At 46.8% G+C, this 571,923-nt stretch overlaps 8 protein-coding genes, 4 long non-coding RNA genes and 1 pseudogene across 32 annotated transcripts in view; 7 read left to right on the top strand and 6 right to left on the bottom strand.

Annotated features, from left to right (window-relative positions):
* Positions 1 to 2,439: 2,439 nt before the first annotated feature.
* Positions 2,440 to 13,883, top strand: LOC309626051. The gene is made up of 2 exons (XR_014242937.1): positions 2,440 to 3,932; positions 7,902 to 13,883. It is a non-coding gene; the product is annotated as an uncharacterized lncRNA (long non-coding RNA).
* Positions 13,884 to 41,862: 27,979 nt separating this feature from the next.
* OTUD7A (OTU deubiquitinase 7A) lies at positions 41,863 to 51,836 on the bottom strand. The gene is given in 9 exon segments (XM_082386941.1): positions 41,863 to 44,580; positions 44,583 to 44,735; positions 44,738 to 44,789; positions 44,792 to 44,893; positions 44,895 to 44,980; positions 44,983 to 45,250; positions 45,254 to 45,496; positions 45,499 to 45,795; positions 46,909 to 51,836. Coding segments are annotated over 9 exon segments (1,533 nt in total). The 5' UTR covers positions 47,131 to 51,836; the 3' UTR covers positions 41,863 to 44,470.
* A 33,727-nt stretch (positions 51,837 to 85,563) lies between these two features.
* On the top strand, positions 85,564 to 148,457 carry MORF4L1 (mortality factor 4 like 1). 11 transcript variants are annotated; one of them, XM_082388529.1, is made up of 15 exons: positions 86,100 to 86,244; positions 90,220 to 90,266; positions 91,978 to 92,045; positions 94,260 to 94,313; positions 94,980 to 95,096; positions 96,630 to 96,716; positions 97,526 to 97,606; positions 100,529 to 100,555; positions 101,018 to 101,123; positions 102,141 to 102,242; positions 103,405 to 103,493; positions 105,038 to 105,210; positions 105,492 to 105,576; positions 113,027 to 113,101; positions 147,735 to 148,457. In XM_082388529.1, the coding sequence occupies exons 1-15, from the start codon at positions 86,115 to 86,117 to the stop codon at positions 147,754 to 147,756; spliced, it is 1,263 nt and encodes a 420-aa protein (XP_082244655.1). In that variant the 5' UTR covers positions 86,100 to 86,114; the 3' UTR covers positions 147,757 to 148,457. The 11 variants fall into 11 exon arrangements, with proteins under 11 accessions (XP_082244653.1, XP_082244662.1, XP_082244655.1 ...); XM_082388530.1 differs by lacking the exon at positions 147,735 to 148,457 and adding an exon at positions 118,121 to 119,806; XM_082388533.1 differs by lacking the exon at positions 113,027 to 113,101 and having other exon boundaries at positions 147,735 to 148,451.
* Positions 113,875 to 117,436, bottom strand: LOC309627030 (small ribosomal subunit protein uS10 pseudogene; annotated as a pseudogene). Its single transcript has one exon. The product of its transcript is annotated as a small ribosomal subunit protein uS10 pseudogene (transcript).
* Positions 120,512 to 140,125, bottom strand: CTSH (cathepsin H). 2 transcript variants are annotated; one of them, XM_082388554.1, is made up of 12 exons: positions 139,971 to 140,125; positions 136,215 to 136,246; positions 135,450 to 135,555; positions 133,816 to 133,886; positions 133,132 to 133,236; positions 130,488 to 130,574; positions 129,648 to 129,703; positions 127,787 to 127,868; positions 126,387 to 126,455; positions 123,705 to 123,811; positions 121,778 to 121,903; positions 120,512 to 120,967 (listed from the first exon to the last, which is right to left on the bottom strand). In XM_082388554.1, exons 1-12 carry the CDS (start codon positions 140,059 to 140,061, stop codon positions 120,892 to 120,894), a joined length of 1,008 nt encoding a protein of 335 aa, XP_082244680.1. In that variant the 5' UTR covers positions 140,062 to 140,125; the 3' UTR covers positions 120,512 to 120,891. The 2 variants fall into 2 exon arrangements, with proteins under 2 accessions (XP_082244680.1, XP_082244681.1); XM_082388555.1 differs by lacking the exons at positions 127,787 to 127,868; positions 129,648 to 129,703.
* Positions 148,458 to 153,965: 5,508 nt separating the features above from the next.
* Positions 153,966 to 262,983, bottom strand: RASGRF1 (Ras protein specific guanine nucleotide releasing factor 1). Of its 4 annotated transcripts, XM_082388476.1 has the most exons (27): positions 262,448 to 262,789; positions 244,470 to 244,576; positions 235,819 to 235,966; positions 226,138 to 226,230; positions 223,331 to 223,584; positions 216,017 to 216,096; positions 213,314 to 213,507; positions 212,733 to 212,842; positions 208,852 to 208,970; positions 206,894 to 207,054; positions 203,062 to 203,125; positions 200,869 to 201,005; positions 198,626 to 198,708; positions 191,757 to 192,005; positions 188,822 to 189,195; positions 186,325 to 186,450; positions 184,512 to 184,682; positions 183,839 to 183,945; positions 183,305 to 183,417; positions 180,807 to 180,867; positions 175,294 to 175,397; positions 173,731 to 173,815; positions 170,421 to 170,618; positions 166,174 to 166,253; positions 159,901 to 160,018; positions 157,998 to 158,066; positions 153,966 to 155,303 (listed from the first exon to the last, which is right to left on the bottom strand). In XM_082388476.1, exons 1-27 carry the CDS (start codon positions 262,721 to 262,723, stop codon positions 155,211 to 155,213), a joined length of 3,774 nt encoding a protein of 1,257 aa, XP_082244602.1. In that variant the 5' UTR covers positions 262,724 to 262,789; the 3' UTR covers positions 153,966 to 155,210. The 4 variants fall into 4 exon arrangements, with proteins under 4 accessions (XP_082244602.1, XP_082244603.1, XP_082244604.1 ...); XM_082388477.1 differs by lacking the exons at positions 153,966 to 155,303; positions 157,998 to 158,066; positions 159,901 to 160,018 and adding an exon at positions 164,131 to 164,605 and having other exon boundaries at positions 186,298 to 186,450; positions 262,448 to 262,982; XM_082388478.1 differs by lacking the exons at positions 153,966 to 155,303; positions 157,998 to 158,066; positions 159,901 to 160,018; positions 184,512 to 184,682 and adding an exon at positions 164,131 to 164,605 and having other exon boundaries at positions 186,298 to 186,450; positions 262,448 to 262,983.
* Positions 262,984 to 263,180: 197 nt separating this feature from the next.
* Positions 263,181 to 325,303, top strand: LOC309627043. 2 transcript variants are annotated; one of them, XR_014243509.1, is made up of 4 exons: positions 263,181 to 263,569; positions 279,014 to 290,558; positions 307,272 to 307,361; positions 315,008 to 325,284. It is a non-coding gene; the product is annotated as an uncharacterized lncRNA (long non-coding RNA). The 2 variants fall into 2 exon arrangements; XR_014243508.1 differs by lacking the exon at positions 263,181 to 263,569 and having other exon boundaries at positions 278,602 to 290,558; positions 315,008 to 325,303.
* Positions 325,304 to 325,440: 137 nt separating this feature from the next.
* LOC309627050 lies at positions 325,441 to 334,983 on the top strand. Its single transcript, XR_014243516.1, has 2 exons — positions 325,441 to 325,901; positions 334,663 to 334,983. It is a non-coding gene; the product is annotated as an uncharacterized lncRNA (long non-coding RNA).
* Positions 334,984 to 424,579: 89,596 nt separating this feature from the next.
* On the top strand, positions 424,580 to 433,233 carry ANKRD34C (ankyrin repeat domain 34C). Its single transcript, XM_082388523.1, has one exon. It carries the CDS (start codon positions 430,759 to 430,761, stop codon positions 432,364 to 432,366), a length of 1,608 nt encoding a protein of 535 aa, XP_082244649.1. The 5' UTR covers positions 424,580 to 430,758; the 3' UTR covers positions 432,367 to 433,233.
* Positions 433,234 to 437,921: 4,688 nt separating this feature from the next.
* LOC309627036 lies at positions 437,922 to 458,936 on the bottom strand. Its single transcript, XR_014243500.1, has 3 exons — positions 458,804 to 458,936; positions 455,132 to 455,277; positions 437,922 to 452,824 (listed from the first exon to the last, which is right to left on the bottom strand). It is a non-coding gene; the product is annotated as an uncharacterized lncRNA (long non-coding RNA).
* On the top strand, positions 458,804 to 470,120 carry TMED3 (transmembrane p24 trafficking protein 3). The gene is made up of 3 exons (XM_082388541.1): positions 458,804 to 459,470; positions 461,151 to 461,399; positions 469,260 to 470,120. Exons 1-3 carry the CDS (start codon positions 458,817 to 458,819, stop codon positions 469,494 to 469,496), a joined length of 1,140 nt encoding a protein of 379 aa, XP_082244667.1. The 5' UTR covers positions 458,804 to 458,816; the 3' UTR covers positions 469,497 to 470,120.
* Positions 470,121 to 534,651: 64,531 nt separating this feature from the next.
* MINAR1 (membrane integral NOTCH2 associated receptor 1) overlaps positions 534,652 to 571,923 on the top strand; it is a 43,194-nt gene continuing 5,922 nt past the window's right edge. Inside the window, exons 1-4 of one of the 5 annotated variants that reach the window (XM_082388496.1) lie at positions 534,652 to 534,713; positions 558,867 to 561,217; positions 566,363 to 566,617; positions 571,910 to 571,923. The exon at positions 571,910 to 571,923 is cut by the window's right edge and continues 5,922 nt beyond it. In XM_082388496.1, the coding sequence (XP_082244622.1) occupies positions 558,917 to 561,217; positions 566,363 to 566,617; positions 571,910 to 571,923 (2,570 nt within the window). In that variant the 5' untranslated portion in view covers positions 534,652 to 534,713; positions 558,867 to 558,916. Of the gene's footprint in view, positions 534,714 to 535,563; positions 536,066 to 550,289; positions 561,218 to 566,362; positions 568,259 to 571,909 lie in introns of those variants that run through there. The other 4 variants (XM_082388495.1, XR_014243484.1, XR_014243485.1 and 1 more) reach the window with 4 other exon arrangements.
* The window catches only part of BCL2A1 (BCL2 related protein A1), a 410,729-nt gene continuing 388,800 nt past the window's right edge, over positions 549,995 to 571,923 (bottom strand). The window contains exon 2 of the transcript XR_014243495.1: positions 549,995 to 550,297. The gene's annotated coding sequence lies outside the window, so the exon portion shown is untranslated. The remainder of the gene's footprint in view (positions 550,298 to 571,923) is intronic.

Genomic DNA, 571,923 nt, shown 5'->3' with positions numbered 1-571,923 from the left:
GTGCCTGGGACAGTGTCTGATACAAGAGTAAGTGCAGAATACATATTCACTGAGTGCACATGTGAATAAGGAACGTGTTGGAAGCATCACTTGACGGATGAGAAAACAGGCTTCTGGGCTCACTTGGCCAGTGTCACCCTTCCCCCTCCCCCCGCCCCCGCCCCCCCGGGGGGGGCCCACTGGGCCTCCTTCCTCCAGTCCATGTTTTTCCTTTGACACTGCTGCAGGGACAGCCCTGGGTTCATTTCCCACGGGGATTGAAATTGACAAATTGCCCAGGGTCGGGGAGGGTGTTGAGGGAAGCCAGGGCCATGAGGTCAGGTGGGGCAGACGTGTGTTTGGCGGGCAGGTAGGCCACCCGGCACTGGGCCCAGGCCACGCCCGGTGTAATTACCAGACGGGAGCCAAGCGAGCCTCGACCACGCCCATGGGCCTGCCCGGCTTAATGAGCAGGGGCCTGGGGCATGGCGCCTCCCCTCCCTTGGGGACGCCACAGTGGCTGCCGGCTGAGAGCCCGGCCCTCCAGGAGGGGCGCTGGGGCCGCCCTGCGGGCCACATCCCACACGCTTGTCTGTTCTGGGACATTCCTGGGCCTGGTTCCCCTTTAGGGCAGGGGCTACTTCTGGGTTCCTGGCTCTGACAGCTAGGCAGTCACTTGACATCCCGGGGCCTCGGTTTCTCCATCTATGAAAAAAGGATGGGTTTGTTGCCAGGATTAAATGAGCTAATCTGTGTACAGCTTGAAGCCAATTTGATTAGCAGCTTTATTATGGACCAAACCCAGTGGCCAGCAGTTTCTGGCACATCATACATGTAGAGGGATGAACTTTACAGATGAGGAAGTGGGGGGCAGAGTTTGGGGGCCAGTGTGGGGTCTGCAGACTCCTCAGCTCTTCCTGGGGTCCCCACCCCCTCTTCCGTCTGTCTCCCTCCTGCCTCAGCAGGAGCACCTTTGGCAAGACTCCTCCCAAGGAAAACACCACCTTGGATCTGCCGTCTTGGCTAGCGCCGAGATTATCTTAGTTTTGTACAGTATCCGGCTGCGGGGTCCTAATTAACCTAATAAGGAGCCTGCCGCACACACGTCTGCGCTTGGGCTCCGCTCCGATGGCTAGCCGGTAATTTGTCAAAATAAGGCCTTTGCCTGGACAGGTCCCACCACGAAGCACGCCGTGCTCCGGTGGGGCGGTAACGATGTTGTTTCCCATGCCTCCCTCCCCTACAAGTGTGGGAGCCCAATCCTAGCTCCCTCGGGGCGGGATGGCACGGCCATCTCCCCGAGGGAACAAGCCTCAGGGCACAGGGCTGCATGGGCAAGAATGACCAAACATGGGCTCGTGGACATGTGACGTGGGGAGGGGGAGAAACACCCAACACAAAGCCAGCTGCTGCCATTCGTGTGTGCAGGTCGGGAGGAGGGATGGACAGCAGGGAGCCGCCCGGCTGCAGGGCCAGCCCGCACCCTGGCTCCCATCCAGCGCCTGTTCTGGGAACATGCTGGGTGCTGCTTCCCCCGTGCCCACAAAGGTGCCAGGAATACCCCTGGAGCAAGGTCATACCTGCTCCACGTCCCCTGGGCCCAGCCCAAGCCCCTCCAAGCCACCTTTGCCCAGGAGCCGCAGTGCCAGGTCAGTAGCCTGAGGTCCCCAGGCCCTGGAGAGACCAGGCAGGAAGCCAAGACTTAGGAAGCTGCGAAGCAGGAGGAGGGGACCTCGCCACGGCGCCCATCTCCCCTCCTGCCCAGGGCAGCCACAGGCTCCCCGTGGGCGGGAGGGCCCTGAAGCCAGGCCCGGGAAGCGCAGGGCCAGCCCCAGTGCCTACAAAATGCTCGCTCACTTGGCTCTTTGATCCACTCTGCTGGTCAGGGCTGCATCTTCAGGGAGGTTTCCCCAGAGACAGTGCTGGGGGAGGCTCAGCCCCACTCTGGCCCGAGCATCCTGTGTGTCCCTTCCTGTGTGCAGGCTGTGCTGGAGAAGGTGGCACCAAGCCCCCTTCGGCCGCTGTGCTTACCCAGTCCTCCTCTGGGGGGGCAGGGCTCCCTCTGGAAATGGAAGGGGCCCCTCAGCCCAGCGGCTCCTGAGGAGCTGGGCCCGGGGAGGAAAACTCACCTGGCGGGGTACCTGCATCCCTGCATTTTTCTGGAGTCCTCACTGTGCCAAACCACCAGAGAATCGGGCCCACACAGGTGCTGGGCTAGCCCCAGGGGATCCTGGATACCCACTGCTCTGGCTCCAGGCCCAGGCCTACTCCCTTTATTCCTAGACCGGGTCCCAGGTGCTGAAAACTGCGCTAACCGCCATGCGTGGACTGGGTGCCTGGCAACGGGTGGGCTCTGAGTCACAGCTGGCTGGCCTGGGTCGGGGGGCTGGGGTGGGCTTGCCGCACGGCCGAGAGGCACCGGCCACTGTGAGGCAGGGTCCTGTGGCCCAGGAGCTCTTCAGGCCTCAGGCCCGGCCTGGCCCAGTCCGCCAGGCAGGGAGGAGCTGAGAGCCTGGCTCTGGGCCTCACACCTCAGCGTCTCGTCCTCTCCAAGGCCCCTTTCCTGGATGACCTTCGCAGCTTTAGTGACCCCTTTCGTTCCACTCTGCTGCCCGTGGGGAGGGTGACTCGGACCCCCAGCCTTGCATCAGTGTGGCCTGGACCCACAGAGGCCGCCGTGAGTGGTTCACAGTAAGCTGCCAGGGCTGGTCCTCCTCTCGCAGGCCATCCTCACCCTCCCCTCCCTCTGCCTGGTGTTCCTCCATGGGAAAGGGGCGTCCTCACATTCATTTTCTCCCAGGCATCGCTGGAGTGAGGGCCACCTTCACTTTCATGCTGGTATTTTAATTGGGGGAGGGGCAGTAAACACCTAAGCACACGTGTCAGGTAGGGACCGGGATGAATAGAAAACAATGATGGAGGGAAGGGGTCCCCGAGTGGAGGGGCTCTGCAGCTGTCAAGGGGCTGATCAGGAAGGCCTCCTTCAACAGGTGACCTTTAAACAAGGACCTGAACAAGGTGAGCTAAGGAGCCTGGCAGATACCTGGGCAAAGAGTTTCCAGGCAGAGAAGGGCAAAGGCAAGCTCGGGAGGTGGAGGAGCCTGGCGTGTGGGTGGGAGGAGGGCAGAGGGGGATGGGCCCTGTGGGATAAGAAGTAATGTATCTGGTCTTGTCCCTGATTCCTAGAGCAGAGCTCCTAAACCCTTGGAATTTCCCGAGTGATAAGAGTGTCTTCTGTTCTTTCTAAGGATCCCCCTTGAGCCCGAGTTTATGCTAATGAGGTAACTTAGGGTGGGGCCCTAGATCCGCTCATGATGGGGCCGGTCACCGGCAAGACCAAGGGATTAGAAGGTTGGAAGTTTCAGCCCCATCCTCTGACCCCCCGGAAGGGAGTTGGGGCTGCAGATTAAGTTCCATAAAAACTCATGAAGGAGCAGATGGGATGAGTTTAGGGGTTGGTGAGCATGTCCACATACCAGGTTGTGATGCACCCCAGTTCCATGGCGACAGAAGCTTCTGCACTCAGACCCTTGCCCGATGTACCTCTTCATCTGTATCCTTTATACACCAGTTATATTAAACTGGTGCTTGTAGGTAAATGTTCCTCTGAGTTCTGTGAGCTGCTCTAGCACATTAATTGAACCTGAAGAGTGGGTCTTGGGAACCTCCGAATTATAGCCAGGTGGTCAGAAGCACAGATGACAACCTGGACTTGGGACTGGAGTCTGCAGTGGGGGCTGTCTTGTGGGAGTGAGCCCCTAACCTGTGGGATCTTGTGCTTTCTCCTGGTAGATGATGTCAGAATGGAAGTAAATTTGTTGCAGGAAGACCCCTTCCAGGGCCTGAGAGTGGACTCCTGTCTAACACTCGGAAATGAATTGTCCGAGGAGACACACATGCTGAAAAAGCAGGAGACTTTATTGGGAAGGAGCGCCCGGGCAGAGAGCAGGAAGGTAAGGGAACCCAGGAGAACTGCTGTCCACGTGGCTCGCAGTCTCGGGTTTCATGGTGATGGGGTTAGTTTCCGGGTTGTCTCTGGCCAATCATCTTGCTTGGCCCATATTTGGTGATTCAGGGTCCTTCCTGGTGGCGTGTGCATCTCTGAGCCAAGATGGATTCCAGCACAAAGGACTCTGGGAGGTTGGTTGTCTCCTCTCTCTTTTGGCCCCTCCCAAATTCTTTCTGGTGGCAGCACCATGCTCATGACCTGTTGTGAGACAAGTCAGGCAAGCGAGCCTGGCCATGGCGGGTGGTTTCGGTCAACAGTTCCCTAACAAATTTGCAGGACATCCAGTCATCCGCTGAGAATTGGAGAACGGCTTGATGTTGGGAAACACGCCAGGAGCCCCAGCGTGGGTTTAAACCGGCTCACCCTGCTGTGTGCGGGGTGAAGGGGGGTGGGGGGGAGTCAGGGAGACCAGGCAGGAGGCGGGTCCTGGAGCAGGGTAAGTGTGTGTGTGTGTGTGTGTGTGTGTGTGTGTGTGTGAGACTGACAGTGGTTGGATGCCGGCTACACTGTGGAGGGACCAATGGCTGGGTTTGGTGGACGTGGCCTGTGAGAGGAAGAGGGAAGATGAGATTTGGGCCTGAGCACCTGACAGCGTGCAGCTGCCATCATCCTACCTCCCCGTCATTGCAGGGAAGAAGAGCTATTTGGGAGCTCGGCTCACCCGCACCAGGCGGACCATCCAGGCTGCCTGAGTGAAGCAGGGCATGGGCTCCAGGAGGCGAAGGACTGATGGGCCGCCTGCTCTGAGGGCAGCTGGCTGGGGCCCACACCTCTCCCTCGGGAGCAGCGACCAGGACTGGCTGGGTGCCACCCAGTGCCGCGGGCCTGGGCGAGGCTTTCCCAGGGGAATTTAGTCCTCCTAACACCCTGCGAGGGAAAGGCTATGTACTGTGGACTGAGTGTTTGTGTCCTCTCTAAATTCATATGTTGAAATCCTAACCCTCAATATGAAGGTATGAGGAGGTGGGGCCCCTGGGAGGTGATAAGGTCATGAAGGTGGAGCCCTCGCCCCTTTCACCAGTGAAGACACCTGTCTGTGAACCAAAAAGGGGGCTTTCATCACACACTGAATCTGCCAGGGTCTCGATCTTGGACTTCCAGTCTCCAGAACTGTGAGAAATAAATGTTTATAAGTCACCCTATGCATAACATGGTATTGTATAACACCCTGTGTGCACTGGGGTGTTCTGTTATAGACTGACACACTGACATTATCATGCCCATTTTACAAATGAGGAAACTGAGGCTTGGAGGTGGAGGACTTGCCCTTGGCCACACCACTGGAGGGCACCACAGGAACCTGACCTCAGCTGTCAGGCTCCCAGGTCCCCATCCTTCCTCTGGTTGCTTAGGCCACTCTGCTCCCTGAACCCAGAGGGCCCTGTGCCTCAGGCTGCTGCCTCTGGGGGCCAGACTTGAGCTGGGGTGAGCCCAGCTTTCCCTGGGGCCTGGCCAGCAGCATGTTCTGCTGGCGGTGGAAAAGTGGAAATGGGTGAGCTCTGAGTTGAGAGTGGCTTCCCTGGGTCTGATGTGAGATGGGAACAGGTGGGGGACAGGACACTGGACACTGCTGTCCTCACGCAGGTGTTCAGTCCATAAGCAACGAGCTCCTCTGAGCCAGGCACAGTGTTCAGAACACAGTGTGTATCGGTCAGGACATGATATGGCATAGTAACAAATGACCCCCAAATCTCAGCAGTTGAAAATAAAAGGCTTGGGTTTTGTTCCTGTTGTATGTTCAATGTGACCCACAGAGATGGCACTGTCACTCGTGCCTTCAGAAGAGGGACAGAGTCAAGGCCAGCAATTAAATGCGGTCACATTATTTCCACTCAGGCTGATTGTCCAAAGCTAGTCACATGGCCACATGTGATTCCGGGGTGGGGGGCATGGCGGGTGGGCAGGAAGATGCAACCAGAGAGTAAGAGATGTTACATTTCTGTAAGAGAAAGATGCCATTTCTGTTACTGCTGCTGGTGATGATGAGTTACCCCCAAACACAGCAGCTTAGATCATTTTATTGTGCTTCTGTATGTTGAAGGTCAGGATTTGGAAAAGAACATTTAACATAGCAGGACCCTGTGGGGTTCCTGGGCATGGAAGCCTTCCTGTGTCCCCCGTTTCTTGTTTGTAGGGAATAGGCTCCAGCCTCCATCACCTTCCCTGAGTTCCAACGCGCAGGTTCAAACAGTTGCTAATCAGGGAAGGGAGGGGATGAAGAGACAAGAGAGGAATAGCCAAGAAACAATAGCGTACCCTTGGGAAAGGGTCCTGCTTCCCCCTCAAGGGATACACACAACAATATCTTTGAGCTCTTCTGCAGACTTAAACCCCAACAAAGGGAAGATGCTAACTACTTGATGAAGCAATCTTCATTCCAGAGAGGTCACAGTTTGAGAACATCGAGAACCCCAGAAACACATCAGGAGACCACCTGAGACGAGGTTAAAGGAATGGAGGCCCTGCACACACCCTGTTCCTTATCAGCAACCCCTCCCTTGAACCATTGCTCTAAAACTCATCAAATCCCCCTGGGCTGGGACACACAGTTTTGAAGGCGTGAGTCCACCATGTCCCCCTTTGCCTGACAAAGCAGTAAAGCTATTCTTTTCTACTTCACCTGAACTCTGTCTCCGAGATTTGATTTGGCACTGGTGCACAGAAGCCGAGTTTCCACGTCAAACATAGCAAGGAGGGTGACGTCAGTGGCCTCGGTGGGAAGGGACACCAGGCTCGGGGCTGGAGTCACCTGAAGAGTCACCACCTCACATGCCTCTGGGACGGTCACGAGGAGGCTCCAAGTGGCCTCGGTGCAGCTTTGGCTTCCTCACAGCAGGGAGGCTGCCTTTCAAAGGGGACAGTCCCAAGGGAGCCAGGTAGAGACCATCTCATCCTTTGTGACCTGGCCTCACTTACCCCGGGGTGGCACCCTGCCCGGATCAGGAGCAGGGAACGCAGCCCCACCTCTGTGCAGGAGGAGGGCCAGGGCTGGGTGCAAGAAGAGCCTGCTCTGCAGGAGATCTGCTGATTGGAAGACGCGATTTGCCCCAGAGGAGGGGTGGGAGACGGGAGAGCGGCACTGGTGTCCGCTATGGCGGGGAGGATGCCGTACATCCGGGATGCAACCTGGAGCTCTCGGCGTGGGCAGTTTCCTGGAGGCACCCTCAGGACCATCTTGCTTGAAGCCAGCAGGCTGGGCAGAGAAGGACAAAGATGCGGGTTCCCCTCCCGGCTCTGCCTCTCCCCAAACTCTGGACCCTGGGCAGACACGTGGCCTCTCCACGGAAGAGACCCCAGAGCAGGGAGGCGGGCCTCTGCCATCCTCTGAGAGGAGGAGGTTGAGGTGAGGCAGGGAACCAGGCCAGGACCTGCCCCACAGAGGCGCTGCTTAAAAGTGTGCAAGGGCGGACCAGTGCCTTGGGACACCTCACTGGCCATGGGGGTGATGCTGGGCCGAGACTTTGGGCCCAGGTCCCCCAGGTGGCCCCAGAGGACAAAGGCCCTGGAAAGGCAGCTCCATTCAGGGGAGGTGTGAAGGCTCAATGCAGGAGGAGAGGGGGCTGAATCCAGCCCCCACCCCCCCCCCACCAGGCAGGACCCAGTGCTCCCCTCCCCCCGCCAGCGAGCACATGTTCCCGACTGCCACCGTGGAGGGGGAGCTGTCCCCCGACGGCAGGAAGCTCAGGGTGGAGCTGGGGAGTCAGGCACCAGACAGCTTGTTGTCTGGAATTCTCTATGGGGCAGGCCTCCCCGGGAGGAGGAAGCCGCTCTGGCCCAGCCCACGCCGGTGTCTGAGGCCTCATCCAAACACGGGACACGAAATGTGGGGAAGCTACTTTGGAAAAAGTTTGCACTGGGGGTTCGGGCCGGGGGGTGGGGCCAGGATCCCCGTGAACTGTCCCTTCTTTCTCAGGGCCCTGCAAGCCCAGCTGCTTCCAGCAGAACCGAGGCGCAGCGCAGAGGACCCAAGGACAGGAGGAAGGGCGGCTGCAGGCTGTTTTCCGTTTGCTTTCTCTGCACAGCGCTGTTGCCAACTCCAACAGTCATGTCCCCCATGACGTCTGGGGACACAGAAGTCCCTGATTCTCTTAGTGATTCTTCTGCCAGGAACCACCCTGGGGAAGATCCTTCACTCCGGGCTTGGTAAGGCTGGGTGACGTATTCAAAGCCAAGGCTACAATGAAACTGGGTGCCCGGCAAATAATGGAACGAAAACTCTGGGCCCAGAATTCTTGTCTCTAGACAGAGAATGGGAGGCCCAAAAAGGGTGTCATCATACATTCCAGCTGCTGTAACAAAGTACCACAGACTGGGTGGCTTATGAACAACAGAAATATATTTCTCATATGTATAGCTGATTCACTTTGTTATACAGTGGAAACTAACATTGTAAAGCAATTATACCCCAATAAAGATGTTAAAAAAAAAGAAAGAAAGAAAGAAATGTATTTCTCACTGTCTGGTGGCTGGAAGTCTCAGATCAGGGTATCTGTAGGGTTGGGTGAGGGCCCTCTTATGGGTGGCAGACTTCTCACTGTGTCCTCACGAGGCGGAATGGAGAGGCTAAGGAACTCCGGGTCTCTTATAATCTCGAATGAATAATCTCTAAGGAAGGCTCCACCTTCATGACCTAAGCACCCACCAACACACCATCACACTGGGTGTACAGATCCCAACACTGGGGTGACACAATGCTCAGACCACAGCAAAGGAGGTGAGGAGTGACCAGACCACCTGAGCCATGGACAGTGGACTAGCTCTCTTCCCGAGTACCCAGGACACGCAGACCACTGGGGAGGTACGTGGTGCCTGCCTGGGCTCCCTCAGTGGGCCCCACCATATCTTCTCCTTCCTTAACAGTGGTACCCTTGGTTTTGAGCATGGCACACTGCTAGCTGGACCAGTTCTGGCCAATGGAGTGTGAGTGGCAGCACCGTGAGTAACTTCTATTCCAGGAAGTAGTTTTTAAATTTTCTTTTTATTTTATTTTCCAGGAAGTAGTTTTAAAAAGAGCAGGCAAGCCCTTCATCCCTCTTTCTCCTTCTGCTGGCAGGAATGTACACATGATGGCTGGAGCTGGAGCAGTCACCATGGACCATGAGGTAATCTTGGGAATGGAAGCCGCACACAGCCGAGCCTGGGAGTGGTGGAGCCTGAGCCTCAACATGCTGCACCCTCCCTAGCAGACCTTCCTCCTCCCACGTGGAGTAACTTCTGTCTTGTTTAAGTCACTGTTGTTTTAGGGTATCTTTCACCCACAGCTAAAGACAGTCCTAACCGCTACACCCCTCTCAGAGCATTTGGAGTCAATTACATTTCTCGCACAACAAGTCAGCCAATGGTTATATGTGATCTCACTGCACTGGAGCACCGTAGCTAAGCTCAGGCTGTTTATTGTGGGATGACTCTGGTCTTGTCAGGGATGAGGCCTCCTACACACAGCCCTGTTACCATGACTATGGTGACAACGGCATGTGTCTGGGACTTACAGACACACAAGAGAACTGAGCCAGCTCAGGAGTCCAGGGGCAGGCTGAGCACCTTTTTACTTCCCTCCCCTCTCCAGCCCCCCTGGAAATGGCAACTTAGCACAATCCCAAGCAGACCCAAGAAGAGGGTGGGAGGACTCCTGACTAATGTACTTCCAGAAAATAAAAAACAGGCACAATCATATTGATTTATAAACCAAGGAGGAGGAGACTGCAGCTCAGTACATGTGCAGGAGGCAGCTTGGGTAGAGGTGCTACCCTCCCCAGCACCTGGAGAGGCTGTGAGCTCAGAGTCTGCAGTTTGTGAACAGGATGGGCCAGGGGCTTTGCTGGGGGCGGGGAGGGGAGCGCTGGTGGAGGGAACTGTCCACGGAACAGTGGAGTAAGCACTCTGCTTGCCTTGAACCCAGGCTCCACCACGTGGCTAGCAGTGCTGGGTTTGCCCTCGGAAGTGACCTTGGAAGCAGGCTTAGTACCACCTTCATTCATCAGGTCTCTGTGGGGTGAGGAGGTCCAGCACCCTCCACTGAAGGCTGCCGGTTATGAGTCACTCTGTGGACAGAACTGGAGCCAGCCTTCCCAGGAAGGGGTGAGGCCGGCTGAGGAAACAGACCCAGACGGCAGAGGAGAGCTTTGCCCACTGTCCACACGCCTCAGTCTGTCTCTCCTCTGTACATGCAAACTGGCAACCAAGGAAAACAGTTGCCGCGAGAGAAGGACCTGGATGAACCAAGTAACAGCTGTCCTGGGAAGATAAGAGATAATAACGGCAATGAGCAGAACTTAAAAATCATAATTAACATCTCAGAGATATTTGAGGAGGTATTGCATTCACAAAACAAGAACAGGAAGCTAGAGAAAGGAAAAATCAGGGAACAAGAAAAAGTTCAGAGAGATTAAAAATATGATTGTCAAAACAAAACAAAAAATCAGGAGATGGGCTGGAAAATAGAGTCAAAGAAACTTCCCAGACTAGGGCAAAAAGACAAAAAGATGAAAAACATGAGAGAAAGTTAAGAATTGTGTGGCATCATCCAGGATGTCCAAAATGTGTCTAATAGGAGTTCAGAAACCATGAGGATTTACCTTCAGCAGTGCTTAGAGGAAAACTGATAGCTTTAAATGCCTATATTAAGAAAGAAGAAAGACCTCCAAATCAATAATCTAAACTTCGATCTAAAAACATTGAAAAAAGAAGAGCGAAATAAACCTAGAGTGGGCAGAAGGAAGAAAATAAATAAAGACCAGAACAGAAATTAATGAAACAGAGAATATAAAAACAATAGACAAATTCAGTGAAACCAAAAGCTGGTTCTTTGAAAAGATCAACAAAATTGACAAACCTTTAGCTAGATTGACTAAGAAAAAAAAGGAGAGAAGATTCAAATTACTACAATCAGAAATGAAAGAGGGGGCAGTACTACCAACTTTATTGAAATAAAAAGGATTATAAAGGAATACTATGAACAACTGTATGTCAACAAATTAGGTAAATTAGATGAAATTGACAAATTCCTAGAAAGACACCAATTACCAAAACTGACTCAAGAAGAAATAGAGCATCTGAATATACCTGTAAGAAAGAGATTAAATTAATAATAATAATAATAATAATATAAACTACCCATGAAGAAAATCCCATGCCCAGATTGCTTCAGTGCTGAATTCTACAGTCCTAGACTGTTCAGGCTACCGTAACAAAATACCACAGACTGGGTGGTTTATAAACAACTGGAATTTATTTATCATATTTGAAGGGTGGAAGTCTGAGACTGGGGTGCCAGCATGGTTGGGTGAGGGCCCTCTTCCAGGTTGCAGACTTCTCATTGTATCTTCACATGGTGGAAGGGGCGAGGATGCTTTGTGGGGCCTCTTGTATAAGGTTTCCCACTGATGAGGGCCCCACCCTCATGACCTATGCACCCCTCAAAGTCCCCACCTTCTAACATCATTACATTGGGAGTAAGGATTCCAACATGTGAATTGGGGGGGGGGGCACAAACATTCAGACCCTAGCACCTTCCAAACATTTAAAGGAGAATTAATACCAATTCTTCACACACTTTAAAAAAATAGAAGAGGAGGGAACACTTTCCAATTTATTATGAGTTCAGAATTATCCTTGTACCAAAACCAGACAGGACATCACAAGAAAAGAAACTGATAGACTAATATCTTTTATGAATATGGATCCAAAAATCCTCCAGAAAATAAGAGCAAACCAAATCCAGCCACAAATAAAAAGAACTATATATCATGACCAAGAAATTATCCAGAGATGCAAGGCTGATTTAACATCTGAAAATTTATATAATACAATAGGTCAGTTGAATAAAAAACAAAAATCACATGAACATCTCAAAAATCATTTGCCAAACTCCAACACCCCTTCATGATAAAAATACTCACAAACTAAGAGCAGAAGGGAACTTCCTCCACCCAATAAAGGCATCTATGAAACAGCCACAGCTAGCATCATACTTAGTGAAAGACTGGATGCTTCCCCCTCAGATGAGGAACAAGACTACTTCTGTCACATTTATTCAACATTGTACTGGAGGTTCTAGCTAGGGAAACTGGGCAAGGAAAAGAAATAAAAGGCATCCAAATTGGAAAGGAAGAAGTAAAATTATCTTTATTTGCAGATGACATGATCTTATATGTAGAAAACGCTAAAGATATTACACACACACACACACACACGCACACACACAAAACCCCAAGCCTGTTAGACCTAATAAAATAAATGAATACAGCAAAGTGGCAGGATACAAAACCAACACACACAGATCAGTTGTGTTTCTATACACTAACAGTGAGCAACCTTGAAAGGAAATTAAGAAAACAATACTATTTACAATGTATCAAAAATAATAAAATACTTAGGAATAAACTTAACCAAGAAGATGAAAGACTGTACGCTGAAAACTACAAAACACTGCTGAAAGAAATTAAAGGCATAAATAAATGGAAAGACATCCTGTGTTCATGAATTAGAAGACTTAATATTGCTAATATGTCCATATTACTCAAAGCAATCTACAGATTCAATGCACTCACTATCAAAATGTTAATGGCATGTTTTTCAGAAATAGAAAAAAAAAACATACTAAGATTCCTTTGGAATCTCTAAGGGCCCTGAATAGCCAAAACACTATTGAGAAAGAAAAGCAAAGCTGGAGACCTCACACTTCCTGGTTTCAAAACATATTATAAAGTCACAATAATCAAAACAGCATGGTACTGACATAAAGACAGACATATAGACCAATGGAACAGAATAGAGAGCCCAGAAACAATCAACAGAGTGAAAAGGCAACCTATATAATAGGAGAAAATATTTTCAAACCATATATCTGATTGGGGGGGGTTAATATCCAGAATATATAAATAACTCCTACAACTCAACAACAAAAAAATGAATAACCTGATTAAAAGTGGGCAAAATTCTCCAAAGAAGATATAGAAATGGCCAATAAGTGTATGAAAAGATGTTCAACATCACTAATCATCAGGGAAATGCAAATCAAATCCACAATGAGATATCACCCCACACCTATTAGGATGGCCACTATCAAACATAACAAAACAGAAAATAGCAAGTGTTTGGTGAGGATGTGGAGAAATTGGTACCCTGTGCGCTGCTGATGGGAATGTAAGTTGGTGCAGCCCCTATGGAAAACAGTACAGCGGTTCCTCAAAAAAATTAAAGATAGAATTACCATATAATCCAACAATCTCACTTCTGGATATACTTCCAAAAGAATTGAAAACAGGATCTCAAAGAGATATTTGTGCATCTATGTTCATTGAAATATTATTCACAATATCCAAGGGTTAGAAGCAACATAAAAGTCCATCGACAGATGAATGGATAAAGAAAACGTGCTCTATACATATAATAGAATATTATTCAGCCTTAAAAAGGAAGGAAATTCTGACACACGCTAAAACCTTGAGGACATTATGCTAAATGAAATAAGCCAGCCACAGGAAGACAAATACTGTATCATTCCACCTATATAAGGGACTTAAAATAGTCAAACTCTTAGAAGCAGAAGGTAGGACGCTGATTTCCAGGGCTTAATTGGGAGGGGGAAGTGAGGAGCTGTATAGAATGGCAAGATGAAAAAGCCCTAGAGATCCTTGTGCAATAATGTGGGCAGAGTTAACAATATTATACTGTACACTTAAAAATGGTTAAGATAGTAAATTTTATGTTACGTGTTGTTACCACAATTTAAGAAAGTCAACTTCCTTGGATATTCGTACAACATGCATAGGGATGAAAGTGTAAAAATCTTTTTTAGATGTTAAGAGATCTAAATATTTGGAGGAATTAACCATGTTTTTGGATTGGAAGTCTCAGTATTTTAAACTACAGTGGTTAAGAATCCGCCTGCCAATGCAGGGGACACAGGTTCAAGCCCTGGTCTGGAAAGATCCCACATGCCACAGAGCAACTAAGCCCGTGCGCCACAACTACAGAGCCTGCGCTCTAGAGCCCACGAGCCTCAACTACTGAAGCCTGAGCATCGCAACAAGGAGTAGCCCCCGCTCGCCGCAACTAGAGAAAGCCCACATGCAGCAATGAAGACCCAATGCAGCCTAAATAAATAAATAAATAATTTTTTTAATTAAAAAAAAAAAAAGAATTCCAAGACAGCAGGAGGAGAATATTAAATCAAGTGTAGGGCTCTTCTGAGCATGGGGCCCTGAGCAGCTGCACTGGTGGCAAGCCCGTGAATTCGGCCTGATTATTGGCTCCAAAATATAAAATAAACCAATGGCTCAAAATAGAGAGCCCAGAAACAGGCCAAGGCACATAAGCTCATTTGACTTATGACAAAGGTAGCCCTGCAGGAACAGTGGGGAAAGGACAACCTTTTCAGTCCTCAGCCTTTTCTGAGCCTCAGAAGGAGGCTCAGAGAGTTAGTTCATCAACCTGCTCAGGCTCACACAGCCGGACATATGGCTGCCGAGATGGTAAAATGCCAGATCAGTCCAGCAAGGGAGAGTCAGGGAGGGTGCACAGAGGAAGTGGCCTTGAGCTAGGCTCTGGGGTTGGGAATGGGCTCTCGGATGGAAGACAGAGAGGAAGGGCAGAGAACAAACAGCATAGACAAATTAGGGTGCTGGTCACCCACTGAGCCTGGACCTGGGTGGGCGGTGGCAGAGGCGGGACAGGCGCCGAGCCGGGTCCTGCAGGGGTGCCCTCCCGGGTCGCAGGGGTGTCGGAGGGATTCTGCTAGGGAGTGACACCCTCCAGGGGGCTGGACCTGTCGGGGCCTGAAGCTGGTTTTGATGAGAAATCAAAAACAGGTTTGTGGGTGAGTCAGTCGCAGGGAGCACACGGAGAAACCAGCTTCTTGGAGGTCTTCCCTCAGCCCTTCAGACTGGGCAGCCGCCCACGCCTGCCCGCCCGAGGACCAGTGGGAACAGGTTTGCTGCGCCCGCTGGGTGTCTTCCTGTGTGGATCTGGCCTCCCTGTTGTGTCTAGACTGCCAGTGGGGGGTCCGGGAGGGGGCACTGGACAAGGCTACGTCTGAAACCTTGTTCCCAACCACAGATGGGGCAGGCTGGTTGGAAAATATTCCTTTCCTGGGGCATCGCAGCTCGGCCTCTTTGAATCACCCGGCCACTTCCTTCCTGTGTGTATCTTACGCTCGCTGGCTGAGGGACTGGGCGGGTTCAGTGTGTGTTGTTGTTGCTTATTTTAAGTTTCTGTCTTGTTCCTTTGTGAGTTGCACGCAAGGGGGGTGGGGTTGGCTCTAAGAGGCCTTTGTCACTGTAATGCATGTCGGGGACAACTTGGGTTTTCTCTGCAAGTTAAAAACCTCTGCTTGTGAGAATGAGAAGGAAGGAGGGTCTCCTTAGGGCCACAGGTAAGGACCTTCACATGTGATATCATGCTTAGGCTCAAATCGGCGTCAAGACACAGGTAAGGCAGGCAAGAAACATGGAGGATGCAGGAAGCTGGAGTATTGGCCGCGGTCTTGGAGCCAAGGTTTCCTGCCTCCTAAGTCCAAGTGCTTTCCTGGATGTCCACGGGCGATGCCAACATGCCTTCCAGTGCCTGTGGAGGCTGGGGACACAGTCTTCCCCCCTGAACCTTCAGAGCCTGCACTAAAAGCATGGGCTGCCTGTTTCCTGAGAAGTCAAGGGAACTTTGACTTGTTTTTCTTTCTCTTTAAGTAAACAGAATACAAGAGAGTTTCTCCAACTTCCTTGGCTGTGACTCACGGGAGACGATGCAATTCACATGGCAACCCCATACACACACGAGGGTACATGTGTATATACGCATGTGTGTATAATGCGTGTACATGTGTATACAAAATACAAACATTTGTCTCTAATGGAGACAATTTTCAGAAAAAACACTCGCCGTCTGTGCCCCACATTCAACCCACCTGTGATACACGCACATTTTCTGTATAGATGCAGACACACAAACATATATGTGTATCTGTAACCGCTGCAAATTTTAGGAGACAACGTCCACTCACCCTAAGTGTGACGTACTCAGTGTGTGACCTGCTCCGTCTTCTGCTGGCCGCCTTGCACCGAGCTGTGTCCAACACATCAGTGGGTCTCAGTTGATGCTTGGCAGGCACTGCAAAGGAAGGAGTTGTGTGTGTGGGGCCCAAGAGTCCCGCACCCAGTCCCCGGGCACCTGCACTCCCCGCAGTCAGGCGCGCGCACGCTTTGGGCCTGAGGGCAGGAAGGTTTGCCCCTGCCCACGTGGCAGGCCTGGGAGCGCTACCCCGGACTCGGGGTTTCCTAGGGGGCCAAGTGTTTGAGGAGGGGCGTCCAGGTAGGAGGAGCTCGAGGCCACGTCCCCAAAGGCAGGTGTCCATGTGGCAACATACAGCACTCGCCACCCCTCCGAGCGAGCCCGTGTTTCCTCTAAATATGGGTGATGGTGATAATGATCGAAGCACAGCCAGCTCCGTTCACAGCTCGGAGGAGCGCGTCTATCACACCTCGCATGTCAGGAGGTGCTCAGGGCAGAGCCGCTTCTTGCTAATTCCCATGAATTCCCACGAGGACCAGAGGCCCGGTGGCCCCACCCACCGCAGTGGGCGGGAGGAGTTAAAGGTGGGCGAGGTGTCAGTTCACCCAGGTGCGCCCCGTGTGTGTGCGGGCGCAGGGGTAGCGACCCAGGAGGCTGGTTCAGAGAAGTGTGGCCCAGGGTTGCTGCGCCCTCCACGTGGCTGTGGCGCCCCTTTATTCCACACCAGGTGACAGTGATGCCCGTCTGGGGAAGTGCCCGCGGAGCCCTTTCTGATGGGCACTTTCTTGCAGGGCTCTGCAGGCAGTGATGGAACTAGATATCCAGCCGCCACCCTCCCAGAGCTCAGGTCCCATCGCAGGGACCACTGACTCAAGCCTGCTGCGGTGGATTAAGCAACCATGAAGAGGCGCAGTATGGGGGCCGCAGAGTGTAGGCTGCCCTGCCCGGCTCAGCCAGACGTGTGGTTACCAGCCCTGGTTCCCAGCCATCCGTGAGGTGCTGGTGTCCCCCTGGGTCCTGACATGGAGTGTGGACAAGGGCAAGATTCCAGGGGTCAGGACCTGATGGAAGTGGGGTGCCCCCAGGACTGCTAGAGAGCCTCAGCTCCACAGAAAGACAGTCACTGGGCCAGGTTAGAGATACACTCAGCCGTTTAACACCCCTAGGGCTGCTGTGAGGTTTCACACGGTCATGGCCCAGGGCGGTCGCAGGCATGGGAGAGGATCTGCCGGTCAGAGGGGCTTGGCAGGTGACCGGGGCGGGGGATGTCGGTGGGGCAGCTGTCTTCCTTCATGCTGGGGTTTGCTCTGGGTGCCCCTGCAGCTATCTCCAGCTCCCCATGTAAGGAAGGGTGATGCTGGCCTAAGGGCTGCTTCAGAGCCCGAGTATCTGTGGGGTGGGGGCAGGCCGGGGTGCAGCCCGGGGAAACAGAGCTGGCAGGAGGCAAGCCTGGGATTCTTTTCTACCTCAGCCCCGCTCCCTGCCGGGGCTTCATCCCACTACTGTTGCCACGCTTAGCAAATAAAAATATAGGCCGTCCAGTTATGCCTGAATTTCAAATAAACAACGAATACATTTTTAGTATCAGCATGGCCCCAGTGTTGCAAAAGTGTCCTGTATCTGGCCACTCTACCTCCTAGACTTTGGGCTCCATGGTTGGGTCTTGGAACCTGGTCTTCTGCAGGGGCTGGGAGCTAAGGCTGCAGGTCTGAGGCAGCCAGGACAGGCCACCAGACAGCAGAGCCCTTGTGCAAAGGGCAGATGTGGAAAGAATGGGTCAGAGGAGCAGGATCCCGTAGGCCTGGAACGAAGCCTGAGACAGAAGCTGTGCGAGCTCCGAGCCCACAAGCCCGCATATGGGTGGCTGTGACCTCCTGTGACCTTCTGGGACCCCTTCCACCCAAGCTCACTGGAAAGGGTCTCTGCTCCCCAAACCCTGTCCCTCGCCAGCCACCGACCTTGCAGTGGGGTACTGGTCTCCAGGTGCTTCCCCTGGGGGAGCGGAAGAGACTCGCTCAGCTGGCCCTTGTGCCCCCTATATCCGAAGAGCTGGGGCTCTCTAGCTGTCCTGGGGGCACCCCACTTCCATCAGGTCCTGACCCCTGGAACCACAGGACATGAGACTGAAGAGGAAGAGGAAGATTGGGCATGAGAGGGACGTCCCCGGGATAAACACAGCGCCAGTAGGAAGGCCTGGGCCTTTCCTGCTCCCACACCCAGGCCACGTAACTTGCTTTTTTCACTAACAGCTTGGCCTTAGGGAAAAGGAGGGCCCTAGCTTCAGCAGAAGGAGGGATCCTAGCAGTACAGCCCAGCTAAGAAGATTCTGTGTTAGAGTTTGGGGCCAAAGGCCATTGAGTAATTGTATAAGGACTTTTTTTTTTTTCATTTGTAATTGCTTGAAGATACAGTTCAAACTTGCTTAAACAAAAAGAGGAATTTAATTGGCTGTGTAACTGGATTACTAGCTTCAGGCATAGTTGGATCGAGGAGCTCACATCGCACCCATAGTCAATATGTCAACCTCTCTTTCTCTCTCTCTCTCTCTGTAATTCTATTTTGCCCACACCCTTTTGGATTCTTCCTGGGGCCAGCTCCTCCACATGGTCAGAGTGGCAAGCTGACCATCAATAGCTCCATTTAGACAAGCCAGAGCTTCACAGGAAAGAACTCAAGCCCTTGAGGCCACTCTCATTGGTCCCCTTGCTTGTATTCCCAGCCCAGACATACCCCTGTGCCAGGGAGGCAGAGCTTGGCCAGTCCGGGGTCATGTGCCCACTCCCATGAGGGCAGGAGGGAAGAGGAAGTTGGGCAGACAGCCGTGAACCTCTGCAGTGTACGCCCCTGCTAAATTTGTAGCTCACCATCCTAGCGCTTGTGTTTCCAGCAGGGACCTCACCCAGAGAGGAGAGGGGTGGTCTGTCTGAGGGTGGATTCAGCTAATCCTAGGGACTTTACACAAAACTTTGTTAATGTGACGTCTAACAAGCCAATCAGAAGGTTGTGTACTTATGCCGCTGACAGATGACTCAGGCAGGGCTTGGGGAGCGAGGCAGCCTCCTGCCAAAGCAGAGTGTAGGCAGAGTTGGTCCTTGGGGCTCTCAGGCCCTTTGGATGGAGATTTCTGGTGCTGAATCCATCTGGTTTCCCTCTGCTTCCAGTTCCTTGGGAGGTGACACTATTAAGTGCCTCACAGTCAGGGGTCACGTGACTGATTGTGGCCATGCACTGTAAGTGGAACGCTGTCTGTGACATCCAGGGGGAGGCATGATTCTCCAAGACTCTCCCTCTTCTGTACATGATGAGCAGATAGGAGGTCTCGAGGGGAGACAGAGCCACAGCATGGGTGCAGCTTGGAGGGCCACCTGCCACTCGGTTAATCTTGTCCCTGAGAGTTGCCCAGATCTGAAGTGTACTGTGTGTGAGAAATAAACTTTTGCTGTGCTCGGACTCTAAGATCTGGGGCTGTTTGTTGCTGCGGCGTAGGGCTCCTGACAAATACACCTTAACAGTCTCTTGGCCACTGTGAGACCCTGCTTTGCTCTGAGATGGCCCCAGTCTGCTCATCCTTTCAGTCTCTCGGGATTTGCACCCCTGCCTTCCTTCTTCTCTATCAAATATTCCTGGCTGGCTGATGGGGTGCTAATATGAGCTAAGGTCTTAATGGTCGATGCCAGTTAATCTTGCCCACCCAATGTTCTCTTGCCCTTAAACTCTAACCAAACCGAGCATCCTCCAGAATCCTCTCCCCTGGATCTTCGCTGTCCCTGGCCTTTCTGTCCTGTTCCTGCCGTGGGGCCTCGCTGCCTTCTTGGATGGGTGCGGTCATACCAACCCCTTCACACCGTTTCGGATTGCGGCTCCTGGAAGACTTTTCCCAGCATGCGGACCCCAGCCTGGACCCTCCGGCAGCCTGCGCTTGTAGCTTCATCTGGGAACCACGTCTGTGCTCGCCTGCCTCCCGACAGACCGGGGGCTCCTGGAGGGCAGGCGGGGTCCAGCCTGGCCCCTGGCGCCCAGGGAGTTTCACCTGCGCACCGACCCCACTTTAGCAGAACTGTCGATGCGTTACGCCACTGGGCGAGTCAAAGGCACTCAGACACCTCCTCCCGCCCCGCTCCCGGCTTTGTGGGCGCGGGCTGGGGGTGCAGAACGCCTGGGGATACTCTGAACGTCGCCGCTCGCTCAGTCGCCCCTTCTGTGGCACACGTGGCCGCCAGCAGGCAGAGGCAGCGAGGGGCCCGCGCTGACCTCGCCGACCTCTCCGGTCCCGGAAACTCCCCGCGGAGCAAGCGAAAACCGCGAGTCAGAGCGAGCGCAGCGCCGAGGTCACGGTGCAGTGCCAGGGAGGCGGCGCCTGCGGGCCGACCGGGAGACGCCCGTCCCCCTGCCCGCGCGCCCCCGCCCCCGCGCCCCCCGTGTCCCCGTACCCCCCCCCCCGCCCTCCGCGCGCCGCCCCCCGGCAGCCCCGGCCCCACCGCGCAGCTCCCCTCCCCTAGCACGCTCCCCTCCCCCCGACTAGCCCGCGCAGCCGGCCTCAGCTTCACCCAGAACCTATTTTTAAACCTGGAAGCTGGCTGAAGACCAGTTTGCAAAGACCAACCTTTAATAGAAAGAGGTGCATGACTGAAAGAAAAAGCAAGGCACGTTAGCGTGGGGACTAGTCAGTGGCCACAGAAAGCCCTTGACGTCTTTTCAGTGGCTCCAGCGATGGGGCAGCTCATTCCCACATAATAGCACTTGCTGAATACTTACCTGCACTGGGAGAGGCGCAGGTGACGATGGTGATGGCCGCTCCAGTCTACTGCTTGAGCATCTGCTGTGTGCCAGGCTCTTCAACAGCCACTGTACGTACATCGTATCGGGGGTATAAACTGTTATCCCAACAACAACGTTGTTTTAATTGAAGCATAAATGCGTCAGTCCAAGGCACTTAGATCTTCGCACAGCAGGAGATTCAGACTTTACTCATCTTCAATGTCCACATCAGCGCACTTTCCCAGTCACTGTGGTGGTGTAGAAAACCATCCCCCCAAACTTAGTGGCTTCACAAGGACATTTATTTTGCTCTTGAATCTTCGAAATACATTCCCCTGGGGCTTAGCAGGGGGCGGTGTTTTGAAGACAGCCCCCCCCCCAGCCCCCACCTGCCCCCAGGAGGCATTCTGCAAGGACAGAAACCATTCTTTGGCCAGAGCCACCTAGGCTTGACTGGGGGTGGGCAGGGGGGAGGGTGGGGGATGGAGGAGGGGTGTCACAGGCTGCCAGGACCTGTGGAGCCACTCTGTTCCCTCATTCTGTGCCCGTACACTGGAGGGAACAGAGTTCAGGAGGTGAGATCTGCAAAGAGCAAATGACCCAGTCCGGTTACCCAGAGTTACTAGGCAGTTAAATTAGACAGGACGAATTTAATTAATTAGGCTGACTTAGTAAGGGGGACAAACTGGTATCTGGGACTTCTGTCCCACGGGGCCCAGTCCAGGGTGTTCTGATTTACACTCAACCTCAAAGGATCCCAGCTGACCCCGGAGCAGTTGCAGAAAGGGATGGGGCTTCGAGAGCCCCAGCTGGAGGCCCACGGCTGGGAGGAGGATGCCAGCCCATACCCCCTGGGCTGCAGGATGAGTCTCTTCTTAGAATAGGCCTTCATATTATTTATCAAGACTCAATTTTTTTTCTCTTCTAACTCATTTACTTTTGTTTTGATCCTTGTGCGTGCCTTTAAAAATACAGTCCTCACATCATATTTCTCTTTTCTATTCATTCCTTCTCGCTTGGTGATGAGGGCAGGCGGTGGCCACGTCCTGGGAGTTTGGCTGGGCAGTTTTCTCATCATTCCTGTCTATGTTAGTTGCAGTTTCCATTTCTTCTGTGACCCAACATTTATTTAGGAGAGGGTTTTTATTTTCAGTTTCAAGTGGGTAGATTTTTAAGGTTGAGGTATGATTTGTACACAGTGCATTTTATAAATTAAACTGTAGTTATTAACTTGAACATTTATTGCACTGAGGTTTTAGGACTTCCGTACACTTTCTGCCCTTTGGTATTTATTGAGGTTTTCTTGATGGCCCAATGTATAAAACTTTTTTATAAATATTTCTTGAATGCTGGGAAGGAAAGTGGTCTTTTTAAAAATAAAATTTGAGGGACTTCCCTGGTGGTCCAGTGGTTAAGACTCCACGCTTCCACCGCAGGGGGCACAGGTTCGATCCCTGGTTGGGGAACTAAGATCCCACATGCTGCGCGGCACAGCCAAAAAAAAATTAAAATTAAAAAAAAATTAAAATTAAAATTTGATGTAGATATGGCTCACAGGTCACCAGCCTATGACCACGAAATAATAGGCAAGTCTTTCTTATACCTAAATTATACCCAAATTATGAAGACACAGTGCACACGCACACACACACACACACACACACACACCCTGCTCTGTTGCCAAGGACATAGAGCTCCACAGAAAATGGCCTGTCTTCCCATAGCAGTGGAAAGACTGATGGGGTCCATCAGTTCTAAGTCACACTTTGCCACCTGGACCAAGCAGAACTCCTCTTGGGTCCCAGTCTGACCTCCAAGACTTTGTCCTCAAAGGTTAGGTAACCTCTGGCTATAACCCCATGGCTCAGACATTTTTCTAGATTGCTCCAGAAACTTCTATTCCTCAGCTCCTGCCCTCACTCTCAACACTAAGAGCTCAAACCCAGTCCAGGGTACCCGGGGAGGGGCATCTGTCCTGGAGTTCCCTCTACTCCACCCACTCACCTGTCCCCCCAAAAGGCTCCTGGTCCCCAAATAAACTCTTCCATTAAAAAAAGAGAAAAGTTCACATGACAACGGATGTTTCTGAACAAAGCTTTACGGTGTTGTAAGGAGAAGTGGAGGTTGATTCAGAGTCACTTCTGCTGATTTTGCAGCCTGTATCAGTACTTTATTTTTATTGCCAAATAATATTCTATCGTATGGATATACCAGATTTTATTTATCCATTCTTCAATTGATGGACATTTAGTTTGCTTGCCTACTGTGAATAAGGCTGTTATGAACATCAGTGTATAAGTATTTGTGTCGGCATATGTTTTCACTTTTCTTGGGAATAGACCTAGGAGTGGAATTGTTGAGCCATTTAAAAATATCCTTAACCACTTTAAAAACTGCCAGACTATTTTACAAAGTGGTGGCATCATTTTACATTTATGCCAGCAGTGTATGAGGGTTCTGATTTCTCCACATCCTTGCCAACACTTGTTGTAACCTGACTTTCATTCTAGTCAGATCTAGTCTGGTAAGTGTGAGGTGATATCTAATTGTGGATTTGATTTGTATTTCCCTAGTGGTTAATGATGTTGAGCATCTTTTTATGTCTTCTTTGTTGAAATATCTATTCAAATCCTTTGCCCATTTTTAACTGGGTTATTTGAATTTTGTTGTTGAGATGTCATAATTCTTTATGTATTCTAAATGCAAGTCCCTTATTAGATATACTATTTGCAGTTTTTTTCCCTCCCTTTCTGTGGATTGTCTTCTTACTTTTTCATATCCTTTGAAGCACAAAATTATTTAATTTTGATAAAGTCCAATTTATTTTTTTCTTTTGTTGTCTTTGCTTTTGGTGTCATATCTAGCCTAACCCAAGGTAATGAAGATTTATTTCTATTTTCTTCTAAGAGTTTTATAGTCTTAGGTGTTTCATTTAGTTCCATGATTCATTGTGAGTTAATTTTTGTATATGGTGTGACATCTCAATGACAAAAGGGCCTTCAACTGATTGGATGAGGCCCACCCATATTATGGAGGGTAATCTGCTGCACTCAAAGTCTACTGATTTAAATATTAATCACATCTAAAAAATATATTCACACACACACACACACACATATATATAGGGAGAGATTTGTTGTAAAGTATTGACTTGTGCAATTACAAAGGCCGAGAAGTTCCATGATCTCCCATCTACAAGTCAGAGAGCCAGGAAAGTTGGTGATGTCGTTTAAAGGTCCAAGAGCTGAGAGATCTAGTCCAAGGCTGAAGGTCTGGGGACCAGCAGCACAGAAGGCAGGAAGAGATCAACACCCTAGCTCATGCAGTCAGGCGGAGAGCCAATCCAATCTCTCTCTGCCTCTTTGTTCTATGATGCCCACCCAAACTGGGGAGGACCATCTGCTTTGATCAGTCTCCCAATTCAAATGCTATTAATCTCTTCCAAAAATGCCCTAGCAGATACATTCAGAAGTAACATTTAGCCAGAGATAGGAGCATCCTGTGCCCCAGTCAGGGTGATGCATAAAATTAACCATCATGATTTTCATTCATTTCCATGGATTTTAAAATTTCATGTGAGACTTCCTCTTTGATGCATGGATTATTTAGAAGTGTGTTGTGTAATTTTCAGTGTTTATAGATTTTCCTGTTGTGTTTTCGGCATTGAGGTCTAGTCTGATTCCATCTTGGTCAGAGGACATCCTCTGTATGAATGTTTGCAGGTTCTAAAGGAGCAGATTGTTCATCCATCCAACCCCTCGCTCTTCAAATGTGACCAGAGACTCCCGTTGTGTAGGAGGAGGTTTCAGGTCCACAGGGTGGGAAGCAGCAGCGTCTTCATGAGGTCCAAGAGCTGTCATCGTGTCCTCTCTAAGTGACCTCCAGACAGTGCCAGGTGAAGACAGAACCCTGGGTGGAGGGGCCCAGATGAAGGGTCTGATTATCCACGTGGGGCCTGAACCCACCAGTATCGGAATGAGGCTGCTATACCGCACGGTGTATCAGACCCAGGCTTCGTCTGTGGCACCAGCCCACACTCAGCAGTGAATTCAGGAGTGGAGGGAGCTTGGCCTGAGTCATTGGGAGACAGGCTGGGACCTGGGACCTGGCACCCTTGGTTGCAGTACTTGCGACAAATGTCTCTTCAAGCAACAAAATGCAAAGAAACTATAAGGGACTAAAAATAACTGCATGCATGTGCAGTTGGGGCAAATTATGGACAACAAGATACAAAGAGACCAAAAAACCCAACCGCCACTTTTGAAGAGCAAAAGCAGGGCACTGTGCATGCCCCCTGCACACAACACCACCAAAGGGGTGGGCAAATCTCCTAAGCACCCCCTCCAGCCTGACCCCTGGACCTGCCCCCTACCCTCACCCCATATAAGGAACCAGCTCTTCCCCCGCCACCCCTGAGCAGGCAAGCAAGGGCACCTATTACTTGTTCTTGCTCCCCTCTGCTGCAGCACCAGTCCCAGCAAAGCCTTGCCTGAATTCCTTGTCTGCCCTCTTATCAATTTCTATTGATTAAGGAAGCCAAGAACCCTGGTGGGTAGCTATTCGGGAGGAGCCCACCCACAGGCCCCGAGATAGCAGAGGGCACTCTGGGTCCTGGCTGGAGGCCTCCGCTACCTTCTAGCTCTGCAGGTGGGTCTCAGACCCCAATGGCCTAGGAATCCCACTCGTGGCCACCCCCCCATCCTGGGTGGCTTGGCCTAGGCAGGGGTATAGAATGTGAGACACAGAAGACAGGGTCAGTCATGGGGCCAACTTTGGGAGGGATGAACCAGAGCTCAAGGGGAAAAAGACCGAGGCTGAGGCATCACGCTTGAGCTGGGCTCTACATTGACTCTGCTCAGCTTCTAAGTGCAGGAAAACCCCACTCTTCCCACCCTAGTCCCAGAGCAGCTTGCCCTCTCCAGCTGCGTCCTGTTCCTCGGGCCGGCGGGTCAGTAGGGAGATGGGACCTCTCAGCCTGGTCCTGGGGGAGGAGAGAGCAGTGGGCGTCAGCACAGCTTCATCCAGATGCTGAGTGTGGCTCCAGCGACCATCCCCCCAGGTGGTGTGGGTGCAGGCGGCACTTGTCACCTCTCCTGGCACTCTGGCCCTGCTCCTCTGGTCCCTGCTGGGGTATGCGGCTGAGGTTGGTGGCTGCGTGGCTGGTGCCCGGCCACTCTTGGCTCTGCCCACCTCCACGCCCCGTGGCACCAGCAGCATCACTCGCCATGTGTTTGCACACACCCGACTCAGTGCTTCTGTCCCGAGGATCCTATCCCGCAAAGGTACTCAAAATCGAGGGAAGACAAATGACAAAGGTGTGCTAGTAACCAAAGAAACAACTACCGCTCACTAAACAGCACAGGTTTCAGTCTAGGGTCGTCCACTCACACAATGGCCCATGTCTGCCGCCGGAAAGCAGGATTCTGCTTTTGATGTTGACTTTGATATGGGCACAGTCAGCTCCCATGGGTGTGGAAGCGCTCGCCCGGGCATCCTTGTCCAGTCTCACGCCGCCCAGACACCCGACAACACACGCTCTCTGCAGGCTGGCAGCTGCTGCCTCGGGGTGTGGGTGTCCAGACCCCAACTCCCAGCATCACTGTTTTCTTTACCTAAATCAGGATTGCATCCCTTTTAAGTCTGCTTTCCACGTCCTTCTATCATACGTGTTTAAAATCCATTCACAACTTTCTCAAAACATCTCTTTGGGGAAAAGTGAGCCTGGGAAGAAAGTGCGAATGATGAGTCCTGTTTTTCCGAAAGACTCTCCATCTTCACCCTACAGGATGCAAAGCCACTTTCATGAGCTGCTTGGGAATTTCCTGTTTATTTACCCGGGCTTCCAGACAAACCCAGACTCCTGCCCCGCATGGCAAGGCCAGCAGCCGATTTGGCCCAAGGAGCCGTCTGGGCCGGAGCTAAGAGTGACTCACCTCAAACCTTCCCACCCCAGTGACCCCTGCCCATGGCGGGCCCCAGGCTGCTGCAGATGGAGGCGCCGGGCACCCCTGGACCAGAGGGAAACCCCCGCAGGATACCTTCCAGCAAGAGACGGGTGGCACCAGGATCTCAGCCTGCAGCAGAGCAGGCCTATTTCCCCCTCCTTAGGCTCCTGTGGGCAGAATTGTGGGGACACCTCTGGAGGAAGAAACGTTCTCCCGCTGCGGGCACAATGTGTGCACAGGAGACCCACAGACAGACCCACAGACACCTCCCCGATGCAGACACATTACCAGGCACGGATAGGCACACACACACAGGCACTCGCCGTGCTCAGCCAAGGCCTCCTGTACACTCATTTCCTCTTCCTTCTGTGGAGGCTGCATCAGAGCCCGGCTCGTGGCCGCCCTGCCAGGCCTGACACCGGGAGCGCTTTCTCTCGGGGGCCAGCAAGGCTGTCAAGATGTGCCAGCCTCACACCCACATCCATGCTGTTCCCCACGTGCTGCCGCTCTCACTGCAGAGGTCTCGGAGCCCTTTCTCAGACCCTGCTGCTCTGTTCTGCCCATCGGCCTCTTTCTCAGACTTGAGCAGGTGAATTCCCACAGCTGGAAGGGAGTAGCCTCTGTTCCAGGGCTGCAGAGGCCAGGGAGGTCTGAGCAGTTGATGGTCCTTCTGAGCAGGGAGCCACGGGGCCCCTCAGCCAGTGCGTCCTGGGCCCCCCCAAGCCTCCTGAGCCCCCAGCCCCGCCAAGCTTGCTCTGCCAGCAGGCCTGTCACCAGCCAAGCCCTCTGGTGATGGGTGACCAGGAGTGGTGGGTTCTCTGCCGTCCTTTCCTTTCTCCCGGATTTGCTTCCCACTCAAGAGAAGGCCCCTGACTCAGGGCACTCGGGCACTAGGTCATGAATTCTGGGTATGGAGTTTTCATGATGGTTTAATGTCAGCATAAGTGGGGAGAGCCCTTATCCCACCTCTGTGCCCGGATAGTTGAAGGGGACACCTGTCCCTCAGGTCGCTAGGCTAGGGTTGCCAGAGAGACTCCTGGATGCCCACACTTCACACTGTGGACTCAGTGTTTATGTGGCAACCCTGCCCCTCCCACCCACCCCCCCAATTCTTATGTTAAATCCTAATCTCCAAGGTGATGGTATGAGGAGGTGGGGCCTTTGGGAGGTGATTAGGTCATGAGGGTGGAGTCTTCATGAATGGGATTAGTGTCCTTTTAAGAGACTCCAGAGAGCTAGGTGGCCCCTTCAGCCAGGTGAGGACCCAGGGAGAATTTGACTGTCTATGAATCAGGAAGTGGGCTCTCACCACACACGAATCTGCTGGCCCCTTGATCGTGGGATTTCCCAGCCTCTAGAACTGTGAGAAATAAACGCCTGTTGTTTATAAGCCACCCAGGCTATGGTATTCTGTTCTAGTAGCCTGAATGGACTCCTACACCAGTTGAATTTGAATGGAAAGTCAATGGAAAATTGTTTTTAGTGTAAGTATGTTGCAAATGTTGCACAGGACATACTTATACTAAAAATTGTATTCATTGTTTATCAGAAATTCAAATTTAACTGGGCCTCCTATATTTTATTTTTTCTTTCTAAATCTGCCCACCCTACCCAGACCTTTCTGTCTGAGGCTCACTTTTCCTCCATGAAACAGCTGACTGGGAGGTGTTGTGCGGGCCTCTTCCTGCAGGACCTCTGCCCTGCTGGGGGGTGGCTCCTGGTGGGTCCTCTCCCAGCATCAGTCCTCCCAGACCTACTGGTCTTCATTCTGCCCAGCTTGCCTTCCCACCCGCTCCCGCCCTCGGCTTCCGGGGCCTTGGCTCCAGTTCTCCTGAAAGGTGCCCACCCCAGGTGTTCCATCTGCCCCTGGCCGGGCCTCTGGCTCCTTTACCCTCTCTGTGCTTCTCCCCCAGCAGAGGTTTACTGAGCACTTTCTCAGCTCCAGGCCCAGCCAAGGGGGAGAGGGGGGAGGGGAGTGGGGGCAGCAGGACCATAGGCCTTGCCCTCAGGAGCCCGAGTGCCCGGGTCGAGTCTGGGCACCAGGAAGCCTTCCACAGCTGTGTCACTGGTGATGAGCTGCCAGCAGATCTGGTTCCTGTCGAAGGCCTGCTTCCAGGTTTGCAGACAGCCATCTCCTTGCTGTGCCCCACATGGCAGAGCGGGGGTGGGGTGGGGGGGGGGAAGAAGCAGCTCTCTGGCCTCTCCTTATAAGGACATTAATCACATCACAAGCCTCCCGCCTCATGACCTAATCACCCCCAAAGGTGCCACCTCCAAACACCATCATATTGGGGCATAGAATTTCAACATATGAATTTTGAGGGGGATGCAAACATTCCGTCTATAACAGAAGGCAAAGACAAAGGATCCTTGCAACTATTAACCTGACCGCTTTTGGGGGACGGGAATCACCAACAAGCATTCCTCCCAGCCATGTTCTGCCCAGGGGCCCTCTGCCCTCTCCTTACTCACTGTTTTCACTGTCCACCATTCGACATTCAGGGGTTCAGCACACCCGCAGCAGTGGGTGCCCGATGGGTTTCATCCATGGTCACAAAGCACCTGCCATATGGCTACCAGAATCACAAACCCTGCAGCAGGAAATAATCACAAGCATTAACCAAGTGGGAAAGGGCCCTAGCTTTTTTGCGGGGTTCTTGGTGATGGAGAGGTGCCTTCAAAAAATATTCAAAGGGGCTCTAATCCTGAGACCATTAAAACCACTTTTAAAGCATATTTCCTCTGGAGGCAGTGTTTTCTGATTATATCTATTGCATCTCTCTTTCAGGCATCCAGAAAGGGATTTTTTTCTACTCATGGTATCAAAAAAGTCTAACTGAAGGAATTGATTATTTTTAAATAAAAAGTTGTTTTTGAAGTGGATGTGTTTGGTATCATTATTCATTTCTATTTCTCAGCAGGGAAATGAATGGATTAGGTATTTCCCTAACTGCTGTTGGTAGCAAAGAGACTGGGCTTTATTTCATCATAAACAAAATGTTGTGTTGAGTCCAAACTTCTGATTTAGTTACTGTTGGGTGCACCATAGTCGGTTACATATTTCAGATCACAGATCACAAACTGTAGTAAAATCTAGACCTACAGAATCAATGGGTCAAGGCATTAGATTTGAAAGGAGAATTGGTTGGTTTGCTAAAAACAATTTGTGGAGTATTTTGTCGTGTTCCCCCCACCCCCCGCCCCACAGTGTAAAGGAAACAACACGATGAAAACCCTGTTGTGGATCTCCTGGAGCTCCTGACATCTCAGGAGAGCAGACTCTGCCTGGGGGACCATCCTTCACAGCCTCCCGGGAGCCTCAGGCCCCGTGTGGCAGCCCCGGCCACCAGGGGGCAGCGCTGGGCTGGCTGTGGCTCCAATGCACCCTGGCCTGGTCTGCCCCCGGAGAGGCAGGCCAGTTACCTTCCCTCTGCTCCAGAAGCAAACACAAAAATCACATGTAGTCTCCAGCTGGGTTGCGTATGAAGGGCAGGATTAATATGTTTACCACTGTAGAAGTTTAAACTGATTATTCAACAGATTAAGAGTTAGTCCCAGATCCAAAGGGCATGTTAGCCCCCCGTTTGGGTCAGTGTAATTTACATTTCCCAGGACCTTTAGCTTTCTTCTTTTACAGGCTTCAAATCTATCTACAGAAAACAAAAAGCAGTTAAAAGCCCTCCAAGACTGAGTCGAAGGAATAAAAAATAACTCTCTGCATTTTCTTATCATAATATAGGTCTCTGTTTACAACTTAAAAGCAGCTTCACACACCCTAACTAAGGACAAAGCCAAAATTCCTGCGAATGCAGCAAAGTCTTTTTTTATAAGCACAGGAGCCACCAACAATCATCCAAACACATCTCCAGACGCAATTTCCTTGACGTTAGTATTTGTTGTGACCAGAACATGTGGCATCCTCTGGCTCTGACATCCCGTTAGTAACACTGCTGTTGGCCCACCTCACGGGGTGGACACAGTGACTGGACATGTGTCATGGTCATCACAGGACAGCAGACCTCTGATTGCACTGCACTTTATTGCATTTTTTGCTGAGCTAGTCTATATGCACCGTTTTCCTAACAGCATTTGCTAGCTTCGTGTCTCTGTCACATTTCAGTAATTCTGGCAATATTTCAAACTTTTTCATTATTATAGTATTCTGATGACTTGTGATCAGGGATCTTTGATGTTGCTATTGCTGAGGGCTCAGATTATGGTTAGCATTTTTTAGCAATAAAGTATTTTTTAAATTAAGGTATGTACATTGTTTTTTTTTTTTTTGTACATTGTTTTTTAAAGACATATGCTATTGCACACTTAGTAGACTACAGTATATTGGGAACGTAACTTTTATTTTTTAATGATTTTTTAATTGAAGTATAGTTAATTACAACATTGTGTTAATTTCAGGTGTACAACAAAGTGATTCAGTGTTTTATATATATACATATATATTTATATTCTCTCATATATTCATATATATGAATATATATTCATCTCATATATATTCATATATAGCTCATATCCCATATAAATTCATATATATATATTCTCTCTCAGATTCTTTTCCATTTTAGGTTATTACAAGATATTGAATATAGTTCCCTGTGTTATACAGTAGGTCCTTGTTGTTTATCTATTTTGCATATAGTAGTGTGTATATGTTAACCCCAAACTCCTAATTTATCCCTCCCCGCTTTCCGCTTTGGTAATATCTCATTGCGTACATATATACCACTTCTTCTTTACCCATTCATTGTCGATGGACATTTAGGTTGCTTCCATGACCTGGCTATTGTAAATAGTGCTGCTATGAACATAGGGGTGCATGAATATTTTCGAATTATGGTTTTCTCTGGATATATGCCCAGGAGTGGGATTGCTGGATCATATGGCAACTCTATTTTTAATTTTCTAAGGAACCTCCATACTGTATAGAGAACTCCATACTGTTCTCCATAGTGGCTGTATCAATTTACATTCCCACCAACAGTGTAGGAGAGTTCCCTTTTCTCCACACCCTCTCCAGCATGGGAACGTAACTTTTATATGCACTGGGAAACCAAAAAAATAGTGTGACTCTCTTTATTGCGATATTCACTTTATTGTGATGGTCGGGAACTGACCCCGCAATATCTCCGAGGTCTGCCTTAGACAGAAGCTTCCAGGTGGAGAAGGGAGAAACAGCAGGGGGGCTCCAGGGCCAGCCATGGGTACCAGCAGCTGAGTGCTGCCCCTCAGGGTGGCAGCCTCCTCACCCACATTCACTTGTCCACACAACGTCCTCTTGGGTCCAGCAACAAGATTTCTCCTTCCTCACAAATCCAAAACCCTCTGGAGCCTGCGGTGTAGACGAGCTGGCCCACCGGCCAGTGCCTGCTGTGTGCCCACCCCAGGATGGTCCAGCGCTCACTCCAGCATTGCAGGCGGCAGCCTCTCTACTCTTCCTGCTGTGTGTTGTGGCGCAGCCCTCCCCCAGGGGACCCTGTCTGCTCCCAAAGTGGACTTAGCTGTCAGCTTTTGCGTTCACCTCCCCCAACTGGGGTTCGGCCTGCACCATCCTGCCTGGGGATCTTTCCTTCCGTGGCAGATATAAAGTGGCTTTCCCTCTTGTGTCACTGATCGTGGCCAGCTATTTTCCAAAAGAACAGGAGCCCCAATGGAAGCTAATCCTTGGACTGACAGGCAGGAAGCAGTCTGGCCCCTTGTTTGTTCACACCCATGCCATCCTCTGAGTCGCTTGCTTGTCCTTGGCGCTCACTGTCCTCTCGTCTCCGCCCCCCTCCTCAGGCTGCTGGGTTTTCCAGAGGCAGAGGCATGAGGCATGGCCACTCCCAACCCAGTTCCCATGGTGAGCCCTCATCCCAGCAACTGCGCTGCTTTTACTGAGATCTGGAAATTCAAACATCCAGACCACACATTTGGACCTGATGGATGTCGGGGCTCTGCCAGGGTAGAGGGGGCCCCGGGAAGGCAGGACTGTCCCCATCCTTCTGCCAGAGTGCTTTGGCCACCACCCCAGGGCTCGTTCTAAGGCACCTGTCCTGCCAGAATGGGTCCGGGTGGCGGTCCTTGGTCGAAAGTGCAGACAGCACTGTACAAGTCATGTGTGTTCAGCTTGGACAGGAAGGGGACAGAGGGCAGGGACAGCTGAGTGTAGTGCAGGGAGGGCCATGCTGTCTTCCTGGGGGGCAGCCTGGGCTGGGGCGGGGACTTGCTTTTGGGGCCCACGTGCGGGGTGTGTGATTGACAGGTGGAGGTGAAGAGGCCAGAGAGGATGGTCTTCTTGGCCCCCTACCTCTAGGACTGGCCAGCGCCACCAGCTGCTGGACACAGGCCTCCCTGAAACCCCCAGCTTCCCCTCTGTGGGCACGTCCCGGACAAGCACGGACCTTGGGGCCAATGGCGCTGTCTGAAGCCCCCGAGAGGTCCTCCTTACCCAGAGATCCCCTCTTGGAGCCGAGCTGAGCCCCAGCACCGTGCTCCCAGCCGCTCCCTGGGAAATGCAGAGCACATAGTCACTCCCGTTCCCTGGGAGGCCGCTTGCTGGGCTCACCTGGGCACACAGAGGGAGGCTCCTCTTCCATAAGGAGGGAAAAAGTGCCAGTCACACCCATGGGCTGGGCCCCCTGGGCATTGAGGCAAATCAGACAGAAGTCCTGATGTCCAGGAGCCAAACACCCAAGCAAGGAGATGCACGCGTGTGAGTTTGACCAGGGCAGAGGGCAGACGGAGCTCAGCCTCCAAGAGAAGGGGGGCAGGAGGTGGGGTCGGGAAGCAGGAGAGACAGATGGCTCAGGTCTGCACAAACACACCACGGGGCCTGCCCAGCCCTGTGCTTCTGCGCACGTGCCCAACACAGGCATGTAAAACCCTGTGTGTGCCGGGAGTCCACGTCCACCTGGGCTGCTCCAGGGAGGGGCGTTGTTGGGAGGCCATGGGGGCTACTGCACAGGCTCCAGAAAAGATGGACAGGGTATGCTGGTGTCTCAGGTAACCAAAACCATTTGCTGGTGGGACTGGAAAACCATACAGCCTATTTGGAACACTGTTTGGAAATTTCTAGTAAAGTGAAATATACACTCATTCTGTGAGCTGGCAACTTTCTTCTTCTGTATTTATCCAGAAGAAATGAAACCTTATGTCCACAAAGTGTTCACAAAGGCTCATAGTGGCTTTATTCATAATAGCCCCAAACTGGAAGTAACCTGTCCATTAACAGGAAAATGGATACACAAATTGTGGTAGGGTCATACTGTCCTGCAATAAAAAAGTTACAAATGACTGATGCCCACACCAATATGGGTGAATCCCCAAAACCTGTGGAACAAATGAGAACTGGCACTAAACAGTACATATTTTGATTCCCTTTGTATACTTGTAAGGACAGAGCAAATCTAGAGCGGTCTGGATAAGAGCTGCTTTAGGGGGTGGGGTGCACTAGGTCGGGGGTGGGGTTTGCATCTTTACTGTGCTGGTGGTGAGACATTTGTCAAAACACACCCAACTGTATGTTTGATATTTGTGCCTTTGGCTGTACATAAAATATGTCTCAATAAAATTAACGTTATTAAAAATCACTTCTGGTCTGAAGGCAAAATTCCTTGCTTAAGTAGCCACACTGTAGAGTCACAACCGTTGATGGACTTGGCAGGTCTGAGCCACTTCACAGTTCTGGAGCCCCTTGGCTCACCTGAGAAAGCCCTGCCGTATCACCCAGCTGACACAGCACATCCCCTGCAGACCTTCTCCAAGGGGCCTGAGACCTTTCGCAAGGGCCACTGTGGCCGGGGACAGACAGACAGACGTGTTCTGACAAATGACTCTTCCCCTTTAACCACGGGGGATGGGGGATGGGGACACTTTGACAATTCAGGGTACTCAGCACTGGCTCTGGGTTGTCACTCATTTCTGGTGACTTAAAAACAGCCCCGTGGCCCCATGGTCAAAGTAGGGGCTTGTGGAGGTCAGGGGATAAAAAGAGTTTTGTCCCAAGTGTGGGTGTCCAGGGCACTGGCGGGTCTGTGGTCATCTCCCCAGTTTCCAATGCGCGGTTGGAAGGGTTATACTCGGCTGCTGGCTGAGCCTCCACGTCGGCTCTCCCGTCTTGGTGTGGATGCTACTTTGGTAGACATGGGACAAAAGTGAAAGTCCTGGCATTTCCCCTCCCTACCAGGAGAATAAATCAAAGGTGATTAATTTGCATCCTGGGGGAATCGCAGCGATTCGTGGGGCTATCAATGACTTGAGTGCGTTCCTAAGGCATCCCCTTATCGTTCCACAGCGTGGACGCTGCTGGGCGCCTTTGGTTTTCCCTGTCCATCTGCAAGGACCACCAGAAACAGTTTGTTCATGCCTGCGGGTGCCTGGGGCTCGTGCCATCTTCCCGCTCTCTGCCACAGCACAGCTGGCAGAGGACCTGCAGAACGCCACGCTGGAGCCACCATTGACATCCTCTTGCAGATCACACCTCCTTTCCTGAGTCACAAAAGAGGGAGAAAACCCCCCACAAACATTCGGGGGCCCATCACCTTGACAAAGCCTCGGGGAGACCATGGAGTGTTTCAGGACAGCCCAACAAAGTGAAAGAGATGTCATTATACCTAAAAAAGGAGGGATAATGTTTGCAGAAATTTTTTGGATTTCGAAGGCAACCTATCGGGCATTTGGCTGTGCCCTCCCAAAGCCTTTACCAACGAACCTGTAAGGCCACCAGGTATGAGTGGGGCTCCCGGACCTCATCTCCTAATAGACCCAGTGGCACTCAGTGTTCGTGACCAACAGCAATGCTGCAGAGAGCCCAGGGGGCGGACCACCGAGCAGAGCGCCAGGGTTCTGGACAAAGCCAGGCTCTCCTCTGCATGTGACTATTCTAATCTCCAGGAAACAGCTCCTGGCTACCACTGGGTCCCGGTGGGGACTGAATGGCTGACAGGGACATCAGTGGACTGCAGTCCTGAGCTCAGTGCATTATGGGCCAGGTGTGATCTGCCCCGCCCTCCCAAGAAGTCAGGTCTACTCGGCTGCAAAGTGTTACCTCGTGGAGACGGTGCGTGAGAGCCTGAGACAACCCAGAAGGCGCACGTCAGTTGTGTGAACAGGTGGCTCAGTCCCTGTGACATGTCCTCTTGCTTGTGGCCTCCTCTCTCCCTCAATCCACACCTTCTGGGAAGTTCCCAGTGACCAGATGGCCAAGGAGGCGTGCTTTCAGATGGTTCTCCATGATGCACTGGCTCCAGCTGAGAACAGGCTATGAGGGCATGACAGCCCCAATGTCAAGTGTCCCTGGAAGACAGAGGGGAAGGGAAATCATCCCAGCGGACAGAGCTTGAGTAGAACAAATGGTTAACGCTTTTCTGGACTGAAAGACAGCCAGAAGAATTAACCTACACCAGTGACTCTTCCCCTCCCCCCACCGCCTTGGGGATATTTGGTGACGTCTGGAGACATTTTGATTGTCACATCTATGGGGAGGGAGCTACTGGCATCCAGTGGGTAGAGGTCAGCCAAGGACATTGCTGCACATCTTACAATACACACAGGACCGTCCCCTACAAAAAAGGATGATCTGGCCCTAAACTTCATTAGTGCCACTGTCAAGGAATCCCAATCCACACTGTTTTCCTTTGTCCATGGTAACAAGTAAACCAGGGAAACAAAGTAATGTATCTCATCCCCAAATCAGTCAACTGAACCAGTAAAAGAAAAAAAAAAAGGGAAAGAAACAGAGGAACTACATTCACTTGCCAATGCATGTTGGAAGGAACCAAGCCAATACACATCAACATCCATCAGTTAAATGAGACCCACGGGTCAAAGCTGAGGGCGAGCAGGGTTCAGGTTCGGAGCGCAGACTCAGGGAAGTCCCCTGCAGCTCTAAGGGCTCCGTGGGTGGTGGAGGGTTCGGGGGCTTCCTCGGGGTGTTGAATGGTGACCGGCTCTGCCACGGCCCATCTCCAACCCTGCTCACGGTGGCGTTACTAGTTTTGATCATAAGTTAGTGGAGACAAACTGCCTGCTCCCAATTGCCAAATCATCACTCCAAGGCAGGTGTTTGGATTCCATTCCAGGCGAGAGTGGGAATCACTGGACAGGCCGCAGGGCTCCTGCCTTGGAGAAAGGTATGCAAGGGCAAAGGGGATAGCCCTGGAAAGCTCGCCCTCTCTGAGGACTGCCAAGAGCACGCCCCCTCTCCCCCACTGTCTGTCAGGGCAGCAATGAAAGGGACCTTGTTTATTTGGCAGTTCAAGCAAAGGGACACACACATGTGGGCCCACTCACCGTCTGCTGGGCAGCTGCCAAGGGAGTGCTACGAGGGAGCTCTTATCCCCCTCCCCAAATGGGGGACCCTAAAACATGGCATCCAGAGAAATGATATCGAAACCACGGAAGGGGAAGAAGAGAAGGACAAAGGCTTTTAACCAGGCCACAGTAGGACAAGGGTCCTATAAGAAGCATGTAACAGTATTTTGCCAACAACTCTTATTAGAGGAAAACACATTTGGCCAAATGATCTAGAAGTAAACAGCAAGGTTAGGTAGTTGGGAAGATCACCCCGCAAGGGCAGGAAGTCCAGAGGAGGAAGCGTCCCTCCCCCTTTGGTGGGCTGGGGGGTCTCCAGGTGCCCGGGGCTGCGGAGGCTGTGTTGTTTGGCTCTGATGTCCAGACTCTGCCCCTGCAGCACACACCCACCCATGACTGAGGGGGTGACCGGGGGCCTCCAACTTTGTCAATGCAGTCCCCTCTCACCTGTCTGACCAGCTCCCCTTCCCTGAAGGCCTGCTTTTGGTGACACAAGAACGGGTCCTGCTAGTGGTGACTCCCTTTTCTGGGCTGGGTCATCTGTGGCCACTGAGTTTGCTCTAGGAAGGAAGGCCTGTCTACCTGGAGCCACTGCAAAGGCACAGCGTCCTAAGGACCCATTATAAGGGACTCTCCAGAATGGTCCAGGCCCATGATGACCTCATGGAGGGGGTGTGATCATGAGAGCCGCCCTGGAGGAAACTGTCCCCACCTCAGCCTTTCCCAGAGGGCCCTCTGTAGACAGTGGAGTCCCTGTGACACCACTGTGAGGGAGGGCCCCGGGGCGGGCGTTTGCTGGGGAGACCTGCCACCATCAGGTCTGGTGCTCACTGCCACATCTGACTGCTGTGAACCACAGGCTGCAGAAGCAGCCAGGCTGCTGTATTAGCTAAAATTCTCCCCATTTAGGGGTAAGAGTAGAACCTCGATTTGATAAAGGCTGAAACCGATATTGTTAGGCCTCTTAATAGCTATCAAATTATTGATTTCATTCTCTTTTTTCAACAAGTATTTATCCACCACCTAATATGTGTCAGGCACTGTTGTAGGCACCAGGAGTACAGCAAAACATACAAAAATTCCTGCCTGAGTGGAGCTTACATTCTGTGGGGGCTGGAGGGAGGCATACAATGAATGAATGAATGAATAATTCACATGCAGCGCTCAGATGGCGATCAATGCACAAGAGGAACACGCACAGGGAGGCCATGGGGAGGGTGGGATGTGTTGGCTTATTAAATAAAGAAGTCAGGGGCTTCCCTGGTGGTGCAGTGGTTGAGAATCCGCCTGCCAATGCAGGGGACACGGGTTCGAGCCCTGGTCCGGGAAGATCCCACATGCCGTGGAGCAACTATGCCCATGCACCACAACTACTGAGCCTGTGCTCTAGAGCCCGTGAGTCACAACTACTGAGCCTGCGTGCCACAACTACTGAAGCCCACGCGCCTAGAGCCCATGCTCTGCAACGAAAGAAGCCACTGCAATGAGAAGCCCGCGCACTGCAACGAAGAGTAGCCCCTGCTCACCGCAACTAGAGACAGCCCACGCGCAGCAACGAAGACCCAACACAGCCAAAAATAAATAAATAAAATAAATAAATTTGTTAAAAAAAAAAGAAGTCAGGGAGGGTCTCCTTGAGAGGTGACACTGGAACAGGTAGTGACTGGCAGGTAGTGACGGGTGAGCCACGTGGCTGAGGGTGGGTGTCAGGGGGAAGACATTCCAGGCCAAAGGGCATGTGCAAAGGCCCTGAGGTAGGCCTGTGTGCCTGCGGCAGAGGTTGGAGAAGTACATGGGTGGGAGTGCTCTTTGTAAGGAATTGGCTCCACTAATTTAGCCTCTTGAAAATAATGGGTTGCTTTGGTCTTGAGCATATTCAGCCTATATTTAAAAAGCCAGTGGTACTCCTCATCTTACGTTAAAGAACTGTGTGTGTGTGTGTGTGTGTGTGTGTGTGTGTGTGTTCTTGAGATGCTCTCTTGGAGGAATAAAAAAGGATCAGCAAGGGACATCATTTTTTATATAAATAATTAGTGTTGGTGGGACTCCTTTTTTTTTTTTTTGCAAGCATCAAAGAGCAAAAATGAAAATTTCAGCAAAATATTTTGCAAAATAAATGGAAATAGTAATATTGTTCACCTTGTTTGGAGATTCTGGCTTCCGCGCTGTCCCTGCGGTGACATCTGTGTTAAGTCAGCCGGGGGGGAGAGGGGGAGCACGGCATCTTGACACCGCACAGACTACACACGCACTTATTCCTGAGAGGTCCATGCAGGATAGCCCCCTCTCTCTTCTCTGCTGGGGGTGGAGTGCGGAGGAAGGACTGCTTTGGGGAAACAAAGCTACCCGCATCACTGCAAACAGACCATTTCACACACTACTGGGAGCAATCATGAAACTCTTCCCAAGCGGGGTGCCTGGGAGCTCTCCCTGCAGCCTCCGGGCCTCCTGGGGGGAGTATGGGGGCCCCTGGTCATCATGAGTGCCCTGTGAGTCTCCCTGGGATGAAGCACCCTGGACCCACCCCCGTGTCAGCAGACCCACTGGACCCTCGCTGGAGAGTGGACGTGGGGACGTGGCTGAAACAAGAATGAAGCTGGGCACCCCTCACCGCCCTGGAGCCCCACACCAAAGCGGGCCAGTTCCAGCAGCAAAGAGTTTACAGTATAGTTAGGACTGAAGAGCAAGGTGGGACCCGGAGGTCTCCAGAGAGCCACCGCTTTAAGGCTTTTTGGAAAAGGGGTGCCTGCTCCCTGGTGCCAGGGGCGCCAGCCACCACAGGGCCCTTTCCCAGATGTGCCTGTGCTCAGGTGACAGCAGAACCAGACTCTGGACAGAGGCAACGTCCCAGCGGCCGAGGTCTGACAAGGCAGGGCCCGCTCAGCCGCAACACACATTTTCTCCTTATTTATTAGAAGCATCGGGAGAAAGAAAAAGAAAAAAGCACTTGAGGAACTTAATCTGTAAAGTCCACACCGCAATGAGGAAAACCGAATTGTGTCCTAAAGAAAGAAACCCTCCCAAACGCGCATTACTCTACTTCTCTTAGTAAACATAAAAAACACAGAGAATGGAACACGTGGGTTTGGCAAAGCCTGTTTTTTTCTTTCACAAATTTCCCACCACTGATGGATACAGCCCTTTTTTCTTAACTAACGTGAGATATATTTTCATCAGTTAAGTTTATTTCTGCAAAGTAGAGTAATTTGCAAAATAAGCTTGTGGTTGCTAAGGGAGGGGGTGAGAGCCACGTAGCCACGACCCCCCCCCCCAGAGACGGTGGGCGCTGCCCAGAGGATTGCACACCTCGAGGTGTGCCCCCTGCTATCTTGAGGCACTAAATAAATCAAATCGGTTTGGAAAACATGAAGTTTGTAAAGTAACAGATCCCAAATTTTCGGAACGCCACTGGAGCCACTGGGTGGTGATATGGAAGAAAAAGTCCACAGTAACTTAGTGAATAGAAAGTATTCATTTAAGAGGAAAAATGGAGTACCAAAATCCAGGAACAGAAAACAAATGGAACTTTCCATGGAAAAAGAAGAGACATTAACACTGTTCCACTTTCAGAGGAGATCTGAGCAAACAGCACAACGCGTTTCATCCCCGCAGGCCAGCGGAGCCCCACTCCACCTAAAGGTAGCCCTCCAAGGAGACAACCCGGTGACAATATAAGGGTGCAAAATATTGCTCTGTGGCATATTCTGAAAATAATATAAAAATAATTTCTATAGTACAGTTTAAACTTGGCTTGTAAAATATCAACATAACAGCATAAAATCTACAAACAGAATACGCTTAAAAACGCCTTCCTTTCACAATATATTATTTTTTTAAAACTCATGTACCCAGGTAACGCAGATGCAGGAAGTGTGAAGCAAATGACTGAAATAACCTCCACTGGAGTTTATAAGTATCTGGGATTCTTCTGGAAACTTGCTGTCACTTAGAGACATTCGACCTTCCCAGCAGGGGAAGTTTGGCCAGACCCGATTGGATGGGAAGGTCGCTCACCAGCAGGGCAGCTGCGCAGCCCACATCTAGGACCTGCACCCTGGTGGGGCTCACGGCCTTTCTAGAATCGCGACTGGCCATCTTCCTTTTCCCCAGTGCCTGCAATCCACTTCCTTTTCCCCACTCCACAAAGGGCCCCCAAGTCATAGAAAGACATTAGGGGACCTCTTGACCCACATGTGAAAAACACAGCAGTTTCTAATAGTTCTTGTGCAGCCTGATGAACTCATTTGGTCTGAGATGTCTGGCCAGGGACCAGGGCTAAAGAGCTCTTGTGAACATGGGGGGCTGGACCGGCCTGTTTAACAGAACAGTAGGCTCGCTCAGTTTTTAACACTGTTTAGAGGAAGGGTGGATCCAGACCTCTCACAAGAGGAAACGGCTATTTGTAAACTACGTGGACGGAGGGCATCCTGTCTGATAGGAGCGACACCCACAGGCGCCCGCAGGTGAAGCAGCCAGTGACCAGGTGGAGGAACTGGGGCCCTTTCAGGCGGCCGGGGGAGGAGCCTGGTGGGGGCGGGGCCTGGAGCTCAGGCTTTTATTTATGGCACATATGTCAGGTGGGGGTGGGGCGGAGGTGACTGAAATTCAAGGAGCTAGAACAGGGCACTGTTGTTTTGTTTTGTTTTTAAATTATTTATGTATTTATGTATGTATTTATTATTTTTGGCTGTGTTGGGTCTTCGTTTCTGTGCAAGGGCTTTCTCTAGTTGCGGCGAGTAGGGGCCACTCTTCATCACGGTGCGCAGGCCTCTCACTGTCGTGGCCTCTCTTGTTGTGGAGCACAGGCTCCAGACGCACAGGCTCAGTAGTTGTGGCTCACGGGTCTAGTTGCTCCGCGGCATGTGGGATCTTCCCAGACCAGGGCTCGAACCTGTGTCCCCTGCATTGGCAGGCAGATTCTCAACCACTGTGCCACCAGGGAAGCCCTGTTGTTTTGTTTTGACTTTATTTTTTTACTCTTTTTTTTTGGCCGAGTGGCTTGTGGGATTTTAGTTCCCTGGCCAGGGGTTAAACCCCTTCCCTCAGCAGTGAGAGTGAGAAGTCCTAACCACTGGACCACCAGGGAATTCCCAGGTCACTGTTTTTTGATAATACCTAGGAGTTACACTGCCTGGTTTTGAAGGTTTTCCTTTTTCCTCTGGTACTACAAATGGACCATTTTTATTCTCAGTTTGCCTGCCTCCCTCCTTTCCTTCCTTCCTTCCTTCCTCCCTCCCTCCCTTCCTTTCTTTTTTAACCTGGCAGAGAGCATGAGAAAGATAAATTTTGGAAATTTCTGGTCGGCTGCTTTCATGTTAAAAAATTAAAAAACAAACACGAGATTACTTTCTGCCTCCTTGACTTCTTGTGCGTATGTGTTTGGCTTCTGAATGCCCAGGGAAGCATTTTCCAGACTGGCCGTTGCACCTCCTGTGAGATGCAGGGCAGGAGCTGGAGTCTACACATGAAGCAGTATTTATTTCCTGTGACCTCACAGCTTTGGATGGCAAAGCAGTTGGTCAGCACGACGTGAAGAATCAGTCCAAAAAGCTGCCACAAACCGTCTTGATGAGATATTTTTTGAAAACTACTTTTTTTAAACAAAAGAAACCCCAGTAATATGACGGACGTGAATGTTAGTAATTTCCACACATTGAAAGTATTATTTAGCATGAAAAGTAAAACTTCTGAAAAAATTTAAGATCCTATGTAATTAATAATTTTAAGGAACCACTTATGTAAAGCTTGAATAAATTACTGAAAACACGTGCTGTGGATATTTAAAAACAAAAAGGAATTACGCACAGGAGATACTCAGATTAGTTTATTATAATTCTTCAAACAAGTAAAACAAAAAATCCCCTCCCCATTTTTTTGTTTGTTGTTGTTGTTGTTGTTGTGTGTGTGTGTGTGTTTTCCGTTTTTGCTGCTCTTTATGTCCGGGGGGAAAGCATTCTTTCTGGAGAAGAAGCTGGCTCCAATGAAGAGATGGTCTACCTCCTGTGTTTTCTGAAGATACAGCCACAGCGAAGCTGGGCACCTTCTCCTCTCTTGGGATTATTAGAGGCAATTCTAAGGCTCTCACAGGTTTTAAAGGATTCTTTTGCTAGTGAGGATTTTACCCATTGTATCCGTATTTCTTGGAAACAAGATCTTCCCTTAGTGAGGCAGGTTTAGCGCCTCAGTGCCCTTGGCCAAGAACGGTGTTCTCCAGAGGTAATCTTGGAAGGAAGACGCTGCATACTGCTGCTCAGAACAGAGTAACTAAGGACACTATTTTATTTCTTAAGAAATGTAAGGAGGCACCAAAATAGGGATGTGATGGGGCTGCTCCTAATGTGTTCTGCAGCCACGGTCAGGGTTACCCGCACCCTGCGGAGGGGACCCCGATGGGAGCGGCGCCCCTCCACCTGGCTGATCCCGGACAGATGCGGGTGGGGGGCGGGGTAGGGGTGGGCTTCCTTCCCGGCGGCCCTCAGCCCCTTCCCTCTGGAAAGAGGCGCAGGCCGGGTTTCAGGGCGGCCTAGTGGGAGCTTACACAGTGACCGCAGGGTCAAGTTCTCGCCTCTCTCCTGGGGCTTCGATGGTCGCCTCCTACGGCGCCCTCCGGCCACGGTTCACTGCGGAAGTGTCTTTGAAGGGGAAATGTAGGCAGGGTGTCATCTTTGCTCATATATGGGCAACTCCAAATAGTGAATTGGGAACCTTGCCTTTGGGACCCAAGGTGTCTTTGGAAAGCTCCTGTCACCTGAGCTGCCTGGCACCGGGAGCGATCGCTACATCTCACCGCGCCCTGCGAGGTAGGTTGTCCGGTGCCCATCCTACAGACACCCGCGGCTTTGAGGGCAGTGTGAATGTCGCTCGAGCCGGGGGCTGTGGGAGGAGGCTCTGCTTATGAGATGGAGCCGCGTATTCCTAAAGGGCCACAGAGACCACCAGGGCGCCAGCGGGCGGCCAAGCGTCCTGTCCTCCAGGGGCCCGGGAAGGGCACAGGTGGGAGGGAGCCCGAGGCAGAGCCGCCACCGCGGTCCCGGGGCCGCGCGTTCGCTTTGAAACCCTGGGTGGCACCGCTCGCACGCAGGTGACCGCTACATGTAAGAGGTCAGTCGCCAGGTTAGAGAAAAAAGCCCCCCCCCCCGAAAAGAGGCATGTAAAACACTCCCTTCTAAAAACAAAGGGGTGCAAATTTCTTTACTTCTCTTATCGAGGAACAAAAATACTCTTGCAATGGCTATTCAGTTTCCACAGGTACGAGGCAGGTGCTAGCTAGCACACCCACTTCCAACAGTATGACTGTTTCCTATCCGTCTACTACCTGAGTGGCGTCAGTGTAGGTTCAGGCACCATTAGGAACGTTTGACCAAACACGTACACAGCACGTACAGAGGATCGCCGGCCTCCCGGTGGACCAGGGCGCGGAGGAGACACCTACAGCACGGAGAGGACAGCCCGGGGCAGCGGCGCGCGCTCAGGGCCGGGCCGCGGGGGCCTCGCGCCGCCGCCGCTCCTCGCGGCAGCAGTACGAGCAGTAGTGCTCGGTCTCGGCGCGCCCGTAGAACGCGCACTTCTCTCGCTGGCGGGGCCGCCCGGGCCGCCCTCACCGTTCGAGCGCGCGGCCGGCGCGTCGGCGAACTCCAGGCCGTCGCGCGCCGAGCCGAAGCCGTTGGCGTAGGTCTGCGACTTGCGCTCGGCCGCGCCCGCCGCCCCCGCCGCGCCGGGCAAGGCCCCTGGGAGGCGGGCGCCATCAACCCCACCGTGTTGACCGTGCGCAGGGCGGCGGCGCGCGCGCCGGGCGGTAGCTCAGCGACGACAGCTCGCGGCTCTGCCGCGGGTACGAGGCGCACCGCCGCAGCACGCCCACGGCCGGGGCGCACGCCTTGTCCCGCGCGCCCCACCGCCTCCACGTGGATAACGCTCTGGCGCCCCGGCGCCGGGGGACTGCCCCCGGGGACCGGTCCGCTGGCGGCCGCGCGCCGCTGCCGCCGCCGGGGCCCGTGGAGGCCGCGCCGCGCGTCTCCGCCCGTGCCCCCTCCGCCGACCGGGGGTTCGCGCGCTCCTTGAGCCTGAGCACCAGCTGCGTGGGGGGCCCGGCGAGGCACGCAGGGCTCCGCCCGCCCTCGGCCTCAGGCCTGCGCGGCGGCCCCTTGGCCGTAGAGGCGGCGGGGGCGTCGCGGCGCCGCTGCTCCTGCTCGGCGCTGAAGCGCTCCTGCGCGCTGGTCAAGTAGTAGCCGATCATCATCTCGTGGAACTAGTGCCGGTGGCTGGTGAGCAGCAGGCCGGCGAAGATGAGCTTGCGCTCGCCCTGCATGGCGGCGCGCAGGATGTGGAGGTTCAGCTTCACGTCCGTGCTGTACTTCCAGGCGTCGCCGCGGGGCCCGCCGCCCTTGTCGGCTGGCGACGCACCTGCTGCCTTGCCCGTGGGCGACGGCGTGGTCTTCTCCGAAGGCGAAGTGCTGGCCGAGGCGCCCGATTCCTCCTTGCTGTCCTTGCGCGCCCCTTGGCCTTCTTCTCCTTGCCGCGCTCGGGCGCGTCACCGTGCTTGCCATTGGCTGACTTGGAGCGGCTCATCGGGCCGTGCACCAGGCCGCCCATGTTCTTCTTCAGCTGGATGCCCACGGAGTCCGCGCGGGTCTTGTCCTTGTCCTTGCGCTGCTTCTCCTTCTCCTTGTCCTTGCCGTTCTGGCTGTTGGAGTTGCTGCACAGCGAGTCGCGGTCCGAGTCCAGCGAGTCGGGCAGGGACTGCACGTCCTCCCCCGCCGAGGCCGTCGGGGACTCCGGCTGCGCCAGAGGGGCCTGCGAGGGAGAAGGAGGGCAGGGAAAGGAGGAGGTTAGAGACCAGCTGTCCCCACGCGGCAGATGGAGGCAGACCCCTCCCCCGCGGTGTGGCCTCCGGCCTCACTGTCCCCAACCCGAGCTGTGGCCCAGCCTGAGAGTCTCCTGATTCTCGAGCTAGAGCTGCTGCCTTCAGAGTCCTCGTGGAGACTAGAAAAGAACACCCACAGCCAAGTCATCACATAGTCCATGCAGCTGGACTCTGGAGCCAGACTGCCACGGATTGTCACTTGTGCCATCAGTAACATAGGGTATCAGGACCTGCCTCAGGGAGCCCTGTGAAGATTAAATACACGTAAAGGCTGAAGTACGAAAGCACTCTGAGCAGTGCCAGCTTGTCCTGGGTACTGTGTGCCGGGCACTGCCCTCCTTGCTTTCCTCGTGTCACTTAAAAAAATATTCGTCACGATTCCCAGTGTATGGTTAAATAAACTGACGTCTGGGGAGGACCAATTATTTGTAAGTTTTTTGTTTTTTAAACAAATCCCTTTTCCTGGCACTTTATTACTGAGATCACAAAAAAATCAGTCCGATACTTAGAGCGAATCCCTCTTAGCATCTGGAGGCAGGGCCAGCATGGGTCCTCCCTAGGGGAGGGGGCCAATTGGAGCACCAGCCCCTTTCTCACAGCCCTCCCCTCCTGGAGGGGAGAGAAGGAGAAGGAGGGGGTGCCAAGGAATCACGCCCTCGGTTCCCTGCCTATTCCAAGGACCCACACACACTTTTATAATTAATTCCGCTCCGTGGCAGCACATCGTGTTCCGATCTCGGCAGAGAGAGTTTTGTGTTGTGACTTGCCTACGGTTTGTTTTCTGAGTAGGGGCGGGTTTATTCCTCTCCTTCCGGAGAAAATAAGGGAAGAAAAACTCCCCTAGCCGGAGCGCGCGCCTACGTCCAGACTCGCAGGCACACGCGCACACAGGCTCGCGTTCCAGCCGGAGCCGGGGCGGCGGGGACCGCGGGAGGGGCTGGGACCCGGCGCGGGGCGGCACCCCGTGGGGGAGGATGCACCCCGCCTGCCCGCCCCCGAGCCGAGTGCGCCTGCCGCTCCGTCCTGGCGCGCTCCAAGCTCACCCGGGTCTCGGAGGGGATCCGGATCCACGTCACATTCATGTAGCTGTGCAGAAGGTTCAGCTTGGCTTCTAGCGACAGGATCAGGCTAGAGAGAGAGGAACACAGAGTGAGACGCGCCCCAGCTCGCCCGCGCGCACCCCGCCCGCCGGCGGCCATCCTCGAGGAGCAGGGGCGCACGGCGCCCAGCCCCTTCCCGGGAAGCCCGGGGACAGCCCGCCCCATAGGGCGCTGGGGGAGGAGGCACAGGGTAGGGTCTTATTGGGCCAGCCGGGCCCAATAAGTTATCGTTGTCGTCTTTCCCCCACTCCCAGTCCTTCCCTGGCGTCCACCGCAAAGTGCAAAGGCAGCAGCTTGTGCTCCGAATCCTTCAGGGGGATCACGGCTGGGACGCAAAAAAGAGAGACCCGTGCCAGGTGGCCCAGGGCGCGATGGGAGGCTCAAAGACCCCGCCACCCCCAGGAAGGACAGGAAAGGGCCCCCGAGACCAGGTGTCTCCGTGATTAAGGAAACCGAATGGGGGTGTACACAGGACCTCTATGCCAGTAGGAGCGTTAAGGCCAGAGATTTCAAAACCATCACTAATAGTTTTTTTAAATTCCTCTTTATTGTGGACCCTGAAGAGCAGCTGGAGACGTGACCTGGCCTCGACATGGGTCAAAAGGCAGGTGCCCTCTTTGGGCAGCAGACAAAACAAAGCTATTACTACTTCTGCCATTTCTGAGGAAGGATCCAGGCCAGACAGCACAGGGAGCAAGGTCACCTGGGAGGGGGCTTGGGGCCAGACCCACCCATCTCCTCCCAGAGGAGGGGAGCAAGGGCTGCCGGCCCATCTGCTCTTTCGGGAGTTCATGCAGCAAGTCTGTGTCAGTGTGGGACCCAGGGACCCCGTCGCCCTTGCCACAGAGAGCTCACATCCCGGACTGGAGACTGGATAAACAGGTGACATACAGCTCATGCTGTCAGGCGGTAATAGCGCCCTGAGGGTGAACAGCAGGAGTTTGGCAAACCTTTCTGGGGTGGACCAGTGAGCCTTCCGAGGAGGGAACGTGCAGGTAGACAAGGCAGTGAGGAGAGATGGGCCCCTCACTGCACAGAGGGGTTGATTCATCAAAGTATGCCCCTGCCCCGGGGAACCCGGGACCACCTCAGAAAGGCTGAGGTGGAGGCGGGTGTTTACAGGTTTGTCTGGGATCTGCTGGGAGCTTCCGGGCCCGGTGGGATCAGCTCCCTGGTGCCGTTGTTGATGTCAGGGGCAGAGAATGGGGAGACGGCTACCCCCCCATTTCTGCCCTCGGAGCAGCAGCCGCATGGGGGCTGCACTAAGCTCCCCTGCAGGCCCCACCTGAGGGTCAGGCCCCAGCAGAGCAGCACAGGGGCTCGGCCAGGCCAGCAGCTTGGTTGCTGGAGCCTGGCTTCCTGCCTCCGTGCCAGTGGCTGGTGGAGGGAGAACTGGGTGCTTCTGTGAGTGCTGCTGGACATGGTACGTGTGGGTGCAGGGCCTGGTGAGCCTTCACTCAGACCCTTCTGGGGCCTCCAGCAGGGGCTCTCGCCTCTGCTGTCCCACCGGCTTAGGAGGGAGGTGTGGCCAGGCCCCCTTCTAGATGGGGAAGTAGGTTAGGAGCTGACAGCTCCTGGGTGGGCGCCTCCCTGTTTCAGGCCTATCCTTGCCCCTGGAGTGCCTCTCTACTGTCCTGATTGAGCACATGGGGCCTCCCACACGCTGTTTTCCGTTGGCACCAAGAGCCCCAACTTTGGGGACAGTGAGGCCCCAGGCACCACTCCAGGATGCAGGGGGCCTTCCTCCTGCCCAAGGTTTACCTGACCTCCTCCTCCTTACTCCTCTCCCGCCCCCACCTCCCAGGTGCTGGCCGTGAGTCTGGTGTCACTTCCCCATGTTCATGGCAGGGGTGCCATGGCAAAAACAGAAAGGCAAATCAATAAATAATAAATACATAAAATCTAAGATTGAATACCATTAGTAGTTGATTGTCTAATAAGAAATCGGAAACATTGACTCAGTGCTGCCCTCCTGTGCTGCTAAAGAGACACAAATAATCCTCTTCCTCCACGCCCCCCACCCCCATCCCCCAACCCCCCATACAAGGGAAATACAGCTTTGCTCCGGATTTTCCTTTTCACCTGGATGGGGCTGGGGGGCACTGTGCTCTGGTTTGAGAGGTCAGGGGCAGCTTGGTCCGCCTTGGCTTGCTCAGTCCTGCCTTTGTGTGGCCGTGACACACAGGCCACCCCTCCTCCCAGGGCTGAGCTGCAGGGTAGTCATGCCCAGGGAGGGCTGCAGGGCTGGCTCAGGACCAGCCTCCCCTGGGCCATACCCAGGAGCTAGTCCCATAGCTCCAAGAGTCACCACGACAACAGAGAGAGGTTGGCCCGGCTTCCCACCCGTGGGCGGGGGCAGGGAGTAGAGGCTCCCTCTGTAGACAGGGCAGCGTGGCTCCCTGGAGGGCTGGGTACAGGCGCTCACCCCAGGGCCCCAGGCAGATGGCCAAACCAGAGGATCCAGGGAACGGGCCCAAGGACTCTATTTTAAATAAGCATCCTCCGTGGGTCTTAAAATCAAACAAATCTGGGAAACATTGTTCTAGAATAATAATCTGTTAGGGACAGTTTCAGTAGGTGTAGTGTGGGTGATTTGGGGTCTGGCTGTCCACCTTCCCAGGGGACAGATGCCTTGGGGGCATCTGCCCAGGCCGGCTACATTTCCCAGTCCCCACCCTAGCGTTAGGAAAGAACACGTGCTGACTTGCGCCCGTGGGGCATGAGCGGAAGCCCTGGGTGAAGTGGTTAGGCGTGGGTGGCCCTTCTCCCCTACACCCCTTCCCACCGTGGTGCCTTCTGATGACGGTGGCCCTGGAAGGCATCAGGAGTGGGCTCCCGACTCCCCACTTGGAAGGGACCTGCCTGTTTTAGGAACACCCGTTTTAGACTTTGCAGGAGAACCAAACTTGTATCACATGAAGCCACTATGATTTTGGTTTATTTGTTTCAGATAAACCAGCTAAAGTTGTACAGCCCCCCTCAGCCTCCCTACCAAAGGGCTGCTGGGAATTCCTACACTCAGTAGCTGGGCTGGAACGGACTTCCTGGGCTCCCCACCTTGACCCCCCACCCCAATACACAAAGCAGAAGGTTGGAGTCACCTGAAGGTGCTAGAGCCTGACCACCCAGCAGGCTCCCGGCAGCCTCTCAGCCTGGATGTCGGAAGGCATCTTGTAGGCAGAGGGCACAGCTGTGGCCCGCTGGTCAGGGTTGAGGCTGCCCCACCTGTACCTGTACAGCCTAGGGTGGCCTCGAGAACAGGCCCTCTGTGAGCCTCAGGTACTTCCGATGCTTCTGCCTGTCACTTTACACACTTACTTTTCCCTGTTGGAAACCTGGCCTCAACCAATGAGAGGGGGAGCGATGCAGCGACTCGCCCTCTGGTGGCAAATGTCAGGAACAGCAAATGCTTTTCAAAATAAGCCTGCCAACTTTTTTTCCCCCTTTGAAAAAACTCTCTCCTATCTTTTAACCTGGAAACATATAGGCATTTCAATCTAGCTTGGACAAGGGGTAACTGAAGCAGCATCCAATTTTCAGTACTTATTTTCCAAAAAAGAATGGGGACCTCTGGTTTCTGTTTGTGATGTAAAAAGATGAAGGAGCAATGTCCCACCAGTATAACAACAATAATCTAGACAAACTGCAGATTCACAACTTTCTTTTTTTTTTTTAAATAAATTTATTTATTTATTTTGGCTGCGTTGGGTTTTCATTGCTGCGTGCGGGCTTTTCTCTAGTTGCGGTGAGCAGGGTCTACTCTTTGTTGCGGTGCGTGGGCTCTAGGCGCGAGGGCTTCAGTAGTTGTGCTGCGTGGGTATCAGTAGTTGTAGCGCACGGGCTCAAGAGCACAGGCTCAGTAGTTGTGGCGCATGGGCTTAGTTGCTCCGCAGCATGTGGGATCTTCCTGGACCAGGGCTCGAACCCGTGTCCCCTGAATTGGCAGGCGGATTCTTAACCACTGCGCCACCAGGGAAGTTCTGACAACTTTCCTTTAACCCGTCTGAGAGCTGAAGTCACAGGCAACTGGCTAGCCCCAAATCGAAGGAAAAACAGGTGCCTTTGAGGAGGGATGGACATGAGCTTAATAGGGGCAGACTCAGTTGGACCCCCTTGAGAAGAATTCAGCTAAAATTGGTAAAGGAAGGGTGTAGCCTGGGGCCACAGACATAAGGGAAATTCACAAGCACTTACAGGCCCCTCTCCATGGGACCTGACCTGTGTTCACAAAAAGACTGGCCAGAATTCTGAGAAAGTGTCCTTCATGGACCTTTCCCATCTGTACTGTGGAAGAGACTGCAGAGGACAGGGCAACACACACCCTTGGTCTTAGGGCACTGGGCCTTTCCCCAGTAAAGCTTGGGGTGGGAGCAGGAAATAGGGAATAAACCTCTTTTTCCCTGGGGGAGGGGCAGGAATATGTGTTGAGACCAAAAGTACAGCTGGGGGAGGTCACTCCCTCCGCCCAGATCCAGGGACACAGCACCTGCCTAAGACAGAGGCTTAATCAGAATAGTAGAAACATTACGCTTCTGGGCTCCCCTCCCACACCCAGGCTAACAAGCTGCGAGTAATAGCAATCTAATGCCAGGAAGGGGGCAAGAATATGGAGAGAGACCCTTGCCGAAGTGAGGCGCAGCACAAAGCGTGCAGCAGACAGTGAGAAATACCATCCCTACCGTAAACACAAGATATAACTAGAGGCCTTTGAGGGCTGGGTAACCAGCGTAGCATCAGGTCCCGACTAGACTGACGCCAACCCCATGAAGCAAAAGGAAAGGAATCAAAACGATCTACCTTAGTCTTTACTGCCCTGCTCAAGATGGCTGGCTCTCAACAAAACATTTCTGGCGTAAGAAAAGACAGGAGAAAACCAGCACATTGACAAGAGACGGGACAAGTGACAGAACGAGGCAGATATGACACAGGTGTTGATACTATTAGACCTGATTTAAAATAACTGATTAGAGTGAAGTCAGAAAGAGAAAAACAAATACCGTATGCTAACACATATATATGGAATCTAAGGAAAAAAAAAAAAAAAAGGTCATGAAGAACCTAGGGGCAAGACGGGAATAAAGACACAGACCTACTAGAGAATGGACTTGAGGATATGGGGAGGGGGAAGGTAAGCTGTGACAAAGTGAGAGAGTGGCATGGACATATATACACTACCAAACGTAAAATAGATAGCTAGTGGGAAGCAACCGCATAGCACAGGGAGATCAGCTCTGTGCTTTGTGACCACCTAGAGGGGTGGGATAGGGAGGGTGGGAGGGAGGGAGATGCAAGAGGGAAGAGATATGGGAACATATGTATATGTATAACTGATTCACTTTGTTATAAAGCAAAAACTAACACACCATTGTAAAGCAATTATACTGCAATAAAGATGTTAAAAAATAAATTTAAAAAATAAAAAATAAATAAATAAAATAAAATAACTGATTAATAAGTTGAAGACTCTAATAGAAAAGGTAGATACCATGCAGAATTTGATGGTTAATTTCTGCAGAGAGAAAAAAATCTATACGAAAGAGTCAAATTTAAATGCTAGAAGTAAGAAAACCCCACAATAATAGAGATAAAGAATGACTTTGAGGGGCTGATCAGTAGACTTTACACAGCTGAGGAAAGAATCTGTGAACAGTAAGATAGGTCAATAGAAATTACCCAGATTGAAACACTGGCTGTGCATACCCGTTGGAGCTGCCCATTGTCATTCAGAGCGGCCATCAGGGCCCAGATTTTGCCTGGAGACGAGAAATGACACGAGATTACAATACTGATGCATGAATAATGGTCACATCCTAGGAGAGAACCACGCAAAGAAGGGTTTCTGTTAGCATGTGTTCACTCACGAACTCCCCACCAGTAGTTCTCGTTCATTTTTCTTTATGTTCTTTTCTATTTTTTTTTTTTTTTTTGGCCACGCCGCATGACTTGCAGGATCTTAGTTCCTTGACCAGGGATTGAACCCAGGGCCCAGCAGTGAAAGCGCCGAGTCCTAACCACTGGACCGCCAGGGAATTCCCTCTTTTTTTTGGTTTTTCACTGAGTGTTTTTTTAGTATATTCACAGAGTTGTGCAACCATCAACACTATACAATCCGAGAACATTTTCATTACCCTGAAAAGAAACTTTTTTAAAAAATTGAAGTATAGTTGATTTACAATGTTTCAGGTGTACAGCAAAGAGATTCAATTATACATACACATATATAGATCTATTCTTTTTCAAATGCTTTTCCACTATAGGTTATTACAAGATATTGAACATAGTAGTTCCCTGGGCTGTACAGTAGGGTCCTTGTTTTAGTTCTCATTTTTCAGAGGGGCAAAAATGGCCTGATGCGTGCTCTCTAAGAGTAGAATTTCACACCCACACCTGATGTAGAGTAGAATTTCACACCCACACCTGATGTTCCCTCTGGAGTAGGTGACATACCTACTGTCCTGGCCTTAGATTCGCACACCCTGCAGAACCCTCCATGCTTCTGAAAACCAAGTCATACAGCTTACTCTCCGAGGGGAGCAAAACATAGAGTAAAAAAAAAAAAAAAAAAGAAAAAGAAATGAATGAAAAGAACTCCCACGTTTTCTCTGGGCTTTTGCTCAGTATTTCACCTTTTCCTTGAAGCTTAGTTTGGGGAGGGCAGAGGCTTCGGGGGGCTCGCTGTGTGCGAGCCTCGGTGGGAGGCGACCTCAGAGCTCAGGCGCTGGACTGGGTGAGACCCCAGGCAGGACAGGTGTGCCCACCCCAGGCAGCACTTGGCGGGATGGGTGCTGGGGGTTTGCAGCACGAGGGGGGGCTGATGGGGGGCTGGAACTCGGCGTGGGGCCTCTAATCCCTGACTCTGAGACTTGGTGGACTTCTAACGGAAGGAAGGAGGCAGCACACACCGCATCCGATTCCATTAGGCATCATGTGCTCTTTAAAGGCAAAGAATTAAAAGCTTAGCTCTAATTTTAAAGAGCAAATAAAATCTTACCCTCTCCCGATTAATTTCGAATTGCAGGTATTCACTATATTCACTAACAATATGCTGAATTATGTGGTATAGACAATAGAATGAGCCTTCGAATGTCTAAAATAATATCTGAGCATCTCCCTCTGGTCTTTCTATTTTTTCCTGCAACAGACTTGATACTATCAACCAGAATGTTTAAATTCTATCACATGGACATTTACAATTTAATCATATTTTTTTCCTCCACAGTCAGCTAACAAAGACACCATAGAAGCATCTTTGCACATCTCAGTGGGAAAGAAAAGCAAACGAAACCATCCGGGTTATTCTACAAAACCCCAGCAGGGTCTGGGGCTGTTTTTGTAAGTGATGACAGGTGGGGACGTGGGTGGAAAGCAGCTCTGTTACTGTTAGTAGTTGTGTCGTGCAGGGTGGTAGCCATGACAGTCAGTTTAGGGGAACCAGTTGAAGCAGAAATGCAAGTGTGCACTTTCACTCTTACACGCAACTAACAATCACAGTGTACATACACTGCCTGTGTGACCACAAACGCACTTTCAAGTCTAAGTGCTGGTATCTATCAAATGGGCACCCACGTTCCAGGGCACGGTCCAAGAACGGCAAGACAAGGCCCTGACTTTAGGGACATTATTCCTTAGCCGGGGTGATGACCTGGGTGGGCACCTTGCTCTAAAGCAGGGCCGAGGGTGGCAGGGGCCCCAGGGAGGGCTGAACCCGTGTCCGGGAGGAAGGTCAAGGAGAGCCGAGGTGGAAGAGAGGCACACGGACCGTGATCCTATCACGAAATGCAGACACGTTAATACAGGAGTGTGTATTAACAATGACACGAGCCCAACGGATCCTGGCTGGGAAGGGAAACAGCCCGTGTGGAGCACCTGGGTGGAGCTGGGGGTGTCATCGTCCCCCAGCCCCACGGGGAACAGGCACTGTCCTGGCTCCTCACCAACAGAAAGTGAGCCTTAGAGGGTTGCTACACCATGGTGTTTGCATGTGAACCCTCCAATCTGGTTCTTTCCACCGAGCTGCATCTCCCCTGCAGGGCTGCCCGTGGACACAAGACCCAGTCCTGGCGGAGCTGTGACCCCCCAGCTCCTGCTCCCAGGAGCCAGCCCACCATGCTTCTCCCACCCACGGGAAAGAGCCCGTCCTACTGTTCCAGCCCGTTCCCAACAGGAGACCCTTCCAGAGCCCCCCATCCACATTCCCATCACAGGCAGTCAGGACCACGGTGATCACTCGTGGCCTCCGTGAACCAGAGCTCCAGGGTGGGGAGAGAGGGTGTTCCCTCCACGTGCCTCTGTTAGAGCATCAGCTAGGGCGACGCCGGGAATCACGTGTCCAGCCATCAGCAAAGGCCGGTCCACTCTGCTCTCCCACCCAGGGACCTCTCACTCGCTAGTTTTTCCCACTTGCTCAGGCCTCTGTTGTCTTGTCCCATCACTGCCCTGGGCTCCTGCTTACTTCGCTACACACCTGCCCGTATCCCTAACCGGTGAGCATTCTGGTTCTAACCTGGGCTGCGCCTTTTAGCAAACGGAGATCCAGTAAGTGTCGGGTGAGAGCGAAGATGGAGGGGAGGAGGGGGCGGCACTGTCCACAAGGCCCAAATGCTTCCCAAATGCTCGCTTCCAAGATTTTAAAGAACTCCTCAAGGATCCAAGACGCGAGGGTCCGTGCACGTGGAAAGGGTCCAAGAGGCCACTGAGAGGGAAGAAAGCAAGACGGACGGAAGACAGGCACACTCATCAGATGTTTAGGGGGTCAGAGCCCCTCGAGATCTGCTTCCTGCTCTGCACAATTCCAAAGACGGCAGCTCAGGACAACCAGGAATGCCAGTGGTGACTGACAGACGTGTGGATGGGGGATGAGCTTGACACTTGTGGTTGTACAAGTTGTACTAAAAACAGGAAATCTAGAGGAGAGGGGCAGGAGGTGGGCCCTGGTGGCCTGGGAGCAGGGTTTGGTGCTCAGAGAGCGTATATTTCAAGATCCCCTTTCATCTTCTCCACTGTAAGTCTTGAGAGTACCCACAGATGTCACATGGAGGGAAGATGAGGTGGAAGGGCACTGAGGCCCACCGTGGTGACAGCATCCTAGTGATGGAACGGGCAGAGGCCACACGGAATTCACTGCTGGGTGACTGGGGCGCCACAGGCTGTCAGCCCTGAAGCCAGCACACTCATTAGAGGGGGGGATCAGTCTAGCAGCACAGTCAAGACTCAGGCTCTGGGCCTGGCCCCACCTCCCAGCTACTTCTGTGACAGTGACTATACACATGCCACCACGCGAAACCTCGGGTTACGTTTCTGTGCAATTGGGATAATAAAATCCACCTAATGAAAATTCCTAGGCGGGGTAAGTGAGGCAAGGAGACTACGTTTGTAAAGTTCTTAGCATGCGGAAAGCTCTCAGTGTTAGGACCATTCGTGATAAGTTTTCGCTTATGCCTAACTTCTATCACTTATGGTTGAAATCCAGATGGTAAGTGACACAACTGAGATTCAAAGCCAGGTCTGTCTTGATCAAAACCTAAGCTTCTGGGACCACAGCTCTCTTGAACCTGACCTTGTTTCGGCTCCTGGCTGCTGACCACCCTTGAAACCTCCCTCTCCCCTGCCCACCCATCATGACACCATAACAAGACCTGCCCTCCTTCCTGGACCCCTCCATCCCCACCTTGCCAGTGTTTTCACCGGCTGGGTCCTTACTCTCTTCCCCACAGACTCTCCTGTGCTATGTGAAATTCTCATTCAGGTGTCACCCATGCCATCTCCTAAACCAGCAGGCCACCAGGCCACAGAGAGGACACCAGAAGGCCTCTCTCCAACGCGACATCTTAACAGCCCCCTTGTCCTATGACTCTGAACACTCCATGTCCCCTCTTCTGGCTCCTTCACCTTTCCCTGCCCTTAAAGCACATGGATTCCCCCCATTTTTCTTCTTGTTCTCTTCTTCTCTTAATTTATACCCTCTTTTGAAGATTAAGTCCATCTCTATGGGAATACTCATCAATCTAGTTACAGTTTGTATCCTCAGCTTCAAGGCCAAATGTTCAACGATGACAGATGATAGTTGACTATCCAATCTCTATTCCCCTCTGATTCTATATGCACAGAATTCTCATTCATTTGCAAGAGCAACTTGCACAGCTAGAAATACTCATTTTTCTCCTGCAGCCGACCTGAGTGTTTCCAGTGATGTTCCAGCAGTATTTCTCCAAGGACAGTATTTCTCATAAGACAGTATCACTGTCTGGAAGACCTCAACCCAAAGCCTTGAGAGATGGCAGCTGCCTGACAAATGTTTCCTTCCGGGCACTGCCTCGGTTTGTGACTGTCACACGCAGCAGGTGACTGGGGTACTAGCAGGTCACACGCAGCAGGTGACTGGGGTACCAGCAGGTACAGATTTTACCCTCTAGCACTGTTTACTGGTGACGTGCTTGTGCTTTAAACTTCTAATTCATTTTATTTTTTATTGTCTTAAGAGGAACATCAAGTGGGGTTCAATTTCAAGCTAAGCAGTATATTTTGTTTTGTCTCTCGAAGGGGTATGTGGTGCTTTAGTTTAGCACTAAAGCATCACATCCGTGAAGGAAAATGATGAAGCAGTGATAATATGAGCTCACAGGAAGATGTGAAAGAGGAGCTGACTAAACTCAAGGAAAAAAGAAAAAAAAAGAGTTAAAATAATTTCAGAGATGAAGTTCAGTTATAAGGGAGCAGAGAGAAAACAGGTACAGATAGCATAGTAAGGACCATAAAGATGAAAATTAGTAAAGTGAGCAAAATGAAACAGAAATAAAGAAACAAAGGGTTATAGGGAAATGGTAGATAGAGCCTATAGGTGAAGGAAATGCCACATACAGATCACTGGAGCCCAAGATAAGAAATCGAAAATAATGGAAAAGAAAAAAGAATTCAAAACTATGATTAAAAAAGAAAACTTTTTAAAAAAATAGAGAGGTGTTTTATTATTTCCTTATAATCAGGCAAGCTCAACAAAATGATATGCTAATTAAATTTGTGAAATGTCTTGGTAATAAAATTTCATGAAATTTTAAGACAAGGAAAAGCATTTGTCATGTGAAATCACATCACGTTGGACAGGCACTGTGGTTCACATTTTGGGGGCTTGTGATTCCCTCTTCTGCTGATTCTCAAAAAAAGAAATTAAAAAAATACATTGTACAATGCACATATATTCTGCTTTATCTCATAATTTCAGAAAAAAATATGTGCACACAAATGGAAATACTAAAACAATTAAAAATGAATAATCTCCTCAATATTCTTTCATTAATTAAGAAGAAACAAAAATGGATAGCCATCATAGAGTGATCTTGGGCATCCAATCAGCGAAAAGTGAAGGAAAATCAGGAGCAGATGGGATGGCAGTTTTAGGAGAGAAATCTAAGACTAGCAATAGAACTTCTGACATCAATACTTGATCCTACACTTTGAAAGGGCACACTGTATATATGGAAACTGTCCTAGTATAATCAATACCACGATACAGCCTTATAACATTATTATGTTTTAAAGATAAAGAGAATTATTTGACTATTTCAGCAAAAAGGAAAGACGATCAGGCTGGTAACATACTTCTTGGCAGCCCAATTCAATGCCTGAAGATAATGGGGCCACCTTTACAAGATATTGAAAGAATTAAAGAAGTGTGAGCTAAGAAATGTATATACCTGTCTAGGCTATTTCTTCATGGATAAGGTTACAGACAAACCATTTTAAATGTATATGAGTTCAGGAAATATTAGCCAAATGGATCTTTCTTGAGAAAACTACTAGATGAGTCCCAGCCGATCAAGAATGCATGCAGGTTTGGCAAAGGGAAATTAAGGCAGCAGTAAATGTATTTAACTGTACAGCTAAGTAAAAGCAAAGGTACAGATACAAATGACAGAGGAGAATGTCAATATTCTGCCAAAACAAAAATGGTGCAATAAATGAAAATGGTAGAACGTAGAAAGTAGAATCCACTTACAGATGCTTCAGCTGTACAAAATAGTATTTGAAGTTGGAAGATCAAATATAAATATGTGAACATATATAATAGTACAAAGGAAGACACTAAAAACGTATGAGTGATATACTACTAACTAAATTGGATGGTAGAAGAGAGAAAGGGAGGAAGAATAAGATATAAACTAGTTTTATTGAGGCAGATCATTGGAACCAACTCTAAGAAAAAGGGAAACAATGTTCATAGCGGCACTATTTACAATAGCCAAGACATGGAAGCAACCTATCCATCTACAGATGAATGGATAAAGATGTGGTATACATACACAATGGAATACTACTCAGCCATAGAAAAGAATGAAATAATGCCATTTGCAGCAACATGAATGGACCTACAGATAGATTATTATACTAAGTGAAGTAAGTCAGACAAAGACAAATATGATATCGCTTATATGTGGAATCTAAAATATGACACAAATGAATTTATCTACAAAACAGAAATAGACTCACAGATACAGAAAACAAACTTATAGTTACCAAAGGGGAAAGGTGGGGGGGGGGAGGGATAAATTAGTAGTTTCAGATTAACATATACACACTACTATATATGAAATAGATAAACAACAAGGACCTACAGTATAGCACAGGGAAATCTACTCAATATCTTGTAATAACGTATAATGGAAAAGAATCTGACAAAAATATATAATGTATTTATGTATACTATAAATATAAATATATATAACTATATATAAATATAAATATATATATATATATAACTGAATCACTTTCCTGTACACTTGAAACTAACACAATATTATAAGTTAACTATACTTCAATAAAAAATAAAAAGCTAATAAAATATAGTGAAAGTCATTTAAATGTTTATATATAAATAGAAAATATAATATGACAAAACTACGACCAACCATATCTGTCACAGCAATAAATTTAAACAGGTTTAATGCAGCTGTTTAAAAAAAAAGGATTTTCACATTACCTCAAAAAGCAAAGACCAACTTGTGCTGTATATGGGAGATATATCTAGAGCAAAGTGGTTCACAAAGGTTACAGCTAAAGGGGAGGAACCCTGGTTCATCAGGTTTATCAGGCAAAGATAAAATAATAACAACAGCAAAAGGCAATACAGGGGTAATGATCTTATATTGAACAAAGCAGAATTTAGGCCAGAAGGCATTAAGTAAGATGAGGAAGGCCATTTGATAATGCTGAAGGGTTCAGTCCACAGTGGAGATGGATTTATCATGCTTTTTATTTTCTGTATTTTTGAGGTCTTGCTGACCTGGGAGAGATCACCCTTCTCAGAACTCTGTAATTCTTAGTGATGGCAAGCCTGCCTTTCATATGAAAAACAAGCCAATGCAGAGCCCACACCCCCCAACCCCCTCCTCTGTCAGGCCCTCATGCTCTGCACCAATCACCCAGGGCCAGAGACAGCTCACTGCAGCCCCTTCACGCTGGAGCCTGCTGCACTGATTCACACCAGCCAACCCTAAACCCACCTACCCTGCCTTGCTCACTCCTTGCAGAAACCACAGTAAATCCTATGCCCATGTGTCCCTCTCACCCCCTCTGCCTTCCGGCCCTGGCGCTTCCATGGGTGGCCCTGTGTGCCATGCCTCCCGCCTCTAGGGAACTGGGGGTAAAACTTTCTTGCTTCTTGACAGTCATTTCTGTGTGTGTGTCTTACCAGACCCGGTTAAAACAAACCCCAGGCACATATTAAATCAAGGCATAAGAAATATGAATATATGCATATTAAATAAAAAGTAGAAACTTTATAAAGCAGAAATTACCACAAGATGCTAAGATAAACACACTGACATGGACATCACAGAGGAACGCCTGCTATTTATGGCAACAGCCTCCAAACCCTCGAGGCCACCACAACAAAGGTTTGCTTTTTGCTCAGCCCATGGTTCTGCTGTGGGTCGGAAGAGCTCATGTCACACCTTCTCACTTCAGGATTCAGGCTGACAGAGCAGCTGCTCCTAAAACTGCCCATCAACGCAGCAGAGGCACAGAAAGCCCTGGAGCATCTCCCACTAAGGATCAAACAGTCTGCCTCAGAAGTGACACCTCATTTGTGTTCAAAACCCTGTGGCTGGAGCTAGTCAAAGGGCCCATCCAACTACAAGGGCCAGGGCGGGCAATGCACCCATATCCCCACTAGGGGGAGGCAGAGAGCCGGACACAGTCTATGAACTGCATAAATACAAAGGATGCAAAATTGACATACATGCAAAACAGCCTTCATGTATAAACAAAAATAAGTTAGAAGACATAATGGAAGAGAATATTCCATTTAAAATGGCAACTAAAAGAAAAACTACAGAGAAATAAACTTAAAGAGATATGTAAAACACATATGTGGAAAAATTATAATATCCCTGAAAGGCACAAAAGTAGAACTGCACACGCTATGTTCTTAGTTTGAAAGACTCAATATCATCATTTCTTCCTACACTAATTTGTTAATTTAATATGATCCCATAAGAAATAGAAGCACTTTTTTTTTCCTTCTTGGAATCAGGCAAGATTAATGTTCATTTGGAAAACTAAGCAAGAATAACCAGTGAGAGGGGAGGGGCACTTGCGGGCACCAAACCCACTCCACTGCCTCAATAATTGGCACAGGTAGGGATTTTTTTTTTGTTTATTTGTTTTTTTATGTAGGTTCTAGGACTACCACTCCGAAAGCTTTTGATTCTTTCTTTCTTCCTTCCCTTCTTTCTTTCTTTCTCTCTCTCTCTTTCTTTCTCTTTTTCTCACACTGTGCTGCATGCAGGATCTTAGTTCCCTGACCAGGGATCGAACCCATGCCCCCTGCAGTGGAAGCATGGACTCTTAACCACTGGACCACCAGGGAAGTCCCAATATTTGGTACATGAACAATCAGAGAAAACCATGGAACGTAAGGGGAAGTCCTGGAGAGATTTAAATACAAAATGTCAAAAGGTAAATGTCAATCTGGGAAAATGTTTGCACCTCTTATCACATACAAGGCATCATCTCTGAGCCAGGTCTGTTCCGGAGAAAATCTGAGGAAGGGGCGTGCTGGGGGTGGTGGTGAGGCACCAGGACTGGGCGGGAGCGGCAGCTGACCCACCGTGAAGGTGCAACGGGGCCTCGGCTGCACTGGCAGGTGGCATGGCAGTGGGGGTGGCCCTTCGGAGGTGTTCACACTGTGGTGAGGGGCCGGGCTGTTATACTCAGATATAAGAAGGCACGGGACAGGGGCGCCCCCAGGAGGGGGAGAGTCTTGGGTGAGGTGACAATCTCCAGCTGGGGCGATGCCTGCAGAGGCCTCAGCTGTGAGCCACCAGCAGCCGAGGCTCCCCATCTCGGCACCCACAGCAGACACGACACCCTCTGCTTTCTCCTGTGTAGTGCATGTGTGTGCATGTGTGTATGTGTATGTGTTTTGCCCAGAAACAATAAGGAAAAAAAAAAGATCACTCAAAAGACACACAGGCAAAGGACATGAATAGATAGTTCACAAAAAAAGAATTACAAATGTCCATGAAACAAATGAAAAGATGCTTGATTTTATTCACAAAAGAAATGCAATTTACAAATATACTAGAAAAAAATCTGAGAAACCATTTCACACATATCAGAGGGGCAAAATGCAAAAGTTGGCAACAACCTGGTTATCAAGTTAGTGGGTAAACAGCCTTATTCAGCTGCTGGCTGGTGGAAGTATGGAATGATATAACCCCCAAGCAAGGCATTTTCCCAGGATTCACCAAAATTACAAGCCCTTATCCTGTGACTCAGCCATCCCACTTCTGGGAATTTATTCTATAGAAATACCTATACACATAAATATGAGGTATGTACAATATGGTCATTGCAGCATTGTTTATAACAGCAAGTTAATGGAAACAAGCTAAGTGTCCATCTGTAGAAGAATATTTAAGTAATCTACAGTCCACTCCCCTAACATAATGTTCTGCTGTCGTATGAAAGAATGATGGAGGCGCCACAGGAGGGTCTCCAGCATACACTAGGAGTGAAATAAGCAAGGTGTGAAATATTCATAACGCCACCTTTTGAGTAAGGACAGAAAAATACATATATGAATGTTTGCTTGCATCTGCTTACACAGAAGCTGGAAAGGTAAATAAGAAACTAACACAAGTGGCGAGGGGTCAGGGAGGAGTCGGGTAGAGGGCACAGAAGGGGGTGCAATGTTTTCAGTGTCTTCCTCTTTTAAGTTTTGAATTGTTTGAACACATTAGTTATCTAAAACAAACAATAAATAAAATTTAAAGAGGATTTAAAGTAAATCACCCAGTATTTTAAGTGTTTTAGAGTGAGAACTTTTCCATAATGTTTTGTCCGCCATATTGCCATAAGTGGAAGATCTCATTTACATTTGCAGGCAACAATGTCGAATTTGCTGGCTATTAAATGCGGACAGAAATAGAAAGAACTAATTGAAATAAACAATCCTCTAAGCTAGCTGTTAATTTTTTTTTTAATAGATATTCATACATATCATTCACTCATTCATTCTTTGTTTTGAACAGGTAATTCAAATCAGGTCAGAAACATGTAATAAAAGACAGAATGATGAATGAGGTCTTCTTTGAGTTAACAGTTTGAAAAATGTGCTATTTGGGATATACATATTTTTAAAAATGGGAGCTGAAAACCTCAAAAAGTTACTTTTAATGTAACAAATTACCAACATAACCTAAATTAACTACAAAAATACAAATATTTCATGAATATGAACGACAGGTTTTAAAAAGAAGTCAGCTAGTCAGTAACTAAGGGGGAAAAATGACCTTGTTCTGATTTATCTCATGCTGGTACAGTGAGTGACAAAAAGACTACATAAACAGTTAATGAACTCTCTCTCACTGAACTTGTTTCCAAAAAATGTCTACAATGCCCTTGAAATTAGGCACTATTGATCTGCAACAACAGTGTGCCCTGAATTTCAAGTCAACATCTGCTCACAAAGGCCAGATTACCCTTTTTTTTAAAGTAGCTATCGTAACTATGATAGTTGCTGGTCAAAGAATTTAACCAAAACCTGATCCTGCCTTTCTCAATAACTCAAACGTCTTTCAAGTTTTGTCCTTTAAAAGCACCATGTTTGACTATACCACATCTGCCTCCTACACACAGATGGAGAAAGAGAAATATTGGTTAAAACTAAGTATGTAAAATTACTGTTACTCCACAAACTGTGAATGCAATTTAAAGCTTTGACATATTCAAGTCCCTAAGCCAGGACTCGTTTCTTGGAAAGAAGTATAAATCTGAATTTGGCACATCAGGATAACATCCTAAAGATACTACTTGACTGATTTTTGCAGCTTTGTCTTTGGGTATTACAAACAGCAGCCTGAACACTCCATCAGCCAAGGCTCCGGTGAGCTCACACCAGCCCACAGGAATTCTACCTCACTTCCTGCTCTTTCCTGCTGAAAAAGTACATTGGAAAATACCGTATGTTTTATGTACTTCCTACAGAACATAAACAGAAAATACTTGGTCACCATTATTTCAGTGACATTAGGCAACTTCTGTTTCTTTTTTTTTTTAAATTATTTGTACTGTTGTTTTTTTAAAATTTATTTATTATTATTTATTTATTATTTTTATTTTTGGCTGTGTTGGGTCTTCGTTTCTGGCTTTCTCTAGTTGCGGCAAGCGGAGGCCACTCTTCACCGCGGTGCGCGGGCCTCTCACTATGGCGGCCTCTCTTGTTGCGGAGCACAGGCTCCAGACGCGCAGGCTCAGTAGTTGTGGCTCACGGGCCTAGTTGCTCCGCGGCATGTGGGATCTTCCCAGACCAGGGCTCGAACCCGTGTCCCCTGCATTGGCAGGCAGATTCTCAACCACTGTGCCACCAGGGAAGCCCCAACTTCTGTTTCTTAGTCCAAAACACAAACCAAAATTAAAATGTTCTGGCCTTTCCAGTCAGGCATACCTTGCCTTTGCAGAAAGCCTACTCTTTTTTTTTTTTTTTTTTTTAGAAAGTCTACTCTTAATCCACCCTGTGCTAATTAAATTTCTCAAGAGCAATACAGACCCAGGTGTTTTATAAACAACAGCAAACAAAGCACTTCTTTTTTTGCCCTGAAACCTAAATGTCATCTGGCTAGAAAGAGGGAGAACCCCATCGACGAAGTCCTGTATCTCCACACTTCCCGACTTGGGTTTATTAGATGCAGTGATGTGGCTTCTTTCTTTCCTCCTCTCCCGGAAATGCCCTTACGTACAGGCACCTGGGATGCAGCTTTTGACTCACAAAGAAGTCCACGCCCTTTTCCTCCCGACCTGGCAAGAGAAGGATCCTCACTGCTGAAGCACTCCGCCTGAGGGAAGAGAGCTGCCGGCACGACTTGCAAAAGTTCTGGTTCACCTTCACCCGGAGTTCAAAGCGCCGGCACTCTGGCCCCGCCACAGGCTGGCTACCCCGAGTCCTCTCCCGCCCCGCTCCCGCCTTCCCCACCCTCTGGGTCCTACACCATGTCAGGAATCCGGACAGGCACCGAGCTGGGAGCTGACATCACTCCCAGTCCCAGGTACCTCCCCTAGATGGTAATTATAAGGTCAGTTTTATTTAGTTTATTTTTATAGAATTGTGTAGAAGGAAATTAGTCCAAAGGCTGCCTCAACTAATCTTCCAAGAGGTTCACCAGATCCTTGCCCAAATATAACAAATCATAATATAACAGAATTATATGACTGATATTTTGGATATAGAAAATTTAACAAACATTAGCATTATTTTGTATTCCATTGCCAACTATTGAGGCTAGTATATGCAGACAACTTAAAGGTTGAAGGACAAGAGACATTATGTTTGCATACCTTCACTCTCTGACCTGCTGTAAGGTGGCTTTTGTGAGCACTGCTCTACAAAACAGCTCTTTTCAAGATGACCAATGACTTTGATGTAGATAAATCCAAGGTCACTGTTCTGTCCCCATTCATATAGCTGACCTCTCCCTCCTTCTGGACTCACTCTCTTTTAGGGGGGGCAGTGGGGGAAGCAGTATCTAATGCACAGCATGGTGTCTGTCACTCTCACTTCTTCCAAGACTCTACATTCTCTCACTCCGATGGCTGCTCTATTCCTCTCCTTTTAACAGCACCTCTTCCTCCTTCACTAATCTCTAGATGTTGTCATTCCTCAGTGCTCAGATCCGGGCCAAACTCTGTTGGTAGGTGTCTGAAAAGGATTTTTATTTCTGATTTAAAGGAATGTAGATTTAAGAGGTGAGCTGCCTTGTGCTGTTATTCCCCATTGTTACTGACTGGAATGCAGTGTGATACCTGGGGCTGTGGCAATCATCTTGCAAACATGAGATAATAAGCATGAACATGAAACATGAAAAGCCCAAGAGCTACGAATGGTTAAGTGAGGGGAAAATAAAAGCCTGAATAAGAGTCTGGATAGACTACTGCCAGCAACCAGCTAACTAATATAGAGAAAAGAGACAGGAGGTCAGAGAACTACAATGAGACCTAAGTGTTGTGCATGAGTACAGGGCCCTAGGAGGGGACCTAACTCAGACTTGGAGGATGATCAGAGGTGCTCTCTGGAGGATGTCTCATTTAGGCTGAGACCTCAGAGCAGAGTAAAAGCTATTTTGGCAAAGAGTCAGGAGCAGGTAAGCAGGGAGAGGATGGCACGTGGATAAACCTGGAAGTATCATCACCTGGCACATTTAAGCACTGAAGGCAGTTATGTGTGAGTGAAGCCCAGAGTCGAGAAGACAGGAGAGGCCTGGCTAGGGAAACTGAAGTATGCAGGGAGATGGAGATGTCAGGAGAGAGCACCCCTTGGAGGGTCTTGTGAAGTGTGCCATGAGGTCTGGACTTTATCCCAGGAGCAAAGACTGGTCACTGAAGCATTTTCAATAGGTGTGGGGCTGGCTCAGATTTTAATTGTAGAAAAATTGAGTATTTGCATTTAAGAACAATGACTCTGGCGAAATAGCAGAGACTGCATTAAAACTGGGCCAAGCTGGAGGCAGAAGGAATGTTAGTTAGGGGGTGACTGTAGCAATACAGGTGAGGGATGAGATGCACCCCCTAGCGACCCTGAGGATGGAGGTGGGGGGATGCCCCAGTGTCTGACCCTCAGGGAGAGAGTGGGGAGGGAGGCATACAGGACCAAGCTGACTGGTCGAATGGCTGGATGAATTATGGTAATCCACGTCTGAAGATGACTCAGCCGCTAAAGAGAATGGATGTGCATGTACAACTGATACGAGGGGGTTTCAGTGAAGGACTGTTGACTGAGAAAAGCACTACGCTGAAAGGTGTGTTCAGTACCATCACCTTTGGCGACACAATGACCAGCACTACCTGGTCCACGCCCAGCGCCCCTGTGTCTTCGCGCCCCTGCTGTCTTTGCACGTCCTGCCTGCAGTGCAGGAGAGGAACCCACGGGGCTGCTCCCGGAATCACCTTCCCGTCAGAGTTCTGGGGGTGGCCTCCAGTGAGAGGTGTTCATGCAAGATTTGGAGGAGCAGCTCAGGCCAGTTTTCTACGGAGGGTTGCGAACAGATACCTGGGCAGAGAGCACGCGTGAGGCGGGCTAGAGGTTCGGGGCAACCCCCTGAGAAGCACCTGCTTTGGTGATCCAGCTGGTGGGTGGGTGGCGGAGGAGGTGCCCGGGACTCCTGAGGCTGCGAGGACTCCCAGTGAGCACCGGTGACCGCCCCCTGCCTCATCCTGAGCACAGTCCTCTGATGGCTGGCACTTCTGCGGCTTCCTAAACCTCTAGCTCCCATCCCTCCTGGGAGTACTTCCTCACCCGATGCTGATGGATGCAGAATGATGAACGTGGTGCCAGGAACGCAGAAGCACAGAGACGAGGTTGGTCCTCTGCCGCCGTGGAAGAACCAACAGGACTGTGGTGGGCTCCCCTTCCCGCTGTACCAGGCAGCACCCTGGACAGAAAGGTGCGGGGTGCTCGGCTCCAGGCATGGCTGCAGAGTCAGAGTCCCCACGACCTCCCTTGGAGCTCATACAGCTATGCTGCTGATTCCAAATCTGGACCTTGTGATGCTGCAAGTAGCTGAGTTGTGCAAGCTCAATCCAAAGCCTTGCCAGGTTTCCCAAGAATGGGATAGGATGGTGAGCAGGAAGGATGAGGGCTTGAGAGCTGCACTGGATCTTGAGAAGGTTTAAGGGGGCTCTGATGAAGATGGGGCTCCTGAGTCTCCTGAGCCAGCAGAAGCAGCCCCTCCTCCCTTGACTGAGGCTAGCCCCGTGTTGTCTGAAGACCCAGCAATGACCTTGTCTGTGCAGATGTGCTACAGGGAAATGCTCAGCTCTTTTCAAAGTTTTCAGATTTGTAGCTAGGAAGGTGGCCTCGGAAGAGGTCCCACACACATCAAAAGAACTGCAAGATTTCTTCCAGCAGAAATCTGAAGGAAGTGCAGAGGAGTAGATTTTACAACTGTGAAACCAGGAATTGCCCAGCATGCGAATGGCAGACATGGCTGCTGAGTTAATGGCACAGACTCTGGATATGAAGGTCTGGGTGCTGGGTGAGGGTGAGCAGAGCAGGGCAGGTGCCCTGGGGAAGGTGTTACAAACACTCAAACCAGAGTCGGCCAGGGGCTGGGTTCAAGACCCCAACGGTTTGCAGATTTTCTCCCTCGCTTTGTTATTTATCTATCGGTGAGATGAACCAACGAGTACCGGTCTCTCTTCCTTGTCATAGAACATAAGGAAGGCTAAGCGTGAGTAAGCTCTTAATTCAGTCCTCAAGTTACAGATTATCAAAGATGGTCACAATCCAACTAGGTGAGGGATGAACAAAATCCAAGATGGGTCCAGTGCCTCGTGGACTTTGTCTCCGAAGTTGTTGGGAAGTGAAGCATCTTTAGCTGCATGATGGATGGTGTGGATTTGGCAGGATGTGACGTTAATGGGTCAGTTGCTCGTTTAGCTATGGGCCAAAGGATGTGTGTGCGTGGGGACTGGACAAAGGGGTGGACTGTGCTGGAGATGGAGAACCTGTTTTCAACTCCATGACTGCTTCCCATGCACTCCTCTTTTTCATTCTCCTCTGAAAATGGGGGAGAAGCCTGCGATGACCCTTCCCAGATTGCTTTCCTGACAGGTTCCAGGTTCCCAAACGAGAAGCACTCATTCAAGGTTTTCAAGGCTGCAGGAGGAACAGCCATCGTGCTCCATGGCGAGTTGCAAGCAGGGACACACAGCTCCCAGGGTGGGGGGACTCTGGGGAGTCCCATCCTCAGTAGCCCATGAGTCACAGCTGCTTCCAGAGGACAGCCTGCCAAGGAGGGCTTCGGTGCTTTGGTGCAGGAGGTGGTGACAGCAGCAGCCCGGCCCGCTGGCGTCCCTGAGGTTGAGGGTGACTCCCTTCTCTCTTGCTTCTCTCTGTAGCTTCTAGGCTTTTACTCTCCCAACCCTCCAAAGATGGTGCAAGCCTCTAAGTGCCTGTATTAAAATCCATCACACTTGCAAAGCTCAAGTGTCTTCTGTGATCCTGACAGAGCTCTGACTGTATTCATATGTGTGTGAATACATACACATACATAAATATGTGTATGTATATATTGTACATATATATTATGTACATATCTGTAGATAATTATTTGAGCTTGGAGAAAAATACAGAAGTATACATATAAGGTTGCTAATATGGGTTTCTAGTAATTGAGAAGAAGAAGCTATGGGGAACCAAGCAGAAAAGAAACAAATGCTATGTATGTTATAATCCCATTAATGCAATATTATGGATGCATGCATATATGGATGGATACAGTAAAATAGAGAAAAAAATAGAGAAAGGTGAGTGGGGTCCAGGTGGATGCTTGGCAGGAGTTCTGAAGGGCAAGGACATACTGGTCCACCCTATGTTGTCCCTGGGGGGAGGCTCCTGGCCAGTTACTATTAGGTGCCTGTCATCCAATATTTAATATTACTCTAAGAGCAAATGCATTTATCCAGCTTCTTTCCTGTAAGATAGAAGAACCATGGAGACATGGGGCTACGGAGACAGACCACAAAGGCCACGCAGAGAGGGGAGATCGATGAGCGGGACCCATTAGCCTCAGCTCTGACAGTCTATTTCTTTAAAATTAACTAACTTCTGACAATCATCGACAGGAAGACACTGGAACTCACCAAAAAAGACACCCCACATCCAAAGACAAAGGAGAAGCCACAGTAGATGGTAGGAGGGGCACAATCACAATTAAATCAAATCCCATAACTGCTGGGTGGGTGACTCACAAACTGTAGAACACTTATATCACAGAAGTCCACCCACTGGAGTGAAGGTTCTGAGCCCCACGTCAGGCAATGCCAAACCTGGGGGTCCGGCAATCAGACTTTGAAGCCTAGTGGGATTTGATTGCAGAACTTCGACAGGACTGGGGGAAACAGAGACTCCACTCTTGGAGGGCACACAATGTAGTGTGTGCATCGGGACCCAGGGGAAGGAGCACTGACCCCATAGGAGACTGAACAAGACCTACCTGCTAGTGTTGGAGGGTCTCCTGCAGAGGTGGGGGGTAGCTCTGTCTCACTGTGAGGACAAGGACACTGGCAGCAGAAGTTCTGGGAAGTACTCCTTAGCTTGAGCCCTCCCAGAGCCCCAAGTTAGCCCCACCAAAGAGCCAGGTAGGCTTAAGTGTTGGGTTGCCTCAGGCCAAACAACCAACAGGGAGGGAACCCAGCCTCACCCATCAGCAGTCAAGCAGATTAAAGTTTTACTGAGTTCTACCAGAGCAACAGTCAGCTCTACCCACCACCAGTCCCTCCCATCAGGAAACTTCCACAAGCCTCTTAGATAGCCTCATCCACCAGAGGGCAGACAGCAGAAGCAAGAAGAACTACAATCCTGCAGCCTGTGGAACAAAAACCACATTCAGAGAAAGATAGACAAGATGAAAAGGCAGAGGGCTATGTACCAGATGAAGGAACAAGATAAAACCCCAGAAAAACAACTAAATGAAGTGGAGATAGGCAACCTTCCAGAAAAAGAATTCAGAATAATGATAGTGAAGATGATCCAGGACCTCGGAAAAAGAATGGAGGCAAAGATCGAGAAGATACAAGAAATGTTTAACAAAGACCTAGAAGAATTAAAGAACAAACAAACAGAGATGAACAATACAATAACTGAAATTGAAACTGCACTAGAAGGAATCAGTAGCAGAATAACTGAGGCAGAAGAACAGGTAAGTGACCTGGAAGACAGAATGGTGGAATTCACTGCTGTGGAACAGAATAAAGAAAAAAGAATGAGAAGAAATGAAGACAGCCTAAGAGACCTCCGGGACAAAATTAAACGCAACAACATTCGCATTATAGGGGTCCCAGAAGGAGAAGAGAGAGAGAAAGGACCAGAGAAAATATTTGAAGAGATTATAGTCAAAAACTTCCCTAACACGGGAAAGGAAATAGCCACCCAAGTCCAGGAAGTGCAGAGAGTCCCATACAGGATAAACCCAAGGAGAAACATGCCGAGACACATAGTAATCAAATTGGCAAAAATTAAAGACAAAGAAAAATTATTGAAAGCAGCAAGGGAAAAATGACAAATAACATACAGTGGAACTCCCATAAGGTTAACAGCTGATTTCTCAGCAGAAACTCTACAAGCCAGAAGGGAGTGGCATGATATACTTAAAGTGATGAAAGAGAAGAAACTACAACCAAGATTACTCTACCTGGCAAGGATCTCATTCAGATTTGATGGAGAAATCAAAAGCTTTACAGACAAGCAAAAGCTAAGAGAATTCAGCACCACCAAACCAGCTTTACAACAAATGCTAAACGAACTTCTCTAAGTGGGAAACACAAGAGAAGAAAAGGACCTACAAAAACAAACCCAAAACAATTAAGAAAATGGTCATAGGAACATACCTATCGATAATTACCTTAAACGTGAATGGATTAAATGCTCCAACCAAAAGATACAGACTGGCTGAATGGATACGAAAACAAGACCCATATATATGCTGTCTACAAGAGACCCACTTCAGACCTAGGGTCACATACAGACTGAAAGTGAGGGGATGGAAAAAGATATTGCATGCAAATGGAAGTCAAAAGAATGCTGGAGTAGCAATACTCATATCAGATAAAATAGACTTTAAAATAAAGAATGTTACAAGAGACAAGAAAGGACACTACATAATGATCAAGGGATCAATCCAAGAAGAAGATATAACAATTATAAATACATATGCACCCAACATAGGAGCACCACAATACATAAGGCAACTGCTAACAGCTATAGAAGAGGAAATCGACAGTAACACAGTAATAGTGGGGAACTTTAACACCTCACTTACACCAATGGACAGATCATCCAAACAGAAAATAATAAGGAAACACAAGCTTTAAATGACACAATAGACCAGATAGATTTAATTGATATTTATAGGATATTCCATCCAAAAACAGCAGACTACACTTTCTTCTCAAGTGTGCATGGAACATTCTCCAGGATAGATCATGTCTTGGGTCACAAATCAAGCCTCAGTAAATTTAAGAAAATTCAAATCATATCAAGCATCTTTTCTGACCACAACGCTATGAGATTAGAAATCAATTACAGGGAAAAAAACATAAAAAACACAAACACATGGAGGGTAAACAATATGTTACTAAATAACCAAGGGATCACTGGAGAAATCAAAGAGGAAATCAAAAAATACTTAGAGACAAATGACAATGAAAACACGACAATCCAAAACCTATCAGATGCGGCAAAAGCAGTTCTAAGAGGGAAGTTTATAGCTATACAAGCCTACCTCAAGAAACAAGAAAAATCTCAAGTAAACAGTCTAACCTTACACCTAAAGGAACTAGAGAAAGAAGAACAAACAAAACTTAAAGTTAGCAGAAGGAAAGAAATCATAAAGATCAGAGCAGAAATAAATGAAATAGAAACAAAGAAAACAATAGCAAAGATCAATAAAACTAAAAGCTGGTTCTTTGAGAAGATAAACAAAATTGATAAACCTTTAGCCAGACTCATCAAGAAAAAGAGGGAGAGGACTCAAATCAATAAAATTAGAAAGGAAAAAGGAGAAGTTACAACAGACACCGCAGAAATACAAAGCATCCTAAGAGACTACTACAAGCAACTCTATGCCAATAAAATGGACAACGTGGAAGAAATGGACAAATTCTTAGAAAGGTGTAACCTTCCAAGACTGAACCAGGAAGAAATAGAAAATATGAACAGACCAATCACAAGTAATGAAAGTGAAACTGTGATTAAAAATTTTCCAACAAACAAACAAACAAAAAAATCTTCCAACAAACAAAAGTCCAGGACCAGATGGCTTCACAGGTGAATTCTATCAAACATTTAGAGAAGAGCTAACACCCATCCTTCTCAAACTCTTCCAAAAAATTGCGGAGGAAGGAACACTCCCAAACTCATTCCATGAGGCCACCATCACCCTGATACCAAAACCAGACAAAGATGTTGCAAAAAAAGAAAATTACAGACCAGTATCACTGATGAATAGAGATGCAAAAATCCTCAACAAAATACTAGCAAACAGAATCCAGCAACACATTAAAAGGATCATACACCATGATCAGGTGGGATTTATCTCATGGATGCAAGGATTCTTCAATATATGCAAATCAATCAATGTGATACACCATATTAACAAATTGAAGAATAAAAACCATATGATATCTCAATAGATGCAGAAAAAGCTTTTGACAAAATTCAACACCCATTTATGATAGAAACTCTCGAGAAAGTGGGCATAGAGGGAACCTACCTCAACATAATTAAGGCCATATATGACAAACTGACAGCAAACATCATTCTCAATGGTGAAAAACTGAAAGCATTTCCTCTAAGATCAGGAAAAAAACAAGGATGTCCACTCTCACTACTATTATTCAACATAGTTTTGGAAGTCCTAGCCACGGCAATCAGAGAAGAAAAAGAAATAAAAGGAATACAAATTGGAAAAGAAGAAGTAAAACTGTCACTGTTTGCAGATGATATGATACTATACATAGAGAATCCTAAAGATGCCACCAGAAAACTACTAGAGCTAATCAATGAATTTGGTAAAGTTGCAGGATACAAAATGAATGCACAGAAATCTCTTGCATTCCTATACACTAATGATGAAAAATCTGCAAGAGAAATTAAGGAAACACTCCCATTTACCATTGCAACAAAAAGAATAAAATACCTAGGAATAAACCTACCAAGGGAGACAAAAGACCTGTATGCAGAAAACTCTAAGACACTGATGAAAGAAATTAAAGATGATGCCAACAGATGGAGAGATATACCATGTTCTTGGATTGGAAGAATCAATATTGTGAAAATGACTCTACTACCCAAAGCAATCTACAGATTCAGTGCAATCCCTATCAAATTACCAATGGCATTTTTTACAGAACTAGAATAAAAAGTCTTAAAATTTGTATGGAGACACGAAAGACCCCAAATAGCCAAAGCAGTCTTGAGGGAAAAAAACGGAGCTGGAGGAATCAGACTCCCTGACTTCAGACTATACTACAAAGCTACAGTAATCAAGACAATATGGTACTGGCACAAAAACAGAAATATAGATCAATGGAACAAGATAGAAAGTCCAGAGATAAACCCATGCACCTATGGTCAACTAATCTATGACAAAGGAGGCAAGGATATACAATGGAGAAAAGACAGTCTCTTCAATGAGTGGTGCTGGGAAAACTGGACAGCTACATGTAAAAGAATGAAATTAGAACACTCCTTAACACCATACACAGAAATAAACTCAAAATGGATTAGAGACCTAAATGTAAGACTGGATTCTATAAAACTCTTAGAGGAAAACTTAGGAAGAACACTCTTTGATATAAATCACAGCAAGATCTTTTTTGATCCACCTCCTAGAGTAATGGAAATAAAAACAAAAATAAACAAATGGGACCTAATGAAACTTAAAAGCTTTTGCACAGCAAAGGAATCCATAACAAGACGAAAAGATAACCCTCAAAATGGGAGAAAATATTTGCAAATGTATCAACAAAGGATTAATCTCCAAAATATATAAACAGCTCATGCAGCTCAATATTAAAAAAACAAACAACCCAATCCAAAAATGGGCAGAAGACCTAAATAGACATTTCTCCAAAGAAGACATACAGATGGCCACGAAGCCCATGAAAAGCTGCTCAACATCACTAATTATTAGAGGAATGCAAATCAAAACTACAATGAGGTATCACCTCACACCAGTTAGAATGGACATCATCAGAAAATCTACAAACAACAAATGCTGGAGAGGGTGTGGAGAAAAGGGAACCCTCTTGCACTGTTGGTGGGAATGTAAATTGATACAGCCACTATGGAGAACAGTATGGTATGGAGGTTCCTTAAAAAACTAAAAATAGAATTACCATACGACCCAGCAATCCCACTACTGGGCATATACCCAGTATATGGGTATCATAATTCAAAAACACACATGCACCCCAACGTTCATTGCAGCACTATTTACAATAGCCAGGTCATGAAAGCAACCTAAATGCCCATCGACAGACGAATGGATAAAGAAGAAGTGGTACATATATACAATGGAATATTACTCAGCCATGAAAAGGAACGAAATTGGGTCATTTGTAGAGATGTGGTTGGATCTAGAGACTGTCATACAGAGTGAAGTAAGTCAGAAAGAGAAAAACAAATATCGTATATTAACGCATATATGTGGAACCTAGAAAAATGGTACAGATGAATCGTTTTGCAGGGCAGAAATTGAGACACAGATGTAGAGAACAAACGTATGGACACCAAGGGGGGAAAGTGGCGGGGGGTGGGGGTGGTGGTGTGATGAATTGGGAGACTGGGATTGACATGTATACACTGATGTGTATAAAATGGATGACTAATAAGAGCCTGCTGTATAAAAAAATAAATAAAATTAAATTTAAAAATTTAAAAAAAAGTGACTAACTTCTAACTTGAATGATCATCTATATTCTAGAAATACAATGTGAATGACTCAAATATCTACAAATGGGAGACACAGCTCTGGTGAATTATCTGGCAAGCCCTCCAATGAGTGGGAGCTGTTTTTCTACACGAGAGCTGCAGGCTGTGACCAGAGAGGACCAAAATTAAGGAGTTTAAAAAATGCATAATTTGGGACTTCCCTGGTGGCACAGTGGTTAAGAATCCGCCTGCCAATGCAGGGGACACAGGTTTGATCCCTGGTCCAGGAACATCCCACATGCTGTGGAGCAACTAAGCCCGTGCACCACAACTATTGAGCCTACACTCTAGAGCCCGTGAGCCACAGCTACTGAGCCCGTGCACCACAGCTACAGAAGCTTGTGCGCCTAGAGCCTGTGCTCCACAACAGGAGAAGCCACCGCAATGAGAAGCCTGCACACCGCAGCAAAGAGTAGTCCCCACTCGCCGCAACTAGGGAAAGCCTGTGCGCAGCAATGGAGACCCAACGCAGCTAAAAGTAAATAAATAAATAAATAAATTTATTTTTTTTTTAAAAAAGTAGAATGGTGGTTACCAGGGGCTGAGGGGGAAAACAGGGAGTTGTTTAATGGGTACAGAGTTTCAATTTGGGAAGATGAAATAGTTCTGGGGAGGGATGGTGGTGATGGTTGCACAACAGTGTGAATGTACTAATGCCACTGAACTGTGCACTTAAAAATGGTTAAAATAGTAAATTTTATGTTATGTCTATTTTACCATAATTTTAAAAAAAGAAACAGTATAGAATGGTATCCAAGCCATTGGTGGATGGGAGAGTCACCCTCAATAGGATCACCTACTGCATCTGATTATTATGGCCACTGTATCTCTTTTAATCTAGCAAAAGTCATTTTTTTAAAAATACAATGCTTACTTCTTGAGGACACAGGGCCGTTTGTCCTACAGAATTTCCCACTTTCTGATTTTGTGCTATTGCTTGCTTCCTTGCGCTGTCATTTGTCTAGTTCTTCATCTCTATTTCCCGTAAATTGGAAGTAATATCTAGTGGTTGATAGATCCACGCAAAACATTTTTTGTCTAGAATAATTACCATTGATCTTGTGTACTTCAGGTTATGTCACCACTGAAGACACACAATCTTGTTGAAGATTAGTAAACCACTAGCAAAACTCAGATTAATTTCTCAGGGTGATGACAGCCTCATACCTCCGTTTCACAGTTAGATTGCCCACTCCTGCATCTAGGAAGTAACCGTGTAGTGTTGCTTTGACCCTGTGTGACCCTTATCAACTATTAACGCAATGGTTTAACATTGATGGCTAATCCTCGTTTTTTCGGTTCTTTTTCTTTTCTTTTTTTTGGCCATGCCACGTGGCATGCGGGATCTTAGTTCCCCCACCAGGGATGGAACCTGCAGCGGAAGTGCAGAATCTTAACCACTGGACCACCAGGGAAGTCCCCGGATAACCCTCGTTTAAACAGTTTGCCGATTTATGCTTTTTCTAATCCTACATTTTTTTCCCCCACCCTATAAAGTAGAGCGCTCCCTCATCACCTGGGACTCTTTGGTTACTGGGAACTACAGCTGCTACTAGAAAAGCAGAATAAATCTTTAATTTTTTTCGTTTTGGTGGGGAAACGTTTGAAATAATGGTCCCTTCCCACGCAGACGTGCTATCAGACTATGGGATAAATGTCTTTACCTTTTAGTTCTGTGTGTGAGCAAACGCCGTAATTAATTCAATTAATTTCTGAGACTGCGTTAGCTTTTTAATGATCTTCTATTATGTGAACAATGGGGCATGGATTGGTTGAACCACCGTCGTGCCACAGAAAAATGCCAGAAACCTCCAACTCACGCGGGGGCCGCGGGAGGCCAGCCAGCTCTACAGCTGCACTTTGGATTTGGATCTTCTCTAGAAGGGGGAGCGCGCTCTGCCAGCGGGGCTCTCGGGGTACACGGGAGGCACCCCAAGCCCACTGCCTTTCCCCCCCGGCTGGAGTTTGGGGTCACCGGCATCAGCCTGCTTTACCGCTTGACCTCTAGAGGGCCATTGACACTATTAAACAGAAAGAGTTTTTGTGCACAGAATCAGAAATGAAACACAATTTTGAAGATAGTAAAAACCTTCCCCAAAAAATTATGAGAAAAAAATTTAAATGCAAAATATGTCTTGGAACAAGTTGAAATAATCTTATTATTTGAAAAGACCTAGAAAAAGGATCATGTTCAACTGCCCAGCTAGCTTAGTCTGTAGAGCGTGGGGCTTTTAATCTCAAGGTCCTGGGTTTGAGCCCCCGGTTGGGTGGCAGCTCTTCGCATCACCTGTAATAATTAACCTCAACTCAGAAAACCTTAGTTTTCAAGCAATTCAACACATAACTGACTTCAATCTGGAGTTTCGTATTTTCAAACAATTCAACGCTTTAAAAACTACTAAGACTGAATAAGTTAAAAAAGGGAACAATAAAACTAGAAAAAAGTTTCATATTATAATTACACAGTTAAAGGTTATCTGTGTAGAAAAATATCTGTTACTGAGTGGTCTATTTGAAGGGCAGTGGAATGCCAAAGTTTAGGATGTATCAATAGAAGACATGAAAAATTAATGAAATTGTAGGCTTCATACATATTGCTGAAGTGATCTCTTAAAATGTTTGAACTGTGTAATTTTAACTTTATGCTCTGCGATACTGAAGATTAGTTCAGAGATCAGCTCTGATTCACACTATACACATTAATTTCATATCCTTGAATTTCTCTAAGTAAATTAATTTACTTTGTGCCTTTGGGAAGGGCTAGTGATTATTATGGGCTGTTTAAACCACTGTAAGATTGTTTTAGTGATTAGCTAATCAGGTAGCTATTGTGAACAGACACAGGGCTTTCTTAATCCTTTTTTTCCTAAGTTAGTGATCCAAATTGAACATATTTCCTGCAGCAATTTTGGAGTCTTAAAACATATCTCATTCAATATCCTGTGATAAACCATAATGGAAAATAATATAAAAAAGAATGTATATATATGTATGTATAACTGAATCACTTTGCTGTACAGCAGAAATTAACACAACATTGTAAATCAACTATACCGCAATTTTAAAAAAACCCATATCTCAAAGCAAGGAATTATCTTTTCCTTCATATGTTTTCCTAAACAAACTCAATTTCTTAGGGCAAAACTTTGCTTTTATGTTCACAGCTGCAAATTCTTTCCTTGTCTTAAATATTTTCCGTCATTCCCAGCAATTCTCAAACATTCTCCAAATTACTGTATGTTATTACCATCAGTTCAAGATACAATTTCAGGCTTTGGAAGAAACATGGAAAATTTCGCAAGTGAAAATGAAGATTCCCTAAATACTGCTGTTATTACAAAGGAACACCTAATCTCTAGGTGATGGGAGGCGAAGTAGAATTTTTCAAAAGGCAAACTCTGTCAGAGAAAAAGCAAATTGGTAAATTGACGAGAAGTCAATGAAGATACATTTACTTTTAAATATACATCCATTTTAAATTGAAGATCAGTGTTATGGGTTGAATTTGCGACTCCCTGGTATTCATATGTTAAAGTCTTAACCCCTAGTAATTCAGAATGTGACCTTATTTGGAAGTAGTGTTGTTGCATATGTAATTAATTAAGATGAGGTCATATCAGAGTAGAATGCACGCTTAATCCAACATGACTGGTGTCTTTATAAATGAGGGAACTATGGACATAGGCATGCACCCAAAAATGTACATTTAGACATATGGGAGAATGCCACGTGAAACGAAGACAGACATTGGGCTGATGAGTTTATAAGCCAGGGAATGCTAAAGATGGCCAGCAAACAACCAAAAGCTAGGGGAAAATCCTGGAACAGATTCTCCCTTAGGTCCCTCAGAAAGAACCAACCCTACAAAAAGCTTGATCTTGGACTTCTACATTTGTTGTTTAAGCCACCCATTTTGTGGTATTTTGTTATGGTAGCCCCAGGAAACTAATGCAATCAGTGTTCTATTGGGAGGTGATTTTGATTTTAAATTTATTTTAGTATACCTTATATTAAGTAGTCGTCGTCATCTTCCTTTCCTTTTCTACTTATATTAAGTGTTGTCATCATCTTCATTTCCTTTCCTTTCATTCCTGAAGCTGTAGGGAAAGCAATGGTTTGTTTACATGTGGACGTAAATTCAGCTCAAGTGAGGACATTATGATTACAGCTCCTTCAGAAGTAACATTTAGAAATTAGCGCAATCTCGAACTATATTTTCTTCTTATTGTTGGCTGGTGATTTATTATGTTGGCTACTGACTTATTGCTATTTGTACCAAAAGAATATATTCAAAGATATACTAAGTTAAACACGTTTTATTCTCCCATGGAACTCATACTTGGAGACTTTATATTCAACTATCCTATTAATAAATCATTTTAAGAAAGTGTGCTAATTCTCAGTGGTCCAGTTTCTTCAACAAGTAAATGGCAATAAAAAGAGAGAGTCAGAGTGAACTCAATCAAATGAAATGCATGGACCGTGTTTGGATCCTGATTTGAACCAACCAATCATAAGATTACACTGTGACATAACACAATACAATCATGAGATTATATGAGACAATCCCAGGAACCTGAACACTGACTCAATACTTGAAGATACTACAGAATTATTTATTTTTAAATTATTTTATTTTTAAATTTATAAAAAAATGTAATAATGGTACGGTGTTTTTAAAATAATGGTATGGTGTTTTAAATAATGCTATGCTTGGGAATGGCGAACCCAAGCACCAGGAGATGAAAAATGAGGTGCGTTTTAGAAACCTTTTAGAGATATGTACTCACTTGTTTAGAAATGAAATAGACATGATATTTGGAATTTGTGTGTACATATTTTGGTGGGGGAGGAATAATTGGGTACCAAAGACACAAGATTGGCCGTATGTTAGTAACTATGGAGGCTAAGTGCTGAGTACACACCATGATTCACTGTACAATTCACTTTGCTTTTGTATATAGTTTTAAATTTCCATAAATTTAAATACTGTTTGATTATGCAAAATCCCAAAGTATCTTAACCTCCTTAGCCCAGTGATCAAATTTAGCCTCACTAATGAGACAACCAGACATCATGTGCCTCTTGATGTGATGCAGTATTTTATGTCACCTATAAAATATTCTTGTCAAAAACACTCAACTTAGATCTAACCAAGTCTTTAGATGTAACTTAAGTTTATAGGAAATATAGGGAAAGAGAAATGAGTTAAGTAACACCACAAGTAAACAATCAGACAAACGCAGAATGTCAAAGATTCAAAAGAATCAGGTTTTTCAAAAAGCAAATGTAGCGAACGAATACTAACACCACTAACAATAAAGTGTATGTGTGTGGGTGGCCTATTCTGTGCCAAGGGCTCCCCTCTCACTCCTGTGGCAGTCCAGTGAAGCCAATGAACTGTTTTTCCAGAATGTTTTTAAATGTATAAAATAAAAAACAACATAGGATTATAAAGGAAAACAATTATATTGAAATACAGTTATCAAAATACCTTAAAATATACTATGGTAATGTACATGCTTCATTTTTTAAAAAATAAATTTATTTATTTATTTAGTTATGGCTGCATTGGGTCTTCGTTGCTGCGCGTGGGCTTTCTCTAGTTGCAGCGAGCAGGGGCTACTCTTCGTTGCAGTGCATGGGCTTCTCATTGCGGTGGCTTCTCTTATTGTGGCGCACAGGCTCTAGGCGTGCGGGCTTCATTAGTTGTGGCACGTGGGCTCAGTAGTTGTGGCTCGCAGGCTCAGTAGTTGTGGCGCACGGGCTTAGTTGCCCCGTGGCATGTGGGATCTTACTGGACCAGGGCCCAAACGCGTGTCCCCTGCATTGGCAGGCAGATTCTTAACTGGAGCCTGTGCTCCGCAACAGGAGAGGCCACGATAGTGAGAGGCCCGCGCACTGCAATGAAGAGTGGCCCCCGCTTGCCACAACTAGAGAAAGCCCTCGCACAGAAACGGAGACCCAACACACCCATTAAAAAATAAAAAAATAAAAAAAAAAATAACATCTCTAAGATATATGGAAGAACTAAAGTGATATGAAAGCATATTATTTTTATTGCAACAAAACCACAGGTGCTGCTGATATTTTCAAGGTTTGTTACCTTCATTTATAATGAAAGGAAATGCTAAATTTCACTTTGAATTTGATGAAACTAAAGATGTAATTTTTTTTTCTCATCCAAGTTCATGGACCATTTGATTGTATCCATGGACTCCTACCTTAAGAACTGCCTGTCTAGATTTTAAAAGACTTAAGAAATTTAACAACCAAATGCAATACATTGTCATTTAATGGATCCTATTTTGAAAAAACAATCAACAAGCAAACAAACATAAAAATATTTTAGGAACAAGTGAGGAAATGTGAAATGGGAATTATATGATTTTAGGGAATTACTGTTAATTGTGTTGGGTGTGATAATGGTATTGTGGTATGTAGGAGAATGACCTTCTATTTTGGAAGTACATACCAAAGAAATCAGGCATAATAGGTCCTGATGTCTTCACATACACACACACACAATACACACACACATATATGTATTATAAGGCAAATATGGGAAAATATTTACAATTGTTGAATCGAGATGATATGTAATATATTCTTTCTATTTTTCTATGTTTGAAGTTTTCATAAAATGTAAAATAAGGTGATTTTTAAAGATTTTTTTATGGTATAATATAGGTATGGTGAAGTGTATTACTCATAAGTGTACAACTTGATGAATTTTTACATTTGTAAACACCCATGTAACCACACCAGATTAAGGTTATAGAACATTTCCAGCACCCTGAAGTTCCCTAATACCCCTTTCCAGCCAATTCCCCCTTCTACCCCAGCAAACCACTATCTTGACTTCCAACACCATCGTTAAAGTATATTGTCTTTGGTGTCTGGCTTCCTTTGCACAACATGACTTCTTATATTAAAACAAGTTTTTAGGGCTTCCCTGGTGGCGCAGTGGTTGAGAATCTGCCTCTAATGCAGGGGACACGGGTTCGAGCCCTGGTCTGGGAAGATCCCACATGCCGCGGAGCAACTGGGCCCGTGAGCCACAACTACTGAGCCTGCGCGTCTGGAGGCTGTGCTCCGCAACAAGAGAGGCCACGATACTGAGAGGCCCGCGCACCGCGTTGAAGAGTGGCCCCCGCTTGCCGCAGCTAGAGGAAGCCCTCGCACAGAAACGAAGACCCAACACAGCCAATAAATAAATAAATAAATAAATAAATAAAATACAAGAATCTTAAAAAAAACAAAAAAACCCCAAGTTTTTAGAGACTGATAATACCATGTTTGGCATGGATGCGGGAAAACAGGCCCTCTCTTTAATTGTTGGTTGAAATGTAAGTTGATGAAGCCTTTAATAAGTTTAAAATGCCCACAGTCTTTGACTCAGTAATTCTACATCTAGGGGCCTAAAAATATAAAAACAATGGGCACAAAGGTTTAGTTTGAAAGACATACGTTTCTAACAGTATGAAAAACTGAAAGCAACCTAAATGTCCAGCAAGAATCAAGGTTAGATAAATGTGGTCTATTTATACTGCAGTATGTCTCCAACAATTGAAAATGTGAGATGGACACATAATTAATTGGAGTGACCTCTAAGCCATATTATGAAGTAAAAAAAGAAGACACAGAACAATATATACAGTCCATTTATGGTAAAAGGAAAAACAATTAGGGAGCATACGAAAATGTCCATGCAAAATGATGGGGAAGTAAATGAGGGAAAATAGAAGGATTCCTCAAGTTTTGCCCTGTATTTTATACCTCTGAATTGTTGCATCATGTACAACTCAAATATTCAGATATTACTTGCATAATTAAAACATAAATGCAAAAAAATTAATATAAATGGAGAAAGAACACAATGAGACTCAAATATTCAGATATTACTTGCATAATTAAAACATAAATGCAAAAAAATTAATATAAATGGAGAAAGAACACAATGAGGGTGCTAGGATAAAGAAACTGCAAGGATACTCAAACAACTTATAATAGTAGTACCTTTGTGGGGGAAGGAGCAGATGAGGGACTGAAGTGGGAAAGGGACTTCTCACTTATCTTCACTTTTTTTTTTTTGTTTTGTTAAAGCTTCATGCACGCTAACTGATTCTTATCCTCAGAATAAGCCAATGAGGTACATTTTGCAGATAAGGAAAGGGCATAGAGAGATTAGCCAAGCAGTCCAATTTTTTTTGTTTTTGTTTTCTTTCTTTTTTTTTTTTCCTGCACTGCACAGCATGCAGGATCTCAGTTCCCCGACCACAGATCCAACCGGAGTCTTAACCACTGGACAGCCAGGCAAGTCTCGCTATCTCCAGCTTTATATTAAAATTATTTTGAATTATTTTAAAATATTCTGTATTCAAAACGTTAAAAGAAGTATAGTTCAGAGTTTTGGTGTGGTGATGGGGTCACAAAGAGGCCCTTGCCCCTTTCTTTGATATTCTAAGAAGTGGAACAGACCAGATGCTGTGCAGACAAGTGGAGTGATGGTTCTTTGTGGGTTTCTGTGGTCAAAGAAGGGCTTGTGTTCAGGCAAGACTGAAGGAGAAACTGGAGTCAGATAAATGGAGAGGGGTCTGGAATTCATGGGGTGCATAGCATGCTCAGGGGAGGGTTTAGAAAAGGCGTGCAGACAAGCTCAAAGCCTGGAGGACGCTGGGGGACTGTTTGTGGAAGGACTTCAAATGCCAAGCTAAGGACTTCGGGATCGATCATCCTTAACGTTTGCTGAGCGCCATTTCACTGTTCAGCGGCGCACTAAGCCTTCCCATGCAAGTCTCACAGTAAACCGATGGAAAGGTGGTCTTATTCTCCCCATTTTGCAGGTGAGCAAACTACAGACTTTTTGAACAGGGGAAACGACACGAGGAAATTCGTTTAAACCGTGTGTGTACTCAATAACAGTTCAAAGACATCAGGTGACCAAAAAGTGCACACATAGGGCAGGTGCAGAACCCCAGCGTGGGTATTACTTGGTATTATCCACGGTGGCCTCTTTGGGCGGCGGGCAGAAGTCCATCACCCAAAAAGCCAGAGCTCGCCCCCCCAGCCTGACTAGTGTCTCCCTCTCCGTCCTCATTTCCGCAGGACCCAGGCTGGAGAAGGGGAGGAGCAGGACCCGACAGATGGCCGTCAGTCCCACCAAATAAACTGTCAGTGAGCTTGCTAAACAACGAAACTTCTAGACGCAGACTCCACTGCCTACCCCCCTTCTGGCCAGATTGCTGGCCGTGAAACTTTTCTAGGCGGAAACTACTCGAGATGCTACTGAAAGTAGGCTTCAGGAAGCAGCCTTTTCTCTCAGGCCATTTCAAAGCCCACATCATTGTGGCCCTGTACTGCCCGTGGGCCTCCGCAACTGGGCCTCTCCCATTCTTAAGGTGAGGCACTGCCTTCCCTCGCCCTCGCTCCAACAAACAAGCAAAATCAAATCCAGGCTTTAAAAACCCCAGGCGGTCCCGGGGTGGGGGATGGGAAGAGGCCGCCGCCCCTCCCCCACACCGCGGCGCCTTAAGCGCCCGGGAACTACCAATCCCGGCGTGCCCCGGGAGCGGGGCGGGCGCAGGGGCGCGTGCGCGGAGAGCAGCCGTTGGCTGGAGCGGCGGCTGCGCGGGTCGCGATGCTGTGAGGTCTGTGGCAGCTGGCAAATCGGGCCCAGGATGTACAGTTGGCGGTGGCTGACGGCGCGTCTGACGCGCAGTTGGGTGGGGTAGAGAGTAGGGGGCGGTAGTCGGGGGTGGTGGGAGAAGGAGGAGGCGGCGGCGGCGGCGAATTACTTATAAATGGCGCCGAAGCAGGACCCGAAGCCTAAATTCCAGGAGGGTGAGTTTGAGTTCCTGGGGAGAAGGCATCTATCGGCGCAGGAGAGGGAGGCGGGCTCGGGGTGGTTGAGGTTTGGGGGTCGGGGGTGGCAAGGGCTGCGCCCGGAGGAGGCGGCGGACAGGGCTTTGTGCGGGGAAAGCGCATTGCGGCGGGTTATTTCGGTGCGTCATGAGGCGAAAATACCTTGTGAAGCGAAAGCGTTAGGCAGGCGTTAGAGTGGCAGAGGGAGCCGTTGCCGCGTGGCAAAGCCTTAGCGCAGTGTTTGTTCCGAGGAAGAGGGCGCGGAGAAAGTAGCCTATTGTAGGGAGGCGACGGGCGCGCCATGGCGGCCGTTAGGGGAAGTGATGTGGCGTGGGGGAGGGGAGGCAGCGGCGGCGGTTTCGGGCGCCGGCGCGGAGCACCCCGGCCGCGTGGGCGGCCAACGCCTGGCGCTCTGGGGCGGCCTCGAGCCCGTAGGTGGTCGCGCTCGGTGGAGCCGCCGGGCTGCGGCTGGGGGGAGGGGGCGGTGGGCTTCGCGTCTCGGGGCGGGAGAACTGCGTTGTAAAATGGCTGCTGCAAGATGGCCGCGCCATCATGGCCGCCGGCGCCTGGGTTCCCGGCTCCCGGCCGCCGACGCCGCGTTAGGGCAGAAACAGCGCCCCCTTCTTCGCCCGGTGCCGCGCGGGAACCGGTTCCCCGACGCTTACCCCAGGGAGGTGGGTGGGAACTGGAGAGAAAAAGCGCGAGCGTCTGCGTCGGCTTTGTGTTGCCGGCAGGCGTCTCTTTGCTTACCGAAAAGCCGAGTGCCAAGATCCTATGGGGATGTGACTGCGCTCTTGCTGTGCGGTTGCTTGTAAAACAATAAATAAAAGCTACCTGAACGCGGTATTATGTTTTCACTTATAAGTCCCATTGCCTTGCTGTTACCTTTTAAGTACCGCAGTTGTTTGAGTAATTGCAGCAATATTTGATTAACTGATTTTAAAGTTGAGTTTTTATTGTCTTTGATCGATATGTCTTGGCCGACGGTAGAACCTGATTTCCAGTGGAAGACAGCTCTTTAGTTTTCACAATTAACGTATCTAATAATTTATATTAAAGTGGAGGTTTAGGAGTAAACTAAAATGGAAGTAAAATTCTGTGAGGCAAGCAAGAACACTTTAAAATTCCCTTTCATTATTATGGATGTGTTAGTTACCGTAGATGTCGAGACGTCTGCAAAAAATCGTTGTAGCGATTTTCAAACTTTAATGCGCGTTAGTCATTTACACAAAACCCAAGTATATTGTAACTATGGAATGTTTAAGACGTTTCCAAGCGTGTTTCTGCTATAACTGACTCTTAATACCTGCTTTCTCTCACGCTGAGAAGCTGTGTGACTACCTTCTATGGATTGCCTTTTTTTTTTTTAACCAGATATTTTGGAGCAGGGATTCTTAATCTAGGGTCAGTGTTTATAATTCAGAAGATCCGTGAACTTGGACGGGAAAAAGTTTTGGTTTCTGTTGTCTAACTAAAATTTAGTATTTTTCAGTTGTGAATGTTAGGACTCCTCCCCCACAAAACAAGCAAAGCAAACAAAGAAACAAAAAACCACAGTAGTATTAGCTGTATGTTTTCATGTCCCAGCATTACAGTGGTGGGAGATACATTGAGATGTAATGTATGCTCGTCATTATTTCAGAGTTGTGGTAGTTATTGGATCAGTGGCTAAATGTTTATATCCATTAAGGAGCTCGTATAAAACCATAGAACGTGATATTTTAAATGTTTTGGTAACTATTTCAATACAGTTGGTTTCTTTTGTAATACTGTTTTACGTGTTTGTAGAAAAATTCTGGGAATAGGCCCAAAGGCTTAACCAGACTGTGAAGGGTCCATGGCACAAAAAATTAATCCCCACTGTAGGATATCAAAGGAAGATCACCCAAGTGTGGGACAGTTAAGGTTGGCTTTCTGGAGGAAGTGCTTTAGTTCTAAACTAGAGGGATGGTAAGAGTGATAACAGCGAAGGAGAATCCATGTGCTGCTATAGTGGTGAATTAGAGAAGAGTATGAACCAGTGTATCTGTAAGGTTTTGAAAGCTACCCAAGAGTCTCTGCACTTACCATTACCATCACTTTCCAGACATGTTTTCTACTCTTGTGTGAAAGTTGTAACCATCTTTAAGAAATTATAATTATTTATAAGACATTTTCAGAGAATATTTTATAAGGAAAAACGAATATTCTGTTGGAACTCACAGAATTATATTAAAACACTGCAGAAGAATTGAGCTTCTGTAATGGTGGAAATACGAATGATCAGAAACAGTTTTTTTTCTAAATGGTTCTTTTAAATTTGAAAGTTTTTATTTAATAATGGTGCAACATGTTATAAGCAGTTTTTAAGCACAGTGACTGTTTTTGCACTCAACTTGGTCTTCCACTTGAAATGTTAAAGCATAAGGTAAAGAAAGCTATTGGGCAACTAGCCCATTGTCAGGGGGAGGACTCTTGGCTTGTTAGGAGACTGACTGATGCTGGAATTTGAGTAATGTTCCCAGTAAGCAAACCAGTGGGAGGATGGGGAATTGGAATCTCATCACCCTTGGAATTTGAGAGCATTGGGCAAGATTACCTTTGTAGTTTGATACCAGAAAGGATTAAGAGTGAAGAAAGATTTTTAAAAAATATCTGAGACTGTGGTTTGCTCCTTCCCCAATTAACAGTCTTTCCACTTCCATGAAAAAAATAGGCATTTGTTATCCTGGGTCATGCTCTTCAACTTACTGTGTATTTTTTCAACAGGATATTTAGGGCCAGGTAGCTAGAATGGAGGTCAAAGGGTCTTAGTCTCAGTGCAGTTGTCTTTGGAGGCAGCAGCCAAAAGGAGGGAGAGGGGAGTGAGGCCATTTTCAGGGTGCCTTTAAAGAGTACCTGGAGAGTTAAATTTAGGTACACAGGTCTGATCTTTGGTGCTGCTGTTTAGGCCCTATATCTTATCTATATCCCCATGGTCTCGTTCTTGTCCACAGTATTCAGCAGTGGCTCCAGCCTAGCTTTCTCTTGCGATCCAGACATGTACTCAACTGCTTACTAGATGGCTCCAGTTTGGATGTCATGTAGCCACTGTAACTTATTCCAAAATTGATCAGAAACCCCTCCCTCCATTTCTTTTTCTCATTAATGCTCCCACCATGCTGGAAGTCAGTTTAAAGTGTTTCTACTTTGGCTTAGCTGTCCTCCTCACTGCTTTTGATTCATACCTATTTCTGTTCTTATCCCTGACAGTTGGGAGAAGTCTGTTTGGTCTCCTTGTTTCTAGTCTCCACTTTTTCTGCATAGGCCTAGTAGCCTCAGGCAGTGGTTCCTCAGAGTGGACCACTGCACAGAATTTGTCATGTTTCTTCTATGCTTTGGTACCATTTGCTTTCCTCAGCATGGGCCCTTCCCTGTGACCTTCCCAAGTAGCTCATCAGTCACTCTTCTTACTGCTTATGAAGATAGTTAAAATAGGAAACCCAGTAAATTGTGCAAAACTTTGGTTACATGTCAGTGTCACCTATACTGCCCTGTAGTCTCTTCAGAAATGAGCTAGTAGGCTATTTTAATTTAATTTTAGAGTTGAAAGAGCTGACTGTGTTGGTACTTTTGTTACCTCTGGGCCTGTTGAAACCAAGTGGACCAAAAATAATGTGAGACGTCTATTTTTTATACAATCGAATGATATTTTAAGGTACTGCCAGGAATTGCCTGCTTGATTTGTCTGATGAGCAGGGGTGTCTTCAGATCTTATTCCAGTCCCTAACATTTTATTTAGTCTTGCAAGTCTTAATGGTAGATTCAACAGAGAGTATAAGTTCGAAAGGTTAGAATTGTCTGGGTTTTTTTCTTTTTTTTTTTTTCTTTTTCCCATTGAAGCAGCCCAACACCCAGAACATCATTGAACACACTGAAGGCATGAACATAGTGGGACCTCTTTTTTTAAAAAAACACCTGTATCTGATGCACATTGAAATTTTTATGTAGTGTTTTTCTTAGTTTAATCAGTTTAAGACAGTTGGAAGCAGAGAAGGAATAGGTAGAGCATAAGGTCCTAAACTTAAAGTGTCTTTAAATCCCACATGTATCAGTACATTGAAAAATAAACCAATTCTGCCAGTAGATAACTACAGTAGATTTAATTTGTTTAGCAGGTGATAGATGATTTGATGATTTTAATAGATTGATATCCTGATTGCTTTTTGTTTACATCAGATGCTAAGGTGTTTTTGTTGTATTGAAGTTTGATCTGAAGCGTTGATGGATACATTGCCTTACCCACTTGCCTACTTTTTTGAGGAATACTATGGTACAAGTGTGATGGCTCTCCATCACAACCAGATGTGCATATTCTTATATATGAAGAGAAATCACAACTAACCCAGTACTTTTTTTGTGTGTGTGTGTGTGTTTTACTTTTACAGGTGAGAGAGTGCTGTGCTTCCATGGGCCTCTTCTTTATGAAGCAAAGGTATTAAACTTGTTTTCTCTTGAAAAGTTGGCTGAAATTACTGGTTGGATAATATCAGTTTTCAATGGTTGGTAGCTTTAGTGAGAGCTACCTTTTTCATAGATTTTCATAGATTCATAGTTCCTCATCTTCTCTTTATGGATGACTTACTGCTTTCTTAGTAGGTCTTACAAAGCATTGCTGTCTTGCCATTCATCTTACTGAGCTGCTAAAGGTCCAGTAGTTGGAAAGAGCATTTGAGGGGAAAGATAGAAAATTGACTATTAATGGGAGCAAAATAGCATTTTGTAGTTAATGACTTGTGAGAAAATACTGGCAAAGTTAACTTACTTTGCAAATATAATGTGCTGAGTGAGCACTGAGTAGTTACATTAAAGGTAAAAACTAACATTGAAAATGAGTACATTTAACTTACTTGTTGGATTGTTTGGCAAAGTTTGAATTGGGGGGGGGGTTCCCTTTCCCTTTTCTCTGTATCAGTGTTGTGCTCAGGTAATAACTGATTTTTCCATTTAGCCAAAGATAAGTGGGATGATGCATTACGAAGTCAAAGGTGTTCTTAGTATTTTGTTTCTGGTAACTTTTAGCACAAATATTTAAGATGTGTCAACTTCTTTTACAGTGGTAGTTTTTTAAAAAAATGAACAGTATGCTGAGCAGTATAATATTTAGTTAAAGGTAATTTCTACGTATGTTCTTGGTAAATAGTTTATGTCTCTGAAAATAAGACTGTAAAGTGTCAGTGTGACTAACCATTTTCACTACTTTTTACTTATTTTGAATACATAGTGGATGTATGTTTTTAAAGTTCTAAAATGGCTGAAACTGGATTCATGGAGATGATCAAGAACTTTTTGTGTGTGTACGTATATCTTAATGGCTTAATACTGCTGCAGCTTATAGTATATTTTAAGTCCTGTTTGTCATTTATATCCTTGAATGTTATTTTTGTTGTATCAATTTCTGGCAAACTACTGGACTGGCAGATTTTTCTGCTCTGGCAGCAGAAACACTCCAGTGAACAATTTTAAATGGTGATTGAAATAGCTTAAACTATTGTGGTTCTCTTGATTTGCATCTGATAAAAACTTAAATCCAGACAGTCCTCACTTTTTCATAGTTAATGACTTCCCCTAATGATTCAATCCAATTTGTTTGGCTGCTTTTAAGAAGAACACAAGATGTTTTTCATCTGTCACCTTGCTAGTTGCTGATAATCTGCAGCAGAACAGCTATTGCCTTGTGTAAGCTAATGAAATTTTTTAATGATTCAAATTATTCAAAATTATTTTAAATTTTTTTTAAAGAGTTTAATTCTTGAGCTGAATTTATTTTTGAAATGTAGCTTTTGGCTAGTTGGACTTTGAGAAAACACAAATACAGTTTTCATTAGCTGTTCTTGGATAGCTTATCTAGCCCATTGATTTAAGGTTTTAGGGGGACCTTTTGTGCTTATGGTTCTTCAGATTTGTTGGACTGACTCCAACAAATTTTATGACTCTTTGGCAGTTTTATAACTCTGAATACCTAAGTAGTCTGAAGGCTTAAATAATGTTCTTTTAAAGAGTTGCATCTTATTATGTTCATTTTGGCCACCAGAGAGTTTAAGTGTAGAGTTTGTCTTCGAAAGATTGGATACTTGAAAATTATCCAGGTAGTCTTTTTTATTTCCTTCAGTATTTCTAAGTGAACTTTTTCTTTTTTATTTCAGTGTGTAAAGGTTGCCATAAAGGATAAACAAGTGAAATACTTTATACATTACAGTGGTTGGAATAAAAAGTGAGTATTAGATCTTTAAAAGCCATGTTTTATTTATAATTAACAAGGTAGCTTTGTGTCGTAGACCGATACAAGCATATGCTTCTTAATTCTTGCAGTTTTAATGTAAATACATGTTGAGGCAGAGGTGAACCATTTGTAGTGTGATGAAAATAGAATAGAAATTAGGGTATACAGCCTTTTTTTTTTTTTTGCTGCACTGCGCAGCATGTGGGATCTTAGCTTAGTTCCCTGACCAGGGATCAAACCCACGCCGCCTGCACTGGAAGCTTGGAGTCTTAACCACTGGACCGCCAGGGAAGTCCCCTACAGCCATTTTATTTTACATTCTTTGGAGTATTTCTGTGTTCCGGTATAATGTCTAATAATAATTAGTCAGCCCAGCTATTTTCTGGTTTTGGTACATTTTAGGACAGCTTGAGTTTTTTGCCTTAACACAAACTTAGTGACTACATATGGTATTTCAAGCAGTTATACTCAAAGCTAGTTGGCTTTTTCTACCTAGAAAAGGGGGTGGGGGGAAGAAAAAGATTGCCTGATTTGGAAGTATTAACCAGCTCATGTTTTGAACTTCGGAAGCATAATTAAATGCTAACAAAGTGAATTCATGTGGTTCACTTTTTAGCATATGACTTAACAGAGGTACAGAAATCTAGTTACAGAACCTAATTTTGCACCCCAAAGAGTTAAACTTTTTTTTCTTTTTTAGAAGTGATATTGATGTTGCTGGGAGTGGACAGTGGTTATAGATTGAACACATTCTAGAATGTTTAGCCATTGGAGCTCTTTGTCAGTGATGGGTCTTTCTTCTTGGGGCCCATAAATATCACATTTGATAATTTAATTCATTTTTGGTGCTTGTAATTGAATAGCCTATGATTTTTACTATGAGAGGATTTTAATTTTACTAATGGTGTTTTGTTCTTCAAAAATAGTACTGCCAGAAAGTGTAGTTCTTGAGGAGTTGTTTTCTAGCAGATTTTAAAGCTTTGTGTCACCTTAGCCATACTCTGGTAGCTGGCTCTCCAAGTGAGCACTGCCATCTGATTTGATGAATACTCTTGCTTTGGAAGGAGCTTTTCTCCTTGACATTTACTGACCCTGTGACTTTGGTCTTCTTTCATACAGTCCCATAGCCAGGTGACCAACCCAGTTAGTTTTATTTATTAGAAAATTTTATCACAAAATGGTTTTAGCTAAGAAGAAATACCAGACCCTTACTTTTTCTTCCATTAGTATGATTGTAGAAAGGTGGAGATGTAAAATGTGTAAAAGCGCATTCAACAAATGATTTTTTCCCAGTTAATGATAATTAAAATATTTATAATAATGATATGTTGGTAATACAGTAACTCAGAGTGACCCTATGGGCTTTTAATCCTTTGGTCTTAATAGAAGTAAGCGTCTGTGATCTTAAATGGGATTTCAGGTTTAATGCTAAATTGAGTCTAATATCCAGGAGAGTTTATCTTCTGGATCCCAGTGTAGTTTATGGCTTTTTCTTCCCTGTTAAAAAAATGAAGTGTTTAAAACTGTATGTCAGCCTTTTATTAGACTTAATATGTTATATATCAATATTCTGTTAACATCAGGTAAAGTTGAGAGTATATCAAGATATAAAGAGAATCTCAGTTCACTATAGGAAATAGAATATCTTATTTATGCATATCATGTATGGGAAGTCTATCCAGGAAATTAAAGAAAAGCAAATAGCAAATTCATGGAATAGGTCTGACCCCATCCCCGTGCACACTTTAAGTGTTTTAGGATTTCATCTTAATAGCAGTGAAGACCACTTTTGTGCTTAATTCTTTCATGTCTAATATTTTCTGTAAAATTACATGCACGTATGTACAGTGTGAAGACTGGGTTTTAAGTGGCATTTGTAGCTTATAAGAAATTGTGGAAATACATAAAATGCTTGCATTTTCTGATAGTATTGCTTGAAAATAAACCTTTGTTTCCTTTGTTATGTTATCTAGTAACACAAATAAATGATAGGGTACATAGTTTTTTTGGTTTTTTGTTTGTCTCATTTTATATATTACTCCTTGTAAAAAGAATTAAGGAAAAAAATAGCACTAAATATTGGAGATCTTTATATCTTTGTAGACGTATTGAGGAATATTAACAAGGATGTGTTTTTTGTAGTTGTTCTGGTATATAGATAAATATACAGAATTTTGAAATTTTTTATCTTTAATAAGTATTTAGAGAAGCCTTTAAATCCATACAGAAAGGAGGAGGAGTTGCTCAAATACCCAGCAAGTATGTTATGTTTTTATTTAGTGCTGTGTAAGTAGTGCCATGGATCATTGTGACTTTGGGAATTAATGACAAGCTACCTTTAGAAAATTCTGAAATTCTTTTATGCTTGAGCTATATGTAAAAATTTCTGGATATTTGGCCTTCAGTTACTACCCTAGTAGTGGTGTTCTTCAGAGCAGAAGATGTCATTTCATTTTCCTGTGGTTCAGCAAGGGTTTTCAACTCCTGACATGTGAAGGAAACTCAAGAATTGGTTTTTAGATCAAGGTCCTTATTTAGATGCATTTTATATCGGAAGGAATTTGCAAGGTTCTAAAATGGAACTTTGTGGTAAATAAAAATTTGCTAGCTCCCTTTAATTGAGAGAGAATTGGAACAGATATAAGAATAAGATCCTCATTTTGAGTACAGTTTATAGGATACTGTACTTTCAGAAAAGCATACAACAAAAGCCCAGTCTCCAAACTGGAATTTTCTTAAACGTCAGTAAATGTATACTTTTTCAAAAGCACAATAGATAGTAAGATATTTCTAAATTTTCAAAAACCTTATCGGAATTTGTTGACACAGACATTTAAGTATTATATTTGTAAATAAATCTTAAAGCTTAAGCTAAATTCTACACCTAGTTACTGAGATTACTTTGTACTATGCTGTCTGTATCAGAAGTGCTGTGAGGCCCAGGCGCTCTGAAAAAACTTTGAAGACACGTGAGGATATTGTAGCACTTTTTCCTGTTCCTGAAGGAGCTCCCTCAGTACACCACCCCCTCCTGACCTCTAGGTAAATGCATGTTTTAAAGTTTTCTCTAGGAGATCATGTTGAGGGTTGCTTTTTATTTTTTATTCTTCTTTTGGCTGTTTTACATAAGAGGTCAAAGGTGGGAAATTATTAAGTAAAAGACTTTGAGGATACATCTCTTTGTGTCACGAAAGGAGCTCCATCAGCAGGAGGAAAAAATTTGCACAAAAAGTTCAGCATTTCCCTAAGAAATACCTTATCTTTGTTTTCCCTTTTGGAAAAAAAGCCACATCAGAAATCCTGTTCTGAACAACAAGGTCCTACTATAGCACAGGGAACTATATTCAGTGTCCTATGATAAACTATAATGGAAAAGAATATGAAAGGAATGTAAATATATGTATTATTGAATCACTTTGCTGTATAGTAGAAATTAACACAACATTGTAAATCAACTATACATCAATAAAATAAAATTTTTTAAAAAGATCTTGTTTTGAAGGAGCTTTTCTAAGTGCCAGAAGGCCTTAGCAACTGATATTTTAAGAGAGTGGTTGGTTCTGTCTTTTGATGTTTAGAACACCAAGAATGGTTTTGCCTCGAAAGTTGGTGTATTCGTTTGTGAGTGAGTGATAACCATTGTAACACTTCAATTTACAGTCTTAGTTGAGCTGATCTAGATGGTATTCCATATTGTAGACCTCCTAATATGTTTCTGACAGACCTTGAGTGTTTATTTTTTTTGTCAAACTCTCAAGTGTTTTATATGTATTATTTAATTCTCATAACAATCCTATGAGATAGGTACTATTATCCTCATTTTACAGGTGAAACTAAGGCACAGAGAGTTCTGTAATTCTGTATCACAGGTAACCAGCCAGTTAGTTTTAGCTCTTTAAGAAGTCAGCTTCTTATGGATTCCTGTGCCTCATTTTTTTTTGGAATTAAAGTTCTTTTAGGTACCTTTATTCTGTAAGGATAGTTGCTTAGGGGCTCTTATGTTAAATGCCATGCTTTTATGCCATTTTAAAAAACAAATTGAATAATCTGTTTTTGGACTCGCAGTTTAGATTTGGAATGTTGCTTCTGAGAATATGTTTATTGCCTTTTTAAAAAAATCTTTCATTTATTTATTCTTTGGCTGCACTGGGTCTTAGTTGCGGCACATGGGCTCTTTCATTGTGGCATGCGGGCTTCTCTAGTTGTGCGTGGGCTCTGTAGTTGCAGCATGTGGGCTCTCTAGTTGTGGCGCACGGCTCAGTGGTTCTGGTGTGCAGACTTAGTTGCCTTGTGGCATGTGGGATCTTAGTTCCCTGACCAGGGATAGAACCTGCATCCCCTCCATTGGAAGGTGGGTTCTTAACTACTGGACCACCAGAGAAGTCCCTTTACTGCCTTTTTACAGAACAGATTTTCACTTTAGTTGAGAATGAATTTGTAATGCCAGTTCGTGAAATTAGTCCAGAGAAGTCCAAAGTCTTGCCTCTTGTATTTCTAAAAAAAGATAATTGGAGGACAGAGTCTGAGTAATAACGAAATAGTTTTGAATGATATTTTAATTTTTCTCTTTTTCAGTTGGGATGAATGGGTTCCAGAAAGCAGAGTACTCAAATACGTGGACACCAATTTGCAGAAACAACGAGAACTTCAAAAAGCCAATCAGTAAGTTTGTTTTGCAACATGAATATGAGGAGAAATGCCTGTAAGTTAATTTTTAGGAATGAAATCCACAATGGAAATCATGTTGGCTGCCTGCCTTTAAAATGATCCTTGGGACCTGTCAGCTGCTGTGATATGACTCTGACTTCAAGTGATCAGAAAAGCCTTTCCTGGGGAAAGGAAGTAGCATACATGTCATTTCTGGAGTCTGTCCTTAGAGGTAGGTAGAAAACAGAGCAGGATGTTGTTGGAAATTTCTGAAGTTGCAAACTCATTGTTATGGTCTTATCTCCTGGGCTGTTTGGAAGGTACACTTGGTGGGGGAGGAATAAGAAAGGGGGGGCGGTCCCCATTGTTATTCACCTCTGAAAGCACATTGAGAAAAGGAACCCTGAAAGACTGTGTGGTCTATCGGGTAATTGTTTTGTTTTAATTTCAAAACTGAAATATTAAGAAAATGGAAATGATAAAATGGGATCAGATTAAAAAACATTGGGATTGGTGAATTTCAAAACAAATGGAATTTTCAGTTATAGGAGAATCTATTGTCACTTTTTACTACATTTATTTTAATTTTCGTAAGTATAGAAGAGTCGAATCTTAGGGCTTTTTACTGTTCTTCCTTTCTTGAATTGATTTTTGTAAATACATTATCTCTCTGTTGAACTTGTTAAATAAAAACTTTGTACCACAATATGTATAGGCTCAGGACTTCAATTTGAATATAAATTTCAAAATGGAATCAAGTGATTAATTTATTTTTCCACGTAAATACTCATTTTAAGATGATATTATTGAAATTATTTTTGAAGGGAGCAGTATGCAGAGGGGAAGATGAGAGGGGCTGCCCCTGGAAAGAAGACTTCTGGTCTGCAACAGAAAAATGTTGAAGTGTAAGAAGCTCTGTCTTTGTTTTAATTTTACATGCTGTTTGTGAAACTCAAACTTGACACACATTGTCTTCTGTTAGGATTTATTGAAAATGAAAACTGGAACATTGTTGTGATTGGAAAAATGCCAATGAGAACCCCCTTGGTGTTGGGTTGCTGAAAATACCTGTTAATTACATACTGATTCCTTAATTACATACTGAGTCCTTAGCAGTTTTTCTCCCCCCACCTTTCCTTTATTTAGTAAAGGGATATTTCCTTTATGTAGTAAAATATACATAACATGAAAATTTACCACTTAACTCTTTTAAGTGTACAATTGGGTGACATTAAGTACATTCACAACCCTCCTCCTTCTTTTAAAAATTATTTATTTATTTATTTACTTACTTATTTACTTACCGCACCAGGCGGCATGTGGGATCTTAGTTCCCTAACCAGGGATGAAACCTACTCCCCCTGCAGTGGAAGTGTGAAGTTTTAACAGCTGGACCACCAGGGAAGTCCCTTACAGTGCTTCTTTTAAGTTGTATTAAATATGTATACATGTAATGTGTTTTCTTTTACAAGTATAGTGTTGAATTATCAGGACACAAATTTTGAGATTTGGGGGACAGATTGGCCTTTTCAGTAGTGCTAAATATGTGTATTAGTTTTAATTCCCCTTTTGAAACCCATGGTAACTGTGTGAGATGTTAAGGTTTCAAATCATCCCCCCTCCTCTCAACCCCCAAGAAAAAACCATTCCTTGTTAACTCTTAAGATTTAGAACATCTTGGTAATAAGCCTATGTGTGCAAGTCATATGCATACACACATTGGTGTAATAAGTTTATGTACCTGAAATCCAGTGTGGGAATGGTAGCTTAATAAAAGAACATAAAGAATCATACTTTTTATTAAAAGATCATTTTTTCTTGCCACTTGAATATTTTAAGAACAGATAGGTTTAATGAGTGGTCCGTCACGTGCTTCTTTTCAAAGGATCAAAAGTAACGTGCTGTAAAATATGATTTATTTAAGAGAAGTATGTTTTTCCTTGAGATTATATTCTGTTGCTTTTAGACCTAACTAGTCTGACTTTACTACCTAAAAATTAGGTGATAAGTAATGAAGGTAACGATGCATTTTGAAATGTTTGGGGTTCTAACCTTTTTGGGTGAGTCTTTCTTTTTCTCAAGGAGTCTTCCTTTTAATGGGAACCTGACACTTTGATAAGATTGTAATCTGAGTATTTAGGAAGGCATCATGTAATTTTAAGTATTGCTTTGCCCTGGTAGAATAGAAGATCTATTTTAAAATAAAAATACTGAGTAATTTAACCTGGAGATTTATTTTTTTTTCTTTCATTTTGATTTGAGGTTTTGATACAATTTTTAATATTTAATGTTTAGTTTTATACCTTACACCATTTTTAGTGTTTGGTAATTGTTCTGTAGCTTTCTCTGAATATACATAAACATGTATGCATCTGGTTGGAAAATACGAGAACCAGATTTACCTTTACTTTGTTGACATCTAGGTCCTTAAGGTTGGGCGTTTATTCTTTATAAACTAATAGTGAATATATGTGAATTTTGTTAGTGCTTTGGCTTCCAAGCATACTTTGGTTGTTTGTTATTTAGTGGAATGACTTTTCTCAAGAATGACTTTGGGCTTCAGTTATTCTTTCAAATACATTGACTCTAACAGTTCATATTTCGATTATAACATTTAGTCCTGAGGCTTAGAAATAGGAAGTCAGACAACACCAGCAGTTTATTTATTGTATGAAATCCGTTGCGTACTTGGAGAAAGTAGCTTGCATGTTTAATTAATACAAGCAAGAAGGTTGAAGCAGGAGTCTTTACCACTGGTATTCATTGAAGTGTAGTTTATAGATCTTTAGAGTTGAGATCAGTTGTCAGTATTTTTTCTTTAATTCTTTGGTATAGACTGGGTAAGAAAGGAGTGTAAGGGCTCTTGGCTTCTCTTGGTCCGCCCATGTTCTTGACATGTAAAAGTTCATGGTTTAATCTGACTCAGAAATACTGTCCAACAAATATTAGTGTTACAGAAGTTAACCTTAGAGAAGGAGGGAAAAACCTGTAATTTCAGATGGCCAGATTTTTGTGTTTATAACCAACATAAGTTAATTTTGAGTCATCAGATGAACCCCAAGCTCTAAATTAAATGAATACAGGTAGTTAACATTTGTATTAAAGCTGTAGAAAAGTAAAAATATTCAGGTGTTCTGTTATGGTCCCTCCAGGCATAATCTATAATCATGGGCTTTGTAAACTGTTTTCCTTGTATTCCAGAAATAATTATGTATAAAATCGAAGTTAGTAATTTACTCTTTGTTAGTGTCTATATAAATGAACATGAGTTAAGTTGCTATTAGAGATGATAACCAAGACATTAGCTTTGTTCTACGAATGGGAGAACAGAGTGTGTGGTGTTGTAGTGGAGGGAATATAGTTCAGAGACGAAATAAAGTGAAAGAATTTGGACCAGTGAGAGTGGAGTAATGGATTGGTCTGAAACATACAAATCTAAAATCAAATTATGCTGGTACTAAAGTAATTGGGAGAAAATGTTTTAACCTTTGGAGCTTTTTTTTGTGTTTGTGGAACTAATAATATTCTCACGAGGTGTATTTTTATCACTTAACATGCTATAAGCTTACAAACGAATAATATAACCCTGGAAGGAAGTCTCCTGATGTGGTTTTGGTTTGGTTTTCTAGTATGTGGATTTAGCCAACTATCAGTAAAAGTCCTAGTGTCTGAGTAGTGAATGAGAATATGTACGAAATAAGGTCACGGCCTGATCTTAGCAAACAAGGCAGTATTTCTCTATGAACTTAACCTGGTAGGAATTTAAACAGAGGCAGTTTTACTAGCAATAATTATTTATCTTTTTTCTTTTTCTTCCCTCCTTTCAGGAAAACAAAAAAGAACAAACAGAAAAGTAAGAATATTAACTTTGTTTAAATTATTTTGTCTTTTATAACATTTACATTTTGAATTCACTGTTAAATTTTTAAAGTTATGAAGTTTTAGAGTAAGCTTATGTTGATGGTCTCAAATATGAATCACAGCAATGTTAGAGTTAGGTACATAGTAGTAGAGAACTCATACTCTTTCTACCATGGAGAAGCCTGTAAGCGTTTATTATTTTCATGTTACTTAATGACTGATCCTGAGACAATAACATTTTAAAAATAAATGTAAGATGGTAATATTACTAAATGTCGCTTTGTACTAGATGTTTGGTAGAACTGTTTATAAAAGTTATATTTTTGGTAGGAATATGATTCTTTAAGGTAGATTTAAGTAAAATCAATGTAATGGAAAAGTCAAAAGAGGGTATGTCATGAAACTAGTTTCCTTAACAGTTTCTCATTTATTAAGCTAAAAATACCCCTTCCTGGCCCCCAAATTTTTACAGCACCTGGAAATGGAGATGGTGGCAGTACAAGTGAGACACCTCAGCCTCCTCGCAAGAAAAGGGCCCGCGTAGATCCTACTGTTGAAAATGTGAGTTTTTCCTTAAGTTTATGAATATATAGCATGTTAGAATTTTTAATCTTGTCATTTTACAACACAGTAAAAGTCATAGAACTTTTGAGTGTCTCAAAAGCATTGCTAACATGGTTAACTACTGAAGTGAAAATACTCCCCTTTTTTGGATAAAAAGGATATATTTGTATACATCTTTATTTCACTTGTAGCACTAGATATGTTCTTGCTAGATTTTACCCCCAGCTCATCATCAGATGTTCATTGTAAAGCTCTGTGTTCATGTACAACACTAAATATTTCTTTGGTATTAGACTGAATAGACTTAGCTAGGTCACATTAAATGGTTTAGTGTGTCCCAAGATGATTTAGTAAACCCACAAAAAATGCCAAGAAAGCCTATCAGTTCCACATGTATGTGTGGGTACAATAGTTTAGGATTCTTACATAAGTGAATAAAATGTCTTATTTCTAATTTATTATATTTATAATTTCCAAAGTTATGAATTTGAAAATAAGCGTTTTAAAATTTTAACCAGTGTCGTTTACATTTCTGAAGCTGAGGTTAAAACAGTGGTATGTTCTAAAAATTAAGTATTTTTAGGCAGTTATTGAAGACAAATTAGAAGATAGTACATTTAATTTTCTGTATTAAACTTTAAGATAGTCGTGTTTGGGCTAGTCTTTGGAGGTATGACTATTCAAAATCAATAAATTTGAAAATACTAAGTTAAAATGCATTAAGTTGGAGTGGTCATTTATAGAGGAAAAGGAAATTTGCTAAAGAATATTTGCTTTCACATGAAAAGACATTGAATGGACTATCAAGATAAGATTCTTTTTTCCCAGGAGTTAGCTATATGATCTTTCCATTTATCAGTTTTGAAATGACAATTCCAGCAGTCCATTTGAGTAAATCATTAATTTATACCCAGAGGCTCTAAAGGTTCAGAAAAGCCTTTAGAAAACACTTTTGGAGCTGTTACGCAGCAAGAAAGGACAGATGTTTAATACTCTTGCTTTTTTTCTGTTTAGGAGGAAACATTCATGAACAGAGTTGAAGTTAAAGTAAAGATTCCTGAAGAACTAAAACCATGGCTTGTTGATGACTGGGACTTAATTACCCGGCAAAAACAGGTAACTTGAAAGCTACACAGATTGTAATCTATATGATATGTTCTTGCTAGTGTAAAAAAATTTTTTCTAAAGAAAAGGTTGTAGACTTGAATATTGAAAGTATGACTGATGAGTATTTTAATTCAGGGACTGAATAATTTGATCATCAGAAAGGACTTAGGAATAAAACGAAGTACATATATAAAAGTCCATGAGTTTATAATGAATTTTTTTTAAAGGTCAAGATAACTCATTGTTGGCGGTTGCTAGGGCAGGAACACATTATTCTGAAAATCCATAAAAACAAGCATGTATTTCCTGTCTTACTATCATTGAAAATGGGATAGTGTCTCATATGTGGCTGCTAATGGAATGTAATAGGAAGCACACAATACTGCCTGCAAGGTATTTGTGACCTCTAAAAAGAACGTGAATCTGAGAAGATCCTAGGTCTAATTACTTGTGTACAGGAGATAGGGACATTATGAGGTATGTATGTAACATCACAAGGGTAGTCATCAAAGTCCAGAATGAGGCACTCTACAGGACAAAAGAACCAATTTCTAAAATAGCACAAGCAGGGGTAGGGGAGAAGTGGGGACTGTGTGAGGATTATGAAACTTCATAGACATCAGTCATATACTGTACAGTATGTGGACTTCGTTTGATTCTTGATTTGCCTCTGGACCTAAACTGCTAGGTTTAGCTTAGTTCTACCACTTACTGAGTTGGGGCAAGTTACCCAGCCTTTTTGTGTTTTAGTGTTTACATTTAGTGGAATAATGGGTCCCAACCTCATAGTATTGATGTGAGGATGAAGAGAATATTCAGGTAAGTGCTTCAGACAGGGTCTGGCACGTAATACTATACAACACATGATGACTTGATAATATCACAGAGGTAAATTTATGTGCAAGTGTATTCCATATATAGTAATAGTGTAATGTGTGCAATAGATTGAGTCTTCAGAGCTGTGCTGTCCAGTATGGCAACCACTAGCCACTTTTGGCTATTGAAATTAAATAAAATTAAATTTTTAGTTAGTCACATTAGCCATGCTTTAAGTGCCCTTTTCTATTTTGTAATACTATTAGGTCATCTTTTATTGTGTTAAAGCTTTTCTAGTATACTTTTCCTTTGAAAAAGAGGATATTAGTATTCAAGTGTATTTTTGTTTTCATAGCTCTTTTATCTTCCTGCCAAGAAGAATGTGGATTCCATTCTAGAGGATTATGCAAATTACAAGAAATCTCGAGGAAACACAGATAATAAGTAAGAATATACATATCTTTGAAGTATACCCAAAGACACTTCAAACATTATTTCTAAATAAATTATCTGAAACGTGTACTTTAAAACAATACCATCGGGCTTCCCTGGTGGCGCAGTGGTTAAGAATACGCCTGCCAATGCAGGGGACACGGGTTTGATCCCTGGTCTGCGAAGATCCCACATGCCACGGAGCAGCTAAGCCCGTGTACCACAACTACTGAGCCTGCGCTCTAGAGCCCATGAGCCACAACTACTGAAGCCTGTGCGCCTAGAGCCCTGTGCTCCGCAACAAGAGAAGCCACCGCAATGAGAAGTCCGCACACCACAACGAAGGGTAGGCCCTGCTCGCCTCAACTAGAGAAAGCCCGCACGCAGCAACGAAGACACGACGCAGCCAAAAATAAAAAATAGACTAAATAAATTAAAAAAAAAATAACATCAGAAACTAGTAAAATAGAATTTCATTGTTTTAGGGGGTTTGGCTGGCAAATTTTTTTTTTTCTTTTTTGAATCTTATTTTTTATACAGCAGGTTCTTACTAGTTATCTATTTTATACATACTAGTGTATATATGTCAATTGCAATCTCCCAATTCATCCCACCCCTGCCACTTCCCCCTCCTTGGTATCCATACGTTTGTTCTCTACATATGTGTCTCTGTTTCCGCCCTGCAAACCGGTTCATCTGTACCGTCTTTCTAGGTTCCACATACATGCGTTAATATATAACATTTGTTTTTCTCTTTCTGACTGACTTCACTCTGTATGACAGTCTCTAGATCCATCCACGTCTCTACAAATGACCCAATTTCGTTCCTTTTATGGCTGAGTAATATTCCATTGTATATATGTACCATGTCCTCTATCCATTTGTCTGTTGATGAGGCATTTAGGTTGCTTCCATGACCTGGCTATTGTAAATAGTGCTGCAATGAACATTGGGGTCCATGTGTCTTTGAATTATGGTTTTCTCTGGGTATATGCCCAGGAGTGGGATTGCTGGATCATATGGTAGTTCTATTTTTAGTTTAGTTTTTTAAGGAACCTCCATGCCATACTGTTCTCCATAGTGGCTGTATCAATTTACATTCCCACCAACAGTGCAAGAGGGTTCCCTTTTCTCCACACCCTCTCCAGCATTTGTTGTTTGTAGATTTTCTGATGATGCCCATTCTAACTGGTGTGAGGTGATAACCTCACTGTAGTTTGGTAAACATTTTCTTAAAGGGCCAGATAAGTAAATGTTGCAGGTAAAATCGAAGCCATATGTAAGTACCTATATAACCATTTAAAATACAACTATCCGAAGATGTGAAAACCATCCCTAGCCTGAGGGCTATAGTTTGCTCACCACTGGTCTGTTTTTGGAATTGATTTCTTGCCTTCTTATTAATTAAATCTGTTTTAAAAATCTGTTCAGTAGAGGCTCAGGGTCATTAATTTAACCTTTTAATTCGTTACCCTTATGTTGGTTGACTTAATCTTCATCTCTCAATTCCTTTCAGTGACCTACTTTGAAGGTAAATATTTTTATTCATTTATCAGGGAGTATGCTGTTAATGAAGTTGTGGCAGGGATCAAGGAATACTTCAATGTAATGTTGGGCACTCAGCTGCTCTACAAATTTGAGAGACCACAGTATGCTGAAATCCTCGCAGATCACCCAGATGCGCCCATGTCCCAGGTGTATGGAGCGCCACATCTACTGAGATTATTTGGTAATACTGCCATTTAGAAAACAATTTTCCTTTTTTTCCTTTGAGCCTTTAATGTTTTTGTCTTTCCTAATTTATATCAAGGGGTAACATAAAATAACATTCAAAAATAATGATTTAATTCCAATTTGAACTTTTATTTAATATAGTAAAATCCAAAGTCAGTTTCTAAAATCATATACTTTAAAGGAATCAGTGATTGTTGCGTTTGCTCATGTAATTAAAATACATGCTTATAGTGCTACCTTGGATGTAACTTTGACTAAATTCTTTCGTTTAAATAGTACGTATTGGAGCAATGTTGGCCTATACACCTCTGGATGAGAAGAGCCTTGCTTTATTACTGAATTATCTTCATGATTTCCTAAAGTAAGTCTAAAAATTAATGCTTGAAATTAAAAACATGAATTAGTCTAGTGTACTGAAAATTACTCTGTGATAGATTAACACTATATAGATATTATTATAAAACTAAAGTAAACAGAACAATGTGTGGTATTGGTACAAGAGTAGATACATTGTTAATGGAACAAGTTAAGTGCAAATGTAAGCTCTTAAAGATGAAGGGAATATATGTTACACATACATGTTAAAGGGCTGGTATCTTTAACACCAGAGTTCTTAATATGAAAAAGATGAACAAACCAGTGAAAAGTAGACATTGGATATTCACAGAAATGTCAGTAAAAAGGCCATTAAAATATGTTTAACATAATTAAAATACCTCTTGTCGATTGGCTTATATTTTTGGAGAAATGGAGGAAAGGGCAATCCTGGTTTTTACAGCTTTTTGGAGGGCATTTTGGCAATGCATATAAAATTTTTTAATGTGCTTTTACCCTTTGACCAGACAGTTATGCTTCTGGGAACTTATCCTGTAGAAATACTTGAATGCACAAAGATTTCCAAGCATGTTTATTGCATTAAAAAAAATGGTGAAGAATTTTAAACTGTTATTAATAGATGAGGTGGGTCTAAATATACGAATCAAGAAAGATGTCCATGTTGTGTCAGTTTAAAAAAAATAAATTGCAGTAGAGTATGGTATGATTCCTCTTGTTTGTAGAAACACTTTCAATCTTTGGAATAGATTTGGAAAAATAAGGATCATACTTAACAGTGAGTTGTTTCTTGGGCATAGTTTTGGGAGAGAAGGAGTTTTCCTTTGCTACTTTATATAGTTCTGTGTTTGAATTTTCTTAAAATGGCACCGTGTATTTTATAATAATTTTAAAACCAACGTGAACCTGGGAATCTTATCAGCTTTATAGTCTTTGCTTTACCAATGATGAATTAACATCCTTTCTCTACCCCCACTTCTTTATGAAATGAAAGTGCTCTACTACTTGACATTTCAGGTCCCTTTGATTTTTATGTGGTTAATTCCAAGTTTAAACTTGAGAATTACTGGTCAATTTCTGAATCTATATTTAATATGATGGATTTCAGAGAGCTAAAGAAAACACCTAGATGTTATTCTTTTAGGCTAACAACACCTGTTTCTTAAAGGTAGTCCAAGTGCTCAGGTTGGTATTCTGGTGACTCCTGTTCTTCGCTTATTTGAAATAAGGGGAGTAACTCTGGACTTTCATCCTTTTTTGTGTTGTTGTCTGGTATATAACCCTGTTTACCTGAGTTATAATTACATAGTTTTACTGTGAGGTTGTGATTATTTTAGTATATTTTAAAGTGCTTTGTGTGGCTTCTGTATATAATTGAGAAGAGATTAGTATCAAAATATGATTCTTTTTCATGCTTGTAATGAATATTTCATTTTTAGATACCTGGCAAAGAACTCTGCAACTTTGTTTAGTGCCAGCGATTATGAAGTGGCTCCTCCTGAGTACCATCGGAAAGCTGTGTGAGGCGCTTATACTCACTCTTGTTTGGATCTCTGTAAACACATTTTTGTTTCTTAGTCCTTCTCTTGTACAAATGATGTACTTTGGAAATGTTAGTGTATAACAGAAGTGATGTTTGTTTTCTGTTTGATTTTAAACAGAAAATAAAAGGGGTTACAGCTCCTTTTTTCTTTTCTTTTTTTTTTTTTTTTTTTTTTTTTTTCATTTCAAAGTTGCTACCAGTGTATTCAATGATGGACAACAGAGAGACGTACTGTAGAGTGTTTTATTGCTTAGTTGACAAAGCTGCTTTTGAATGCTGGTGGTTCTATTCCTTTGACACTACGCACTTTTATAATATGTGTTAATGCTATATGACAAAATGCTCTGATTCCTAGTGCCAAAGGTTCAATTCCGTGTGTATAACTGAACACACTCGTCCATTTGTGCTCCCCCCTTTTTTTTATGGTGCTTACAGTAAAGAGCCCATCCTTTGCAAGTCATCCATGTTGTTCCTTAGGCATTTTATCTTTGCTCAGATTGTCAAAGAATGGTGGCTTGTTTCATGGTTTTTGTATTTGTGTCTAATGCACGTTTTAACATGATAGACGCAATGCATTGTGTAGCTACAGTTTTCTGGAAAAGTCAATCTTTTAGAAATTGTTTTTCAGATCTTCAATAAATTTTTTCTTTAAATTTCAAGGAGCAGTGTGCTTGTGTGGATGCCTCACAAAACCTTTGTATATTGTGTATTCCTTCTTGTATTTAGACAGTGATTTTTCAGGTGAGTGATTTTCTTGTTTGGCCTTTTATGGAATGAGAAGCTTGGCTTCATTATCTACCTTTAATCCACAGCAGCTTTGGTAGTTTGCTCTCGAGTTTTGGCTAAAAAGTAGAGGTTCACGTGACTATTTCTCTGCTTTTCATAGACTATTATTATTAATTTTGAGCACTGAGGGAGTTTTTACCTGTGTGACAGCTACCTTTCTGCTAATTGTTTACTTTGAGGTGTTTACCAACATTATTCACAATGCCTATAATTTGAGCTCCTTCCCCCAGTTTAAATATAGGCCTCCTTGAGAGGTTTTGACATGTGTTATCCCTCACCTTTGTTCTGTGGAAGTTCTTGAAGTTAAAAGGCATCTCATCTCTGCTTCTAGGAGTACCCCCTGTGATTTCTTCTTTGTTCTCCCATACAGTCCATATATTCTTGTGAATGGTTATAAACCATGAAATAGACTGGCCAAAAGCTGGGCTCAGATTTGGCTCTGTCCTCCCCTGGCCGTGACTGTCACTTCACTGTCTGAGCCTTGGTCTCTTCATCTGAGATAGGAAGGTTTTTTGAGAGGTTGACAAAACATCTCAGACAATTGTTATGTGCTTTTTACAGATGAGTTGACATTGTGATCAAACAGAATAGCTCTCTGTTTACACTAGTTGTCGAGAGACAGAATCAGTCAGCTCTGGAATCTTCTTTCCTCCCCTTTTGTGGTTTGGCAAGAAGCTGGCTCAGCAGATGTGACTTAGCTCAAAGGAAGAACAGGCTGAGACTGGAGACTGAATTCCAGAGGTTCCCCCACTTGCTAACAAGGCCACCTTGTTGACCTGGAAGCACTGCTGTCACACAGATGCCTCGAGGTTCCTAGCCCCACCCCAAATACGTAGAGCATTATGGGGGCAGGTCCTGTGTCTGGCCCCGCTGTGGCCACCCTCAGCGCCACTCCTGGTGGGTCAGGAGAGCTTAGAGGGTTGGCACCTCTGCTAGTTCTAGGTTTTCTCCCAGTGGAGAACTCGAGTGGGTTAGTGATGTGTGTGGGAGTCCAGAACCCCTCTGTATGATGTGGGCTTTCTAACTGTTGCTTGCTCTCTAACCTCGTATTTTCTTTTAACCATTTTGAGACTGCATTGTCCAGGGCAATGGTGAGATTCTCGGCCCTGCCCCCCCAGAGATGCTGGGTCAGCAGGCTCAACATGGGGTTCATAAAACTGCCGATTTTATTTATTTAAAAATTTTCTCAACTTTTTATTTCAAATTCAATCCCACAGAAAAGTTGCAAGAGTAGTAGGATGAATACTTAGTTGTATACTCTTCACCTATAAGATTTACCTTTTGTTAATATTTTTGCCATATTTGTGTACACACGTGCTCTCTCTCCACACACTTTTATTTCTCTGAATCATTTGAAAGTAAGAATGTAATTGCATTTTTAACAATCTCAGGGCAAGATCCTATTTGAGAAAAACTAGACTAGAGATTCACTGTATAGTAATTTATTGGGGGCAGGGGAAGAGAAGGAGAGGGGTTAACAGTATTTTCTGTCTGGAAATTAGGGCACTGTCACCTTTGAGAAAGATAAACCAGGTCAGGATCAAACTGATCTAGGAGCCAAATATTAAGCTAACTGATTGAACTCAAGAAAGGGTTTTGAATGGCTTGTTTGCAGTTAAGAATATTGAGAGCCTCCCTCCCTCCCTCCCTTATTCCTCTGTGGCAAACCCTAAGAATAAGGGAGAGCGGACAGATATATACACAGATAATTATGTAGATTTCTTAAACAGAGCTTTAAAAAAAACTCCTTAAATATGACTTAAAGGAGAAGCTTCTTTCTCCAGTTTGCTATCTTTATCCATAGGATAGTAATAGGTGTTGCCAACTGGTTGACCCTCTTACGCAGTTTGGGGAAGGAAAGTTGTGTCTCCCTCACCCCTCACTCACTTCCACATGACACAAGGTAGCTTCTTTCACATTTGTCTTGATTTGTCTAAAATGGCAAGAAGGTCATTATTCCAGCTGGCTGTGGCCCTCTCTCAGACCCACCTGTAGAGTTCAGGTGGGTCTGAAGTTCACCGTGTTCCCTGCTCCTGACCCCTGCTCCTCTCCATTTGTAGTGCAGGCTGGAATGTCCAGACTAGGGGTGCGGCGGGGCAGGCCGGTGGAGGTGGGGTGGCAAGAAGCGCCCCCCTACCTCGGCTGTGAGATCCAGCAATAAAGCAGAGGGATGCGATTAACAGCCCCAGAACTCTTCGTTACAAAAGATGTATGTGCTTTGTTCAAAGAAAGTCAAGTAACCCAGAAGTCCGTTGATCCTTCTTCCTCACACACATTCCAAGTTAAATACTTTTAGCCTTGTGGTGCAGGTCCTTCCACACCTTTCCCTATGGACAGATGGACACGTCTGAGTTTCACTGGGGCCAGGGCAGAGGAGATAGAAACTCAGCCCCGTGGGGACCCAGAGGAAGGAGGACAGCATCTTCAACTGTCCCACTGTCTTGATAAGCCAATTGTCAGATTGCTGTGCAGTGGGGTAGCCAGGCTGGGCTGGTCCCAGCAGCCTTTGGGGAGAATCAGGTTGGGGAAAGCTGCACAAAAGAAACCGAAGTAAAATAGTCTCTATAAGTATTGCTTATTTATATTGCGACATTTAGATACCGAGAATAATTAGAAAAGTAGGAATTGAAAATGAGGAAGAAATGAGAGATGAAGTGGGTGGTTTCAGAAGAACAGATGGATGTATTTTGTGATGCAGCCTTGGGAGAGACTGGAGGGCAGCTGAGCCTGGGAGGATGTCTCCTGCCCTTGGGAGGGGCTTGGGGGTGGGATTCACGGGTGTTGTGTCTGGGAGTGATCAAGGTTAGAGAAACCTCTTGAGGGTTTGGTGCGTCCTTTATCTGATGTTCTCTGTCATGAAGTTAACCATGGGCAGAGCTGTGGCTCTGATCTGAGCTCATCATCCTGTGAGTCTAGCAGTGGTACCAGCATTGACGCCCTTACCCCACCCTACCCGCCTTGGTGAGCATGCACAGGAAAGGCAACATGCTCTCCACGATGTTCATGGCATAGGTGATAGCTGTGTTTTTATTCAAGGATGACATCATCCTATCTTTCCTGGTCCCAGAGCTGGAGACACAAAGATGCCCCCATGGGCGGGTTGGTCTGGGACCCCGGAGGTTCCTGGTATGACCTGTGTCACCAACTTGGGACACACTCCTTCACTTTTACTTTTCCAGGTGATGCTCAAGCCTTTATGTCCATAAGCAACAATTCTTGTACCTCCCTCTAGATCACCCTTCCCCTGGATGTCAAAGAATTCCAGGGGTCGGTCAGTCCTTCCCAAGCTGGACTGGGACACCAGAAAATTAGATGTGCACACTAATTGACTGTGGTGACCACAGGTGTCGCTGGTGTAAGTGAAGGTCTCCCCATGGTCCATGGGCCTGCCCACTCTCTGGGGACACATGCACAGGGTTGTGGTGGCAGCCCACTCTGGTGCCGTAGAACAACTTCTCTTGGCTGTCACATGTTCAGCCTTCCTTCCTCAGAGCAGGACATCTGCCAGGGTCCCTAAGTCTTCAGTGGCTTCCCTCAGCTGTTCCATGAACCTTTTGATTCTGAGTTTGGGTCAGCCTCCAGGGCTTCTGCCCTTCTCCAGGTGGAGTCCCCTTAAGGGCCTTTCCTGCCATGTGCCTGCTTCAGGGCCACCCCAGACAACCCCGATGGCTGCCTCAACTTCATCCTCTGGGTTCCTGTGCAAGTGTCCACCCTGAACTGTGGAATCCAGGGAGAGGCAATCTTTGCTGAACCACACACAGCAAACCAGGCGGCTCGTTGATGTGTATCACCTTTTCCCAGAACAACTTGCTGCTTTTAGATTGACATAACCATGGAAGCCTAGTCAAAGGATTTTTCCCATAATAGTAAACATCAGTTCTCTGTTTCTAGCTTAAGACTAAAATTCTCTATCACTCTGCATTAGAATACTTACTTTAAAATGTTTAAGAAAATATATACCAAGAACCATAAAAAGAAAGTAGATATTACCCTTCAGATACCCCCTTGTATCAGCCAGGGTGCAAGAGAAAGGACACCTCAGTGGGGTAGTTTGAGGAGAGTGTAAGAAAGGGCTTGTCTGCCAGGAGGAGGGAAACCCCAGGAAGACGCGGGTAGTGCCCAGCGACCACCCATGGGCCTGCAGGGGCAAGGCCAGGTTTCCTAAGAGCATATTCAGATTACTCGCAAAGGTTTTAAGGATCCCAAGGATTCTAAATCCTTTTTGAAGAGGCAGCAGAGTGGAGGGGCTGAGAGCACAGACTTGTGTGCGAATCCTGACCCGGCCACTTACTGATTTTGTGATGTGGGGCATGTTGCTTAACCAGTCTTGTGCCTCAGTGTCCTCACCTGCAAGTGGGGGTCATAATAGTGTCTGCCTCATAGGGGTGCTGTGAGGAGTGAATGCTGTACATGACCAGGTGCATTGCCTGGCAAATGGAGCTTGTGAAATAAAACCAATAAAAAAATGTCACTGTATATGCAACAAGCTGATGTAACCTGCTGACTCCCAAGACGGGTGGGCCTTTTTACCTTGCTCTTTGTTGCAGGCAGCAGACCAGCATTGTCCTTGGACTCTCAAAGCCCCACAGGGCTGTAGGGAAAGACTTCCTTGCTTACCACCTCTGCTCCCTTGGTGCCAGGCGCAGGTGCCTTGGACTTGGCAGGCCGGGGTGCCCTTGCTGGGCATCCCCTTAGGGGACTTGGCCTGCAGCCCTGACTCACTGGTAACCAGCCAGCAGAATCCCTCCCTCTCTGTCCTCCAGGGTGGCTGTTTCCTAGTCAGTCCCTGCAGACACAGCCTTCAGCTAAACTCATGTGTTTACTTATTCTGTTGCCAGTTCGTTTGCCTTTCTGAATGCTGTTTGAAAACTAAAAACAATTATTAAAAGTTTAAACTTCATTCTGAGTCAGAAAACTTCACTGAAGTGACTGCTGGTGGGAGTCAGGTATACCTTCCATTCTGCTGAATTTTTAATACCAGCTTGGCATTTTTTTTTTTTTAACTTTTTAGATTAAAAAAAATTTATTGAAGTATAGTTGATTTACAATGTTGTGTTAGTTTCAGGTGTATAACAAAGTGATTTGGCTATGCATATATATATATACATATATGTCTTTATTCTTTTTTTCTGATTCTTTTCCATTATAGTTTATTACAAGCTATTGAATATAGTTCCCTGTGCTGTCTTCAGAGAAGGCAGAAAGAAAACTCAGTTGGAAGCCTGTGAGTTTGTGAATGCAGCTCCTAGACCTGACTTGCCCCTGCCATGTGCCTTCCCTGCCTCCTGGGGCAGGGCGGGGCACATGTTGGGGGCTTTTTTTTTTTTTTAAGGCGTGCTGAGCAGCATGCGGGAACTTCCCTGACCAGGGATCAAACCCGTGCCCCCTGCATTGGGAGTGCGTAGTCTTAACCACTGGACCGCCAGGGACGTCCCACATGTTGTGGGCTTAATACACAATTGGTTCTTGGACAAATGAGTAGAAGATAACCCTCTTTTCCTGAGCACTTTCTAAAGGCCAGATGTGGCACTGGCTCATAACAAATGCCATGTAAGTTATGTCACTGTCACGAGCAGGCATGTTCTTGGGAGGAGATGCCTAGTTCCCTTACAATAATATTGATGGTGGCAAGGATAGGCCCTGATCTTCCACAATTAATGTGCCTTGATATTTTTAGGTCTTGAGTACACAGACTTGTTTGTCTAAACATAGCCTATTGCATTCATCAGGATTGTTTTAGTTGCAAATGATAGTTGCAACTCAAACTGGCTCAAATTAAAAAGGGAATTCATTGGCTCATGTAACTGAAAACTTTGTGGAAAAGCTTCAGGCATTAAGGTGCTTTGTGGTGCTTCAAAGCTTTAGGCATTGATACAGATGCTCAAGCAGTGTTCTCTGGAATATCTCATCTCTTGACCCCGCTTTCCTCCATTTTGGCTTCATTTCATTTTGGGCATTTCCACATTTCAGCAGAGTGGCCAAACAGGAGGCTACTGGTTATGTCTTACTAACTTAGCCACCCAGGGAAAGAGAGTCCCTTTTTTTTTTCTTTCTTTTTTTTTTTTTAGCTTAAAACACCACACATTTATTATTGACAGTTTTGGAGGTCAGAAGTCACTTTAACTGAAACTATTGATAAAATCACTTGTCAGCAGGCTGCATTCATTCTGGAGGCCCCAGGGGAGAATTTACTTCCACACCCTTTTTTTAAAAAATTGAAGTATAATTGACCTGTGTTAGACTAACACCATGTTAGTTCCCGGTGTACAACATATTGATTTGATATTTCTATACATTACAAAATGATCACCAGAAGAGTCTTTTGATGCTTCCCACAAAATCCCTTGTTCATTGCCTCTGAGTGGCCCATCTTGAGCTATGTGCTGTTCCCTGGACCAATCACTGTGGCTGGGAGGATGAGGTGGTGTCATTGACAAGGCCTAGGTCACATGGTCCTGGGGGTGGGGGTGAGGGTATAGAGTCCCTCTAGTAAAACCTTAGGGACTAACAGGGGCAAGGCATGGCTTCCCAAAGAAAAACCCAATGCTATTACCCAAATAAGAGGAAACATGATGGAGAGTTAGAGCTTATTAAACTGAAATTTTCTCTTTGGAATTTCTACAAATGTTTCTGTTTGATGTAAGCAAAACGTACAGGAGGCTGTCACTCTCTGGGTTTCCCAGACTCACTGGTGTGGCATTTGCCTCCTCTTACCTCCCAGCCCCAACTCCCTGTCACACAGAGGCCCCTATACAGAGCTGTCCCGCAGTGCTCTTTGCCATTCCTGAGCTTTTGAACATGCTTTTGCCCTTTACGTGGAATGCCTTCATTGTTCCTCATTAATAAGCCCATTCATCCCGCAAAACTCAGCTCAGAAGTCTCATCTGTGAAGCCCCTGGTTTCCTGGGGGGGCAGAGCCAGTGCCTAACAGTATGGGTAGCATCCCATACCAATCCCTCACAACACACACGCCTAGATTTTTTAAAGGATGTAATTTACATACCATAAAACTTACCCTTTAAAAGTATACAACTGAATGAATTTCAGTATATTCACCAGGTTGTGCAAATATCACCACAATCTAATTCCAGAACATTTTTAAGATCCCCAAAAGAAAGCCTAGACCCATAAGTAGTCACTCTCCATCCTCCCCTTCCTCAGCCACTGGCAGTCACCAATCTACCTTCCGTTTCTATGGATTTACCAGTTTTGGACATTTTGTGTAGATGGAATTACACAATACGTGGTCTTTCACGTCCGGCTTCTTTCACTTCCACAATGTAATAGTGTTTGCGAAGTTTATACACGTGGTATCAGAACCTCGTTCCTTTTTATTGATAATGTCTGAACAATATTCCACTGTATGAATACACCACATTATCTTTTTGTCAGATGATGAACATGTGGTTATTTCCACACTTTGGTAATTATGAATAATGCTGCTATAAACATTCATGTACACGTTTCTGTGTGGACATATATTTTCAATTCTCTTGGGAGTGGAATTGCTGGGACATGATGGTAATTCTGTTTTTAACTTTTGAGGAACCGCCGAACTATTCCAAAGTGACTGCAACATTTTACATTCTCATCACTAGTGTATGAGGGCTCCAGTTTCTCCACATCCTCCAACACTTACTATTGTCCATCTTTTTGATTACAGCCATCCTAGTGGCTGTGAAGTGGTATCTCAGTGTGGTTTTGATTTGCATTTCCCTGTTGACTAATGATGTTGAATGTCTTTACATGTACTTGTCATTTGTACATCTTCTTTGGAGAAATGTCTATTCAAATCTTTTAACCATTTTAAAAATGGGTTATTTGTGTTTTTATTGTTGAGACGTAGTTCTTTAGTGTTAATACTCAATCCCTATCAGATACTTGATTTGCAAATATTTTCTCCTGTTCTGTGGGTTGTCTTTTCATTTTCTTCATGGTGTCTTTTGAAGCACAGAAGTTTTTAATAAAGTCCAGTTTATCTGTTTTTCCTTCTGTTGCCTGTGCTTTTAGTATCATATTTAAGAAACCATTGCCAAATCCAAGATCATGAAGATTTGCTCCTTCTAAGAGTTTTATAGTTTAGCTCCTACATTTAGGTCTATGAACCATTTTCAGTTCATTTTTATATGTGGTGTTAGGTAAGGGTCTAATAACTTCATTCTTTTGCCTGAGGATATCCAGTTGTCCCAGCACCATTTGTTAAAAAGATTATTTTTTCCCCATTGAATTGTCTTGGCACCCTTGTTGAAAATTAACCACAAATGTATATAGGTCTCTTTCTGGACTCTCAATTCTGTCCCATTGATCTGTGCCTATCCTTATGTCAGTACGACAATGTCTTTATTATTGTAGCTTTGTAGTAAGTTTCAAAATTGGAATGAGGGCTTCCCTGGTGGCGCAGTGGTTGAGAGTCTGCCTGCCAATGCAGGGGACACGGGTTCGAGCCCTGGTCTGGGAGGATCCCACATCCCGCGGAGCGACTACGCCCGTGAGCCACAATTACTGAGCCTGCGCGTCTGGAGCCTGTGCTCCGCAACAAGAGAGGCCGCGATAGTGAGAGGCCCGCGCACCGCGATGAAGAGTGGTCCCCACTTGCCGCAACTAGAGAAAGCCCTCGCACAGAAACGAAGACCCAACACAGTCATAAATAAATAAATAAATAAATAAAAAGACCGTGAATTTCTAAAAAAAAAAAAAAAATTGGGATGAGACCTCCAAATTTGCTTTTTCCTTTTTAAGATTGTTTTGGCTATTCTGGGTCTCTAGCATTTCCATGTGAATTTTAGCTTGTCAATTTCTGCAAAGAAGCCAGGTGGGATTTTAATAGGGATTGTGTTGAATCTGTAGATCAGTTTTGGGAGTATTGCCATCTGAACAATATTAAGTCTTTCAATCCACGAACATAGGATGTTTTTCAATTTATTTAGATCATTTTTAATTTCTTTCAATAATGTTTTATAGTTTTCATTGTACAAGTCTTACACATCGTTTTTTATTCTTGTTGATTCTGTTGTAAATTGGATTGTTCATTGCTAGCGTATAGAAATGCAGTTGGCTTTGTGTGTTCATCTTGTATCCTTCAACATTGCTGAAGTTGTTTATTCAGTAATTTCTGTGTGTTGTGTATGTGAATTCCATAGGATTTTTTTTTCTTCTTTCTTTAAACAACATAATTTCTCAAAATAATTGATTTAAGCATCTGCAGTGGTCACTTCAACCCTTGACTCCTGGCTCAGTACTGGTGAAAGTAATCAGCTTAACCATCTCAGAAGGACTGTGGCAAGTCAGTGAGCTGCTTGTGGATCCTCATCTGAAAACAGTCCCATATCTTAGAAACTTCACCACAAGGAATTTTTCTTGTAGTGATACTTAGAGTCTTGGTAGGCATCTGAACTGGTCCTTTCACTTAGAGATTCTTTGCCTTTGCACCACTGATCAAGACAGCACACGTCTTCTCCAAAGACTTTACACTGTGGCTGGTCAGGGTAATTCTAATTCGGTGAATTGCCACCTCTGGTTCCGTGGGTGTCTTTCCGGTATCTTTAAAGCAGTGGCTGCATCATGGTTTCCTGAAAGACTGTTCCTCAGGGAGATGGAACAGCACAGCTGTGAATTAGGAGCAGAAGTGGGCAGTCCGGGGCTTCACTGGGGCTGCGGCTGTGTCTGCATCTTCCTCAAAGAGCAGGATTTTCTAGATACAAGATCATGTCATCTGCAAACAGAGATGGTTTTACTTCTTCCTTTCCATTCTGGATGCTTTGATTTCTTTTTTTGCCTAAATGCTCCAGGTAGGCCTTCTGATGCAACCTTGCATAGGAGTGATGCTGTGGGTTTTTCATAGCTGCCCTTTATCAGGTTGAAGTTGTTCCCTTCTATTCCTAGTTTGTTGACTATTTTATCATGAAGGGGTGGTGGTGGTTTTTTTTCCAAATGCTTCTTCTGTGTCTATTGAGATGCAGTTTTTGTCCTTTATTAATATACCATATTCTGTTAATATGGTATATTACATTGATTGATTTTCTTATGTGGAACCAAATTTTTATTCCTGGGATAAACCCACAGTGTGTAATCTTCTTTGTATGTTGCTGGATTTGATTTGCATGCAGCATTTTATTGAGGATTTCTGCATCTATATTGATAAGGAACATTGATCTGTGGTTTTCCTGTGATATATTTCTTTTTAATCTTTGGGCCTTATATTTTGTTGTTGTTTTATTTTTTACTTTGTTGTCTTTTCCCCCAGCATGAGAGCTCCTTAGGGCCAAAGATGTGTACCGTAAACCTCAGATCTCTAGACCTCAGCACAGGGCCTATATGGAGGGGTCAGGAGATGGTGACTGAGACAAATGAGGCAGCTTCTGCTCTGTACCAGACTGTCTTCTGGATCCTTAGAGTTCAAGTGCATTTGGAATGTTTTCATCCCAGTTGGATAGAACCTTGCCTGCTGCTCTCTTTAAATCCAAACAGCACCAAGGCATGGGTTGTTTTTCCTGTTTCACAACAGTCATGCCCACGGGGATGCCGGGAGCATCTTTGTATTCTCCCAGGAGCCTGGTGTAGGAGGGGAGTTGCAAACAGCTGACACTCAGTAGTTGTTTGGTAACTGAAGGAGAGGGTGGGAATTGGCCTTTGCAAGCCCCCTTTATAGGAGATCCATGATCACCTTGTGGGTTTGAGGGCTACAGACATCCTGGGAACTTGTGGAGAGAAAGCCTGCATCCAAGTCCAAGCCCATAATCTGTAATGAGCTAGGAAATCCCCCAGATGAGGTTAATTTTGAAAATGGTTATTTGCTTTTCTGTGGTAATTTGAATTTCTCTGAAACCTCATCCAGAATCTTTCTCTAAAATGAATGACTTAATAAAAATATGATTATTAATAACACGTTGGTTATATTGGTTCATTAATTTCAACAAATATTACATACTCTTGCAAGATAGTAATAATAGAGAAAACTATATGGAAGCTCTCTGTATTATCTTCACAATAATTCTGTAAATCTAAAACTTAAAAAATTTTAAAAGTTTACTTATAAAAAGGATATAATGCTGAGTGAAGATTCAGGTTAAGCTGTTTTTCCAAATAGCTATCCAATTTCCTAGCTCCTTTTATTGAATAGTAGAAATTGATTTGTCTGTCTGCTACTTATGTATAGAATTCTCATAATCTGGGTGTTAAGTCTACTCTTAACTGATGCACTCTTTTAAGTGTTGACATTTTACACATTTTGATATGTGAAATAATCTATTTTCATTACTCAGTTATAAAACCTTATCCATCTTGGGCTTTTTCTCCCCCAGGTAAATAGAAAGTATCAAAAAATTATATTGAGATTTTAGACGGAAATGTACCAAACCTGTATTTTTATTTTGGGCAAGAATCAATTTATTTATGTTAATCTTTCAAATTCAAGAATATGGTATGCTTCTCAATTTATTCAAGTCTTCCTTTACAGTTTTTAGTAATTGAATCATTTTCTTCATGTAGGACTTTTGTGTGCGTGTGTGTGGTTATTCCTGGCTACTAGTTTTGTTGCTACAGTGTAAAATATTTTTCTTCTGAGTTTTGTTGAAGGATTTTGATTTTTTTGTATCTGTATCTGGTAAGCAGCCACTCTCTGAACTCTTTTCATTAGTTCTGAGTTTTAATGTATATCCTTTTGAATGTTTTTAGCCACATTAGTATACTGTCTGCACATATTAATGTGGTTTATTTCTTATCACAGCAGCCAGACCTTCCAGATTAATGTTAAGCAACTGTACTGATCTTGGGCCTATTTGTTCCATGTCTGCCTTTAATGGAACTCCTTTTATACCACTGCCCTGGGTTTGGGGATCTTTGCTGTATTAAGGAATTATGCTTTCATTTCATGTTAGTGTTTTTTAAAAATCTAGAGTAGATTAACTAGAATAAAATAGATTGAATTTCATCCGATTACTGTTAAGTTTATTAAGGTGATTGGTTTTTGTCTTGACTTACTGTTGTGGTGTCTTACGTTACTAGACTTTTGTAACAGATTAAACAACACTTGCATTCTCTAAATAGGGCTTGTCATGAAAATAACAAGTCTCAAGCCATTAGCTCTCCAGGAGGCCCAAATGGCATGAAAGATTTTATTAGGTACACCTATGAACTGTAGGACAAACAGCACCAACTCGTGCCACAGACCCTGCTCCCTGGAGCCCAGAGGCATCGGGAAGCAGCCGAGACTCCACGGCCACCCTCTGGATGGAGACCCCATGTTCTCAAGAGAAGGGATGGTGGAGGTGGCAGGAGCATCAGGGGAGGAAGAGATGGGGACAGCCCCGGGCGGAGGGGCAGGGGAGTAGGAGCAGGAAGCTGGGACTAGGGAGGCCCCGTGGAGAAGTACAGGCTTCCGGGCCGGTGTCGTGGGTTTGAATCCTGGCTCTGCCAGGGCCTGGCACACTAGCTCCTCCTTCCCCATGCGGGGACGAACAGTCAAGATCTCAAATGAAACCTGTTCTTCCTCCTGGGTCCCACCTCTGGGAGACAGTGGCGCCAGCACCCACACCATGCTCCCAGCCAGAGAGCCGGCCACCCCTTGGTGCCTCCCTCTTAGGAGGCCAGGGCCCGGAGGCAGGCCCAGGCCCCAGCACACAGCCTGACTCAGGGAGGTGCTCACTGAAGGTTTATTCAATAAAGACCACAGAAAAGACTGTCCGTGGAGCTTCCTCCAAATGGGAGAAGCAGCCCTTCTGGGAAGAAAGAACATTCTTGGTCCATGTGGGGCTGAGTCAGTTAAAAACCATGCCTAAGGCACATGGCTGGTGGTGACCTCTGTGTCAGAAGACGGCGTGGGCTTGTTGCTCCATGGAATTCTTCCTCGTCGTTTTCTTTGGGTTTCCAGGCTCGGGCCGGGGTGAGGGCACAAAGTGAGGGGCCCTGGGCGGGGGGGTCTCCCACTGCTCACTTCCTCCAGGGCAGGGTTTTAGGCCCCAGGCTGCCCGGTCCTCCCTCCATCCACCAACCAGTCGCTGCTGCTGCCGCCCCGGCTCACACCAGGGGGATGGGGTAGGAGGCGCAGGCTGCCAGGCCGCACATGTTCTTCCCACGCTCCATGAGGAAGTACCTGCGCAGGGGGAGGGGCTGAGGCCTGGCGGGCGGCTTCCTCTCCACGGGCCCTTCCGGAACCAAGGTCTGACTCCAGGGATTAGGCCCTCTGAATTTACTCACAAAACAGCAGTACTGGGTTATTCTGACCACCAGGAAATCTCTGACCTGTGAGTAACTTCTCCTTCCCTTGACCTGGCTGCCACCTGAACTCTCTTCCTTATTTTGTCCATATCTCACTTGTCCCAGAGTTTCCTGAGGGCCCCGTTCTTAGCCCTGCCTAGGCCCTCACGTAGTTATTTAGTCACCACTGGGACCACTCGGGTAACAGATGAAAACCCCCTTTTCAGATGAGGACACGGAGTCTGAGAGAAAAGACAGGGACAAAGTCCCATCAAGGTATGTACCCAGGCCACCTGATTCCAGCCCCATTCCAGGAGGGGCTGTCAGCCATCGGGTAAACTTGGTGCTTGGATTTCTCACCCACAGGCCCTCCCAGACGCTGGCTTAGTCCCTGTAGGGCCCTGTGTTGTGAACTGTTTCCTAGTGGTGGTCATAGAACCTCCTGAGCCAAATGGACTCCTGTTCTGGACACAGAGTCATCAAAATCGGGGGTCCAGGATGGGAGAGGGGCTGCTGGAGGGTTCTTCGGGATGTGAGGGTTACATCCTCACGCTCCCCTCTTCCTGGCCTGGGCTAAAGGCTGTGGTGAGCAGCCCCTTCTTGAAAGCCACATTTGAGGTGGAGGAGACCCCCTGCACACTTCGAGGGCCCCCAGACCTGAGCAGTCATGCCCCCTCCCAGCACACGGGACCTGGAAGCTGCTTACCCCTTCATTCCCCACTGGGGACCCCAAGAGTTCTTCACGATCCAATAGGGTATCCCATTTTCTTCTCCGTACCCAACAGCCAGGACTGCGTGGTTTACTTTATCTGGAGTTTTATGACAGGAAGTACTGGAAAGTGAAAATGAAAAAGGCTTGAAAATATGGAAAATATGTGGGACTTCCCTGGCGGTCCAGTGGTTAGGACTCTGCGCTTCCACTGCAGGGGACGTGGGTTGGATCCTTGGCCGGGGAACTAAGATCCGGCCTGCTGTGCAGCACGACCAAAGAAAAAAAAAGGTGATTCGATCACATCCAACAAGTGAATTAGAGCAACGTTTCCCAAAGTGGGGACTGGGAGGCATTTAAGGTGGTGAATTAACTCTCGTTTAGTCACAGGGCAAGAGAAGTATTCTCTTCAGCCCCTTGGGTTCTGCTCACCCAAGGGAGCGAGATTTAGCGCGGTGCTGGCCCAGCTCTGACACCTGATGCTTTCCGATGCCTCTTTCATAACAAGGAGAGAGCAGCCCTCCTGCTGCACCTTCTGAGGGCAACAGTGTCCAGCTGGAGTTTCACATGGCATTGCTTTGTTGCCTTTTAAGATTACCTTGTATTTGGGACAATTACACAGGTTTCTCATTTTAGCTAGTGAACTAGTTCTCATGAGGACATTCTGAAAATTTCAATAGGACAAACTGCAGTGGTCATGTGATCACTGAGCCGATGTGTAACTGAGTTGTTGGCCCGGGGACAAGGTGCGAGACACCAGCAGTGTGCAAAACTCTGCTCCTGGATTTAGCATGCCTCCTTCGGCAGGGAGCAGGATGGCAGAGAGGCTACTTCTGTACAGTGGACTGAGGGCTGTGACAGCTGGGGGGCTGACAGGAGCCCGAGGGAGGGGATCCAACCAGGTGGGAACGGGGTGGGGCAGGGGCAAGGCTTCCCTGGGGAGGCAGGGGACTCGCATAAAACTACGAGCTCTTCAGTGGGGCAGGGGCAGGGGCATGGGGTGGAACAGGGAGGACGCGGGTGGCTTTGACGGGAGATGAGCTTGGAGAAAGAAGGACCAGAACACGGGGGTTCCCCCGGCCGAGCTAAGACACGGGACGGTGGGGAGACGCTGAAGGATGGAGAAGTTGGTGTGGCGAGAAGGGTGTTCCAGAAGACTGACTCTGGCTCCAAGTGGAGGATGGACCAGCGGTGAGGGCACAAGGACAGAGCAGGAAGGAGGGAACGGTGGGCAGAGACACGGGGAGGGAGCAGAGAGCACGCTTCTGAGCAGTGTTAATGGGGCAGCGTCTGGTGAGGGACGGAAACATGCAGGATCTGAGGTTTCCACGGGCCATCCAGCTTGATGTGGCGGGGAGGCCCTTAGATCTGTGGGTCTAACGCCCGGCAGAGACCAGGCTGGCGGATGGAGACTTGGAATTTCTCAGCAAACAGCTGGCCGTGGGGTTCAAGGAGTGTGTGAAAAGAGGGCAGAGGGCTAAGGAGAAAGCCCTGGAGAACACCTGCACTTAGGAATGGCCAGATGACAAGAAGGCCATGAAGGAGATGCTACCGGAAGTGGCCGAACTCACATTGCAAAACAGGCAAGAGGCCTGGGTGAGACGAAACCAGTGTTAGAGAACTCGGGTTTCCTGAAAAACCCTGCGGTGGAGGCTTCAGCACGGGATTCTGGTGTCTGAGAGCAGCTATTTCCTATTTCACATCTTCAAATTTCTGAACACAGGTTTTCATCACGAGAGGCAGCTCTTCTGCTGAGGAAGGGTGAGCTCTGGGCTCAAATGGGGGCCCGGGACCCCAGCCCTGACCAGCCATGTGACCGCCTCTCCTCCTCCCACTTGGGGACCGAGGATCCTGACCTTCAGGGCTGCAGGCTGATGCACTGGCGGAAGGTGCGAAATGCCCACCCAGCCCCTCCCCGGCTCACCTGGAGTAGACGCCCTTTTTGTACATCAGAAAGTCATCAATCACCTCGAAGGCAAAGCTCACAGGGTTGTACAGGGCTACCGCCTCCACCATCGCCTCCTCGTCGTTCTGTGGACAGAGGGACCGACAGGTGGACACACGTGGCCTCTGCCACCTCCCCACCCCACTTGCGAAATATGGCCCTTTGCCCCAAAGTAGGGGACAGAGGCTCAAAGCGATGATACTGAGGAGGGAAGAGAAGTCTGTTTTAGACCAAAAAGCTGCCGTCAAGGGGGAGCTGCCCTTCCTTACAGCAGAGCCAAGCCCTGGGTATTGGGGGCTGGTATGGGGGCCCCTGCCTTCTTGCACCTGAATGGCCGGGATCCTTGGGGTTTTTTATTTGGCTTATGGGCCCCTCCTCCCAAACTGTGGCTCCCCTGTGACCTCCCTCGGCTTTGCTGGGCTGGACCGTGCGCTCATCTCTCTCCCCCTCCCTGCTCTGCTCCGAGGGAATCCTGCACCCTTCCGGGTCAAGCCCAGGGTGCAGCGTGGACTCATTCGCTCACTCACTCACAGCCACATGCCAAGGCCCTCCCGTGGACCAGGGGCTCCAGTGGGTGCAGACATGGGTGTGACTCACCCACTCCCACCCTCAGGACACCCTGCACCCACAAAGCCAGTCTAAGGAGCTTTTTTTGGTAGAACTCAGAGGTTAGAAGTCCATGAGCAGATAAGGCCCAGACGGTGGTAGAAATGTGTGTGTGTGCCCGAGGAGGATGCATCCCGTCCAATGGGGAAGGTGGGCGTGAGGAAGTCAGAGGCTTCCTGGAGGCTGCGGCTTTGGAACAGAGCTGCGGAGACTGGGCGAGAGCAGCAGTTGCAATCACCGGGGCGAGATTTACAAAATCCCAGTGCCCAGGCCGCGCCCCAGACGATTACATCAGCATCTCCAGGGTGGGTCCCATGCAGCAGGATTTCTTAAAGCATCCCTGCTGGGACCCACTGGGTTAGCGTGAGCTAACCACCAGACAAGACAACAGGCCATTCCCCTGGCTGGAGACTTAGGGAGTTGAAATGAGGGTGAGCTGAGGCCAGGGCTCTGCTGAGGGAGGGTCAGGCTGGAGGGGCTGGGGCACCAGCCCTTCGTCCGTCCTACCTCCCTGGAGGGGCAGGCAGTGACCCAGCTGCAAAGAGCAAACGGCTGCCTGGTAAGCAAGCCGCTTGCTTCCCTGTGCTCAGAAAAGGCCTTGTGAGCGCAGACAGGTCAGGGCAGATGAGACCAGGAAGGCACGGAGGCCTGCTCACCAAGAGGGGGAGCATGTCGTGGGGCCGGCCGTTCCCGTGGGCATCCCTCGGCCCTGCCAAGGAGGGCCGGACGCCAGTGCTGGCCTGCTCTTAGGGCCCTGCAGGTGCCATGGGCAAGGCTCTCCTGGGCACCAGGCAAAAGGGATACCTTTGAGCTCCTGGTTCACTGCCTAATGGGATACGAATGGGCCAGAGTGGTTCAGCCCTTGGTGAGTGTATCTAAGAGAAACTGGCTCTTGTTTGAAGATAAATCTACCATAGTCAGAAACATCCCAACTACAGGGTGTAGATTTTGGAATGACACGGTCTCCGTTCAAATCCAGCTTCCACTTCTAGCTTTGTGGCCTTGGGCACGTTACTTAACCACTCTGAACCTTTCTTCACCTATAAAATGAAGGTGATAATGACATTTATCTCCTAGGGTTGTCTTGATAATACATGTTAAGTGGCTGGTATAGCTCCCGTCAGCACTCCATAAGTTTCATTACTGTTGCTGACTGCATGGCCCATGCTTTAATTAAATGGTAGCTACTGTCATTACACAGACACCACGTTTGTGATTTATGCACACATTTGTGGGCACACGCCCTCAGCCTCCTGCTCTCATCAGCACATGTCACACCTACACACACCCGTGGAAATACTCTTTCACTCTTTATGCATGTTCGCCCATGCTTGCAAACATGCAAACAGTGGAGTCACGAGGGCTGTTCACACTTATTCCAGCTCCCTCTCGGACAGAGTATGGTTTGTACTGTACTGCAGTATGGAAGTACTGCACTTGCCCATCCACTTGAGGTTAGGCGTGGCTGTGTAACTTGTTTTGGCTTTAAGCGCCAGTGCATAATTTACCACTCTCTTTCCCTCTGCCTGGGTCCTGGAGTGAAGCCAATGACACAGAGAACAGCCCTGCTTAAACCAAGGGACACGTCACATGAATGAGACATAAAATCTGATTGTTTTAAGCCATCCAGATTTTGCAGCTGTTCCTGCAGCATAAGCTGGTTTATCCTGACTGACGCACATTCACTCTGTGCATTCACATTCAATCTCTCACACACATGCCTGATATCACACACATCCTCACATCCTCTTTGGTAGGATGGGGATTACTGCTTGCATTTTACAGACAAGAAAACTGAAACACAAGATGGAAGAGCTGTACAGACCCAGGTCAGAACCAGAGCACTCGACTGCCAGTCTCTTGCTCTTTCCCTTCTGTCTTCCACCCTGCCCCCGTCACAGTGACTGAGATTCAAGGATAATCAAAACTTTTGAATCAAAGTGATGTGCTGCTCGGAAACGCTGCCCTGCAGTGCCCGTTGGCCATCTGACGGCAGTGGAGACTGGCCTCCTGATCAGAACACATTCCCTATCCGAGAGAAGGATCGGTACTCACCATTGTGATGTTGGCTACATCCTTGACAAAAGCAATGGCCTTACTGGGCTGGAACTTGCAGTCACCATCCTGTTCAGGGTGGCAAAGGTCATGGAATACAGGTTAGGGATGCTCGGCCCCAGGCTGAGACTTCAGGCTTCCCCTATGCAATTTGATAACATTTATAAAGCAAAAGCTACAGGTCCCAGGGCCTGGGTGATGAGGTCACTTATGAGAGAATTAGAGGCCTCCTTGTCCTCAAGGACCTCACAGTCTAGTGGGAGGAAATGGTCCTGTGCTGGCTTTGGCAGAGGTGGGCTCGCATGGCACCTGCTGGGAGCACGAGGAAGGGGCCTGGCCCAGTCCAAGGAAGCTTGTCGAGAAATGGAGCCGAGTAAGAGCCTGCATGGCAGGGGAAGGGCGGGCCAGTCTCAGCCCAAGGAACTTCACCCACAAGAGGCAGGCGCAGAGGACACACGGAGGGAAGATCAAGCCCTTCTGAGGCGGGAGAGACGGTCAGGATGACAAGAAGGCAGGACCTGACGTTTAGGAACCAGCAAGTGGGTGGGTGGAGGCAGAGGGCTTATGAAGGGGAGAGTGAAGTAAAAGACAAGACTGGGAAGACAGATCTGCGTGAGGTGGGGGGAGGGCAGGACTCGAAAAGAGTCTGGAGTTTCTCTTGCAGGCCCTGAGGGGCCTTTGAAGAGTTCTGAACAAGGCAGAGTGTGGTCAGAGCTGAGTCTCAGAGGCCACTCTGGCAGCCCCTGGGTGGAGGGGGCCCAAGGAGAGGGCACCCACAGTGATCTAGGGTGAAGGGAAGCCAAGGTCCGAGTGCAGGCGGGGACACAGGATGGACCAAAGGAGCAGATGCGAGAAGGTCTAGGATGGTCAGAAGGCTGACTGAGGTGAGGTCTGGGTCAGGGGGCCGCCCCAAGAACAGACCACCGGCCACCAAGACATTTTAGGGAAGGGTGGTCCTCCCATCGCTGAGAGGGGAGATACAGGAGGAATCCCGGGTTTGTGGGACAGTCGAGGTGCCCAGCCGTGCACAGGCGGGGTTGAGGTGATGGCAGGGGAGGCCCTGGACAAAGTGGGTGTGGGCCCAGGAGTGCTGTCCACACGAACGGGGAGGGAAGAAGCCAACAGACGGCGTCCCGGTGCACTCACGGCAGGGTGGGGCAGCCTGATGGTGCTGCCACACATAGGGCGCTAAGAGGCCCCCGGCTGGCTGACAGCTGGGGCTTGGGCAAGCAGAGGAGGGGGAAAAAGTGAGCTGCAAGAGACAATTCTGAGAATCCAGGTGGAAGTGGGGAGTCCTCCAGCGGGGTGCGGGGGAAGAGATGTGTTCCAAGGCTGGGACAAGAACGGAGACGGGGAGCACTGCAGACCAAGAAGACGGAGCCCAGGCTGCCCAGAGTTACCTGGCCCTTGTAGGGGTAGGTGTCTTCACCCATGATGCCCTTGTTGTACCGGATGTACTCGAAGGCCTGGCTGGGGAGACCCCTGCAAGAAGCACACACAGCTGTGCCCACCTGGGACTGGCCCCGATGGAGGTAGGGGCTGGAGCTTGCCAGACGTTTGCCCTGGCAGGGCTGGGAGGCCGTGGTTGGGGCATGTCCCAGGGGCAGAGAAGTCTCCGAGGGGCTAGCAATGCCACCCTGTTTGCCTGGCCTCAGGATACAGCTCAGCAGACTCAGAAGAGGCTATCAAGGAGGGTCCAAGGTCCAGCCACACGTGCTTCCGTGGGACACAGACCTCTGGAAGCCAGGCCCCTCACTCTGTCAGGAACAGGACCCAACAGGATCTGCCCAGCTGACTGGTCATTGCCACCACTGTGCCCACTGGGCCCCGCCTGGGCAGGTGCTCTGCAAACATGACTTTCCAACCCCTCAGAACCCCGGGAGGTAGCTGCTGTTATTTCTTGAAGCTCAGAAAGGCTGAACAACTTGCCCAGGGCCCCAAAGCTACAGCCAGGATCTGGTTCCAAAGGTGGATCTTCTTCTACCTCGTGTTGCCTCCTGGAGTAAAGAAGACTCGACAGCTACCCAGCCACAACTCCCCATCAATCTCCTGTCCCTTCTGGTTTTTGTCCGGAGCATCTGTCACCACCCCACCTGTGGCACAGCTAGAACATCAGCTGCTGTATCCCTCGTGCCTACGTACAGGGCAAGTGCTGTCGTATTTGCTGAATGAACAAAAAAATGAAGTAAACCAAAGCAAACAGGTCCCTTGGAAAAATGGTGGGGCCCCAGGATGCCCTTTCAGACTTGTGATGGGTGGTGTTTATAAGTTGCAAAGAGGAAAGAGACCAAAAAGCCATGAAGCTAACCATGATATGATGGTGGGTCAGCAACTAGGCCGTGACTTCACCCCCGACTCCCAGACGCAGCCCGAGTGTGCAGGCCCTCGTGTTGGCTCTGTCAGGTGGAGCACCAGGCCTGCCCAGGACTCGCCCGGGAGAGGGATGGGCCGCAGGTAGGCGAGGGGAGGCGAGGCTGGGAGCGTGCTCTAGGGGAGCACGAGGGCCTGGCTTTACACACGTGTGTGCTGGGAAAGCCGCTCATCACGAGGAAAGGTCTCAGAGCACGTGAGGAGGAGATGAGGGCTGGAGACATGGAGAAACGTGGGTAAATCCCTAAGAACCCGTGGGCCAGGGGAATTCCCTGGTGGTCCAGTGGTTAAGACTCGGTGCTTTCACTGCTGTGGATTCGGGTTTGACCCCTGGTCGGGGCACTAAGATCCCGCAAGCCATGTGGTATGGCCAAAAAAATAAATTAAAAAAAAAAAAGGGCCAGGAAAGCAGGCCCAGCAGAGCCTTTATGCCTGAACCCTGCACCACATCTACAGGAAAGCTCCTCCACGCGGCCCGCCGAGCTGGGGTGGCTAGAGCTTTAGAGAACTTGTGGAAAGGCCAGCCAGACACCTGTGTGTGGATCTTGGTTTTGGAGGATGACGTGCTTCTCATTCTATTAATTCTTTTGGCCACTCGCCCAGAGGCCTTGGTGGCCGGTGAGGCCAAACGTGCTGTGGGGTGAAATCCGGGTGACACCAGGGAACGAGGACGGATCCTGGAACCAGCCAGGCCTGGGCTTGCATTACAGCTCTGCCCGTTCCAGCTGAGGGACCTTGGGCGTGTGAGGTGACCGTCCCCCTCCACAAGCGGGGCCGATTTTGCTCCCACCGAGGGCAGAGGCTGTGGCAGTGCCCAGCCCTTACGAGGCCCGACAGAAGTGACCCCGGGAAATGAGCAGGGGCTTCGGGCCCCCCCAGTCAGGGCCGTACCCTTGGCAGCCGTGATTGTTGAAGTTCTGGGCGCAGTCCACCAGCTGCTGCTCGGCCTGGAGGGAGGAACGCAAGCCCGGTGAGCTGAGCGCCTCCAGCGCCTCCCGAGCCGACCCACGCCTGCGGCCCCGCCCGCCCGGGCTCAAGGGCACCAGATTGTAAGCTCCCCGAGGGCAAGGGCTGTCTCTGTGTGTCTGAGGTGCCAGCCCAGGAGCCGGCCTCTGTTGGGGAGAAGCTCAGCGACGGCCTGGCAGCCAAGCGGGGAGGTGAGAGGGCGCGGGGGGCCCTGAAGGTGTGCACGTACGTGCGGCTCCTGGGGTCCCGTGGTGGCAGATGGGAGGGGGAGGGGACGGGCCTTCCCTCAAGCCGGTTGCTGGTGGCCCTCGCCAGCCTTGCCCGCCCCTCTTCCCCACACAGGAGGCAGCGGCTGTGCAGTCACCCCTCACTCCGGGGGCTCAGGGGTCCCCGCTCGCTCTTCCCTGCCTGAAGGTGACCAGCTTTAGAGGGGGCCCAGCTCCTACAGGGCTGCCTCCCAGGCAGGCTCTGCTCTCGGAAGGCCCCAGGTGGCCACACCGAGGAACTCTCCCGACCCACCCAGGGATGAGCCCTTGGGCCATTTCCTCTACAAGCCTCATTCCTTCTGAAGTGTCAGCTGAGGTCTGCACGCTGCATGTCCGTGAGGCTGGGACACCTGAAGTCCAACTGAAATGGCACTGTCAGCTAAAGCCACAAAGAAGCCTGACGGCCCAGGCCTGGCCCTCCGAATCAGGCCTTGGAGCGAAGCTGTGACCCCTCCTCCGCGTCCCTCCCCCGGCACCGGCACCATGGCTGATCGCTCACCAAAGAGGGCAGCCTCCCAGTTGCAATGGCGACAGCAGACTCCAGGGCCCCGGTGGTGGAGAAGGTCCAGCAACTGCCGCAGCTGCCCTAGAGGCCAAGGGGAGGGGGAGGGAGGTCAGGGACCAGGACCCCTCGGGCTCCCGTGACTTCAGCTGACAAAGCCCTGGCCCACACTGTCCACTCTGACCCTCACGAGGCCTGCGAGGCCGGCATCCTTCTCCCCGTGTTGCAGATGAGGAGGCCGAGGCTTGCACAGGGGAAGCAGCAGCAGCCACCGGTGACGAGCGCCCGTGCACTCCCAACCCTCGCTACCAATCCCCACCGGCCTACACGGCCAGAGCCCTCCCTCCCGACCCCATTCTGTGCTCTTCTGTTCTTCCGAATCTTTTTTTGGCACTCGGGATCTTAGTTCCCTGACCAGGGATGGAACCCGTGCCCCAGCAGTGGAAGCGCAGAGTCTTAACCACTCAACCGCCAGGCAAGTCCCTCTACTTCTGAATCTTATGCTGGCTCCTCTTCTTCCCACTGTCTTCCAACAGAAGGACTCGCCAGAGTCCTGTTTGTAGAACCTTCTCTCTCACCTTTCCACCTCCAATCTCACCCACAGTCCTAACTGTTAAACTGACAACTCCCCAAACCCTGCCTCGGCCCTGACCTCCACCCAGGCCCAGACATCCTGTCTCCCAGATGATCCCACCCGTATACGCCCCAAACCCCTCAGACTCTGCGTGTCCTGCCCCATCCGTCCATCTCCCCGTCCTCTGCCACGGTCACTGCCGCTGCCCGGCCACCTTCCTCCCGGCGCCTCCCGAGGGCTCAGAGTCGGGCGCTGGAGCCTGCCAGCCTGGTTCAAATCATAGCTCTGCCCCACACCCCCTGTGTGACCTGGGCGAGCTGCTGTCCCCTCTGACCCTCGGTCTCCTCATTTGTAACATGGGAACAGCCGTGCTTGCCTCACAGGGCTGTTTGTCAGAGGGGTAGATGAGATCCTGCCCGTCGTGCAGTTACCCCACGGGCTCCGTAATATTAGCTGCTGTTTGTGTTTTTCTCTCAGCCGCATCTTGGTCTCTTTTCTGCCCCTTGCTGGTTCAGTCTTCCATATTTTACTTCTGAAACGTCTCCTAAGATTCCCTTCCTCACTGTCCTTGTTGAGTCCTCACTGCTTGTCTCCCTGGAAAGAGCCTTCACGCTACCCCTGCCCCCAGTTCTTTCTCTCAAAGCCTTCCCTCGGCAGGGAGGGAGGGCCTGGTCAGAGCGTCTCTGGCTGGTCAGAGGCTGGGCTTGGCCACCACTGCAGGAGGCAGGACAGGGCCGAGTGGCCAGCACTGGCCTTGAGCAGAGACCTGGGTGGAAGGGCCCTCTGTCATCTGCTTGCCTTGTACCTTCAGCGCTTCCTCCTCTGTAAAGGGAGAAACCCTCAAGGCTGCTGAGCTAATGTCAGATCCGGTCACCGTTATCTGTAACCGCATGGTGGCTACAGCGAGAGACCACACACACCCGTGAGGGTAATCGCCTTGTTCTGGCCCCTCCACCCCGGGGCTCCGTCCTGCCCGAGGGTCAGTTAACACAAGGACCCGGAACGTTCTTGGCAGACTTCCCCTTCTCACCTGCCCAAAGGGTGAGCTGGTTTCGGACTTCCACATTTAACGCTTGTTGCTTTGAACGGTCATGGAATTCTCAGATGGTCTAAAAGCTGCCTTTGGGGCTTGGGGCAGAGGGCTGACTTCATTCTACCCCTCCGACTGCTGGGAGGGGAGACTTGTTTTGGCTTCCGGGTGCTGGTTTAAACGTCTAGATCACTAGGCAGGTTCTGGGAACCCAGTGAGCCTGGGAGGATTTGGAGCTGTGCCATGTGGCTTTAAGGAAAAGGAGAAAATGTTGCTCATGGAGAGTTTCAGTGGAAAGCAAAGTGCTTCCAGGAGGGAAACCTTCACCTTGTATTTCCTGGGATCGAGAGGTCGGCATCTTCCTGAAGAAGGCCACTGCACTGTCACTTCCGGGGGACAGCAGGGGGTGGGTCCAGACTCTCCAGGACAGAGCAATGTGCTGGGACTCTCCAGCCAGCGGCCCAGTCCTCACCTCTGTGAGGGCAGGGAAGACGCCGCCACTCCCCTTGCCAGGCACGCTGTGCCCTGCAGGGGGCGCTCCTGAGAACACGTCTGAAATACTGGGTTCCATTCTGTTCACTAACCACCTGCAGCTCCCTTGTGGGAAGCAGCCAGCCAGGGAGGGGCTGGACCCTGGTGCCTTGTGCAGCATATGGAGGACAGAGAAGAAAAGATGTATGGGCAGTAGGAACGGGGTCCCGGTGTGCAGTTACTGAAGGGCACAGAGAACGTGATGTTTTGGGAGACTGTAGAAGAGACCTATGGCCAATGGGGAACTTTAGACAGTGGGGTGGAACATGGGGGATGGGTAAACTTTAGCCCAGTGAAGAAATACGCTTTTATCCCCCAGAGCCATCCATAAAAACAATGACCTCCCAGCCTTTCAGAGGAAGGCAGCTAGAGAGATGATGAGAAAAAAAAATAGAGTTGGGGCTATACTCTCTGTGTTTTGGGATTCTTTTGAGTTTTTCTTCCTGGCATACTGTCTGAGAATGTGGCTGTTTGGGGGGGGAAAAGGTGGGGATTGTCATACATACCTGATTTTTCACTGGTGAGACGAAATTTCCTTTTTTCCGCCAGTCCATGGAGGGTGGGTAGGGACCAGTACCCCGAAGGTAGTTACCTTTGGTGGCTGAGCAATTCTGAAACAACGAATTACATTTTTTTCAGGGGGAAGAAGAGAAACCTTTTCGATGGAAAAGTATGTAATTCAAGTGGAATCACCAAGAGAGAATAAGAAAGATTGTAGCTGTCAGAACCATCCCACCCCCACCTATTGGTTCCAAATGCTAAATGACAGGTCCTTTTGGGAGCCCAGATTGGGGGTAGTTAGGACAGGGCAGGCAGATTTAGCAAATAAAAATACAGTTCACCCAGTTAAATTTGAATTTCAGATAAATGATGAATAAGCCTGTAGTGTCTGTCCCGTGCAATATTTAGGATATACTTATGCTAAAATATTAGTTGTTGTTTATCCGAAATTCAGTTTTAAGGGGCAACTGTATTTTCTCCAGCAACTCTAAGTTTGGGGTCTGCATGAGGCCATGAGCATGGACTGACGAACTGCTGGGGGCTGATATGTCTGGATCCCCCAAGAACCTGGGGGCCCCCAGCTGCAGCTGGGGAGGGGCCGAGCCGCTCTGGAAGCAGAGCCGGCTATGAGCTTATTCCAAAGGTTTGAGCGAAAAGACTCAGATTTGGTCACAATGAGTAACACCCACCTGAGGCTCTGACCAAAGATACTTGCGTTTTAATTCAGCAAAGCTCATGTCTGAAAACTGGTTCAGTCCCACTGAAAAAGAGAAGGAAAAACCATAAACAAACAAAGAAACACAAAAAAAAGAGGAGCTCAGTAAGTCACTAATAAAGAGAAAAAATAATGAAACCCCACGTTCACGTGTGTCTGATCTACAGCCCCCTGCAACTTGGCTCCTTTAAATTTTTAAATGTCATGTACAGGTGACCCTTTCAAATAATTTTTTTTTAATTTATTTTTTATTGAAGAATAGTTGATTTTACAGTTGACCCTTGAACCGCATGGTTTGAACTGGGCAGATCCACTTATACACAGATGTTTTTCAATAGTAAATACTGCAGTGCAACATGATCCCAGGTTGGTTGGATCCTTGGATGCAGAACCGTGGAGACAGAGGAACTGGGTATACAGAGAAACCGTGTATATGGAGGGCAGACTATAAATTATACTCAGATTCTCAGCTGTGCAGAGGGTCGGTGCCTCTAACCCTGCATTGTTCAAGGGTCAACTGTAATTCAATATACCAAGGTCAACCTCACTGTGCTTCAGAATTCCCTGGGGAGCTTGCCTTCTCTTTTTCTTTTCTTTTTTTTTTTTTAATATTTATTTATTTTGGCTGCGCCAGGTCCTAGCTGTGGCACACGGGATCTTTGCTGCCGCATGTGGGATCTTTTAGTTGCAGCATGAGGACTCTTAGCTGTGGCATGCATGCGGGATCTAGTTCCCTGACTAGGGATTGAACCCGGGTCCCCTGCATTGGGAGCACAGAGTCTTACCCACTGGACCACCAGGGAAGTCCCATGGAGGAGCTTTTCAACAGTACAAATGTCTGGGCTGCACCCTGGAGATGCAGACGTAATGGGTCTGGGGTGGGGCCTGGGCACCCATATTTTTAGATACCCCATCAGTGAGTCTGGTGAACGGCAGGGTACAGAACCAGCACACCTGCGCCAAGTGCCCGCCCACCTGCCACCTCCTTCAGTCTTCCTAACCCGCGAGGGGAGTGTTATCCTCTCTACTTTACAGTCAAGTAAAACTTCACAGCGGGGTCACACAGTCAATATTGGGCAGAAGTGAGATTCAAACTCAGGTTTCCTTCCACCTCATGCTTTTGCCCACATTACCAACTTAGCTGACACTGCCGTCATTTCTGAGCCCTCAGTATACACACAGTGTGTGTGTGTTTCTAGTGAAACTAACCCAGAGGGAAGGCAGATGTCCTAAGAGGCTGCTCACGAGTCCAGGGCATGTCTCTGAAGAGGCTGCCCCGACAGCAATCCAGGGGCTCAGCATCTGGGCTGGACCCGCAGATGGCAGGAACAGGGCAGGGCTTCTGTTCACCCCCTGTAAACTTCACAACCATCCAGGGGTACCAGCATTGTCCTAAAGCTACAACCCCCTGAATCTCAGAGAATAATGGCGGAGCCAGAATCTGAGGTCAGCCAAGCCCAGCTTCAGAGCCTGGTTTGCTGCTCCGTCCACCCCAAGCCCCTAGTGGGCCCTTTAATCAGTGGCACCACTCATTGATTTCCTTCCAGATCTGAGATGCTCCCTCCTGCCACGGGCGAGAAGCCCGGAGGAAAGGTGTCCCCACGGTACTTTTGAATGTGTGGTTCCCGGCGTTGTGGGCATTGATCTTCCTCCAGTTGCTGACAAACGCCTGCAGCCTGTGGTGGTACTCCTCCGAGCTGTATGTCTTTCGGTGCTGAAACAAAACACATCAGCAATAAGTCACAGAAACAGGATGCAGCTCACCAGAGGGAGACAGTTTTGTTTTCTAAGAGGAGGATTGGAAGTTTTCTTTCTGCCACGATTCTCAGGCCAAATCTGTATCACAGGCAGAAAGCTGCCCTGGGTCTCTGTGGTGAAAGTCGGGAAGTTACAAAGCAACCCCCCCACTGCCTCTGGGGACCTGTGGTCAGAATGAAGCCCATGCAGCTGCCAGAGAGTCAGCCAAGAGATCAAAAGGCCCTGGTGAAGGACCTGCCAAGTGCAGGTCACCTCTGGACGCCGCAACTGGTACTAGGTCAAGTTAATGGCAGAAATCACCATTTTTCAAAAATACGCACACTAGTGTTTTCCAACTGATTTTGCAGCAAGCACACAATGTGACGTGAATACAAAATACAGAAATGAATCTCAAGGCTTGAAAGGCTGCTAGCCAACTTCATCACTGGGGACCACTGTTTGGAAGGAATTCACTTAACTGAATCTTTCCCAGTGCTTGACCGATTCCCAGTTGGGAAAGACCCAGGGAGATGGGGTTGGAAAACCCCTCTTTATTATCTCAAATCCAGCACAGTTTCGTTTGATAACAGGAAACTTAGTGAAATGAAAAACTTGAGAAAGAAGTTGGACACTGACCTGCACCATCCATGACTTAAAGTGAAACATCTCTGCAAAAAAAGAAAAAAAAAAAATTAGGCCTGGGTGTCTTACAGTAACGTCTATAGCCAAGTAGGGCACATCAGAACTGATTTGCATTTTAGGGAACTGGGCTAAATTTAAAGCACCAAAAATGGTGTTATCTAATGCTGAATGTGAAGAGGAACTCAAACTCTTACCACTTTTGTACTCCAAATTAATTTTGAAAAACTACACGCCATTAACCTATGGTATTAAAAGTCAGGATAGGGGCTTCCCTGGTGGCGCAGTGGTTGAGAATCTGCCTGCCAATGCAGGGGACACGGGTTCGAGCCCTAGTCTGGGAAGATCCCCACATGCCGCGGAGCAGCTGGGCCCGTGAGCCACAGCTACTGAGCCTGCGCGTCTGGAGCCTGTGCCCCGCAACGGGAGGGGCTGCGATAGTAAAAGGCCCGCGCACCGCGATGAAGAGCGGTCCCCGCAACGCGATGAAGAGTGGCCCCCACTTGCCGCAACTAGAGAAAGCCCTCGCACGAACCGAAGACCCAACACAGCCAAAAATAAATAAATAAATAAATAAAGTAGCTATTAAAAAAAAAACTTACAAAAAAAAAAAAAAAAAAAGTCAGGATAGTGGTGATCCTTAGTCGGGGTACAGAGGGGGCTTCTGGGGTGCTGGTGATGTTCTATGTCTTCATCTGGGTGCTGGTTTCACGAGTATGTTTAGATTATGAAAATTCATTAAAATGCATATTTAATGATTTGTGCATTTTTCTGCGCTATATTTCAGGAAGAAGTTAATTTAAAAACCTATAAAAAAAAAAACCTATATATCCCAAGTGTGGGCAAAATTTTGTTAAAGGGACAGATGGTAAATATCTTAGACTTTGCTGTCTCTACAGTCTGTTACAACTACTCAACTCTGCCCTCGTGTGTGAAAACGAAGGGGTGTGACGGTTTCAATAAAACTTTATTTACAAAAAACAGGCTGCAGCGCCAGTCGTTTGTAGACCCCTGCTATATCCACCCTTGTACATTTTTAAGTTATCTAAAAACTGCACTTCAAATTTTTATAGCTGCAAAGGATGTATTCCAGCTTATTGTAAAGAATGACATATAAAAATAAGACTGTTACATCATTCTTTTAAAGCTGGCCAAAAGGATCCATGATACCATCATGATTTGATATCCACCATCAATAACATGAACAAACCCTTCTATAAGAGCTGGATATTTTAGATAGTTTCTTTTTCTCCTTGAACTCCCATCTCCATCCACATCTCACAGAATTTTACCCTAAGGGAGCATCTGTTTTCACTTGGTCGCTCTAGCATCCTTTTATGCAACAACAAGAACAGAAAGTACAAATTTAAATTACTTTTACTTCCTGTGACCCATATACCCCTAACTATTATAAAAATTTATTCTGGATTAAGTCATCATCATCACCATCATTATTAACACTGATTAAAACATGTCAAATATACCTTATGAAAAGTATTTGTTAAACATAAAAAGTAAACTTGTATTGGAAAGGCATCTCTTAATGAGGTAAATTAAACTTTACTAACAACCCCCCTCCCCATGGATTTATATATTCATGGGTGAATATTACCTATTTTCTTGAATGGGTTAGCATTAATTCTGGTCTTTGTCTCAGCCCTTTCAAAGGGCTGAGAAATTCTGCTCAAATAAACAGGATTGTTCATTGCTTATTGCTTCCGGGAACAGAAGGCAATTTTTAGAGCAATGTCATTCAATTCCTTGCACTCCTTCCTACGCCCCAAATCACATGGTGCTCTATTACGCAACATTATTTCTCGGACCCCAGCAGCTGATACTTCGGTGAGGTCCTCCCTTCTCTTGGAAGTAAAGGGTTTGGAAATAGATTCCCTGTCTGTGCCGGTATCACTTGGAACTTTTTTGTGTTTCCCCACTGATCCACACCCCAGAGTTTGAAGATCTCTGTTTTATGGAATTTAGGATCTCCCCTTGTGGGTCACAGATCTGTTCCAGAAAGCAAGTGATAGCCATTTTCCCTGGGGAAGAAATGCACATTTCCCCAATATATGCCCTGCGTGGGGTTTCAGAGGATTGCAAATCCTAGTTAAGGCCCTGCTACAGCTGATGGCTTCAGAGGAAGACAGATCTCAACTTAGGACCAGGGTTTAAGGCAGATGGTTTAGGACAACTGACCAGTGTTTGCCTCCAGAGGTTTCAAAAGCAACAAGCAGGTGTGAAAACCCAGTATTAGTTCTCATTCGCTGGAGGTCAGCAGAAGAAAAAGCCAGAGATGATCTTGGGCGAGAAAGATCTCTGGTGACCCTTCACCACAACCTCAGATAGATCTATTTCAATCCATTGTGACTTTCGGAAGAAAGCACACATGCTTTATGCACCGCCCTGTCTCGGGGACCACGTGGGAGTATCTAGAACAGGGATTAGCCTGTTTTTGTATGGCCCACGAGCTAAAAGTGTTCACACTTTTAAATGGTTTTTAAAAAATGACATTTTGTAGCACCTTAAAATCATTTGAATTCAAATTTCAGTGTCTATAAGTAAAAGTTTCCGGGAATACAACCCACTCATTCATTTGCACACTGCCTATGGCTGCTTTCAACACAAGTAGCTGCTACAGAGCCTGTGTGGTTCACAAAGCCTGAAATATTTACTATCTGGCCCTTTACATAAGGAAAAGTTTGCCAAGCCCTGCTTTGGAGTTAAGACAGCTTCCAGCACCAGCCCTCCTCCTCCACGCAGGCCACAGCCAGGATAAGCAAAGCCCTGGCTTGGGAGCAGCTGGGTTTTCCTTAGGTTGGGACTGAGCTGGAGCTGGGTGTCCTCCCAGGTCTGCAAGACTGGGGGACTTCCTTGGACAAATGGGTCGGGAGGAATAAGGCAAGATTCTGGTCGAAAAGATTCAGCCCCAGTGATCTTTGTCCCATCCCCAGGCTGCTCTTTGGCTACAATTCTTTGTCCTCAGGGTGAGGGGGCTGGTGGTCTGCTGAGGTCAGAGCCTGTGGGCGGTGGGCAGAGGCTGAGGGTGGGGAGTGGCAGGGCAGGAGGGAGGCTGCAGGGGCGAGCCTTCAGCCTGGGGAGGTGGCTGGACCCCCAGCAATAGAAGGGGTGTAAGAGCAGCATGAAGCTGGGCCACTCACAGCCCACCTGGCCACAAAGGGGAGCCCTGGGGCTGGACCTTACCCCCCTGAGCCCTTGGAACAAACACCCTCAGTCTTCAGGGGGCTAAAACTGCTATTGCTCTAAGTGCATGTCACTCCTCCAAACAGCCCGTCCAGCCCATTGTACAGACAAACTCTCAAGGCACCTCTGGGGATGCCCTATGTGCCAAGTCCCTGGAAGGTACTCGGAAAGGCTGGAAAGTCCCTGCTTGCCTCCGGCAGGGGCAGATCAACGTCCTCTAAGTCTCCAGATGGGGGGTGGAGGGCAGAAGGGGCCGCAGACTGCTGTGGCGTTCTAGTCTCTGCAGCGCCCAGAGCAAGGGGGACCCTGGGCATCTAGCCACCCGCTCCTCTGCTCACGCGAGACGCCCGCCCTCCAAACCTCCCCCTCCTCCCGCCCCCCTCCCCGTCACACAGGTCACCCTGCCTGGATCCCGGTTACCGGCCCGCAGAGCCCTTGAGCCTCGGGCCTGGGAAATGCGCTGCCCGGCTGCTCCCGCGCCGAGTCCCCACCCGCACAAGGTCCCCCGAGTCTCCGACCTGCCGGGGCCCTTTCCGGGGGCGCTCGTCCCCATACCTAGGGAGCTCACTGCCAGGTCGGCGGCGCCGCAGGCGGTGGGGCCCAGGAGCCAGGCTCCGGCGCAGAGCAGCGGCAGGACGGCCCACATCGTGGCGGTGGCTGCGGCTGCGACTCGGCTGGCGCACTGGCTCCAGAGGCCCCGGGCAGGCAGCCAAAAGCCGCCTCGTGGGGGCGGGAGGGCGCGAGGGGCGGGGCCGGGCGGCGGACGGGGTGGGGAGGCGGGAGGCGGGCGTGGGGGAGGCGGGTGGAGGAGGCCGGGGTGGGGGGGGCGGGGGTGGAGGCGGGACCCTGCAGGACTGCTCCGAGCGCCAGGCTCGTGGGAGTGGAGCGCCTTCGACCTCCTGTCCTGGCCACATCACTCCCCTTTCTCCTTCTCCTCAAGGAAGGGCAGAGGAGAGTTGGACCGCTCCGTCCGGCGGGGTCCTAGATCTGCCGGTCTGTCGGGACTGGCCGGCACCATGGGCGAGGGTGGTGCCTGTCCCCACCCCAGAGCCCCCATCTCCCACCCTCATTAATCACATTCCCCTGGTTGTCCCTTGAGCCTTGGAATGAACTTAAACTAGAGGAAGTAGATAGCTGTTTTTATGAGCTTGTTCCACCCCTACCCCCGCCTGCCCCGCAGAAAGTCTAAAGTCTTTCTGCTGAGAAAGTCCTATTAGCAGCTGTAGGGCCATTTTCTCTATTTTGCAAATCTGAGAAATCCTATTAGCAGCTGTAGGGCCATTTTCTCTATTTTACAAATCTGAAAAAAGGAAGAATATGATTTATAAGAGTCTGGGTGTGCGATAAATAAAACAATGAACATCTCCAATGAAGGAAACATGCACAGGGGTTGCTTGAAGGGAGAGGAGAGGATGATCAGACCTGCCTGCAGCAACCCGTCAAGCACGCAGTGGGGCCAGGTTCTTCACTTAGGTCATCACCCTGCCAAGTGGCAGGTTGTGGACCTGCCATTTTACAAATGGGGAAACTGAGGCTCCAAGAGTTGATGGTAATGTTCCCAGTAAGTGTGCAGAGGGAGTCTGAACCCAGGTTTGACCTACTGCACTTGCTCACCCTGCTCTTTTGCAGCCCGAGGCATTTCGGTGTGGTCAGAGCCTGTTAGGGCTGGCCTGTCAGATGTGAGCTGTCTCATGTCTCCCTCCCTCAGACAGGAGGAAACCTAGTTCTCAGCCAGACTCTGCCTGTGAGGCTCCTGGGGAAGCAGATTCCTGGAGTTCTGTCTTGGGATTTGACTAGCAGGTCTGGGTATGGCTCTGGAATCGGTACTTACAGGGCTTCAAGGTGACCGCTCAGGGTGGGCACTGAATCTGCATGAAGGTTAGCAGGGCCAGCAGACACTGTCTTTTCAGATAAAGCAGATCTTTGTCAGTTTATAAATCAGCCCCTATCTGGATGCCCCTTGGGTGTCCTTTGAGGCAAATGTCTGAGAAAAGACCCTGCATGGTTGCTATTTGGAAAGTTAAGCCCCTGGCTTTGGGATAAAGGTGTCCAGCCTCTGTGATGGCCTATCCTTCAGGTGTGCAAGAACCACCTCATCTTTCTGCCCATCTGAGCCACCTGGAGAGTGGCAGGACTGAAGGCCCTAGTATTAGACCTCAGACCCCAAACTCGTTCCCTGTTCTGGGTCTCCAGTGACCCTCCTTTGTGGTTCATTCCCGAAGGCCTGAGATGTGAAAGGCACTGGCCTGGTCAGTTATAGACTAATGTTTGTTCTAGTCCTACTACAGATTCACCATGTGACCTAAGCCAGTGGTTCGCCCCCACAGGACCTCAGTTTCCTCATCTGTAAAATGGGAGTAGGTGCCCTGCCTCCCAGAGTGGTTAAATATAGTTTTACAGTTTAGTTATAGGTAAAACACTGGTCCCAAGCATGGTACCATAATAGTGACTCACCCCAAATACGGGCTCAGTCTTGGGCTCTCTCTCTGTCCTTCGCTCCCTGCAGCCACTTTCTTGGTGAGTTCATCTGGTCCTCTGGCTCCAGCCGGGCGTCACCTCTGTGAGGGTTTCTCTGCAGTCTTGGTCCTCTGTATTCCCACAGAGGGGAGGTCGAGGACTGGTGCTGGACACAGAGTGCTGAGCCAGGGATGGTGGGCAGAATTCTAGCTTCCATCACTCGGTTATTTGATCGAACACAATCTACAGACTGCTGGGCAGGGACTTTGCAGGTGGAATTAGGCTTCAAGTCAGCTGATTTGGGGGGATTATCCTGGATTAGCTGAGAGGTCCTGATGTAATCACGGGGGCCATTCAGAGCAGAAGAGGAAAGCGGGAGGCTCAGAGAGATGAGGCAGAGGGAGGTCAGAGCTCTTTGAACCATGAGAAGGACTCTACCCACCATGGCTGGCTTTGATGGGGGCCATGAGCCAAGGACCGTGAGTGGCCTCTAGAAGCTGAGAATGACCCCAGCCCACAGCCAGTAAGGAAACGGAGACCTCATCCCCACAACCACATGGAGCTGAATTCTGCCAACGACCTCAATCAGCTTGGAAGCAGATTCGTCCTGCGGCATCCGCCGGAAAGGAAGGCAGCCTCGCTGACCTCTTGCTTTCAGCTGTGTGAGACCTGGAGCAGAGGAACCAGCCAAATCCACGTGGACTTTTTTTTTTTCCGGGCACACCACGTGGCAAACAGGATCTTAGCTCCCCGACCAGGGGACGAACCTGTGCCCCCTGCAGTGGAAGCATGGGGGTCTTAACTACTGGACTGCCAGGGAAGTCCCTCCACGTGGACATCAGACCTCTCCACCTGTGAGGTAATAAATTTGCATTGTTTTAAGCCTCTTAAGTTTGTAGTAATCTGGTCCGCAGCAATAGGAAACCAGTACATCAGGTGAAAGGCCCAGGCTGACTGGTGTCTCTGGTGATAGAGGGCTGGGCCTGGTCTCGGGCTCCTGTGCCCCATTTTTGCACTTCTGGAGTCTGGGGAGGCCAAGAGGGGAGAGCAGGTCTTATCCTCCACACCCAGGAGTCATTATCTCCTCTAGGGATGTGTTAGACTCAGTGCCGAGCGCTTTACATGAATAAACTTTCTTAATTCTATTGGTGTTTTCCCCCATGACATAGATGAGGTGACTGAGACACTTAAGTAACTCATCTGTGGTCCCACAACTAATAAGTAAGAGAGCTGGGGTTTGAACCCCTGGCTTACTGAGCCCAGAGTTCTCCACAAGAGTGGGCACCTGCTCCACGGAAGCAGGTGAATGAAACTGAGCCTGGAGGCCTGCCTGCCTTCCTGATTGTCCAGGCCTAGAGTTCCCTGAGGTATCAGCAGAGCTCAGGCATCCAACCAACCACAGCTCCTGGACTCCTCAGTCAGCGCCTCCTTCTTACTGTTCTAGGAGTTATTGCCCACCCCACCTCCATTGATCCTTTTTCTTTAGGCCAAATCTGCTGGTCATCCCCCTCTTCCCCTCAGAACGTTATCCCCTCCCCAGCTATTACCTACGGCTTTAACTGGTTTCCCAGATCACTTGTCAGAGTCAACATCCTGGCAGGAAAACTGGGCCCCTCACCAGATTTATTATATTTCTGCCCTCTACCTCTAGCATCTTGTAATAATAATAATAATTGCCATAATAATGTAATATGTAATATTTACAATAACTACCATTTACACAGATTTTGTTCTTTAATGCTCATAACAGCCCTGTGAAGGTTCTTTGAGAATACACACAGCCACTTTCTCGATGAAGAAATTAGATTTGAAGAAGTTAAGTAGGTCTGCTGGTAGGTGATGGAGCTCTTTTCACACCCACATGCTGATTTTACATAGTAGGTAAGCAGAGGTTTGGTTAAGTGGTTTGGGTGGATGATGGTCTGTAAGGATGCATAAGTGGATGAATGGATAGAAGTAGGGATGGATGGATATATGGGAAAATGGCTTTATGGTTGAAAGACTAAATGGATGCTTGGTTGGAAAGAAGGAAGGATGGATGGATGGGTGGGATGGTTGGGTGGATGGATGGATGGATGGATGAATGGGATGGATGGGTGGATGGATGGGTAGATGGGGATGGGTGGAAGGATGAATCAGTGGATATAGAGATGAGTGACCAGAGAGTTTGTAGAGTGGGAAATGTAATGAATGCAGGAGGTGTATAAGTCTGCATCAAAGAGCAACTTCAGTTGGATTGTAATATGAAGTTGGACCTCTTGCTAGTTCCAATGTTGATGAGGAGACATCCTGTTTAGCCATCTTGGTTACTTCCCTTGCCCTGAGTCAGAGAAGTCAGCCTGACAATGTCCTCCAACTGCATGAGAAGGCATTGTTTGTCCCCTAAGAAGTCAGGGAACATGGGAACCACCACTGGTTTGGTTGTAAGCCCTGAAGATGCTGTATTCACAACCAAGAAAGTGTGAAGGCTTGCAGAAAAGTCCAGAAGCTGTGTTTCATTATGGCCAGGATTGGGGTGAATGCAGTAAGGTTATGTTGAGCAAGTATAGGGTTTGATCCTGTCATTGTTTTGTTTCTTCATGTGTGATATTTTGTTCATCATAGATTTTTGCATTAATTTTTGTTATTTTAAAATATTGCATTAAAATATTATGCAATAAAAATATCATGGCTGAGTATTTTGGCCCTCCCTTAAATGTTGCACCTGAGGGGGTATGTCTCATTTCTTTCACCCTTGTCCTGGCCCTATGACAGAGCACCAGTTTCTGGACTTTTCTGTAAGCCCCTGTACTCCTGTGCAGGGGAAACTTATCCCTGTTCGGTTGGCTTCACTCTTGCATCTGGGGGAGGCAGGAACTCAGGGGCTGGAGCCCAGAGCGTGTCTGCCTCCAGGGCCTCCTTCAGTCACTTATTGTTCACACATTCTCCCCGTCTACACTCCTTTGTTTTCACTTAAGACCTTCTATGATACATCCCTACTCTGTTTGCAGCGTCCACGGCCACTGCACTCCTCACCAGTCCACAGGTGAGCTCCCTCTCCGGGGCACAGCCCTACCTCCACCCCCTTCCTCCTGCCTTGTCCTCTTGCCTCCACAGAAACTTCCTCTTCCTGAACTCCTGAATTAATCATCTGCATCACACACTGTTATGCTTTATCCTCTACTATTTTGCAGAGTGTCCTGCAGAGCTGGTTGATTTTCAGCCAGTTTGCACCGTTTTGGCCGTTAGTCTGAGTGGTCAGTATTCATGCCATACCGGTGGTTAAATATTTTGAAAATCAGGTTTCCTGTATGTTGCCCTCCTCTGTGAAATGGAGGTAAAAATACCCAGGAGCTCGAGCTCAGACACAGAGCCTGACACGCTGCAAGCTGGACAGAAACGGTAGCAGTAGCAGTTGCTGTTGTTATTTATTGAGTTAGACGATAAAACTCTGGTGGCTTTAAAGGTGATATGTGAGGGGCTTCGGATCCTGGCTGAGAGAGGTTTGGAGGTGCTGTACTCCCCTCCTGATGAGGCTTCCGGGTGCCATGAGAGGGCTGGAGAGAAGCAAGAATGGGTGTACGGGTTTGTGGGTGGACACGAGGCTTGGCGGGAACCGAAGGAGAAAGCACAGCAGTTGGGGCTGTGGGGAGGCTCCAGACCTGGAAGGGGAGCAGCCGGTTTGCCAGGACCCTGTCCTGTGTGAGCAGGACATACCTGACTTCCCATGCCGGCAATAAGAAATGGGCCTTGACTGTTTCTGGGCCATGAGTCACTTGATCTGAGTGTGGGTAGTAATTGCACACTAAACATACATTATGGCATATCCTGTGATCAGTGCTGATAAGGGGCTGTCTGAATGAAAATAGCGTCAGGTTGGGCCAGAGGGAGTCTGCCTGATTTCACCATCAAGCTCTGTTGTGGTACCTCTGGGTGACTCCCCGGCCAGCCACTCAGGGACCCCGGCAGACCCCTCCCACCTGCCACCTGCCTGGTGCCCTCTCTCCCTAGACGCCTCACCAGACTTGCTCAGCCATCGCTCAGACTGTCCCTCATCTGAGACACCCAGGGCCCCCACTCTTCGCTCAGCTAGAAACCTTGGGTTTCTAGCCCTTCAAGGCCCAGTTTGGGACAGTGCCTCTGAGAAACTCTCTCTGAACAACCCCCTGCCCCCCTTTCTTTTTTTACTGTTTTTTTTTATTTCAAATGAAGTGAAATCAATATAGTATACAACTAACCATTTTAATACATATAATTCAGAGTTATCCCATTAACTGATATAATTTCTGATCACATCTGGAGCACTTTTTAATGAGCAGACAGTTACATTCAGTTCTTTCTCTCTCTTTTTTTTTTTTTGAGGTGAAATTCACATAACATGAATTAACTATTTTATTTATTTTTATTTTTTAATTTTTGGCCGCACCACGTGGAATGCAGGATCTTAGTTCCTCAACCAGGGATGGAACCCGTGGCCCTTGCAGTGGAAGCGTGGAGTCTTAACCACTGGACCACCAGGGAAGTCCCATGAATTAACCATTTTAAAGTGTAGAATTCAGAGGCATTTAATGCCTACACAACACTGTGCAACATTGTGCAGTACCTCTCTCTAGTTTCAAAACTTTTTTAATCATCCCCCAAAGAACAGCCCACGTCCATTAAATAACCACCCCTCCTTCCCTCCATCCCCAATCCCCTGGCAACCATTAACCTGCTTTCTGACTCTATGAACTTGCCTATTCTGAACACTCTATATAAAGGGAACCATTCACTCTGTGACCTTTTGTGTCTGGCTTCTTTCACGTAGCATAATGTTTTAAAGATTCATCCAACTTGTAGCATGTATCAGTATTTTGCTCCTTTTTAAAGCTGAATAATATTCCATTGTATGTATAGCACATTTTGTTTATCCATTTATCTGTTGATGGATATTTGGGTTGTTTTTACCTTTTGGCTATTTTGAATAATGCTGCTGTAAACATTCATGTACAAGTTTCTGTGTGGACATACGTTTTTATTTCTCTTGGGTATATACTAGGAGTGGAATTAGTGAATTATACAGTAATTATTGTTTAACTTTTTGAGGAACTGCCAGACTGTTTTCCACAGTGACTGCACCATTTTACAATCCCACCAGCAACGTATGACGGTTACGATTTCTCTTGCAGAAACTTGTTATTTTCTGTTTTGTTTTTGTTTTGTTTTTTTATCATCACATCTTAGTGGGTGTGAACTAGTATCTCACTGTGGTTTTGACTTGCATTTCCTTAGTAACCAATGTTGTTTAACATCTTTTTTTAAAACAATAAGTTTATTTATTTATTTATTTATTTATGGCTGTGTTGGGTCTTCGTTGTGGTGCGCGGGCTTCTCATTGTGGTGGCTTCTCTTGTTGCGGAACACGGGCTCTAGGCATGCGGGCTTCAGTAGTTGTGGCACGTGGGCTCAGTAGTTGTGGCTCGCTGGCTCTAGAGCGCAGGCTCAGTAGTTGTGGCGCACAGGCTTAGTTGCTCCATGGCATGTGGGGTCTTCCTGGACCAGGGCTCGCATTGGCAGGCAGATTCTTAATCACTGTGCCACCGGGGAAGTCCCTAACATCTTTTCATGTGCTTATTGGCCATTTGAATATTTCTTTGGAGAAATGTCTATTCAAGTTCTTTGCCCATTTTTAAATTGATTTGTTGTCTTTTTGCTGTTGAGTTGTAAGAGTTCTTTATATATTCTGGATACTAAACTCTTATCAGATATATCATTTGCAAAAAAGAGTCTCTTCCATTCTGTAGGTGGTCTTTTAACTTTCTTGAGAATGTTCTTTGATGCACAACAGTTTTTAATTTTGATGAAATCTACTTTATTTTTCCTTTCACTCCCTTCTTCTGGCAGCCCCACTCTGAATCAGACCTGACAAGAGCATCTCTCACGGGCCAGGCGTGGTACTGGGAGCCACAGGAGACACCAGCCGAGTCAGACCACCCCAACCCTTGTGGAACCTCATGGGAGGGAAGTGACACAGGTCTTTGACATGAAGCAGAGATTGACCTGAGTTGGGTACAGATGAAGCCCTTGACTGGAGAAAATCAGTAAAGGCTTCTGGAAAGAAGGACGTTTGGGGAAGAGTGGTGTTGACTGAAATAAAAATATTGATAAAAATAAAAAATTGGTAATGAGACCAGCCAAGAGTGTGGTCTAACTGGCATAGAGGGTGGTGAAGTTGCAGGGATAAGATATGGACATATCCAGGGCCTGGAAGGACGTTCGCTTGCTCAAATCCAGCACTTCTACGGATGTAGAAAACAAACTTATGGTTACCAGAGGATAAGGGTGGGGGAAGGGATAAACTGGGAGATTGGGACTGACATATACACACTACTATATATAAACTAGATAACTGATTAGAACCTGCTGTAGAGCACAGGGAACTCTACTCAGTACTCTGTAATGGCCTATACGGGAAAAGAATCTATAAAACAAAAAGAGTGGATACATGTATATGTATAACTGAATCACTCTGTTGTACACCTGAAACTAACACAACATTGTAAATCAACTATACTCCAATAAAAATTAAGAAGAAAAAATCCAGTGCTTCTAAAATGGTCATGTGCTATCACTTGGGGAGGTTGTTCGGATTCTGGTTCAGGAAGTCTCAGGTGGGGCCTGAGATCCTGCATTTCTAACAGATTCCCAGGCAATGCCAGTGTTGCTGGTTCAGGGTTCACAATTTGAACAGCAAAGATGTGGTTCATTCATTCAACAAACATTCTCTGTAGAATGTCACTACATGCCAGGCTCTGTGCTGGGCAGTGATGGTTGAATGAGATGTGTTTTTGCCCTCGTGCAGTTTACACTTTAGTAGGGGGAGGACAGGACTTAAGTAACAAATTATGCAATGAAAAGAAAGAAATGACATGAGAATGTACGATGGGGTTGTTGTCTTCAAATATCTCTCTGGGGAGGTAGTGTCTGAGTTGAGGTCTGAAAGATGGGTAAGTATGACCTCAGAGAAAAAGAGGAAACAGTATGTGCAAAGGCCCTAAGATGGAAAGAAACTTGGTTGGAAACAGTGTGGCTGGAGCCCAGGAAGTGAGGGGACAGGAAGTAGGCTGGGGAGAGATGGGGTGGGGCTTTGGAGATCACACTGAAGAATTTGAACTTTATCACATTCTTTGATGCCCTTAGGGAATTGTAAGGAGAAGAATGATATGATCGGATCTGTGTTTGAAAAGCTCACTTTGGTCATAGCTGGAAAATGGACTAGAGGAAGGATAAATGCCCAAAAGGAAGGCTGGGTGATTGAGACGGCAAGGTGACTGAAGTCCAGGGACTCCCCTGGTGGTGCAGTGGTTAAGAATCTGCCTGCCAATGCAGAGGACACGGGTTCGATCCCTGGTCCAGGAAGATCCCACATGTCACAGAGCAACTAAGCCCGTGCACCACAACTACTGAGCCTGCGCTCTAGAGCCCATGAGCCACAAATACTGAGCCCGCGTGCCACAACTACTGAAGCCCGCGCGCCTAGAGCCTGTGCTCTGCAACAGGGGAAGCCACCGCATTGAGAAGCCCGCGCACTGCAACGGAGACCCAACACAGCCCCAAAATAAAATAAATAAATAAATTTATTTAAAAAAAAAAAAAGATGACTGAACTCCAGTCAAGACATGCTGGTGGCTTGGTCTAAAGTGGTTTTCAAAAGGGGTTTGTAAGGTTGAAACTACTTTCATAATAATACTAAGACAGCATTTGCCTTTTTCACTCTTTACTGTCTTATGAGTGTGCAGTAGAGTTTTCCAAAGGCTACATGATGTGTACATGATATGGGGATCCACCTTCTATTAAGCCAGACATTAAAGGGATTGGCGAAAACGTAAAGTGATGCCATTTTCCTCATGAAATTATTTTTTTTTTGAAAATTCAGTAACTTCATTAAAAAGAGGTTATTTATGTCAATACATAATAGGTGTGTGATTGTTATTTAACATTTGTTTTCAATTGTGGTAAAGTACCCGCAACGTAAAATTGGCCATCCTCCCTGTTTTAAGGTGTACAGTTCAGCACTGGTAAAAGTACATTCACACTGTTTTGTAACCACCACTGTCCTTTATCTCCAGAACTTTTCTTTCTGCAAAACTGAAACGCTGTACCCATTAAAGAACAACTCCTCAAACAACTTCCTCCAATTTAATTGGAATGCCAGATTTATAGCAAATTGCATCTTTAATTTTCCAGGTAATCTGGAGTTTAGCATTTGATAAATGATTTTTTTTAAAGCAAACATGAAGATTTTGTTAATTTATAATTTATTAGTGTGTTATCACTGTAACTGAAAATGTTACAGAGACTTTTAAATTCAGTCTTGTGTAGAAAGAAATGTATTAAGCAAAATGATGTGAATAAATATCCCCACAAGATACATCAGAATGGTTAAAAAATACTGGAAGAGAGCTATCAGGGCTGCAACAGTGAATTTTTTTTTTTAATATTGAAAATGTCAACAACAACAAAACGCTGGCACCCACCTTCTACTTTCTGTCTCCATGAATTTGACTCCTCTAGGGACCTCATATAAGTGGAATCCCACAGTGTTTGTCTTTTTGTGACTAGCTTATTTCACTGAGCTTAATGTCTTCAAGCTTCATCATGTAGTAGGTGTCAGAATTTCTTTCCTTTTTTTTTTTTTTTTTTTTTGTATTTCTTTCCTTTTAAAGACTGAATACCATGCCATTGTATCTGTTTACCACGTGTGGTTTATCCATTCATCTGTTGATGGACACGGACTGACTACACCTTTTGGTTATTGCGAATAATGCTACTATGAAAATGGGTGTACGATTATGTCTTTGAGACCCTGCTTTCAATTCTTGTGGGCAAATACCCAGAAGTGTGATTGCTGGTGTTATTGTTATTTTTAAATGAATTAATAAATAATTATTTAAATACTCTCCTGAAGTTTTAGTTTCAAATAAAATAATCAGTACTACAATTATATCTACTGATAGAACCCAGTTATATGGTTTTTTTCTCGGGGGGGGGATCCTCAATAGTTTTTACAAGTATAGAGGGGTCCCTGAGGTCAAAAAGCTGAGAATTGCTCATCCAAGGTAGTGGCAGAGGCAACGAAGAGCTGTGACCTGGCTGGAAAGATATCTAGGAGGTTAACATTGCCCGGATTAGGTGATCCTTTGAAGTGGGAGTCAGGGGTGACCTCTGGGTTTCTAGCTTGCATGACTGGTGGGTAGGGGTGCTGAGGAGGCCCAGGTGTGGTGGGGAAGTTGATGAGGCCAGTTTGGTCCAGTTGAGTAAGGTGGCAGTAGGGCACCCAAGTGGAGGCACCTTCTAGGTAGTTTTTTTTGAGGAGGTTGGAGGGAGGCGTGAGCTGGAGTTAGAAACCTGAGTGCTGTTTGCTTCGTGTTTCTTCTCTTCAGCTGGGTCATGAGCTCTAGGAGGTCAGAAGCAGGGCGGGATGCTGGTTACCGAGGTATGCACGCCCAGGTGTTAGGTAAATTCTTGGGGGGGGGGCGAGGGTAGGTCTGGGGGTACTGCTAGACACCCGAGACAACCACCACCCACCTCTCCAGACACTCCTTCCCCGGCAGCCAGAGAGGTCTTGGCAGGGCCACTGCTGGGAAGGGAACCGTGATCATTAGACACAGGGTGAGAGCAAAAAGCTGGAGAGGGGACAGCCGGATGCCAACGGGCAACACATCTGCCATCGTGAAACCCACTTACCCCAAAGGATGCTAGAGGACCAGGTGCAATCTCTCTCTTGTGTACTGACCTTTTAAAAAGCTCCTTCGTGCGGTTGGGATCAAGAGACACCCTCCAAAACCATCCGACCGAACACAAACAAGCAGGGAGGATAAACAAGCTCACCATCCCTCCCCACGAATGAGCTTCTGGCCTGGACCAATGCTATTTCCTTTCTGGAACTAGAGCCATCCTACACTTCACTTGTAAAAGGGTCAGGTAGCCTCGTCAAGCCGCACTTGATGGAACCTGAGACGAGAGGAAAAATCAGTAATACCCATCCTGTCTTTATGAAAAAATTGATATTTTGTTCTTCACGGATTTTTTTGTATTAATTTTGACTTTTTTTTTTTTAAAGATTTTTTTGACGTGGACCATTTTTAAAGTCTTGATTGAGTTTGTTACGATATTGCTTCTGTTTTATGTTTTGCTTTTCTGGCTGTGAGGCATGTGGGATCTTAGCTCCCCAACCAGGGATGGAACCTGCACCCCCTGCATTGAAAGGCGAAGTCTTAACCACTGGACCACCAGGGAAGTCCCTGATTTTGACTTTTAAAAAATATTGCATTAGACTGTTACCTTTATGACTATGTTTTTTAGCAGTCCCTTATATTTCACACCCGAGGTGGGCATTTCTCTTGTCTCACCCTAATCCTGGCCCTGAGAAAGCCTCAGAGAATTGCCCAGCGCCTCACACCAACCAGAACACGAGCACCTGCACTCAGGTGAGTGTTCACCTCACAGCCTCTTTAACGATAGCATCATGGTTTTTCATTATCCAGATTTCAGGTCAGTTGTCCCAGCCTCAGGCAGCCTCAACACTGCCCTGCTGGACTGTGCTTGTGGTACTTGTCATGCTGCCCTGGGTATTTAAAAAAATTGTCCATTGTTATCACCCACCAGAATGTAAACCTCGTGAGGGCAGGGAAATTTTTTTTTTTTTTGGTGGTGCCCCTTTTTTTTTTTTTAAATATTTATTTATTTGGCTGTGGCGGGTCTTAGTTGTGGCACGCCAGATCTTCAGTTGCTGGTATGTGGGACCTTTTAGTTGTGGCATGTGGGATCTAGTCCCCTGACCAGGGATCGAACCTGGGCCCCCTGCATTGGGAGCACAGAGTCTTAACCACCAGGGGAAGTCCCAAGGCAGGGACCTTGACTGCATTGTTCATGGCTAAGTCCGCAGTGCCTAAGATAACCTGGAACAGTCAGGGCTCTACAGATAGTTCATGGTTAGCAAGTGCTTGTCCCGTTCTCATCACCTCAGGGTAGCAGCTTGTAGCAGCACACTGAATCCTCCCAGCAACCTTAACTGCTTTTCTGTGTCTGAAGAAAACAAGCAGTCTTGGAGCCTGTTGGCTGCAGGTCCCAGGGAAATGGGTCTTGCCTCCCAGCGGGCCTCATGCCTGTCACTGAGGGTCGTGTTCTGGGCCCACCCTTCCTGGGTGATTGTGAGGAGGGGTCTGGGGAGGACCAGGGTGCCTTCCCTGAGGGCACGCCCATATTAGCTCTTCCCCAAACAAGTGTACTCTTTCATGCTTCTGGGATTTTGCTGGTCCCCCTGTCCAGCATGCCCTCCCCGCCACCTTCTTCTGGGAAATCATCCCTACTTATCCCACACCCTCCTCACACCTCTGTGGAGCTTTTTCCAATGCCCCCACCTCTGTCCTTTCCTCCGTGGTGTCCCCAAGGCACTTCCTGCACCATCCTGTGACAGCGTGGCTCAAACGGTCTGTCTCTCCAGCAGCTTAAAGATGGCTGCACATTCTTTGTGGCTCTTCCCATCAAGAGGAGGTGCTTCATTCTCTTCCCCCTGTGACCAGGCTGGCCTTGGTGACGTGCTTGACCAATAGAACACTGTGGGTGTGATGTTCTGGGAATTCTGAGCCTAGGTCAGAAGAAGCCTTGCAGCTTCTGCCTGAGTCTCTTGGAAGGCTGCTCTTCGGACCCAGCTGCCATACTGTGAGAAGCCCAAGCCACGTGGAGAGGCCACGTGTGGACGCTCTGGTTGACAGCCCCAGCTCAGCCCCCAGCTATGGGAGAGCACCATCTTGGACACCCCGTCCAGCCGAGCCTTCAGATGACTCCAGCCTCAGCTGCTCTGTGACTGGCACCTCACAAGGGACTCCAAGCAAGAACCACCAGCTGGGCCCAGTCAACCCACGGAACTGTGAAAGATTGTTTTCAGCCGTCACATTGAGTTTTGGAGCTATTTGTTCCTGCTGCAACAGAGAACATCAACAGACTATGAGTACCCCCCAAAAGCAGGGATTCTGCCCTTATCACTCCAGATCTCTGGTCTGAGCCCAGGGCCTGATAAGGACCAAGTGCTCATCAAACATCCCTTGCGTGAATAAATGAAACCCATCAAAATTCCACCGTTCACCCTGAGATAGAATAGATTTATTAGCAAGAGGTAATCAGGAAACATATATTTTTACAAAAATGGAAATTTCTTTTTTTTTTTTCCAAACAAGCTGTAAGTTGAAATATTGTAGGACTTGAAATAGAATTCTCATACCACTAGGTATTGCTTACAGCAAAAGTTGTCTGTCTGTCAGAGTGGGGCATGCCTGCCACTTCAGAGTTAACCTGTGTTTTCTATACTGTACAATGTAAAAAATAGATGGTAATATTCACAGAATAAGCACTACAGTACTATATTCCTGCTAGAAGGCATTTAGACAGGACTACAGTATATGCAATAAAAACACTTGGTTATGGATTTCCTAATTCTACAGTGTGGTACTATTTTTCACAAGGCATACAGACTTGGAGCATCTCAACGTAAGCTTGTAGTGACCGTTAGGCGGCTCAGAGAGGAAAAGTGACACTTTTGTGTGTTCCCGACTTGCAGTGAATGCTGGGCAGCCGTCGGCAGAAGCCGACATGACTTTGTGTTGTGATTCTGTTTTCCTCAGGAAGTTCCAGGGCCTCGTCCAGGGTTATCGAGATCGCTAGTCGTGCTACCTGGTTTTATTCTCAGAGCCAGGAGCGACGTGGTGCCTGAACGAGGTGGTGGCCTCGGTGTCGCAGGGCGTGGGTCTCAGCGGACAGGACTCCTTTCCCTCCAGGTCACTGGGAGACACGGAGTTTTGAGACCTGCGATTTTGGCTGAAAAAGCTGCTTTGGAAATTGGCATCACCATCAGCGGGAAGATTTGTCGATGACTGGACTTCAGGGTACGGTTCCCCCTCCCGCCTCCCCCCTACCCCCCACCCTGTTATAACAGCTACATGGAACATGCCGGAGGATGCTGGGTGGCCAACTCAACCCAGGGGCCTGGGCTGGGGACGGACAGAAGCAGGACTGGTGCCAAAGATTCGTGTATGCACAGATTCTGTTTTCCCTTTGGGGGAGAGTGAGGGGCTGGGAAGAACAGACTAAGAGTACAGTTGTTTCAAAGAAACAGGCACTGCAGGAAACGAGGGGCGGGGTGCGTGGACCAAGTCCTAACCGGTGCAGAGATTCATATTTTGGTTCTACAGGAATCTAAGAACAAGAACGGATTTGTATTCTTGGAGAAGCACATACTAAAGAAGAAAATCCAGAGAAACCAAACGACTATGTACAATATCATATAGCATGTGTCCATGGCGGCGGGCTGGGTGGGGAGCTTCAGGTGGGGAGTTTTGGTTCTATTCGGAGAGAACACTTGTAGAGACTTTCTTCGTCCATTACAAAAGATTGGTCCAGTAAATATTGGGTTACCTGAGAAAAGGAAAAGAGAAAAAGGAATGGCAGGGCGATGGGACCTCCATAATACTACGTGGACGTCGGGTGTCTCCCAGGAATCAGGCACTAGGGTGGAGGCAGGGAGGGGCGTCAGGCTTGCACATGAGGCAAAGATGCATTAAGCAGTGTTGTGTCTTTGCATTATTTTTCTTAGTATTATTTTTCACCTTTTTTGTCTTCATAGTAATATAAAATCACATATAGTCAAAATTACTCTTGACCACCGTTTCTTTGGTTGAACATTAGGTGAAATATTTTGGGCTCATATTAAAAAATCGTCTCTATCTATATATCTAAAATGTCAATTGTAGCATCTAGGTAGTGGATGTACGGGTGTTCACAATTCTTTCAATGTTTCTGTATGTTGGAAAAACGTACTTAAACACCAAGTTTATGTAATGCCGAGAGAGATTCACCCAAGAGAAGACAGTGGAAACTGAGGCCGCGTAAGGAAAGAGCCTCCCTTATTTTTCATCTCACGAGGCCCACTCCAGGGCAAAATCTCAGAGTGGAAAGTCAGGAAGAGTCACCACGTGGACTCGATTACTCTCCTTCCTCCTCCCTCCCCACTTCACACTGCTCCCAGGTGTTTTGCTGGATTCCTGTGTGTTAAATGTACGATGAGAGATCAGAGCCCACATCTCATAGGCAAACCCCACCCGCCCTTCGAAAAGAATCTTTCCAAGGCTCATTGACTTGTCACGTTGTTTGGAGCCGAAGCTTCATGTTTTTCCACAGAAACTCAGAGCAGAAAGAAGAAAACACATTATATTTCTTAGCACGTAATTGGGAATCTTCTGATAGCTGCTTGAGAAAAATCAAGTCTGTGTCGCGAGCATCTTTGCTAATGGACCCTCTGCTACTGTGAGGGACAGAACCGGCTTCCTAGGATGCTGATCATCAGTCACAGATGAAGTGATTATTGTGTCTGATTGATTAATGGCTCTCACCCAGCACCTCTAGGAAGACAACCTCAGATACCACCGTCTAGATTAACCCATATCCACTGATAAAGACATGGCGATTTTACAGCCATGTGAAATAGACCAGACTTTTATAAATAGCTAGTAGCTTCCTGTGAACAGCCCTTTCTAGAGCCCCAAATCTCAACCCTCCCAAACACTCTGGGAATCAGCAGACTGGTTAGTTAGTTTCCTCTGTCATGAGCATTTGTTTCCCTAAAAATTTTGCTTTAGCAGGAGACTGGCAGCAAATACCACCACTGCAAAGCTGTTAAGGAAAAGAGTCTGAAGGGCAGTAACATTTATTTGTATTGCATATGGAGCTCGAGGGCTAGTTTAAGAAGGGACCGAGGCCTAATACAGTGCCTGGCACAGAATACATGCTCAGTAAATACTTGAGCGAATGAATGAACAAGGAAAAAGTGGCACAATTGGTTAACCTACTGATTTTTCTTCTCTTTGTGGCTATCAGCTATTAGACAGATAGTGAGTTCACAGAACATGGCAGGAAACAGGGCAAGTCTATCACAAAGGAAAGTAGAAGGGAAAAATACCAAGAGCTTGATTTTCTGGTATGCTCAGGAGTATGTCTGGAGCTGGATATTTTTTGTGAACTGCAAACTAGGAGGTTAAGAAGCTGGATGGGAAGCAAATACATCTCTGGGCAGCGTAAAAAAGTCATAGGATTTGGAGCCAGAGTCTGGATTAGCAAATCCCAGTTATTTTAACTGTAAAATGGGGCTAACGGCACAGGGTTTGAGTAGTGAAATGAGACTAACATGCCAACCTCTCTCCATACAGCCCCACCATCTTTTAAAAAATGCATATTAATCCAGTCCTGTAAGCTCCTTTCAGGGCTTCCCACTCTCCTTAGGACACGGCTCCCAGAGCCTTCTAGAAGCCCACAGTCCCACCTGGTTCAGGCTTGTCTGAGGCTACTCATAGCAGCCATCTGCGGCCTCTGTGCTTCTCAGTTGGGCCCTGTCCCCCAACCCCAATACAGGCCCCTGGATTCACACTCTCACAGCACTCTCTGATTACCGAATGTACAAGGTGTTTTTTCCCCACCTTGCCTATAGCAGCAAAAGACTGAAACAACCTAAATGTCCATCAGTATAGAGGATCGAATAAATACATGAATTTCTCTGCAGCCGTATGGAAGAAGGAGAATGCCTCTGCCTCAACAGGAAATATCTCCAAGATGTGTTATTTAGGGAAAAAAGAATGATGCTGAAGCAATGTATAGTATGCTATAGTATACACTATAGTAAAAAAAAGTTGGGGTGTGTTTGCACACACACAGAAAAAATGGGTGATACAGTTGGCTTTGGGAGAGGAACTTGCAGGCTGGGGGACTTTTTGCTGTGTGCCCTTTCTAGCTGTGAATTTTGAAACTGGTGAGCATTTTGAAAAGATCTGATAAACACTGCCTCTCCTGCCTCAGGGGAGGTCAGACATGATTATAAACCATCCCATGGCAGGTAAAAATCAGACAGGAGCTACAAGATTAGCACAGGCGCAGTCCAAAGGAGGGGGAACTCAGGGAGGGTCAGGGGACAGGGGACAGGGAGGGTTTCCTGAAAGAGAGGGCCCAGGGAACTCAGGGGCAGAAAGTGGTTGGGTGTGGAGCGGAAAAGGCAGGAAGGAAGGCAGTGCAGCCAGAGCACTTGTGAAAAAGCGGAAGTGACTGAAAATGCTGCCAGCTTACCTTTGCTTGGTGCTCTATTTTGTAGGCAGTTTGTTGAAACTGGCGAATCTCTCGGATGATATGGGATATCTGCAGGAAGGAAGGAGGGGTTTAGAAGACAGCTTTCTCTTAGTACACCCTCCCCCGACCCCCCCCCCCATGCCACAGAACAGAAGGGGCATCAACAGCCATGTCTGCAGTCAGTCTCTTAATTCACCTCCTAGGAGACCCCACTGAGGCAGCATGAGTTTCTTTAAGTTATAACATAGAGTATAAGTTATAACATAGAGTATTTGTCCTTCTCTGACTTATTTCACTAAGCATAATACCCTCTAGGTCCATCCACATTGTTGCAGATGGCAGAATTTCATGCAATTTATTTATTTATTGAACTATAGTTGATGTACAATATTATATAAGTTACAGGTGCACAATGTAGTGATTCACAATTTTTGAAGGTTAAACTCCACTTATAGCTATTATAAAATATTGGCTATATTCACCGTGTTGTACAACATAACCTTGTAGCTTATTTTACACATAATATTGGGTTGGCAAAAAAGTTCATTCGGTTTCAAGTAAAGACACATTTTTCATTTTTACCAAGAACTTTATTGAACAATGTATTCAGTAACCGAACGAACTTTTTGGCCAAACCAATAGTTTGTACCTCCTAGAATTTCCTTCTTTTTTATGGCTGAATAACATTCCTCTTTCTCCGTGTGTGTGTGTGTGTGTGTGTGTGTGTGTGTGTGTGTGTGTGTGTGTGTGTATGTGTTTGTATATACCACATCTTCTTTATCCAGTCACATAATCTATAAAAATACTGAATTACTATGTCATATACCTGAAACTATCACAATATTGTAAATGAACTATACTTCAATAAAAAAGATGCATATTCTGAAAGGTAAAAGGTATATTTAGTAGGATCACATGATAGATGATGAAGAAAGAATTGTTTTAAAGACTCAGAGATAATACAGTAAAAGAAAATTACCAATCATATTCTCTGAGTGATGAAAATAAATGAGTGATTTTTGTTGCTAAAAAAAAAAAGAATCTATAGGTTAATTATACTATGTGATTGAGAGAAAAACATATCATTTGATCAGTGGTGCTGGCTTATCCAACATCCTAAAACAGCCCCCATCAATTCCAGCAATAGCTAAAGGCCTCTGCCACTTTCTACGTGCCCACCATGTGCAAGACCACACAAAGGGGCTCCCCCATCCTGTTCCCAGGTCGGTGCTGCCAACTTGCCTTTGACAGAGAAACCTTACCTATTAAACAAAATCTCAGGAGGAACCCCATGACACAGAACCGATACAAATAGAGGCTCTCTAGTTGGAGTGAGAAGACGAGAAGTTTGGCTGGAAAGCAGGCACCCTGCTGGAAGGATCCTCATCTCCCCTCCCAGGGCCTAGACTCCTCTGGGGAAATTGGAAACCTACTTGCTTAGGAGGTGCTGCAGAAATGATTTTGCTGCGGCCACATAACGCAAGTGCTTATCTGAACAACAATGGATGGGGCGCGAATAAAGGGGCAGGCTTTGGAGTCAGACAGACTTGGGCCCCAGACCCGGCTCTGCCTTTTCCTTAGGGGTGACCTTGGGCTGGTGATTGATTACTCCAAGCCTCAGCCTGCTCACCTGTAAGGTGGAGAATAATAAAAGCACCCACCCCTCAGACTGCGGGCATTAAAGGAGGAGATGCAGGTAGAGCTGGCTCAGGGCCTGCCAGATGCGAGCTGCTCGTTTGAGGAAGTGACTATTCTTACTGGAGAAGCTGGGTTCAGGCTCCCCAGGGCGTGTGCCGCGTCCAGTCAGCCAGGACTGTCGGGCACAGCTTGGGTGAGCCCGGGGCTTGGGTCTGGGTTTTGATGTTCCCCCCACCCCTGCCCCGCTCTGCTGTGGGGAACGCACCATTCTCATCTTGGAGAAGTTGACCAGGCCGTCCTCCGTGTAGTTGGGCGTCCCCTCTTCGATGAAGGCCAGGTCAGTGAGGTACATCCCCAGGTAAGGGACACAGGGTGGGTCACAACTTTGAAGCAAATGGCATTAACAGAAGTTTTTCACTTAAAAACTCGAGCCTCTACCAAGAACAGAACACCCCGCATGCATCTCTCGCTTTGCTGGAGGGAAAGGGATTTCTATTCGCCAAGAATAATAGCAGCTCTTGGGGCTCGGATTGCCAGCTGGGTGTGAGAGTCAGTCCTCCGGGGTGGTGGGGGTGACATGGTGCCTGCTGGGGCCTGGGGCGTCTCAATCAATCACCCCTCCCACCCCAAGCCAGAAGGCCCTCCTCTACCTCTCCGTTCTCCCTCCCGGATGGAGCGCTGGGGCTTGGCCGCCAGCCCCCTCCCAGCTCGCCTTTCCTTCCTGTCTCTCCACTGAAACTCTCCATCCCAATCCCGCCCTAGAATCACATCCTGGGGGGCTTCACAGCACCATGCCCATTCCTGCCAGTCACCACCAGCCACCCCACCCAGCCCCTTGTCTCTTTCTTTCCCCAAGACTTCTCTGCCTTTACTTCTTCCCCATTTGGATCTCTGCCCACCCAAGCACTGGGCTGCCAGCGCAGGAAACCCTTGCCCTCTGAGATCACCATCCTGGATTTGGCTTCTGGGCGGGGGGGTTGGGTGAGACGGCTCCCACGATCGGAGGCTCCTGGGGGATGGCTTTCATGGGGATGGCACTCAGCAGTATGGGCCGGACCTCTCTGATCTGTGGCTCTGAAGCAGGGGCTCCTGTTACTGTTCCTGCACAACTTGTTCTGGTGCCTCTGGGTGGGGTGCTAGGTTAAGGGGGTGATTCTGTGATGGGTCCAGTGGTCACTCTACTCTGGCAGAGCTCCAGATAGTTCGCCCAGGGGACCCCTCACACAGTGCTCCGCAGCCTCCTCTCAGCTCAGCACACAGGTACAGGGACCCTCCTTTCTAGCCCATCTCACCTTTGTCTCCTGTGGCAGTCCTGCCACTCCAGAGGAAGGGGAGGCAGGGAGGATGGTAGAGCAAGAACAGAAACCTGGCCTCTGTCCCTTGCCTGCTTGCTGTGTGACCCTAGGTCAGTTCTTTCCCTCTCTGGCCCTCAGGTTCCCCTCGTACCAGAGAACTGATGTTAGCTAAGACAATTTTAGGTGATTTGAGAGTTGATTTTAGGTGATGCCCAGACACTGTTTAAATAAATTGATTCATATGATAAGAAACATTAGATTTTCACTCCCTCCTCCCCCCCACTGCTCAAGGAGAGAGCTCATTTGGTGACAGCATAGCTTTGACACTTTCTAACAAGTGCCATTTTCCTCTTTTTTTCTTTTTGAACAAATAGTAACAGGTCTCACTCAGGAAACACCAGGATCTGGCCAGAATTTCATATTATTTTGATTTCACTGTATTTATTTTTTTATGGTAACCTTGTGTATTTATGGCAAATACGCTGGTTTCCCATTTGCTGTCATGATATAGAGTTTTCCTTCTTATTTAAATGTATTTCTGGGAAATAGTGAGTTACTTTAAAGGAGACCATTAAGTAAATGCAAATATAGCTGACACATGGGTATGGCAAAGTCTTGAAGGAGGTGGATGCTTGGAGTTTGGGAAACAGTGAGCAGGAGAAATGTTTTTTGAACTGTCGGTCTTGACCCTGTCATGGGTGTTAAAACCAATTTGGTGAGTGTTGACCAGATTTTTTTAAAAATTAAAAAAAAAGAGAATAGAGGATATCTGGGTTCATTGCATGGACTAAAATTGCTTTGTGAAATTTTTGTTCCTGTTATGCATATATGCATTTGTATATAGGGTCACACTGTCAAATGTAATTTTTTTTTTTTTTTTTTTACTGTGAGTTGTGAAAAAGAAAAAAAAGCAAGAATCCTACTGGTCACTGGCAGACCTCTCTGGGTCCTTCTGGCCAGTATAGTCCATGATTGCTACATGCCTGGCTTTGCATTTCCTTTCCGTCAAACTCCAAGTCTGGAGCACAGGCTGGTGGATCTGACGGAGAAAGAGTTCAAAGGTCTGAGCAGCCGCTCTGGAGCTGGAGGGCCGAGGCAGTGTGCTGACCGGCAGGTTCTGGCGGGCGCCGCACTCTCCCTGCCCTTGATGGGAACCAGGTAGCCTGCAGAGCTCGAAGGACCTCTTATCTCAGATAGAGGCAGAAGGGGAGGCCGGGTGCTGCTCGCTGCCTGTGAATGACTGAAGGACGCAGGGTGTTTCTGGATGCCTCACAGGGCCTCTGACCACCCAGACCAATGAAAGAAGTCTGGGAGTCCTCTGGTCACTGAGGTGGATCTCCCTGAGGTATTTACTGGGGTTTCTGATCCAGTTGTGGAAAGGTGATGGACGGGCAATTTAGTCACTGCGAGTAGCACTGCCAGCCCCAGCACCAAACTCTGTTCCTGTTTGCTACCTTCACGGTGAGGGGTCCAGGGAACACCACCCTTAATTCAGTCATGTACACACACACACGCACACCCAACCAACCAAAATCCAGAGCCACGTAGGTAAATATATGGGGCTGTTGGAGTGGCCCGTGTAGGGGGCGGTGGGGACAGGTGTGGGGTACACGGGGCTGGTGGAGGGCCCCCAAAGGGCACCACGAGGCAGACCATACTGAGCATCTGAGCGAGCAGGGGAGCACGGTAGGGGCTTCGTGTAGGCAAAACACCCAACCTATGGCTAGCTCTGAACTTTCCATGTGGTCATCTGGCCCCTGTCAGGAGGGATCCAGCCTTGCCCTGGATCAGGGCGGGGCCAACAAGGCTGAAATGAGGGGGCGCTTCCTCGTTCGGCAGAGCCCCGCCATGCCTGTGTCTGACGTTTCAGGGAGCAGAAAGAAAAGTGCCCCATCCCCCATCCTAAAAGCTGTGCTCCTGGTGTTTCGGGCAGCGCCTAGACGTGGTGACACCTGGCATCTGGATCTTGTCTGTGGTTGTTTGGGGCCCCCGCACTTGATGTTTCTACCAAGAAATTCCTGCTGATGTCAAGGGGGATGAAAGAAATTAACTGTTACCGGCAACTGAAAGCGAGATGCAGCTGCCCCAGGGGCACTCCACCAGACCCCAGGAAACGGGCGGTGACAGCACGGGTCAGCCCTCTCCTCCACCCCGCCCCAGCCATGGGATGGGCTGCTCTCCCTTACAGGTCTCAGTTCTGGCATGGGGTGCAGGGAAATCAGGTACGCAGGTTATGGGGAAAAAAAAAAAATTTTTTTTTTTTTGGCAATGTGTTGGCAGTGTGGGTGGGGCTCGGGGTCCAGTCTTACTTTCTGCCTCCTGGATACACCCTGCTCTGTTGTCTCATTAGCAAGAGACTGGGCTTTGCTCTGTGGCCACAGACAGAAAATAAAGATGGAAACGGGTATTTGGTCTTGTCGGAGCCCCTGAGACTCTGGAACTCCAGGACTCTGGATCCATCATATCCACGTAGATAGATGGATGTCCCCCCCCCTTTGGAGGTGGTTGCGGGGTGACCTGCTGGTCCGCTAGCAGACTCGCCCCTCCAGAGCTGTTCCCATCCTCCACTGACGGGAACAGAGGGGAAGGGCTTTCATGGCAGCAGCTAACAGTGAGAGCCCGGTCCCTGCGTTCCTTCCGTGGGCATCCTATTCAAGCTAAAGACAAAGGTGCAGATGAGCCCATCAGAGTAGATGGACGGGCAAAACTGGAACTGGCCCCCAAAGAGCTGGTGACCACATTTTACTGCCGAACGTAGTTAGCCCTCAGCCAAATGTTGTTGGCTGGAGCTGTGGGAAGGTTCTGGTCTCTGGGCAGCTGAGAGGAGGGGACAGTCTCGTGGGTTGGACCAGGGTGTGGTGTGGGGAATGAGAAGAGGAGATAATGTCCATCTGGGAGCGCACGGGCAGGGGACTGAAGCATTGTAGGTGGGCCAGGGGATATTTAAGAGAGTGGCCGGGGACGGGAGGGAGGATTTGGGGGTAAAGGGAAAAGGTCACGTGCTAGCCCGGGTGCTGGCACAAGGCTGAATGATATGATGACAGGCGAAAAAGGATGCCCAGGACATCAGAATGGGTCTGAGGACCTACACGGTGGGGTCCGTCATGGGCTCCTTGTCTGGGTGGGTCACCAGCTGTGCCCACCACCTCACTCTACTGCCTCCGGCCCGTCCCCTGCCTGGTGAGACGACCCCCAAACCCTAACACAACACCGCTCTAAGTATAAACCTTAGTGCCTCCGAAGAAAGAGTGCAGAAACGTTTGCCCCAATCTGTCCTTCCCCTGCCTGGCTTGGCCTATATCTCCATAAGGCAGGAACCTGGTTTGCATAAAGGTCTTAGCGCCCAGATGCCCGAAGGCCACCTCCGCCCCGTGGGGCAGGGAGCAGAGGCGTCTGGGAGAGGCACTTACATAGGCCCACGGGTAACCTGAAAGAGGGAAGACAGTCAGGATGGGGACTTGGACAGAATGGGGGACCACGGACGCAGCGGAGGCAGCGGCGGCGGTGGGCGAGGAAGCCATGTGAAGGAGGCTGATGGGGCAGCACGCTGCGGGCGGACGGACAAGTTGGTGAATGCACGGGGGGGCAGCTCCCCACAAGCACCGTCCACGGGGGCTCCGCGGAGCCCAGGCGGAGGAGAGACGGCCGGACAGCACAGATGGGTGGAACATCTGTCTGAGGACACAAATAAAGTGGAGATGGTCAAGGCAATGGCACACGGAGCTGGCACAAGGGACAGACCAGGTACGGCAGGAAGAAAACGAGAAAGGCAGACGAGGCTGGCAGGGCGGGTGTGTGGTGTGTCAGAGCCACCGGCGAGGCTGGAGGTGCTGGGTGGTCGCGGACTTCAGTGGCCTTGTACTGGCAGTGATCACGTGATCCCTCGCGGAAGGGAGGAAAGGCATTCCTGGGCTCTATAAGGAGCCGGGACCCTAGGGGTCTCCCAGGGTCTCTCCAAAGTCCAGCGAGTAGCCAGCCAGGCAGGGAGAGAGAGGGTGAGGGCCAGCCCAACGGGGCACACGTTCAAGTGCCCGAGGGGAACACAGGGGCAGAGACTAGTGGAGAAACCCCAAGTGCGCATCTAACCAGAGGGAGCAAATCCCCATTTCACGTGCGTACGTGGCCACAGCGTGTACCAACGGGCCGAGTCACCGCTGCCCTGGGAGAGCTGGCCTGGACCCTCATGGGAGGTAACCTTGGGCAAACCACAGAGCACTGGCCTGGGAGGCCAGCCTGGGCCAAAGCCCGGCTCTGTCACCACAGCCCCAAATCCTTGGGCCAGCCACTAACTCCTCAGCGTCTTGTCTGGAGAAACATCATGGGAGAATCTGTCTCACAACAGTCGTCCTCAACAGGGGCGATTTTGCCTCCCTGAGGATATCTGGCCATGTCTGGAGACCTCCTCGGTTGTCATAACTGGGGGGGTGGGGCAGACACTGGCATTTCATGGGTAGAGGCCAGGGATGTTGCTAAACATCCTTCTATGCACAGGACAGTCCCCACGACAAAAACTGTTCTGGTCTAGGGACCTCCCTGGTGGTCCAGTGGTTAAGACTCTGCACTTCCACTGCAGGGGGCGCAGGCTTGATCCCTGGTTGGGGAACTAAGATCCCACATGCCGCGTGGTGTGGCAAAAAAAAAAAAAAAAATCCTGGTCTAAAGGACAGGAGGGCCGAGGTTGAGAAGGCCCACCTCACAGGCAGTGTTAATGGGGCTGCACACACCATGGCCAGGCAGGGCACAAACTTTGCAAACTGTAAGGTGTAAATTACTGGTAAAACCGTATTTCTTTGATTCCAAGATGCCATTGTGTGTAAAATGCACTCTTGTCTTGATGACTAATTATCCAGTACAAAAAGGAAACACAATCATACAAAATAAACACACTGACTGTGAGATGTATCCTGATGTCAGAAATGGTAAAATGTAAAATAAAATGTGCATTTTGGAATCAAGGAATCCGGCACCACTATTATCATCATCACAGCTACTGCATGTCTCAAGACTATTCCTGTGCCTCTCCTGGGAAATGCCCTGACACCTTGGAATTTCTCTGGTAGATGATGGAGGACAAAGCTGACCTGCCCTGGGGGTCTGGGATGTGTAGGGGTCGGTCTTGTGGGTAGACAGATGGACAGACAGACAGACAGACCTCCTGCTCCAGCCAGTGGTGGCACGTGAATGCCTCTGCAGTGTGGTTCTACAATTTAAAAAATAATGGTGACAAAATGACACACACTTACTTTTTCAGAGCTTCTCTCAGATTCTTAAATCTGCCCTCTGACGACACAAGCTTTTGGAGCTTATCAATCAAAGCTTTTGTCTAGAAGGAATTAGAAGTATTTACTAGCACATAGCACACATCAAGGCCCGTGACTCTGGCCCACACTCTAGGGCTTCGCTTTGCCTCCTCGAGATAGGGCACGGGGATTTGGGGACTTTCTGGGTCTAGGGACTTGACCCTGAACTCCTGAGGAGGCAGACATGGATCTTTGTTTTGCTTGCCCGTGTTCATACATCTTTCAGAAACATGGGAGTAGGGTCAGGAGGGTCCAAGTGTCAGGGTCCTGAGACCTGGGTGGTTGGGAAGGACTTGGCCAGGGTAACTCCAAGGAGCCGGGCCCAGTACGGGGTATGGCCGATGTTTCATCATCATGATCTTTCTTGTGACTGTACCCAAAGGATGTGACCATCTTCTCATACCTTCACTTTGATATATCAGGAGCACCACCCAAATTTAAGAATCAAGAAAAAAAGATGGCAGGTGAACTGATCATCAAAGGAGAAAAGACTTTGATGGAGAAGAGGAAACCCTGCAGCAAAGGGTCCCATCTGCCAAATGACCAGGCCAGGCCCTGCCCACATATCAGGCCGGAGCAACCTGGGTGGCTGGAGTTTGTCTTAAGGGACCAGGTGTGTGCCACAGAGCGTGTCCTGGGTGCTTCTTCTCCTGCATGACCTGGAGAACCCCTTCACCTCTGAGGTCCTCAGCGCCCTCATTCATAAAACGGTGAGATGACTAGTGACCGCCTTTCCAGCTCTAATCCTCAGAATCCAGAACGTAGTTGAGAAACCGGGCCGGAGACCAGCCGTGCATCTTATTACCAGAGGGGCTAGTCAGCCTGGAGGGGATACTGGCCACAGAGGCCAAGTACACCCCTGATCTTTGGGTCTAATTTTTATCTGAGAAACCTGCCTGCAGAAAACGACAAGCTAAATCTTCCTTCTGATGGAAGAAGAGGTCAGTGTGTACTCTTCAAGGAGAAAGGATGGCAGAGTACACCGATCTGCTCGGTCCCTCCTATCAATCCGAAGTCTTGTCGCCTCGTTTGGACTGACCCTGCTCAAAGCAAAAATTTATTCTGGATCTGGTGAAAGAGCCGCAGGCCAGGATGGAACAAGCCCCACCAAGCCAAGGGCAGATGATTCTGCTTTCACCTGAGATGACCCTTCTCAGACGCCCACGCCAACCTCCACCCCAGGCTCTCAGCTGCCCTCCTGCACTTAATCTCTTTCCAGAGCTGTGCTCTTGCGTCCTCTTCTTTCCCCTCCACCTGCAGAGACATGAGATGCTGCAGCTTGAGGCCAGATGTGGGGTCTGAGTGTCCAGAGCCCTCAGCGGGCTCTATCGCCCACCCTCAGCATGCCTGTGGGCAAGTTACCACTCCACTCACTTTGCTAGGTTTTGACTTTCGTATCTGCAAAATGGGAGGGTAGGTCCAGGTGTTCCTGGACAAGGGCAATACTTGTTCAGACGGTCCAGAATTGTGGGTGACGTAGAAGCTACACAGCCACATAGCTCGAGGTGAAGCATCACCACGCTTAGAGACCATGGAAATGTACACAGGATATTCTGGTGGGTGGGGTTTTTGCATACACTTGGGGCCAATTTGTGGCTCTGAGCTGGGCACACTTTGATTTCTTCCGCACCTGTGTGCTTACTTGAGGTGTGTGTCTGCTCCTCTTCGGGTTGTTGCTCTCGGTCCAGGAAGGAGATTTGTATCCTGGGAGGCCACTGGATTTTCCCAGCTGCTGCTCAGAAAGTGTGTTCTGACTTGAAGCAGCTCAAGCATCTTCTGGCCATGCCAGGAGCTTCCATCCTTTGAGGCTCACTGGGATAGCAGGCCCCCTGGGGCCTTGGGCATCTCTGCTGGAGTATGGACACCAGTGGGCCGAAATATGGGGGCACTTGGAATATGTCTCTGAAACCAGAGACCAAGCAAGGAGCCTGCCTTGGAAATAGTGTCAGGAAGAAAGATGACTATATATGGCCTCTTAAATACCATCCTTTCCTGTTCACCAAACAAGACTTCTGGATGGCCAAGGCTGCTCCTTCCAAAAAAGCCAAGAACTATTGTTAGTCAAAGAGAGGCTTATGTCTCTACTGAAATCCAACCATTCCAGGGAGAGGAAACACATATAACTGCATTAGTCATCTGCATCATCCTCTGGAGATGCATCATCTGATCCTTTCCTGAGGGGAAGTTTTATTTTCAAAGAGGATGGGAAGAGAGGTTGGAAGAAGAAAGGGGAGGGACCGGACATCCCAAACTAATTCTGAATCCCTGACTCTTGCGTAGGCTAGACTGGACTTGGACACATGATTTTCTGCTTTGGGCCGGCACATTTAAGGGAATGATAAAAAAAACCAGCTGCTGAGGCTACATTTCAGGTTGGTCTAAGAAATGTGGCCATCTTGGCCTATGGGATACCTGCAGAGGGACAGCGAACTGTTCCTGGTTGGTGTTGACCAGGCCACGGCCATGGCTACCCAGAAGCTCTTGGAGCCGGGCGCTATGCAGACGGACAACTATAGCACAAACTGAAGGGCTGGGAGAAGCCAGTGGGGTCCAGTCTGCCATAGAAGGTGCAGGCCTAGATGTGCTTTCAGAGGCATCTTTGATTTTTGGACCAGGCTGGCTGGCCCTAGGTCCTGAATGACATCCTGGAAGGCAGGCCAGGTCACACACCTTGACCTTTAACTGCCCTCCATTTGCACACTCTCCTAAGAGAATGGAAGACTTCAGGATGGTCAAGGCAGTTCCCTCCCAACTCTATGACAAGGGTGATGCTGGGGAATGAAGCCAAGAAATTCCCACACCCCCAGAAATGGGGTAAGAAGATGGAGCCTGGTCTGTGGGCTTCTAGAAAAGATGACATCATTCTGATGGAATAGGGCAGGAGAAGAAAGATGCTGACCTGAAATGGGTCCCTCAGACTCTGCCCATAGCCATGTCTGAACCTCGACAGGCTGATCAGCCTAGATGACTTAGAGGTTCTGTGGCAGCCTTGCTCAACCCCTGACTTCAGGAGTTCATGACACTGTGTGCCACGTGTGGCCAGATGTGCCTGCTCACCTGAGCTCCCGCACTTCCAGCCTCTGTTCTTTCTAGAAGCCCGCTCACAAGAGAGACATCTTCTGGTTTTCGTCCTGACCCTGGCATCTCTGTGTGCTAAGCAAGAGGCCCAGCCTCACTGGATGGAAGGGGTCCTTTGCAGTCCTGCTGTAATCTGGAGCTGCAGTGATTGGCTGGCAGCGGAAGGGCAGCAGAGATGTCCCAGGGCTGTCCTGAGATTGGCTGCTTATCTAAGTAGGAGGGATTTATGGACCTGCTGCCTGCCTGGGGAGTAGAATCATGCCCTGCCATTGGCATGAGGAGAGTAGTGAGGAGCAGGGGAGAAACAGAACTATGAGCGGGGTAAGTCCAGACCGGTCCAGATGGGACAGGCCCCTTGGAGACCCTGGGCCCCACACAGCCCACCTGGCTGTAGGACCAGAGACACGATAACTAAGTTACTGGTGCCTTTGGAGGCTTACCCTGTCCCTTGGTGGTCACTGTCCAGCTTTCTGCCAACATGCAGGCTGGGGCTGGGACATCCAGTGCACCCAGAAAGGAGGTGGCCTAAGTGTCCCGTTGTGCCCTCCTTTCAGGAGAGCTGCCTCCTCATGACACCAGGGAAAGGAGCTTTATTCCTGAGGAAGATTCCACCTTATGGTTTTTCAGAATCAGGTTCTGAGTGAATAAAGATCAAGCCCATATTTAAGATCACATCCTATCTAATGGGTAACAGGGACAAGTTAACTCTCTGGGGGCCAGAAGGGCTGGTGAAATCAACATCCGAGGAAAGGACTTGCAGGATCATCTGGCCACCATCTCGGTAACCTGCAGATCTGGACTGAGATCCCCAAGAAGTCACCACTCTTTTGTCCCGACTCAAGGAAAAGAGTGTTGGGACCAATAATCACTGTCCTATATCCCACTTTGGTGTATTGATTATTCAAGTGGGAATTAAAGTCCCACAGGGTCCTAGTGCCACATCCGTTGGCCTGACATCTGGTCCCAGGTGAAATAGGAGAAGAGGTTCTCTGTTTTACCTGGGAGTACTGGCCCTCACCCTGTCCTTCATCCACCTATGGATGGTGGCCCTCTGGTCTCTCCGCCCCAGCCCCAGCCCAGACCATCAGGCCAAGCTGGCTTCCTGCCCGCACCTGCTTAGAGACTTTGAGCCACGTCTTTTTCAGCCGGAAGATTGCGCTCCGGTTCATGGATGAGGTGATCTCCAGAACAGCATTGTAGTTGTGTAAGCATCGGCATATGTCAGCCACGGCCACCCACTTCTCAATGGCGCTCACCCTCGCATTGATGTCCTCATTGCGGATGATTTCTGAAGCAATCAAGTTACTGATCTTTAAGCCCATGCAATAAGATAAGAAAAAAGTAAAACGAGTAAGTATTGTAAAGATGATAAATCACCATTATTTGCAGATTAAATGATTGTCTGTTTGAAAATTCCTCAAAGAATGAATTGGAAAACTGCCAGAACAACCAACAGAGCTCATTAGGGTAGCTGGTTAAAGACTCAATACACAAAAATAATTTTTTTTAATATATTAGCAATACCAATTAGAAAATACAATGAAAAAGATACCATCTTCAAAATACCAGTGGGAATCTGTAAATTACCTGGGACCTGTAATGAGAACTATGTAGGATGCTACATGAAAAATAAATAAAAATACTTTTTATTACCAAAGGTAATAAAAGAACCGATTAATGAAGAAAAAGATTAGATTCCAAAATGGAAATGTAAATATGTCTTTTTTCAAAACTAATATACAAGTTTAATGCAATCCAATAAAACATGCAATGGGTGTTACCTTGAAAACTTGACAAAGTAATTCTGAGGTTTATCCGGAAGAACAGAGAGTTAGAAGAGCCAAGCTCTGAGGGAAACTCCCACCATACAACTAAAGCTTGGAGAGGACACACACTTTGGGGCATCCCTGGTCTCATATATCCAAGGACTACTCTACCCCTGCACAGCAAACAATCACATACACACAAACAAACTAAATGTAGACTGGACCTGGAGCAGCCAGGGGGTAGGAAGCTGGGGCCAAAACATCAGGGAGCTACAACCGCAAGGAACTGGGGCAGCAGGAAATAGTGGACCTCCCTGTACATTTCTTTGCAATCTCCTGTGAATCAATAATTATTTTAAAATAAAAAGTACAAAAAACACAACTTGTTATTAAAAAAATAAAGGTGATTAAAGGACAGTTACTGATGAATATAAATTGTAGGGCTTTACCACCCAGAAATATTCTTCTTTAGAAAAATTTCTAAAGGATGTATATAAAGAAGAATGAATTATAAAACTATTTAAGAAGGGAAAACTACTGAAGAGAATCAGGGAGGAATGGTAGTATAAAATAGCACACATATTATAAGCCTTAATTAAATTGAAGTAGTATTTTTTTCCATAAAGAAAGCACGAATTCAAAACAGTTTTACATGTTATATAACTTTTTTAAAGGAATAGAGTGGTCAAATCTTCCAGAGAAGAGAGAAAAAAGGAATACCTGCCAATTTATTCTATGAAGCCAGTACAATCTTGATACCAAAACCAGATACAGAAAATACAAGAAGGAAAAATTACACATCCATTTGTTTAATATAACATGAATATTTTAGATTTGTCCATGGAACACAAGGATGGTTGAATATTAGAGAAAAATCTGTAACTGTCATTCATCACATCAACAGATTTAAAGGAGAAAAACCATACGACCATCTCAATAAGATGCAGAAAAAATTTTGATAAAATGCAGTATTCATTTATAGTAAAAACCATTAGCAAACAAGGAATAAGAAAAAGAATTTCTTTAACTTGATAAAGAAACAAACATTATCCTAAGCAGGTAAATATTAGAAGCATTCTCTTTAAAACCAAGAACAAGATTCACTATCACCATTTCTGTTGAACACTGTCATAAAGGGCCAGGTCTGGAGGCACCCAGGGTGCAAGTGCATGCACCCGAGGGTGAACAGTCCCTTAAATTTTGCCCCCTGAGCACCTCTTTCAACTTACCCTAGTTCTAGCCCTGATACTGGAGATCCTAGCCAGTACCAATCAATAAGATAAAGAATTAAAGACAACAGGGCTGGGAAACAGCAAAGACAAAACCAAACCAAACCCTGTGTCAGGGAGAGACTAAGAAACAGAGTTTCAGGCCATTGAACATCACCTTCAAAGAGGTACACATGCTGTGCACCTGAAAACAAAGGTGGATTTTAACAGTGATGGCCAAATGCCAGGTAGCAATGAGGGTAGCCGTCTGGAGGTGGATTGTGTGGGTTCAAAGCAGGCTCTCCTGCTGATGACTGGGGGTGAAATTTAACTTCCTTGAGCCTCGGTTTCTTCATCCGTAACAGAGAATTAGACAAAAGTGAGAATAACAGGATTAAATGAGATGATGCTTCCGAAACCCTTGGCATAGTGCTTGGCACACGGTCAACATTCAATAAATGCTCACTTCATATTCTCACCTTTTACTTCTGTGAGTCCTGGGCACACACTGGGGGAGGGGGGGGAGAGGGAGGGACTTTTTTTTTTGGCCACGCCATGTGGCATGTGGGATCTTAGCTCCCCGACTGGGGATGGAACTCACGCCCCCTGCGTTGGAAGCGTGGAGTCCTAACCACTGGACCGCCAGGGAAGTCCCCGGAGAGGGGCTTTTTTTGCTGCCTGGTGCTGTGGTTGAACTTTTGGGTCAGGCGTCATCTGACTCAGGCCTTGTGTGTGTTTCCTGGGGCCTCGCCCACATCCATCGCTTCCTCTCTCCTGCTATACATCCTGCTCTCCATTCTGCGGCTGTGTTCCCTGTCGGGCTCCTCCCCCGAGCTGCAATACCTGGGTCCTCCTTGTTTCCTCCTGGCTGCCAAGGACCTTCCCAGGATGAGGGTCCACCCCTGGCTGTGCTTGACATGATGCGGCCTTGACCAGGCGGTCAGGACAAGTGGACTCACGTGCCTCCACTTCCGGCCGTCAAAAGCTCTTGTGTTGATGGTTAAATTCATCAACAGAGGAATGAAGATGCCGAGTGCAAAGGCCCTCAAGGCTGTCACAAGGCTGTCACAAGGCTGGGGGTGGACGGGTCCCTGCGGTTGCAGGGGTTGGAGCTTGGGCAAATGTGGGGAAGTTGCCAGGAATGATTTCTTCCTTCTGTCTGGGGCTGTACAGCAGAGGAAGGCCACGAGCTACCAGACACTGGTCAGGAGACCTCAGGCATCTGCCCTTCAGAGTCTCGGTTTCTTTGTATCTAAAGTGTGATAACAGCCCCCATCTTTTAGGATGGGCGTGAGCTTTAAATGAAATTATCATGCCCATGAATCACAGAGCTGGAGAGGACCCAGGTGGTCTGGTTTTAGCCAGGTGTACAGCCCGTTCAGAGGGTCTCACCGAAGAGAAACCTGCAGAGAAAGGCACTGCACCCGCTCCCCCACCCCCATACTCACATCATTGAAATGCTTAGTGGTTTTCATGATATAAGGGGTCCTTTCATTCTTTTCCAGTTTCATCCATCCTTGTCCGAAGAACTCCCTGTAGGAAGTAAGGGAGAAACCCAGGGTGGATGAGGTTAGTTTTGCCTTGCTGATTTCTTTGCTTTGAGTTCTCTGCTTTTTGAAGTTGTCATTTCTGGGGAGTAACTTTCTGCAGAGCCCTCAAGAGGAAGGGACCCTGGGGTCAGGTCTAGCTCTGCCTCGTACCAGCTGTGTGGCTTCGGGTAAGCCCTTGATATCTCGGGGCCTCAGCTTCCTCATCTGTGAAATGGGAACAGTGACAATACTTTTCTTACAGGGTTATCGTGAGGCTGAAATGAGATATGGTGTGATGGGCACATCAGATCTTGTTTTGGATCTTGTTTCTGAATGGGAGAACTCCTGTTTTAAAGTCACCTTGCAGAAGCTGGTCTGTAGAACAGGGAGGACAGAAGGCCACAAAAAAGGGCCAGGTGGAAGTATAAAGGAGCTTGCAAGCCAAGCCAGCAGCGTGTTCTGGTAATGGTGACCTCATGGGACCATAGACCATCCAGGCCTCCAGGAGAAGCTCCTTATTTGATAGTGACTGTGAGAGTGACCTGGACAGAGTTCCATGGGCAGGAGGGAGCGATAACTACTGCCAGAAATAACTGCTGTCTCTACATGCGGGAGATGCGGCAGGTTTCTAAAATGCCGACACTCTCTGTCTAGGTGAGGTAGTGTCCCAGTCAGTGGGGGCCTCTGTGTGTGCCAGCTGGGGCTGCCTTTCTGGAAAGCAGAGATCAAAAGTCCTACAGTGATTCATAACCTCAGAAGCAGTGATCCCAATTTCAGGAAACTATTCTAGGACAATTGTCAGAAATTCAGAGACGTATTTAGTTACAAGGAGGTTTACCACAGCTTTAAATATAAAAGTGAAAACTGGAAACAAGCCCACTGCTTAGTGCACTGCTGGGGAATACTGTGCACTTATTAAAAAGGGTGTCTTTACAGATATCATTTTGGTGTATCGTTAGGCGAATAAAGGGTGGTACAAAATTATGTAGGTGGTACAGTTATGACGAACACCTGGGGGTGATTGACTACAGGCCAGAGCAGGTAACAACCAGGCCTTGGGGCTGCTTCAAAGTCCAGAGTATCCCCCCCGAGTCTGCTCCTGCACATGCATACACACCGACACACTCATGCGTGTGTGCACATTTGCTCACATGTGCATGTGTGCACACACGTGAACACATACTCCTTTTCTAGACCTCCAGGAAAGGAGCGCCGAATTAGAGGTGCTTCTGGAAAAGTGTGTGTGTGTGTGCGCGCACGGGCACGTGCATGTAGCTGGTAGGTAAGGACGGAACTTGGGGACGGGAAAGGGGACAGGGGTCCTCTCTCATCCCTGCCGGCACATGCATTTTTGTTTCAAGCTGTGGAGAATCAATCCATGCAGCTCTGGAAATCTACTGCGCATGCTTCAGGGATGGGGATTCAGCCAAAGACAGTGCCCGAGGAGGAAGGGCGGGGTGTCTGGCACCTGCACCCACTCACTCATAAGGGATCTTCTTGAAGACCAGGTGGTCCAACAGGGTCAGCTGCTCCGCGATCTCCAGGGCTGAGTGGTTTTCAAAGGGCTCGGCCGTCACGCCTTCAGCCTGAGAGGAGCAAGGTCCCAGTTAGGCCCATGAGGGACACCTTCTGGCTTTTTGGCCACTTCTTGGAGGGCATCTCCACCTCGATTCTGGTGAGTGGGTGGGTGGGGCGTGACTGGGGAGGCCCCCCACGGGCAGACCTGCCGAGGGGAGGTGAGGACGGGACGGAGGGTGCTGGGAGCCAGTGTCTGTCGTGCCCCGTGTGTGTGTGTGTGTGTTTGTGTGTATGTGTGTATGCGTGCACACGCAGGCCTGTGCTGTGCTTCAGGGACACTCGTTTGGTCATCACTTACCCCCAGAGCATGGATAACAGAGGCATCCAGAGATTAATGACTAGCCCAAGGCAATCAGCCAGAAACAGGCCGACTGAGACCGGAACCCACGCCATCTGACTCCAGGCTGTGATCTGTCTCTCCCTTCAGGTCCTGTCTGGGTCCACAACTGGCTCCATAAAATTTCTTTTTTTTTTTTTTTTTTGGCTGTGCTGCGTGGTGTGCAGCTTGTAGGATTTGTGGGATCTTAGTTCCCCAACTGGGATTGAACCCGGGCCCTCGGCAGTGAGAGCGTGTAGCCCTAACCACTGGACCTCCAGGGAATTCCCCATAAAATTTCCTTTTAAATTTCATTAGCAGAGAAGAACTCACCGGTGTGATTACCTCCTGGGACAGTGTCCCCGTCCTGTGCCCAGAAGACAACTGTCTGCCTTAGTCCTGGGTACCATGCCCCTGCCCCCAGGGCCACAATGGATACCACCTTTAAAGGTGACCACTACCTGAGCCCCCCGATCAGAGGAAATCCTCGGCAAGCACTGGCTAGGGGACCAGTGTCCCCATGGCAGGGATTAGACAAGAGGATGCCCAGGGCACAAAGGCCTCTGGAAAGTCTGCTGGATCTGGGAGAGGCTGGAGGGAGCTAGAGAAAATAGGGGGAGGGGACAACGGTGCAGTCTTGGGAAGTCAGGACCAAGGACGCCCCTGTTCTCCCCCTTGGGGCCAGCTGGGCTGCGTGGGAGGAGAGGGGCCAGCTACCCTGCCCAGAGGGCCCGGCCAGCCGGCTGAGCCCCTGGAAGCTGCACTGATCACAGGGAAAGTGGGGGTGACCCCGAATCAAGGCAACAAGCCCCCCCTCCTGGACGGAGTCTCTCCTTCCCACTTCTCGGCAAACAGTCATCCAGAACTGCCCTGCCAGGTCCTCGCGAGACACCAGAGACAGAAAGACCAGAAAACACGTCTCTGGCTTCAGGAGCTCCAGTCACAGGACCAGAGCAGGGACAGAGTGTGGGAAAGCCGAGGAAAGGGCTCCTACTCCAGCCTCTGCGTGGTGTGTATGTGTGGTGTGTGTGGTGTGTGTGTGTGGTGTGGTGTGTGTGTGTGTGTGGTGTGTGGTGTGTGTGTGTGTGTGGTGTGTGTGTGGTGTGTGGTGGTGTGTGTGTGTGGTGTGTGGTGTGTGTGTGTGGTGTGTGTGTGTGTGGTGTGTGATGTGTGTGTGGTGTGTGGTGTGGTGGTGTGTGTGTGTGTGGTGGTGTGTGTGTGGTGTGTGTGTGTGGTGTGGTGTGTGTGTGTGTGTGGTGTGTGTGTGGTGTGTGTGTGTGTGTGGTGTGTGGTGTGTGTGTGTGTGGTGTGTGTGTGGTGTGTGGTGGTGTGTGTGTGTGGTGTGTGTGTGGTGTGTGTGTGGTGTGTGTGTGTGGTGTGGTGGTGTGTGTGATGTGTGTGGTGTGTGTGTGTGTGGTGTGCATGGTGTGTGTGTGGTGTGTGTGTGGTGTGTGTGTGTGTGTGTGGTGTGTGCGTGTGGTGTGCGTGGTGTGTGTGTGGGGTTTGTGTGTGTGTGTGTGCGTGTGTGGTGTGTGGTGTGTGTGGTGTTTGTGTGTGTGGTGTGTGTGTGTGTGTGGTGTGTGTGTGTGTGTGTGGTGTGTGTGGTGTCTGGTGTGTGTGTGGTGTGTGTGTGTGGTGTGGTGTGTGTGTGTGTGGTGTGTGTGTGGTGTGTGTGTGTGTGTGGTGTGTGGTGTGTGTGTGTGTGGTGTGTGTGGTGTGTGGTGGTGTGTGTGTGTGGTGTGTGTGTGGTGTGTGTGTGTGGTGTGGTGGTGTGTGTGTGTGTGTGGTGTGTGTGTGTGTGTGTGGTGTGTGTGTGTGTGGTGGTGTGTGTGATGTGTGTGGTGTGTGTGTGGTGTGTGTGTGTGGTGTGGTGTGTGTGTGTGTGTGGTGTGTGTGTGTGTGTGTGTGGTGTGTGTGTGGTGTGTGGTGGTGTGTGTGTGTGGTGTGTGTGTGGTGTGTGTGTGTGGTGTGTGTGTGTGGTGTGGTGGTGTGTGTGATGTGTGTGGTGTGGTGGTGTGTGTGTGGTGTGTGGTGTGTGTGTGTGTGTGTGTGGTGTGTGTGTGGTGTGCATGGTGTGTGTGTGGGGTTTGTGTGTGTGTGGTGTGTGTGTGTGTGTGTGTGGTGTGTGCGTGTGGTGTGCGTGGTGTGTGTGTGGGGTTTGTGTGTGTGTGTGTGTGGTGTGTGGTGTGTGTGGTGTGTGTGTGTGTGTGGTGTGTGTGGTGTTTGTGTGTGTGTGGTGTGTGTGTGTGTGTGTGGTGTGTGTGGTGTCTGGTGTGTGTGCATGGGGTGTGTGTGTGTGTGGTGTGTGGTGTGTGTGTGGTGTGTGGTGTGTGTGGTGTTTGTGTGTGTGTGTGGTGTGTGTGTGTGGTGTGTGTGTGGTGTGTGTGGGGTGTGTGTGTGTGGTGTGTGTGTGTGGTGTGTGTGTGGTGTGTGTGGTGTGTGGTGTGTGTGGTGTTTGTGTGTGTGTGTGGTGTGTGGTGTGTGTGGTGTTTGTGTGTGTGTGTGGTGTGTGGTGTGTGTGTGTGGTGTGTGGTGTGTGTGTGGTGTGTGATGTGTGTGTGGTGTGTGTGTGGTGTGGTGTGTGTGATGTGTGTGGTGTGGTGTGTGTGTGTGTGTGTGTGTGGTGTGTGTGGTGTGTGGTGTGTGTGTGGGGTGTTTGTGTGTGTGGTGTGTGTGTGTGTGTGGTGTGTGTGGTGTTTATGTGTGTGTGTGGTGTGTGTGTGTGTGTGTGGTGTGTGTGGTGTCTGGTGTGTGTGCATGGGGTGTGTGTGTGTGTGGTGTGTGTGGTGTTTGTGTGTGTGTGGTGTGTGTGGTGTGTGGTGTGTGTGGTGTGTGTGTGTGTGGTGTTTGTGTGTGTGTGGTGTGTGGTGTGTGTGTGTGGTGTGTGTGTGGTGTGTGTGGTGTGTGGTGTGTGTGGTGTTTGTGTGTGTGTGTGGTGTGGTGTGTGTGGTGAGGGTCCATGCATCCCCCCTGACACAGTTGCCCTGGGCCAGGAACGCTCTGTGCAGAAGCCCAGATGCAGGAGCCTGGGTGTGAGGGACACGATGCCAACAGGGGATGACAAGTTCTCAGGAAGGCAGCGGGGATGTGGGGACGAGAGCAGCAGGTGCCACCTGGGACACCGTGTTGCAGGGTCACGACCCTCATGGGGAGGAGCCCCCGCCTCTGAAGCAGGGCGGCAGGCGGGGAGCTCAGCCCGCTCCTGAAGGCCCAGGATGGCTGAACTGTCAGGACCAAGGGCCGGGCTGGGCCTGGGGAGCGGCCTGCGAGCCAGGGTGGGGTGGCCCAGTGGCGGGGGGCACTGAGCGCTGCGGAGAGGCCCAGCAGGAGGAGTGCTGGGCAAGGAGGAGGGGCGGCTCCTCCTGCTTCCTCCTGGCATGGCCAGGCGAGGGCTGAGCCTGGCAGCAGAGGCTTGGAAAGCCGTCACAGCAGGAAGCCCTCCTGCTCTCTGCTCTCTGGTGAGGCCGTGGGGCCTCCTCCACACTGGACGTGCCCCTTGCAGGCCCTCTGGCCTCTGGGAACCAGGTCAGGGCCGGGGGCAGTCCGGCGGGCAGTGCTTTGTTCTGGAAGAGCCTCAGCTCTTCATGAAGGAACAAGAGGCCCTCAGGCTCTTGAGGGGTAAACATTCCAGTCGGGCCCCTGCTGGGAAACAAGAGCAGGGTGTAGCTGCTCCCCTGAGCTTCCCTGCGGGGGCACATGCGGCTTCCTGGGGTGCCAGCCCTGCTTGCTGCTCTCAGGGGCCAGGTGCAGGCAGGGTGCCAGTGTTCCATGGATGGCCTCACCCACCCCCCGAGCAGGGAGAACCAGCTCCGGGAGTCAGGGGAGGGGCAAGAGGAGAGCGGCGGGCTCAGAACCCAGAGGCCTAAGTCCTCACACTGGCTACTTGGGACAGAATGGACGTCACTCGGCCAGTTTGAGAAGTGAGCCAGCAGGGGCCGAGGGGCCCGCACGGTCTCCACCTCCGGGGAGGTCAGAGTTGGCCTTGAGCTTCCTTGGCTGCAGTGATGGATGGCAGGGGCCCGGGGCTCTGGGGTGGCTCGTGGTGGCACGTCATCAACCTGGAAATAAAAGTAGGCCCAGCCAGGCCCTGGAAGCACACAGACCATCGTCCCCTTCCACCGCATGGAACGCTACCGTGAGCTCTGCCCGGGGTCCCCTCATTTCTAGGCAGGTGACCAACTGCATCCTGTCCCCTCCGGGTGAGGCAGTGTGGCGTGTGCAAATGAGTTCTGAGTGCGAACACCAGCTCCGCCACTTAGCATAACCTGGGCTGGGTCGCTCCCCTTACCCCTGCCTCAGCTACCTCCTCTCGAAGGTGGGGATAATGATATAAACTTGCAGCACTATTGATAAGAGTCTTTAAGACTCTAGCACAGCTCCAGCGCATAGGAGCAGCTTATCCACTGAAGGCCTGACTTCTTACCCTCCTCGTTCCAGGGACACTGTGACCAGAGAGAGTTGAGGGGTCAGGGGAGGGATGGGAGACAGAGGATGAAGAAAATGGAGGTGGTGGTGTTATGGGTTGAATTCCTCACCACCCAAAAAAAGATATGCCAAAGTCCTAAACCCTAGTACCTGTGACTGTGACCTTATTTGGAAATAAGGTCTTTATAGATGTGCTCAGGTAAGATGAGGTCATTAAGAGTGGGCCTAATCCAGTATGACTGGTGTCTTTGTAAGACGGGGAAGTTTGGACACAGGGACAGACATACACAGAGGGAAGAGGACGCAGGGACACCCAGGGAGAACATGGCCATGTGACGATGGAGACAGAGATGGGAGATTCACTGCCACAAGCCAAGCAACGCCCAGGGCTACCAGATGCCGGAAGAGGCCCAGAAGGATCCTCCCCTAGAACCTTTGGATGGAGCATGGCCCCAGCGACACCTTAATTTCAGACTTCTGGCCTCCAGAACTATGAGAGAATAAAATTCTGTTATTTTAAGTCACCAGTCTGGGGTATTTTGTTAGGGCGGCTCTAGGAAACCAATACAGGGGGTGACTGAGCTCCATCAAGGGGTCGTTGGGTGGGGATCCTGGGAGCTAGGAGGCCAGGGAAGGACAGACTTGGCCAGCGAGCAAGAGGGCAGGCCTGGCTCACCATCTGTGTGAGCTCCTCCAGCGTGATCTGGCTGTCCCCCGGGTCGTCCTGGGTCAGAGTCCTACGGGACGAGAAAGCACAATGAGCCCCATGCGCTCGGTGCCGCCTGCCTTTGTGGCAGCCCCCTCCCTGCCCCAGCACGCAAGGACCCACGGTCTCGGCACCTCCCATCTCTCTGTCTGTGCTCTGCCATTTCTTGCACCAGGAGCCCCCTTTCCCCTTTCTTGTCACTGACTTCTTGATGGGCTGTCCTCAGGATTCAGCTCCCTGACCCTCCTGGCTGGGCAAGGTCCCCACCTAGGGCTCCCTCAGCCCCCGGGGCTTCCTGTGGTCTCAGCCTCAGGCTCCCCATGTTGGAACGGCTGTGTATATGCCTGTCCCCTGCTGCTAGACCCGCCGGGAGCCCCTGAGGGCAGAGTGATGTCCGATTTGTCCCGGTAGCTCTGGTACCCGGCACAGGGCTGGGCACGTGGTCCGTGCTCCTGCGTGCCTGTGGGGGAAAGGAGGGGAAGGACCTTCAGGACTGGAGGATCAGAGAGACCAGGAGGGGCTGGGAAGCCGTCCAAATGGGAGGGACGGAGGACGGTGGGAGGCAGCAGTGTGGGGGCCAAAGGCCCGGAGGTAGGACGCCGTCGACGGGCGGCTGAGCACAGTCAAGTGGGTCCCAAGCAGTGGTGGGGAATGAGGCTGGACCCTCAGAGTCAGGCCAACGTGCTGCACCCTCATTCTGACAGTGATCGTGAACCCCAGGGATGGGCCTGAGAGCCAGGCTGGGGCTGGGGGGACACTCAGGAGGCTGCGGGGCCTGGTTGAGTCACTGGCGCTCTGCCTCCGAGGAAGCAGTGGCTCAGAGGAATCTCACCTGCAGACCCGCAGCTGCGGCTCGGTGGGTCCACCGTCCACACCAGGGCCGCCCAACAGCACAGCCGGCTCATTCCCCTGCCCCCCGGCAGCATCCCAAACAAGCTCCCTGACCGAGGGTGACTTTGGCCAATAGGCTCAAGGTCCCGGCACAGCCCTGCAAGACTCCCGGGGACCAGGAGGAGGAGCCTGGGGGACCTGGTGGCTGACTCTGCATGTGTGTGTGTGCGTATGTGTATGTGTGCGTGTGTGCGTGTGTACGTGTGCATGTGTGTGTGTGCGTATGTGTACGTGTGCGTGTGTACGTGTGCATGTGTGTGTGCGTATGTGTACGTGTGCGTGTGTACGTGTGCATGTGTGTGTGTGCGCATATGTGTACGTGTGCGTGTGTGTGTGCGTGTGTGTCTAGGGGGCGGGTACTGAAGGCAGGGAGGTGTGGAAGAGATTCTAGGACGCTGAGCCTGCAGGAACGATGGGGCCTGTAGCACGGGCCTTGGGAAAGCAAAGTGGATGGTCTGGCTGGAGGAAGACTGCAGACTGGGTTGTCGGCAGGAAAGTGGCTGCAAGTCTGGGTCAGAGACCATGACCGCAGGACAGAGAGGGGCAGCCGGAGCCAGGCAAGAGGTGAGGAGGTGAGGCCTGACCCCGAGCCCGTGCACCTGGGCAGGGCCGGAGGGCAGCCTGAGTCAGCAGGATGGGAGCGGTGGGTGGACTGGGGCCTGCGCCCGACACCCCTGAAAGACCTGCAGACGCATCAGCATGATCTCACCACAGCCTCACCACAGCCCTGGAAGTGGGTGTTGTTCGCCCATTTTACAGAGGAGAAAAATGAGGTTCAGAGAAGGGGCTGGCCCAAGGTCACACAGCGAGTCACTGTCTGAGCCAGCAGGGCTTGGACGTGGGGCCACCTGACCTCTGACCTCCACCAGGAGCAGCAGTCTGGGGCAGGAGGAAAAAGGACAGGTTTGGGGACAATTTAACTCAATTCAACAGACATTCCCTGAGCACCTAGAAACAGGGGCTTGCCAGTGCTGTTCAACAGAACCGTCCTCAACGATGGGAATGTTCTTTATGCTGCCCAGCATGGAGGCACCAGCCACCTGTGGCTCGTATGACCAAGGAGCTGAATTTTATTAATTTATTTATTTTTAATGATATTCTTTCTTTTTTCTTTTTTTTTTTTGTCTGGGTGGCATGTGGGAATCTTCCCCGACCAGGGATGGAACCCAAGCCCCTTGCAGTGAAAGCTCGGAGTCCTAACCACTAGACCGCCAGAAAGTCCCAGAACTGAATTTTCAATTTATTTAATTTTAATTAATTGAGATTTCACACCTATATGTCACTAGTGGCTACCACGCAGGACGGCATGGGCTAGATAGGTGTTCGCAGTGGGTGTGGATGGAGAAGCAGACACCCTTCTTGCCTCAAGGGGCTCAAGGTCTGACGGGGGCAGGCAGAGGGGAGAACAACACACGGACAGCCCACTCCAGAGCCTGGCTGCCCCGAGATCCTCCCAGCACACCTGCCTGAGGCAGTCCTTCGGCCTGGGACTGTCCCTCCTCGCCTCCCTGCCTCTGGCCAGCCGTCCGGAGGCCGAGGGCAGGGCCCCACCCCAGCAGGCCGACCTCAGCCCTTACCTGATGATGTTGGCCGCAGCCTTCCGCTCCTGGGTCAGGAGCTCCGGGTCGTGCATGACCTCCTCCAGAAAGCTGATCACCTTGCATTTGAGCTCGTCGTTGGTCTCAAAGTCCTGTGGGGAAGAAGGGAGGGCGGCTGTGGCTACTGTTCCAGCTGCCCTGGGGTGGTCCCGGCCCGGCCAGAGGAGGAGGCTGAGGGTTCGACTCCTGCCCATGGCAGGCTGCCCGCCTCATTCCCCTCTTCCCTAGCTGCCTGGCCGGGCGTCAGTGGAGCCTCCAGACCCAGAGGTAGAAGGCACTGGGCAAGATCAAGGAGCATCCCTTGATCTTGACCGCTACACCCCTGGGCCAGGCTCTGGGAGGTATCCCTGCTGTAGACAGAGGTGGAGAGCAGAGGCCCCTTGTCCCCTGGAATGTCCTAGGTCCCCTTGTAGGGGATCTGAGCAGGCCCTCCCGAGAATATCAGGGTGGCTGGTTCCTGGGGTCAGTGGCCTCGGGTTCCCAGCAGCCCGCCCCGGGGTTAGTCCCACCCACCTGAGAGTGCTTGGAGACCCAGTGGCGGAGCACATTCAGGACGCGATTGGTGGCCGCTCTGCGGATCACAAACTCCTTGTCTCCGTTCCTCTGGTCGGGGGGAAAGCCTGGCGGCACACGTGGCAGAGGCAAGAGAGGGGATGCGAGGATAAGAAACAGCACTGGCCTCTAGTCCAGACTCAGACCCCGGATCTGGGGAAGTCAGGCTGCCCCGCCTGGCTGCTGGCGGCTGGGCTATGGGCAGGGGATGAGAAAATATGTGACAACCATCCCAGGTTCTGACCAATGAGACTGGATGTCACGACTTCTCTGTGGACACAGTCCGTACACACCCGCCTCTCCCGGACCTCGGCATCTTTCAGGGGCTGCTGGAGGCGTCTGGCAGCCTCTCCAGACAGGGCCACCCTGGATCAGAGCTCTCCGGGACCCCTTCTCTGCAGGACCAATGTCGTGGCAGTGGGAGGTGGTGGGGATGGCCGAGCATCCCGTGGGCAGTGGGCTTGACTCTGAGCAGAGGTTTGGAGTAGCAGAGGGGGTGGGTGGGGAGGAAGGGGCCTCCAGGCAGGAGGCTCAGCACAGATCAAGCCCTGGGGCAGCAGGCGCTCCACATTCGAAGGGGGACAAGCCCCTGGGGCCACACCTGTCATTAGCAGCCGCGAGCGATCCCCCGTACCTGCGCTAGCCAAGGACATCCTCCGGTACTTCTCCTTGTTTGGGGTGCCCTCGTTGGCGCCTGCAGTTGCTATGGCAAAGGCGGAGGCTGCTGACAGTGCGCTGCGGTTACCGTCCAGCTCGCGACAGGAGGTCATGACGACTCCATTATTATACGAGAAGAGTGGGAACTCTGTGGAGAGCACGGAACCACTCCTCAGCCCTTCCTGGTCCAGCCCTCGGCTCAGGAACCCAGGGGTCCCGAGGCTAGAAGGGGCCCAAGACGGGCTGGCTGGCTCACTGCACCCACGGCTTGTCAGGCGGTGGCAGCGGGGTCTGTTCCCCTGCTGGGGTCCCCGGGACGGGACACGCTCATGCCATGCCATGTCACCCCAGGGCTGCCTCAGAGTAGGGAATGCCCCTGCCCCCCTCTGCTTCTCCTGCTGAGATGAGTAGGTCCCACCAACCCTCCGCCCCTTCCATCCCTCTGCAGCTCCAAACCTTTACCTCTTAGGCCCAGCTGGGCACAGCCCTGCTTGAGGACAGCATCGTGAGTTTTCTTACCCTTTCAGTCTATTTGGAATGAACACATAACCTGTCCAGTGTCTGACACGGATAACTCATACTGATGGTCTCCCTGGCATGGTGGGGTGGAAAGAGCACTGCACTCCGAGTCCTCACCGCCTGTACTAGCTGTGTGGCCTTGGGTAAATTACCTAACCTCTCTGAGTCAAAATAATCTCTGGATAATAGGGATATTAACACCTGCTTCAAAAGGTGGATGTAAAGATGAAAGGAGTTAACACAGATGAAAGTACTTAGTATTGTGTGAAAAGCTGTATCTTATGGAAAAACCCAAATGAATTTTTTGGCCGACCCAATATATATGCCATGGAATATCAATGCAATTAATAATAATCATTATTTTTTTAGCAGTAATAGTAGCAGAATCTCACTCCAGAAACCTTAAGCTTCAGCTTGTAAATCTCTGGAGAGCAATCCATCCTTAGGAGAAAGTAACAGCACTTATGCAGTGAGGCACAAATGACTGACTTTACAACTCAAAGCTGATTTCTGGAATTTGGCTGTCTGTGAGATCTGCTTCCATGTACCTGAGAGGCTGTGGTAGGCCTGCAGTGTGTCTGGGCAGTTTCTCTCTGCAGGTGGGTGACCCTGTGACTTACTGGGTCTCCTCAGAGGGCCTGGGGAGTTGGGGAGTTCGGGGTTCAGGCTGCACCTTGTATGTGGGACCAGGGGCTTTCCATAAGCTTATGCCTCACCTTTGGGTACCTCAGAGCCCCCCTGTATGTGGGGAAGTGCTTTACGGGAACCAGAGACCCAGTGGCTCCCCGAGAACCCTCCAGGGTCATGAGTCTGAGACTTGGGTGGGCATCACCACAACCTCTTGAAGACTTTTCCCTTAGATGAAAAAACAGGAATGCCCTGGCCCCGCTGCAAGGTGTCGGATGTTATTAAAGAGCCTGGCCCAGAGCCTGACATGTAGCAGCAGCTCAGGAAACACCTTCTGGACCTGGATCTTTCCATGAATGAAGCCAAATGCTGGGCCTTCCTGCCCACCTGCGTTGGGTGGGTTAGGTAGTCTTGTCTGAGGTCAGGGGAGTGATTCTGCTGAGTTGAAGAACAGGATTTACCAGCCAGTGTTGCAGCCCCCCGGGTTGTGAAGTGCAGCTGAGTTCCTGCACTTAGGAGTCACTCATAAAACAGAAGGCGTGACCCCCACTGGCCTTTCCTCAGCCTGACCCGCCGCCTTCTCCCCGCCTGGACGGCACATGTCCTCTGGAACTGACCTGTGGTTTCGGGTTGGTGGATTGTACCTGAGGAATTTTTGCTTTTGACCGATTTTGGTGTTGTTGGCGATTTGGTTGGTGATGTCTCAGTGTCACCTTCGTCACTCTGGTTTTGATCGTTATCTGACTCTTCCCTCATGCAGACTTCCGAGCCTGGGAGTAAAGAAGGAAACAATTTGATGTTTCTCAAATCGTCAATGACTTTTAAATGCGGGTCTAGAATTTAACGAGGCGAACAGAGTAGGTTTGGGATAAACCTGTTGAGGACAGTTTAACAGCTTCATTTGCCACGGGGCCCCATCAGACCTTTTACTCGCTGATGGGCCTGTCAATATCCAAGGTGGCTTTTGCTCTGCCAGGGCTCCTCAAACCTTAATGGGCACACCTGGGGATCTTGTTAGAATGCAGATTCTGGTTCAGAGGTCTGGGGTGGGGCCCGAGAGGGGTGATGCCCACGAGGCTGGTCCGCGGACCACACTTTGAGTAGCAAGGTGCTACCCTACTCCCCGCTTTTCTGGTGTGTGTGTGAAGCATCTTAGTTAGGGTGACCGTCTAGGATATAAAATCCTGCTTTATACCTCTTGTCCCATGCACCCGGTCACTATCAAAAGTGTCCTGGTTTGGGCAGTCCCTCTAAATCTTGGGAGACTCGTGGTTTACACACTTCAGGGAAAGTGGATGAATTATATCAAAAGTTCAGCTCTGGCATGGTGAGATCTTGGTCGAAAACTCTTCACCTCTCTGGTCCTCAGTTTCTCCAACTAGAAAGTAAGTGGAGTTACACCTGACCTTTGTGAGAACCCAAAGAAAGCTATAGGTCTCCTCTTTAGAAAAGAATGTCCATATGTGTGCGTGCACAAACACACACACACACACACACACAAACTCTGGTGCACAGTTAGACAGGTTCAGGGTCGCCTGGATCACTGGTCAAGAAGCCCAGTATGAGGGGCTTCCCTGGTGGCACAGTGGTTAAGAATCCACCTGCCAATGCAAGGGACATGGGTTCGATCTCTGGTCTGGGAAGATCCCACATGCCGCGGAGCAACTAAGCCTGTGAGCCACAACTACTAAGCCCGCGCCCTAGAGCCCGTGAGCCACAGCTACTGAGCCCGCGTGCCACAACTACTGAAGCCCGCACGCCTAGAGCCCGTGCCCCACAACAAGAGATGCCATGACAATGAGAAGCCCGTGCACCGCAACGAAGAGTAGCCCCCGCTCGCCGCAACTGGAGAAAGCCCAAGCGCAGCGACGAAGATCCAACGCAGCCAAAAAATAAATAAATAAAATAAATAAATTTTTTTAAAAATTAAGAAAAAAAAAAGAAGCCCCATATGAGATGACTTCTCAGGACCGTCTCGCATCACATTTTATCACGCGCCAGGCCTGGACTCACTGCAGGTTGTGGCAGATGGAGTTCTGTGCCCCTTGACGTTGCCCTGTCAGGGATTCCGTCCTTTGCTCCTGCGGGACGACATCTGGGACTCTCTGGTCGGCTGTTACCTTGGTTACTACTGACTTTCGGCTGCGCATGTCCCCTATTTACTGTATGCGCCACAGTAAATGTCACTTGGTACCGCAAGCTCCTGGGGGCTTTACCCCTCCCCAGCTTTGCCCTCTGCTGGTGGTCCCGCTGACTTCCCTCTTCTCAACTCAGAGGAGAGAACTTCCGACCATCTTAAAATTTAAGGCCTCCTCCTCAAAGGCTGGGGCTTCCATCCAGCCCAGGGTTGTGTGTTCGTGTGTGTACACGCATGTGTGTATGTGTGTATGCACATGCTAACCAAGACAAGGCTGGTGTCACCCAGGATGTGGCCTGACCCAACCTAAGACACAGCCAGACAATCCTCCCAACAAATGCCATTCTAGAATGGTCGGGCTTCTGAGGGCAGGGAGGGCCCAGCCTGTCCGGCATCACCTCCGGCCACTGCCCCACACCCAGCGTTCCAGGTGTGCTGGGTTTCACGGTGTTGCCTGAACACACAACGCTTTTCCTTGCTTCTCAGTCTTGCCCACTCCATTCCCTTTGTCTAGAATGTTCTCCCTTCCTCCTGGTGACAAATCTAGATCTAATAGGTCCTCCAGGAAGCCTTCTCAGACTCTCCCGACGGCACCCCCACTCCATGCTCGGGGTCCCTCGAGCATCCCTCTAATACCACATGCACCAGGCGCCCATGTTTCCGTGTCTGGTCCTGCTCCTCAGCCACACTGTGAATCCTGGGCTGCAGGAGCCCCATCTGATGCCCTCTTCTCTCCTAGGCCCTGACTGGGGCCTGGCCCAGGACACGTCCACTGCAGAGATGGACAGATACAAGGATGCAAGAGGAAGCTGTCATCAGGGCAGCGGGAGGGACGCTCATCCCACTTCCTGGGCATCTCTGCCTGCCTCTGCCCCGCCCAGGCTCTGCACTGCCACCACCATCTGGCCAGGACCCCCCAGCCTGCCGGTGGGAGCCTGGCGGGGCTGGGCCGGCCTCAGCGGGCCCGTGAGCGAGGGGGCAGCTTGGCCCTCGCATCCACTCACTCTGCTTGCTGGGAGCTGAGAGTTCTTCGGGCTTCTCAGCGCTCATATCGCCCTCATCTGGAATCTTGCTGGCGAAGCTGCTGGACACGTAGAGCTTGCTGGTGTCCAGCGTGGCCTTGCTGAAGGGCGACATGGCCGAGTACATGCTGGTGTAGCCATTGGAGTTGCAGCTGAGGGCGGCCAGGTCCAGGGCCTTGCCGCCCGTGATGATGGGGATGTTTAGGGAGAGCTTCCGCCGGCGGCTCGGGGATGACGTCTTGGTGATGGACAGGGGCGGGGGTGAGGAGAACTTGCGGGTGGCGCGTGGCGACTTGGGGGGGTCGCCGTACAGAAGCTTGTTGTTCTGGCCACTGGCGAACAAGAGCTCCAGTGACCTGTGGGGAGGGCCAGGGAGGAGATGAAAACAAACGGTCAGTGTAGGCCTGGCTGCCGGCCCGGGCCTGGGGGTCCCCTGTCTCCTGGGGGGCTCAGCGGGGCAGCTGAGCGGCTCCCTCAACCTCATGCTCCCTGACCGCCGAGCTGGTCCTCTGAGTGGGCAGGTTTGAAAGGAGGCCACGCCCAAGGGGCTGGGCAGTTAAATGGTCTGTGGCCAGGTGTCTATAGGCCCAAGTGTCCTGTTCTGGGAGGGGGCAGGGACTTTGATGGCACTGTAGGTCTGCCTGATGCTCCCTCTTTGTATCCCTCTGGTCAGCAGCAGCAGCTGACCCGTGATGCTGTGGGTCTTCCTGACCTGCAGGCTTCTGAGAAACCTCTGTCCCCCGCATGGGCTCGGTGTCACCAACACCTCTGACATCCTCCTCACCCAGGTCCAGAGAGTTTATGGATGAAGCTGAGACTCAGAGATGGGAAATGACTCATTTGATGCCTCCTGACTCTAAACCCAGTGTCCTTTCCGCCCCACCTGGGTGCTTGATCAGCCTCAGGTGTAAATTTGGGGGGCGGGAGGCTCCCCGCAGCCCCGGCCACGCTCCTACCGTCTGCAGGCAGGGCCCACAGCTCAGGTCCGGGTTGGGAACAGGTGATACATACATGATAACACAAACGGCAGCTTGCGTGCAGGGAATGTATCCAGCATGGGACAGACCTCAGCTCTTAATCCTCACGGTTGCCCCAGGGGAAAGGTGCTCATCTTCCCATTTCACAGACAGGAAACAGGCTCAGAGAGGTGAAGGGATTTGGTCAAGGCGGTAGGGCTGAGAGCTGGGATCTGAACCTGCCTCTTCCCACTACAGGCTCTGCCTGCTGGGTGGAATCCCAGGGGGTTCCCAGGTTCCGGGGGGTGACCTGCTGGATCCCTCCGGAATGATCTCGATTGGTTTTCAGGCGTGACTCCATCCTGGATGGGGCGGTTTTTCCTGCTCTCTCAGAGCCCTGGGAAGCCGGCTGCTGAGGTTTAGCAGGTAAACTGTGAGCACTTGGGCGGGGGAGGGGGACAGGGAGGGGCTGGGGGAGGGGACGGAGGTGTACTCTGGGCAGCTGGCATGCTCTGGCAGCAGAGGCGTGGGGCGGGGTGGGGGGGGTGGTTAGAGTCTGCAGGCCTCCCTGCCCCCCCCCCCCCTTGTATCCTGGGCTCCCATTTGGGACCAGCCCAGCCTCCAGGCGGCCCTGGGAGTTGGTGTGGCTCAGGAGCTCTGCTCCAAGCAGCCCTGGAGCCGAGGCCCCAGCCCCAGTCTCACCCGGGGGGTGGGGGAGGACTCAGCGGCGTCCAAGGCAGAGGTTCAGGCAGAAAAGGAAAGCACCAGTTGGCCCTTCTCCTTTCCTGGCAGGCCCCTCCTGGAGCAGTGAGGTTCATCAGGATCCCTGAACTTGACCTACTGCTGGGTAGCCTCAGGCAGGTCCTTCATTCCTCTGTGCCTCACCTTCCCCTCTGCTGGGTGAGGATTGATAGCTACCTTCCTCACCCATCTCAAACTGGGCTGCGGGGAGGGTCTTGCTGGGTTTGACCTGCCCCCTGGTGCCTCGTTGGTACCACCCTTGGCTGGGTAATCATCTGGCGGGATGGGGGTAAAGGTCTTTGTTCACTAAGCTGGGTCCCCAAGCAGTTGGACTGGTAAATGTTGAAGTTCTGAGGCTGGCTCTTGGGGCTGGCCCCGGGCCTCGGCCAGTCTAGCGCCTGACCCTGCCGTGTGGGATGTGCCTGCCCTTAGAATTCTAACCTGGCAGGGACCCTGGGTTCACAGTGACCCCACCAGGCTCCTCAAACCTTGGCCGGGCTGGGGGCTGGTTAAAGCAGGGACGTGAGGAGGACAGGTGGGAAAGGATTGTAAGGGGGGGCACCTCCGCCCTGCCTGTCGCCCAGACTCAGACAGGGGTGGCCATGTGGGTTCCACGAGACCGGGGCCCTGGGTTCAAGTCCCCACTTTGCCACAGACTCCCAGGAGCCCTGGGGCAAGTCTCTTGACCTTTCTGGTCCCAGTTGGCCCCCCACAGGGCTGAGCTGTGACAACGCAGGTGGAAAAGATGGCCTTGAAGCCAAGGCTAAGGTGGTCAGCCCTCCACAGGTGGAACCACGCCAAGTGTGCAGAAAGGGGGTCTCTCTCCTCTTCAGAGAAGGACGTGGTCCACGCAGAGAGGGGGTAAGATTCTCTCTGTCTCTTTCTCTCCCTCCCTTCTTCCCTTGACTCCGCCTTTCCTCTTTTTTTTCCTATGGGGAAGGTGGGGAAACCCTGTCCTGTGGAGGAGGCGACCCCCCCCACCTGCCACCAAACTCTACCCCACCCCAGGAGCCCGGGCTGGGAGATGGAGAAAGCTGGGGCTAAGCAGGAGCATCAGGCAGGTCAGCCCTCCCCCACCTCTTTGCAAAGGGCAGGCTTGGCTCCCGGGGCGGGGGTGCCCCTCATCCCCCCAGCTCGGGTTCCAGCCCGCTGCCGAGCTCCGTCTCCCTCCTGGGCCCAGAAGCTCTGCGGGTCGGCCCGGGAGGAGGAGGCCTGCCCACCTGGCGGGGATGGCGCTGATGGGCTTCCTGTAGATGGTGATGAGCTTGTCCAGGACCACGACGGCGGTGGTGAAGACGCGATAGGAGTGCAGGAAGGTGTTGAGGAAGTCGATGCTCAGGAAGCGCAGGTCCGTCAGCCTCTCCAACAGCCGCTCCACGCTGGCATACCGGATCTGCAGCACTTTGCAGGAGTTCATGGTTTTGCTGAAGCGAATGTCCACGTCATCGCAATATAAGGAGGCGTCGGACCTGAGGAGGAAGGAGGGACTGAGAAGGCACTTGGGTCTGAAGGTGTCTGAGTCTGTGGCTGTCTCCCCGACCAGGCTGCGAGCTCCCCGAGGGCTGGACCACGGCACACCCATCACTGTCTCCCCAGCGCACCAACAGCCAAGGATGGAGGGACTGATGAAGGACGGGGTGGCTTGTGACGGGAACAAGGAAAGCTTTGGAAGACTGACGTTGAGGTAAAATGGGCTGCAACTTCTTTTTCCCAATAATACCTGAAGACCTGACATTATAAAACTCTTAGAAATGCTGGATGAAATATAACAAACTTAAAAATAATGTGCTGCCAAGTTCACAAGCTATGAAGAAAATCCGTTCACACAAAAACATGGACACATATATTCAGAGCAGCGTTACTCATAATTGCCCCAAAGTAGAAACCCAAATGTCTATGAACTGATGAAAGGATAAACAGAATGTGATCTATCCATACAATGGAATACTATTCAGCCATAAAAAGGAATGAAATACTGATATATGCTACAACATGGATGACTCCTGAAAACATGCTAGGTGAAAGAACCTAGTCACAAAAGTCCACACATTGTAGGATTTCATTTATATGAAATATCCAGAAGAGCCAAATCTATAGACACAGAAAGTAGAGTGGTGGTTGCCAGGGGGTAGAAATAGGGGGGAATTGGAAGTGACTGCTAATATGCATGGGGTTTCTTTTTGGGGTGATGGAAATATTCTGGAATTAGACAGTGGTGATGGTTGCACAACACAGTGAACATACTAAAATCCACTGAATTGTACACTTTCAAATGGTGAGTTTTATGTTATATGAATTATATCTCAATTAAAAAAAAAAAAAAACTAGGGGCAAAAAATATACGGAAAATTTCCAGGGGCCAAAAATGAAGAGAAATTTGGAAACCAGTTGATGTTTTAGCTGCCTTTAGGGCATCTGTTGCTCTTGGAAACCAAGTGCCTTGGTTTCAATAGAGAAGTAGACCAGGCCTGGGCCTGCGGGTGGAGGGAGTTGGAGTGAGACCCCCATGTAAAGCTGGGACCCTTGAAGGGTTATAGGCTCAGTGAAAGGTGGCCTAGAAAAATCTACCCACCAGGAAAAGAAGATTGCAAGTTTTCTGTTTTAGCCCAGGCTGTGAGGGGGGAGCATGGGGAGAGTATCAAGCTCCCTGAGAGTGTATTATTTGCCCTTCCAGTGGTTTTGGAAGACAAATACCTACTACCTTTGTGGTTTGGGAAGCCCAAAGAGTATTAGTGTGGTCACAAGATGTAATGCTCCTGGGGCAACTGGTGGAAACAAATGCAAGACCTTTCTGGAAGGGCATCTGTCAACCAGGCTCTACAAGACATTCAAAGATAACCCCCCCACTGAAAATGAGCTCACAATCCAAAATTTAAAACTACATAAGCAAGTGTCAGCAGATATGACGAATAGCTTAATTCAATCCCCAAGGGTCTAATTTTTTTTCTAAGTCTAAAAGTCCTACACATTTCTGTTACTAGCTGCTCCTGCTGCCAGCAATCTGCTGACATCTCTCCTCCCTTAGTTACAAAGAGCTACAAAGGGTGAAGATGCGACTGTCATTCCTTATAAACCTCCGGCCCCGTGCCAAGGCGGGGCAGAATTCTTAGCAGTTTATTCAACCTTCTCAGTCTTTGTAGGGGGAGGTCATCTCCTCCTTGACCTCACCTCGGCTGCTTCTTAAAGTATTAGGGTCAATTAACATAGCCTGCGTTACATCAGCTGGACTAAAAGGCAAACCCTAAGGGCTGAGCAGTCATCCTGGAGCAGATCTATCAAAGTCCTTCATCCCTGGCCAAAGTGATTTTTGCATAGGGTGGGGGTATAACCCAAGCCAGAGCCATCCAAGTCCTTTTCTGGGACCTTCCAAACTGGATCTGGTGGCAGCAAGTTCCATTCCTCTCAGGCTGCCAACACGTGAGGACAGGCGTCTGGTGGTCAACCAGACCATAGTGGGCTGAGGACCTGAGGGCTGAGCTGGGTCTAAATATCCACGGGTCTCTCTTCTTTCAGTTTGAAAAGAGACAATCCTGAAGAAACAGGAATGATTCCTTCTAAGGTAGCTTTGCTGCAAGACACAGAACATTTTAGAAAACACCTGTTTTATTTTTCACCAAGATTCAGGAGAATATATATTGCATTGACCGAACCGCAAGAAGCAACCAGGAAGAGGAAATCATCTGAGATCGGAAAGATTTCTTGGAAACGAAAGATAAGAGTGTTGAATCAGAGGACATGAATGCAAGTAACAGCAGATGAGAGACTCAGAAAATCAAATGAGTGACACAGAAGCGAACTTGAGAAATTTTCCCAGAATGCAGAGAAGGTGGAGAGGTTCAAGTGAGGAGAGAAAATGTAAGCGGCATGGAATCGACAGACAGGGATCCAGCCAGTTGACTACAAACCTCTAAAGGAAGAAGAAAAGTTGCAGAGAAGCAAAACTGAAAGACAGTGGGCAGGAGAAAGTACCTGCAGATGGGAAGGACTCAGTGGCACCATCCCTGGAGAACTGCCCTCGGCCCTTGGGTGAAAGGACTCCCTTAACTCGAGCCAGGTCCCCACCACGGGACTGCACCTTCTAGAAGGACAGTGCAACTCCTCACACACTATGGATCCCGAAGCGTCCAGCCTAGACCTGACATCTTCAGTGGTGATTATTGGACCCCTCTGGCAAGGGTTTGCTTCTAGCACCTTCTTTTTGGGCTCCTTCTGCCACTGGAGGGGGTAGAGAAAGTGAGAAAAGCCCTCCCCTTTTTTTTTTCCCAAGGGTTAATGGAATTTTTTTAAAGATTTATTTTTATTTTATTTATTTATTTATTGTTTTTAGTTTTTTGTTTTTTTTTTCAGTACCATGCAGCATGTGGGATCTTAGTTCCCCAACCGGGGATCGAACCCAAGCCCCCTGCATTGGGAGTGGGGAGTCTTAACCACTGGACCACCAGGGAAGTCCCAAGCCCTCCCTTTTCTATAAACCTCCCTTGCCCCGTTCTTCTCTGTCACAAACCTCCCAATCATTGTTGGTGATGGTGCCTCTGGCAACTCCAATGTTATGTAAACCTATTTTGGACTTTAGTTGTCCTATCTGTAAAATGGGAGGGCACACTAAAGTAGTGATAAAAACAGCTTTCATCCTGGATACCAGTTCTGCCAGACTGGGAGTAACTGCCTGGGGCTGTGTTGACCATTACAGGCTCAGCCTTAAAGACTGCCATGACCCATTAGTAATGTCTGCCACGGGTTCTGGATTCTGATCCAAATGGCTGGCTCATGTGCTAGATATTTGCCAGCCCTGCTAGAAGGGGTTTTCAGTCCCTCACAACACAAGCATCTTTTGACTGTAAATTCAGCCCTGCCTCTCTCTTTGCTCTCCCAATATTTTTTTTTTTTGAGATTTTTTTTTTTTTTTTGATGTGGACCGTTTTTAAAGTCTTTATTAAAATTTGTTGCAATATTGCTTCTGTTTTACATTTTGGTTTTTTGGCTGCGAGGCATGTGGGATCTTAGCTCCCTGACCAGGGATCGAACCCATATCCACTGCACTGGAAGGCGAAGTCTTAACCACTGGACCTCCAGGGAAGCCCCCCATACTTCTTGACGAAGCTCCAAGTGGCATTCCTGTCTCCCAGGCATCGAGAGGCCTGGGCTTGATGGGAAAGGGCTTCCCTTTTCCTCCTTCCGCAGGGGGAGCGCCCCACCTTGGGTCTACCTGTCCTTGAGGTCACATGTTGGGGCAGAGCCTCAGGACCCAGGGCAGATGGAATGAGACTTCTTGGATCTTTGGGCTGCTGGTGGTTGACGATCTTCATTCTCTGGGACCTTCCTCTCAAACCCTGCCACTAGCATCTACCCACCAGAGGGCCGGGATGCAGTGTGTTGGGAGGGTAGCAGGAATACTCAGGGTGCATGGGACTAAATGTTTCTTTGTATTGCAAACCAAAAATCAGGACGCTCTTAATTCAGTCTGACAACAGGGTCGGGTATCTGAAATGGGAACCATGCCAGAAACCCAGAGGCTTATGGGGAACACATCTAGGGAATGTCCCCCCAGCCACGGACCCTCCAGCTATACCACTGATGCCTTTTTCCAGCCAGGCTCTCTGTTGCCACTCTATCCATGGCCACCAGGGGGCGCCCGTCACCGCCCTGGGTGCAACCCTAACACCTACAGAAGAAAACCCAACTCTTCACCTGTCACGTTACTCTTATCTGACTCCTGCCCACCTCTTCAGCACACTGTCTTGTTTAAGAAAATACAATTGTGCTATGAAAAATAAGAGAAACAAAAAAGGAGGATAGACGAAGGAGCAAACAGCTTGTGAGCCATGGCAGGCACATATATACACTAAGTAAAGCATACGTGTGCCGAATGTAAATAGGAGGGGTGGAAGGACCAAGCCTGCACTAAATATTCACAAGGCACCAAATATTCAAGCTACACTTAATATTCATGAGGCAAAGCGTACACTCAATATTCATGTCTTAAAGTCAGCCACCCACTGGCGACATCCATTCTGACCCTCTACCCTCTGTCCCAGAACTATAGATAAACCTGTAGCTCTTCTTCAGTCTAACTGGTGAGCTGCCGCTATGGCCAGACATACTTGCCCTGACTTCTCAGACAGAGCAAGCGTGTGCCCTTGGATCCACTGATCAAGCTTCAACTCTGGTCCTTGTAGCTGCTCCATCAGCAAGGAAGGTAGATGGGGCAGGGAGAGAGGCTGTACAATGACCATGGTGTAACTAGCTCATGCAACTACGTGTAACAGGCACTAACCTACTATCCCTTCTCTCTCCCCTGGTTTCTCACTTAGTGTTTAAAATTGATTCACTAGACTGTGTGGTTAGCCATCTTAATTGGGTCTGCGAGCCTTTCTGTTCCAAGACCTCTGGGATAGTTTACCTGGTAGTGAACTTGGAGGCCACAGTTGCATCACAGTTGTTTCCCATAGGACATACCACTCTCCCAACCCTGCAGCCCCATGGAACGTTTTATCATTCCCCAAACACACCATGTGCTTCCCTGCCTCTGCGCCTTTGCACATGCTGTTCCCTCTTCCCAGGATGCCCTTCCTCCTCCACCATTTAGCAAACCCTAACTTATCCTTTGAGGTCAGTTCTGATGTCCTCTTCTTGGGAAAGTCTTCCCCAGCTGTGCCAGGTGAACGAGTCACTCATTCTCTGAACCCTCGTTCCTAGCATCATACAAATTCTATTTTGCAGCACCCGCTAGTGTTTTACGATTTCTATGTGTCTCTTTAGTTCACTAAATGGTGAATTCCCTGAGGACGGAGGCCACGTCTGCTCATCTCTGCTCCCTGGCGCCCTCGCAGGGGGACGCTGCCCATGGGCTACTCCTGCCAAGGAGGCCACGCTTAAGTCTGGGAGCCAACAGGTCCTTGGAGTTGTCACTTTGATCTGGATATTCCATTCCCTTTATCACCATCATAGTTTAAAATGCTGTTATTTTTTCTTTCACGGGTGAGTTTATTTTGGTTTCATCTGCTCACTTTTACTGCCTCAATACGCACTCTTTGCAGAAGATAAGTAGGTACCCACTATACATTTAACCATCATTCTACATGTGGTGTTTTTAATTCATCGTTGAAACAAATCCAGGAGGCAGGCAGGTAGGCGTTATCATCTCCCACTAACAGGTGAGAGACCCAAGCTCAGACATGTTAAGTGACTTGTCCATAGTCATACAACACAGAGCAGAAGCTGTGGGCCAGGGCTCGTGCCTTCAAGTCCAGACCTTCCTTCTGGGCTCCAGCACCTTTGGCCGTTAAACAATGTAGCCATGGGGTGGGGTGGGGTGGGGTGGGGTGGGGTGGGGTGGGGCTACTCCTCATAAACTCAGCCGGATGCTGGAAAGCTCTGGCGTACACGACACTGCCCTGGCTAGCTCCTAGCTGCTGGCGTGCTCGCTTCATCAGGCCTGCCGTCGTCGAAACGGGGTGGGTAGGACCTTTCACACCCTCACTACATAATGGCCTGCAGCTCCCCTGAGTGTGCACTTCAAGTAGCAAAGAGGCAGTGGGTCCCCAAGGTTTGCTTTGGGCAGGACAACACGCCTGGGGTCGGTTAGCTGGGTCCTGGCGTATGCCAGGTGGGCAGAGCAGGCTGGGAATTCAGAGGTTCAGATGGAGGCCAGGGAGCCAGCGGGCCACCTGGGGGGCACCGTGAGGGGGTCAGGCGAGCAGATGTTGGAGGAGAAGCAGGGCTGGTGCAGGCCAGGAGGCTGCACTGCCCAGCGGGGCTCCGAGAGCTGAGTTCAGCAGGATGCCAGCCCCCTTGCCCTTCCTCCCTGGCATTGCCCAAACAAAAGAAAAATAGTTATTAAAAAAAATAGAGTGCATGAAATGTCATTCCTCATGTTCTATTTTAAACAGCCTAATATGTAAATCCACATTTTCAAGACAAACAACTACAAAAACTAAGCCAAAGCCATCAACCAAATAGAAGTTAATTGAAATCAAACACCTAACACATCCCAAAGATGAAACCCAGCATCTTCTGAGCCCCTTGTGGTCACTGTGTGGCCCTCGGTCTCTGGAGCTCAGCCGGACAAGAGGGGGCTCAGGGCACTTACTTGATCATCTGCGGCACAGTGACCTTGGAATTTTCCTCAAATGCGTTCATCATGAGCCCATTGCACCGGATGTTATCCACACACTGGAATCAGAGAGAGGACCCCCGGGTCAGAGCCTCTGTCTCCGTTCCGAGACCCAGGCCCAGCAGGGGTTCTGCCGAGTGAGGCTTCGCAGGCCCCGGCCTGACACACAGTCAAAGGGCATCGTCCAGGCAAGGCCAGGGTCAACGCACAGCATGCCTTGGGTTCTGATGGGAAGTCAAGTCCCCAGCTCGGTGACCTTTTGGGGATTTACTTGACTTCCCTGGGCCTTAGTTTCCCTACCTACAAAATGGGGATAATGATTCCTACCTCCTCGGGGTGTTTGCAAAAATGGAAGTGTCCGACCCTGGCCACTCTGTGGCTGACCTCTGAGGTCCAGCACCAAGGACAAGATCAGATCCACAGTGACCTGGGGCCTCTGTCCTGGGAGGCCGGCTCAGCAGGTGCCGTCCTACCCCCCAAGTCCTCTGCTCACCACAGCGCCCACACCCTGAAGCCACAGATGGTTTTCCACAGTAAAAATCCTGCCTGGGGAAGGCAAGGCTGCCAGCACTAAGGAAGAAGATTGTACATTTTGCTCAGCCTCTGAAAAAAATTCAAAATCCAAATTTTTCTTTGAATAAACAGTACACATCCAAACAAAAAGAAAAGACACAGAGATACATCTGCTTCTCCTTCTCCTTGCCCCCTGCCCCAAGCTCTCACATTTCTGCCAAGAGAGGGTCTCTCCTTGGCCTGGGCTGGGGGGGTACTCTGCGGGGTCACATCACAGTATCTTCTGGTTTTGAGGATGTGTACGTGCGGGGAGGGGTCAAAGTCACCGGGAAGTGAGAGCAGAGAGGCGGGCACAGTGGGTCAGGGCCAGGACCCCTAGTTTTTCGCGGGCCCCAGAGGGAGGCTTGTGTCAGTGGCCCTTCCCAGCCCATTTTCTCCAGCTCCACACTCTGAGACACTCTTTAGCTCTGGTTCTATCGGCAACCCTGCAATGCAGGGCGCCTGGCCACCGATCAGCGCTGCCTGGAGGCGTCAGTGGGCCTGGGGGGGGCCCTGACGCCTGGTGGTGTCAGCAATGCAGCCCTCAAGAGGGCACAGGCCCGGGGGGTACTCTCCAGGCGAGCAGCCCTGAGCCTCTGATGGCTCCCTGAGGACTAGAAAAGGCCATGCTCGAGGTTTCCAGGTTTTCGGTTTTCTCTGGGGCACGCTGGTTGTTTGAAGCTGGGAGGGCAAGACTGGGAAAGAGCAGACGTCTGTTACTAGTCATCCGCACCCCGCCACGCTGCGGGGCTGTGGGATGGGCAGGCAGGGCAGCCCAGGTGTGCGGCCTAAAAATGAGGGGCAGGGAGTGAGTGGGGGGACTGTCCTGAAATACAGTAAAGGCTCTGCCCCCCAGTTCTCCATAAACACAGCTCCCAGGCCCCCTCCCCCGAAAGGGGGACATCTCCAGTCTCGCTGTCCCCTTCCTCCCACCATCAGCTGCTCTCCTAATACTCTCCTCCACTGTGCAGAGAGCAGGCGGTCCGGAGAGGTTCCTGTGCTCCTGGGACGGGGCTGGGCTGACCCATTGCAGGCCATTGCTGGGCCCAGGGAGAGGCCTGTCCTGCGCCAGCAGCCCGGTGCTGCCGACAGCCTCTTTCCAGACTCAGACCTCTGCCCTGGTCCTGCAAGTGACCGCAGCCCTCTGGGTCTGCTCTCTGGTCCCTGGGAGGTCTGTGCTTCCTTTGACTCTCCCAGTGGGGTGACAACCCTAACGCTGGTGCAGGCAAACCGTCCCTCCTGCAGAGCGGACTCCGGGCTTTGCGGGCCCTTTGCTTTCTCTCCTGGCTCTGCTACATCCAGCACCCTTGGGTCACGGTGCTCAGACTTTTCTGTGGTACCAATGGCCTGGGGTGTGTGCCAAAACGTAGGTTCCCAGGCCTCGTGCCAGAGACTTGGATGTAGCAGATCTGCGGGGGACCAGCGGGGAGCCCAGGAATCTGGAGTTTTAAAAACTGCCCTAGGGATGATTCAGATGCAAGGGGTTCCCAGACCACACTCTACGGGTGGCCCAGGGGACTCTGCGAGCTAGACAGCTAGCTGGGCTCAGCCTTGGTTGGTAGAGATACTCGCATCTTTTCCATTAGAACCCTGTAGCTGTCTCCCGCCCCCCACCAGCTTAGGCATGAAGGGACCACTTGCTTTCAAGGACAAGTGACGCTGCTCACCTGGCTGATGTCACTGGTCCACGCCGCCTTCTCCTGTCTGGATGAGGCCACAAGGATGACTGTGAAGGGTGGGGAATCCTTTGGCTCCACCCCGATCTTAAAATCCAAGTGGTCTATGTCTTGGCCGGATCCTTTGGCTTCCAGGTGCAAAACACAGAGTTAGCAGAATGAGTGTGGGTCTTTCTGAGTTGGAAAACGACTGCACGATACCTGCCTCACCCCACTGGTGAAGGCACGGCATCAGTAGGGTACCAGGCCACTTGCTAGTTTCAGAACATCTTTTTTTTTTTCTTAAGGTGAGGAATCCCCACTTCAAAGATGGAGAAACTAAGACCTAGAGTGCAGAGTAGCTTACAACCACACAGGGACAGCTCCAATTCCGAGTCGGAAGAGCCTTTCGGAATCACCAGCCAGCTCTACCCTCGTTAGGCCAATGGGGAGCTGAGGTCCCCGGGGAGGACTTTCATAAGGCCCCCAGCCGGGCAGCGGCCAAGCAAGGTCTAGAACTGGCCTCACAGCTGGGCCCTCCAGCTACGCCAAGGTGATACAGGGGCCAGGAGGAGAACTTTAGATCTTGAGCTTTTATGGACCCGGCTGGACATTTAGCTCAGTTGAGAGCTCCCCAAAGCCAAAGTAAATTCTAGGTATTTTTATTACTGCTTTTAACCCGAAGCATTCCTTGAACTCTTTATTTGGAAAGACTAAGATCACAGTTCCGAGATTCCTTGCAACATGGCCACATTCATCAGGCGTGCCCTGAATGGGGTGGAATGTTGTGGAAGGTCTGCTACAGCTCTGGTCTCTGCTTGCTGGCTATGTGACCTTGGGGTGATACCCTTCCCGCTCTGGGCTTCAGACGTCCTCCTGTACCAGCAGAGTGGGGCGTGACGGCTCTGAGGTCCCCGACCCTTCCAGTGCTGACACTCGAGAATTTGAGGGCACTGGGGAGCCTGCTCCGTGTGGTGACTCGAGGATGGGATGACGCTGGCTCCTCAGAAGTGGGGTGTCTGTGTGTTGAGTGGGGGATGCATGGGGCCATGCCTCTCCCTTTCCTGGCCCTGGAGGGAAAAGGGCTTTGGGGACTGACAATTCCACTTGAGTCGGGACCAGCTGTGGCCAAGACTGAAGAAGATCATGCTGGTAAGAGCTCCGGGTAAATTGCTGCACATGTATTTTTGCCTTGGGGGGGTGGCGCTTGGCTCCGCCCTCGGTGGAGGGTCATGAAGGGGGCAGAGCCCAGCTCCCGCTGTGGCTGACCAGGGCACGCGCATGCGCGCGCGCGCGCGCGTGTGTGTGTGTGTGTGTGTGTGTGTGTGTGTGTGTGGACTACGCCCCCAGCCCCCAGCAAACCCTGAGCCCAAGCCCAAGCCAGGCCGGGAGTGGGATCTGGCGTCCTTCAGACACAGCCCTGCTTCGAGGAGCCCCAACCTGGGGAAGGGCAAAGATGGAGAGTCCAGTTGGTGCACCCCCAGGGGAGGGCCTCCAGAGCCTTGCTGGGGGGCCAGTGAAGGAGGGAGACGAGGACCAACTTTGGTCCAATCAAGAGACAGTAGTGACCCCACCCCTTCACCTAATAAGCGCATCCCCCAATTCTGATTCCCCGGGGAGAGAAATCCCATGGACACCCCTACACGGCGGCTTTCCGAGCACCTGGGCACCACCCTCCCCCAGCTCCCCGCCCAGCCCCTTCTGGTTTGCTGGGGCCCCACTCACATGCTCCCTCCTCCCCAAGTCTTGCCTCCCGTCCTGGTCGCTCCAACGCCACTGCGGGGGACCGTTCCCCTGCACTCCCTCTGGTGGTGGCACGTGTGTCCCTGCACACCCCACCCGTTTCCACTGGAGGAGAGATAGGCCCGGCGCCTCCCCGGCCTCTTCCTCGCAGCCCAGTGAGCCACTGTGCATGTAGCACACGGATGCGTGAAGGAGGGGTGCTCACTGAGAAGTGTGACCCCCAAGCCCCATGGCACCCCGTCCAGGACCCAAGGAGCTTGGAAGGAGCCAGGAAGGGGGAGGAGGCTGTCACCTGCAGGGCCAGAGAGCTCCTTCTCTAAAGACCCAGGACCAGCCTCTCCGGGTCCAGCTTCCTCCCTTCCTCCCAAGAAAAAAAACCAATGCCCGGGCCCAACCTTTCAGGGTGAGTGTGTGTGCATCTGTGTGAGCACACACAGGCTTGCACGTGACTTGCACACTTACCTTCTTCCTCCGTGCTTTCTGGCTCCTCCAATAAAGTGCAGTCAATGAGGGATATGACTCCATTCTGAAAAAGAGCAGGGGCCACCTTGAATCAAGGCGAGAGACGTGCTAGTTTCGGAGTTCCAGAATATCAGGGTGAGGAGTGGCTCTAAAAGTGAGCACCCACATCGACGCACGTATGTGTGTGGACATTACATGCCAAGCGGGTATTTTGGTTTTTAAGTTGAAGAACTTTATCTCCATATAGGAAGCCCAGTGAAGTGGCTCAAATGGGATTGCTCAGAGACGCCTTCCCCAAAGGAGGGCCAAGGTCGGGCTGGGGGTGGAGGGGCTAGAACCTGGCTTGCACGGCCTTTTCTTGCCCTACAGTGGCTCTGAGGCATCATCTGGTAGCCCTAAGTCTGAAGTTTGAACTCCCTCATTCTAGGCTAAACCCTGCACGTTACCAATAGGGAAACAGGACCATTTTACAGACCTGTCTCAGGTATTGTTATTACAATTTTACAGATGAAGAAATGAAATCAGGGAGTTAAGCGTCTTGCCCAAGGTCACCTGGTAGGTAAGTGGCAGAGTCTGGAAAGAGCCTCATGGGCCTGTTCCCAGCTCAAGGTCAGTGGCTGGCTTTTAATTATTAGGAATATCTGGAAAAATGCCTCTTATCCTTGAGTGTCTGAGCATCTTTTAGGTGTGAGATCCCTTGATCCTGTAGTGAGAAATGAAAGTAACCACCACTGTGCTGGTTGTAAAGCACGTCCACAAATTCTTTGAACCCCGTCCTTCAAAAGGTGAAGGCTACTTCCCTTCCTCTTGAGTGTTAACTGGACTTAGTGACTTGCTTCTCATTAAGAGAATAAAGCAGGAGTGATGGTGTTCAGCTTTGGGGTCTGCAGCCTCCTGCTTGCTCTCTTGTTGTTTCTTGGACCACTTGTTCTGGGGGAAGCCAGCTGCTGTGTCATGAGGAGAGGGCTACAGATGAGGGACGAGGCCTCCTGCCAACAGCCATGTGTGGGAGCCACGCTGGAAAAGGATCCCGGCCCCAGTCGAGCCTCAGATGACTGCAGCCCCAGATGCCATCTTGACTGCAACCTCATAAGAAACCCTGAGCCACGTATGTCCACCCAGCTAAGTTGTCCTGACTTCCTAACGTGCAGAAACTGTTTGAGACAACAAATGTTTGTTTTAAGCCACTCCAGGGGACTTCCCTGGCGGTCCAGTGGTTAAGGCTCCACACTTCCACTGCAGGGGGCGTGGGTTCAATCCCTGGTCCGGGAACTAAGATCCCACATGCCGTATGTGGTGTGACCAAAAAAAAAAAAAAAAAAAGGCACTCCATTTGGGGGAAATTTGTTACACAGCAACAGATAAATAACATAATAACTGACGATAACAGAAACCTGGCCAGGTGGCTAATCTATATGTGAAAATGTCTGCAGGGCAGGCTGCCACCTAGAAAGCAGAGGGGGACCTGGAGAAAGTATCAAGAGTGGGCCCCCAAATCCTGCATTCTGCTTCTTGTTTGGCTCTTTGGTGGCCCTGGGGGAGCCCCCCAGGTCTTGCTGGGCCTTAACCTGACCACTGATGTCACTGGGCTGGACAATCTCCAAAGCCCATCTAGCTCTAACCTTCTCTTACTTTAAGTCCCAAAAAATTCTTATGGTAGTTTTAGATCTTGTGGAGTTGTAGCAGGTCCCTTTTAGGAGGACTGAAGGCATTCGATTTCCAATGGGAGTATTTAACAAGAAGTGGTTTGAATTTTAGCTTTGGTTTCAGAACACTGACTCTGGAGCCAGACTGCCTGGGTTCAAATCCCCGCTCTGCCACTTGCTGGCTGTTTCTAGAAGCCTCAGTTCCCTTATTTATACAATAGGGAAAGTAACAGTATCTGCCTCAGTGGGTTGTTCTATGAATTAAATATACGTGATGTATTTGGGCTAGTGCCTGGCTCACAGTAATCATCATGCAAAGGCTTGCTATTATTATTATTATTACAAGTTCATACTACATAATTAAGAGTGACAACGACTATTACCTATTGAGCACTTACTATGTACCAGGCATGGGGTCATGTGTTTTGCACCCAGTTCCTCACTTAAGCCTCATAGCACTCCCATGAAGTAGGTATTTTCACTCCCATTTTAAAAAAAATATTTATTTATCTTATTTATTTTATTTTTGGCTGTGTTGGGTCTTCGTTGCTGTGTGCGGGCTTTCTCTAGTTGTGGCGAGTGGGGGCTACTCTTTGTTGCGGTGTGCAGGCTTCTCATTGCGGTGGCTTCTCCTGTTGTGGAGCACGGGCTCTAGGCATGTGGGCTTCAGTAGTTGTGGCATGCAGGCTCAGCAATTGTGGCTCACGGGCTCTAGAGTGCAGGCTCAGTTGTTGTGGCGCACGGGCTTAGTTGCTCCGTGGCATGTGGGATCTTCCCGGACCAGGGCTCGAACCCGTGTCCCCTGCATTGGCAGGCAGAGTCTTAACCACTGCGCCACCAGGGAAGCTCTTCACTCCCATTTTGCAGGTAAGTAAACTGAGGCTTGGTGAGGTCACCCACTGGTAAGTGGCAGGGCTAGAATTTGAGTAGCTCTCAGATTCCATGTTCTTTACCAATATGCTAAGAGACTTTTAAAACTCAAACAAACATATAAACAACCCCCCAAACCAAAATAAGATAAAACTAACAAACATAAAAGCACGTGCTTTCACACTAAAAAGCCGTCTTGAAGTCTCCAGTTCAACCTGCCCCTACTGACCCCCACCTGCTGGGGGAACCATCCCCCAAGCCTGGACAGAGATCTTCCCAGGAGAAACTCCAGAGCTAATAAATAATGAAGGCTTTCCTTGATACATAATTTGGTTGAAACTGGAGTCTTCAGTGTTTGTAAATTAATTTCCCCTTGTGCAGCTGACCAACTAATGCGTTGACATGTTAACATAAGCAGTATATTCCCTGAAGCCACTGCTTGATCAATTAGCTCTGCAGGAGGTTACGGGCCAGGCATCCAGGGTCTGGAAGAATGGTTTCCCTGATGCTCTGGCTTAATTAAGGGCACCTTCTGGCCCTTTCCAGGCCACAGCGCATTTAGATTTAAAATCTCCAGAAGCGAGCTTCCACGGGGATGAACGCCGTGCCGGGGAGACTGTCGCTTACAGAGGCAAGGGCTTCATACTTCCCAGAGCAGATGTACGGGCACCTGCCTGCATCTGTGCACGCCTCTGCTGAGGACAGTCATCCCTGTTTTGCAGATGAGGAAGTGAGGTGTGGACAGGCGTGGGACGTTTCCAGGGTCACACATGTGTAAGAGACAGAGGTGGGACCAGATCGTGAGCTCACAGCAGCGGGACAAGCCATGTGCTGTGCTGGGGAGAAGGAGATTCTGCCGGGGGTGCAGAGTCTTGTGCTGGCAGAGTGAGTGCCCGAGGGCGTCAAGAGGGGGCGCTGTCTGAGCTCTTTTTGGTTGGAAATGAGACAAAGGCTCTGGCTGCTGCTCTGCCCTCAGCCAGGTGCCACCATCCTCCCCGGCCCCTCAGATACACGTACACGGGCCTTTGAAGGGCTTGTCTGGACCCCCTGGCTCCTCCGCCCCAGCCCCCAACTCTGGGGGCTCCTTGAGGGGTCTTCATGCTCGCTTTCCCATTTCCCACGATTTCTCCAGTAGAAAATCCGTCAGTGGCCTTCTCATTCCAAGCCGCCAGTCAGACCGGGGCGCATGCGTGCACACTCACGCGTCTCTGACACCCTGGTCCACCCTGGGCCCCCAGTCAGGGTCAGTCGGGACCCCTAGGGTCAGGGCGGTGTCTGACCTCCTGCCCCAGCAGCTTCGCTCCCGCCGTCCCTACCTTGGTCAGGTGAAGCTTCCCACCAGAGCCTCTGGTACAGATGATCAGATGCTTAGAAAACAGGAAGCACTGTCGCTCGCCCTCTTTCTTTAGGGACAGAGACCCCAGGCGCCCCCTGGTGATCTTGCCCTTTTCAGACATGGGCACCTGGATGAGGGATCCTGCGGATGGAGGAGAGAGAGCCTGAGTGCATCTACCGGAATGACCCTCCGCCTCTGACCTGGCTTTGAGGCTGCAGGTGGGGCTGCGATGCCAGCAGCCAGGGCAGTGGGACAAGGCACTCCTAGTTCTTGGTAGCAAACACGCACCTCGGACCCTCCCTCCAGCCCCTCCTTAGGGCCGGGTGGTGGGGTTTGGGGGGTGGAGAATGACGAGAGAAGCTCCATGCAGGACCTTTGACCTCCCAGCCAGGGCCAGGGCCTTGGAAAGCAAAGGAACCCCAAAGGACATGGCTCATGAGGTGAGAATGCAGGGCTGGGCTGGGGTCTGGGGGTGGCAGGAGGTTGAACAAGCGGGGAGCTGGCTCTAGCCCAGAGGGATTAACAAGACCCACTGGGCACCTGCTGCCACATGCAGCCACTGCAGACATGACCGACTGGTCACAGCACGCTCTGCTGCAGAGCCCAGTGCCGCCTCTTCGGGAAGCCCTCCCTGACTGCCCAGCCCTGCTCTGGGCCACCATTCTGCCTCCTGCCCACGTTCATCACTGCATGGAACCCTTTCCTGTATCCTGACTCTCTCTCCCCTGCACAGTCAGTTCTGGAGGGCGGGGCAGGGTCTATTCTCTGGGCGTCCCTGGAGACCTGAGTTGGCCTGGCATGAATAGGGCAGGCGTCCTTGGTGGTGGGCAGCACAACTGAATAAATGAGAAAGGGCTTGCTGGGTTCCCCTGTCTGATCTCCAGGTCCAGCCCCACCCCTCAGGAGGGGAGGAACGGCTTTGGTTCAGGGTGATGGAGCAGATTCCTGGTCTTTGAGGACACTGCTGACCCCAAGAGAGGTCATTCTTCCGGCCACCTCCAGCTTGGGCACAGCACAGCTCAGGGGGAGCTGGGAGTCAGGCTAGGCTGGCTCTGGGCTCAGCAGGTCCCAGGGTGGGCCTGTGGGAAGGACACAGGGACCACACACAGGGGCTCAGAACAAATTCCACATTGAGGATACTCGGGCCAAGGGCAGCAGGGGCCAGAGGCAGCTGCACAGTCCAGCAGGAGGTGCTGGGAAGCTCTTCATCTAGTCAGAGAACCCCAACTAGATGGAAGGAAGGCGGGAGGTCCATCCTGAGGTGAAGTCACCTCTAGGGCACGTGAGCAGAAGCTGAGTTTCCCATAAGACATGGAATCTGAACCTGAAAGGCATCGCAGCTCTGACATCCCCGAGTTGGAAGTCAGTCCCCTGGGCCACAGAGAGCCTCTCCTGCCCCTCTCAATAGGGCTGTGACCCTCAAAACTGTCCCCAAGGTCAGCTGAGGCCCAAGGGTGAAGGGAACCCTACCCAGGACCACTGGGACCACGGCCTCCCCCAAGAGGCGAAAGATGCCGAGCAAAGGACAGAGGGACTGACCCACGCCAACTCCATCTCAGACCCTGAAAATGCTTGAGATTCATAGAGCCAATTGGAATCTGTCCTCATCCTCCGCCCCCTATTCTCTCCCCAAAAGGACATGTCAATGTTTACTATGATGTACAATAGACAAACCAAGACCATCTGGGAAGAATTATGTTTACATCTGGAGAGAAGGAAACTGTGAAAACCAATAATACCAGCATCGATATCTATAGATACCGACATCTACATGTAGCTGTCGCATTCCCCCGGCAGGTCCGGAATACTCTGCAATCACGCTTGCAGGTTTTGGCACGCAGCAGCCCAACCAACTGGTGGTGTCCTGAGTGCCGCGTGCCTCTCGCTGCTGGGGCCAACCTGGCGGGGGGTTGGAGAGGCAGAGTGCACAGGCCATACCTTGTCTCACAAAGGTCTGGCTGGTGTCCAGGAGGATTTCACAGCCTTCAATGATCATGCGCTCAATGGCCAGGTTTTTCCGGATGTTCTCTGTTTCACTTACTTCGTCGTGCATTATCCTGCGGGGACAGGAAATGACAATCAGAGACAGGCTGCCCCCACCTCCCAGGGTGGAGGGAATGCTGGGTCTCTGGCTAGACCTCGGGAGAAAGCCTGGATTCTCAGGTGGAACCTGTTGTCATGAAAGGGGAGAGAGCACGCATCTCTTGAGTGCCCGCTGTGTGTGTGCACTTTACAGGCGTGATCTCATTTTATCCTCTGACAGCCCAAGGAGGCTGAGAAGCAGGTCTGTCTGATTTTAAAAAGTCTGAACCGGGGACTTCCCTGGTGGCGCAGTGGTTAAGACTCCACGCTCCCAATGCAGGGGGTCCGGGTTCGATCCCTGGTCGGGAAACTAGATCCCACATGCATGCTGCAACTAAGACCCAACCAAATAAATAAATAAAATAAAAACTTTTAAAAAAGTGGCACGTGATTACCAATAATGATTACGAGGCTGAAATAAACTTAAAAAACAAAGTCTGAACCACATGGAAGAGAGACAGCAGAACTGGGAGGAAGATGGCAGTAGAGGGGACATCCTTTGTTCATTACCCGGCCCCTCATCCCACTATTGGCCTTATTTCCATCCAGAGTACAAACCAAGCTCATTCCTGCCTCAGGGCAATTTGTACTTGCTGTTTCTTCCCCCTGCACACTCTTTATAGGGTTGTTTCCTTAATGTTTGGGTTCTGGAATGGCTTATTTCTGGAGCATCTGGCAATCCAGCTGGCTCAGGGGAAGACTGACTTCAGTTTACTTCTATAGGCTCTGGCACGACCGGGAAGTAAGCAGGACACGGCTTGCCCCTTCATCTGAGAATACAACTTTTTGTCCTTGTTCTGACTGCTGCAACATCCCTCCTCTCCAGGAGGTGGCACTGTTTAACTGTTTTTGTTTTTGTTTTTGTTTTTTAAAGAGCGTTGGTGGGAAAAGGTAGGTGTGAACTGCCAACTTTGCTAAGACCCTGGATGGGTCTCCAGGAGTCTTAGGAAAGTAGTGAATCATGTTTTTTTTTTTTTTTTTGGAGGGGGTCTGGAAAAAGTACCCCACCTACTCTAAGGAAAGCACAAAGCCTCCTATTTGTCTGCTGATGCATGAAATTCCACAATTGAGACCACTAAGAGAGCTGATTAATGTGTGTGTGCCTTACAAAGTTCTCTCACAGCCATTATCCAGTTTAAACCCCCCAACAATGAGAGATGACACTGGTGGAGCTGGAGCTGTGATTAGTGGAATCAACACGATGTTGAACAAATTACTCAACCCCTCTAATCCTTACTTTCCCCATCTGTAGACTGTTGGGGTGAGGATGGAAAATAATGCATTTCATGGACTGACCTCATGCCTGGCACATGACAGGGGCTGGAATAAAGGGTGGTGATCATTGCCATTATCAGGGCTTCAAAAATGGTATTGTAAAAAAAAAAAAAGGTGGTATACTGTAACTCGTTATTTATTCTGGGTATCAGACTGGGGCATAGAGATGGGGTCTCTGCTTTAGGAGCCTCGGTTCTCCACCCCCGTGCCCCTCCTCCCACCAGGGCCCAAGTGATGCTTTTCTCAGAAGCCCAGGCCTTAGCCTTCTTCTGGAGAAGACATGGGACAGGGAGGCACCTTTCAGGGCATCTGCAGTTCCATGGATAGGGATTTATTTTTGGAAGTAGTCCAAGGCAATCAGGCCCCTCTGTCTTGATGAGGGTGGGGACTTTGCTGAGGCTAGATTTGCTAAAAAATAAGGGGGTGATTCCAAGGTGGCAAAACTAGTTTTGCTGTTAGACATGGATAAACTTCAGCTGCTCGGGGTCAGTGGCCCCAGGCTGGGATTTGTGCTGGAGGGGCCGACACTGCACGCACAGCTTGGGGTGCTGGGCGGGGCTCCAGGAAGGCAGCCCGGGGTTCCGGGGCCTGAGGCTCCTGGGGGAACCGGAAGTGAGGACCTGGGTTATCAGTGAGCCCAGGAGTTAGGGGTTCCGGAGACAAAGTGGGACAAAGGCCAGAGGTAGGAGACAGCCAGTCCCGAGGGGAGAGGGGTGCAGGGTCCTGAGCACTGCCAGGGAGGGCTTGGTTGCTGGCTTCCTGTCAGGGCTGGAGCTTTCCTCAGGCCCCAGGGGAGGGCGCCAGGAGGAAGAAAAGGCTGTTGTCATGTGACGGGAAAACCCTCTTCTGTGCTGCTCGGGCTGGGTTCAGGGCCAGGTGCAGGTGATCAGGGGGACAAAAGAAAAGCAGGCTGCACACCCAGGACCCGGGGTGGGCGGGGGAGGGGATTGGGGTCCTGCCTGCACACCTGCCTGCACTGGGACAGGGCATCCCGTGGTGTCGAGGAACTCACAGCCTCAAGGGGGTCCCAAGTCTTCTGCTTGGGGAAGAGTATGTGGGATCTGGCTCCCTGGAGCATGAGAGAACTGGGGTCCACGACACATGATGGTTTTGTTAGTCTGCAATCATGCCCTGCTTACATCTCCTCCTTAATCCTCCGCTCTGGGGCCTGTGCCCTGCCCTGGTCCAGCCTGGTCCTCCCTCTGTCCAGCCGGGAGCCATGGCCTCACCGGCTGCCATTCGTTGGACTTGGGCAGCTTTATAGGGCTCTGAGTGGTCGGCAGGGCCCCAGGCAGGGCTGAGGGCTGAACCCCACACCCTTCAGACCCATCCTCCTTTGCAGCTCCTGGCCGCCTATCTCTGACCACAAGGCCCCTCCTCACCTCTTGGCCTGCACCGGTGGAGGCCCCAGGCTCAGCCCTTGGTTCATACCTCGTTCCCACCTAAACTCACTCCCTTGTTGATCTCACCAGCCTTGTGACTCTAAATACCATCTCCGAGCTGACGATCTGGTATGTCTTGGCTCGCTGAACTCCAGACTCAAACACCGACTCCCTTTCTGTCATTTCCACCGCCATTGTCCATCTCAGGTCCAACACACCCCCAGTAAAACTCCAACGCAGCGAGGAAGACTCCGCCTCCAAACCTGCCCCTCTGGCGCCTTCTCCATCTTGCACAACGGCAATGCCATCCTTCTGGCTGCTCGGCAGAAAACTCTGGAATCATCCTCGACTCTCATTTTCTCTCTCTCCTCACCTCTCGTCCATCAGAAACTCGTGGAGGTTCCACCTTCAGAAAACTCCAGAGCCTGAACCTTCTCACCTCCACGGCCACCCCTTGGTGTGGCCACGCCCCCTGCTGCCTGGGCTGTGGCCGTGCCTCCCCCTGTCCTCCTGCTCCTGCCCGTGCAGCGAGGAAGTTCCCTGGGCTTCGGGGAGTGAGGGAGGACAGGGGAGGGCCTCGACGAGGGGGGCTGCGGCCTCTGACGGTGGCCCAACCATGGCCTGTCCACCCGCGGACACTGCCTGCTGCTGAACGGAGCCTGAGGCACATGAAAGCCCGACACCCAGGACCCCCTGGGGCTCCTAAAGCCACCGGTTTTGACACATGGACACTGGAGAACCGAGGAAATGGGCAGAGAGTGCCTGCGAGTCCTGGGCAGATGCCTGACCTGGGAGATGGGCCCACTAAGTGCCCAGGGCCCTTTCTCGGACCCCATCTGTGCCAGGGACAGCGTACCCTCCATCCCATCTCATTGGATGCCCACCTGGGCTGGAGCTGTAAACCCCTCAGACTGCTCTGCTCCTGGGGACCCGGCTTCCAGGTGGGACAAGCTGTGGGTCCCCCCCCTCCGGAATCCTAACCGGAGCACAAGCTTTTCCCATCTGGGGCTCGGCAAACCCCGGGTGGGGGCACCCTCAGCCTGGGCCTGCCCACCGGTGTGGGACCCCAGCGGGGCTCACCTGGACAGCTCCTCCAGCTTGGACTTGGCGTAGTCCAGGCTGTTGCGTTCCACGTGCTCATGAGGGGTGTGGGCCAGGAGCTCGTGCAGCGTCAGGATGTACCTGGGGATCTGCAGTGGGGAGCGGCGGGGACAGGGCCAGAGGGCCAGAGAGACAGAGGCAGGGAGAGAGACACAGCAATGAAGCAAGAGAGAGACGGAGAGGCAGAGCAGGGTAGACAGATGGGGGGGGGCAGGGTGGGCAGAGAAGGGGGCTCTCAGCTCCGAGGACCCCCACGAGCGGGGCTGAGGAAGGACACCCACTGCACTTCTGATCCCAGACTCTCTTAACTTGGAGGCTCTTCCAGGGTCTTAGCTGGGACGAGAGCCCAGAGCTTGAGGTTCTGCCCCGCAGAAGGCAGGACCTGCCCCTCACTTCCTGCACGGCCACCACCAGCCAGGGTCGGGGGAGGGTCCTAACCCCGTTCGTTCTCCAGGCAACCGGGGGTTTGCAGGGCCGTGGCGCTCGGCACTGTGCGCCCCGGCCCCCAGTCAGCCGCAGCCCTCCCCGCGCATGCGCCCTGGCAGACGGGGCGGGCGCACCTGGAACATGGGGTAGGTGAGGAAGGTCTCCAGCGTCCTCTCCTCGCAGTCGGGCTTGGCCTCGTAGTGCTTCAGCAGCTTGTCGAAGTCGCGGTTCTGCTTGCAGTGCGCCAGGATCTGCAGGCTGTACTGGTGGTTGCGGACGAACTCCTGGTAGATGTTGAGCATGGGCAGCAGGATGTCGAACAGGTCGGCTGGAAGGAGGCGGGACTCAGCGGGCAGCGGGGGCGCCCTCGGCTCCCCCAGCCCCACCCGGGGAGGTCGGGGCCCGGCTCAAAGCCCCATCCCAGAGAGACCCCTGCCTTCGGAGATGACTCTGGCACCACTGCCCTCTCCTAGGCCAGACAGGGTGGCCCCAGGCATTGAGACCACAGCAGAGTCACAGGTTTTTGAGATAGAGCCCTGTCTAGTCTGACACCTGTGTACCGGAGGTCAGAGAAAGGAGGTATAGAGGGTGCTGCGGTGTGCCCCCCGGACCCCCTTCTGGACCCAGGCACTTGTTCCCCAGCTCTCACCAGCGCGGGTGGCTCTCAGCTGCGTGCTCCCAGCTGAAGGAAGCTGCCTTGCACAAGCCGGGGCCCAATGACAGGTCCAGGTCGGGGTGTGAAGGCCGGCCCCTGCCTCGATGGGGGATGTCCCTGAAGGGCCACCTCAGTTCCCGAGCTTCCCTGGGGTTGGCTGAGGCTTCTATTGTAACTGCTGTGTCGTCCACTCCCCCCAGTGCCCTGGCTCTGCCAGGCTGTTATGCTGAGGGGTCCCCAGGGGCCTCCCTCCCAGAGTGTCCCACCTGTGACTGTGACCTGTCAGAGGTCACAAGGTGAGTCAGGAGCTGGCCTGGAACCAGGTTTTCCAACTCCCCCATTCCAGCGCTTTCCACCCCATGATATGCTTTCCCGAGTCTCTATCCCTTCACCTGTTGGTCCCTTTGTCCCTCTGTCCCTGTCCTTCCAGACCTCCCCAGCTCTGCAGCCCCTGGCTCAGTGAGGTGGACCCCCTGCTCAACCCCCCGTCTGTCTCAACCTCCTGGGTATCTAACATCCTGTGCTTCGAGCTCCCAAAAGCCCAAACCAGCCTTTCAACACTTGATGGGATAGGATGGACCATCTAAAACCTCTGCTTACTAACCCCATTAAAAAGAAAGACAATGCAACTAGAAATGATCATACAAAGTGAAGTAAGTCAGAAAGAGTAGACAAATACCATATGATATCACTTATATGTGGAATCTAAAACACAACACAAATGAACTTATCCATGAAACAGAAACAGACTCACTGACATAGAGAACAGAATTCTGGTTGCCAAGGGGGAGGGGAGGTGGGGGAGGGATGAAGGGGAGGTTGGGGTCAGCAGATGTAAGCTTTTATATATAGAACGGATAAGCAACAAGGTCCTACTGTATAGCACAGAGAACTATATTCAGTATCCTGTGATAAACCGTAATGGAAAAGAATATTAAAAAAAAGAATGTATATATATGTATAACTGAATCACTTTGCTATACAGCAGAAATTAACACAACATTGTAAATCAACCATATGTCAATAAAATAAAATTAAAAAAAAGGAAAGACAAGCTTTCCTCGGAACAAACTCTAAGTGGGAGCTCTTATGTAGGGCATCCAACTACCCAGTGGACAACCTCTTCAGCTGTATGACTACAGAAAGTGCAGCCCTTGTCTTTCTAGGGCTGCTTCTTATTTTGACCTTGGAGAACAACAAAATAGTGCCACTCCCCCTGGAAGTCTCCTGGCCCGTGGGCAGAGGAGCCTTTTCAGCCTCAGCTGTCCTTTCACCTCCCTGAGCCTGTTCCCTCGACCCCATAGTGGAAGTGACACCAACACTCACCTTTTCCTATTGAATTAAGTGAAAGGAAGATGGTACCCAGTGTGGGAGGGGCGGGATGTGGGATGCACTCCTGTACATCACTCACAGGAGTGAGGGCTTGGAGAGCAATGTGACGATGTGTACACAGCGGGGAGTCCATCCCCATTGTTTCAGTAATTCTACTTCTGGACACCTGTCTCAGGGGAATGCTCTCTAATATGGAGACAACTTCACATGCAGGGATGATTATTTTTAGTAGCAAAAAGGTAGAACAACTTTAAGAGTTGACGAAGGCAGATGGCTACGTAGATGGTGGCAGATTCACAGGGCACTGGAACATTATACAGCCATCAAAAAGCATACTTTCAGCTTGAGAAAACACTTTTGCAATTATGTTAAGTAAAAAAAAAAGAAAAACCCACAGCAAGATTCAAATTCTATATTCAGTACGTTTGCAATTATGTAAAATGGAAAAAAAAAAACACCCAAGATCTATGCATAGGAAAAAAAATTGGAAGGAAACACACCGAAGTGTTTACAGTAGTTATCTTTGGGAGGCAGAAACGTTGATATTTTTAAATGTTTCCTACTTTTCTGGATTCTCAGATTTTCTCAAATGGGTACCTATATATTATTTTTAAAAGGGAAAAGCAGATAAGAAACTAAAAATATATCACTTCCTCCTAGAAATGTAGCTTTTGCCAACTTCTCTTTCCTCCTATGCTTCCTCTGAGGGATTCTGTGAGTTTTTAAGGGGCCACTCTGTTACATTCGGGAAGGACAAAAGTGCCACCAGCCAGGAGGTGTGGCCCCTGCACAGGGACTTCTCAGGATGGGGGCGGAGGGGCAGGAGACCTCTGCCAGGGCTGCTACTCACCGAGGACCAGAGTGGGCCAGCTGGAGATGCGGGCCTTCAGGCCTTGGTAAAAGATCTGGTGCAAAAACATGATGGTCTCACTGGAAGAGAAAGCACAGGGTAAGCTCCGGCCAGCAGTTCCTCTCCTTCCAGGTGTCCCCTCCCCCCAAGTTCAGTAGAGCTGAGGGGCCCCAGGGGGGAGGACAGGGGCTGTCACTGCCTGTGGGACTATAGCAGCAAACCTTCTCAGGTGAGACCTTACGAGAAACCCCATCAGTGGGATGGAACCTACAGTCTGTGGGGCCTAATGCAAAACCAACATGCGGGCCCCTTGTTAACAAATGATTAAGAATTTCAGGATGGTGACAGCAGAGCCTCAAATTAAGCACGGTTTTTCTAAGCATGCAGTCAAATGCCCGTGAAGCCGGCCGAGGAGGGGGCACTCCGGCTGCTGGCTTCCCTGGGCCCCTCAAGTCCCCACTGGCTCTGTCATTGGGTGCTGTCCCCTCTCCCAGGAGTTTGTGTCCTGAAGGCAAACCCCCAGCCTGGGGTCGCACACTCTCAGGGCAAGGGCAGGGGGTGGAAGGCGCTGGGTGGGCGCAGAGGCGGCCCTGAGCTGTGAGGCACAGGAGGCCGATGGGGGCCTGGGACCCCATGTTCACGGTGGGCCTGGGGGGCACAGGGCTCCCTGACCCCAGGGGAGTTTGAAATGCCCTGAGAACCCCACTCTGCAGAGAAAACAGGGTGGATGAGGAGAAAAAGGGTGTGAAAAAGAAAAGAAGGGAGGGCTGCAAGAGAGAAAGGGGTGAGGGAGGTGAGAGGTGGTGGTGGGGAGAGAGAACAGAACACAGCACCTACGGCTGAAGAGCCCAGCCTGTAACTCCATCACACCCGCAAGATGTGCAGAGGGCTGGAACCGGTAGGGCCTTTAACAAGTATCTAAGTAGCAGAAACACTCCGAGTTCTCATTCCTGAGAGTGGGTCCTCTCATTACCGTGAATTAACTGTCATCTCCCTGAAGTCCCGAAAGAACAGGCCCCCACAGGTGTGGTGACACTGTGATTTCTGGACTAGGGGCCCTGCCTGATGGCTGAAGTCATTTGCAGTTTTTAGGTAACAAGTCTGTGACAGATTCACCCTTGACAGGGCTGGTTTCTTCCTGTCTGTGGCCCCTGAACTAGTTACTGAATAGATAAACATGTACTGTACCAATGTGAAGAACTTTAGTTGTCCACATGGGAAGACCCTTAGAAAAATTCAAAAGAGAACAGTCCAGGGGTGCATGAAAGTGCACAGAAGGGAGAACGTGGGCCCTGATGTGGGGGAGGTTGGAGGTAGGAGGACTTTCAGGGGTTCCTGGGGAACTGGGAGGCTCTGGATGACCCCGAGCACCGCCACAGCAAGACTCAGGGCCCCATTCCCGGGCAGCTCCCACAGACGGCTGCAGGATGCACTGTGCAGGATTCACGGCACAGACTTGTAGGGTAGCACATTAGGAACATCATAAGCTGGGACTATAAAAATATATTTGATGAAGCCTCCGTTTTTAAAGTACTATAAACTGTGAGGATTTCACTTGTCATCCTACTACTCAGAAACTACCATTGTTACCTATCTGATAAGAAAAAAACGATCTCATTTTGATTCGATTTGCTTTACAAAATCATTGTGAGTGGGTTGGTTGAACATTTTCCTTTGTATTGGCCATTTGAATTTCTTCTTTTGGGAACTGCCAAGTCATGTCCGTTTACTATTGTCACTTTTATTAATTTAAAATAACTCTCCATATTAAGCATATAATCTTAACATATACATTGCAGATATTTTTTACTCAGCTATTTGCCCACTGATTTTGTGTTTGGTGTTTTTTGAAGTTTTTCCATTTTGCCCTATGAGATTTTCTTTCTGCTTTTTTGCTTCAGGCATCATGTCTTTTCCCACTCTTAGACTGCATACACACTCACCTGTATTTTATTTTACTATTTCATTTTTACACATAAATACTTAACTAGAGTTTACTTTGGTGTAGGATGTGAGTTAAGGATATAAACGTAATCTTTCTCTCAGTTTGGTTAGCCAATTGCCCCCATTTTATTTATCAAATACTCCAGCTGCTTTCACTGCTTTGCTAGGCTGCCTTTTTTGTTACTAAATTCTCATACATGCCTGAGTCTGTTTCTGGACTTTGTATTTCATTTTGATGGACTATTGGCCTATTCTGGCAATAGTCTCACGCTGTTTTCATTACTTTTAATATATTTATAAGCCTATAATACATTTTACTTAATGTAGGAAATGTTTCTTTCATTGTTTTTTTCAGAACATTATTATCTATTTACATGCATTTTACTCCCTCAGTTGAACATTAAAATCACTCTGCTAGGCTGCACTTCGATTGGAATTATATTGAGTTTATAGCATGTTTTGGGTGAAATGACATCTTTACGACATGGAATCTTGCCATCCAGAATGCTGGCCCACTTTCTGTTTTTGTACAGCCTGTAAGCGTAGAAGGATTTTTTATAATTTTAAACGGTTGAAAAAAAATCAAAAGAATATTGTACGATAAGTAAAAATTAGATGAAATTCACATTTTAGTGTCCATAAGTAAAGGTTTATTGGAACACAGCAACTTCCATTCATTTAGGATTGCCTAAGACCACCTAGTTTTGACAGAGACCCTCTGGCCCACAAGGCCTAAAATACTTACTATCTGACCCTTGACAGAAGAAGTTTGCTGATCCCTAGTCTATGTGAATGCTACCCCTGAATTGTGCAGTGCACAGCGGGGGCAACTATATTCTATGGCCCTGCACACTTATAGTCCAGCAGGGAATCTATACACAGAAGAATTCATTATTTAAGTGCAATGAATGCTACAAAAGGGGCAGCAGGGGGGCCCTGGAAGCACACAACCAGGGAACATAAGCCAACGGTGACAAGGGGCATGGGGGTGGTCAGGGACATCCAAGGAAAGACATGAAAAAAGAGTAGGAGACAGCTGTCATAAGGAAAATAGGAAGGACAGTAGGGTGGGAAGAATTCTAGGGAGAGGAAGCGACTTGTCTGCTTTGGGAAGTGCTCATTTTGCCTGGTTCCCTTCTTGAGCCCAGAAAGGAGTGTGACTTGCCCAAGGCTGGTCCTAGGTCCACAGGGCTTGGCCGGTGGAGGGCAGAGCCAGGCCTCTTCACTCCAGGCTCACCCTGTGCCTCCTCACTCCCCAGCCCATGCAGACAAGACAAATTGATGGCAGCACACGCCCCCACTGAGCCTCATCATTCTTCTCGGCCCAGGACTCCAGGCAAGCGCTGCCAGTCAATCAGAGCGGGCATCAAGATAGGAACCATCTGTCCCCCAGGCGGGATGCCTCTCATCACGGGGCAATGCCTGTGGTTCCCAGCACACGTTGCTGGGCATGGTTTTTATTAAAGGGAAATAGCCCAAGAGTATATGCTCATTGTTTCAGGTAAACAAAACCTGGTGCACATGTTTACTTCAAAGATTCCCCCCGTAGCCTTCGAAAAGCACACAATTAACCCCCTCCCCAGCTCTGCAGCATCCTCTGTGAATCTGCCAACCTGGAGACAGCCCTCTCTCTTCTCAAGGACTTCTTTTAAAGAGCTCCAGCAAATGAAATCACCAAATTAGCATCAGGTATCTAATGTGGCTGTACATTTCAGCCTAAATGCAAATCCAGGGGAAAGCTATGTGCAGAAATCCTTCCAGTGAGTGGGCTGGCAGCCTCCGCCCTTGACCTGTGACACATACAGACTCTGTGCTGTGGTCCGAGGCAGGGAGACCTGGAAGGATCATGTCCCGGATCCGGCCTCCACAGCACCTACACAGTAAGAGGGAAGGCTGGGCTCACATACAATCGAAAGTTCTCGACGGTGCAGGCGTGGGCAGGAGCACGTGCTGAGACCTGCACTGTGGCGGGCATGGGGGTAGGGAGGATGGGGGTCGGGGAAGATTCCAGCCCATTATTTAACAGGGCAGCAGGGGGGAAGCACAGGCCTTCACATCAAACAGAACTGGGTTAAAATCACAGCCCACCCGAACCCTGAGCACACCCCGTCACCTCTCTGATCTCTGGTGCCAGCCTCATGGGGCGTCTCTGAGGATTGGAAATTACGTAGGCCAAGTGCTTACAGAGAGCCTGGCACCAAGCAGGCCCCACAAAGCACCATCTTAATGTGGTGAGTGTAGTCCAAAACAGTCATGCCAAGTGCTGTGCAGGGTTGCTATACAGTTAATGAAAAAATAATTTCAGCTGTTCTTTGTGCTCACAAAAAGCACAGAAGTTAAGCCAGTGAAGCCTGTACTCTTATGTACCCAGTGGATCATATAGTGAGGGGTGAATGATTAGAAGGCAGTCATTTTCTAGCTCTTCCTGCCCCGCCCTGGGCCCCAGGGTGGGGGGGGAAGGAAAGAATTCCCGCCTGCTCCAGATTGAGAACAGGGGCCAGGGGGTGGAGAGAAGCCAGTCACATCAGATTGGCATCCATTGATAGGACCATTGGTTCTTCTTACTTAATATTGTAAGAAAATATAGTAAAACATATTTGATTAATTTTCAATGTTGAACCAACCTTGCATTCCTAGGATAAATTCCACTTGGTCATGATGTATTATCCTTTTTATGTATTTCTGGATTCGATTTTATTTAATATTTTGCATCTATGACCACGAGCGATATGGGTCTGTAGTGTTCTTTCCTCACAATGTCTTTTTCTGATTTTGGTGTTAGAGTAATGCTGGCCTCACAGAATGAGTTGGGAAGTGTTCCCTCCACATTAGATTTGAATTCAGTTTCTCACAGGGTGCATCATAGTGAAGCTTTCTTGTTGTAATAATGTCTAGCTCTTATGAGCACTTGGGCTATGCTGGGCTCTGTACTAGATGCTTTACATGAGCTCTCATTTGATGCTCCTACACCTACAAGAGGCAGGTCCCATTCCCTGGTCAGTGTTTCCAAGGACCGCTAGAGTCCATGTGCTGGAGGCCTTAACGATTCATCAGGCTGGGGCTATTTTGACCAGGATCAATGAGACTGCTAAGATGGGAAACAGTCAACCTTGGGCACATTGTGGAAAAGGAGAAACAGGCCTTGCAGGGGCCTGGAAGGACACCAGCAAGAGAGGGGACTTTCTTCCCTCCTGTTTATTCTCAGTTAAAGGCATCTGATCTGATCCATGCAGTGATTAACAGACAAAAATATAAAACCGTGTTGTGATTTGCTTCAAACAACTTTTGAACACATTCTGTGAGTTGGTATGAAAACTCTTAACCAGAGATTACAGGTGAAAAGAATTCCACTGTAATGCAGTGGAACAAAATTAGGCAAAGATTAAATAAATACAAAAGGACACCTTTATCTCTTAGTGGTTATGCTAAACGGTCACCAAGAGTTTGCAACTGTGGCCTAAAATGCAAGGAGAGCACAAACAACCTAGAACTGTAACAATGCTTCCTGAAGTATTTCTCAAGTAGGGCCGTGGCCGAGCCCCCAGTACAGGCAGTCCCCTGCGGTTGTCTCAAGGCTCTCATTTCCGGGTGCTCTGGGACCTGCAAACGTGTTGGAAATGCAATCCCTATGCCCTACTCCAGACCTAAAGATTGAGAAGCTCGGGGTGGGGCCCAGCGCTCACGTTTGAGAAGCTGTGACTCCAGCTGAGCTGTCCGGAGTTTATTCAGGAAGAAACAAGTTCTTCACACTTTTCAGCCAAATTCCAGGTCATTGAGTTTAAAAGACCCAATTGTAGTTTCTGGAGAAAATCTTACCTGATCTCACAAAACAATAATACCTATTTTCTTTGTTTTAATAAAGAAATCAAAGCATTTATTTACTCTCTAAAAACTGTGTTCGAAATGTATATTAAAAAGCAACCTTGTAAGGCCCAGTGATTCAGTTTCTAGAAGGTCTAATGAGGCTAAAAGCCACTCCCCTCCTCCTGCTCCCCACCCCCACCATGTCCCCATACTCCGACACCTCATCCACATCCATGGGGTCAGCATCCCAATGTCCCTGTCCTTGTCCTTCTCCCAGTGACTTTCAGCATCTCCGGCTCAACCTCTCAGAATCAGACCCACGTCCACTGCCTCTACCCCGTCTCCTTCCGGGTGTCCCACAGGTTCCTAAACTCGTCACAGCACACTGGCAGGTAAAGGGGAAGAGCAGGGCACAGGGAAGGTGACCCTGGGTCCCAAACACCTCTGCAGAGGGCTTGGATGAGGGCCAGTTGGAATTAGTGAAATGACTGAATGAGGGATATTTTAAAAGAAATGCAGCTGAATGAACAACCTGGAGCACATAGTGATTTACTTTAATTCCTGGATGAGAATCATTTGTAAATAGCACTCTGTTGACATGTTTTCATATTTGCTGCTTTTACCTAGTTTACCCAATTTTAATGCCTACCAAAAAGCTCATTTAAACCATTTCCTAAGACTTTTAAAAAGAGGTTGACAGCAGAAGGGCCGCCATCAGCTCAGCCTTCTCAGGTAACACAAACCCCATACGAATGGCCAGAGTCACCATTTGGGAAAAGTAACTGCTTTCGTAAGATATGTGGGTAGTGTGATACAGAGCCCAACTCTAAGGAGACTCAGAATTCTAAAAATTTAGACCTGGCTTCTAGATCGTTATGACGATGATATTAAGGTAGACGAATGGAACCCATTTGGTTTTTTGTAGCTTGATTTATAACTTGTAAACATTTAAACCAGGGTTTCTCAACCTTGGCACGATTATTTCTGGTGGAAGAATTCTCTGCTGTGGGAGACTGCTCTGGGCACGGTAGGATGTTTAGCAGCGTCCCTGACTTCCACCCACTAGATGCCAGTCGCAAACCCTCCCCTGCAGCCCCGCCAAGTTTTGACAATCAAAAATGTCTCCCATATATACACTAATATGTTTAAAATGGATAACTAATAAGAACCTGCTGTATAAAAAAATAAATAAAATAAAATTCAAAAATTCAAAAAAAAAAATTGCCTCCCAGGGATTGCCAGCCATTGATCCTACTTGATCCTTCTGAAGCAAAAAGTAAATTAAAAAAAACAAAAAAATGTCTCCCAGCATTGCCCCAGTTGAACCATTAGTTTAGACATATACTATGTGGGCCTCTATTTGTATTCCTGCCTGTAATAGCTGGGGCACTGGCTTCTCGTCATGGGACCTCGGGCAGCTTCCTTCCTCTCTGGGCCTCAGTTTCCTCCTCTGCACTTGGCGGGAACTAGTCAAGGGCTCCTGTCCTAGTTCAGTGCCGGCCAGGCTCCCTCTTCCCGCCTCGGCCAAGGGCTCCGGGAAGGGGGGCTGAGCTTCAGGGTGCTCACCTGTTCAGGAAGATGCTGCTGACATCGTCGTGCGTGATGGGAGGCTTCTTCGAGCTGGCGGCCATCCGCAGCGGGCGCAGGAAGTTGTTGACAAGGATGTGCAGCTGCTGCACGTACTCGGCCTCGGCCTCCAGCATGCTGAACACCACCTGGTTCCTCTTCCGCATGCTGTCGGCGTGCGGCGACCGGATGTAGTCCTGGATGATGGTCTTCCACTTGCGCCGGCACAGCCAGCCCCGCAGGAAGCTCTGCACCTGGGTGCCGAGACCAGCGGGAGAGTCTCCCGTTAGCCACAGCTGCTCTGGTCCTTCCAGGCTGTGAGAGCCCCAAGGGCAGGGGCCAAGGCCCTGTTGTCCCCCATGCCGGGCACGTAGGGAAAAGAGCTGAGGCAGAGATCAGGCCTGGTGCTTCTGCCTGCATGGTGCCGGGCAAGCCCTTTGGTTCCTCTAAGCCCGTTTCCCGTCTGTGCCATGGGGCTAATGAGATGACGGCTGGACTCAAAGTGAGGTCCCTGTAAGGGAGCATCGGCATCTCCCGAGAACTTGTTAGAAATGCAAATCCCCAGGCCCTGCCCCGGCCCTCTGCATTTAAACCAGATCCCCCAGGTTGCTTTGGCAGCATCCTCTGAAGGAGGAAAAGTGTGGCCCCGAGTCCCCATCACGGGAGGGGGCTTGAGCATAGAGGGTTGCCAGGCTGTGCTGGGCACGGCTCACACCGCTTCTTGCCTAATGACTGGCCTGAAAGCCCAGAAGTTTCAATGAAAGCTCGTCTGGATAGAGGGCGATTATCAAATTCAGTGCGGCAAATTAGTTAATCTCATGCTTGGGCCTCATCAGCGCCCGCCTGCAGCCTCTCCTCTACCTCCGCGGGGAAATGAAGACAGACACTTGACTTGCCTGACTCGGAGTTGGGCTGCTTGGCCTGGCCTCGTTCTGGCAGGAACTTGGGAAGGGCCTCGATTCACAGACACAGAGAACTGTTTTAAGATACGCACGCTTCCAATCAAGGCACCATGTAGCTCCTCACCATTCCTGCTGCTGAGCTGTGTGCAAGCTCAGGGGCTGCACAGGGAGGGCCCCAGGGCCCCAGGAGCAAGGGTGCTGGGCGGTGCTGGGGTGGGGGCACCTGGAGATCCAGGGGCCGCCTGCCAAGGCACTCATCAAAATATTATCAGCTGCAAAGGGCACTGGCCATGCACAGCAGGTGCAACCATCCGGGTGCAGACCTTTGGCCAGGGACGTCTGCCCTGGGGAGGAGAGGCCTGGCCTTAGCAAGACAGATCTCCTTGAAGAGAGGAAGCTTTTCTGGAGAAAGGAGGGCCTTGCTCTGAAGCCCCAGGAGGGTGAAAACAAAAGGAGGGAGGTGCATTTCAGGTGGTACTTAACAAAATGTTCCAACCAGAACGGCTTTGCAAAATGGGCCGGAAAGCCCAGTGGGGCCATGGCAGAGAAGGAAGGCCAGCGCATCCCTGCCTGGGTGGGGCTTGGTTCAGACCCCAGGTGGCACTGGTGGCAAATCCCAATGTCCATGGGGGCCTGGCAGGTCCTATAGATCCTGAAGCCGGCTGGGTGGGCACTAATGGAGCAGCACCTGGCCTGGGGCCAGCAGTCACTGTGTGCAGGAGGTGGGCCCGGGGCTGCAAGACCTTCTGCTTTTCCAAGAGATCGTGTGTCGCAGTGACCAAGGATGTGGGCTCTGGAGCTTGGTGGCCAAGGTTTAAATGTCACTCTGCAAATACTTAGCTGTGTGACCTGGGGAAGTCACTTTGCCTTTCTGTGCCTCAGCAACCCATGTGAAACGCAGATAATAATAAAACCTCAGAGGGCTTTTAGTTAGGAACAGATTAATCTACATAAATCTCCTAGAATAGTGTCTGGCACATGGAAAGTGCGTAATGAATGTTAGCTCTTCCTATTTTTAAGAAGCCAGAAATACATATTTTTATGTGAAATGTTTAGCTTTTAAAGCACTGGCAACAAATTAAAAAGGGAAAAAAAAAAACACCGTGTGGGCTAAGAACCCCAAACATGCTGGTAGGCTGAACTTGGCCTGTGGGATGCCAGTTTGCAGTTTTCTGGTCTGGATGGCGCTGGTGTCCTTTTACGCTCTCAACAAGGAGGATTTTTTGGTTTCGTGTGGTTTTCTTACGGTGAGTCAGGCTCCCCTGCTTCAAGTCTGGCAAGCTGCAAACACAGACCATACTCTTCCCCTCCACAACCCCCTCCATGGGGTGGCCCACGGTGCTGGTCAGTATCCCTGCCACTGGGCAGCTTTCTGATACCTTCTGAGATGTCTCTCCTAGCCTCTAATAGTGTAAAACCAGTGGGGCCAGGTAAGGGGTGTCACAGAGGCCGGCTCCCATGCTGACCTCTGCCGGTGATGAAAGGGGGACGTGTTTGCAGGACAGTAGCTGGGGGGAGGGTGGGCATGCAGGGCTGTGACAGTGGACATGTGGCATGGGGTATCATTGAGGCTGCCCAGGGTTGTGAGGAAATCTCTCGGCTGTGAGTCTCACAGCCTGGGTTCCTGCCCTGGTTCTATCCACTCTTTCATCTCTTGGAGCCTCAGTTCTCCTATCTATCAAATGGGCTGAACCACCCTACCTCACAGAGACAACCAGAAGACATGGCTCGACGAGGTGCTGGTCAGGGGTGAGGGGCTGTTGATTCTGCCTTTGGGGCGGAGGTGGGAGTGGTACGCCTGAGAGCAGTGGGACAGTAGGTGGACACTGCAGACCCTGGGCTGTGCCAGGGGGCTCTCTAAAGAGGACCAGGGCAGCTTTGCCAGCCCCGAGAGATGGTACAGACCTTCTTGATTTTCTTGATGTCACTGTCTTCGTCGTTGGGGGTGACAGTCTGGGTGGACTGGATGCGCTCATTGTCCTTGAGCAGGGATGCGATCTGCAACGGAAACACGGGTCAGCTGCAGGGGGCGAGCGGCGCCAGCCGGCGGAAGCCCCACCCCTCCGGCTGCCCCCAGGCGTGGTGTGGTGAGTGAGCGCCCTGCCACGTGCTCCCCAAGGACCAGTGGTACTGCAGCTCGCATCCTTTGCTCTGTGTGAGGTTTCGAGCCAGATGTCGGTGAGTGAGCACTGGACTGGGAGCCCATCCACCTGGGTCCGGGGCAGCTGGGCTCTGACTCCGAGTGACCCTGGGTGAGGCACTCTCTGGGCTGCAGGCAACCCATTTGTAATCTGGGAGCTTTGGTCCAAATCTGTGATTCTCTTCCTTATTCCCTAAACCATCATCAGTCCTTTTACTTTCGAATTTTTATTGTGGTAAAATATATATAACATAAAATTTACCATTTTGGGGGCTTCCCTGGTGGCGCAGTGGTTGAGAATCTGCCTGCCAATGCAGGGGACACAGGTTCGAGCCCTGGTCTGGGAAGATCCCACAGGCCGCGGAGCAACTAGGCCCATGAGCCACAATTACTGAGCCTGCGCGTCTGGAGCCTGTGCTCCGCAACAAGAGAGGCCGCGATAGTTAGAGGCCCGCGCACCGCGATGAAGAGTGGTCCCCGCTTGCCACAACTAGAGAAAGCCCTCGCACAGAAACGAAGACCCAACACAGCCATAAATAAATTAAAAAAATAAAAATTAAAAAAAATTTTACCATTTTAACCAATTTTAAGTGCACAGTTCAGTGGCATCAAGTACATTCACATTGTTGTGCAACCATCACCATCATCCATCTCTGGAACTTTCTCGACTTCCCGAGCTCTGTACTCATTAAACAATAATGAGTTTAATGAGTTTAATAATGAGTTTAATGACTTCCCTGGCGGTCCAGCGGTTAAGGCTCTGCGTTTCCACTGCAGGGGGTGTGGGTTTGATTCCTGGTCAGGGAACTAAGATCCCGCATGCCGCGCAGCGCGGCCAAAACAAAACAAAACACACTAACTCCCCATCCCCCCTCCCTCAGCCCCTGGCACCCACCCTTCTACATTCTGTCTCTATGAATTTGACTCCTCTAGGGACCTCGCCTCAGTGGAATCAGACAGCATTTGTCTTTCTGTGGCTGGCTTATTTCACCAGCATAACATCCTCAAGGTTCACCCACGTCATAGCATGTGTCAGACTTTCCTTCCTTTTTAAGGCCGAGTAATATCCATTGTTATGTACAGACCCCATGTTGCCATCCATTCATCCGTCGATGGGCACTTGGGTAGTCCCTTTATTTTTTTCAAACAAAACCGTCCTGGAACCCCAGCAGGACTTCAGATGAAAGCACTGCTGGCTTGGCTGTCCCGTCCTGGGACAACCTTGAAGCACTTCTTTGACTTGGAGCCCTCTTTGGAGCACAACCTGGAAACTGCTGGCCTAGAAAACTGGAACAGCCCTTGAAACGAACGTTTGAGCTGATCTAAGAATCTCCATTTGCCAGATTTCGGGATCAGAGAGGTCGGCCCAGCTGCAAGAACAAAACCAATGGAGTGGTGACCAGGAGAAGGGGCGCCTTTAGCCATACCGTGGCCGGGGCCTCTGGCACTGCTCAGGTGGACGGGCCTGTGGTGTAGCCCCCAGGGTGGGTTCCTTCCTGCCACCCCCGAGTCCACAAGTCTCTGCTGGGGTTCCTCCACCAAGGCTCCCACGGCCTGCGGACTTGCCCGGGAAAATGCAGGCAATGCCTATTTATTCCATCGCGGCGGCTGTGAGCTCTGTGGGCGAAGGACTACCCCGTTTCATTCATTCCTGGGCTCCCGGTGCTTAGCATTCGGCTGGCACTCAACATATATTTGTTGGCTACATAAGTCAGTAAATTAAAGAAGGATCAGAGCAGGGACCTCCCTGGCAGTCCAGTGGTTAGGACTCCACGCTTCCACTGCAGGGGCGTGAGTTCCATCCCTGGTCAGGAAGACACCGCAGTCACCAAGCCCCGTACATCTCAAGACAGCGGCCCAGGGGAGTCCACAAACACTGCCACAAAGCCAGAGCCCCTCGCGCCTCTTCAGAGCACGGGGCTTTGTCCCCTCAAGGCCACTTGCTGAACTGCAGAATGAATGGGCTCTCACAGTTGAGCGAATTGAGCACTTTGAAAGCAAAACGGAAGTTACCGCTCTCCACTTGCGGGTTGCTAAAATTACCCTGGCCTGTGCTTGGAGAGCGGCTGAAAATATCTGAGAAATATTCAGCACCGACAAGGACTTTTCCTTTTTCTCTCTTCCCCCCCACCTTTTCTTTCCATTCTCTGGGAACATCTGCACATTAAAATAAAGGCTGATTCTTTCATCTGTATTCTAAAGGCCTAAGGAATGAACACACACACACACACGCACACACACACACACAGAGGCAGGCTACTGGAGAGCTCAGAGATGCAGGGATGCCCAGTCAATGCCCACCTTTGGTCTGATGTTGTCACCTCCTTGCCAGTCTGCTTTCTTTGCCAGTTTTGAGATTTGCACACGGAAACCTTTTTTTTCTTTTGGATGGCAGTGTGTGTGTGTGTGTGTGTGTGGTCTGTATTTAAAACTGGCGCTTGTCTCAGAGACAGGCATTCCAGGACATCTACTCAGCAGGGACCAGGGCAAAAAATAGATGCAATTAGGTCAGGTACTATGCTACGTGCGCAGGCAGTGCCAGCAGCCTTGGAGTCTTTGTTTAAGGATCAGGCCTGGTGGGCAAAGCTCTAGAGGGTTGTGAGCCTGGGGACCCTGCAGAAGTCTTGGGCTACAGCCCATCCCTGCCAAGAGCCAGTCTCAGGTGAGCTCATGGAGGCAGCCTTTCTCTTACCCTGGCAGGTCTCTTCTGGAGATGGATTTGCCTTGGACCCTGGTTTGCTTGCTGGACGTTCAGGGTCTGCTCAGCTGACCCTTGTCAATGAAGGCCATGCAGAGTGGGGACTTTGGCTCACGCCCAACTTGCCAGCTAGGGTCCAGCTCCGGCTGTCTGACCTGGCTCAAAGCCTGCTGTCTCCGCTGGCCCCCGCCCACTGGCCACCCATGGTCTGGCCTCCTTGACCCATCAGAGGAAAACCCTGTTTGCCACACCCCTTTGAGGCATAGCGCATGGGCTTCTGCCCCATCCTACTCCCCTCTCTGGAGACAGTGTCTTTCATCCAGAGTGCATTTCGTCAGTGCAGTCATTGATAGTGGAATTAATCCAGGTTCTTTCCTTTTTGTTAGCCTCTGAGGTTTTACTAAAGATCTCTGTAGCTCTTGCTTTTCCTGCAGATCTCTGCAGTTCATGCCAGCCAGCTCAGTTCTTTCTCCCTCCTTCTTGATCTCTTCTGGCCTCCTCCAAGCCCAGTGGGTGCCCATCTCTGTCTGCCTTTGTGCCAACACTACCACCGGATCCTGATGCAGTCTTTGGGTTGGGTACTGGTGAGACACAGCTCGCCACTGGCTAAGGTGGATGAGTCAGATCCCTACCCGGGAGGAGCTTCCAGCCTGAGAAGGGGGTCAGACCCCCAGAGAGGCAACATATAATCGGACAAGGAGAGGCCAGAAGCGAGGTATGTTCCTACTGCAATGGGAAGGTCTCACCATGAAAGCGGCAAGGGCTACCTGGAAGGGGTTTTGAAGGACAAAGAGGAGCCCAACAGGTGGGCTACAGGATGGAGGGAATTTGAGAGGGGGTGTGTGAACAGAGGCACAGGTATGACAGGGTGTTGTGTGCCAGGGTGGCGGGGGGGAGGATGGCAAGGGGGAGATGGGAAGCGGGACTCAAGGCATGCAGGGTGGGCCCTGGGGAGGGGCTGCATGGGAGGGGTGACGGCCGTCCTTTCTTACTTCTCCCAGAGTAATCCCCTCATTGACCTAGTTTATAAAGTGGGTACCATGTTGAAGTTTGTTTGCAAAACCAATCCCATGGCTAATTTTTTTTTTTAATGTTTTTAGTTCTTTTATTTATTTATTTATTTTATTTCTTTTTGGCTCTGTTGGGTCTTCATTGCTGCACGTGGGCTTTCTCTAGTTGTGGCTAGTGGGGGCTACTCTTTGTTGCAGTGCGTGGGCTTCTCATGGCGGTGGCTTCTCTCATTGCAGAGCACGGGCTGTAGAGCGCAGGCTCAGTAGTTGTGGCGCACAGGCTTAGCTGCTCCACAGCATGTGGGATCTTCCCAGACCGGGGCTCGAACCCGCGTCCCCTGCATCGGCAGGCCGATTCTTAACCACTGCGCCACCAGGGAAGCCCTAAATTTTTATTTAAACCCTGAACTAAAGATCTTTTCCGTTTCTTCCAGTGTCAGCCTCCCAGGATCCTGAGTGCTTCCAAGCCAATAAAATATTACGACTGCCTCTAAACTCCTATTTTGCCCTTTAGGGCCTGTCTTCACTCTCCAAATTTACTTCCCATCATAAATGGGAGGAAAATAGCTATTAAAACAATGAAATGGGGGAATTCCCTGGCGGTCCAGTGGTTAGGACTCTGCACTTCCACTGCAGGGGTCGCTGATTCTGTCCCTGGTCGGGGAACTAAGATCCTGCAAGCCGCACAAAGCGGCCAAAAAAAAAAAAACCAACCAACCAACCAACAAACAAAACAATGAAATGGTCCAAACTGAGCATTCTAGAGGTTGGGGGGTGATTCTTCTCAGAGGTAGACATTCCCTTTGTTTTAGATGGTCCTTAGAGCCTTTGGGTTATGACAGATGAAGCCTAATAGGGTTGTTTAGATGGGAGAAAAGAGACTAAGACAGAGGTGGGTGGTTACGCCTGGTAAAGCTTTCTGCAGGCTTTTGTTTGGATGCAATCTCCTGTTACTTCCAGGGCTAGGGGTGGGGGCTACAGGGTTGGGAGTAGAAACAGGGCTGGATTCCTGGATGTGTGACCCATGCAGAGCTCCAGGCTTAGAGGGGACCAACGCTTGCTTTAAGGCTCTGCTGCTGCTGCTTTGAGATTCTTAAGGGCCCTGCATTTTCATTTTGCACCAGGTCCTGCACATTATGAAAAAAGATGTAGACAATGGTATACTGGTAAATGCTTAATGACCAGCTCTCTGAAAGAAAACCTCTGACTGGTAGCACCTGCCAGTTTCCATGGTGTGGGCATTCCTACCTCAGCCCATTTGAAGTTACCAAAGGTTGAATAATTAGCTTGCAAAATTCTTGAAAACATAACAATTGGTTCTTGCAAAGGTGATAGGAGCCTGCTCCACACATCACTGGATGCAAGGTGAGGGTCTTGGTAGATAAAGAGATTATGAAGGACACCACCACCAACGAAATGGCACGTGGGAGTGCGAGGAGAAGTTGGTGGGAAATCCTTGTAGCAGGAAAAGGCTAGGTGACATGAGGGCAGGGGTGGCTTCCATTCATTTTTAAGCTGTTTTCTGTTTCAGTGATGGACCCCCCTCTCTATTATAGCTAAACCTTTTGGAAAATCTGTTACACACAACAGCCTGTGTCAAGGGACTTGGGAACTGAAGGAGGAGCCACGGTTGGGTAGTCACCAGGCCTTTCATGGATATGCTGCTTCTCCTCCTCGGACACGGCAGGATGGTATCTCCCAGTCCCCTCAAGTCGGGCCTGGTCACGTGACTTGCTTTGCCCAATGAAACGTGAGCAGAGGTGTCACATCATCTGCTTGGTTCCTTTCCCCTGCCATGTGACTGGTGAATTTCCTGACGGTGGGAGCCCCGTCAGACTGTGTCCCTGACTCTGAGTGAGGACGCTGTGGAGCACCATGGACACAAAGCGTGAGTGAGAAAGCAACCTTTGTTGTTTCCAGCCACTAAGACTCTGGGGTTGTTTGTTACTGCAGCATCGCCTAGCTCCTTCTGACAGATACATGTAGTGACCGCCCAAGGAGCAAAGAGCAGTAAAGTAAAAACAGCTGCCTTGGGAAGTGAGGCGATACATCAGGAGAGTAGAATTTGAAAGCAAGAGGTGGGCAGGAAAAGGTAAGGCCCCTGGGGAATCCGCAGGAATAAGTGGGATGGGGGCTTGAGGATTTTATTTGGCTATCAGAGGAAAGGTGGACCATGAGTGCTTGGGGCCATCCAGGTGACAGTCATTCCCTAACATTCACCTTTTGTCAGGCCCGTCTCCTCAGCAGGGAAGGAGTAAGTTGTGAGGCAGGCACAGGCCGAGGATCTGGAGCCTGGAGATCCAAGTTTGAGTCTGGACTCCAGTGCTTTAAGTGACCTTGGAGTGACCTTGGGTAAGTCCCTTCTTCTTCTTTTTTTAAAAAATATTTATTTATTTATTTATTTTGGCTGCGCTGGGTCTTAGTTGCGGCATGTAGGATCTTTTAGTTGCGGCATGCGGACTTCTTAGTTGTGGCATGCATGCAGGATCCAGCTCCCCAACCAGAGATCGAACCTGGGCCCCGTGCACTGGGAGCTCAGAGTCTTACCCACTGGACCACCGGGGAAGTCCCCCCTTCTTCTTCTATGGACCTCAGAGTCTTCAGACCCCTCCCAGCTCAGACATTCTAAGACCTTCTGTCTTTGTCACTGCGGTCACTCATCACTCACTCGGCTTCTCCTGCCTACCTGACAGCCTACTTCTTGGGAAATGGGCTCTGTTTCCACCTTCCTGGAGCTCACCCAGAGCAAACAGGTGCCCTCTGCCCTGCAGGATGTATGTGTGTGTGTGTGTGTGTGTGTGTGTGTGTGTGTGTGTGTGTGTTGGTGGGGGGGTACAGCCAGAAAGCTTTACTAAGCTGGCCTTTCTTTCAAAGTCTTTTTAAGAAAATCTTTTTCCCTGGAAGGTAATGCACTCAGTTGGAAGCACTGCTCCAAATTCCCACCAAATGGGCCTCTGCTGCCACTCTGACACACACACACACACACACACACATATGTAATCACTCACAACTGACCTGCTTTCTGCTCCCCAGCACCAAACGGGGTTCTGCCCTTTGTACCCACCCCTTCTCTGGCCTACAGACCCCTGAAAGGGTTTTAAGGTTGTATGCAACATGAACCCCCACCTGTGGCTGTAAAATGACTCACTTCCTGCTTGGGTTCACACTGCAAGCCCTATTATAGCACCGACCACACTCTACCACAATCAGACCGCGAGGGTAGAAGCTTCCTTATCATTAATGTCTACCACAGAGCCAGTGTCCATTCACTCATCAAGGCATTACTGAGCACTTACTATACGCCAGGCAAAGGGGGTGACAAAGGACTCACCCTGTCCTCAGGGAGTTTCCGCCAGCCCGGTGGGGGACAGACACGTGTGGCACTGGCTCTGCTGTTCCACGCTGACTGCGGGCAAGTGGTGGGAGCAGGGGGCAGGGAGCACACGCCTGGCTAGGCCAGGAGTCCCCAGGAGGAGGCATTTGAGCTTGGGAGAATTTCAGCAGGCAGGGAAGTATGCGGGTGACAAGAGCATTCCAACCAGGAGACCAGAATGTGCAAAGGCCAAGGGGTGCACAGCTCACTGCTACGGAGCACTAGCTGGAGCCCCGAGTGGCTGGAGGGGAGGAGCCTGGGGAAGAGGACGAGGCAGTGGTCAGGTGATTAGGGCATTTAGTGCATGAGTGAGTGAATGAATGAATGACTCCTGGACACCTTTGATCACAAAGCTAAAAACCTGGTCTTGGGACCAGACCTCTTCCCTGCTCCCCGACAGGGGCTCAGCTTGGATTCAGGGATGTGTGTTGGGCTAGGATAGATCCCAGAATGACCCAGGCGGTTTAGAGATGGGATGAGCCCCCATCCTGGGAGCCATGTGGGAAGAGGCTACAAGCGGAGGGGAGAGCCTGGCAGGCAGACAGGCAGACCTGGCTTCCAGTCCCAGCTCTCACACCTCCCAGGTGTGAGCTTGGGCAGGTGACTTGAGCTCTCTGAGCCTGGCCCCTCGTTCCATCCTATCAGGGTGGTTGTAGGGACTAAGGAAGCACGTCTGAAGGTGCCCTGTGTGGGGCTGGGGGGAAGGGCGCTGAATCTGAAGTTTTTACTGAATCTGGAGTTCCAAGTTGACGTTACTGTGAGTTCAGAGCTTCACAGCTGCATGACAAGGTGGAACTGGTGACTTCAGATCTTTGAGCATCCGAGGCAGAGCTGGCTTCATGGGTGGGTGACGGGGGTCCTGTGTTGAGAAGGCCAGGTGCTTGGGCCTGGAAGCTCAGAAGTTGCTGTCTTGAAATTCTTAAGAATCTTCTCTTTGAATTTGCGTTTTGTAAGTGACGTCTGCTGTGACCATGGGGCACACCCCAGGGGCTTGGAGCCTCAGTTCATGCGTGTTCCTGTCTCCCTGCCTAGTCCTTATACCCCAGCACCCTGGAACCCAGGCCTCTGCAACCCTCTGTCTGGCTGGCAACGGGTCAAGTCAGCCCAGCAGACACATCTCACTGTCCGCCTCCGCCCTCTGCAGGGCCTGGTGTAGGTACAGAGAAGGTGGGTCTTGTGCATACCTGTGGCGTCACAGGGCAGGGCGAGGAGAAAACTGTCCTGCCTGGGCTGGTAGTGCCTGGTGCATTAGGTGGGTGACTTGGCAAGGTTCCCTTGCCCACCTGAATCTAGGTACTGAGTGCATCATGGCGCAGAGGTTAGGGGAGTTGGCGGTTGAAGTCGTGGATGGCCTGTCCACTATGGGTGGAGGCCGTGGCGAGTGGGAAGGGGAGACTGACTTCCCCCACCCTGGCCGGGGCCTTGCATTTTCACCTTGCATTGGGCCCTGCAAATTATGCAGCTAACTCCGATTGCAGGGATCTGTGTTTTCATATTCTCCTCCTCAGCTCAGTCACAGACCTTGGGTAAGGTGGCCAGATGGTTCTGAGCGTGCTGGTGACGTGAGGGGGTGAGGGGCGATCAGATCATTGTGAGGTGGCGTGGACAGCTGGTAAGGGGTGTCTAAGGGCTGAAAGCCAGCGCTTCCCAAGCTTTAATGTACTGCGTTGGCCAAAGAGTTTGTTCGGGATTTTTCTGCCGATGTTACGGAAAAACCTGAACGAACTCTTTGGCCAACCCATAAATGAGAATCTCCTGGGATGTGGTTAAAGTGCAGATTCTGATTTGGGAGATCTGGGTGGGGCCCTAGGTTCTGCATTTCTAATGGGCTGCTGTTTCATGGACCACACTTTGAGGAGTGAAGTTCTAGATGGCTTAACCTAGCAACGGCTCAGCCTCCGGACAGCCGTGACAGGCAGAGGGAAGGGACTGCCTTGGAGCTGAGCCCGAGCCACAATCTAAGGACCTACCAGCCACCCTCTGGCCCTGCCCTCACCCCCTCCGCCCATGTGGCTGTCAGCAGAGTAACCAGGAACTCGCCCATAAATGATCTCACTTGATCCTCACAACCTTGTCAGCCAGGGAGAAACAGCCTGTTTTAAGGATGGAGGTGCAGAGAGGCTGGAGGACTTGCTCCAGGTTGCAGTTGGTAAGTGGCATAGGTGGGCTTCGAACCCAGATCTGACCCCAGGACCTTCCCACTCTGCCAGCATCACTGATTTTAAGTTTGGAGGCTGACACAGCCGTGGCTGGAGCGGGTCTCTCTTGCCCATCACGTGCCTCCCTGACCCTGCGGGAGCCCGGGTTTGAGGTCTGAGGCCCGGGCCCCCCGCCAGCCTCCTCCGCGCCCCGGGTGGTCGGTCACCTCTGCCTTCAGCCGCTCAATCTCAATCTCCCCATCCTCGATCTGCTGCCGCAGCTGCTTGGCCACCGTCTTCTCAGTCTCCACGATCTGCAGCAGGTGCAAGTACTTCTGCATCAATGCCTCGTGCTCCGTGGCCAGGGTCCGGTAGCTGTGGACAGAGGAACACAGCAGGTAAGCCACGGCCTCCTGGTCCCCCGGAGATCCAACCAGAAGTGGGGCTCCCCACAGACTGCACTTAGGAGAAGGTCCTGACTCCCAGACACAGCGCCCGAGGCCTTAACCTGGCTACTGCGCTGCTACTGATCGCTCTGGCCCCTTCCCCAGCTCCCGGCTCACACTCTGACATCTGGTTCCTCCACCTGGTCTTGCTCTCACCTTGCCCGACTGCCCTCACCCTCTGGGCCTTTGCGCAGATAGATCTTCTGTGTGAAACACGCCTCCTCCTTCCTTTCCCTGGGCTAGCTCCATCCTCTTTCCCAGAGTAGGTCCTAGTTGAAATGTCATTTCCAAGAAGTCTTCCCTCCCCCTTCCCCCCATACTGTGTAGGGTGTTCCTGCAGTACTCCCGGGCTGCTATTACCATAGCGCTGGCCAGACTGATTGGGGGTGTCCAGTTACTTCTGTTCCCCCAGGAGACCCTGCCTTCTCTGATGGCAGGGACTATGCCTGTGCTGCTTACTCCTGTCTGCCCAGGGCCTAGCCCAGTGAACATTTGTTGCATGGATGCAACTGAGTGAATGGACGACACACAGAGGAGAGTCAGGCACATACATTTCACTGGCTGGGAGACATCTGAAGAACCTGCACAGTGTACCTGGGTGTCAACTCATGTACCAAAGGCTGTTAGTGCTGTAGGAATCAGAAGAGGGGCCAGGCCAGCAACAAGGACCTGTAATCAGGGAAGACTTCCTGGAGGCGGAGCTCTCTCTCCCACCAGAATCGGAATCTAGGCCTTCGGACTCCAAACCCAGTGCTCTGGGCACATGCCCATCCAAGGGCAGCCTCAGGTGGAAGGCCTGTGCTGGGCGTAATTAGCAATGGGGCTGGATGGTTAGGTGGGGCCAGATTAGAGAGTACCCCAAAGGATCAGAGGGTAGAATAAGTGGCCTCAGCCTTTGTGTAAATGAACATGTCTCAGATTTGCAAAGCATCACGACGATAGGGAGGGCAGGAAGGTGGGACTTGGAAGATGAGCTGGGCCAGGGGGCTGCCCAAGGTCACAGGCCTGGCTTCTCCCTGATACCCACAGCACCTGCATTTGAAGGTGTCAGAGCTGGGGAGAAACCCGATTCTATAAATGGGGTCCAGTCTCAGAGGGCAGAGAAGCTGTGAAAGGGAATCCCACCATTCCAGGGAGGGGTGCCCACCTGGGCAGGGGCAGGAGACTTGAAAGGCACAGATTTGGAGGGCAGGCTTATTGGTCTCTGGGAGTGTCTGCAACGAAGTTTGGGGGCCGAGGTCTCCAGTCCCCCCTCTCCCTGGCCCCCATCTTTCCTCTCCCTTTTTGCTTCAGCCCAGGACCACCTCCTAAGCCCAGGACCACCAGATAGGATCTCATAAGATTCCCCTCTGCCCGCATCCTTGGCTCCTCCTCGCGCTCACCCTTGTCTTCCTTCCTGTGTCCCCCTCTCAGCAGCGGGCAGCCCCCCGTTTCCCACCTTCCAACCTCAGCGGGGCCTTGAAACATTTCTGGTGTCCCTGCCAGCTCCCCACCCACCCCAGAGCTTCGGCCCCCTTCAACCTCATTCCTCACCACCCCCCGGTCCTCTGCAGGCGGTCCTGCTCTGACATCACAGCCTGCATGACGTGCGATGCTGTTCCATCACTTCCCGCCAGCCCCACGGCACGCCCACCCTCATCCTGTCTCAAGGGCAGCATCCCTGCTCGGACCTAATCTGCCTGGCTCAGCCCCAGCTCCCACACCCGCTAGCTGAGGGACCTTGGATAGGTCACTCAGCCTCTCTGTGCCTCAGTTTGCTCATCCATACAATGGGGATGATGGCAGTCCACACCCTGCAGAGTTGCCGTGAGGATGAAATCTGTGGACACACATGAAGCTTTGTGCGGTGTGCCAGCGCTGTGGTAACTACCGTCTCCCTCCCCTCCACATCCCTAGCCCCTGACCCCTCCTCAGGATTTCTGTGCATCAGATTCTGCCTAACAGCTCCACTGGCTCTTTCTCCTCAGCATATGCGAAGCCTCAAGTCACTCCCCACTTAGGATGAGGACGTGCCCTCCCCCTCCCCCACCCTCCCCTGAACTCCTGCCCCTCTTTTCCACCTTCAAGGTGAGGTTTGTTGGAAGAGCGACCGCACTCATCATCCCCATGGTCCCTCTTCCCCTTCACCCCTCAGCCCTCGGCGGGCTGGCGTTTGGCCCCAGCACCCACAGGAACTGGGTCCCTCTCTGGGGTCACCAACTATCTCCCACTTAAATTGAGGGGACACTTTTCAGTCTGGAATCTACTGACATGACCTTCCAGGTACCCTGGATGTGGCTAGTCAGGGGAGTGCCAGTTTAGGGACGCTGGCTTTTGTCACAGACTCAGAAGCTGTGTAACACAAGTTCTTTAAGTCCCTGTGACCCTCATGGCAAAATGGGACAATGATAGCTTCCCTACAAACCCCCAGGTTTGAGGTGAGGAGGCCAGGAGGCCGAGGGTGGGAAACAGCTTTGCTCTACGAAAGGGGCTGTGTAGCAAAGTGGTAGGCAGTGGTCCCCATCATGCCCTGAAGGTGGGACGGTGCGGCAGGGCAGGGCTGGCGACAGCCCAGCAGGAGGATGGCAGGAGCAGAGGGCGGGCAGCGGACCTGGAGCATGTGCCTGAAGAAAACACCTGATCCAAAAATCAAAGCTCCATGCTTCTCTCCCACCCACTTCTAAAGATACATAACAAGCTATAAGAGAGAATTCTTCGGTCTGCACTACTACTTGGTTAAAATGAGGATTTTTGTGCATCTCTTATTATAATGAATTTAAACCAGAATTATCAGGTTTTAATGTTTTCCCAACTTCCCAAGAGGCTTAATTGTCTTTACTTGCAAAGGAACTTCAACTGAGAGCATGAAGGAATCCATTTTCACACCACCTCATCTCTCCTCGCTCCACGGGTGTGAAAATTCGGAGCCTTCAGTAGCTTGTTTTTAGCGATGGCACTCGCCCTGGTGCTTCAAAACGGGGAGCCAGAGTCTCATCTGCCGGACAATTTGGTCTGTTTGCACCTCCCTTTCTTCCCTTCACCGGCCCTCTCTGCCTGCCTCCCTCCCTCCCCACTCTGCCTCCCCCTGTTCTCCCTTCTTCTCCTTCCCCTCCCCCCTCTCATCAATACAGATTTATTGAGCACCTCTTTGTGCAGCACTATCTTTTTTTTTTTTAATTTTTATTGAGTATAGTTGCTTTACAATGTTGTGTTAGTTTCTTGCTAAACAGCAAAGTGAATCAGCTATACGTATACATATATCCCCTCTCTTTTGGATTTCCTTCCCATTTAGGTCACCACAGAGCACTGAGTAGAGTTCCCTGTGCTATACAGCAGGTCCTCATTAGTTATCTATTTTATACGTAGTATCAATAGTGTATATGTGTGAATCCCAATCTCCCGGTTCTTCCCCCCACCCCTTCTCCCCTTGGTATCCATACATTTGTTCTCTACGTCTGTCTCTATTTCTGCCTTGCAAATAGGTTCATTTGTACCATTTTTCTAGATTCCACATATATGCGTTCATATATTTGTTTTTCTCTGTCTGACCTACTTCACTCTGTATGACAGTCTCTAGGTCCATCCACATCTCTGTGCAGCACTGTCTTTATAAGATGCACAGATTCGCAGAGCTGGAAGGATACTCAGGAATCACGAAAGGCCAACTGCCTCATTTTATAAATAAAGAAACTGAGGCCCAGAGAGGGGAAGTGAGTTGCCCCCCAAATAACAGTCAAGGAGCGTCAAAGCTGGAGCAGGAATCAGGCTCCAGTCCCTGAAGAGGCAGGTCTATGCTCTCCCACATGGCTGTCTGGTTCGCATCTAGCTCTCCTCACTGAGATGCAGACCATAAGCCACACTCGGTGTTACATTTTATACATTGCTGTACATACACATACCACAGAGGCATCCCAGAATACTAGACTATTATGCATACGGTGGGAGAGTACATTGTGTCTCTATACCTATTCATACACTGTAGTGCTTATTTGTGTATATACCATGTATCTACTATGTATATGTAAATAAAAACTAAGTTAGGTACATGCAAACATACCTACTACTCAGTATTGCTGTGGAAGAGAGCCGGTCTCTCCCTTGACACACACACACAGGCACATACTCTCACGACGTACACGATCTGAGGTTAAATAACGCTCAGAGCCTATAGTCTGTCCTTTGGTCACACAGCCGGCTGCCTAGGGAAGACCTTGTGGCTTCTGTTGGCCCAGGAGGTGCCTGACAAGCCGAACCTGAGCCAGACTGGCTGGTGACAACTATTCTAGGGAAGGGGACTCTGTTTCCCTTATGGGTGACCATCACTGGGACCCCCGTCCCAGCCCTAGGCCCAAAGGAGGACATTCCTCTGAGGCCAGTGGGTTGACTCAGACCCCTGGGCTTGACCAGGGAAGACAAACCATGTCTAACTGGCACGTCCCCCTGGCTTCCTAAAGGATGGTGAGTACTGAGGGGTTTCTGTTCAAAGGTAGGTGGTGTCACTCTGCCCAATGGCTCCTCTTTTGGGGAAGAGCAGGTGTTTGGTTTGAGTTGCATCTACCTTACCTGGGAGTCACAGAGACCCAGACTGGGAGCCAGGATCTGGGGCACCCCAACTTCTACTCAGGAGCCCGCACCCCTGTGTGCCACTGGGTCTCACTGGCTACACCTGTCAAGCAGGCCTGAAGGGACCCACACACTGGGTGGTCATCAGGAGCAAATACACTGTGTGAAAGAGCTTCACAGACTCTAGAGGACTGTGCAGTGGACACAGGTACCCTCAGGTGTGAACATTCGCTGTCAGGCAGGCTTGGCAGCACTTATGTCAAACACATGATTAGGATTTTATGGGCTACTTGGACCAATCTCCAGTTTAGTGAGTTGCTTAAAGAATCATTGTCCTCTCTCTGCGGCAGACAGAATTCTAAGATAGCCCCAAGATTTCCTGCCCTGGTTTGGAAGCCCTACATAATCTCTGGGATGATGAATATGATGGGTTTTATTCCTCTTACTAGGCTATACTATACGGCATAGCTGACTTTAACATAGGGAGATTCTCTAGGTGGGCCTGACCCAATCACATGAGCCTTGGAAAATGGAGAGTTTTCTCTGGCTGGTTACAGAAGGGGAGGTCGGAGATTTGGGGCTGGAGAAGGGTTTGGTGAACCATTGTTGGCTTAAGGACGGCGGCGACCACAGGGCAAGGAAGGCAGGACCTCGTGGAGCTGAGAGCCATCCCTAGCTGACGGCTGGCAGGGAAACAGGGACGCCAGTCCTACAAGGAACTGACTCTTGCCAGTGACAGGAGTGAGCTTGGAAGCAGAGATTTCTCCAGAACCTCGAGGTAAGAGCCCAGCTTGATTGACTCCTTGATTTCAGCCCATGGGCCTCTGTGCAGAGACCACAGCCGAGCCCAGACTTCCGACCTACAAAACTGAGCAATGGGTATGGTTTCAAGCTGCTAAGTTTGTGGGTTTTTTTTTTTGGCCGCGCCACATGGCATGTGGGATTTTAGTTCCCCGACCAGGGACCGAACCCACGCCCCCTGCAATGGGAGCGTGGAGTCTTAACCACTGGACCTCCAGGGAAGTCCCTTAAGCTGCTAAGTTTGTGATCATTTGTTCTGCAGCAGTAGAGAACTAAAACACTCTAATAGATAGAATTTATTTTAAAAATTTGAGGATTAATGCCCATATAATGGAAAGCACAGACCTTATATATACAGTTTGATCCGGGTAGATAAATGCATACACCCTAATCGAGATAAAGAAAATTCCCATCACCCCAGGGAGTTCCCTCGTGCCCCTTCCCTGTCAATCCCTACCCCACAAGCAACTACTGTTTGGATTTCTATCACCACAGTTGAGTTCTGCCTGTTTTAGAATTTCATATAACAGGAATCAGGCAGCATGTACCATTTTGTGTCTGGCTCTTTTTACTCAGCCTATCAACTTTGAAATTCATCCGTTTTGTTACATATTTATATATATATATATATTTTAATAGATCTTTATTGGAGTATAATTGCTTCACAATACTGTGTTGGTTTCTGTTGTACACCAAAGTGAATCAGCCATATGCATACATATGTCCCCATATCCCCTCCCTCTTGAGCCTCCCTCCCATCAGGTTCCTTTTTATTACTGAGCGGTATTCCATCGCATGGATGTATCAAGGTTCCTTTCTACATCTGTCTGTTGATAGACACCTTGGTTATTTCTAGTTTTGGGACTAGTGTGCAAAAAGCTTCTAAGGACATTTGCATACACGATTTTTTGTAGATGTTTTTCGTTTCTCTTAGATAAATACTAAGAAGTGTAACTGCTGGGTCACAGAGTAGGTGTATGTTTCACTTTTAAAGGAAATGCCTAACAATTTTTCAAAGTGGTTGAACCACTTTATGCTCCCACCAGCATCATGTGATTTATGGTTACTCCACCCCCTCTCCAATATTTGCTACTGTCAGTCTTTTTCAATTCAGCCCTTGTAGATTCTACAGGTAGTGGTATCTCATTGTCTCTAGAAAATTTTGGTATGAATTGATTTTCGAAGTCAATGTAGTCCTGGTTATCCAGAATATATACCAAATTAGAATTCTATAATACCTCAACACTTACAAAGCCCCGTCACATAAATAATTTCATTTGGTTCTCAAAACAACCCTGCTATTGCTTCTAGTTTAGTGCTGGGAGCCTGAGGTCCAACTGCTTTCCCTGAATCTGGGTTCTCCCTGCTTGATTCCATTCTCCACAATGCCAGCAATTTCCACTCCAAATCATAGCTCTGATCATGTTACTCCCCTGGTGTAAGACCTTCGATGGCTTCCCGCTGTTCCCAGAGGAAAGCGCAAACGTCTCAGCTGGGTATTCAAGACCGTTCTGACCTGGTTCCAGTCCAATGTCCAACCTCATCGACCTTCTGACACCCAAACTTTGTCTCTTCATTTTTCTTGTAATTGTCTTTCCTAGATCACTGCCTTTATTTAAGGCTTTTTGGGGGCTGGAGGAGGGGCCGAAGTGCCCATAGCTAAACTCATTAGATATGAGGCTCCAATCTCCCCTTTCAAGTCAAATGTCACCCTATTTCCAGATCCCCCAGATTCCCCCATTTCCCTGAAGATGGAAGTATGTCTGTCTCCTATGGTGCCTTGTACTTAACACCGCCTTCGTGCACCAGAGCTATTTGTACATCTGTCTAGTGTCTTCCTGACTAGGCTGGGGTAGCCCTGGGGGAATACCTGTGTTGCATCCATCCCTGTCTGTCCAGTACCACACTCAGAGCCTGACTCTATTGATTCATAGGTGAGAACCTGGTCTCCATTAGCTAGACTGGACACTCCTTGAGGATAGGGATGGAGGTGGCTTGACCTCAGGGTCAAGGTCAGTGCTATAGCCATAATAAATGGTTTCTGGTCAGCTGGCTTGATCCAAGGCTCAAGGAAGGGCTCTGGTATCCATCTATCTATCCATCATCACCTGATGGATCCATCATCTACCCATCAACATTCATCATTGATTTATCATTCGTCCTTCACATATACTTTCAACACTCATCCATTTATCATTCATTTACCCTCCATTCATCCATCATTCACCTTCCACATATAAACTCAACATCCAACCTCTATCCATTCATTCATCCTTGCATTCTTCCCATCTACACTGCTGAGCACTTGTCTATACCTTTATAAGGCCCTGGGGATGCAAAGAATCGTACTTAGTCCTTGCCCCGAGGAGCTTACATTTTACCGGAACGTAGACACAGGAACACACCATTATACACTCAGCCTGAAAGATTTACTGCTCAAAGGGGTGAGTCTGGGTGTCCATCCCCCATCACAGTTAGCTTGGGGGCCACACCCCAGCCCATAAGCCCATCATTTCCCCAAGACCCAGGAAGACTCAATGCAGCTTGGAGTCCCCATTTTCTGTGCAGCATACACTCTCCTTTTGCTTTTCTCCCCACTTGGCCCAGTGAATCCCTCCAGAGAGGGGTACACATTGTTGGGAATGAAGGGAAGAGCAGGTCTAGAATCCCTGCATGTCCAAGCTCAGAGAGGTTTACAGAATTTCAGTTTACAGATGAGAAAGTCAAGGCCCAGAGAAAAGACAGGACTAGTCCATTCCTGCAGCATCCGGGTTAGAACCCTGGTGGTCTTAGCCTTTGGTGGCTCTAAAGCTCTGTAATCCAACCAAATTGTACTCGGTTCTCCTAGTATGAAAAAAGGAGCTCATGTGGTTGAAGGGGGCGGGAGGCTGTAACGCTGCTCCTCAGGGCCCTTGGTTCCCTGTGCACCCCAGGGAGGCACGTCCCAGAGCTCCGGGGCTCTAAGGGTGGGCCTGTCAAGATGCCCTTCTTACAGTTTCCATTCTCCCCCAATCTCCTCCTCCTCCATGCCTTCCCCTCCTGGGGTTTGAGTCTGCTCAGGACGCGGCCCTTGGGTGGGCGAGACATACCTGGCGTGAGCGATGGCTGCCACCCACTCGTCACAATCCCTGGCGTCCTCTGTCCTCAGCTCCAAGGCTTTCTGGTTCTCGTGGCTGAAGTTAACCGTGAAATAATGCTGCACCAAGAAGAAGACAGCTCCAATTACCAGGGCGATCGGCACGGAACCGGCAGCGTCTCCTGTTAACAATCTGGCTGTTTTGCAAAGCACTCATTGCCACATCTGCTAGGCAAGGATTCATTATTCGTGATCATCAGAATGCCATTCTATTTAGCGGTTTCAAACTCTCTATTAAGGCAGGCTTTGTACCATGTAACAGAACCTATGCTTAGGCTATTGTAAGAAGGAAGCAAACCCCACAAAGTCCTATTTGCCAACAAACTGCAAAAAAGCCAGTTTTAAACCATCAGGTATGCTGGGGGAAAGGCAGAGAAAACACACCAAGAGAACATCCCCTTTGGGGACTGGGTATCAATTCAGGGCAGCATGCATTTAATTCACTCCACAAAAATGTTTCAACACACTCTTCTAGGTCCTGGAGTTAGAGCAATGAACAGATGGACCCTAGCAGAGCCCACCGGAAGCCAGCTCTGTGTTGGGTGCAGGTGACCGACTTAGAGCTGGTCAAATGTGGGGCCTGCTTCCCGAGCTCCCAGGGAAACAGAGGAGCCAACGAGAGACACACATCTGTAATATCGTTCTATGAATGAATACATGTAAAGCTCTTAGAACAATGCCCGAAATCTAGTAAGCACAAGTGTTCGCCATAACGAATGCAGTGCAACGATCATTACTGTCATGGAGGTAAGAAAAAAGGGCCCAGAGAAAGCCAGCCACTGATTCAGCCCAGGGAAAGCAGAAGGCCTTCCCAGAGGATGAGGCGTTGGTTGGTCCAGGTTTTATTTCAGTTGATGGAAGAACGTGGGGGGAGCGTGGACATCGAGAGCGCACGGCGTGCTTGGGGGTAGGAGGGGCCGTGCAGTGGGGTTAGGGATGCCAGAGAGGAGGCTGGGCGGGGGGCGGGGCCTGGCTGGTGGAGCTGAGCGGCGGGATGGGGTGGAGGAGAGCAGAAAGCCCAGGTTTCTGGCTGGAGCAACTAGGTGGGTGGGGATGCCATAGACTGGGGGAGGCATGGGCAGGATAAAGGGCAGGGGTCAGGGGGTCAGGGGTGGGGGGTGGACACGCAGACCCTGTGTGCCTGTAGGCCACGCCTCTGCGGGATGCAGACAGGGGTCGGGGGTGTCAGCCTCGGGGCGGAGAGGAAAGCTGGGAGCAGACTCGGCCAGAGGGAGGGTGCACAGGCAAAGTGCTGGGGGCCCCACCTGCGGAGGCCTCCTGGGTCTGGTCCTGGAGAAACTAGGAGGAGAGAGGCAGGCAGTGAGGCGCAGAGAGGGCCCCCGAGGCCTGCCCATTCAGAAGATGCACCGCAGGCCACGGTGCGGTCAGTGGGCACTGTCCCTTGTCCCTCCGTCCCTCGGGGCCCAGGCAGCAGGGAACAGCAGCATGAGGCACGTAAACTTATTTTTAGCTTCCGCTGACATGACTGTCTTTCTGTTAATTGTCGTTCTTGGTGGCAGCCAGAAGTGTGTGTGTGTGTGTGTGTGTGTGTGTGTGTGTGTGTCTGTTTTGCAGAGTCAATGTCTCTCACTTCTTTCCTAGGAAGCAGGTAACTGGCTGTCCTCCCCCTGCGAGGGAGCAGGTGAAAGCCGGAGCTACGGGTGACCACCTAAGCACTTTCCCCATCTCTCGAGAGGTGGTGAACACGCAGATGCTTGTTTCCCGCGATCTCATTTATTCCCATATTCACCAGGTGGAATAGGTATTATTATCTGTTTACTGCAGAGGAACCTGAGGTGCAGAAAAGTCAAGCCACTTGCCTGAGCCCACATGGCTGGAAAGCAAAGGAGCCGGAATAACATACCTTCCCTGGGCACCTACCGTCCACTCAGATCTTGGAGCTCCACTGCCAGCAACCGCCTGAGGATCTCACGAGGCTGGTGGTCTAGCAGGTGAATGGGGTGTTTCTGGGGGTTCTGGGGAAATGCTATCAATATCCATCATTTCTAGGGAGGAACAGGGACCCTGGGTACCATCAGAGCTCTTGAGACAGCCTCATAACCTCAGCTGGTGCTGGATCAGAGCTCTGACAGACCCCAGGTCACCCTTGAAAGCTGAACCACCCCGGGCTTCCCCAGAGTTACAAGGATGTGCCAAGGCCAGAGGTGAGCCACTGCAGAGTGGCAGAGTGGACACCGGGCTCAAACTGGGGCCACTAGAGCTGCTGTGATGAGACCAGGACCACACCTTGGGCATTCTGCCCAACCAGAACTCCCTCAAAGCTTCTCAGAGTATGGCGGACTCACTGAGAACAATACGTGGGCCTCAGCATGACCATGGGACAAGAGCTTAGCCACGTTTGCCAAAACGATGTGACCATATGGGTTCATGTGGGTTCTGGCTGGACCCCTCTGCAGAACAGAAGCACTGTTTTGGAATCAGCCCTGGGGCACTCTAGAGCTCTCCAGTCAAGACAGAGCCACATCTGAGGCCTCCCTGGGACACTGATGGGATCAGGGCTCACACACTATATGTGATCAAGGATGTGGGATAAATTCAGAAATAAACCCAGGGGCCTCCTCCAGGAACCCACATTTCAAATGTGGAATCCTGACAGGCCCAGCTAGAGTTGCTGGAACATATCTGGAAATGCAACAGAAGCAGAAACCACCAATGGACCATCCCTGACTTCATTAAAGAAGAAGCAAGATTTGGTGAAATTACTCCTGGAGCCTCACCAGGGCTGCAGGGATGGGCCCACAACTCCACCTGGGGCCTCCACAGAGCTTCCCTACACCTGAAGTGAGAGATGGATACCTTTGACTTGGGGCTCCACCAGGAGTCCCAAGATGGATCCCGAAACCCTCTAAGCATCAAAGTCAGACCCCTAGAACGATCCCAAACTACTCCAGGAGCCCCACCAGGTTCAGGGCAGAGCCTGGGGCTTCACCTGGGCTGCTAAGTATCTCCACCAGTGGGTCTCAACCCTGACTGTACATTGGGCTCTGCTGTCACTAGTCTGGGTGTGACCTGTGCGTCCCTTGGTGATCCTAATGTGTGGTCAAGGTGGAGAGCCACTCGCTGGTCTAGACCTTCACCTGAGGCCTCAGCAGGTTAAGAGGGATTGATCCAGAAACTACACCTGTGACTACCAAACCCCTAGGAAGGGACTCAGAAATGACAAGTTGGGTTGTGCCGAGACCAGAGTCATGTTCGGGTCCTTATCTTGGCTGGAGGAAATGTTCTAGAAGCACACCTGTGGCCTCACCTGGGTTCGAGGTACTATACTTAGAACTGGGGACTCACCAAGCTGAGATCCTGGGCTTCAGCTCATGCCTGGTCCCCAGGATGCCCTCTCTCTGACCTGTATCACCTGACCGCTAACTGACTCCTGCAGCCCCACGCCTGTGTGGGGCTGGATCTATGTCCCCTCCTGCCTCAGGATGGGCCTTTGTTTCCAAAGTCCCAAGTGCCTGTATGGTAATAAACTTCTATCTAGGACAGCTAAAGCAGATCTGAGCCTCTGGGGGTTGGGGAGGTAGGCTTGTACCCTGCCTGCTTGGCCTTCCCCTTGCCTCCTGCCTGTCCCAACCGGCTGGTAGGGCTGTGGCACCTCCACAGGACGGAGAACATTGGGAAACCACTGACAGGTACGGTGACCAACCATCCCAGTTTGCCTGGGACTGAGATGTTTCCGCGGGCACAGGACTTTCAGCGCTAAGACCGAGACAGTCCCAAGCAAACCGGGATTCTTGGTCACCCTACAAAAGGTGGAGGAGGTGGAAGTCCCAACAGCCGGGTCTGGGTCTGGCTCTGCTGCTCGGAGCCAAGGATTCTGGGCAACCTCTGCATCTCCCTCTGGCCAATGGGCATGACACTAACACTTGCCTTGGTCAGCTACACACAAGTGGCCTCAGTCATGAAAAATCAAGTTCTCTCCACCTTTAACTCTCTACCTGAATGATATCTCATTTGTGAATTCAACCCATATTTTTCAGTCCCCACTATAACCCAGACACCGTCCACCTCATGGTAATCAATGACACACACGAAAGCCCACGATGCTGAATGCTTTCTGCAAGGTACGGGCACTCCACATCATCGGGTCTTAGTGTATCTCTTTCCTGCTCCTTCTAGACTGTCAAATGTGCTGCCCCCGTCCTTCCCCATCAAAACCATTATCAACTTGTAATGATTTTTTTTTCCCCACTTTTGGGACGCCGTGTGGCATGCGGGATCTTCATTCCCCGACCAGGGATGGAACCTGCGCCCCCTGCAATGGAAGCTCAGAATCTTAACCACTGGACCGTCAAGGAAGTCCTGTAATGACTTTTTACTGTCTTTCCTACCACAGCAGAGAGTCTTAATCTGGGCTGCACATTAGGGATACCTGGGAATCTAAGAAAACACGGATGCTTGAGCCCCCTTCTCGGACACATTAAAGCAGAACGTGGGAGAAGGGGAACAGGGAGAGGACACGGTTCAGGCACTGGTATTTTTCAAAGCCCCCCGGTTGGTTCCAATGTTCACCCAGTGCTGGGAACCCCTAAGAGGGCGCAATGTCTGCAGCAGAAGCACCTCTTCCCCTCCCCGCATCCCCCCATGTTCTCCTAGAGATGCACGGTCCTGGAGCCGATGCCTGCATGCAGCCAGGAGTTCCCAGTTATTTGGAAGTGACACAGACAGACCAAATGAACGAGCTGTGTGTGCTGAACTCTAAGTACAAATGACAAAGAAGGAAGTGGAAGTGTCTCAGAGAAAAGCGGAGATGGGAGACCTGGTAACTAGAGTGGGAGTTGGGGAAGGTGGGGCGGAGAGAGATGGTTCCTGGTCCAGGCCTTGGAGACCCAGACACATGTTTTCTCCTTGGGTTCCATTAATTATCACTGTAACTATTCTAAGAGTCCTCCTTAAGCAACAACCTTAAGCTGCTCTGAATGGGCTCCTGTTCCTTTCAAATAAATGATTCCTGACCAAGAATATCCCTGGAGCCTGGCACTGTTCCTCGGCCTGGGCATGGAATAGCCTTCATTTGCTGAATGGGTGACTGAATGCATTTATCACCATGGCATGGGAGCCCGGCTTATTCATTAATTAATAGCAAAAGCCACAAAGCAGGTAGCATTGAATCTGCTTCTCAGGCATGGGCGGGTGAGCTGGCTGGAAGGGTGTGGGCACTGGCTTTTCATGAACGAGGCTTATATCTCTTCAGGGAGAGGAGGCCCACTCACCTCATAAAGGCACTGAACAGTCCTGCAATGTAGGAACTTCTTCCAGAACTTATCCCATCATGGAACACTTTTGTTTTCATTTTTGGGAAGATCTATCAACATTCCAGAAAACCAGTGTTCCGGGGACTTTGGGACCCTGGAGTTGTGGCACATGCCAGGCTTTGGAGTCGCCTGGGTTTAAATTTATTATTTATTATTTAGCTTCAGTGTCTCCAGCGTGTCTCTTCACTTCTGTGGACTGGTTTTCTCTTTCACAAAAAGGGGAGGCTATTACCCATCTCACGAGGTTCTGTAAAACAGATGATGTTGTGAAAGCTCCTGGTTCATAAAAGGGCTCATGATGGTTTTTAAACTAAATGAATCATTTGCAAGGTCCAAGAGATGGGTCTAATCAACCTATCAGTGGACAATTACTAGGAAAACCACATACATGTGCATTCACATGTGTGTGTACAAATAGCGTTCCCCCTAACATTCATGTTCGTCGGAATCTGTCAAGAAGACCTTATGTGAAAATATGTGGAATCTAAAAAAAATGGTATAAATGAACCTATTTACAAAACAGAAACAGAGTCACAGATGTAGGAAACAAACTTATGGTTACAAGGGGGGACAGGTGAGGGGAAGGATAAATTGGGAGACTGGGATTGACATACACACACTACTATGTATAAAATAGATAACCAACAAGGACCTACTGTATAGCACAGGGAACTCTACCCAATACTCTGTAATGGCCTATAAGGAAAAAGAATCTAAAAAAGAGTGGATATATGTATATGTGTAACTGACCCACTTTGCTGTACACCTGAAACTAACACAGCACTGTAAATGAACTCTACTCGAACACAAATTTAAGAAAAAGACCTTCTTTGAAAATAGGGTCTTTACAGATGTAATCAAGGTAAGATGAAGTCATACCAGATTAATAAGAAGAGGCCTTAATACATAAAAAGAGGGAAATGTGGACACAGACACACAGGGGAGAAAGCCACGTGAAGAGGGAGGTAGAGACTGGAGAGGTGCATCTACAAGGCAAGGAACACCAAAGACTTCTGGCAGCCATCAGGAGCTAGAAGAGGCAAGGAAAAATTCTTCCCTCGAGACTTCAGAGGGACCATGGCCCTGCAGGCATCTTGGTTTCAGACTTCTAGCCTACGGAGCTGTGAAAGAATAAATTTCTGTTGTTTTAAACTAACCCCCCTCAAAAAAACAAAACCAAACCAATCCATATGCACATGTACACACACAGGAGGCATGGGAGAGGCTTAGAAACTGGAGTCATAGCTGTGCTAAGATCAAAGGATGATTACGAATCAGCAATTTGGGGCATTGTTTCCATAACCTTCAGGTCCTCTTTCTTTCTCATTTCTGGTATTCAATTGGTCACCAGGGTCTCTGCTCTGGATATCTCTGGAACTCTCTGCCTTCTGCCATCCTCACTGCCCTGCTTGCTTCCAGGCTTCCTCATCTCCCACCCGGGCCATTAAACTGCCCCCTCTGGTCTCCCTGCCCCTGGTCTTGCCCCCTCTGATTCATCCTGCTTGACCAGGATCCAGACCCACTGTCCTGTCTGGGCCCCTGCTCGCTGTCTCCTCCAAGAGGGAGGTGGGCTGGGGTCAGCTGCAGGATGGATGCCATCACTCTCGGTCAACCCCACCCCTTCCACTTAGTAGGTCCACTCTGGTGGCCTGGTCAGGCAGGGTCAGCTTCTCCCCCACTGGGTCCTGGCTCCTTCCTCCTGATCCATCTTTGGGGCCACAGTCCCAGCTGGCCCTGGCCTGGCAGTCCTCTCTGCCCGATGCTCCCGAAGTCCGAGTGCAGAGGGGACAGTGCCAGAGGGAACCTGAAGGGGCCTCAGGGGTGTGTGTGTGTGTGTGTGTGTGTGTGTGTGTGTAGATGCTCTGGCTGGAGTCCATCTCTCCCTCTGTAAGGGACTATCCATCCAGGCTCCCCGTCACCTGAGGTCCCTGCCCGCCTCTCACCGCTGAGATCCCAGGGGAAGGCTGTTTGCTCTCTGGCTCCCGCAGGAGAGATCCCGCTCTTGCCTGGGCCAGGCCACCCTGGGAGTGTGTTCTGCCCTCTCTCAGGGCTTCTGCAGCACCGTGCGTGGTTCTCAGCGCTGCTCCCTCCCCGCCCTGGCTGCACCAGCCTCGTGCTGGCCACACAGAGGGGCTTCACTGGGCACAGTATGTCCCAAATGGCCCTGCTCAACAGAAGTATTGGCCTCGAGCAGCCCCACTGGTGCTCCCACACCAATCCAGAAAAGACCTACCTATCCTGCCCTATGGCTGTGGCTCACCTGGTATGGCTCCACACGGGGTCTGGACACCCCACTTCATGACATTCTTCCCCCCTGCTCTGAGGGGCCTCGTTTCACCGACCTCTGCCTCTGGGTTCTCAAGTCTTGGCCTTCCCAGGGCCTGGTTACTGCACCGTGACCTCTGCTCTGACCCGGGGATGAGCTCCTGTCTCAGACCCCGGTCTCCTATGGGCTCCTAAGAGTCCCAGGGCTGAGAGCTGCTGCCGGGGACCGACCTCCTGGACACCTTATTGCTTGCTTCCTTCTACTCCCTGCCTGCCCCCTGGGGACAGGAACAGAGGTGAGAGGAGAGACAGGAATGTCAGAGCTGAAGAGCCCAGTGAAAGTCCCTCCCTCCCAGAGTCAGCCTTGAACTAGGCAGTGCTTGACCAGTGGCCTGGGGGACGGTGTCATCCTCCAAGCTTCTGCTGCTGATTGGTCTGTTTCCATGTACATTACTCCAGACCCCATGAGCCACAGCCACAGATGTCATGCCTGGCTGGTCCTGCACGAACACCTTTCAATCTGTCATCACAAGTCAATAAGCCTGCCCTTCCCCCTCCCACCAACAGCCTCTCTAGACGTTTGCTGAAAGAAGGAATGAATTTCAGTCTGGACATGTCTGCCTTTCACCTTCTGTTAGAAATGACCTATGCACAAAGGTGTTTATTAATTGCAGCTCTGTTTGTAATTAAGAAAAGACTATAAATTACCCAAATGTCCCTCGAGAGGAGGTTAGCTAAATAAACTACAGCACATGCACACAGTGGAATACTATGCAGCTGTAAAAAAAGACGAGGACAATCCATATACTTATAGAGAACTATCTCCACAATATAGTGAGAAGAACAGGTGTAGAATAGTGTTAGTAGTACGGTACCACTTGTATAATTATACAGATGTGCATATATATGGCCATAGAGCTATACATCTTTGCATATATTTGCATATATAATGTCTCTGGAAGAATGCATAAGCAACTGGTAACATCAAAATCCTTTGGAGGGGCTTCCCTGGTGGTGCAGTGGTTGAGAGTCCGCCTGCCAATGCAGGGGACATGGGTTCGAGCCCTGGTCTGGGAAGATCCCACATGCCGCGGAGCAACTGGGCCCGTGAGCCACAACTACTGAGCCTGCGCGTCTGGAGCCTGTGCTCCGCAACAAGAGAGGCCGCGATAGTGAGAGGCCCGCGCACCGCAATGAAGAGTGGCCCCCGCTCGCCGCAACTAGAGAAAGCCCTCGTGCAGAAGCGAAGACCCAACACAGCTAAAGATAATAAATTAAAAAAAAAAAAAAATCCTTTGGAGAGGGGAACTGGATTGCTGGTGTCAGCAGCAGAAAGGAGCATTGTCAGTGTACACTTCTTTGTAACTTCTGAATGTCGAGCCATGGTAATATATTACCAATTCCAAAATTTTATCTATCTATTTATTTATTTTTGGCCATGCCATGTGGCATGTGGGGATCTTAGTTCCCTGACCAGGGATCAAACCTGTGCCCCTGGCATTGAGAGCGTGGAGTTTTAAACACTGGACCTCCAAGGAAGTCCCAATTCTAAAATTTTAAAATAAAAGGCAGTGGCTGTTTGAGAGGCCCAGCCGGCCATCCACTCCCCAGGTTCTCCAACCTGCACCCTGCACTCCTGGTCACCAGGACACTCCTCTTTTGGACCCCAGCGGTGCAGCGTCCTGGAGAGTGATCTCCACCAAACATGCTTAGCCTGCCCTGAGAGCCCACAGGAGCCACTGATGGGGTGGGACCCTGTTTTTGCAGTGATTCTGCCCTGGAGATCGTCATCACTTCCCCACTGGTCCCCTTTATGAAAGCCCCTGGATATACAAGTGCTCTTGCTTGAGGAATTGCACCACGTCTTTCCAGGAGGCAATGGGTGTCCCATAACCAGCTTGTTTCCCTTTTTTGTCCAGGCTACCAGGAAGTTCTCAGATGTAATTACTTACCTGCCTCTCCTCACCTGTGCCCACACCGTATGGGCTCTCCTTTTGGAACACCAGCCCCTCCCCCAGGCCCCCAAAGCCTGTGGATCTGACCAGAGGTGAGGGGAGCCCAGGTGACAACCAGTGTGGCCGGAGGGCAGGTAAGGCCCCTTGCGGGAGAAAGAGGGTAGAAGGGCAGCAGCAGGCTCGGGGCAAGGTGAGTGGGCATGCAGAGGATGCTGCATGATTGACTAGGTGCTTCCAAACTATTTCACTCATTTCTTGAGTGTGGCTAAGAGTCTAAGAGACAATTAAATAAAGTTGGTTATATTTTACTCATATAGTCTGACAGAGGAAAAGTCAATCTTGATCAAGCCTGTCTGAATTTCTAGATGGGTTTCTGGAATACTGGCTAAGGTTGCTAAAAATTCATTCATTCACTCCTGTAAAATGAATTTTATTTTAAGGTCTGAGTTAGATTTTCCAAGTTGAAAAAAAAATCAAAATTCAACTAGGAAGTATCTTCTTGAAAATCATTCTCTCTTTTTTTCAGGGGAAAGAAGTTGCATCAGCCTTGCTGGATTAGTAAGATCTGGTCTTTAAGTATAAATTGCTGAATTTAACAGTTGGCCTGGATGTCCACTGACCTGAACAACCTAGAACAAGGAGGGCTGACATTTATTAGCAGTGACAGCTCAGGGTCTGGCACAACACAGACACTCAGGTATCTGTGGGGAGATGAGCTCCCTCTATCTGAGGTTTATCTGCCAAATGGGGATTCTCTCTCCCCTGTGTAGAACTGCAGTAACAGCAGCGTTACTTTGGTGGTTACCAGAAATGCTAAGCTTGAAAAGAACTTTGTAATCTGTAAGCTGCAAAGGTGCTCTATCTGAGTGGTGGCTGGAGGAGAAGGTATGGTAGGACAGCACCTGGTGCTTTCACGGGATGAGAACTTGACACTCCCTGCCATTGCCCACCGAGCCCGGGAGGTGGGAAGCCCCAGAGGCTGTGGGGTGCATCCTGGGCATGCAGGAGCTAGGGATGGTCTTTGCAGCACAGCGCAAGCCCAGGTTTCAGTGACATGGTGACGCAGCGACCCGGCTGGGATGGGAGTGGAGGGGGGACCTTCAGTGCTCGGCACTCCCCAAATTCAGGCCTCTTTTACTGCTCAGTTCTACAGCCTCCTCTGACCTGAACTCCTGCCTCCAGATGGGTCGTCCTTCTGTCTCTTCTCACCCGGGCGTGATCTCTCCAGCACAGAGATCACAGCAGTCCGTCTCTAGCGGAGAGACCTGTGCCGGCTCCCCACCGCGCTCTGTAGCCTGCACACAGGCTTTGGGGGCCAGCTCTGCCTACCCTGCAACCTACATTCCTGTCCTTCTTGTCCCTTTCTTGGTGGAGTCTCCCTGATGCCCCCAGGCTGGAAGGAGATGCCCCTGTAAGTGTGAGCACAGATTCTGCTTTCTGTCATTAAACCCATCAAGACGGCGCCTTTGCCTTTCTCCTCAGCTACTCGTGTGTGTTTGTGTGTGTGTGTGTGTGTGTGTGTGTGTGTGATGATCAGATCTGCATTTTGGAAAGTGGTCTGGCTGCGGAGAGGCACGGGGATGGCGGCACGCAGCGGATGTAGGGAGACGGTTCTCCCAGCATCTCTAGAGCCCTGCTTTCAGGCACGTGGTGGGTCTGCACGTCCCCACCGCCGCTGAACTGAAGCCACATGACGTGCCTTGTGGTCATATGGTCAGCATGGGTCACTTCCGGGGGGCGCTTTAAGAGCCAGGGAGAGATCTGCCACATTCTCTGCCCTTGGCTGAGGCAGCTGTGGAGGCAGGTGTCAGGACGAATCTCCATCAGGCTGGGTCCCTGAGCGATCACAATGAGCAGTGCCCTCCTGCCAACCGCATGGGACCTAAAGCATGAGCAAGAAATAAACCTCTGTCATGTTCATGCAGATCTGGGGCTTGGTTGTTACTGCAGCATGATGTCACTCATGCTGACCAATACACCTGTTAGGAGGCCCCCACCTAAGTCCAGACAAGAGATGATGGCTGTCTGGACTAGAGCCTTGGAGGAAGAGAAGGACAAGAGTGAATGGTCTGAGAGAGATTTAGGAGGTGAAATCGATGGGGCTGGGTGAAGGTGTGGCTGCCTGGGATGAAGGAAGCTCCTGCAGCTATTTTGTCTCTTTCAGGGGCATGCTTGCTCAGACATTCTCAGAAACCCATAGGTTATTTGAGATAAGATTTACCATCCTACCTTTATATCCAGGGTCAGGGCTCCGTGTTGACTCACTTCAAACCTGCCAGAGACCCAGGTGATCTGGGTCATTGCTTCATGCAGGAAGAGCCTTGTCCTAAAGGTGAAAGCTGAAGCCACAACAGCTACCGTGAATTGATCGGACCTACGGTGCTACGCTAGGGCTTTACAAATAGCATCAAGTACAACACTCAGAACAGGGCCGCCGGGTAGCCTGTGTTACGGTTTCCATCTCACAGATGGGGAAACTGACGCTCAGAGAGCAATAAGACCTTCCCTAGGTAGGAGGTGACAGAGCCAGGATCCAAAGCCAGTCTGTGTGGCTCGAAACCCACAACTTTTACCTAAGGCTGCGTCATTGCCAGAGACAGAGAAACCCCTCAGTGAATGAGCTGGGAGTCGAGGCTGCGCCCCCTCTCCGAGCAGCGGATGATGGGCAGTGGGGGAGTCCGAGGCTCCCAGCTGCTCCCTGCACGACAGTCGCCTTTACCGAGGTGTTTGGGCGTTGGCAGTGTTCTGGGCCCCCCTCAAGTGCACGCGTCACCAACTCTCCTGCATAAACATCGGGGGCTGAGTCCTGTTCTTGGCTCTGTACACATGGGCGCCGGCTCCAGGCTCCCACGGATTCCAGGGAAACGGGACTGCAGGGTGTGGATGCCTGCCTTGGGGTGTTTATCCTTGACTCCTGGGATTCGAGGTGCAAGGTTCCCACCCAAGCAGAAACAAAAGCTGCTTCACAGATGTCACCAGAGAGGCAGTGGCATCATTTCGCTTGCTGTTAATTCTCTCTCTCTCTCATTTTTCATTTATCTTGGCAGAGGATGGTAAACTCACACAGTCCCTCAGCCCAAGTCTTTCTGCTGTGCTTGTGCTTGGAGAGCTAAGGTTTTAGAGTCAGGTGGACCTGGGTTCACGTGCCAGCTTTGCCACGTATGCTCTCTGTAACCTTGAACAAGTTACTTACCATCTCTGAGCCTCAGTTTGGTCATCTCAAAAATGGGTTACCAGGTATAACCTCACAGGGCTGTTGGGACGATTAGGGGAGGTATTGTATGTAAAACATGCACTCCGGCCCTTACGTTCTAAGGGGAAGGAAGACCCTTCACAAACCACCAGCCAAATACATCAATTAATCCCAACCTGATAAGCGATGGGGATGAAGGAGAGAGGGTTGTCCCTGCCTGTGATGGGGGACCTGGGGCTCCTCTAGCTCCTGCAGTGAGGGGAGGCCCTCAGGAGGTGACTTTTAGGCTAAAACCTAAAAGGAGGTCTTAGGAGGAGGAGAAGTTGGCCACTAAAGGTTGGGGGGAGTAGGCGATCATTCCAGCCACAGGGAGCAGCCACTGCAGAAGCCTTGAGGTGGGAAAGAGGCAGGTGTAGGGTGAGGGAGGAGGGGGATGGGAGGGCGGGGCAGAGTTAGCAGGGCAGGCAGAGGCTGGAGCCCGTTGGGCCCTCCAGGTCATGCTGGAGAATCTGCATTTTTTTCCTAAAGGCAATGAGAGCCAGTGACACTTTCAGTGGCTTAGTACATGGTCAGGTGTGCCCTTTAGAAGCTCACTCTGGTGGCTTGCTGTGTGGCAGGGGACTGGCGTGGGGCGAGGTGGGACCATGTGAGCGAGTTCAACACATCAAGCCTGACACTGTGAGCTCCTGAACCAAGGCAGGGGCAGGGAGAGAGTCCGGACTCCTTAGGATGGAGAATTCCTGGCACTTGGTGTTTACCGTGGGAGTGAGTCTAGGGAGAGCGCCCTACTCCACTGTGAGACCTCTGAAGACAAGGATTAAGTTTGATTTTTCTCTGTATCCACAAGACCCAGCATGGGCTTCACACGGAGAGCCAAAATGTTTACGGCACGCACAAACGGCAGTGAGATTTTAGTGTAGGCTTGTGTATGTACAGTCTGCTTCTGACCTTCATCCCACTGTCGCCAAGCAGAGGGGCAGGGACCTGGTACTTCTTTGTCCCAATTAAGGTGTCATTACTGAGCCTCTTCAACCTCATTTCAGTGCTAGAAATAGTTGGAGGCTGGGGTGGGGAGATGGGCACCCCACACCTGCTGGGCTGGGCTTGGTTTGGAACCGCGGGGCAGCCCTGCTGGCCCTTCCATAGGTGCAAGGATCGTGGGCTGAGTTGCTGGCACCCCGTGTGTGTGGATGACGTCCCTGTGTCCCTGTGTCTGGGGGGATGTTGCTTTTCGAGTACACTTATTCCCCTACATTCAGGTTTGTGTTTTTCTGATTGGCCCAGAGGGCTGAATGTGCTACAGCAACAGGCAGGCAGGCTTTGTGGTGAAGACAGCACAGCTGCAGAGAAAGCCAGAGAGCATTTCAGCTGCTGCCTTGCTGGGTGGTGCTGGTGAGATTGTTTCCTCATCTGCAAACCGGGCACACTCATGACTTTAGGGCTGTTGTGAACAGGTATCCACCAGGCCAACCAGAAATGTGTCCTGCGAATGAGGACCAGGAGAGGGACTTCCTCTTGTCTCCAGGGAAAGGCACCCACTGGGTGGATAACATGTGCTAATGGGCACCCCCAGCTTCCGGAGCCTCTGCCCACATCAGTGCTGAGATTCTGGCTGAAGGGATCTGTCTGTGTCCCTTCTGTTTTACAGGAATCAGGAATCAGTCTGGGGGTCTACATTTTGATCCCTTCTGGTTGGGGCGGGGGAGTGGGGTAAGGGGAGTACTGGGGTTGGTTTGGTCAAGTCCACCACTGAGAAGCTGGGGTGGAAGCTCTATTTCGGGGGGCTGGGAGTGAGGGTGGGAAAAGCCAGTGTGGGGTGACTCCATGCCAAAGCAGGGCAAGAACCCCAAGGGTCAATCTCTGAACCCAAATTCTAAGTCCAGGGCCTCTGGCCCTTCAGTGTGTGGGCTGTAGGGTCAGAGGTGAGGAGGTCAGGGCTGAGCAAGCAGGGCTCAGGCCAGCGTGCGGAGGGGTGCTTGCAACTGCCAGTCAGCATAGGAGCGCGGCTGTGCCCCTCCGATTTCAAGAGCCCTTGGGATTCCAGGCCAGAGCTACCACAGACGCAGTCAGAGCAGTGTAGAAGCAGCCAGAGGATAGCACATCATGCTAGGATGGGCCTGGGCTCCCAGAGCACCCTGGGAGCCCTTCCTATTAGAGCATCTTCACAGTGTAAGGTACCATCTTTATCTGTGTTAATCTTCCCTGGGGGCCGGGGACTGTGACATCCAGCTTCCTGGGCCTGCGACCCCACGCCGGGCCTGGATTGGTGCACAGTCAGTCCTCAGGACGTGAAATGTGGAATTGACAAGCTACACCAGTAAGTTCAGCTCAGTTAGTATCTCCTGAGCACATACTATGTGCTTTGTCCCTGACTCATCCCTGTCATTGGGGTGGTTCCCAGCCAAGACTTAGTTTCTATTTCTCGAGAAACCATCTCTGGCCCTTCCAGATGGAAGCTGCCTGCTTAGGCCTGGATAAAAATGACATCCTCCTAAAACCAAGACTTCACTAGATGTTGGCCAGTCCAAACTGATAGCCTCTTTGAGGCCTCCTAACATGGGTTCTCTGCCACAGGCCCAGCAGGTTTTGAATCAAGGTTTCCTGGGGCTTACAAGGCAAACCCAGTCACAGAATGGCTTGGAGCTGGGCCTCTCATGAGGGTGCTCTGTGGGTGCTATGGGGGCTCCCCCTCAAGGAGAAACACGGAGCAGCTGCGGAGGCCGTCAATTTTACTCAAAGGTTTAGAAAAGAAAAAGATATAAGTTTTTATAGACACGTGCAGACCAAAGGAACAGGATCTACTTTTCCATACGAGCCAAACTCTCCGTCTGGAGTCAAATGGAACATCTCTATACGTGTACGAAACAAACCACACATCTTTAACAGAAATTTGCACCTGAGCTGGGCAGCACCAGACCATCCCCTACTATTCCCAACCCTCTTCTGTTCTCTTGTGCCAGGAGGGCTACTCTTGTGACCACATTTGAGGATCTCTGACTGTTGGTGTTCTGGGGAAACGGCTCAGACCACGTGTGCACATGGTCAAGTGGTTTTGCACTCCTGTCCCTCCCATAATCCACTGCTAGCACGATTTAACACCCGAGCCAAGAGGTGAATGATCTGGAATCAACGTAAGATCTCATTTTCAGGAGTTCTTAGACATTGGGTGAATTCTAGGTCTGATTCTGCCACCGAATCAGAATCAGGTAGGTAATTTCTTCCCAATCTGCTCTTCAGTTTCCCTATCTGTAAAATGGGAGGAGTGGGCTGTACAATCTCTCTGAGGTTCCTTTCAGCTTCAACATTTTATGTTAGACCTCTGTTCCTTGTCTAGGTGGGTATAATTCAGATTCAATTAACATTTATCATGTCAAACTAAAATGGATTGTGAGCATACTTCCATAAACATTACTTGTGTTCTCAAAACCCCAGAAGGATAGGTGTTATTACCTTCATTTTGTTTACAAAACAGAGGCTCAGAGAAATTTAGTGTGTTAACTGAGGTCACACAGACAGGAAGTTGCAGAGCTGTGATTCAGTCTCAGGCCTGTTTCTGGCTTTGTGTCCAAGGGGCTGAGAGCACACACTGTGTGCCCAACAACAACTCAGCTTCCTTCAGCCCTCTCTCCCTGCCTGCCCGGGAGCTCAGCTCTGTGCTCTGGGGTAGGGGGCCAAGGATGGGCACCAGTTGGGGCTATAGGCCACTGGTAGTACAGGTGGACTTTGGCCAACAAGTGTTGATAATGTTCTGGAAGGCTGGCAAAGGGCAGGTTATCAAGGGCTGAGAGAGCATCTCTAGCCTAGCCTGGGTCTGGCTCTCCCAGGTGAGTCTTCCAGGCCCCATTTGTACCTTTAGCTTAAGGAGCTGCCTGCTCTTTGCTTTGCTTTGCCATCTGGGAGCCCCTACCTGCCATACGGCTTGCCATCCCCAGAGACCCAGCCTCAAATATTCCTGTCCACCTTTCCCAGCCTTCGAAATCATCTCGCAGTACCTCTGGGCTGAGGGCAGGGAAGGAAGAGATGTGCTGCAGGGACTGAGCTCAGATCTGTCTCGACCATTAGGAGGGCGACTTCAAGGATGCTTTTATTTCAGCCAATTCAATCACCACCAGTCTGCCTGCAATAATGGCTTTTGAGCCCTCAGTTATCTTCCCAGAACCTTAAGGTGGCCTCAACTCCCGGCATGACACTGGGCAAGTAAATTTCTCTCTTTTGGCCTCAGTGTCCTCAACTAGGCAATAACCAGCTGGTTGGGTCCCCATGGATCGCAGGTCCCTCCCAGCGGTGACATTTTAGCATTCACTATCTTTGACTTTACCTTCCCAGAGGAGGGGGACAGACTAGATGCCTTTGGAGAGTGCATCGATCTTAAAAATTGCACTCCCGCTCTCTGGTGCTCTCACTGGGCGCCCGCAGGTGCTACTCCATCCCTCCACACCAAAGGCGCACCCGCACCCCGCCCAGGCCCCCGGTAGATCCAGGTCCGGCCTTTTAGCCTCGCCAACTCCGGAAACGCTAGAGCAGCGCTAGAGCCGCGACTGCGGCGGCGGCGGAGGCGCAGGGGGCGGAGGAGGAGAGATGCGCCCACTTGTCCCGCGGCCTCCGCAGCGGCCCTGGCCCCAGCCCCGGCGCATCAGAAAGGTCCCTGGAACCCTTCGGTTTGTTGCTTGCGCCTGGGGCCGGCTGGGAGTGCGCTACCGGTCGATGGCACCTAACCGACCCCTGCGGCCTCGCAGCCGCCCAACTTGGCAGAGCGAGCGCAGGCTCCTCTTCGCTCCCAGCCGCGGTGAGGTAGGGGCCGCGGCGCTCGCACGCCTCCGTCTCGCCCCTCCCGTGCCTAAGCGCGGGGAATTACATCCCCCCGGTCCGGGGCTCTCCCGGGTGGGAGTGGAGGTGGGAGCACCATTTCTGGCTGGATGTGGGTCTACATTCATTGCTTCCGTCTCCCGCGGGAGCCCATCTCTCTCCGCACCTCATTCCCCTCCGCGTCTCGCCCGCTCTGCGCCCGCCTCCCACCGAGCTCACCGGGTGAAGGGCAGCCGCAACCCACACCCGCTCCCCGTCCGCAGTCCCTGACCTCTCTGGCCACCGCGGGGTCACCGCCCGCTTAGGCCAACCCTCCCTTCTCGCCGAGAGCGCCGAGAGTAGAGGGACTAAAGTTCGGGCGCCTTCGGCCGGCGGAAGGGCCTGCGCCCCGAGGGCCGCGGCCCGGCCGCTGGGAGGTCACACGCGGCGCTGGCCTCACCTGTTTCTCCAGCGGCTCCTTGGCCGAGAGCGTAGGCTTGGGGGAGGGCGCGCGGTCGCAGACGCAGCCCTCCAGCAGGTAGAGCCCCGAGGGCCGCGAGCTCGAGTCGCTCTCGAAGTAGAAGAGCAGGTTCTGCAGCAGCGCGAACCACTTGGTTTGCCATTTTGTGTTGTCCGAACTCCGCTTGCTCAGGTACCCCTTGCGCGTGCCGTCCTTGCGCGCCAGCAGTCCCAGGGACGCGACGTGGCCATCGTTCAGCCGGATCCCCTTCTGCATGGTGCTCGGAGGCCAGCTAGACTCCACGCGCTTACATCTTCTCCGCGCGGCACCCGGCAGCCCCTGTCCGTGCGCGCTGCGCGCTGCCTCTCTCAGGCGTTCGCTCGCTCCTTCTCGCTCTCCCCTCCCCCCAAATTTCTACAGTCCGGGATCTGGCGCCGAGCCGCGGCTGCTGGAATCCGGATGTACCATTCCCCTCCAGAACCTCTTCCCCGCTTCGCAGAGCCCCCGGGCCCTGGAGATGGCTCCCGACCCTCCCCTGGCGCCGGGCAAACTGAGGGACTGGCGAGCTGCGCGCTGGCGAGGGGCAGGCGGAGTCATGTGACGCCGATCCCTCGAAGAGCCCGCTTTAGCAGCGCGGACAGGGACACACGCACGCAGCCCGCCGAGGCGCAGAGCCGCGCGCAGGCTGCACCTTGGCGCCTCCTCCCCCTCCCCGGACACACAGACGCACACGCACAAACAAATCCTGTCCTCCCTCCCCTGATCTCCTCTTCTCCCCTTCGGGTGTTAAAAAGCAAATCAGATCAATTTCCGTTTAACCCAGTGGAACACCGGAGGCTCGCCATCCCTGGAGTTCGTGTTTTTGCGCCCCGCCGCGGCGCACTGTAGACCTGGGGTTAAGTCCCATTTGTCATTTTTCTCCTCCAAAGGCTTTCTCCTGGTACTTTATTTTTCTAATCCGTAGTGGATGGAGGAAGGTGGATGGCGAAACAGAGCTGAAAGAGCTTTCAGTTCTAATATTTGCGTAATCGGCCAGGTCACATTCATTTCAGCATCCAGCCCCACTTCTGGTGGCTTCCCCAGCGACCTAAGGACAATACAGACGGAGACGTGGAGGGGGAGGTGAGCGTTTATTTTATTTTATTTTGAGTGTTGCCATAATTACGGGCGCCACCCCCTGCGCCCTGAGGTCTGGCCGGCGAGCCGCTGCTGGGAGTTTTCTGCAAATACCCTCCAAAGCCTGAAGGCGGGCTTCAAACGCAGGCGCCGGGGACCATGGGAGCCTTCAAATAGCTGCGCTGGCGCAATGATACCTTAATGATAGATTTTCCGTTCTTATTTTTAGCTCCCATTCGCCTACACAGTTACACGGCATTTATCCGAGAACGTCACAGCGCCCGCCTGCTGCACCGGGAGGGCGCGCGGGCCGCCGGGCAGCCGGGGCGCTGGAGCGGGGAGCGCGCACCGCCGTCTGCCGCAGAGGGCAGCCGCCTCGCTCGGGCCGGGAGCGGCGCCCAGCCCGGCCTGGCCTGTTTGCAGCGGGGATAGGCGGCCGCGTAGCTCTCAAGAGGAAGGAAGGAAGAAAGCACACCATTTTTCAGAACCTGCGGGCCCCCCCCCCCCCCCACCACGGGCAACATGCACACACCCTGGTCTGGAGCGAGGGAAGGGCCTGGGAATCAGGTAGCCCTGGGAAGGCCCAGGGAAGTCCACGGAGACACCCGGCTGTGGCTGAATTGGACCTGCCCCGGTCCTGGGCACAATGGCGCAAGCCTGCCTTTTTTAGGTGGGGACAATTCCGAGGGAGAGATTGACCGTATTAACCTTACTCTTCCCTCTCGGTTCCCACGCTCCGGGCTTGGGAACTGTCTAAGGACGCGGTGAGGCTGATTTTTCTTCCCGAATAATGAAAGCAAAGAAGGGAGATGGCTAAGCTTCTTTAGTCTCGATTTTCCCAAGAAGGTCCCTATACTGTGACCACCTTTACTTCTCTTTTGCCCTCTTTATGGAAGCAGAGTTTCCAGAAGTAACGTTCCTAATCCAGGCTCTCTTCGTGTAAACTCTTCTATTAGGAAGCCTGATACAGAGGCCAAGGAAGCGTCAGGGAAGGGACACTGTTCTAAGTGCTTCAGATCCGCTAAGTTGTTTAATCCTCACACAACTCTGTGGAGTAGTGTCCACCCCTCCCCCCCCCCCCGACCCCTCATCAGCTCCATTGTACAGAAGCGGGAAACTTAGGCGTGGAGGGGTTGAGTGACTTGGGCAGAGTCACTCAGCTGGAAGGTGGCAGGGGCAGGATTTGAACTTGGTAGCCTGTCCCCACTGGCTTTGTAGAGTTGAGTGGCTGGTCCCTGTGTTGCAGAGGGGGTTCGCCTTTATCCTCAAAGCAGGCAGGATCTCTCATTGTGGGCCAGAGCCAAGATTGGCTCTGCTTGGAGGCTGCTGTGTCAGAGAGACCTATGGTACACGAGTTCTGAACTTGGCCTGCACATTGGAATCACTTGAGGACAGTTAACAGTCACCTGGGGACCCAAAAGGCCACAGGCAGGTTATACACTTTCATGAGTGATTTTAATGTGTAGCAAAGTTGGAGAACCGCTAATCTATGGCAGAACCAGTGATACGGTTGTTGCCCATGAATCACTTGGGATCTGGCTCAAATGCAGATTCTCATTCTGGGGCTGGGTCTAGGGCTGAGAATCTGCATTTTTAACAAGCTCCCAGGTGAGGTGGCACTGCTAGTCTGAAGACCACTCTTTGGAGGATTTCGGGCACTCAGGAGGTGGGAAGGGATGGAATTCATTCATTACTTCACTCATTCAGTTACATACACCTCATCCCACCAGTGTTCACTGAGCCCCTAGTCTGTGCCAGGGCTTAGGCTGGGCCACTGGGGACATAGTGATAAACAAAACACAGTCCCTGCTTCCTGGAGCTTAGACCAGCCCAAGGGTTCCTTCTGTATAGGGCCCTTAGCAGGAGGGAAACCATTTTCCCCTGGGTTTGGGGAAGAGGTGTAAATCAGGAAAAGAACTGAATCCTCTTCTGTGGGCCTCAACCTTGGTGCACTTAGAGCCCCTGGAAGGATTTGTTAAATATCTGTGTTCAGGCTGCACCCCAGATGGTTAAGTCAGAATCTCTGAGGGTGGGACATGGGCATCAGTACTTTGAAGGCTCCCCAGGTGATTCGAATGCACAGCCCAGGCTGAGAACCACTGATCTGAAGCTTGGACGAAGAAAATCCCCTCTCAACCTCCTCCCTCCCCACGGCTGGCACTGAGGAGGCCAAATGGCCCCCTCTCGCTGGTTTTGGAGTTCCTGGTGGGAACTCCAGGAATTCCTGGTGGGTTGGGCCACACTGGGTGGTTGGGCTTGGCTCAAAGTATCCAGGTCAGAGAGAGGAGGGGACAGCAGCCCTGGCACTTTGATTATGTCCATCTGAGCTGCATTCATATTGCTTTCTCTCCAATCTCTGTCAGCAGAAACCTGAGCAGAGCCTGTGAATGGGCCCTCTGGTCATTCCCCTGGTCTCCAGCCAGAGGGCCCTTGGAAGGCACTCAGGGGAGTTGGTTAAGGAGACATCGTTTACCAGGCTGGCTCCAGCTTGTGTTGGGGTGGGGGTGCCAGGAAGCAGGTAGGCATGTCTTGCCATAGTGGGCAGAGGTGGGCACGTCTAGCTATCGTGTGTGTTGTCTACCAGGCCAGAGACCAACTCTTCCCCAAAGGTGGAGAAGAGGTCCATGTGAGCATCACAAAGCGCATCCGGGCTTTGCCTTGTTTCATTGCATCCTCCCAATAAGGCTTTTGGACAAGGGTTAATAACCCCATTTCACAGATGGAGAAACTGAGGCTGGAGAGTGGAAGCCATCTGGTCCTGGACAACACATGAAAAGATGCTCAACATCTCTAATTATTAAAGAAATGCAAATCAAAACTACAATGAGGTATCACCTCATACCGGTCAGAATGGCCATCATCAAAAAAATCTACAAACAATAAATGCTGGAGAGGGTGTGGAGAAAAGGGAACCCTCCTGCACTGTTGGTGGGAACGTAAATTGATACAGCCACTGTGGAGAATAGTATGGAGGTTCCTTAGAAAACTAAAAATAGAACTACCATATGACCCAGCAATCCCATTGCTGGGCATATACCCAGAGAAAACCATAATTCAAAAAGACACATGTGGGGCTTCCCTGGTGGCGCAGTGGTTAAGAATCCGCCTGCCAATGCAGGGGACACGGGTTCGAGCTCTGGTCCAGGAAGATCCCACATGCTGTGGAGCAACTAAGCCCATGTGCCACAGATACTGAGCCCGTGAGCCACAGCTACTGAAGCCCGTGTGCCTAGAGCCTGTGCTCCGCAACAAGAGAAGCCACCACAATGAGAAGCCCGCGCACAGCAATGAAGAGTAGCCCCCGCTCTCCACAACTAGAAAAAAGCCCTCATGCAGCAACGAAGACCCAATGCAGCCAAAAATAAAAATAAAATAAATTTTAAAAAAAAGACACATGCACCCCAATGTTCATTGCAGCACTATTTACAATAGCCAGGACATGGAAGCAACCTAAATGTCCGTCAACAGAGGAATGGATAAAGATGTGGTACCTATATACAATGGAATATTACTCAGCCATAAAAAGGAACGAAATTGGGTCATTTGTAGAGACAAGGATGGACCTAGAGAGTGTCATGCAGAGTGAAGTAAATCAGAAAGAGATCAACAAATATCATATATTAACACATATATGTGGAATCTAGAAAAATGGTATAGGTGATCTTATTTGCAAAACAGATGTAGAGACACAGACGTAGAGAATAAACCTATGGTTACCAAGGGGGGGGGGAGGAATTGGGAGATTGGGATTGACATATATACACTACTGATACTATGTGTAAAATAGATAACTAATGAGAACCTACTGTATAGTACAGGGAACTCTACTCAGTGCTCTGTGGTGACCTAAATGGGAAGGAAATCTAAAACAGAGGGGGTATATGTATATGCATAGCTGATTCACTTTGCTGTACAGTAGAAACTAATACAACATTGTAAAGGAACTATACTCCAATAAAAATGAATTAAAAAATGAAAAAAACTGATCATCATAAGGCCTAGTGCTACCTGTTACTGATAGGGTTAGCTTGTTTTCCCCCTGATTCATAGCTTTGTACAAATCTATAAATGTGGATGTAATATCATTTCCTGGATATTTATTGAGACTTGTCTTATGGGCCAGTATGTAGTAAATATTTGTAAATGCTTAAAAAAAAGAGTGGAAGCAACGTTCGCAGAGTCTTACAGGGAGGAGCTGTGATGGGGTGTCCTGACTGCTCGACCAGAGCTCATCCCAGAGGACCTTCCTCTCTGCGTCTCCCAACTTCCAGCTCTCTGGGCTGAGGTCTCTGCAGATAAGGAAACAGGAAGGAGGATTAAGGAGTATTTTGGTGGATTTGATGTCTGCATTTAGCAATGGCCAGCTAATGACAAGGACATCACTTAGTCCAAAATCCTATTGAGTCTTTTTTCTTTTTTTAACATTTATTGGAGTATAGTTGCTTTACAGTGTTGTGTTAGTTTCTGCTGCACTGCAAATTGAATCAGCTATGGATGAATTGGGAGGTTGGGATCAACATATATACACTACTATGTAGATAAAAAAAATAGATAACTAATGAGAACCTACTGTATAACCCAGGGAACTCTACTCAGTGCTCTGTGGTGACCTAATTGGGAAGGAAATCCTAAGAAGTCTTCATGGGGGGATTTATGCCAGCCTTCAGACTAGAGGTCAGCTTGGGCATTTGTTGACATGGGTGTTGTGTGGGTCTGACCTGCCTTTAGGCCCTGGGAAGAGAGGATCTCCGGGGGGGTGTGTGCGTGTGTATCTGTTGTGTGTGTGGAAATATCTGAGTGGTGTGATGTGCACGTGAGAGGTGTATGTATGGTGTGTGTGTAACATTTAGAGAACCTTTGGTTTTTTGGCAACATACTCCGAAAGAAAAATGTAATTTTCAGATCACTTAAAACAACGAAGCATTAAGTATGTGGAGTCAGAGGACTTTTGGAAATGGAAGCTTTGTCGGTAGGGGCTCACTACTCCGACTTTGGGCTCAATTGGTTAGCTTTGCCCCAGGATCCACATGCAGATGTCAGGGGTTTATACCTTTACTTTCTGGCCAGTGAAAATAGCCATATTATACCATCGGATTATAAGTGTAATGTAGGCTTTTTGTAAAGTATTAAGGCATTATAGAAAATAAAGAGATAACTCCTCCATTGATTTTTTTTTTTTTTTCTATTTAATGTCCTTGACTTTTCTCTTTGCTAATATATTTACCACAATGGGCTTCCATAACACACGCTATTTTATAATCTCAATCTCTCTCTTACTCTCTATTTACTTAACAGTATGTGAGGACATCTCATATTACTACGAATTGTAATCAACAGATTCTTTATGATTGGGCATTTAGGTTGTTTTCAAGTCATAGTTTTTGGAATAATGCTGCAATTAATATCTTTGTATATACATTTCCCTCCCTTACGCTAAATTCCTGAAAGTGAAATTTCTAGGTTAAAAGAACATATGTTTGAAACATTAGTACCTATTAATAGATTTCCAAAGAGAGCTTTTATTCTTTACATGGCTGTCCATCGGGATGAGACTGTGCATTTCTCCATTTCTTTGTCAATCCTGGATATTGATATTATCCATCTCCTAAATATTTGCCTGTTTTGAAAGAACAGAAATGATATTCCTTTCTTGTATTGATTTTCATTTTTTAAATTGCTGTGAGGTTAGACTTTTTTAATGTTTATAATTATTTACATTCCTTTTGGGAATTTCTTGTTAATATATATTTTTTTCAGTTGTGTTTATATTTTTCATGTACATTTATCACAGTGCTTTATGTATGAGGGATATTAACCATCAGTTTTTATATGTGTTGCAAATAATTTTCACAGTTTGTTGCTTGTCTTTAATGCTATATATCTATATCTATATATTGTATATGTCTTTATATGGATTGTAAGAAATTTTAAAACTTGGGTGTAAACATCTTTTTCTTTATGGTTTCTGATTTTAGATTCCCTGCCCTCTTGTGTCAGTTCCTTCCAGATTGAAACATATTTGCCCAGATTTTCTTCTTCAATTTTATAATTTTATTTTCTCCATTTATACTTTTAATTCATTTGGTGTTTGAGTGAGGTTGGGATCTGGCTTATTATTAATTTTTCCCAAATATCTGGCAAGTTGTCCCAATACCCTTGATTGAATAATCCAAACTCTACCACTGATAGGAAGTAGCATCTTTATCATATACCAAATTCTTGTCAATACTTAGGACTATTTCAAGATGCTGCTTTTTGTCCCATTGTTCTGTCTGTCTGTTCTTAATACCAGTGATTTTTGTTTCTTACTGCTTTACCAACCATTTTGAAATCTGGCCATAGAGAAATACCCTCCTAATTTTTCTTTTTTACAGTGTTCCTAAATATTCTTTTGTATTTATTCTTCAAGATTAATTTATGACTCATTTTGTCAAGTTCCAGAAAAGTCTCTGAGATTTTGACTGGAATGGCATTGAAAATATCTATTCATTTAGGAAGAATAAATACTTTTACAATGTTTTGTCTTCTTATTCAAGAAAAAAGTACATCACTCCAATTCTTTGTCCTTCAAAATCTTCGGATAGAATTTTTTGTGTTTCTTTTTTGTGTATATATCTTGCACATTTCTTGTTTAATTTATTTGTGGGTATTTTATATTTTTTGGTTGCTAATGAAAATATGATCTTTTTTCCTACTTTAAAAAAAGACATTGTTGGTATATAAGAAAGCTATTGCTATTTATTTATTTTGTAGGCTGCTGTTATCCTGAATTCTTCTAGTTTTAAAAAATTTAATTTTTAAACTAGACAATTGGAATATATTTCCCAATATTTAGGCATTCTTGTATTTCTTAGATAAAACCCACTTGGCCATGGTGGAGTTTTACATAATCACTGGTTTATTTGGCTTGTTTATCTCTCCTGAGTTAATCTTGGTAATTTAAGCTTCCAAGACCATTTATTTATATTTTCCAATTTATTACATAGATCTGAACCAAACATTTTCTTACAAGTTTTCTAATTTTCTCCATCTATGTTACTTCTCTATTTTAGGTGCTGATTTTGTGTTTTTATATTATCTGATTTTTCTTGCAAAGGTTTTAACTATATTATTAAGACTTTAAATTTATTTGTTAATTCTATCCTTTTTCTGGCTCATTAATATACACTTATATCTTTATTAAATTTATCCTCCCACTTTCTTTAGATTTGTTGTTTTCTCCTAACTTCTTGAATGCTTAATTTATTTATTTGAATGCTTAATTTATTTATTTTTATTATTTCTTGCTTAGTAGCTATTTAAGATTACGCCTTTTCTTTATATATATATATTTTTTTAATTTATTTTATTTTATTTTATTTATTTTTGGCTGCATTGGGTCTTCATTACTGTGTGCGGGCTTTTCTCTAGTTGCGGCGAGCAGGGGCTACTCTTCGTTGTGGTGCGCTGGCTTCTCATGTTGCAGAGCACAGGCTTTAGGCACGTGGGCTTCAGTAGTTGCAGCGCGCGAGCTCAATAGTTGTGGCTTACAGGCACTAGAGCACAGGCTCAGTAGTTGTGGCGCACGGGCTTAGTTGCTCCGTGGCATGTGGGATCTTCCAGGACCAGGGCTTGAACCTGTGTCCCCTGCATTGGCAGGTGGATTCTTAACCACGGCGCCACCAGGGAAGCCCACACCTTTTCTTTCAAGTGCAGACTTTTTCTGGATCCACTAGGATTGCTATATAAATTTCTGATTATCACTCCATTAAAATATTCTGAAGTTAGTTTATTTTTTAGGCAGATAGTTTTCAAAGTTTAATTGAATACTCTCTGAACTTCCAAGTAGATTTTTTGCTTGCTTTGGCATATTTCTGGTTCTATTATATCGTACTTAGAGAACGTGGTCAGTATTATTTCTACATTTTGAAGTTTCTCACTGTTTTTGTTGTGCCCTGTATATGGTCAATTTAGTGATTGTTCTATGGCCCCTGGGAAAGAAGATACATATTCTGTTCACAGGGTATGGAGTTTGACAAATATCTAGCAGCTTAATTTAATAAATTATATTTCAGGACAAATCTCTAATTCTGGTCTCTGTTCAGGGCAGCTGGCAGCTGTGCACAGAAGTTACAGCTGTTTGCACGGTTGTGAGCACCAGGGCTGAAAAAGCCAATATTCCCTTCCAACTCAGTCCAGTGTCCCTGTGGCTCAGGGACTTGCTAACATCCAGAGCTCAGTAGCAGACCAGGAAGCAAACATAAAGGACCTCTGAGTAGCCAAAGAGAAAACCACAGCTCCAAGGCTCTGATTTAACCAGAGACAAGCCCCTCGGGCCGTCGTCCATCACCTCTGCATATACACTGTATACTGCCTTCTGGTGAACTTGCCTGTTAGGCTTCTTAGCCCATCGAGAATCAGGAGCAAAAAGTTGGCCGACGTGTGAGCTGAGCATATGGTTGCCCACCCATTAAGTAAAGCAGATCTCAGCCCTCCATGAGCACAGAGTACAGTGCGGCAGTCCGACCACCAGTGTAAGGAGCTCGTGCCGGGCATCTCCCATTTGCCACTTCACACCTGCTCGCCACTCTTCCCCGGCCTGCTCTGTGCCCCGGGAGGCTGGCATCAGTCTTTGGTCTCAATCCCGTCAAGGGCTTCTGGTTTGGTTGCAGTGGGGAGTGAGGTTGGTGCGGCATCCCTGCTGTAAGGGGTGCTCTCCACACAGCCCTGCCTCTGGGTTCCAGTGACAGCTCCCTCCCCTTGCTCCTCAGGACCTGGGGTGGTACTTACTCCAGGATGGAGCTTTCTCTCTGGCTTCCCTCCTCCCAGCCCAAACCTTTGGATAGAGTCCCTTTTATTACACTCCTCTCTCAAATTACCCAATTTGAATGTTCTCTCTGTTTCCTGCTGGACCCTGACTTATTCAGAGCTGATAGGAAACCTAAGAATAATTCAATCCAACCTCCTCATCTTTTGATTGGGAGAGTGACATGCTCAAGATCACACAGATAGTCCATGGCTGGCTAGAACCAGAATCCAGGTCTCTGGGATCTTAGTTTACCATTCTCGCCTCTCCAGTATTCTTTCTTTGGATCAAATTTTGTGACATACAGAGGGCTAGGATTGACTTATAACCGTGGAGGAGTATGAACAATAAGTCAAAGATTTACCACCCCCTGCATTGGAATCAGGCCCAGCTAATCTGATCTTTTGAATCATTTTAGAGGAGTGGGAGGGGAGGAGGCATATGTGCTCTGCTTCTTATTTTGATCCAATTTTCTTTCAATATTCTTTTTTTTAAATCTTAATTTTCTACTTTTTGTAATAAAAAAGTTACTATAGTAAAGAAATAAAAAGGGACAGGAAAAGAGGTTTGAGAAATGCCTTCGGTCAAAAACTTCTGGTGCTTAAAAGAGTAGGCACATCTTCTGCTATTTAGAGAGTGTATCTTTCCATGTGGTACAGTTCTAGAATGTTCTAGATTGTTCTGGAAGAGAGATTTTACTGAGTTTTTGGATGAGGAATTGTTCCAAGCTTCCATATTGATTCTTTGGGGTAGCTTTGTGCAGAGTCCAAAGTAGGAGAGGATTTTAAGAAATGGAATTCAGAGTGGTTTAAAAATCAATCTAGTGTCATTAGGCTCTTTTCAGTATTTTAATTAAAGAAAGAAAAACGAAGGAGGGAATTCCTTGTTATAACTGAGGCGACCAAATTGGATAATCATTTGATAACTTTTCAGGATGTCCCCACCCTTTCGAACCTTACACTTTGTACAATTCCTGGAGCACATGGGGAAGGAGGAGGTGAGACCGGCTGGGACCTGGGACCCTTTGCTGCAGTGCTTGCACCTGGACACACCTCTCCTCCAGCAACAGAAAATAAAGAAACTATAAGGGACTGAAAATAACTGCATGCATACGCAGTTGGGTCAAATTCTGGACAAAAGATACAAAGAGGCCAAAAATCCCAACTGCCACTTTTGAAGAGCTGGGAGCAAAAACAGGGTGTCGGGAGCAAAAGCAGGGTACTGCGCATGCCCCCTGCACACAACACCACCTAAGGGGCGGGCAGAACACCTAAACCCCCTCTCCGCCCGACCCCTGGACACACCCCTACCCTTGCCCCATATAAGGAACCAGCTCACCACTCCCACTGAGGGAGAGCAAGCAAGGGAAACTGTTGTTCTCACTCCCCCTGCTACAGCAGGGCCCCAATAAAGCCTTGCCTGAATTTCTTGTCTGGACTCTAGTCAATTTCTATTAACTGGGGAAGGCCAAGAACCCTGGGCGATATCAGAGGAACCTTTTCTCACAGCCCAGAGGCACAGAAAATGAATCCCCAGGTCAGCTTCAGAGCCTGCGTTGGTATAGACTGAGCTCTGTAACAAGTGAATCCAAAAGATTTTGGTTCAAACACAGTAGACATTTGTTTCTTGCTCATGTAATAGTCCAGAGTCGCCTTCGTACCAGGGATGTGAACGGAATGGCTTTGCCTTCTGTATGTGCCGTGCGTGGCTCAAACTGGAGCCATCCAGCGGTGAAGCTGCAGGCTCCCTTGGAGATCCCTCTTCCTGCCAACCGCACTCGACAGATGAAGAAATGGAGGCTCAGAAAGGGGGAAGTGACTGCTTGGGACAGCCCACATGCGAGTGTGTGTCAGGTGATGTCCAAACACAGCAACTTCAAGGTGTCCACGGAGCTTCCGTGCCAGGTGCTGATGGCTGCCCTGCTGTGTCCCTCCTCCACACACAGGGGGTGTGACGTACTGTGGGAAAAAATGCTCTTGATCCCTGGGATGGGATTTCAGAGCCTCACCGTGGGATGCTTTGTCTGACCTGGATGACAGATATGACAGAGGTATGCGAAGGGCCATTCTATGCACGAACCTGATGGCAGAACCCAGAGTTGTGTCAAAACAAACTCTGAGCTTTGGATACAGTTGTCTTTTCTGGGTCACTGGTTGCCATCTGCCATCTGTCAGGGAAGAAGGTTGAATCTGCGAGGGGACTTTTCTTAGCTGTGGTGGGTTGATGTTTGCCTGAGACTTGGGACCTCTCAGTCTTTAAGCAGCTACTGAAACATTCACAGGCCCGTGTGGGAGATAAGAGGCTTTTGCTTCAGACTGTTCAAACCCTTCACATCCTATTGATGTTTCCTGGTATGAATTCTGGTGCATGGCCTCTTAAGTAAAAGCATGGACTTTCTCTTGCAGGGGACTGGATTCCAGCAATTCTGAGCACTGAGGTAGGAAAGAGTGGGCAGAGGGGAGCTTTGGGCTCCTTTTAGGAACCAACACTTTCCTCCAAGCTTTATGGACCCCTAGGACTCAAGTCCAGAATGGCACTGGATTCTTGTTATGTCCGAAACGTAAGGGTTTTCCCACCATCTATCTTGCTTTTAGCCAGAGCATTTACCCTTCCCTCCTCCTTCTACCCATCCCCAGGGTCACCTAAGTGGGTCAAAGCATTCTGACATCTCAAAATCGAGCTCTCTAGGTTTCTTTATTGGTCATTCTACAATAGGTTGGCAAGTGATAAAGGGAAATATACATTCAAATCAGTGTTTTTTTTTTTTTTTTTTTTTTTTAAGATATTCGCCATGTATTTCTTCTTTAGGTCTTTTTTTTTTAATTTATTTTTATATTTTTATTTTTGGCTGTGTTGGGTCTTTGTTTCTGTGCGAGGGCTTTCTCTAGTTGCGGCAAGCAGGGGCCACTCTTCATCGCTGTGCGCAGGCCTCTCACTATCGCGGCCTCTCGTTGCAGAGCACAGGCTCAGTAGTTGTGGCTCACGGGCCCAGTTGCTCCGTGGCATGTGGGATCTTCCCAGACCAGGGCTCGAACCCGTGTCCCCTGCATTGGCAGGCAGATTCTCAACCACTGCGCCACCAGGGAAGCCCCAAATGAGTGCTTTTTTGGTATCAGTTGATATTAAAATGTGATTTTTCTCCTTAGCATGTTAATATGATAGATTATTGATAGACTAGGTTATTAATATGGTTGATTGACTTTCAAGTATTGAACCTACCTTGCATCACTGGAAGAAACCCTTTTTAGTCCTGGCATGTAATTATTTTTATATATTGCTGGATTTTCGTTGTTAATATTTTAAGAATTTTTGTATCTCTATTCATGAAGGAGATCTGTAGTTTTCATTCTCTGAATTGTATTTGTCTGACTTTGGTATAAGGGTAATTTTGGTCTTAGAAAATGAATTGGGAAGTGTTCTATCTTCTATTTTTTAGAAGAGATTGTATAGAACTGTTGTTAATTCTTATTTGAACAATTCAACATAGTACTGGAAGTCCTAGATCTCTCAAAGGCAAGAAAAGGAAATAAAAGGCATACAGATCAGAAAGGAAAAAATAAAACTATACCTATTTGCAGATGACATGATGGTCTACATGGACTATCCCAAGGAATCTACGAAGAAAAAAAATCTCAGAACTAATAAGTGAGGACATCAAGGTCACAGGATACAAGATCAACATAAAAAAATCAACTGTATTTCTATAAAATAGCAATAAATACATGAAAAACAAAATTAAAAATACAGTGTCATTTACAATTGCTCCAAAAAAGAGAGATGCTTAGTGTATTAGTCTGGAGAACCAGGAAAGCTGGTGGTATAATTCAGTCCGAATTCAAAGGCCTGAGAACCAGGGGAGCCGATGGCATAAGAGCAAGACCCTGTCTGAGCCTGAAGGCCTGAGAACCAGGAGCACCAAGGAGCACCAATGTCCAAGGGCAGGAGAAGACGGATGTCCAAGCTCAGGCAGAGACCAAATTTGCCTTTCCTCTACCTTTTTGTTCTATTCAGGCCCTCAACAGATTGGATGATGCCCGCCAGCACTGGTGAGGGCAGTCTATCTTCTTCACTCAGTCTACTGGTTCAAAATGCTAAGCTCTTCCAGAAACACTCACACAGACGCAGCCAGAAACAATGTTTCCCCGGCTCTCTGGGCATCCCTTAGCCCAGTCAAGTTGACACATCGCACTTAGGTATAAGTCTAACAAAATACATACAGGACTCATATACTTAAAACTGCAGAAGCTGATGAAAGAAATCAAAGAATATCTAAATATCAATCAATGAAGATATGCTATATTCCTGGGTTGGAAGTTTTAGCATTATTAAGTTGTCAGTTCTCCCCAGATTGATATACAGGTTTAACACAATTCCTATCAAAGCTCCAGCAAGACTTTTTGTAGTAGAGACGAGATCATTCTAAAATTTACACAGAAAGACAAAGGACCTAGAATAGCTAAAACAATTCAAAAGAAGAGGAAGGAGGAGAAGGAGAAGGAGGAGGAGGGGGAGGGGGAGAAGAGGAGGAAGAAGAAGGGGAAGAAAGTGAGAAGAATCAGTCCACCCAATTTCAAGACACTGTATAACTGAGTGATATTGGTGGTGAGATAGTCACATAGACTAGTGGAACAGAAGAATCCAGAAACAGACCCAAACAAGCACAATCAACTGATTTTTGAGAAAGATGTCAAAGCAATTCAATGGAAGAAGAATCGTCTTTTCAACAAAGGTGCTGGGGCAATTGTATATCCATAGGCAAAAATATACACCTCAATTTAAACCTCACACTATGTACAAAAGTTTAACTCAAAATGGATCATAGATAATTATAAAATATAAACTTATGAAACTTTTAAAAGAAAACATAGGATAAAATAAGGCATAGGGCTTGGTGAAGAGTTCTTACATATGACAAGAAAAGAATGATCTATTAAAGAAAAAAATCAATAAATCAGACTGCATCAAAATTGGAAATGACTCTGTCAAGAAAATAAAAGATAAGTGCCAGATGGGGAGAAAATATTTGCAAACCACATATCTGACAGATGGTTCATATCTAGAATATATATTTCAAAAAACCTCTCAAAACTCAATAGTAAAACAACAAACAATACAATTAGAAAATAGACAAAAACCATGAAGAGATAGGTCACTGAAGACCTAAGAGGGCATATGGATGGCAAATAAGCACATGAAAAGATGTTTAAAGTCACTAGCCATTAGGGAAATGCAAATTAAAACCTTGATGAGCTCTCACGACACATCCATTAGAAGAGGTAAAATAAAAAAGAGTAACAATACCAAATGCTGGCAAGGATGTGGAGAAACTGGATCTTTCATACATTGCTGGTGGGAATGTACAATGTTACAGCTACTCTGGAAAAGAGTTTGGCGGTTTCTTACAAAACTATACATGTGCTCACCCAACAACCCAGAAACCACACTCCTGGACACTTAACCCCAGAAATGAAAACATATGTCCACATAAACTGTACAGAAATGCTTATGGTAGCTTTATTGCAATAGCCAAAAACAGGAAACACCTGGAATGTTCTTCAATAGGTGAATAACTAACTGTGATACATTCATACCATGGAGTACTACTCAGAAAGTAAAGAAATAAACTATGGATGCAACCAACAACCCAAATGAACTTCAAGGACACTATGCTGAATGGAAAAAGCCAATCTCAAAAGTCGCATGCTATATGATTTCATTATATAATGCTCTCAAAGTAACAAAACTATAGAGATAGAAATCAGATTGGTGTTTGCCATGTTTTATGAATAAGAGGTAGCAGGAGAGAAGTCTTTGTGGTAGTGAAATAGTTCTATATCCTGATTATAGTGGTGGTGACACAAATCTACACATGTGCAAAATGGCGTAGAACTATACACACACTATACCAATGTCAATTTCCTGGTTTTGATATTGTAAGATAGTTACGCAAGATACAACCATTGGGGGAAACTGGGTGAAGGATATACCAGACCTCTTCATAATATTAATATTTTTCAACTTCCTGTGAGTCTATAATTATTTTGAAATAAAAAAATTTAAAATATTTACGTGCAAGAGAAAAACAGTCTCTGACCCATCATAAATGTTTCTAAGTCTGTTGTTTATGCCTTTAGGGCCTTGGCTTTAAAAAATTGATTAAAATTTTATTTTATAAATTCAAATTTATAACATTTTCTTATGACAAGATTACAGATACAGAGATTATATTGCTGCTCTCTAATGTGTTAAAATTTGTTGTGTAACATATTTCAAATTGCATGATACTTTTTTACTATAGGTTTTTCAAAGCTGTTATTTCTGTTTAATGATATAATGAATTTACATAGTTTAAAAAGTTAGTAGTATCCCACCTCTCTCCATGTCCTTAGCTCCATTCCCCAGAGACAACTACCCTCAAATCCTCTGACTTCTTTCCCCTACATTTACCATGTCTCTAAATAATATGTTTACATGGATATTATATCATTTATCAGTTATAGACATTAGTTCATGTTTTGTTGTGGTAGATGTGTACTGAACTCTCCTACAACCCTCCCATTGTTTGTCCTGGAGTTAACAACTGCCTTGTTTTTCATTTGCCTGCTTTTCTCCCTACCAATGTCTACAGGTTTTCTCATATGCTGTCTCTCCTGGTTGCTTTTTAGGACAACTGGATACATTTTCCTGGGACTTCTCCTTATTGCACTTCTGGATTGAATCCCCTGCTTTCTGGATCCTGTGTGTTTCTCTTTCTTGTTTTACATTTGCTACCTAAACAAAAGGTGTGTAGGAGGTATAACATGTGAGGTATTGGGTATCTCAAAGTGTCTTTAATCTGCTATCCCTTGACTGATAATTTGTCTGGGAATAGACTTTTAGATTGAAAATGATTTTCTTGCAAAATCTTGAAGGTCCTGAGAAGGATGAAAGGAGGTCTTGTGTGGGAAAGCTCTTTGCCAATGCAGTCATATAGAAATGTGTGACAGTCTTCTTTACTATATTGGTATCCTTCTTGTGGTCCACACCACATTCTATTGGGTGTATTTGAATACTTGTTTCATTTTCTCTCGTAAGCTGAGAAACGTGAAGGTATAAGCCCTTGGAAGTCAGAAGGACTCGGACATTTCTCTGTTGCTGTATGAATTTGTATCCCCACGGTCATATGCAAGAACCATCCCGCTATTTTATTTTTGTAAATCAAATTAAATATGGCTATGGGCTCCCAGTCACCATGGTTGAGTCGTTGCCTGGAGCACCCCCTCCTTAGGGTGAGCAAGGATGGTTTACACAGACCAGAAACTTCAGCAAAGCTTGTGTTCTTCTGTCCCATATGGTCACTGTTGGAGCCTCAAGTTCAAGTCCAAATGTTTCATTCCAAGGAAGGGTGGCTCCTCTTCCTTCACGCCGAGCCAGGTTCTAAGATCTTTTGCAATAGTTCACGAGGTCTTTAGAGCTTGGGTTTCAGTCCCTGGCATCCGTGGGCCACCCTGTAAAGGGTCTCGCCCCCTCCTGAGGAGCTGCATGGAGGTGGGTGCATGTTGCCGTGTCATTGGTGTGCTGTAGAAGGCTTGTACTGGCTTGTGAGAGCCGACTGTTTGCTCCTCTCTTCCCAGCTTCCTATGCAGTGACATGAAGCTGGTGGCCTGACATCAGTCACGGTGGAAATATTTACACCACAGAAATCGGTCAACAGTGCAAATCAGGACCCATCCCCACTGCCCTGAAGGCAGGTTGCTCGCTTCACCAGCATAACACTACCCCCTCCCAGCACCCCTTGGCTCCCTGTCTCAGGGAGACCTGGGTCTCTCAGAGGGTTGAGACTCTTCCTGTCCATCCCAGAGCCCCTGCCCACGCCAGACAAGCCAGCTGTCTGTGCCCAGAGCCTAGTCTTGAGAAATTAAAAGCCTCTCTGCGTTCCCCTGGGGCAGACCTCATGGAGAGTCCTGCTGGCTCTCTTGAGAGAAGAAAGGGGAGATTCCTCTCATTTTGTTTTCTGCAGCTTCCTCTTTCAGATGAGTCTGCAATCTCATAAAACACCACCAATTTGCTCATTTAAAAAATCCTGCCACATTCGAAGTCCTCCCCGCAGTGCCTGGCACTGTGCTCTGATCTGAGCAGAGTGAATGGATAGTGGATGGAGGGAGGTTCAACCTTCACCGCTCACGGTCAAGCGGGCAATGCTCTTGACACCTCCCCACCCCTGCAGTGCACACTCCCCCTGGGTCCTAGGCACCCCCCTTGCTGCAGCTCTGCCCTGACCTCTTGCCTTCTGTAGCTCTTTATGTAACCAAGTACTAAATGTTCCATCTGGGAGGCTGCCTCCAAGGAATTTCTCATTTTCAGATATTTATGCTTTAAACCGAAGACCAAATATTGCTGGTTCCTGTCTCCTGTCTCTTCACGGCATCATTAGTAGTTTTCAAGAGCTGCATTCTGTAAGTGAATCTGCCAGCTTGTCACTGGTGAGTTCTAAGTTACCAGTGACACTTGAAGAAATGCCCAGAATAACTTCAGCCAGCCAGCAATACATAACCAGGGAGACAGAAGCTCAGACACATGAATTTATGGAGAACAGTGGGGATCTCATCTATAAAACCCCAGTAATAGCTGGTATCCTTCTCCAAGGAGATAAGAAAACTATTGTTGCTTCCAACCACCTTCTCAGCACTCACGTGAGGAGGAGGACAAGCAGAAGTTAGTGCTCTTATGTTGCGTGGGGACCCTGAGACGGAGGACATTATTAAAACTTAAAGAAAATTAAGTAATATATAGGTGAGAGTCGCTTAAGTGAATATTTACAAAGGGAAGTAGTGAATCATTTATTCATCCATTCATTTATTCAGCAGGCTTCCATGAGCACCTATGTGCCAGGCTCTTTGCCAAGATGGAGACTGATACAACAGTTAATGAAACAGGACTCCACTCTCAAAGAGCCCTTATTCTGGTAGAAGAAGCAGACAGTTAAGCAAATTATTTCAGTGTTATATGCGCAAGGCCGCCATGTACAGTTGTTCAGGTGCTTCACTGCACAAACGTGCTCAGCTGAAGGGGCAAGTAGGACCTGAAATCTAGTCCTTGGTCTGCTTGCTGGGCCTTTGCCCTGGTGAGGACCTGGGTCTGCCTGAAGAAGGGGTACTTTTTCCTAGTGGTGAAAAACATATATAGGTAAGCCCTGGCCTGGCCACAGGACCCTAGCCCCACATTTTTATAGCATTATCTTCTGTAAGCCATTCCAGATGCTAATCATAAATAGATGTCCTGATAATCAACAGCAGCCACCTGATCTGGGTTCTAGATTTTACTCTGTCTACATTTTACCCTGTCCCTGTGCTTCTTCCCCTCTCTGGATCTCAGTCTCCTCTCTGCAGTGTAGGGGTGGGCAGGATGGGTGTAAAGACCCTTCTTGCATCAACAGTCTAGGTGAGTACCGTTCCTTGCAGAGCACCTGCCAGGTGATGGTTCCTGCGTTTACACTTGGGGGCTGGATACAGGCAGAGAGAAATGTCAGTAAAGGCAGGGTATTCTAAAGGGGGACCTCTGCTAACACGAGTCTGGGACTTGAAACAAGACAGAAGGGCTGCCTGAGCTCCAGTGTCCAAAGGGTGGACTAGCTCATGCCCCGGTGCTGGAGGCCATCCTGGTGACAGGGCGACTGGAAGTGTGGGCCAGTTAGAAGGCTTGAGGGGTCGTGACTGGCAGATGGGGATCAGCAGGTGGCCTGGGGCAGACTCCAGCTTGTGGGTTCCAGAGGCTTCCTGATTTTTTCAGCAGGGCAAAGGTCAGACTAAGAAGTCGGCATCAAAGCAGGGACTGGGTCAGCACGGAGACAGGGGCCCTGGGGACATTCAGCCCAGCGTTCCCTGAATCTGTCACAACGATGGGTCTCACAGGGGTCGGGTACCAGCTGTGCCTGCCGGGACCCAAAGTGGCCAAGGACAGAAGGGAGGGATGGGAAATGCCCATGACTGAGGCAGAGAGAGTGTGGTGTTGTGAGCAGACACCTGAGCTCAAACCCCAGCCCTAGCACTCTGCAGTTGGGTGACTTTTTGGACAAATTATTATTTTTTAAAAATATTTATTTATTTCTTTTGGTTGCACCGGGTCTTAGTTGTGGCATGCAGGATCTTTAGTTGCAGCATGTGGACTCTTAGTTGCAGCATGTGGGGTCTAGTTCCCTGACCAGGGGTCGAATCTGGCCCCCTGTGTTGGGAGCGCAGAGTCTTACCCACTGGACCACCAGAGAAGTCCCTGGACAAATTATTAACCCTCTCTGAAGCTTCAGTTTCCTCATCCATAAAATGGACACGACAGTCTTGGCTTTGCACGGTGGTTGCGAGCACGAGCGGTGTTGGACACGGAGTCCTAGCACAGGGCCTGGCTCAGAGTAGATTTGTCTTAAATGACAGCTTCTATTCATCTGAGTGAGATTATGCCAGAGCGCAGTACAGGCATGACTAGCGAACAGCTTTCTGCCTGGCAAAAGGGGACATTCCACCTGTCCCCCAGTTTATTAGCACGCCTCCCTCTGCCACACACCTGGATGAAGGGACACAACGTCTAGCTTCTGTGACTCCTTCCTTTACGAGAAAGAATTCTAAGCGAGCCCATCACCAGGTTTGTCTTCTAAAGACTGTGACAAGCTGTATCCAGGGTAGCTGGAGATGGGATTTCTATTTTGGTTGTCAACAGTATCAAATAGATACTTGGAGCAGGCTGTCAAATCAGAATTGGACAGAGAGGACAGGAGATTCGTGCTGAGGCAGGAATCTCAGAGCTTTGTGAGGGGCACATTCAGAACACCGCTGTGCACCAGCACGTCCGGGGGTCGACAAAAACCGACACTCTGGGACTTTCCGAAAGAGAGTGCCTTTAATGACAAGAGAGAACACGTGGCTGTCACAGTGATCAGAACCTTGGGAGCAATGAAGCCCAGTCCCGTACCCTGTACCGTGTAGAAAGCCTCTCTCATTTGATTCTCCTGCCAACCCCGTGGGGGAGATGTTGCCCCCATTCTATAGACAGAGAAACTGAGGCTCAGAGAGGATGATAGTAGACAAGTCAGGGCAGTACAGTGAGGAAGGGGTGACACCAGGACCCGAACCCAGGAACCTGCTGCTAATGGTGCGATCGTTTCTACAGAGACACATTGTGAAGCCCTGGGGTCTGCGTCTTGCAAAGTTTCAGCTGTGGGGGAACAAAGCTAACGATGCAGGTCTGGGTTTGTCCCCTCTTTTTGTGTTTCTATTTGTTATATTTTCTATTTTTTGGCCCAGTATGGGGACATTAAACCCCCATGTGCCGGCACCTCCTGAAGACTCTGCACAGCCTTCCCTGCACCCCCCAGAGGGGCTGAGACGCCTCACTATACTCTCAGAGGCCCCTGTGGTGTCCTTGGGCAACCCGCACCACAGGTGGAGCGACTTCATGCTTTGTGGAGTGATGAGTGTAATGCCTTCCTCACTGGACTTCAAGCTCCCTGAAGGCAGACCATGTCTCTCTGATTCACCCCAGTGCTTAGAGTGATGGCTGGCACACAGAGGTTGCTGAGCCAAAGATGACGGCTTCCATTCGGAAGAGGAATGGAATTTGGTCCAGAGGAGATGGGTGGCAGCCACTCCAGATGGAGAGGCGAGCCTGGGTGGGAGAAAGGTCCAGGCTGAGTGTTCACCCTATCCACACCCTCTCAGTATGGAAAGCACAGGACCTTCCACAGAGTAGGTACCATATAATGATTGATTGAAGGAAGGAGGGAAGAAAGGAAGGAAGGAAAGTCACAGCAAATTCTGTTCAGGGTTCTCTGTTCCAATTAGTTTCTTTGCATGGCTGGTTTGGGTGTTATTGACTCAAGCATACATGGTTTGAGGGGCAAGAATGCAGAGAACTTACAAGGGGCCCCCAGGCGTTATGTATTATTTATTTATTTTCAATTTATTTATTTATTTATTTATTTTTGGCTGCGTTGGGTCTTTGTTGCTGTGCGCGGGCTTTCTCTAGTTGTGGCGAGCGGGGGCTACTTTTCATTGTGGTGCGCGGGCTTCTCATTGCGGTGGCTTCGCTTGTTGCGGAGCACGGGCTCTAGGTGCGTGGGCTTCAGTAGTTATGGCACGTGCGCTCAGTAGTTGTGGCTCACGGGCTCTAGAGCGCAGGCTCAGTAGTTGTGGCTCACAGGCTTAGTTGCTCTGCGGCATGTGGGATCTTCCCAGACCAGGGCTCGAATCTGTGTCCCCTGCATTGGCAGGCAGATTCTTAACCACTGTGCCACCAGGGAAGCCCCCATGTATTATTTATAAATATTCCATTATCCTAATTAGGAGAACTCCTGGGCTCTGGGCCTGGGTCACTTGGGATCCCAGGGGTCAAAGATTGGACACTGGCTTAGGGGTGTGGTGGGAGGAATTGGGAGACTGGGATTGACACATATACATTATTGATACTATGTATAGAATAGACAACTGATGGGAACATACTGTATCACACAGGGAACTCTACCTAATACACTGTGGTAACCTAAATGTGAGGGAAGTCCAAAAGGGAGGGGATATCTGTACCTGTATGGCTGATTCATTTTGTTGTGCAGTGGAGGCTAACACAACATTGTAAAGCAACCATACTCCAATAAAAATTAATTAAAAAAAAAAAAGATTGGACACTGGCTTAGACTGATGAGAATGGTGATTGCATATCTAACCTCACCCTGTGGGGATCCGAGCTGCTTCAGACTCCCTTGTCTCCAATCTGAATTGGGCCAGTGCCTGGGGCATGGCTTGGCTGAATCTGCAGAAGGGGATCTGGGGTGATTAGACTGACATGAGGCTTCTTGAATATATCCTGTTAGGGCAGGATGCCTTAAAGTGTGAGCAGCAAGGGAATCAGACTCTTACTGATGGTAAGGAGAATGATGAAGTGGATCAGTGCTATCAAATGTGTGACCTAGAGTAAATGGTAGGTTTTTATCCAATTCCTTTCCTGCCACAGGACCTTTGCACATGCTATTCCCATCTCTGGCCCCCCTTTCCTTTTCTCTGATGATTGGCTCCTTTTTGTCCAATTGGCCTCAGCTTATTTGTCTTTCCTTAGAGGGGCTTTCTGTGACCACTCTGTTATAAATAGAAGTCCCCATATCCCTTATTCTCTTTCTCAGCCCCTTATTTGTTGCTTTCATTATATGTATTAGAATTTGTAATCATTTTACTTATTTGTCTGTTTACTTGTATTTTCAAAAATTTATTTTCCCCAGTAGATTGTAAGCTCCATGAGGACAAGACTCATGCTTGTCTTGTCACCATTGCCTTTCCTCCTCCACCCACCCCAGTGCCTGGCAGAAAGTAGACAGCCATCAATATTGGTACGATGTTTGGTTGATTGAATGAAAAATTATGTAACTGATCAAGATTGCCCTTGAACTTTGGCTTCCAGGAAATTCAGAGCTAAATTTGTAATGCAGCTTTAGTAACTGTCTGGGTCCTTAAGATGAGCATTTCTGTGTGCTTATTTTTTTTATCTGACTTCACCTCCCACAGTGGATCTTTTTTGTATTGACCCATGTAACTGATGCTTATCATTTATGGTAAGAATCACACTTTCTCTCATGATTGAAAGCAAACATGATGTACATTGCAGGCTAGGCAACATTATCTTTGTATAATTTCCAGAAAACAGAACAGCATAAACAAGAGCAATAGCGCTATGGCAAATGATGTTTTCTCTTCATCGGAACAGTCCTTCATCAAGAACTCTTAGGTTAGGCCCTGATACCCTAGAGGCTTGGGGTTGGCGGGGAGCCCTGTGACAGGTGAGGGTTCTGCCACGAGCAGACAAGGGCTATGGCTATCCTGCATAGAACCTTTGTGGATATTAAGAAAAGGTGCCCCTTTGGGTGGATGCAACACTGTGCAAAGGCAAAAAGATTGGCAAATGGAGAGTTGGCTGTATTTCATCCCCCCACCCCCACCCCAGCCCCTTGGTTCAATGTCTTTGTGCAGTAAACAACCTGAACCACTGTACTTGGTGGCCCTGAATGGAAAGGTCTTGAAGGCTGGGGACTATTCCTCTTGCCTTGGTAGTTGGACCGCTTCCTTTAGGGCCTGCCCAGCAGACAGGACTTCCTATAGTCTGTCATTGCTTCTCTCAATCATATTAGAGCCTGCTCAGCCCTTTGGAAAACATGGCTGGGAGGGGACAAAGGGCATAGGCAGAAAGCAACTGTCTTTCAGATGTCTAGTATGTGCCAGCCACTGGGCCAGGTGCTGGGTATATAAAGGTGAGTACGACCTGGTTCCTTCCTCACAGTCTGATGAAAGGAACAGGCAAGCAAATAAAACAGGAACAAATTCTCACAGTGAAATGAGTGCAAAGATGTGGGAGCAGAGGGGAGCACATGACACTCCCACAGGAGTCATGAACAGCTTCTCACAGAACATACTCTATGACTTGGGCCTTGGAGGAGTTTCCAGGCCAGCGAAGCAAGGGAAAGGCATTCCACGTAGGGGAAGAGCCAATGCAAAGGCACAGTGCCCTGAGTCTGTGTGATGGGGCTGAGGAACAGAGGCTGCTAAGGATGCACTAAATGTCCTTCTCCCACTCACCCAACTCACCCATCTCAATGTCACCTTTTCTGTGATACCTTCCTTTGCTGCCCTAAGACTCTTCCTTTATGTTTCTGACGTGCACACACTCGTCTCTTGTAGCACCTGGCACCTCGTACTGCAGTCATGTACACCCCTGCTCTCTCACTAGAGCCTGAGCTCCCTGGGGGCTGGGGCAAATCCTGCTTCTCCTATGTGTCCTCTCCTCTCACACAGTGCCAGGCACAGGTCAAGGGTTGGGGAAAGGTTTTGTTAAGTGAATGAATGAACAGTGTGCCTGAAGCAGAGACAGTGCGGTGAAGCGGGTTTGAAAGTGAGGCTAAAGAGAAATGCCAGGTCTTGTAGTGCCATGCAAGGGGGTCTGGAAGACAGGCATCATCAGCCATCACCCATTTTGGCTGGAGGACGACCTCAGGGTCAGAGTCACACCTGTTCTGCAGTGGGTATTCAATCTGGCAGGCAGATTTTGGCAGTAGGACACACAGGGGGCCTCTGACCCCCTGGATCTACATAGGTGCCTGAGTGCACAGGGGAGGGTCCCAGGGAAGCGCCCCCTGGAGGTGGGAGAAGCCCAGGGCTGCCTCACTAGGGTGTCTTTGAGTCTAGATAACAAACAAACGATACTGCCTTGTATTATCTCCGTTGATAAAACGTCCAGAAGTAAGAGAGCTTTCAGGTTAATACAGCTCAAAAATACAATCATATTATCGAGGTTCCTCCCATCTCTCTGCCTCAGCCTCCTCCAATCATTGTTGACCCTCATGATTCCAAGATGGTGGCAGCAGCTCCAGGAATCACCCAGGCCCATCAGTGCTCATTGGTAGAGGAGAGCCACGCCTTCCGGGAGTCTCCTTCCCAGGAGCAAAGAATCCTTTCCCAGAACTCCCTGAGCAGACCTCCCCTCACATCTCATTGGCGAGAATTGGCTCACATGCTCACTCCTACACCAATCACTAGGAGGAGACTGGGAGCTCTGTGATTGGCTTAGACTCACCACTCCAGTTTACCGGCCCTGCAGTGGGTGGTGCGGTGGAGGGTGGATACCCAGTCACAGAGGACAGTGACCCAACTTCCAGACCTTAAGGTGGGGTGTGTGTGTGCAAGGTTGAGCAGCGACCCCTCGAGGGGGTTCAGGGAAGGGCATCCTCCAGGAAAACCTTGATCGCATTAGAGGAGAGGGTAGCATCCTAGGATGGTTCCAGAGGGCGCACGAAGAAAGGCTTCCCCTGCTGGGCTCGAGTGCTACATTAGCTGCTGGCACAGTGAGGCCCTGGCCCTGCTGGGGGCTTGATGACTTAGCAGTCTGGGCATCGAGGGGGCAGGTGTGGCTGAGGCCTGGTCTGTAGGAGGGAGGCGGTGAGGGCGCGGGAAACTGCACAGCCTGTTTCAAACACTCAGCCCACACACCACACACGAGCATACCCATACACGCACACAGCCTTGCCGTTTACAATCGTAAACTCCTCCTCTTTGCCCAAGCAACGAAGGAAAGGCCCTGGCTCTTATTCAGAGAGATACAGAGGAGTTAACTGTATCTTACTACCCTTTTGACATCTTCAACTGGACGTCTCAAAATCCCCCAGTGCCCACCCGCTGGAATAGCTGGGGACTGACTGGGCCCCTCTTTCTCCATGCTGGTCTTTCCAGCAGGGTGGCAGGGCTTTTTACATGACGGCTAGCTTCCAAGAGGACAAAAGAGTAGAAGCTACAAGCTTTTTAAAGTCTGGGCTCAGAAGTCCTGGAATATCCCTTCCCCCCCCCTTCCCCCCACCCGCTGGTCAAAGCAAGGCATAAGGCCAGCCCAGAATCAAAGGAGAGGAGAAATAGACTTCATCTCTTGATGGGAGGAATGGCGTGTGCACACAAGGATGAGACGGATTGTTGGTGACCGTCTTGGAAAACAAAAGCTCTTTATACAGAATTGGTGAGCAGGAGGGCAGGGGCTCAAGCCTATGCCTGTATAATGCCAAGTCCACATCTCCACATCCCCGATCAGATCATGGACTTTTCCAGCTGGGAATGACTCTTGAGATCATGCAGTGGCCCACAACCCTCAATGTCTTAACCTGGGGTTCCTCAGAAGGAGACCCTGAGGCCCAATTTGAGTATCAGTGGCTTATTTGGGAAGAAGCCCTGATAGGTAAGTGGAGGAGTAAGAAGGGGAAAGGATGGGAACCATTAAATAAACAGATGACATTGTGGCGACTAGAGCTCAATCTTTCTGGGGGGCTTCTGGGAAGTGGTGTGGAACGCCCCTGAGGGGCAGGAAGCTGGGGTAGTCATCCTCCCATCGCCTACTCTGGTGCCTAGATCTCATCCCAGGCTCATGGAACTGGTGCTTGAGTTCCTTTTTGGGCTGGTTCAGGACACCTTCATTCACTCCCAGTTCTAGAGGCTTCTTATTGGCTAGAGAGGCCATACTGGTTCTTACCCTGGAGCCACATGCCACAAGCTGGCTGAGCTCTTTAGCAGATGATAAAACTCCAGACTTTTCCAGGATAACAAGTAGTTCCTTCTGCTTGTATCCCTGGGCTGTCCTTGCCTGGCTGTAAGATCTATAATTAGAACTTGTGGTAGACTGGTACTTTGGTGGCTGCCAAAGAACTATGCCTCCCAGTACAGTAAGTCCCCTACATACGAATGAGTTCTATTCCGAAAGCACATTCGTAAGTCCAATTTGTTCATAAGTCCAACAAAGTTAGCCTAGGTACCCAACTAACACAATCGGCTATATAGTACTGTACCGTAATAGGTTTAAAATACTTTTCACACAAATACTACATAAGAAACAAAGAAACACACACACAAAATAAAGAAAACATTTTGACTCTTACAGTACAGTACCTTGAAAAGTACAGTAGTACAGTACAACAGCTGGCATCCAGGGGCTGGCATCGAGTGAACAGGCAAGAAGAGTTACTGACTGGAGGAGGGAGAGGAGGTGGGAGATGGTAGAGCTGAAGGATCGTCAGCAATAGGAGATGGAGGGCAAGTTGCAATTTCACTCACGCCTGACATGGATGGCACAGGTTCTGGTTCCTTGCTGGATTCAGTTCTATCTACCCTCTTGAAAAAAACGATCCAGTGATGTCTGGGTAGTAGCTCTTTTTTTCTCATCATAGATGACGCGGTAGCACTGGATTGCATTCTGAATGGCTGCTGCAACCTTTGTATACCGTTCTGCGTTCAGGTCCTGTGCCTCAAAAAGTAACGGTGCCTCCTCAAATACAGAAAATCCCCTTGCCATTTCCTGTGTCGTGAATCTCTTCGGTTCTTCAGTTACTTCTTCCTCTTGTCTCTCTTTGTCCTTTCTCTGGGCACATTCGCATCTTTGAAAGTTTGCAACTTGAAGGTTCATACGTAGGAGACTTACTGTACTCATGTCCTGGTGTGGTCCCCTCCCACATCGATTCTGAGCTTGGTTATGTGACTTGCTTTAGCCAGTGGGACATCAGCAACTGTGGTGCACATAGAGGCTTGATAAGTAAATGCTTTTCTTCTTGCAGTCCAGCTGCAATGTTGTAAGGAAGTCCAAGCCATCCTGCTGGAGAGAGAGATCATATGAAGAAAACAACACATGGAGAGAGAAAAAAGCCACCCAGCGTAGCACTGGGCCATTGGACAGGTGAGTGAGGCCTTTTTGTACTTTCCTACTCAGCCCAGTCACCAATGCAAGGATAGCACATGAGCAAAAGAACCACCCACCTATGCTGTGTCTGAATCCCTGACCCTCAGAATCTCAAGCAAACAAAGATGTTTTTGTTTTACGCCACTAAGATTTGGCGTAAAACTTAGTGGCATACCATACCACATACCATAAGCATCTTTGTAGCTCCTGAAATTTACTGACTCTGTACCCCCTTCCTCTGTAAGTCGAGGGGATAGTAACCCAAAGACACTCAACATCCAGCTCGAGGAAGTGGGGAATGAGGGCAACCAACACCGCCTGTTTCTGGGCTTGATAGGAGTGGCAGAGAGGTAAGTGCCTCTCCCCTATCCAAATTAAGATCATCAACTAAATAAATTCCCCCCAACTGATGAATGTACCCAGTTCAAATTTTATTAATAAAACCTAATTTGTTTTCCCAATTTTATGGATTAAATTCCCCAGTTCTGTTATTTATTCCCACCACCTTTTCTTCTTGAATCACAAAATAAATGTCAATTTCAAAAGTTAGATGGTGAATATTCATCTCTCTCCCGAGAATATTGTGGGTGGGAAGCTTTCTTCCTGATTTAGAAGGGGAAAAAAACCACAATTTAAATATGAAGTATACATAAAGGAAAAAGAAATGGGAAAATTATTATAAAATAGTCTTTTTTTCTTTTATTCCCTTTTTATCCCCATTCCCCACTCTCATTACCTTCTTCCCCACAGGAGACCATTCTAGTGTATTTAATGTGTATTGCTTTATATGTATGCGTCTTGTAAACGTGCGCCGTTGTTGGGTACATATGTATTTTTAATTGTTGTTACTGGTGTTATGTTGTTATAAAGCCCATTGTTTCTTTCTTGTTTTCACTCGCTCTGTGTTTCTAAGATCTATCATTTATGTAGTTATAGGAACAACTGACCTTTCGATTTTAACTGCTGTAGAATGTTCCATGATGTGCATCCGCCACACTCCACCTTTTCATTCTGCCAGGGATGGACACCTTGATGGCCTCCAACCCCTGGCCATGTTAAACAACGCCATACTAAGCATCCTTGTTCATGTCCCTTTACAGACTTGATAAAACCAATGTTCACGCATTTTATTCACAAATTGTCGTGTGTGTCCACATGCCTTTAAATTAGGTGCAAAAAAAAATCCAGTAAACATACAGATTTATAAAGCTGAATTTAGATTTCCTAAATTCTTTCTTTATTTTCATAATGAAAATGTTCAAAAAGCTGTTAACATTATGACTTTGAAAACATAAAGAATCACTTTTTTAAAAATTTATTTTTTATTTTTTTGGCCACACCGCCAGCTTACAGCATCTTAGTTCCCCAACCAGGGACTGAACCCGGGCCTCCTGCAGTGGAAGCGTGGAGTCCTAACCATTGGACCGCCCGGGAAGTCCAACAAAGAATCACTTTAGAAAAAAATTATTTCCTATTTAGTAATAGCCTGTGAAGGAAAAAAAAGCACATTAAAAAAATCAAATCTGTTGTATTCATTTAAAGCAAACACACACTCACGGTAAAATCTCCCAAGGTTTGTAGAGTGAGTCCATTTTTTTCCAGTTGAGCAGTATTACAATTTGTTGGAAGGGCTGCTAAATCACGAGCAAATGGATGAGACAGGTGCATGTGGTCTCTGTTTCTGCACAGCCTGCTTCTGCGACAACAGCGTTCTTGTTCTCTTTTCAATTTTAACTCCTACTTGAAAGGGAATAAAGACACAGACCTACTAGAGAATGGACTTGAGGATATGGGGAGGGGGAAGGGTAAGCTGTGACAAAGTGAGAGAGTGGCATGGACATATCTACACTACCAAATGTAAAATAGATAGCTAGTGGGAAGCAGCCGCATAGCACAGGGAGATCAGCTCAGTGCTTTGTGACCACGTAGAGGGGTGGGATAGGGAGGGTGGGAGGGAGGGAGACGCAAGAGGGAAGAGATATGGGAACATATGTATATGTATAACTGATTCACTTTGTTATAAAGCAGAAACTAACACACCATTGTAAAGCAATTATACTCCAATAAAGATGTTAAAAAATTTTTAAAAAGAAGGGAAAAAGTCAGACACATCTCTAGATGCAGCATGGGTCTCAACCTGCCCTCTTTCCCTCTGGGAAGTTACAACTCTTACACTGTGAATATCTCTTACATGTCAAAATGTCCAACCAATTCAAAAGATGGATTTTTCAATAGACTCTTCCACCTTGTCCAGGCCTGACGTTTTTGGTCCATGTTCCCCTTCGGATCTGGTAGCTCCCTACTTAGTGGCAGTTCGCAGCCCAAGCTGGAGACCTGCTTGCTTGTGAGTTGGTGGCCATTCCCTGGTCATCTCCATGCGTGGGCAGTTTTTTCCCTTAAGTTTAGCAAGTCTCTGTTTGTTCTGGGACCCAGCTCCATCTCTCTTAAAGGAGTCCAGTGGGGCAAGGGACTTGCATATCTTGAATTCGTCTCTCTGAATGAATCCTTCTCCAGCTCCCCTTTGGACATGGAGCCTTTGTGACTCCTGCAGTTACAGACTTAGGCAAAAATAGCTTTTTGGAAGTTCCTGAGCCCTCCATAATTGCTGGGAGAGTGAATAATCTAAGCTGTGGTTTGGTCACCCCTCCTGCCTCTCAGTGCACGTGAAGACCAAAGGGTAGCCCCTGCTCACCACAACTAGAGAAAGCCCGCGCGCAGCAACGAAGACCCAATGCAGCCAAAAATAAATAATAAAATACAATAAATACATTTTTTTTTTTTTAAAAAAGAAAGAGGGTAGGAGAAAGAAGTCATCAGTAGATTAGAGAATCCTGGAGACTACTTATACAACCTCAGAATAAGGAAAGTTCTATAAGCACAGCAACAAAGGCAAACACCATACAGGAAATATTGATAGATTTCCCCAAAAGCAAAAGGGAGACATTTTTCTGTCTATAAACCCATCAAAAACAAAACTTAAAGGCAAAATAAAACTGGGGGAAATATTTATAGCATATATGCCAAGTTGTTAATATCAGTATATTAAGAATTGTCACAGACCAATAAGAATAAAGATGAGACAGATGTTGAGCCCCAGAGAAGGCACCATTGCTTGAGGAAAGTTACCAGCGGCCTGCTAATATGTTGATCACATCAGACCCCTTCTTCGCCTAAAGGGACAGCAATCTGTGCTTTTTAGATTTTTACCTACGGCAGATAAGGGTTTGCCTGCCCTGTCCACAGTGTGTCTGCCAGCACTCCCGTCTGTGGACTGGCAAAACTGGCGTGATATTCTGAATAACATGGGCTGAGCGTGAGTGACTCATCTTTTGGAAAAAAGGAGGGCTGACAGTGGCACACGCAATGGGTTCCACTGGTCTTCCTCCACACCCCATCAGGCGGAAGGAGCCAGCCTAATGAAACAGTGGAGCGCTCTGTCCAAGTCTTAGCCAAAGTGCCGGCTCTGGGACAACACCCTGCAGAGCCGGCAGGGCGAGCTCCAGGATGCAACATGAACCGATGAGCTGTTTGCAGAGCTGTGTCGCCAGTAGCTAGAATCCACAGGTCTGGGAGGAAAGGAGAGGCTGCTATTTTCTTTCTTTGTGGCTTCGATGGTTGTTGACACTGTCATTGCCGTTATCTTTATAATGACTGTCGTTCCTTGTTTTTACGAGTGCCAGAGCCAGCACTGCAGCCTGTGTGTCCCCTTCCTCCTATGTAGCGCTGGGGTGCTGCAGCATGGCAGGGGGTCTCGCCACCACACTTAGCACCAGAATTCAGATCCGTGTTGCCCCCCGCCCAGTGAGAGATCCAACTCCAGAATCCCAGCCTGAGGGCCTGCTTCCTAGGGCTACTTCTGGTGCCAAACATCCTAGTTTGGGTTCCCCACCAAGCAGACTCTTGAGACTAGACTGTGAGAGCGAGCAGTGAATCTGGGAGTGATTCCAGGAAACACCAGCAGGGGAGCGAGAAGGTGAGACGGGGAAGGGAAGGGGGTCCATACGGTGTGTGTTAATGACCACAGGTCACCACTGTGGGCAGTGGGAGATGATGTGGAACGTGCCTTAGAGTTGCTCCAGTCTCACTGGAGGGGCCACATGGCTGGGGTAGTTATCTACCCGCTCCTATTCATCACTAGTCAAGACTGTCCCTAAGGTGCCCGCTCCTCAGAGCCTCTGACCTTCTTGGAGAGTGAGCTGAACACGTTCCCCCAGCCTTTGGGCAGGGAGTCTCTGGGGCTGGAGGTTAGAAGCCACCCAAGTACACGGGACGGTGATTGTTAAGGTGATATGACATGTCTGACTTGGGGTGTGTGTAATTGACCCTAATGACCACGAGGTACTGGGGCTGCTGCTATACTGGGGGACAGTGGAGAGCAGGTCTGGAGCCCAGAGAATTCACTGGAGTTTTGTAGTGTTTCCAAGCCTGGTGATAATGGTGAGTGGGGAGTTTCAGTGACCAGAATCCCACCAGGGCAAGGCAGTTAAGGGCTCAGACCCTTCAGTGAAGAGCTGGGTCACCACAACAGGTAGGCAGCATAGACCAGTGTGCTGGCTGAGGGTGAGGGAAATCTAGATTGACTGGTAGAGGAGGAGGATTATGGTTTCAGGACCAACTGCATTATATCTTGGGAGAGACCATGGTTGGCCACCACCTTGAAGGGGTCTCTGTGAGGAAGTGACCTTGCTGGAGGATTTGTGTGGATCTGAGTGGTACGGGGGGCAGCCTGGATGCTGTGCCCATCGTGTATCACTTCAGATCTTCTCAGCCTCAGCTCCTACTCCATCCCCTCTGTGGCGGGCCGTTCCACACTGGCTTGACCAGTTTCATGAAGGTACAACGTGAAGGCTCTTTTCCTGTGACCCGTGCCAGTGCTTCTTGCTTCCTGCCTCAGGCCCAGGAAACCCAAGGATTGTGCTCAGGACTCATACATGTATAACCTGGATGATCAAGGCAAGTTGACTGTCATGATCAGTGGGGGACAGAGCCAACGGATACAGGCTTCTTTGATCTCCAGGGAAGATCGTTCTGGATGCATTTCATTGGCTCCTCAGAAAGCTCCATGGGACTGAGCACTGTTGCCCACGTACGTGGCCAGCTTGATAACACATCCTTGGATCAGCTCTCCCCTTGTCCCCATTTTACTTCCACTGTCCTTCACTTCTGTTTCTTGGGATTAATTCCCAAATAGACTATCTTCATGGAAGCTTTGGGGGGAATCCAGGCTAAGATACTTAAGGTCCCGTGCACTTATGGAATTAAGCTTCCATTATAAGTCATTTCTGTGTTCCTTCGTTTCATTCATATGAATCTGATGATGAATGGTTACAACATCAAAACTCAATATCTTCCCAAACTCCTCCCCAGACCTCAGGCAAGCTGTCCACTTTGCGGCTCCATCATTGTTTACCCTGACATTCCTCTGCACATGGGTGTTCTCAATATCATTACATAGAGCGGTGGTCCTCCGGCGAGGGAAAATAGTGCTAGTTTATTGTTGGCAGTTAATTCTCTCTGAGACTTTGACATTTCTGCCTGTCTTACAAGCCGAGGCTTCTCTGTTTGCTCCAGACTGTTGTTTTTCAATGATATCTACACAGTGAATGGCCTTGGAAGATAAAGACTGTGTTTGCCTCTGGAGCAAAGGGCAGGCATGTTTACTGCCAATTAAAAAAGATTCGGGTTCCCTAAGTTCAGGGTTCCTGTCGTCAAATGCAGGTGTCACTTGGCATTCTTTCTGTCACCTAGACCTCTTTATGTCATCCTGTGGAAGCAAAAAATCCAACCAAGCAAAAACCCCCACTGTCTCTCTGGCTATTGCTATTACTATGAGTCCCAAAGTCCTTTGCTCTGACCCAGGAGACCTGTGTCTTGTGCCAGCATCCATGGAACTGTGACAGGCTAACTTGGTAGATTGCAAGTAGGATAAAATCTTAGACAGTTCTTCACGGTTCTTGATATGTGCTGTTTTAGTCTTTACCGAGACCCTAAATCCACCTAGTTAAACTCCCACTGTGTTCTTCCCTCAGCCTTCTATTGTTGCAAGAATTCCTCTGGCGGTCACTCAGCCACTTTTTATTGAGGCCCTTCTGTGCGCCTGGCCCTCTTCTAAGGCCAGGACTAAATGAAACAGACAAAATCCTCACCCCCTTGTGACTTACATTCTAGTGAAGCACTCATCTGTGCTATTGGCTTTCTCTCTTTGTTTTGTCCGTCGCTCTCTCTCTAGATAATGTGAACCTAAATTCACCAACGATACTGATTCTATTCTTTCTTCTAACTTTGAGACCAACCATTCCCTCCTCCAGTGAAATGGGTTTCTTCACCGAATTTCCTCTCACATCAGTATGCCAGCTCCTCCCATTCTGAGAGCGAGATCCTAGGTTCTGCTCCTTACTCAGCCACCAGCTCTGTGACCTCGGACATGTCCCTTTCACTTTCACAAGTCCTCAGGTCCTAATGGGTACAATGATGTGTATCCTGCTGAGTCACTGGAGGGGCTGGAGGAGGCCCTGTGTGTACAATCACCACATCTCTGTGCAACACACGGGGACCCTTCAGTCGCTCTCCCCATCCCAACCCTAGTCCAGTCCTCAGTAAGGACTGGTTAGAGAGACGGAACCCAAGCGCTTCTAATTTTCAAGGTTTCTCTCATTTCTGACTCACGGTTGCTCAGACCTCATGTTGTGTCTGCCCTCCTTTTCCACCCTGATTTCCACAGTCTGCTCAGCTTATTCTTCCCATAATATGGTGCAAAAACTAACAACTCCACACACAGAACATGGCTTCCTGCACTGAGCAGCAGCTCCAGACACTTCATCACCAAGTAGATTAGAATAACACTAACTTTTGCTACCATAGCAACTGCTGTTGGTTGCGCAATAGCCGACTTTTCAAAGCTACTTAAAAATGCGCAAACTATTTTGCATAAAGTGGCTTTACATCACCAAGAGTAGTGGCTTTCCTTTCCCCACGAGAGTCTTCTTTAAGAAATTAAAAATTTTCCCCCTTAGAAGAATTTCAGAATTTAGTTTTAAAAGAACCATTTTAAACCAAAGTTTTGCCAGTAGTTTCTTCATGCCCTTGTAAAGGCAAATACAAATTAAAAATAAGAGGCTTACTCCTCCCTGTTGAAGCAAGAGGAGACTTCTCCCCTTCCCTTTTCTTAGAGCATTTACTTTGGAAACTTGTAATTGTTCCTCTGTCTCTTTGAAATGTATGCGAATCTTTTTAAAAAGCTAAATAAGCCTCTTGCCAGGTTTATGAGCAGGAATGTCTTTCTCAAGGACCTGGGAACCATCTCTCTGAAATGCCAGCCTTGAGGAAGATGGTGCCCTTATCTCCCTGTTTCTCTGGGAGGGCAGAAGCCGCCAAGCTGCAAAACTACCTCCTGTCATAAAGGTAGGAGAAGTTAATTTTTCCTTTGGATAAATCCAGTTAGCTAACACAGGTGGTTACCCCAACTACCAAGTGAATTCATCTTAAGTTAAGATGAATTATGTGTGACCAATGATGCTGTCAAGTCTTTTTTTACTTGAGGGCTAGTAATTGTTTATCTTCAGACCATGTATGTAATTGGTTGTATCTGCTCGGCTGTATAAAAGGACGAGATTCCTTTCTGTCTTTGCCATCTCCTAGCGGATTGCCTGAGAGGCGCATCGCATTCTGGTTTAATGCTTATTCAATAATAAAATTGTTTTCTTTCTTTTCTTCCTTGATGGAGAGGTTTTCTGGGTTGGGAGGAGAATTTGTTTTTAATTCTATTTCCCCAACACCCAACAGAACCAAACATTTAAAACAGCACTCATGGAGGATATCATTATGGTGTTTTGTTAAAAGCTCTGGAGGAAGTTGCCAGCGAATTATAGGAGGAGAAGGAAACTGTATCCAGCTTTCCCTTCATTTACTCTGCCCCAAGGAAGGTGAGGCTTCCATTCAGAATCAGCCCTGGAAGCGGTCCTCCGACAACAGCCTTGGGAGATTCTGGAGTTCCGGACCAGATAATAGTGGAGGGTCTTTTCCTTTGCCTTTTTAGGAAAACAAAGAATCAACACCTAGACCTGAGGTGCTAATTCTGCAACCCATCTCACAAGTTAGGGAACACCTAGGTACTGGTCACAACTCCAGGGGGCGCCATCCCCACTGTCGCCTGTGTGGATGACACCCCTGGGGTCTTGCGGTGCCAGCCTGCATCTCTCTATATTGTGGCCATGTCCCTTAAAGAGTTTATTTCAGAAACCCTGTGTTCAGTTCATCTATAACCACCTACTGCCACTGCCTGAGAAGGATCCAGGGAGAAGTCCAGAGAGAAAACTCCAACATCCCAAGAATTGATTCTGCTTCTTTTGTCTCCAGCTGACATTTTTCTTCTCTTCTTTCCTTCCTTTCTTTTCCTAACCTCTCTCTAGCAGAATACAAGATCTTTAAGAGCAGCAACTTCATCTTCCTGTTTACTCCTGAACCCCCAGCATGCAGCAGTGCTTGGAATGCAATAGACCCTCAACAGGAGAGACCAGCACACTTGTTTTCTTGTTTCCTTGGTTGCCATTTAGCACTATCTTCTCAAAGTTTTGAAAGAGACTTCTGTATTTCTGAGCTCAGCTTCCTGCCTGGCCTCCAAGCACCTCAGATATTTCAGGTGGAGTCTTTTCACATTGAGCTGTTGGTCCATTCTGACTTTTATAAACACTGAATAGAATTACATTAAATCTTTGAAAAAAAATCTAATCTAAGGTAATCTCATGTTTCAGATTTCCCACGTTTCCCACTTTTCAGATGTCTCCTGGTGGAAGCATCTTTTCTCAAGCTTTGGGAAACTTGATGACCTGTGACATTATGGAACCAGGAACTTAAGCCAGTGAGGCTTTTCCCAAGGGACGTATTGAGAACTGAGCTGCCCTGAGCTGTTGACATTTAGACAAAAGGCAGAGAAGGGGCGGCAAGGAGAGTCCAGAAGCAGGGATATGCACCTGGGCTGATGTCAGAGCCTGGCCCAGACCCCAAGTTACAGGCCTGCCCAAACACTGGAGAGAGTGGGGTTGAGATGTTTTGAACATACAGGATTGCATTCCAAATGCATCCTCAAGCAAGAGAAGTAAGTTGCCAGAAGCTCATATTAGGAAGCAAAAGAACTTCAAAAAGCTATAATACTGTGGGGGAATTTTAAACATTCACATTTCCTAAACTAGTCTTTCTTCTGAGAAATGACTTGTCTTTCAAAACCATATGGCAGGAGCACACTCAATGTATAATAAAATCCTTGGTTTTGGTAATTATGATGAAGCTGTTGCAGTGTTAAATGATGCCACCTGATGGATTGTGAACACGCAAGTGCCACAATCAGCAGTAGCTGGGAGTTTATTATTTTTAACAATCTCTGAAGGCCTGAGAAGGAATGAAGCAAGTGCCAACGGTTGCTCTTGGCCAGCTTATGGCTCAGAGAAGAAAGAGGGAATGAGGAGGAGGACGAGGAGGAGGAGAAACAGGATAAAGAGAAGAAAATAATATGGAGAGGGGGCAGAAGAGAATCTATTTTTTTCTTTTGATAAAAGTCATTATACTGTCAACAGAAGGTACTTTAAGTAGAGACTTGATTTTTCATGGAGCAGACACAATTTGCGTGAAGAGACGGTCATCTTTTGAGTGCCACCTCCTGGTATAATCTCCTTTTGGAGCTAAGGTGTCAACACCAAGCTCATGGGGGGCAGAAGAGTGGCAGGGGCAGGGAGGGCCATGACAGAGGGGGCTAAGCTTCAGTGGGTGAACATATTTATTTATAAGAAGTGATCCCCCTTTTCCTATCACCCCAGACTGTATACACACATTCAGGAGTCTGTCCTTCAGGGGGAAAAGAACTACAGTGGAGGGGCAGACCCCCTCTTGGTCTCGCCTGCTGCTCCCTTGCAGTGTACTCAATAAATCTCGCTTTCTACCCTCACTTCTGGCTTGGTAAATTCTTCTACCACCCGCGTTGCTGGCGCCATTGCCAAACTCTGTGGCATTTTGGTGGTCCATACGGGGAGGCCTTTCTCTCCTCTCTCTGCCCTTTCTGATCCGTCTTCCAACACGTAGCAATCGGCCTGCTGACTCAGGGCAATAAAAGGTCCCCGAGTCAGCAGGTACCCCGAGTCAATTGAAGGTACTCCTTGGTGGGACCCGAAGGCCTCCGGGATAGGACTCCGACTCCCTAAGGGGTACATTCTGGAAATGGTCTTTTCTCCTCTTCAACACTGCCCACGGCCTGAGGTCCCTGGAGACTAGGGATTGTGCGTCCTGGACTAGGCGACTCTTTGGCAGACCTGAAACGTGGTCCCATACCGACCGACCGTCCCTGCCTGATGGGGTGGCAGTGTCCTTTGGTCCTGGCCTTGGGACTCCTCACTTCCACACCTGGCGCAGTAGGTAGCGGCAGCTTGTCCAGGGTGAATCCAGTCACACTGAGAGATCCCCTTTCTCTTTCCATCCTCCCTTGAGGACCATCCATCCTGATCCACCAACATCTCCAGGTATTAATACTTCAAATGAGTTGCCACAAAACTGACTTCATTCCATCAAGCTACAAATGGTGACAAGACAAGGATTCCAACCCCTAGCATCAACACAGCTGAGTACTCTTGAACAGTGCTCCCAAAATTTCTATTCACACACACTCAATAGCCCCACGGCTAATCAGCAAAGCCAACTGGGACCCCATGTCGTTGCTTCTTAGCAGGAAGTAGCCCAAGATGATGTCATCACCTAGATGTCAATGATTTGACTTTGCTGATCTGTCAGGGGAGAAATGTGGAGCTTAACAATAGAACAGCCATCTTAAGCTGGGGAGGTCCTTTCAAGATAAGACAATCCCACCCTCCCCCAATGGAAAATTACCAGCAGTTACAAGCAGTCAGCATGCCAGGAAGATGGAGCAACGACACACCCAGACCTAACTACCGTATGGGTGGAACATTAACCCAAGGGTGACCAGAAGGGACCATAAAAGAAGCCCAGTGTCTCTCCCCCAGGTACAAACCCCCTTTTGATCTAGCCCACTGCTCCCTTGCAGTGTACTCAATAAATCTCACTTTCTACCCTCAAAAAAAAAAAAAAGAAAAGAAAAATACCCTGGAGGGCTCTCTCTAAAGAAATTGAGGAGTGGCCCTGAGCCAAGAACATCCCATCTGGTGTGTGTAGGAGTCACCCTTGTAGATCACCAACTGGTTCCCTGCTTGTTACCCTAAGCTAACAAGGCCACCAGAATGCACAGAACTCTCTCTCAGCTTTCTTATTGTTTCATCTTTGCATATGAAAACAAGGACCATCATGCATTTGAAGAAATCCTCCAGAATGAAAGAGAGAGACCAAAGAAACAGAAAAAAATGACCCTGGAAAAAAATAGATTAATTTGGGGGAACAAAAGGGAACTTAAAAAAAAACACACCTTGAATTAGTATCCATAGAGACTCTAGAAGATATATTCATTAACCAAGAACAGAATCCCATGAAAAAGTAATGGTTGAGGAAAAAGAAAGCACTTAGAAATTAAGAATGACATCACCAAAAGAAAGTTCAAAAGAAGAGATGGAAGATAAACATGAAGAAATACTTTAGGAGGTTGAATAAAAAGACAAATAGAAGGAAAAGATGAGAGAATCAATTGAGGAGGGTCAATATCTGAATAATTGGAATTCCAGAGACCTAGAACAGAGAAAACAGAGAGACAGAAATAATAAAAAATAATGCAAGATTATTTCCCTGAGCTGAGGGCACACCAAGTGACAAGAACAAGGAAAGAAGACCACTACCTAGCCATACTGTTGTGACATGTCAGGCCACTAAGAAGAGCTTAAAAAACTCCAGAAATAATACATGTTATCTCAAGAAGAACAAGAGTTAGATTAGCAGTGGCTTTCTCATCTACAGCACTGGTTTCTGGACAAATAGAACAATGCCTTCCAAGTTTTGAGGGAAAATTACTATTATTAAACATTTTTAAATGTATTAATCCATTTAAAAATAATAAACCCATTATATGTTAACATAAATGACATTTTAATTAAAAGTAACATTTCTGGAAATCTTTTTAATGTCTGGTTAGTAGAAGACAGCTGGAGTCTCATATCTGCTTCTGCCTTCAGTCTGTGTGATTTCTTGTTTTGGTTGAGGGAAAAAATTTTAACCTAGAGTTCTATACCCAGCCAAACTGAAATTAGAAGGTAATATTAAGATATTTTCAGACAATCAGGGACCCTGAAATGTTACTTCCTACATCCACTTTTTTGGGGGGAAGCTATTTGAGAATGTGCTGCAGCAAAGCCAAAGAGTAAACCAAAGAATGCAAAGACCTGGGGTTCAGGAAACTTAGGAAATCAACCCAGAAAAGCAGTGAAGAGAAAGTCAGAGGGAGGTTGTGCAGACTGCTCTGTGAAAGAGATCCTTGGGGAAAAGGGTGACTTGATAGAATAGGTGATATTATGGAGCATGTGGAAAAAAAGGGAAATGTTGATAATAGAAAGTGGAGCATAATATAAACTGATAACTTCAGGAGAAACAAATAGGTGTGAAAGAGTGAGCAGTAATCCTCACTCAGCAGTGAATGATTGTCCTAGAACCACAAGAATGCAAACACTGCTTTTTTTTTTTTTAACATCTTTATTGGAGTATAATTGCTTTACAATGTTGTGTTAGTTTCTGCTGTATAACAAAGTGAATCAGCTATACGTATACATATATCCCCATATCCCCGCCCTCTTGCGTTTCCCTCCCACCCTCCCTATCCCACCCCTCTAGGTGGTCACAAAGCACCAAGCTGATCTCCCTGTGCTACGCAGCTGCTTCCCACTAGCTATTTTACATTTGGTAGGCAAACACTGCTTATTGAATTTCAGCATTTAGTTACATCCTGTTGACAAAGCAAAGACAACTTAATTTTTGTTTCAGAACAGGATGCTCCTGCTATTGGTGTTAAAATGCAAAGGTAAAAGTACAGCTGGCAAAAATAGAAATACAGAGGGAGGGGAAAATATCAGTAGCTGAAGGGAAGCAAGGGTTACTGAGCTTCTCATCTTAGAAAGGGGAAGGAACTGATGGAAAAGGAAATACAGCATCAGTTTGTTGCTCACATTTACAAAAGTAACCAAAAGAGGAGCCCTAACTAGTGCTGTGACTATCAAGACGTTCGGGAAGGGTGAAGGGAAGGGAGAGGTTTTAGACAGCCACATCCTCATCTAATATAGCAAAAACTCAGCCATGCAATCAATTGATAAATCAAGAAATAGTGGTGGAAACCTATTATATTGTGAAATGGAGTTAAATGCCAGATCAGCTAAAAATATAGAGATGGGAAGAGGAAAGGCAGGAGATTGCTGCCTTTATTAACTGTGTTTTAAAATTAATTTAAGGACAAAAGAAAAATAAATAAATAGGTTTGTGTGGTCCAGGCCACCAATATACATGATCAAATCGACTTCATTCATTCTTGGCTTGTGTTTGTGATATTGAGGTAGGGGAGGTAGAAATTAGAATCTGGTCTGGTCTCTTTCAACCTACATATCGAATTTGGACCGGAATGCTCCAGAAGAGCCTTCACTGATCATGGTATGCAAATGAAGACCCACTCTTTTACACATAACATTGTTCTTTCATATTGAATCCTATCTCCGTAGGAGGACTGACAAATCTTCTCTATTATCAACCATAACTTAATCTACTTTCAGTGGAGGGCTGTGGAGGTGCCAGTAGTCAGAGGTGAAATGGGGTAGAAGACAGTGTTCCCTCTTACAGTGGCTTCCATGGTGACCATGACTCCCAAGGAGAGACTCTGAGAAAAGTCTTGATCTGTCACCTGCCACTATCTTGGTGAATGCATTGGAAGATCGAACCAGATGTTAAAGAAAAGCCAGTTCATCAAATCGAGCACTGGAATCAAAACTGAGACTTAACTGCAGCTTCTGATATTCAGAAGGGGGAAGAAAGGCACAAAGAAAGAAGGCTTTAAGGGACCCCTTCTAACCAAAAGAGGGCGATTCTAAGTCAGGTGACCGACCACATTAAGAATAACCAACCTGGTGTACCAGATGTAAATGGAGGCCTGAATGCCAAAAAAGTCTCAAATTCTCTGACTGGAAGAAATGTCCCGTTATCATCGTGTAAAGAGCAGGGACTCCCTCTAAACCAAACTTGTTCATCATGGAGTTCATTCAGTTGTGGTTTATTTAGAGCCGACTTAAGATTTGGGGGAAGAAGGAAGAGAGATTTCTTGGTCTCAATTGCATTTATCCATGAAATAGTCTGTAGGCTTCTGGGAGTTGATCTCTATAACTCCTAAAGACATAGAATTTTGGCAGTTATCCGATTAAATTTCCAGATGTGGCTTTCTTGGCTAAAAATGCAGTTTGATGATGGTAGTGGGCATTGACCACATTTTATGGATTCTTGTAACCTTTTGAGCCACGTTGCTACATTCAGAGAATTTCCAGCCTTACAATTCCCATCTTCTTCCCTAAATGAGAACCTTGAAAACTTATTTCCCCGGCTTGCTTGGTGTCTGACACACACACACCTGACCTCATATATATTAATCAGACTCATCTACTTGAGGCTCTAATTGGAAAGAGAGGAAGGTGAGGAAGAGGCTCTGGGTGGAGTCCATTTTGCCGATGCAGGTGCTGCCGAGACACCTGACTTTCAGAGGTGGGGTGACTGCAAGGTGCAGTGTCCACAGTGGGACAGTGGAGGTGGCAGCAGTGAGGGAGGCTTCATCAACAAGACAGTTTCGTGGTGTGGTTTTGCTCATTGATCTGGGAATCTTAGGCTCCAGGCTCAGCTTTCCCAACAGGTCAGAGAGCAATGCACCATCCTTTGATGAACTCCTTTGCTATTTAATCAGCTACACACAGTCTCTGTTGCTTGCAGCCAGGAACCCTGATCACTACGGTTGTCTGTGCTGATCCAAAGAGCCAGATAACTGCCAGACTGCTCTGTCAAATGAGAGTATATCCATCCAGCAGAAGTATGGTTAATTTATGTACTTATGAACTTACTTGTTTTGTACAGACAACCATGTATGATTAAGGGTGGGTGGGGAAATTGGTCTCTTACGAACATGAATGAAGTTTGAACTCCAGTTTTAGAGACAGTGCCCCAAAGTTTAATACGCTGACATTTTATTTGGTTTTCAAACAGAGTGCTAGCTAACTTTGACTCTGACTTATTATGGCAGGAATGGCTGACAATATAATTATTGATTGTGCCTTTCAGTCATCTTATATTGTACAAAAAGTAGATCTTTATTCCTCATTGAACTTCTGGAGAGTGGGTGGGTTTTCCTGCTTCCATGTGATTATGAAGGAACTGAGGTTTGGATATCTTAGAAAATGTTTTCGTTGTATTATTTTCAAGTGCACTTAAATCAAGTTGTTCTTTAAAAATTTCAGAAGAAATTCAGATTCAACATGAGAATGCACCAAAAGTCTATTTACTAAAGGTCAGTTCAGTCCAAGTTTTCTGGAAGGATTATTTTTAAGTGACAGAAATGACAAGAGAGGGCTTCAGATTCAAAGACTATAACTTGGCAGGATTTCTATTGTGGGAATGCCAGCTCAAAGAAGACACTAGAAAACAATTTTTCTGGCAGAAGATCAGAATTTTAAACTAGTTTGTGTGATTTAATACCCACAAACTGTCAAAGTGGGTCTGTGATGGCTTAAACCCAAAGGAAACTCCCAGGACCCCTTAGTCATCCAACAGGAAATAGACTTCTAGGGCAGTATATTCTTCAGAAGGGAAGTATCTCCCCAATCTCTGACGTCATGGAGAATAATGGACAATAGATTTTTTCAGTGTGCAAAATTGGGGGCACCCATAGTGATAGACCAAGAAATTCACCCCATGGCTAGACATTGGAGCCCTTGTAATCCTTGTATAGAGGATGTGGCCTACACTATTGTTTGGAGACTGTGCTTCTTGGTTTCCCCTTTTACCTTTTCTCAACAGGTGTGTGTTTGTGTGTGTGTGTGTGTGTGTACCACTATTTCTCCACCATTGTATACTGTGATTAGGGGTGGTTAAATGTATCATTTAATCATAGGTTGTGTGACCATTAGGAGCCACATCCAGTTCTGACTGAGAGAAATGCGCAAGTGTTTATATATATTTGATGTATGTAGGATAGTTGCATTGTGTTAGGTGGGCATTTAAAGACAATATGCAGGGGAAGAAATGTGTGTATATGTGCACGTATGTGTGTGTACACATGTTGGGCATTCAAGGGGTGGTTGTAGGAGACTGCTTGAGTTTCTGACTACTCAGCACAATTTTCCACATCGTTTCTCTGACAAAAGTAGTTCACTTTTTCTTTGGAAAACTATCTCTGCCTCAAACTCTGTTGTTTTTATGGGATTGTTTTTTTGTTTTTTTGTTTTTTGGCTGTGCTACACGGCTTGCGGGATGTTAGTTCCCCGACCAGGGATTGAAGCCAGGCCATGGCAGTGAAAGCGTGGGGTCCTAACCACTGGACCGCCAGGGAAATCCCTGATGGGATTGTTAATCATGGTGACTAATATTATTTTGGCTGCAGAGTTGGGGCACATGACCCAGGCCTCTACCATGAAGAGCAACCATGCTCTGGACCACGGTGACTGTTTTAAAGATGAGCATTTGACCCCAATTGGGCTACCAGAGCCCCAGCTGAGATTTTTCAGCTAATGGAGAAGACTGTCTCTTTTCTACTAGGCTTGGATGATGTGAGCCTGCAGATGCCAGTGGCCAAACAGCCTGCCACATGCAGAGAACAGGATTCACTCGTACAACAGCTAGTATTCGGTGAGTACTTACTGTGTACCAGGTGCTGTTCGAAGTGCTGGATATGCTTTATCTCATTTAATCTATGCAACAACTCTATGAAATAGGTTTTATTATGTCCTCATTTTGAGAACGTTGAGACAAAGAGGGGTTAAGTAATGTATCACTTACATTCATGGTGGAACAAGGGTTCATATTCAGGAAGTCTGACTTTGTAGCTTGAGGCTTTAGCTGCTACGCTACATTGTTATGCTATGCTGCATGGCTAAGATAAGCAGAGAAAAGCCAAACAGAGAGAAAGAACTGGGAGAGGGAGAGGGCAAAAGAACCCTGGTGATATGATTTGAGGAAGCCAGGACAAAGAGAACCAGAAGATGGAGAGAAATGAAGCAATAAATCCAGCTGTGTTGAAACCAGCTGTACTTCAGGGCTTCGCAGATACTGAGCTCATGTTTCTCGTTAGGGCTTTCAATGAGTTTGAGTTGGGTTTATGTCACTTGTAACTGGAGGCATTTGTACCTGTACAACTATATATTATATTCTGTAGCCTCGGTGTCCAATAGAAGGAACCGTTCTGCATCTGGGATGTCTGATACAGGAGCCACTAGCCACGTGTGGCTATTGAATCATTAAAATGTGCCTAATGCCCTGGGGAACTGAAGTTTTAGTTTTATTTCATTTTAATAAATTAAAATTTAAATAGCTAGTAGGTACTGTATTGGACAGCATAGATCTTGAGGACACAGCTAAAGCTGTTCTCAGAGTCCTACATTCCTAAACATGAAGGGGTGAGAATTAGTTATTACAACCCAAGAAGTTGGAAAAATAATGAAAAAACAAATGTAAGGAAAAGAAATGAAAGATTTATAAAAATGAAAACAAATTACTGGCTCAGAAAATAGGACACCAGAACATAAATCCAAGAGCTAGATAAATTGAAATAAAAATATACACATAATGAAATTGGTAAATCACTAGCTAACCTACGCAAGACAAGAAGGAAGAAAGCACAAATATATAAATTTGGAAATAAGAATGGAAAAATAATCATAGATATGGAGGAAATTAAATAAGTTTTAAGAAAATGCTTTACTTATCTTTATGTAAACAAATATGAAAAAACTGGATTATTCTCTTGGACAGTGTAAATTTCCAAAATTGATTGTATTATAGATAGAAATGAAGCCAACCAATGGATTGTCAAGGAATGAAGTGAGAAACTTGCCAAAGAGCCGCCCCCTCCCCAGTCTGCCCAGCTGAGAGAGTTAAACAGCCTCATAGCATTCTAGTCAAAGAAATTTAATCACTCCCCATTGCTGGGCATTTATGACTTTACAAGTGTTTTTCAAACAAAGTTTGAGGACTTCAAAAGAAACGTTACAGCTTTTGCTTTAAGCCAGCATGATATGGATTTCAAATGCAAAGAAGCATAAAAAAGAACCATAGAGATGAACTTCACTTATGAAGAGCAATACAAAATCCTAATCAAATAATAGCAAATGGAAACAATTAAAAGAAAGGGGACTTCCCTGGTGGTCCAATGGTTAAGACTTCGCTTTCCAATGCAGGGGGTGCGGGTTCCATCCCTGGTCGGGGAGCTAAGATCCGTCATGCCTGGCAGTCAAAAAACAAAAACATAAAACAGAAGCAGTATTGTAGCAAATTCAATAAAGACTTAAAAAAAAAAAGGTCCACATCAAAAAAATCTTTAAAAAAAAAAAAAGACAGAACCATAACCAAGAGGGGCTCACTCCAGGAGTTAAAGATGATTCAATATTAGGCAGTGTTTTCTTGTACTTCATTTATTATCATTCTTGATTTTTAAAACAGATTTATGAAATGGGAACTGGGAAAACTCTTAACAATACAGATATTTCCTCAATAAAACAAATATATATCTCATGCCAAAGTCAGTATTATTCTTAATGAAGGAAACCCATTTTTTTGTTGTTTTGTTTTATTAACTTGGCCACACTGAATGGCATGTGGGATCTTAATTCCCCGACCAGGGATCGAACACAGGTCCTGGCAATGAGAGTGCCGAATCCTAACCACTGGACCACCAGGGAAGTCCCTGATGGAAACCCATTAACATGATTAAAGTCAGGAACAAGATAAGGATGCCCACTATCACCACTGTTATCTGATAGTTTTTCCAGAGTATGAACCAATAAGAAAAGAAATGAGTATAAAAATTGTAGGGGAGGGGGAAGGGTAAGTTGGGACAAAGTGAGAGAATGGCATGGACTTATATATACTACCAAATGTAAAATAGATAGCTAGTGGGAAGCAGCCGCATAACACAGGGAGATCAGCTCGGTGCTTTGTGACCACCTAGGGGGGTGGGATAGGGAGGGCGGGAGGGAGATGCAAGAGGGAGGAGATATGGGGATATACGTATACAGATAGCTGATTCACTTTGTTATACAGCAGAAACTAACACATCATTGTAAAGCAATTATACTCTAATAAAGATGATAAAAAAAATTGTAACGGAAGAGACAAAATTGATTTTATTTCCAAATGCTATGGTTATGTAACTGGAAAACCCAAGGAATCAAATGAAAAAAACTACTAGAAACAGTATGAGGATTCAGTAAGGCTGCTGGTTCCCAACTCAATATACAAAAATTGGTAACTTTCTTAAATAAAATAACACTTTACTAGTTAATATAATGGCATAGAAACATGAATATATGCACAATCACATTCATATTTAATGAAATCAAATGAAAACAAGGACTTTTTTCATTTATCAGATTGATAAGGTTAAAAAATGGATAGTATTTAAAAGTGCAGGGAATTAGACATTCTAATAAAATATTGGTGACAGTGTAAAATTGGTGCAACTTCTTTTGTAGGCAATTAAACGTTATCTAGCATCATAAAAATATACACACCCTTTGACCCAACTATTCCACATCTAGGAATTTATTCAACATATAACTTTCATATACACATATGCACAAATACATATATACAAGGGTGTTTATTGTAGCATGATGTGAGACGCCAAAAGATTTGTAAGGTCAGGAGTTTCCAGCAAAGGGGCAGTGATTAAATATATCTGGAACAGAATACTATACGGCTGTTGAAAAGAATAAAGTAGATCTATGGGTACAGATATTGAACAATCTCCAATATATATTTTAAGAGAAAAAACCCATGAGAGATTGAGCAATGCCCGTAGTGTGCTCCCATTTGTGCCAAGAAAAAAAAAAAAATGATATATTAACAGTAATTTCTGGAAGGATAAAATAAAATAAGTAAAACCCTATTAACAGGTGACCAGAGGCTCAGCCATGAAGGAAGGTTTGCTCTTTCATACGTTTAATGTTTTGCCATGGGTATGTGTTAACTTTTCAATTAAGATGGCCAGTATCAACCTGTGAATGAATCCAATATTCATCTATTCATCCATCTGTTCATTCATATAGCATGTATTAAGCCTCCTGCTCCTTCTCCCCACACTTCTGTACCAGGTACCATGCTAGACCCGGAGGAGACAGCAGGTAATAAGACACGCATGTTCTGGTTTCTTCCTTTATAAAGGTTTAACCCTCTCGACTAGGGTTTTGCCACTCAAAGTGCGGTCCGTGGACCAAGAGCATTAGCATCATCTGGGAGCTTGTTAGAAATGCAGCATCTTGGACCTCATCCCAGACCTGCCTTTGAGTCAGACTCGGCATTTTAACAAAGTCCCCAGGGCATTCTTAATATGGTTTGAAAGCGCTGTTCTAGGGATCATCCCCAAATACTGCATTGTCGCTCGTTCGGATATGGTTTCTGGACTAGAAGAGAGAGGGCGTAGTTACAGCTGCTGGGAACGTGCTGACTGTACTCATAGGAGTAGGGGCAAAGAGGTTAAATACCCACAGTCCAAATTGTACTATAACTTTACATTAATTTTTGTCCTGCCTTTTCTCTCAGGAGTTAACAACAAAATAGCTTTGCTGTGCTGTTGCTATGGCAACAGGGTCTAATAGCGCTTTTACTTTTTTCCCATCGCTGTAGCCTCCCGACTGGTCTCTGTGCCTCCAGCCAAGCCTGTTTTCTGTTCATCAAAGTTGCAATCAAACACGTGGCAACAGGGGCAATCACAGGCCCTGTGTGATACAGCAGGTGCAGTAACTGCCTAATTTTGCATTAATTTAGGGCTCTTCAGGATTATGCTCGGCTGAGTCCTGAATTCAGAGCATAGTCGCCCTTTCCCACAGAGAGAAAAGTAGCTTCCTTGCCAATCATGTATTTTCCACTTTTAAGTTTCTATAGTATTTTTTTGCTGTATATCGTAAAAAATTAGAAAATGCAAATCAGTAAAGAAGTACACAATCTCTCCAAGTTCACACATGTGTCTCATTTTTAGTGACTGTGCACTATTCCATTGTTGGGTAAAATGACATGGTGCATGTGAAGCACTTGGTGCTCGGCCCAGCACACGGGGAGGCTACGAATCATGGGCATTTCCATCCTTTCTTCTCCCAGGTGATGAGGCAGGTCCTGGGCACACACCTTCCCTTGCAGTTCTAATGGCTTCTATTCATCTCTAGCATTTCAGCCTTCCGAAGGGCTCTCCTAGGTATTTCTGGTGTAGGCACAAACTCACAATTGACCTTACCCAAAGGACAGCGCCTGGAAAGGCAAGCACCAGGCACCCCATAAAGGGAGCACCGACCCTGTAGACTGGATCATACCTCAATTCTTAAAAGGCCTTCTCTGTAGCTGCCTCTTCTTTTCTTGTTTGTTTTGAAACAAAGACCTAGAGAATTAGGGGACAAGGATGCCATGTAGACCAGTTCCTTGACCTCTAGCAAGACTAACCCATTTCACGGATGTGGTAACTGTGGTCCACGCCCAGGCCCACATGGCCAGCAAGGGTCACTCTGACATCGTGGCTCTTGAGCCTCATCCTAACCCAGGCTCTAGCTTGCAGGCTGTGGGGAGTCCGCGGTAGAAACAGCTGGTCAGAGTTCCAGCTCCAGCTCCAGCAGCTGGGGTTCAGGGGAGGTCCCTGTGCACAGACACACGTGGTGTGGAGTGCGGCCCTTCAGAGCAGAGGTCTGGTATTGTGCTGAACCACCTGTATAATGTCGGGCAAGTTAATTAACCTCTGCAGTCTGCAAAATGGGTTCAACATAGTGCCTACCTCACAGGGTTTTTGTGAGGATGAGGGGAGATGATCAAGGACTCGGGGAGGCTGGTTACAGTCTGCTATTCAAGAGCTGTGCACACCTGCAGCGCTCACCCTTGGAGGAGAAGCTTTTGGGCTGGATGGTGGGGAAGGAGTCATCCTTGCCCAGCCTCTGGACCTCCCCACAGCCGGAGTATTGAGATGGAATGGGGTGGAGGCCCCACCCTACATAGGGCTAGCGGAGACTAGGCTCAGCTCAGGCCCTGGGGTGGGGGCATTAGGGGGACTGCAGGGTCAGGGCGGTGATGGGGCTACGGGGGCGGGGAGGGGCACCTGGCAGGCCTTGGAAACTGAGCTCCGTGAAGGATTTTATCCCCGCGCCCCATATGCCTGCCCCAGAAGAACAGCAGCCTTTCAAAGGAGGGTCTTTAAGGCGCTGTTCTGCCCACCTGGCAGCGCTGGGCGAGTCAGCAGTGGAGTCCTGGGCATCCGGACAGTCCAGGCCGAGGGAGGGGGAGAAATGGAGTCGCACCCTCACGGTCCACTGTGCCACGGGCAGCGGGGGCAGCTCACCAGGTTCCCAGAGTTTGGTGCTAAATTTAGAATCCAGGTTCTTAGGGAGCTCAGTCTTTGCTTAGTCAGAGGCGAAATCCAGGGCTGATGAAACTCACCTGCCTGTCACTGCTCGGCTGGCAGGTGCCATCACCCATAGGGGAGGCACAGGATGCTGGCAGTACCCCTCGTCCCTGGCCACTCCCTGGCCACTTCCTCTCTGTCCTCAGGCCTGCGCTGTTCGACTACCACACCAGGTCTCTGACCCCGGCCATGGGGCCAGGAAGCCTGGCACAGCGCTGCTGCCTCGGACCTACGAACCGGCAGGGTTCTCCGGGGTGGGGGCGACTTCCAGCTTTGCATCCAGGAGCTTCTGCTGTCTTCTGAATTTAACACCGGGACCATTGGATTCACCACTGGGGCTGTTGGGTCACAGGGACCCTGTCTACTGGTTTTAGGGATCAGTTTTTTCCTGAGGCCATCTCAGAGCTCTGACTCAGTGGAAGTCAGGCTGGGAATAGACTGAGTGCCTACTGTGTGTTAAGCTCTGTGCCAGGTCTGTGAATGCAGGAGCTGCCAATTCAGAGCAGTGTTTAAAAACTAGGAGTTGCTGCCCATCAGTGGATTATGATGACTGGCATTTCAGGAAATGAAGTAAAATGAGGGCACCATAAGTAGAAAGGGTAGATATTGTTTCCCAAAACTTTCGTATAAGTCAGTGAGTACTAGATTGTAATGTAAAGTGTGTTTCTTACTAAGGGCCAAAGTCTAGAAGAGTTTGGGAAACACTGGCCTAGATGGGGAGGAATTCTGATACAATGTGACTGCAGTGGTGGAAAGAAGAGTCTTGGGTTTGAATCCTGGATCCATCCCCAGCTGTGCGATCCTGGTCTAGGCGGTATCTCTAAGTCTTTATGTCTGTTTTTGAAAAATGAATAATAACGGTTTCTAGCAGCATTTTAATGAAAGCTAGAGTTGACTTAGCCCAGTGCCTGGCACTCCATGAGGTACTCAGTAAATGGTGGAAGCTCTTTACAATGTTACAGGTGCAGAGAGAGATCTGGAGAGGAGGGAGGGGCTGACTCCTGGGGGCTGGTAGAGGCTTCACAGAAGAGCTGACAACAGAGCCGAACTGAGAAGATGAATAAGAGCATGTGAAGGGCAGTGGAGGGGAAGGACCATCTGGGAGAGGGACCGTCATCTCTCAGGATGGGGGCACCAAAGAGTCTTCTCTGGGAGCAGCAAGTATTGTTGGGCTGGCTGGAGTGTAGACTCTGAGCTGGAGTGTAGACTCAGAGATGAGCCTGTATGGTGATGTGGGGCCCTTTGAGGGTTGAGACCGGCTGGGACCTGGGACCCTTTGCTGCAGTGCTGGCACCTGGGCACACCTCTCTGCAAGCAACAAAATACAAAGAAATTATATGGGACTAAAAATAACTGCCTGCATGCACAGTTGGGGCAAATTCTGGACCCAAAAAGATACAAAAGACCAAAAATCCCAACTTCCACTTCTGAAGAGCCCGGAGCAAAAACAGGGTGTTGGGAGCAAAAGCAGGGTACTGAACATGCCCCCGGCTCACAACACCACCTAAGGGGTGGGCAGGATGAACACCTAAGCTGCCCCTCTGGCCCGACCCCTGGACATACCTCTACCCTCACCCCATATAAGGAACAAGCTCGCCCCCCCCGCCCCACCTCAGCTAGTGAGCAAGCAAGGGAACCTGTTGTTTGTTCTCGCTCTCTGCTGCTGCAGCAGGAGCCCCAATAAAGCCTTGCCTGAATTTCTTGTCTGGCCTCTAGTCAATTTATATTGATTGGGGAAGGCCAAGAACCCTGGTTGGTATCAGGGTGAAGGTCCTGGAATTATGGATTGGGGAAGTTGAGCACCTTCCTGGGGGCACAGGGACTCATCCAGGGGAGGGATTTGAGCAGATTTGCCTTGAGGTTTAGCTCCTCATTCTGTGATGCTTTTTTCCATGATTAGTTTTTTAAAACATCTCTCTGCTAGAATCTTAGAGTGGCCTCAAGCCAACATCCAGCAAAAAGCCAGGGCACCCAACGATACAGCTGCAAAGAAAGAATTCTGCCAACAACCAGAATGAACTTGGAATTGGATTCTTCCCCAGTCAAGCCTCCAGATGAGAAGGCAGCCCAGTCAGCAGCTTGATTGCAGCCTTGTGAGACCATGAACAGAACACCTGGCTAAGCCTGCCTGGACTCCTGACGCACGGAACTATGAGGTGATAAACTGTGTTGTTTTAAGCTGCTAAGTTGGTGATCATTTGTTATGCAGCATAGAAAACTAGTAGAATATCCATTCCTACCACTCTAAACCACTACATGCTAATCAAAGTTTTCATCCTTTCAGTGTACTTTTCCATTCCAATCTTGTTTTATATCCAATTTATTAATAATCAATGAACGTGGTAAATTTTAAAACCGTAAAAGAGTTTATAGTAAAACATCTTCTCTTGCTTCTCTGTTCCCAATCACTCTGTTTCCTTCCCCAGGGACAACCTGTGTTACCAGTTTCTTGTTTATCTTTCAAGGGAAGTTCTACATATCTATGTGCAAATCCACTACATATGTATTCTTATTTTGCATGAATGGATTCTACCGTATATACTGTTTTGCACCTTGTTTTTCAGTTAGTGTGTCTTGGAGATTATTCTGTATCAGCACAGTCAAAGTTCTTTCTTTTTTAGATGGATGTATCATCATTTAATAACTTCTTTACAAAACAGAAATAGAGTCACAGATGTAGAAAACTTATGGTTACTGGGGGGAAAGGAGGGGGAGGGATAAACTGGGAGATTGGGATTGACATATACACACTACTATATATAAAATACATAAGTAATAAAGATCTACTATGTAGCACAGGAAAGTCTACTCAATACCCTGTAATGGCCTATATGGGAAAAGAATCTAAAAAGGAGTAGATATATGTATATGTATAACTGATTCACTTTGCTGTACACCTGAAACTAACACAACGTTGTAAATCAACTCTACTCCAATTAAAAAAAAAAAAAGAAAAAACAGTCTCCGATTGATGGGCTTCTAGGAAGTGTTCCATCTTTTGTTCTTACAAACAACAACATGACTTTGTACTTTCGTAATTTGGCACGTGTGTAAGTATTTCTGCAGGAGAACGTCCTAGAAGTGGAATTTTAGGGTGAAAGGATGTATATCTTTATACTAGTGATTGATATTGCCTCCCTTCCAGAATTCATTACGATTCATTCTTCTGTCAACAATTTATGAGAGCTCCTGTTTCTCTTACCCTCACCAAGACAGTATCAATCATTTTGCTTCTTGGCAAAAAAATGGTTTATCATGTGCATTTAATTTGAGGTTAAGTATATTTTCATAGGTTCAAGAAATATTTGTGTTTTCTTTTCTGAAATCTGTTTATATCCTTTGTCCACTTTCTTATTTGTTTGCTGGTCTTTTTTATCCCAGACTGATTTGTAGAGCTCTTTATCCATTAGGATAATTAGCCCTTTGTCTGTAATACGAATTGCAAATACTGTATTTTTCCTAGATTGCATTTTGATTTTGTTTACGGTGGTGTTTGCAATGTTACTTTTATTACCAATTTATTAGACTTTCCCTCCCTTGCTTTCCCCTTTCTCCCTCCCCGCCTCCTTCCCAGCTTCTGAGTTTGTTATACTTGGAAAGTCCTTCCCCATTCTGAGATAATAACAAAAATTCCCCATTATTATGCTTCGGAAATGTCAGGTTAATACGGCACAAGGAAGTCAGTTTCTTTGAAATTGACCAACAAAAGGACCTCTGGTATGAACGACAGAGAAAAGAGAAATTTCAACTTTTAAAGCCAGAACATGGAGGCGGGTGCAGTCTGGGCAAAGACCGTACGCAGCAATCCAGAGATCCCAGCCAAGATTAGCCTGACTCCCCCGGTACAGGTGCCCAGATTTTGCCCCAGTTCCAGGCTCCCTCACACTGAGGACCTGAGGCCCATGTTGCCAACAAGTGCCAGCATCTTTACCTGTAAAATGGGAATGCCATTACCTGTCCCACCTTGCCTGCCTTGCTGGGTGGCTGTGTGGAACAAGTGAGACCGAGGAGCGTGAAAAGGCCCTCAAAACCGTCAAGTCCGTTATACAGGCACCTTGCCCTCCTTAGTTATCCAGGAGAAATATGTCCAGCCGGATCAATACCAATGGCTCCACCATCCTCAAAAGTATCCTGGCTGGAAAACTCCAAGTCATCTTTCATTCCCTTCTCCCCACCTCGTCCACATCCAAGGAGTTGCCAAGACTCTTTGATTCTAATGCTAAAATTTCTCTTGCGTGTGTCTTCTCTTTTCTACTTTAACCATCACTGCCATCGTTCTGCATTCATCATTTCTTGGCTCAAAATGGTTGTTCTCAGTGTCTGCTTGTCACTGGTCCTTTTCTTCCCCCAGTCTTCTGCTCCCAGACCTGGGCCCTGGCTTGTCCGTGGAAGGGCACTGGCCACACCTGCTTGGAGCCAGTTAAATATGAATATGGAAGGAGACTATGCGATTGCATTCCCAGCAGCCGCCCCCTTTTCGCCTGCTTACAGACCTCAGTTTAGTGCAGTAGCAGGTGGACAGGGCCAGCTTGTACCCCAGGGGAGTGACTCTTTACTATTTTAAGCCAATCATGGTGATGGTAATTCCATACCCCTTGTCATCAGTGGTTGGCTTAGGAATGGGCGTGGGACACAATTCTGGCTAATGAGATGTGACAGGAAGACCACCAGGGGAATTCTGGGAAAGATTTTCTTGCTCTGAAAGGTGAGCGATAAGAAGTGCTGTTCTGCTGCTGTTTGTTGCTGGTCTGCATGTGATGCCTGGAGCTGTGACAGACATTTTGAGACCAGTACGGGAGGGAGAAAAGCCACCTCAGGTTGTTGATGGCGGAAAGGAAAAAGGGAAAGAATCTGGGTGCATGATAATGTTGAACTGCTGAACTAATCAAGTTCAATTGCCCTGCCTCTGGGCTTATTCCATGAGAGAGTAAATGTGTGGAATGTTCTGTATTGGATTTCTGTGACCTGTAGCCATAAGTGGTCTCACTGCTAAAAAATACCACGATGACATCTATCGATATAACAGGTGGCCTGGCTGGGGCAGAGCTGCCACGTGGCTACCCCTGGCACTGGGGACACCTTGTTCTCCGAAGATCTGTTTGCTGGTGTTAATGTGTGTGGGGCTTCTTGGCCTAGAGGAGGAGGGAGGGTTTGGGGTACAAGCAGTGGTGGTGGCAACGGGGAGATGAGGAGAATGGGGGCATAATGATTATCCTCTTCCTTCCCTCACCCCACCCCCAGCCCTTGATCTGCTCTGAGGAATCAGCTGAGAGCCTTGTTGGAGAGAGTGTGGGACCAGGAGCTGGAAGTCATGTTCATGAAGGATGTTGGGAAACCCTGAGCCCAAGCTGCTTCAGGGCCCAGCAGGCAGGGAAAAGTGGTAGCAGGGGGACGGGTTAGGAGGCTCTGCAAGAGTCCAGATGGGCAGCAGAAAGAGGCCTGGCCCAGGACAGTGGCCGGGGGGCAAGGAGGGGGCTGGCTGGCTCTTCCTGTGGGAAGGGAGGAGGAGAGAAGAGCCCACCAAGGGCCTCAGTGGTGAGTGACCACAGAGCCTGGATCCCGCACTTGGCAAGCTGGGAGTGATACATCCTGACGTGCCCTTTGGCTCCTTGGCGATGTCACGTTGCTGGGGCCAGAGTGGGTCATGGGAGGTGTCACATGGGCCAGCAGACCCGGGAGCAGGACAGAGCCCTGACTCCCGCCCCTGGTTTGGAGGTGGACGTGGGAAGGAGTAACAGATCTGGGAGATGGGCCTTAGGTCTGCGGCAGGTGGTGAGTTTCCGCTGGAAGCAGGGGTGGTGGTGGCAGTGGTGGGCGGGGTCTGCAGGAAGTGTCTCGCCTGCATGTTGCACCCACCAGTGCTGGCCAGTAGGGGAGTCATGGTACCTCTTGCATGCACAGCAGTGCCTGCCGCCAGGAGGGGGCAGCACTGCGGTTTTGTGCACACATCCAGGGGTCTGGGCATCCTGCAGGGAAAGTCCACAGATCTGCAGCCTGGACTTGCTTCCTAACCACCACCTGGAATTTCCTGAGGCCACACAAAGCCTTTCCATGTTTGTTTCCGCCTTCCCCACCCTGACAGGCGTGTTCAGATGCAGTGGAAGTCCGGCCCCAGTGTTGGTGACAGGTGGGCACCTGTAGCTGGATTCTGTTGCCATAGCAGCTAAGTAGGGAAAACTGCCTCAGAGCTCAGGGGCTGATTAGACCACAGAGCCAGCCCGCTTCCCTCTATCATCATGTCTTCCGGGGCACTGTTGTGTGAAAGTGCCCAGGATGACACAGGAATTTTCTGAGAGGAAATTTACGTGGATGGGATATTTGACCAAAAAATATTATCCCCATTCCCTTCCTCATATATACCTGCCACGACCAGACACAAAATGCAGTTTCCTGTCTCCTCGTCAACTAGCAGCTGCCACCAGAAAGGCAACCCCACTTCCTGTTGACACACAGAGTTATGGAGAATAAAGTATGTTTGTTTCAGAACATTATTCAGAGCAGTCTGAAAAATTTACCAATGCTCCACCATGTGACCTAACATTGGGCTTGGGAATGTCTTAGTCATCTCAGGCTGCCATAACAAGATACCACAGACTGGGTGGCTTTAAAATAAAAAAAAATAAACATTTATTTCTCTGGAGACTGGGAAGTCCAAGATCAAGGTGCTGGCTGATTCAGTTTCTCGTGAGGACTCTTATTTCTGGCCTGCAGATGACCACCTTCTTGCAGTGTGCACACATGGCCTTTCCTCGGTGTGTGTGAAGAGAGAATGAGCAAGCTCTCTGGTGTATCTCCTTCTTAGGACACTAGTTCCATCGCGAGGGTTTTACCCTCATGACCTCATCTAACCCTGTGACCACAGCTCCAAATACTATCACATTTGGCTTTGGAGCTACCACAAGTGAATTTTGGGAGGATACAAACATTCAGTCCGTAACGTGGGGTTACACAAATTGAAAGTGACCCTTCAATACCTAAAAGGAAACATTTATTTTTTTCATTCATTCATTCGTCTGTTCATTCATTCATTCAATAATTTTTTTTGAGTGCCAGACACTATTCAATGTCCTAGGGATAGAGCAGTGAAAAAAAGACAAAAATTCGCGTGTCATGAAGCTTACCTTATTCGTGGCAAGAGATGGGAAAATTAATAAGTAAGCAAGTAATTATGTGATGAGTGGGTGACAAGTGCAATCAAAAAAGCATAAGGTAGGGGAGAAGGACAGGATGGTAGAGGGAGATTTGCTCTTTTTATGGAATGATCAAGGAAGGCCTGTTGGAAAGGGGCATTGGAACAGGTTTAATGGTGGCTATAGAATGACTCTTGCAGGTTTTCTGCTACAGAGAACATCCCTGACTGAGGGCCACAGTTAACCTTTGAAATCCACTGCTGCATTTGTGTGAAGGTTACGTCTCCCACAGCTGCTTCCTGCCAATGACTGCCCTCTCCTGGGAGACAGGGACCCAATATCAGCAAACTTTGGCTCAGGGATTTTACCGAAACTTCTTGAGACTATGCCAAACTCTAGGACCCTTCCATTCTGCCTTCTTTCTTCTCTCCTCTCCTTCCCTTGGGGTCAGACTTGTGTCACCATCAGGCCACAACCCCAGTCTTACCCTGCTCCATCCTTCCTTATTTCCCATCATAAAGGCATTTCCCTCAATAAAAACCTCGCATGATTAACCCCATCTCAGCATCTGCTTCTTAGAGGACCAGGAGTCACACAGGTTTGAAGGAAGTTAGAGAGTAAGCCATGTGATGGCTGAGGGAAAAGTGTTCCAGGCTGAAGGAATGGAGGCTGCCAGTGGCCCTGAGGCAAGAGCATGCCCAGTTTGTGTTAGATCTGGATTTGATTTGACCCTATGCACACGCTAATAAGTTAACCTGTTATCATTTCAGGGATGCCTGCAGAAGACACGAGACTCCTGGGTCAGAGACAAAGGACTTTAGTACTCATGAACCAGCAACACATTCCATTGGTCGAAACCAGTCAATAGGACAGTCCAGATTCAAGGGGAGGGAAGAGGGACTCCTCCTCCTAGTGGGAGGAGCTGCAAAATCAGTTGCAAAGAGGCCTGGGTACCAGGAGGGGAATCATTGCAGCCGGTTTTGCAGACAACTGCCACAATAATGACAGGAAGCAGGTGACTCAGGAGCTTGAGGACCCAGAGAAAATTCCCCCAGTGATCAACCCAGGCCTCCCGGGAGTCTTAAGTCTTTAACCTTTCCTACATCTTACTCAGACCTGACCACCCACCCTGCCAAGGGCCAGCTGCTGCCACCCTGTGGGTCCTGGAGAGAACACAGCCACCACCTTCCCGGCTGGCCTGGGGAGCAGGGCTGAAATAGATCATGTGAGCCTTCCGGTTTTTCACATGCTGTTTGGGTGATGGAGGGAGCTGGGAGGGGTGGAGGCAGCGGGGAATAACTCGCTAGGCCTGCTCCCACCCCAACCATAATTACTCTCCCAGGCTCACCTGCCCTGCCACTGGGGTCTGGCTCGCCACCGAAATAGGAAAGCAATCTGTTTGTGCAGAATGTGCCACTGTTGGAAGTTTCTCTCTCATCATTAACTAATTTGCTGTGCTTTGCCTTGGCCCTTGTTATCTATAACCATGGTAACAACGCAAAGAGCTGTACACACATTTATTTTGGACTGTCGAAGCCCAAGCAGAGTCTATTTCTGGCTCTTGGCTTCGGAGAGGCTGGGTGGGTCTGGAGGCCTGGGGTTGGGGGTCCCACCCTCGGTCCTGTGCCTGTCCTTGTGTGACCTCTAGACAGAACTCCTCCTCTGGGGCCTCAGTTTCGTGGTCAGCGGTCTCTACGTGTCCTGTGTGTACTTAGGCTCTAGAGGGAGAGTTGCCTGGCCCTGCCGGGAGGCTGTGAGCTGGCTACGAACGTGGGGACGTAGGCAGTGGAGCGTGGTTGCCGCAGCTGGTGGTCCCCTGTCTCTGCTAATTTGGTGTCCTCACTATATAATTATCCTGTGAGATTCCCTGACTGAAGACAACTTTTTAAAATATCCTTCCCAGCTCCCACCACTCATTGCCCAGATTCGTGAATGGGGAAAGTGGGTGTTTGTAGCTTTTGGCGGAGAATGAGGGATGTTATGCAACCTGCCCGTCTCTGAACTTCCCCAGCACCATCCCCACTCTGGGGTTCAGGAAGGAGGAATAGGGCCTTTGGGGATGGGAGGGTGTGGATTTTGACCTCTCTGGGCCTCAGTTTTCTCATCTGTCAAGTGGGGGAGAAAAGTATCTTCCTTATGGCGTGATGTGAAAAGACAGCACACTGTGCCTTCTGACCACAGAGAGTGTGATGGGAATGTGGGCTGTCTCCCTATTCATGTGACCTTAGGCTGGTGCCTTCACTCCTCTGAGCCTCAATTTTCCTAGCTCTAAATGGGCTCAATCATAGGTATCTAACAGGGGGCTTGTGGGGTTAAAAGAAATCCTGCCAAAAAATGCCTGGCCTGGTGTCAGTCCTCAGCGACTGGTATTTATTGTGATTGTCAGCATAGGTACGATATCCTGTTTCACCCTGCAGGATCCTTGCAGATCTGGGTGTGTCTTCCTGCTGGCTGTGGGCTGGGTTGCCAGCCCCATAAGATGTGGCCAGAGCTGGCAACTAATGGACCTGTCAGCTCAGTTCAGAGCACTTCTTGGAGCTCCCCAGAGGCAGGTGCGGATGCCACATAGATGAGCCACATTCCCCTGATGCACTCCTGACATTTCCGGAGAGCCTTCCCCCGCCCGCCTGGGTCAGTGGTCAGACTGAGTCACAGCCCCTCCTGGCAGGTCCCAGCTGCCCACTGCCCCGGGGCGCAGAGGAGGAGGAAGCTGGACAGAGTCAACCCACTGATAGGCAACTCTTTCTCTACATTTATATTCTAAAACTTTAGACTTTTTAAAATAATTAATTAATTGATTTAGGTTGTGTTGGGTCTTCGTTGCTGTGCACGGGCTTTCTTTAGTTGCAATGAGCGGGGGCTACTCTTGGCTGCGGTGCGCGGGCTTCTCATTGCGGTGGCTTCTCTTGTTGCGGAGCACGGGCTCTAGGTGCGCGGGCTCAGTAGTTGTGGCACGCAGGCTCAGTAGTTGTGGCTTGCGGGCTCAGTAGTTGTGGCTCGCGGGCTCTAGAGTGCAGGCTCAGTAGTTGTGGCGCACAGGCTTAGTTGCTCCGCAGCACTTGGGATCTTCCCGGACCAGGGCTCGAACCCATGTCCCCTGCATTGGCAGGCAGATTCTTAACCACTGCGCCACCAAGGAATCCCTAGAATTTGTTTTTTATTTAACATGCGTATTGGTTGTTATTCTAAGAGACAGCAGGTACTTAGAATGCTCTGACCATTACTGATCTACTGCACATGTCAACACATGTTGATTTAAACACAGAAGAAGGTCTGGAAAGAACCCCCAGAGTGTAAGAGTTGTTACCTCTGGGGCAGCGAGTGGGGGTGGACAGAGCACCTCCTGCGTCATAGACGGAAGGAAGGGGCAGTAGCAACGATGTTGACTAACGTCGTTTGAGTGAGTGCTCTTCTGTACGCTTTACGTTTAAAAATTAAAAAAAAAAAAAAGATGGGTTGTTTTGGAATTGGAAATAAATTTTCAAAATTTAAGAAGAGATATTGAAAACCCTTTTCAGGAGGAGGCACGTCTCTATCATCTTTGATGGTGTCGACTGGGCTCATCTTCAACCTCGCCCTGAGGCTGTTTCCCATGCCTCTTCTCATTTCACACATGAGACAGTGCAGCTTCTGTCCCGGGGCCTTTGCATGCAGCATCTGACTCACGCCTGTTCCAGTTCTCCAAGGCAGGTCTTTCTCTTGCCCTCGGACATGCAAGCAAAGCAGGTTCAGAGCATGACTCTCGGCCACCCTGCCTCCTCACGAAGGCCAGACTGAACGCAGGCTTCCTGAAGCCTTAAGTGCCTGCCATACATGCAGCCTTTTTGAGGAAAGACCCTCTGCTGTGCAGACCCCTGGGCTGGCCACCCCTGTCCCCACTCCAGAGAAAATTTGAGGAGTGTACTGGTGGGGGGCAATGCTTCCTGTTCCAGGGGATTATCTCCCCTTGAACCCGAGGGAGGTCTGGCCAGTGTTCTGTTTTGGGGGGACCTCCAGAGCAGCGGGGCCATGCCTCTCCCCGATCCCCAGGATTTTCAGCATTCACGCAGGTCGGCATCAGAGTGTTTGCCTTTTCACACTGAGGTTAGCAATTTTTAAAAGCAGAGATTGAAAGTCTGCATTCTGGTTGTCTGCTCTGCCCGGACAGGACCAGAGCAGGACAGTCACAGGTCTCTCCTCGGTGGCAGAAGGTATGTAGATACGCTGACTTGCTTTGGTGGAGTCTCAGCGGAGGGTTTGAATCTTGGCTCTGCCACTTATTGGCTCTGGGACCTTGAGTAAGTTACCGTAAATATCTGAGCCTCAGTTTCCATATCTACAAAAGAGGGATTCAAAATACCTCACGGAATTGAAAGAGGCCTCCATTACCTGAGATCGAGGCTAGAGGCTGCTCCAAGTAATGAATATTAATAATAAAGGTCAGAAGACAAATCACGAGCAGTATGATAGGGAGAGGTTCTGTGCAAGGCAGTGAGGCTAAAACATAAGGGTTTATCAGCGCTGCTGCCTGTGTGTGAGAGAAAGAGCAGCCCTCCCCATCCCAGATTATTACAGGGAAGGGGGCCCAGTGTCGTGGGATCTGACTTTAACTCTGCCACTTACCTGCTGGGTGACCTTGGGTGGGTTCCTTGCCCTCTCTGGGCCCCAGAGCTGAGCCTCTCCATGCAAGGTGCCCACATCCACTGTGTTTCCAGGTGTTTCTTTCCAGGCGCATCCCTACTGACCCTTCTCTCCTTGTGTAGGGGGGCCGTTGTGTCTGGGGGAAGGAGGGAGCAGCCCTCCCTTCTCCCTCCGCAGCTCCTGTGCCCTCCGGCCTGCTGCATTTCTGAGCCAACCCAGCACCAGACACCCCTTAGCCCGCCGCCCTGGCTGTGGGTGCCCCAGACTTGAGTTGTTCCTGAGATCACACTGACCTCAGAGCCCCAGACCCCACATGGACCAGCTCACAGGCCTGAGGTTCGACTTTCGGATCCCCCGTTTCAGTTTGGGTCCCTCACTCTGCCTCTGGGCTCCTCTGGGACTACACCCTGCTCTGGACCCCTAGCACCCCACCGTCTTCTGCCAGCCAGCTGCCCCGTGGGCTCCTGAGGGCAGGAACCATCTCTTCCGGAATTAGGCAGATGTGGTTTTGCTTCCCCTGACACCGTGCTGGGCTGGCAGGTGACCCCTCTCTCCTGGGACAACCTTGGAGGGGTTCACTGCTCCCTTGCCAAAGGTCAATCTCTGCTGCCCCCCATTTTCCCTCCTTGGTCTCCGGCTGTGGGCTGCCATGGGCCTGGCATGCCTTTCCCCTGAGCCCCTCCCTGGCCCTGAGCCCACAGGGCTCCACAGGGCGGACCTGGGGACAGGGGAAGCCGCGAGCCCCTGTCCCAGCAGCTGGCTTTGGCTTTGGGTTTTCCCTTCACTCCAGGCAGCCCCTGCTCCTTCATGCTCCTCCCTTTAGCTGCTCAGGATTGGTGCCACCAGCCAGGCCCAGCTCTGGTCCCAGGAATGCACTTCCCCCAGCACCTGTGGCACCAGCTCATCCAGCCACACCAGGGCATTGGCAGGAAGGTGGGGGTGACATGGAGGCCACACGTCCTCCTGGGTTCTGCAGCGCCGAGAGGAGCCGCTGAGCCCAGACGGCAGCCCCCAGCCCGGAGGCCGTGCAAGGCTGGGGTCAAGGTGAGTCTCACTGCCCACTCCTTCCCCCACAGTTGTGTGTGAGCAGATGCCAGATCCCCAGGCCGGGCAGAAGAGGACGTGGCAGGGAGTTTGCGCTGAGAACACAGTCTCAGCTCATCAGCAGTGGAGACGCCCAAGGTCTCCTGACTCCCTGCCCAGGGCTCTCCCACACTGCATCACAGGCACTGTTTGGAAGTGGCCGATAGCTGGCTCTATCCGGCAAATCTTCATCAAGTCCACCCCAGGTGTGGCTACTGGGAGATTTCAATTCTCCGAGCTGTCCTGGTGCCCGGCCTTGGGTTGTTTCCTCTGGCACTGTGTGGGGCGGGCAGGTGACCGTGCTGGGACTCACCTCTGCAATGGGTCAGCTGCCCTTTCTCTAAACTACAGCCCGGCCACAGAGCCAGCAACAGACATAAAAGAAGAAATCCAATAAGCCGGGTAATGGTGGAAATTAATAGTGGTAATTAATAGCTAAGAGCATGCAGAGACCATGGCAACCACGGTTGGATGACAAAGGCACAAACCTTATTTCCTTCTGTGGGCTGCGCTCCAAAAGGCTCCATTTCTTTGTAAACAACCTGCACTAGCTTTGCGAAGATGCAAAGCGCCCTGGGTCTGAGGCCCCACCTTGAGTAGAAAAACACTGACTTTGGAGTCAGCCTTGATTCTGAGCCCCATCTCCCTTGCTTTCCCTTGCTGTGTCATCTTGGGCAATTCACTGTACTTCTCTGAGCCTGTTTCTCCATCTATAAAATGGGGAGAACAAATCCCAATTGACAGAGCTTCTGAAGAGTCAACAGGTGATAAGTGTGAGAGGGGGGATGGGCTTTGGAGCCAGCCTGCCTGAGTTCAGTTCTGGCACCATCATCTATTAGCTGTGTGACCTTGGGGCAAGTCATCAACCACTCTGAGCCTCAGTGGTCTCATTTGTAAAATGGGGATAATAATAACAGTACCCATATCAAAGGGGAAGGGGATACAGGAGTGCAATGAACCTTGGGGTCCAAAACAGCTTCCTGGAGCTGGAGAACAGTTTTATGGCAGATTGAATTTTAGTATAGCTTCTGATTCTAATACTAAATTATAATACTATTTATGATAACTAACATTTGTTGGGTACTTGTTATTCACTCCAGCTTTATACATATCTCATTCACTCTTTACTACAACTTTGTGATTACCCCCATTTTTTAATGTTATTTATTTGTTTGTTTATTTATTTATTTATCGCTGCGTTGGGTCTTCGTTTCTGTGCACGGCGAGCGTTTCTCTAGTTGCGGCGAGCGGGGGCTACTCTTTGTTGCTGTGTGCAGGCTTCTCATTGTGGTGGCTTCTCTTGTTGTGGAGCGCGGGCTCTAGGTGTGCAGACTTCAGTAGTTGTGCAGCGCAGGCTCAGTAGTTGTGACTCGGAGGCTCTAGAGCACAGCCTCAGTAGTTGTGGCACACGGGCTTAGCTGCTCCGCGGCATGTGGGATCCTCCCGGACCAGGGCTCAAACCCGTGTCCCCTGCATTGGCAGGTGGATTCTTAACCACTGTGCCACCAGGGAAGCCCTACCCCCATTTTACTGATGAAGAAACTGAGACTCAGAGAGGTTCCCTAAGGCTTCAGAGCTTGTAAGTGGCAAAATCCGGATAAACCTCATTGATCCAGATGCTGGCATCAGAATGCTGTCTCCAAAGTGATGATGTTGGTGGGCCAATGTCTCCCGTTGGATGACTGTGGCCATCTTCAGGAGCCTTCAAGTTACCTGGTTCTGATAGTGTGGATACGAGGTGAACTAAGGAAATGGAAAAACAATCACTGATTGAATGCCTTCAGGGGATGCTATAAGATCAAACTATCTCAGGAGACTACGGGCCACCTTTGAATTCTGGGTTGAGAGGCGGCCCCATTTGCACAGGTCATCTGACCATCCTGCCCAGCTCTCCCATCTGTTTGGCCTTGGAGGGAAACCTGAAGGAGGGCTAAGGGTGATACCAAGGCTCGAGACCCAGGGTGTGTTCTTCGGACCAGAAAAGTGCCAGCATCGCCTGTTAGATGATGCTGTTAAGGGCTGGATAGAAATGCAGAATCTCAGGCTGCCCCAGACCTACTGAATCGGAATCTGCTTCACAAAATTCCAAGGGATTTGTGTGCACCTTACCATTTGAGAAGCCCTCAACCTGGAGTGAATTCCACATTCTCTTGCTTCAGATGGGTTAGAAATCATGGCAACTGGGACTCCACACAGGGCCCCAGATCACACGGCCTCATTCAAGGCCATCATGGACTCTACCTGTCCTGTGAGCTGACCCAATCAGTTCCCCACCCCAGACCCCCAAGCTGGAGACACCCCTGCTGGCTGAGCACCAAATGGTGACTCCCCCTCCCACCCCCACCCAGGGAAATTCAGCGTCAATTATCAGGAAATTAGTTGTCAGTAACGCTCTTCCTATACCTTCTCATGGGGCGGGGATAGAAGCTTCTGGGATAAGGTCCCCAGAGAGCTGAGCACGTCTGATTTTCATGGCTCACAAAGCTTAAGATGCGTGCTTCCCAAAGGACACACTAGCCCTCTCCCTTTCCCCTATCCAGCCCAGCACCTGGAGAGGGGTGTCTCTTAAGCTGGGAGAAGTCAAAGGGGATCCCGCTAGAGATGAATTATGCTGCTGTGCCCCTGAGCCTCAGATAATTTTGAATACATGGGCCGAATGCGTCAAGGTATACATGATTGAAGTCTTTTGCACCATCCATTTTCTTTAATGCTGATAACTTACTCATTGTGTGACCCCAGTGGTTTCTAGTAGGCGACGTCCTCTTGGGTTTAGCAGAGAACCAGAAGTCAAGATATTTTTGTCGACTGAGATTGCACAATGTTCTGAAAGGGCCCTGTGGCCTGAAGGTGGAGAGCACTGGGGGGGTTGGGGGGGGAAGGACAGCGGCCCCACAGTTGACGGGGGCCCTCTGAGGGTGGGTGGTGCCGATCGCCTCTGAAACTGTCTCAAGGCAGGGGTCCCATGACAACTGATAGGATCGCCTAGACGGCACTGGGCCCAGCTCTTATCGCCCTGGACGATGACTCGTGGCATCTGGGCCTTGTTAACCAGTTTACGTGAGTCATCTGACTGCCTCCCAGGGATGTGAGGGCTGAATCCAAGAGCCAAAGGTGGCGAAGGGTCTGCTGGACCATAAAGCACCCTCCCCACATAACATGGTGTCGCTTCGTGCAGCCAACAGGTTCTCTGCCTCCTGTTGGCCGAGCCATTGCCCTTGAGAACAGCACTGCCCAAGTGGGGGTCGCTTACCATGCCTAAAGAGGGGGAGAGCAGAAATAACTCGAGATGGTGTTGGATTCAGAACACTTCTCAAAGTCTGCTGTCAAAGAGCGGTTATTTTCCAGTCCTCATGGCATTGGAGGAGCCACCTGACACATTCCCATTGTGATGCATCCCCTGGCCCTGTAACTCTGGGGTCAGGAAACCGAGGGCACTGGCACAGCTGCCAGGGGGATATTCCTGGAAGGCCCCCTACACTGAGACAGTCTGCAGCGACTTAATTCTACATCAGATTGATAGTGAACCTCACTAGCACAAAATAATGTACCCCCAACTCAAGTTCTCCTTGGTTTGAACCCCCAAATGCACGCTTCAGTCCTTGCAAGGTGGGCTCGGGATGTTTTGAGGAATCTAAACATATTTTTTAAGATTTGGAAGAGGAACTCAAACACTGATACAAGATACAAAAGTTTTATTTAATAATTTAATAAAACTCAAATACACCATTTTAACTGTAGTTTGAAAAGACATTTTGGAATGTTTCCGTAAAACAAATGAGAAATCACAGATTCCTAATTTGGACATATAGGAAGGTATCCTTCTTTTGACATCATTCAATTAGTTAATTAAAGAACGGAGAGAATATCCAAATAAAAAATGGAATATGGAACAAAAGCTTTAAAGATGAGTAACAAAATTAACAGAAATCATTCTGGCATTGAGGAGTGAATTAAAGCATATAATTCATTAAGATGAAAAGATGAATTTTCAGTACAGGCAATGAATTAGTTCTTGGACGTTTTGATCATCCAATTAATGAAGAGGAGCAATCATATGAAAATATTTGGAAAAGATTTAAATTTCTTTCTGATTTGGAATAAGTACTGACATTGACAAAGATAATGAACCTTACAATATGCTGTTACCAAAATCTATCAGTAACAAAATTGTTAATGGGAGCCATCAATTTAAAGAGAATTTAAGACCCATACATATGCTGTTTATAAGAGACCCACTTCAGACCTAGGGACACATACAGACTGAAAGTGAGGGGATGGAAAAAGATATTCCATGCAAATGGAAATCAAAAGAAAGCTGGAGTAGCAATTCTCATATCAAACAAAATAGACTTTAAAATAAAGACTATTGGGCTTCCCTGGTGGCGCAGTGGTTAAGAATCCACTGGCCAATGCAGGGGACAAGGGTTCGAGGCCTGGTCCAGGAAGATCCCACATGCCACGGAGCAACTAAGCCCGTGCACCACAACTACTGAGCCTGCGCTCTAGAGCCTGTGAGCCACAACTACTGAAGCCCACGTGCTTAGAGTGGCCCCCACTCACCACAACTAGAGAAAGACCACACGCAGCAAAGAAGACCCAACACAGCCAAAAATAAATAAATAAATAAGTAAATAAATTTAAAAAACAAAACAAAACAAAAAAAATCCTGAAACCATATCCTCTAAGATCCGGAACAAGACAAGGTTGCCCACTCTCACCACTATTATTCAACATAGTTTTGGGAGTTTTAGCCACAGCAATCAGAGAAGAAAAAGAAATAAAAGGAATCCAAATCAGAAAAGAAGAAGTAAAACTGTCACTGTTTGCAGATGACATGATACTATACATAGAGAATCCTAAAGATGCTACCAGAAAACTACTAGAGCTAATCAATGAATTTGGTAGAGTAGCAGGATACAAAATTAGTGCACAGAAATCTCTTGCATTCCTATACACTAATGGTGAAAGAGAAATTAAGGCAACACTCCCATTTACCACTGCAACAAAAAGAATAAAGTACCTAGGAATAAACCTACCTAAAGAGACAAAAGACCTGCGGAAAACTCTAAGACACTGATGAAAGAAATTAAAGATGATATAAACAGATGGAGAGATATACTATGTTCTTGGATTGGCAGAATCAACATTGTGAAAATGACTATACTACCCAAAGCAATCTACAGATTCAGTGCAACCCCTATCAAACTACCAATGGCATTTTTCACAGAACTAGAATAAAAAATGTCACAATTTGTATGGAAACACAAAAAACCCTGAATAGCCAAAGCAATCTTGAGAAAGAAAAACGGAGCTGGAGGAATCTGGCTCCCGGACTTCAGACTATACTACAAAGCTACAGTAATCAAGACAGTATGGTACTGGCACAAAAACAGAAATATGGATCAATGGAACAGGATAGAAAGCCCAGAGATAAAGACACGCACATATGGTCACCTCATCTTTGATAAAGGAGGCAAGAGTATAGAATGGAGAAAAGACAGCTTCTTCAATAAGTGGTGCTGGGAAAACTGGACAGCTACATGTAAAAGAATGAAATTAGAACACTTCCTAACACCACATACAAAAATAAACTCAAAATGGATTAAAGACCTAAATGTAAGGCCAAGACACTATAAAACTCTTAGAGGGGGCTTCCCTGGTGGCGCAGTGGTTGAAAATCTGCCTGCCAATGCAGGGCACACGGGTTCGAGCCCTGGTTTGGGAAGATCCCACATGCCGCAGAGCAACTGGGCCCGTGAGCCACAACTACTGAGCCTGCGTGTCTGAAGCCTGTGCTCCGCAACAAGAGAGGCCGCGATAGTGAGAGGCCCGTGCACTGCGATGAGGAGTGGCCCCCGCTCGCCGCAGCTAGAGAAAGCCCTTGCACAGAAACGAAGACCCAACACAGCCATAAATAAATAAATAAATAAATAATAAATAAATTAAAAAAAAAAAAACTCTTAGAGGAAAACATAGGCAGAACACTCTATGACATAAATCACAGCAAGATCCTTTTTGACCCACCTCCTAGAGAAATGGAAATAAAAACAAAAATAAACAAATGGGACCTAATGAAACTGAAAAGCTTTTGCACAGCAAAGGAAACCATGAAAGAGACAAAAAGACAACCCTCAGAATGGGAGAATATATTTGCAAATGAAGTAACTGACAAAGGATTAATCTCCAAAATATACAAGCAGCTCATGCAGCTCAGTATCAAAAAAACAAACAACCCAATCCAAAAATGGGTAGAAGACCTAAATAGACATTACTCCAAAGAAAATATACAGATTGCCAACAAACACATGAAAAGGTGCTCAACATCACTAATCATTAGAGAAATGCAAATCCAAACTACAATGAGGTATCACCTCACACCTGTCAGAATGGCCATCATCAAAAAAATCTACAAACAATAAATGCTGGAGAGGGCGTGAAGAAAAGAGAACCCTCTTGCACTGTTGGTGGGAATGTAAATTGATACAGCCACTATGGAGAACAGTATGGAGGTTCCTTAAAAAACTAAAAATAGAACTACCATACGACCCAGCAATCCCAGTACTGGGCATATACCCTGAGAAAACCATAATTCAAAAAGAGACATGTACCACAATGTTCATTGCAGCTCTATTTACAATAGCCAGGACATGGAAGCAATCTAGGTGTCCGTCGACAGATGAATGGATAAAGATGATGTGGCACATATATACGATGGAATACTACTCAGCCATAAAAAGAAATGAAACTGAATTATTTGTAGTGAGGTGGATGGACCTAGAATCTGTCATACAGAGTGAAGTAAGTCAGAAGAGAAAAACAAATACCGTATGCTAACACATATATATGGAATCCAAAAAGAAAAATGGTGATGATGAACCTAGGAGCAGGACAAGGAATAAAGACATAGACGTAGAGAATGGACTTGAGGACACAGGGAGGGGGAAAGGTAAGCTGGGGCGAAGTGAGAGAGTAGCATTGACATATATACACTACCAAATGTAAAATAGATATCTAGTGGGAAGCAGCTGCATAGCACAGGGAGATCAGCTCGGTGCTTTGTGACCACCTAGAGAGGTGGGAGACACAAGAGGGAGGGGATATGGGGATATACATATGCATATAGCTGATTCACTTTGTTATACAGCAGAAACTAACACAACACTATAAAGCAATTATACTCCAATAAAGATGTTAAAAAAATAAAATAAAAAAAATAAAGAGAATTTAAGGGACTTCCCTGCTATCCTTGATAGAAGTTTTCCCAAATAGGTAACGATCCTAAAATTTTATTTGACTTTGCAAATAATAAGTTGTGACTTTATCAAACAATAAAAAAATTTTTTTCTTATCCACCATGCTGGAGGACTGATTTATCTCTATATTCTCTCTACCAAAAAAATTGATCTCATCAACTTATTGTCCTATGCAGAGGCTGTCAAAGATTATGCAGGCAAAAGTATTTTAAAGATGTCAGACATTCTATTCATAAAAATACTATGTTCTGATTTTTGTGAAGTTGGTAATATTTTCCAGCTTCAAAAAATCGTAATTTGTTGTGATTATTTTTCTCGTTCTAAATCAATGTTAGATTTTTTACTCAAATTTGGTTTTGTATTCTTCTACTTAAGAGGCTTCCCACTTCCCCCTGCCAGAAACACACACACACACACACACACACACACACACACACACACACACACCCCTGTATGATCTTCAGGTCCCACGAAAACTGGAAGTGCCTAAACTTATCCTTCCTGATTCCACGCCAATCTCTAGGCCTTCCCTGAGTCCCCAGGAGAGGAAATGCCCTCTGCTCTGGGTTTCCACAGGACCACGGAGGACCCTCTTATTGCCCCTCACCTAGTTTGGTATTTATGTGCTTCTCCCTTCCCCAAGGGCAAGAGCTGCATCTTATAGGTGTTTCTAGCTGCACCCAGCGCAGGGCCTGGCCCTGAACAGACACTTAAGAATGTGAGCGTTGTGGGTGAGGGCGCCCCTCGGAGTCAATGGGGATAGTTCTTGGCGCTCAGAGCATCTGCACCCTGCACACTTCCTCCTTCAGGAGGGACTCCCTCTGGTTTTCCAGGAACTTTCATATATATAGTTTTTCTCTTCTCTCCTTGCTCTCTGGAAAAGACTGGATACTCATTCACTCTGGGATTCAAATATCTGACTGACGTCTGACTTTAGATTAAAACGTGTGCCTTTCCAGAGACTTTAGCCCCAAGTACTGACACTCCTAGTGGTGGACTTGCAGGCATGGTGAGTTGGGGAGGCGTGTGGGGCTTGGGTAGCTTTCTGCCCGATTCAGGCCTCAAGCTTCCGGGAGTCCATGTCTGTTAGTGGTTGACTGATGTCAAGAAGAGCACGGCTGGGACGTCCCTGGCGGTCCAGTGGTTAGGACTCTGTGCTTCCATTGCAGAGGACACGGGTTCGATCCCTGGTCCGGGAACTAAAATCCTGCATGCTGTGCAGAATGGCCAGAAAAACAAACAAACAAAAAACGAACAAACAAAAGAGTATGGCTGGGGATGGCCAGGTGGGAGGGAGGGAAGGAAGAACTGAGCACGTGTGGAGGGGTGGAGAGACATCCTCATGGGGCAGGGCAGTTACTGGACCACAAGTATAAGCCTTCCATTTCTCGAGTTCCTCCGGAGAAACTGGGAGTCCAAAATAATTCCATCCCTGAGTATATGTGACTTATTTTTTCTCTCTTAAACAGATCATTTGAGCCTCAGTTTCCTCATCTGTAACATGGGGAGGTAATTCTTACAGTGCTGAACCTTGGGAGAAGTGGATTAAAGAACAGACATGACGACGCTGAGCAAGCACAGTGACAAGCCCTGGGGGGTAGCAGATGCTCATGTAACCTGCATTGCTGATGCTGTTGACCCAGCACTGGCCTGAGGTCAGGACACCTGCCTGCTTTGAGTCCCAGCTCTGCCCCTGCTGGCTGGGTGCCTCCCCAGAATTTTTCCAGATTATCAGAGGGCCGCATGCCTTTGCCAGTTTGGAAACTATTAAAGGTCTGAAGCCACATAGATTCTTGGAGTGAAGTTGTGGAATTCCTGGGCCATAGCCATCCTCAGCATCCACTGAAACCAGGGCTTTGCAAACTGTTTTAGCCACAGAACCCTTTGTTCACATGGAATTTTATGTAGTGGCCCAGTATATAAAACAGGTAAAATGGGGCTGGTCTGGTGGCAGCGCAAGGCGAGGGGCTCAGAGGCCTGTGCCCTGCTCGCTTAGTCTGGAGGTCTGGGGACAGCCTTGTTCCCCCAGTACTGTTCCTCATGGAATTTCCATGAAACCCAGGGTTCCATCGTGGAAACTGATTCTAGTCGAAATGCCGTTTGGGACTGGAAGGGGAAGACTGTATATCATAAAGGAGGAAGATAATGTCTCAAATAACTCGAGGAGTCCTTTGTTCTCTCTTGGCCTCAGTTTACCCATCTGTAATCGGGAGGGGTCGGTAGGTGGAGCACCTCTGAATTTCCAGGGTGTCTGTAACGCCTGTCTAACACATGGCACAGGCGCCACCTAGTGGTGAGGAAGGGCTCTGGCAGCTGGCGAGATGCCCAGCTATTTCCCCAGGTGTAGGAGGCAAAGGTGAGGTTGTATGCAGATGACCCCACCTTTTGGCCAGGATGGCACCTCTCTGGATACAGGTATTAAGAGGCACGGCGAAAAATCTGCTCCCTGGTTCTGCCACTATACCCTGTGTGACCTTGGCTCCCCAACCTGCAACCCGAATGGGTTGAATGAAGTTCTTAATGTGGGATCTATGGATCTGTGGTGGAGGATTTTGTGAAATCCCTGAAATTTAAAGAAAATTTTGTATGAATAGGCAGTTATGTGTGAGTGAGGGTCTAGTTCTTTAATTGCTTTCTGAAGGAGTCCTTTAGGTCTAGATGAACTCCAAGGGCACCCAGGGTTCAGGAATTCCGGGATCTCCCCCTTTTGGAAGGTGCACACGTTCAAACAACTTAGATGGCTGACGTTTGGCAGATGCATCCAGTTTACCAGTTTATGTGAAGAAATACTCAGGAAGCCAAAGATAAATGGAAAGCAAAAGCCCTCTAGGTAAGTCCCAGCAACCAAGGATATGCAGCTCTGGCCCCAGTGGCCTGAGGTTGGGAGCCGAGCTTTGGAGCTCTGCAAACCTCTGCTAGCTAGGGGCACTGTCTGGGCTTTCGCACCCCTGATGGGACCTCCGTGGTCCCTGGGCACCTTCAAAGGTAGAGATTGACAACTGGCAGAACTGGAGGACTGTAGTCCTCATGGTCTCTCTCCTTCTAGGCCATGGTGATGGGCTCTTGTCTCAGGTTTCACTCAACTCCCTTCACCCCCAAAGCCCCATTTTTTTTACTGGGCAAAGAACTTTATTAACCTTTGTTTCAAACTTTATTCCCAGGCTTCTTCAGCTTAATTAGCTGTGAAGAATGAATTGTGTACAAGCAAAAACTCCCTGCTAAGTGTCCCACCCTGGCTCCTTCTGCAAAATACGAAGCAGGAGGTGGAGGAGGAGAAAGGCATTTACTGTTGAGTCTGCTCTGTGGCCGGCACTGTGCTAAGTATTCTACTATAATTAGTTCATCTGATCCTCAGTGGCCCTGGGAAGTAGGATATTCCTGTTATACAGCTGCACACTTTGAGCTTGGCCAAAAAGATCGCTCAGGTTTTTCCGTAAGATGTTACGGAAAAACCCGAACAAACTTTTTGGCCAACCCAATATTAAGTGACTTGTCCCAAATCATACAACTAGTAGATGGGCTGGGGTCTTAATCATGTCTTGCGTGCGGTCAGCACACGCTGGGCTTTTAGGACTGATGGGGCGTGGCATTCCCGAAGGTGACTCATGCCTCACTTAGAGCTAGGGTGCTGATGGAGCTGCCCGGCACTGAGATAAGGCACTGGCCCAGCTCCCAGGCCGGCCTTCTTGCCAACCCATCAGCCTCGAATTGCCCACTGACTCTGCTGGGATGTCTCATTTCCTGGGATGGTGATGGTGACCGAGGATCTGACCCAGACGTTCCCCAGACCACACCCTGCTCTGCTCCATTGCTGGGTTTGGGAGTCCACCCATGCAGAAGCCCCCACCTCCTCTTCGCTCCCTCCGGGGCTTTCAGACTGCCCCTCCCTGCAACAGGCCACACCTGCCTGACGCCTGCCCTCTCTGTGCTCCCAGCCCCACCCCTCACCCGGCTCACTCTCCCAAGCCAGGCTTCTGCACCTGGGGGTTTCCTGGCCAACATGGAAAACCATCAAACTTTCAGACGTCATGCTTCTCTTTATAGACAAAGCCTGAGGGACTCAGAGTCACGTGGATGCCTTGCTTTCCTGTCTAGAACAGGGCCTCCGTGTCGGCTTTCCACCGCTTCAACAGACTACCCGTCCCTGCGCCCCCCCACTTCCCCTCCCACCCATTGATTTAATGAGGGAGATACTCACTTAGTGATGGTTGCAGCCCAAGCCATTTGCCAAAGATAGCTAGCTGGTAAGTGACAGAGCTGGGATTTGAGCCCAGGGAGACTCAGTTTGGGGAATCTGTGCTCCATCACGAGGCTGTGCTGTTGTCCAGATCAGAGGCTCACGGATCCCGACTCCGTCATCCAGCTTGTTGAGTTCTGTACTCAACCTCATGGCGTTTGCAGATTGGGTCAGCTTGCCTTCCACCCCTTCCCCCAAGTCACGGTTGAAGTCTGGTGAGTGGCTCCAACCGCTTTCCAGGTGACAACTGCCTGTCATCAATAGTCTTTGGTTATTAGAGTTGTCCAGTTGGTTTCCAGCCCACCTGGAAGGATATACATCACCCCAGCTTCTTCATAAGATGCTACACTTCATTGTCACGTTATGTGCCTCCCTGAAATCTGGATGAAAAGTATCTCCAGCAAATTCCCAACTAATCTATTAAGCCTATTAAATCAAGGAAAGGAATTGAGTCTGTGATCATCTCTTTTCAGTAAGATCCTTTTCTTTCTTGGAATTTTCTCCTGACTTCCAATTCACTTCCTCCACTCATGTCCCTCTGTTAATGACCCCTTGGCTGTCACAGTTTTAGAATCTTGGTCTGCACTTGCTCAAACCATATGAATTTGGGTGGAGTATGGTGAGGCCTGATGTGGAGCAAAAGAAACCAGAAAGAGGTGTACGGCTTTATAATTTTATACTCAGTTCCCTGGGGAGGACACTGCATGCCACATAGGGCCACCCAAAGGGAGCACGGGGTTGGTTATGAGGCAGAGGGAGAGACCGGAGCTGTGGGCCAGTGCCTTTATGGTGGTTTCCTTGGGAAGGAGTGAGAGGCCAGGCCGGGTGAGTGAGCTTGGGATTGGCTCTGTTTGAAAGTGGCGACCCCGTGAAGTTCATGTTCGCTGTGACTATCAGAGCGCGGGGTTTGGGACTATCTAAAGTCCGCAGGTGTTTTGGGGTGAGCCAGGGTTTACTTGGGGACAGCTCGTGGCCGTTTTGCGGATGTTAAAGATCAATTTGCAGAAACGAAGAGTCTGGTTCACACACCCCTCCACCCCAGGACCCTGCCGAGACAAAGCCCAAATCTGCTGGTCTTGCTTTCCAGTCACCTGGGATCTGACCCCACGTGACGATCAGGGGAAGGAATGGTCATCAATTGGGATGAGGAACTCAACTCTGTGCAGGTTCTCCAGGCTCGCCAGGCAGTGGGGCTGGGGGTGGAGGGCTCTTCCTTCAAGGTGGGACCTCCCCTTCCCAAGGCGAGGCTTTGAGCTACTTTTCTGATAAGAAGAAGACCAGCCTTGGTCTCCTAACAGTTCTTGCAACACACTTGTTTGTGAAACAGGACGGGGTTCCTGATTCCTAACCCAGTCTCTTGATCACACAGGTGAGGGCTAATAGTTCCCAGCTGCATGAGAGTTCCCCCTTGCAGGCAGTGAGAGGGGGTGCCTGTGTGGGTGACAGACAAGGCAGGCGATCTGCATTGCAGATCACCGTTGAAAAACATGGGGAGGGTGTAGCTTCATGTGAGTAATGTTTTCTGAAGGGCGAGGCAGCTTTGAAGCTGCTGCTGGGGACGGGCAGTGATTATGAAAAGCAGCGGTGGGCTGAACCAATGCTTTTGGTGTTAATTAGCTCTTCATTAGGACAGGGGCCCGACCTAGAGGAGCTGGGAGCTGAGGGGACTGAGCGTCCCTGGTAACCACATCCTAATGGGAAGGTGGGAGTCAGGGGGCAGATGGAGAAGGCAAAGCTGCCGGATCTTTCTCCATCTTTCCCACCCTGAGCCCAGGGAGGGAAAGATGAGGTGTGATGTCACAGCGCCCATCTGGAAGGGCTCTTAGCAACCCCCTGTGCTGGCATCCTCCTGGGGAGGGCTAATGTCCCCAGCACGGACTCTCTGTAGCCTTGAAGACCAGACACCAGAGAAACACAGCCCAAGGAGGCTCTAGGAAGAGAGTTAAAGTAAGTTTTCCAACCGAGGTTGAGTTAACTAGGTATAGTAACCCTTGAGGTTAGTCCTATTTGACTCCCACAATCACTAGATATCTCTATTCCCTTATTTTTAAATTTCAGATGACTCTATTTACACTTCTTTTTTGTGAATAGAAACATATACTCTATTTATAAGTTTATTGACAACTTTATTACTCTGGGAGAAAAAAATTTGAACATGCCTTGCCTCTACCTACTCGGGGTCGCCATACTTTTTCTGCAAAGAGCTGGATGGTAAATATCTTAGGCTTTGTGGGCCATAGAATCTCCGTTGCAACTGTGAACTCTGCCTTTGCAACATGAAAGCGGCCCTAGACGATGTTTACACAGGTGAGCCTCCTGCGTCTAGCTGGCACCACCACGTTCCTGAAATCAAAGCACGTGTCGGGTGGCCATTCCCAACAGTGACCAGCAGGCAGATGCTGCCTGGATTCCTGTGATCAGAAGGTCAAGACCTCGGGCAGGCTTGGTGGCAAAGGATGCTGGGATTGTGTCATGATATCTGCTGCGGGTCCAGGAAGGGAGGGTAGCAGGTGCAGGCTAGGTATTTGCAGATCTGCGGGGCAGCCCCATGTTGGGGAGAGGGAGGGGGATTATGAAGAACACAGGCTTCGAGGCTGTGGAATGTGGGGAACAGGAGAGGAGACATGTTTATTATGACCAGGACCCCTGATTTCCCAAGTGGTGCAGAAACCAGTCTGTGCCTTCTGATGAGACTTTACTAAACATTTGGGATAAAGTTACACTTACAGAGAGTCGCGATTTGATAGAACAGTCTCCCTGCCCATCTCTCAGCCTGCCTCATGCAGTGGGGCCCACTTACGCCTCTCTGAGGGGGCTGTGAGCCTGCCTGCACTACCGGAAACCCGGTCCCAGGCTGATGACAGCGGAAATGTTCACTCCCTGCGTCAGGAACCCCACCCAGTCTCAGCTTCCCTCCTGACCCCAACAGGCAGATGACATCAGAACACAGCAGTGCAGGATCTGCATGCTTCCAAACGCCGCGAGGGTCTTAGTTCTGAATAGCTTTCTGTGCAGAACACCTGACTGGACACTCCAGGTTGAATTTTCCCATATCAGGCCCTACTTTCCTATTTATAGAGGTGCCTCTGACATGGGGCAAAGGTGGTGTTTTCCCCTGGATCTCAGCCTCAGAATGCCTGATACCAAATCTTCACAGAAGCACGCATGCAGCTTCTCAAGAATCAGTAATGGGGGACTTCCCTGGTGGCGCAGTGGTTAAGAATCCGCCTGCCAATGCAGGGGACACGGGTTCGAGCCCTGGTCCGGGAAGATCCCACATGCTGCAGAACAACTAAGACGATGCACCACAACTACTGAGCCCTGTGCACCACAGCTACTGAAGCCCGCACGCCTAGAGCCCGTGCTCCGCAACAAGAGAAGCCACCACAATGAGAAGCCTGTGCACCACAACGAAGAGTGGCCCCTGCTCGCCGCAACTAGAGAAAGCCCGCACGCAGCAACGAAGACCCAACGCAGCCAATAATAAATAAATAAACTAAAAAAAAAAAAAGCATCAGCAACGGTATGCAAGCTCAGGGCAGCAGAAATCCATTGAAAAACAGGCTCGTGGGAAGAACCAAGGCTGTAGAGCAGATGCTGACCTGACCGTGAACTACATGTGATCTTATCTTACAGAATGCTTAGCATCTTAACTGAAAGCAGTGGTTTTCCACTGGGGCTGCGCAGTACACTTGTCTGGGAAACTCTGAAAACTATTGCTGCCTGAGCCGCTCTCTGGAGCAATAAAGTCAGAAGCTCTCAGAAGGGTCTGGGAGCTGGCATTTTCCCCAGAGTTCCCAGGTGATTCTAATGTGTAGCCTGAGTTGAGAACCACTGCTTTGAAATGCTGACATCGAGGTGACTGGTCTTATTCGTCGGGAGAGGCTGGGGTATCCCACAGTAACTAATGAATCCCAGTATTTTAGTGGCTTATCATGACAAAGTTTGGTTTTTCAATCACACTGCATGTCCAGTAAGGGTTAGTGGGAGACTCTGCTCCGTGCAGGGAGCGTTCTGATGGAGGCATCCTTATTTGTGAGGGCACCATCTTAAACAGTTGGTTTCCTTGGTTGCTATGGCAGGAGAAGACAGCTGGAAGCTCACACCAGGCTCTTCTCTGTCTGGGGCTGGAAATAGCACGCGTCGTTTCCTCTAGAAGCCCATTGGCCAGAGCTGGTCACATGACCCCACCCAGCAGCAAGCAACCTGGGGGAGGGGCCACAGGGCTGGGGGGTATTTGATGAGCAGTTTATTGGTGTTTTTTTCTCACAGTCCATCCCCCAACACTGACTTGGTTCTTGCTTTACTGAAGGATCATTCAGGAAGTTCTACCAGAAGGAAACAAACAGGCAGCCCGAAAATAGTGGTCAAGTTCAAGTCTCCATCCTTTGGAGGCAGAGAGCTGCATGCCATTTGGGGAATTTTCTAGCTTCCACAAGTCTCACCGAAGTTGAACAGAAAATCATATTTTCACTCTGGTCACTTATATGTACAGTCAACCCTTTCAGGACTTTCCATGGATTTGTCGTTTCTTGCAGCTGTAGTACCCTGTATTAAGTAGTGTAGCTTTGCAGGGGATATTGACACTTGGGAGGACCAATTCCTTCTCCCTGCTTTTCTTTTTCAGAGTTATCTCATTTTTTTTCCATGCATTTATTGTTTCAGAAAATTTTTAAATAAAAAACTTATAAATTTGGTTATGATTTTTTGGGGACTGGACGTCTTTATACTGTTACCTCTGTCTCAGGAAAATGCTCTATAATTCTAATTGTTAGTCTTCTAAATGTTTCCCAATGAATGTTAGCATTTTTTCTCATAGATCTTACATATTCCTTGTTAAGTTTATTTTCAAATATACATACATGTACACGCATATATGTGTGTATATTATATACATAAATATATTGAAAGTGTGTAGAGGATATTTTTCCCAGGCTTTCTGCAGCGTCCCCTCACCACCCTACCCCATTCCCCATGGCCATGTGGCCCCCGAGATGAGGCAATTGTACCTCCTCCCTCACCTGTCTTTGGAGTCTGTATTAGTCTCCTGTGGCTGCTGTAGCAAAGGACCACAAACTGGGTGGCAGAAAACATAGACATTTATTCTCTCACGGGTCTGGGGTTCAAATTCAAGGGGTCAGCAGGGTTAGTTCCTTCTGCAGGCTCTGAGAGAAAATTTGTTCCTTGCTTCTCTCTTAGCTTCTGGTGGCTGCTGGAAATCCTTGACATTCCTCAGGCTTGCAGATGCATCACTCTGATCTCTGCCTCTGTCTTCACGTAGGCTCCCCTGCCACCCCACCCCATGCACCTCTGCATCCCAAATCTCCCTCTCCTTCCTCTCATTCCTCCATTCTTTGGACTTAGGGCCCCCTTCCCTTAACCTAGAATGATCTCATCTCAATATCCTTAACTTAATCACATCTGCAGGGCTTCCCTGGTGGCGCAGTGGTTAAGAATCCACCTGCCAATGCAGGGAACACAGGTTCGAGCCCTGGTCCCGGAAGATCCCACATGCCTCGGAGCAACTAAGCTGGTGCACCACAACTACTGAGCCTGCACTCTAGAGCCCACAAGCCACAACTACTGAAGCCCACACTCCCAGAGCCCGTGTTCCGCAACAAGAGAAGCCACCGCAATAAGAAGCCTGTGCATCACAATGAAGAGTAGCCCCTGTTCGCTGCAACTAGAGAAAGCCTGCGTGCAGCAACGAAGACCCAACACAGCCAAAAATAAATAAATTAATTGATTTAAAAAAAATCACATCTGCAAAGACCTTGTTTCCAAATAAGGTCACACTCATAGGTACCAAGAGTGAGGAGTTAGATAGATCTTTCTTTGAGGCCACAGTTCCTAACCCACTATGGAGTCTTTACTTCCCATTTCAGGATGGGCACTTTCCAGGATGAAAGGCCATTAATTCTAGACCTTCTGCAAGTGCGGTCTTGCTCTTCGATCCCCACAGATAGATCACATGGAGCACACAAGTCGAACATCCATCCTTGTTGTATAGTTACTTTCAAAGGGCAACTTGTTGGGATTGCCATATACACACTACTATATATAAAATAGATAACCAACAAGGACCTACTGTCTAGCACAGGGAACTCTACTCAAAATTCTGTAATAACCTATATGGGAAAAGAAGCCGAAAAAGAATGGATATAGGTACATGTATAACTGAGTCTGTTTGCTGTACACCTGAAACTAACACAACATTGTAAATCAACTCTACTCCAGTATGAAATAAAGAATTAAATTTAAAAAATAAAGTAAAAAAAAGGGCAACTCAGAGCTACTTGCAGAATGAACTGAGTGGAGAGTAGTGCTCTGACTGTTGGGAAGGTAGCACAGGTCATAAACTGAAGGGCACGAGGCACTAAATGCTCATGGAAGAGACACAGAGGCCCTGACAGAGGTTGTTAATCCCTGCATTGTAAACGCAGCTGGTGGACCTGGAGGAGAAAGGCCAGACGGTCTGTAAATGTCTTGAGGCATCTACAGAAGGAAGTAAGCTCACCAAGGCTAGAGTCTGTTAATAACCGGGTGCTGATGAGTAGAATTAGAAGACCTTATTTGCAAAGCAGAAATAGAGACACAGACGTAGAGAACAAACTTATGGATATCAAGGGGGAAGGGGGGGTGGGATGAACTGGGAGATTGGGATTGACATACATACACTGCTATGTATAAAATAGATAACTAATGAGGACCTGCTGTATAGCACCGGGAACTCTATTCAGTGCTCTGCGGTGACCTAAATGGGAAAGAAATCCAAAAAAGAGCAGATATATGTATACAGAGAGCTGATTCACTTTGCTGTACAGCAGAAACTAACAAAGCATTGTAAAGCAACTACATTCCAATAAAAATTAATAATAATAATAAAAAAAGAAGACCCTGCAGCTTTTCCTATTTTGTGCCTCCTTAGGAACACTGCAGTCAGCAGTATGTAGGAGGTGGGTTGAGAGTTAGTTCTGTGGTTGAACCAGTAGAGGATGCCCTGGGTTAGGTAGAGACAGACGCGTCTCCATACTGAAGAACATCTTGGTTCTTAAGTCAAGGGTTGCCAACTCAAACGTCTGCACGGCCAGGCAGGTAAGGGAAATGAGTGTCTTGGACCAGGCGGGGGACTGCCGGACTCTGGAGAATGTAAGCTCTGTCTATAGAGCTTAGACTGGCTTATAGAGCCAGTTGTGGGAGAGCGGGCATTTCTGACCTAATGTAGGGAGGGGTTGAGGCTTCTGAGGTCAGGAGACAAGAGCAAAATCCACAAATACCAGGGAGACCTGGGCAGGAAACATCGCCCAAGGAACCCATGTGGTGGACTGAGCCCCGAGGCAAAGAGAGACACGAGGGGCATCCCATCCCAGCACTGTTTTCCTGGCAGCCTGCAACCTTCAGCGGTGCTCGTGTACTTTGCATACTTGCTGGCCCCAAATACTGATACACTGGGAAAAGTCACGTAGGAACCAAGGAGGGTTCTGTCATAGATCGACATCTTCCTTCTGTTTACCAAGCAACATGAACTCTTTCGTGCTGTAGCAGAAAAGACTGTACGCTTGTCAATGTCCCCACACTGAAGACCCAGGGTTCAGATTCCAGCTCTGGCTTCCCTCCTTATTAGTTATGTGACCTTGAGAAAGATCCAACACTCCTTGGAACCTCTGTTTCCGTTATTCATTGTGATGTAACAACCCATCCCCCAAACGGTGTCTTCAACCAATAACAATGTTGATTTTTCTCAGCCGGGCTTCGCATGTACGGTCAATCAGGCAGTTGGGGTGAGGGTTCCCTTGAACGAAGTCTTCTTTGTTCTCACATCTGGCGCCTGGGCTGGGAAGACTCACACAGCTGGGCTTCTGGGGCGTCCTGTTCTCCCCACGGCGGCCTCAGGGCAGCTGACTCTGTCTATAGTGGTTCAAGGGTCCTAGAGCAAGTGTCCCAAGTTGAGACAGGCAGAAGCTGTGTGGCCTTTTCTTTTTTTTTTTTTTAATAAGACTTTAATTAATTTATTTATTTTGGGGGTTTTCTGTTTTTTGGGGTTTTTTGCCCACGCTGTGCCGCATGTGAGATCTTAGTTTCCCGACCAGGGATTGAACGCACGCCCCCTGCAGTGGAAGCGTGGAATCTTAACCACTGGACCACCAAGGAAGTCCCTGTGTGGTCTTTTCTAACCCAGCCCGGGAGCCACACAGCATTCCTTCCTCCTCATTTTCCTCCTCAAGGCAGCCACGATCACCACCCCCCGACTGGAGGGGCGGGCCGTGGACCCCACCTCTTGATGGAGTGCGTGTCAAAGAATTTGAGGACATGTTTTAGAACCATGACACTCTCCATACCACTTCACATAGAATGGATGCACCCGATTCTTTCACTGAACTTTTCCTAGTGGCCATTTTGGTTATTCCGGGGTTTTTTTGGCTGTGATCTGCAACGCCGAATAAAGCATCTCTGGGCGTAGACTACTCTATTTTCTGTTGCTTGCCTGGGAGAGGGGTGCCGAGAAGGGAGCTTGAAGGATCAAAGAGTAGGGACATTTTAATCCACTTTGCAGTTTTCACTTTAAAATATCTTGTTTATAGAAATAATGTCATAAAAATTAAAATACATTGTCTTCAATGTATTTGAAGACATCCTGAGAAGCAAGGAAAACCAAAGTACATTGTTTTTAATAGAATATGTTGTTTTTAAAGCTATTTGAAGACATGAGAAGAGTCCCACTTTCCACACCTGGGTTGTGTGTGTACATGGGCCAGGGGGTATTTTGGGCCTCGCTTACACTCCACCTTCACGATACATAATCAAGGTACTTTTGCTGAGATGCAGATAGGTTCACAGCTCTAAAAGCAGCTCTCGTGTGCTGCAGGAGAAAGCTACCCCTTTGTGAAAGTCTGATGTGTCCTCACCAGTGGGACCAGGACAAAGCAGACAGGACACGAGCGGACCCAGCTGAGCAGAGGATCGCCAGAATTACAGACCCGCACTCACTCTTAAGTAGCATTTTGCTGCCTTTTAGAAACATAAGCCCATGTCCCCATGACAGTCTTTCTTATGCGATCTCTGGCTCTGCTGTCCCAGCAGCTGCCCTATTTTGTGCGGTGTATTATGGAAAATATGTAAGCATTTGAATACGATTTTTTTTGAGCTCCATCTTTCCCTTCTTACGGATTGGACTGTTCAACTAGAAAGTGAGACTCTCTGTTCTCTGCTAGTAAGCCCTGGGTCTCCTTGAACAAGACCAAGAAGAGGTATGGAGATGTGGCTATTACTTGAATGACTGCCATTACAGCAAACCCTCCCTGGGCCTAAATCGTGTGGGTCGTTGCTCCTAGAATTGACTTCTCTTTGCCATCTAGACACGTGGGCTTGAAAAGGGCTAGGGACGTTCTCTTTTAAGTGTTTGCAAGGTTCATAGGAGAGAGTTGGAATGTTAGAACTTGTTTTTCTTTGGCTGTGAACTTAACCAGTGACCTTGGGAGGGACTTGCCACTTGGTTAAACCCTTTCACAGCAACATGGCATAGAGGATCCAGCCTTGAAATTGAGAGTGGAGAGACTCAAGTCTTAGTTCCAGCTCTGTCATTAACCTGGTGGGTGACTTTGGGCAATTTGCTTCTCCTTGGATGTCTTTAGATGCCCCACTTGAGAAGTACAGAGCTGAATTTGGCCAATCCCTATAGACATCATATTTCTAAAATTTAATGATGTGTGACTGCTATCCCAGAGGGTCTTACTTTGTTTTAGAATTTCTTCCATTTTTCTCCTGCTGGTTCCAGATAGAAATGAGGGCTTGGGCATGGAGGAGAAGCACATATTATATTCTTGGCAGAAGGGGTTTAAAACGGCAGGGAGATCGTCTTAGGCTGGGATCTTCCAAAGCACACTCTTAGACAAAGACTTGAGTACAACTGGTTTAGTTAGCAGGCTGACTGGGGAAGTGAGACAGGGAAGAGAAGGAGACCAATACAGAGGGTATGAGCAGGTTATTACCATGGGCAATTGGGGCTCAGTCTTGCTGGAGACCTCTGGGAGAACGTATCTCAGAGTTGCCCACCAGAGGGTGAGGTCTCTGGGGTATTTTCCCCCCAGAGATGTTAATTCCCCAGCATGTCCAGCTGGTCCCTGGCGCAAGCCAAGAAAAATCCCTCGGATAGAGCACTGCAGATGTTTGCAGCCACAGGCATGTACAGGAATGGTGACGCCAAGAGGATATGGGTGGGGCATTGACAACATCTGCTCCTACTGATGCTGCATGGAATTTTTTCTGATTTTCTTGGCTGCTCATTGTATTCGAGTGCATAAGAAATATATCTTGAGAGAGATTCCACATGTACTTATGCAAGTTTGGGAGCCTTTTGATGTTCCATTGCATTTGGTAGACAGAGATTGTATTGAATTAGAAGGAGATGTCTCTTTCGGCAAGAGGCTGGAGACCTGGGCTTGGCATGCGGGTGTGACTATGTTGAGATCACGTGATGTTGGAGGAACTTATGGAATGTGGGAGGAGTCTGTGGACAGAACAATGACTGAGACCCCATGAGGGAGAAGTTCAAGGGTGGAAATAAGGACACGCGTGGAACTTAGATGCCCAAGAGTATCGTGTAAATGAGGACGGCCTGATGGTTTTCTCATGGACATGCTCCCAGCCAATGCCAATTTGCTGAAGGTTCATAAATTCACCTTTTCTCCCTCATTCTGTCTGTACCATTGTTGTAGGGAAGGAAATCTTAGAAGGTGCAACACCACCCACTTTGATAAGTTTTTGCAAGCATCCACCATGGCAGACAGAACACTCGACATTCAGGGCAACTCAAGAGAAGATGTTGTAAACAATAACTACAGTGGGAGTGAGACACAGGGAAATAAAGACCAGGAGAGAGAAGGAGTGAATGCAGGGCTGGGCCAGAACAGAGCAGAGGGCTTTCCTTCCCACCGTCAGGATCAGGCAGGCATCTCAGAGGCATCTGAGCTCGGCTTTGAATTTGGATAGAACGGGCAACGTGCATGAAGAAAACCATGATGGACAAAGGTATGGAAAAGGGCACGTTGAGAACATGTTTGTGTTTCACTGGCTGGTCTGATGTGGCTGAGACGTAGGCTTTATGCAAGAATATCTTGGACAAATATCAGGGTGGGGACCAGTGTGTACACAGCTCTGAACGCGGGCAGCGGAGACAGGAGTGGGCTGTGAGGACGATGGCAGCCCTGAGGCTCCCAGAACAAGGTGGGGTGTGTCTGTGAGGTCTTTATAGAACACGTTTATGAGTGTTCCCCATGACTCAGAAGCAACCAGTTGAGAAAGAAGTGTGTAGAAGCTTGCGGAAGGGTGGCTGGTAGGCTGGCAGTGACATGGCATCTTGAGCATGGAGGTTTCTGAAAAGCAGCTTGTATCTTTGGTTTTCTTTCTTTCTCCTGGAGAGCAAGATGCAGATCTCAGACTTGAACCCTGGTCTTCTAACCCCCCAGCAACTGCCTCCCTCCAACAAATTTGAGTCTTTTTTTTTTAAAGGGTGTTGACACCAGAACCAGTATTAACAAAAACTTAAATTCCTCAATAGCCCCTCTCTCAAGAAATCCTTTCCCTGCTCATTCATTCATTCACCAAATATTTATTGAGTATCTACTATCTGCCAGTCTCTGTTCTAGGCACGTTGGAAGCAGCAAGGAACAAAACAGAAAAAGTTCCTGTCTTCCCGGTGTTTACGTTCAAGTGGGGGAGACAGAGACTAAGCAAAGGACAAACAGGTGTGTGAGATGCTATTTCACATCCTTTCACAGCTCCTCTCACCTTCCAGGACAGAGGCCACTCTCCTCTGCTTGGCCTTCTAGACACTTCCCGGTCTGTGCCGGGCCACTTCTCCAGCCACTTCCGCCCACCCTCCCTCTGAGATCCAGCTCAAAGGCTCCGTCCAGTTGCCTGCGCTTGGACACAGTTTCCTTGCCTGGCTCTGAGTTTTGTTCCACTTTCAAGCTGATGACCCAGGTTTTCTGGAACCATTCCAAAATCGATTTTTTTTCTTATCTTATCTTATATACTGAGGCCCCGAGTTAGGATGAAATTGTAACCAGATCCCAAGTTTGATTTGGGAATTTGGGCCCCATTTCCACGCCCCTATTTCCTTCTTCTATCACATCGAGTGTGCTGCTTTGCCTGCCCACATTCCCTGCTCCCCAGCCTGGGAGCTTTGGTTCAGCTGCATCCCAGGACCCCAGCTCAGAGCCAGCACACACCGCTTCCTAGACCAGCGTTCAGATGGCCACGTGGGCTTCAGAGGGAGCAGATGCTGCCCGTGGCCCTCAGAACCAAGCGGTATTCAGGGAGGGAAGTAGCTGGTTCTTGACCTGCCACCTCCAGCTCTGAGGCAGGAGGAACCGAGCTGGAACCAACTTCAAAGCCATGTGGCTTCCTTGGCTCGCAGGACGGGGTCCGTGCCATCTCTGCAGGCCAGGCCTGGTGGATGTTTATCATGCTTCACAACATATTAAATGCAGGCACTGAGCCCTGTTCTGGGCGTAGGTCACCTGTTGCCCCTGGATGTTCTCTGAGGACTGAATCGAGCAAGCCTGCAGGTGGATGAGCAGAGCCCGGGGCACGTTTCGGCTCAAAGGGGCCAAAGCAAACACTGGGTGTCTCAACGGAGCACATTCCTGAGCGCATTAAACTGGGTGAAGTGAGCCCAACCGGATGGAGACCGGGGAGGAGACAGGTCGTGGCCCCTGAATGCAGCCGGGCAGGGCAGCCTGCTCTGGAAGGGGCCCAGCACTCAGCATTCTCCTTCCCTCCACCTGTCCTGATGCTGCCCGCTCCTTCCGTGGCCTGTTATACCCCCAACCGTGGGGCAAGTACATCTCTCCAGCTTCGGGGGGAGGGGGTTGGCCAGTTGCAGGTCGCCATCAGCACCGCCCATAAGGAACTTACTAATCCTGGCGGGCAGACAGGCTGTGGTAGAGCCAGTCAGCCGGCAGGAAAGGATTATGTGAGATGCAAAGTGACTGTGACAGACCGCCCAGCCGGAGACCTGGGAGGTGGGGATTTCATAACCCACGAGAGTCATCCAAGGCCAAAGGAGTTACAGAAAGCACCAGGTGGGATCGCAGGGGAATTTCTTGGATGGGGTGCCCATGAAAGATGAGCACGGTGTGGCTTGGCAGCTCAGCAATTATTTCGCTTCATCCTCAGGCCTGCCTCCTTGACCATGACCGTCCTTTGGTTTCTGGGCTAATGAACAGTACATTGTTTTAAAAGGCATGTGTCAAGGGGGGAAAGTGGCGGGGGGGGTGATGGTGGTGGGATGAATTGGGAGATTGGGATTGACATATACACACTAATATGTATAAAATGGATAACTAATAAGAACCTGCTGTATAAAAAAATAAAATTCAAAAAAAAAAAGGCATGCGTGACTTGGAATGTTTGTGAGGAGTGTTGAAGGTGATGCCTATTCACTTGTTTGTGCACTTAGAAAGGGAGGGTGATGTAGGAGAAACCGCTGGAGACAGAAATACCTGGGCTTCAATTCTGACAAGCTGTGAAGCCTTAGGCAAGTTGCTTAACCTCTCTGAATCTGTTTTTTATTCTATAAAAAGGAAATGGTGATGCTTTGAGTAGAACTAGTCCCCAAGAAAATTTATCGTATTGGAAGTGGGAAAACTCAAGTAAAATACGTCCATAAAAGTATATTTTAGAGGGTATATATTTAGAGCGCCCATGATATGTCCATAGTGGTTTTAGAATGTCTTTTGGTAAAAAGTCACGAAAACACAACAAAAGGAGAGGGAGGCTGGAGAGTGTTTCAGTTCTGGGGTCACAGAGTGAGTGAGCCAGGGGGCAACCTGTGTTGTGCAGGCAGCCCCTCCAGACTCTCTGGCTAGGGGTCCCTTCCTCGTGTTGATGCATTTTAGTAATAAAAACCGTGTGCTGATAAAGTCCTAACTGAGACAGAACAGTACATGGTCTTATGACTTAGCCAGGGAAGATGGACCGGAGTGAGTTGTGCAGCTGCGGGGGTAAGATCAATGGAGCAAAGCTTGGGTGGACAATCAAAGGTCTGTCCTGAGCCTGCAGCCCATGGGTGTCCTGTCCTGCACATGGCGTATGCCTGGGGTCTCTCCTTCTGGCATAGCCGTGACCTGTGTAAATAATACAAGGGTTGCCCTGTGACTGTCTCCCTTTTTCCACTTGGTGGCTTTGCCATCTGGAAGGGACCTTGGAATGGAGTTCGTTCTCCTGGGAGAGTTTTCTGAGTTTGACATTCTGTTGCCTTGATAGCTTCCCATGACCCTTGCTGCCCCCAGGAAGGGCGGAGCCCACCCCAGATACACACTACTCAGGGTTGTTGAGAGGATGAAATGAAATACTATATGAAGATGAGCTGAGTCCAGCAGCACCTACATACTGTAGACGTTATCCAAATTTAAGTATCATTACTTGCATGATATAGTTATTTAAAGAACGTGCTAAGTTTAAAATTAAAGGGCACCATTGCGACTGCCACTGTGTTAATTCCAACTCTTCCCAGCTCTCAGCCGCGCTGAGCAGCAGTTGTCCAGTTTGTTCCTCTGCAGCCCTTCTCTTTCCAAACCTTTTGTCCTTATTTCCTTGAATCAGATGTGACTTTCCTCAGAACTCCAGAGCTTCCTGTTGCCTGCCAGGTAGGACTCAAACTAATTAACCAGATGTTCAAGGTGTTGTGATTGACCCTGATCTTATACCTCCAGCCTCATTTTACACCATCACCTCACGGTGGGCTTTTTGCTGATCCCCAACCAAGTCCTTGTTTCACATCTTCCTACCTTCACAAGCTGCTCCCTTCACCTTTCAATCCATACCCGCTTCTCTGCTCCTAGGCAGAGGTCAAATGTCACTTTTCTCAGTCTCCCCCAGACAGAGTGAATGGCCCCCTTCAGCATGTGGGTCAGTATCAGCCCTGGGTTCTCATTTCCTTGAGCTCAGAGACTGAATCCCCTCCTCCATCCAATGGCTCGAGCCATCCCTGGCAATAAATGGTCTCATCAATGCCTGTGGGATGAATCGAATGATAATGAAAAAGCCCCATGCAAGTGAATCCCATGGAAAGGTTATAAGACATATATATATATATGTACACACCAAACTGTGAACATCATTTGGACTAGGGAAGCAAGATGAGAGGAGAGGGGTCTTTGAGCTCTTTCCACCTGCCAAAGCATTAGCTTGTAGATTGGCTGTGGAGGAGAGCAAGGAGTTGTATTTTTAGACACCCTCCACGTTTGAACATTCCAGAGTACCTTCCTGGTTTCCAAGCTAGTGTTACAGAGACTGTGGCACCTGCTGTGAAGATAAGGATTATGGGATCCCTGCAGTGGGGCAACTGCTTTCATGGAAGAAGAAATGAACCACTGCATTTTCTCTTCTGTCACAGTTTGGGTCTTTGGGGGGTGTTGACCGGGTCCTGCGGGTCCAGCGGTTGGTCAGTTGCCAGTTTCACCCTCCTCCCACTGCTCAGGACTCCTATCCACTCTCTGCAAACACCTGCTTCTGATCTGCACCATATACATGTTCTGATCTAGGTTCAAAGACAAGAGAGCTGCATCCTTGGGATTTTGGCTGAGTTTCAACCTGGGCTCTGGTTTCCTATGTGTAAAACAAGGGAGTTGGACAACATAAGAACACGTGTATTGTCACCGTATAGTCCTAGGTTCCCCAAATGGCTGACCCTAGGGACTCTGGAGTGAGCTCAGACCATCACAGGTCAGGGCCTTCCTTCTTCCCACACACCTGGCCTCCTTGAACTCACCTCCTCGAGTCCTAGGACTGGCTCGATTGTTCCATTGCCCAGAGACCCTGATTCCGTTTGTTTTTCTGAGCCCTGGACCTTGATACTTCACCTTCAAGAGTCAGAAGGCTGGGACTGTATAATCGCTTGGTTCTGGTTTCCAAAGCCCTGTGGGGTCATCCTATAGAGAAGGGGTGCCTTCTCTATAGGACACAGACGGAGCAGAGGCTCCACAGGACAGGACTTGACTGGCCTGACCCTGGAGAAGCCATCCAAGTGGCCCAAGCATGCACATTTTGGACATTAGTTGAAATAGCTGCCACCTGGTGGGCATCTCCTGCGTCAAGGTCACTGTCGGTGATTGTGTTACCTTGTTAATGATATCAGCTGCACTTCTGTTGAATTCTCTGTGCTTAGGGTTTTTTTAACCTTTACTACAGCCCTGAGGTAGGATTGTCAGGAGAGTCACAGCCATTCTGCAGATGTGGAAAGTGAGGCTCTGAGAGGCTGGGTGACTTACACAGAGCCAGTAACTGACAAAGTCAGGATTTAAATCCAGGCCAATCAACTACAAGGGCCATGCTCTTAACCTTGTACCATATATCTATTTTAATCCTCAGAACAACCCTTTGAGGTAGCTATTAGAATCCCCACTTTGCAAAAGAAGAAGCTAAAATTTAGAGAGCTTAAGAGACCTGCTGAAGGATCTGTCACCAGGAAGCACCTGACACGGGATTTGAACCTAAATATAAGCATACGCACTTTCCATCCCTCTTCTCATTTAACTCTCACAGCAATCCTGGGAGTTAGGTGGTACTATCTGTTTCAGAGATCAGGTACCAAGGCTCAGAGATTCAGTCATTTGCTAAAGGTCACACAACCAGGAAGTGGGTGGCAGGCAGTTGGGATCCAAGTTGATGATCTTTATACAATGCAATACTTCACACAATGCACTGCTCTGTAGAAACCCATTCCTGAAAGCTGGCTGTTATTCTTGGTTTCATCCTGACATAGAGAAACACGTTAACCTCTCCACAATTGAAGCCATGTCAGTAGTGTTTGGTTTCCAGAGTCTGTGTACAGATCAGTGTGGATGGTCAACTGTCAAGAGGGAAGAATCTGACACGATGGGCGAGCTTGGATGCAGCAGAGCTCACATTTAGACCCGAACCCCACCCTAGCCTCATCCCATCAAGGCCACACAGCACAGTGGACACATCCAGCTCGAGCAGATTTGCAGCTGATGGGTCCTGGCCTGGGGCCAGCACCTCTGGAGGACCAATCCTGGCAGGAGGAGGAGACTCAGAGTAGGGACTTTATGAATGGCATGTGGGTGTGAGCTTAGACCCAGAGCCCGGGAGGAGGAGAACATGCCGGGTGGCCTGCCTCAGACCTGCAAGAGCTGTTGGGTAAAGACTTTGCTAACTTTGGTTTATTTATTCATTTAAAAATGTAACTTAATTTAAACATTTAATTTTTTTTGAAAAATGCAAAGAATCCACGACTTTCTATAGCGATCCAGGTCTGCACATCTCCATCTGAGTGTGCAGAAACAGAAAAGCCTCGCCAAATGTCAGAAGGAGAGACTTGGGGAGAGGCCAGAGCCAAACAGCAGGGCACGGAGAGGCTTTGACCTGGGAATCAAAAGTCCGTTTTCTTCCTGTCCCTCAAAACTTCATCAAAATGTCGTTGCCAGCCAGTCACATCCCCTTATCACTTTTCCAGCCAGCTTTGTAACTCTAAGTGTTGGACGGAGAACTGATAAGAGTAGGTGATTGACACTCACAGCTTCCAGAAGCCCCGAGGGTCACCTGCGTGTTGGGGAAACCTGTTGCTCCTGCTTGGATGCCCGAGGGCAGCAGGGGAGCCTAGTGGGGGGAGGAGGACCATGCGGGCATCGGGGGCCCTGGGCTGTGCTCCCTGCCGGAGGATGCTGGAGCAGTCCTGGGGTTTTGTTCTCCGGGAGGTCTTCACTTGCCTTATTCAAAATGTGCTCTCTGTGACTGCATTTAGGGTCTCCCCCATGAGAGCAGCGGTGGAGTGTTTGGGGTGCTTATTCCTGAGGCTTCCTCATCATAGTTGGGAGGTAATAAAGAAGCTAAAAGGCTTTGGAATTTTAGGCAATCTTACTTTAAAAAAAAAAAAAAAAAAGAGAGAGCAGGAATTTCCATCTGATTCATGAGAAAGTCCCATCCCAGACATTTTCCTCAACAAATGACACTCACTAAACTCAATTTATAAGGACCATATGTTAACACAGGACGTTTCATGGTACTAACTAAACGTATCTTCTTTCTGTTATATTAAAGATGGTTATTTATAATGTTGTTGATTCAGAATTATCCTTTAAACTTTGCTTATACTAAAGCAAACAATAAATCTCTGTTGAATTGGCAAATGATTTAATCGAGTGACACGCAAGCAAGTCTAACTACACCTACTTGGAAAGACAAAATCGGGGATTAATATTCCCTTAACTACAAATGCTTCTATTTCCTGGAAGGTGAATACAGATTAACAGGCAGTGGATTGCATCTCGACTGAACAGGTACGGTTTTTTTTTTTTTTTTTTTTGGCTACAATGAAGTATTATGATCTTCCTTAGAGAGTAAAGTAGAGTTTTAAAGTTACATTAAGATGCTACATTAAAACAGTGGTTCTCAAATGTAGCTGCACGTTGGAATCATCTGGGAGTCTTGAATGATCCTGATGCGCTGTCATTACATCAGAATCTCCGGCATACGGTTTGGGCGTTGAGCAGAACGTGAACCAAGGCCTTTAGTGTTCACGTGGGGGTCTCTTCGCTCTAATGCAGTGCTGTACAGCCTTGGGTGCTAGACATTGATGCCTGGGTCCCACTCGCAGAGATTCTGATTTAACCAGTCCAGGCACGGCATTGTAGCTGTGCCCAGGTGACCCAATCTATAGCTATAATCTGGTCATCCGACGGCCCGTCTTCTAGCCCTGGCTGAGACCTTGACTCCTGTTATGACTCGAGAGAAATCTTTAACCTTTATCATGTCTCAGTTTCCTTTTAAGCTCAGTAGAACCTGGGGGCCAATGTTGGAGTGAATGTCCCCTCCCCGCCCTTCCTGCTCTAAGAGGTGGCTGAGGCCCCCCTCTTCTTTTACCAGAGGGGACTCAGCACCTGGAGGTCTCCACTCTGGGTCCAGGAGTACGGAGAACGGCTCCAGAGGCCGTGGGGTGGATGGGCAGAGGCTGCTGGGAGGAGCAGACAGCACAGCGCAGAGACTCAGCACCTCCTTTGGACAGAAAGAGGCCAGCTAGGGGCTGGCGGGACAGTGAAGGGGCTGTGTAGAAAGGGGGCTGAGAACTCCCCATCCTCCTGCGTGGCATGTGACGCTGGAAGCACCTGGTGGTCACCTGGCAAGACACTGTTGAGTGCAGAACAATACCAACAGAGCATCTAGCTTTGCAGTCAATTCTCCAAAGGTGTTGGGTTGTTTCCACAGTTCCTCGTAACTCTGTCTTTGTGCAGCGTGTTTCCAATTTTTTCTTTTTTTTTTTTGCACCGGTCCAAAGACATACATGTGGCAACATAGAAAAGTACCTTGGATTAGCCTTTGGATTATAAGAATATTAATGATTAAAAGTATAGCTCACATTTCTTTAGGGCTGATGGGGAACATCTCTGTGCAAAGTCCCTTACTTTTAAATTTTAATAATTTTTAAATTTACTTTTGAATTACGTCCTTTAATTATCATACCCACAGTCTGAGCTAGGTACTACTGTTATCTCCAGTTTACAGTTGGGAATACAGGGGTCCGAAGAGGCTAAGTACCATGCAGCAGGTCACACAGTAGGTGGCAGAGTCAGAATGTGAACCCAGGACTGTCAGATCGTGAGGGCAGGGTGTGTAACCACTGCATGTACTACCCGGAGCGACCTTGGACGTACGGCAGAGGTCAGACCTCAGTTCGCAGATGCGGCGACAGGCGAGAGAGCGGATGGACATTTTCACTTACAGAGCATCAGCTGATCCCTCTAGAGAGTCCTGAGAGGCAGGTTTCAGGGTCACACACATTTTGCAGATGAGGACACTGCCATCCTAATAGATCACCTGCCTGAGGACACAGTGCCAGTAAGCGGAAGGGTGGGGACCGAGTTCACCTCTTCCAGATCCGCGGCCCATGCTCCTTCCACCCCTCGTGCTACAGAGATTGGCGGGCTTTGTCAACCCTATTCCCCCCTGAATCCCGGCGTTTGGCATGCATGATACGCGGCACACGGTGGGCTCACATTAAAGATTTGCTGACGAAAAGCCTCCCAGACCTGCTGGGCACAGAGGCAACGTGAATCCCCGCACCCCCCCTCGTCCACCAAACACAATCTTTAGAGATTCAAGCTTGTGTGTCACCTCCCCAAGAAGAGGAGCAGAGGGCCTTTGGTGGACGTTTCCCACCTTTGGACCCACTCTTCTGGGTGTATTCACCTCCTGCCCCCAGATACTGAGTCAGGGACAGCACAGTACATAGCTCCCGGCAAGTACCGAAGGCGACCTCAGCCATAAGAGAGTGGGGACTCTGGGTGGTGATTCAGGAAATCTGTGTGGTTGAAACCCAGGTATTGACCCAAGCAGATCCGGGGTCACGCCCAGCCTCAGCTTCCCCTTTGCAGATGTAGATAACTTTTCTGTCACTGCACATCTTCTCCCCAGGCTTGGGGGCCTCCCCAGGGCTCATCGCCTGGGGTCAGGGAGAGGGGAGGGCCCCGTGCCCAGCACTGTCTACAGAGACCCAACAGGGCATGCAGGCCCCCCCTCCCGCTCTCTGCTCCAGGCTGCTGCCTGATTGCCCATGAAAAGGAGGCTTATTTCTGGCTGGAAAAAGCCCTGAGGCAGCGGATTTCGGTGTGAGTAAGCGATTCCAGGAGCATTAAGGGGAATGCGGTCTTGTCTGGAGCGCACAAAGCTGCCCGGGTTAGATTTAAAAGAAGGAGGAAGCCTGGGCTTTCTCGGGGGCCAGGCATGCAGCCCCGAAATTAAATCCTTGCAAAAGAATGTCCTCATCTTTATGGATGCAGGAAGAGGCCAGTGTTTCATAAAAGGAACGAGGGACAGCAAAGCCGGCTTCAGGAAATTCCCTTCATCCCAGATGGAGATCTAAACAGCTCAGATCCCAGGCCCCTCCGGCCTCCAGCCCTCAGCCCACGGCAACCTCTAGGTGAACTTGCTCGGTCTGAATCTGGGGGAAGGAGCCCCTCCCATTTCTGTCATCATTGATATTCATGGCTGGGAGAGAAGAGAGCGGGGAAGCAACATCTATTATTTACCACTCATGCATTGCGTGCACATTATCTTGCTTAATTCACTCTTTACCTCCTTTACAGGTGACGAAACTAAGCTCACAGAGGTCTCGGTCCCTGGCTCAGATCACACAGCAAGTGAGAGGCATAGCCAGGCCTCCAGTTAAATATGCCCCTGCTAGGAAGCCTTTCCTGCCCCCGGGACCACACCCACCCCCCAGCCCACTCTGTCTCCTCCAACACTCCCCTCTGTCCAGTGTAAGTCTGGTGTTTATTTGTCCGCCATAAACAGGAGAAAGTGAGCTTCTGGAGGGCAGTGCCTCCAACTCACCTCCATATATTTAGCTTTTAGCACAATGCCAGCCACAGGGCAGGCTAACAGTTCACATTACTGAATGGATCCTGTGCCCCTTATGTGGCCTCACGAGGTCAGGGATTCTGACGACCAGAAAAAGAATCGCCATGACAGCAGCCAACATTTGCATCTCGCTTATCAGCATTTTGGTGCCAGAGGCAAGTCCGATTCTTGCAACAGCCCAAAGGCCCCAATCATTAGGTCCATTAAGTGGCCAGAAGACCCAAGCACAGGATCAGGGAACCCACAGGGCCTGCTTAGGCTCCTCGGTGAAAAAGCTGGAGCAGACCTGCCCCTCAACTCTGCCCCAAACCCTACATGACCTTAGACAATTCTTTATCTCATCAATAAACAAATACTCACATACCTCTTGCTATGTGCCAGGCAGTGTTCTAACCTGAGTGGCAAACATTAACCTATTTACTTATTTATTTATATAATATAAAAATTTATTCATTTTTATTGTTATTGGAGTATAGTTGCTTTACAGTGCTGTGTTAGTTTCTGATGTACAGCAAAGTGAATCAGCTATACATATACATATATCCCCTCTTTTTTAGAGTTCTTTCCCATTTAGGTCACCACAGAGCATTGAGTAGAGTTCCCTGTGCTACACAGCAGGTCCTCATTAGTTATCTATTTTATATATAGTATCAATAGTGTATATGTGTCAATCCCAATCTCCCAATTCATCCCACCCACCCCTTCCTCCTTGGTGTCCATACATTTGTTCTCTACATCTACCATTACCTTATTTAATCCTTAAAAATAACACAAAGAGGAATGTACTATTAAAATCATCTCCATTTTACTTCTGAGGAAACTGAGGCAGAGAGATGTTTAGGAATGTGACCTAACGCCATACAGCTGGTAAGGGGCTGAGCTGGGATTTTTGAGGCAGTCTGAGCTTTCACCCACTTGGCTACACTGCCTCTCCTTCAAAGTGACTATTCATAAGTCTCTGCTCTGTGTCAGGCACTGGGTCTCACTTCATTTAATCCTTATGGCAGCTCCTGGAGCAGATCTAGGCATCTCTAGCAGAGTCTCAGAGTTATGTAGACGGTAAGTGATAGAGATGCATTTGGACCGGGTCTACCTGATTCCAGAGCCCAGGGTCTGTGCTTCCTGCGGCCCGGAGCTGGCTTCTCACTCATTTTGCTGTGATACAAGGGGCTGTGTCCACAACCACAGGTCACACCCTTGGCTTTGACTTGGATGTGCTGTCGTGATGATGGGGTCGGGGGCTGGGGGTCACTGTGAAGCCGAAGTTTCTAAATTAGTAGGATTAAAGCAGAGCCCCTAATTGGGGGGCACAGTCTGGGGCTTTAGGAGTGGCTGGAGTGGGGCACCACCAACCTCTGCAGTCAGGGCTCTGGTGCCAGGAGGATGAGAGCGCCTCCATTTGAGTGGGGAGGGAGCTTAGGTGGGGGGCCCAGTTCCCTGGGCCTGTAACCCCTAGGAGCAGGGCTGGCTCCACAACGCCATGCTAAAAAAGGCCTCAGGCTTGGTTAGACCCTCCGCTGTCACCAACTTGAAATTCTTAATTTTTAACAAGGAACCCTGCATTTTCATTTTCCACTGGGCCCTGCAAATTACATAGCTAGTTCTTCCTCCGAAGGGAGCCTCCTCACCGGCACTTTCATTTGAATCTGATGCGCGGATTCCTGGTACCAGGCACGTTTTTGCAGCCAGGCACCCAGAGGTGCCCAGAGACACCCAGAGGGTGGTCGCTGAGAGAGCCCTATGTATCAGCCGGGGAGCAGGTCTTAGAGCCCGTGAGAATGGAACGTGGTGAGGGAACTGGGGCTTCAGGTCTACGTCATCTGTCTCCCTGCAGCCGAGCCTGGGAACCGGTGGTGGAAGAGCCACGTGGCAGATGTGCAGGAAATGGAGATGGAACGGTGACGTCCTCCAGCCTGCAAGACGGCTGCACTCAAAATGCATCTCACCGCCACACCCTTGTCCCTTTATCTTTCCTCTTGTCACCTGAAGCTGCTTACTTGCCATTCCCAGGACTCAGTTTCCCCATCTTTAATTGGCCATATAGACCTAGATGAAAAGGCAGCTGGGTGTTCACTGTCCAACAGTGGGACAGAGCTGTCTAGGGACGAGAGCAAAGCCCAATTCATAAAGAAAAACGAGGGACTTCTCTGGTGGTCCAGTGATCAAGACTCCTTGCTTACAATGCAGGGGGCGCGGGTTCGATCTCTGGTCGGGGAGTTAAGATCCCACATGCTGCGCATTGGGGCCAAAAATAAATAAATAAATAAATAAAAACAATCACAGTCTGATTACACAGACATTCTACAACTGAGCATTAAAAACAAACTCTTGCATTGATAAGAGAATGGGTTATTTCACAAATCATATTGCTACATATCTGGAAGAAAATAAAGTCAGACGTACAGCCTCACCCTATGTGAAAATAAATTCTTTGTGTGCTAAAGATCTAAATGAGAAAAAGTATAAAAATATGAGAAGTAAAAAATGGAAGTTTAAAAAAAAATAACCTTGGGAAAGGGTTGGTTCTCATAAGCAAGAAATATATACTTAATAGCCATGAAGAAAACGTTGTCAGATTTAACTCTATAAATATTTCAAATTAGGGATGGCCAAGACAAAGACACCTAGAAAAGATGAAAGACAAACGGCAGTCTGAGCCAGTGCTGTCTGGTAGAATGTTCTCTGGCGGCGGAAATGTTCTATCCTGCCCTGTCCAATGCAGTAGTCACGAGCCATACACAGCAAGTGGGCCCTTGCGACGAAGCTAGTGTGACTCAGGAAATGAATTTTAAATGGAATTAAATTTAAATTGGTTTAAGGGACTTGCCTGATGGTCCAGTGGTTGAGACTCCACGCTTCCACTGCAGGGGATGCAGGAACTGAGATCCGTGTGCAGCGGCCAAAGGGGGAAAAAAAAAAATTGGTTTAAATATATATAGCCACAGGTGGTTGGTGACTGCCATGATGACCAGTGAAGGCCTGAGAAAAAAATGCCTAAAACTTTTTATGACAGACAAACCCCTAAAAACCAAACTCCTACCAAATAATAAGAAAAAGATAAATAATTCAGAAGGGGAAAATATTAAGGACATAGAGAAGACATTCCTAAAAGAGGAAATGTAAATGGAACAGACGTTTGCTCAAGTTCAATAATCATCAGGGAAATGTAAATTGAGATAAAATGAGACATCAGTGTTTGCACATCACGTTGACAAAGCTTAAGAAATTAGTTACACCCAGGGCTGCCAAGGGTGTGGAGAAATGGGAAGTCATACATTACTGCTGAGTGTAAATTGCTACAAGTTTTGTGGAAAATTATCCACAATTATTATTCAATTATTGCAGTTGAAACTGTGCATACTTTTGATGTGGACAACCTACTTCTAGGAATGGTCTTATGAGATCAAAAGCAATAATACCTAAGAATTGATGACTAAAGAAATATATTACATCACTCTTTGTATAGCCCTAAACTGGAAACAATCTTAGTATTCACCAACAAGGGAACTGGGGGGAGGGACTACTCATTTTTTTTTTTTCTTTAAAATCCCCAGGTGATTCTGATTGACCAGGTTTGGACCAACAGAATTACATGTACCATAATTGAGGTACCCAATTCTCTAAGGAACATTTAGGTTGTTTCCAGCTTTTTGCTGTTTTGTTTTTTTTTTTTAATAAACTTTTAATTTTAGAACAGTTTTAGACTAACAGAAAAATTTCAAGGATTTTAGAGTTCCCATACCCCCCCAAACAAAATTTCTCCTATTATTAATGTCTTACATTATACGACACATTGTTATAATTAATGAACCAATATCAATATATTACCATTAACTGAAGTCCATTGTTAGAGGTTTTCTTAGATTTTATCTATGTCCTTTTACCGTTTTAGGATTCTATTCAGGAAGAATATTTTTATAGCTAAATCTTAGAGCGCATTTTAAGTTTGTTCCTAAGGATGAAATTCCCCAAATTGGAATGGTTGGATTTAAGGGTACACATATTTTTGAAAGCTTTTTGTAAGTATTGCTAATTTATCCTCTTCTGACTATTTTAGCTGATTATTTTGTTTCTCCATTGTGCCAGCTATCTATTTCTGTATTAACTAATTGTAAAATTTGGTGGCTTAAATGACAACAATCATTTATTTTGTGCACAAAGCTGCCATTGAGGCAGGGCTGGGTGGATATAACTTATCTCCACTCCATGCAGTGTCAGCTGGGTTGACTCCAGCTGGGACCAAAGGATCCACTTTCAAGATGTCTCACTCACGTGGTTGGCAAGTTGGTGCTGGTGATCAGCTGTGAACTGACCTGGAACACTTGCATGTGACCTCCTCATGGGGGCTGCTTGGGCTTCTTCATAGCATGGTGGCTGAGTTCCAAGAACCAGTGTATTGAAATTGCCAGGAAGAATATGTATCACTTTCTATAACTAGCTTTGGAAGTCATACAACATAGCTTCTACTGTAGTCACAAATCCAGATTTAAGAGGAGGAAACACAGACCCCATTTCATTATAGGAGGAATGTCAAAGTCATAGAGTAAGATCACGTGGGAGGGAAGATATTGTTGCAGTCATCCTTGGAAAATATAATCTGCCACATGTTGATCCTGGCAGCCAAGTTTTACAACTTTTCTAGAGCCTGACCTCTGATACGATTTTTCCAGTGAAAAGAGCTTTGAGTTGTTAAAACCCAAGCCTATGCCAGAATTTCATACTTTTAACAGGGATTTGAAGAATGTTAGCACTTCTGAGGTGGAATAGGCAGCCTTTTATCCCAGTGGTTTCCAACATTCTTTCATGGCATGGCACACATTTGCCTCGCACATGGGAGTTAACTGAGGGGATCTGGGGACATCTGCAGGGCTATGTGAAAAAGCATTGTATTTTCCATAGAGTACATAGTTAAGATAAAATATTAGAGAAAATACTAAATATTGGATTTGTATAAAACTTATAAATAAAATATTTTCAAGTTTCTTTTTTTTTTCTTTCTTCTTTTTCTTTTTTGGCCACATCGCGTGGCATGTGGGATCTTAATTCCCCAACCAGGGATAGAACCCGTGCTCTCCGCAGTGGAAGGGCAGAGTCCTAACCACTGGACCACCAGGCAAGTCCCTCAAGTTTCTTAATGAGAAACTTGAGTTTGCATCTATTTTTTTAATATTCAGGTTTTACATCTGAAATGGCAATATGAAACTTCTGATCAAGATGTTTAAACTCAAAACACTGACTAGAAATTTTCCCACCCAGGTAAATAATAAACAATTAAGAACAACAACAACAACGACGAAATTAAGAGCAATTGTCACGATTTGAAATTATGTTTAAATAACCTGACAGTCCTTTCTTTTATTTCTTTGACTCCTGTGCTGCTGAAATTTTTTGGGGGTTAACATGAAGGGATTTTAAGTCAAACTTTTCTACATCAAATTTGTGAAAAATCAATGAAGCTTTATTTTGCAAAAGTGTACACATAGTTAGAGCCGTCACCTACAAATCCCGGAGATGTCACAGATGAGCAGAGTCTCAGGATGGTTGCCTAGAGCTTCCTGCTCCCCACTCCCACCATACAGCTACCATACCTGGTCTGTGAAAGGCAGGCCAGGCTCAGCACCACAGTAGATGCCCAGGTAGGAGGGCACCTCTCCGCAGCACTCAGGGCTTGCAGCCCGGGGAGACCGCTCTGGGACTCCAGCCCCCCAGCCCTGCCTTTCCCATACCTTTCAGGCCACAAAGGCCCCACCCAATGCATAAATTACACCCCCAGCAAATACTCAATACACATCTGCTGGAAGTGAATTTGAGTTCTGGCAAGAAGCTCCCTGATGGGGACATAGGATGTGCAAAGTCCAGGTCTTTCCCTCCAGGAGCAAAAACGTGGAATGCCTCCAAATGGAGCCCCTTATGTCCCTAATTGAGAAAACCCTGCCCAATCTGCTCTTGAACACAGCAAAAGAAACTAAGTAGCAGAGCAGTCTAGCAATCGGCCACTAGAGGGTGAACACTTGAAGCTCTTTTTGTGATGATTGTAGAGGGCACAGTTAGCTTTAGTCAGGCCTCTTATTAGGTTTGTCATACTGAAGGTCACAGACATTTCATAACAGAGACATCTCCTATTATCTGAGGCCTCAGTCTGAGGCCTGGGTGCCTTTGTATAGTGGGAACATGATAGGGGAAAACAATGGGTTTTCCAATGGGTTCATTCATGTATTCATCTGTCCATCCGTCCGTCCGTCCATCCATCCATCCAGTAAGTCATTCTATTACTCATCCAGCCATTCATTCAAGAAGCACTGACTGAGTTCCTACTATGGGCTGGGTCTTCGCTCGGTGCTGGGGAGAGAGAAGTGAATCAGAGCCCTCCCTGCCCGAGACTTTCTCAGTCCGGGGAGACAGAGAGCGTCACAAGCAGCCAATGACCCTACAGCCTTGGGACTGTGTGACCTCAGAGGAGGGCACAGGCCACGACTGTGGCTGGACCAAAGGCACCATGATGTGTGATGTCCCCCTACTTCCAGACCTTTCCCCATGGCTTCTACACAGCGAGGACCGGTCACCGGGGCGCATAAGAGTGGTCAACAGCCTGGAATGAACTTCCACCAGAAGAACGCCACGCCAATCTGTGCGCACTGGCCCCTATGCCTCCTTCCTCAGTGGGAACCGACTCCAATCCAGCCCCAGCCTGGCATTCCTGTCTCTTGTCAGTGTGACTCCAGCGGGCCTTGGTAGCAAGACCTCTCCTGGCTCGGCTCCCTGGTCACATCTGTGGCCCCTGGCGCCTCACTCTCCCGCCTCCAGGTGTTAGAAAGCTTCTGAGCCAACCGGTTTGTAGTAGCATAACTGGTTTATTGAGCAGCTGCGACTCCTCAGGGTATGAACGTGACATGCATTGCTCTATTTTTTTCTGGGAACTGCCCTGGCTGTGTCATGGTGAAGGCCTTTCCTTCTGGGTAGCGGCTCCACTAGGGAAGGCTCAGCCTTCTTCCGGAAAGTTCAGTCACTTGCAATTAGGAAGAACTCAGCTCTGTTCCCTTGAAAATGTGGATCTCACATCTATTTAAAGCTCTTTCTCTTTTCCCCCAGAGCTGGTGAGACTGAGAGCGCTAAGGGTTTAGGATCAGGGCTGGAGGCTGGGTTGGGGAAGGGGCGGGGTGAGATCTGCTCCCTCTGGCCCCTGCCCTCACCATCCTGGCATGTCCCCTCGGACTGGATGGGGAAGGAGAGAGGGGAAGACAGAGGTTTGCTTCACAAACCCACAGCAGTTGTCCCTTTGCCTCGCTAGCACCGCCAAGCCACCAGCTACAACTAGGCAGGATCCATTTTCCACCCTCTTGGTGGTCAGAAGGGATGACCCTGGCCTGTCTTCCTGCCTGTGGCCCCGTTACACCCTCTCCCTCCAGAGAGTCCCTCCCGGCCCTGGTCACACGGGGAGGAGGAAGTGTGGGGACCAAGCAGGTATCTAACCAGGGGACCAAATCTAGTCTTTTCATTCTGAAAACAGCCCCCCAATTTACATGTTCTCTTGGGACCACTCTCCTTTTCCTTGGGGAGGAAACACACCCCGTTTCCCACTCTCACAGGAAAGAGGGAGACAGAATGCTTTCTCTTCACAAATGCAGCTTGACCTCAACAGCTGCTTTCCTCGTTTCCTGCCCTCCCGTCTGTCCCAGGGGCTGGGGCTGGTAATAGTCTGGGTCACCAAACTGCCATCTCTAAGTTGGCTCTGCTGCCAGGTGACTGACCCAGCGCTGGGGGTTCCTGGACTTCACATGTGCGGTAGTTACCACCTCTTGTTCTCGGCTGTGGGCTTTAGTGGTCCTTTCAGAGCAATAAGAAAAACCTGGTTAGGCACTGTATACCATTGGGACACTGGCCCGGGTCCTCAGGGGTCATTCATAAAGGAGTGAGGAAGCCATCCTGGCCTTCTGAGTCCAGACGTGCTGCTGTGTGTGTCTCCACGCCACCCATCTCTCTGGGCCTCAGCTCCGCAGCTCACCCACCGCAGGGGCACAAGGGCAGCTGGAACAGGGTGGGGGAACAGGGTAGACTGCACATGCGGGTGTCACCGCATGCTAGTAATTTGGCCCCTTTAAAACACGGGTCCTAAGACAACTGGTTCAAAAGTAATTTGGGGAGGGGCTGCGTTCAAATGGGGGAGGGGCAGAGAAGGAGGATGGGCAGGGGGTGCAGCCTCATCTCTCTTTTTTCCCCTGGCTTCAAACCTGTATATGCCACACGAGCAAAATGCAGCCCTGCAGCTAAGGAACCCTGTCCTCAGAGGGCGCCATCTATTGCTACCGGACACTACCAGGGCCCTGAAGGGGCTGGGGTACAATTCTGCTGCTCCCTACAAGATGGCAAGGTACCCCATCCCGACCAGCACGAGGACTGCATGTACATTCTGAAGGCTTCTGTCCATCTGAAATCTTGGCCTTTTAAGCTGTTGAGTTCTGGGAGGGGATCTCAGTGTGGGCTCAGGGCCCCTTTCCCATCTAGAGAACACTTTGTGGAGCTGGGGGATTCCTAAAAACTTGCAGTGAAGCTCCCAAGCTCTGGCCTTCTGTCTTGGTTTCTTGGCTGGGCCATGGACCCTGCCTCAGACCTTGGTTCCCTCCCCGGGAGCCCTCCCCTGGGGTCTGCTCGCGCTTGCCATTCACCTGCAGAACCAGCTGTGTCTGTGACCAGGCTTCCCTCATGCCTATACCCTAGTACACCTTAGCCCCCCTAGGGCTACTCAGATGCCCTCTGGGACCAAGCTTAGAGGACCCACCCCTTCATCTCTCCATATGCTCCGTGTCCAAGCCTGACTCATTGTGACAGCAAGAGCTGGTGTCTTCAGGAGAATCCTGTCCTTCCAACCTCCAGGCCACTGTCCATGGTCCCAGCCTCCAGCCCTGTAGCAGGTCTATTTTGCTGCAGAAGCTCGTCCTAGGGGCAGGGGCGTGCACAGAGTTGGACTGAGCTCTCTTGGGTTTTCCACTCAACGCTATTTTGAACCTGTCTACCAGCCTGGCTTGTATTCCTCTGCCCTTCTATGTCACGGGATTGTACTCTCACCATTCTGTTTGAGCTCACGTTCTCCATGACATACTGTGCAGCACCCCTTATCACAGAATGTTCTGTAGACCCTTTTCAGGATTAGCCACAGTTACACTTGGAATTCTGCAGCCTATGCATCTGGTGCTATGTAGGGGAGACAGAATGTTGGGGTTCACCTTACCTATTGGTATGCCTGCTGGATGAGCATCTATACCCTAGCAGAGGCCCTTGTGTCAAGTTCAGGAGCTGTTAGTTCTGATTAGCCAGGGCTAGGAATCTCAGCAAGCTCTCCTGATCATCCAGGGGATACCAGAAGACAAAGCTTTCTGAACTGGGGCAGATTACTTTGTTTATCCTTCTCGATCAAGTGTTCCACTGATTATTATGGGATGTGAGCTGTTATGGTGATGGGAAAGGCCCTCAGTTGGGAAGGGGTGGTGAATGAGGCTAAAAGAAAGACCTTGGAAAAGCTCCGCCTCTGAGCTAAGTTCAAAATCTCACTCTGCCTCTACTCATGATGCTGGGGACTATTGGCGGTAAAGAAATTCTTAAGGATCTGGGAGCCAGATGGCCTCTGAATTCCCTGCATTTACCTGGCAGAGATGGCTGTCCTCCCTCACCCCTTCCTCACTTCTATCACTCCTCTTCTCCACGCCGCTCCCCCGCCCCCGGCCCTCAGTCCCCTCTGGGATGATACACTTACCCGAGAGGGCGCATCTCCTGGTTTCCCGTTGCCTGTTCTGCGGTTGCAGTTCTAGATGCTCTGCTGTGTCCAGATGTAGGGGTCTGCTACGAGAGCCCTTGAGTCAGCCCCTCATAAGGAGTATTTTCTTGACTCCTGCAAACATTCCTGATCCTGGAGAGTTCATTGATTCCAGTGAGTGTCCTGCATGTCAGTCACTTCCAGTCTGTTTCCTGGTAGAAGGACAGGCATTTGGGCAGCCTCTGCCTTTCTGACCGGTCTTCTGTCTGCCCCCCTTTACCATCCTCCATGGCCTGTGGTTCCTGCCAGTCCCAGGACCTGCAGGAGCCCCGCCAGCCCTAAGTGCTTCTCTTTAATAACCTGCAGGATTGCCATGGCAATGAGAGATGATTTTAACCTGTAAAGTGGTGTCTTCGTTAACCAAGCTCCTCTTGGAAACCGCCTGAGCTGGAGTCTGCCAGCTGCACCTTCAGGCGAGCCCTATAATATCACAGAGCCTCTCTGGGTGAGATTCCAAATGGAAAAGTATCTTCAGAGCCTCTGAGGATTGCTGTCTAGACAGAAAGCCTGGATTTTTTTTCCTTTGATGGAGGGAAATCTGGAACACTTCTGTTCTCCTAGCAGCTACTCTTGGCTCCATTTCATGACTCTGCATACAACAGGTGCTCTATTGATGCTGGTTGACTTGAGTGGGCTGGCCTTGAACACCAGACTGCTTATTGATTTGAGTCATTGCCCATTTTTTAATTGTGTATTTATTTATTTATTTTGCTATTGAGTTGTAGGAGTTTCTTATGTTTATGTTTGTACTTTACTGCTGCTTCCCTGAAGCATCCTTTCAGCCTCTGAAGGAAGTGAGAGAAGGAGGTGATGGCTGTGTCACGTAACCAGCAGCAAGGGGTGGGGCCCTAGCTCCTTCTTGTCAAAGTCCAGGACAGCGTGAGCAAACCCATCCGTGTAGTGGGCAAGCTGAGAAACACAGAGGGTGGGCACAAGGTGAAGCAGGTGGGGTGAGGCTGCTCTGGTCCTGGGGTTCCCGTTGAAATTGCTGTGCCTGTACTCAGGCAGTGGGTTTTCTATTTCTAGGGGCAGGTGTATTCACCCCGTGCTGAGATGCTGGAAGCTTTGCAGGAAGAGGGCAGCAGCTGTGGAGGAGGGATGACAGAGAAACTGATGACACCTTCGATTCCTTGAAAATAAATGCCTACAGAAGAGGGACTTGCAAAATCCTCAGAGGAGCATATGGCTGGAGGTTGGGTAGCAGGGTTGGGGGCATGAGGCTGGAAGTGGTATCCATGGCCGTTGGTGCAGGGTGTTTTCAGGGATGCTGTGATGGTTCCATTCTCCATACTAGAAAAGGCAGCTCTCCATCCAGGCTGGTGGTACTGTGCACCTGAAATGCTACCATCTAGGAAGTCTTTTGGCATAAGGCTAACATCTCAGAATGGGTAAAACCTGAATACCAATAAGGACCTCTTTTGTGTCATGGACTTAATCAGAATGTTTTCTGAGGATGGGTTTTAGGAAAAGGAGCAAGGAAGAGATAGCATCTAAGGAGGGCTAATGGGGGGCTTCCTTGGTGGTGCAGTGGTTAAGAATCCACCTGCCAATGCAGGGGACACGGGTTCAATCCCTGGTCCGGGAAGATCCCACATGCTGCGGAGCAACTGAGCCCGTGCACCACAACTACTGAGCCCACGCGCTACAGCCCATGCTCCGCAACAAGAGAAGCCACTGCAATGAGAAGCCCATGCTCTGCAACGAAGAGTAGCCCTCACTCGCCACAACTAGAGAAAGACTGCACATAGCAACAGCAATGAAGACCGAATGCAGCCAAAAATAAATAAATTAAATAAATAAATTTATTAAAAAAAATAAAAAATAAAGAGGGCTGATGGGGAGTGGAATACCTTGTCCGGGGAAGATAATTATTATGCAGATATTATTTTCCCTATGATACATATTTTCTGATTATCAAAGTAAATACAGATTCATTGTAGAAATATTGGAAGAGACAGGAAAGTGTAAAGAAGAAAATAAAATTAACCTATTTGTTCTATCCCAGGGATAACTGTTGTGGACATTTTGGTGTATCCTTCTAGATTTTGGTTAGGTGCACGGGCTCTGGAATCAGATTAACTCGTATTGGGGAATCGTGTCAATAACTACTGCTCTCCTACCTCACAGAGCTTTCCCTCAGGGCCCCTGGAAATCTCATTTCCATAGTGTCATTGTCACTAGTGCTCGTCTTCAGATGTTTCTGGGACCCCTGTTTGTGAGATTGCACTTCCGGGCTCCCTTGCGAATCAGTGGGACCATGTGATCTGTTTTGGCCAACGAATCATGAATGAGGGACATGTGCCATTTTCAGGCAGGAGCTGTAAGTTGCCAGCGCAAGACTCTCTGGAGTTCTCTTTGCCACCTCTCTTGACAAATTTTCTTTCTATGGAAAATGGGATGATAATAATACCTACTTTATCATGTTCTGGGAAGGATTAAATAAGATAATGCAAGTAAATCCTTTCGAAGTGTGCCTGGCCCATAGGAGGGGCCTCCGCAATGTTACCTGTCATAGTTATTATTGTTAATATTGTTGATCACTGATAGCAGTTCAGCGATCTCACTTGCAAAGGTTTTTTTTCAATTCCATTCAAAAGTGACTGAGCTTTGTCTCTTTGTGACTGTGATAGGCACAAAAGAGGGCAGGAAAAACTTCCTGTTCTATGAGATCGCAGTCTAGAGCAGGGCAACCAGATAGGTAAACATCTTGACTTCCAGGTAGATGACGGTAAATGTTCTGGAACAGAGAAATAAGCAGAGATCAAGGTCTAGGGGAAGAATCCCTGGCCCCACTCTGGGTGGGGCTGAGAGAAACAGTCTACCTGCCTGACTGTCTTATTTCTGTGTCTCTGCTGATCGAGCTGACGTATCGCCGAGCTGCGGTTCAGCAGTTTGGCTGGGTTATTTTTGGATGGATTCTGTAATAGTTTTGCTTCTATGAGTGCAGGGAGAGCTTAACAAATGTCTTTCCTAACCTACGGTGTGCCTCCTGATGTACCCAGAGACACTAATTGGATACTAAGTGCTTGCTTTCCTGCTGAAGGAAATGTCAGGTTCTAATAATATTCCATTATTAGGCCCACATAATTTCCTGCCTGGACTGTTCTAACAGCCTCGTCACTGGTCTTCCTGCTTTAAATACTTTCCTTTATGGTCTATCCTCAACATTGCTGATTTGGAATTGCCATTTCTCTACTCAAAAGACTTCAATGATTCCCTAAGATATAGGTCTAGGAACTAAGAGATGAAGGAAGAGTGGGCCTGCTCTCATGACCCACTTTCAGAATGTCTGCATCCTGTTCCCACAACTTTGAACTCAGTGGGTTTAGAGGTCTTGATCCTCGGGGCAGGGTGGGCAATGATTCCATCAACGGAGATAACATGAGTTCCATTAAATTTCAAATTATGGCTACTGCCTGCTCCCCTTTGGGCTCTTTGTGCTAACAGGGACAAAAAAGGAGTCACCATCTTGGCAGTGGTAACTGATTCATCATCAGGTGAAAATAGGGCTCCTGTCATGCAAAGGGGGCAGAGAAGAATACATTTGGCACCAAAGTGATCCACAAGGGCATCTCTTAGGTCTCCCCTGTCCAAATTTGATGGCAAATGGTCAAGTGTTATAGCCTGAGAAGAGCATAATGACCAGGAGCTCAGACCACAGGGTAACCCACAAAAGGAAACCACCTAGATCAGAAGAGGTGCTTCCTCAGAGTGGGGGGATCTCACAGGTCTAGTAGAGGAAGGAGCTGATGAGTACCAGTTATGACCTTGAGACAAGCTGCAATGGCAAAGCCTTCTCTTTGTAAGTTTCCCCCAGGAAAAAAGGCCCACCGGAATCCTGAAGGTGCTCCTCTCAAAACTTATACAAAGCAAGTGGATCTGAGTAGCTCAAAGGGTGGACTGTAGTGGATTCTGTCATTTCCTACCCAGATTTCTCCCATGTTCAGTACTGCAGCACTTGTTCTCCCAGCTGCAAGGAATGGTGAGTGCTGACAGTTTTCAGCTGAGTCCCTTTCTCTAGTGATTGTCCTTAGCTATGAGAGCCACCTCACCCCAAGTGATGCCCCTTCCTGGTGCAGCCTGCATCTGGTGACTGGGTGAAGTGGGGGTAAAATGATCTGGTCCCCTTGCCCCATTTGGGAAAACTCTTGAGGACCATCTGAGTGCAGAATTTCCTGTAGGATTGGCTGAGGTCTTGTTCTGATGCATCATAGCCCAACTTCTCCTTCTCCCCAGTCCAACTTCTGTTACTCACCCCCAGGGGTTGACCTGAGGTGTACATCCCAATGAGATTCTTGTATGCAAGCATCTGTCTCCGAGTGTGCCGCCTGGGGAATTTGACCTGCAACAGCTCCTTCATCACCCCTTCCTTCATCATGCTGCTTGGAACTCTGTTACAATGGATGGGGCTCCATCTTATGCCACGAGGTTGAAGGCCACACTCTAAGTCTGTTGGAGTAGAAATCTAGTAACGTTTGGGTCCTAGATGTCTGTGGAGCCACCATGCTGGCCACAAATGGCTTATAGCTGAGCTTTTATCCTTTTAAATTCACTGATATTTTGGGTCTTTGCTACATGCAACTTAACATTAATTCTGAGACCCAAGTAGAGATGGGGCGTAGGCGATTGAATATATGCATCTGGATCTGGGAGGTAAGGACTGAAGCTAGTGATGTAAATTTGGGATTCATCCGCAAAGAGATGGTACTGAAAGCTACGGGAGTGTGTATGTATGGAGAAGAGGAACAGGCCAAAAACTGAGCCTTGGGGCACGCTCGTATTTAGAGGGTGGAAAAGGGGAAGAATCAGGACAAGGAGACCACTCAGAGCAGCTACTGAGGAGGAAAATCAGGAGTGTCCAGTGCAGAAGCCAAGGGCAGAAAGTGATTCAGCAAAGACGGTTTGGTCAGTGGGTCCCCATCACTAACTTGATGAAATACCAAGACTTGGAAGAGAGGACCCAAGGTGCTTCATGGCCACTGCCTGCCCTGGACTTGATACGCCCATAATATGAATCTGCTTTTGCCTCCAGCACACACTGTGCTGTTTCTGGTCTCAGTGCCTTTGCTCATGCGGACTGCTCTACCAGGAATGCCTTTGCCACCTTCACTAGGCTAACTTCTACTCATCCATTCACACTCAGCTCTGTCTTAATTCCTCCCGGAAGCCTTCCTTGACTTCTCTCCCTTCCCTCCCGCCCATACAGTATTAAGTGCCCTTCCTTTGGACAGACATCAGGTCTCTATCATGGGTCTGATAACGCTGCTTTGTAATTGGTACTTCACTTCTGTCTCCACAGTAGACTGTCAACCTTTTGATGGCAGAGTGTGGAAGAACCATCTCCACACCATAGCTGGTATGTGAAACCCAACAGGCACTCTACAAACATCTATGGGATGAAGTAATAGTTCTGTGCAACTAATATAGCTTATTCAAATCTCTCCATCTATTTAGGAATCCCATAATAAATCCCTTTATTAGGCTATCATGTGTATTTATCCATTTTATTTGAAATGCTAAATATACAAAAGCTCTTTGTAAACCGTAAGCTACCCAATGAATTTAAGGGATGCTGGAAGGGTCAGGATTAGGGAATAGCCCCTGCTGGTCACCTCTGGGCTGAGGGCTGGGCCTTCTTTCAAAGGGATGCCCGTGGCTGTCAGGAGATCTGCAGGATCTTTCCTCGTTCTTTTTGCAAGAACATTTACGTTCAGTTTCTCTCACTCACCCCACCTACACCTTTAAAACCTCTTCTTTGGAACAGCAGACTTCGCCTCCCACTCCAGACAGGTTTCTGTGCTAATCTTAATTTGGGAATAATCAGTACAAATTGGATTTCTGTTCAGCACCTCCTACACCTCTCTATTAATTCCAGTACATTAACAAATACCAAAATATTCATGTAAAAATATTTCTCCCTTCAGAGAACATTGTTCCTTGTTCCGTGTTCCTCTGTTTAATGCCATCTGATCAGAGTTGACTATAGATTTAATTATTGTTTTACTGAAACCTGACATCTCTCTGTCAGACATGCAGGGAAAAGAGCTCAGATTGAGGACTAGAGGGGAGATGGCTGCAGATGATGGTGGAGTACAGACGAACATGTAACCTCCTTCTCCGTACACTTCATAAGAAACAGACAGAGGAGGCATACCGGCAGAGAATCAAGGGGTCATGTTTAAGTAAGGCAAGGACTGAAACCTCTGACCACAAATGTGAAAGGCGTCATCAGAGATGGAAGTTTCTAGAACTCAGAGCAGGGGCTTTCTCCACAGCTGAGAAGCAGCATGTCTGCCATACACCTCACTCTGAAACCTGTATTTCGAGGGAACAGGTGCAGATAGGTGGGTGAGAAGCCTGAGAGAAAGGTGTGGAACGGCCCTTCTAGGTGTGGAAGGGCCCTTCCTAAACAGGGGAGATTTTTGTCCTCCAACAAATGCTTGGTAATGTTTGGAGACATTCTTGGTTGTCACAACCAGGGGTGGGGATGGGGGAGTGCTACTGGTACTTAGTGGGTAGAAGCCAGGGATGCTGTGAAATATCCTACAGTGCACAGGACAGCCCCACCACAAGGAATCATCCAGCCCCAAAAGTCAATAGTGCCGAGGTTGAGATCCTGCTCTAGACATAAGAGCTCTTATTTTCCTTCTAGGGATAAACTGTATTCACTGGGTGTGGAGGAACTATTTTGTTTTTCTCTGACCATATTCTTTGTGTTTATTGGTTACTTGGACAGTATATATCAGCTCAGTGAAAACCCAGCAGTATGCTGTCTACAAAAAAACTCATCTAAAAGAGCAATTCAGATCAGTAAAATGCAAACAAAAGGAAAATGCATACAAATGCATATCAGGAAAATGCAAACAAAAGCAGAAGTATATTAACATCAATAAAAATGTAAGATAAAAAGAGAAACACAGAAGGGGGAATTTCATACAGATAAAATTTACGGTTTCCAACGAAATCCCTAAATACTAAGTAAAATAACATCAATGTAAACTTTTTAGAAGTTGTAAAAAAAAAAAAGGGAAATGAATAAATACAAAATAATAATAGGAGGGCTTCCCTGGTGGCAGAGTGGATAAGAATCTGCCTGCCAATGCAGGGGACATGGGTTCAATCCCTGGTCTGGGAAGATCCCACATGCTGCGGAGCAACTAAGCCCATATGTCACAACTACTGAGCCTGTGCTCTAGAGCCCACGTGCCACAACTACTGAAGCCCATGCGCCTAGAGCCCGTGCTCCGCAACAAGAGAAGCCACTGCAATGAGAAGCCCTCTCACCGCAACTAGAGAAAGCCCACGTGCTGCAACGAAGACCCAACACAGCCCAAAAATTAATAATAATAATAATAAAAATAATAAGAGGAGATGTTACATTAGTTCATGGTGGTTTTATGGTAGATAGATGTGTATCACTTGGTTCATGGTAGACCTCCCCCCACATAATAGACATAAACAATGAAACGAACACTACACCCAAAAACCAGACAATTCATCTCTTTTGCAAGGACCTATGGAACATTTATTTTAAAATCATATTTTAAAAATATGATTAATATTAATATGATATACATCAGCCAGTTTCAAAAAATGGAAAATATATTTTCCCATCAACAATCGAATAGATCATATTCCCTGATCCCAGTGTAATCAAACTATAAAGGCAAAACATAAACAAAAAGCCTAACTCTGCTTATGTCTTAATCTCTTCCTTAAACGCCTCTGTCAGAGAGGAGACCAAAGCTGAAATTCTGAAGCAGTCCTGCTCCATATGGTAGCTACTAGCCCCACGTAGCTACTGAAATGTGGCGCTTGACACGTGGCTAGTCTGAATTGCTTTGAGCGTGAACACATTGGATTTCCAAGACTTAACATGAAAAAAGAATGTAAAATATCTCATTAATGTATTGATACTTTTATTGATTACATGTTTCGATGATAATATTTGGGGTATACTGGGTTAAATAATAAATATTATTAAAATAATTTCACCTGTTTCTTCTTTCTACTTTTTAAATGTGGATACCGTACACTGTAAAATGACAGATGATGTCACGTTATATTTCTATTGGTAGTTCTGCTCTAGAATAGCCACAAAAATAAAATGTGATGACACAATAAACACTACATATTAAACACTATAGAATGTGGCTAAAGCAGTGTTTGGAAAAAATTACTAGCTTACATATCTATACTATTAAATAAGAAAGAATGAAATGAAATAAAATTAAGCAATTAATATAAGAATTTTAGAAAACATAATTAAACTAACCTAAGGAAAGTCGAGGGAAGACACTAATGAAGAGAAAAGCAGCAAGCAATTTAGAAGACAGAAAAAAAATGATACAGAGATTCAAGAACATAAATTGAAGATTTGCTGAAAAAATTATAAAATATGATAACCACTGCCTTACCTATTTTTTCTTTTAAGTGGAGAAAACTCAAACAAAATTTGAATTAAGAAAAAAAGAACTTAGATTTAAAAAAATGATTATAGAGTGCTTTGCACAACCGCTGTGGTTAAATATTAGAAAATCTAGATAAAATGCATAATTTTCTAAAAAAATTATGTCATCAAAATTTAGTAAAGAGGAGTCAGACCATGGAAGAAATTGGGAAAGGGACCTAAGACCTACCCCTTTCAACCATCCCACCCCCGCAAGGATGAGGCTGGTTTCGTAGGTGAATTCCATCTGTACGGAAAATATAAGGAGTTATGATGACTGTTTAAAGGTTCTAAGGTGGGGATGTATGTATATGTATAGCTGATTCACTTTGTTATACAGCAGAAACTAACACACCATTGTAAAGCAGTTATACTCCAATAAAGATGTTAAAAAAAAAAAAGGTTCTAAGGTACAGAACTCAATTGATAAAATCATAGTAAAGCTACTCTCTTTAAAAGTACTAAGTCCCTAGGTTTCACAGGTAACTTCCAAACCTTTGAGAAACAGATAACCACAGTGCTACTGAAACTGTTTCCAGAGACAGGAGAATCTCACCCAAAACTTTACCAAAGCCTGAAACAAAAAGGAGAAAGAAAAAAGAAAAACATCTACAGATCAAACTCAGTTATGACAACCAATGCAAAAATCCTTAATAAAATATCAGCAAAGAGAAGCAGAAGACACTAAAAGAAAGATACATGAAGAGAGATAAATTTTAAGAATGTAAGGGTGGTTTAATATTAGAAAATTTTATGCTAAAGAATGCATTTGCTATTGTGCAACCTTCATTTCAGTTTTTATTTTATTTATTTATTTACTTATTTAAAATCTTAACCTTTTTTGATTTTTATGCAGAAGTTATTAGGACCACTTAAAAAAAAATTTGTTTGACTGTGCCAGGTCTTGGTTGCAGCATGCGGGATCTTTAGTTGTGACGTGCGAACTCTTAGTTGTGGCATGTGGGATCTAGTTCCTTAACCAGGGATCGAACCCGGGTCCCCTGCACTGGGAGTGTGGAGTCTTAGACACTGGACGACCACGGAAGTCCCTCAGTTTTTTTAAAAATTAACAAAATAAATACTAACGGATATTTCCTTAACATTATAAAATATAATCCTCCATCCAAAACGCTAGCACAACTTAATGTGAAAAGCCAGAAACATTCCCGTTAAAGTCAGAAACAAGAATTCCCACTATCATACATGAGAAAGACATAAGAGGTACAAAACTTAGAAAGGAAGAGGCATCTGGTTATGAAGTTTATGCCAAAAATCAAACCTTTACTGTATTACAAATAATAACCAGTTAGAAAATCTAAGGGAAGAAAAGATGCCATTTACAATAGAAACATAAAAATACTTACGAACAAATGTACTAATCAATGTTAGTACAATCCTAACATTATATAGTACAGTACAGTGTAGTCCTAACCCTATGCTAAAAACTTTAAATTCCTATTAAAAGCTACACAAATTAGTAAGTGAAAAACCTCCCTTGTTTTTCTTTGGAAGACTATTCAGTAGGATAGTTTTAATTCCTGAATTTAATCTCTAAATTCAGTGTGTTCCCAGCCCAATTACCAATAGAATTTTGTTTGGAATTTGATCTATTAAAGCTAAATTTCATCTCGTAAAATAAACACATGAATGGAGGCAGAGAAAGATCTGAAAAAGAATAACAAATACGACTATGATACTATCAAGTATATCAAACCTTTGTTTAAGGCCACAGACATTTCAGAGTAGGAATAGACCAAGAAATCAATGTAAGAGAGTCAAAAAATAAATTCAAGCACGTATGGGAAATGAGTATTTGATTAAAATGGCATCATTAAATTTATCAGCACGGATGGGGCATTCAATAAACTGCATTGGGAAAACTGGTTAGTTATCTGAAGGAAAAAAATGATTTATTACTGTTACTGAGTCCAAGCTCCCTCCGCTCGCCGCGTGACAGGCCAATGAATGCGAGACGAGGTGTTGAGGCGTTGAGACAAAGGAATATGACTTTATTCGGAAAACCCGAAGACCGAGAAGATGGCAGACTAAAGTCTCTAAATAACCGTCTTATCAGGGCCTGGATGCCAGTTTCTTTTATACAACAGAGAGGGGGGAGAAGGTGAGGAAGTAAAGTAAAAAGACCATTAAGTCTTGCAAATATCCCCTGGAATGGACAGCCTCGGGGAGAGGATGTGTTAATTTCTTCTTTATTGCAGCCATCCACAGGTGGACAGGGTCCGGATGTTCCCCTGAACAAAGGCACTTTGGTTTAACATTCAGGCCGAGGGGCAGGGTTCCCCGAGGCAGGCCATTATGTATAAACAGTATCCTTTTAGTGAACAAAAGCAACCAGAGTAAAAGAAACAGATATAACATGTAGCCAGATTTTGTTCTTCCCTGTAACATTACCTTACTCTTCACATGCAAAGAAATTCCATATGGATCCAAGAGTTATATATAAAAATGGATCCATAAAAGCTAAAGTAAAAGAATGATTACAGAATTGTCTGTATAACTCTATGCAAACAAATTTTAAAACTTGGATTAAAACAAAGGTTAAAAAAACTCCAAAAACCCAAAGGTGAATTTACCAGGTGAATCCCAAAGGCTAAATTAAACTCAGGTAGGTGGCCAGATGGGAAGTGTGTTCCAGGACAAGTCTGGCCCCCTAAATGCCCTTCCTTCCTCTGTCTTTTGTCAAATCTGTCCACTCCTCCAGCTGGGCCCCTGAAGCAGAAATGCAAATAATAAACATTAGGCCCAAAGTAGGCAATATTATTATTCAAAAGACACCTTGAAAAAGACAAACAAACCAGCTGTCAAAAAGGACTAGAAATAAAGAGGTCAGAAAAATGAGTGATTACGGATGAATGCTCAGGATGCTAGATGAATACCAGGCACCATCAGTTAGAAAATCCACAGCTAAGGAGAGCCCATTCACAATAACAAAATACAGTAACTACTTTGGAATAAACTCAATGCAGGATGTTTGGGACCGGGTAGAGAAAACCATAATACGTGTGACTCCTGCAGGAGAGCAGAAGGAGAATAGCATTTTCCTGGCAAGCAGGAGTAATATTGTGAAGATATTGACCCTCCTCATGTGTAGGTCGCGTGTGGTCCAATTACTGATACAACGAATCTGGCTTTGTCGCAGCTCTCCTACATTTGCAAGCATCCTTCAAAGTTTCTTCTGTGCAGCTGACCAGGCTACCAGCATGCCTGAGATCTCAGAAATAAGCAGAGGTAGCCTTTGAGTAAAGCTATGCTTGTTTAATCCAGTGGCTCTCAATTTCAAGCATTCAGTTATGGGGAGGCTTGTTAAAAAAACAGATGGCTGGGCTCCACACCCAGATTCAATTCTTGGGGTGAGGCCCAAGAATTTACATTTCTGTCAAGTTCCCAGCGGCTGCTGGTAGGGAGCCCTCCGCCCGGAAATCCACTGCGTTAGTCAAATGCCTTAGAGGTCAATGTAATGGGAAACTAGTAAAGCAGGTCTAGACTCCCAGGTTCTTAGGACTTCCCTTGAACTTGCCCATCACTGGACTAATTTCCAGCCTCATCCCCATGCCTTTCAATGTGAGGCAGGCCTGGTAAGGGGTCATAATTGGGTACCAATGGCTGTCATTTACTGTCTTCTTCCTATCGGTGGGAAAGGGTTGGAGGGGCAAGCAAGGAACAGGGTTGGCTGTGTGTGTGTGTGTGTGTGTGTGTGTGTGTGTGTGTGTGTGTATGTGTGTGTATATGTGTACGTGTGTATGCCCATGTATGTGTGTATGTATATGTGTATGTGCATGTATGTGTGTATGTGTGTACGTGTATATGTGTGTGCATGTATGTGTGTATATGTGTATATATGTGTATGTGCATATGTGCGTGTGTGTGTGTGACCACTTGAGATTTCAAGGCTTGTGGGATTTAGACACAAGTTCCCCAAAGTGCTAGCCCTCACATCCTCTGTGTACCCAGCAAATCCTCATTTAGATCTCCAAAACTTCTCTTGGAACCTGACAAAAAGTATGGCTGGAAGAATAAATGGCCAAGAAAAATAAATAATTCAGGTGGGGGTGGGAGAGCAGGGGTGGGGAAGATTTATCTGTCTGGTTATAAAAACCTATTTTAGAGCAAATAGTAATAAAAACAGCTGGAGTGCAGCTACAAAGAAAAAACTATATATAAGTTATGCAGAAGAGGGCCAAGAATTAGACCAAATTATATGAGAGACTGTCATATGTGATGAGTAAGCAATATGGAAGGGAAAGCTCACTTAATAAACCATGTTGGAATACTGAAGATTGAATCTGAAAAAGGAATTAGATTTGTACCTTACCCTACTCACCAACATGAAAGTTAATTGTTTAAAACTAAGAAATCACAGAGGAAAAAGTAGCCTAGTCAGAATGTACCATTTGCTCTACTTTGCAAGTATGGGGCGGGGAGGTGATGGAAATAGCACTTGCTTAGTGCCTACTGTATGCCACACATGTATTACCTTATCCCATTAGGGCTCTCAGCAACCCTGTGAGACAGGATTACCCTGAACTTTCAGATAAGGAAACTGAGGCACAGAGAAACCAGTTACTTTCTCAAATGGGGAGCAATCAGAAGCGCCTCACTCTGTCTGACTCCATGCCCTGTACTGCCCAGCTGCTGCCCACCAGCCCGAGGGGCCCAAGGGAGATGGGGTGCCTAGTTCAGTGCCAGCCCATTCCTGGATGGACCTGGGATGATAGAAAGTGAAACAAGTCAGAACCAAGGTTGAGGACAAGGCAGAGCTGATGAGTTTGGCCAGGAGAACAGGGGCGGTAAGTGCTTTCCAGGGGCCACCTGCCTGGAGTTGGGAAGCAGGATGAGTGGCTGGGTCCCAGGAAAGGTTGGGATGTTTAATGTGGTGACACTGGGGCACACAACAGCTGCAATTTGTGGTCCATCCCTACTCCTTCCTTCTACCAGACATAACCTTAACTCCCCTTCCTAGGGGCCTGGAGAAGCCACGTGGTATCATGAAAGAGCAGGTGCATGAGGGGTCAAGAAAACTTGGGTTTAATTGTGCTTTGTCGCTTTCTAAGTGTATGGCCTTGAGCCAGTAACCTAACCCCTCTGAGCCTTAGTTTCCTAATTCTCACATCAGGGTGCCCATCTCACAGAATTCATGTGGGGATTAAATGGACAAGTCACGTAAACCATTAAGCATAATAAATGGTGCAGAGTAGGTGCTCAATTGATATTTATTGAATAAGCGAATTTATACATTTGCTTAACGTGTATATTTATTCATTAGCTCTGAAGAAAACCTGAAGCCCAGGGAAGGGAGGTTTATCCAGCTAGTTCTGCTAGGAAGACAAGAATTTCACATCTTTCATCAGTTGTAGTTGAAACATTCTAATTTGGGAAACTGGGTCAAGCCATATCACTGTGCGTTAATTATAAGTTGTGATTCTAGCAACCTGTGGAAAGATGAGAGAATGGTCCAGCGCCTGCATTTCCCACAGCAACAAATGTGCCTCCGATAACACTTCCATAATCGCCACCCCTTCCAATTGCATGCATCTTGGCAGCTTACAAAGAAGTGCTCACACCCAGGGTGACAGAAACCCGCCTTCAAGGAAGGTCATGTCATCCCATTTTGTGGATGAGGAGATTAAGGCTCTAGGAGGTGCAGGGACCTGCTCAGTGGTTGGCGGCAGAGCTGGAGCTGGAATCCCTGGATGTGCATGAACTGATCATCACTACAGCACAGGCTTGGTTACCTTGTTACAGGCTTAAAGCGTGATGCTATACAGTGTCCTGCTTGCTTGCATCTGCCTCTGCCTCCCCTGAGGCCCTCATGTGGATCTGAGGTTCTGAGGATCCCATCTGTATATCTTACCCTGTTGGAAGCCATCCAGACGCTGCAACGCCATGACAAGGTCATGGGGCGCTCCAGTGCGGAACTGCAAGGCGGAACCACACGTGGAAGGTGGACTACACTCCTCGTAAAAGCAATACTTATAATTTCTATATATGTAAATTTAAGTGTGGCAGGATTTGCCCCGAGGAAAAATCTTAGATTTCCTGACTTCCCCTTTGAGTACTGTTTGGCAAGGCCCGGTGCCTAAAGAGGGACATTGGGAAACAGTGACTAAATCTGGACATAGGGAACTGTTTCTTGGAAAACACCATCCTCCCTAGAGATATGGCCATATGAGGGTGTTTATGATGGTAATAATAATTTGTGGTTCAATATTAATGGTAGTTTAATGATATTTGATCAATTAACTGGTGAACAGATATGTTCTAGATTAGGGACAAATAGAAATGATTTGGAAAGTTATTCTTTAATAGAGTATTGGGATCCTAATATTGTTTGTTGCTATATTAAATTGCCTTTGAGTAGCAATATTCAAAATAGAAATTGTAAAATATATTTTAGATATTTTTATGGCATTATAAAAAAGGAATGTCCATGTAGGAAAAGCTATGTGGGGGCTGGGGATATATAGAATATAAGGATATATTTAGACTTAGGTGTTAAGGTTGGTTAACCACCAAGAATAATTCTTAGAACATGTGCTGTACGTAATGGTAACCTTGGAATTTATCTTATGAGAAAATCTAGAAACTAAAAGGTATGGTTTACGTAATCTTTTAAGGAAATCTTTGTGGGTTCAAAATGATTCATTCTTTCGACTCAAAACAATAATATTACAATGTATGTTAATGATTTATGTAATTCTACTGTAATCTATATATGAGTATATGAAATAAAGAAAGCACGAGATGGTGCTATGTTTACTTGGCTGAGTCCACGAGTCTCAGTCTCCTTCCTGTTGACTTGGCTGAGTCCACGAGTCTCAGTCTCCTTCCTGTTGTTCATCGCCGACGCTGTCCATCCTTTTGGGGTATCCTGGATCCTGTTGGAGCTGGACTCCGACATTACCCCATCCCCATTCCAGAGCCAATTTGGAAGGAGACAGAAAGAGTGCAGCAGCCTCAATCCTGCAGACTTATGAGGCCATAGGAACTTTGCAGCCCAGGATCTGGCAGCACAGCCTGGATGCTGGAACCCATGCTGGAGCTGCAGAGATCTGGCCAGAGAACTTGCGTCAAGTCCTGCCCAGGGCTAGGGGTGATGATGTTTGCCTGGAGTGACAGGCTGTTACACAGGTGAGGAAGAACCTGCTATTTATTAATCACCTCTACGTGCCAGGCTCACACATTATCAATAATTCCCACAGCATCTTGTGATACTATCATCGTCGTACTGCTGATGGAACAGTAGCTTGGAGAGTGACATCTTATGCAGCATCTCGAAGTTGGTAGTTGTCTAAGATTCAAACCCAGCTCTGTTAACTATGATCCCATGCCTTTCTCATCAAGGCCCCTGTCACAGGTTGGACTCTGATATCCTCTATGCTTTCTGGAGAGAAATGAGTCATAGTCTTTGATTACGACTGCCACTGGGAAGGTAGGAGTTAAACGTAATGCTCTGTTTGGATCCAGTAACTGAATCCTACTCAACTGTTGGGTTCCTGTAGAGCCTGTGCAGATGGAACAAAGCCTCCCTCCTGCATCCTGCACATGCGTAGGAGGGTAAGACCAACAGGCAGAACCAGACTGGAGTCTGGAGCACCAGTAGCCATAAAGGCGTCTGTGGGGACCCCACATGGGACCCAGCACCTGCTACCTCCAGAGACAGGGAGGTCTTGCTCCCTGAAGGCTTTCCCAGCCTGCCTCTTACTCTTCCTCCCTGGGGCAAAGGGGAGAGTCTGATACACCTGATGAGACTGGAGAAAGAGCCTGAGATTGCGCCTACCAGCCCCTCCCAAGGGTTCTCCCCTTTGACCCCCCTGCACACGAGCACCTGTTTCCCCCCTGGTCCACCCCTCCATGCTGATGACCATGGCGGGCTCTGCCCTGGTTGGGATGTGCCCGTAGTTTGAAGTGGGTAAGCCCAATTCAGAGGAAAGTATTGGGAAACCAGACTGGCTGCAGAGTCAAGATGCTTTTCCAAGTGAGCTTTCGCAGCTATTGATCTGGCTCTTTGAGGCCTCCTTTGTCATACTGCTGGGGACCCACGGCGGGGAAAGGGCTGGATTGATTTCCAGATCTTTGTGGTTAGTGATAAGCCCTGAAATTCCATTGTGAGAAATGTGTGAGGAGGAGAGAACGAACCAGAGGTGGCACACAGGCAAACATTCACATCCTGCAGTACTTCCTGCCCCTGAGATAGGGTGCTGCTGTTCACCTGCCCCCAAACTCCGCACTGTTTCACCAGACGCGTCCAGGGGAGTCTGGTGGTCCCAATTCAAGCTCCATCCACGCGTCCAGACTCATCTCCCAGGTGCTCGGACCCACTTGGCCAGCACTAGCACTGTACCCAGAATACCCCTGCTCAGTTCCTGCATCTGTGGCTTGCTCCCCGCTGGCAATGCCAAGGTTAAAAAATAGAATCTGGAAGGAGCTGTGGAGGTCCCCTTGCTCAGCCCTCCTTTTGGAGAAGGGGCCATCGGAACTTGGCTTTCAGGTCTTGCTGCTGGGAGCAACCTCTCCTGTAACTTGGCATTTCTGTTTCTTTTAAATTTTTATTTTTTTTTTAGGCAACAAGACATCTGCCTTCTTGCTACTTATGTCTGGTACAGGTGCCTTCTTTGCCACCTACACACATTGCAGGCAGCCCTCCCTGGGCACTTCAACCTTCTGATCCCTTGTGCCATAGGAATTAGACGGTGTTTTATCATCAAGCAGGCATGAAACAAGCACCGCTAGCTTCCTTTGTCTGCTCTCCTGGACGCCTTTAGAACACGTGGTTCTAAGCTCCTTGAGGCTGAGGCTGCGCTCGAGCCTGGCCCACAGGAGGTGCCCAGGAAACCTGTGAGTTGTCCGGGCCCAGCAGACATGTCAGATGGGATTGCTCGGTGGGCCATGCACAGCCTTGTTTGTTCATCGCCCACCGAGGGTCTTCTGTGGGTCAGCCCAGCCCTGAACTTGCTCACCGCCTAAAGGTGGAAACTGACACGCACACAGAAAACCACAACACAGTGTGACGCCCGCTAGGAGGCGTATTGGGGATGCAGAAGCCGGGAAGGCTGAGCAGGAAGAGCCAGGTGGTGGGGGCAGGAAAGGCAAGCAGCAGGGAGCACGGGCCGGAGAGCTCCGGCTTCCCACCCTCCACGGCCTCAAACGTGGCCTTTAATCTAACATCAGGCAGACAGCCACAGAGATACACTGATGGTGCTGAAGGAAGAAGACCACCATACGCCTGTGAACTGCTGCTTTATACTTACGGTGACGAGCTTGTCCTGGTTTGCCCAGGCCTTTCCTGATTTTAGCACTGACAGCCCTGCTTCCTGGGAAACCCCTTAGCCCTGGCAGACCTGGAGAGATGGGCTGGAAGGGCAGCCTGAATGATTATATTCCATAAACCCTTTCATTAACTTCTTTTTGTTTCATTTTTAACTATTTTATATTGGAGTACAGTTGATTAATAATGTTGTTAGCTTAGGTGTACCAGGAAGTGATTCAGTTATACATATACATGTATCTATTCTTTTTCAAATTCTTTTCCCAATTAGTTGTTACAGAATATTGAGCAGAGTTCCCTGTGCTATACAGGAGGTCCTTGTTGGTTATCCGTTTTAAATATAGAAGTGTGTACATGTCAATCCCATACTCCCTAACTATCCCTCCCCGCAACCCTTCCCCCCTGGTAACCATACGTTTGTTCTCTAAGTCTGTGAGTCTGTTTCTGTTTTGTAAATAAGTTCATTTGCATCATTTACTTTTTTTTAAGATTCTCATTATCCTCTGACTGGCACAATTACATTGCATTATAAGGTCTTTGTGACAAAGGCATTAGTGAATTAGTTGTAAACATTGAAAATACACTGCCATTTTGGAAACCCTGGATGGGGATTTCTTTATATTTTAAACATACCTAGCTCTCCCCTCCCCAGGCTTCAAAGGGCTCTGGCAGCAGCGGAAGACATGCTGTGAGAGACAGCATGGTGGATTTGGGGGCCTGCGAGGAGGGAGAATGTCCGGGGCACAGGGAATATGCCTTTGTGCAGGCCAGGCTGTGGAGGTGAGACTGGAGGGGGGCAGAGGTCACAGGGTTCCCGGGGCCGGGCCAAGGTCTCAATCTCACAGCCTTGGGGAGCCCAGAACGCTGTCACACAGAGGAGTGTCACAGTTGGGTCGGAAAGTTTACACAGGTGGAGTTTTGGAGAATTGATTTCGGTGGGTGGGTGTTGTAGAGGCCACGATGAGAGGCAGAAGACCATTCTGGGTGCTGCTGTCATTATGCAGGTGAGTTTCATAGAGGTGGAGAGAAATGGACAGGACAGTGATCTGAGGGTGAATGCCTGGCAGGGGGAGGTGACTCACTTGTGCTCTGGCTACAATGACAGCCACCAAGACAGGGACTTAAGGAGGAAAATAGCTTCAGGGGTAGACGCTGCGTTTGGTTTTGGATGTGTTGTTTGGGCCCTGGGACCACCAAGTAGAGACATCTCTTGGGCAGAGGGATATAAATGTCTGAACCTTTGGAGAGAAAGGTAGGCTGGAGATAAAGATTTGGCTTTCATTCACCTTCTAAGTCCAAGGTGATTGAACTGGGTGAGTTACTGATGGTGAAACTGAGTCCCCCTAAAACTGAGTTCCCTTACCGAGTTTATGATTAATCTCTCTACCCAAAACTTTATTCCTTTTCTTGTCCCTTCTGACCTCAATCCTGTGCTAACTGAACAGTCAGATGACTACCATTGCTGTTGTCAATAACATTGTAAATGTACTAAAATTACTGTTATAGATCACATCATTAACGTACAAACTCAGATTGTTTCTCCAGGGCAAGATGAGCTAACGGACCCCCAGCCATGAACCTGGTCAGAGAATCACAAACCAGAGATACCTTGACTCCCAAAACTATGATTAAGCAATGTCCCAAGATATGAGTAACCCCAGCTTCTTTGTTCTTCCCCTTTAAAAAAAAACCCCTAACTCAAAGACCAAGTGGGAGTGGTCTGAGGCTTGTCTTCCACTCCCTTGCTTGGCACCCTGCAATAAACACTGTCTTTTCCTTCACCACAACCTGGTGTCAACAAATTGCCTTTGCTGCCCGCTGCCCGCCACGCCGGGCCAGCAGACCCCATTTGGTTCAGAAACAATGGAGGATGTGAGTGAAAAGGCAAGAGGCCCCAGCCCAGCAGGGGAGAGGATGGTTGATTCTCTATTTCCTAGAGGAAGGGCTGTGATGGTTGACAGGCTTGAACAGGGCAGCAGCCTTTGCTGGTGTCTTCAATGTGCTTGAGCACAGTCGGATCCCTGGGAGCCATCTGGAAAGTCTGTCTTTTCTGGTGCGACCCAGTTCTAGATAAGATGACACTAATAATACCCATTCACTCCTCTGGACTGTGAGGAGCCGGGAGCTAAGGCGTCGTGCACTGGGCTCATCATGCAAATAACCTGTCCTGCGGCACAGACAGGGCTGGCCATCCTTCACTCCCTCCTCTCCTCTCCCAGGATTCTGGAATGGTCTGCAGCTGCCCACACACAGCCCTTGCCTTCTTCCTCCAGGTATCTGAAGGCCTCCTGGACGTGAGTATCTCTTGAAAAACAACGATCTTCATTGCCAGAATCGTTTTAGAACAATTCTGGCTCTGAGAATGCTCAGATAAAGTCAATTTCTCTTTCTCAATAAGAAAAACGAGGAAAGAGAAAGCATTGCACGGGGCGGGTGGGCTGGGGGTGGACTCAGGAGATGGATGCTGTCCAACTAAGCACAAGTCTCTCTCTGAATTTCTGTGAAATGCGGGTGTCGAGCTGGATAAGCTGTCAAGACCCGGCCCAGACGTGCCGGGCATATGATTCTAGCCAACCTATACGAATCAGGGCTTGCTAGTGCATGAGTCAGAAATATTAAAATATGGCTCAAAACAAGGAGTTAAAAATGGTAATTTTCAAGGTCTTATGTATTTATTCAATAAGTATGTATGGAACACCCACTGAAAGTCAGGCACCGTGGTAGCTGCAGGTGAGGTAAAGGGGAGCAGAGGTGCTCCAGGGGCCCCCATAAGAGTCTAGTGGAAGGCACGTGACTGGGGCAGTAGCTGCACAGTGTGAGGGGTGCGTGGGGGGAGAGGGAGGCAGAGAGGTCGGAGAGGAGGCTATTCCAATAGTTCCTGCTCCCTCCCTCCACTCTCTGACAACGTTCCCGTGGGATGTGCCTGGTCCACCTCTATCTCCATAGGAAAAATCTCGGGAGCGCCCAGAGGATGTGGTGCACCCCACACTTTGTAAAGAGCACCCCGTGCTGGGAGGGAATGCGCTCATCCTTCCAGACCGCCGACGGGAGCTTTCCCAGTGTCAGTGCGCATTGACGCCTCAACTTGTGCCTGAACTATTTTTAACTGGCTGTCGCCATGGCAGCGTGAGAACCGCTGGGAAAGATGTGGCCTTTCTGACAGCAGTCAAGATGCTGGCTGCCCTCTCATCTCACTTAATCCCCTGCGCGCCAGAGCCGAGATAATCTACATTAAATCCCTGCCTTCTATTGGCAGAGCTGGAGCCCAGACACCACTCTGTGCTTCCTCATCTGCAAAGTAGGGATTTTAATAAAACAAAACCAAAAACCAACAAAACACCTCCCTTTGTGGGTCTGTTGTGGGAATCAAATTAAGTCGTTAATGCATGAATGCACTCTGCATGGCCCCTGTTAGTTTCTTTCTTTTTATTTTTTTTAAAGATGTTTTGATGTGGACCATTTTCAAAGTCTTTATTGAATTTGTTACAATATTTCTTCTGTTTTATGTATTGGTTTTTTGGCCCCGAGGCATGTGGGATCTTAGTTCACCGACCAGGGATCGAGCCTGTACCTCCTGCACCGGAAGGCAAAGTCTTAACCACTGGACCACCAGGGAAGTCCCGGCCCATGTCAGCTTCTGTCACCCAGGTCTTAATGGCAACACCAATCCCCCCACCCCCTTCTGCCCTTCATCTCTGCTTTATGGGCTGATGCCCGTGAGCCTTCTACAGGTTTCCACGAAGTCTGGAAACATAGGCAGTATCGTTTCTTTCTTGACAGACTGGTGATGTCCTTGACATTCTGCACATTTGCCCACGTTACCAGACTTTCCAGACCCCCAGCAGGACCAGGTCAAGGGCCTGCCTCTCCCTGGCAGAGGTGGGAGCTGATGCAGACAGGGAGCTCTCTCTGCCACTTGCCTCTTTGCAGTTACATACCTGTATCCCTGCCTTGTCTTTACACCTTGAGGGCCGGGACTGTGTGTCTTTTCAGCTTGTACCCCAGCACCCAGCACCAGGCCCTGAGGACAGGTAGACACTTGATTAGTATTTATTGAATGAAGGAAGGAAGGAAGGAAGGAATACAAGGGCCAATGGAGAGTGCAAGTGTGACATTGTGGTTTATAATAAGAAATATATATTTGGGACTTCCCTGGTGGTGCAGTGGTTAAGAATCCACCTGCCAATGCAGTGGACATGTGTTTGATCCCTGGTCTGGCAAGATCCCACATGCCGTGGAGCAACTAAGCCCGTGTGCCACAACTACTGAGTCCACGCACCACAACTACTGAAGTCTGCACACCTAGAGCCCATGAGCCACAACTACTGAGCCTGAGTGCCACAACTACTGAAGCCCGTGTGCCACAACTACTGAGCTTGTGCTCCAGAGCCCACGAATCACAACTACTGAGCCTGCATGCTGCAACTACCGAGCCTGCATGCTGCAACTACTGAAGCCTGCGCACCTAGAGCCCGTGCTCTGCAACAAGAGAAGCCACCACAATGAGAAGTCGGCGCACCGCAACAAAGAGTAGCCCCAGCTCGCGGCAACTAGGGAAAGCCCATGTGCAGCAACAAAGACCCAATGCAGCCAAAAATAAATAAAATTAAAAAAAAAAAGAAATATATATTTGGTCTTCCCATTTCTGGAACAGCTCCTAAAATCTTTGGAATTTCCTAAGGGCTGAGCATGGTCAAAGTGTCTTTTGTTATGTAAGTGACCTGACTTTTGAAGTGCCCCTAGGTCACCTATGGTTGCGTGCTCGTCATCAGAGGAACTGACCATGGGATGAGAGGGGTGGAACAGTTCCACCCCTCTGAACTCTGGGGAGAGGAGAGGGGCTGGAGATTGAGTTCAGTCACCAATGGCCGATGATGTAATCCATCACGGCCATGTAACAACGCCTCCTCCGTGAAAACACAAAAGGATGGGATTTGGAGAGCTTCTGGGTTGGTGAACATGTGGAGGTGCTGGGAGCTCTGCGCCTTTTCCCTGTACCTTGCCCTCTGCATCTCTTCCATCTGGCTGTTTCCGAGTTATATCCTTTTATAATAAACCAACAATCTAGTAAACAAAATGTTTAAGCTCTATGATGCCTGCAGCCAGGGAGAGGTCAGCTGGCAGGAAGTGATGTCTTTCTGGAGAAAAGCTGCCATGGAGGGGAAGGAGTGGCTCCTGGGAGCACAGGCTGGGACAGTGGTCACCTGCATGGTGTCATGGAGAGCCAGATGGCCTGGAAGCCTGACCTCAGGGCCCTGAGCCCTGGGGAGGCTTTTGATCTGGTCTTGGTTCTGCAAAGAGCCTGAGAAACATGCCCTTGATGGAGGGAAGGAGCATATCCGGAGGGAATGCATCTTGATTCCTCCTCTGGGGGATCATGGGGAAAACTGGAGGGACCTTCTGATTGGAGAGGTGAAGACCCTATGTCAGGGTCCCCTCAGGTCACAGTAGTTTTGCTTGAGACAGGAGATAGCAATCCCCAGGAAAAATGCTCCGGGCTTTTGCAGAACATTAAAGAGATTTAAGCAGTAGTTGGAACTTTCAGGAAAACCAAGGAGACAACCTGTGGGTTCTTCTGTGTGGCCGAGAGACTGACTCACCCACTCATCCTTTGCCTGCCCTCCCTCCCCCCAAGGTTATCCATGAAGGCTGGACTTGAACAACGGGGGTCTGACCTATGTCGTCATCCTAGTCTCTTCCCCAGGCTGGTTTTTAAAAATAACTTCTATTTTTTCTTAGAACACAAGTAATTGACACTCTGTAGGAGATTTAGAAATGCAGAAAAGAACAAAGAAAAAGAACCAGCTATAATCCAATTGCTCAGAGATAATCACTCTTCATATTATGGTATCTAGTCTTTTCTGCATGAATATGTATTATACATGCACATACATACGTGTATGCACATTTATTTATAGAATTGCGTACTTATGCAATGTGTAATTCTTTTTAGAAAAAAGATGTCAAACCGTGTTTGAGAGCTTAGACTCTGGAGCCAGGCCTGGGTTCTAATCCTGGCTCTGTTATGTGCTGCCTGTGTCGTCCTGATTGGAACCTTTCTGTGCCTCAGTTTCCTTATCTGTAAACAGCCACATTGGTTGATGAAAAATAGTATCTCACTGTTGCCTGAATTTGAAGTTTTCTGTTGGTCATTCATGTTTCTTGCAATTGCTCGGTCACACCCTCTGTCCACAGGAGGGTATGCCTCAAGCTTTCATGGTGTGTGAAGGTGCTGTGTGTTCCTGCCACTTCCCAGTTTAGGGCTCTGGACCCCACCCTTAGCCTCTGATTATCCACCATCTTTGCTGTCTCTTCAACTTCTCCCTCCGTGTTGCCTCCTTTCCACCAATCAACACAATCAATTAAAATGTTGATTTCAATAATAAATTCTGGAGAGGGTGTGGAGAAAAGGGAAGCCTCCTACACTGTTGGTGGGAATGTAAATTTGTGGAGCCACTACCAAGGACAGTATGGATGTTCCTTAAAAAACTAAAAATAGAATTACCATATGACCCAGCAATCTCACTCCTGGGCATATATCTGGAGAAAACCATAATCCAAAAAGATACATGCACCCCAGTGTTCATAGCAGCACTATTCACAATAGCCAAGACATGGAAGCAACCTAAATGTCCATGGACAGATGAATGGATAAAGAAGATGCGGTATATATACACAATGGAATACAATTCAGCCATGAAAAAGAATGAAATAATGCCATTTGCAGCAACATGGATGGACCTAGAGATTGTCATACTAAGTGAAGTAAGCCAGACAGAGAAAGACAAATATCATATGATATTACTTATATGTGGAATCTAAAATATGATACAGATGAACTTATTTACAAAACAGAAACAGACTCACAGACCTAGAAAACAGACTTACGGTTACCACACGGGAAGGAGGGTAGGGATAAATTAGAAGTTTGGGATTAGCAGGTACAAACTACTGTACATAAAATAGATAAACAACAAGGACCAACTGTATAGCACAGGGAACTATATTCAACATCTTGTAATAACCTATAATGGAAAGGAATCTCAAAAAGAATATATATGTACACCTGAATCACTTTGCTGTACACCAGAAACTAACACAACATTGTAAACCAACTATACATCAATAAAATAAAATTAAAAAGTGTTGATTTTTAAAACATGCTCAAGTCTCTCCCTTTTTAAATAAATAAGTAAAAACTCCTGCTGAATGCTGTGTCAGCCAAACTTCCTTTGCCAGCCAAACTTCCTAAGGGTTGTCTATACCCATCATCTCTCTTCTCCATCCCGCTTTCTCAATCTCAGTCTGGTTGCTGCCCCACGGCCCCACCCAGATTGCTTGGGAATGGGCTCCCAGTGGCCTCCTTGTTGCCAGATCCACTAGGCACCTCTGTCTTTATTCTTTCCAGGCCTCTTGCTTTTGGCACTACCTCCTCCTACCTCTTTCCCTTGTCTTCCTGGACCACAAGCTCTTCTGCTTCCCGGGCTCCCTCCCATCTCCTCCCCTCTGCTCATTCTTTGCTGGTCCCCTTTGTAAGTGTCCCTCCTTGAATGTGCTTTTCCTCAGCCTTCCTCCTTGCTTCTTCTCCTCTCTGAGACTCTGATTGAACCCAAACATATCTTCACTACTTTGTAAATGTGGTCAATTCTCAAATCTCTACCTTTTAATTCAGACAGCTCTTCTGAGCTCCCGATCAATATACCCAACTGGACACTTCCATTAAGACATCCCCTAGAGCCATAAAATTGATGTGTCTCAAATAAAATTAAATATCTTCTCTGCCAATGCAGCCCTCCCCTTTGGTTTCTATCTTTGGAAAGGGTCAGACTCATCTCCCTGTTAAAGTGTCAGTGAGTCATTTCGAAAGAAATCAAAGCAGTGTTACATTAATAGTTGAATTTTGGGAATACAAAGATGGAAGGGTGGCCGGGGCATCTGGGTCTTCTGATGTCACTGAAATCACAGATGCTGCTATGCTTTGTATTCTTGTCCTGTACGAGGCAGACCCTGATGCTTGAGAGACAATCAACACTTATAATTACTAAATGAATGGAAACTCATGGGACCAAGAGGAATCGCTTTTCACAGAGTGCTTTAGCTGGAAGGGCTCTCAAAGATCATCTGGTCCAACTGCCGCCCAGAGAGGAGTCTGGTCCTCCGCACATGTCTAGTGGTGCAGAGAAGTGACCTCAGACCCCTCCCACTTCCCACTGTGATTTCCCCGGGGCCACTAGGCAAGGCCATCAAAGATACCCCTGCAATGAGTTGGGAGTCTTGGCCCCAGGTAAGGGCATTTGATCTGATGTTGTTTTCCTTCACCCTCCAGGTCCCTGTCCTTAGGCACCCTTGGAAAGGAGTGGGAACTCCATGTTGCTTACAGAGGATTTTCTTACCTCCGGCTGGGCTCCCAGGACCTGAAGTCACAGGAAAGCATGGGCAGGTGTAGTTATCAACATCGTAGGGAGGGAAATGCTCTCTTTAAAAACATAATTTATTACAGAAATTTGAAGCGTACTAAGAAGAGGGAGAATAGTACAAGAGAATCTCCATGTACCCAGTCCCCAACTTCAACTCAATCCTCTCATACATATAAGTCTCCTTCCCCTCAACACCTTTTTGTTTGGTTTTGTTCAATATCATTTTATTTTATTTAAAAAAAATTTTTTGTCAGTCTTTTTTAAAAAAGTATTGATTGATTGATTGATTGGAGTATAGTTGATTTTTTCTTTTGGCTGCGCCACACGGCATGTGGGATCTTAGTTTCTCGGACTAGGGATGGAACCCGCGCCCCCTGCACTGGAAGCTCAGAGTCTCAACCACTAAACTGCCAGGGAAGTCCCAAAGTAGAGTTGATTTACAATATCGTGTTAGTTTCAGGTGTACAGCATAGTGATCCAGCTTTTTGTTTTTTGTTTTTTTAAATTTTATTTATTTATTTATTTATTTATGGCTGTGTTGGGTCTTCGTTTCTGTGCGAGGGCTTTCTCCAGTTGCAGCAAGCGGGGGCCGCTCTTCATCGCGGTACGCGGGCCTCTCACTATCGCGGCCTCTCTTGTTGCGGAGCACAGGCTGCAGACGCACAGGCTCAGTAGTTGTGGCTCACGGGCCCAGTTGCTCCGCGGCATGTGGGATCTTCCCAGACCAGGGCTCGAACCTGTGCCCCCTGCATTGGCAGGCGGATTCTCAACCACTGTGCCACCAGGGAAGCCCGATCCAGTTTTATATATAAAACTTTTAAGATTCTTTTCCCTTATAGGTTATTACAAAATATTGAGTATAGTTCCCTGTGCTATATCAAGATCATTTTAAAGCAGGGTTGCTCAAACTTTTTGGTCTCAGGACTCCCTTGCACTTTCAAAAAATATGAAGGACCCCCAAAAGTTTTGGTTTATGTGAGTTAAATTTTTGATACTTATGTTAGATATTAAAACTGAGAAACTTTAAAATATTTACTTATTAATTCATGTAAAAATTATAACACTTATTACATGTTAACATAAATGACATGCTTTTTAAGGAAAAATAACTATACGTAAACCAGTAAGAAGAATGGCATTGTTTTACATTTTTTACAAGTCTCTCCAATGTCTGGTTAATAGAAGACAACTGGATTCTTAATAGAAGAGAGCTGAATTCTTGTGTTTGCTTCTGCATTTGGTTGATTACAATATGTTGTTTGGTTGAAATACAAGAAGAAAATCTGACCTTGCACAGATACGTAGTTGAAAAATAAAGGCATATTTTCATAGTCTTTTCAGATATTTGTGGATATTCCTCTTTGATACTGTACTGAAACCTGATAAATACTGGTTTCTTAAATGTTAGTTGCACTGTGGAATCTGAAATTACATCAGTGAGCTTCTTGTAACTTGTTACATTAAAATCCATTTTTCTCTCTTGCACTTTGACTGGCTTTTTTACTCAGACCTGATTTTGTCTCATCATGCCTTAATTATCTGGAAAATATTAGTTGACTAAGTTATGTAGATTTTCCAAATGTTTTATGACATGTTTCATTACACAATATCAAAAACTTATATTTGTTAATATCACCACCAATTTCATCAGAATGTCTTTACATTCTGGCAAGCTGGCAAACACAACTTTTCTTATACTCTAATTTTCACTTGGAAGTTCAAATTTTTTGACTGGCATCAAATTTCATCCATTATTTTACTTAAAGTGACACCTGACTGTACATTTTGGGGACAACGTCTGCAAGATACCCAATAGAGTCAAGTCTGAATCGACTGTAATTCATCTGTTAGTCAGTTTTGCAAGTAAATATCATGCTCCATGGAAAAAGCAGCTAGTTCAGCTCAAAACTCAAATAAAACCACAAGTATGTTTCCTTGAGACAATTATCCTTTGATATGTAGCAGACGTGTTTTATGGGTATTTCTTTTTTTTTTTGGCTGCGCACGTGGCATGTGGGATCTTAGTTCCCCGACCAGGGATTGAACCCGGGCCTCTGCAGTGAAAGTGTCAAATCCTAACCACTAGGCCACCAGGGAACTCCTTTATGGATACTTCTTATTTTGTCACATGGCATATATATATTTTTTTGTTATGAACATGAAATACCTTTATTGCTCTTATCAGTTAGGAAATTCCAAAGGTTTTAGGGGCTCTGTGCCAGAAACAGAGAGGAAGACCAAATATATGTTTCTTATTATAAACCTCAATTTCACAGAACCTGGCACGGGACATGTTTTGGTGAGGACATCACTGCTGAACAGAGACATGGGCTCCTGTGACAGTCCCCGCCCCACTGCTGCCTGGAAATTTCCTTCTGATTTATTGCTTTGTGGCAGAACAGGCTAGAACAGGTGTGTCTGGCCTGTGAGGCCCACCACCAGCCATCTGGTTCTGGGATGCGCTTGTGTCAGGGAAGTGCAGGGGAAAGCCCCAGCAGCAAAGGGCTCAGAGCCCATCCCACCCCACCCGCCGAGTCCCTAGAACCCAGAGCTGCTGTCAGACCACTGGGCAGTAACCCGTGCACCCTATGAGCTCCCCAAGAATGGCTAGCAGAATGGCTTTACTTTGCTCGTGTGGTTTCCTTTTTTAATATATAACTTCCTCCATCATAAAAAATTAATATAGCTATATCACGTTTGGAACTTGGAGATAAGAAGAAAACATTACCCATAATTCCACGCATAGTGCACAGACCCACCCCAGACTCAGCACCCTACACTGCAACCACCCTCTTCCTCGTCCGTCTCCCACTGGAGAACCAGGAACGACCGAAGGAGACCAATGTTCGGACAGACAGACAGACAGATAAGTAACAGGTTGATTTCAATCCTCTGACTCAACGTACGTTGCCTTCCAGTCTCTTTCCCCCAACAAGCATGCTTATTCCAGAATTGTCATCACTCTGAAACAAGAAAGTTTGTCATCGGCTCCTGTCACTTCAGATTATATCATAGGCATTTTTCTGGGTTGCTACATACAAAGGGGTTTTCCCCCCCAGTTTCATTGTTTTTTCCAGTAAACCTTTTATTTTGAGATAACTGTAGATTCACATGTGGTTTCCCCTAATAATAATATCTTGCAAAACTACAGAACAATATCAACACCAAAATATTGATATACTTACAGTCAAAATATAGAGGATTTTCATCACCACCAGGATCCCTCATGTTGCCCTTTATAACCACACCCACCTCCCTCCTACCCCATCACACACCTTAATCCTTGCCCCCCACTAATCCGTTTCCATCACTATAATTTTATCATTTTAATAATGTTATATACAATGGATTAGACAGCACATAATCTTTGGGGATAGGTTTTTTTCACTGGAGATCTATTTACTGTATCAATAGTTTCTTTTCTTTGCTGAGTAGTATTCTGTGCAATTCTGTGCAATATACAGTTAAACTATTTACCCACTGATGAACATCTGAGTTCACATGGTATATTTAAAAAGACATATTCTAAAAGTTCAAGATTTAAGAGAATTAACAGTTTTTATTGCTTCAAACAGTACATCCTTAAGTGAAATTGGCTTTTAAAAAAATTGTCACTATGTGGCAGTAAAGAATACATTGACTAGGTCAGTTTGGTGCCACTCTCTTGATATGTACTTTAGCAGCTTTACCCACCATTGCTTTTGCACCATTGGTGCAAATGTCAGTCAAAGCAGTGGAAAAGATAAATAACATCTTAATATTGTTACAAAAGTAGGCTGATTCTGCACACCCCTGAATGAGTCTCAGGGATCCCCCTTAAGGGTCTATAGACCTCACTTTCAGAACTGTTGTTTTTAAGCAAATTCCAGACATCACAACATTTACCTGTAAATAATTAATATGCATCCCTAACAAACATAGACTTAAAAAAACCCTCAACACTAATATCACATGTAACACAGTTAATAACATCTTCTTAATATCATCTAAAACCCAGCCTGTGTCCAAATTTCCCCTAATTTCTCAAAATATTTTTGTTTTACAGCTCCTTTGTTTGAATCAAGATCTAAATTATGTCCACACATTGTAGTTTTTGATATGTCTCTAAGAAAGACATATCAAAACCTATTTTAGTGTCCCTTTCTGTTTCCACTTTTATTCCATTTGTTGTTGTTGTTGTTGAAGTAATGGGATCATTTGTGCTGTAAAATTTCTAGCATTCTGGATTTGGCTGATAGCATCCTTCTGGAGTCACTTAACGTGGTGTTTGGTCTCCCATATTTCCTGTAAGCAGCTTAGATCTAGAGCAGAGTTTCTCAACCCTACCCTGCTGATATTTTGGACCAGATAGTTATTTGTTGTGGGGAGCTGTGCACAGTGGGATATTCAGCAGCATCTCTGGCCTTTTCACACAGGATGCAATTAGCACGCCCCCACCCCCAAGCTGTGACAACCAAAAATGTCTTCAGACATTGTCAAATGTTCCCTGGGGGAGGCAATCAACCCCAATTGAGAACTGCTTATCTAGAGGCTCTAGAGACTTGATTTGATTCAGGTTCAGTTTTTCTTTTTTTTTTTTTGCCTGGTTCAGTTTTTATAACGCAAAAATAAGTCATCAGTGGCTCAGAGTATTATTACATCTTATCAGGAGGCTTGTAGTGTCTGATTGCCCCACTTTTAATGATGTTAAGACTGGTCCATGAGTTCGGGAGTTGTCAATCTAATCCATCAACTTGAAAGCTTCCAAAAGGGTTACCATCTACTAATGACTGCAGCCTCCATCCGTTATTTCATTAGAGATGACAAAGTAGTGATTTTTTTCGAATTCAATCATTTGCTTCTCCCTTTACTAGCTGGAAAACTTCTCTAAAGATGAATTTTCCCTGATTAACTACTTGGTGACCCTAAAATACTGTTCATACAGAATAAAGAAAGATATATGTCTGATTTTTTCTCTTTAGTTACTAATTTTCAGAAAAATAGGTTGGTGCCTATGGTATAATAAAAAAAATATATATATTTGGCCTTTGTCCCAGGTTCTTGAGCGAAGGATAGGAGTGTTTTTCGTCCGTAATGATTTCTTCCGATCACACTGGAGTTTATACTAATGAGATGACTTTAGGGTAGGGCGCCTACAAGGTCTCAGGATGGGGCTTATCCCCAGAAAGGCCACGTGATAAGAAGGGGGAACTTTCAGCCCTGCTCTCCAACCTGGGGGGCTGGAGAGTGAACTCTATAAAAACTTTCAAACAATGAGATTCCGAGTTGGTGAACACACAGAAGTGCTGGGGGAGCAGGGAAGCTCCATGCCCTCTCCCCATACCTTGCCTGTGCATCTCTTCCATTTGGCTGTTCCTGAGTTGTATCTTTTACAATAAATGTAAAGAAAGTTTCTTTCAGAGTTTGGTGAGTCATTCTGGCCAATTATCAAACCTGAGGAGAGAGTTCTGGGAGCCTCCCATTTTCAGCTGATTGGTCAGAAGTACTGGTGGCTCGGGACTTGCAACAGGCATCTGAAGTGGGGGTCGTCTTGTGAGACTGAGCCCTAAACCTGTGAGGTCTGTGCTGACTCTGGGAGTGAGCGTCAGGATGGAACTGAATCTTTGGACACCCAGTTGGTGTCTGGAGAATCAGAGAATTGATTGTTAATATTGGAAAACACCCCAGAGTGCACATTCATTCTTTCGTTCTTTTTTCTTTCTACTTTTAAGTATGATTTCAAACTTTCCAAAAAGTTGCAAGAATAGTTCAAAAAGCTGGCTTTTCCCCCCTGAATCATTTGAGAGAGTTACTGACACGATGGCCCTTGCACTCTGTTGTGTATATCTGCTATGCATGAGGACCGTAATATAACTATCCACGGGCACCCTGTGCTGGGGTGCTAGCTCAGCCACTGCCACCTCCTGGAACGCACATGCCCTCCCCACGCAGCGTAACTCAGCATCCAGATCAGCCCATGCTGCCTCTCCCACCACGAAGAGTCAACATACTATACAGTAGAGCAACTTGAAAGAATTCTCTGGTAGTCATGCAACAAACTTGACATCGAGTTTGTTTCAGTTTGCTTCCAGTTTAGGGATTACATTTCTTGTTGATTTATTTTAAATTTTATTTATTTATTTATTTAATTTATTTTTGGCTGCTTTGGGTCCTCGTTGCTGCACGGGCTTTCTCTAGTTGCGGCGAGCGGGGGCTACTCTTCGTTGCGGTGCTTGGGCTTCTTGTTGCGGTGGCTTCTCTTGTGGCGGAGCACAGGCTCTAGGCGCACGGGCTTCAGTGGTTGTGGGACACAGGCCCAGTAGTTGTGGCTCATGGGCTCTAGAGCACAGGTTCAGTAGCTGTGGCGCATGGGCTTAGTTGCTCCACGGCATGTGGGATCTTCCCGGACCAGGGCTCGAACCCGTGTCCCCTGCCTTGGCAGGTGGATTCTTAACCACTGCACCACCAGAGAAGTCCCTGATTTATTTTATATATTTAATTATATGAACTGTTTTTCACAGTTCCAAATTCGAAACTATGAAACAAGAGAAGCCTAGCTTCTAGAATTCAAAAAACAATCTTGCTTCCTTCCATGTGACCCCCATTCTGGTTTTTTCTCTCCCTACAGCTAAACATTTTAATTAATGTTTGTTTTGTACTTCCATTGTTCCTTTTTTGAACATCTACTTCCTTATGGAAAAGGTAGCTCACTCTAAATGCTGTTCTGCACCGTGCTTTTTTTATTTCCTTAAATTTAAGTTTGTCACTGTAGCCTGGAGAGCCCTCCACGGTAGAACACGGAAGTCTTCCTTAACCATTTTGGTTTAACAGCTTTATTGAGGTATAATTTACATAGCATAAAATCTACTCATTATAAGTATATTATTCAATAATTTTAGTAAACTTATAGAGTTGTGCAACCATAACCACAGTGCATTTTAGAACATTTCCGTCACCCCAAAAAGTTCCTATCAGTAGTCAATCCTCACAACTCCAGCCCTAGGAAACCACTGGTCTGCTTTGTTTTTTCTTTAAAACAGCTTTTTCTAAATATTTTATGTGGTCATATGGTCTTTTATGTCTAACTTCTTTCACTTAGCATAATGTTTTTGAGTTTCATTCATGCTGCAGAATGTGTCAGCACTTTGTTCATTTTAAATGTCTAATTGTGTTCCACTGTATGACTGTACCACATTTTGTTTATCCATTCGCCCGTCAATGGGCATTCGGATTGCTTCCGCTTTGGGGCTATTATGGATAACACTGCTATGAACATTCACATATGAATCTTTGTATGAACATATACTTTAATTTCTATTGGCTAGATTCCTAGAACTGGAATCGCCGGTTGTCCTCATTCATTTCTACAATGGCATCGAACCCCATGGCGTAACTTATTCAACCAGTAACTTATTCAACCAGTCCTCTATTGATGGACATTTGTGTTGTTTCAGTTTTCCTTTTTGCTATTGCAAAAACAGTGCTACAATAAATAGCCCGTGCATGTGTAATTTATTCCATTTGCCAGTGTATCTTTTTGATCGATTCTTAGACATGGGTTTGCTGGGTCAAATGGCAATCACATATGCAGTTTGGCTAGATATTGCCAAGTTCCCCTCATAGGGACTGTGTCATTTTTCATCCCTACCAACAGTCTGTGAGAGTGGTTTTCCATAGCTCTGCCGGCAGCCTGTATTATTCAACTCTTGTATTTTCATCAGTATGTGTAAAAGATGTTATCTCAGCATAGTTTTTAATTAGGAATGCTCTCTTTTCTAATGTGTCATTTCATTCATTCATTTATTTATTCATTCATCCATGCCATACCACAAATAAGCAATGCCCCATAGGTTGCTCTAATTGCTATTCTTATTGTCATAGGTGCCAAGCAGAGCTCAGAACAAGGCAGAAAATATTCCCGCTACCCTGGAGCTTACATTCCGATAAGGAAAGGAAAATAATACAGCTAATTAATATGAACATGTTCACACAGTGGTAAGTCCTCTGATGAGAACTGAAAGAGGGTGACAGACAGATCAGTGGATGACATCCATTCGTTCAATTGCTGAGTCACACCTACAGTGTGCCTGGCTCTAGGTGAAGCGCTAGAGCTTTCCTGGTCAAGGTGCAGCCAGAGTCTTTTGTGAAGGTGATGGGGGTAAGTGTGTACGCTGCCTTAGGTCATATAGAGCAGTCGGCACAAGCTGACCCTCTTGTACTGGGCCCTGGGGACACAGAGAGGAGCAGAGGTGGTACACAGTCTAGTGGAGGAGAAAGACATGAAACCAAGCCATTCTGGAAGAAAAATGCCCTAACAGTGCAGTGGAAGCATATGAGGCAATTCCAGAAAATTCCTCAGGGTGGTTGAGGCTCAGGGAAGGCCATGCAGGGCCTCTGAAGATGAGTGAGGGGTCCGGCAGCCTTGCAGGGAGAGGGCATGTCGGCTACCCTGGGCACAGAGCACTGCCCCCATGGTGGAACTGTGAGGTCATGAGGGTCTCAATCGATTAGGTAGCGTCTGAGGGGCAGGACAGCAGCCATCAGGTGTTCTTCTCTTAGAGTTCTTAGCACTTCTTTGTTTGTTTGTTTGTTTGTTTTTAATTGGGGTATAGTTGCTTTACAATGTTGTGCTAGCTCCTGCTGCACCACGAAGTGAACCAGCCATATGTGTACAATATCCCCTCCCTTTTGGATTTCCCTCCATCCAGGTCACCACAGAGCACTGAGTAGAGTTCCCCGTGCTATACAGCAGGTCCTCACTAGTTATCTATTTCATACCCAGTCGCGTATATATGTTAATCCCAATCTCCCAATTCATCCCACCCCAACTTCCCCACCTTGGTGTCCACATGTTTGTTCTCTACATCTATGTCTCTATTTCTGCTTTGCAAATACATTCATCTGTATCATTTTTCTAGATTCCACATATATGCGTTAATATACGATATTTGTTTTTCTCTTTCTGACTTGCTTCACTCTGTATGACAGTCTCCAGGTCCATCCACGTCTCTACAAATGACCCAGTTTCATTCCTTTATATGGCTGAGTAATATTCCATTGTATATATGTACCACATCTTCTTTATCCATTCATCTGTTGATGGACATTTAGGTTGCTTCCATGTCCTGGCTATTGTAAACAGTGCTGCAATGAACATTGGGGTGCATGTATATTTTTGAATTATGGTTTTCTCAGGGTATATGCCCAGGAGTGGGATTCCTGGGTTATATAGTAATTCAGTAGGAGGGGTTTGGGCCGGGTGCTGCATTCTTGACCTGGGCCGTTGCCCTTCCCTCCTGTTTAGAAATCAGTGAGAGACGAACCCTGGTCCCTGTGCTCCTGCTGCTGAGATAGTTCTCCTAGCCCAGCTTCAGCCACCCCATCCCCATCCTTACTGAGCCTGCTTCCAGAAAACGGGCCTCACTGACCAAGCCCAGTACCTCCCACTGCCACTGAACTTCTGTCTGACATGTGGCAGAGTTTCCCAAAGTGGTTTTCCAGAACCCCTGCATCAGAATAACCTAGGATACTGCTGGTTAAAAAGTTAATTCCTGAGCCCTGCACAGGAAATATAGAGTCAGAATATTTGGGCGCAGAGATGGACATTTTCAATCAGCTCTCCAGGTTGTCCCTGTGTACACCACAGTCTGAATGTCACTTTTCTAGGGTAGTGGTTCTCATCTGGGGAACTTGTTAGAAATGCAAGTCCTCTGGCCTTGTCCATGCCACCTGCAATGGGAACTCTGAGGGTGGGCTGGGCAGGCTGTGTTTTGACAAGCCTCGGGGTGATTCTGATGCATGCTCAAGTGTGAGGACCACTGGGTTAAGGCGAGGGTCCTCCACCAAGGCTGCACGTTAGAATCATATTAGAGAACTCCCAAGGAGCTTCTAAAATTCCTGCTGCTCAGGCCCCAGCTCCCAGGGATCCTGGTTTGGGTGACCTGAGGTGCAGTCTGAGCATTTGTAAGCTCCTCAGGCGAGTTGAACGTGCAGCCAGCGATGAGAACTACTGGTCCAGGACAGTGGTTCTCTGGGCGCAATTCTGCGTATCACGGGATGCTTGGCAAAATCTGGAGACATTATTGGTTGTCACAGCATGGGCATGCCACGGGCATCTAGTGGGGAGAGATCAGGGATGCTGCTACACATCCTACAACGCACAGGACAGCTCCCACAACACCCGGGCTAAGACGTCAGTAAGGCCAAAGTTGAGGCATCCTGTTCCAGGGAAACAGTCATACCCAAGAATCTTAGCTCCTAGACTTAGCCCCACCCCTCCCCGCAATAAGATATATATTTGCAGAGTATTTTTTTATTCTCAGAAACAAAAGACACTCCGTAGAGCTTCATTCTCACCTACATGACAACTAATACAGATATGCTTATACACACTAACATTCGTAAAAAGGCATCCCCGATAGGCATGTAGATGCATGCAGAAAGATACATGTACGTGTCTGTCTGCATAGATGCCCGCACTCATATTTACTGAACCACACACATGGAGCCACACCCCCTACGGTAACTCACAGTCATTAAAGTGCACACACACATATACACACTCACACACTGACAACCCCATTCGTTAAGTGGCAAGGGCCCTAGTGCCACCCAGAGTTCTCATGCTCTCCCCATCCCCATTCTTGCTCTGCTTTACCTGAATGGCCTGGGTGTTGACACGGTGGAGACTCCACATGCCAAGGTCATGGTTGCATGTCCTTGGGGTGCCAGATAATCAGGCAGGGTGGAAGGAGAGCCTGTAGCGGGCATGGTGCTTGGGTGCAGCACGAGGGGACAGTGAGAAGGGACTTGGGGTCCCAGGCGCTCCAGAAACCTGAGAGAGATGAGGGCAGGGAGGGGAAAGGAGTCAGACTGATGCTCAGGAACTCCAGGGGGAGAGGACGAGGGGGATGGTGGACCTGAGCCAAGGAGCCCGATGGAGCACACTGCCATCGCTGTCTGCTTCTGCTGTTTCCTCAGCTCCTACTCAGATTCAGGCAGAAATATTTGCTAAGGGTCCACTCAATATTTCTTTAGACACTCATGCATACCTTAAAGGATGGTAGTGGAAAGCACATGGGTCTTTGAAGACAGGTAAAGCAGATCTGAATCCCAGGCCTGCCACTTGCATGGATAAGTTTCCCAAACTCTCTAATCTTTTTTTTTTTTTAATTAATTAATTTATTTTTGGCTGCATTGGGTCTTTGTTGCTGTGCGCATGCTTTCTCTAGTTGCCACCAGGCAGCTGCACCACCAGAGAAGTCCCTCTAATCCCTTTTTAAAAAAAATTTTTTTTAAGTTTTTTAAATTTCATTTTATTTTATTTATTTATTTATATTTGGCTGCATTGGGTCTTCGTTGCAGGCTTTTTCTAGTTGTGGCGAGCGGTGGCTACTCTTCGTTGTGGTGCGCGGGCTTCTCTTGTTGCGGAGCACGGGCTCTAGGCACGCGGGCTCAGTAATTGTGGCTCGCGGGCTCTAGAGCGCATGCTCAGTAGTTGTGGCGCACGGGCTTAGTTGCTTCGCTGCATGTGGGATCTTCCTGGACTAGGGATCGAACCCGTGTCCCCTGCATTGGCAGGCGGATTCTTAACCACTGCGCCACCAGGGAAGCCCTAAATTTTTTTTTTATTGAAGTATATTTGATTTACAATGTTGTGTCAAACTCTCTGATCCTTGGGTTTCTTAGGTGAAAAGTGGGTATGGCAATACCTACTCCAAATGGCTTTGTAAAGATTAAATTGCATGATATGTATACATTTCTTACAAAGTGCCTAGAATAGGGTAAGCCCTTAAGAGTACTAGATCCTTTCTCTTACCCTCCATCTCCTCCAGGTATTTTTTGTTTTTTATTGAAGTATAGTTGATTTACAATGTTGTGTTAATTTCTGCTGTACAGCAAAGTGACTCAGTTATACACATATATACATTTTTTTATATTCTTTTCCATTATGATTTATCCAGGATATTGGATATAGTTCCCTGTGCTATAGAGTAGGACCTTGTTGTTTATCCATGCTATATGTAATAGTTTGCATCTACTAACCCCAAACTCCCAGTCCATCCCTCCCTATACCCCACCGCTTTGGCAACCACAAGTCTGTTCTCTATGTCTGTGAGCCTCTTTCTGTTCCTCCAGCTACTTTGGACTCATTCATATATGTCTATTTCCTAGAATAAAAGCCTCATCATGCCTTATTGAACTGGAAAACATTTCCAGAAACATGATAAGTGAGTTAAAGGATAGGACCATTTTGATGACCTTTCAGATTACTGTTAATTGCTTTTCAAATACTATTTCTGGATATTTTTTTCCAACGGACATCTCTCAAAGAGATGAAAAACTTATGTATGAAGGTGTTCATTTCGGTGCTATTTATGAGAACATCATTATACAATAGAAGGATAATAACTGCCTTAATCCTGTGAGGAATAAGGCAGCATGTAGTCAAATAAGCAATTAATGGTTAAACCACTTGTGAATGATACTACTTCTTGATAGATTATTGATCAGCTGTTGAAATAATAAAAACAAATACTAAATAGTAAAATTAAAAACTCTACCTGATGAAATGAAAAGAGAAAGCTTGAAATAGATTCTCAATAGATTCTTAACAATTGTTACAATGTTTTAATACACACACATTCGAATACAACTTTAGATAATACTTTAAAATGAAGCTTGGCAAACTTTTTATGTAAAGGACCAGATAGGAAATATTTTAGGCTTTACAGGCCAGATGGTCTCTGTCACAACCACTCAGTACTTCCCCTGTAGTGTGAAAGCAGCCATAGACAGACAGTATGTGAATGAATGAGCATGGCTGCGTTCTAATAAAACTTTATTTACAAAAACAGGTTGCAGGCTGGATTTGGCCCACGAGTCAGTTTGCCAACCCCTGTGTTAAAGGGAAAAGAGGGACTTACCTGGTGGTACAGTGGTTAAGACTTCGCCTTCCAGTGAAGGGGGTGCATGTTCTATCCCTGGTCGGGGAGCTAAGATCCCACATGCCTCGTGGCCAAAAAACCAAAAACATAAAATAGAAGCAGTATTGTAACCAATTCAATAAAGACTTAAAAAAAATGGTTCACATTGAAAAAAATCTTTAAAAAAAAATAAAGGGAAAAGAACTGTGTTGTGAATGTACGAGAATATTTTTCTTTCTAAATTTCCTTTTATAACCTTACTATATGACCATCTTTTAAAAGTTTGAGAAAAAGGTGGACATATAATATAAAAATGGGCAAAAGTCCTGACTTGATGATTCACAGAAGGAATACCAGAGTACCATAAACACAGGAAAAATGTATTCACCACTTTTGAAATATGAAATGGAACTTTTAAGAATCCCAAAATACTTAGTGCTCACAGAAGTGTAGTGAGCTAGCCATGCTATTACAGTACCAGTTGGAAAGTCAAATGGCAACCCTTCTCTAGTCAGAAAGGCGTTAATATGCCAAGAGTCTGCCACTGTTCAAAGCCAAAACTTCAGAAAATATAAGTGATGAGGGGTAATTCATCCAACCAACTATGAAAACAAAATGTAAAGTTTGAGTAATGAAATTAATGTGGAACATAGGAGAGAGACAGAACAATGGAAAAGGAGAAAAGTTTCAGAAATAAACACCAAAGTATGTGGGAATTTATTTTATCTTATAGGTGGCATTTCTGATCAGAGAGAAAAAATATTAGGACAACTGGACAGCCATTTGGAAAGAAAAACTGGATCCCTACCTCACACCTTCCCCCCAATTAATTCTATGTGAAAGATTTAAAGAAAAAAAAAAAACTATAAATGTACCTTTAAAAATTGGGCAGTTTTTTTAAAAGAGCAAACTCAGAGAGAGGAAGGCCTTTTAAAGTATGCTGCAGAAACCATAAACAATATGACTGTGGGATAATATTTTTCTTAAAAATTTTTTCACACTTACTGTATCAGAAAATTATAAAAAATTTGATAACACACTGTTGGGGAGAGTGTGGGAAAACATGTCCTCTTATGCTCTGCTGTATTGAAATGTAGTGATATCTAGCTAAATAAAAACGCACATACCCTCTGACTCAGCAATAATTTCACTCCTAAATATTTACTTTATAAACATAATTGCACATTTAAATGAAATATATAAAAGGTCATTATGTCTTTCAATACTGCTTGTAACAGCAAAAGATTGGAAACAAAAGCTTAAATATCTATCAACAAGGGAGTTAAAAATAATATTGTATACGTTGCATATATTCATACAAGTGAAAACTGTGAAAATTATGTCATTATGAAGAATGACAATGCTCTTTCCTTGCTGATATGGAAATATTGCAAGACATCTGGTTAAGTGAAAAAGGCATGGTGGAAAATTGTGTTCATATCATGCTAAAATTTTAAGGGAGAGAAAAAGAAAACGTATACTTATAAATAAAAATGTAGACGGTTTCTGGAAGGATATATGAAAAACTTGTAAAAGAGGATGTATCTGGGGGAGAAGAGATGGGTGGCTAGGTGGAGGAAAGGGAAATAAACTTAGTTTTCATTGTATACCCTTTTTTAAGTTCTTTAAATTTATAATAAAGCATTACTTATTAAAAATTTAGATTTTCTAATAATATTTAAAGACTCGGGGAAATATTTTTCTCAACAGCATCCCCTATTTTTCCACTTGGATGGCTAAGAACAATCTAAAACGCAACATGTCCAAATCTGCACTCCAGATTCCGCCCAGAATCTGCTCCATCCGCCATTCGCCTCACATCAGTTAATGGCAACTCTATTCTTGTAGTTGTTCAGGCTGAGAATCACGGAACTATCAACAGCTTCGCTCTCTCACATCCTACATCCAAACTCTGGCCACACTCGGTTTCTTGTTATTCCTAGAAAATACCAAGCACCATCCAGTCTTTGGGCTGTTGTACTGGCTGTGCTGTCCCCCCTGGAGGGCTCCTCCTCGCAACCTGCATGCTTCACGCCCTCTCTTCACTCAAGTCTGTGTCCATAAATCACCTCCCTGAACTGAGAAGGAACCAGCCCTCTACCCAGCACTCCTAACCCACTTTACTTAAAAAAATTACAGGGTATCCATGACCTTTTAGCATAATGTACAACTTCCTTTTATATTTGTTGTCTATCTCTTACTAACTGACTAAGCTTCATGAGCGCTTTAATTTTTGCCTATTTTGTTCATTGATGTTTCCTTTGTGAGTAAGCCCACAAAACTATTCAGTAAGCCCACAAAACTATTCGCTGAATGAACGAATTCATTAATGTAAAGTTTACAGAGCACAATATAAAATTGCACCTATAGTATAATGAGTTTTGTAGAAAAATATATTTAAAATATTTAAAGATTTTTTTAAAAAGATGTTACATTATGGGCCTTTGCATATTTTGCAATATTTTTTCCTCCTGTTGCTCATGGAAGAGTATTCTGTCATTGATTGCTTGGCTTCTTCTCCTCCAATTTCTGGGGGAAGGAATGTATCTGCTTAGCTCAAATCCTTCCAGGTAGAATTGGGGAAATGGGCAGAAAGAAAAGATGAACTGCAAGAAGTGAAACAAGTTTAATTAATTTAATATTGGGAATGGAAGCAGAGTCTCTGAGAGGAAAAAGAGAAACTTGAAAAAGGTGAGGAAGGGAAAAAGGGAAGAGAAACCCCTTGATGTTGGGCTTTATGATTTTTGCTGGTAGGTGAGAGTGAGGGCTAAGGAGTTTTGGGGAAGCTGCAGGGTGTGGGAGGTGACAAGAGGTTGGAAATGGGAAAGAAAATTTTAAGAAGTGTTTCTATTGATTATAAATGAGATTCCCTTTGATTTTCTTTAAGAATCTCCGATGAAGATCTCAATGGCTTTTGATTACTAGCTGGCACTGGACCACATAAATTCTTGGCTTTTTTAGGGAGAAAGAAATATATGGCAATATCGTAAAAAGGAACGAAATTGTGTCATTTGCAGAGATGTGGATGGACCTAGAGACTATCATACAGAGTGAAGTAAGTCAAAAAGAGAAAAACAAATATCGCATGTTAATGAATATGTGTGGAATCTAGAAAAATGGTACAGATGAACTACTTGCAAAGCAGAAATAGAGACACAGACGTAGAGAACAAACCTATGCATACCAAGGGGGAAGGGAGTGGGGTGGGATGAACTGAGAGATTGGGATTGACAAATATACACTACTATGTTTAATAGCTACTGTATAGCACAGGGAACTACTCGGTGCCCTGTGGTGACCTAAATGGGAAGGAAATTCAAAAAAGAGTGGATATGTGTATATGTATAGCTGATTTACTTTTGCTGTACAGCAGAAACTGACACAGCAGTGTAAAGCAACTATACTCCAATTAAAAAAAATATATATATATATGGCAACATTACAAATAGTTTGTTCAGGGTGGTGGCTTTCTGTATTATTTTAATTTTCTTCTTTATATTTGCCTGTACTTTTCACATTTTTCCTCCATTATAAATGTATTCCTTTTATAGTATAGAAGGACATGATTTAACATTTTTCTTTACCCTTCATCCTTCAAAGAGTCTCTGTAGCAGTCAGTAGCTGCCTGAGGCATCTATCCTTTGCCTGCCTATTTTAGGCAGGCTCGTGGACCAGGAAAGTGAGCCTGCCGTGCCGCAGCCCGGGTCTTCTCCTGACCATGGCTCGGGCCCTCTTCCCTCTGACTCTCACGTGACTCGCACCCTGGCTGGCTTGGTTCTGTGCTTGCCGCAGCTCCCCAGTACCCTCCACAGCCGGCTGCTTTGGGTGGGGGTCCCTTGTCTTAGCTCTGGCCCTTTGGACCGGAAACTGAAGCCGATCTACCTTCATGTCTCCCGAAAATGGGGGTTTGGTTAATAGCTGTACCCATCTGACTCCTGTACATGAAATCTTTGGTTTTTCAATTTTAAATTTTATAACATTTCATCATGATACTCAGCAGGGGCTACTCTTCCACGTCATAAGAGTGGTGGCTTTGGGCTGCCACCTAGGGTCACCAGTTGTTCTGGTTTGCCCAGGACTGAGAGGGTTCTTGGGACAATGGCCTTACCAGTGCTGAAACTGTGAAAGTCCCGGGCAAATCGGGATGAGTTGGTCACTGCTGTCATCACAGGTACCAGTAGGCTTTATCGCCACTGTCTTAGTCGACTTCTGAGGTTAGCCGTGAGGACGCCCTCCCCACTCTGATACAAGTATGTTCTCTCCACAAGAGAGAAGACCATACCCACTTCTCTCCCCAGTCATGGCAGGAATCAGATTAAAATGCAGGAACTTTCCTCCACATCTGTTGCTCTAAAGGGACTGACAAAAGTGTCAGAGCAGGAGAAGGGGCTCCACACCTGCCCACGCCACCAGTGGAGAAACACAGCCCAAAGGAAACATGGCTGAGGGGCTCCAAAGGGTCTTCTACTCAGATACTGTTCCTGGTACAAACAATACAGCTCTTTCCTGGGGTTCTGCAGACAAGAGCTGTACCTCTACAAACAGGTCAGCTCAATGCTCCCAGTTCCTGGAAATTTGCATATCATGAATCTCCTTTGAGAGATGAGAAGGGCTTTTAGACAAAATTATTTTAAAAACACAAGGCTCTCACAGGACCCAAAAGCACAAACTCACAGCTTCTAACTAGGTTAGCTAAACAAGGACACTCCTTGGAGGGAACTGCTAGCACAGACTCTATTTTAGGCATTTCAGAGGAACACTGGTGATCATGACTTATACTGGATAGAGTGGCTATTTAGGGACATTTATTTTTGCTGAAATATTTGCTGAGTATTTTTATAATGCACTTCAAATCTGAAAAGATAAAAACAATTTCCGTAGGAGCCTTTAGAAGAGGGTGGGAAGGAAGACGGTGATCATAACACTGCAGCATTTATGTTGTGACATTACTTTCTGATACATTCAATACCATCTCTTTAGAGTGAAGCTAAAGAACCAGAGCAGAGATGACAGCATAAACTTGGCATGAAACAAATGTTGGGAGCTTGTTGCCTCTGTTGGTTTTTCCACAGCTTTCATCTTCGCAAAGGGATAGGATAATAACTAAAGTTCCAAGGAGGCAATGACTCCTTCTGTTGGGAGGAAATGGGCGGTTGGGAATTGTGGATGCATTCAGGTTTTGGGATTTGGTTTTCAGGCAACTTGCCAGGGATGGGTTCCAGCCACCCAGACCATTGTCATTGTGCCTCCTCCAGGAGCACTTTCACCTCTGCTTCTCAGAAAGAGTTAGGGAGTCTTGGAGGAATGGTATATCTGAGAGCCTTAGTCCTGCTTCCACATTAACATCATCTGGAGATCTTTTAAAACCATTCATGCTTGTGTTCTCCTCCATTCAAGTAAACAACTTCTGAGGGTGGGACCCAGGTATGGCTACTTTTTTTTTTTTTAATACTCCAGGTAAATTCTAATGGACAGCCTGCATGAGAACCACTGCTGAAATTCAATGTTGTTCAAACTTTAATGAAATAATCACAAGCTAGGTAGGTGGATAGATAGATTGAATGATAAATAGTTGGATAGATGGGAGCTGCGAGAGGGAAAGAGAGAAACAAATATATAACCCATATGAATAATAGAGATTATCTGTGGATAGGGAAATTATGAACAATTTTATTGACTTTATGACTATTTTCTAATCAACTGTGAATCACCAACACCAACAGAAAAATGATTAGAAGATATAATGAGTAATTTTACAGAAAGATAGGCAATAAGCATTAAAAAAAATCAACTTGACTAGTAATAAAAAAATACAAATTAAAACAATGACCTGATACATTTTAAAATGATCCTATTGGCACATTTCTTTAATAATGACGTCCAGAAGGGCACCCAGGATCTCTGTGTGTTCTTTCTTACGACTGCATGTGAATCTACAATTACCTCAAAATTAAAATTTTAATTAAAAAAAATGATACAAAAAAGAACAGATGCATACTAGAAAGACTGATTCAAAATCTTGGAAAGAGAAAATATAGCTGTGGGGAAAAGCCCGATAGATGTGGCAACCTCCACTGGACAGAGTTAAGGGAATAAGTGAACTTGAACCATCAGGGACCAGGAAGATTACCTAGTCCAGGACGTGAAGACTCAGGCGTCTGCGGGAGTGGGAAGTCTCAGAGTGAGTGAAGTGGGATGACCAGGGACTACAGTGAACAGAAAGGACACACCCTTTCTAAAGAGGCGTCCACTACTCACCTCCAAGACATTTCTGCCAAGCGAGGAAGCAAACCCAGTGTCAGATTTTCCAATTTTTTTAGAAAAAGTAAAATCTGAAGTTTAATAAGAACTCTTCCCATTTTTAAATGTTGACAACTAATTGAAAAATTCCAAAATGCTATGCAGGTCAAATAAAATTAACTGTGACTCATATTCAAACTTAAAAAACAAAAATGAGTTCCAGTGTGGTTGATGATGCATTTAAAAATGAGCTAGGGGAGCTTCCCTGGTGGTGCAGTGGTTGAGAATCGGCCTGCCAATGCAGGGGACACGAGTTCGAGCCCTGGTCTGGGAGGATCCCACATGCCGCGGAGCAACTAGGCCCGTGAGCCACAATTACTGAGCCTGCGCGTCTGGAGCCTGTGCTCCGCAACAAGAGAGGCCGCGATAGTGAGAGGCCCGCGCACCGCGATGAAGAGTGGCCCCCACTTGCCGCAACTAGAGAAAGCCCTTGCACAGAAACGAAGACCCAACACAGCCAAAAATAAATAAATAAATAAATAAATTTTTTAAAAAAATGAGCAAGGGGTAATGAAAATTGGTACAGTCTTTCTGGAGGACACATTTGCAATCTGTATCAAAAATATTAAAATTTTGCATACCTTTTTGTCTAAAATCTCAAATATTTTGCTCTAAGGAAATAATTCTGAAATCTGAAAAAGATTAACTAAAAGATCTTCAGTGCAACGTTATTTACAATAAAGAGAAACTACGTGAAACCTTCACATCTTTAGCAGAATTGAGTAAAGAAATGCATACATCAAAATATAATGTAGCCATTAACAATGAAGTAGAAGAACAGCATGAAATTATGTGGAAATAAGTTCTCAGAGTGAAAAAATATATAATTTACATTGATAGCTTTATAGCTGATGCCTTGAGGAAGAAAAGGATGCCGTATAAATAGAGTATACTCTGTTTAATTCTAGCTTTGTAAAATTATACTTATATTACATATTATAAATATTGTATATAGTCTTTTTTTATTGCTCATCTGCATTTTCCAAGTTTTCAATAACAAACACTGCTATGGTCACATTATCCATTTCCTCTTTATTTTCTTGCTAACAGAATTCTATTTTCATTGGGGTAGCATTAGACAATACCAAACAAAGGCATCATTTCTTGGTCTAAGCCAACCATAGCAATCTTGCTTTCTGTTTCCCCAACATTTCTTGCATATGACTGATTTCTAACAAAGATTCAAGGAGAAGTCGGCTGTGAGATGTACTGGGGAAGGTGTGCTCGTCGGATAAAAGGGACGGATGTGTCTGGCTCTACTCTTGGCAGTTTTCCTGTCTGGAATGTGGATGTTACGGCTGGAGCCATAGTCAGCGGCCTTCTAGCACAATTAAGGGAAAGGCCACCAGCATCACTGCTGGTCCTGAAAGTTTTGAGCCTCTGAACCATCAGTAGCAACTGCCCACCTTCAGACATTGTTATGTAAGAAAACAAGTCCCTCTGTTTAGATGGAGCTTTCTGTTACTTGCAGCAAAAAGCATTTCTAACTGATTTAAATGTGCCATAAAAACGCTTGAAAGAAACTATTTTTTAAAAAAATTAAGAGGCGGAAAAAAAGGACTGGAAGAATAAATCTGTATTTTATCTGTATTTTCTAGAATATACCTGTAACGCGTTTGTAATAACAACCCAGTAAAAGTTATTTAAAATTTTATAATAGTCTGGAACACATCCAATCCCGGCAATGCTGGTCTCCCAAGACCTGGCAGTCCTGGTACTGATTTGCTGTGTGATCTTGGGAAAGCACCTCATCATTCTAGAACTCAGGCTCCCAAACTGTGTAGTGACAAGGAATCAAATGATTCTTAAGGCTCCTTGCTAACAGCTCCAGCGAAAGAGCTCAGTGCTCATCTGAGTCTGTCATTCTCTTCCCTGTGGACAATGACAGATTGAACAGATACTCTAAGCAGGGAAACGGCTCAAGAATGGGAAATAAACGCTATACTTCCTTGGCTTAAAAACAGGGAGCAGGGACTTCCCTAGTGGCGCAGTGGTTAAGAATCCGCCTGCCAATGCAGGGGACACGGGTTCGAGCCCTGGTCCGAGAAGATCCCACATGCCGCGGAGCAACTAAGCCCATGCGCCACAACTACTGAAGCCTGTGCACCTAGAGACCGTGCTCCGCAACAAGAGAAGCCACCGCAATGAGAACCTTGAGCACCGCAACGAAGAGTAGCCCCTGCTCGCTGCAACTAGAGAAAGCCCGTGCTCACCAACGTAGCCAAAAATAAATAAAATATAAATAAATTTAAAAAAACAAAACAAAAAGAGAGGGCATACTCATGGATACAGAGACCAGATTGGTGGTTACCAGAAGTGGGGAGGGCATGGAGCGGTGGGTGAAATGGGAGAAGGGGGCCAAAAACTACAAACTCCCAGCTATAAAATAAATAAGTCATGGAGATGTAATGTACAGCACGGGGACTATAGTTAATAACACTGTATTGTATATTTGAAAGTTGCTGAGACAGTCAATCTCAAAAGTTTTCACCACATACACAGAAAATCTTGTAACTATGTATGGTGACGATGTTAACCAGACATTTATTTCACAAGTATCAAATCATTATGTTATACTTGAAATTAACATAATGCTATATGTCAATTATATCAATAAAAAACAAACAACAACAACAAACCCAGAGTGCACAGGGAACTAAGGCACCAAAGATCACTTTATAATTTTCTTTGTGGTGTCAGAATACCATCTAATGTGATTCTCTTCTGTTAAGAGTGGAGGGAACTCTCCCCAAATCTCCCAACCAAAGCCCAAATTCTATAACACATTCTTTCTAACACCTTCTTACTGAGATGCTCCATGCTTTTCCATGGTGTGCTTTCGCCCTTGCTGCAACAGGTAATAAATCCAACTTGTTCAACTACAGGTGTGCTCCTGGAGGTCTTTGATTAGAGGGCATTGACAATATTAAGCATTCAAAAACATTTATTGCTACTATTAGCAATTGTTATTTTATAAATTTATTTATTTGGCTGCATTGGGTCTTCATTGCTGCACGTGGGCTTTCTCTAGTTGTGGTGAGCGGGGCTTCTCTTGTTGCGGAGCATGGGCTCTAGGCTTGCAGGCTCAGTAGTTGTGGCGCACAGGCTTAGTTGCTCCGTGGCATGTGGAATCTTCCCGGACCAGGGCTCGAACCCGTGTCCCATGCATTGGCAGGCGGATTCTTAACCACTGCACCACCGGGGAAGTCCCAGCAATTATTATTTTAAAAAATAATTATTACAGTAAGTCCCCTACATACGAACCTTCAAGTTGTGAACTTTAAAAGATGTGAACGTGCGTTCTCATGTCCAATCACGTAAGTTAATTCACGAGTCTGGAGTACATTGTCATGTGCGTGCATCCTCTACAAGTGGTTGTGCTTTTGCATACTTTACTGTATAGTGCTGTATAGAGTACAGTGGATGTCCAGAAGCAAAAATAAAAGCAGCGGTATATAGCTGATTGTGTTAGTTGAGTACCTAGGCTAACGTTGTTGTACTTATGAACAAACTGGACTTACAAACGCGCTCTCGGAATGGAGCTCGTTTGTATGTAGGGGACTTGCTGTATTGTTATTAATCATGTGAGTCTAGCATATACGGTGCATCTCTGGGAATGTGGCTGAGATACCACCAGAAGGCAGACTTGGAATAGGTTGCAAAAGGCCTTTGTCTCATATTGTCTTGTATGAAATGGATGGCAGAGCCCTGATACACACCACACACACACACACACACACACACACACACACACACACACACACACACATGCTGACAAATTTCAATCTTTAGAAGGTTCCTCCACAAAGGGAGAAAACTTGTCTTTCCTGTTCACAACTGACTCTCCGGCATGCAAAGGAAAGCAGGACACATCATATAGCCTCAACTCAATAAATTTTTCCTGAATGAATGAATTCAAGCATTAACAGATCAGGTAGACAAACATAGCTAAGACATATATAGTGCTTACTCCCTACCAGGCACTGCACTAAACATTGAACATGTATTAACTCAGCTGCCTCTGGTCCCCATCCTATGAAGTAGACACTATTATGAACTCAGTTTTACGGAGGTGAAAACTGAGGCACAGAGCGGTTTAGTGGTTCACCAGGGATCCCATGGTAGGCAGGTGGCTGAGTGAGGCTTTAAATCCAGGTAGTCTGACTTCAGAGCCTGCGCTCTTAACCAACATGCTTTACTGCCTTGCAGTACAAAATAAAGATATAGAGAGTAATAATGTGCAGTTAACTTTACAGGTGGATTTGTGTTGTTTGTATCCAAAAACCCAGAAAGTACATTTTTTTCTTCCTTGAGTATGAGGGAAAAATGCTCTTTGAGTATTTTTAATTGGTCATTTCATAGGTCACAGAGTGGAAATTACGTAGATCATATAATTTGACCACAGCAAAATAACATTAGCTATAAACACCAAAAATAACAGGGGGAAAGCAGGAATGAAATATCAGGAATGAAAAAGGGGGCATAAGAACAGATTCAGAGGAGATGAAAAATTATAAAGGAGTTATATTTGTAACTTTATGCCAATAAATTTGAAAATGTAAATGAGACGGACTTCTTTTCTAAGCAAATATAAATGACCCAAAATTGACTCAAGAAGAATCAGAAAATGAATACTCCCTTACTTACCAATAGCTTTGGAAAGAATAATTAAAGATCTAGCCTTCTAAAATCCATCAAGTCCAGATTGTTTTGTAGATGCATTCTTTAAATCATCAATGAGCAGATAGATATCTTGATAATTTAAAAATACCAGTGTGTAGGAAAAAACCAGGATGCTTTCAAAATCACCCTAGAAAGTTAGCATAACCTTGTATCAAATTTGAATGAGAACCTCACCATCCCCTAAGAAGGAAAAAAATAATTTTATTTATTAATATAGATGCCTCCTAAAAGCCCTAAGATAAATAAATAATTCCAATCCATCAGTGTATTTTAATAAAAGAACATACATTGACCACATAAAGTTTGTTGGGGGAATATATATGTGGTATAATTAAGGGTGGCATCTTGAATCAGTAAGAGGAGGATGGACTATTCAGATTTGGTGTTGGGACAGCTGGCTTCTCGCCTTCATCAAATCCTTGTCCTACCTTATGCATAAATCTAATTTCCAGATGAATTGACAATCTAACCAACAATATCATCATCAACAACAACAATAACAAAAAAGTTCTAAGTTACTAGAACATTTAAGCAATTATTCTTGTGATTCTGGGTCTCCTTAAGCAAGGTAGGAAATCTAGAAGCCATGAAAGATAAGACATACAGATTTGAGTACACAAAACCTTGTAACTGCTTTACAGAGAAAGACCCCCCCCCCAGTATTATTCAGTACTTAACAAATAATGGGTGCCACATGAAAACATTTCCATAGGTAACACTATGGAAACATTAAGTGACAAAGGCAAATTACAGAACAATATTTATATCTTTAAGATCGATAAAATCGATAACCCTCTGGCAAGTTTGGTAAAAAAAAAAATTGGCATGGGGAGGGAGAAAATACAAATCAACAATATTAAGAATGAAAAGGGGGTATAATTTCAGAGAAAAGCAAACACTATAAGGTAATACTAGTTGTAACTTCGTGCCTGTGAACTTGAAATTGTGAGATGGACAATTTTCTAGGAAAATGTAAATGACTAAAATTGACTCAAGAAGTAGGACCTTTTTTGTAAAGGAAAAATAGAACTTTGTGTGTGTGTATAGATAGACAGATATAGATATAGATATAGACAGATAATATATATCAGTGGGTTTGTGGTTTGAAAATGCAGGTTACCTCGGGGGAATGGGACTAAGTGGAAGGAGGTGACCAGCTAGGCGGAGGGGGGGCAGCTGCTTTCTAAATATAATGCCGCGTGCTTTGAATCCTATACAAGCCACGAATTACTTCTGTTAGAAAGGAAGCAAATATTGTTGGTGAATGGCTCCCTGGGAAGTCCTAGGAACAAGCAGGAGGTGGGCTAAAGGATGGCGTTGGAATGGAATCCAATGGTTTGTCTGTGATAATCAGATTCCTCGCAGGTCTTACAGTCTCACTCGCCCCCTCTTCTCTCCCTCTCCTTCCCACACTGTGGACAGACATCCTGAGATCCGAGGGCGTTTTATGAAGGAAGGCAGAGCCGCGGAAAGAGCAAAGGAGACAGGAGTTCAAATCCCTACCCTGGTCTGGGATCTGCAGTGTCAGACTTTGGGAGCGTCCCCTCACTTCGCCTGATCCAAGGGTCGCCGTGTCCCATCTGCACCCACCCTCTGGGGCTCCTAGAGGCTCAGGTTAAGTTGTTAAGCGAGTCTAATCCCTCAAGAGCTGGAGATGAGGGGGCGGGGTGGCCGGCGCCTCTGCCCGCAGCTGCAGGTAGGCACATCCCCACCCCCGCTGCCCCCTCCTTCCTCCTTCCTCCCCAGCACACACACCCACACAAACCGCTCGCGTCGCGGCTGGAGAGATGCTCTCCGGCGCCAGCGGGCAGCAGAGCCTCGGCAGCCAGTAGAGCCGAAGAAAGAGCTGGAGGGCCGGGGTTGCGCAGGAGATTGCAAACCACAACGGGGGACAATTCTTATCTTTCTTTCATGCTTCTTTCTTTCTCTTTAAAAAAAACTCCCTTGTTCCCACTGCAACTTGGAGGAACAAGGAGTGGTTTGAAGGAACTGACGCAGAAGTTTTATTTATAAACCTTAAAGAAGTTCTGGGCAAGTCACTCAACAGGACCCGCGAGGCCCCAGGTAACCCCAGCTCCCGGCGCTGGTTCAGCCTGGCAAGCCAACCCACAGCCTCAGGCAGGGGTGCGGGGCGCCCTCTGACTTTGCATTTGGAGGAATGACACGACCCGTGACCTGGACCCAGGTGGCCTCGCTTGGTGAGCGTCCCCACCAGGTAAGCGCACTCCCGGGGTCTCCACTGGTCACCTGGGCGGGACCTTCAGCTCCTAAGAAGTAAGTCTGCACAGTTTAGCCACAGGCATGAGTGGGAGGTTGGTAGGAGAGAGTCTGCTTTTATCACAGGAAATTGTGGGAGATAGGAGTGAAAGATGGTTTAAAAAAAATTTTTTTTTAAATTTTTGCTTTGACGCGCGGGGATGAGATGCATAGGGGGATGAATTTTTTAGGAAATGGTTGTGGATCGGGGCTGCGCCTGAATTTCTGCAGGGACTGAAGGGGGAGCAAAGTCCACATTATTGCAGAAACCTATGATGAACGGGAGGTGAGAGGTTATGAGCCTGAAAATGTTCAAGAAATGGTAAAGAGTATGAATCTAAGCATTTTAGAGAAATGATGGGAGAAACACTTACCGTCCTGGTTTCATCTGACCCCCGTGCTCTGCCTTCTTCTCGAAGATGCCCACAGACACTGGCGACAGTGGACGCCCTCACGCACTGCCCGCGCGCCCGGAGCCCGCGGCGTTCAGCACCTCGGACAGAGCCCAAAAGGGCTGCGCGCGGCGCCCGGTGAGCACAGGGCATCCTGTCTCCTTCGCCCCAGGCCACCGCGGCTCGCCTCTGAGGGTGACTACCTAACGCCGCCCCTAGAGCTGGGAGAAAGGATTTTCGAATCGCAAGAGCAAACGTGGAACTCAATTTCTGATCCGCTTCTAATTGCTTCCCGTGACTGCAGAAGGAAGAGGCGGAGTATAAAGATAGCCCCCAAGCTTCCGCAAATACTACAGCTGAACGGGGTGGCCTCCTGAATTTGGAAAGGTGTACCCAAACTTCTTCAAATTTTAACATTTATTGAGCATTTTCCATGTGCCAAGGCCCTGTGCTAGGAGCTCTACATGAGTTATTTTATTGTTATAGCACACCACAAATGTGTCTGTGATTATCCCCAATTTACAAATGAGAAAACTGAGGCAAGAGAGGCTGAGTAACTTGGCCCAGTTTATACAACCACCCAATGGTAGAGCTGTGTTCTTAAACTCCACTCCCGGCTGCAGTAGTCAGGAGATGTGTCTGAGCAGAATTCTCACTGTGAAGGAGCTCTGAACTTGGGCTCAGAGGAACAGAGTTTGCATAAAAGCTGTACCACTTACAAACGTGTGCTCTTGGGCAAAATTACTTAACATGTCTGAACTTCAGACTCTGTATCTGTAAAATTAGGATAATAAAGCTTCCCTTGCAGAAGTGTGAGGGGAGGGTGGTCAAAGAGATCATGGATGTGGAAAGACTCAGCAAACTTTGAATTGTGGTTGGGTGGTGGAGGCAAGAAAGGAGGCAGCAGGTGATTGGAAGAGAAAGAGGACTGGTAATGACATTAGTGGCACTCTACAGGGTGCTGGGAGAGCTTAGAGGTACGATTCTAGATGAGCTTAATTCAACATAATAACCCCTTGGCTTTTTAGAGGACTTTGTAGGTAGTGTTCACATATAGCCTGCCCTTTGATCCTTATAAAAATCTTGTAAGGCAGAACTGGAGTTCTATTCATTTGGCAAGACGATGCTTGCCCTCAATTACTCAGCTACCTAGTAGCAGAGCTGAGGTTAGAATCCAGGTCTCCTGCTTCTCTATCCTGTAATCCTTCCACCATGACTGGTGCATCCTCCAGAGCTTGGATTATGGAGCAATTACAGCACTAAAATATATTTAGATAAGCACTGTAAATATCAGGTTGGACCATGTGAAACTGATGATGGTTTGACCATTTTTTACCTACAGTAATGTCATATGGATCAATCTAATAAATGTTCATTGATTATATTCTATTTTGTTCCACAAAGAATTTAAAACAACTTATAAAGATCCACAAGATGCCAGGTTTATATATATTAGAAGCAGTCAAGAAAATAGAGGAGAAACAAGATGAAGGCTGTAGCCAGAAATAAGATGAATATAAAATATGCATATTATAAAGTCCTAGAAACTTGCTTTGGGTCACAAAGTACAATAAAGTGTATATCCAGTCCCTTACACAGGGACATGAGAAACTTTGCAGACATTTGTAGGAGTCTGTTGCTCCTCTTTTGCATAATTTTTCTACTAGCTCTAATATGAGTAGTCTTGAAACCAATGCAATGCCTCAACCCTCTGAAAGATTTACCGCTGTGCCAAACAAGGGAAGTTTAACTGGAAATCTGATGCCAATGAGACTCAAGAAAGTGGAGATAAAGCAAATGGTATTTTATCTGCACTGAAGTAATGAAGTGTTAGCTATTTATAATGGTTCACACAAGCACATCATACTTTAAAGTTTATAAAAAGGGCTTCTGCATCCATCAGCTCGTTGGAGCCTCCTAACAAACCTGTAGAGGTAAGAAACTAGGAAGTGATGGGAAGAACAAAAACACAACGTCATGACCTGTAAGTTCATGTATTTTACTTTTTATGCCTCATGTCATAAACCCACATACCTACAGAGGCTAGGTAAGTAACTTGAATGTGTGAACTGGGCCAGTTTGTAAGACTACAGAGAATGGCAGGGTCTTTGTCAAACTGGACAATGCATAATCCATCTTAAAACATTCAAATTAAAAAAAAAGTTAAAGCACTGTTCCAGTGGAGCAATACATAACTGTGCACCACATTTAGCCCTCAGCCCAGTATTATGCAGCCTTGTTCTACACTAATCAGGCTAAAGGTCTGGGAAGACATGGGAGTGAAAGAACCTAGATTCAGTGAGATTAAAGACTCAATCTCTGTCTTTAAACTTCCCACTTATAAACTGGGAAAGATTGAACAAGATGGCTCCTCTCAGCTTCAAAAGTCTAAGACTTCCATAATTTTGTGGATAATGAAATAATTCAAAGGTTTCTGGACAAAAAAGGCAAACAATTCCACCCATTCATCCCCTCCATCAAAACAATTTTTTTTTTTTTTTGGTGTTAGTGATGTTTTAGTTTTCAGCATTTCTTTTCCAGTCCCTGTGCCTTCAGAAATTATGTTAGTCACCATTATAGTGGAGATGAATTAAACAGAAAACAGCCCTGAAAAGTGAAAAGGATGGTGGGGCTGGGGGGTGGGGGTGGGAAGGGAGCACAAGAGGGAGGAACCAGCCAAACTTTGCTCACTTCTCAGTTTACTCCTCTTCTGAAACACTTGAAGAAACCCCTCACCACTTTGGGGTTGCTAATTTTTAAAGATAAAAACGTGGTGCCTAGAGCAGCCAAAGGGGATGGGATTTCAAAATTCTGGGCATGTACCAGCTCTTTTCAGTCAGGACTGCTTCCTTTTTTTCCAACAAGCTTAGAAAGCCTGAAAGGCATCTGCTGTTTCCAGCATTAGGTGTTTTTAACATTCATTCTCTGTGATGCACAGTAGGAGATAAATTCCCAAGTTAAAGTAAATTCGGGGACTTCCCTGGTGGCGCAGTGGTTAAGAATCCACCTGCCAATGCAGGGGACACGGGTTCGAGCCCTGGTCTGGGAAGATCCCACATGCCATGGAGCAATTAAGCCTGTGTGCCACAACTAATGAGCCCATGTGCCACAACTACTGAAGCCTGCGCACCTAGAGCCCGTGCTCTGCCACAAGAGAAGCCACCACAATGAGAAGCCTGCGCACTGCAACGAAGAGTAGCCCCTGCTCCCCGCAACTAGAGAAAGCCTGTGCGCAACAACAAAGACCCAATGCAGCCAAAAAAAAAAAAAAAAAAAAAAAAGTAAATTTGGTCTTGGTTGACTCCCACATTTGACGGGTCACTATTCAATTCTAGCTTTCGAACATCTCTCCAGCTTGATTCTTCCATAACTTCCTCACTTTGGTGCTTCTGAACCTCGCCATCTCTTAGAGGCTCCTCCAGCCTCCCGTCTCACCCTTCCAATCCTGAATTCTATAGATTTCTTTAGAATTCTATAGAATTCTACAGATTTCTTCAACACCTAATGTGGAGTAGACACATTGAGTCTTTGATGGTGAATATATAAATGAATGAGCCAGCAAGTAATGCCAGTGTTTTAGTGAAGGTTTACCTTTTTATAAATAATAAAAATTAACTCAAGCTATGCTAAACAGAAACATGGCTTCTAGAGTGTTCACAGACCCCAGAGGGAGCTGAACTGCTGAAGAGAGAGGGGATTCTCTCCACCTCTCGTATCAGCTTCTCAGTGTGTTTACTTCATTCTTCTCACTGTGCACTTCAGCCTTTCTGCTTCTCTGTGCATGCGGCTACCCGACCAGCGCAGCCTTATCTCCGGAGTCCCTAACACTTCAGTTCCTACAAACAGCCCAAGATAACTGGTGTTTCTCAGTCTCAATGTCAAATTCTACCCAAGGTCAAGTCAGTCAAGCACATGGGGCAGGTCAGAGAGTACAAAGTCACCTACCAAAAGCTGAACACTGTGCGGGGAGATAGATGACAGAGAGAAGGTTCAGTGTGGGCTGGCAGGACATCTCAGAAGAGTCACCGACTCACTGATCTCTGAATGACCCAGCGCAAGCCAATCCTTCACTCTTGGCTTCAGTTTCTTCATTTGTTAAATGGGGGGGAGAGGAAATTTGATAGGGCCATTTGATGCTTCAAAGAAGGCAGTTGGTATCAGCCTGGGGCAAAAACATACGTATTAACACTTCATTGGGTTATAAACCTTGGGAAGTCTAATGAGAACCTGCTGCATAGCACAGGGGACTCTACTCAATGCTCTGCGGTGACCTAAATGGGAAGGAAATCCAAAAAAGAGGGGATATATGTATACATAGAGCTGATTCACTTTGCTGCACAGCAGAAACTAACACAACATTGTAAAGAAACTATACTCCAATTTAAGAAAAAAAGAATCTACTGTATAGCACAGGGCAGGGAACTCTACTCAATACTCTGTAATGACCTATATGGGAAAAGAATCTAAAAAAATAGTGGATATATGTATATGTATAACTGATTCACTTTGCTGTACACCTGAAACTAACACAACATTGTAGATCAACTATACTCCAATAAAAATTTAAAAATAAAACAAACAAACAAACAAAACCCTTAGGAAGTAGGAATAAGGGGAAATGGAATACGAGGCCAGGCAAGAGGAAGAGCAAATACAAGGGCTACGTTATTGAGCTACTCACGGCTTGAAGACAAGTGCACTGATTGCTCAGTCTTGCGGAAGTTGTATAATCCATTGCATCCCACCCAAATCTTTTAAACTCACCCAAACCGGGCTATTAGGAGACGAAAGGGAAAAGCGTTTTCCTGACATCTACTTCTCATCTCCCATTGGTCAATATTTTGCTCTGCAAAGGGCTAATCCCCCCACACTTCTGAGCTGAGTAATTCTGTCTCTCCAGGCAGCTGTTGGAGAAACACTTTCTCCAACAGCTTTCTCCAATAGTCAGTTTCTCCTGATCAGTTGAAACCGGGTGTGGGGCTCAGCCATCCGTAGCAGTGACAGCAGCAGCGGTGTCCTGACTCTAAGACCAAGGTATAGAACTTGCTAAGGCCACTCAGGCAAGAGAGCAAGGTGAGCGGCCAACCCACAGAGAGGGTAAGCAGACAGGGCTATGTGAATCTGGGATGATACAAAAAGCAAGTCTGGCGTAATTTGCAAGGCTCTTGTTAACTAGCTATGTGAACTTCAATCTTTTATTTTTATTTTTTTAAATTAATTTTTATTGGAGTATAGTTGCTTTACAATGTTGTGTTAGTTTCTGCTGTACAGCAAAGTGAATCAGCTATACGCATACATATATCCCCTCTTTTTTGGATTTCCTTCCCATTTGGGTCACCACAGGGCACTGAGTAGAGTCCCCTGTGCTATCCAGTAAGTTCTCATTAGTTCTCATCTATTTTATACACAGTAGCGTATATATGTCAATCCCAATCTCCCAACTCATCCCACCCCTCCTTTCCTCCGCACCCAGTATCCATATGTCCATTCTCTACATCTGTGTGAACTGCAATCTTTTCAACCCAATTTTCTTGACATGAAAAGTGTAAGGCAAATGCAGCACACCAACAGTTAATGTTAAGGCAGTACATTTGATCTGGGCTACAAGAATGAGGGAAGGGTCTGATTCTGTCCTCACACGGAGCTCCTGCATTTTAGTCATTTAAGGAATTTCAGTGGGGAGGCCCACAGTGAAAAAATGGTTAGAGACAACCCGAAAACTAGCTCACTGTGGACAGAGAATGTTACCTCTATAGATGGGCTAGAGATTCCAGACCTCAGAGAACAACTCGGATGCTATGCCTCCATCCTGCTCTCTCCTTAGGGGCCAGGGCAGTGTTGACTGGGGACAAGCCTGGGCTCAGGGGAGGAGGTGGCCACTGATTCCAAGTGAAGGGAGAGAAGCATCTCCCAGATAGTCCATCTTCTTCCCTGCTTTCCTTTTCTCTTTTGTTCCCTACGTGCCTCCCCTACTCCCCGCACCCCCTCCCCGGACTTCGAGGTAGTCCAGAGCTATGTGATTTGCACCACACACAACACAGAGAGATAACCCAATGATCCACCCACGTCTCCTTCCCATCTTCCTTTCCTTTTTCTCTTCCTCCCTTCCTCTATCTTTTCCTTTATCTTACTTTCGAATTATCACACAGCTGATGGGGGAGAAAGGACAGTTTTCCTGCCTCGAGGGGCTCAGAGATATGGGGAGGAGGTGGACCCAGATGATTAACCAGATCAATACTTCAATTGAGAAAGTTGAACCCAGGGGATGCAGTATCCACTTTTTTCTTTTGGTACGTTGTGTGTGTGAGTGCGTGTGCGTGCATGTGTGTTTGTCTGTGTGTGTGAGAGAGAGAGAGAGAGAGAGCACACGCACGAGAGAGCGAGAGAGAATGTAAAGATGATGTATAATATTCCAGTGTATGAATACGAATATACTACAATTTCTTTATTTTCTTCTTGATGGGTTGTTTCTAGTTTTCACTGCCAGGATCATTTTTGCACACGTTTTGCTATGCATATTTATCAGTAATCTATTCCTGAGAACAAAGCATCCCAAAATGAGTGGCTTAAAACAATAATCATTTATTTGCTCATATTCTGCGATTTGGACCAGCCTCTGGGAACTTCTGCTGGCCTCACCTGGGTTCCCTCACACAGTTGCAATCATCTGGGGCTTTGGCTGGCCTCGTGCACACTCTGATGTTCACTGTGGCTGTCAGCTGAAGCGCCCGGTGTCCTTTCTGGTTAGGGATACCCCAGACTTCCGCACATGGCAGTTGGATTCCAAGAGAGCAAATCTTGAAGCTACAAGGTTCACTGGGGCCATACCTTGAATGTCACACAGAGTTAGTTCTGCTGCGTTTTATTGGTCAAAGAAAATCACATGCTGACGCCTCCTCTCCATGGGAGGAGAGGCAAGACCTCATGGCAAGTGGTGTGCACACTGGGATGGCAGGACTTTGTGGCCATGCTTTTCAGTCTATCACACACCTAAACCCAGGCATGGAATTACTGGGTCAGAGTGTAGGCATTAATTTAGTGGAGCCAATTTATGCTCCCACCAACATGTTCCTGAATCCTCCCATCTTCCTCCATCCTTGGTACTGTCGGTCTAATTTTAGCCATGCTGGAGGGTGTAGTGGTATCTCATTGTGCTGTAATTTGATTTTCCTTGATTACTAACAAGGCTGAGCACCTTTTTCTGCGCTTATTGGCCATTTGTGTATCCTCTTTTGGAGGAAGTGATTTGTAGGAGTTCTTTATATAGTCTGCAAATGAGTCAGTTGTCATTTTATTCCACTTTCTCCCTTCCATCCTGAGTGATTTTTCTCTTGATTAAAAAGGAAGTAACATTTGAGCTGAGACTTGAGGGATGATGAATAATTAAAGAAGAGCAGGGAGGTCTTAGAGTTAGAAACATGAACAAGGTTAGAAGGAAGAAAAACAAACAGTGGGGCATTTGAGAAATAACCAGATTTCAAGATAGATGGCGTATAAAGAGAACAGGAGTAGCAGGGCAGATGCTGAAGAGGTGTGGCCAGGAGGCGAAGGGCCCCTTGGATGGAATGGAAAACAGCATGTTTTCACTGCACATTGCCTTTTCTTTATTTAGCCCTTGAAAATTCTGCTTTAGATGTCCAGAGTTTGGGGACTAACAAGCTTATAGACACATAGAACTGTAATAAAATGATCAATGATCATATGACCACAGAAGAGTTAAAATAACAGAAACAGAAGAGAAAGAATGGCCACATCTGGGGGCGCAGGCGGGGAGAGAGAGAGAGGGAGAGAGGAAGAAGGACTCAGTAGGAGATTGAAGAAAGAAGCACAGAGTTGAAGAGACAGAAACAAACTTCTTGTGAATGCATTTAATAATATACAGTGTCTTTGGATGGTAGGGATTTTACAGAAAATCTCATAGGAACACACAAACACAACTGCAACAAGATCAGACTGAGATGGCGTTATTACAATAATGCATTTGGAAGAAGCAGAAAATGATCTGAAGCAGAAAGATACAACCTAGACTGCTAACCACAGTTAATTCTGAAGAGATGAGTGGCTTCAAGGTGGGCTGGGGGCGTGTAAAGGGTACTCTTCTTTATATACTTAAGTGTGATTTGGGCTTTTTTTTTTTTTAAACAGAGTATCTATTCATGGATTAAAAGTTTTAAAAGGCAATATACCCATCTCTCAACTTCAGCCAAGAAAAGCAGTTGACTTCTTATTTAATAGAGGAATAGAAATTGATCAATAACTGCTCAGGGTAGTGGGGTAAGAGGAAGGATGACATGCATCAGAGAAGGAAAACTCAGGCATTGTGACACCTGCTTAGCGGAGCCTGAGGGACAAAAAGTCCACATGGAGGGGCCGTGCTGGCAGAGCATGGCCAGTGAGGGACCCGGGGCTGGCAGGGCATCAATTCTGGGAGACCATTTCTCCTTATTCGTGGGAGATCTCGTGACCAACACCCATTTTGGAGGCTCTGAGTCCAGGAATTAGGTAATTGACACGAGGAGAACCAAAGCAGAAAACCCAGGTTTGACAGACCTCAGCGGGGGGGAGCTCCGGAACGAGGTTTATTTCCTAACATTCGTGAGCAAAAAGGCAATCCCCTTGTCCATCCTCTGCCTCAGATCTGTTCAACCAGAGAGGAGGATGTAGCATTGCATTATTTGAGCTATTCTGAGAGTCTGAATGAGGATGAGAGCTCTGACATCTGCTTGAACAGTGGGGGCTACAACCTGGAAATGGGCAGCTGGGTTGCTTTTGTTTTACAGTATTTCCCCCCTACGACAATGGTGATACATGTTTAGTTTAGGAAGTACAGCAAAGAGAAGAAAAGGAAACTCTTCATAATCCTATCACCATTTTGGTGTATTTCCTACTGCTCTTTTTGATACACACCTAGAACTACACTGCATTAAACCATTATTTACGAGGTAACCTATTAAGTGTGACTCATTGCTAAACGCTGAGGCTACAACAGTGAACAAGATAGACTCAGACCTTTCCTTATGGAAACTTAGACTTTAGTGATGCCGACAGACAGAAAACAAAGTTTCTTAAACGGCATTTGTGATAAGTCTCATGCAGTCAACGCAGTAAGAGCTTGCACGTTTTATTGCTTGCTCTCTCCTAGGCGTCATGCCAACCGCTTTACGTGTGGTTACGTGTTTTATATACACTGTCTCATTTAATCTTCACAAAGTCAGGTAGCTTGCCACTATCACCACAGTCACCCCTGCCATGTTACAGATGAAGAAATAAACCCGGAGAAGTTAAATAACCAAGTAAGGTGGTGTAACTTGGGATCAAACTGGGACATGACTGTATCCAGACTCTGTAACAGCCTTGCTGCTCAGATCAGCTCTATCGAATACATGACCTTTTCTCTCTTCTTCCCTTGCTAGGTCTGATCGCCACTGTGGCTCAGAGACTCTAAGCTGTAGCCAGTATGATGGATGACGACACCGAATTAAGGACTGATGGAAACTCACTTTTAAAGGCCGTGTGGCTGGGGAGGCTCAGGCTGACCAGACTCCTCCTGGAAGGGGGTGCTTACATCAACGAAAGCAACGACAAAGGCGAAACGGCTCTCATGGTGGCATGTATCACCAAACACGTGGACCAGCAAAGCATCAGCAAGTCCAAGATGGTGAAGTATCTGCTGGACAACAGGGCGGACCCCAATATTCAGGATAAGTCTGGCAAGACCGCCCTCATCCATGCTTGCATCAGAAGAGCTGGGGGAGAAGTGGTCTCCTTGCTACTGGAGAATGGAGCAGACCCCAGCCTCGAGGATCGCACAGGGGCTTCAGCTCTGGTTTACGCAATAAATGCAGATGATCAGGATGCATTGAAACATCTCCTGGATGCCTGCAAAGCCAAAGGCAAGGAGGTGATTATTATAACAACGGGTAAATCATCTTCAGGCACCAAAACCACCAAACAGTATCTTAATGTCCCTCCTTCACCCAAAGAGGAAGACAGACAGTCACCTCCACTGTATGCATCTCCCTCGGATATTGAACTGAAGGCTCCAGGCCTGGGCTCTCCACCCAGTGAGAAGGAAGATGACTTCTTTAGCCTCCAATCAGGGCATCCAGGTGGTTGCAACAACTCCAAGGCTCCTAATGAGCCTGGGTCACCCACTAGGAAAGCTGGGAGCCTCAAAAGGGCCCGTTTGCCTCAACTGAAGAGGCTCCAATCTGAGCCCTGGGGCCTGACCGCGCCCTCCGTGTTGGCCGCCTCTATGCGCCAGGATGAGACCCATGGCGCAGGTGCAGACAGCGAGGTCATCAAGAGCATCAGTGACATGTCCTTCCCCAAAAGGGGCCCCCTCTCCAGAACCAACAGTATTGATAGCAAAGACCCCAGCCTCTTCCACATGCTCACGGAGCAGGTTCTGAAGATTCCAGCCTCTTCGGCACTGGCCTCGTGGAAGGCAGCCAGCGAGAAAAGTCAGCCTCCGCACTCACGTCTGGCCAGAAGAGGAACTCTCCCTATTGACCAAGAGAAGGGTGGTATTGGCCCATCAGGCCCCTCTGCTCTCAAAGATGCGGTGTCCCTCAAACGGCTGGAAAATGGCCTCTATGATTTAGATTTACAGCCAGGGGCTGACCCGCCCAACTCCATTTCCCTTGAATCAGGCAAGGGACCCTTAGATCGAAAGAAGATCAACAACTCCCACTTGTCTCTTTTCCAGGGCTCCAGGGAGGCCCTGGATGCTGTGCCCTGCACGTCTCCCAGCTCAGCGCGCCACAGGCCACCCCATCTTCTAGAAAGACGGGGTTCCGGAACTCTGCTACTAGACCGAATTTCCCAGACCAGGCCTGGCTTCCTTCCGCCTTTAAATGTAAATCTGAACCCACCTATCCCGGATATTAGATCGAGCAGCAAACCTTCCTCTCCACTTGCTAGTGGCTTAAAATCCATGGTACCTGTTGCTCCAAGTTCACCAAAGAGAGTTGACTTGAGAAGTAAAAAGAAGCTCCTCAGAAGGCATTCTATGCAAATTGAACAGATGAAGCAGCTGTCTGACTTTGAAGAAATCATGACCTAGAAGCTTTTTCAGTGAGGTTTTTTTTTTTTTTTAAATCTATGTAGTTTATGAAAAGTACCATAATCTAGACTAACACAGTCATGCAGAGTTTCTGCATCTTGATCACTCCTTAATGTTGGTGTGTGGCTGCTTCAGAAGAGATGGAAACGGAGCTGCTTCCCTTCTGAAAGAACATCTGGGTTTTTATAGGCCTACTTGAAAAGAGCCCAGTATAATTGGGTTTTGGAGATGAAATTGCCAAAAAAAAAAATCTCCAAAGGAAGAAAACCTTTGGAGTCTGAAAGTCACACAGCAGGTACAATGATCTAAGCTGCTGACACCCATTATTTTCTATCAGACAAACAATTTAAATCACAAGATGGTATTTGGAGGATGTCATGTGTAATAAATCTATAAAGTGCCTACAAAGAAAATGAGGCTTTTTAGAATGTGCAAAAGTTCAAAACCAATCTTTGGGCTGTTAAATATGGGTATCTGTGTTACATCTGGAGGAATGGAGGTAGAATTCTCCCATCAGAGAGGTTCTGGTATTCGGGTCCTGCCTCTTACCATGTCATGGGGCACTGGCTAGTGTAGCATAGTTGAGATCTTTCAGAACTCCGGTAACAGGCTTTATCCATGTACTAATTCGGGTGTGCTTTGAGTCCCCAAATATTAGATCTACGTGTCCCCCAAATTCTGTTGTGTCACAGTAGCTGGTGCCTCAGAGATGAATCTTGCCCAGAAATGAAACTGGCCTTGGCCTCCTGCCCTGACACAGGTTCTGTGTTGAAATCTTGTGAAAAACAGTCAGGGGCTATTAGGTAATTTGGAGTTTTGTATTATACAACTCATAGAATAGACACATAAGAAGCATTTCCTGATTATTCTTTTAAAAAAAAAACTTGGTAAGATCTCCCCAAACTAGAATGATACATGGTGATGGGAGATGCACATATTACAAGGTAGAGTAGATGGTTCTCAGGCCAGAGGCAGTGGGGACCACTTGTAGCCTGAAAATTTTAAGGGATGCAAACTGTCACTTCCCCTTCACTTTTCTGGGAAATTCAAGAACATCTGGTTTCTTCTTTGCCTGAATTATCTATGTGATGGGAGATTTGTAGAAATAACCTGTACAACTTTTTCAAGCCACTTTGTACGAACCCAAGAATGGAAGCAGACATTTAGCACGTTTGGTGTAATGTAGCCACATTCTAGATGAAGATATTTCTGGTTATTTTCCCATTTATTGTTTTCTTTCATGCTGCTTAGATATGTTTGCTCTATGGTTAAAAAAATTCAGTAGTCCTTGGGGATAGCATCACATAGAGGAAAAAGGAAAGACTTTGAGATTTGGGTTTGTATCTCTATTTCATCATTTACCAGCTGCGTGACCTTGAGGAAGTGGCTTAACTTCTCCAAGCCTCCACTCCCTCATCTGTAAAATGGGGTTAGTAATGCTTCACCTTACAAGTTTGTGGTGAGAATTAAATGAGATAATGTATGAAAGTGCCTGTGACTGTGCCTGGCACAGGTAGAAGTAATTGGAAAAGAGGCAGCTGATTTTAATACTCCTTTAGACCTCCGAAGCCTCAAAATCTCAAATAATACCTAATACCCTACACAAAGTGAAGCAAAGTCTAGCTGAAATATTCAAAGGGCCCCTTGAGATTCTCAGGGGTTCTGTAAATACTGAGCCTTAAACTCATTTGTAGAGTAAAAGAAATTCTGCCACAGAAGCTCTGCATATCAGACCATTTCTATGACATTTGCTAGAAATGTATCTGTATATCCCAATCAGAAGTGCTAATGATGGTTATAAATACACCGAGTGTTTGTTTTTTAGTAATTCCTTTAGGGCAGGCGCATGCTCAGCCTCGGCACTATGGACCTTTTGGGCTGGATAATTCTTTCCTGTGGGAGACTGTCCTGTACATTGTAAGTTGTTTAGCAGCATTCCTGGTCTCTACCCGTTAGATATCAGTAGCATCCTCATCCTAAATTGTGACAACCAAAAATGCTTTCAGACACAGCCAGACATCTCCTGGAGGTGTCATCACCTTAGCTGATCACCACTGCTCTAGGAGAATGATTGTGTACATGGTAGAAATATGTCAAGAGCACCCAAACTGCATGAAGGTGTAGGTCTGGCTGGCTGGCTAGGCGGTCCCACTAACTTAAAGGCAATTCAAACTGTAATTTAGTAAGATGACTTATATACAACGTGGGCCTTCAGGATTCTTGACCTGAGTGCTAATGGCCTCTTGTACTTGGCAGGAAGGGAAGAAAATGAGAAGAATAGCACATAAGCTAGTGAAAATCTAGGGCTCATGACCTTGGTTGTGTGTCACAACCCATAGGCTTTTCAGGACCATTTAGATGGTAAGAGTTCTCACCAACTGGATGTGATTACAGGCAAAGCAACAATCCTGATATATTAAAGAGAGAACCAGACAGACAACCACTGTTCTCAGCAGCTCATTAAAGGAACACACACACACTACACATTTTAAGTACTTTTCCAATGGTCGTTAGTGTCAGTTAAAACTAACCTCTGCTAGTATTGATAGTATCTAACTGTGGGGATAGCAAGACACTGCATAAGAGAATTTTTCTAAACCTTTAGCTAAGATTTGAAAGCCTAATTTATCCTAAGTAGTGAATGTGGTACATTCATAGCAATTAGCTTAGGTGAAACACTAAACGTGATGAGTTGCCCATTTGGAATAGCCTGCCCATCCATCACACAGATGCGTAACAGCAGGTACGCTCATGCCACTTCCTGCCTGCATCCATTAGCTGTGACCTTTCCATTGGCCTTTCTGTAGACGGTTATCAGGATAGTACCTTGTTTCATCACTATCTGATGATGCATTAGTTGAATTAGACTGTTCCAAACTAGTACAACCACTGCAATACTTAATTACGGTTAATGCATACATGGGCAATTTTCTTCGTGTTAACACACCTCAGAGAAATGCTTTTTTAAAAGCATATTTAGATTGAATCACGCTTCCTAGATCAGAGATTTGGGGGAGCCTAGGGTCACTACAGAAGATAGCCACAAACTAGTTTCAATAACCTATCTACTTAAGACTCTCTGGAATGTTTATCAAAATACATTATAGAATGTGAGTCTGAAGTTTCAAATCTGGAATTTGGGTTCAATTTCTGGACCTTCTAAAGCCTTTGTTTGTTTGCCATCGAGTAAATGCAGGTTTTGTCTGACCTTCCTCCTCTGTGTGTGTTGGCACTTCAGATGTATCGTGTGTTGCTTGAACTGGTTCTCTACAGAGTTCTATCCTAGTCTCGAGCTGACGATGTGCTCAAGGATGTATCAAAATCCATGTAATGGAACTAATTAGATATTTCTAATATGTCAATAAAAGATATATTACAATCCTTCAATAGTAAGTATTTCCCATTTTTCTTAGTGAAATCTCAATTATAAATATTACCTTTTCCTTAAGATGGCTTTGACATGACTGCCTGGTGACATCGACCTGAGCAAACACCTACTATTTTACGTACACGTGATTTAAAAAATGAATTTTTAACTACACAGGTATTATAGTTTCTTTTTTGGTTAAAAAAAATGGCTAAGAATGAGAAGGTGCATTGCCGCAAAGGGGGTGAATTCTTTTCCTCTGCCCCTGCTGCTCGGTTCCCCCCAGGGTTGCACCTGCCATCTGCTACTGGTAGGGTCCCTGGATATCCCTCCTTGGGCCCTATTTCTAATGTCGATGAATGTTAATATAAGCTGATTTCTCTTAGCTCTTACTCCAGGGCAGGGTGGTAAGTATCAAATAAACCAGGTGGATGGTCTCTCTTCTCTCTTAAACTCTAGAATTCTGTGATTCAGACTTCATCCAGACTTCCTGATTCCCTGGAAAGTTCCAAACCTTACCCTTAGGTTCCTTCTTAGACGGTTGAAATAAATTATATTGTTTTGTGCCCATCTCAGCCTATTGATAACCTATGTTATGGCTGGACCAGCCCTTGTGGTTCTTATTGTGGTTGCAAGAAGCCCTCAGCAATAATCATCAAGAAACTTTGAAAAAAAGAGGTTTGTTACTTACAGGTCCTGGAAATTACGTGGCACACCTGGGGTCACACAGTGAGGCTGTGGGTAGACAGAGGGCCCAGGCCTGGGGTTCTGCTTTCATTGGGGTCCAAGCTGAGGACCTAGGGTTTCACGGGCTCACTCTTTATTAGTGAATTTAAAACATAAGAGCAGGAATTTAAAGTGTGGGAAGAGAAAAAACAAGAGGCCCAAATGGTCAGTCACTGAAATCAACCAAGATCTCTAAAACAAAGTTGGGGAGTGGGTGGGGGCATGACCTGGCTCTTTATTTAGTCCTGTGTGGCTGGCAATGTGTACTTATCGAGATAGCCATCTTTGAGGCGGAGGCCACCTTTGAAGTGGATGCCTCAGCCATCAAAATTAAGTCAGGCACTTGCATGACAAAAAGAAAAGCCAGCTGGCGGGCTTACACTACAGTTAACAAGGGGGAGAAAAGGGAAGCAACCTAAGTGTCCATCAACAGACGAATGGATAAAGAAGATGTGGTATTTACATATATACAATGGAATATCACTCAGCCATAAAAAGAAACGAAATAGTGCCATTTGCAGAGAGACCTGGATGGACCTAGAGACTGTCATACAGAGTGAAGTAAGTCAGAAAGAGAAAAACAAATATCGTATAATATCGCTTATATTTGGAATCTAGAAAAATGGTACAGATGAACTTATTTGCAAAAGTGAAATAGAGACACAGATGTAGAGAACAAACTTATGGATACCAAGTGAGGAAGTGGGGGTGGGATGAATTGGGAGATTGGGATCGACATATATACACTATTCTGTATAAAATAGATGACTAATGAGAACCTACTGTATAGCACCGGGAACTCTACTCCGTGCTCTGTGGTGACCTAAATGGGAAGGAAATCCAAAAAACAGAGGATATATGTATACGTATAGCTGATTCACTTTGCTGTACAGCAGAAACTAACACAACACTGTAAAGCAACTATACTCCATTAAAATTTTTTTAAAAAGGGGGGGAGGGGAAAGGACTAGTTTCAGCATGTCTTTTCCTCACTTCTATCTGCAGGAAAGGGAGGTCAATATTGTTTCCAGCTCCTCTGAGGAGAGATTAGGAGGGACCCCTTGGGAGGAGAAGAAAGTGCTGGGGGAGGTGGAGGTGTGATGAGGGACAAGGCCCCCCCGAGTGAGGGAGTACATTCCCAAGATTATAGGAGGCTCAGAAGTTGGGGTCCCTTGTGTGGAACTTGCTCCTTTCCAGAGCAAAACCTTAGAGGGGAGTGGCTAGATGTGTGTTGCCTTAAAAAAATGTACAACGTGAGAGTTGCGAGTTAAGCTTTATTTGGGGCAAAATGAGGACTGCGGCCCGGGAGACAGCATTTCACATAGCTCTGAGAAACTGCTCCAAAGAGGCAGGGGGGAAGGTCGGTATATATGTGATTTTGGTGAAGGGGGTGTACATACGATCAAGCACATATATATATTTTTTAATATACTTGGCACTTTGCACTGTTTTTTTTTAAATAAATGTATTTATTTATTTATTTATTTTTGGCTGAGTTGGGTCTTTGTTGCTGTGCACAGGCTTTCTCTAGTTGCAGCGAGCGGGGGCTACTCTTCGTTGCGGTGCGCGGGCTTCTCATTGCGGTGGCTTCTCTTGTTGCAGAGCACGGGCTCTAGGCGTGTGGGCTTCAGGAGTTGGGGCTCGCGGGCTCTACAGCGCAGGCTCAGTAGTTGTGGCACACGGGCTTAGTTGCTCCGCGGCATGTGGTATCTTCCCTGACCAGGGCTCGAACCCGTGTCCCCTGCATTGGCAGGCAGATTCTTAACCATTGCACCACCAGGGAAGCCCAAGCACATATTTTTTGCAGAAGGTTCTGCTAGTTTCCTGAGGGTTACTGCTAGTCACGAGGAGCAGATGTCACCATGAAGGAATTTAGTGCTTTTCTAGATATGAGGAGATGCAAGAATTGGGCTCATAAAATCGGCTCCTGAAAATATCTATCTGAAGGTCTGTTCTGCCAGTTTTTCTCAGAGCACAGAGGGCCTCGTTCCTGATCTCCACCCTGAATCCCTTTCAGGGAGTGTTGAAGGTCAGCAGCTGCAGCGGCACCTGCTTTAATCCTTGTAGAGGTAGATGGCAAGTGCCCATGACAAGTGCCAATTTGTAGTTGACATGTGCATGTTGCGAGAATGGACCTGGGTCAAGCTGGGCAGGAGGGCAGCTGAGGCATTTGCCTTGAAGAAACACTGGAGCTTGGACAGTGAACATGTCGGCACAAGGATCCCAGGGCTCCCTGAACCTGAAGGCTGTGCACTGCTTAAGGCATCTACAGAACACAGTGGAGAGAGCTCTACCAGGCTGAGATGGATTTTCTTATCAGTTTTGGGAAGGAGGGGTTGGGAAATACAATCAATTTTAACTTGATTTAGCAAAGTAAAGAAATGTGACATTTCTCACATCCGAAGGTTAATGAGGTGAAATTCACAGCAGTCCGTGTCCTACTGTTAGGGGAACCACTGATGGAAACCGCCTGCCCTGGCCAAACAGGATAGTAATAACTTGCATGAGTTATCTTACAACAGGAGGTCCTGGTAAGGAACATGGAACTAACAAGCTACCACCAACTGGAAGAATTCAGGAAAGGTCAAAAGAGACACCAGTCCATATGTCCTACCAACCTCCCAGGATCCTCCTCGCTGGAATCCATCCTGGCTGAGCGATGCGTGTGCCACAAGGAAGGACCCTGAGTCAGAATGATTGGCCAGAGACAACCTGGAAACTAATCCCATCACCATAAAACCCGAGACTGCAAACCACATGGCAAAGCAGTCCCCCTGGGTTCCCTTACCCTGCTGCCCTCCGCCCGGGCGCCCCTTCCCAATAAAGTCTCCTGCTTTGTCAGCATGTGTGTCTCCTCAGACAATTCATTTCTGAGTGTTAGACAAGAGCCCATTCTTGGGCCGTTGAAGGGGTTCCCCTTCCTGCAACACTATGGTCCAAGTTACAAAATGGCATGCATGCAGTAGGAAGGAAAAAAACTTGCTCACACTTGGAATTTATCTGTGGCAAGACATCAAGAATAAGGAGCAGATCTCAGAAAAAGAAAGGAGGTAAGTATTTTAGAAGTGTAGCGTTATCTAATAAGTCAACACAGGAATAAGTGTCTGGTAATTCTCACCAGGACCCCTTAGCTGAAGGTGATGTTGTGATCCAATTCCAGTAGACTGATTGTGAAAGCACAGAGTTAAAAATCTAGCAATTTTCATCAGAGAAAAGGGTAATCATTACGCATGAGGATTGGGGTCGGAGGAGAGGAAGAGAAGAGAAAGAAGTGAAAGGATAGAAGAGGTCAAGGTTGATGAAATAAAAATTCACATTTTAAGGCAAGACAAGAAAAACTGAAACATAAAACCTTTTTCTCTGTCCTTTGACCTCCTTCCCCACCCCCCAACTCCGGTGTGCACTGCGCAACTGCATTATATGTTAACCAGACCTCCCAGATGGCAGGAACCTTGGGAGATACTGGGCCTCACCTAATAGAAGTTCTTAGTTTAAATCCTTATGACCTATGAATGTCGCTAGTTATATTACTTGTATTCTGCCTATTTCACAAGATTATTGTTTATTGCATTACCAAATGTGTGACTGAGCCACAGATAAAATTAATGATGATTAGGCAATTTGCAATGATTGATCAAAATACATAGTCCTATAAGATCAACGATTGTAATAGTGTAACTCTAGATACGCGAAGAAGCAATAAGAAGGAACCATTTCCTGGACCGTAACAGACTAGTAAGACAGGTGGTCCAGAGGCTTTTGGCTATTGTTAACAGAGCCTAGTCCAGTAATAGCATGTAGAGTGACCTATCAACAAAATCCTCACTTGACCTGGGAATGAGCATTCCTAGTGCCATGGGACAAATTGGTCACAAAATGCTCCCCAAACGTTGGTTGAAATTAAGAGTAAAAGGGAAGGGACTGTAAAATAAAGACTGTTGCCCACCATCTCTAGCTCTACAAGTCATTCGCCACTGCAGTTGCTGACCTACGACACACCCTGAAAGGAATTCAGGGCGAAGATCAGGATGAGGCACTCTGTGCTCTGGGAAAATTGACAGAACCGGCCCTCAGATAATATCTTTAGGAGAAATCTTTTATGAACCTGGATTCTTGGATCTTCCCATACTTAGAAAAGCACTAAAACCATTAACCAAGATGTATGCTCCTTGTGACTAGCAGCAACCTTCCACTGAGATAGATGTGCGCTTGACTGCAGGTACCCCCTTTGCCAAAATCACATATATGCTAGCTTCCTCCTTTACCTCTTTGGAACAGTTCTCAGAACTCTTGGAGAGACTGTCTCCTGGGTTATAATACTCAGATTGGCTCGAATAAAATTTCCCATTTTTTCTTAGATTGACTATTGATTAGTTTTTTCATGGACAAGGTCTTGCCAGTGTGAACCAGTCCAAATAGCAGCCTGATGAAAGAAGCCCACCTGGCTGTCCCTTCTGGAGTCCTCTGCCTCCTCTGGGATGATGGACCCAGAATCACAGACACTCCTGACCTAGGGCAAAAATGATTTCTCACGGGGTGACAGGTAAGGGTCTAAATACATTTTTAAATTATCCCATTACAATTTAATCAGTACTTAATCCTTTCTTCGCTACAGTTGGATATTGTTGCCTACCCAGTTTGATCCTCCCTTCTCCTTCCCATTAGATCCTGATTTTGTTTATGTAGTCAGTCACCCTGTATCCTTGCAGCCCTTTTGACTTCATCCCAAGCTCCAAGGGAAGCCCTGATTGGTATGAGTTAATTATGACAATCCCCATTCTCCTTATCAGTGATTGGCTAAAGGATCCAGCCTAAGCCAATCAGTACATGACTTTCTCCTTGTCAGTGGCTTAGATCCAGATATGGGCACATGACCTAAGTTGGCCCAACTGTACTGAAGGAAAGGACATACAGGTTGTGAGTGAAGGAAATATTTCTCTTCCTTCTTATAGACATGACTAAATAAACATGTTGTCTCAAGCTTGTTTGTTTGGTTTGACAACCTTTTCGTGACAATAAAATAATAGAGCCTAAGAATAAAGCCAACATGCAGAGGAGGGAATAGCCAAGAGAAAAGCAGGGAAATGGACTGGAGCCCTTATCACACTATGCCTGAAGCTGAATTCACCTCTGAACTTTCTGCTATATTAAATGGTATATTTTTTGATATATATGATATGAGTAGTATATTTTAGGATTCTATAGTCTATTTAATATAAGCTATATATCATTTAATCTAGTTGGAGTTTTAAAAATTTACTTGAAGCTAAAAGTATCCTGATATTCACTGATTTAAAATATCTTTGTAACATGCTAAATTCTTGCTTTTAAAATTCTTGAGTCTGTTTCTAAACTCCCTCATTTCATCCCATCTCACTTCATTCCACCCCATTCTGTTCCATTGTATTACATTCCATTGGTGTATTTGTCTTTCTGTTCCATACCAGAGCATCTATTTTAATTACTGTAGGGTTTTAACTCACTTTCACAAATGGTGAGTCACATTCATTCTCAATTCTCTTTGGACAAATTATTTCTTAAAATCATTTTATTAAATGTTAAAAATGCTCTGAGATTATGACTGGGATTCTTTGACATTTAGTTATTTCGGTGCAAATTAACATTTTAAAAGATTAAGTCTCCCAATGCAGAAACATGAATTGTTACTCTAAAAATCCAAATCTTCATCTTTTTTATAAAACTTAAAGTGTTTAGTTTTCCACCTCACACCGGTCACAATGGCCATCATTAAAAAGTCTACAAATAACAAAATCTGGAGAAGGTGGGGATAAAAGGTAACCCTCCTACACTGCTGGTGGGAATGTAAGTTGGTACAGCCACTGTGGAAAACAGTATGGAGGTTCCTCAGAAAACTAAAAATAGAATTACCATATGATCCAGCAATCCCACTCCTGGGTATATACCCAGACAAAACAATAATTCAAAAAGATATATGCACCCCTACATTCACAGCAGCACTATTCACAACAGCCAAAATACGGAAACAACCTAAATGTCCATCAATAGATGAAGGGATAAAGAATATGTGGTACACATATACAATGGAATACTACTCAGCCATAAAAAAGAATGAAATAATGCCATTTGCAGCAACATGGATGCAACTAGAGATTAGCATACTAAGTGAAGAAAGTCAGAAAGAGAAAGACAAATACCATATGATATCACTTATGTCTGGAATCTATAATATGGCACAAATGAACCTGTCTGTAAAACAGAAACAGACTCACAGACATAGAGATCAGACTTTTCTTTTAAACCTCTTTATTGGAGTATAATTGCTTTACAATGGTGTGTTACATTCTGCTTTATAGCAAAGTGAATCAGCTATACATATACATATATCCCCATATCTCTCCCCTCTTGCGTCTCCCTCCCACCCTCCCTATCCCACACCTCTAGGTGGACACAAGCACTGAGCTGATCTCCCTGTGCCATGTGGCTGCTTCCCACTAGCCATCTATTTTACATTTGGTAGTATATATATGTCCACGCCACTCTCTCATTTTGTCCCAGCTTACCCTTCCCACTCCCTGTGTCCTCAAGTCCATTCTCTACATCTGCGTCTTTATTCTTGTCCTGTCCCTAGGTTCTTCAGAACCATTTCTTTTTTTTTTTTTAGATTCTATATATATGCGTTAGCATACGGTATTTGTTTTTCTCTTTCTCACTTACTTCACTCTGTATGACAGACTCTAGGTCCATCCACCTCACTACAAATAACTCAATTTCGTTTCTTTATATGGCTGAGTAATATTTCATTGTATATATGTGCCACATCTTTTTTATCCATTCATCTGTCAATGGACACTTAGGTTGCTTCCATGTCCTGGCTACTGTAAATAGTGCTGCATGAACATTGTGGTACATGACTCTTTTTGAATTATGGTTTTCTCAGGGTATAGGCCCAGTAGTGGGATTGCTGTGTCATATGGTAGTTCTATTTTTAGTTTTTTAAGGAATCTTCATACTGTTCTCCATAGTGGCTGTATCAATTTACATTCCCATCAACAGTGCAAGAGGGTTCCCTTTTCTCCACACCCTCTCCAGCATTTATTGTTAGTAGATTTTTTGATGATGGCCATTCTGACCAGTGTGAGGTGACACCTCATTGTAGTTTTGATTTGCATTTCTCTAATGATTAGTGATGTTGAATAACCTTTCATGTGTTTGTTGGCAATCAGTATATCTTCTTTGGAGAAATGTCTATTTAGGTCTTCTGACCATTTTTGGATTGGGTTGTTTTCTTGTAAATTTTGGAGGTTAATCCTTTGTCAGTTGCTTCATTTGCAAATATTCTCTCCCATTCTGAGGGTTGTCTTTTCATCTTGTTTATGATTTCCTTTGCTGTGCAAAAGCTTTTTAAGTTTCATTAGGTCCCATTTGTTTATTTTTTTTTAATTTCCATTTCTCTAGGAGGTGGGTCAAAAAGGATCTTGCTGTGATTTATGTCACAGAGTGTTCTGCCTATGTTTTCCTTTAAGAGTTTTATAGTGTCTGGACTTACATTTATGTCTTTAATCCACTTTGAGTTTATTTTTGTGTATGGTGTTAAGGAGTGTTCTAATTTCATTTTTTATATGTAGCTGTCCAGTTTTCCCAGCACTACTTATTGAAGAGGCTGTCTTTTCTCCATTGTATACTCTTGCCTCCTTTATCAAAGATAAGGTGACCGTATGTGTGTGGGTTTATCTCTGGGCTTTCTATCCTATTCCACTGATCTATATTTCTGTTTTTGTGCCAGTACAATACTGTCTTGATTACTGTAGCTTTGTAGTGTAGTCTGAAGTCCGGGAGCCTGATTCCTCCAGCTCCGTTTTTCGTTCTCAAGATTGCTTTGGCTATTCGGGGTTTTTTGTGTTTCCATACAAATTGTGACATTTTTTGTTGTAGTTCTGTGAAAAATGCCATTGGTAGTTTGATAGGGATTGCACTGAATCTGTAGATTGCTTTGGGTAGTATAGTCATTTTCACAGTGTTGATTCTTCCAATCCAAGAACATGGTATATCTCTCCATCTGTTTGTATCATCTTTAATTTCTTTCATAAGTGTCTTATAGTTTTCTGCATACAGGTATTTTGTCTCCTTAGGTAGGTTTATTCCGAGGTATTTTATTCTTTTTGTTGCAGTGGTAAATGGGTATGTTTCCTTAATTTCTCTTTCAGATTTTTCATCATTAGTGTATAGGAATGCAAGAGATTTCTGTGCATTCATTTTGTATCCTGCTACTCTACCAAATTCATTGATTAGCTCTAGTAGTTTTCTGGTAGCATCTTTAGGATTCTCTATGTATAGTATCATCTCAACTGCAAACAGTGACAGTTTTACTTCTTTTCCGATTTGGATTCCTTTTATTTCTTTTTCTTCTCTGATTGCTGTGGCTAAAACTTCCAAAACTATGTTGAATAATAGTGGTGAGAGTGGGCAACCTTGTCTTGTTCCTGATCTTAGTGGAAATGGTTTCAGTTTTTCACCATTGAGAACGATGTTGAATGTGGGTTTGTCATATATGGCCTTTATTATGTTGAGGTAAGTTCCCTCTATGCCTACTTTCTGGAGAGTTTTTATCATAAATGGGTGTTGAATTTTGTCGAAAGCTTTTTCTGCATCTATTGAGATTATCATATAGTTTTTATCCTTCAATTTGTTAATATGGTGTGCATACTGATTGATTTGCATACATTGAAGAATCCTTGCATTCCTGGGATAAATCCCACTTGATTATGGTGTATGATCCTTTTAACGTGCTGCTGGATTCGGTTTGTTAGTATTTTGTTGAGGATTTTTGCATTTATGTTCATCAGTGATATTGGCCTGTAGTTTTCTTTTTTTGCAACATCTTTGTCTGGCTTTGGTATCAGGGTGATGGTGGCCTCATAGAATGAGTTTGCGAGTGTTCCTCCCTCTGCTACATTTTGGAAGAGTTTGAGAAGGACAGGTGTTAGCTCTTCTCTAAATGTTTGATAGAATTCGCCTGTGAAGCCATCTGGTCCTGGGCTTTTGTATGTTGGAAGATTTTTTATCACAGTTTCAATATCAGTGCTTGTGATTGGACTCTATATTTTCTGTTTCTTCCTGGTTCAGTCTCGGAAGGTTGTGCTTTTTTAAGAATTTGTCCATTTCTTCCAGGTTGTCCATTTTGTTGGCATATTTTGCTTGTAGTAATCTCTCATGATCCTTTGTATTTCTGCAGTGTCAGTTTTTACTTCTCCTTTTTCATTTCTAATTCCATGGATTTGAGTCTTCTCCTTTTTTTTCTTGATGAGTCTGGCTAATGGTTTATCAATTTTGTTTATCTTCTCGAAGAACCAGCTTTTAGTTTTATTGTTCTTTGCTATTGTTTCCTTCATTTCTTTTTTATTTATTTCTGATTTTTATGATTTCTTTCCTTCTGCTAACTTTGGGGGGTTTTTTTGTTCTTCTTTCTCTAATTGCTTTAGGTGTAAGGTTAGGTTGTTTATTTGAGATTTTTCTCGTTTCTTGAGGTAGGATTGTATTGCTATAAACTTCCCTCTTAGAACTGCTTTTGCTGCATCCCATAGGTTTTGGGCCGTCGTGTTTTCATTGTCATTTGTTTCTAGGTATTTTTTGATTTCCTCCTTGATTTCTTCAGTGATCTCTTGGTTATCTAGTAGCATATTGTTTAGCTTCCATGTGTTTGTATTTTTTACAGTTTTTTTCCTGTAATTGATATCTAGTCTCATAGCATTGTGGTCGGAAAAGATACTTGATACAATCTCAATTTTCTTAAATTTAGCAAGGCTTGATTTGTGACCCAAGACATGATCTATCCTGGAGAATGTTCCATGAGACTTGAGAAGAAAGTGTATTCTGTTGTTTTTGGATGGAATGTTCTATAAATATAAATTAAGTCCATCTTGTTTAATGTATCATTTAAAGCTTGTGTTTCCTTATTTATTTTCATTTTGGTTGATCTGCCCATTGGTGAAAGTGGGGTGTTAAAGTCCCCTACTATTAATGTGTTACTGTTGATTTCCCCTTTTATGGCTGTTAGCATTTGCCTCGTGTATTGAGGTGCTCCTATGTTGGGTGCATAAATACTTGCAATTGTTATACAGTCTTCTTGGATTGATCCCTTGATCATTATGTAGTGTCTTTCTTTGTCTCTTGTAATAGTGTTTATTTTAGTCTACTTTGCCTGATATGAGGATTGCTACTCCAGCTTTCTTTTGATTTCCATTTGCATGGAATATCTTTTTCCATCCCCTCACTTTGTCTGTATGTGTCCCTAGGTCTGAAGTGGGTCCCTTCTAGACAGCATATATACGGGTCTTGTTTTTGTATCCATTCAGCCAGTCTATGTCTTTTGGTTGGAGCATTTAATCCATTTGCATTTAAGGTAATTATTGGTTATGTTCCTATTACCATTTTCTTAATTGTTTTGGGTTTGTTATTGTATGTCTTTTCCTTCTCTTGTGTTTCCTGTCTAGAGAAGTTCCTTTAGCATTTGTTGTAAAGCTGGTTTGGTGGTGCTGAATTCTCTTAGCTTTTGCTTGTCTGTAAAGGTTTTAATTTCTTCGTCAAAGCTGAATGAGATCCTTGCTGGGTAGAGTAATCTTGGTTGTAGATTTTTCTCTTTCATCACTTTAAATATGTCCTGCCACTCCCTTCTGGCTTGCACACTTTCTGCTGAAAGATCAGCTGTTAAATTTATGGGGATTCCCTTGTATGTTATTTGTTGCTTTTCCCTTTCTGCTTTTAATATTTTTTCTTTGTATTTAATTTTTGATAGTTTGATTAATATGTGTCTTGGTGTGTTTCTCCTTGGATTTATCCTGTATGGAACTCTGTGTGCTTCCTGGCCTTGATTAACTATTTCCTTTCCCATATTAGGGAACTTTTCAACTATAATCTCTTCAAACATTTTCTCAGTCCCTTTCTTTTTCTCTTCTTCTTCTGGGACCCCTATAATTTGAATGTTGGTGCATTTATTGTTGTCCCAGAGGTCTCTGAGACTGTCCTCAATTCTTTTCATTCTTTTTCTTTATTCTGCTCTGTGGTAGTTATTTCCACTATTTTATCTTCCAGGTCACTTATCCGTTCTTCTGCCTCAGTTATTCTGCTGTTGATTCCTTCTAGAGAAATTTTAATTTCATTTATTGTGTTGTTCATCATTGTTTGCTCTTTAGTTCTTCTAGGTCGTTGTTAAACGTTTCTTGTATTTTCTCCATTCTGTTTCCAAGATTTTGGATCATCTTTACTACCATTACTCTGAATTCTTTTTCAGGTAGACTGCCTATTTCCTCTTCATTTGTTTGGTCTGGTGGGTTTTTACCTTGTTTCTTCATCTGCTGCATATTTCTCTGTCTTCTCATTTTGCTTAACTCACTGTGTTTGGGGTCTCCTTTTTGCAGGCTGCAGGTTCGTGTTCCCGTTGTTTTTGCTGTCTGCCCCCAGTGGGTAAGGTTGGTTCAGTGAGTTGTGTAGGCTTCCTGGTGGAGGGGACTGGTGCCTGTGTTCTGGTAGATGAGGCTGGATCTTGTCTTTCTGGTGGACAGGACCACGTCTGGTGATGTGTTTTGGGGTGTCTGTGAATTTACTATGATTTTAGGAAGCCTGTCTGCTAATGGGTGGGGTTGTGTTCGTGTCTTGCTAGTTGTTTGGCATGGGGTGTCTAGCACTGGAGCTTGCTGGTTGTTGAGTGGAGCTGGGTCTTAGCATTGAGATGGAGATCTCTGGGAGAGCTCTCGCCAACAGATATTACGTGGGGCCAGGAGGTCTCTGGTGGTCCAATGTCCTGAACTCGGCTCTCCCACCTCAGAGGCTCAGGCCTGATACCTGGCTGGAGCACCAAGACCCTGTCAGCCACACGGCTTGGAGGGCTTGTACCCAAACAGCATTACAACAGCAACTTTAAAGTCCTCTCTGCTTAGATAGCCTTTGTTATCTTCATTGCATGCTTTAAATACTTCTTGTGCTCTGAGAGGCTGGCTTCCCCCACCCGTAGCCGGGCCCTGGAGAAAAACATCGTGACCACCACACGGGAGTCAGGATGCCTGAACTCGTCACCTCTGTAGCCTGAGCCCTGCTTGCAGTGACTGCCTACCAAGCTTCCCCGAGATCAGACTTGTGGTTGCCAAGAGGGAGGGGGGAGGGAGAGGGATGGACTGGGAGTTTGGGGTTGGTAGATGCAAACTATTATATATAGGATGGATAAACAACAAGGTCCTACTGTATAGCACAGGGAACTATATTCATTCTCCTGGGATAAACCATAATGGAAAAGAATGTGAAAAAAAGAATGTCTATATGTGTATAAATGAGTCACTTTGCTGTGAGGCAGAGATTGGCACAGCGTTGTATATCAACTATACTTCAGTTAAAAAAAGTGTTTAGTTTTCTACATAGGGCTCTTATACTTTCTTTTTCATCCTATTTCTAGACATCATATATATTTTTGTTGCTCTTGTCAATGTGATATTCTTTCCCACATCATTGGATATTGCTGGTATGTAGCAAAACTAGATTTTCTTTAATGTGATTACAGTGAAAATACCCACAGGACTTTTTCATTAAAAATGACAAAACCATTCTATAATTCATATGGAAGAGCAAAGAGCTGAAAATAGCTAAGACAATTTAGAAGAAGAATAAGAAGACTGGGAGTATTATGGTACCAGATGACAAGATTTAAAAAGTTATAATTATTTAAACAGTGTGATAACATGCAGTAATAGATAAGCTGACCCACAAAACCAGAATAGAGGACCTAGACTCTCACATAGATGGAAAATTTAGGTATGACAGAGATTAATTTATTGCAGATTAATAAATGGCGCTTGGACAATTTGTTTTCCATATGAAACAAAAATGAAATTGGATCCTTTTTTCATAGCATATATCTAAAAACTTAAATGAAAAGAGCAAGACACATTTTGATTATGATGTTTTGCATTTGTATCCATAAATTCGATTGGCTTCCAGTTTTCCTCTTTCATAGCTTTTCTTACTTTGATATCAAGTTTATACTAGTTTTATAAAATTAATCATGGCATGTTCCCTCAATTTATATTCTCTGGAAAAGTTTTCGTTTGGATTAAATGTTCCTCACAGATTTTTTCTCATAAGTTGATCTTGCTGGTAAAACTATCTGGTCCAGGTGGGATTATGTATGAATATGTGCACACACACACATATGTAATTATTATCTCCATTTACAAATTATTTATATTATAACAGAATTATTATCTCCATTTACAAATGATGAACCTGAGGCACGGAGAGATTAGGTAAATTGCTCAAGGTCACACAGCTGGGAAGTGGTAATGTGGGACTGGAACTCAGCCCTCTGGTTTAACAAGCACTTCCGAATTTGAATGACTAATTCCATTTATTTAATGGTTATGGGCTTCTTATGCTGGGGTCACAAAAAGCAAAACCTGAGACAGGGATTTGGTCTCCTGCAATTTATTTGAGGAAAAACCTCAAAGGATGGTTGGGAAGCAGGATTGGGAAGGAGAAGAACCTGGCAAGGAGGTGATCTCAGATGAAGTCCAGCCTTGCCTTGATCCCCAGAGGAGGGGTATAGAGAGAATAATATTCTCCATAGAATTGCCCCTCCTTTTTTTTTTTTGTAGAATTGTCCCTCCTTGATGCAAGGGGCTGGCCTTTTGTATCCTTGCTTCAGTCAGTTATAGGCTACAGGCAGAGGAGAAAGGGCTATGTTTTCTGACCTTGATCTGGGAGTGATTCTGGGAGGCAGAGGGAAGCTGTAAAAATTTAGCAATTAACAGAGCAGCAGGGGATGAGTGCACTGGTCAGGGAAAAGGAATCTGGGCACCCAAACAGTTGCTGTCCAGTTGAAGCTATTCAGATTTTATACTTCTTCTTGAGTCAGATTTGGAAGGTTATGTTTTTCTAAGAAATTATCCAGTTTTTCCCCTAAATTTATAAATTTTTTGGCATAGGATTATTCGTAGTATTATTTTTGTTTATTATTTTAAAAACAGCTTATTGAGATATAATTAGCATATGATACATTGTATATATACACTTGGATAATTTTGACATACGTGTAACACCTGTGAATCATCACCACATCAAGATAATAAACATTTTTACCACCACCAAGTTTGCCCACATCCTTTGTAATCTCTCCCCTCAGTCCCTGGCAACCACTGATTTGCTTCTTATGACTACACATTAATTTGCATTTTCTAGAGTTTTATATAAATGAAGTTACAGAGTATGTACTCTTTTGTGTTCACCCCCTTTCCCTCAGCATAACCATTTAGAGAGTCATCCAGGTTGTTTCATGTATCCATACTTCATCCCTTTTTATTGCTGAGTAGTATTCCATTGTGTGGATATACTGTAACTGTATCCACTCATCTGTTGAGGTACATTTGAGTTGTTTCTAGTTTTGGGCTACTACAAAGAAAGCTGCTACAAACATTCATGTACAAGCTTTTGTATAGTCATATACTTCCTTTTCTTGTTTGTAAATACCTAGGAATGGGATGTCTGAATCATATGGTAGGTATATGTTTAAATTTTTAAGAAACTACCAAACTGTTTTCCAAAGTGATTGTACTATTTTACATTCCTATAAACAGTGTATGAGAGTTACAGTTTTTCCATCTTTTCACCAACTCTTAGTCAGTCATTTTAATTTTAGTTATTCTAATAGGTGTGTAGTGGTATTTAGTTATATCTCATTGTGGTTTTAATCTGGACTTTCCTAAGGACTTAATAATGCTGAGCATCTCTTCATGTGCTTCTTGACATCCATATATCTTCTTGGTGAAGTATCTGTTCAAATCTTTTGCCCATTTAAAAAATTAGGTTGCTTTCTTATTGTTGAATTTTGAGAGTTCTTCATTTATTCTGGATACATCCTTTATCAGTATATGCTTTGTAAAGATTTTCTCCCAGTGGCTTATTTTTCACTCTCTTAATAGAGTCTTTTGAAGAATCTTTTAAAATTTAAAAAAACTTTTGTGAAGTCAAATTTATCAATTTATTCTTTTATTACAGATTGTAGGATCTTATTTAAGAAATCTCTGCCTCATCTAAGGTCATAAACATTTTGCCCTGTTTTTTCCTTTTTATAAAGCTTTTTACCTTTATGTTTTGCATTTAGGTGTACGATTCATTTGAGTTATTTTGGTATATGGTGTGAGATATGGATCCATGTCCTTTAAAACAAGGGTTTTTTTTTTGCATATGAATATCCAATTTTTCCAGCACCATTTATTGAAAAAGCTGTCATTTCTCCATTGAATTACTGCCTTTGTGCCTTTGTAGTAAATCAGCTGCCCATATATATGGTTAGGCTAATTTCTGCAGGTTTTAAAAAAATTAATTAATTAATATTATTTTTTGGCTGCGTTGGGTCTTCATTGTTGCGCACGGGCTTTCTGTAGTTGCAGTGAGCGGGGGCTACTCTTCTTTGTGGTGTGCAGGTTTCTCATTGCGGTGGCTGCTCTTGTTGCGGAGCATGGGCTCTAGGCACACAGGCTTCAGTACTTGTGGCATGCGGGCTCAGTAGTTGTGGCTCATGGGCTCTAGAGCACAGGCTCAGTAGTTGTGGCGCACGGGCTTAGTTGCTCTGTGGCATGTGGGATCTTCCTGGACCAGGGATCAAACCCATGTCCCCTGCATTGGCAGGCGGATTCTTCACTGCACCACCAGGGAAGTCCCTGCAGGCATTTTTATAGAAATTAACAAACTGATTCTAAAATTCATTTGGAGGAACTGTCCTGGTGGTCCAGTGGTTAAGACTCCGCGCTTCCACTGCAGGGGGCACGGGTTTGATCCCTGGTTGGGGAACTAAGATCCTGCATGCAACTCGGCGCAGCCAAAAAAAAAAAAAGTCAATCGATTAGTAACTGTAATTCCATTGGCAAACTTAATTATTCTTTGCCACGTAACAAAATATAAAAAATAAAATAAATTTCACTTGGAAATGCAAAGGACCTATAATAGCCAATACAACGTCTTTTTCTTAATATTTATTTATTTATTTATTGTCTGCTTTGGGTCTTAGTTGTAGCATGCGGGATCTTCATTGAGGCATGTGGGATCTTCCATTGCAGCACGTGGGCTCTTCGTTGTGGTGCGTGGACTTCTCTCTAGTTGTGGCATGTGGGTTTTCTCTCTCTAGTTGTGGCACGTGGGCTCCAGGGAGCATGGGCTCTGTAGTTTGCGGTATGCAGGCTCTCTCATTGAGGTGCGAGAGCTCAGTAGTTGTGGCGCACGGGCTTAGTTGCTCTGCAGCATGTGGGATCTTAGTTCCCTGACCAGGGATCGAACACACGCCCCCTGCATTGGAAGGCAGATTCTTCACCACTGGACCACCAGGGAAGTCCCACCAATACAACTCTGAAAAAGAACAGCAGAGTTGGAGGACTGGCATGACGTGATTTCAAGATTTTTTCTAAAGTCACAGCAATCAAGACAGCGTGATATTGGCACAAATAAGGACAAACAGATCAATGGAACCAATTAGAGAGATCAGAAATAAACCCATGCATATGTGGACTAGAATATTGCTCAGCAATAAAAAGGAATGAACTACTGACATACACTTCAGCATGAATGCATCCTAAAATAATTGTGTTGAGTTTAAGAAGCTATACTAAAAAGAGTGCTTTTGTATGATTTCACTTATATAAAATTCTAGAAAATGCTAATGAATGTATTGTGATAGAAAGCAAATCAGTGGTTATGGGGATGAATGGGGAGGTTAGGGAGGTATGAGAGGGATGGATTACAAAGGGCACGAGAAAACTTTTGGGGGAGATGGATATGTTCACTATCATGATTACAACGATGGTTTCACAGGTGTATACATATGTGACAACTTATCAAACTACACTTTAAATAGATGCAGGCTGTTGTATGTCAGTTACACCTCAATTTTTAGCAAAGTTCCATAAGGAGCTCTCCTGATATAGAAGAATAAAAGAATGATTATATAAAGTGAGAAGGTATAAGACAACACAGGCTGTAAGAGGAGTGTATTAGTCAGGTTCTCCAGAGATGCAGAACCAATAGGATATTGTACATACACACAAACACACACATATGGAATTATATATATTATATATATCAATAGTATATATACATATACATGGAATGTATAGGATATATGATATATGAGGCATATATATGAGATATCTATCTGTCTATCTAAAGATTCATTATAAGGAATTGAATTATGGAGGCTGGCAAGTCCACAGTCTGCAGGGTGGGCTGGCAGGCTGGAGAACCAGCAGAGCGGACGTTCCAGTTCAAGTCTGAAAGCTGTCTGCTGGAAAATTCCTCTCGTTCAGGGGAAGGTCAACCACTTGGTCTGTTCAGGCCTTCAACTGATTGAACGAGGCCCACTCACATCCTGGAGGGTAATTGGCTCTATTTAAACTGCACTGATCCCAATGTTAATTTCATGCAAACGCATGTTACAGGAACACCCAGAATAATGTCTGACCAAATATCTGGGTGCCCCATGGCCCAGCCACATTGACTCATTACAAGTAGGTAGAGGTTTTGTGGATGGTGTGTGGGACAGGGTCCCCAGATAGAGCTGGCAGACCCTTCCAGGTGTACAAACAACACAAGCAAATCACGGAGTTGGAAATGACTGTCACAGGACATGGGCTCCAAACAGAGACTAGCACAGAGGTGATGGTCGGGACCAACTGGTATAATTAGGATCAGGAGGGAGGGTGATGTTTCTGTGAAGCCAACTGCATGTGGTCGGTGTGGTGATGCCTGGCAGCTTCTGAGAAAGAAAGTGATATCATGCGCCCCCAACACCCCTCTTCAGGCTCTGTTTTCTGCCCACTCTCCCTGTGTGACTGTAAACATTCAAATTAAACATTTTCAGAATGGCAAATGCCCTCATGGGAAAAGTAGCATTTGGGAACGTCTCTGTCTCCAGGTGACTATTTTCCCTTCAATTTTGGCTTGATAATTCTTTACAATCTTGTCAGCTCTTTGACGCTTTCTAGAAAACATTTAAAGTTGTATTTTTAGTTGTTTTCGGGGGAACTTAGGTTCAAATGATCTAACCTGCCTTTACCAGACACTGAGTCTTTGTTATGTTTTTTTATTATTTTTTACTGTAATGCAATAGATATAGATAGTATTCACTCATATTCAGTCCTCCTCTCCTTCTGGACACATGGGAGACAAATCTTCCCATTCACCTTGTCATTGAGCAAGGCCGTGAGATAACTGAGGAAAACAGGCTGTGAGTGGGATTAGTGTATGTGTCTCTTCTGTGCTACAAACACCAAAAAATTTGAGAAAAGCTATTTCAAAGCATCCTCCTGATCCTATGCTTCCACAACACACAATTATACAGCCAGTTTATTGATAATCATACAAAGATTATTTTATTCTAAGCATTGCCTTCAAAAGCACTTCATGGAATTTCCCTTTCCCATTCCTTCTTGACATTTTAGGTAAATCCTATAGCTTTCTAGCTGCCTTGGGGTAATGAAGAATCCAGTCCCATTCTACTTCAGTTTAAAAAATCTCAAACTCTATAGAGCCAATGAGAAGAATGGAAATTGACTCATAAAAGGGGCAAGACTTAAGAAAGGCTAAGTGGCCAAGTTCACTGCCAAAATCATGTCATAGGAAACTTCCGCTCAGGATGAACTTCTGCTCCTGGGCACTTACTTGCTCTCACACCCCTGGAGTCTCCATCCTACCACTGCCATCAATAATCTTTGACATCTCCATGTCTTCGGATACCCCCTCAAGATTTCAGATGCAAGAGCCTCTGGTTGGCGGAGCCTGGGTCACATGCCCACATGTCTTGGGACCTAAAAGCAGGGAGAGAGGGAATATCTGGCCCTTTTGGTGCTGTGACGCGAGGTGTTGTGTGTCGTCTTTCTCTGGTTTGTTTGGGGAAAGCCTGGTATTGGCTATAGTTCCGTGGCAACATAAGTGGTTTGCAAACTTTCTATTTGCCTCAGTCAGTCCACAGTGACTACATTGCTTTCTTTCCTCACCATCAATTACATGTAGAAGGCATGGATAAAAATGGATTTTGTTTCAAAATGCTAAGAGCATGCTGGGCAGTGGTCCTGTTGTATGCAACCATGAAAAATCCTGCTTCAGGGGACAGATGGGTCCACCTTACAATGCCTATGTCATTATAAGACACTTACTCTCTTTTTAAACCTTTTAAATTGTGAAAGAAAACACACACACAGAACATAAGTGTGCAATTCAACAAAGAGTCACAATGGGAACATTTCTGAGTCCGTCCCTTGGGTGCCCCTCATATTCTGACTTTCATATTTCCTATTCTTATCCTTGTATTTCTTTTTCTTGCCTTATTTTACTGCTTAGAATTTCTGGAACAATGTTAAATAGCAGGCTTTCATGTCGTATTTCCAATTTCAAAGGGAAGGATTTTATTGTTTAGTCATTAACCATGAGGTTGGCTCTTATTTTTTAATAGATATTTTTATAGACATTGAAGGAAGTTATCTATTATTTCTGGTTTGCTAAGAGTTTTTATTGTGAGTGGATGTCATGCTTTTTTTATCATGCTTTTTCGGAATCTATTAAGATATTCATTTTTAATTTACTGTTTTAAAAGGCCTTTACAAAAGGCAGCCATGAAAGTGGACAGGTAATGGTTTTGCTTTTGTTTTCCAAGTTTCCCTACTTTTGGAAGTTTCTACCATATATCATGGAAAACAAAGCTTGGAAGGAAGCTTAAAGGTCATCAACCATTACACTCCATCGCTCAGTTCACAAATCTTCTCTACAACATTCCAAGAGGTTGGCTGTTTATACAGTCTCTGCTTAAATATTTTAAGGGATGAAAGAAATTATCTCTGCTCATCAATTTTTGGAAAGCTCTGGTTGCCAGAAAGTCATTTCTTATGTTAGCTGAAATGTACCTCAATGTCAGATTCATCCCAAGTCTGGCAGATGGAATATGCAGGACAGATGTACCCCGAGGAATGGGTAGAGCAGTGTGTGTGGTGAAAAGCGCGTGGCCTTTAGAATTAGGCAGACCTGGGTTCAACTGCTAGCTTAGCCATCAACAAGCTGAGCGAATTTGGGCACTATGGCAGATTGTGTAATGATCACAGATTCCCGCCACCCTAGTATGCTTCTCCTTTGAATGTGACTTTGCAGCTCCTCCAATCCAGAGACGGATGGAGTCTATTTCTTCACCTCGAATCTGGGCTGGCCTTGGGACGTGCTTTGACCAACAGAATGTGGCAAAAGTGATATTGGGCAAATTCTGGAACGTAGTGAGCAGTGGTGGGGGGGGGTGCAGGGAGGGCACGGGGAGAAGGGCCAGGCTGTGTCAGGCTCTCTTGAGATGCTGCCCTGAGCCTGCCATATAAGGAAATCATCTAGCCTACAGGAGGTGAGAGGATGCATGGAGAATTAAGGTGCCCCAGTCAACAGACTATACCAGCTGCCAGACATGTAGGTGGGACCATCTTGGATTTCCCAGCCCTGAAGCCCAAGCAAAACCAGCTAAAGAACTGCGCAGCCGACCTACAAAATCATGAGAAATTATGTCATTGTTCATTTAAGCCACTGAGTAGTTACACGGCAAAGGCTTACTGAGACAAATGTTATTCAAACAGCCAGAGTTTGTTTCTTCATTGTTACAAGGGAAAACAATAATAATTCTTTCCATGGTTGTGAGTGAGGATTAATTAGTGTAAAATATGTAAAAGTGTATAAGGAGCCAGCACTGTGCTGGTTCATTGTAACTGCTAAATAAGGGTAGCTGCTACGATTGCTGTTATGCAAACTTTTAAAGCTAACACTCTCTTCCTTCTTAGTTTCTACTCTTCCAGGTTAAATACTGTTTCCTTTGACTTTACCTTGTTTGAGAAGCCTTCCTGGCAATTTATTATACTGCTCCCCTCCTAATTACCTCCTATACCCCCTATTTTATTAATGTCCCTCTTAAAACAGAACAATAGATGTGATCTGATCATTGCCTGTTACTGGGCAGGCAGTTCCTTTTAGTAATAGTGACTTCCACACAATAGGTGCTAAAACAATGCTGTTTTTTTAATTAACTCAGCCCAAGTCAGGGCTCCTTTTTTAGTTCATCCGTTTCCACTGTCTTTTATTCAGCTAACTGTTGATTATCAGTCTTCAACTGCTCTGACTTGAGCTACTGCCAAGCCAAGTTTCTCGTCCCTGAGAGTATGCAGGTATTTTCTTGGAACTAAATGTAGGATTTAACATTTAACCTGGTGAAATTTCTTTTGTTAACCTTAGCTGAGTACTCCAGCTGGCCAAGGTAATCTTGGTCTTACATCTGTCATTTGTTTCTCTTGGAACTAAATGTAGGATTTAACATTTAACCTGGTGAAATTTCTTTTGTTAACCTTAGCTGAGTACTCCAGCTGGCCAAGGTAATCTTGGTCTTACATCTGTCATTTGTTTCTCCACTTGGTGCATCAAGATTAGATGATTACTACTTACATGTTTTCTACCAGTTACTGAAAAATAATGTTTAACAGGACAGAGCCATGGAAAGAACCTCAAAGCACACTATATACCTTGCTAAGTCTGGTACAGAGCCAGTAAATATTAATAATTACATTATGCATGCATGTTATTTAACAGCCAACAGACTGCTTTCATATCAATTAGCACCTTAATCCAACATCAAGTATGCCCAGTGACAGGACACTTCGGTCTTATCCACGTGGAGACCTATATAGGCAGTAAAATTATTTGCTAAAATCAAGATACACCTCACCTAATGATGTTCTGAAAAAAATTCTTTACTGAGTAGCGAGACTACAATCGTTTTTTTCTTTTTGTCTTTACTTGATCATAGTCAATATAAAACGCTGTAGTAATGATTATATAAAGTATCTTCTTAGGTCAATGGTAATAGATAAGACAGTAAATTAATTTATCTGCTTTCAGCGCTTTTGAGAAGTCAAAGGGAAAAAAAAATTGTTTTGTCCCAGAAGAACCTTCAACTTATCCTGACAACCAAGAGATACCTGAAATCCCTGAGTGAGAGACCTGTATTCATATCTTCAGGAAGCTTCAGGAAGCTTTATGTGTGAGCATGCCTGCCAGTTTTCCCCAGATGTAATTCTGGGGTTTTACTTACTCTCACCAACCACCCCCCTGCCCCGTGGCATACTTTTTCACTTTGGGAAGGGGATGGGAATGAGAAAGGGGGTGTTAATTGGGTCCCCAGAGTTTGCATATCTTTCCTCTAGCCTTCCTTGCTACTGTGGATAGTAAGTTTGGGCACACCCAGTTCTAGACCAGGAGACTGATTCTCCAGAGAAGCGCGAGACAAGTTACAGAGCCAGTCAGAAGCAGAGCCTGTACCTTGTAAAACCCCATGGGCTTCGAGCTGCTGCGGCCAGAGAGGATGGACTGCGTGGACCTGGGCCAATTCCGGGGAATACTCAAGCCTGCGGGTCCCAGAGGATGCAGAAAACGTCTGTCGGGGATGTTGGCAGAGGGCCCTTCCGGGGAGGTTCGCGCTCGGGGGTGGCCGTCCCGCCTCACCTTCGCCGAGACGCCCCAGCAGAACAGCGCGGGGCGGGGGAGGGGGCGTGTCCCCTTCGCCAGCCCAGCCAGCGCGCAGGCGCAGCGGGCAGAAGGGGCGGGGGGAGGCCGCGGTGCTCTCTGGCCTCGGTCCCGGGACCGCCCCCGAGCGCGCGGCTGCGCGCTGAGCTTCCCGCCCTCCCGGAAGCGCAGCGCCCGGTTAGCGCCACGTCTGTCTCTGCGTCTTATCCCTGGTCCCCCAGCCACCGTCCCACCCGCGAGGAGCGCACGCCCGAGCCGCGGCCCACGGGGCTGGACCGGGAGCATCATGGGCAGCGTGGCCTCGCGCTCCGCCTGCGCGCTGCCCCTTCTGCTGTTGCTGCTGCTGCTTCTCCAGGCGGAGCGGCTGCGGGGCGCGGAGCTCACCTTCGAGCTACCTGACAACGCCAAGCAGTGTTTCCACGAGGACGTGGAGCAGGGCGTGAAGTTCTCCCTGGATTACCAGGTGAGGCCCTGGCGCCCGGCAGCGCCTCCTCTCCCCCTTCCAGGTCTCCATTGGTCACTGGTGCGCCCCAGGCTGGAGTGGCTGGAATTAGCCAAAGAGGCTGAAGGGGGCGGGAATGACCAGAGACCAGCTGACTTCCCCGCGAGGAAGTCAGAGCCCACTCGAGACAGGCCCGACTAACCAGGGAGGGAGGTAGCGCCGCAGGTGTGGATGCCGGGGGGCGGGTCCTCCATCCTGGGGAGTTGTCCTCAGTGACCTGCAGGCCCCTTGACTCTAAGGAATGCCATGTCTGATTAGCTGGACACAGGCTCTCTGCCCCAAGTTTTTTGGACCAGTTTGTCCCCGCCTGTACTGAAAAATGGCAGCGAGAGGAAATGGGTTCTTGGTTTTATTTTTCCCTCTCTCCAGTATTTGAAGTCAAGTTGGGGTGAGCGCGGCAAGTGATGAGAAATGGCGCTTTGGAAAGGTGTCAGCGCAGGCTCTGAGCCCTGGCAGTGTTTCCAAGGAGTGGTGTTGTGGCTGCTGCCATATGACTCAGAAAAGCTCCTAGCTCCTGCACTCCTGGCTCCTTTGAGAGATCTCATGGCTCACAGTTCAGGGGAGCAGGTCTTGAGTGAGAGATCTGCCCCTAAGGTTTAGTGAGCAGATCTAAGAGTAGGGAGCTGGGTGGGAATCATACCCAGACCCGCGTCTGCTTGTGGACACATACGGACAGGCATTACAGAGATGAGTTGGCACGGGAAGCAGGCGTAGGGGCAGGCCATATGGTGGGCGCTCTCTGATCAAAGCCACTAAAAGAGGCGTGTGCTTGGGGACAGCACTATGTGCGATGACCTCCGAGTCACTGATGTGGCCACTTTCACATGTCCGTGGACAGTGTGGAAATTGCAGCTGGGCTAACAGGGGTAACCTAGATACAGTCACCAAAACGTTGTCGTTGTGAGGATGGAGGGGCCTGAGAGGTCATCTGGTCCCTGCCAGGTCAGGAACCCCTGTTAGAGCAGGTTCAGCATAAGTTTACACACCCCCAGCATTAGGAAGCTCACTAATCACAAAGCAAATTCTTCCATCTGGACCAAAGGAAATTTTAACATTTGGAAGCAGATGGCGGCCATTGACTGTGTTCTTTGACGGACCTTAGTTGTAGTCATTGACCACCTCTGTGACTTTTGCCCTTTGCAGGTCTTGTTTTTCCTGTGTTGACACAGAGAGTTTGAACTAATGATTCCTGAGGACTCTCCCACCTCTGGTAATCACTGATTCTGTGAAGGCTTCAGTCTATATGTGCTTTCCCCTTGCATTCCATCAGCAGTAATATTAACGTTTACCAGACACGTTCAGCAGTTTACTTAAGCTTGGAGCCTCAGTTACCTCTTCTGTAAAATGGGAAGGATTAGGCTCTTTGCACTCTTGCAGAGCAAAACTTTTGGAGTCAGGCAGACATGGATTCGAGTCTTAGCTCTGTCGCTTTCAAGTGGCATGACCATGGCCAGTGAACTTCAACTCTCTCAGCCTCAGTGTCATCCTCTGTTAATTGGGGAGTGTCAGCCTTTAGAAGCCTGTGAAGATTAAATGAAAAAAATGTTGGTGACGTGTAATCACAGTGCCTGGTCGGCCTTTGGTAAGTGGTGTTTGCCCCTCTGGTAACAGCACACTGTGGGTGTCTTTTGCGGTTGTCAGGTCATCACTGGAGGCCACTACGACGTTGACTGCTATGTGGAGGACCCCCTGGGGAACACCATCTACAGGGAGACCAAGAAGCAGTATGACAGCTTCACACACCAGGCTGAGGTCAAGGGCGTTTATCAGTTTTGCTTCAGTAATGAGTTTTCCACCTTCTCTCACAAGACCGTCTACTTTGACTTTCAAGTGGGCGACGAGCCCCCCATTCTCCCAGACATGGGGAACAGAGTCACGGCTCTCACCCAGGTGAGTGGACACTAACAGGCTGAGATGAACCCCCTCCCCCCAGCCTGCTCCTTCCCGTCTGTGCCCGTCTTGGCTGATGAGTAGTTGCCAGCTATCCAGCTCCAGTCTGAAGTCTCAGTATCGACTCTGCCCCTCTGTTCACATCCAGTCCTACAAGACCCTATGTTCTCCTTTTGGTCTTCCTCTCCATTCTTTAACTGGATCCCTGCAATACTTTCCTCTGGTATTCCTGTGTTCCCATTTAGTCTTTGACACAGCACCAGTTTCAAAGTACACATAGCATATGCCTCTCTGCTGATATGATGTATCTACATGAGAAAGACTAGTCCTACTTTGTGTGGTATATATTAGTTAGGGTAACAACGGCTGGCTGCTATAACAAGTAAATCCCAAATATCAATGGCTTAGCACAATGAAAGTTTTTTTTTTTTCCTCACTCAAATAATAATCCAGAGAGTGGGGATAGGGGTGGAGGACTTTCCTCCATGGAGTGACTCAGGAAACCAGGCTCCTTCTTTCTGATGTCCCTTAGGGCTTCAGAGTCCTCTGTTTCTAGCCACCAAAAGAAGGAGAGAATGATAAAGTCCCATCTGCTTCTTAAAAGCCCTGGCCCAGAAGTGACGCCATCACACCCACTCATATCTCATTGTTGAGAAATGGTCCTGTGAACAGTCTGGATGAAACGAAGGCAGCACATACAGTTCAGTTGGGCAGTCACCTCCTAGCAACAAACTTCACAATCTGGAAGAGAAACGGTGACACTTTTGGAGGACAGATAGTCATCTCTGTCACCCATGGCTGTCACAGTTAACTATCATCCGACCCCAGCCTCCTCCATCAGTCTTCCCTCCTGCTATTTAAGCTTCTCCCTCCCTCCCATATGCAGGCTCTGAGGCTAGGACTCTATATTACGCCTGAATCCCCGGCGCCCCAGTGTCTGGGGTGTGGCATAGAATAAGAGCTCACCAAATAGTTGTCAAGTGACTGAGTGGCAGGACCCAGGGAAACCTGCAAGACAGGAATGACCCTCTGTGGCTGCACCTGTTCCAGAACCAAAGCCAGAGCATCTGCCTCTCCAGCAATGCCAGATTACCTTCTGGGCTGCCCTCCAAGGTGACCACAGGCTCCATTCCTCTGTGGCTTTGACCATGCGCTCATTCTCTGAGCAGTTGGAGGTTAGCACTGCACTGTCCAGTCAGTAACAGCTATCTACATGTGGCTGTTGACAATTAATTGAAATTAAATTAAAAATTCCCTTCCTTGTTTGCTCTATACCAACATTTGTAGTGCTCAGTAGTCACAAGTGGCTGGTGCCCACGCATGGAGAGTTCCACTGGACAGCAGTGCGTTTGAACTTAGCGGCGTGACTGCTGATAGGAGGTCCAGCCCAGGGTGTGTCTTATGTGTAAGATCTTTCATAACCTGTCCTCTCAGGAGGTCTGTTGGTTATTGATGAAATAGCTTCTGTTTTGAAGATTTTGTGAGTCTCCTGAAGCTGAGCTGAAGGATTTCTCTCTCTAAGCAGTGGAAAAGAAACCAGTAGAGAAAAGGCTTTGTGGATTAGCGCACTAGAGACGTTCTTTCCTGGAGCCTTAGAATTAGAGTTTGGTTTTGTTGCAGGAAGGAGTGATTGCACTTCCCCTCTTCTGCATCTGGGAACCTCATCCTTCCTTCTGCCCGGCCGCAAAAGAGCTCTTTCCTTCTCCTTCTGTACCTCTGACCCCCCTGCCTGGTCTGTGCCTGTCGCAGACGCCTCCCACTCGCCTGTGGTGGGCCCGCGCTCAGTCTGCACACTGTACCCGGTGGTGGGAGTATGAGGAGGTCAGAGGGCGCTGTCCCGGCTGTCAGGAGCCCTGCGTGGAATGCGACCCTGTAAACCAGGGAGCTCCAGGATGCTCTGATCAGAGCTGAGATTTAAGGGTGAGGGTTGTCAGGGGATGGACCAATTGACTCTTCCAGGAGGGTCAGGGAAGTCTTCACAGGGAGAGTTTTAGCTTAAAGCGACACTCTGGGTGCTTGCCTAGGAGTGTGTCTGGCACGGGAGGAGGAAAGGCCTCCTGGGTGGGGAGAACAGCATGTGCAGGTATTCAGGGCATCACTTTACTTTCCTCACCGGCCCTGATCTTATTTTGCTTGGCATGGATCCCCTTTCTACCTGCAGCTGTCTTCTCTCTTCCCCTGAGGCTTCGTCCGGCTCAGTGCTGGGCCAGAGGCTGTGTGTTCTGGCACCAGTAGCAGCCCTAGGGTGAAAGAATAGGATGCAGAGTGACCGAGTCCTGGGCCAGGGCTCCAGGCCAGAGGGACTTGTCTTTGGCCTGAGTTCCAGCACGACCAGGCTCCTGGCAGAGGACGTGGGCTAGGGATGCTGCTGAGGGAGGCCAAGCTTGAGGTGCCCTGGGCGTCCTGGGAGTCTGGGCAGATCCTAGCGGAGGCTGAAGGTTCCTGACAGAGGTCCAAGGTCCGGGGCTGACTCAGTGGTGGTCGAGGGAAGATTAAAGGTTTTCCTAACTCTACTCTGAGGCCAGCCCCTGCGACGCTGCCTTTGAGCTCTTGAAGAATTTAAAGAGCCAAGTGCGGACTTCCCTGGCAGTGCAGTGGTTAAGACTCCGCGCTTCCCTTGCAGGGGGTGCGAGTTTGATCCCTGGTTGGGGGAACTAAGATCCCGTGTGCTGCACGGCCAAAAAATAAAATAAAATAAAGAGCCAAGTGCTTCTATCCGTGGAGGTCCTGATGAGGTGAGGCTGCAGGAATTTGCTGGTGGTTACAGAGTGAAGACCTGGGCATCAGCAGGTGGTAGAGACGGGATGGGATGTGGGCATGGGATGGAGGAAAGGGATGGTCCTGGGAGGGAGACAGGTCAGGGTGTCTCCAGAGACTACCTGTCATGATGGAGCGGTGCCCACAATCCCCGTGGGGCTCCCGGACACTGGGAACCAGCCAGAGCTGGAGGTCTCAGTGGGGTGAAGGTCGCATTGCAGGAGAGCTGGGGACCCATGGCCCTGTGAAAACAGGGCTCTTTGCAACAGAAGGGCCTCTGCTGGCTTCCTGCTGGGTAGGAAGCAGGCTGGCTGGGTTGCCTAACTGAAATTTTGTGGGAACAAGCTGAAGTGGTATTTTAGACTAATGCCAACGGCAGATCCCAGTGGACGGGGAAGTAGCATGTTTTTATGGTAAGGGGATGCTTCCAGGTGTCTGAATCTTGGTGATGTGTTGCCCTGGGGTCTCCTGTGAGGCCCGTGCCAGGTTCTAAAGGTGTCTTCTGGTTTTAGATGCCAGGAAAGCCGTAGAGTACCACCTCCTGCTCTGTTAACCTCCTGAGAACTGGCTTCCTTCCCTGTCACTGATCGGATCTGAGGTTGTTCCTGTAAAGACCTCAGGCCCTCTTCATAGATGTGCAGTGCTGGTCTCTGGCTGGTGACATCTGATCCACGTCTTTGAAGTGATGCCTTACATGGCATATCTGATGTGTCCTTTGCCCGGGGTGTCAGCACCCATGGTTTCTGTGTCCTCCTCCGTTTCTCTTCCCCTCCACCCCCCCACCCCCACCCCGACTCCTTCTCCAGTGATTCTGGACCCTGGGAGGAGGCTGGAGGTACCAGCCTGTACTGCTGAACGCCTGGGCTAGGGCTCAGGGGTCCCAGGAGCTCCCAGTTCAAGTGAATGTAATGTACATCTTGAGTTTCTGAATGAGCTTGTGATGGAAATAAACACGGAGGGTGGAATTCTAGCCTGGAATACTAGTGAGCCCTTCCCTAGTGTTTAAAAACAAAGCCTCTGTGTATTTATACATTCTGAACATGTGTGTATGTATGTCTATGTGTATACATGCATATGCATGCATATACACACGGGCATGCACGTGCATGTATACACATGTATATGTGTATCTCTGTCCATCCCACTAATTTTAAGAATGATCTTCTCTACCTTGTTACCAAGTCCCCTAAATCGCTCCCAGATCTGCTGTTCGTCCTCCACTTGGTGACCTTCTTAATTGAGGGTCTCGTCTTTTCTTCCCAGCAGAATTGCAGCCACCAAAGTGGTTTCCCCGCCACCAATCCCCCTCTGCATCATGGCTGGCAGGGAGGTTCTCTTAAAGTGGGATCCTTGCCTTGCCATTCTTATGCTCACAGAGCTTCGTGTTAAAGTCTTGACTCTCAAGGCCTTTACCGTGAGCTTCCACCTACCCATGACTTGCTTTCCACATATCCCCGATGGGATGCACATACTGGGCCCTGCATGTGCTCTTTGCCATGCTTTTCTTTCCTTTTTTTAAAAAATAAATTTATTTATTTAATTTTGGCTGCGTTGGGTCTTCGTTGCTGCGCGCGGGCTTTCTCTAGGTGCAGCAAGTGGGGGCTACTCTTCCTGGTGGTGCGCGGGCTTCTCATTGCAGTGGATTCTCTTGTTCCGGAGCACGGGCTGTAGGCACGCAGGCTTCAGTAGTTGTGGCATGCAGGCTCAGTAGTTGTGGCTCACGGGCTGTAGAGCGCAGGCTCAGTAGTTGTGGTGCACAGACTTAGTTGCTCTGCAGCATGTGGGATCTTCCCCGACCAGGGCTCGAACCCGTGTCCGCTGCATTGGCAGGCAGATACTTAACCATTGTGCCACCAGGGAAGCCCTGCCATGCTTTTCCTATGTGGAATGCGTTCCCCTCATCCTCTGCCTGGTGACATGCTGCCCATCTGTCAAGGTTCAGTTTGTCTCTTCCCTGTGTCAGGTACGCCTCCATCTCTGGCAGGATTAGCAGCTTTCTCTGAGGTGTTCCCATAACTCCGCTCACCCCTCTGTTGTTAGCTCTTTTGGCATTGCATGAAGCTGATTACATTCTCTAAATTATGACCTTCTTGAGACCCCGGACTGTGTCTGACTCTGATTTCATCTCTCAGTTCCCAGGACCCAACACAATGTCTGGAAGGCGAGTAGGCACTTAATAAATAAACATTTGAAAGAATGAATTAGTGTAGTTTGGGCTCTCAAAGAAAATCGAGTATGATTTGGAATTCCTGTAGTGTCATTTTGAGAGGTGTCTCTCCTGAGTTCCCCAGCCCTACCTTCAATAGCCGTGGTCTTCTGAAGATCACCAGGGTGCTGTAAATATAGAACTAATTGGACTTAGCAGATCTTCCTGTGTCCTGGTCATGGGGAGTGACCGGAAGGGCACAGTAGGGAAGCGTCTAGGAAGGCCATACCTTGCTTCCACTTTGGCACAGGTTTGCGTAGGTTAAGCCTGACTCCACTCTGTGACCTCTTTCCTAGTTCCTTCACAGTTTAGTCCCCTTTCTTCCTCTGTGACAGTTGACATGCCTTCATCAACTCTGGAAGCATTACCAGGAGAGCTAGGGGGAGCAAGCCTACAAATGCCACCATCGTGTCCAGTGCAGAGGTCTGTGCCCTGAGAGGTCTCCTCTGGTGGTTGGCATCTGAAGTCAGTTGTCACTTAGGAGTCCCCTTTGGAATCAACTTCTTGATGTCAGGAACCCTTCTCAGGATCATTTGTCTATTTCTCAACATCACACATCTGTAGGTACAGACATACCTTGTTTTACTGCACTTCACAGGTGCTGTATTTTTTACAATTGAAGGTTTTTGGCAACGCTGTGTTGTCAGATGATGGTTAGCATTTTTTAGCAATAAAGTATTTTCTAATTAAGGTATGTACATTGATTTTTTTTTTAGACATAATGCTATTACACTCTTAATACACTACAGTATAGTGTAAACGTAACTTTTATATGCACTGGGAAACCAAAAAATCCCTGTGACTCACTTTATCGTGACATTTGCTTTATTGTGGTGGTCTGGAACCACACCCGCAGTATCTCCGAGGTATCCCTCTACACCCTACCTACCAGACATGGGGAAGGTGAAGAAGCCCCATGCTAACTCCAGTCGCCAGAGAAGACCGTAATATAGCCCAAATAATAGGGCACGCGGGTGTCACTGAGAAAGCAGGATCAAGGTTCCCCTTGGGGGAAAAAGTGAAGCACAAATGACCTTGTTCTTTACAGCGGATTCTGCCCCTTGACACTAATTCCATCTCGTACACGGTAACCTTGTCAATTTTCCCTCCACGTGACATTTCACCACCTCTTCCCTATAGATCAGAATGAGGGGGTCATCCAGCATGTGCAGAGGAAACCCACACCCCTAGGAGGTAGACCAGTTGTCAGACAGAAGATGCTGCCTTGTCAACACAGAGGCTAAAGGGAAGCTTTTCTCTTTCCTCATGTAGTCTAGTTTAGCTCCTAGAACAGCCCAGAGTCAAGAATATCTATGAAGCAAGTAAGGGCAACATCTTTTTTTGGTCATGGTCTCCCCTTTGCTTTCCAGAAACTGTTCAATTTGTGAGAGAAATGAGGGTTTCACGGGGGTCCATCAAGGTGGTGACACAATGGTTTGGTCCCTTCTAGCTTCTTATGTTGAGCTTTATAAGTAGTTCACCTTTAGAATTTGGGAAACAAACGTCTGTTGGATGCTTATGAACTTCCATAGCGCAAGAACTTATTGTTGGGATAGAATTTGCTGGGTTGTGGATAAAATGATTGCTTTAGAGGTTGCCTGTGAGTAAGAACACATGTTCTTTCACAGGCATAATATCTTAGTTTTCTATTGCTGAGTCAATAATTACTACTAATGGCTGAAAACAACAGCCATTCATTATCTCACAGTTCTGTAGGCTCTGAGCCTGGGCCAGCTCGGCTGGATTCTCTGCTCAGGGTCTCAAGGCTGAAATCAGGTTGGGTTGGCCTCTTCTCTTGCGGCTCTGGGGAGGAATCTGCTCTCACACTCTTTCAGGTGGTTGGCAGAATTTATTTCCTTGTAGCTGTAGGACTGAGGTTCCCGTTTCCTTGTTGGCTGTTGGGCTGTCCACTCCTAGAGGCCTTTTTCTGGTCCTTGCATGTGACCTTCTCTATCTTGAGAGCCAGCAACGGTGCACTGAATTCTTTTGAATCCAGCCTCTCTGACTTTTCCTTCAGCCACCAGCTGGAGAAAGCTCCCTGCTCTGAAGGGCTCCTGTGATTCGGTCAGGCCCACTGGATGGTCTCCCTCTCTTAAGGTCAACTGTGACATATAACATAATCACAGGAGTGGCAGCTCATCATATTCACAGCTTCCTGGGACTGGAGTAGGGGACCTTGGTAGTGGGGGTGGGACATATTCAGAATTCGGCATGCTACACATAATATTTTAGCAGGTAAAGGAAGTTGTGAAGTAGTATGCGTTATGTGTGAGTATATGCATGTGTGTGCACATTCATGTGCACACATGTCTGTCTTTGCACATGTTTGTGTGTGTGGGTCTATGTACATGAGAAATGTATGTTTTCATGTGTTTGTGTATACATAGAAGTGTAGGCAGCAAATTTAATAGAATGAACAGTAGATTCAGAGTCCAACACAATTGTGGTTTACTTCACGCCCTGCCGTTCATTAGCTGTGTGACCTTGGGCAAGTCATGTAGCCTCTCTGAGCCTCAATTTCCTCGTCAGTATATGCAGTAAGCAGTCAATCCTCCTTAAAATTGGGAGTAATGATCCCTGCCTGTCAGGGGTATGGTGAGTATTAAATAAGAACACAGGGCAGTATTTGAAAGCATAGGCTCAGGACTCAGACAGTTGAGGTTAAATCCTGACTCTGCCATCTACTAACTGTGTGACTCCGAACAAGTTACTTAACCTCTCTGAGCCTCAGTTAGGCTTATTATGAATACAACCGTGTCAAATCCTTAGCATAGACACATAGTTAGCATTCAGTAGAAATTACCTAGGATGTTGAAGATCACATTTGCTGTGTGTGTGCTGGATCCTGTTCTTCTTTTCTGAGGGTTCACAATGACTGCTTTTCTCTTCCTGCCTAGATGGAGTCCGCCTGTGTGACCATCCACGAGGCTCTGAAGACGGTGATTGACTCTCAGACGCATTACCGGCTCCGGGAGGCCCAGGACAGAGCCCGGGCCGAAGATCTGAATAGCCGAGTCTCTTACTGGTCTGTTGGTGAGACGATCGCGCTGTTCGTGGTCAGCTTCAGCCAGGTGCTGCTGCTTAAAAGCTTCTTCACAGAAAAACGACCCGTCAGCAGGATGGTCCACTCCTAGTTGGGGCACTCTGCTCCCAGGCCCCTCACACCCCAGGACGGAGCAGCTCCCTTTGGTCACAGGCTCCTGGGGCTGGTGGGTGCAACCCAGGAGCTGCCTGGAGAAGAGCACAGGGTAACATGCTCTCACCTTGCCTTCTATTCAGATGCTTGGTCCTTATACTCCAGCAGCCAAAGCTCATAGAGCCCAGTAAGTGGAAGGCATCCAGCTGCATTATGTGTGCGACACTGAATGCAGAAAGGGTGCAATCAGGCTAGGGATTGGCCAGTGTGGGAGGGCAGGCAGGCAGCCATCCAATGGCCTGGCTCGTATGAGGAACCCCAAGGGCCCAGGCCTCCAGGGGGCAGCTCAGGGCTCTCTTTTTGCTCCACGACGCATGGCCCATTTGGCTTGTGTGTCCTCTCCCGTGTGGAGGAGACAGGGCCCTGTCTGGCCTTTCCTCACATGGAGCTCTCTGTACCTGTGGAAACCAGACCTTGAAGCGGCTTTGCAGAAATCCCCATCCCAGGTGAGCCATGGAATCAGCCATGCAAGCAAGAACAAAATGGTAGCTGGGTGCCTTGGTTGGCTGTGTATCTCCTAGGAGGCAGGACTCTGGCTAATAAAAACTGTCTGTGAGCACCATGGAGACTTGTGCCATTATTTCTTTGCTCTAAAGGAGCTCGTGGCTTAATGGGGAGCATTGGTGTGCATGTAAATAATTACAGCATAATAGAGCAGGTGATGCCTCAGAGATGTGTATGTGTAGGCATTTGTGGAGGGAGTAGTAAATAACTCTCAGCTGAATGAAAACAGTGAAATAGGGAGTTGGTTATTCTGTGTTCTCAGACCCTAGTGCTTACTGTCAACAACTGAGTCATCATTTAATCCAAATAGAGGGGCTAAGAACAGAAAAAGAAAAGACTGAGCAATGATGAGTGGCTGTCCCAAGGCCATTTCCACAGCAGCTACAGTGGTCTCTTTAAAACTTAAGTCAGACCCTGTCACTCCTGCTCAAAACCTTCCCAAGGCTCTGCATGTCATTCACAGTTCATGAAAGTCCTCACCGTGATCTTGAAGTCCTGCATCTGGTGCCCCAGCCTCTGGCCCTGGAAATCCCCTAACCTACTCCCTCCACTCACTTCTCCCATGTCTTCCAGGTCCTGCTGTTCCTATCACACCAGGCCATGCTTCTGCCCCAGGGCCTTTGCACAGGTTGTTTCCTCTGTTATAACACCCTCTCCCTGATACCTGCATAACCTGCTCCATCATTTCCTCCTAACCAATGTCACCTTGTCAGTGAGGTCTCTCCTAACCACTCTATTTAAGATGGCATCATCTCACCTGTCCCTGGCCCTCTGTGTCTCTGTCTCTGCTTTACTTCTCTGTATGTCATTTATCACCATTGACAGATATGTTTACTTGTTTGTTTATTGTCTAGATGTAAATTCCATGAAGGTAGGGACTTTGTTCACTGCTGTATTCTTAGTGTATAGAATAATGCCTGATATATACTAAGCTCTTAATAGATATTAGTTATTAGATGAACAGCCTTGCCCATTAGTAAGAAATTAATGCATACTGATCAAGTGTCTGTGTAGTAGGTCTTGAGGGAAGATGCTATGATGTCTGTCCTAAAAAAACCTACCAAGAAATCTGAAATCCTCAGCTGTCTAGCATGCGTTAATAGTGCATTGTAGGGAACAATAAACAATCCCATGAGAAAGAAACTCCATAAGCCTTACTTAGCTTGATTGAAACATAAATCCTACTTATACCTGTTCATAGAGTTTTGATGGTATTTCTTCTCTTTTAAAGTTAAGTACCAAGTATATATAAAAGATATTTTATGAAATATGTTTGCAGTATAGTGAAAAACAATACAGCACATCCTTATGTGCCACTACCTGGATTAAGCAATATAATGTGACTGTTTCCGCTTAGAAGCTGACATTCTGTGCCTGCCTCTCCTGCATTTTGCCTTGGGGCTACCATGGCTCCCCTTCCTTTGCCATGATTTGAGTGGCAGCAGCCAGACCGCAGGTGCCTGTGTAGGGCACGACCAGGGCAGAGCAAAGGCCCTGTCCCTGGGTGGTGAGCGGTGGTTGACCAGCTGCCCCAGGGCATCTACCTGTCCTCCCCTCCCTAAGACCCATGGCTGGTGGATTAAAAACTAAGTCCACTCTCTCATCCCAAGGCTGTTCTTTCTGAGTGTTTAAAGTGAACATTAAGGGACTTCCCTGGTGGTCCAGTGGTAAAGAATCCGCCTTCCAATGCAGGGGATGTCGGTTCAATCCCTGGTTGGGGAACTAAGATCCCACATACCACGGGGCAACTGAGCCCGCGCACCACAACTGCTGAGCTCACGCGCCTCAATGAGAGGGCCCGCATGTGCAAACTACAGAGCCCACATGCTCTAGAGCCTGTGCACCACAACTAGAGAGAGAAAAAAACCCACACACCACAACTTGAGAGGAGCCCACGCACCGCAACGAAGAGCCTGCAAGCCACAACTAACCCAATGCAGCCAACAATAAAATAAAAATTAATTAATTAATTAACTAAAAATTATAAAAAAATAAAGTGAACATTGAACAACAAGGCTGGCAAGTATTAGCAAATGAGGGTTACCCATTGTGATTCTCCATCCTGGGGCTTCCTCCCCCACCACCTCATTAAATCCTCTGCAGAGACACCAGCTAGGTCCTAGACTTTAGCCCTTGTCAATACACATTCCCAGACCCCAGGGGAACATGAATACCGAGGCAGAAACAACCAGACCCCCAAGGATACCAGAAAGATAGAACACCTTGACCACCATTCAAACATGTCATTTGAAGCAAAGTTGTTGGAAAGTGTGGACCCCAATTTTTAAGTAACATAATAAATATACTCTAAATGAGAAAATGTTAATAATATTTAGCTGTAGCAAGAAGTTGTAATAAAGATCCAAGTGGAAATGTTACGGATGAGAAATATAAAAGTAGAAATGAAGACTACTCCAGAGGAAATAAAAGCATGACATAGAGCTGATCTGTATGAAAAACCATCCTAGATGGCAGCAGGAAAAAAGGAGAAAATATTAAAAGAAAAAAAAAAAAAGCTAAGAGATAGGAAAGGTGAAAATAGAGAAGAGATGGATAATAGGTGAACCTGAAGTAGAAAAAATATATTTGAAGAAATAATAAAAATACATTTATTGGAATGAAAGAAAGAGGAAAGATCTCAGAGCAAAAGCCTCACAGACTGACAAACAGGGTTGAGGATTGACCAGGTGAACCCCCATATGGACACTAATGACATTTAAGAATACCAAAGGCAAAGAGAGAATTCCAAATGCCTCCAGAGAGAAAGAACAAATCCTCTGTCAATCAGACTTAAATTAGATTTCTCAATAGCAACATTGCATGCAAGAAGAAAATGAGGGCACATTTTTTAAATAGAAAAAGCAAGAATACAATAACCCTGGAGTTTAGCCAAATTGTAAACACGAAAACCCACTGAGAAATCTCAAGCACATAGGATCACAGCAGAGGAGAAGAGAACTAAACCTCAGAGGCAGCTGTAAAACATATGAGAACTGATATTTATCGTCTAAAAGTCTTGGGCCAGAGTAAAGGAGGAAAGAAAATACATGCCAATCAAGTACTGCCATTCTGAACAAGGTCCAGAGAGTTTAAGATGCAGGCAGAGAGATAAAGAGAATGAGGGTATACTAAAAGTTCTTGTCTCGTTTGGGAAAAGATACTGATATTGATGATTTTAAGAAATCAATAGAGGGCTTCCCTCGTGGTGCAGTGGTTAAGAATCTGCCTGCCAATGCAGGGGACACGGGTTCGAGCCCTGGTCCAGGAAGATCCCACATGCCATGGAGCAACTGAGTCCGCGAGCCACAACTACTGAAGCCCGTGCACCTAGAACTGGTGCTCTGCAACAAAGAGAAGCTACCTCAGTGAGAAGCCCGCACACAGAAACGAAGACCCAATGCAGCCCAAAATAAATAAATTAAATAAATTTAAAAAATAAATAAATAAAAATAAACTCAAAATGGATTAGAGACCTAAATGTAAGACCGGACACTAGAAAACTCTTAGAGGAAAACATAGGAAGAACACTCTTTGATATAAATCACAGCAAGATCTTTTTTGATCCACCTCATAGAGTAATGCAAATAAAAACAAAAATAAACAAATGGGACCTAATGAAACTTAAAAACTTTTGCACAGCAAAGGAAAGCATAAACAAGACGAAAAGACAACCCTCAGAATGGGAGAAAATATTTGCAAATGAAGCAACTGACAAAGGATTAATCTCCAAAATTTACAAGCAACTCATGCAGCTCAATATCAAAAAAACAAACAATCCAATCCAAAAATGGGCAGAAGACCTAAATAGACATTTCTCCAAAGAAGATACACAGATTGCCAACAAACACATGAAAGAATGCTCAACATCATTAATCATTAGGCAAATGCAAATCAAAACTACAATGAGGTATCACCTCACACCGGCCAGAATGGCCATCATCAAAAAATCTACTAACAATAAATGCTGGAGAGGGTGTGGAGAAAAGGGAACCCTCTTGCACTGTTGGTGGGAATGTAAATTGATACAGCCACTATGGAGAACAGTATGGAGGTTCCTTAAAAAACTAAAAATAGAACTACCATACGACCCAGCAATCCCACTACTGGGCATATACCCTGAGAAAACCATAATTTAAAAAGAGTCATGTACCAAAATGTTCATTGCAGCTCTATTTACAATAGCCAGGACATGGAAGCAACCTAAGTGTCCATCGACAGATGAATGGATAAAGAAGATGTGGCACCTATATACAATGGAATATTAACCATAAAAAGAAACAAAATTGAATTATTTGTAGTGAGGTGGATGGACCTAGAGTCTGTCATACAAAGTGAAGTAAGTCAGAAAGAGAAAAACAAATACCATATGCTAACACATATATATGGAATCTAAAAAAAAAAAAAAAAAATGGTCATGAAGAACCTAGGGGCAAGACAGGAATAAAGACACAGACCTACTAGAAAATGGACTTGAGGATATGGGGAGGGGGAAGGGTAAGCTGGGACAAAGTGAGAGAGTGGCATGGACATATATACACTACCAAATGTGAAATAGATAGCTAGTGGGAAGCAGCCGCATAGCACAGGGAGATCAGCTCGGTACTTTGTGATCACCTAGAGGGGTGGGATAGGGAGGGTGGGAGGGAGGGAGATGCAAGAGGGAAGAAATATGGGAACATATGTATATGTATAACTGATTCACTTTGTTATAAAGCAGAAACTAACACACCATTGGAAAGCAATTATACTCCAATATAGATGTTTAAAAAAAAAAAAAAAAAGAACAAGTGCTGATGCCCTAGGTCAGAAGTGGGATGTCCCAGCTCCAGCAGAGAAAGCAAATTCCTCTGCCTTTTTCTATTCAGGCCCTCAATGGATTGGATGATGCCCACCACATTGGCAGACAGTCTTCTTTACTCAGTCTACCTATTCAAATGCTAATCTCTTCCCGAGATACGCTCGCAGACACACCCACAAATAATATGTTACCTGCTCTCTGGGTATCTCTTAGCCCAGTCAAGCTGACATATTAAATTAACTATCACACCTGGGTTGGAAATATTCCCTTCCCTGAACTTCAGCTCTAACAGGTAGATGTGAAAAAGTCAAAAAAAAAAAAAAAAAAAAAATAGAGCCCCGCCCTTGGCTGGCTTGTCAGCTGGACTTCAGGCGCTTCCTACACTTTGAGCGGTTGGCAAACCACATTATAACTCTGGGTGGATCGGATCCTGAAAATTCTACCTACCAGAGTGGATTGATTGGTTTATAGAATCGAGGGACATGGACATTTCCACCAACTTCTGAGTATCGAGGCACGATTAGTGGTCACCACAAGTTGATTTGGGAGTCTGTCATCAAAGCAGAGGGCTGGCAAGCTCTGTTAGATATTCCATCCAGGCTGTGGTGGACCCTGGAGGACCACGCCTTACTATTACCAAGGCTGTATCTTGATTGACTGGAATCCAAAGTATCTACCCCTGTTAGCTGCTCTCTCTTGCAAGGTGTATTAGTTTGCTGGAGCTGCTGTAACAAACACCACAGGCTGGGTGGTGTAAACAACAGATTTATTTTCTCACTGTTTTGGAGGCTGGAGGTCTGAGATCAAGGTGTCAGCAGGGTTGGTTCTTTCTGAGGCCTCTCTCTCTGTCTTATAAATGGCCATCTTTTCCTTGTGTCTTCACACAGTCCTTCTGTGCATGTCTGTGTCTAAATTTCCTCTTATAAGGACGCCAATCATATTGGATTAGGGTCCACCTCAGTGATCTCATTTTAACTTAGTTACATCTTTAAAGGCCTTGTCTCCAAATAGAGTTTCATTCTGAGATATTGGAGGTTAGGACATAAATATGAATTTGGGGGAGATGCAATTCAGCTCATAACAGAAGGAACTGGATAAATCCAACTCTTTTAATTTTTGCTACTTTAAAAAAATTAAATTACGTTCTTTTCAGAACCTCTATTTTGTCAAGATTAGATACATTTCATAGCTTGAATCAGGTACTTTTTTCCCAGCTTCTTTTATGAGATATTGGTCGTACTCCAGTCTCATCGGGAACATGCACAGGAGATGCCTGGAGTGTAGAACGGTTTGGTAGCAATCGCGTCCTGACTCTGCCATCTGGGAGCTGTGCAAGGGTGAGCAAATCCCATGGTGTCCCCCCTCAGAGCCTCCGCGTTCTCATTTGTGATACAATGTGATATTAAGGGACATGGAGAATGATGTTCATTGCAGCGTTGTGTGTGGTGATAAAACATTGGGTATAAACCAAGTGTCCATCAGCAGGAAAAGAGAGAAGCAAAATGTAGTATGTTTATATGTGAGAATACTTTACAACGGTTAGAAATAAATGGAATAGCTCCCTATACAGCAACATGAAATGGTATTGAAAACATACTGTTGAGTGAAAAAAGAAGTTGGAAAATTGTTCAGTGTGATACTACTTATGTATCACTAAAAACACACAGAAAATAGTATTCTGTATGGCTTATGGAAACATGAATTTATGTCTATGTGTATTAAATATACTATAAATGTACATACTAAGATGATAAAGACACCCACTGAATACAAAGTTGTAAAAAAAAAATGGTTACCTTTGGGAATGGAGGATGGGAAATGGGGATGGGGAGGGATGGAGGGGGGATTTCTATTTTATCTTGGGGTATTCCTTTTTCCTTTTTTTAAATTAAAAAATCTCAAGTATATATGACAAAATATTAGCATTTGTTAATTCTGGGTGGCACATATGTGGGGTGTTTGTTATATTACCTTTTGTACTTTTCTGTATTACAAATTTCAAAAGCAAAGTAAATACAAAGATGGTAATAGTACTTACTTCACCTCTTAAGGCTATCGCAAGGTTTCCATAAGAGTGTTTGTGAAAATTCTTTGCAAAATGAAAAGCTCTCTACAAATATTAGGTTTTATAGCTAATCTGTTCCATTCGCTGTTGATTCTGTTAACTTCCATTTCAAAAGTCCACATGGTCTGATAGCTTCAGCCTTTGGGTGGTGTTGGCAGTGATTATGGTAGTGGTCATGATGGAGGTGACAGTGGTGGTGGTGACGATGCTGGTGGTGGTGAGGGTGGCGTGTGTAAGGAGTAAAGTCAGATCTGTGATCCAGTTCTGTGCCTCACCACGCACTGCCACAAAATATAATACACTTCTGGGCAGTGTCTTACTTCTAAGGAAAGAGTAAAGTCTACAGAGGCAAACTGCATGAATGTGTATCTCCCACTACTCCAAGCAAACACTGCTCAACGTACTGTATTTAGCACTGTATTTTTTTTTTTTCCTGTAAATACCAAATGAATTCCATCTTTTTCTTAGAACTGCAGCAATATGAGGAATGACCACAAGAGGGCAATAGAGAAGCATCAATAAAGCTTACTTTTGCTTGGAGGGTTGGGCTGGTTAGTCACTGCTTCGGAGCAGAGACAGGTGTGCTGCCGAGGAACTCAGTTTGTGGGAATTATTCAGGGCTATTCAATGCATCACAGAATGTCATGGAATTTAAGAGTCATTGAGAACTACCTAGTTCAACTTCCTCAGCCACAGCCAACATCTTGACTGCAACTTTATGAGACTCATCTAAGGAGATGAGGAGCTGTAGGCTGGAGGATAAAGTTTTAAAGGAGTTTTGCTTTAAAGATTTGCTGTGTTTGAGCTGTAGCCAGAAGGAGATGTGGAGTAGATTGTTTTTAAAGAGGGTGGGTAGTGCAACATATGGGAATCTCATGGAAATGCTCAAGTAGAGAGAGAAAAGGGGGAATATTAAAGAGAGAGAGAGGGAAAGCTACAAATTGAGATGAAAAAGACTACCAACTCAATGGAAAAAAATGCGTCAAGTGTCCAGAAAAAAATCTTTAATTACTAGTGCTTCAAAATAGATTCCTTCTCCTCTCTTTCCGAATAAAATACTTCATAAAATTAAATGGGGAAATCGGGTTTAAAAAATCCTCTTTGACGCACATTTATGTGGCACAGACCATTGGTTCCATTTTTGGACAATCAATAGACATTCCCTTGACCCGGCTTCACCCGCATTGCTGGCTCTCCAGAAAGCACAGGTCAGCATTCAAATTAGCTCTGGTACTTGGTGAACATTCAAGGCTCTCTACTCACCTGTCACAAGTGTATGGTTATTTTTTTGGAGACAAACTCTGTCCAGTCCCAGAATGTAAGGTGTCCGGTGGTCAACCCCAAACAGGGCTGTCAATATGATTTCAGATACAGCAAAGCAGGGGGATGCTTACGAGGTTTACTCATGTGCCATGTTCCTTTGAAAATTGATTTTTTTTCATGCACTTAAGCCTTCAAAATAAAATAAAAGTCATAAATTAAAAATAATCTTTATTTGTAGCCAAGACGATTCTATATGTGGAAACCCCAAGGTAATTAATTAAAAATCTATTAGAACTAACAAGAGTACAGTAAGGAGGCTGGTTAAAAATATATACAAAGTCAATATTTTCATGCAAACCAAGAGCTGGTTAGAAAATTTAATAGAAAAAAAATCCCATTTACTATAACAACACAATTATATATATTTTACCGCTAGAGGAAAGAGCTTTCTTAAATGTGCAGGAATATTATGAAGAAAATAACTTCCTTGAGTTATAAAGCATTATCCACAGTACGGTGCCATTTGGGGTTAAAATATGCAAACACACACACAACATACACTCACGTTCTTGCATAGATAAAAATCCAAGAAAGAATATCATCAAAATTTCACCATGTATTTTTTTTCTTGATGGCAGATCAAGTGTGATATGTAGGGTTTTTTTTTTAATATTTTAATTTTATTGGAGTATAGTTGATTTACAATGTTGTGTTAGTTTCAGGTGTACAGCAAAGTGATTCAGTTATACATATACATATATTCATTCTTTTTTAGATTCTTTTCTCATATAGGTTATCGCAGAATATTGGGTAGAGTTCCCTGTGCTATACAGTAGGTCCTTGTTGGTTATCTATTTTTTATATAGTGGGGTATGTATGTTAATCCCAAGCTCTGGATTTATACCTCCCCCCAGGTTTCCCCTCTGGTAACCATAAGTTTGTTTTCAATATCTATAAGTCTGCTTCTGTTTTGTAAGTAAGTTCATTTGTATCTTTTTAAAATTAGATTCTACATATAATTGATATCATATGATATGTGTCTTTCTCTGTCTGACTTACTTCACTTAGTATGATAATCTCTAGTTGCATCCATGTTGCTGCAAATGGCATTATTTCAATCTTTTTATGGCTTAGTAATATTCCACTGAATATATGTACCACATCTTCTTTATCCACTCATCTGTCGATGGACATTTAGTTGCTTCCATGTCTTGGCTATTGTAAATAGTGCTGCAGTGTGATTTGTAGATTTTATTTTGGGTTTTGCTTATCTATGTTTTCTACTGAAAAAAAAAAAACTGAACACATATTCTATAATAAAACAAAATCTAACAAAGAAAGAAGCCACACTACCTTCAGCAAAATGGTGCCACTCCTTCATTTTTATTGATTCTTCTCATTGTGCAACGGTTGACCTCTTCGGGAGGACTGAGTGACCCCAGCTTTCCCATCACAAGCAGGGCTCCAGTCCTGGGAGTGGCTGGAGTTTCAAACCAGACCTCCATCATAACCAGTTATCTGACATGGCTCGACCACTCCAAGCACCCTTGCCTGGCTTGGTACACACACTGCGACCCTCCTCACAGGGACAGCAGATTAGAGAGTGGGAGAAGAACAAGTGCCAGTCTTCGCCCCTTGGTTCAGGTCTGGCTCAGCATCTGGGGTGGACATGCTGGCAGATGTGAACCTTCAAGAAATCCAGCTTCAAGGAGTCAGCCTTGACCTTCACCTGCCTGGCTTGTCCTCCGTTTCTCTGAGCCCGTCCTTTACCTTTTCCATCTGTGATTTTCTGGGAGTCAGCTGCTGCCCACTTTACAGCTAGTTTTTAATGGATTGACTGATGAAAAGTTCAAGAAAGTGCAATTTGATCTTAAATTTTAAAGTGAGAGGTTTAATTTTAGATGTTTTGGCCTGAGCAAACATCATTATTGTAAATTAAATGTCAGAGATGTCAGCAAAATAACAGTTTTCTCATCCAGCTCTTTGTCATTACTGGCAGAGCTGGCCTTAATGGAACATTCTGATGATCTGTTTGCTCACCCCCCGGCACGTGTCTGGTGTGGCAAGTACACAGGAAGAGACCATCTCTAGACCTAGAATCAGTGTGGGTCTGTGTGATGCTTTCCTGCAGGGATGCGGCAATTCAACAGAATCTTGTTAGACTGGGGAGGAAAAACAATCTGCTCTGAAGAGTTCAAAGTGTTCTCCAGCCCCAAATGTTCCCCCACTAGAACGAGCCCTTCATTCATTGAATAACAGGGTGGGATTTTTGTCCGCTTTCATTAGTGATGTATTTCCAGTGCTTTAGAACAGTGTTGGCATGTAATAGGTGCTCAGTATACACTTAGTGAATGAAGGAAGGAATAAATGAATGAAAAAATGTTTATTTAACACCTATTATGTGCTAGACACTGTTTAGGACTTGGATCACACCAGTGAATATCTGCAGTTGTGAACTGACAGCCAAAGCCCCTTCTGTCAGGAGTTTCCAGAAGGGAAGATGAATGATAAACAAATAAGTGTATACCGTCTCAGATGGAGAACCAAAAAAAGCAGGATAAAGGGATAGAGAAGGTGAGCAGATGGTGGCGGGCTAGAAAAGGAGATCAGGAAAGGCCACTCTAAAAAATACAATTTAAAGTGCTCATCTCCCTTACCTTGCATTTCCACTTTTAGAAATTTATCCTACAGAATCTCAGCAGCGCACAGAGATCTATATGGAGATTCTCACTGCAGCATTCTTTATAACTTCCTTAAACTAGGAACAACGCAAATATCCATCAATAAGTTAAATAAGTTATGATATATCAACACTATGGATTACTAAGCAGACATTCAAAAAAAGGGACATTTATATATGTTGACATAGACAAAATGTACTGAATACATTAAGTAAAGCAGAAAAGCAAATCTCAGAATAGAATGTATAATATGAGCTCTCTTTTATGAAAAAATGTATGTATCTATATGCACATTTGTAAATAAATATACAAACATATACAAATATGTGTATGTTTATTTATGGATAAAAATGTTTGAAAGGATACACCAGCTTAATAGCGAATGCCTCTGGGGAAGGGAGATCTATTTTCCATGTTATACTCTTCTATATTTAAAAAAAAAACATGCATTAGTTTTAGAATTTAAAAAGTTTTTTGTCTTTTTTTTTTAAACAAAAAACAAAACACACTCTTCTTGAACTAATGTTGTACCTCCTTCTCCTTAGGGTCCTTCTGTATGTGAATGTGTCTTCATACCCCTCCCCGACCCAGCTCCTGGGGCATTCAGAGCCCGCTCTGATTTCAGTTGATATCTGAGCCAGTAAGAAAAGCACTGGCCTGGAAATCAGGAACCATGGGCTCTACTTCTTCATAATGATGGGAAACCATTGCAAAAGCCACTTCCCCTCCTGAGTCTCAGTTTCCCCATCTGGAAAACGGATGTGCTGGTCTATAGCATCGCTGAAGTCCCTCCATGCTGTCATACCCTAGGATTCTTGGATCCTGTGATTGTAAGTCCAAATGTCATGAAAATTCTGTATCAACATCCTTCTTGGGAGATGAAACACTTTGTTAAGCTACTGGTCAGTCCCAGTTTCTACCTGAGCACAGGTTGTTTTCCCAGATAAAGCAGACTGCAGACCCCTAAGGGAAGGGGCATGTGAAGGGTGCCTGTTTATGTGAGGAAGACCAGAACATGGGGACAGACCTGGGGGAACAGGCTTGCCCACTGTCCTCCATCGGGGGCCCAGGGCACTGGAGAGTGGGCTGAGGGGTGCCCGACTGGGAAAGGCTGTGCTGGAAGAAGGTGGCCTGTCTTGGAAGCCCTGCCATCAGCGAGGAGAGGTGGAGGCATTGAGGCGTGACGGACAGAGGGCAGGACTTGAAGCTAGGACCCTTGGGTGTGACACCCATCTTGCCACTTCAAAGCATAAAACTTTAGGTGACTCACTCTTTCTTTCTGGGGTTTCAGGTATCAGACCTACAGGGTATGTCTAGGCAAATGGTCCACCAATGGGCCTGACTGAAGAAAGTTCCGTTTTGTTGGCCACGAATTGCAGTTTAGACTGAGCAGGCTGAGAGTGACCAGTACCTGGCTGGGGTGGAAGGTGGCAGGGATGGAATGTGTCTTTTATGACAGCCACCTGAAGGAGCCAGCTTCAAGGTCAGGAGGTCAAGGACAAAGGCATCCCCTGGCCTGGCCCAGAAAAGGTCATGGGTCCACACCAGGCCCTCTGACCACTGCCTCCCCACTCCATCAGCGGGAGTTATATTCAGCTAAGAAGAATTACTTTCAAAGATCCCAACATTTACTTATCTGCCAAAGCTAAGAAGGAAACTTCTCAGGAAGTAGGCCAGCTCTGTGCAGCTTTCCCTGGGTGTAAGCTATTTGCATCTTAATTAATTAATTAATTAAAATTTTTATTTATTTATTTTTTTATGGCTGTGTTGGGTCTTCGTTTCTGTGCGAGGGCTTTCTCCAGTCGAGGCAAGCGGGGGCCACTCTTCATCGCGGTGCGCGGGCCTCTCACCATCACGGTCTCTCTTGTTGCGGAGCACAGGCTCCAGACGCGCAGGCTCAGTAATTGTGGCTCACGGGCTTAGTTGCTCCGCGGCATGTGGGATCTTCCCAGACCAGGGCTCGAACCCGTGTCCCCTGCATTAGCAGGCAGATTCTCAACCACTGCGCCAACAGGGAAGCCCCAAGCTATTTGCATCTTGAAGGAGCAGTTTGCTGAAAACTTTTTAGGTAAGTGAGTAACAGATAGCGGGGCAGGAGGGCTGTGATCTGAACAGGTCCCTGAAGGTCAGTCTGGATAAATCGGGGGAGCAGAGAGAAGGGGAGATTGGGGGGGGCTTTTCTTCCCACCTTGTCTGGACCACACACCATCTCTGCACTTACTAGGGGTACAGGGGCTGGAACCCGAGAGTGAAAGCAGCAGTCCCACTTGTGGCAGGAGATAAGCCATGGACGCTCCAGAGAGAGGTTCTTGGACAAATAGGATTATGCCCAGGAGGAGGAGACAACGTGGGTGAGGAAGCTTATGTAGCCAGAAGGAAAAAAAAGCAATTCAGAACCAAAACACTGTATTTGCATCTGTACACTTAGAAGTGGCATAATTTATTTAAAGGTGATGGATCCTTATACAGAAAAATCACCTAATGGACCTCTGAGTTGAAGAGGAGGCTTCCCTTCCACTGGGCATGAGGGGAAAGAAAAGAGGAATAAATGGCTTCCTAAATAAAGGATACAGAGTTTGAGGGCTGTTTTCTGGCAGCTGGAATGACTGAGGGGATTTCAAGCACAGAAAAGAGAGAGAAGGGGAAATGAGAAGACGCGTGTATCAAAAAGGTGATAGTCAGCTGATCATACCCAGCAAGAGAAATACATGAGTACATACATGTGAAGACCTTATTATAATACCTGGAAGGCCAGGAGCCCTCAGGAGTGGCTGTTATTTCCCCTTAGGTGCACACAGAGCAGGTCTCTTCCTTACGATTCAGGAAGGCCCATCAGAGGAATATTCGATACATTTTTAGGACATTAAAGTCTAGTGTTAGATTTAATCTGTTGCCTGTACTTTGCTGTAATCTCCCTCCATTACTCCAAACCTTTAGCAAAATCTGGTAAAGCCAACCAGTGATGGTTATTGAGACTGCACGAAAGTGGAGTTAGGAGCTGGAGCCAGGGTAGGGGGTGGTGAGTGGGGAGAGAGGAAGGTAACTCCAGAATCTGAGAACAAGAGTCCAGAGAAAGTAACAGGCTGCAAGTAGGACCAACCGGAGTATTGAATCCACTTGGAAATGCCTGGGACCATTGGGGTGGGGCCGCGCTGGGCGGGATCCACACAGAACACGGGATGGGATTTGAGGCATCTTATATGGATGCTACAGTAGTGGGTCCAATATAGATGCTAAAGTAGAGGGTCCAATATGGATGCTAGAGGGTCCAATATGGATGCTACAGTAGAGGGTCCAATATTTAAAGTGTACATCTTAATGAGCTGTGACATATGCATACATCCATAAAACTATCACCATAGTCAAGCAAATGCACATAAAATCACCTCAAAATTTCTTCGTGTTCCTTTTGAGTATTTCCCACCTCTTTTGCCCTCTTATCCCAGACAACCACTGTTCTGATTTTTACCACTAGAGATTAGGTTGTATTTTTAGGAATTTTATTAAAAAATTAATAATGCAGTATTTATTCTTTTTTATCTGGTTTCTTTCACACAGCATACTTATTTTGTGATATATCCGCGTGGCTGTATGTGTTACTAGTTTATTCCTTTTCATTGCAGTAATTTTTCCGTTTTATGAATATACCATTATCTATTCCTTTAAGTGTTGATTGACATTTGGTTTGTTTCCAGTTTGGGGATATTACAAATAAATCTTCTATGAGCATTACAAAAAATAAATAAATAAAGTAGAGGGTCCAGGTTTGCATGGGCTGTACTTGATCATGCTGTCTGAAGAACCAGGGTTGTTTAGGTGGGTAAACAGGATCTTCTGGCGCACACAGTTACTTTTTTATTTTTTTTGATAAAGGACGTTCCTGAAACATAAGAAAGAGGCCTGCTCTGTACAGACCTAAGGGCAGAAGAAAAGGGACAATAACAGCTACTACTGAGGGCGTTTGATATTCCAGGCATCATAATAAGGGCTTTACATGTTTTTATTCATTTATTCCTCACAGGGACATACTGTGGCGTAACACTGCAACATGGGCATCTTTGCACATCAGTAATTCAGAGCATCCCAAATGCAGTGCTTTAACTGGGTTATAGATGTCCTGGGACATAGGTGTCTAGAGGGCCAGAGCTGCAAGCTGGTTGTCCACTTAGCCCCATACAATATTATACAATATTTTCATTTTCTATGTGTGCTGTGAAGTGAAAAACAGTACAGAAGCACTAAATTAGACAGTATTCTACAGAATCATGTACAATAAATGTATAATACTCCATATAAATATATGTAATTGAGATTTTTAACCAATTCTCTGCGTTCAGGTTCCAATTCTGTCATTTGCCAGTGGTGTAGATTCAGCCTGAGTTCCTTCATCTGTGAAATAAGGACACTAAATTTTATCTCATATAAGTTTTGTGAGAATTAAATGAGGTAATCCAGGTGAAAGTATTTAATTTTAAATCATAAAACTATTTAAACATTCAATTATAGTTATAATTTATACATATTTTGCCTTAATAGCTATTAAATTGATGACCCCAAGTTATCTCAAGAGAATCAGGTGAAGCACTTAGAACTAAAAGGAGATTTCAAAATGTGTGCTGTTATAAAATAAATACACCAAACCTAATTATTTTCCTTTATAAGAGCATTAATAACTTGAATAATATAAAGAATAAAAGATCTCATGAATTATTGAAAAATAGATACCATAGGAATTAATAAAACATTCTAGGGTCTATGAGAAGGAAAACAAGGTCATGAACAATGACTTACAGAAGTAGAATGACATTATTTATAGGTCCTGGATTGCAAAACCAGTCAATTTATCAGAATTAGTTAATACATTTACTATAATTCCAATTCCAATTTCAGTGGGATTTTTGGGAGGGAAATTTACCAAACGATTTAAAGTTGATATAAAATATTTATTTATGCATATAAATGGTTGTAAAAATTAAAAAGGGGGAAGGATATGGGACTTCCCTAGCAGTCCAGTGGTTAAGACACTGAGCTTCCAATGCAGGGGGCACGGGTTCGATCCCTGGTGGGGGAACTAAGATCCCACATGCTGCTCCTCACAGCCAAAAAAAAAAAAAAATTTAAATTAAATAAAAACACAGCATTCTTTAAAAAAAGGCAGGGGGGAAGATAATGTGTATCACCAGACAATATAGTATTTCAAAGTTATAGTATGAAAATTATGTGATCAGGTGCAGATTGATCAATGAAATAGAATATTCCAGATCCAGATCAGGTATATATAAAAATTCATTAGATGACAAAAGTAGCATTTTATGTTGAAGAGGAAGAACTTGTCAATAAACAGATTAGGAATAACCAGATAACTATTTGAAAAAATAGTTAGATTTTGTGATCTCCTCCCATACATTAACATAAATTTCAGGTGGATTTAAATGTAAAAAACCCCTCAAACAAACGCTTAAAATCACTAGAAGGAAATATAATTACTTACATAACTTTTATTTTAGAAAGGACTTTTTACTCATAAAACAAAGGTAAAAATTATAAAAGAAAAGGTTGATAGACCCAGCTAATAACTCGTTCAACTTTTGTGTGTCAGATACCAAATATGACAAATAACAAGCTAGGAAAAATGCTTGCAAACTGTATCACAAAGAAATGGTCAATAACTTTAATATGTAAGGAATGCTTACAATTTCCTTTTTAAAACTCCAAGTGGAAAATGACAGCCAAAGGCAGGAAAAAAAATCATTCACAAACTACAAATGGCCAATAAATATATGAAAAGGATTTCACCCTCTCTAACAATATATATTCATACTAAAAGAATAAGATAGTTTACAACTGGGTAGTAAAAACAATAATTTAAAAAGCAAATTCTCAATTTTCTTCAGTTGTAATGTAAAGCAAAAGCACATTTGACTCTTTTTGTCCTGTGAGCACCTTTCCATCATGCATGTCTTTGGGAAGCCTAGTCACTGAGATCCCAAAGCTACTTGAATGTTAGGCACATAGCCTGGGGCTGACTTGCAAATCTAATTCTCCAGGGGGATGGTTAATGTCCCATTGGCTGTATGACTTTGAGGAAGGAGTCACAGGACCCTTGGCACTGAGCAATCCAGCATCCCTTTGTGTATTTAACAGGATGTACTTTAAGATGCATTTTTTTCTTTCACTGATTGCCAAGTGAAGGGGTTTGAACTCAGAGGGTGCTAACTTCCAAGTCAGTGGCAGAGATTAACGATGGCTGCATTATTGTTTTCAAAAGGCACAGAACAGTTTCAATTCCGCTTTCTATGCTCCCTCAAGATGAACGGATTCTTTAATACTTCCGCTAAGAAAAAGCTGGAGATGAATCTGTGCCTTGTAAATTGTGGAGAGACGGGTAGAATTGTTCACTGATCACCCTCAGAGCCCTCCTCAGGTTGTCTGGAAGTGGGCTACCTGGGACTGAAGGTCACCTGCTGCCAGCTGAGAGAGGCTGGGCGTACACTTAGTTTCCCATGGAACTAGAGACTCTTGTGCCCCTGAAGCTAGAGCGCCACTTCTTACAAAGTCGCCAAGTTCTAGCATCTGGTGTGTAAACTCGGACAGCCTGACACCCGTGCACTGGCGTTTCCTCTCTCAGCATGTCAGGCTGCTTTCGTGCCGGCACTGTGCAGATGAGGTAACCGAGGCAGGGCTTGCCCTTGGAGCATACTGTGGTTTGCCCGACGTGCTCTGCCCCTTTGTACTTCTCCGTGGATGAGGACAGAGCAGGGGACTGTATGCCTCATCGTACTAGCTTATATGTTTTCCCAATAAAACCCGTTCCTTACACCCATTCATGTATAAGGTGGCCTTTGGCCTCACCTGTCTCCACATGAATGGACCTTCTTTAAGTCAGTTTAATTCATTCCAAAGTAGGCCTCAGCACCCTGAGCATTCAGAATGGACTTAATACTTGGGTGATTCGCATCTTTTAGTTCACAGAGATAGTGGTTGTTAAAAGCCATGATTAGCCCTCGGTCCTAGAGAAAGAAACAGGGAGTGTCTTCATGCATATTAATGATTTTTGGTAATGATCGAATGACTTATTAGTGCTTTCATTCCTGTGTTTGTTGGGTAAGTGGATAAAAATAAAACCTTCCAGGTTGTCAAGTTCCTAAATGAGTCATTTGGTAGAGCCTCTTGGCTCCAATCACCTGGTCTGGAGAGCTGAGAGGGAATTTCAATATCGCAATATGTCTAGGAAAAAAAAAAATCCCTCATTGGTCCTTAACTTTCCAGGGTTATCCTGGAGTTCTGGAGTTCTTTACCTTATTCTGAATTGTAAGCCCAAATACTAAACATTCAAAAATAAAATATATGAATATGTAGAACCAGACCCCATGTTACACTGGAGGGGCAAGTGTTGCACCAGCAGTTTTGAGAATCTGTTAGCTCCAAAAACCATGAGGTGACCATGACAGACCTGGCTCAGTGCTGCTGTTGGTGACAGTGACAAGGAAAAAAAGTGGCATTGGAGCGTTTTTCTCTGGTATGAGTAACCGGTATTAGGAAAGAAGCCCCAAAATGCACAGGTTTTCACTCAAAATAGGTAGGTGAACAACAATAGCAGTTAAGGGTGCTCTAGTGGACATCCATTGTTTTTCCTTGCTCAGCTCCATTTTCCCTAATTCTGGTCAGAGCTCCTCTAGCTTTTCTTGGGAATCACCCTTTTCCTTTTCCCATTCTCTGTGTGGTTCAACTAGAGCTGATTGCAGCCCAAGCTCCATTTTTAACTGACCCAGGCTGCTAGGTCCTGGATTAGTCATGCAAAATTAAAACATAGGGCGTTCCATTCTTCCTTCTGGGTGGAGGATTTGGGTGGAGACCTAGAGCCATCTTTAACTGAATGCACCTCATCTGGTACCCGACATAGTCCAATATTATGCAAATATGGTACGAGAATAGAGCTAGTCAGCAGTTGACTAGATATGACAGAAAATTGAATTAGTGAGGTGGACATGACTTCAGCACTCAGATGGAGTGGATAAAGGAGATTAAAAACAAGAAAAACTGTTGAGAAATAAGAGGAGAGATAAGAGGACAGTTCCAGGTGATTTGAAACAAGCATTGTGTAATTCATCCCATACACCTACCTCTTTTTTGTAGTGTGGTGGTAACACATCAATAAGCTATTAACCTTGGTTCTTAGCCAATGCTTGTTTAATTGCCTAGACTACCTGGTGACCACAAGGGAACTGGGGGTGTCTCAGTTGAGAGTGTAAGAAAGAGTCGATTATAGGGTTTGGCCTTGTGGTAGGTGATCTGGGGGAGAGTTTAGGGAGAGGAGGTCGCTCTGGGTTAGATGCTGTGTGGAAGTGGGGTAATTCCATGACTGGGTGTCTTAACAAATCTGATCTAGAAGTAGGGACAAGCAGGGTGAGGCCCAAATTGTCCTTGGTAAAGAAGCAGCAGATGCTCACATCAGCCAGAATGGGGATGTTTGCTCACTTTGTGGTTTGAACAGTGCTCCTGTGTTGGCCAAGTTCACCCATGATGGTGGAGCGGTCGTGTTTTTGTCTTGCCCCAGCTTGGCCAGAGTGATGGCCTTGTCTGCTGTGGGTGTTTTGTGAAAGGGTTCATGTTCACAGGAGACCTCCGAGGCCCGCTCCTGGCTGCCAGGGGCTGCTGGTCTCTGTCTCAGGAGGAAGGGAGATGCCTTTTTTTCCCCCTGCATCTGAAGTCACCACCGGCAAGTGGCAACAGCAGCCCCCAGGCAGCGCAGGCTCCTGGGTTCTGCTCAAGCAGCGGCACAGAGCCTGGGCTCCGCTCCAGCACGAGTGACATCTGGTAACTGTAGGCTCCTAGTTGCCTGCAGCTTCCACGGGCGAGCGGACCCCCGACATTCAGCAAACTGGTGCAGGGGCTCCATCAGCCTCCGTGAAGGACTCTGGGGGAAGACTGTCCCTGTTTTTGTTTCCCCAGTCAGACAGGTTCAACCTCAGCTTTCTCTCTTTGCTCCTCCATCCCTTCTGACCCTCCGAAATTGCTGGAGTGGTTCTAGTTTTCCTAACGGAACACTGATTGATAAATTTCCCTTTATAAGCAGGCCTGCTCTTCAATGTCAAATGTCTACCTCTGCTTTTCTCACCTCCTAAGTGACAGAATTGAATGATTAATGAAGTATTTTTCAAACGGAGGCCATGGATCCTGAGGAATCCACAAGCATCTTGAGACTGGGAGTTCTGAAATGGGAGGAAGGTTGGGGGAGCCCTTTGGCTCAGGGTGGCTCTGTGAAGAAAACCGTCAGCTTCGTGAACGCCTTCTGTCCGTGTGGCTTGCTTTGGCGTGGACACAGGTCTGGCTTTTCTCTTTGGGGTGTTTTCTATCACCTGAAAGTACAAGCAGCCCTGCACTGGTCAGAGCTCAGTCACAGGGGGTGTGAAAGGCATCTGATTGCAGAGTTTTCCCAGCCAGTTCCTGCAGACAGGCAGACAAGCTATTAATAGTTTGCTGGTAATCGAGCTGAAACTATATGAGTTGGGTTCTCTTGAAACTGCCTTACGTTGTAAACTCTAAAACATTTGAGACTGTATCTTTAAAAGATGTGCCAGATAGGCCCCACTTCAGGAAAACCAAATACACACAGAAATGTGTATTCTTAAAGGGACTCATTAGGCTGCAGATTTAAAAAATGAGCTTACTAAGTAGGTTTAGAAGATGATGTGATGTATACAAATGCATTTTAAGTCTAAACCTTTAGAGACACGGTTATGTTGAAGAAATCCATATAACGTGCTTTCTGATGACATCGGTTAGGGGCTGGTGACTTTGGGTGACAGAAGTGGTGAAGATGCAGCCTCAGGGGATTAGGGAAATTATGAGGGCAATAGGAGGCACATTGGCCAGCAGGAAAGCATGGAGGCATCCTGAGGTGGAAACCTCTGTCGGGGTGGAGAATTTGTGACGTGGGAGTGAGTGGTTGAGAGAGGGTGAAGGACAGATGTGTGGAATTGAATGAAATAGACTCTTTGTTCTGGAGGCTCTCACCTTTTCTGCAGAGCTTTCTGTAGTCCTCCACATCTCTGGGTTTTCTGTCCCTTCCCTCCCTAACCCCGACTGCTCTTCAATCCTGAGCTGGTTAGTTAGAGTTGAGTAAGAATCCTTTAGAATTCTCCTTTCTTATCCGTGCCCCTACTGTACCCATAATGTGCTCAAGCCTTTTCAAGTGGACTTTCAGGTTATGTCCAAAACATGAGCTTTCCCCTTGTTTGTCTGATCAGCTTGAAAGGACGTATCCACTGTTTCTTGATTTATTTATATGGGATTCTTCAGACCCAGCTCACAGCCTGCCTTAGATCAATCAAATGAGTGGTGGTGGAAGGGAATGGAGCCCTTGTGTTTCTGATGTTTGCAGATTCTTTTTAAGATTTTTCTTTTTTCTTTTTTCTTTTTTGATGTGGACCAATTTCAAAGTCTTTATTGAATTTGTTACAATATTACTTCTATTTTATGTTTTGTTTTTTTGGCCCCGAGGCATGTGGGATCTTAGTTCCTTGGCCAGGGATTGAACCCGCACCCCCTGCATTGGAAGGCGAAGTCTTAAACACTGGACCACCAGGGAAGTCTCTGCAGATTCTTTTTAAATTTTACACCTGCAAACAAGCTTGTACTAGTTATTCTCTTGCTACACAATGAATCTGTGTTTTGTAAACACCACTAATCATGCAGATAAGACCAGTCATGGGCTGTTTTATCTTTTATTAGTAGAACCTTCCAGTAAAGGATGGAAAGGGCTGCATTTTCAACGAGATTATACCAGATTATACCGGTCTGGGAGCTTTGTCAAGAACTGTCCATCAAGACATCTTAAATCTCTTTGGTTTCCCTCTTGGGCTATTTTCTTTGGCTGCTCAATTGTCTTCAACTGCAAAAGGTTATAAATATGGTTTAATGCAAGCAAGCCCACCTTCCGATGAATTCCCCATGCCTCCCAATAGTACTTAATCATCTGTCCCTTTCACTGCTGCAAATGAACAGAAGATGAAGTATTGGTGTGAGGACAAACTCAGCATACAAAGCAAGGTTAGGCAGCCTCTTTGAGCTGCTCTGCCTCTGGGGTTCATGGGCTATAGAGTTGGTTTGAGGCCTTTCCTGCCTGACGTAAGATGACCTTTTAGGATCCCTTAGGCAGCTAGACATTGCTTGAAGCTTAGGTGGATTCAGTTAAAAATTCCCACACAGAAAATTGAGTAGAACCAAGATGGAAACTGATGAAATGCAAATACATTCTCTCCTATCCCCAACCTCTCTCGGCCATATGCCTGTCCAAGTACCTGCCTGATTAACAAGGATTTGGGGGTTTAGGGATATTTCTGGATGAAGCGTGGCTAATTTTGAGGGTCTTCTCATTTAGGCTGATTTGCAAATGAACCAAGGTCAACAGGTGGATCAGACCAACCCCGCTTTGGGCCATACCTCCTTTATCAAGTTGCCTCCCAGATACTGAGCACCGAGAAACAGGGTCTAGGGGATGTTTCAAACTGACCAAAGCTCTTTGTTCCTGGAGAGAGCATCATCTCCAAAGCCCTGCCCTTCTCCCTGCCCTGGTTGCTGGGCAGGGAGACCAGGCAGACATATGAAGGTCTCTTTTTCTCCTTCCTTAAGCCTTCGCACCAGAGCCGGCCCTAAATTGCTAATCTGATGTCACTCCCATACTGGATTCACCCATGGCTTTTCATGGCCTTCAGAATTCCATATAGCCCTATAAAAATGTCTAATCCTCAGAGTATCAAGAGCCTCATGTAAAGGGCCCATATTAGGAGCCTAGTAAATACCAGGTAGGCTGACATCCCTCTGGCCTTTTCATCCTTGTCAAGTCAGATGCAATTCCCCAGTCCTTTGGTGCTGGGCCCTGAGGAGGGAGAGGGAGAGAGGCTGTTTGTCCCTCATTCTCCAGGCCACCAAGTAGCACAATATCCCACCTCTGCTCAGTCTCTCCCTGCTTAGATAAGAGCAGACATTCCCTGGGTCTCCACCGCTCTCCTCTTGGGTGATCCCGGGGCCTCTGTGTGCGCTGCTTGGCAAAAGAGGGTAGTGTGTTGGGCCAAAGCCACCACCACAGGAGGACGGAGGGGACATGCTTTTAGGTGGCATCAGAAGCCATGCAGAGAAGGAAGGTGGGTGGCTGATTGCCAGACCCATTCTGTTCTCACCCCCACACCCAAGGTAAAAAGTAGAAATATGGCAGCCAGGGTAAACCAGGTTAGAGTTAGGGTTATCTCATTCAATTAGTTGCCCTTCTACCAGACCTCCTCTGACGGTCACTTCCAAGTTCAGGGACTCACAGTCTTAAAACTTAGTCTATTTGCTTAACAGAAAATGTTTCTTCCATTAAATTAAAGTATAGCACCCTGTAATTTCTGTCCATCAAGACCTCTATTTGATCACTTCTGGAGTCCTTGGGTAATTTTAACAATAGCAGAGACAGAGGCCATTTGGAGATAGATTTTATTGGTCATTTTGCTTATTACAGTTCAAGGAAGTTATACAATGTCAAAGATTTTGTAAATTCCAGAATTACAATAACACCCCAGTCCAACCCACTTCTTTCTCACCCCAGTTTGACCCTGCAATGACCCATGTGTTTGAATGGCAGTGGTGGAGGGAATTTATCAGGAAACTTCAGTTTGTCAGGGCTGCTTACAGACTGAGGCACCCAGATTAAAACACACTGGTGCAGCGGTGATCTGACCAGCACAGACAGATCCCAAACAATCCCTCCTTTGTTCTGGAACCAAGGCTTCCATGAATGTCTCTAAAATAGCATTAACCTTTTTGTGGTCTCACTGAAGTGTTGACATATTGAGTTAATGTCAACCATAACCTCAGAATATCTTTTGTTTACCATTTTTATGGTTGTTGTTATTTATTCATTTTCATTATTTTTTAGGGTATGTGCAGATGTTGTTCCCCCTTCCTGGCCTTAGCCAGCTGGCCTAGATGGGATCACTGTTATAGTTTTTGCAGAACTTCAGGACTGCCATTCAGAAAAGCCGCAGGTCCCTTGGCCAGTCCAAGTATGAACTGTATTCAGTGGCTCCTCTGATCAATGGAAGTTGAGATGGGGGCTGTACATCCAGCTACTGGTGGGTCTTCATGAGGCTGAGAAAGCCTGGGAGTGACCATTGGCAGAGCCACTTTGGGGAGAATTAGAGAGAGATTACAGAGTAAAGATCACAGCTGCCATTAAAAAGTACAGAATGTCTCGATAAACATGATAACTCTTTTCTTTACGATTTTAAGTTGGGCCATTTTCTTGTTTACACAGGCCCATTTTCTAAGGTGGAGTGGATGTGCCATCTGAGGTATTCAAATAGCAACTCCAAATGGATTAAAGACTTAAATATGGGCTTCCCTGGTGGTGCAGTGGTTAAGAATCCGCCTGCCATTGCAGGGGACATGGGTTCGAGCCCTGGTCCAGGAAGATCCCACATGCCGCGGAGCAACTAAGCCCGTGCGCCACAACTACTGAGCCTGTGCTCTAGAGCCCACGAGCCACAACTACTGAAGCCCGCATGCCTAGAGCCCATGCTCCGCAACAGGAGAAGCCACCGCAGTGAGAAGCCCGCGCACCTTGAGGAAGAGTAGCTCTCACTCACCGCAACTAGAGGAAGCCCGCACACAGCAACGAAGATGCGACGCAGCCAAAAATAAATAAAATAAATTAATAATAATAATATAAAAAGACTTAAATATAAGACCCGAAACCATAAAACTCCTTTTTCCGTAGGGAAAAAGTTCCTTGACTTTGGTTTGGCAATGATTTTTTTTGGCATGACACCAAAAGCACAGGTTAAAAAAAAAGCAAAAATAAACAAGTGGGACTACATCACATTAAAAAGCTCTGTACAGCAAAGGGAACAATCAACAAAGTGCAAAGACAATCTACAGAATGGGAGAAAATATTTGTAAATCACATATCCGATAAAGGGGTAGTATCCAAAATACACAAGGAACTCATACAACTCAATAGCAAAAGGACAAATAACCCAAATGAAAAATGGGCAAAGGACCCTGAATAGATATTTTTCCAAAGAAGACATATAAATGGCCAATAGGTATATGAAAATGTGCTTAAGATCACTTATCATTAGGGAAATGCACATCAAAACTGCAAGATATCACCTCACACCTGTTAGAATGGTTATTATTAAAAAGATAAGAAATAACAAGTGTTGGTGAGAATGTGGAAGAAAAGGAACCTTGTTCACTGTTGGGAATGTAAGTTGGTGCAGCCAGTATGGAAAACAGTATGGAAGTTCCTCAAAAAATTAAAAATAGAACTACCTTTTTGTAAATGGATGTTACCCTTTCATCAAAGTTATTCCTTATTTAAATTTCTGGGAGGAATAACTAAAAAGCTTTCTCAATTTGTATTAAGTGATGATGTCACCCCTTCACTTACAGGCACCTTATTTAATCAGAAAGAATTGGGAAAATTGAAATTTTAATTTCAATATAATTTTGTCAACACAATATTAGTTTATAAAATGTCTTTACTATTTTACCTGCTTTATTTTATTTTATTTTTTTAACATCTTTATTGGAGTATAATTGCTTTACAATGTAGTGTTAGTTTCTGCTGTATAACAAAGTGAACCAGCTATATGTATACATATATCCCCATATCCCCTCCCTCTTGCATCTCCCTCCCACCCTCCCTATCCCACCCCTCTAGGTCGTCACAGAGCACCAAGATGATCTCCCTGTGCGATGCAGCTTCTTCCCACTAGCTATCTGTTTTACATTTGGTAGTGTATATATGTCAGTACTACTCTCTCACTTATTCCCAGCTTACCCTTCCCCCTCCCCGTGTCCTCAAGTCCATTCTCTACATCTGCGTCTTTATTCCTGTCCTGCCCCTAGGTTCATCAGAACCTTTTTTTTTTTTTTAGATTCCATATATATGTGTTAGCATACGGTATTTGTTTTTCTCTTTCTGACTTACTTCACTCTGTATGACAGACTCTAGGTCCATCCACCTCATTACAAATAACTCAATTTTGTTTCTTTTTATGGCTGAGTAATACTCCGTTGTATATATGTGCCACATCTTCTTTATCCATTCATATGTTGATGGACACTTAGGTTGCTTCCATGTCCTGGCTATTGTAAATAGTGCTGCAGTGAACATTTTGGTACATGTCTCTTTTTGAATTATGGTTTTCTCAGGGTATATGTCCAGGAGTGGGATTGCTGGGTCGTATGGTAGTTCTATTTTTAGTTTTTTAAGGAACCTCCATACCATTCTCCATAGTGGCTGTATCAATTTACATTCCCACCAACAGTGCAAGAGGGTTCCCTTTTCTCCACACCCTCTCCAGCATTTATTGTTTGTAGATTTTTTGATGATGGCCATTCTGACTGGTGTGAGGTGATACCTCATTGTAGTCTTGATTTGCATTTCTCTAATGATTAGTGATGTTGAGCATCCTTTCATGTGTTTGTTGGCAATCTGTATATCTTCTTTGGAGAAATGTCTGTTTAGGTCTTCTGCCCATTTTTGGATTGTTACCTGCTTTATAAATATTTTAATTTTGGTGGAAACCTTGAGACTTCAGATTTAGTGTATTAAGTTGATGGAAAATATTTGCCATATAACCAAAATAGCAAAGTCAGTCCTTGTTGGCAAACCAGTTAGTCAAATCAAGCTTACTTTCTTTATTTAATAAAATTAGACAACGCCAACTTCATTTTTCGATGTGTTTTAAAGAACATTATTTTTAAAAGAACAATAGAAAGAACTTAAACAGCACATCTAGTGGGATATATTACCAAAAGCAATCAATAACAAAGTGATATATATATCTAATATAATTATTACTCTTTATTTACTAATATGCAATGTAAAGTGTAGTTAAAATATTGTAATTTTTGAAGCAAGGCATATGAAGCATGGTATTTGCAAAGTATGTGCTTGTATATTGAACACTGGTGTCGAGCTTTTTGAAATTATTAAATAAGAATCATGTATAAAAATCAGAAATGATTATGTTAGGTGTCACGAGCAAACTTTTTTTATGTATTTAATGAAAGTGTGAGCATAAATCAACCTGACAACTGGCACACAATTTTGTTTTTTGTTAAAAGGAGATAGAAAAATATTAAACACTTTATGAAATGAAATAACACAATGTCGGACTCTAATTGGAATAAATATTTTGTGATATGATGTGTTAAAATAGGCTTTCACTACCTTATAGAATGAAGCGCACCACATCTGAAAAATCACAAAATGTTTTTATCTGCAGGGTGGCGTTAGTGGATATTGAAAAATTCTGGTAGCTCAGAAAGCATTCTAGTCATGCCTAAAAGAATCAGCATCACTAAGCTGCCCCTGTCCTTCAGACATAAATATATCTGAAAATAATCATTTACCATTAAATACTGGGAGGAAACACATTTTCTGGGGCTCTTTGTTCTGTTCTCAGGGGATTCTCCCTCAAGAGTGATCCTTTATTGGACAGTATTTGGGGGATGGAAGAGGTGAAACCCCTCTCACTGCCTCACTCTGCAATATATCCCATTTCAGAGCATCCTAACACAGGCTGACACATCTGGGTTCTAATGCTTTACTTCACCCTCATAGAAATGCCTCCAAGACCTGCAGACAGAGACTGGGCCCTAGACAAGCCCACTGTGCTTTGATTAAAGGAGCTGTTCCCAAGGCAGTATTTTAAATTGTCTCTTTGACACCCGCAGTTTTTTACAGCTTGGCGCAATGTACAGTTGTAAGATTAAGGATGGGCGAAGGCGTTCCTTTCTTTTTTGTCAAAAAGGCCACTGTGAAAGGGAAGCTGGGAAAGGAAAAATCTCCATGGTCATTCCGACCTGTTCTCAGGCAGATTTTAGGAATGGGAGTTGAGGCATCTAGAAATTGATCCCCTTTTAACTCTCTGTGCAAGGAGGATCCTTGCCAAGTCTCTCCTCCCCCTCCTTCTCTTCCCCCTCCCCCTCCCCCTCCCCTATTCCTCCAAATATCCCTCCTCCTCCTCCTCCCCCACTTTTTCTAAAATAAGAGAAAATCTCATTTTATAACTTAAAGGTCACTTATATAGGCCAAGGGTGACTAAGGCATCCTTAAGGAGACTTCAGTCTTAGAAATCAGTTCTGAGAGACTTGAATGTTCCTTTTACATATAAATTTGAACTCATTAAGCCGCCTCAGCTTAACACACAACTGAAACTATTGAAAATAATTTCTAATAGACTACAACCTCTTAATTCCAGGATAAGACAGACAATGCATTAATAAAAAAAAATGTGTATATATTTCACTCAATCGAGGATACATGAATTTTCAGATCTTAAAGCAGAGTATATTCTTTTTTTTCCTTCTAGAATCTTTATGGTTTCATATTTTGCACTTTTTTAAATTAATTTTTATTGGAATATAGTTGCTTTACAATGTCGTGTCACTTTCTGCTGTACAGCAAAGTGAATCAGCTATACGTATACATATATCCCCTTTTTTTGGATTTCCTTCCCATTTAGGTCACCACAGAGCATTGAGTAGAGTTCCCTGTGCTATACAGTAGGTTCTCATTAGTTATCTATTTTATACATATTAGTGTATATATGTCAATCCTAATCTCCCAATTCATCCCAACCTCCCTCCCCCCTTGGTATCCATATGTTTGTTCTCTACGTCTGTGTCTCTATTTCAAGCAGAGTATATTCTTATAATTTCCTTTTTAAACATGATTGATACATGATTTAAACATGCTCTTATAATTTCCTTTTTAAACCAACCAACAACTTAACAAATGGAAGAAGGAAAAGAGAAATCTATAACGTATATTAAGCTTTTGCTCTCATTAGCCAAACAAACATCAAATGAATGTGCTTTTACCACATCTGCTTAACTTGGAAGACTCACTATTTTGCTCACTCTTGCTCTGGAAGTTTTATATTTTTTATTTTTATTTTTTGCAAAGTCTTCTTTTATCACGGTTTGAGGCTCACTGGCTTAATTGCCCCATGGGAGGCAGTTCCCACTGCCGGGTGGCCGCATCCCCGAGTTGCTGGTGAGCTTTAAGGAGGGGAAGAAACCAGGGCAGGTCTGTAACCTCGACAGCCTTGACCCAATGGCCTGAGCCAAGGCAAAGTGCACACAAACCTCATGAACCCAAAAGGAAAACAGCCACCACAGACAGAAGCTACGGTGAACGTCTCTGAGCCTCATTTTCTGCTCACTTCAGCACGCACGGCTCAGGAGATGCACGCTTAGCAGAATACGATGAAGCTTAAAAGGTCTTCTGGAGTAGGGAGCAGGGAGCAGGGAGCAAGTGATCTGTGGAAACAGTCCACATTTTTTTCCCCATGGGGAGGCCCTGTGCCGTTAGCTCCTGACCAACTCACTTGGGTAGTAGCTTTTGTCTAGAACAATTGCGGGCTGTCACAGAGGGTCTGTTCCCTGCACCAGGGGGCCCAGGCTGGGAGGCCAGATTTGGTACCTCGCCCGAACCGTTCGGAGAGGACAAGTGATGCCACGGCCACTCTGACCTGGACGCACCGTGATGGAGCTCCTTGCTGTCCCTGAGGGGGTGACGAGCACTTTCCTTTGCCTGATTCTGTCACTGCTTAAAAGGCTGTATGTGCGGTGTGATTGCAAAGTCAGCCCTGACTCCCTGCTCACCGACATCAGAGGTGCCCCTCCTGTCCCCACAGCCCCTGTCCCCTCCCCGCCAGAGCTTACGGGGCTGTCGATGCTGAGGGGCAGCCTGTGAAGTCAGGAACATTGTCCCCAAACGTGACCAGTTCTGCCACTAGCCGGGAAGTGAGTTAAGTCTTCTGTGCCTCAGTTTCCTCATCCGTAAAACTATTTGCATTGAGTTCAATGTAGCTGCTTTAGAGGAGCTTCTATCCGCAACACCTCCCCCGAGGATTAAGACTTGGATTTCTCTGGACTTTACCTGAAGGGATCCCCTCCCTTCTTAGTTTTGTGCTCTGCAGTTGGTGACGTGAAACTCACTCAAACCTCCTGGTAGCTCTCAGCAGTCTGAGCCCAGGAACAGACGGAAACCGAGACTACGATGCAAGCTCCCGTGGAGGCTGTGGGCGCTCTACACGGCTGGCTTCTGACTCTGTCCTCAGGAGCCAGAATGAAATGATCAGCTATGCCGGGCATCGCTCCTGGAAGGAACTTCTTCCTAGGAAGGCCCTAAGCTGAACCTCCAACATTTCCTCTCTGATCTGCCTTACTGAAAAAAATAGCTGCGACTAGCCCTAGCTTCTCTTGGTTGACAGCAGTACCTGCTTGCAGCTGTGTCTGCTGATGCCCACAGGGAGAGGACCAGGCCAGAAGATAGCTAAATGCTGGTGCAAAGGGATGAGCCATCCTGCCAGCGGACGCCTGGTCTGCACTGGCAACGTGCACCCCAAATTGCCAGAGGCTGGTGTGGTCTGTCATCTGCTTCTCACAGTTCCTCTTGGTACTTGGCTGTTTTGGTTTGAGACCGGCTGGGACCTGGGACCCTTTGCTGCAGTGCTGGCACCTGGACACACCTCTCCTCCAGCAACAAAATACAAGGAAACTGTAAGGGACTAAAAATAACTGCGTGCATGCGCACTTGGGGCAGATTCTGGACAAAAGATACAAAAGACCAAAAAACCCAACTGCCATTTCTGAAGAGCCCGGAGCAAAAGCAGGGTACTGTGCATGCCCCCTGCACACAACACCACCTGAGGGGTGGGCAAAACGCCTAAGCCACCCCTCCGGCCTGACCCCTGGACACACCCCTACCCTCACCCCATATAAGGAGCAAGCTCGCCCCCCCTCAGCTAGTGAGCAAGCAAGGGATCCTGTTGTTTGTTCTCGCTCCCCACTGCTGCAACCGGGGGCCCCAATAAAGCCTTGCCTGAATCTCTTGTCTGGCCTCTGATCAATTTCTATTGACTGGGGAAGGCCAAGAACGTTGGATGGTATCAGATTTACAAGGTGGTTGACTCTGACCGCGCCCCCTCTGCTCCCTGCTGGAAATCCTTACTTTTACTCTTTCTTATGTCCTCCACTTCACTGAATTTCTACCATCACTGCTAGTGGCTTCACCAGCCAGCTATCCTGCCTGATCCCCTATTCCTGGAATTTTGATCAGATCCTCTGCTTATGGAGTAGTGTTTTTAGACACAGAGGCTGGGAGCTTCCTTTAGATTGTATTTCATGAGTGTCTCATATGCTTGTTCCTAACAAAAGAGTATGTTCTTTATTCCCATTGACCAAAACTCAACTGTAATGACATCAGTATGACCGATTTCCTCTCCGAGGGCCTCAGTGCTCCACCAATACCAAGACCACCACAAAGAGTTCCAGCGTGATCGCCATCTGGGATTTACCTGTTCTGCCTGTTGATTGCCAGCATGTGCTCCACGGGGCATGGCCCTCTAAGAGTTAGAGCACGAGGCACCAACAGCTCTACTGCCACACCTTGTCCCTCTCACATGCACCGGTCATTGCTGGCCTTGTTATCTGTGCAATCGTCTGTCTCCAGGGACAAGCCAGCCACCTGATTTCCAATGTGGCTCACTATTTCCTGGTTTTGGAGACTATTTTCAAGGCTTTCAAAGATCATATCTATTTGACCCATGGTGCCCCCTAAGATGGAGAAAAGATGCACTGAACAGGAGCTCTGAAAGTTTAGGAGGTCTCCAAGACCACTCACAGCTTCAATGATTCACTGGGACTCACAGAACTTAGCAAAGCTGTTTTTCTCATGGTTATACCTATTACAGCAAAGGATACAGATTACAACTGGTAAAGGGAAGAGGCACATAGAGCAGAATGTAAGGGAGACCAGGACTGGGGTTTCCAGGTGTCCTCTCCCCGTGAAGTCATGTAAATGTGTGACAACATGCATGGAGTATTGCCAGTGAGGGCAGCTCACTTGAGTCTTGGAGACCTGAGTTTTTATTGGGGGGTTGGAACTGTAGTCATGGCTGACCACTGGTCCAGCCAAACTTAGTCTCTAGCCTCAGAGGTCAAGCTGACATTATGTGGCCCATGGCCCCCACCATGAATCACGTTGTTGGTGTAGACTCTCTGGCTTGGCCCAAGGTAAACAAAACCTCTTTTATCAGGTAGGACATTCCATAGGTTAAAGGTTCCCTCGCAGGAGCTGGGGGCAAAGGGCCAAACCTTTTTTGGGTAAGGTTCATCCTTTACTGCACAAGCATTAAGATCCCAATAATTCCATGGTCCTGTTTTCTGGGAATAATTCAGTCCTGAGGGGAGATTGGAGAAACTCATCTCCCACCATCACAGAGCTCCTGAATGTTCCATCCTGCAAAACTGTGGGAGGAAAATTCCAACACATATGGTGAGAGTGGTGGGCTCTGAGCTGGCCCAGGGGTCCTGAGAGCTTCCTATCCACCGCGAGTAGGGTAGAGGTGCCAAGTAACGTACATCTGCACATTTCTCCAACAGCCCCAAACCTCAGGGACCCACTCCAGGCTGCCTTCTTTCTTCTGTTCAGAATTTACTGCCTCCATTCTGGCATCTCCAAGCTTCTGTTCTATTCCATTGTATTTCCAGAGAAAATTCCACATGGGATCTCCTGGGAGGAGGCAGAGGATTGATTCCCAGGGAGACCAAGCCCCTCCCCTTGAAGAGTTGACAATCTAGCAGGAGACACAGTAATGCAAATGAATAATTACAGTACCGTGTGATTAATACTGAATGAAGGACTTGGAGGGAGAGGGAGAGGGAGGACTTGGAGAAAGAGCAGCACGTCTGGGAAAGGTGAGGGTGCTTGTACAGCTGGAGGAGAAATGTGTGGCCAGAGACGAGGCTGAAGATGGGGCAGGGGCCAGATCTGGAAGGGCTTCATATGCGATGCCAAGAGGTGCGAGATTTATTCTGAAATCGCCTGGCAATATACCTACTGGGCATAAGGGAAATCAAATGCAACAAAATTCCCTCTTGTCTACTGTGTATAGTGTGCTAGGTGATGAAGTGGTGGGGATACTGTAGCACACAATAACACGAAATAATCAAACCTTTTTGCTGCGAAGGCCCAGTGAGGCAGAGATGGGGAAAGTGGCCCCTGAATAGTGGATATGCAGAGAGTTAATAGGAGTCATTTTGAATTCATTCAGTCTTTTAAACCTGTTCTCTATTCTCTATTCTACTGTCTCCGATCCCCAGCCCCCTGGTGTATAATCTTTTGTGTGCAAATTTCTCTCCCCACCTGGACCTGTAGAACATGGTGATTAAGAATAATGGGTCTGTCATGCAGAGTGAAGTAACTCAGAAAGAGAAAAACAAATATCGCATATTAACGCATATATGTGGAATCTGAAAAAATTGGTTATAGACGATCTTATTTACAAAGCAGAAATAGAGACACAGGCGTTGAGAACAAAAGTATGGATACCAAGGGGGCAGGGGAGGAGGTGGGATGAATTGGGAGGAGATTGACATATATACACTATTGATACTATGTATATAAGATAGATAACTAATGAGAACGTACTCTATAGCACAAGGAACTCTACTCAATGCCCTGCGGTGAACTAAATGGGAAGGAAATCCAGAAAAGGGGGGATATATATATATGTATAACTGCTTCACTTTGCTGTACAGTAGAAACTAACACAACATTGTAAAGCAACTGTACTCCAAAAAAAAAAAATTAAAAAAAAAAAGAATCAATGTCTCAATTTGAGCCCAAAGGTGGGGAAAAAGCTGATGCCCCAGTTTGAAGGCAGTCAGGCAGGAGGAATTGTCTCTTACTTGGGGGAGAGTCAGGTTTTTTTGTTCTAGGCCTTCAACTGATCGGATGAGGCCCACCCACACCAGGGAGGGCAGTCTGTTTTATTCAGTCTAGTGATTGAAATGTTAATCTCATCCAAAAACATTCTCACAGACACACCCAAAAGAACGTTCAACCAAACGACTGGCCACCCTGTGGCCCCGTCCAGTTGACACACAAAATTCATAGTCACACCCACTGTTCTGATGTGCCCCGGACTGAAAGGTTTCCCAAACTGGGACTCCAGGGTTACAACTGGAAAAGTCCTGGCATGAGTTGCCCACCCTACATTGCATGAGTCCAAAAAGGCAAGGAAGAAGAGGAAAGAGAAGTCATGGAGGCGTGGAACCCACATAATGTGTTCAAGAGGCTCAGGAGTTCAAGATCTGGGGGAATGGGGCCGGGAGTGGTGGCAGATAAGAGCAAGAATGGCACCCAGGGCCACACCTTGAAGGGCCTTGAATTTCATGCCAGGCAACGTGTCCTTTATCCAGCATGTAATGAAGGGTTTTAAGCCAGGGTTTTAATCTGATTTGCATTTTAGAAATGTCTCCGACCTGCCTCGCTATATTGGGTGGAACACTCCTGGTATTCATTACTCAAATGCCAACCTAAATGGGCTCTGGAAAGGCTAAATAAAAATTGCATCTGTGAGAACTGTCAAATGTAATCCTGCTCTTATCTGCAGTGACAGCTGCAACTGGGGAGTGTGGATCCAAGCCAGCTGGGCTGGTACATGCTTTGGGATGCTTCGGTCCCTGTGGGAGCAGGGCCTCTCCCACCTTTTGAGCTCCTGTTACAGCCAAGGACCCCTCTCTACCTAGCAACTTGGGTGATTTACAAGGTACACCAGATCAGGAAACTGCTTCCCCTCCCATACCCCCCAACACCAATGGCTTTCCACTGTACAGTAAGTCCCCTACCTATGAACAAGTTCCGTTCCGAGAGCGTGTTCATAAGTCCAATTTGTTTGTTAAGTCCAACAAAGTTAGCCTAGGTACCCAACTAATGCAATCGGCTATATGGTACTGTACTACAATAGGTTTATAATAATTTTCACACAAATAATACATCAAAAACAAACACAAAAAGTAAAGAAAACATTTTGACTCTTACAGCTCAGTACCTTGAAAAGTACAGTAGTACAGTACAACAGCTGGCATCCAGGGGCTGGCATGGAGTGAACAGGCAAGAAGAGTTACTGACTGGAGGAGGGAGAGGAGGTGGGAGATGGTAGAGCTGAAGGATCGTCAGCAATAGGAGATGGAGGGCAAGTTGCAATTTCACTCACGCCTGACGTGGATGGCACAGGTTCTGGCTCCTTGCTGGATTCAATTCTATCTACCCTCTTGAAAAAATGATCCAGCGATGTCTGGGTAGTAGCTCTTTTTTTCTTGTCATAGATGACATGGTAGCACTGGATTGCATTCTGAATGGCTGCTGCAACCTTCATGTACCATTCTACTTACATGATTGGACATGCGAACACACTTACGCATCTTTGAAAGTTTGCTACTTGAAGGTTTATATGTAGGGGACTTACTGTCCTAGGGATAAAATCCAAACACCTAACCCCACCTCAAAGTCCAGCATGGCTCCTGCTTTTCTCTTTAGCCCGTCTCACTGTGCTCCAGGCACAGGGGCCTCCTTTCTCTCTGTGAAACATGCCACACTCCAGCCTCAGGACCTTTGTACCTGCTCTTCCCGTTGCGGGAGCATTTTGCTCTGACTCCTCACAGCACTGGTTCCTTCTAATTCTTTAGATCTCAGCTTCGATGTCACTTCCACAAAGAGGCCCTCCTTTACCACCTCGTCCAAGTAAGTCACTCTGTTATTCTTTATCATAACATTTGTTTTTTTTTCCTTCCCAGATTCTTTGACAAACTGTAATCATTTCACTTATTACTGTATTTAGTTATTTCTTGTCCATCTCTCCTACTAAATTGAAGGTACCATGAAGGCAGGGATTTGGACTACCTTGTTCACCTTCAAGTTTCCAATACAACATTTCCTGGTGCATAAAGGGATTTGATAAATATTTGCTAATTAAATGAGCAATGCAAAAACAACTTCCAGGGTCTAGAACTGATGCAAACTATCTAATTATCGTTACTGCTAGAATGCCCATCACTAGGCATACTCAAGGCTGGCAGTTGCTACATTTGCCCTTTTACGATTCATCCCTGGGTGAAAAAGCACCAAGAACATCTCAGAGAGTCCCAGAGGTTCCTTAATACACCTTTCAGATCCCACTGTGCAGCCCCAACCCTCGTTTCTAGTGTTAATCAGAGACAGTGATCCTGCCAATGTGGTAACTCTTTTCCTTGCCTGCCGGTCTACTGGCCTGAGAAGCCCCACATGACCAGCTGGTAGTCATAGCTTCCAGTGGAAGCTGGAACCTTACTGTGTTCCTGGCAGAAGTCCTCCCTTGCTGGGAATCACAACCTGTGACCCAGCAGAATTTAGAGCTATGGGGACAGAAGCATATGTTTTGCAAGAAAGTCATTGGGAACGATGATAAGAGAGGCCATTGCTACTTCTGCCTCTTGGTTCCCGAACATGAACTTTCTATATATTGGGGGCATAGCACCAGAATGGCCCTTGGTTCACTGCATGTATTACTCTCTGGAGGAAAGAGCCCTAATTCTCCAGGTGTTGTCCCCAATTTGGCATTTACTCTCAAAAATGCGAACGTGCATTTTCATGTCCAATCACGTAAGTTAGTTCACGAGTCTGGAGTACATTGTCACGTGTGTGCATCCTCTACAAGTGGTTGTGCTTTTGTGTACTTTACTGTACAGTACTGTATAGAGTACAGTAGTACAGTACCTTTGTTTCAAGCCCAGGATGTCTGGAAGCAAGTGTAAAACAGTGGTATACAGCCGATTGTGTTAGTTGGGTACCTAGGCTAACTTTGTTGGACTTACGAACAAATAGGACTTACGAACGTGCTCTCGGAACGGAACTTGTTCATATGTGGGGGACTTACTGTAGTTGGATTCATGTTGATGAGGGAGAGCCCATGGGGTGGTGCCCATTTGTAGCATTTATACCTGCCTCTGTAGTCTCTCCATCCATGAGCCCATTGTCCAAGGTCTGGGATGGTTGAAGAGAGACCTTGGCTGCCATTCACAGGATACAGCAGCCTGTCCCCATGGCAGTTAGCTGAATGCCTCCTCTGCACCGGCTTCATGTAAGACAAATTCTGTACTCTCTATGCTCTTCCCGTATGTCTGTTCTCAGATCTCTTCCTCAGTCTTTCTGATCTCTGCTCTCCCAATCTCGCTCCTTCCAGACCCCTGACTAATCAGCCAAGCCATTTGCCACTACCCAGAAGTTGGTGTGCACTCTAATTTCAGGCCACTTCTCTGTCTATGCAAAGTTGACGGCCAGGTTTTTTTTAAAGATTTTTTGATGTGGACCATTTTTAAAGTCTTCACTGAATATGTTGCAATATTGCTTCTGTTTTATGTTTTGGTTTTTTGGACCCGAGGCATGTGGGATCTTAGCTCCCCAACCAAGGATCGAACCAGCACCCCCTGCATTGGAAGGCAAAGTCTTAACCACCGGATAACCAGGGAAGTCCCGATGGCTAGGTTTGATGTGCTCAGCGCTGCTCGCTGGGAGGAATTCCTTTCATGGATGTCCTTCAGCACCACCCTTGAGTGGGGACATTGGTGGCAGCATTCCTGTTTTTGGTTAGTGCCAACATAAGCGAGCGAATCCATTTATAAACGAGGGCTGAGTTTTTCTTCCTCCATCAGTTAATCAGTTAACATCCCCTGCCCCCTGCCCTAGGCCATGGTATCAGTTGAGGAGTTGCATCACAGGTAGGAGACTTGGGGCTTTGGGCTTCCCATCGAGGCCACCTCTGAACCTGTTTGGACTCAAGTCTGAATACATAACCTCCATTATGACTCAGCGCAGCCAAAAATACCAGTTTACAATTACTTAGCTCTAACCCCATAGTCCCTTGCAACCCGTGGTCAGAAACACAGGCACGCCCAGCCGCATGCTAGCCATGTTTTTCCAATGGCAAGTGGCTTCCTGCTGCAGATAGTATGGCCTTGATCTAGAACTCTAGGGCTCTGAGCCACAACTCTCCCATAAGGCTTTCCAGAGAATCCTCAGAGCATTCTTACCCACCACAGGTTCTTCTAGCCCAGTTGGATCTTCCAGTCTTATGGCCTGAGTGATACGGAGCTTGGTGCAAATTGGTGTCAGTGTAAACTGGGACGTATTAGAAAATCCTCTCTCTCACTCTTGCCCTGGTCAAAACTGGAAGCCTTCCAGCATGCCTGAGAAACGGGTTGGAGTAATATTCCCAAGGGCTGGGTATATGCTGCTTTCAAAATCCAAAAAAGCCTACCAAACCTCATTCTCAGTGGTAGAGGGTACAAGGGTTAACAACCTACCTTAGAGGGGAACGCCTGGCAAGGCTCAGACCACAAAATGCCTGGAAACTGCACCAGTGTGACCATCCTCTGAATTTCCATGGATTTTATCTTCCATATTCTGGCAGCACGTGTTTTAAAATATGCACCACTTCCTGCTCATCAGGTCCAGTTAGCCTGACGTCATCCACATAGTGGACCCTCAGGATGTTTTGTGAATGTCAAGACAATCAAGATCTCTGTGGGCTCTATTGCGACAGAGAGCAGGAGGGTTACCATGGGCCCTACAGCGAGGCAGCGAATGTGCACTCTCGTCCTTCCCACAGAAAGGTGAGCTGATTTTTATTCTCTTTACTGATGGGGTTTGAAAGGAACATATGTGCCAGATCAATAACCACGTTCCTAGTGCCCAAAGCTGTGTTTATATCTTCGGGTAAAGATACCACATCCAGAACAGCAGCTGCAATTGGGGCTATCATTTGGCTTGGTTTATAGCAGTCCACCAGCACCTACTAAATCCTTCTATTTTTTGCAAAAGACACATGGATGAATTGAATAACAGAGACATGATGAAAACCACCACCCTTGCATTCTTGGAATCTTGGAGGGTGGCAGTAGTATTTGCCATTTCACCCAGGAGGTGGTATGGCTTCTAATTTGCTGTCTTGGTTGGAGTGAAGGGCTGTTTCAGGGGCTTCTGCTTGTCCTTCCTATTTTATCTCTTCCTCCACAGGTCAGGGAATGAATGAGAAGTTCTGCCAGCTACGCAGCATAATTATATACTTGCAACCAGGAAAATAACTGGAGGGTAGATCTATGGATACAAGGGATCCACTGTGAGAGAACTTGGGCTCGAGCTCCAACTAATCTCCTAAATCCCTAACTGGGAAGGTGGGGACCCTTGACAGCATTTTGGGTTCCTTACCAGGCTTCCACTGCAAGGAGCCTGGGTTTGATCCCTAAATGGTGAAGATCCTGCATGCTGTGCAGCGTGGCCAAATAAATAAATAAGAATTAAGTAATTAAAAAAAAAAAAGAGTGCACACACAGAATTACTCTGGTAAATAGGCACAAGTCCCTTTGGAGAAAGACTGGGGGAAACGTCTATCTCTCCCCTGACCACGTGGTGCTTGCTATGTGGCAATTCTATCATCTCCATTTACTATTTATGCTGACTGTCACTTCCATCGCCTAGTTCTATGGCAGAATTGTATACCGTCAATCCAGGCTAGCAGATCACAGTGGCCGCCGAGCGTCTCAAAGATGCTTCTGCCGTCAGCAGATTTTTATTGCCTTCTGCACCTTTCCGGGGAAGTCATCACGTGATGGATTCTCAGGTCTTCCACAGTTCATTCCTTTCTCCCAACTCCCCGACCCCTCCTTAGTATGCTGCCCACGCTGATGTAGTACCTCTACTTCATTTCCTGACGGCTATTGTTGTGAGCTATTGAAGCTTCGAGGAATAGCTGATTCACTTTGTTATAAAGCAGAAACTAACACACCATTGTAAAGCAATTATACTCCAATAAAGATGTTAAAAAAAATAAAAAATAAATTAAAAAAAAAAAAAAAGCTTCGAGGAGACATGCCAGCAGCACGTTTGACTTGCTCCCCATGATCTTAGCAGAGTAGTAAACGCTGCTTCGTGGGGTGGTGCCTCTACGCCAACAAATTCCCCCCAGTGCAGCTTTATATTCTCCTCACCTCCTTTCCCTGCCCAAGACCCTGGGCCATTTGCTCCCCCAGTTCCTGCCAGCACGGGTTACCCAGGTCTTGAAATGTCTTGAGGTTGCACACTGTTTCTTCCTGGAGTAGGAACCCTATTTCCCTGTTCTGGCCATGCTGAAGCCTGGCCTTTGTTATTGGTCTGGAGGCAACGAGGGAAGGAGGGGCAGACCTTGAGGCAGATCTTGGGGAAGCAAATATCATCTTGCAGGGTTTTAGGCTAAAGGTTGACAAACTACAGTCTGCAGGCCAAATCTGGCTCCCCCTCCCTTTTTATGGGCCACGCCTCGTGGCATGTGGGATCTTAGTTCCCCGACCAGGGATCGAACCCGTGCCCCCTGCAGTGGAAGCACAGAGTCTTAACCACTGGACCGCCAGGGAAGTCCTCACCACCTGTTTTTGAAAATAAAGTTTTATTGGAACACCTCCCCGCTCATTTATGTATTGCCTATAGCTGCTCCCAGGCTGAAACAACAGAGTTGAATAGTTGTGATAGACTCTGGTCTGCAAAGCCTAGAACATTTACTATCTGGTCTTTTACAGAAAAAGTTGGCTAACCCCTGCTTTTTCCTGGAGCCTATAGATTCCATTAAGGATTTATAATATCTGCCTAATGAAACATAACAAAGAAGAGAGGAATTAGGTGGGCAAGGAAGTGAGCCATGCACGGGTAGAGAACCAGACTGGATTTGTCCAGCCTTCCAGAGATGCCTGTTACTAACTGCGAGACCTGGGGCAGTCACCCAACATCTTGAAGCCTCAGTTTTCTCATTTATAAACCTGAGAGTACTAGTTTCTATGCCTTCTACTTTACAAAGCTGACGTAAAGACCAAATAATATGATGGATATAAAAATCACCTGGAAAACTACAAAGGGCTGGAAAATTTGGAGTTACATTATTTGCTCCTCAAGGTCATGACCTTCAAAGCCACAGCTGGGGAAAAGGTCCTTCATCAGCCTCTTTCCTGTCTGACTGTTTGTGCAGGTCATCTCAGGAGGACCCTCTTGTGCAGGTTTGGTCTTCAGCCCTAATCTCAGGGCTGGAGCCTCAGGTCTTCTGCCAGGCTGGCTCTCACCTTCTGCAGGCTCCCACCTGATGTGTGAACCCCAGAATCTTTTCAGAGACCCACAGGATCTATGATACGGGTGCAGAGGAGGGTTTTGAACTTTAGATACTGACTTGGGGTGGTGGTAGTGACAGGGGGTCTTCAAAGAGGCGCTGCTTGAAACTTTAAAAGGGATTGTAAACAAAATCATTTGAGGAGAGAAAAGAGAAGTGCTCCTAGGAGAGAAACTTCAAGGATGCCTAAATTTCAATGAGCGTAAGGAGGAAAGTATTGAACCAAGGAGCTAGAGAAGGAGTGAAAAGGGAAATTGGAGGTGGGGTGGTGTTCAGAAAGAATGGCACCTGGAAGCCAGAAACCCTGCGTTTAATTCTGGGATTGTCATTTCTCTGTTGTGTGACTCTGGATAAATCACTTGATCTCTCTGGGCTTTGATTTTTCTCAGCTTTAAAATGGAAGTGGTGAGAATTCCTGCCTCCCACGTTTATTGCGAGATTCAGAAGAGAAAGGACTGTAGAAGTACTGCATGTAGGGGCATTTTAAAAAACTTAGCATCTTCCCCAGCACAGGGAAGGAGGGTCCGCGGCTTCACTGTATTTACGTTTTCATCTTGCTCTCAATCTCCCTTTGGGTCTCTGTAATTCCATTGTCTTAATACAATCTAAATTAGCAAGCTAGGAGAAAACTTCACATAGATCCCCTTGTTAGTACAAGATGTCCTGAATGTCTAGCAACCCATTTCCAACATTGATGCCTCTTATAATAAGAACAGGTCAAGGAGTTACAGTCTGCAGGTGCAGAAAAGGCTTTTCTGGAGGAGCAAAGGTTTATTTGGTCTCAATTGGGAGGCAGTGTTTTGGAACAGTTCAAGATTTTCAGATATTCAATGCCAAATCCTCTGGCCAAAAGATGTCCTCACAAGTTTCTATAGATAAAACCATTATAGGAAATCAATGTGCTCCTGCATTTTCCAGTATAACTCAGCCATAATGCCCCAGATACAGCCAGGGGAACCCAGAGCCAATGACTGGGCTGGGGTGAGGGGGAACTTAGGCTGCATTTGCAAAGTCAAAAGCACTCCTCAGAGTTCACGAAAATAGGCCCACTCAACAGTTATTTGATTGACATTTATTTCCCTATCTGAGCCCCAGTTTCCTCCTCTGTCAGCTGAGGTCATTAGAATAGATTTCCTACACTTCTCTTTCAGAATATATATCCCGTGCCTTTATTGAACATTCAGCCGAATAAAAGCGCTTTGTCTGAATGTTTTCCTCTGCCTTCTGTTTTATTAGAAAGTTCTGGTTTGCCTTTTAAGAAAAGAATGTCTTTTGTTTGCCTAGGGCTTGCTGACAGCTACATATTGTGGGTGCAAATGTGTTCCAGAGGAGAAGGGGCCAGGGTCTGGTGCAGCAAACAACTCACTGGGTGACTTAAGGTTAAGCATTTTGCTGTTCTGAGCCTCGCTTTCCTTAACTGTAAAATAAGCCATAGGACATACAAGAAGTTGGTAACCTTCGTTGTCCCTAGAGAAGTAAACGGATTAGCTGGGGATCAGTTTTAGGAAATTGTGTGCTGAATTTGCATAAGAGCCATACTCAATCGGATAGGTACTTTTCACAGTACCCATACCTTTTGGACCCTATGAATTTCATACACACACTTATAAATAAACCTGCCTCCCAGGTTTATTGTGAGATTCAGAAGAGAAATTTCACACACATCTCATACACACACTTATACCACCTATTCATTAAACAAATACATGTTTAAAATGAACTAAGTCCATAGACCTAGGGAGTTTGTATATTTCCTTCTGGAAACAGAACATACTATTGTATTTCTTGCCCATGATGCTGTCTGTTGAGAATGGTTTATAACATTCCCTTCATTTACCACCTCATGATTTTATAAACAAGGCATTAAACATGATAGCTCTATAGCAAACCAAGTCAAATGACAAAGAACGCATCCCATTCTAATACAGGTTATTAATAAGTGTGAAAAAGCCTAGTTCTGTCTATGAGAATGAAGCCTCCATTCCCTTTTGCTGGCAGCAGAGAAGAGGAGGGCACTGCCATCAAATTGCATCTTCTTAACTGGCAGGAACCCTCGCAGGGGCGACTGTGATGTGGTCAGGAAGGGACTGCCAGCACCACAGAGAGCCGGGACACCAATTTCCCTGAAATTGCAAGGACATTGGTTTAGTTAACATAATAAATTCCACCACCAACTTAATTTAACAGGAAATGGCTGCTGTTTGGGACCTATGAAATGCTGCCTGATGATTTCCCATAGGCGTTTAAGCTTTAGATTAGGGGGAAAATATAAGATAGATGTGTGACATATATATGTTCTTACAAATGTATATGTAGGAATGAGGGTACCTGGGATAAAGGAGAAACACAATTATGAAAGTTGGCAGCAACATCTCAGAAGCAATGATTTGCAAGAGACTCAATCTAAATTATAATTTCCCAAGTTGATCACAATAAATTTCCAGAAACAGTTCCTGCCTTTTGAATGCAGAATGTGTTGACAGGAAGATCACGTTGTTACCATAAGGTGTTTGATGTGAGTCTTGTTGACCTCTGACCTCAAATCATCCTCTGTGTATTTGTCTTTCAGATTTGAAACCTGAGCTCTGGAAACATGTTGGTTTTTCACACTTGGCAATAGCAAAGGGATTTGCAGAACTCCAGGCGTGATAATTGCGTTTAATCACTTAAAGTATGCAGGAAGAAACAGTTTCAGAGAGGTTGGATAACTCACCTAGGGTCACACAGCCAACAGGGACAAAGCAAGAACTAGAACTTGTTCAATACACTTGATGGTCCCCAAGAACTGGCAGCTTCTGAATGGTGAAGGTGTGAACTTCCTGGGTAGGGGAAGATCATTCGGGTCACCATTCAAAGTAAATTATTCCCCAAAGAGACTGGGTAACCAACAGAAATACAGCATGCAAGTAGAGGGCTTTATCCAGGCCCATTCATGGCTCTGAATTTGGTCATCTGAATCCTTTTGTCCTTTTTTTAACAATTGTCAGATTCAGAGAAGGGCTGTAGTTGTAGACTCTGCTCCCCCAAATGCACTGACAATCACTTTCCAACATTGGCAGCTACACTTAGAGCTCTGTGATTCATCCCATTATTGACCCATCAAGGAGTATGACACATGCCAGAAGCTCTGCGGAACCCAGCGGAGGAGCTGCTCTTCCGTGGAAACAACGAGGAAGTTTTTTGTTTATTTATTTATTTATTTATTTATGGCCGCATTAGGTCTTCGTTGCTGCCCGGGCTTTCTCCAGTTGCGGCGAGCTGGTCCTACTCTTCGTTGCGGTGCACGGGCTTCTCATCGCGGTGGCTTCTCTTGTTGTGGAGCATGGGCTCTAGGCGTGTGGGCTTCAGTAGTTGCAGCACATGGGCTCAGTAGTTGTGGCTCGCAGGCTCCAAGGTGCAGGCTCAGTAGTTGTGGCGCATGGGCTTAGTTGCTCTGCGGCATGTGGGATCTTCCCGGACCAGGGAACGAACCTGTGTCCCCTGCATCAGCAGGCAGATTCTTAACAACAGCGCCACCAGGGAAGTCCCAACCAGGAAGTTCTGATTCATTCTTTCAATGAACTTCTTGATTGGAGTAGTCATCTTCTCAAAATAGTTGGAGGATGAGGTTTGAAGATGGGAAACTGCCATCCAGGTAAGGAACCCTTGCTTTGTCCCAGTTCAGTTGTGCAAAGGCATGTTCATTGAGCACGGATCCTTGCTGGATAGTGAGAGGACTCAGGAATGGACTTTATGTAGTTCCTGTTCTAGCAGAAACCGCACTGTCTAGTTGGGATAAAGAGGGAGATGCAAGTCTTGGGCAGTGCCCATCCCAGCACCATGCAGGGGTGAGGATGCCTTAACACTAGCCTTATCGTGACAGTCGTAAGTGGCAGGACTGACCCAATTACAGAACTGGACACACCAGGCTGTTTTAACTTCACGTTATTAAATTATCAGAGCATATTCACTGAGAGGGACATGAATTATTTACGGCTGTCCAGCACCCATGCCATCTTCTGTTGAAAATACCGGCCAGCTTTTACTTCTCTGCCACTGGATACTGTCCTGGGGGTTAATTTGCTTAGACCCCGCCCTTCTCTAGTTGAGAGAGAATGCATGCTAGGCTCTTTATACACGCCCTCCCTGAAGGTGAATTATAAGGGGAGAAACAAAGGACTGAAGAAGTGGGGGTTCCTGCACCTGTGATGCCAGACACTTGTATGGTCCGTGCTGATTTTCCAGCCTTCCTTTCTTTCCTTTAGGCAACCTCACAGCCTTCCAAAAAAAATTCTCTTTTCATTTAAGCTATCCAGATTCAGATCCTGTGACTGCATGCAAAGAGCCCTAACATGTGTATTAAGGTTCCTTTGTATTGAATTCATACCTACCAAACAACCTTCTACTTATACACATACCTTTGATCTTTCTATCTCCACTCATCTGGCACACAATAAATGCTCGGTTATTTTTGTTGAATAAATGACTAAATAAACAATAAGTGTATACAAGCGATTATGTCAAGATATGGGATGCAGTCAGGACCCAAACTGTGAGAGTGGAGGGAAGAGGACAGAAGGCCGTGGGTGAGAGGCAAACCAGGGGCGATGCTAAAGAGAAAGTGTCTGGGGGCTTCCCTGGCGGTCCAGTGGTTAAGACTTCGCCTTCCAGCGCAGGGGGTGTGGGTTTGATCCCTGGTCAGGGAGCTAAGATCCCACACGCGTCATGGCCAAAAAAAACTAAAATATAAAACAGAAGCAATATTGTAGCGGATACGGTGGGGACTTTTAAAAAATGATCCGTGTCAAATAAAAAAATCTTTAAAAAAAAAAAAGAGAGAGTGTCTGAGCTGAGTTTTGATGGACAGATCCAGTCTGGGGTAGGGTTGACGGGGAGGTTAGGAATGAGGATGGGGATCAGAACGAGGACGGCGCAGCTGTAGAGGGGGCGGATCCTAGCACGCTTCAAGGCATCGTGTGGCCTCCTTGGACCAGTCACCTCGATTTCATAAATATTTGTTGAGGACCTACTGTGTGCCTATGGAGGCACTGTGGATTCAGAGATGAGTAAGACCAGGTCATGCTGGGGGGGGATGGGGGAATTACCCGGAGGACACCCATCATTATAGCTCAGTGCAGTACTCAACGAGTGCTCCAAGGAGGGGTGCAAGTCAGTGCGCTGGGGCTCCAGAGGGGTTTAGAGCTTGAGCATGTCCCACTCGTGATAAAAAACAGAGCTTTCCAGCAAGAGTAAGAAAAGTAAGTCATAAACTTCAACAGCAGGTCTGTGTTCAGAAACCACAGATTGAATCTTGGAAGCTGCTCATGTCGGGATGGGGAATTCACAGAGATACCACGTTGGGTTCCTAACACAGTCCAACGAGGTTCCGGGATGGGTCGCACACAGGGGAAGGAGTGACAAGGTCCAGCAGAACAGAGTGGGGAAAGCGCGGGATATACGTGAAGAGCCGAGAGTTGCCCTTTGGCTCAAATGGAGACAGGCACACCCGGTGACCAACAGGCACCTACCGGGAGGCCCACGACAGCAGGGTTGAGGGGTCTGCCTTACCAAGGTCAGCAGCCACCGATGCTCTCTGAACATGTCAGTGGCTTGATCAGACCATGTGCCATTTTTAATAAAGCAACAAATGTAACTTCTTGCAGGAAAGCAGGAAGGGGCCTGCAGATGGCCCAGTTTAGGTTGTTTGCCTTGTTATTAACAATTTCCTAGTCACATTTGTCATTACGATTGGGGGATGGATTTATTACTTATTATTCTTCTACCCGTGGTGGCTGAATTTTTTGAAGTCACAAACCAAAATCAATAGTAGTTGTGGGAACTCAATGCAGGCACGGTCAAACTAGGTCACTTGAGACTGGCTGGATCTTTCCTTATGCGTTGTTCCAGGGTCTAGTGTCTGAGTATATCAAAGCCATATAAAAAGCAGTGCTCCCAGCAAGGTCAAGAAACACAAAACAAATTTTAATTACAGGCCTTATGCTGAGAACATGGAGCTCAGGAAACAGCTCAGGGGATTTAATAAGCAAAGGTACCATGGTGTGGCAGGAAAATTTTTTTTTTTTTTTGGAGTAAGGTAATACTTTAAATGAAAATTTTATAGCAAAAACTAGCAACTCTTATTTTCCTTCCTATGCCAATCCTTGTCCTCATGCAAAGGTATTTTCTTTGTTGCCATGGTAACGTGTATAATTCCTTTTGTAGTTTTTAAACATAGCACACCATAAACTTGTTTCTTTTTCAGATACCACATTAATTTGAGTTTAGCGACTGAAGAACATGCCATCTAAGAGAGCGTACCACACTTTTCAGAACCCTTCTCTTAACACTGGAAACTTTTTTCTATCCTAGACAAAGCAGTCGCAGATATCGTGGTGGACAGCTTTTGGGAAATGTCACTCTTGGCTTCCTACTCTGACTTTTTATAAATCAGACTTAAAATTCTCAGTTTGGCCTGTTCATTGGGCAGCTGGTATTGAAATTTCAAGCATCTGGCAAGTTTCTTGCCTGACACTTCTGGGGAGGAGGGTCTGATGTGTGATAGGACAGACTTCTTGGCCCCAAATCCCAGCCAGCCAGGATCAGCTGCCCATTATCAGAAATTCCCAGCTTACCAGCTCTGTGATCTCTTTCCAGGGGCTCTAAGTCTCATCTTACCAGGAGAGAATCACTTCCCTGATGACAGCAGTGTTCTCTGATGGGGTCGTTTACTTTCAGATTCATGGAACAGTAAAGAAATCTCCAAGCATCTTGCAAAGTTTGATCTCTAAGGCGAATTTGAAGGTGGTGGTGGTGGGGAGAACTATTATGGAAATAACTTGAGACACTCAAGGGAGTTAGAATAGAAAATGGGACAAGTGAGAATGAATCTAACAGCATACTCCTGACTGCTATAAATTCATAACAGTGGGACAGACTGGGGACACGGTGGATGGCTAATAGGGACATTGTGGGTCTACCGTCTCAGCTCACAAGTTTGCCCAGTCTCTAAGGATGTCCTCCCCCTCAGATTTATACAGTAAGAGAAGCCAAATGCCCAACGTGATCCCCCTCCACTCGGCATCTTTACCGTCACTACCCCATCTGGACCCAGGGGAGCTTGTGACGCTAGCTGACAATGAGTTCTTTCCTCTAGGGAATTTGGAAAATCTCCCTCTTCCCAGGAAATTGTAAAGTTTCCCTTTAGGTGAACAGCTGCCACGCCCCGTATTCACAGCACAAGTAAACTTGAATCAGCTCACCTGGCCTTGTCCTCCTGCAGAGAGGGCTGACACGCTCCAAAAGGGACAGACGCTCTGTCCAAGTTCAATTCCTGGCAAGGGGCTGCTTTTATCTTTTCTGTCCACTCCAGACATAAGGATTTGGGTTGCAAATTTTGTTTGAATTCACACAGTTCAGCTATATCTCATTAACAATAGTAAGAATATAAATCACACAGTTTAGCAAACTATTAACTTAAGCACCTGTCTATTAAATTCCAGATAAGTTCCATGCATCACTGCAGGGTGAGTCTTATTAACTACCAGTTAATAATACCTTCTTATCAGTGTAATATTTCTCAACTAGGAGTGGGCTTAGACATCACCTATGGCACTTGTAAAATATACAGATCCTGAAGACAGGATTCTCCTCCAGAGTTGCAAGGCTTTCTGCTGAAATGACTGGCCAGGCTCTGACTGTGATGGTAAATGCCACCTGGAAGGGCTTCTCCCTCATTAATTGGAGATTCCCTCTTCAGTCTGTTGTACCCGTTCCATTAGGCTGCAGCAGCTGCAGTTAGAAATTCTCTATATGCTGCTGCAGGACCAGAGTGTCTCTGTTTGACTATCTCATTTCCACTGCAACATGGGTTACTCCTTCTTTACGAGGCAGGGAATTTTTTCCATTTTCAAAAGTATGGAGCAAGCACACAGCAGTGCCAATGGGAAAGAAGCCAGGTTTAGAGCAGAAAAGAGTCCTGACCATCAGGTGATTTGGTTTGATGGTCTGGGTTAAAAGCTGGTTCCGGGTAGATATAAATGCATATGTCGAAAATGCTTACAGGGACTTGAAAAATAGCTGCTTCTTAAGGATATTGAACACTGGTTTGACAGTGCTATTGATACTGTTTATCTGCACTTGCGATGAAGTCATGTTTTACTAAACAAAGATAAACTTTGGTCCAGTCACTGAATTATCATATATTTAAATTAGTGTCATCCAAGTTAATGAGTTTTACTGTAATGCCAAGTGCAGACGCAGGGACTAGGAAGGGTAGAATGGATCATGTGATTTTCCTTAGCAATAAAGGATAGGAAAGCTATGAATTGTTTATGGGAATCTGGAGGTAGGAAGCCTGACTGCATTGGTTACAAGCAGCTGCGTTTAAAATATAAATATAGGATTTCAGAGAGAAAGAAGCTTAAGATCATCTTGTCCACATCTTTCATTTTGCAGGTGAAAAAATGCAATCAAGGAGGTAGAATGATTTGTCCCAAGTCACACAGAAAAGCTATTAAGGGCCCTAAACAGATGTTATTTAAATAAGATATTTAGGTTTAAACTGGCTTTTAAAAACACCTCTGTGAAGACTGGTTTTAATGCCTTTGACTTGGGCAGTCCTTTGCCCTGATCCTTTGTCCACCCTGCCCATTGACAAACTCCATAGAAATGATAGAAAAGCCTTTTTTTTTTTTTTTTTTTTAAATGTAGTCACCCTTGTAAACAACACCGGATACTCTCAGCCTTGAATCTGTGAAGGGTCCCTGAAAGATCAAAAATGGTCAGGACCTATATACACTACTATGTAGAAAATAGATAACTAATGAGAACCTACTGTGTACCACAGGGAACTCTACTCAGTGCTCAGTGGTGACCTAAATGGGAAGAAAATCTAAAAACGAGGGGATATATGTATATGTATAGCGGATTCACTTTTCTGTAGAGCAGAAACTAACACAACATTGTAAGCAACTATACTCCAAAAAACAAAAACAAAACCAAAACCAGTCAGGAAGCCAGCAAGGTAAGCCTGTGATAGCAGAAGAGACGGCTCAGGACACCAGGGGCGAGTGAGTGCTGGCACAGAAAGGTGGGAACAGTGCTGAGGCTGCTTTTTGTCAGGAGGTGGGAGAAGCTGGGGGTGGGGGAGAGCAGTCGGGCGGGTTGACCCCATACAAACATTCTCTCCTTTCCCCAAGCAGCAGGAATCATGTTTTCCTCCAGTGGGAAGAATGACTGCAGGCACTTGGACTGGAAAGGACAGGCAGAGCCTGTTCCTGGGAGAATTGGGAACATGCACACCGAGATGACCAAACTGCCCTGGGAGCCTGGCCAGCTTGCCCAACTCTACTGAGCACAGTACAGACTGCAGGAATGCTTCTTCCCCCTCCCGGGCCAGCCGCAGATCAGCTAGCTAGGAGTCTCAGCTAATAAGATGAGAGTCAGCAAACAGTGGAGGAGAGCTGTGCAACTCGTGCAAAAGATACGAGACATTCAAAAAAAGGACGAATTTAATCCTAAGGTAGCACACGCTGCCATGCTGTGACGTTGGATGTAAAGTGACTGGCGTGGGTCTACTTCTGCCATGGGGTATCATTCTTGCCTTTGTGGGGATGGGGAGAGAGGGCAAGACGGGGTAGGGAAAAGGCTGGCAGGGAAGCTGGGAGTCCTCCAGTCCTCACGTTCAGGTATTATTCTCAGACTGAGCTGATTAAAAGAGCCTAACTAGCTAGGAGAATTCTGGGGGTATTCCTAATGCCCTGGAAACCTCAGAAGCCACATGACTCAAAATAGTCTCTACTGATATTCAAACCAAAGCGGACAGCCACTCTCAGGTTGGTGCCATACATACTTCAGCTGGAACTTAGATGGACTTGGATTTTATAGGTGCACCGTTGTGCCTCTCAATGGGCCAGCCGTGCTGGTTTGGGCCCTGGTCTTTCATTGATTGCGCCATTATGCACCCCTACATTGAGAGGGCTTTCCTGTATATGTAAAATAGCCTCGAACTTCCCCCCACCCAAAGAGCAGATATAATTATGATATGAGAAAGAAAAACGATGATCTTGGAAATAAAAACATAAATGCTAAAATAAAAATTCCAATAAGTGAGTTGCATAGCCAAATGAATAGAATTGAAGAATGAATCAATGAACTGCAGATTGAACTGAGGAATTCTCTGAGGTCCCAGATAAAGGAGAAAGCGACAGGATAAAGGAAATATTCAAAGACATGAAGGATAAATCCAGAGATTAAAAAATCCTTCTAATAACAGTTTTAGAAGAAGAGAATAGACAGAATGGGGGTCACGGGGCGGGGGATGCAAGATCTGGAAAAAAAAAAAAAGCTAAGAATTTTCTACAACTATAGAAAGACATTCATCTTCAGATTGAAAACGTCTACTGTTTGTTGAGTTGGATGAATTAGAAAACAGACCCACAGACAACACCTGGACCAATTGTAGTGAAATTTCAAAACTTCAAGGATAAATAAGGAAAATTCTAAAAACTTCCAGGAAATAAAGATAGAATATTTCTGCATGAATGAGAATCAAATTTACCTGAGCAACATTGGATGAAAGACAATGAAGGAAAATCTTTAAGGTGCTGAGAGAGGGAGAGAAAACCTTTTGCTTCTAGAATGGTATATCCAGTAGATTATCATTCTTCAGGGAGAATGAAATATAGGCATTTTTCTAAGGACTCAGGTAAACTTGCCACCCACAGATGCTCCTGAAAGAATAGCTACAGGATATACTCCAGCAGGAATAAAGAAGAGACTAGTAGGAAAAAAAAGAATCAATTATGAATGGAGAATATATTCATGCATTACTTGTGCGATTAAAAATAATTTTTGAAAGATAACTTAAAAATATAGCTTTAATTAATCTGAAATTCCTAAATATGTTATAGTGGAAAAGGAAACAACCATATATTCGATGTTTAAAGTCTAGACAATATATTTACACCACAGAGTCATTTCAGAAAATCTCTAAAACAATTTTAAGGCTTTCAGTTCGCAATGAACTCAAAGATGGTCTATTGACCATACGAGGTTATCGCCCTCTCTCTTATGAAATCCACTAAAATGATGGTAAGGGAATAAAAAAAGGCACAGATTCCAAAGAATAGTGTGAGTATGAGAGGGGAAATCAGCTGAAAAAACACTTTTTTTTTTTTTGGAAAAAGAAAGGAAATAGGGGAGTGGCAAGTGATCTAACCCAGGGAAGAAACTGCTCTCTTGAGGTGGGTACCGAGGTGAGAGCCAGTGTACCCAACAAAAGCTGGAGAGGCTGGCGCTCGGAGGCACAAGAGAAGAGGAAGAGGGCTGGAAAGAGGGAGATGGGGGAGACTCAGACTGGAGACCAGATGACCCTTCACACCCTCTGTCCACTCCTCTGCACAGGACACAGACAGCCAGGTCTCTCCCTAGGAAGACACAGGGAATGTTCACCAGAGAAATGGAATCAGAGACTTGAGACGCCTGGAAGGATGCCCCGTGTGTACATCCTTCCACCCCTCTCCCACTCAGTCTGATCCGAACTTCTACACCCATCCTGGGGGTGAGCGTAGAAATTCAGCCCCACATGCACAGTCCAGGCAGGCTTAGATTCCTCGACTCTCAAGGGTGAGCCGCCTTCTTCCATGACGCAGGTAGGGCCTGTCATTACACACACCTCTAACTTGTGGGCAGTCTTTCTACCTCTGTTCACAGGTGGAGAAGCCCCTCTGGGGGCTTCCCCTCTCTACGCAGAGAGCTCACATACAGACTCCTGCTGGGCTGGAGCCCTTGACTCAGACTGTGCCCTTGAGGGCATTGGTATTGTAAGGCTGGGTCGGCAGACGTTTTCTGCAAGGGGATAAATAGTAAATATTTTAGGCTTTTTGGACCAAGAAACAAAATCAAGGGTACTTATAATATAATCATTTAAATTGTAACCATTGAAACATGAAAAAATTCTTACCTTCCAAACTGTACAGAAATAGGCTGTGAGCTGAATTTGGTCCCTGGGTCATAGTTTGCCATCCCCTGTTCTAAGGGATATATTCAAGCCAGAATCTTTGACAGACAATTTGCTTTATTCCAGCACATCACTCCAACTCTCATAGTCTTTTTCATTTCCTGCACTTGGTATTGCTTTTCTTTCTTGATTTTGAACTTGGCTTTATATTTCAAAAAATTTTTGTTGTTATATTTTATGCAACATTTGTATGTTTTCGGAGCAAGAGGTGGGTCTTTCCACATAAGCTTATTTTGTCATTCAGGCAGAAGTCCAGGTATCACTTTCATAAGGACATCAAGATAATGAAAGTTTTTAAAGAAGTCTTTTTGAACACGTAAGCATGAAATGGAACTAAACAGAACGTTCGAGTTGCTTTCCAATGGACTACCTACACCCTTACCCCAGCCATCTATCCTGCGGGCACGTAATTGCTTCTTGGCACCCGTTGTACCTGAAAAAAGAGAGAAGAGATGAAATTCAGGTCAGAGTGGTCTCCAAACAACCTGGGCTACCCCATTTGCTGTGTGGATCAAAGCAGGGAGCTGACAAGAAAGCACTTTCAAAACAGAAAGTTTTGATGGGGGGAGGTCATTTCACTAGCATAGGTCAGTTCTGTCACTGGAAAGGAGTTTTGGTAAAAATATTCAGTTAAATTTTTTGCTCAACAAGTTTAAATAAAGAGGGAGTCTCTATCCCAACTAAAATGTGTTTTATTCATTTTTCATGACAGATATTTTCAAATCTGGTTATATTAGCAGATAAACTAAAAGGAGCTCCTAAAGAAATGTCAGCTGTTATAGAAAATATTTCTTCTTGGTAAATAAATGCTACTAGATGAGACCGTAAAACAAATATCTTAAATATTACACAAGCTAACCAGCAACTCTCTTTTAAAATTTTTATTTATTTATTTATTTTTGGCCACGTTGGGTCTTCGTTGCTGCGCCTGGGCTTTCTCTAGTTGCGGCGAGCAGGGGCTACTCTTCGTTGCGGTGCGTGGGCTTCTCTTGTTGCAGAGCGGTAGTTGTGGCACGTGGGCTCACTAGCTGTGGCTCGCGGGCTCTAGATTGCAGGCTCAGTAGTTGTGGTGCTCAGGCTTAGTTGCTCCACGGCATGTGGGATGTTCCCAGACCAGGACTCGAACCCGTGTCCCTGCATTGGCAGGCGGATTCTTAACCACTGTGCCACCAGGGAAGCCCCGGAGAGTGCATTCTTAAGTCCAATTTGTTAGCCTAGGTAAGTCCAATTTGTTCATTAGTCCAATTTGTTCGTAAGTCCAATTTGTAAGCCCAACAAAGTTAGCCTAGGTACCCAACTACACAGTCGGTTATATAGTATGTACTGTGCTGTAATAGGTTTATAATACTTTTCACACAAATAATACATAAAAAACAGACACAAAAAATAAACATTTTAATCATGCTACAGTACCTTGAAAAGTACAGTAGTACCAGCTATCAATACAACACCACTGGTTTTTTGCTTGCTTCTGGACATCCTGGGCTTGAAATAAAGATACTGTACTACCGTACTCTATACAGTACTGTACAGTAAAGTACACAAAAGCACAGCCACTTGTAGAGGATGCACGCACGTGACAGTGTATGCCAGACACGTGAACTAATTTACGTGGTTGGACATGGGAACGCACGTTCGCATCTTTGAAAGTTCGCAACTTGAAGGTACATATATAGGGGACTTACTGTATAGGGTTTCAGTAATTCAATTTTCTCATTTGATCTTCCTAATCACCCTCTGATGCAGTATGGCTTTGAAGTCACCTTGTTTTAGCAGAGTTTCCAAGTGTCTCCTGGAAGAGTTGATGGTTGAATTTTGCATGGTAATCCAACCTCTAATAAGTGAGTTTAAGATACTCACAAAGATTAATATGACCTACGTTTTAGTTTTGATTCAGTTGTCGTACTTTATGTCATGCTTCCTAGTATTAGAGTTTCTTTCATTATATGCTTATTTTCTAACTTGGGGTGAAGTGACATTTGTAAACTCTCTTAAAACAAGGTGACTTCAAAAGTTGAAAATTAAAGACTGGACAAAGGCATAGTGAGAAAATAGAGACAAACAAGTGAAAAGAGCAAAGGTTACCATCTTAATTTCAGACAAGGTGGAATATCTCTGTACCCAATAACGTGGAAGGGACATTCAAAAAACAAAAACTATGGAAACTGAACGGTGAAACAGACAAAAACATATGATTACTAAGAAAGCTTACTTCAGTCAATGACAGAGCAAGGGAGCAAAAAGTGAGCAATAAAGAAAATCTAAGTGGCACATTTAAAAGGTATAAACTGATATATTTTGAAGTCTATGCTCAGCAAACAAAAATTCAGAAAATCTGACCATTATTCAGGCCATGAAGAAAATGTCAAATTGCCCCCAAAATTGAAATCACGCGGATAAGTTTTTCTATTCTGTGGGGAGTGTGTAGTGGTATAACCTAAATGGAGGGTAAATTTTTATTTTTCCTATTTTCTTTTAGCATCTTTATTGGAGTATAATTGCTTTACAATGGTGTGTTAGCTTCTGCTTTATAACAAAGTGAATCAGCTATACATATACATATATCCCCATATCTCCTCCCTCTTGCGTCTCCCTCCCACCCTCCCTATCCCACCCCTCTAGGTGGTCACAAAGCACCGAGCTGATCTCCCTGTGCTATGCAGCTGCTTCCCACTAGCTATCTATTTTACGTTTGGTAGTGTATATATGTCCATGCCACTCTCTCACTTCATCCCAGCTTACCCTTCCCCCTCCCTGTGTCCTCAAGTCCATTCTCTACATCTGCGTCTTTATTCCTGTCCTGCCCCTAGGTTCTTCAGAACCATTTTTTTTTTTTTAGATTCCATATATATACGTTAGCATACGGTATTTGTTTTTCTCTTTCTGACTTACTTCACTCTGTATAACAGTCTCTAGGTCCATCCACCTCACTACAAATAACTCAATTCCGTTTCCTTTTATGGCGGAGTAATATTCCATTGTATATATGTGCCACATCTTCTTTATCCATTCATCTGTCGATGGACACTTAGGTTGCTTCCATGTCCTGAGTATTGTAAATAGAGATGCAGTGAACATTGTGGTACATGACTCTTTTTGAATTATGGTTTTCTCAGGGTATATGCCCAGTAGTGGGATTGCTGGGTGGTATGGTAGTTCTATTTTTAGTTTTTTAAGGAACCTCCATACTTTTCTCCATAGTGGCTATATCAATTTACATTCCTACCAACAGTGCAAGAGGGTTCCCTTTTCTCCACCCCTTTACCAGCATTTACTGTTTGTAGATTTTTTGATGATGGCCATTCTGACTGGTGTGAGGTGATACTTCACGGTAGTTTTGATTTGCATTTGTCTAATCATTAATGATGTTGAGCATTCTTTCATGTGTTTGTTGGCAATCTGTATATCTTCTTTGGAGAAATGTCTGTATAGGTCTTCTGCCCATTTTTGGATTGGGTTGTTTATTTTTTTGATATTGAGCTGCATGAGCTGCTTGTAAATTTTGGAGATCAAGCCTTTGTCAGTTGCTTCATTTGCAAATATTTTCTCCCATTCTGAGGGTTGTCTTTTCATCTTATTTATGTTTTCCTTTGCTGTGCAAAAGCTTTTAAGTTTCATTAGGTCACATTTGTTTATTTTTGTTTTTATTTCCATTTCTCTAGGAGGTGGGTAAAAAGGATCTTGCTGTGATATATGTCATAGAGTGTTCTGCCTATGTTTTCCTCTAAGAGTTTTATAGTGTCTGGCCATATATTTAGGTCTTTAATCCATTTTGAGTTTATTTTTGTGTATGGTGTTAGGGAGTGTTCTAATTTCATTCTTTTACATGTAGCTGTCCAGTTTTCCCAGCACCACTTATTGAAGAGGCTGTCTTTTCTCCATTGTATATTCTTGTTTCCTTTATCAAATATAAGGTGACCATATGTGTGTGGTTTTATCTCTGGGCTTTCTATCCTGTTCCATTGATCTATTTTTCTGTTTTTGTGCCAGTACCATACTGTCCTGATTACTGCAGCTTTGCAGTATAGCCTGAAGTCAGGGAGCCTGATTCCTCCAGCTCCATTTTTCTTTCTCAAGACTGCTTTGGCTATTCGGGGTCTTTTGTGTTTCCATACAAATGGTGAAATTTTTTGTTCTAGTTCTGTGAAAAATGTCATTGGTAGCTTAACAGGGATTGCATTGAATCCGTAGATTGTTTTGGGTAGTATAGTCATTTTCACAATGTTGATTCTTCCAATCCAAGAACATGGTATATCTCTCCATCTGTTTGTATCATCTTTAATTTCTTTCATCAGTGTCTTATCGTTTTCTGCATACAGGTCTTTTGTCTCCTTAGGTAGGTTTATTCTTAGGTATTTTATTCTTTTTGTTGCAATGGTAAATGGGTGTGTTTCCTTAATTTCCCTTTCAGATTTTTCATCATTAGTGTATAGGAATGCAAGAGATTTCTGTGCATTAATTTTGTATCCTGCTACTTTACCAAATTCATTGATTAGCTCTAGTAGTTTTCTGGTAGCATATTTAGGATTCTCTATGTATAGTATCATGTCATCTGCAAAGAGTCACAGCTTTACTTCTTCTTTGCCGATTTAGATTCCTTGTATTTCTTTTTCTTTTCTGATTGCTGTGGCTAAAACTTCCAAAACTATGATGAATAATAGTGGTGACAGTGGACAACTGTGTTTTGTTCCTGATCTTAGAGGAAATGGTTTCAGTTTTTCACCATTGAGAACGATGTTGGCTGTGGGTTTGCCATATATAGCCTTTATTATTTTGAGGTAAGTTCCCTCTATGCCTACTTTCTGGAGGGTTTTTATCATAAATGGGTGTTGAATTTTGTCAAAAGCTTTTTCTGCATCTATTGAGATGGAGGGTAAATTTTTAATATCGATAAGTTAAATTACATCTACCCTTTGACTCATCAGTTCTACTTTTGAGGATTTATCCTACAGATGTTTACTCTCAAAGGTGTGAAATAATCTGACCAAGAATATTCATTGCATCAATGTTTTAATGGTAGAAATTTTGAAATTACCTACATATCCATTCATGGAGACTCATTAAATAGATTATGGTCATCTGTACAATGGAATATTATGCAACTATAAAATAGAATAAGACAATTACATATGAATGTACATATATCTCAAAATAGAAAGTTTAATTTAAAAAAAGAAGGCAGCTTGATAGATGTTTGGTCCCCAAATATCTTGTTGATGGTGAAAAAAATTAATTTATAAGACAACGTGTATAGAATGTTATCATTGTGTAAAAAAATAAAAGACTATGCTGATTTACTTTTATTTTCATAGTCTGTCTTTGGAGGGACAAGTAAGAAACTGGTGAGTCAGCTGTCTCCAGACAGGGTAAATGATCGGTAATTTTAGAATATTGTAAAATTTTGGACTGTTGTCTGTTGTAAATGTATTACTTATTTAAAACAATAAATTAAGCAATTTATTTAACAATAAACAAAGTACCACTCCCATGACTCCTCGATGGCCTTGCCTTCTTGGTGTCCCCATGCCATTCTGCACTCACTGATCACCCTGAGTTATAAGGACTTCTTGGCATCTGTCTTTCCCAGTGGACAGTGAGACTTTTGAGGGCCATATGTCACTCATCTCAGTATAGTGTAAAGGTTCAAAACATAGGTTCTAGAGCCAGACTACCTAGGCTCAAATCCCTGCTCCAGGTCTTTGACCTTAGGGAAGTAACTAAACCTCTATGCACCTCAATTTTCCATCTGTAAATGGGGATAATAGTATTACCCATCTTATAGGATTCTTGTAAGGATTAAGCAAGGTAAGACTCAGAACTGATATCTGGCATGTACTAAATTCCAAATGACTGTCAGCTCTTGGTGACCTCTCTGCATTCAGGTGCAGCTAACAGAGGGCCTGGCACATTGTGGCACTCGGCATTTTCAAGGAATAATAAATAGATGCATACCCCGCCATGATCCAGTGCTAACAAAGCTGCCTTTCTTTTTGCTTAGCTGGTAGATAATTCTGAATGATTCAAGTTGTCCAGTAACCTGACATCCCTGACATGATAAAGGAGATGGTTATTTCGGTAGAAACCTGGAGGCATGCCCATTTGTGTCAACCCTAAAAATATTTTTGTTTATCTCAAGGATCCAGATAACTCCAGGGAAATAATGTGATCTCAGAATGAGGCTTAGTTACCAGACTTTCAGCTAGAGAGGCCAGCCTTTATCTGATCACAAAATAGCACCTGAAATGCCAGCAATTCAAGTACAGCATAAATGGATTTTTCTTAAGTACTCTTCTCCAATGAGTTTCCCTTCAATGAACTCCTCTTTGTCAGGAAATATTATTTAGGTTGACTGAATTGAAATCCAATTTCTTTTTGAAGTTCAGTCTAGTGGAGAAAATGTTAGATCAGCATTAGAGAATTCTTACTTTCTGGATGACCTTGGTGGAGTCATTTCATTCATAGTGCTGTGGCTTTGTTCTCCTGTCTGTCGAGTCATGATAAGACAACAAACATATAAACCAAACACCTGCTCCCTGACATCACGAGGATACTGTGAGGTTAACATCAAGCTTGGGCTGGGACCTGCCCAGATAAAACACTGTGGAAATATAGAGCTGATTCTACAAACAGGCTGAGCACCTACTGTGTGCCAGTCCTTCTACTTGGATCTGGGGACTTAAAACCTAATGAGATTCATGGTAAATAATTTTTTAAGAACACCTAAATCATTTGAAAAATATTTACTGAGCCCCAAACTATGTTTCAGGCACTGTTTCACTGCCTGGGATACATAGTGATCAGAATTCACAAAAATTCATCCTTTTGCTTTCCAAGTACATTGGATGCTGTCAGATACTTGGGTGCTGTTGAAAAGAAATAGAAGAAAGGCCTAATTATTTCTCTTGGGGATTCATATTTCAATTCTCATCTTCTAACATAAGCAATAACATCTATGGATTGTCTAAACATTCTTGTGTAATTATGGTCTCAGAAAGAAGGAACCATAGTTTTTCTGTAACAATGCATGACTATTATCTCATCCGGACCCTGCAAATCAGTAGGCAATTAGGAGGCACTGTGTCCCCCAGACTGCAATGCCCAAAAGTTATTGATTTCCCCACTCACCCTTGTTCCAGGGCACCTTGTCTCTCTCCTCTCCCATCTCACACAATGAAATGAAAAAACTCAGGGACTTCCCTGGTGGTCCAGTGGTTAAGACTCTGCATTTCCACGGCAGGGGGCCCGGGTTCCATCCCTGGTTGAGGAAGTAAGGTCCCACCTGCCACATGGTGCAGCCAAAAATAAATAAATAAATAGATAGATAGATAATTTTAAAAAACCACTCAAACCATGGACAAAACTCATTTTCCCTTCCCACCACCTTCCTCCCTCACTCCCAGAAGCCTCACTCTTTGGGGGGATAAAACCTAGCAGTTAGGACAGTGTTCAGGGACTCTCCTCTGTGTATCCCTGAGATTTCCAGAGTATGAGAATTTCCAAGAGTGGAAAGCCAACCTCTCATTGCCAGTCAGGACTCTGGGTTGCCAGCCTCAGGTCCTGACTCTGGTCTACATGGGTGAGAAAGGAATTTATTGGAAGGATCCTAGGAGTTGACTGAATGAGTGGAAAGGCCAGAAAATCAGGCTTGGGAAATGCACTGAGGGAAATTGGGGGTGGGGTGAAGCCTGAATCACAGTCGAAGGTTTGTTTAGGGCTCTGCTGTTCCCAATACTGAACTCAGGCCATTGTGCCCTAGAGGTCACTGCCCCCGAGGGAGAAGAAATCCCAGACAGGAGACCAGGATGAGGTCCGGCTCAGAGCATCCAGCCACAAGGGAGCTGAACTCACCAGGCAACGAGCACTTCCTGCAGCCCCCTCTCCTCCACGGGACACAGGGCCATGGTGCACAACGCATGAGCTGCCTGGGTGTGCACTGACCAAGTAGGCAGGTGGCTTGGGCTCGGGTCCACCTCTCTCCTCTCTGGCTGTGTCATCTGGGCAAGGCACTGTACTCTCTGGGCCTCTGTTTCCTCAGCTCCTCCGTGAGAAGCTTGCAAGGATTCTGGGATGCACAGAGGAGAGTCACCAGTCACCAGATTCTTTTGCACCATCACTGGCATCAGATTCATAGCATCAGGCAAGAGCGTTGGGTTGGCCAAGCTTCAGCCACATGCCCTATCCGCCAGGGTTCGGGAGGAGAGGGGGTATTGAAGTTTCACGAAGTGTCAACTTCCTCCAAAATAAGAAAAGAATTCAGAATCTGGGCAGCCAAAGAAATGAACAAATGTCCTTTGCACCTGGCAAACAACCCACCACAACAGCTTCTGCTTGGAAAAGGCCACATGCAAAGCAAAAGAGTAGAACTCAAGGGTTCATATTCGACTAGGGTATGTCCAACCTAAGGCCCAGACTTCAGAAAATGACCATGGGTGCTGAGAGACTCACCTTGGTCTGAAGAGGCCCTGGTCTGCAGCCTGAGTCAGGGAAGTTCCTAGGCAGCATGGAGGTGCCTGAGAACAGCTCCCGCCCCGTCCCGCCCCCGGCAGCATTTCAGGGCATTTGGGCCGCAGCCCACTGTGAACACTGGGGGAGGATTCATAAGACCTCAGTCCCAGTTTCAGATCCGTTCCTAATTCACAGCTTGGCTTCGAAGCTTACAGCTCCTTCTGGGCCTCATTTCATGAATGGCAAGCTGCTGGCACAGCCTCTACCCATGTAACTCTCCGTGAAGTAATTGGGGGTGGAGAGCGGCTCTGTACCCCACCCCCGCACCTCCAAGTTGTCTTGTAAGCCTGTCACTGTACCTGAAATCCCTGCCACTGCTGCAATTCCCCTGGGAACAGATATTACATCAAAAAGGCTTTCTTTGGGAGGTAAAGTAGAGACTACTGTCTTCCTATAGTTTGAAACCAGTGTCTGAAATGATCTCTGGGATTTATTTCTGCTCGATAGATATCTTTTTAAGTTGTCAGATCTGATCCAGGACAAGTGAGGTTTAATAGGATGGGATCTAGGAAGACCCAGGTTCAGGGTGAGGCCTACTAAGTGCTGTACTGGCAGGTGAAAAGCCTGGAATACACAGGAGCAGTAAAGATACAGGATTCTTGGGCTGCTCAGAGGAGAATCAGAGAGTGAGGTGCGAAGCATTAGCCATGGGGCACCCATGCCAGGAGCATGATGTTTTCTATTGTGCTGCTTGCCATTTTGTCAGGCCAGCAAAGCAACATCTCCTCTCGGGATCTAGAAGTAGATTACAGCTCAGCCTTTCAGGCCAGAGGAGGGAACAGTTTCCCTGTGCTTCAATTTCTTGTTCATTGGTACAATCAAGATTTTGCCTAGACGCCCAAGATGCAAGGCCTTCTCCTTCCTCCCCTCTCCCTGCTCCTCCGCCCCCTCCTCCCTCCCCTCCACCTTCCCTCCCTCCCTCCCTCCCACCCTTCCTTCTTTTCTTCCTTCCTTCCTGCCATCTGAAAAGCCACAAACATCTGCTGAGTGCCTATTATGATACTTCCAACTTTGCACTTATTTGGTCTTCCCAATGACCCTATGAAGGTTCCTATTCCACTTCTGGAGATGATGAAACAGAAACTCAGAAAAGGTTAAGAAACTGTGTGTGTCAAGTCAGCAGGTGAGCTGGAGATAAAAATGTTTGTCTAATGATACCGCATCCAGTGCCCTTTTCTAACACTTCAATATACTTAAAATGTACCCAGAGGAGATCTAATTATGATGGACCAAAAGGTATTAATGTGTGATTATTCACAGCCTTCTCCCCTACCTCTATCACTAAAGAGAATTCTGATTTTGACCACAGTTTTCCCTTCCCCCATCTAGAGGGAGGAGAAAATATGTAGATCTACATAACAGAGTAAGGGAAGGAAGGGGGAGAAGCAGAAAGATGTATGCTATGTATTTAGAGAGAATTTGGGGGATATTGGTGAGAAAGAGACTCTGAAACAGCTGAGGTAAGAAGGAATTACAGAAGACACACAGAGGAAGATGTTAGTCCCTGAGAAATTAGGATGAAGGATTTGATTAATGATACATTTCTTTATGCTGCTGGACTGTATTTCATTGACAAGGATACTTTATTGAGACTGGATCACAGGGATCCCTATAGATTGCTTAAAGTTTCATAATCAAGCTCAGATTCTGTCTGAGGGAAACCATGTTTCTCAGCCCATATATTAAACTTAAGTAAAATCTGATATTTCAAGTGTTAAAGGATAGAAAACAAGCCAAGTAATTTGTCCATGTTCACACAGGTAGTTTATATCATTTAATGGATGTCTATAATCAGATCTTCAGATTCCAAATTCAGGGCTGTTTCTCTTAAACCATGTTGGGTTTTCACATCTTTACCAATGATATTATGAAATGCAATGTGGGGATCTGGGAGGGACTCCATAAGAAATGGGGGAAAAGTGGAGGCTGGATGGTTTCCAGGTGTTGATTCCATTTCTGTTCGTGGTCTGGTGCTTAGTCCTCCATCTCCTCCTCTGTCTCCTTCTGTTCTCCAGACCAAAAAAGGAAAAACAAACAAAACAAAAAACCCCAACAGCAACAACAAAATTTTACTTACCCTGGGAGTGTAGTGCTATGTATTTGTATCATTTTCCTCCAACTTTATGCTTTGGGTCCACAGAGAAATGGTGACTATGATTTGGTATCATTCTGGCACAGTGAGTGATGCAGAGAAATGACCTTCACTCTTCCCCAGGAGGGCAAGATGGGGTGGGTACAAGGATGTCCCTTGTGTCTGTAGAAAAGTAAAGGGACTCATAGAATTCCAGCCTCTGTCCAGAGAGTAATGCCAAAGTGGGTAGCCAAACAGAAAGTGAGAGGAATACCTCCCAAGGCTTCTGGGACAGGCTTAGAGAAGTTGGGAGCCAGGAGGGAAAGTCCTTTGTAACTATGAATACAACTAGCCACCTTCTGATTAGAATCTAGTGATGTTAGGGTCTGAGATCTATACTCCGCATGTTCATTTTACGCTGTTTTAAGTTTAAAAAGTTGGTTTCCAAACAGTTTTTCTGGAAAAAATTTAAATAAATCTCTAGCCTGCCTCAGCTGAACTAAAGGAGAAAAGAAGACTTTTGTCCATTCTCACCTTTACAAAGTTCTGGTTTTTCCTCCCAGTGCTTAGTCTCTATGGTGGTATTTTGTGGAGAAATAGGAGAAAGAACAAGAAAAAAGTAAAACTTATTTATATATATATATAAATTTGCTTAGGTCTCAAATAATTTTCCTCTGAACTCAAGGAGCAATGAGGATCCTGAGAGGCTCAAGACCACTTTAGCTATCACTAGACTTCTTACCTTGACACACTTTATTCCTTGGACTTACACCTCTCTTTGCCAAAAACAATATTGCAACAAAAGACAGGCAGTACTATTTACGATTTTTAAATCCCCGGGGCAAGGTAGAATCAATCAAACAAACTTTGCTCCCATCTTACCCTTTCAGATCCTTTCCCCCTCTCTATAGAAGGGGTTTCAACTTGCCTCACGAGAGGTACTAAGAGGCAAATGGATTTTAAAACTCGGGCAGAGAGGAGCTCTGAGAAAAGCAAGTAGTCAGCACTTATCACCGCGATCAGGCATTATTTAAAGTATCCATTTATTAGCAGGTTCACTTTTAGAGCGCTGTCGCCAGCGACATCCAGGCAGCGCGAGAAGGGAGGCTGAAACACGTCTGAGTCGTCCCCCCGCCCCCCGCCGGGGGCCGGCGCTCAGACCACAGGTAGCAAACATCTGAGCTGGGATCCTGGCTGCGCTCCCGGAAAAGCCACCGACTGCGGCCCTGGGAGAGGGCTCTGTCCCCGCGGAGGTAAGCTCCTCAGCAATTCTGTTCCGCGACTCGGTGGGGGCCTTTGCTTTCCTTTTGCAATGGGATCTGTCGGGTCTGAAACTACACTCTTTTTGCGCTCTTCTTGACGAGGGGACCCAAAGTGCTGTTCACTGGAGCTTCCCCAGCCGCAGGGACAGGATCCGTATAGATGGTGGCCCCAGAGGCGGCTGCTGCGTTTCAGCCCCACTGCAGCGCGCCGGGTGACTCGCGGAAAGCCTCCAGTTCTAATGGATGTATCCAATTTGACTTTTGGAAACCCACCCTAGTTTCACTGGGCTTGTGTGTGTGTGTGTGTGTGTGTGTGTATTTGTGCGTGTTTGGGGAGGGGGTGATCACGTGACTGCCAGTCGCTCCAATCTGGGTACCATTTAAGCCCAGTGCAGCCAAGAGGGAAAATCAATCAGCGAAGTGACCACTCTGCCCTGGCCTTGCAAAGGACTGCGGAGTCGGAGGCCGGGGAAGGGTGAGCCGAGTGCACCGGGGAAGAGGAGAGGCGAGGACGCCGTTCGCCCCTGCTTGGCCGCTGGGGGCCGCAGTCACCTTCAGCGTAGGGGAGCGGGGAGACGCGAACCCCTTTGGCGGCTCCGGCCGCCGGGCTCCCTCCAGCGCACAGCCTCGGCTCGCTCACCCCCAGAGCTGCAGCCGCGACACGGGACCGAGAGGACGTCGCCTTCCCCGAGCTCTGGCTGGGCCCCCATCTCGCCCTCCCCGGCCGCAGCCTCCAGACAGGCAGCCTCTCGGCGCGTCCGCCGCGCCCCTCCCGGGCCCGCCCCCTCCGTCCCCCGGGTGCGCGCAGTCGCTGCCCGTGCGCCCTGCCTGCCAGCGCGCCCCGGGCGGGCGAAGATGAGGAAGCTGAGCCGAGCTCTCTGCCGCCCGCTTCCCGGCCCGCGCCGCTCACCGCCCGCAAGCCCGTGACGCGGCGGCGCCGGCCGAGACACAAAGACCGCGGCTGGGGCCGCCCGGGGGCTGAGGCCACGTCCCGGGGCCGCTGCGAGCCCGAGCACCATGCGAGCCGGTGCCGGCCGTCCGCTGCCCGGGAGGAGCCCGAGCGCGCGCCTTCGCCGCCGTGCGCCGGCCCCAGAACCGGCTGCAGCCCGGTGGGCGCCGCGCAGGTGAAGGCAGAGCCCGACCCGGGGCGGCCGAGGCTACAGCCGCCCCAGCCCCCGGGGTGCGGCCGCTGGTGCGGACCCCGGGGTGTCCGAGAGGCGGCGGGGCCCGGCGGGTTCCAGAGTCTTCCCGAGCCGCGGCGTCTGAGGCCGGGCTGACCCCGGCGGGAAAGAAGTGGGAGACCCGCGGGGCGGCGTGGGCCCGGCGCCAGGGGAGCCTCGGAGGTAACTTCGGAGAGCCCGGGACGGGCGGGGGGCGGGAGCGCACGTGTGCCTGAGTGTGCCGGTGCGAGGTGTGTACGCCGTGTGCCCGCGGCTCGCCGCACACGCGCGCGGGGTGTGAGGTCCGGGGCTGCGGGCGCACCTCCCCGCCTCCCTGCGGCCCCGGAGCACTGCGGGCCGCAGCGTTGGGGGCTGTGATGGGCAAGGTGTGTGTGCGGTGCTGGGCTTGACCAAACCTGGTGGAGAGATCGGGGGTTCGTTAAGCGAGTCAACGGGAAAGGATCATGCAGTTTGGGGCAAGTTTTCATGGCTGAAAATTCCCTTGTAGAAAACGGTGTCTCGAGGGTTAAATAGGCGAGCACTGTGTGCAAAAAGCCTGACACATCAGAGGCGCAAAGTAAGACGGAAAGCTGGACGAACCCCAGCTGGACCGACCAGTGCCTCCGATTCTTAAATTGAGATTTCCAGTCACGTTGACGTGGAATGGGATCGTTGTTCTTCCCGGGGAGATAAGGATGTTCAACTTCACCTGCCAGAAACACAGAAGCCAGGCCTGGCGGGTCAGGAGCGTGCACTCACACGCTGTCTACCTCGTGCATCTGCAGCATTCCCTACCTGTTCCGCCCTCCCTCTTTAAGCGATTATTCCTCCGGGCTACCACATCCAGCCAGGGTAACCGTTTGTCTGCTCTCTCGAGGGTGCCGGGAGCTTCTGGCGGCGCTTGAGCAGCTTCACTGGAACAGCGCCCAATCCAGCATTGTTTTGCTGGAAGACTGTAGCCGTGTTAAACGGTTGTGTAAGGTGGTTGGGTTCAGGCACACTTTTCAGTGGGAATTAAGTATCGTTTGCGGAAGAGCTAAGCTGGGGGATCCAGAGTCTCTGCGATAAACAATAGAGATCTATCTTAGAGGCTTCTAGCCCATCTGTCTTGTGGAAAGGGCAGAGTCCATGCTGCCGCCCTCATGGCTGTGATTGGGAGCTTCACTGCCCCAGCTGGCTGCGATTTTATGCGTGGCATAAAGAGTTGCCAGGAGTGGTTTGGCAGCAGGGTATGGAGGTATGCACTCCTTTCTCCAGCAAACAAGCTGTCGCCACCGCCTCCCCCAGATGGAGATGTTGGGTAAATGACCCTTCCTTCCCATTTCTATGACCACCAGCGTCTGTAGAGTCTGCTCTGCAGGTAGAAGACAGCAGACGGCTGTGGCCACAGGATGTCTTTTGGAATGCGACCCTCGCAGCAGTATTTTGAGGACAGTTGAAATAACAGGAGGTTCAAGAGAGTAGGGTGTCTGCTGCTGTAGGGAGAGTTGTACACCTCCCCTTTAGGGGCTTTCTTTCTGTGTATCAGAGGAAGGTAGAGCAGGAGAGAGAAAGGGGAATCTGCAGAAAGAACACATTTAGAGATTTTCTTAGGTTACTGGAACCTGGAAGGAAAACCTTAAATGTCTGGTAAATAGAATCTTATTTTTATTGTGTGTGTCTGAGAGGTTTGTATAAATCTGAGTCTATGTGCAAATAAATGGCCAGGGAAATAATAGATCAAACAGTTTATTTGCATTTCTGATGAGTTTGGTGAGGAAGTGTTGTACAGCGGTTAATACTTGGAAGACAGACAAAGGTTTCTTTGTTGGTGATGTGTTCTTTTTGAATTTTACATATATAAAGTCCTTTTTTTTTTTCCTGGCCAGTGCTAGAGGCAAAATTGATACGTCTTTCCAGCTTCCAAAGCTTTTGTAGCTATTAACCCTCTGATATTCCCTCCGAGACATTCAGTTGCCTCTGTGAGGTTAAGATGTCTGTCCTGTCTCTACCCACTGCACACAGAACTGGTCTGGGGGTTTTCTTCCTCAGGAGTCCCTGAGTAAGCCCTTTCTCAAATCTTGACAAATGTGAAGCAGAAAGCAGTGTTGCAGCTATGGCTTTGTGCTTGCGGGGCAGGGATTTGGTAACCAAGAGAAGGAAGGGGCAGACCCTGCTCCCTGCTTCTGCCAGGTGGTGATGTGTGTTCTCAAAGTGGCCGGGAAAGGTTCCAGATTCCTCTGTGGCTATGTTGCCAAAGCCCACTGATTAGCTTTTCCCACTGACATTTGGAGGTTACCTGCAGACTTGGTGTAAATTGGAAAAAAAAAAAAAAAAGAGGGGTATGGAGTTTAGAGACAGGCAGAGGCAGCTGGTGGCCAGCCTCAGGTATGCTTCTAACTTCACGGTATGACCTCGGTAAGTTACTTAACTTTTCTGCATGTTTGTATAAAATGACAGAGCATCAGACTAGACCATTAGTTTTTTTCCCTCCTCCTCTCTTTCTAAGAGTAGAGCTCTTTAAGAGTAGAACTCTTTAAGTTAAATCTGATATGAAAGTTAAGTATACGAAACAGATTAAAGATGAGGGAGGGACATGGCAGCCTGTTTATTCCCAAGGTAATGTCTGAAGCACCCTCTTGGAACCCCTTATGGCACCCCAGAACACAGTTAGAGAATCCCTAGAAGCCTTCTCTCCGGAATGTGGCATATTCCCCCTTTGAGTGTTTGAAATGAAATACTGTGGTCGCCTAGTTCTGTGTTATCAAGGAGGATCTGGCACCTGGTCCTCTTCGATGGCTAGCTAACCCCCTTCAACGTGGGCTCCAGAAAGATCATGACGTCTTCAACTCTAAAGCTCCTAAATAGAGCACAGTACCTGGCAGGTAAGTAGATACTTAGAAAATGCTTGCTGAATGGATAAGAAAGTGAGGGAGTAAAGTTATTTTGACCGAACAGGGACTAATGGATGGAACGACTACAGTATAAATCTTAGGAGGGCAGGGACTTTGATTGACTTATTGCTGCCTAGCACAGACAGATTTTGGCTCATTGCAAGAAAAACCTTTAAACTAGTTCACGTTGGGAACCGATTGCTCTAAGAGGTCATCAGCACCATGCGTATGGTGGTTATTATTCTGCTAATAAAGAGCCTGACTGTCTCTCCTTCTGGGAACATGGATTGCAGTTCCCTGGTCACATGAAATTAGATGTGGCCTTGTGCCTTGTTTGGCTGGGAGCTTTCAGAGTTAGCAGGTGCCTCACTTCTTTGTTCTCCCTTTTCCTCTGCTCCAGGACAGTCAAAGTTCCGTGGGATTTCCCTGGCGGTCCAGTGGTTAGGACTTGGAGCTTTCAAGCTGCTGTGGCCTTGGGTTCAATCCCTGGTCGGGGAACTAAGATCCCATAAGCTGCACAGGGGCTGCCCCTCAGCCTGGGTCCTAGACTGAAGGTGATGTGGAGCAGAGCCCCTGGCTGACTCACCTTGGTCATGTCCATGGATAAGAAATAAACCACTGGTGTTTTAAGCCACTGGACTCTGGGGACAGTCTTGCTGCAGCATAACCTAGCCTATCCTGATGGATGCAACATGTAAAGAGCTTAGGATAATGCTGGTTTGGGATCAGAACACATCAGCATAGCAGTGTTATCCAGGAAGGCCAGAGGTTGCTGAGACAGGGCTTCATGGGGATTAGAACCTTGGTGTGATCACCACATTGAGGCATGTGGTTGTCATCTTTGCTGGTTGCAGAGTTCATTTGCTAATATACCCAGGCCAGTCTTTTAGAGAAGGACCCATGATAACCAAAGGCCTGATGCATAAGACATAAAATGCTGGCTTAATAGGTTAGTGGGAAGAAAGTGAATCATTAAGTGTGTTCACTGGTCAGGGAGAAATGCCCATTAGAAGCCAGATAATAGGGGCTTCCCTGATGGCGCAGTGGTTGAGAATCTGCCTGCCAATGCAGGGGACACGGGTTCGAGCCCTGGTCTGGGAAGATCCCACGTGCCGCGGAGCAGCTGGGCCCGTGATCCACAATTACTGAGTCTGCGCGTCTGGAGCCTGTGCTCCGCAACAAGAGAGGCCGCCATAGTGACAGGCCCGCGCACCGCGATGAAGAGTGGCCCCCGCTTGCCGCAACTAGAGAAAGCCCTCGCACAGAGACGAAGACCCAACACAGCCATAAATAAATAAATAAACAAATACTTAAAAAAAAAAAAAGCCAGATAATAAAAAGAAGCTGTTTTGTGAGCTTGGAATGAAATGTAGCAGAGTTAGTGGAGTGAACTGCAGGGCCAGTGTCATATGGCTGTGACATGCTGTTGTTTCCTTTTTTATCCAAGTTCGAGAACTACCAGCTGAATGCACTCCATACATACACACAGACACCATTTAATGCCATCCTTAGTGTGTGATTTGTTGAGCACAATTACTGTATGATTCTTCTGGGGCTCTGCCGTCCCATGTTCTCAGCCAATGGGAGCTTTCATGGCAGGCTTTTCTACTGGCTTGGCCTGTGGGAACAGTGCACTACAAAAGCTCTCAGCCAGCGAGCCCCTCACCTCCTCTCCGCTGTGGGAGCCTTCCTCAGGAGGCCTTCCACCTGCTGTGCCCTTTCCTCCTGCCTTTCTCCTCATGTCCTGGTGAGCAGTTTTGACTTCCGGTGCCTGATGTGCTTTGATTACCACATTGCGGCCTCTGTAATATCACTGGGATTTTGAGAAAGAAAAAATGTATGCAGGATGCTAAACATGCAAGCTTTATGGTTACTTAAGGAGACTTCAAGTAAACAGCTGAGAAAACAAACCAAAAAAGGTCAATAGGCCAGTAGGGATTGATGGGAGTCCTGCGGGTGTGAAGGACTCTAGAACCTCCTGGAAGCCTGGAGGGTTGACCACGGTCGTGAGAAGGCCAGCCAAGAGACACGGGAATGGGGCCTGGAGTTGAGGTTGGAGAACATGGAAAGTCGTTTGGCACTGTGGGTGCAGGATGGGGAGCAGGCGGTGAGTGGGTGGGTTGGGGGGCATGGGGATGGGTCGTGAGTGGGAGTGGGCATGGGTGCGGTGGGTAGTTGGCTCTGGGCTCTCTCTCCCTATCTGTCCCGCTGCCACGGGTGCACTTCCTGTGCTGTGTTGTAACATACCTCGTGCTGCTCTGCCTCTCCCACCGAACTGTGGGCCTCTGGAGGAGTGGGACAGTGTCTCAGTCCCCATCTTGCCCCAGTGACCGGCACGGAACTGGCACAGGCTGGGCAGTGCAATAATGCTGTCCTGTGGAGGAGGGAATGAGCATTGCGTCGGATGATTCAGAGGCCCTCTGCAGGGGCGGGGGAGGCCTGGCTCTGTAGCTGCCGCATGATGAAAAAATGGAATGATTCAGTCCGGTAACCTCCGTCTGAGTCAACAGTACGGTGTGGCCACCGGAAAGATCCTTAGCTGAAAGACGGCATTCGGAACGAGGAACGGGACATGCGTTATTTTCTGTACTTCAGTATAAGGAGGCTTAACTCCAGAAGCCCATGAGCCAATTGGAAATTATTTAAAGTACCAGGGTGCATCAATGCCAAGATGTGTCTAGTCCAGCATTCCCAGGCAATGCTTCTTTTATTGTATTGTATTGTATTTTTTAGATTAATTTTTATTGGGGTATAGTTGTTTTACAATGTTGTGTTAGTTTCTGCTGTACAGCAAAGTGAATCAGCTATGCGTATACATATATCCCCTCTGTTTTAGATTTCCTTCCCATTTAGGTCACCACAGAGCACTGAGTAGAGTTCCCTGGGCTACACAGTAGGTTCTCATTAGTTACCTATTTTATACAGAGTATCAATAGTGTACATGTGTCAATTCCAATCTCCCAACTCATCCCCTCCCACCGCCCCCCCCCCCCCCCCCCCCCGGGGGGATCTTTATAAATGTAGATTTCAGGCCTATGCCTGATCTGCATCGGCAGAAAGGCTGAGCTTGAGGCCTGGGCCCCTGTTTATCCCCCACATTTACAAGTGCTGTTTGGAGTTGCCTGAGGAAGGGGAAGATCCGAGTCAGAGACCACGTCCCCATCAATAGGAAGGATACAGGGTGGTTGCAGCTAGGTCCTGGAGTGAAAGGTTGCAGGACGCGGGAAGGACCAGCTCCCTGTCTTGGGGCCGTGGTGCCCAGGCAGGCATGGGTCAGGGTTGCTGTGAGCTTGGAGAATGGGGAGAGGGATGTGACACTACGACCTTCCATGTGTCCAGGGTTTTAGGATGTATTTCAGGATTACAGTACAAGAGAGTCCTTATCGACATCACGAATTATCATTATCCTCAGCTGCCAGTCAGTAGAGGGTTCTACCTGACAGGCTGGGCAAACCAGATCTTATTTGATCAATTAGAGCAAAGCGTTTGCCTTCTGAGAAGGACTGCAAATCTTCCAGCTATGTCTACCCTAAATAGAAGAAAGTGGAGAGGACGAGACTTCCTTCCTTCCCTGTGTGCACTGGTGGTCAGGGGTTCAGGCCCTCCAGTAAAGAGGTACCCAGCCCCAAGATGGCCACGTCCTAATGCCCAGAACCTGTGAATCTGTGACCTTACATGGCAAAAGAGACTTTGCAGATGTGATGAAGATCTTGAGATGGGGGGATCATGCTGGATGATCGAGGTGGCTCAAAGTAATCACAAGAGTCTACCAACGGGGAGGAGGAGACAGAAGAGTTAGTGATGGAGATGTGACCACTGGAGTAGAGCTCAGAATGATGTAATTGCTGGCTTTGAAGCTGGAGGAAGGGGCCACGAGTCAAGGAAAGTGGGCAGCCTCCTGGAGCCGGAAAATGCAAGCAAACAGATTCTCCCTTAGAGCCTCTGGAAGGAGTGCAGCCTTGCTGATACCTTGACTTAAAAACCCATTTGGTCTTCTGACCTCCAGAACTCTAAGATAATAAATCTGTGTGGTTTTAAGCCACTATATTTATGGTAATTTGTTACAGCAGCAATAGGAAACGAATACAGCACAACCTCTGAGATGATCAGTATTTGCCACCTAAGTGTTGGGAAGCCACAGAACTCTGCAGAACCAGAGGTGTAACTTTGACTTTTTCTGGTGGCAATGGACATTCTGGGGAATCTGATGAGATCTTCACCTTGGTCAGTGTTTCTTGAATCCTAAAACTCTACCCTGTCTACAATGAACCCACAGAGGCTAAAGGTTCCATCGAATGCAGTTTCGGAAACACAGCAATGAAAGTTCAGCACTGTCCCCAAGTGCGAATAGTCACTGAGACCACATAGCCATCCCAGTTATAAGATGGCCACACACAGGATCTAGAGTATGCATTTACATTTATAATGAAATGAAAACAAACAGTTAAATTAAAACAAAACATAGAAAAATGGCATACCATTTTTCCAAAACAGCATATATAGGAAAATACACACAAGGAGGGTTGGAAAAACTTTCCTAAATGAGAAATGAACTAGAGGGTTCTTAATACTGTTAGGAAACATTTTGACTTCCCCCAAATGGTATCTGTCTGTACATCTTCATCCCAACAGTCATCATCTGGTCCAGGGCCTCATCTCTTCCTGGGAAGTCAAAGGTCAGGAGGGAGGCTGACATAGGGATGATTTTAGGTGGATAGAAGGGAAGTTAAGGGTGCTCCCAGCTCTCATTATTTTTTCACTGTAAAATGGAACATGAGTGGTGCCTGAGCTATTTTTGGAGATGTTTTGATAAAGAACATAATCACCTTGGAGCTGATTATTATATCAGAGACAATAAACTAATAAATAGTGTTTATTGGTGCATCATATTGTATAAAGTGTCTTCCTGGCCAACCAGACACGCCAGTCATGCTTCAGCCTCAGGGCCTTTGCACTTGCTGTTCCCTCTGCCTGGGATGCTTGCTTTCCTCCTCATGTGGTTTGCTTGTGGTTTCCCGAATAGGTATTTGGGAACTTCTTTCAGATGTAATCTTTCCCCTGAGAACTTCTCTGAACATCTTATTAAAAATTGCAGCCCCCACCCCTGGCCCCATGCTTTCTAACCCCTCCTCTATTTTTCTCCATAACATTTTCCACCATCTAATATACTATTCATTTTACTTATCTATTTTGCTTATTATCTGTCTCCCCACTAGAATATAAGCTCATGAGGGTAGGTGTTTTGTTTTTTTTTTTTCTTTTTCTTGGTCTGTTTGAATACCCAGCTGTATTTCTTTTATTTATTTATTTATTTATTTTTAAGATTTATTTTACTTCATTTCTTTTTTTTTTGGCCGCGTCGGGTCTTAGGTGCGGCGTGTGGGCTCTTCATTGTGGTGCGCGGGCTCCAGAGCGTGTGCTCTCTGTAGTTTGCGGCATGCAGGCTCTACTTGAGGCACGTGGGCTCAGTAGTTGTGGCGCACAGGCTTAGTTGCCCTGCGGCATGTGGGATCTTAGTTCCCCGACCAGGGATCGAACCCACGTCTGCTGCATTGGAAGGTGGATTCTTTACCACTGGACCACCAGGGAAGTCCCCCTGCTGTATTTCCAGTAGTTAAAACCATGCCTGACACATGCCAGTTACAAAATAAATATTTTTGAACAAATAGATGGGTGTCTCATTTGACCCTGTTAGTAATCCCAGGAGGAGGAATTGATATCTTACTTTTCTAGGTGAGAACACCAAAGATCAGAGATAATAATTTACTTCCCCAAGTTTTCACTGCTGGGGTTTGCCTGCAAATCTTTTCTTCTTTATTTTTTATTAGAAAATCACATATTCCGAACATTTAACTAATACAGACCTAAAACAAAGGGAAGGAAAAAGCACTGAGAGATAGTTTTTATTAACATTTTGGTATATAGGGTGTGCATATAGACAATTTTACATCATATTACAATATGCCATTTAGAAGCACGCTTTTTTACTTAAGAATACATCATTAAAAATTAAACATGTCAGTATGTATATCTATGCAACATGGCTTATTAGTGGCTGCATGACATTTCACCATATTGGTGTACTGCAATTTTATATAACCAATTGTTAGCTACAAAGGTTATTGCTGATTTTTTCTTATTATAAGCAACATTAAAGAGAATATTCATAGCACTTTTTTTTACACATATCTGATTATTTCCTTTAGATAAGTATTTACAGGTGTGGCTTTGTTTTATTTAAATGATGTGCATATTTCAAGTTTTATGCAGATTACTTCCTGTAACGATCACACAAATTTCTCTCTCTCCAACAGTGCTTGGGAGGGCCCACTTTCCCACATTCTCCCCAACAGTGGTATGAGTCTTCTTAACCAATACCAATTCAGCAGGCAAAAAATCCATAGCATTTTGGTGCTTCTTCACCTTAGAAAGAAAATATCATTTTTATTTTCTTTAGATGTATAATGATAAGGCAGTCAAACAAACTGCTGTTTCAGTTTGCTTTCTTTGTTTATTAGGATGTTGCCCATTTTTTCCTTTGCCTTTCTTTCTTTGAATATTGACTCCTTGTCTTTGGGGTGGTTCATTCTTTCGTATTAATATTTAAAGTTTTTCTATAAGATGCAAAAAGTTTCTGCATTCTATTTTTTTTTCAATTTCTGTGATGTTTATTGACATGGTAAGTCACGTTCATTTATCCAAGTTGACGAATCTTTTTCATCGTGATTTCAACTTTCGGAATCTTGTGTGGAAAATCTTTTCACAACTTCAGATTATTTACTCCTGGCTCAGATTTCCTTCTTTACATTTAATCTGTTATTTACTTTTGTATATGGCAAAGAATGAGAGCTAACTTAATTTTTTACCAACTGTTTAACTGATTTTTCTAATAATACTTAACTATTAACTATTACTTAACTATTCAGTAACATGCTTTACTGAATAAAACATTATTTTCTCATTGACTTGAAATGCCACCTTCCTCATAGAATGAATCCTTAGCTACATTTGGGTATGCTTCTTGGCCTTTTATTCTGTTCCATTGATTTACCTGTCAAATTATACTTATAGGAGCTTTGTAGTAGGCTCTAAAATTTGTCTACCCAAATAGATTGCCATTTCGACCCAGAATTCTTAACTAATTAAAATAAAGCAAATAACTATTTAACGTTCCCTTTAACACACGGGCCTCTCACCATAAAAATGCAAAAGCAGCAAAACATAATAAACAACAAAAAACTGTCGTCAATTTTCTTAATAGTTACCTTTACAGCCTTATTTATAAAAATTTTCTTTTGGCTCCATTTTGACAGGTCTAAGTGGGAACTTGTTTATCTAGTTTTTAAAATTGATGTTCATTTTAAATTAGCACATATATTTTGAAATGCAGAGAAGTACAGAAAATAACCTAAAAGATGTCCACGTACCACAGAGATTAAATAGGTGTTAACATTTTGTCATTTTCGCTACTGTGCTTTTTTTTTTTTTTTAAAAGAAAAGAATATGTGGTAGTTCAAGTTCTACCTGCTCCTCCTTTTGTTTAATCGCCAGCTATTCACCCCACTGGAGAAGGAGGATTCTGTCCCTAGGGTTATGGGGATGGTCACCTGACATCTGACTCTGGAAGATGAGACTGACAGCAGCTTGTTAATCACATAGACTCACAGTCTGGGGGGAGGACACAGCACATCACACAGGGCCAGACCGGGGTTGACTTGGGAGCAGAGTGAACAAGCAGGGTCTGTCAGGGGCAGGCTTCATAGTAACAAGAGGGTGAGGTGACCCCTGGTTCCTGTGGGAGGACGTGATTGGCTTGTTTGAATACCCCTGGTCTGGCAGGGTACCAAACCTGCTACCCAGGGATAAGTAGGAACCGCCTGGTGCCTTTGATGAGGATGGTTATTTGGCCAGGGGATCCTATCTGTGGGAGCAGAATAGGGAGAGGAACTTGTGGCTAGATCATTCGAGACCCTCCAGGTTTCACCAGATGTCAAGACAGCACATAATATTGGGCCTTAATTTTAGGCCTTAAACCACATTTTTCCTTCCCCTTCTCTCTCTCCAAAGGAAACCACTCTGCCAGACATGGTATATGTCATTTCCATATATGTTTTTATACTTTCCTTTTTATATATACATCCCTAAACATTCTATTTTTTTTAAAATTATATCAATGATATACGTCCATTTGCAACTTTCTTTTTCCATGCATTTTTATGTTTTTGAAGTTTATCCTTAAATTTATTTTAAATAAATGCATTCATATTAGCTGCTGTGTATTATCAATTATTTGAATAACCCCAAGTTTATCTTTTCCCCCACTGTACTATTTTACTATTAAAAAGTGTTTTAATAAACAGTTTTGCCTCCTTCTGAGCCCACGTGAATGGTTATCTCTGGTAACCATAGATAAACAACATAACCAGAGGTGGATTTGGATGGCAGTAGGATTTGTTTATCTTGAGCCTTATCCATATTGCCAAATCACTTAATGTTTGCCGGATGCTAATACGTATAACATGAGATAGATACTATTATCATCCCCATTTTACAGCTGAGAAAACTGAGACAGAGAGACCAATAACTTGTTCAAGTCACACAGCTGGTAACTGGAAGAGCTTGGATTTAAACTTGGGCAATTTAGCTCTGGAGTCATGACCTTTAACACTTATGCCATTCTGCCTGTAACAGATACCAACTATATTCTGATTTGGTTTTGACTGATACTATCTTATCCCATCTGCATACTTTCATCCTTTCTGTGACAACATGTTTAGGTATGTCTGTTATAGGTAGCATTTGATTGCAATATTTAAAAAAATTTTTTTAAATCCAATTTGAGAGTCACAGTCTTTTAACCAGTAAATTTCACCTATTTACATTTACTCTGTATGTTGTATTTGGAAATATTTCTGTCATCTTATTTGTAATTTTTACTTGTCCTAATGTATCTTTGCTTCTTTATTTCCCACTTTCCTACCTTCTATTAATTGATTGAATTTTATTTATTCCATGTTTTCTCTACACTGGTTCAGTAGTTTTACCTTAAGTTCTACAATTTCTTCCTGTTCTGTTAGTGGTTATCCATAAATTTTTTCTAATATACATTTTTTTACTTAACATTAAATGTATTTAACATCCCGTTTCTCCTCTGGAGAATACAGGTAATACTTAGAGAGTTTTAACCCTGATCATTGCCCCTTCCATTTTACCTCTAAAATTAGTAATTGTTTTATACAGTTGATGTGTTTAGAATTAACTATATGTTTACCTCTTTCCTTTCTCTGGATTCACTTTCCTTCTCTCTGAAGGAGCTTCTTTAGTAGCTTTTACAATGAGGAAGGAGTGTGAGTGACAAACTGTCTGAAATTATAATTTTTTCTTTATTTCTGAATAATAGTTTATCTGGTAATAGAGTTGTAAAACTATGTTATTTTTCCTGAACACTTTAAGGATTTTATGCTTATGTCTTCTGATCTCTATTTTTATTCTTTAAAAATCTGTTTTTAGTTTTACCCTTTTCTAGGTAATTCACTCACCACCTTCCCATTTTAAGGCTTTCTTTTCGCTTCTGATATTTTTCAATTTCAATATGGTGTGTGTTGGTGTCTAAGGGTGAATTCATTTTTGTATGCCTTATTTGGAGTGTATGTTGCACTTTGAGAATTCAAGTTTTTAATTCTGGAGCATTCCCTAGACATTATCCCTTTGATTATTGACTTTCCACCATTTGTTCTTATCTTTCCTGGAACTCCTGTTAGACATTTGTTAAAACTTCTCCTTTGCTGTATGCCTTTTAACCTCAATCTCATATTTTAAAAATCTTTATTTCTCTGCACTGCATACTGCTAAATTCCCTTAGATATATCTTCCAGTTCACCAATTTTCTCTTCACTTATGTCTAATATGTTATTTGATCTGTCCATTGTGATTTTTATTTCAATGATGATTTTTAATTTCTAGAAGTACTGTTTCATTCTTTATCAGATGCATATGTTCATTTTTTCACATCTTCTTTAATTTGGATTTCCAAAATGTTTAAATATCTTTACTTATTTAAAATATACTTACAGCTTTTTTAAGATTGTTTTCCATTTTGTGATGTTCTTGAAGTTCTAATCCTCCTGATTATTTTGTGTCTGCTGACTGTTACTCACTGTTGTGTATTTCCTCTTGTGTGTTGTAATTTTTAAAAATAGTATTCAACGTTAGTGTGGCTTCTTTTCTCTTTGGGGCACCCTTGATTGTTCGGAGCAGTTTTGCACTTGTTTTGCTTGTATCCAAGGATATCACCAACATAGAACCTATTTGCACATTAATTTCTTAACTCAAGAGACCTTAAACCATCCAGCAACATAAATTGAGCCCTAACATATTTAAGGCATCAGCCCTGTTTTACATTCTAAGCCCTGTTTTACGTTTTACATTCTAAGCCCTGTTTTACATTTAACCAAGAGCCCAGGCAGAGGCTGACAAGTTTCCTTGCTTCCTGTGCTCATAAGCAGATTTTCCCTCTATTTCATACTCTCACTTACAGTTAGAGAATAGTCCTTAAAGGGTCCCATCTTTCTGCAGACATCTTTCCCACTCACCATCTCATGGAGGGCCACTTCTATTCTAACTTAGTACAAACCTCCTGCCCCAGCTCCCCCAGAGCAGCTCCATTACCAGCTCTGTGATTTTCAATCCTTTCTCTGTTTCTGGCACCTGGACATTTACCTTGCTCTCTTGCAAGCTTAGCTGCACACATTAAGAAAAAAAATCATATTTTATCCAGCATTTCTAGGTGTTCATAATGTGAGGCTTGTCCCATTTTCTAAGCTTGCCTTCTTGCCAGATCTGGGAAATGGTTCATGTCTTGATTTCTCAATCAAGGGCTTTGCACTAGGGTTGAGCTCTGTGGGGATACATCTTGCCAAAGAAGAGCAAAGCCCCCTTCCCAACTCTATGCTGCCCTCTTTAGCAGCTTTGTGGAGGAAAACTGCCATTAAGAGAGAAAGGGGTCGCCTTTCAGTTTGAAATGTATTATAGGTGACACAAGGGGAGGTAGAAATTCCCATCCATAAATTTTAGATTCCTAGGTGAATGCCTTCCTTTTGTAGTTTCATTGAATCCAGAATTTCACTGAATCACAGTAGCATTAACCACCCTGGAAAAAAACAAAATCCAAAACGACAAGCCAGGTCAGTATCTGGGCTGGAATTACACAAATGCTGCAGAGAAATGCTCTTTACTGTGCTTTTCGTGAGTGTAAAGTGAGAACATTGTGCCCACATTCCATCTTGGCCCATTATTTCAGTGTTGGAAAGATCAATATATCATGGCATATGGGAAAGCTTTAATAAGAACACTTCAGGGACTTCCCTGGTGGCGCTGTGGTTAAGAATCCGCCTGCCAATGCAGGGGACACAGGTTCGATCCCTGGTCCAGGAAGATCACACATGCTGTGGAACAACTAAGCCTGTGCGCCACAACTACTGAGCCTGCACTCTAGAGCCCGAGAGCCACAACTACTGAGCCCGCGTGCCACAACTACTGAAGCCTGCTCGCCTAGAGCCCGTGCTCTGCAACAAGAGAAGCCCCGCTCACCGCAACTAGAGAAAGCCCACGCGCAGCAACGAAGACCCAATGCAGCCAAAAATAAATAAATAAATAAATTTAATTAAATTAAAAATTTTAAAAAAGAAAGAACACTTCACAACCGAGTTTTGCTAATCCAGCTCAAGGTTGGTGTCATTTGTTCTCATCAGATTTTGGAGCTGTTGGCAGAAGGGAAGATGAAACCTTTAAGGGACTTGGTGGAAATGAAATTCAGAGAGCTTGTCTTCTGTCCAAAGATTCATGCAGCAATCCTGCAAGTTATATCCGTAAATCGTGTCCTTTTCTTCTCCGTTTTGATCAACATCCGATGTCAAGGCTTTGAGCAGTTAAAAATGCAGAAGGTCATGAAAAGGTGGACATTCACTTTAGCCTCATACACTGAACAGCTACATTTGTCATAGTTGGAGCATGACATGAGAAAGACACACAGTGTCATGAGGTAGTGGGAAAAAAATCCGGCATCTGTTTCCTGCCCTTCCCAAACCTACAGACCGCTGTGTGGTGGAAAGAGCCATGGACCTGGAGCTGGAAGAGCCTGGAGTGGTCCTCCTGGCTGTGTATGCGCAGGAGGCGTTGCCAAGGAAGAGAATGTGGACCCCGGTCTGTGCGTCCTGTGGGCGAGTGCCCACCTGAGCCACAGGCCCGGCCCCTCCAGCGCCTGCTCTGTTGGTGCTCCCAGCTCCCACTGCCCGTGAAATCGAGTCCAGATGCCCCAGCCCAGATTCAGCGCCCTGCCTTCTCTAGATGCCCCCTGCTTGCCCAGCTCCACAGTCAGACTCCGCCCCGCTGCACCTTCACGCCTCTGCCCTTTGCCCTGGAATCTGCCCTCTGTCTCCTTCCTCCAGACCATGAAACAGCCTCTTCATCCTCAGTCTTCGAGGCCTTTGCAGATGGCGCCTCCTCTGCGAAGCCGGCCTTTCCCTGTGGCTGGGATTCTTCTCACTCCCTCCGGGTCCCCAGCTTCTTGTTTATGCTTCTCTGGCACCTGACAGCCAGGACTGGTGTTTCTGCACAGACACTTGTGAAAATAGGCAAGGTGTCAGAAGCCCTGCATCCTGCGTCCGATTCTGCCACTAACTCTCCATGTGGCTTTGGAGAATGATGGCCCTGGGCCCCCTTTTCCAGTTTGCGAAGGCCAGGGGCTTAGCCTGGGTGCTCACCGTGGTCCCTTGCACAGAGCCGTGTACATGCTGTTGCTCAGATGGTTTGTGAAGCTCCGAATGCCTGCAGAATCTTCAAGAAGACCCGAGGTAGTTGCCTGGGGTGGGCATCAGGTAGGTGACGAGGTGGGGCCGGTCTTAGAGTGACGTGTGATAAGGGGGCTGAGAGGACACCCCTGTTTATTCTGAGTGGATAATTCCAACTTCTGGCCTTCAGAACTTCCTCATGGAATCAGTTTATGAACTTTCCTCTTATTTAAAAAAGAGATGAATAAAGAACTCTGTGCACAACTTGTTCTTTTCCTCTTGAGGTGTAATCCAGAGAGGCAGTAACTCACGGGTTTAATGCGGATCCCTGAAAGCACGTGATTGAGGACAGAGTTTTCTACAGTGGGAAACTAAAAGTCTTTTTTTTTCAAATAAATTTATTTATTTTATTTATTTATTTTTGGCTGCGTTGGCCTTCGTTGCTGCGTGCGGGCTTTCTCTAGTTGCGGTGAGCGGGGGCTACTCTTTGTTGTGGTGCGCGGGCTTTTCATTGCGGTGGCTTCTCTTGTTGCAGAGCACGGGCTCTAGGTGCGCGGGCTTCAGTAATTGTGGCATGCGGGCTCAGTAGTTGTGGCACACGGGCTTAGCTGCTCCGTGGCATGTGGGATCTTCCTGGACCAGGGCTCGAACCCGTGTCCCCTACATTGGCAGGCGGATTCTTAACCACTGTGCCACGAGGGAAGCCCCTAAAAGTCTTTGAAGAGATTGAAAATGTGAAAACTAGGGAGGCCAGAATGCTGCTTTAGGCACAGGTGTGTTTTGCTCTCTCTGTAGAATGGAGTCATTTCCCCAAAATGCTCACGTAGTCCTACTTCCTAACCTGCAGGAGGTGCTGTGAGGCATAAACCCACGGAAACTACTAGATTTCCCACTGCCACCGCTGTTCCATGAGCGACTGCTGTCGTTTGTGGAAGGGCTGTCATTGGGGGGCACTTTATTAAGTGCTGTGCATGAGCTTGTTAATTAACCCCATTGTTACAGGTGAGGAAAGTGAGGTTGGGGACTGTAGGCGACCTTCTGGAGGTCATGTAGCTGGTGATGAGCAGGGCTGGAATCTGTGTGCCCATCTTCTCAACCTTTAGGTTGCACTGCCTCTCACAAAACCCAGCCCCTTTACTTTCTTTTTTTTTTTAAGCTCAGTCAACATTTTACCCAAATTCATTAAAGACTTGAAACCTTTTTTAAAATTAATTTTTATTGGAGTATAGTTGCTTTACAATGCTGTGTTAGTTTCTACTGTACAGCAAAGTGAATCAGCTATACGTATACATATATCCCCTCTTTTTTGGATTTCCTTCCCATTTAGGTCACCACAGAGCATTGAGTAGAGTTCCCTGTGCTATACAGTAGGTTCTCATTAGTTATCTATTTTATACACAGTGGTGTATATATGTCAATCCCAATCTCCCAGTTCATTGCACCCCCCTTCCCCCCTTGGTAACCATAAGTTTGTTCTCTACATCTGTGTCTCTATTTCTGCTTTACAAATAAGTTCATCTGTATCATTTTTCTAGATTCCACATATAAATGATATTATACAATATTTGTTTTTCTTTTTCTGACTTACCTCACTCTGTATGACAGTCTCTAGGTCCATCCACATCTCTGTAAATGGCGCAATTTCATTCCTTTTAATGCCAGCCCCTTTACTTTCTAAATGGGGTTTCTCAATCCCTCAGTCTGAAACCCCACGCTTCAGAAATACCTGGGTGGCTTTAACAACTCCTGAGATTCGGGACACCTCCCAGGAATTCTGATTTAATTGGTCTGGGGTTGGGGGGCCAGATCTCAATATGCTTTAAACCATCCGAGGCAAGTCTTTCCTGTGTGAGGAACACTGTTACCAAGGCACGGACAGAGACCCGCTGAGCACCGAAAAGGGAGCAACTGATTCCAACTGAGATCAGTGAGAGGTTGGGGGAAAGCAAGGCTGTTGGAGGCGGGCCCTGGAAGGGAAGCAGGGTTCCCAGGGTGTGGGCAGTGAGAGGGCACAGGCCTCCCTGGGGGAAGTGCAGAGTGGACATAGGAGATGCAGGCAGGGGAGGCCTGGGCTGTGGGGACTGAGCTGGGCGGTCAGTTGGGGGCCACTGGGGTCCTGATGGGTCTGAATTGCAGAAGCCCAGCTGCTCACGGGCTCCCCAGGCTGGACTTCCTGCCCCTGGGGGTGCATGCATGTTACTCAGCAGGTGGCTCCCGAGTGCAGGGTGGGGTGGGACCCTGCCAGCCATCTCTCAGCGCCTTAACGGGGGACGAGGGGGGGGCGTGTTCTCCTGCCCCGGGAGGGGCTGTGCAGCCCTGTGAGTGGTGCCTGCCGCCTCCAGGTGCATCCTGTGATTCAGCAGAGACTGGTCACTGCAGGTGGTGTGCTGAGGGTGGGCGTCCAAACGCCAGGGAGGGTGGCTCTGCGGATGCCTTGGCCTTTCCCTAGATGCACATCAGGCTGTCCTGGGAGGTTAAGAATGTTCGAGCCCTGAGGGCTCGGCTGAGAGAGCCCAAAGAGAGAAGGGGTGTGGGTGAGAGAGGGTGTGTGCCCATCCACGTGGGTGTGGCAGTGAGGGCGTGTGTGTGTGTGTGTGTGTGTACTGTGGCCGAGAGTTGTGTGTGCGGTTGTGTGTGTGAGGGTATGAGTGTGTGTGTGTGTGTGTGTGGGCGTCGCTGTGTGTACACACACATACACGTTCCACAGCAGGTTCACTCAGCCCCCAGAGCTTTCAGGCTGATGTTCCCTCCTTGCCCTTTTGTCACTGAGAAGAGAGCCTGGGCTTTGGCCTTCTCCAGATTCGGCTTCAGGTCCTGCTCCTCCGTGTAATCCCTCCGGCCTCATTTTCCTCACGCCTCCGGTAGAGGGTGCAGAGTGGTGGTGCCTCCCTCTCCAGGCTGTTGCGGACATTTCCTGTAAAGCCCCAGTGCATTCTTTCATGTGTTTGTTGGCCATCTGTATGTCTTCTTTGGAGAAATGTCTATTTAGGTCTTCTGCCCATTTTTGGATTGGGTTGTTTGTTTTTTTGATATTGAGCTGCATGAGCTGCTTGTAAATTTTGGAGATTAATCCTTTGTCAGTTGCTTCGTTTGCAAATATTTTCTCCCATTCTGAGGGTTGACTTTTCATCTTGTTTGTACCCTGAGAAAACCATAATTTAAAAAGAGTCACATACCACAGTGTTCATTGCAGCTCTATTTACAATAGCCAGGACATGGAAGCAACCTAAATGTCCATCGACAGATGAATGGATAAAGAAGATGTGGCACATATATACAATGGAATATTACTCAGCCATAAAAAGAAACAAAATTGAATTATTTGTGGTGAGGTGGATGGACCTAGAGTCTGTCATACAGAGTGAAGTAAGTCAGAAAGAGAAAAACAAATACCGTATGCTAACACATATATATGGAATCTAAAAAACAAAAAAATGGTCATGAAGAACCTAGGGGCAAGACGGGAATAAAGACACAAACCTACTAGAGAATGGACTTGAGGATACAGGGAGTGGGAAGGGTAAGCTGGGACGAAGTGAGAGAGTGGCATGGACATATATACACTACCAAATGTAAAATAGATAGCTAGTGGGAAGCAGCCGCATAGCACAGGGAGACCAGCTCGGTGCTCTGTGACCACCTAGAGGGGTGGGATAGGGAAGGTGGGAGGGAGGGAGACGCAAGAGGGAAGAGATATGGGGATATATGTATAGGTATAGCTGATTCACTTTGTTATAAAGCAGAAACTAACACACCATTGTAAAGCAGTTATACTCCAATAAAGATACTAAAAAAAAAAAAAAGCCCCGGTGCACAGGAGGTGGTCAGGCTGCGGTGCCTGTCCCACTCAGCCTGCCCCCTCCACCAACTCACATCTGTCACTTGGGGCGATGCTTTCGCTCCTCCCACAGCATATCCTCATCCCGGGCCGTGGTCTCCTGGGGCCCTAGCCCAATGGCAGACCCCAGGCAACTCACGTTCCCTCTCCTTCCCTCAGTTTCCTCATCTGTGAAACGGGAGTGCTCTTTGCACACCACAGAGCTGTTTGTGTGGCCAGAAGAGGTAGCTGCCAGGGGCTGCGTGCTGCAGGCCGGATCCTGTTACACTGTCACAGGGCCGAGAACTCTGCTTTTTCCTTCGAGCCCCTCTTTTGCTCCTTAGTCCTCTATGGCTTTCGTTGGCATATTGTGGAAAATCTACGTGGAGTTTCTCTATGGTGATTAATCATCACAGGCACACACACCAGGCATGTGGCCATGTGCCCATTTGCACAGGGGCACCTGCCTACCTTCCCGGCCATTTGTAATTCCCTCCATTTCAGTCTTAATAGAAAATGACTCAGGTTTAGCAGATCACTTGTGTTTCCTTTATTCACTTCAGGAGACACTGGGCCTTGGTTTTCCGAGTTCTTTTTTGACCTGGGATTAATACAGTTTTAGCCACGCAAAGTAGAATAGAAAGTTGAGACAGTCTCGCGGGAAAGTGGGGTCTTGGGTTTTTGCGGAGGCCCACGGGGTTGGGCTGCAAATCCAGCTCTGATGATTCTTGTTGCGCCTAGTTGCTGCTTTCATTGCTCCGTGCCTGTTTCCTCATCTGTCAGAGAGAGTAATAGTGAAAGAATCCTCCTAAGATTGTTATAAGAATTCTAGAAAAGAGTATCTCTGAAAGTGCTTTTTGTCACCAAACTATGAAATATGATGTGCATGAGTAGTAGTTGCTCTTCCCTCAATTACATTCATTTGTCCTCCACTCTGGTTTCTGTGCCTATTTATTTCCTTGCAGATCAAGCGTGGCAGGTTGTCCCTACCTGTAACAAACCAGAACATCCTGACATGCAGTGCTTCTATCACACGGATTGGGCGGCTGGGGCAGGGCAGGGAGAGCTGCGTGGGGAGACGTGGGTTTTCTGTGACTTGAACAGAGGCAGGAACAGAGCCTCTCAGGGCTTCATTGCCTTTTCCATACAAGAAAATCCAAACCACTGGTCTCTGCATGTCCTCGCAGACGTTCGTGGAGAGAGCTCACTAATGCGTATAGATGCCCATTGGGAGCACTGCCCTCAGGGTGGAGAGAGACCCCATGGTCCAGAGCAGCTGAAATTTAACCCCCCCCCCCCCAAAGACGCTGTTTCCCTAGAAAATAGGCTAGCTGTGTGTGGGCTGAGTCAAATTTAAAATCAATAAGTCAATCATCAAAATGCCTTTTCTAAGCAGGGTGTGACTGGGGAGGGTAACGTGTGTGATTTGATGTTTCCTTGTAAATCTCAGAACCTGGGTCCATATTTATCCATGAGGAGCTTTACTTTCTCTTAAGCTTTGTTAAGCTTTCGGTTTGATGTTTTTCATTTTTCCATCCAAGATATGTTAATGTAGATTTTTCTTCCCATTTCAAAATAAGGTTAGTTATTGTTTGGTGATTACAAAATAATATGTGGTCATGGTAGGAATTTTGGAAAAGAAGGGAAATTATAAAGAAAATATTAGAGTTACCTATAAAAAATAAGAACTGTGGTTGAATGGGAAAGGGCAAGGGGAGTGTTCTAGATCTTTGTAGGGGTTTTGCTTATAACACAGGCATATACATTTGTCACAACTTCAGCAAATAGACACAAGTTTTGTGCACTTCATTGTATGTAAATCTTATATTAAAAGAGAAACTGTAAACAATTATTGGACTTGGGTTAATTATATGCATGGTGAAATCTTTAGGGGGAGGTGTACTGATGTCTGCAATTTAGTTTGAAGTGCTTTAAAAAAAAAAGATGGCTTCATGAGGGGTAGATGGATAGATATGTGATAAAGTAAATATAGTAAAATGTTAATGGTGGAATACAGATGATGGTTATATGAGTGTTCAGTATAAAATTCTTTCAGGGCCTCCCTGGTGGCACAGTGGTTAAGAATCCACCTACCAATGCAGGGGACACAATGCAGGGTTCGAGCCCTGGTCTGAGAAGATCCCACATGCCACGGAGCAACTAAGCCCATGGGCCACAACTACTGAGCCTGCGCTCTAGAGCCCGCGAGCCACAACTACTGAAGCCCGTGTGCCTAGAGCCCGTGCTCCACAACAAGAGAAGCCACCACAATGAGAAGCCCTCACACAGCAACGAAGAGTAGCCCCCGCTCACCGCAACTAGAGAAAGCCCGCGCGCAGCAACAAAGACCCAATTCAACCAAAAAAAAAAAATAATAAGTAATTAATTAGAAAAATAAAATTCTTTCAACTTTGCTGTATGTTTGAAAATTTGCATGATAAAATATTGAGAAACAAAGATGACTAATTCAGAAAGAAAATGCGTATTTACAATCCAGAGGTAACCACCATTAACATTTGAGTGTATATTATTTTCTTTCAGTTTCATTTCCAAGAAGATATAATTTTATATAATTAAGATCTTACTACATAACAGATTTATTTTCACATTTTTCACTCAGTATTGCACCACAGTTTTCTTTTGTCGTAAAAAGTCTTCAGTGTGTAATTTTATAATTAAGGTACAATTTACATAGCTAACATTCACACATTTTAGCACACAGTTCTGTGAGTTTTGACAAATGCATAGAGGCATGCAACCACCACTCCAGTCAAGATGTGGAATAGTTCCATCATCCAGGAAAATTTCTCTGTGCCGTTTTGCCAGCACCTTGCCTCACATCCAGCCCCGGGCAGCTACGGATCTGTTTTTCAGAATATTGTTAAGATGGAACCATATAATAGGTAGCCTTTGAGTCTGGCTTCTTTCACTCAAGCACAATACATTTGAGATTCATCCATGTCATTTACAAGTACTGGTAATTTGTTCCTTTTTGTTGATGAGTAGTATTCCATTGTAAGGATGTACACTAATATAATTTTAATGTTTGTAAGAAATCATCGTATATGGTAACCTGTTTTATTTATGCATTCTCCTAATATTTGGATATTTAAGATGTTTTATTTTTTCACTATTATAAATGCCATTGTAATGAACATCTTTTTTTAATGATTGTAACTATTTTAAAAAAAATTTTTATTGGAGTATAGTTGATTTTACAATGTTGGGTTAGTTTCAGGTGTACAGCAAAGTGAATCAGTTGTACGTATACATAATGAACATCTTTATGCAAAATCATAGTCAATAATTTCTTTAGGTAGATTACTGGGAAGCGAATTACAAAGTATATTATAAATATTTTTAAAGCACTTATGACATTTTTTAAACATTAAAAAGTTTTTCCTTGCATTTCTTTATGTGGTTCATAACCAGCTTGACTTAAAACTCCACTGGTGTTTATAATCCTTTCTCCCCCGCTTCTCTGTTTCAATATTGTCACCCCGTAGAACTGATCCGAAGTTTCAGTGTCATCAGCGAGGCTTTGAAATTCTAAATCATGGAGACCAATCAGGAAACTTCCCTCTTCTTGGTGAAGATCTTGGAGGAACTGGACAGCAAGCAAAATACCGTTTCCTACCAGGACCTGTGCAAATCCCTGTGCGCCCGTTTTGATCTGTCCCAGCTCTCCAAACTGAGAAGCGTGCTCTTCTACACGGCTTGTCTCGATCCCAATTTTCCAGCCACGTTATTCAAAGACAAGATGAAATGCACCGTGAACAACCAGCAATCGAAGAAAATCATGGTGGCGGCAGATATCGTGACGATCTTCAACCTCATCCAAATGAACGGGGCTACGGCCAAGGAGAAGCTCCCCAGTGGCCGGCAGAAGATGCGCAAGAAGGAGGCGTCCTTTGACTCGGGCCGCTCGGACACGGAGCTTTGCACCGCGGCCGAGTGTGAGTCCCTCAGCTGCGAGCTGAGTGACCAGCCTTTCAGCCGGGGCTACCCCACCCGCCAGTCTTCCAAGTGCCGCAAGATGGATTGCAAGGACTGCCCGCAGTTTGTACCTGCATCCGAGCCCAACTTCCTGCTGGGGGTCAGCAAAGATGTGAAGAACCGGGCGGCTTCCCTGGACAGGCTGCAGGCTCTGGCCCCGTACTCGGTGGCCAGCCCTCAGCCCTGCGAGATGCAGAGAACCTACTTCCCCATGAACATCGAGAGCGAGTCCATGTCCGATCAGGACTCCCTGCCCCTCACCCAGGGCATCAAGGAGACTTTCATTTCTAACGAGGAGCCCTTCATGGTCCAGTCCTGCGTCCAGAAAAGGAACATCTTCAAAGAGGACTTTCACAACCTGATGACTGTGTCCCCCGGGTTGGCCAGCCCCGCTAACAAGGCTGAGGGCGAGCACGGGAAACCCCAGGGCCGAAAGGAGTCCCACAAGACACCCTTCCCCAATCACAGCTTTGAGATGCCCTACAACAGCCAGTACCTGAATCCCGAGTACTCCCCTGTTCCTGACAAAAGGCGGGCAAAGCACGAAAGCTTAGATGACCTTCAAACCTCCACGTATTTTGGACCCACTCCAGTGATGGGGACCCAGGAGGCCAGGCGCTGTCCGGGGAGGCCGGGCAAGCAGACCCCCTGGCCGGCCAAAAGCTGGAGCCTAAACACCGAAGAAGTTCCTGACTTTGAACGGTCCTTCTTCAATAGAAATCCCTCCGAGGAGAAGCTCCGCTATCCAAATCCCAGCAGCCAGACCCCCAACTTCCCAACCCCAGACAGGCGCCCAGCTTACCTCATGCCGCAGGAGCAACAGCCAATTCTCCCCATCGGCTACGCGGCCAAGCCAAACGGGCTCAAATCTAAAGAGATCTCGTCCCCCGTTGACCTGGAGAAGCATGAACCGGTCAAAAAGTTTAAAGACAAGAGCATTAGCTGCACCAGCAGGCAGCTCAGCTCAGACACCAGTAGCGTGGGCACCCAGACTGAGCAGCACGTCCTGGAGCCCAAGAAATGCAAAGACTTGTGTGCCTCTGGGCAGGGCAAGTACAGTGACAGGCACGCCATGAAGCAGTCAGATGACGACTCGGAAGTTGTCAGTGATGACATCAGTGACATTTTCCGATTTCTTGACGACATGAGCATCAGTGGCTCGACGGGAGTGGTACAGTCATCCTGCTACAACAGCACAGGATCTTTGTCTCAGCTTCACAAGTCGGACTGTGACAGTTCACCAGAGCACAACCTAACCAAAATCGCCAACGGGCTCCCCAGCAGCAAAGGAGAAAAGGGCAACCGGCCTGAAAACAGTCACCACTCGGAAGAGGAGTTGAAGACCAGCGTGTGCAAACTGGTCCTCAGGATCGGTGAAATTGAACGGAAGCTCGAATCGCTGTCGGGTGTCCGCGAGGAGATCTCCCAGGTCCTGGGCAAGCTCAATAGACTGGATGAGAAGATACAGCAGCCCGAGAAGGTGAGTGTGCAGATAGATCTGAATTCCTTGACCAGCGAGGCTCCATCTGATGAGAGCGCCTCTCCCCGGATGTTCCGTGCACACAATGGCTCCCACGGGCCCAAACTGGAGAACTCGGCCGACTGGTGCTGCTCAGACGCCAGCGGAAGCAACAGCGAAAGCCTTCGTGTCAAGGCGTTGAAAAAAAGCCTCTTCACCAGGCCATCCTCCAGGTCCCTGACGGAGGAGAACAGCGCCACAGAATCCAAAATCGCCAGCATCTCCAATTCGCCCAGGGACTGGCGCACCATCACTTACACCAGCCGCGTGGGCGTCGGAGAGGAGGATGTCAAAGACAGAGGCCCCGGGGAGAGTAAGGACTGGCATCGAAAACCTAAAGAGGTAATAATGCATGTGTAAGCTCGCGTAACTAGGCAGCAGCCTTACTATAGCCCTGGTCTGTTTCCAAGCCTGGAAGCTTACATTACACGAAAGAGAGGCCTGCCTTTCTTGTGCTCGTAATCCTTCCAGACTTTCCACGTTAGAGCAGAGAGGACCGCATAGCCTGGTGGTTGGTCCCACCCAATTGTCCGTCAGCCCGGAGGAGCACACGCTGCTGTGTTGCCGATGGGGGAAAGCATGGCTCAGATATTGGACTGGTGGTTCGAGACCTGATTTTCATAGAATGGGGAACATGGCAGAGCAGACGAGCATCACCAAGGATTTCTTCCTGTCCTTTCTGAAAGGGCAGGATGCAGGCAAAGAAAAGGAGGGAAATGACTTAAAAGCGAGCTAGCTCCTATGGCCCTTTCACGTACTGTGTGGCATGCGTGGTGTTCCTTTTTAAAAGTTTGAGTTTTTTCCATTTTAAGATCAATAGATGATTCGTAAGAAAAGAAGATAAATTAAGGGAATTATTCACAGTTCCACAGCCCAAGGATGGCAACTCTTAATATGATGTCTTTCTTTGCTTTTGAGGTTTTTTCCTACACAGTTTTATGGGAACTTGAGCGTTTTTGCACCTTTTTTTTTTTTTAAACATCTTTATTGAAGTATAATTGCCTTACAATGGTGTGTTAGCTTCTGCTTTATAACACAGTGAATCAGTTATACATATACAATATGTTCCCATTTCTCTTCTCTCTTGCATCTCCCTCCCTCCCACCCTCTCCATCCCACCCCTCTAGGTGGTCACAAAGCACCGAGCTGATCTCCCTGTGCTATGCAGCTGCTTCCCACTAGCTATCTATTTTACATTTGGTAGTGTATATATGTCCATGACACTCTCTTACCCTGTCACATCTCACCCCACCCCCTCCCCATATCCTCAAGTCCATTCTCTAGTAGGTCTGTGTCTTTATTCCCGTCTTGCCACTAGGTTCTTCATGGCCTATTTTTTTTTTTTTCCTTAGATTCCGTATATATGTGTTAGCATACTGTATTTGTTTTTCTCTTTCTGACTTACTTCACTCTGTATGACAGACTCTAACTCCATCTTTATAGTCAGCATCTTTCTGTCAGTGCTGGAGTGAGCACACACACACATACTCACATTCTTTCTTCTTCTCGTCCCCTGCAGTAAGGATGATTTGTTTCAGCGGTACTTGTGGCTGCTCTTCTTCCTTCTAAGTAGGTTACATTGAACCCTTTCTGGCCAAAGTGATGCCATTTCAATGTGTTGCTCATCTCAATTCCCTTCCCTGATTCCAAAGGTCCGTGGACAGACCACGGGGCCTCCTGAAGGCTCGGAGGACCAGTCATCAGAGAGGGAGTGAAGAGGTGTGGCTGCAGACATTGAATACAGAGCAGGAGGCGGAGTCCCTCGAATGCCAAGAAGGGCAAGCTTAGAAAATGGAGCCCTAAGGAAGTTTTCAGGGTCCAAAGCAGGGAAAGAGAGTAAAATAAGAAGTGATTTTTTTCTGATCTCAGAGGAACCTCTGGTACCTGTGCTGGCCACCGTTCTCTTCGGTAGCCACTTGCAACGCGTGGTGTTGGACAGAAATCAGAATATATTATGTGCTGACACTCTGACAAGGTGCCCAGCTATGGGTCTTCTCCTCTGGCACTGCTGTCGTGTCAGTTAGCTGCCAGAGTCTGGCCAGGTTCCTGGAGCCCTGGGTCTTAGGTAGCATTGAAAATGGCCATTTAGAGCACTCCAGTGGTTTGGCACTTCTGTAGATATATCAAGTTAAACTGAACCAGCCATGCGTCCAACCTATAAAATGTCAAAGCCCCCAGAAACCAACAGAAATAAGCTTGAGAAAGATCCCTTGAAATGCACAGCTCAAAATTGCTAGTGTTTGGGGTGAGCGGTCTTCATTTGGCCTCCTTCTGTGACCTCATTTCTCCCTCCCGATGTGTGGCTCTCACCATCCCTGAGCTGATGCCTGCCATGGTGGTGATCAACCCTGGGGCCCTTCTGAACTTTGGTCCCAAATCTCAAACTGCTGAAGGCCAGCTCCCCCAGATGTCTGCCGTGGGCTGAAATCTACAGGTCCCAGCTAGATTTTCTGTTCCTTCAAAGCCAGGCTTCCCTCTCCCTGTACCCATTCTGGGGTCGCCATTCTAGCCATTCCCCAAACTGAAGGGGCGTCTCTCATCTCTGACTTCCCTCGTTGGCTCTCTCACATCCAGTTGGGCTACTCGACCCTGTGGATTTATCTTCTGTGATATTTCTTTCTGCTTAAATCCACCCTCCCTCCCCCAAGTCTAGGCTCCTACCACCTCCCACCTGGGATTTGGGGGCACATGTGTAACTGGTCTCTCTCGCCCATCACCCCCCCCCCCACCTCTGCCGCCACTTCCATCTCATCCCATCCACCACTGCTCTGCTCCCTTTCCTAAAGCTCCACTCTGGGGTGTGCAGTGCCTCCTGTTCCCAACTCCTCCTTGGCTTCCCTTTGCTCAGCAAAAAGTTTCAAGCCACTCAGCCCGGCCACTCAAACCCTGGGCATGTCATGTCCTTCTCCCCAACAGGAGGGCTCCAGTTCACCCGGACTGGGCCCTTCTCCACCTTGATACGTCTACCTGGTTGTCCTCAAAAATGCCACCCTCATTCACTCAGTCACTCATTCAGCAAGTACTGATGAAGCATCTAGGATGGCCAGGCCCCATCCCACTGTCGAACCTTTACTCACGTGATTTCTCCATCAAGAGTTTCCTGTCCAGGGACTTCCTTGGCAGTCCAATGGTTAAGACTTCACCTTCCAATGCAGGGGGTGTGGGTTTGATCCCTGGTCGGGGAGCTAAGATCACACATGCCTCGTGGCCAAAAAATCAAAACATAAAACAGAAGCAATATTATAACAAATTCAATAAAGAGTTTAAAAATGGTCCACATCAAAAAAAAAAAAAAAGTGTCCTGTCCACCTCCTCGGTGCTGATCTAGACACAATTCCCCTCAAGGCCTCTTAATTCATAAGCCTCTGAAAGCCTCCCAAGATTATTGCTGGTCTCTGATCTCCTGCCTTTCATCCTCTTTGTTCAGACAGAGTAGATACCAACCTTTATTTTAAAAGTATCTTAGGTATACATACCGACTGCCATGTTAGAACGCAAACGCCTCCATGGTAGGAGCAGGGAGGCAAGCGTGGGCAGCGGGTAACTTTCCATCTCAGAAGCGAGAACAAATTCAAATCCTGGCTCTGCCACTTCCTGGCTGTGTGACATTGGGCCAGTTCCTTAACCTCTCTAAGCTGAGGTTCCGCATCCACAGCGGGGATTATAATGTTATAGCCTTGCCGATGTTCTCAAGAAGCTGAAATGGGATATCGCGTGTTCAGCCCCGAGCACAGCAGGAGACACACACAGTCAGCCCTCAAATTAATTGTAGTTATGATGCCTTGCTGTTATTATTGGCACCTGCTCTGCCCCCAGCTCGGCACGGGCCCTGCATGCCGTGGGAGCCCTCTGAGTGTTCGGTAGCGGTGATGAGTAGAATGAATAAAATCAGTGACACCTTTTAGAAGATACTTGGGTTTGATGAGCTAGAAAATAAGAGGACACCTCACTTTCTTATTTGGATTTGGCCAAGTAGTTTATCCTGCTTTCCCTGTATCAGCATCAGCGGTCTTAATGGTTTGGAAGGGCTCAGAGTTACACTGTATTTGAGCAAGAGCTGATGGGTCCAGTTTGCTGGTAGCTGGGAGTGTGCTCCTGGTCCCCGTGCACGTGTAGGATACACACACTCCCACTCACACACGTTGTCTCATCAGGTGCTCACACATAAACGCTCCCTGTCCTGACACCCTAACCCTTTCTCCTCCTCTTGCTTTTCCACACTGTCCCTCACTCGTGTTCTTATTTTTCCTTTTTCTTTGTCTGTTGCTCACACCCACAGCTCTTTGGCTGTTTGTTTCATGTGCACGACTCCATGGTGTTGGGATGTCCCTTTAACAAAGATGGGCGTGCCTTCTCCTTGGTGGTATGATTTTGCTGAGCGGGCGACTAAAAGGTGTTCACTACAGTCCCCTGCCTTCGGGGAACTCAGTCCAGCGGAGGAGACGGACAGACAGACAGGCAGTTACAGTTCAGTGGGACAGTGCTGGCCGCGGGCTCCGTACGCAGTCTGAAGGGGTCACGTAGATGGGCGCTGACCCGGTCTTGGTCAGGGAGCACTTCTGGAGGAAGTGACATCTATGTGGAGATCTGAGGGCCTCAAGCTAGAAGTAGAAAGTACCAGAAGACTCTAGTTATAACAGGGTTCGTGGAGAACGGAGCCCCCTTTGTTCGGGTGGAACTCAAGGACTGACAACGTACGTGATGCCAGCGGTGCTGGGCACCTTCCTGCCTCCAAACTGTGGTCCAGACGGTTCCCTTGTCCTGAAGGCCACGCAGAGGTCTCTGAAGATCACTAGAGGCTCCCACCACGTGCTTCCTGGCTTGGCTTCTTCCATCCAGAGAAGCAGTGTGGCATCAGTGGTTTCAGCCAGCTCCTAGGGGGAAGGACCCCATATCTTTTACTCCTCAGTACCAGGTAGAAATTGGTAAGAGAAAGAGGGGGCAGTGACTTCCCTGGCAGTCCAGTGGTTAAGACTCTGCACTTCCATTATAGGGGACGCAGGTTCGGTCCCTGGTCGGAGAACTAAGATCCCGCATGCCACGTGGTGCGGCAAAAAAAAGAAAAGAAAAAGAGGGGGAAGTACTATGCAGTGGTTAAGCAGAGCTTCTCTGAAGCCAGATGATAGATTTAAATGCCAGCTCCTCCCGTTAGCAGCTGTGCACCCTGGGGTAAATTACTGAGTCTTTCTGGGCTCCATTTCCTTACCTGAACAATGCGTGTTAATAATAGTAGTCATGGTATGAGGGTAAGATAAAATCATCTCTTCCTGGCATAGAAATGTTGGGTCATTTGAGTATTATCAATGTCATAAGCTTTTCCTAGTAAATTTCCCCCAGTCCAGATATTCCTTCTATTTGCTCGTGAATAACTGCATGTTGCTACCCGGGCAGAGCCCAGTGATGGAAAGCTGGTGTCTGCCCACTGGCACTGTGGGCTCTCTGATGGCATCTGTGTCTCTCTCTGGACTCCTCTGTGCCCCTCTGCAGGCAGACAGGCAGTATGACATGCCCCCGCCGCACCGACTGCCCAAGCAGCCCAAAGACGGCTTCCTGGTGGAGCAGGTGTTCAGCCCTCACCCCTACCCCGCCTCCCTCAAGGCCCACATGAAGAACAACCCTCTGTACACGGACATGCGGCTGACGGAGCTGGCGGAGGTGAAGCGGGGCCAGCCTTCCTGGACCATCGAGGAGTATTCTCGCAACGCGGGCGAGAAGGGCAAGCTGACAGCCCTGGACCTGCAGGTGAGCCTCTCACTGCCCCGGGTGGGGGGAGCCCAGCCACACCCTGGCGGATGCAGGAATGGATAGCGGATGCCCTAACCAGCCCGCTCCCTCACCTTCAGCTCCCTGGGTCCCCACCATGGAATTCTGAACCTGCATACATCGTAGAGCAGAGATTTTTCACGAGGGGATTGATATTTTGCTTATTGCTTTGTAAACATGTAGCAGTGGGAATGCTTGATCGATTGATTGATTGACTTTGGCCATCCGATTTGCTAACGATGCGTTTAAGACTCCATACCAAGTGCAGATTCTCGTATTTGCTCACAAGACCTCAGCCCAACTGTTTAATGAAACACAAGCTGATTTCTCCTTCCACATGTAGCACGTGGGATAAAAGCATATTTGTGGGAGCCGAGCTATGGATTATGTTTCCATACGGAGCAGTCCCAGGTAAGCGCCATCCCCAGAAGCTCTGTGAATACAGTTGTGGCTGGAGGGCATGTTTTCTGTTCGACCACAGGCAGGGCTGGGTTTTGGCCACTTTCATTGTGCTGGGCAGTTCCACCTGGTTCCATCCACACTGCGTCTTATCTGTGTGTCCGCATCACCTCGGGAGCACAGGAAGTACCCTGTCCCCACCTGCCAGCTAGCTTTGTGGGCAGCGAGGCTATCATCCCAACGCCACCACTCACGTACGGGTCCCAGCAGGTCCACACCACTTAAAGGGCAGTTGGAGAGATGCCAGTGGGGGGGGGGGTATGGCTAGGTCTCCCCTGAAATGGCCTCTCTCTAAAGCCAAGAGGGCTGCAGGAGGTGCAGTGCAGTGGCGAGAAAAGAAATGTGTTTTCCCGCAGTGTGGGTTCTAAGCCAGGGTTCCTTTGCTGTGTGGCCTGGAATGTTCACCTGTTTGAGCTTTGGTTCCCTCACCTGTTAAATGTCCATAATAATATCTAACTTTCAGAGTCACTGTCAGAAATGAAAATAATGTATTTAAAGTACCTGGCATTAAGAAGGCACCGAAAAGGCATTTTGGCGCTGATGAAATGATGCTGAAATCGATCAACTCTGTACGGGGCTTTTTATCACGGTCTCTCGCTCAAGGCACAGTGGCCTGCAGGCGGGAGTGATGTTGTTCATCTCAAGTTTATAAATGAGGAAATCGAGGCCCTGAGAAGCACAAGAACTTGCTGCAGGTCTGACAAGTCTAAATTCATATTGGACTATCCGGCAATAAGACTCCTGCACTTCCTCCTATGTTGCCTTTCCACCATGTCATTTTTCTGTTGATGACAGTATAGTGGAGCTTCACATCACACAAATGACTGCAGTGACATTTGTTTATGTTGGGCCCTAAATGACAGCAATTATGGGAAGGGACATCTCTGGCCAGATCTTGAGAGTCAAGTGGGTGGTGATATCAGGACCACCCCAGAGGTACTCCTGGCCCCTGTCACCTCCTGCATGTTTTGTCCCCATGCCAGCTGCATGCCACTTGACCCTTCAGGCCACGTCCTCTCCTGTCACCATCCTGCTGGCAAGCAGTCTAGATAGGATTTGCTTCTCCTGCAGGAGGGTCCCACTGCTCTGCTGTGGCTACCACACTGAAACCTGTGGGTATTAGGTTGCCACGAGCTGCAGGCGAGTCAGAAAAGGCCCAGAGGTGTGGCTCTGTGGGCAGCGAGGCTATCATCCCAACGCCACCACTCACCTGGCTGGAATAATCAATGGCTCACCAGTATCATGGGATGACCTTGACAGGAGCAGATTAATTGAATGAGTCATAGACTGAGAAACATCTTTTTAAAGTTTGGGAGGCAGAGTCTGGGAGATTTTGCTCCTACAGATACATGCAATTTTAAAGTGCCAATGTTTAGGAGCATAAAGGCAAAATTATAAAAAATAAAAGATCTTTAGATTAGAGAGCTTTAGGTGGCGTCACTTAAAAATGCAAAGGATAGTGTATCTAGTCTCACAAAAAAATATAAGACAGGAAAGAGTTTGATAGCCTTTCGAGGGTGTTTGCAGCAAAGCAGAACAGGTATCAGGAACTCGATGAAGGCAGAAAGGCACCACCTTACTTGTTTTCATCGCTTTGCAGAGACCCAGGTACTGTCTTAGGGCAGCTTCCGCATCTGGACCATCTTCTTGGGGCCCCATGGCGTCAAGATGTAAATTTACCATCAATGGCCACTTGAGGGTGCAGCAAAGGTACAGGTCCCGTTTCCATTTCCAGTGTTCAGCAGGCGTAATTAACAACCGAGGATACCCCCTGTGTCCCACTGGGTGTCGTGAGAGCTTGCGGTTATTGGAAAAAGTAATTAAAAATAATTTACTTCACAGGATGAATCCCAGCCCCTAAAGCATATCTACCTATGAAAGGAAGCCAGTTTCCTTCTGTCTGAGCTGGAGGGAACAAGACAAAATCTGATGTGTTGTTTACACACTGTTTATCTCCTTGGCCCGCCTCGGGAATATTGGGAAGAAGAGGTGGTGTTTCAGCCTCCCTGGTCAGAGCCTGTCTCCAAAGTGCCAGAGCAGGGAGAGCTGCTCCTTCAGCCTTCCACCGAAACCAGCCCACCCCTGCAGACCAGTCCCCAGCTTAATATGCCCACCTTGGCTCCCTCTCTCCCCTCTAGGGTACCCGTTAAATTGCTGAAGAGCGTTCATGTCCAGGGAAACAGACCGATCCCAAGTGCCCATGGAGGACAGAGCTGTGCTGGGGAAAGAGCTGCAGCCCAAGCATAAGGACACTTGTCCTAACAGCCGGAGCTGGGCAGTAGCAGAAGTGCCCTGGGCAACTCAGGGAGACCGTGGCTCCTGGGACTTAGCAGAAGTGCTGGAGTAGGAGTTTCTTGCAAAGTCTGAACAGACAATCCTGCATTTTAAGGAACTTTCCATCATGGAGCATGTCCTGTTTCTCATGGTGTGGGTTCTAGCAATGGCCAGCATCGCCTACCACCCCTCCCCGCCCTTCCAGATAACATGAATAATTGGAAAAGTCTTTGAACATTGTGCCTCCGTGAGGAAGGGGACCTGGGAGGATTTCAGGGACCCCGAAGTCCCATTCTCTTTTCATTATGCAACGTTGTACAGAATATTCTAGAATATTGGCAAACTCTTCTCTAAAGGGCCAGAGAGTAACTACTTTAAGACTTTGCAGGCCTTACAGTCTCCATCACAAGTGCTCAACTCTGCCAATAATTGTCTCAAGCAGCCATGGGCAACTTGTAAATGACTGGATACGGCTGTGTTTCGACAAAATATTATTTTGGGACACGGAGATTTGATTTCATATGATTTTCACATACCACTGACTATTGTTTTCCTTTTATTTTTTTTTCAATGATTTAAAAATGTGAGAACCGTTCTTAACTGGTAGGCTGTACAAAGGCAGGTGTTGGGCTGTATCTGGCCCATGGGCTGGAGTCTGCTGGCCCCTGTACTGGAAGGCCATTAGAAACAGGAGAGCAGGGACTTCCCTGGCGGTCCAGTGGGTAAGACTCTGTGCTCCCAACGCAGGGGGCCCGGGTTCTATCCCTGGTCAGGGAACTAAGATCCTGCGTGCCGCATGGCCAAAAAACAAAACAAAACAAAAACAAAGCAGGAGAGCAATAAAGCAGCCAGAGGAGTCCACGGAGTGTAGGTCGTCAGCATCCCAGCAGGAAGCAGATGGCATACTCATGGATGATGGGACTGGGAAGGAGGGGACTCTTGGCGGCGGTGTAGGCAGGGTTTAGAGCCCATGAAGCGCCCAGGGACCAGCATGAGTGAGACGCTGTTGCTGCCCTTGGATCTGAAGGCCAAGGAAAGGGAGCTGTTTCTGAAACCCACCAAGACCCACAGCTGTGAGAGCAGGTACCTGATAGAACTGTAGCCCATCAGGGAGGGAGCAGGGGGAGCTGTACCCCACTGACTGAATCCACCTGGGATGTGTCCGTATCGGCCGGTCTCCTGGGGGCACAGAGCAAGACAGAAAAGAACAGAGAATGGTTCTGAAAGGAGAGGTGGAGAATGACTAATACGGGTTAGAATAATCAATATTCCAATAACAGTACAACCGAGTTGGTTTTTTTTTTAAGTTTTGGAAGCATTTGTTTTGTAATCCTGTGTGTGTGTGTGTGTGTGTGTGTGTGTGTGTGTGTGTGTGTGTGTGTGTGTGTGTGATTTGTAACATGCCCATCTTTATGAACATTAAACAATCTGAGAAAATCTTCAAACTGGATATTTTGCTTGTGTTTCAAAGATTTAGGCGACCTCACTTGGAATTGCAATGTGTTGCTGCTTTTATGTGACAGTCACATTATTAAATGTTTGCCATAAAATGAGAACACTGCCTTTCTTTATGGAAATAGATTCTAGCCATCCACGGGGAATGGGATTCCTGGGTGATACAGGTTAAATATAATATTTCTCCTGCAGGCAGGCATTAATCTCAGGGAGGCTGGGAGACAAATGTCAGTGGGTGGGGGTCTCTCCCACTGGGGACCCTGCACCTGGCATGGGGGTGGCCTGCCACTGGTCTGTAGACCTGGCCTGTGAGCAGTGGCCTGACAGATGTTTGAAATGGAAATATTTTATGTTTTGTTTGAACTGCTTATCTGGGAGGTGCCTTTGATTTTTCAGTAGAGGCTTTACTGAAGAACTCGGAACCAAATCAGAGTAATACAATAGCCTTGCTTTAAACAGCTCTGTTCTTAGGGACCGTCAGTGGAGAATATTTTTCAGTGACTTTCCCTGCTTCCCATGCAGCAGGGCTAGCTTGTTCTTGGCCGTACGCCCTTGAGGCGTAGAGTCTTGTTTGTCTCGGCCCTATTTTGCTTGCTCCCAGGAAATCGCTGGGTTTTCCTGTGTCAAGACCATTGTGACCTGTTTTTTTAAAATATTTATTTATTTGGTTGCACTGAGTGTTAATTGTAGCAGGCGGGCTCCTTAGTTGTAACACATGGGCTCCTTAGTTGTGGCACACAAACTCTTAGTTGTGGCATGCATATGGGATCTAGTTCCCTGACCAGGGATCGAACCTAGGCCCCCTGCAGTGGAAGCACAGAATTTTATCCACTGCGCCACCAGGGAAGTCCCCCATCATGACCTTTGTAGTAGGAGAGGGGCAGGTACAATCTGGGATGTGCGGGAGCCCGAGTCCTCGGTGGTCCACCTCAGGGGGGGCTGGTGGGCAGCGTTGGACTCCTCGGTCATCTCCCCTGCAAGCTGCAGACAGCTCTGAGATGCTTCAGGGGTGATGATTGTCAGAACGTCTTGAACCTGTTGCACATATTCACCATATTTCTAACATCTTCTCTTCACTTTTAGACTCAAGAATCTTT

Source organism: Balaenoptera borealis, assembly GCF_965194805.1.
Source record: "Balaenoptera borealis genome assembly, chromosome: 3".
Lineage (NCBI taxonomy): Eukaryota > Metazoa > Chordata > Mammalia > Artiodactyla > Balaenopteridae > Balaenoptera > Balaenoptera borealis.
The sequence above is the reverse complement of the archived record's forward strand: the minus strand, read 5'-3'. Positions and strand labels throughout refer to the sequence as shown.

Coding starts and splice junctions, on each gene's coding strand:
- CTSH (XM_082388554.1), bottom strand. CDS start 140,061: ATGTGGGCCGTCCTGCCGCTGCTCTGCGCCGGAGCCTGGCTCCTGGGC. Junction 136,247..139,970: donor CCTGGCAGTGAGCTCCCTAG/GTATGGGGACGA, acceptor CTTTTTTTGCAG/AGATGTTTCACTTTAAGTCA. Junction 135,556..136,214: donor TTAAGTCATGGATGGTGCAG/GTCAGTGTCCAA, acceptor GTTTTGTTTCAG/CACCGAAAGACATACAGCTC.
- TMED3 (XM_082388541.1), top strand. CDS start 458,817: ATGGGCTTCGAGCTGCTGCGGCCAGAGAGGATGGACTGCGTGGACCTG. Junction 459,471..461,150: donor AGTTCTCCCTGGATTACCAG/GTGAGGCCCTGG, acceptor TGCGGTTGTCAG/GTCATCACTGGAGGCCACTA. Junction 461,400..469,259: donor GAGTCACGGCTCTCACCCAG/GTGAGTGGACAC, acceptor CTTCCTGCCTAG/ATGGAGTCCGCCTGTGTGAC.
- RASGRF1 (XM_082388477.1), bottom strand. CDS start 262,723: ATGCAGAAGGGGATCCGGCTGAACGATGGCCACGTCGCGTCCCTGGGA. Junction 186,451..188,821: donor CTCAGCTCCCAGCAAGCAGA/GTGAGTGGATGC, acceptor CTTTACTCCCAG/GCTCGGAAGTCTGCATGAGG. Junction 183,946..184,511: donor GATGTCCTTGGCTAGCGCAG/GTACGGGGGATC, acceptor GTGTGCCGCCAG/GCTTTCCCCCCGACCAGAGG.
- MORF4L1 (XM_082388526.1), top strand. CDS start 86,115: ATGGCGGCCGTTAGGGGAAGTGATGTGGCGTGGGGGAGGGGAGGCAGC. Junction 86,245..90,219: donor TCTGGGGCGGCCTCGAGCCC/GTAGGTGGTCGC, acceptor TTACTTTTACAG/GTGAGAGAGTGCTGTGCTTC. Junction 105,211..105,491: donor ACATCTACTGAGATTATTTG/GTAATACTGCCA, acceptor TCGTTTAAATAG/TACGTATTGGAGCAATGTTG.
- ANKRD34C (XM_082388523.1), top strand. CDS start 430,759: ATGATGGATGACGACACCGAATTAAGGACTGATGGAAACTCACTTTTA.